Source organism: Rousettus aegyptiacus, unplaced genomic scaffold (genome assembly GCF_014176215.1).
Source record: "Rousettus aegyptiacus isolate mRouAeg1 unplaced genomic scaffold, mRouAeg1.p scaffold_m13_p_1, whole genome shotgun sequence".
Taxonomy (NCBI): Eukaryota; Metazoa; Chordata; class Mammalia; order Chiroptera; family Pteropodidae; genus Rousettus; species Rousettus aegyptiacus.
In genome coordinates, this window is record NW_023416284.1 from 68,129,685 (window position 1) to 68,706,400 (window position 576,716).

Below are 576,716 nucleotides of genomic sequence, written 5' to 3' on the forward strand. Positions count from 1 at the left end.
AAATGGGCAGAAGACTGAACAGACACTTCTCCTGAGAAGACATACAAATGGCCAACAAACATATGAAAAGATCCTCAACATCCTTAGCTATTAGGGAAATGCAAATCAAAACTACAATGGGATAACATCTCACACCTATTAGAATAGCTGTCATCAACAAGATAAGTAATAACAAGTGTTGGAGAGGATGCAGAGAAAAAGGAACCCTCATACACTGCTGGTGAGACTGCAAATTGGTACAGCCACTATGGAAAACAGCATGGAGTTTCCTCAGGAAACTAAGACTTGATCTACCATGAGATCCAGCAATCCCTCTACTTAGTATTTACCCCAAAGACTTGAAAACTCATATCCAAAAAGATATTTGCACACCGATGTTTATAACAACATTATTCATGGTGGACAGGATATGAAAGCAATTGAAGTGTCTTACAATAGATGATTGGATACAGAAGCTGTGGTACATATATATAATGAAATATTGCTCAGCCATAAAAAGAGATGAAATACTGCCATTTGCGACATGGATGGATCTTGAAATAATCATGCTAAGTGAAATAAGCCAGACAGAAAAAAATGAAATCCATGTGAGGTCACTTATATGTGGAATATAAACCTAAAAGCAACAAACAGGACATTTATCTCAATGAGAAATATTTTCCTGAGATTAGTACACAAAATAGTTGTACTTCTTGAAAATCGGTCTGTTTGTAAGCATAAACTGTGAATTATGGATTATTACAGGTTACAAATTTTTGTTAATTGTTAGATAGCTCAGTGCTGACCTTTTGGTCTATTCATAACAAGTGTATACGTTTTTATAATTTATATTTAATATTTTTATCATTTTTTTCTTTATTTTTAGGTTTAAATTATTTTTAATTTAATTTTCTTTCAGTGATGTTATATTTTCCTTGTATGTTTTAAGTCTGCTTTAAATCTACAATAGTAAAATAGACTTGCCTATAACCTGTTTGTCTTCATGTACAACATGGGATAGAGTAGCCTACTTCATTAAAAAAAAAGAAGAAGAAGAAAAAATCAAAACTGATGTGCATTTTTAATTAGATGACTAATAAGCTAATCAGTTTAAGATTTGAAGAAAAAATAAATATAATGAAGATATGTTTTTATTACTTTGGAGCAGAACTGAGTATGAGAGTATAACTCAATGAAAAGTCTAACCGTGAAATAAAAAAAATTCAAAATAACTAGTACAAATATAAATTACATAAGTATAGTATGAGACTTCTTAAATCATTTGTTCTAGACTTTGGATCTTTTGTGAAAATATTTACTCTTACTATATTAATTTTTTTCCTTTTGTCATGCAAAAAACATTTTCTTCTACTACTATATCCCAAATGTCTTTCAATAGATTTATAATAACATTGCTATATGTTTTGGCAGCACCTAGAATATAGGGAAATGAATTTAACAAGAACATGAATATGGTGATATTTTTGTAAGACTTACAATATTTGGTAATTCACAGTGCTTTAATCTACTCATAGTTTGAATAAGAATAGGAATATGTAAATAAACTTTAATAGAAATAGTTTAAATAAAAATATTCAAATAATTTTCTTAAATTTCTATCCCCGAATTTCCAATGTAGCAATATTTCAAAACTTTATAATTACATCAATTTTTTATTTCAAAATATTTTTATATCAAAATAGTGGATAACATGTAATAATTTTGTCTAGTTACATATACTCTTACTATCATTTTAAGATTTTATTTCTCACATCCGCCAACTAATTGGTATAAAATTTTCTTTACTGTCAAATACAGTTTCTCCATACATGAATATGCTAATATTTTCATTTCATAAAATGAAACACAAAGGAAAAAAATGTTTTGTGTGGAACAGCCCTTCAAATTAAAAAAACAATAAGCAGCCCAAGGCCCACAAGGCAAAGAGATGGAGCAGAGGACGTTTGTGGAATTGGTAGCTCTACTTATTAAACTCTATGTTGTTTAAATTTATTGACTTATCCACGGTATGGACATATTGCTAAACAATTATTATCCAAACATCTTGGAAAAGATAAACAGTAAAAGAGAAGAAAAAGGAATTAATGTGAACAAAATGAAATTGGGGCAGGGGAGGAATTAACCCATTAAGCAAATATATTTTAACTTCTAAGGAAGAACTGGGAGCCTTTTTAATGAAATGCCTTCTAATAGTTAAGAGGTGGCTCAGAAATATTTTCTTCATTAGTAAACCAAGTGTTAGACAGCAAACTATTATTTGTTCTTTTATGATGACAAAAATAGTCGGGGTATGATTTTTGATATAATGGGTCTAATTCCACAATCATATATCAATATTAGTCTCATTGTCTTAATAGGCATGTTTCATTCAGGACACAAAAAAAATCCAATTTGTGCCCTAGTTTAACTCTTTCACACAGATTTTTTGTTTTTCTGTTTGTTTATTTTATGTCCTATTCTTATACAAGAACAATATGGTAAAAAAGAAAGAAGAAAGAAAGAAAGAAAGAAAGAAAGGAAGGAAGGAAGGAAGGAAGGAAGGAAGGAAGGAAGGAAGGAAGGAAGGAAGACAGACAGATAGACTTTGTTAATCTTACAATAATTTTTTTTAATTTTATTAAATTTACTTGGGTAACATTGGTTAATAAATTATACAAATTATACATCATCTATATATTTAATTGCGTGTTCACTGTCCAAAGTCAAGTCCCCTTCCATCACCTTTCACCTTCTTCTACCTTCCCCCTACCCCTCTTTCCCTCTAATTACCACTATACTGTTGTCTGTGTTTATGCGTTTTGGGTTGTTTGTTGTGTTTGTTCATATTTATTGCTTTTAGTTTTATATTTCACATATGAGTGAAATAATATGGTTCTTAACTTTTTCTATCCGACTTAGTAATCAGAAAAGTTACCATAGGGATAACTGGCTTGTGGCGGCCATGAAATCATAGCACTGTTGCTTGTTGACCCTGTGATAACTTGAATACATGCAGTAAGTTTGGTCTTTGTGATAACAGTAATCAGCAAAATAAAACCTATGCAAATGCATTCATCAAGCCTCAGAAAGTTATGAACTGAGCTACAAATGGACACTTTGAGTGTCACATGAGATCCAGATATTATGTGTATGTAGCTTAAAAGCATATTGCAAATAAAAAGTATTATTATATTTTATTATAATAATTGCCAGTAAAATTAGCAAGTGGTATTAAAATAATGAACTTGCTCCAGTGCCATTATATAACTTTGAATATGAGCAGTAATTGAATTTTTCCATCACCTGAAAAATTATGTACCTTTGCTTAGTACTTGAACTAATTACTTGAAATAGCTGGATATAGTACAAATTTTATTGACCTTTAGCAAAAAGCAATGCAACAACACTAAAACCACCTCTAAAATTAAATAATGGATGAAAGATAAAAATGTATATTAAAAATAAGAAAACAATCTTTTTGCAAAAATGAAACATCAAACAAACTCATTCTGTTTTATTTTCACTGACAGAATCTCATTATTCCAATTATTTCCATAGTTCAAATTCTCTAACTAGATAGTTTTATGATTGCGAGAAGAAAAAAACTCTTAATATTGTTGGTTCTCTCTCATTTTCCTTGACTCTAGAAGACTCAAGAAAACAAGTCTAGAAATAGAAAACTGTTAGTTGTCAGAATCTTGTCTGCAGAGAAATGATAGTTGAAGCTAAGAAAACAGATGCTCCCTAAGGAAGGAAAAAAAGAATGAATGTTCTGGAAGTGGGCATGAAAGACCATGTACATGTAGAAAAATGGGGGAAAAAAGCAGTGAGATAAAGAGCAGTCAAGAAAATAGAAGACAACCCAGAATCAATGCCACAGAAGCCAAGTATTTGAATAAGCAAGGTATGGTAGAAAATATTAAAATCTACAGTAATGTTATAGAGAATGAACACCAAGCAAAGGCCATCAAATATGGTTAAAATAATTTATTAATAATGATAGTCTAGAACAGAGTCTTGGTGAAGATATAAAGAATGCATTCAGATCATAGGATAGAAAATAGACATGTAGACATGAATTGTTAACCATTCTAAAATTGTGATAGCAAAAAGAAACAAAAATAAGGCAAGGGGAACAAAAGAAAAATAACCAAATTAGGCTACACCTAAAACTAAAAAGGTTTTTCACAGCAAAGGAAAGCACCAACAAAATGAAAAGACAGTTTACTGGATGGGAGAAAATATTCAACAATTATACATTCTTTGAGAAGTTAATATCCAAAAATGTATAAGGAACTTGTACAACTCAACATCCAAAAAACAAATAATCCAATTAAAAATTGGCAGAAGACCTAAATAGATATTCTGAAAAGAGAACATACAGAAAGCCAATAGACATATGAAAAGATGTTCAATGTTACTAATCATCAGAGAAACACAAATTAAAACCACGGTGATATCATCTTATACCTGTCAGATGGCTATCAACAAAAAATCAACAAACATTAGACTAATGGTTACCAGAGGGGGCGGGGAGGGAAAAGGGAGAGGTAAATGGGGCAAAAGCAGTCAAATATGTGGTGAGAGGAAGAAATCTAACTATGAGAGGGAAACACACAATGCAATATATATGTATATTTGCCTTACTGTTAAATTGTACCCCTGAAACTTACTGGATTTTGTTAACCAATGTCGCCAAAAAGTAAATTAATTAAAAATAAATTTAAAAAAAAGAAAATATAAAGTTCAACAAACAAGTGTTAGTGAAGATGTGGAGAAAAGGGAACCCTCGGGCACTATTGGTGGGATTGCAAATTGATGAAGCCACTATGGTATTTATTCAAAGAAATTCAAAATACTAATTGAAAAAGATATATGCACCCTTATGTTTGTTTATTGCAGCATTGTTTACAACAGCTAACATACGGAAGCAACCTAAGTGCCCATCAATAGACAACTGGATAAAGAAGAGGTGATACATATATATAGAATGTAATATTATTTGGCCATAAATAAGAATGAAATCTTACTATTTGCAACAACATGGATGGACATAGGGGGTATTATGCTAAGTGAAATAAATCAGATTGAGAAAAATAAATAGCATATGATCTCACTTATATGTGGGATCTAAAGAACAAAATTAATGAACAAGCAAAAGAGAAACAAACTCATAGATACAGAAAACAAACTGATGGTTGCCAGATGGGAGTGGGGTTGAGCTATGGGTGAAAAAAACAAAAACAAAAACAAAAAACAAATATTAGAGTAGTAGCTATACTCAGATAAAAGTATATCATTGTGAGGTATTATTTAATATCCCTACTCAGTTTGGGGAACATTTATCTTTGCCCAAGATTGACTACTTATTAACTTAAATGATTGACATTTTTATTTACTTAATTACTATTCTAAGTATAATATTTGTGTTATTTAAAATCATTCAATGGGATTTACTCATTTAGATCTAGCATGAAATCCAAAATAAGAGCACTTGAGCTATTTTCATTTAAAGGCAATCAAACAGTTATAATTATCACATAGTGAATACCTAGCACAAGTACATGCTAGTTAAATGTTCTTCACATGTTAGTTAAAAATAATTATATCATGCTTTATAAAATATTCTGCTTTGCATTCTATTTTCAAAAATCAACTTGTTACACATAATTCTATTAAATTACTATAACAAATTCAAAATCAATGAAAATATTACACTACAAACAAAATCTAAAGACTATTAAAATTGTACTTAAAAGGTATTGTGAAGCACAGTAAATAATATCCCTTTATACAACACTTAGAAATAAGGTTAATAAGAAATAGTCCAAAAATATCTCTAAAGACCTCTCCTGCATGCCTATTATATAACCTCATGATTTCTAATTTCTCCTTATGGGAACTTTAAATTTAAGAGCTTAAAATTTGGGTAAGTGGTCATTTAATGACTTTTTAAAAATTAATAGTTTTATTAGTTCTGTAAGTATACATTGATATACAACACTATAAGACAAATATATTTTATTCTGTGCTTGATTATTACGAAGAGATGGGGAGAGTGACATGATGGGTGGGTAGAAGAAGGCATTGAAAAAGGTAAACTATCAGTTGTTACAAGGAAAGGTAAATTATAGTTGCCCATGACATTTGTTGCTAATTATAACAATCATCTTCCTAGACAACAGGAGAATAATGATATTCAATCAAGAGCAAGTACTCACAATTTCCTCCTCAGGCTCCACAGCCCCATCTATTTGGCTTCTGTGTCCTTCCCCAAGCAGGAATCAGATTGTTCTGTCTTGAATTAGTTCTAAACCATTTTTAACCCTTTTTCTAGCCCATTACCAAAGAGCTATTTGTCTTGGGATTGAACAGTCTGACTTTCTAAAATTGACAAATAAGGAAAGAAAAGAGGACAGGGATCTATTCGAACTATGAAGATACACAAGGGGAATAAAAAAAAACTATAGCTTTCAGTAAATAATATTTTTGTCATATAAATAAATGGAACATGATTAAAGCATAGTAAAAAAAATGGTTTTATTTATGCTGTGTTTCTAAAGGCTTTTTACAAAAGAGAATTTCTAACTTTCGTTTTGAACCTAAAATGTGTCTGAACTCACAAATTTCAATGCTAACTTTTAAATGAAAAAACTTACCTGAAAACATAATTATTGAAGACTAAACAACACATATTCTAAATATCATTGTTCTCAATTTCCCAAGACCATTTTCATGTATTTTAATGAAAATGTATGTGAAATATGTATTCAAAATATGTACTTAGTTTTTCTGTATTTTTTATAATAAATGCAGTTAAGTATATACATAAATACAAACTAACCAGAAATTTGTATAAGGCTTTAAGTATTATATTGTACAATGCCATAAATATATATAAACTAGAAAAGAGCTTTGTGCTCTGAGCTTTGGTTGATAAAACAGAGTCCTCACAGATATTGACCACATGAAGAAATATACAGTAAGTGCTGATCAGAAGGTCTCATTGTGCAGTTAGTATGGATCAAGATAAAGTAAATTTAAATTGTAGTAGGTACAATTTTGAGAAGATATAAAGAAAAAATCTTTGCTATGCCAGAAAAATCCACAAAGGGAGTTAATGGATTTAGCTTGTTCTATAGGAATAAAAGAAACAGCCATTAATCATCACAACCACCACCAACTACCATTAATATTGCCATCACTATCATCGTCATCAGTATCTTCGAAATCCCTACATAGTCTCTGACTAGTAAACAATACCATATACTAGGCAATTCATTCACTGAGACACATTCAAGTAAAATGATGCTTGGCAGCAGGGGTGGATCTAGGTTGTGAGGGATCCAAATCTAATGCATTTGGGGGGGGGGGTCCCACTTTAAGAAAAAAATTCAAAATTATGAATTCAAAATTAGATATAAAAGTAAACATTTACTTGGAATGAAAAAATAAATTGCAACAGATTTCAAAATGTAAAAGCTGAAAAATATTATAAATACTATAAACTTAGGGAAAATAATCATTTTTATTAATAACCTGACAGACCTGCCTCTACAATGTTTTGCGTGCTTTTTGTATTTAACCTCTTGATGGTCTTTTTTGTAAAGATACTAGGTAACTAATTTAGTCTCTCCTCTAGTATAGTGAATCAAAATTTATTTTCTTGTTACTGACAGTTTTAAAATGATTCTTTTAGCTACCGAAGCATTATTAGCAATTTAAGGGTTTTGTTGATAAGTTGAAGAAACCTCTATCAGTCTTTGTACATTTGCATGTAGAATTTAGAACAATTACCCACAGAAAAGGTTCTGGATCTCTCTAGATGATATAGATAGATAGATGATAAATAGATAGATGATAGATAGATAGATAGATAGATAGATAGATAGATAGATAGATAGATAGATGGATGATAGATAGATAGATGATAGATATAGATAGATAGATAGATAGATAGATAGATAGATAGATAGATAGATGATAGATAGTCTTATTTTTCTTCCATTTGTCACATAAGTCCATAGTCAGTGCTACAAGACATATTTATATGGCCCAGATCCTTCCTATCAAGATGCTGGTGAGAACAGTAAGCAGTAGGAGTAATTCCAGAAGCCATTCCTAACCCAGGATGACCAGCAGTGACTTGAACATGAAAGTGACTATGAATCCCATAAACTGATCCCAATGAACCCAAACTAAACATATCAGTAGCTCAACTTCTCTTTATGTGATCCCAAAAATACTATTTGATATGAGGAAAGGTTCAAGGGTAATGAATATATTGATTATCTCGATTTATATTATGAGTGTATAAATATGTCAAAACATATTTAACTGTACAATTTAAATATATGCAGCTTATTGTATGTCAATTAAAAATTTGTTTTTGTAACTAATTATCAGTCAGAATCTAATTAGAGTACAGAAGACACAGTAATTTGAACAGAGAAGGATATAAAAAAATATATAATTACTGAGTTGGTGAGTTCTTCTCCCTGTAGCCCTGAAGGGTCACTGCATTCTGTGTGAATGCACAGCATGATACAACTAATTTAAGAGTCTTTTATAAAGTTTGCATTAACTATAAAAATAATTAACTATAATAAAGGGTAATGATAAAGATATAAAGAAAATCCTAAAGAAAAACATAAGTTTCAGGGTGAGCACTCAAGGAGAGACAAACAATGGTGTCGTCCTCAAGGCTGATTTAAGACCTTGTTGGAAAAGTCGGTCTTGCAGCCACTACATGGCAGAGAAGTTGGCCTAAGCTAGAGCTGGCCCATAGGTATGTGGCAAGCCTGAAAAAATAAACATGTAAATTAAATATCTCTCCAGTTTAAACAATGCTGCTGAATATCACACTCATTGCCGCGGTGGTGTGTAGCCAGGGGTATGCAGTTTCAATATTAGGAGGACTGTGGGAAAGAATCCTATGGGATGCAAATGAGTTAAGTCTGAAGAGATACCATGCAGAGGAAGGTGGAGTATTGGGAGCCTGTTGACCACCAGGGCAGAGAAACACCCAGAGCTTATGGTGTCCATGTCAGCAAGGGCACAATGAGTGCAGTGGTGAGAGCTGTGCACTTACTGGGGAACTGAAGGCTCTGGCCGTGTTGCTGGGGCAGTGCCCTGCTGACCGCCATGCAGCAGGGCAAAGGAATTGCAAAACTACTGCAGACTGGCACTATTAAGTTGAAAGTTCTGAAATGTTACTAGATTTATAAACTAACAAGTTAGCCACCACAATGCGTTTATAAAACCTCTCATTCAGGGAATAGGCCTTTTACATACAGAACACTCTGTGTCCATTTCTCGTGACTCAGTTCTCCCCCACGGTGATGTGGTATAGCATCACATCCTCTCTTTCCATATCGCATCACTATTTCCACATGTGGAAATTATTTCATAAGAAAATGCTGTATGATGTGTTGGAGCACATGTACCCTGTGCTTAAAATTGAGCTTTGCACCACAGGAAAGGAACTCCAAAATTATGAAACTCAAAGCTTCTATAGGACTGCTGGCATCCCTGCCATGCTCCTCTTTAGAGAGTCTTTTGCTCCAGAATATAAATAAATCTTCTCTGGGGATTTTCTAAATCACAACACTGGAATATAAACAAATATAAACAAACAACCCTGGGAAGATAAATCTGCATGTCTCCCCAGATGTCTCTATCTTTATAGTTCTATTCAATCATTCTTGAACCCAGTTTCCATGTTTTTTACTCAAAAGCCCTGACTGCAAATATGAAACTATACATAGAGCGCTGACTCCCAACAGGAACTAGGAAGAAAATTCTCTACTGTACGATGTCTTCTAGTACTCTCTATTGGCAAATCTTATTATCATGCTCATGGCAAAGGAGAAAAGTTTAAAACTCTATTATCACAGAGTAGGTAAAGAAGATTGGGTCTGGAGAGGCAATAAACTGATAACTGAAATAGCTAATAAAATAATATTATAAACTCCAGGCCTATAAATATGGCAGCTATGTGAAAGGACAAATTCTTTATAATATGCAAATTACTAAAGCTCACTCAAGAGGAAATAGATAATCTGTGTAGCACTGTATCTATTAAGAAATTGAATTTTTAAAATTTAAATACTTCCCACAAAAAAAGTCCATATATGGATTGCTTTATTAATCAATTCTATCAAACATTGAAGGAAGAAATAAAACAAATTCTACACAAATTCTTCTAGAAATTTGAAGAGAAAGTAATACATCCTGATGTATTCTATGATAATAACATAACTCTGAAACCAAAATTAGATAAACACATTACAGAAAAAGATAACTACAAGCAGGATCCTTGTGAACACAGATGCATAATCTTTTTTAACATTTTAGCAAATCAAATCCAACTATATATATATGTATATATGTATACATATATATGTGTGTGTATATATGTATGTATATATATGTGTGTATATATATGTGTGTGTGTGTGTGTGTGTGTGTGTGTGTGTGTGTGTGTGTGTGTATATATATATATATTTAAGATAATACATCATTACCAAGTGGGATTTATCCTGGGGATATTTGTCTGGTTTGACATTAAAAATTAATTATGTCATCCCTCATATTAACTGACTAAAACACACATATGCGATGCAGAAAAAGCATTTGAAAAATCCAAATTCATTCCTGATTTAAAAATAAAAACAATCTGGAAAGCAGCACTAGAAGGAAACTTCTTCAACATGATAATGGACGTCTACAAAAAGTGTACTGCTAACACGATACTTAGTGGTGAAATACTGAGTGCATTTACCCTGGAATCTGGAACAAAGAAATGATGTCTTTTTATTCCACATTTACTCATCTTTTTTAAAAGTTTTAAGCCAGTGTAATAAGACAAGAAAAAAGAAATAAGTCATTTAGATTAGAAAGGAAGAAGTTAAACTAACATTATTCACAAATGACATGATCATCTATGTAGAAAATCCTATAAAATCCATCCCCAAAAATCTACTAGAACTAAAAATTGATGTTAATAAGGTTATGAGATCCAAGATCAATACTAAAAAAATCAATTGTATTTTTTAGACTAGTAACAAATAATCATAAATTAAATTGAAAGAATCAATACCATTTACAAGTACTAAAAATATTAAATACTTAAGTATAAATATGACAAAAGATATGCAAGACTTATTTAGTGAAAAATACAGAATTTTGTAGAAATAAATAAAGAAAAACCTAAATAAAAGGAGAAATGCACTATATTTATGGACCAGAAGCCTCAGTATCATAAAGATATCAACTCATCCAAAATTGATTTAGAGATTCGATGCAGTCCTAATAAATATCTCAGCAGGCTTTCTCACTGAAATAGAAAAAATTCTAAAATTCACATGAAAATTCAAAAGACCTAAAATATCTAAAGTTACTATGGAAAAAAAATAAAAGACCAAATTTGGAGGATCAATGCCATCTAACTCCAGGACTTATGATAAAACTACAGCAATCAAGACAAGGCAATATTGGCATATACAGAGACAATATACCAAGAAGACAGAATAGTTATTTCAGAAATTATCCCACACATATATGGGCAATTGATTTTTAACAAGGTTGCCAGGGGGAGAAATGAGTTTCTCAACAAATGATGCTGGCATAATTGGATATCCACAGTTCCTTCCTCCCCCCAAAAAAGAAATTTGATCCATCCTTTGACCATAAAGGAGTTGGCAGAGGGGTTATAAAGAAAAATGAGAAAACTCTTTGGGAGAGCTTATGTATACACATATATCAAAACTTAGCAAATTGTATATTTAAAATATGCACAATTTGTTGTATATCAATTATAATTCAATAAAGCTTTTTAAAATCTAATACATTTATCTATGCTTATCATTACTTCTGTGTCTTTTTAATACATACACTCACTCATATATACAAGTTCATTTTAGATATATTTAACAGATACTTATATTCATAAAAGAGAACAGCTCTTATCACCATTTGCCGGTTCCCGTCGCAAATTTACACCAGCACTTTATAAAAGATGAAATACTTCCATGTGTGGAAATATTGTTCCAAGTGAAAAAGCATTATTTGGTGGAAATCAAAAAAAGATTTTGTGGGCTAGGCTTACTTTCCACACTGCTTGGCTTCATTTAGCTGGAGAGAATAACAGAGCTGACTGGCCACCAAAGAATTCCTATCATCACTACAGATGCCCAAACAGTTGTTCTTGTGGAGGAGCAGCCAGGACCTTGACCCAAGTTTCAGAAATGTAAACTCCCATAATTTGATCCGTGCTACAACAACATATGAAACAGTAGAATAAATCAAACTTTCAACTGTAAAGGATTTAAGATGGCATCTAATCAAACTGTTTATATTCTAAGTAAAGAAACCAAGGGCAAGAGATTAAATGACTTATCCAAGTCTTAGTAATGGCAGAGTCAAATTTAGAATTCCAGATTTCTTGTGATCAAATCCTCTGCCTTTTTTCTTACTATCCCAGCACCATCTTTTTAGTATTCCTCCCCCCCCACCAAAAAAAAATACCTATTGCTCATTTCCTTATATAAAAGCATCTTTTTACATTTTGCTTTACTTAAGTACATTTTTGTTTAACTATAATGAAAAATATCCCTGCAATCTTCTCTTTTGTCAAACCCATCTGCAGAATCCAGATTTGACCTTTTGGAAAATTAGCTATTTAATTTATACACACTTGGGACAATGTCCCCTGATTTTATTCCTTTGTCCTTGTAACTCATTTTTCATTATCTGTGGTGAAGACAATAGCCTCTGTTCTTCATCTGAAATAATTGTTTTGAAACCCTCTTTAAAACAAAAGTAGCAGGTTAAGAGTAGTTTCTAAAACAATAGACACTTTAAATACAAGAAAAATATGCAAAATCAAAGGGACCTCTTAATCATATTACTATAATCCATGTAGAATTAGTAAATTAAATTTTATATTTAATTTTTTTCTTTCTGAATTCAAAGCATTTTGTGTTCACTAAAGAAACTAGAAAACACAGAAAGTCTATAAAAAGATAAATTCCCCATAAACTCATCAATCAGATATAATCAACTATTAACATTTGGCATTTTTAAATTTTAGAAATTGGTAGACATTCATATAATTAAAGATATTTAATTAACTAAAGAGCTATAGATATAGCTATAAAGTAGGTGTCATATCATACGTAAATTTTATATCTCTTTTGAATTAACATGTTATAATCATTTTTCCATCACTAAAATTATTTGTAATACCATTCTTAAGAAATGTATATCATTGAAACATATTGCTGTACTATTAATTAATTCTTCCTTCATTGCTAGACATACATGTAGTTTTTAAGCTTTTGATTATAAACAGTGTGAAGCCAATTATATGAATGTCAATCTACGTTAGCATTTCTAATTTTTTTATAGGATATATTCCTAGAAAGGCAACATTTTAAAGTCTAAAATTTACCAATAATAGATGATCATATAAGCTAATTCGAGCTTATATAAAGTTCTTCAAAAAAAATTGTGTGTCAAGTGCACCTAGAAAATAAGAATGGAATGCATATAAAATGTTTTTTTTTTTATGTATAAGCAGCTAACAGGAATAGCAGCTATCTAATTTTAAACTTTTTGCTTTATTTCCCTTTATAATAATAGTGGAATAATATTTGCACACAAATTCCCAGTATCTGGACATTATGGTGGATTTGAAACTGAAAAACTGTCATTGCCTAAAAGACTAGTTCCTAGAAGATCTATTTAAGATAAATTTTTAATAAAGGCATAAGCACATGGTGTCACCATGGTGATAAAAGGAAGCTGGGAATACCGTCTAATGGAGTATAGGTTGAATAAAAAAAAAATCGGTTGGTAATAGAGTAGGAGAGGAAAGAAAGGATCAGAATCTAAAGCAGAGGTTTTCTTTAATGAAGGGAGAATAAAAAATCACAGGGATATTAGTTTCCGATTAAATCATATAAATGCCACATTTAGTTTTCTCTCTAAGTTTTTGTCTGCTCATCAACTTCTTGGGCTAGCTAATCAGTCCATAGTACATATTCCTAGCAATCAGTGGGCAAATTTAAGAAACAAGAGGGACAAAACCATCCTTTCCAAGAATGCTTTTTACAATGCTTCTTACTTCATGGCTTTGTTGTTGCTGATGCTAATTCAGTCTGGGCAAAGGGATGGAAATGGGTGAGCCTGATTCTTCACCTCAAGCTGTTGGCTACACTCAGACATTCTCAAGGTATAATGAGACCGCTGCCTAAGAAAGAACAAAAGAGGGCTTCAAAGAGAAAATAATGATCTTTTCCCCCTGCTCCTTCCTGGGCCTGATAATCTGCATGGACATTGTTTAGGTATAATTTGCTAGAAGGAAATGTTCATTGTTTTTTGTCCATTATTTTTTTTTCTCTCTACTTAGAAGGAAAGGCAGAATAGTAGGGTGGAAAGAACTCAGGCCTGGGTACTGGGTCTCTTTGTAGAAATGCATGATAAGGAAAAAGGTATTTAATTTCCTCATATCTTAGGTTAATACCTCACAGAGTTATTATAAGAATTAAAATACCTAATAGAGCATTTATTACATGATAAACACCTGATAAATTATAGTATTTATTATTGTTAGTGTTATTTATGATTTAGCTTGGAAGATACAGAAATAATTCCAAAGTATCATTAATTTGTATTTACGTGGTTCGAAATGGGCCAAAATCTAAAACATTATGATAATTATTAGAGAAAAAAATATTTTTATATTAGTCAATGTCCTTTTATTTTTCTCAAATACATTGGCTAATATGCACACCAAGTTGCAGATGAAGAGTTTCATTATAGTTAGATTTCAAACCTTTGTATTTTGCAATTTTAGCCATATTTCTGTTCAAAATGATGGACTAAACCAGCACTTTTCACACATTAATGTTCACACAAAGTCACCTGGGGAATCTTATTAAAATATACTTCTTTTCAGTGTGCTGGGGTAGATCTTGAGATTCCACATTTCTAGTAATCTTAGTGGTGATATCAGTTTACACCACATTTTGAGGCAAGGGACTAAACCAGTAGTTCTCAGCTAGTGGCAGTTTTGCCCTCCAGGGGTATTTGGCAATGTCTTGGAACGTTTTTGGTTATCACAATTGTGGGGAGGTGCTGCCGGCATCTAGTGGATAGAGGCCAGGAATGTTGCTAAATACCCTACAATGCACAGGACAGCCCCAACCACAAAGAGTTATTGGGACCAAAATGTCAATTATGCTCAAGATATCAATCATTCCAAGGTCGAAAAACCCTGAACTAAACAAATCTAAGAATCTTTTCCATTTAATCTTTTCCATATAATAATGAGGAATAAAATATATGGTGTTTTATTCATACATAGTTTCAGGAGTCAAAAGAAAATAGAGGGTACCAGAAACATTTAAAATGTGTGTTTATACCTAAATAACAAACCACAATGGAAGCCAGAGAGCCCACAGTGGATCCCCCCAAACTGATAGACCCCTCATGGCTGGGGTCATAGTTCTGTTCTGGTAAGTAGATTGATGGTTCTGAGGCCACAGATTCTATGCATGATAGGGAAAGGGTGTGAGGTCCACAGAGTTGTCTGCCCTGAGAAGACACAGATAACTTCCTAGAGATAACAAGAACATGGTGGCTGCTGATCATAGGTGTGGGGCCTATGTTCCCACTACTTGCAGAGACAAAAGTCAAACCTACCCCATGCAGAGAGCTCTACAATCTAGGCACATGTGCATTGTTTCGAATTGTTCTTTTCTAAACTGGCATTCTCTTCTACTAGCATTTGACAAATTATTATCTGGCAAATTTGATTGACAGGATAAAATCTATCAACCTGATAATCAGTAGATTCTGTTTTCTTAAGTTGCCATGAAGATTCCACAAAGATATTTTCATTAGCAAAATCATAATCAACACTAGCGGTACTCAGAATTAAATTGATCCCTTTCGATAATCGTTCATGTAACAAAATAATTTATCTTAGCAAAGAGAAAAAGACAGAAGTTAGAGTTGAAACAGGAGGCAAATCAAAATTATAGAGAGGTTTTATCACTTCTAGATGTTATGGCCAACATTTCTTGGAAAGAACAATTAGCTAGTCTTCTAAATGCAAAATTAATATCGGTGAAAACCTGAATGCCACTTTACTTTGGGAGAGAATTATCTGATATCATGGGATTCTCAGGGCATCCAAATATAGTAGTCTAAAAACTGGATGAGAAGCTCCTTGTCTGTTTTCCCAACTGAAGTATGGTATACATTCCTCGTATCTGATATTTGATGAGATCAGAAGAATAGAAATGAACTAGTTCACATGCATAGATAGTAGACACTGTCAACCATCGACTTTTTGGAAGAAGCCATACTTTTTGACTTTTTACTTAAGATCAAAATATTTTTAATAACCTCAAATGAAAAGGACAATATCAATAGAATTCAAAAATCTGGAGACTAATGTCTCTTGTGTATGTATGTTTTTCATCCAAAATTTGAAGATTCTATCTATATAGATTAACTTCAATAAAGTCCAGAAAATATGAAAATGTTATCTCCATATGCTCTGACCTTTCTCCAATTTCCAAGCCAGTAAATCAGTGTTATTAAGCACATATTATGTTGCATAATAGAACCAGGTCTATAACCAAATGTTATGATGGGAAAAGGCCTGAATTCCTTTTAAATGACACATAATGAAGGTCCTGGGAGTGAATCATCTGTGATGATTTTTTTCTTTTTTAATCTGCTGAGAGAAAAGGAGTGAAAAGACCTCAGGGAAGCTGTGTCGTCTTCACTTTGCCTTGTGTTATGAAATGAGAATGCAGAAATAGCTTTATTTTTAAATGTTTTATGAGCTTGCCCCCAATAGTTAATTGTGCGCACTCTCTGAAATTTAGTCAAACCTCACAACAGAGGAAATGAAGAGTAAAAATCTCTACGCTGTTGAAAATAAATGTGCCTCTCCTGTCACATGTAACACTGTTTTATCTTCCATTCCAAACACACAGTTTATAGTTTGCCGGAATCTCCCAAGAGGCAAAAATACTTCTTTAAAGAAGGAGATTTTCCCAGTCCCCTGTTAAAGCTATCTTTATATCTATCCATCCATACCTAGCTAGCTCCCTTATAATTAAACTGAAAGACTTTGGAATCACGCTAAGGCTATTTACAATTCTAAACAAATTCCTTAAGTGGTCTTTGTAAGAGAATGTGGGCCTTTTAAACAGAACAATTACAGTGAGACGGCTCCACCATATTTACAAGCTGGGAGCAAAAGCAGGGTTAGAGCTGTGTGTCAACAACAACCACTGTTCCTATTTGAGTTCAATTTTCATGAAATTTTTCAAGAATGTAAAATAAGGTTAGTTGGAACATGCAATTCTAATCCCTTTCAGTGCTTATCACTCTTCCAACATTCAATAGCCATCCTTAAGACCATTACCGCTGGGACAACATTTGAGTAGGTCCCTGCCATCTAACAACAAGAGACCCGAGAGAAAGACTGTGGTTTAAAAGCCTGGTTAAAGATTAACACAAACAGTAATAAGAAGGTTCTTAGGAAAGAATCAGGACAGCTGCAGCTGCATCCCAGCTACCTGCTGAGGGTTGCTAAGCAACTTGGGCTTCCACTGCCCCAAGGGTGTTTTACTTTACAATTAGGATTTTTGAAGGGGAAGAGGGGGAGGGGAGTGATTCCTGGTGAAATTGATGGAGAACCATATATACATAGCTACGTGTTGTTGTGTTATTTTTTTTAATAGAAAAATGGTGTCACTCAGTTCTTTCAAAGGTAGAGCACTCACGACAAAGCAGATTATTTTTTGTATATAACTGACAAAAATCTAGCAATAACATGGAGTTTTAAAAGTGACATTTTGACTTTAAGGGAGGAATTATTTGCAATTTGTTTTGAACAGAAGCTTAGTTCATGTCAGATGTGAACCTCCAGACAATCATTAGTTTAAACTGCCTGCTATGTGTTTAAAAATTTCAGTCAATTTAGAGCTGATCTGAATTGCAAATGTGATGGTAATAAGCCATTAGGGAACTGCATATCTTTTTTTTTTTTTTTTTTTTTTTTTTTTTTTTTTTTTTTTTGCACTTACAACCCTGTGCTTTAAGGAGCTCCAACTACACTGAAATATGAAAATATAATTTTAATCATGTGCATTGTCGACAAACATAGAAATGCTGGAGACTCAGAAGTAGAAAAGTGACATTCAGAGGCTAAAAACAAGAAGCTGTGACAAGAATAAAGAAATACATGTAACCTTTACTTTAAATTATATAATACAGTAGTAAGATTTTCCAAAAACAAACATCCCATTTGTTCGTAATGCAACATGAATCTCCAAGCCCAACATCTGGATAAAATTTATTTTCTTTGGATTTTGAAATTAGAGCAAGTTAGCCCAAACTCTTTTATTAGGTCACTTGGGAAATTAAGAGAACTGCTTTTATGGTCAGATTTCAGCTTGAAATACAAATAACAAGTTTTTAAAGGTGCTTATCAATAAAAACTCTTCTTTAAGCAGCCTAGTTTAGTTTTCTAAAATACTATGTGTTTCAGTAATCTCAGAACCATCAATATCAAGAGATATTTTGTTCTCTCAAAGGTGTTTCAGTTCAGAAGCTAAGACATTAGCAAAAAAGTTAAATATTGCAAAATTTCAGTCAATCCTTAGATTTATTTGTTGGTAGCTATATGTTTAATTGAATGGAGAATGGAATTGGAAAAAGAAAAGGTGAGTTCCCCAGATTTTCAGTGAATAAGATACATTTTCTTGATTCATAGCTGCTTATTTCTTAAACTATTTGGTTGCAAAGCTAAGCAGAACTTTGCAAAGAAATAACTGATAATTGATCAACTGTCCATATCAAATCATGTAGCATGTTTCTGTTACTCTCTGTACAATATCCATATCTTCCACCTTTAAATTCACTGTAGTTTGGCACTTGGCTTTATTTTAGTTGTATTAATAGAAGCCCAGAAGTTTCATCTCAGCTATTTGCCAAGATCTTTGGAAAACATGGTAACATGAGTAATGCATTCATGACATGTTTTCCCTCAACAAATTAAATATTTGCTAAGATAAAGATAAAGAATAACATTATTGGTAAATATAGCACAAAATGATAAAATTTGAGTCCCTGGAGAAAAATCTTAGTTAGAATTTAACTCCAGGGGGCTTTAGTGACCCACAAGGTCAGGGCTCTGGCCAATCCCAATGTTTGTTTATATTCTTGAGAATGAAAAATAAGGGCATAAACTCCGTGATGTCAGTTCTATTGGGGAAAAGGGAACCTCCCAAGTGTCAGCTTTTAGGCCATGTATGTACTCCAAAAAACATAAATAAATAAAATAATAACAATAATAATAAAATCATTTTTTAAAAGAAAAAAGTCTAAAAAGTAACAGCCCTTCTTTTTTACACTGCTTTGCTTCACTTGGTTTTAAATCATGCCGCTCCAAACAGTCATTATAATAGGAAGAGTCTCTAGCTATGTCTAAAACAGAAATGTCAAATAGAAATAGAGCCAATTATGCATATGAATGAGGAAGGCTAAGTCAAGTAAGAGAAAAGAGGGGTTTTTTTGCTGTACCTCATACATCTTTTCTTTCTTTATTCAGCCATTCACTCATTCAACAAATATTTACTGAACCTTCTCTGTGCACATGGACTCGTGCAAAGCACCTTAGTAATACAAGAATAAATTAGAGGATAGATCCTGTACCCTGAACATTGCTAAGTGAAACAAAGCTTTTACATGAATAGATATGATAAAAGATGGAGGTTGAAAGTGTCAAAAGAAGCACAGATAAGGTACTCAGTGGGGCAACTTATTAGCAGAGTTAAGAACCGTGGCTGTGGAATCAGAAAAATTCAAGATCCAATTGGTCTTGATTTGAAAGATATTGACCAACTGGTATAACCTCCCTATGTTTCAGTTTCCTCTTCAAAAAAAAAAAAAAAAAAAAAAAAAAAACATTGCGCAACAAATGTTATATGTTTCCCTAGTCAGCTTTCTGTCTTCTCCACAAAGCTGTTCTAAATCTTCTCAACTCTCTTGAAACCTCTAACATACTATTCTTCCCCTCCTTCACAGTAGATGACCTCAATTCCCATCCTGGAGATAATGAAATCCATCAGCTGGAAACCCACTCAAGTTCCTGCCACCAACCTACACACCTAATAGTATCCAAACCTATCACATTCCCTCTTCTCCTCCTGTAGAATCAGGGTCCCATGTATTCTAAAAGACCAATGTATCCGTCTTTGCTTTAGGTCCCATCAACTTCTGCACCTCTCTCTCCAAGACTTTACCTATTGCTTTTTTGCTCCTGTTTTGCAACTTCAGAGCCTCCTCTTTGCCACCTAATGCTCATCAGTATTTAAAATTGTACAAGTCACCAGCTCTCTTCAGGGACAGAAGTGCTGGCAGAGGCCATTGTTCCTATATTGAGCCCTCCCCACACTAAGCTGGCAGGCACAGGTGGGCATCAAATCTGAACTCTCCATTGACTTGGCTAACATCATTTGCCCAGATCTGCTGATTCCCTGAGACCCTGCATCAACCAACTCAACCTCTTCCAGCATTTTCTTCACACAAATAGCATGTCTTAGCTCATGACATGCTATTTCTCTCAAAGGTCCACAAATCCCAAAGAAGCAGTGGCTGGCCTTGGCATGCCCAATACCTCTTTCTAAGTGGCCCCAAGACTGGTACTAGAGGTAGCCAGGCCTTGTTCACAGCCTAACTCTCCCAAGCACCTCCATGCCATTACAGGTGGCAACCAACTACAAATCACCTCGTAGCTCTTACCACGTGGCTTCAGGCTGAGCACAGGTAGCAGTTGAGCTTGGCCTGCATCAGAGCCCATCTCAAAAGGCCCCCAAACCAACACACCTGATAGCCTGCTTCAGACTACCCCAGAGCACAACCCAAAATGCTCCATAAATGACAGACTCAAGGGTAGACCCTCAGGCATTAGAGCCCCACTAAAGTGAATCCTGCTCCATGGGATCAGTCCATGCACGACAGCTCGTTCTCAGTAGTCACATCCATTCCTTACAGTCAGTCAGCCTACGGATTAATCACACTCACTGATGTCCCAACGGTAATCAAGGCTCAGCTACAACAGAAAGGCATACACAACCTACACAGTGGACACCCCTGGAGCACTGTGCCATTGGGCACCACAGGACACCTACTATACTACATAAGGACACCCTGCCAAGGCTGGGAGATGTACCATGCCTACCTAATACATAGAAAGAAACACAAGCTGTTAGTCAAAATGAGGAGACAAAGAAGTATGTCCCATATGAAATAACAGGACAAAACTCCAGGAAAAGAACTGAACAAAATGGACACAAGCAATCTACCAAATGCAGAGTTTAAAACACTGGTTATAAGAATGCTCAATAAACTTTGGAGAGAAATTGATGATCTCAGTGAGAATTTCTATGAAGAGATAGGAAGTGTAAAAATAGAAATTAAAAAAAAAAATAGAACCAATTAAGAAATGAAGAATACATTGGAGGGAATCGACAATAGATTAGATGAAGCAAAGGATCAAATTAGCAATCTGGAAACCAAGGTAGAGGAAGGCACCCAATCGAAACAGCAAAAAGAAAAAACAAAAATTAATGAGAAGGGTTGAAGAAACCTCTGCGACAACATCAAGTGTGTCAACATTCTCATCATAGGGGTACCAAAGGAGGAAGAGAAAAAGTGAGAGATTGAAAACCTACTTGAACAAATAATGATGAAAAACTTTCCTAACCTGGTGAATGACTTAGACATTCAAGTCCAGGAAATACAGAGAGTCTCAAACAAGATGAACTCAAGAGACCCACACCAAGACACATCATAATTAAAATGCCAAGGGTTAAAGACAAGGAAAGAATCTTGAAAGCAGCAAGAGAAAAGCAATTAGTTACCTAAAAGGGAGTTCCCATAAGACTGTCAGCTGATTTCTCAAAAGAAACTTTGTAGACCAGAAGGGATTGGCATGAAATATTCAAAGTAATGAAAAGCAAGTGCCTACAACCAAGACTACTCTACCTAGCAAGACTATCACTTAGAATCAAAGGACAGATAAAAAAAAATTTTCAGACAAGAAAAAACAAAAGAAGTTCATCACCACTAAACCAGTGTTATAAGAAATGTTAAAGGGACTTCTTTGAAAAAAAAAAAAAAAGATCAAAAATACAAACAAGAAAATATAGAAAAGAAAAAAATTCTCATTGACAAAGGCAAACATGTAATAAAAGCAACGAATCAATTAATTAGAAAGCTAATAAGGCTTTATAATTAGGTTATAATAATGTTAAAAGGCAAAATTAGGAAAATCAAATGTAATTACAACAATAAATTCAGGAATATACACAAACACACACACAAGGTAGTAAAAAATAATGATAAAAATATAAACATAGAGGGGGTGAGTAAAAATGGTAGCGATTTTGGAATGTGCTCGAACTTAAGTGATCATCACCTTAAAATAGACTATTATAAAGATATTTTGGTATATAGAAAGCACATGGTAACCACAAACCAAAAATATACATGATAGATACAAAAAAAAAAAAAGAAAAAGGAATCCAAACACAACACTGTAGAAAGTTATTGACATACAAGAGAAAAGAATAAGAAAGTAAAAGAGAACTCTAAAAACAATAAGAAATGATTAATAAAATGTCAATAACTATATATCTGTCAATAATTACTTTAAATTTAAATGGACTAAATGCTCCAATCAAAAGGCAAAATGTAGATGAAGGGATAAAAAACAAGACTCATACATCTATTGTACTTCAGATCGAAAGACACACACAAACTGAAAGTAAAGGTATGAAAAAAGATACGTCATGCAAATGGAAACAAACAAACGAATAAGTGTAGGGTAATAATACATTTATCAGACAAAAAAGACTTTAAAACTAGGGCTGTAACAAGACTCAAAGAAGGGCATTTCAAAATGATAAAGGAATCAATCCAACAAGAGTATATAACTCTCATATATATCTATGCACCTAACAAAGGAGTATCTAAATACATAGAGCGAATATTGATGGACATAAAGGGAGAGACTGATAGTAATATAATCATAGTAAGGGATTTTAATACCCCATTGACATCAATGGGTAGATCATCCAGACAGAAAATCAATAAGGAAACAGTGGCCTTAAATGATACATTAGACTAGATGGATTTAAATGATATTTTTTGGACATTTCACCTAAAGGCAACAGAATATACATTTTTCTCAAGTGAACATGAAACATTCTCCAGGATAGATGTCCACATGTTAGAACACAAAACAAATCTCAATAAAGTTAGGAAGATTGAAGTCATATCAAGCATCTCCTCTAACCACAATGGTATAAAACTATAAATTAAGTACAGCAAGAAAACTAAACTCATGCAAACATGTGGAGGTAAAATAACAGGCTACTAAACAGTAAATGAGTTGAAGATCAAGGAAAAATCAAAACAAATCTGAGACAAATGAAAATGAAAACACAACAACCCAAAATTTATGGGGCACAACAAAAGCAGTTCTAAGAGGGAAATTTATAGCAATACGGGCATAACTCAAGAAAAAAGAAAAATAACAAATAAATTATTTAACTTTACTCCTAAAGTTGCTAGAAGAAGAACAAAGGCCAACATGAGTAGACTGAAGGAAATAATAGATGAGAGTGGAAATAAATAAAATAAAGTCTAAGAAAAAGCAATAGGAGTGATTGACAAAACCAAGATCTGGTTCTTTGAAAAGATAAAAAAACAAACACAAAAACAAAAAACTGATAAACCTTTACACCAATTCAAGGAAAAAAGAGCCCGTTAAATAAAATCAGAAATGAAAGCAGAGAAGTGACACCAATACCACAGAAATACAAAGGGTTATAAGAAAATTATATGCCCCAAAATTGGACAACCTGTAAGAAATGGATAAATTCCTAGAAACATACAATCTTCTATGGCTGAATTAGAAAGACAGAAAATCTGAGCGGACTGATCAGTAATCAAAAAACTTCCAACAAACAAAAGCCCTAGACTGGATGACTTCACAGGTGAATTTTATCAAACACTCAAAGAAGAATTGATATCTATCTTTCTCAAACTATTCCAAAAAAGTGAAGAATCTCAAACTCTTTCTACACCCCAGCATTACCTTGATACTAGAACCAGACAAAGACACCACACACACACACACACAAAGAACATTAAAGGCCAATATCCCTGATAAACAAAGATGCAAAATCCTTAACAAAATATTAGCAAACCAAGTTCAGCAATACATTAAAAAGATCGTACACCATGATTAAATGGGATTTCTTCTCGGGATGTGAGGCTTGTTCAATATCTGCAAAACAATTAATGTGACACATCACATAAACAAAATGAAGGATAAAAATAATATGATCAAATCAATAGATGTAGAAAAAGCATTTGACAGAATTCAGCAACCATTTATGATGGAAACTCAACAAAGTGGGGATAAAGAGTACATACCTCAACAAAATAAAGGTCATATATGACAAACCCACAGCAAACACCATACTCTGTAGTAAAAAAGTGAAAGGTTTTTCTTTAAGATCAGGAACAAGACAAAGATGTCCACTTTCACCACTTCAATTAAACATAGTGTTGAAAATCTGAGCCACAGCAATCAGACAAGAAAAAAAAACAGGCATCATAATTGGAAAAGAAGAACTAAATCTGTCATAATTTGCAGATGACATGATACAATATAGAAAATCCTAATGAATCCACCAAAAAACTATTAGAACTAATAAATCAATTCAGAAATGTAGCAGGATACAAAATTAATATTCAGAAATCAGTTGCATTTTTATACACCAATAATGGACTATCAGAAAGAAATGAAGAAAACAATCCCATTTACGATTACATCAAAAAGAATAAAATAACTAGGAATAAATTTAACCAAAAAGGTAAGAAACCTATACTGAGAAAACTATAAGACACTGAAGAAAGAAAGTTTAAAAGATATAAAGAAATGGAAAGATATACTCTATTCATGGATAGGAAGAATTAACATCATTAAAATGTTTACACTACCTAAAGCAATCTTGAGAAGCAAGAACAAAGTTGAAAGTATCATACTACTTGATATCAAACTATACTACAAGACTATAGTAATAAAAATAGTATCATATTAGCAGAAAAACAGACAAGTGGATTAATACAACAGAATAGAGAACCCAGAAATAAACCCATGTTTACATGGTCATTTAATCTATAACAAAGGAGTCAAGAATATATAAACAGGTAAATGCTTCAATAAATGCTGCTGGGAAAACGGGACAGAGTCATGCAAAAGAGTGAAATTGAATCAGTTTCTTACACCATATACAAAAATAAACTCAAAATGAATTGAAGACTTAAATATTAGACCCAAAATCATAAAACTGGTAGAAAACATAGGAAGTGAAATTTCTGACATCACCCTTAGTAATATCTTTTTGAATATGTCCTCTCCAGCAAGGGAAACAAAAGAAAACATAAACAAATGGGACTATGTGAAACTAAAAATGTTTTGCACAGCAAAGGAAACCATCAACCAAACAAAAAGAAAATCTATTGAATGGGAGAAGATAGTCACCAATGATACATCCAATAAGGGGTGAATATCCAAGCTATGTAAGGAACTTATAAAACTTAATACCAAAAAAAAAAAAAAGCCAATTAAATCACACCTATCGGATAGCTATCATAAAAAAAAATCAATGAACAAGTGTTGGTGAAGATATGGAGAAAAGGGAACACTCTTGCATTATTGGTGGGATTGCATTTGGTGCAGCCACTACAAACAACCGTATGGCTTTTCCTCATAAAATTAATAATAGAACTACCATATGACTCAGCACTTCTACTTGGAATTTAGCTGAAGAAATCCAAAACACTAATTTGAAAAGATATATGCAATCCTATGTTTATTGCAGCATTATTTACAATAGCCATGATAAGGAAGTGTCCATCCATAGACAAATGGGTAAAGAAGAGGAGGGTACATATAAACAATGGAATATTACTTGGCCATAAAAAAATGAAATCTCACCATTGTGACAACACAGATCAATTTAGAGAGTATTATGTTAAGTGAAATAAGTCAGACAAAGAAAATAAACATCATATATTTTCACTTATATGTGAAACCTAAAAAAACAAATTAAACAAAACAGAAAAAACTCACAGATACAGAGAACAAATTGATGGTTGTTAGAAGGGAGAGAGTATAGAGAGGTGAGTGAAAAAGATACAGGGAATAAGATGTACAAATCGTCAGTTATAAAAACAGTCACAGGTATGTAAAGTACTGCATAGGAAATATAATCGATAACAGTGTAATAACTATGTATGGTATCAGATGGGTAATAAGACTTATTGGGGTGATCACTTTGTAAGTTATGTAAATGTCTAATCACTATGTTATACATCTAAAACTAATATAATGTTACATGTCAACTGTAATTGAAAAATAAAAAAAAAATACAAAAATAAAATTGTACAAGTCTCTACTAACTTAAAAACAACGAAAACAAAATCCTCTTTCAATATGCCTCAATAACTTGTTTTTCATTCTATAGATCCCATGCTTCCTGATCTATCCTCTATGGTCATCCCTAGCCACATGTATTTATTTCAATTAAATTAATTGGAATTAAATAAAATTTGAAATTTAGTTTTTCAGTGGCACTAGCCCTATCCAAAATGGCTAATGGCACCATAAAGGACAGAGATTTAGTACTTTTTTACTATCACCTATGTTCTATTGCTAGATTTTTTTGTCTTGTTTCCATTCCTCCTCCCTCTACTAGAAACTTGCTCTGTGCTATCTAATATTACATTCTTACCTCCACTTTACTCTTCAACTCATAGATACATGACTAGTCCTCACTCCTGCACTGAAATATTTTATGTCAATGTCATCAACCTCTCACACAACACAAAACAGGGCAAATGTCTTAGATCTCTATTTTCATGTCTAATCAGTAGCTTTATATACCAAAGACAATGATTTAAAATATTCTCATTCATTTCTTACTGACACCACATGCTCTGGCTTTTCTCCCAACTTTTTGGCCCCACCATGGACTCCACTTGCTCTGCTTAACAAATAAATGTTTTTGTTTCTCTGTGATGCCTCAGACATGCTTCTCTTGTCCCTTCATTTATCCCCTGCATTATCTCACCCTTTCCCATGTCTTTCAATGACAATATATCATCATAACTCTCAAACTTAGATCTCTCCACTGAGCTATATACCATATACACATACATGAATGGGACATCTGAACCTCCTAGCTAGTATGTTTCTAAATTAAACTATTTTCTACCTGCCTCTGCTCAAATCTGTCTATTTTCCTTTGGAATCTATTACATTAAATGGCAGCACCCTCACCCAAGCTACTATGGAAAAAAAAAATTATGATAGATCCTCAAAAAATTGAAAAATAGAATTACCACATTATCCAGCAATTCCACTTCTGGACATATACCCAAAAGAATTGAAAGCAAGGTCTCAAAAATATTTATACACTTTTATTCATAGCAGCATTATTCACAATAGCCAAAAGGCAGAAGCAACTTAAGTGTCTATCAAGGGACTGATGAACAAACTAAATGAATAAATACATAAAATGGATAAATACATTAAATGGAATTCATTTAATCTTAACAGGGAAGGAAATTCTGACACATGCTATAATAGGAATGGACCTTGAGGATGTTATGCTAATTGAAATGAGGCAGTGCCAAATAGACAAATACTGTATGATTCCACTTACATGAGATAGCTAATGTAGTTAATTTAAATTTGTTGAGAGATAAAATTGAATGATGGTTTCCAGGGGCTGGGGGAGGGAGAAAGGGAAGTTATTGTTAATGGGTTCAGAGTTTCAGATTAGCAAGATGAAAAGAGTTCTTGAGACAGATGACAGTTATGGTTGCACAACATTTTCAATGTATTTGATACCACTGAACTGTGTACGTAAAAATAATTAAGATGATAAAATTCATGTTATGTGTTATATATATAAATAAAGTGGAAGACCCTGGATGTAAACCCATGTCCTCTACCACTAGAGCTCACATTGTTCGCGGTTATATTCTACTTCATGACCTGGACCATATGGTGTTATCTAATGTCATCTTGTTACACTGAGTACACCAAGACCTTTAGTCAATGATATTTGACTCAAATTTGCTACAGTTGGTCTGTAAGTCTGGACTAATAGTGGGGCCTTTAGAATAATCTATCATTTTCTGTTTCTCAAAGGTCATAGTTTTTGTGAATCATAGTGATTCAGATCCACAATATGTTTTTGGTTATTACGAGTGTTTATAATTATCATTTATTGAAGACATGCAATATTTTAGGTGTGCCTTAGGGGCTTTTCATATTTACTACAATATTTATAACATCCCTATATTCTTATATTCATTTATAAAATAAAGGTACTGAGGCTTTATAAAATTAAGTAATTAGGTCACATAGCTAGTAGAAGTGAGAGTTCAATCTCATTTTGTTGAAATCAAAAATATTTTCCACTAAGTCACACTTTTCCCCATTCCCTAACCTTCAATGGACACATAAGCAACTTAGTTTCCTATTCTTAAATTTAGCCTTGGCCTCAAGTATCTTTTCATATATAAAAACAGTCTTCTTATCTTTCATGAAATATGTATGCTTTGAAAATTACCTTTGAAAGAAAATATTTTTATCAGTATATTCAGGAAGTTGGACTAATGAACTTTCAGTTCTGACATTTTTCTAAATCTTTGGTTTTACTATACAACTGCATTAAAATGAGAAGTCTCATCAGAAAGACTGAGAAAGAGAATGAGCATAATTCGGAGAGGCAATAAGTTTATAACTTAAATGTCTAACTACAGCTAATGTAGTAAATGTCTAATAGGTTTTGCCTTAGAAGTTCAGCCTCTCAAAAATTATTTTTCACATAACATACTTATGACAGCATTTATTATTAATGATCATCCATGAGTTATGAGGGATAAGCTCATGTGAATGGAATCTGAACGTCAAACAACAGTCTCTCAGAAGCAACTGAACCTCATCCAACTGTAGCATAACTTTGGAAATGAGCTAAAGAATGATGCTGAAGAAAATGCTTTAGTTGAACTAGTGATTTAATCTCTAAGAAGTGCCACCAGAAATGTAAATGGAGGTGAGAAGAAAAAATAGTCACAGTATTAAGTCTCCATGGTAAAGCTCACAATATGTCAGCTGTATGTATAGCCCTGAACTTTAAATCTGATGGCTTCCGCAGGCTTGGAAGCAGATAAATTTCTTCATCTAACATTTCCTGGCTCCTAAGTGTTGGCAAACTCAGTCAGGTCAAAGGCATTGAACTCCTGTCAAACTCCAGGGTGGGTAATAGCCAGTAATTTTAATTTTAATCCTGAGGCCACAGTGTGTTCAAATGAGAAATTTACTCCATATGTTCATGATATTACTTCACAGAAGTCCTTAAAAGATTTCTTCATGAGAACTCTGTGAGGTTACCAAATCTCCTTGGCCTCTTGGTCATTTTAACCATTAAAATTATAAATAGGAATATCAATAGCGAAAATAGTTAAGACACAAAAACAAACAGAAACAGCGACTTTTAAGAACCTAATATATGCCAGGAACTCCTACATGCATTATGTCACTTAAATTCTTACAACTAACCAGCCAATTGGATGGAACTGTCCTCATTTTTCGGATATCAAGACACAGATAGGTACGTGACTTCCTTCAGTGTATCCAGCTGGCATATGACCTTGGGAGTATATCTTACTTCAAAACTCATATCCTTTTAGTACATTGCACTGCTTCTAAACCCAGTTTCTTTTTAGATCTACGAAATGATAGAGAATCAGTTCAAAACACAGAATATGCCCCTGTTAAGAAGAAAATGAAGCCCTGGAACATGTCTTCATTCCCTAGCCAGCATCCCAGCTGACCTTGCCAGCCGCAGTGATCATATTAACCTCTATATTATCCTCTCCTGAAGTGTACTTTATGTGGGTCCTTTAAAACTGTAAACTGGCCATTCCGAAAAAGTTAAGCAGCTTGAATTTGTGCCCGTAAGGATTTTCTTGATGCACATTACTTATGCCCCTTTCTCTTCAAATTTAAATTGTCGAAGTGTTTTTGCAAATATTCAGGCTGTTACCACTTATTTAGTCCTTTCTGGCATATAAGTTCTGGACTGCTTTCTATGGAACTAGAAAATGTTTACATTGATAACTTGAAAATATTAAAATCAAAATGGAAAGGTGATGCTAAGTGACCAAAAAAGCAAGAGAAAACCACCAGAGCTAAGATGCCTTACCCAAATCACCAGTTCGACAGAGTTATTATCACTCACGTTTCTGTTACCTTAGGAAAATGCAAATTTGACTCACTCTTGGAAAATACTGACAAAGTTAGCTTTAAACTTCTATATAATAAAATACAATATTCCAATGAATTCTCAAACTAGGAGAGTTAAAAGTATGAAGATGAAAACGCTAAAAAAAGCAAAAAAATTATGTTGTGCCTTGATAACTGAGTTTGCTGTTAGGTACTTTCATATAACACCTCTTTCACGATATAGCTTAATAAAGTGGATTTTATTCTCATTTTATGGATGAAGCATCTGCAGCCATAACAAGGTCAAATATGTTGCCCAAAGTCACACAAGAAGTGAATGGAAAAACTACAATCAGAATTAAGCTCTAGCTCCAAAACCCATTCCTTTTTCACTTTATTAAACTGCCGCCTTCAATTTTAAAATACATGTGGAAGTAGTTACTTAACTATATTTCCATCTCCTAATAACTATTGTGGGGAATGCTTAAAGGGTAATTCATACAGCAGTAGAACTTGCCAAGTAAACACATTTTTAATGATGATGGCCAAAGCATGCTCATGCAGTTATTTAAACAGGTGAGGTGATCATTATGTTTCTTCCCTGTTTAAACAAGGTTTCCATTCATTTAAGAAATATAACATGGCAGGTTGCATGTTAGGGAGAGATAAGACATGCCTCTGAGCTGACATCCAAGGGGGTGAAAGCAGAGACCCGTGATGTGAGGGGAAAGACGGTGATGCAAATGTATTTTATCTCAAAGAAACATATGCCTTGAGGCCCTTTCATTGAAACTATTAAAGTTGAAGAAAAAAACTACAGAGTCTTTTCCTTATTTTTCTCATCAACATGAAATAATTTCTCTTGGTAGCCTTATGCCGTAAATGCAAAATGTTAATAAATAACTGCAAATAACTTACAAATACGTTAGTAAAATATTTTCTATGCAATTGCCTTAATGTCTTTATTGTTGAAATAACACCACAGATCATTTGGATCAGCTATCATTTAAGTAAAATATACTGACTTTTTTTTTTCTAGGATTTAGTATTTTTTCTTCTGTAAAGAAGAAGCATCAACTTAAAAAAAAAATAGAGCATAAACAAAATTGACCACATAAGGCTCCAGCGTGTTTGTGAAAACTATCAGGCTCACACTCCTGGTTCTGCTCCTGCTTCTGTCCGAGTGGAAGCTCCAGCTTTCACTCCTTGATTGCTCCCTTGACTGCTCCTTTTCTCCAAAGATGCCCCTAGATAGGCTTGATGTAAAAACCAAGCCCAAAGCCAGGATCACAAGGAAATGCCACATGGTGGAAAGTCCCCATTGCCTCTTGATTCTCTCATTCCTTTAGAATTTGCTGTTTCCAGGAAACTTTCTGATCCTTTATGTAAGAAATCTCCTAACCAGGATGACTATCTCTACCTCTCTCTAGGTTTGCCACAGCTTTCCAAAACTGAAAGCAGGTGTGCTCTAGCTGATCTTCCCTCGGTATAAATCAAAGGCTTTTTTTTTTTTAAAGTAAGGCAGCTCTCTTCTTGTCTACCCCATACCTCGGAAGATTTGTTTATTTCCCTTACTCAGCGGTCTTCTACTACCAGAGCTTTGGTAGTTTTTCTGTTCAACTGGATTTGGTCACTCTACTGCCATGATGTACTGCAGATGAATTGAGTTGTCCTGGTCCCTCCCAGCAGAGCTGTGTGCAAGAAGCATTATTTTAAACTGTCGGTGAGAAAAGCTCCAAACTATCATAAGAAAACTCCATTCATTTGATTTAATGAGACTGTTTTCTAAGTGGCACCCCTGCAACTACCTGGAAAACTCAAGACTAACGTCTGTGGCATGTAATAGCCTGAGACTATTACACGGTCATCTTCCTCATGACTTGACTTTGGTCTGGGATTTGACCATCAAGCTCTATCCACGGATATTCCATAGAACATGCTAATTCCTTTAAGTGAATTTCATTTGAAACAATGCCTTCATATGAATTTAATTTGAAGTAATGCCAAATCATATTTGTATTTCCGAATATGCTTTTAACATCATGGGTCAGCTTGGAGCCTGAAAATCTCCTGTACAACCAAGGTAATTACTGGAAAAAATGTTGAAAGAAGTATTATTCATCCAATCTATAATAATATTTCTCTGCATTAGGTGTGTGTCAGAAGCATCTATGGAGCTTTTAAAAATTATGGGTACCTTTTTACCCAGGTTGCCCATGCCTCTTCATGATAGATCAGGCTGTTATTCAAGATTTTCCCCATGGCTCTAATGTAATATAGTATTATAAAGTTAACGTTGAGGCTATATAGAAATAGAGATAATTTAAAAATTATCTCCATTGTTTGAGTAATTGAAAGGGATAGAATCTTAAAGATATGTTATAGGATCTGTGAAATAGGTCCTTATTCCAAACAGAGTATGCCTTTCCCACTGGGGCCTAGTCTAAGAATTCCAGATGGTAAATACAAATGTAAATGATAAGAATATTACTGTTAGGATCTTCTCTTATCCTAAACCTTTCTGTGACACTCTGATTAAATAATTTGCCATTTTGAGAAGGATGAAACTGTGGTCCAGTCAAAAAAGAAAAAAAGAGAAAAAAAAAACCACAGAAATTAGTGTAGATATTTCAAGTAGAAGGAATTGATTTATCAAATGATGAAAGAGTTGAGAAGCCCAAAAGGAAATGGTGGAGCCCATTAAAAACTACAATCTACTATCACATTTAAGGCTGATGAGACAAAAGAAGAAGATAGTGTTACTAGAATCCACAAAGCATGGCCACCTGAAAGAAAATGGAACCATGGTGGGCCTGCCTGTGACTATTAAAGAAGATGCTTTCGGGCAGAACTAGATTGTAAAGTTAATACAGCCTCTGCCTGAGACACCAACTAAGACAAGAAAAATGGGGAAAATACCCTGACTCTTCCTTTCTTCTTGCAGTCAAATCTCCTACCTGTGACTTCCACTGGCTTAGCATAGCCAGAGATTAGTGATATAGATTAACTCAGGGAAAGTATAGGGAATGGATCTTAGGGCAAAGAGGCACTTTCAGCACAGAGGGCATCTTTGGCTCCCAGCTCAATCACTCTAGCATTACCATTATTCGGCATCTTCCTGTCTCGGCTTTTCCTTCTATTTCTTACTTCTGTCCCTTTGAATGTTATGAATTCAGACCCACCATAAAAAAGGGTATGTTTGGGTTGAATTTCCTTGCTCAAGTAAAAGCAATGCTATTAGGGAGAGTTTTCACAACAGGCCAGCCTCTTCACGACTCCTTCTGATTCAGCCACTGATCCAATCAGCTGTGCATTATTTTTTTTTTTTTTCACAAAATCACTTGGAAACATCTGTAATGAATTTTCTCAGGAGGGGGACATATTACATCTAGAAAGCACTTTGAGTTTTTCCAGAAAGGGTCAGTGTTATGGGTTGAATTGTTTCCCCCTAAAATCCATATGTCAAAGCCCAAATCCCCATTACTTCAGAATGTGACTGTACTTGGAGGTAGGATCTTTAATGACATAATTAAATTAAAATGAGATCATTAGTCTGGGTTCTAATCCAATACGTCTGATGTCCTTATAAGAAGAGGAAATTAAGACACAGACAGGCACAGAGGGAAGACCGTATGAAGACACAGGGAGAAGATGTCCATCTACACGCCAAGAAGAGGGACTTTAGAAGAAACCAAACCTGCCAACATCTTGATCTTGAACTCCTAGTCTCCAGAATTGTGTGAAAATAAATTTTTGTTATTTAAGCCACCCAATATGTGGTACTTTATAATGGCAATCCTAGTAAACTACATAGTTAGTATATTTGATAGAATTATATTTATTGATCAGATATATTTTGATGTTCAAAGGTATGTTCAATATACTCAGTGATCATTGTTTCAGTCAATAGTTCTCTTTAACATTGGCCTTTGTGGCAGTTAGCTAAGGCTGCTGTGACAAGCACCACAGACTCGTGGCTTAAACAGACTTGTGGCTTAAACAACAAAAGCTTATTTTCTCACAATTCTAGAGACTGTAATTTTGAGGGCAAGGTGTCAGCAGGACTAATTTCTTCTGAGGCTTCTTTGCTTGGCTTGTAAGGGGGCCACATTTTTTCCGTGTCCCCACGTGGTCTTTCTTCTGTATGCATATACATGATGTTTCTTCCTCTTCTTATGAGGACACCAGTCCTATTGGATCGAAGCCCACCCTTATGACCATATATAAACTTAGTTACCTCTTTAAAAACCCTTTTTGGAGATAGAGCCTTTAAAGAGGTAACTAAGGTTAAATGAGTCACACTGGTACTTTGGGCTGCAACACTTGAATATTGTGGAGACACAATTCAGTCCATAATACTTTTCAAACTTATTTTACCTTTTCTACTTACACTTGTAACTACTGAAAACATTCCAAACTAGGCAGTAAAGATCTTGTCTAGAGACCTAGCTAGGACACCTCTCCTGACTGCCATTAAGTTGATCACAAACATTCTGATTATTAGTCTTCACTTCTCTAAAATTCAAACCCTATCTTACCAGGTTATTGTGGAAATTTAATTAGATTGTTGGTGTGTGTATTTTGTAAATGGTAGAATATTGTCATCAGTAGCCTCATTATCAGTGTACCTCCCAATTCTTACCTGTGTCAGAACCACATCTACCTGAAAAGTCATTTTTCAGAAAAACATCAGGTCTAGCCTATTTTTTCCCCATAGACACATTGTTTGGATTACATTTTCCACTGTGCCTAAGTTTTTCCAGCCCTTGTTTTCTACACTTTTCCAAGATCATAGCCATTCATAGTTTCCTCATCTATAAAATGGGGGATAATATTATGTATCTCACAGGGGTATTGTGAAGATTAAATGTATCGAGAACTGTGAAACACTTAATATGGTATCTGACACAAATTAAGCACTGTATAATTGTTTGCTATGATTAACATCAGAATTATCAGAATTAAAGGTAATTATTTTTTATATACGATATGCTGTTGTTGCCCTGTCTGATTTCCCTTCACCAGGCTCATGTACCCATTGCCAAGCTGCTGCAGTGGTTGGCTGCTAAAGTTTCATTCTTGCAGCCTTCTGCAGAAGATCGCCCTTAGTGATGAGAATCGACTCTACTCAAGATGTCTGAGGAGTTATGTCATCTTTCCTTAGAGGCCACCCACAGCTAATAACTGACTAGTATAAAGGATAAAATAGGCCAGCCCCCTCTTCTCTGTGTAGGACAAACTCTTACATGATTTGATCTCCAGGGTTTCTCAGTGAGGACAATCTGAAGCTACATGTTTTATAAAACCACACTCTTAACTAGCTTCTTCCCTTGTCCCATCCTGTTTTCCTCACTCTCTTGTAGGGCTCTTCTGAGAACATATCTGCAATGACTCACTTGCACAAGAATTCCCACATCAAACTAGAGTCTAGGAAAACCAGCCTATGAAATTCACCTCAGTAGATAGTAGTTTTTAGACTTTGATGATGTCTTACGCATTTTTGTTTCACTGCCATCATATCTAACTTAATATCAATCTTATATGTTTAAACAAATGTTTTCTGGTTGATTGGTTAAAATATCTACAGTAAAGGATCTATAGGAGTAATGCCTACTAATTTCAATTTTAAAGAACTAGAGACCAAGAATGTAGATGCAAAATACAGAAACTATGCAATGGAAAAATCTGTTCATCTGTCTTAACAACTGATGTAAATCACAGTTAGTTGAGAGCAGTGATTACTATTGAATGTGAGAGCTGCCAGAATGATAGACTTATGTGTGTCATTTGGAAACTAGACATACATCCAGAGAGAATGTGGGAAATATTGTCATTGAATACTGTCATATGCTTTGTAGATGGATAGTGTCATCCCCGTGACAGCACGTCCTGCAGAAAAGGCCTCTGAGGAAGTCAGAGGACAGGTCTTTATCTTTTCATTCCTCCTGAGATTATAGAAGCAGCTTTCAATTAAAGGCAATGAAAGAATGAGAGTGTCTTGCACTACTGTGAACCAGAAGTTTCTACCTTATTTCACATTATGATGTTTTATATCATAATGAAAGAAAAACTAAATATGATCCAAAGATATAGAGAGCCGTATGCATCTGCGATAGAACCAGCCTTGCCCTTCCTCTTACAGCTTTATCATTATGATCACATGAAGTAATATAATAAAAGCACTTTGTAAGCAGCAATGTGCTATTTGATTGTGTAGTACTAAATGATTATTATTATTAATATTAATTAAAAAATGCATTCCCCACAGGTACACACTTAGGTATTTCAGGTATATTGGACAGGAATTATTCAGTTCCAAGTGGGAGAATCCTAACTTAAATTAGTCTTAGCAAAAAAGGACTCAATCATTTGGTAGGTAGAGTCCAGATAGCTCTTGGCACAAGGTGGAGGTCCAATGGTTAATACTCACAATTGTGGTGAATTGGGATGGTATACCAGTAGATGGGAATGCATTAGCTGATATGATATATCAGGTATTTGAGAGGTGCTGGGACTTTGTAACCAAGAGGACCATGTTATTCAATGGTTATTGTTAAATAATATTGATATTTTAAGACTGTGGTTCTCAACTTTATCATGAATCAAAATGATCTGCAGGTTTGTAAAACAATTTTTATAGGCCCAATCCAATTTTTCTGATTAAAAAAGTCTTAGGTGGGGCCAAATAATTTATGTATTTTTCACAAGTTCCAAGGTGATGTTGATACTGCTAGTCCTGAGACCTCCTTTGAAAACCACTTTTCTAGAAAAAGTTATAAAAAAGGATGCAGATGATTAACAGAAAATGAAAACAAAGCGTTACAGCCAGAGGGCCTCTGTGGTCCCTCACAAAGAGACTCCATTTGTTACAACAGGAGGAAAGAAAATAACTGGTCTAGACTGTAGCTTAGGAAGATCAAACTCCAGAGAAGGAAAATACCCAACAAAGTCAGGCTGGTAGATAAAGATGAGGATCTGGTTGAGACAATGGAACATCTTCATTTGGAAAGGGGTTATCTGGGCAGAAGACCCTCAAAATTTTGAACTTTAGAGTGCTCTTTAACTTTGGATCCTGCAGAGGTGGCCCACACATTCCTATTAAGAGCTGGCATTCCTCCCTTCATTGAAGACAATGCAAAAACCTCTTTCCTGCAAGACAGTATGTGTCATTCCCAAAGTATAATCCATGGACATTGATTCCTAAACATATAGAATGTACCAAACCCCATCACAGCATCTGCTTCTGAAGAACCCAGCTATAATGATGGGCCACTAGCTGGTGATAACTGGAATCAGAAGTTTCAAAATATTAAGAATATTCCTGTCCAAAATTTTTGTCCCTCTGTCTACCAGATTAATTCTCTCCCACTAATGACAAACTTTTTCAACCTCGTGTTTGGACAACAGAGCCATGGACACATCGGACTCAAGCGATAGCAACTCTGTGGCCCAAGAGTCTAAGAGGAATCTTCTCTGGTCCAGTTTTAAGAAATCCAGGGAAGGCCCTATTTGGTGTAGTGCTCACTATGCTACAGAGCCATAAAGAACATGGTTATGGTATCTTAGGTCAAATCTTCATTCCTGGGGTCAGGGAGCCAAGGAAGAGTACCAAAAGAAGGAAGAAAAGGAACAGAATGGGTAAAAATAAAAATAAGCCATATTTTAATGAGATTGATACTAATTCATACCAGAATATTTCCATATGCCCTGAATTATTTTGATAGCTTAAAAAGGTGTAGGAGTAGAGAAAAGAAAAAAGAAAAAATTGACTACTTCTTTCACCACAAATTTTCTTATCCGACTGGGCATAAAATTAAAAGGCAGTAATTAATCTTTGTTGCAACAGACAGAAACCTAAATTCAAACTAAGCAAAAACTAAAATTTATTGAAGGCTCCTGTAACTGCAGGAAGTAGAGTGATTCAACTGGCCACAGACTCAGACACCACCAAGACCATCTCTGTCATCTCTTGCCTTGGCTCCTCATTGTGTAATATCATGCTGTTAGACCAACTTTCTCCACACAGCAGGGGACAATGGAATATGAAGTCACCTGCTTCCTATTTTGCAACTTCATCACAAGTGAGGAAATGCCTTCCCCCCACCTCCCTGTCATCTCCAGTTTTAACAAATATAGGAAAAACTTTTATCCAATTTGGTCACATGCCCAACTCTGGGAACAATCAGTCATGATCAGAAGAAAAGTCTCCTAGTATTGGAACAGCTTGATTTCATAATCATTATGAAAACGGAAGGAATTATTTAAGAACATGGAAGAACCAAGAGAATTACATGGCTGGGAATGGAGGAGGAACATCTTCCAAAAGAGGAGATGCATAGCCTAATAAAACCAGAAGGAAACTAGAACAAGAAAAAACAGACTCCACTTCAAATAACATAAAAGTGGAGTTTGCTTTCTATCAGAAGCAGGAGAAGTCACAAGCACAAGACTGAAAAGTTTATAACATAATACAAAAAAAGAAGGCATAAATTCATGTTTAATCTCATCCATCTTTGTAAAAATAGAGAAAAAAAGCAGGTTCTAGGCTGTTGGTATCTGAAAGGACACTTACAAACCACTAAATTCAACATCATTTTTAAAATGAGGTAGCTAAAGCCCAAAGAGAGGTGATTCTTTCAAAGTCACTATTTGGTGGCAGGTACCACGATTTCTAATTTAGCGTTCTTCCCACTGTGTTGTAAGAGCCCCATCCAAACTTGGTTAATACAAATACCTCCAAAATTCTGGATTATTATTGACCATATTTTCTGTTTTTAAGGGTGTTATAATTGTGAATGATTTTCTCTGCTTACACAGGTTTTTCAACAGGAAGCCAATATAGTTTAAAATTTCATTGCAGAGCAGGAGCCAACACAAATTTTTCTAAATTTATATTCAAGAGCTCAAATTTTAAACACAATGTACTGAACCTGGTATTAATTACTTAAATTGTAATCTGTCTCAGAACTACTGGCTAATGTATTTTATACTTTTTGTCTGTATCCTCTTAGAGCTATGGGGAAAGTTTGGCCCCTCAAAAAATAATAAATGAAAAATAAAAAGCAATGAAGAATAAGGAACACATCTGTGTTCAGATAGAGAAATGAAAAAGCATTTAGCATATACACTACAATCAGACAACGTTAACTTGATCCTAGCCTCTGATGGAAGGAATGAATAAGTTCACCTAAGTTCAATCTTAATGCTTTGGAAATTAATTTTGAGTACAAGTGGCCTCTCCTCATCTCTTAGAGTATTCAAATATCTCAAAGATTCAAATAAAATTACTTGAATTTTTTGTGGCAAAAGTTGCTCTCTCACACTTCAATTTATAGAATGAAAAGCAAAAATAAAATTCAATAGTACTTTGTGTTCTTTAGATTGAGTTTTCCATAATTATGCATTTACTCTGGAATTTGAATACCAAATCTGGGGTGGAGACATATTTGGGAATAGTCAGTATAGATATTATTTAAAGCCATGGAATCGGAAGAAAGAATCAGGAAAGATAAGAGAAGATGAAAGGCATGAAAATTGAGCTTCATGTTAAACAAACATGATACAAAGTCCGAAAGATGAGAAGCAAGAGAAACTAAGAAGGAAAAGATAATTAAGTAGAAAGAACCAAGAAAGAGCAATGTATTGTAATCCAAGTAAAGAGAGTATTTCAATACAGATAAAGGATAAATTACGTCAAATGATGAAGTAAGATGAAAATAGAGAAATGGTTCTTGGACTTGGTAATGGGGAAGTTGAAGATCTTGAAAAGAACTAATTCTTTCGAGTTGTATGTATAAATCTTTAATTAGAAGGAATTCAAGTGGAAAGAGGGAGAGGGGATGTATAGACTACCCATTATGTGAGTTGAGCCAAAAAGGGGAGCAGAGTAATAGTGAGACAATTGTAGGAATGTACATAGTTATGTGAGGTTTTTCAGTTTTTTTGTTGTTGTTGTTTTGCTTTTTTATGCCTACAGCACCTGGTCTTCCTAGGTGGTCTCCTATCCAAGTACTAACCAGGCCTGACCCTGCTTAGCTTCTGAGATCAGATATCTGGTGTCTTTCTTTCTAAGATAGGAGATAGCAGAGCATGTTTTCATGCTAATGGGATGACTTCCGCAGAAGAGGGAAATTCATAATGTAAGAGAAAAGGGAGACAGTTACAGCATGAATAACCTTAAGCAGGCATAAAGAACAGGATCTGGTACACAAATAACAGGGTTGTCCTTAGAAACAAGGACAGTTCATCCGAAGTGGCATGAGGAATAGCAGAATAGATGGATAAAGAGGCAAGCAGGTTAGTGGATTTGGTGGTGAAAATGTGGAAGATTTGAAATGCTCGTCCAAGATAGAGTGTGAGTGGAAGGACTTGTAATATATAGTAGGAATAATTAGATAATAATTAGAATCCAGGTCTATGGCCATGTCACCCTGAACAAGCCCAATCCCATCTGATTTTGGAAGCTAAGAAACGTTTACCTGGTTAGTACTTGAGATGGGAGACCATCTAGGAAGACTGGGTGGTGTAGGAGTAAAATACAAAATAATATAAAATAAAAAAAAAAAATTAGAATCCAGTCAAAAGGATTTCATGTTTCTCTCCAGCTATATCCACTTACTTGTTCACACAAAGTGAGTGTGTTTCAAAGAAGTCACATTTAACTGAAGCTGGGGTTTAGTTATTAGAGAGAAGGCAACGTAAATGATTTTTGCTCAGGAATAGTGATAGTGGTTGACTACAGAATATACAATGGCTAGGAAGGAAATGAGAATATAAGTGTATTGAGAAAGAGCAAAAACTAGAAGTATGGAGAATGAATGGAGTTGGGATACCAGCAAAAGTAAGTTGGAAATATAGAAGATGTATAAAAAGTAGGATACTTAAGATTTAGCTTATGCATAGGGTGCATTTATTGGTGGCAACCAAGATAAAAGTAAAGGAATTAAAAGTAATTAAATAAATGGCAGAAGTAAAACAAAAGTCAAGACAGATAGAGGAAAAGAGGTCAATGAATTTAGAGTCCAAGCTACTAAAAAGATTAACTACTTGTTCAGTACAGTAATGCTATACTGCAGTAACAACCCCAATGCTCCAGTGGTAACAAACTCCCACGTTTCTAATGCACACAAAGATATATCTTAGGTATTCTTCAAGGCTGCCACCACCATTGAATGACTTAGAAGGTCAGATAGTTTTCCAGTTTTGGCACTGCATCTCAACATGTGTCATCTGTAATCATAAAATGTCTTTTTCCCTTTTCTGCCAAAAGAGAAGCAAGAAAATGGTACATTGGTTCTTAAATGTCTTGTCATTTCTAGTCACCATTTCATCAGCTAGAACCAGTCATACAGCCACACTACCTGCACTGAGTGTAAGGTAGCTCATGGCCTATTTAGTGAGAACTTCTGGATGCTGTGATGTGAATATTTCATTACTTAGAATTATCAAGGATGTAGCATTTGAGTTAGAAATGGCGAACCAGGTGCTAAAAAATTCTTCAAATAATAAAAGAAATTGAGCCAGAAGGCTGTAGATGTCAATAACTAAAACAAAAAAAATCAGCAGGTACTAGAGACTGTTGGCATGAATTGTCAAGGAGCTGGGGGCTTATGTGCTAGAAATTATCTTCCTGCTATAATAAACTGTTTGAAATTTGTGCTCATGATTTCAAATACCCAGATATGAAATGAAATATTCAATCATCTAGCTCTTTCCTAAGGCAGTAAATTTTAAGCTATTCATGAATGGACTGTTGATGAATATGAATAATATACGGCTAACCATATTTCCTACGTGGTTTACCATGTTTTAAAGAATGAAAATATGAGCATAATAAAATTTTACTGAACACAATTTATTCTTTCCTTGATGATTTAGAAGGCACCTTTTGCTCCCGTAGTGACTTAGGGACATGCCTATGAACATCAATTATAATTGAACTGCAGATGTGCAGGGCTATAACTCACATGAGTTCTCTGCACACTGGGATCACAAGCAGGGCAGCAGGAAGAGTAATGATAGCAGGGAATGGAAGAGTCTAGAGCTGGGGATACTAACCAGGTGGTATGACTTGCCCCCAAGGGTAAAACCAGCAGTTGAAATAATAAAGTTCAAGGAAATGAGGGAATTTGGGTTTCAATCAGGGCTGATATTCATGTCCAGGTGCTGGGAACATGAGACAACAAAGCTCTGTACCAACCATCAGGCAGATCATATGTCTTCAATCTTGTAGATTAATTAGTTAGAAGCAGATGTGGACTATTCAACTATTGAGATTTCCAAGACATGGTCCATCAACCTGGGGCTGGGACTTTCAAAGATAAGCTGCTAATCATTGTAAGGTCAAGGACAGGGCTCCAGTTCCAGCATGAAATTGAAAGGCAAACCAGAAAACTAGAAAGTTAAGCATACGGTGGAAAGGAGGGGAGAAAGGTCTCAACTTAATGAACATCCCAGATACCAAGCTTAAGTGAGCATGTTGATTTCACAGCACAGTTACTTGGGGGATGAGAATAGGATCTTACTATGCTTTTTAAAAAATCTTGGAAAAGACATGGAAGAAACTTAAGTGCATATTACTAAGAAGACAATCTGAAAAAGCTACATACTGTATGATTCCAACTATGTGACATTTTGGAAAAGACAAAACTAAGGAGACACTAAAAATGTCAGTGGTTGCCAAGGGTTGGAGGATAGATGATTTTTGGGGCAGTGAAACTACTCTGTATGATACTATGATGATGGATATATGTTGTTTGCTCGAACTCATAGAATATGTAATACGAGAAGTGAACCATAATACAAACTGTTGCCTTAGGGTGATAATGATGTGTCAGTGTAGGTTCACTGATTGTAATTGGTGGAGGACGTAAATAATGGGGGATGTTGTGCATGTGTGGAGACAAGGGGTGTTTGAGAAAACTCTGTATGTACCTTTTTCTCAAATTTTCTGTGAACCTAAAACAGCTGTAAAAAAAAAAAAGTCTTTAAAAAAGGCTTAGTCAAGAGATCATCTTCTTGAGAAGGAGGAACAAGTTAGAGAATACAAGAATGGACTTGCAAAAATAAAAGGTAAAAAAGAATTATAATTTACTCTATTAGAATACTAGATAGGAATGATCTATCTAGGTGCTACAGGGTTACACATCTCACCCCATCTATCTCCCAAAGTCTGTACTTATGCTGCCTTATTAGGAAGCTAGGTCAACACCAAACTAGGAGGGGAATTATTTTTGTCATGCAATTTGATTGACAGAAAAGAGTCAAAGAATATCTTTAGTTTAATAAAGGATTTACTTTAATTCTTATTGTCTTGTAGATTTTTTGTCTTCCTTAATTGGATCTTCTACTCCCATGGATTTAAATCCCCTGCTATATCCACAACTGAAAACTAGATGAAACTGAATTTGGCTCAAAGGACTAAGAAAAAAGGAAGTAGGCCCCAGGATGGGATATGGTGGGAAGAAGGAGAAAAGGTAAGGAGTTTAAAGGACAAAGGAGTTTGGGGGGGGAAACTATGAGTAGAGGGAGAGGGAGAAAAGGGAGAGGAAGAGAGAGAGGCAGAGGGCTATTAGATGATAGGTATAGATAGATGACTGATTGATACATAGATGATAGATGATAGATAGATAGATAGATAGATAGATGATAGATAAATAGATATAGATAGATGATAGATAGATAGATAGATAGATAGATAGATAGATAGATATAGATGATAGATAGATAGATAGATAGATAGATAGATAGATAGATAGATAGATAGATAATCACCTGAGGGAGGCTTCCAGACACCCCACAGACCTGGGGGTGACTCTGTAGAGAGCCCCAGGAATCAATTACAAGGCCCCGCCTACTCAAAGTGAGCTGGATGACCCGAGCAATATATAAAGTACTCCCAGATGTCCACTCACTGCAGAATAATGATCAAAAGAAAAGCCTAGGCAATACAAAGAAAATATTTTCAAAGACATTTGCCAGAGTTGGGTGAATTGAGTCAGTAGTGCCAAGGTGAATTTTATCCAAGGGCCCCTTTTGACTTAAAAAAAAATAAAATAAAAGCTATTTGAAGTTATTTGTGTTTTCAATATATTTTGTTTATTACAATAAAAACTGAAACATAATTTGCTTTAAATTCAACTTGCAAATTTTCTCATCGATTTATAAATTTAGTAAATGTTATATAAAATAAAGTAACTTGGAGGGAATTTTGATTAATGCTTCATCAACCCAAGTTACACAAACTAAATTCCCCTTAAAATAATCAATCTCATTTAAAAAGTTGTTTAATTAAGTTCCTTTAAAAATTTTAAACTGATTTATAAATTAAAATATTCTACTTCATATGCCTGATTGGATAAGTTTATTATCTTAAGAAGTAAAATCTTCCCACGTTCTAAACAAATCTTTAAAGTTTAAATAAATTAAACTCAGTAATATAGCAAATTTAAAGTTCTCCTAAGCTTTCCAATACTGATTGCTAATTTACTGCTATGCATTTCAACAAGAACAACAAAAATTACAAGTACCAATTGCATGTTTAAAATTAAAATCAAAAGTCAATATTTAGATTCCATTTAGTTTTATTCAAAGTGTAGTCAGAGGAGCAGAAGGCTGGGTATCATCTGCAGTTTACTAGAAATGCGGAATCTCAGGCTCTACCTAGAATGACTTAATCAGATTCTAGAGCCCTAGTCTAAGAGAGAGCAGGAAGGGATGATTTTTACATTAATTTTTGAGTTGGTGTAGGTGACAGAGTGAAGTGGGAGGATCTTCCTTCCCTCCCTTCCTTTCTAATAGCATAAAATAATTCAGAAAGCAAATTATTTCATCAGTCTCATAAAAAAGTTCTGTAACTCGATGAAACAGAAACATTACTGCATAGTTTAATAAAAAACAAGGGATGTGGGTAAAAGTAGAATCAATGCTAAGACCCATACTGGGCATAGAAGTAATAAGAAAACAGACCCTTTATTGGATGGAAGTCATTGCCCAGATCAGCTATACAGAATATAAACTGCTGGGACTTTCACTATGAGCCAGATACCAAAGTGTTTTAGAAAGTGGGATGGGCAATAGTGAAAGTTGGTATAGCCACATCTTCTTTACTTTGAAAAGAAGAAAGAGGAGAAGGAAAATGGGGGAGGAGATGGAGGAGAGGAGGGGAGAAAAGGGGGAATAATTAGGATAAAAAGCATCATGAGCATAACATAAATACCTGACTGAAATGAGCAGGGGCTGCCTTACACTGCGCCTAGCTAGGCCACTGTGTAGTGGTCACCAGGAAAGAAAAACAAGATCAGCTAGGTGAAAAACACTCTCTTAAGAGGCCCTGCTTTGTCGGGTTCATGGCCAGTCTGCTGAAACTGTGATATTGGAAAGTAAAGCCCTGTCACTACACCTCCATCAATAATGGAAATGTGGAACGATGCCCTCCACACTCAAGGTACACTGGAAAGGTGCAGTTTCTGCTGTGGCTTGAGAAGGAAGAGGCAGGTGACAGAATCAGAACAGACTATCTTGGATGCTTCACAATATCTAGGGGAAATAAAGAATTTGGGTGGATATGGTCTGAATAAACAGAGCATTATTCCCTGGGAGCATACTAGACTGCTTCCACAGAAGCATCCTTATTCTCAACATAGTTTCAAGGTGAGACAGCTATACAATAAAGGAAGCTGCTACTGGGAACCAGGGATGCCATGTCTGGGCACTGGAAAGCTGAAGCTTTTTAGGAGAGTGGGACTAATCCAATGGTCAGAGGGTCATGTGTTCTTTTAGAGAGGTGTCCAAGCACTTCCATGTGAAAGTCAAATGCCTAGAACTAATGGGTGCTAGTCTACTCTTTGAAACAGCTAGTACAATTTAGGACAAGGGTTACAAATGCAAAAACACAAATCATATTTAGTATTTTACTTATAAAGTCCAAGAAACTAAATACTGACACACCAAACCAAAGCGTACCAAAATTATGTTCACTTCTTAGTTTTGTTCAAATTGTGCTGCTAAAATGCATGCTTCACTCAATCATTTTAAGTTTGGGCCCAGAGAAAATTCCTTACAAATAAAACGCACATTTCCCTGGCACTCTTCAACTCCTAGAGGCAGAATTTCATTGTAGTATCATGTAAGCTCCTCTGTTTTTGTAGCTGACTACAGTTCCCAGAATTCTAAAGGCTCAAAGTTCCCCAAGCAGTTTTTGTTATTTAATTGCTAGATTAAAATAATTTTGTGCAGGAATTAACTCAAAAGCAACAGTTTTTCATTTAAGGTCCAGAGTAATATTATAGAGTAGGTGTCCCTACAATGTCCACTAGCCAAGCCATGTCTTTCTTAATGTCTGTTTTTCTCTTTGTGCTGGGTTAAACAGATTTATCAGAATTTGTTTGAAACCAAGGATGTGTCTATAAATGACAAATTTGTTTTAATTTCAGTAGCCCAGATGCTTTTAGATATTATTGCAAGGACAAACTGATAATTTCGAGGATATACAATGAGTTATGTTTAATTTGACAGAAAGATATCTGCAATAACAGTGAAGATTTTAGTCAATTAATCAATCATTTTTCTACATAATGCTGTATATGTGAATAATTTAAAGCAAATATATGATTTTACCTTAAAAGTCAGTTCTTTCATGAGCTCAGTACTGCTGGAAAACATTTTCTCTATATAGTTTCAGGCTACAAATTTTTTAAATAGTCAATTTATCATTAGGATTACACTGCCATGGGCTATGGCATATTTAACAGATTTGTCTTTGACTTAAAAATTTTCAGCCAGCATAGGCTGTTTTATTCTAAGGCCACTTGAGTGCTGCACCAGCAGACCTCTAACTTACGCAGTTGCTCTACTCAGAGAGAAATTATTGCTCCCTTTTAATTTATGGTTTAGAGAATGTTGTGGAGATCAAGCTGAAGAATTAATTTCAGATTGGTCCCTGAGGGATTACTTTGAATGGTTCATTTAATTCACTTTGGGAGGAACCCTATTAAAGTTGATGAAAATGGCAAAGACCCACTAGCCCATTTCTAATCTAGATTTTGTTTGAAACAGACCTCATCCTTCTAATTAGAGTTGTTAGAACCCACTTTAATTTTATTAATAATAATTAACATTATGGTACTTCAGTTTACAAAGCACTTTCTCATTATCAATTAAGTTTTTAAATCATCATAATAATTTAATGAGCTAGTATATTAGGTTCCTATTGGTGCTATAACAAATTACAACAAATTTCTTAGTTTAAAAGAACATGAATTTATTATATTACATTTTTAGAGGTCAGTAGTCCAAAACAGGTCTCATTATGCTAATATAAAGGTGTTAGCAGTGTTTCATTCCTTCTGGAAGCTCTAGAGAAGAATCTATTTTTTTCCATTTTATAGCTTCTAAAATCTGCCAGTGTTCCTTGGCTCATGATCCCTTCCATCTTCATATCTAGCAAGCAATGTACAGTCACATCTTTCTACTGCATCACTCTGACTTTGCTTTTCCTATCACATCTTCTGCCTCCCTCTTCACTCTTGAGGATGCTTGTGATTACATTGCCTGTACCCCCAAACAATTCATGGTAATCTCCCTCACTTAAGATTCTTAATGTAGTGACATGATAGTCCAAAATAAAAGTTCCTATAAGGCACTTTTATTGAACTTGGAATCTATGTTCAAAAATAACTTTAGACCATTTTTCAGAATTTTACCTCAGGGCTTATTGTCAGTTTCAAGTTAACTATTTAATTAATAGGAAGGTGGATAAATTCTTGATGGTGATAGCTTTGATAAAGTGCAATTCTACAGATACCCCTAAAAATAAAAAAAATAAAAAATAGTTTCGAGTTCCTGTAGCACAATAGAAACTGCTTAAATTTTAGTATTTTCACATAATGTGACCACATTGAACATCAAGGAGGTTAAGTAAAATCATCCATAGCTCACACCTAGAACATTCTAAGGAATCAGAGAATCATCTCTGTGGGACTTTGAGAACAAAGGGAACATCAGAAAAATGGTGAAACAGAATAGCTACTATAACTAATGCCATGAGAATAAAGTCCTGTGTCTCTGACCCAAAAGACTCAAGTCTTCTGTCAATATCCACAAAACCGGCAGGTTATCTTGTTAGCTTATGAAGAGAGCAGAATCTCAGATATTTGACTGTGCATGGCAGTTTTAAGGAGCAAAGATAACAGCGAAATTTTGAGTAAATCCAAATGAGCATTAACTATACTAATTCATAAGAGATACAGGCATACCTTGTTTTATTGTGCTTCACTTCGTCATGTTTCACAAATGCTGCATTTATTTTTTTAACAAATTGAAAGCAAGGCCCTCTGCCAGCAAAAAATTATGATGCACATTGTTGCAATACTCACTGTATTGCTGTGGCCTGGAACCAAACCTGCACTATCTCTGAGGTATGCTGTTATTTAAAAACAGGAGAGTAGATAATAGATGGCAATTACCGAACAGAGATGGAGTAGTTTGCAGTTAAAGATCGCTAGATCAAAATTTATATAACATCATACTTTGTTAGATATGTATATAGAAGACTTAAAAAAACACACTAAAATAAATAGAATGAATAACTTCTAAGTCGGTAGAAGGGAAAATAGAAAACAAAATCCGTCAATTTTCCAATACCAAACAGAAATTAATGCTAAATTTTGTAAATGGTAAATAGAAAATACAAAATAAGATGGCAGATCAAATGTAATTGTAATCACAATAAATATAAAGAATAAAACTTGCTTATTAAAAGACAAAGATTTCACAGTAGATTTCAAAAAACCCACTCTATTCTGTTTTAAGAGCTATACAATGACATGTACACACAAAAATTGAAAATAAGAGAATAAAGGAAGATTACTAGGAACATCCAACCAAATAAAGCTTGCATAGCAATTTAAGACAAGACATTTAACATTTAATAAATATATCAATAAATCATCGGCATTCAAGTAAATTAATGTTTCTCTGAATTTAGGTGCACTGTTTTAAGATTGCTAATCACAAATCCAGGTGTCAAATTTTTATTGCAGCTAATGAGTTATTAACCTTAATCCAGGCCCTTTGAGTGTAGCAATATGTTAACATCTGTTTCCTAGTTATTAGAAAATATGCCTCCTTTATTTAGAAAAATAATCACTCTGGACATTTTCAAAATCTGAGTCTCCCTTCTGGAAAGACTCTGAATAAACCTGTGCCCAAATGACACTCCTTCATACATCTTAAAAAAGATAGGTGATAGATGATAATAGATAGATAAATAGATTAGATAGGTAGATATACATACATACATACATACATACGTACATACATACGATAGATGATGACAGATATAGAGATAGATAGAAATTTTAAAATACATTTTTAAAAGCTAAAGTATGACTTCATTCACCCAACTATTCCCCTCCTCCAACTCGGTACCACTTCACATTACTGTATTAATTGTTGTTGGGATTTATTTTGTTTGTTTTACACTGGCTTAGTGTTTGTAGCTCAGAAGAGAACTCCCCACATATTAATTAATAAGCTATGAATCACATTGTCAAATACCTGGAAGAGGCCTTAATTCCTCAACTAAACAGATCCATTTAAAAGGTTCTCTACACCATTGGTTCCAAATGTGTTGTTCCCTGACCAGGAACATCAGCATCACCTGCGAACTTGTTAAAAATGCAAATTCTTGGGATCCGCCACAGATCCTCTGAATCACAAACTCTGGTGGTGAGGCCCAGCAAGCTGTGTTTTAACAAGACTTCTAAGAAGTTTTATTACTTAAGGCCTCTTAATTCTCTGAACAAGTTCAAGATTGGTTCTGCCAATCCAACAACAAAGTACAAATAAATAAGGTCAAAAAACAGAAAGTAGTACTGCGTCTCTGACTTTATTTCCTTTATTCAAATTCCTGCAAGACTGAGATAAATATTATACTAGAATTGTTAAATGTCCTAGGAAATTCAGAGGATAACTCCCATTTTCCTAATATGATTAGCTCATTTACAATGTTATTCTTAATCAATATAGTAATGCTGGAATGTCTCCAACCTCACTTACTTGCTACATAGAATGAATGGCAAATTCTCTTATATGATTACTAGGAAGAGACCTAACAAATAGTAAGAGAGGAATTTAACATTAATTTCCAAGTTTAGGGGTTTTAAATAAGATCTTCTAATAGCTTTATGAGTAAAAGAACAGCTGAGCTGACATTTCAAAGTAGAACTGAAGTAATATATTTGCTGTGTGTGTTATTTGGAGGAGATGCCGAGAAGTTGATTTGTTTAAGGTTCACATCAGCTTTGGGATTTGACAAATAAGTGTGTCAAACATAAACGGGCAGGTATTTGTCTTGAGCCATGAAGTTAAACCTAAACAATTAATGTTCTATATTAGCACATAAATTTACCGAAGCCAACCCAGAGGAATCCATCACTTACCTTTAAGCCTTTTTAATCTTTGAGATGCTAGAGGAGACTTCAGGCCAGGATTCCACAAAATTATTAGTAATGAACACTGATTCCTCAGTAAAAACAACAGAATGTAGCCATTCATTAATTTAACAATCCAGGCCAGAAAAAGAGGCTGGAGCCAGATTTTCTGAAACATCAAGCACTCGTTTAGGTTCTGAGATATTTCAGTTGAATAGAAATCATCAGCGCTTGCAAATTTAGCACAATCACATATGTTATATTGTCACCAGTTCTTAGTCCACACTTAGGAGTTTGAAAGTCCAAGAGAAAGGTAATCAAGATGATAAAAATCTATAATCCATGTTATATAAGGAGTTATTGAATAAACTATTTATGTTTAGAATGAAAAATATAAAACTTAGAAGATATTTCTACTACTTGAAGAAAGATGCACTGAATTATTTTCTATGTGTTTAGCTCCATAAGATAAAAGCAGGATTGACTAGAAAAAAATATTAGGGGAAACTGATTAAGAATCATTAATTTTTTTTTTTTTTTAGTAATTTGAGCTATCTTAAATTAGAATAAACTATTTCATAAAGTGTTAAGTTACCATCAAATAAAGGATGGGCGACAATGTTCACAGAATTCCTAGATTATATGGAAAAAGAAAATGAAAACAAAATAGCAGGAATCTGTGACCTTGGGAAAATTGTTTAACTATCTGTCCTTTAACATTCTCGTCTATAAATTGGAAGAGAAATAGTCATATCTAAGGGCTCTTGTTAGTTTTAAATACCTAAGGTAAGGAAAAGGCTTCTCACTACACCTGTTACAAGTAAGAGCTTAATAAATATAAAATATACTTACAACTAATGCTATAGTAATAACAAATCTAATATTGATTATCATAATAACTCAACTGCTCTATAGTAAAGAAAGCTTTGTGACATACTTCTTATTTTAGCTAGGATTCCAGTTTTCAATTCAGTCTGTTTGGCAGAAAATATATGTATTTGGGCCTCTCAATGCATTAGTAAGTCAGTTCACCAAACCGATCAAGATTCTTAGACGCAATTGCCCTTTGGGTCTTTGGTATATTATTGTCTATTGTTATTTGATCCCCTCTTCATTATAAAAGTATAATACATCCTCATCCATTGCCATGTGACTTGCAATGCCATGTAAGTGGAGTATACTTCCCCATACCATTGTAAGCCTTGGACATGTGACTTTCTTTGGCCAAAGGAATAGGAGATAATATGATGTGAGCCACAAATAAGCAGCAGCTTGAAGATACATTAGTTGTTTCTGTAAGCTCTGTTGTTCTTTCCTTCTACCAGGAGTAATGTAGAGAGAATGTATATTATGAATCTGAAATACATATTATACAGGTTGTTATATGCACATCTCAGAATGTGAAGACATATGGAACAAAGCTGCAGCTGGTGATTCTCTAGCTGCCAAAACATAATGAGAGCAAGAAACAAATGTTTGTTGCGTAAATTAATGGGATTTTATGATTGTTGCTACCGAAGCAAATCTGAAAAACAGAAATTTGAACCAGAATAAAGAAATTAGTACCAGAAGTAGGGTAATGACTTAATGTTACATAAACTACGAGGCTCTGGCCTTGAAGCCAGGTGATAGGTGGCAAGGAAAATGTTATTTGAGGCTGAGAAAAAATGATGATCTATGTTATGTATTGATGTGATATTGATTTAGAATATCTTCTGTTATAGCACGGAAGTCAGCTAATGTACCTATTAAACTTGCGACTTTAGGCAAAGAGGTTGCAAAGCAACAATTTGCAATCTAGGTGCCTGGATTGCAATTATTAGCTGCCTTTGAGATAGTGCTACAAGAGAAAAACAAGCTTATTGGAATTGAGATGAACATAAACAGAGAGAATCCAGGGATTAAAATATATGGAGAGAATCCAGAAACTCCAGTTCTAGCAGAGTTCACAAATACAGTTATCTTTTGCATGTATGACTTACAAAAACAAATAAAATACATACATACATATATATGTGTGTGTATGTGTATATATATATACCTATAGGTACATATATATATATATATATATATATATATATATATATATATATAGAGAGAGAGAGAGAGAGAGAGAGAGAGAGAGAGAGAGAGAGAGAGATTAGCTTGAGCAACAAAACTAAAACTAGATCTCCAGGTAAAGTCCGGATCTTGAGTATCATTACCTCCTTAGTTAAGCAATGTAAATGGTTTAAGGTCACCACAGAAAATCTTTTAGTTAGAAAAAATACACTCAGAATACAAAGCATGTGTGTTTGGCTTACCCAGGAAGATAGTAAACTCAAAATAAACTACAGAGAGGTGTGTCTCAAATAGAATCCTGGGTATAGCTATTGGCACATGGAGCTGTTTGAAAGCCAATAAAAGTTTGACACATTATATTGGCAAAGGTGGCACCAACCAGGATTAAGAAAGATTATGACAACTCCAAATTTAAACAATGTCTGTGGCCCTAAATTTTTCCTATCGGATGTTTTGCTGATAAATCTGCTCAGTATCCAAGTAGGATATATTCTACAATGTCCCCTTCAGATACGGTCAAAGAAGGTGGGAGAAAAGGAAGGACATACCGGAAGATGACGCAAGAGCTATAGAAAACCATGAACCGAGGGCAATCAGACAGCAGAACTGGGGTCTATCAAAGTTATTTCTTTTGTGATACTGCACCAAAACTGACTAATAATTTATTCTATTTATTAGAAAATCAGAATACAACTATAAAATAATCACACACATTTAATAATTAGCTTGAACAAATATCAAAAAACACTGATATGAACAGATTTTACTTCAGTCATAGATAATTATGGCTAGAGTTAAAAGCATATTAATATAAGAACTATATCTATTTAACATAATCAGAGATTTAAATATACTGAGTGATTTCTTCTCAGAAAATAAAGCATATGATTAAAGATAGCCTCAAAAGTTTAAAAATAAAACCAGACTAAAATAAGTTATTTTCATTGGCCCTAATAAACAGAAAGATACTTAATTTTTTCCATTTAATCAGATATAATCAAGTTTTATTGTTTTTTTCCTAGTCTGACAATTATGTCTTATTATTAGAGAATTAAATCCATTTACTCTTAATTACTCAATCATTTGGCTTAAATTTACTATTTTGTCATTCATTTATATTTGTCTATTATTTGCTTATTTACCCTTCTTTTATAGTAACAAAAAAATTTACCTTTTTTATTATTTCTTTTTTTTTGATGATGATGATTCACTTTTCCTTCTTCACCTCTGTGTTTCCTTCTATGATCAACATCTTCGTTGATACAAAATTCAAAATTCTTATAGTGCAATTATGATGCTCAAGACTTCTCGTCTGTCTTTTGTGTGTAAGTGTTATCATTTTGCTCTTACATTCGAAGAATTTTTTGAATTCTAAGTTGGCAGGTAATTTCTTTCCACAATTTAAAAATATTATTCTACTATGATCTTATTCTCAACATTTCTGATGAAAAGTGATCCATCAGCATTGTTGCAGCTCCTTTTAATGTAACTTTCTACTCCACTGTTTTTCAATTTCCTCTTTTTATTAATTTTTTATCAATTTGATTATGATGTGCCTAGGTATAATTTCTCTTTGGTATAGATACTCTTGTTTGAAATTCATGGAGTATGTTGAAACTGTGTTTTGAAGATTTTGTTAGTTTTGAAAATTCTTGTTCAGTATTTATTTAGAAATCGTTTCAGTTTCATATGTCTCTTCAGATTTGTTCTATATTTTTCATTTCTCCTCCCTGCTTCGGTATGAGCATTTAATATGGATATGCCTTCCTGCTTTGCCTAATCAATGGAAACAATCTACCAAATTCTTAATTTGCGATGTTGTATTTTTTAGTTCCAATATTCAATTTGATTCTCTCACAGATTTCGAGTCCCTGATTAAATTCTCCATTTTTCTTCTATTTTCTTAAACATACAAATCATAATTATTTTAACAATCCTGTCTTCTAATCCCAATATCTGAATCACATTGGGTCATTTATAATTTTTTTCCTTGGTCTTCAGTATTTGGTTATGTATTTACTATACCTCATTTTTTAAATTATTATTATTAATAGGCTTGGTGATGAAGTATGTAGAGGCTCTGAATGATGACTCCTCTGGCAGGCAGAGTATAGGTACATCACCTGGACCTTGTCAAGGGTTTGTTTTATGCTTTGTTAGGACTGGTCTATATTACAGGTTTTCCCTTAACAGTTGGTATGGGCCTTACTTAAGTGGCCTTTCTTAAATCTCAACTAAAAGTTTGGGTAGTTATAGAGTCTATCCTCCCTGACGCACTTGGAACTCCTGTATTTAATTCCACAACAGTCCAAACTTCTCAAATCTTTGCTGCTGTTTTCAACTGTTTTGTTGTTGTTGTTGTTTTAATTTTACTCCATACATGCGTAACTTAGATATCAGCTGATGACTTATGTACAAAATTTTGAACTTATTTCTCTCTAGGATTTCGACTTTCCCATACTAGCAATTTTGGCAGCCCCAGGTTACAGCCTTCATCTTCTCAGGCCAGTGAGTCTATTGTTTTCTGCTCAGGCACTGTTTCACCGGTGCTGTGATCTGGCAAATGTCATTGAGGGAAAAGTCAGTGTGACTTTGAAGCTCACAACATTGTGCTTCCCTTCACTCAGAAACTGTAGTACCTTACATCCTAATTGCATTATTTGCACTCTAGTAATTTGAACTTTTTAAAAAGGTATTTTGTCTAGCTTTTATAGTAGTTCTTGGGGAAAGTATTGGTATTATACAAGGTATTCATATATGGCTGAAACCTCTCTAGACACTTTTTAGATTTGCCTTTTGTCTTCAGTTTTCAACATTTTATTATGATGTGTCTAGGTTTGGTATATATATTTTTTAAATTTGTTTTTAAGCCTTTTTGAATTTATGACTTGATGTGTTTTATCTGTTTTGTCTAATTCGCAAACATCTCCTATGCTTTTTACCATTTTTTCTCCTCCCCTTCTAAGATTTTAATTACATGTATGTTAGACTAATCCACTGTTTTCCATATACACCTCCTTTTGCATAGTTTTATCATTTTCTCTCTTCATATCTTAGTATTAATATTTTATTCTGGCTTACTTTTAAAAGTAAAATAGAAATAGACTCATAGTTCCAATCATCTCTTGAGCTGTGTCTACTCTGTTATTAAACCCATGTATCCATATCTTGATTTCAGTTATTTTTCTTTTAAAAATATTTTCCATACTCTGCTATTAACCTTTATTTTAGTAAATAACTTCTTGAATATTTTCATCACAGATATTTTTAAGTTTATGTCTGATAGTTACACTATGTAGATGACTCATGGGTTTTTTATTGATATTTCTTATTTTTGTTCAATTTATCTAGTCCGCTGGTAAGTCATTATGTCTCATTATATGCTAGGCATTGTATATAAAAAAATGGAGAGATAATTTGAGGCTCTAGATGATACTTTTCTAGGTTTGGATTTAATTTTGCTTCTAGCAATCAGTTAAGTTAGAAGCAGATCACTTTTCATTTGATGAAGTATTGTGCTGATTTGAATCTGAGTTTAAGTTGATCTTCTATTTTCTGAGTTAGACTGATTTTCTATTTTCTTTTCACTTCTCTTCCTCGTATGCACTTTTTTGAGGTTCCAACCAAAAATCTGGAGTCTTTCCTAGGGAATGCTAGACTTGGAGGACACTGAAATTCCATTTTAGTATCCTCGGCCTTGCAAAGCTGCTAGACTTCTGTATATCTTGTCAAACCCTCACCTGTGACTTGCAAATTAGAGAAAGTATCATCAGATCTAGGGTTTACCTCTTTATGGTTCTCTGATCAATAGGATCTTGCGCTAAGTGCTTGCCCTCAGAAAAATGAGAAAAATCCAATTCCTCCTTTCAAATCAGGTTGAAGAGTCAGAATATAAAAAAAGATCATTTTAATGCATTATACTAAGGGTATAAACAGCATTACGTGGAAACAAAAGGGGATTTATAGTATGTTATTGATAGATTCCTAAAGGAGAGAGAGTATAAAGTTTTAATCAGAAATAATATAATTACTTATTCTATTTACCCAAGGTAATTTTTTTAGGCTTGTGGTTCTGGAGTAATAATTAGTTCTTACTTTTAACTTCAAAAGTGTTCCAGTTAAAAAAATTGCATATTAAATTATAAGTTACAGAAGTTCACTCTGGCCATATTATTTAAGCCATAAAAAAAAATGAATGAGGTAATACAGTAGTGAAGACGTTTCTGTAGCTAAATGGCCTGTCGAAGACACAGGAATGAAACAGCATAATGTGTTCATGTAATGCAACTTAAAGATTAATATAAGAGCAATAAGTAGCCATTGACAAGCAAATATATAGCTAAAGGAGATTTTGGAGGTAATTATAAAAACTCATGTGAGAGATGACGTTGACATAATTAAAGGCACAAGGAACGAGGCAAGAGAGGGCACAGATTCAAGAAGCATGTAAGGAAGTAAAATCAAATCACATTTATTGCTTGAGTGTGTAGAGGCGCGGGGTCAATGGACGGAAAGACTGTGAACGAATATTTCTAAGAAATTTTACTAAAAATTATATTAAATGTATGCTTTCTACTGTGGGCAATCCACCCTACTATTGTTAAAGTATACGAAAAGCTCAAGGGAGAATGGGGGAGAAGAGGTCACAAGACAAAAGAAAAATGACCCTGTTCTTATTTCTGTAACAATAATAACAAAACGGATCGAATATTTCAGAACATCTACTATTATAGAGAAATTAACACCCTCAACACATGGACATGGTTCTTTCTGGAAAGACGCTGTTAGTCAACCCAGGCTACCATAACAAAATACCACAGATTTGGTGGCTTAAAAAATGAAATTCATTTCTCTCAGTTCTGGGAGCTAGGAAATCGAAGATTAAGGTACTAGCTGATTTGGTTCCTGCTGAGAACTCTTTTTATCTTCTTCTCTCCTTTATACTGTGTCCCCATATAGGGGGGAATGGGGCAGGGGATTCAGACTAGGGTCTCACTTCATGAACTCATTGAATCTTACCTCCTCGGGATCTTATCTTCAGATATATCATATTGGGGAGCAGAGCTTTTGGAGATACACAAGTGAGTCCACAGAAAACACATATTACAGATCTTTTCTGATGCTTCCAGCATTGTTTCAGGTTTGTGTTTGGTTCAGCCAGTGAGAGGTGTTGATCATCGAGGACTCCAAATAGAGAAATTAACAAAACCCTTGTTTTTTCCTTCAGAAAAGGCAACTGAAAAACACAGGTGTTTATGCTTTAGTAGTAAGAAGGTGGAAAAAAAACAAAAACAAAAACAAAATTAAAAACTAAAATCGATATAACCATACCAACAGCAGGGAATCATATCATGCTTGATGCTTGCTGTTATTTGATGAATGCTTGCCTGTCAGGGTGATTGCTGAGCCACTATCTTTGGCATCGTCCTACAAATGTGGGCCTCACAATTGGCCCTGGCCACACTCCTGCCTAACTATGGCTCCACTGTGCAGAGAGGCCCCCCAGATGCCACACTGTTTCCCTCCCTCACATCATTCTACTCATTTTTTAAACAATTGTATTGAGGTCTATTTTAAATACAGTAAAATTCACCCATTTTAATTGCCTAATTCAACTGTGCAAATGTACAACCACCATCAATCTAATTTTAAAACATTTCAATCATCCTAAAAAGAAACATTATACCATTTACAGTGACTCCCCACTCCCTCCCCCAGCCTGTGTTAACCACTTAATCTACTGTTTCTATAGATATTCTTTTATAAGATGGTATTGAAAGTACATAGCTTTCCTCCATTTAAATTATTTCTTTATTTATTTAGCCTTAAGCCACCCAAGAAAATAAGTGACCGATTTTATTCTAGCACTGTGGCCTCTTTTTTCCAACAGAGATATTGCAAGTGGATGGTGACAAAGAAAGAAATCAATGAGTTGCTCAGGGTTTCCATTCTGCTAAGGCTCAGATATAATGCTGTTCCCTCAAACCGAGCGGGCGGGCACTTCAGAGAGGCCCTGACTGCAAGGCCAACCCAGTAATTTTATTTATAAAGACAAAGGAGATGGGAGTTTACTAGCTCTCTGTTTCATTTTGCCAAAATAAAAATCCATGCACAGGAAGAAAAAGAGAGAAACATGTCTAGGAGCCCTGCGCCTGTGGCATACATAACATTTACCCCTCCCTCTGCAGTGTGAAATATAGCCACATTTTCTGTTCTCATAATCATAAACCCATGTGTTCTGTAAGTGAGATCTTGACAGTTCAGTTTATTCGGTTGACTGTAGTTCAGTGCCTGGTTAACTGTTTAGTTTTCATATGTGTTCGACTTTTTATGCTTTAACCAGTTTTCCCTATTAACCAAAACTAATACTTATTGAACACTAATTATACATTAGATATTAGGGGGAAATGGAGAACTAGTGGACACAGTCTCCACCATCCAAAGTCTAAGATAAGACATTTAAATCAGTAAACCTCAATAAAGGGCACTTAGAAAAAGAGTGAAGTGAGCAGAAAACATACCAGAGCCTTGAGAGGAACACGCATATTCTAAAAAAGAATACTCAATATTATAATTCCCATAATCTATTTTAAATCACAATATTTAGTATGTTTTGAAATACCAAAGAATATTTGAGAAAAGGATGAGATTTTATATTTATCAAACACAGACTCAAGTTTAAAAATTAATTTCTTGGATAAGGGATAGTATAAAAATCATGCTATAAGTAAGTTGCAAGCAGTAACTACAAAAGCTCAGAGGAGAGATTATTTCCAGATAGCTCAGAATGGCTTGGTGGAGGAACTGGTGTCTGAGATAAGCAATTGAAGCTTGCGTCACATTGGATAAGCAAGTACACAGCACAGATTGGGGAGCCCAGGGTCTGTTTGGGGAGCTTATAGCACACAGAACAGTTAGTTTGAATCAGACTATTCATATAGGCAAAACTGCTTAACCTGAACAGCAGGAGAATGAAATTGAGAACCTGAGTAGAGTCCACAGCAACTCTTTTAAACAACACCAAACATGAAAAATGGTTAAGGCTTAGTGATATTGCTGATAGGAAACAGAACATGCAAGAGCAGAGGGAAAAGAAGAGAAATATAAAAATGACACCAGGATTCACAGACTCCATGAACAAGAGATGTGATGCAATTAAAAATAAGGACATAGGCTAAAGAACTGGTTTGGAAGATAATATAACTAAAAACCCAAGAAATGACATTGTTGAGCTAAAGTTAGCACATGAGGCACAGTGTTTGCAAACCATAGGCTCCTCAATTCCTTCCGCAAGAGTTATAAAGTATAGCTGTACTGATATTGGGATCAGCCAGTCCTCTCCCACTTCAAATACTTTGGGGTGAATCCCATCCCATCAAGGACCCCATGCATTTAGAAGAGGTGGTACATATATACAATCCAATATTACTCATCCATTAAAAAATAATAAAATCTTGACATCTGCAGCAACATAGATGGACGTAGAGGGTATTATGCTGAGCAGAGCAAGTCAGACAGAGAAAGACAAATGCCATACAATTACATTTATGTATGGATTCTAAAGAATAAAACAAACAAAACAGAAATAAACTCATAGAAACAGAGAACATTTTGATGGTTGCTAGATGGGAGGGATGTTGGGAGTGGTGAGTGAAAAAGGGGAAGGGATTAAGGAGGACAAGTTAGTAGTTAGAAAACAGTCACAGGGATGTAAAGTAGAGCATAAGGGATATAGTCATTAATATTGTAATAACTATGCATGGTGTCAGAAGGGTATTAGATTTATCAGGGTGATCACTTTGTAAGTTATGTAAATGTCTAATCACTATTGTACACGTGAAACTAATACAGTACCGTATGCCAACTGCAATTTAAAAATAAAACATGATTATAAAAAATAAAAATAGACAAAGCATGTCCCAGAGGTCCAGGCACACTGCCCACCCCCCAAGCAGGTATGGTGGGGGACGTGCAGGGAACAAGTACTCACACTATTGTGTGGTAGATGAACACCTGAATACCCAGCCCAGGGTTTCTCCAGCACATTGTACAGCAGAATGAAAAACAACTACATGGTGCTGTTGGGGGTCACAGACTCCATGTAGAAGTTTTTTGAGGGGCTCCTGTGAATTCTAGCGCAACTGAAGTGAAACAACACAAATGGAAAATGATTAGGTAGTGTTTCCATGCTAGAAGGACAAATGAAGTCCATCCTTAATTCACTTACTTTAGACCTAACTGAATACTATGAAGAACATTCCCAATTGGTCTACGACCCAGAATAATAACAGAAGGATTTGAAGTTGCAAAGGAAAAGGCACTTCAGTTTTTGGAACAAGTCAAAGTAAGTAAAGAGATTGACAGGGAAACATTCATAGATATGGCCAGAACATCTATATGTATTAAAGTTTATTGTGAACTTATTTCTTAACAGAGACTGTAGCTGACTCCATTTTGGCATTTAAAAAACAAGATGACGCTATTGATCTCTTCATGGTTGAGATCACGGAGATGAAATGTAAATCTAAAACTGACATGAGCTTAATCAGAGGTCTTGTTTTGGACCAGGGGTATAGCATCCTGATGTGGAAAAAAAAAAAAAGTAGAGGATGCATCTTTCCTCATGTGCAATGTGTCATTAGAATAATAATAATAATAAAAAAAAGAAGTGAATTTTGGCTTCTTTTACAAGAACACAGAAGAGAGAAACTAGCGAAAGCTAAAAGAAAATGCATTGAAGATAGAGTTAAGACAATAATAGAACTGAAAAAGAAAGTCTGTGGTGACTTAAGTAAAGGATTTGTTATTACTTATCAAAAAGGAATTGACCCATTTTTCTTGAATGCTCTTGCAAAAGAAGGCATAGTAGCTCTATGCAAAGCTAAAAGTAGAAATATGCTTGTGGTGGGGTAGCTCCAAATCCCTTTGATGACTTATATCTTGATTGTTTGGGACATGCAGGACTTGTCTAAGAGTCCACATTGGGAGGAGAGAAGTTAACCTTTGTCGAGAAATATAACAATTTTCGCATTATCATATTATTAGTCAAAAGACAAAATAAGCACACACTCGCTCAAAGCAAAGATGCAATAAGAGATGGCTTGAGGGCTATTTAAAATGCTGTTGATGATGGCTATGTAGTTCCAGCGTTTGTTGCAGTGAAAGCGGCAATGGCAGAAGCCCTAATTAAATAAATGTAAGCCCAGGCTAAAGGGCAGGGCCCAACTTAGAGTTCAAGCATTTGCTGATGCATTGCTCATTATTCCCAAGGTTCCTGCCCAGAATTCTGGTTTTGATCTTCAGGAAACACTAGTTAAAGTTCAAGCAGAATATTCAAATTTAGGTCAACTTGTGAGTGTGGACTTGAACGGGTGAGCCAATGGAAGCAGTACAAGTAGGCACATGGGATAACGGTTATGTCAAAAAACAGCTTCTTCGCTGGACTTTGGGTGGTAAACACACAATATGATATACAGATGTCAAATTATAATGTACACCTGAAATTTATATAATTATATTAACCAATGTTACCCCAATAAACTTAAAAAAAAAGAAAAGTATGTTATCTAACTTGTTAAATATTTCTTGAATGAATGAGTGAATAATACCTGACTTAGTTCCTAGAGTATAGTATTCATTTCCCCCTACTTAGAGCATGAACGGTGATTCTGAAAGATGAAACCATTAGTTTAATATTGGATGAAGAATCTAAGGTTGGCAAAAGCCACTAAGATAAAAGTGGAAGAAGGTTCCTAAATGCTAATGGCACCAAATGTAATTATTACAAATTTGGGCACTCAGTTCCATGCTAGTTATTTTCCATATGTATGTTTCATTACACCCTACGAGATAAGTCCTTGAGGGCAGATATTGCACGATTGAGTTCTTCACTCTCAAATACTGCATGTGTAAAATCATAGTACTAAAAAGTGTTGTATTAGTTTGCTAGAGCTGTAATAACAAAGTATCACGTAATAACAAAGGATCATGTAATAAAGTCCAAGATCAAAGTGTCAGCAGGGTTATTTTCTTCTGAGGGCCCTCTCCGTGGTTTGTAGATGGCTGCCTTCTCCCTATGTCTTCAAAAGATCTTCCCTCTGTGCATATCTATATCCAATTTCATCTTCTTAAAATGACAGCAGTAATATTGAATTAGGGCCCACCCTCATGAATTGATTTTAACTTAATTATCTCTTTAAAGGTATAAATTTCCAGTTATAAAATAAATAAGTCATGGGGACATAATGTATAGCATGGTGACTATAATTAATCCTGTACTGCATATTTGAAAGTTGCTAAGAGAATATATCTTAAAAGTTCTCATTCGAAGGGGGAAAAATGTAATTATGTATGGTGATATGTCAGTTAACATACTTCATTGTAGTGATTATTTTACAATATATACAAATATCAAATCATTATGTTGTATACCTAAAACTAATTTAATGTTATATGTCATTATATACCTCAAATGAAAAAAATAATAATAATAAGAGCCTATTTCCAAAACATTAACCTTCTGAATTGATATGGAGATTAAAACTTGAACATATGAACTTGGGGAGGACAAGATTAAGCCCATAACAGGAGTTTTACCATACAATAGTTTTTTCTGTTTTTCAAGAAGCTGGTATATATACTGTCTCATTGGCCGCTCTAAATAACCCAGAAAGGCAGAGGGGAGAATCATCAGATATCCATTTAATAGGTTCAAGGCAGGACTCAAACCCGGGACTTTTGAGTCTAAATACAACCATCTTTTTACTGTATCACACTACTTCTCTGAAATAAGAAGGTGACAGTGATTGGCAAGTTAAAACAATGCATTAGTAACTTTTTAACTGAGTGTTAAGCAGGAAATCAATCACTCTAAGTTTCTTTTCATCTTTAAGCTGCAATGACTCTTATTTCTCCTTTACAGCACTTCAGACAACAGCACAGTGCCAGACACATAGCAGCTATTCAGTATGTTTTGGATTTAATTAAAACTAATTAAGCTTCAGACTATGCACACCATTGCGTGCCCCTTAAAATATCATCAAAACTACTTGCCTCCAGCCTCTTAACTCTAGAGTTCACACAGCACTTTCCTCACAAATCTTTAAAACAGGAATGTGAAGTAGGAATATGAAAAGTAATGTACTGTCCTTTTAATGGATACTCATTACCAAATAGGGATATTCCTATTCTCTCTCTCTCCCTCTCTCTCTGTCTCTCCCCTTCCCTTCCTCCTCTTCCTCTTTATCCCCTCCGCCCCACCTCTCTTTCTCTCTCTCTCTCTCTCTCTCTCTCCCCCTCGTCAAAACTTTAAACATAAAGAGCAATTCAGTTTTATGGAGAGAGGTCAAGTGTTCTCATTCTCCACACCCCCACATTTTAAGGCTATCATTTAAATGCCTAAGCAATTTTTATTAAACCAACCTATGAAAATAAAAAGGGCCATGTAATACAAATAGAAATCCTTTGAGACCAGAGACTCTGTATGAGTTTTCTATACTTACTGCATGTGGGCACTTTATAATATGTACCTTAAACAGAAAAACCGCAACTTTTATTGCATAGAGTTTTATATCAGAAATGTAAACTGAGTCAAACAGTTCATCCTGGCTGAGGTAAAAAATGTGGGCATGTTCAGTTTTGAGAAAAATTCTGAATAAGAAATGTTTATTTGCCAAAGAGTGTTTTATTTAATCTTTTAACTTTTTCCTGCATTGGGGTTCTAGGAACCTCAAGATATCCTCCAGAAACTTGAATTCCCTGTGCTTTTAGGGTCCAGGTCTTTCCTTCATCTTTTCCTATACCTCAAACTCACCAAATGTGGTATGTATTTGATTCAAAATAAAACTGGAATATAACTCTTGAAAATCAATCCACTTCTTTATTATGTATTTTTAAACAAAACATAAAAAAGGCAATTACTAAACACAGAATTTCAGAATTAATTAGTGACAGTCAGCACTTTAATATGAGACTTCTACTTGTTAGTCAATACCTATTATTCTGTCATTCCACTGGAACCCAGCGATTAGTTGGTAATAAAATGATACAAGGAAGTCTACTTATTTGAAATTGATTCTGAACTTTAAAAATTAGTTGGTGCTATCACCAAAGAATTGAGTCTAATTTTCAGACAGATATTGTAATAGCACAAAAAGACAACCAACAGGATTTTTAAAACTGTTCCAGTCATAATGTTGGCTCCTAATTCTGCCTTCAATTGACTCCTCTTCTGCCATTTGGAAAGCTGAGATGGTTGGAGTAATAAATAAGATTGTGTTTAAATCACCTGTAATTCCACCATTGTAATATGAACCATACTTTTATTTATGACAAGATAGTATTTGGAAATATTAGCTTATATTCCTTGATCCTTGCCCTGTTTATCCAGTTACAGCATTTTTAATTTGTTGCTTTAGAGAAGGCAGAAGCCTAAAAGAAAAAGAGATAAAGGGACTCAGCTCTCATTTTAACAGCCTAGTCCTCAGGAAGAAATGGAACAATCCCAAATATGCAATAGTCTTGAGTGTACACTCAATAGGAAAAGACAGGCCATCTTATTCCCACACCAAATCAAGTTTTCCCATAGAGAAGGAGAGGAGATTGGAGGAGAAGCAAGAGTATTTAAGCTCAGTAGACTTCTGAGAAACAGTTGCTTAGATTTAGGTGTTTGGTAGATCTGAGAGGAAAGACGACTTACACTCTTTTTGCCATGGGAGGTGGCAAGCCACCAGAAAAGAAATGTCTATGACATGTGTTTAGGAAAAAAGGTCTCAAAAATCTTCCAGACTATCCACTGGATCAGCATAATGAAGAAGAAATAGAAGATTCTCCAGGCGATCAAAAGAGGCCTGAAAATATTGGGGAGAAAGTCAGAACAAAAGAAGCACTGTGGTAGAGTAGAGTGAGGGAAAGATCACGTATAAAGGAAGATATCTCAGTCTATGCTATTGTGAATAAACGCCAGCATGCGGAGAGACTAGTATGGCTGCTTGTGGGCGCGAAAGAGGAGCCTCCTCCCAGACCTGCTTCCTTGATGCCTTTTAGCCCTATGCTGCCCCTAAAACTTACGTTGAGACCTTTGGGAAAATGGAAGCATCCCCAAAGTGAATAAAATGATTCAGAGATCAGAGGCGCAAAAGCAAAATTAGGTTTAAATGTAAAAAAATCAAGCTACATTTACTTTGTTTTCACATTTGCCTTGTTTAAAACTATTATAGTCATCCTATTGTACTTGAAGTTAAAGCCTCAGGAAATATAATTATAAAAATAAAGTTAATAAATATTAAATGGAGACAAGTAAAACCAATTTATACTTTTTTTCACCAAGAAACATTTGTCTTGCAATAACATAAGTAAAGTTTGGTTGTTTTTTTTATAGGCTGCTTTTCACATTCATAACATTCCTTTAGTACAAATATATCTGAGGCCTCATTTTTCTCTCAGTCTATAGAGACCATTCCTTGTCTTTCTTTATTAAGTCACAGCTTGTCATGGCACATTTTTTTCTTGTTAAAACATTTATTTTTGTTCTCAGGTTGTTGAAGACAGTTGAAATGTATGGTTTTAAAAACTAAAGTATACGTGAAATGATGTAAAAGATCTAGAGTTGAGCTCTAATTTTTCAAAAATTAAGTAATTTTGTATTATGCAAAAATGAACAACACTTAAGTCTACCATTGATCAACTCTACATTAAAATAGGAATGTTTCCGTCATAACAGATATATATAGTCCCTCCCCAAGTCTGAGTGAAAACATGGTATATTATATACATTAGCCCTTCAGTCCCCACACACAAATATAAAAGCCTCAGAATTTGAACTATATTCCTCTATCAAGGTGCTATAGGGTTACATAATTAGAATATGCCACTGTCTTTTCTCTAATTACATAAATAGACATTGATCAAGGTCATAAACATATAAGTGATTCCATTACGATTGCAACAAATGGCAAAAGCCACTAACGAACAAGTAATAAAAAGCAAAGGACTGCCTAACTGGTTTGAGAAACTAGAACTAACATCAATGAAAGAGTGAAGAAGGAAGAAGAGGAAGCTGACTCTAAGATTTCTGTCTCTATTTAATGTGCTTTCATTTTATTTTATAATTTCATCACTTCAGGCTTTTAAAAGCTATACCTTAGGTTAAGACTTTTAAACCCAAATATATAAACTTTGCTAAAATAATCGTTAAAGGAGGTAAAGGCTGACTAGGAGTCGTTTTCTTATTTTTAAAATTTTGGGTAATTGAATCACAAAAGTCTTCTAAGTCTCACATTCTATGATTACTGTATAATTTTCCTACCATTTTATTCCAAACCTCCCTTTTCTAACCCTCCATAGTAAGAGGAATTTCCGACTTCCACATGGATTGCATATGCTATGGGAGAGTCTTCCCTTGTGTCCAGATTCGTGGGTGTATGCTCCCATACACACAACTTGGAAAAGAGATGCCCTTTTCAACTGCAGCATGTCTGTGGCCTTATGGTTAATTTTGAATCCAGCTCTTCTCAATTGAGAAAAACTACTTTGGAGACTTCTAGGTTTATACAGGATTTAACTATGTGAGGAGGCATGAGTTTAGCAGAAGAGAGAAGGGACTTCCAGGACATTAAATTGTGCAGTCGGTCACATCAGTAACAGAGCCAAACAATTGTCAGAGTAGGAACAGTGGAATTCAAAAAGGAGTCTCAAAGATCATCGAGTCTATGACCATATCGTAAAAATGAAAAATAAAAATCCAAGCAGTTTATTGCTGAAACTAACAGCACACATTCTTCCCATGTAGTGTTCAGCAAACTTTTTTTTATAAAGGAGTAGATAGTTAATATCTCTGTCACAACTACTCAATTCTGCCTTGGTCGCTTGAAAGCATCCATAGACATTGTAAATGAATGACTGTGCTGTGTTCCTGTAAAACTTACCAAAAAAGGGCTACAGACCAAATTTAGCCCACTGGCCACATCGCACCAACTCCTGCACTGCAGGACTTTATGCTACATTTCAGCTCAGTGTTCCATTTATCATGAGTTATGGAAAACAAAACTAATTCTCCCAGTATACCCAAAGTAGCTTTTAATGCTTCTCTAGCATGGCTTGAGATGGCCCTTAAAAACATTTGCAGGTAGTCATTGTTGCCACCACATATAAAGAGATCACCTGGGAATAAAGACAACACAGATGAAATATGAGCCTATGCCGGCATTTTTTGTTTCTGAATCCTGAACCATATCATGGACTTCTCAGCTATGTGTATCACTTACATTTAGTTGAGTTTCTGTCATTTGCAACCCCAAATCCGAAAACATCAGCTAAACGAATTTTTACTTATCTGGGGTTTACCACACAAAGCACCATAATTTCTACATTTTAATTTGACTACTTGACTATGTTTAATGCAAATCCTTCACAAATATGTTATATACTTCTCTGTGGTCTTAAGCAGAAATTAACATATTTAATTATAAACATCTAAGAGACTGAGCCTTACATTTGTTTAGAATTTCGAAGTGTAAAATACACTTTTATTATAGAATTGTTCCTTATTTCAATTGTGCAAAGCGGTCATGCGTGTTATTATTGCCTCTTTTATAGATATCAAGAGAGAGAATTTAATTGATAATTCCCTCAAGGTCTCCCATAGTTTATGGGTAAGACTAGAACTTCCGACTTAAGAATCTTTATCCAGTACTCTCTTAACTATCCTTCCCTCTTTTGTACTGTAGAATAAAGTACATCTCTGTCAGCATTTTCATTGTTTTCTTCCTATCAGATGGGTTGCCAGCTTTGATTTTCCTCTGCTTCTGTCATTTCTCTTCCACATATCAACTTTCTCACCATTGAAATTCTACCAATAATTGTTTCTTACATGAGGAACTCTGGAAAATCAGATAACCAAACATGTCGAGGATTACATGTTAAAAATGTCAAATCCACACTTGTTGACAACTCAAAACAATGAGGGATAGTTTTAGGACAATCGTTTTGTGGCCATTATGGAAATACTTTCTATACATACTTCTTGGTTGAGGTTATGCTGGTTTAGTGGGAGTTGCTGAATCAACAGCCTGTGGATATGCAGAAGCCACAGGAATACCGTCGCAACACGAGTAAGCGAGGATACACATACGACTTCCCTGAATACAAATCACAATATGCTTTGTGTTCTAAACTTTGGAAAACACGAGTAAAGATCTACATACAAGTTCTAATTCAACAATGGGATTTATTATTCCCCTGGGATCAGTTTCTCATAAAAAGCTTGGCATACTTACCATTATCTCATCTAACTCTATAGTTTGATGAGTTGCTCCCAACACTCAAATGTTGGGACGACGAGAGCTCCTTTTCTCATATTCATTGCTCTTCTTTGGGTACTATACAAAGTTGATTTTTTTCACAGCCATAAACAATTTAAATGTGCCATTCCTGAGTCCTGAGTGTTGAATTATCTGACAAAGTACGTTTTACCTCTCTGTTACCTTAAAAGACGATAATATAAATTTATTTCTCAATTTAACTGGATTAGATCTGAGGGAAACAGTTTTCTATACATGAATCAAAAATATTCCTATAGCAGAATATTGGCTATTGAGTGGATGCCAGATACATTTTCACGTGATTCTTCAGTCATTATTTTCATCATCATCATCATCTCAACTAAAATTAATGAGTGCTTACTCTGCTTCAGGTATTTCATAAGCAATTAATATGTTGAGGTTTTAATACCACCTAATTTTCAACCCCATTCAAGTTTCATCCATTGTCAAAATAATGGGTCCAGTTCAGAATCACACACTGCAATAAGTTATTTTTTCTCTCAAGTTGGCTTTGTGTGGAACAGCCCCTTAGTCTTTCGTTGACTGTCTTACTTTTGACACTTTTTAATATGTTTTGAAAACAATTTTGACTTATGCATCATTGTTGATGTTCACTTTGAACACTTGGCTTAAGGTGGTGTTTGCCAGGTTCTCCCACTCAAAAGTTACTCATTTTCCTCTTTGTCATTAGTAAGTATGTTTTGTGGGGAGATATTTGAAAGTATCTAAATATCCCATTCATCAAACTTTCAATTTACAGGCATACCCCATTTCATTGCCCTTTGCTTTAATATACTTCACAGATGTTGTACTGTATCTTTTTTAATAAATTGAAAGTAAGACCCTCTACTAACAAAAACTTATGACTCACTTTATTACAATACTCACTCTATTTTGCTGGTCTGGAACTAAACCCACAATATCTCTGAGGTATGCCTGTACCCATTTATTTACTGAAATCACTATGGATTTATGGTTCTATATTTAATAGGCTGTAATACATTACCATCTTTATTTTCATGCTCAAATTATTCCCAGTTTGGTCTATGAGAGCCTCCTCAAGATGACCTCTGTGTCCTTGTGATATGTTCCCATTATTCTCTGAGCATTTCCATACTATCTTGCATAAGATACTCCAGGCTCACATTACACTTTCTCTACCCAAACTCTCAAATCAGCCATTGTTCCAAGGAGCTACCTTTTCTTTAAGTGAAAATTGATCATTAGTAGCCAAGATGCAGGTGCTAAGTGTGCTAGTTGCTATTGCAGTGACCTGTTTCAGGCCCCTTCCGTGGACAGAGCTAGGGAATATACACCTACATACAAAGGCACACACATTCACATCTCCATGTACTACTATATCTATCTGTCTATATTCAATTTTTAAAGAATCATGAGTTCATACCAATACCTTCATTCCAATATTTAATTTTTTCCATATTTTTAACTTCTCTGCAGTGAGCAACTTGGCTTTCATTATTTCATTATATTTGCCCATCTGACCAGTCCATCATTTATAACCAATCTCTTGTGTCCTCTTTTCTCCCTTCTCCCATGCTCTCCTACCTTGCATGGTTTTGATGCACGACACAGGTGCCCTCCACAAAGACGTCCTTCTTACTCTTCTCAATCTCTGAATCCCCAAGACAAGCTACTCCCTGACATGTTTCAGTGAGTTGAATAGTGGTTCGCCAAAAGATAGGGCCACTCAAAACCTCAGGGTGTGACTTTATTTGAAACAAGAGTTTTTGTAGTAAAGGTCAGGATCTCCAGATGAGGCCATCCTGGAATAGGAAAGGCTTTAAATCCAAGGGGATTTCTGGATTCATATGTAGAGAAATATCCTTACAAAAGACAGGGAATGGGAGACACAGAGACACACAGGAAAGAGAGCCATGTGTAGATAGAGGGAGAGATTGAATAATGTATCTACAACACAAGGAATGCTAAGTAATTACCAGGTACCAGGAAATAGAACTTGGACATACGTATTTGGGGCCTACATTTCAACCTACTACACATTTAGATACCTTCTTCACTCTGCTTGGGCTCCAAAACTCCACACCAGGCTGTCCCTACACATGAACGTCCCCCTCACCATGGCAAGGCTCTGACACCCTTGCCAGCCTGCCCTCCTATCAATGCCTAGCCACCGCCTTGGGTCCGACACACTGTTCTAAGCCACCACAGCTGCCCCCTTCTCCTTGCTGCAGATGCCTACTTCGCGCTGCCCCACAGTGTGGCTTTAAGACTAAATCTTTGATTAGAAAAAGGAAGAGAGGATAATTTTATTAACATCTTACCTCAATGTAAATTAATTTTGGTGATGATCAATATTGCCAAACTTTTTTTTTTTTTTTTTTTTTTTTTACTTCTTATAAGACAAAAGCACACACACTTTCTAAAATAAATGAAAGGTGTAAAAATTATCCTCATTTTCTGATGTGAGAAAAATACATATAATGTTCTTGGCAGAAACAGATAGAAATAATTTTTAAAAATAGTTATGTATTTTTGACATAATCGTTCTTTATTTGATCTAAGAAGATATGACATTTAAAAACAATATATATATATATATTCATAAGTCCCATGTAGTGATTTTAGTATAGTTTACAGAGATAAACCACTTTATTAAGAAAAAAAAGAAAGTGTCTAAAGATATTGTCTCCTTAAGCTTCTGGGATTTTTTGTAAGTTTCGAAAGAAACTCCACAATGCCTTGGTGATATGCCGACATAATAAAACACAAGGTTGTTGTAAAACCATAAATAAACATAATTGTGGGGGAGCTTATGTTTACATTATGCTCTAACAATGAAGTCCTTAATTAAAACACCCTACAAGTTAAGGTTTGGTAAGAGAACAGTCTAAAAGCCCAGAAACAAGAGAGAAAATGGAAAATAGAGCTTGTTCCAGTCTCATTGTTTCCAACAGAATATTTTAGGAATGCTTCGAGTTTTAGCTTAAACACAGAGGGAAAGAAAATACTTTAAAGCTATTTCCTGAAGTTTATTTTTGAAAAGTTCTATCTGTTTTTCTTTATATCTGTTGTGATTGGCATTCCTGCAGATAAGTCAGCATCCAGCATGAGAGTAGAGCAAAGTTTATTGGTCCCTCTTGTTATGCAGCACTGAACTACATAGAAAATTTTATTGCACATTTGCTGCCTTCAATTTCCCCAGATTGTTTAACAATTCTGTGCTTCTGTGACATAAAAAACAGGCCAGAAACCTGAGGCCACACTTTTCAGCTCCAGATCAAACATGACATTACGCACTGACAGCATTTGACAATTTGGCTTGTTCTTTGAAAGCTATCGGACTGCACAAAGACCAGGATGCAGAAAAATAATAAACTCTTTGTGAAGCAAAATTTGTAAAAGCATAATTCCCATTATTCATTGGCAAGTTTTAATTACATTTAGTAATTATTAATGTTAATGAAAACTGTTTGTAAAGGATGCAAGACGGACATAATTCGTTGGGGGAATAACTCAATACCACACATTTTGTTCTATTATGTTGCAGAGAAATGATTTGTGGTGTGAAATTATGCCTTGCTGGTCTGCTTGGAGTTCCTGGATTGCCACTTCTTGCCAGTTTTGTAGTGCTAAAGAAAATTTAAAACTACAATAGTCAATATAATCATTTTGCAAGTGGATCTAGTCATCTCTCATCAAAAAGAAAAGAGAAAATGAGAGAAGAGCATTTTTCAGTGTTTGAATTACATTTAATACCACAGGAGATATAATAATATTGGAGCCTTAAAATCTATGATGGTGCCTGTAGTGTTTGACAATACTAACTTTAGCCTGTAGAACAAATTACAGTAAAAGCCTATGTATTTGGTAGTCCATCAACCAGGAGTTCTGCTTGACTAGCAATTTCAAGCTTTCCCAATCTGGTAAAAATTTGTATTCATTATGGCTGTTGCAAGATCCTACTGCATTCTCAATCGAAGTTTACATTTTGTCAGGCAATTTTATTGTGCATTTTTTATGTTTTAGAGCTTTGAAAACTGATATTATTATATAGTATATATATATGTATCATAAATATAAGCCATCATATCATAGTATACATTATTTTAAGCTTTGTTTAATATATTACATAATATATATCACAGAGTGTAAATTTGTATTATAAATTTGTTTTAAATATCTTCATTTAAATGTCCTCATATCCTAAACAATTTTAATTTCATAATGTTAAGTTTAGTTAAAACTAGTACCATCCCAGTAATGAGAATAGTTGGATAACAGGAGATTATGGATAAATCATTGACTCATGTGATGATATATAACATGTTACATGTTTATTTTTAACAATTATAATGACAATATGTATATATTCTCTAGCTATTGAAAATTGTCAGATCATTTCCTTGATGTTTCAAGTTTATGTATTCTAAAGCTATTCTAATACAGTGCCCACTAGCCACATGTGGCTATTAAAACTAAATTTAATTTAATTTAAAAAAATCGATTCTGTAGATCCACTAGTCACCACATTTCAAGTGTTAAAATAGTGACAGTGGCTGGTGGCTACTGTATTAGACAGTAGAAGGTATTTCCATTATTGCATAAAATCGTTTTGGACAGTGATATTCTAGAAAAGACTTATTTTTTAGACCTCTCTCCCCCCCCCCCTCAAATCAGCTCCATTTTATTATTTGTTACAGTTGTTATTCCATATCTTTACTGAAAGAGTAAGCCACCTTTTCTGTTTCCTGGGAGAGTTTGTATAAGACTAGTATTACTTATTTCTTGTATCTTTAATAGACTTTACCAGTGAAGACATTGAGGTCTCTAGTTTTCTTTGTTGGGGAGTTTTTAAATATGAATTAAATTTCTTTTGTTGATAAAAGAAACTATTTGAGTTTCCTATTTCTTTTTAGGTTAATTCTGATAAATTTTATCTTTCAATAAATTGTCAATTTCATCTTGATTGTCAAATTTATTGGTCTTTTATATCTAGAGGACCGGTAATCATGTGTCTCTTTCATTTTTGATATTGGCAATTTGTCTTTTCTTACATTTTATTAATCAGTCTAGGTATAGGTTAATCAATTTTCTTTTTCTTCACAAAGAATGAGCTTTTGGTTTAATTAATTTTTGTTTTTACTATTTTTCTACTTTCCATTATAGTGATTTCAATATTCTCTTTGTAATTTTTTTCTCTTTACTGGAGGTTAATTTTGCTCTTTATGTCTAATTTCTCGCTGTGGAAACTTAAATCATTGATTTTTAAAACTTCTTTTCCAATTAAAAATTACTTTTTTTTTCTTTACTCATATGCTTCTGATAGCAAATGGGTGGGGTTTTCACTGACATTAAGCAATTCTTCAATTCTCCAGACACAATGGAGTGTCCTAAAATTCAGTAATGACACTAACTGTGCAGAGTTGCACAGACCCCACAGATTAAGGCCTCAGTCCCACAAGATAACCCCTCCCCCCCCCACACACACTTCATACACCAATCGCAAGTCTCATGTGACCTGCACTTCTGACCAACCAGTTAGTTATAAATTAGGTGCTCCATGACCTCCTCAGATTCAATAATTTTCTAGAATGGCTCACAGAACTCAGAAAAGCAATTAACTTATTGTTAGCTGTTTATTATAAAGGCTATAAGTCAAGAACAGCCAAATAGAAGACATGTATAGGGCAAGGCATGGGGACGGTGGGTTGCGGGGGCGGGGTCAGTTGCACAGAGTTTTCATGCCCTTTTTGGGCACAACACCCTCCCAGGACCTCATTGTATGTACCAACCTGGAAGATCTCCAAAATCCACTGTTTAGGGCAGACATAATTCAAAAAACCATTGGGTGGTGATTAAGTTAATTTCCAGACCCTCTACCCTCCCCAGAGGTCAGGGAGTGGGGCAGAAAGTTCCAACCCTCTAGTTCTGTGGTTGGTTCCCCTGGCAACCAGCCCCCATCCTAAAGGGACCCCAGCCACCAGTCATCTCATTAGCATACTAAGAGATGCTTTTCACTCTGGAGGTTCTAAAGGTCTTAGAAGCTCTTGTGTAAAGAATTGAAGACTAAGACCAAATATTATAGCAAAAAATGCTTGCATCTCCCTTATCATTCAGGAAATTATAAGGGTTTTAGGAGCTCTGTGTCAGGAACTAGGGTCAGAGACCGAATATATATTTCTTATTGTGTAACACTAATATAAGCATTTTTAAATTATACATTTCTAAGCACCACTTTAAATTGTGATATGCGGTATATTCATTATCATTTAGTTCAAAATATTTTCTTATTCACCTTATGTTCTATTTCTGACCTATGGACTATTTAAGACTGTGTGTTTGTTTAATTTTCAAATACTCAAATTATTGTTTGTTTTCTTATTGTTATTGATTTCTAATTTATTTACATTATGGCATACTCCGTATGATTTTCATATTTTAAAAAATATATCAGGATTTTTTTTGTTTTATGGCTCGGTGAATCATTTGTTTCAGAAAACACACCATATGCATTAGAATAACAGGTATGATTTATAGTTGTTGGGTATAGTGTTCTATAGATATTTAAGTTAAAGTGGTTGATATGCTATCAGATCATCTATTTCCCTTATTGATTTTTTATGTAGGTGTAATATTGGTTGCTGAAAGAATGGAGAACTACATACTTCTCCCTTTAACATTGATAAATTTTATATTATCATAGGTAAAGGAGAAATGTATTTCGAAGCTCTGTTATTATATGTATACATATTGTTATCTAGTCTTAATGAATTGACCCTCCTAAATTAATAGGACATGTTTCTGTCTTTCTCTGGTATTACTTTATTCTTAAAATTTAATTTATCTGCCACACCAGCCTTTTTCTCCTTTCTGTTTGTGCAATTTTCCATCTATTTACTTTCAACCTAACTATGTGTTTGTATTTGAAATAAGTGCATCTTTTGCAGACATCTCTTGTATTTAAAGCGTATGATTATGTAAACAGCATATAATTACATTTTGCTTCTCTTTTTAATCCATTTTGACAATCTCCTTATTTTAGTTAGAATGTTTATCCCAATAATGTTTAGTTTAATTATTTATATGGTTGGGTTTGTGTTTATTTATTTCTTATTTGTCACTTGAATTTTTTTTTAGTTTATCTTACCTTTCTTGTCATTTTTGGATTATTTGAATATCCATTTTAATTTTCACTAACATAACAAACTTGATGCATCAAGAAAATGATTAAATGATTTTCAACAGTCAAAGAATATATATTGCTATTAAAATTGTATTATATATTATTACATATTGCTATATGTAATGTATAGTTACACTAAATACGATATGTAGTTACATATATTGTTATATAACAATAGTTTTCAACCAAGGGTGATTTTGGTCCCCAGGAGAGATTTGATAATGCGTGTAGACCTTTTTGATTATTACAACTGGTGGAGGTGGGAGAGGTACTACTGGTGAGTAGAGGCCAGGAATGCTGCTAAAATATTCAGAACACATAAAACAGCTCCCACAACAAAAAATTATCTGGCACAAATTTCTAGAGTACCAAAGTTGAGAAGTACTGCTGCAGGGATTATAACAGAAATTCTTAAATTTCCACAACCTGAAGAACATCTTTCCTTCAACCTGAAGAACTTCTTTTATACTTTCTTGCATTAGAAGTCTGCTGCTAAGGATTACTGGTAGCTTTCTTTAATCTAAAGAAAAAAAAAAGGCTTTAATTTGCCCTAATTCTTAAAGAATATTGTTATTGGATATAAAGTTTTGTCACTTTTTTACCCTCAGCATTATAAAAATGCTCTTCTTCACTCTTTTGCCTCCAATGTCTTTGAAGAAAAGTCAGTTGCTGATCAAATCATTCTCTTATATGCATTGCATCATTTTTCTCTTGATCTTTGACTTTTAAACTTTTGACTATGCTGTTCCTCCATATAGCCTTCTTTGTGTTTATTCTGTTTGGTATCTGGTAGCATCTTGTCTTCCATATAATTTTGGAAAATGTCAGCTATTATTTTTTTCAAATACATTTTAATACTCTATTGTTTCTCTCTTCTATTTCTGGACTCCAGGTACATATGTTATTAACCTTATCTAACAGATCTCTGAAATTCTGTTTATTTTTATTTTAATTTGTTCTCTTTGTTCTTTCAATGAATAATTACCATTAATCTGTCTTAAAATCATTAACTTTTCCTTTTATGATCTCTATTTGGCTATTAGTCCACTAAATGGATGTTTTTCAGATATTGTATTTCTCAGTTCTAGAATTTCCATTAGTTTATTTTTCCTATATTTGCACAGAGATTTCTACATCTTCATTCCCAGTGAATGTATAACATTTATTTCACAAGAGATGGTCACAATAGCTGCCTTAAACATCATCTCTTACTTCCAACATCTATGTCATCTCGGCGTTTATATGTTGATGTTCTTTTTCCATGAGAACACACACCAATGTCTTGATTATTTGTATGACATGTAATTTTGCATTGTATCCTGGACCTTACAGATAGTAAGATATAGAGATTCTGGATTCTGTTATTCTTCTCCTATAAGTGTTATTCCTTTTGTTTTAGCTGACAATTTTGTTGCCTCAACTAAGAACTGCAAATTTTAATTTTTGGACCACAGCTCTGGTCTCAGTTCAAATATTTTATCTTTAGCTGCAAGGTTTTGAATCTGCTCCACATAAATGTGACTCGGGGGTAAGCCAGATATTTGGAACAACAGAATGTGGGAATCTCACTTGTAGCTCTTTCTGTTCTGGGATTTCCTCTTATCTCTGCTGGCTGGGATTTCCCCAGATTCCATTTTCTGATTCCCAGTTTAGAAAGACTGCATATTTCTTCACCAGAACCCTCTTTCTCTGATGCCACGTCTAAAAATTAGAAGTGATAAAGACATACAACTCCCACCAATTTCCCTCCTTCAAGAAGACCCCTCTGTTAGATTCTGGCTACTTATGTTTACTCGCTAGTTCCTTCATGTGGCTGCTTTTGGTGTTATTTCCAGAATTGATAGGTGATTTTTGGAAGAGTAGCAGTTCATAGGAGCCGATTTAGTCAGTACATTAAGCAATGTTTTTCTTTTATGCTTATTTTCTTTTATGCCTCTTTTCAGTTTCAAAAGGCCATGACCTCAAGAGTTACTGTTAGTTGATTAATGAAAGTTAATAAACAAGATGTCCCTTTATTGTTTCAGAGTATTTGGTTCTTTTCAATTATTTCCACACTTGTTTTTTATAAACAAATAGCTTTCCTAGAGGGTTGAGCATTTTGGATAGGTCTTGCTTTATTTTATTTTCTGACTTAAGAAACAAGTCATCAAGAGGATTTAGGGAGCTAACTGATATTGCGCTTTAGTAACGCAATTAAAAAAATAACAGTAGCTTTAAGGTAGTGTATTTTCAAGGTGATATGGAAACTACGTGGCTCTGATTCAAAACATGTGGTTCAGCACTGCCAAATCACTTACCATGTCTGCCCCTCTCTTTCCTCATCACTGAAAATGTCCACTTCAACTCTAAGACTGCAGTGAGCTTTAAATCAGATAGGGAAAGCCTCTGACATGATGTCTGAGTATTACAATGTTAAGCAGTCATACTTTTCCAGTTCAACGCAATATGGAAATACACCGAACAACATTAACATAATCACTGTTCTATTTATTCTCTCTCAAAACAAATTCAGTACTATTTTCAAAGAGCCCTACAGCTTGTTCATGATGATGGTGGTTATCCCACAAGTTTACAATTGTTACTGCTCAAATGTTTTGTTATTACTGGCAAAGTTATAATAACCTCTTTATGATCCTTTGGGGTATCTATTCCATCTTTTCTGTTCCAAATTCTATAATTTCCCTATTATCATGAATCCTATGGGTAATTATGCCTTTTGGCATTGTAAAAACTTCAGACTGAATCTACTTGAAGCCAGCCAGCTGCATTAAAAAAGGAAAAATCTTTTTAAAAGCCAAGACATCTGGTACAATGGAGATTAGAGGGGCTTTGGAAATTGATTTCAATCAGTGAATTGATTGTAAATTGATGACTGACCACACCCTTCTCTAGGTCACTTGTGAGCATTCCACATAAATTGATTGACATTAAAATATGAATGTGGGAGCATAACTAGCAACTTCTAGAACAAAGCCTCCACCCAACTACAAGAGGTTCACTCCTCTCAAGGATTTCATTGTTATCTAGTCTTCTCATGCTCCCCAGCACATTCTCAGTATTCGCCATCCACTCTGGCAGTCACAGGCTTCTGAGACATAAAAAGTTATTCTCCACATCAAAGTAGACAAGCTATTGCATAGATGAGCACTGTCTAATAGAAAAATAATATGAGCCACATATAAATTTTAAATTTCCTGGAAGCCACATTTAAAGAAGTAAAAGAGAAAATTAATTTAATACATATTTTAATCTCATATATCCAAAATAACATTATTTAAAATGTAATCAATATTAAAATTAATAATATATACTTTTGGCATTTCTTTTATTGTACTAAATCTTTATAATCTAGTATGTATTTTATCCTTATGACACATTAATTCATACTAGCCAAATTTCAAGTACTCAGTAGATATACAGAGCAAGTGGCTACCATATTGGATACTACACTTTCCAAGATTTTTGTGTGTTTTTGCTATATATTAATTTCTTTTTTCGTCTAATGTTGTCCAACTATAAACACAGGTTCAAGGTAACAATATCTACTGTTAAAGATTAAAAATGAGTACAAATCTAGTACTCTTTTTTTCCCCTTTAATATGGCCAGGGCAACAGTTCCTCATAATACAACTTTAACTGCGTCATGTCATTACTTGGAAATAGACTTCCTTTAATTCATGAGAGTCCATAGACTGTGAACGACTAAAGAGATACTTCGATCGCAGCTCCAAAAATATAGGATTACCTTTTTTTGGGGGGGGGGTGGTAGGGAGAGGGGCATAGTTATCAACAGACTGTTACAGGAAGAGAACTAGAGAAAACTTCAAGCAATAATCAAAATGCTATCCTCTCACTATATAAAACTGGCCCCTAGAGAGAGAGAAATGATTCAGCTAAACTCATACAGGTAGTTGACAGCAGATCCACTGGTAATCCCCATTTCCAGTTTTATAACTTTGTGTTATAATATGTTGCATGTCATCACACTCAAGCCTAGTACATATGTACTTCTACTGTACAGTATTGTACCAGTATTTCCCCCACATGTTTTCTAAGTTCTCAGTAATACATATTTTAGGCATGAACAAGCACAAATGACTTCTAAAATGTAAGAATTGCAAACTAGCTCTGATCTAAAGGAATGTTGCCTAAGACACAGATCATATACAAGTTTGGAATTAAGGGGGAAAAAATGAGCTCTGGTAAAAACTAGCTATGTGACCTTGAGCAAATCTCTTAACCTTTCCATGACCCAATCTCCTTATCTGCAAAATGACTGGCAGTGGGAGGATTGGATTATTTCTAAGGTCTCTTCCAGTTCTAAGATACTTATTCTAATTCCTGCTAGACAAATGATTATATAATAATAACCTTTCTATGTTAGTCTTCTACTTAGAAAAAAAAAATAGAATGCTGCCACCTGTTCTCTTCATGAATGCTTTTAAGGATTGGTCAAATAATACTGAATATTTTATAAAGAAAAAATTAAACCTCAAGCAGTCACTACCATAACAGTTTTTCTCTAAGAACAAGTCTCCTATAACAATAAGCATCATACAAACAACAGCATGGTTAAAATCTATTCTCTTCAAAAAATTTATTTCTTAAATAAAAAGGGAAATGAATGAGTTACAACAATGTGGTGTGGACAGATATTTTTCTTTCTTTCTTTCTTTCTTTTTTTTTACATTTTGAATCGAAAGCTAATTTGGTTTAAAATATGTCAATTCCACTCTGCTTTCCATTCATTCGATACACATGTAGTACCTTTCCCGAGCCAGGCAATAATGAGTTACGTTGCTATAATACCATCCCCATGGATTTTATAGTCCAATGTCTAGATCTAAAGGAAATTAACCTATGCTCCTTTAAGAACTGAGCATAGAATTATTGAAAATTGATCTTCAAAAAAGCAGCTCCCTAAAAATATAGACCTTAATCCATGTTTACTTTCTGACCATACATGTAATGAAGGAGAAGTGAGTACATTGGTTCTAAAGAGAGTCCTGGAAATACAAATTCCTGGAACTACAGTAGAGTCCTGTATGCTAAAGTGGTTCCTCAAAACCTAAAATCTCCTGAGACATTAAGACTGTAAGTATATATTTCTATCGCACACATCACATCAGTATTTCCTCTCAAGGACTTCACAGTTATCCATTCTTCGCATGCTCCCCAGAACGAGGCAATTAGCTACAGAGAGAATGAGTAAGAGGGATGTGATTATTCAAACTCCATTTGCTGGTCCTCACTTGATTGGCTCTAAACAAGTAATATTCTGCTATAGGAATGTCTCTCTCTCTCTCTCTCTCTCTCTCTCTCTCTCTCTCTCTCTCTGTGTGTCCTAAAACAAACAAACAAACAAACAAACAAAAACAAAAACAAAAACTCTGAAGTTTCCTTAATTCTTTAATTAAGAGTCCTCAGTTTCTAGTAAAGGTTAAGGATTGCCAAACATTACTCCTGCTACTGCTGTGATTTCTGTTGAAACAATGTGAAATGCGAAATTCTATATTTTCCCCAAAAAGGAAATATAAAAAGATTTGCTCAATAAAGTGGCAAAAATGACAAATTCTGTTATGCCTTTCATTCTGCAAAAACAATAAATGAAATGTACCAATGGTCATTCCTGGAAAAAAAATATTGGCATTCCTCAGTCTTACAACAAGAAATTTAAACCGAAGTTCATATGGGGCATGAACTTTGATTACTATGGTGCTGCAAAAAGATGGACTAATGGCATCCCTGTAACAGAACAAGGAAAAAGAGAAACTCAGAGTAACTAGAGAAGGAAAAATATAGTAAACCCAATATAGCCTGTCCCGTATCTATCGAGTGATTTTTAAAAATTGATGTCTACCTCTGATAACAAGAGGGGTAGGCATAATCTTATGTCTATGAATCACATTTCAAAAGAAAACAGGGATGGGGGTATGGGAGGGAGATTACTTCTATAAGGTACTAGCAAAACGCCAATTTTTATGTACTGGCTTTTTTCAAAATATTCAATCACACCTAATAATTGGCAGGAAACACAAAAAGGCTTTCACTTCCATGCTGTGCATTCACTCCCCCTGGGGTACACGGCCATTTGTGGCCACTAGCAGCAGCAAGGGAGAAACCTCAGGGAGACCAGATACGTTCAATTACACCCCAGCCCCCCACCCCGCCTCTATACCTCTCTGTTATTAATACACTGCAGTTTTGTGGATTACAAAAGGATTCTTAAAAGCATCAAAGTAACATTTTTATGGGTAGACAGAGAACTAAAGGATTTTTTTTTTATTAAAGGAAAATATAAAGACAAGACAAAATATCAAATTCGATTGATGTTTCCTGAACACTTTTCATTTAATAGGCTTCTCAATGGCTTGTTAGAACTAAGAACATGCCTCAGTCCTGGAATAAGATACATCATGTTTTATGAAATCGCCACAAAAGACGAATGATCATTCTTTAGTACAAAATGCTTACTTTATAACAATTCTTATTTTTGCCACTTAGAAAAAACTGATTTCTCATCTTCATTATGTCTAAATAAAAATGTATAATTAGTTGGTTCTTATCTCCAAAGGAGTTCCAATAATGGATGTATTTTCTCATTTACAAATTCCATAACCGTATGGATAAACTCTTCATTTTCAGGTGATGTTCTACAACTACCGAGATAGATAAAACTCATGAATTTCACCATTAAAGTATGCTTACTACTACCAGTACAGCAAGATTTCAAGTGATTTAATTTGAATTATTAGAATATACAGAATGGATAAGGCTCTGACAATCAAACTTGTTTCCCGAATATTTATTGAGCACTTAGCATGTTCTTATCACCCTACTAGTTGCTGGGAATATCATGCTAAAGAAAGACATGTCTGCCTGTGGTCCTTACAGAGTAATGGGAGTGATCAGAGAGACAAAAAGTGAGAATAAGAACAACAGTTTAATAAGTGTTTTTCTTGGGGAACTCAGAGGGGCTGGCACAGAAAATAACTTGGGCCACATCTGGGGGCGAGAAAAGGTTTCAATGGTAACATAGTCACGAAAGAGAAGCTTGGAAGGAAGGGAGAAGTTATATAGACAATGATGAACAACAAATGCTGTTAAAAATCCATTTGACACAAAATCAACTTAAGGGGGAGGACTGCTAGTAGTCATGTGTTTCTCCCAAACCACTAGATTGGGATAAATTTTCTGGAGGGTATAAGCCTTGAGCATAATTTTCAGAAAAGAATACTAGAGCTTTAGGGCAGAATAGCAGTCTTTTGTATTCCATTAGTCTTTAACTTTACTCTAAACAAACAAAAAATACATTGTGCCTCTAAGACATTCCTAGAAGAAAATGTACTGAAACACACCCAACCAATTACAAAAAAAAAAAAAAAAAAAAAAAAAAAAAAATGGATATAAAACAGTGACACTTAATTCCTTGATATATTTTGGATACTTCTAGGCTTGTTTGGGGCTTTTGTGTCTGCTTTGGTCTTGGCTTCAGGACTTCTGATATTTGATTCTCCAAGATAAATAAACAGGTAACGCCTCACATTAAAAAGAGTTAGCCATAATGATACCACCAAGATCTCAAAGCCCAATGCCAGATTATACACGCCTCTGTCTGCAGAATAACTTCCAGTAATGAAAGCAAGAGCAGTAGTAGAAGCTGTAGTACCAGCAGTCAAATTTTATTGAACACTTTCAAAGTGCTGGAAGGGTTTTATGTTCATGACCTCATTTCAACCTTAAAAAACTTCTGGGAGGTAGGTACCATCACTATCTTTATTTTATGAATGAGGTACTTCGAGTTTAGGGACACTGATTAAGGTGCCCCAGGTCACATAGCTGGTAGGTCCTCAGAGTGAGATTTAAACACAGATTGCCTAATAACCAGGCTTCTATGTGAACTTGCTTACTGCCTCCAATATCATCAACCAAGACCAATAGTATACTGCCGCATAACAGAGAAAGGAAAGAGAATCCAGTGGAACAGGAGAAAAGATGAAAAAGGATCCTGCAGAACTTTTAATATTGCAGTTTAATTACTATCTAATAGAGAAGGGACTGGAGAGGTGGAAAAAGGGAAAGATCTGACTTAGGTTGTTGAAATCACACCATATATAAATTGATTAAAAGCATCTACAAATGATAACGAGATGCAACAGCAATGCTTTCAGATTCATCATTTTGCACATGTTCAATCTTGCTGGACTTCCTTCTTGTCTCTAGCTAATCAGCATTAGAAGAATAATTTTGAAAAGTAAAAATTTCACATTCTTCTTTCTTATGTACTGAATGTATAACAGCATTATATTTTAAGAAAGAGTAACAATCCTTGCTTTCATTTTTGAATTTTAAAATAAACTGTTACATTTGTGTCATCACCCAGGGAATAAAATTTGGTAGAACAGCATTGAGTTCTTACCTCAAATAATATTATTTAACCCTTTGTCCTAGATTTTTATTAATTTGTATGAATCTTCCTCCATTTTTAACACATTGATTTTCTTCAGTATACATGTCATGTATAATTGCACCCTTCAAATATCATAGATAATGATTATACCAGTGGTCAGAAAACTGTAAATGAATGAGTATAGCTTTGTTCCAATAAAACTTTATTTAAAAATCTGGCCCACTGGGCTGTACCTTGTAGTCCACAGCCAAAAGCTGGCCCACTGCCTGATTTTTAAATAGAGTTTTATTGGAACACAGCCGTACTTATTCATTTACATATTGTCTATGGCTGCTTTCTCACTATACCAACTGAGTTCAGTAGTTGTAAGAGAGACTATATGGCCCCAAAAGCCTGAAGTATTTACTGTCTGGCCCTTTACAAAAAATCTACAAAAAGAAGGTTTCATTATCTTTCTCTTGAAATTTGGCTTCACTCATTTGTTCATTCATTAATCAACTCATGTTTGTAAAGCAATTTCTATGTGCCTGGCACATAGGTAAACAGGTTAGAGACTCGTGTGGAGAAACAGACTAACAAAAGACCATGTAATGATGGCTCTAGTAAAGTAGATGCAGGGAGAAAAGGAAGCCTGGACGACATCATCCTGAGGGAGGCAGACAAGTCTAAATTCATTTCGTTATAGAGGTGATGAGGGGTGAAAGCAAAAATATGGTTTGTTTAGTCCTTTGCTTGAGAACACAAGAGACATACTTAAAAGAGTAGAAGGAGATTAATGGGAAGGAGGAGGAAACAAAACAAAAACATGTAGAGAATGACTCATACAGTTCTAGGTGGTGTACAGCTTTGGCACCTACAGGTATTTGAAAGGCTGTTAAGGTTTAAATAATGATGTCGAAAATCTGCTTTTATGACTTTACAAAAGGCACATACTGGCTTTTCGTTAGATCTTCAATATTATAAAAGTGTGGAGACGGTTTGGAAGGGATATAGCTTGTTTGTGAGATCAGGAGAGCAGATCTCCTCCAAGTGTCTAGTGTTATCACCAGCTCTGCCCTCAATTTATAAGAATTATTTAACATTAGGTATTGGACAAAATGAAGTAAGAGGAACTCTTAAACCCAAGATATAACTATGTTTAGTATCCGCAAACAACCAACTGCTATTTTTCCCTGTTTTGCTTACCCAACAACATCTCCAGAACTCATTGATCCTTGTTGAACTTTTTAACTGGAGAAGCCAGCCTAACCTATGAGAAAATACTTACCTAACGAATAAATGATTGATGCAGTGATTGAGTATGATTGCTCTTTTGGCTTTTTGATCAATGGCAATGGGTAAAATTAATACTATAGATATACACTGTCAAAGTGAATATCCAGAAGTTAAGCTTAACTGTATAGCTAAGGCAGCATAAATGACATTTTTAAATAAGCTTATTTTGTTTTTAGCCCACCTAATTTTTTTTTTTTTTTTAAGTAATGGTTGAAAGCCACAACCATGAAAATTTTTTACCAACCTAGACAACCAAATACAACTTATACTGAACGATTTCAATGTGGTCAATTTATTATAAATCAAACAAGAAACATTCGATCTGACTGGGTGCCTGGACACAGGCTCTACTTAACATATAAAGTAGGCATCTGTCCTTTAACAAATGTTAATGAAATATGCTAACATTTTCCCTTACTTAAGTGATTTTAAGGTGATATTTATTTCTATAACTTTGAACTTAAATATTTAAATGATTGTCCATTGACCTAAGCTAAGTAAGTAGCATGGACTAAGAGTGAAAATGTTCACTTACTAAAATAATGAATGCAATTGCTTGATTTTGGAAGGAGCAGTACACTCGGGTACTCTTTTATTCAACAAATATAAATTGACATTTTATTCAGTTAAGAAAGGCTATTAGTATGGTAGGAAACCTTTACGATAAATGTTATTTTAGGGATTCTCAAAGCTAGTAAGTATAGGAAATATCAATTACAACAACAGAAAATACACTCTATTTTAGCTTGATAAGCTGTATTTATATGCTTAAATGTAAACATTGCTGGGTTAAAAAAAAGAATATTGATGGATTTCTTAGCTCCGACACCATTAGAGCATTTTGTTTTGTTTTGTTTTGACTGTGGTCTCTGGTATAAGTGGAAATTACTTTTTGAAAACATATATATCTAAATAGTTCTAAATATTATTAAGAACCTAAATGAAAAGAGAAAACTACATCTAAATTTTCCCTTGTTTCTTTTCATGTGGCCAAGAAATCCAATTCTACAATTTTACAAGAATCTACATTTATTCCTCTCCCTCAGGTAGCCAGGCTACTTGTTTACTTGTAATATCACAGCATGTTCTTACAAAAAATTAATTTCAATTCAAAAAGACAGGATAATGATTCCTTTCAGCAGTAAAAGGTAAGAGGGCCACTGTGGTTTAAGCGCAGATAGTATATAATTAAGAACAAGAAAAATCAAAGGATTCTTGAGTCTACATTGCTTTCATTTCCTCCTGATGGACTTTCAGATTGCTTTAAAAGATCTATTAAAAATCTGCCTTTAGAAAAGATCTATTAAAAATCACAAACACACAGATACTTGGAGAATACAGGAGTAGGAAAAAAATGGGTCATCTTACAAAATTGATTATGTGAGCTCTCTACATTCAGTGCATATGTCAGCAACATGGGAAAACAATCTCCAGATAAATTCTGCAGATAGTCTTTCTTCTGGAGAAAAATCATGTCTTTATGTACATTGTGAAGCACAGGAGATACAGGGTGGGAACAGTTAAGTTTTATCTACAAGCATAAACATCAGGCTAGCTTTTGAAAAACGAGCCAAACCCAAAATAGCCCAGAAAAAAAATATTTTATAATAAAAAGGGTATATATATTTTTTCCTTTCTCCATCTAAATCTGGAATCCTTACTACCTTATTTTAAACAAGCCAGAGAGTGCAAGCTTCAATCTGTTTGGATAGAAAAGAATTTATATAAATGTTTTGTTCAAGCCCAAAAGGGAAAGAGACTTTAAATATACAGTGTATGAAAGATGCACACGCAACTTCAAACAGCTTAGTGCACAGAGGAGGAAAAATAATCTAACCTGTTATTCATTCCCAGCAATCTTTAAGCTTAAATATTTTGCAATGTACAACATCGTTTAAATGACAGTTAAGAGATTAACCAAAATTTCATAACTGCCCTGCTCTCCTCCCCTCATACCTCTTGGAGTTGGGGGGTATTGGGTGGGGGGAACAAGGTCAGAAACCAAATGAAAATAAAATCTGTATTTTTCACCTCTTTTCTGCATTTGAAAAAGAAAAACGAGGCAGATAAATCTGTATAATACTAAACCAAATCTCTTTAATTCCAGTCAGCTTTTATCACTCAGTCACTGAGTCTGTGTGTGGAAAAATTCATGCTAATTCCCCCTAGCAACAGCCTCAGCCTATCAGAGACTTTATGTACCATGCAGCTGCCAGCCAGAGAGAATAACTCTAAGTAGGTCAGGCCTGTATTTCTAAAAATGCTACGGTCTACTAACCCCACTGTCCCGTCTGTCTGCCCTGCCCCATAATAACCTCAATTGCTTGGTGACACAATGACATACTACCCTGTTAGAGTGCAATCACATCATGCTACATTATTCTGCTGCGAGCATGACTGCTGGGTGAAGGACCCTCGGAGGGGCAGCATTAATCAGGCAGCCATTCATGTCCACCAGCACTTCACTCTCGAAATGGGGACTGCATTAATGACCAGCTGTTTGAACTAACACAAACAAAATAATGTCTTTCACCCCGTTGGGTGCACAGAATACCCTATTCTGATCTGGCAGGTTCCGCTTCTTGACTAAATCGAAGATGTAAATTAAACGGGCTCAGACAATGTCAGCTTTGGCAACCTCAAAGTAAGTATATTTAAATTATATTACATGTGATTCAAAAAGCTGTTGATTTAATATACACAGCTTTCTCTGCCTACAATTTTCCCTAATCCACATTAAAAGGGGAAATGCATACATGGCTAACCCAATACATATACACATATCACCCAGGAAGCCAAATGCACAGAGCTGAACTGAAATTGACTTCTCTTGGGCAGAGAAACAAAACGGATCAGGAGTAATTGTGCAGTGTGAACACAAATACAAATACAAAATGAATGCTGTGGAGGAGCACTGAAAACAAATAAGAGTAAACATTCTAGCCTACCAACCAATCAGCTCCTCCCACCATCTCTTTGAGGGAGGCTGTAGTTGCACCAAATCTCTGAGCACAAGAGACAAGGGAGGAGAGTGAACGTGGCCTTCAAATCTCAACCACGGTGGTGCCCTGACTTCTCTTGGGGTTACTAACAGACCGCTGTTTGGCTTCAAGACAACCAAGGCTCCTTCAAGGTTTAAACTTGGGCTTGGAACAAAAATCAGAACCCCACAGACATTTTACAATTTTTACATGGGGATTTTAGGATTTACTTGACCATATGCATTTGAATGTCACTTTTGACTCCTTTCCAATTTAGTGCACAAAAACAAACAGAAATTAGGTGTGAATGCAGAGATAGAAAATTGGAAGTGCTGTCTGGGGCTATTTGGGGAAATATCTTGTATTGATGGGGCTTGCACTGATATTTTCTTGCACGATTAATCTGCATTTTTAAGGGTTCACAGTTTCATTTAATGAACACACCCTCCCCCAACAAATCAAATTATCAGCCTTCAATTATGCAAAATTCAGCAAGTCTTATATGTATAATCCATCAGTATTTGATTTACAAACATAGAAAATTCCTTAATCCATATGCCCTTGTTTGAACTGGGTTTGATAACTTAGTTATGACTATCTTCTTCACTTTGTGGCACACATCACATAGTTATTCTTGGAGAGATACAGTCACTGACGCAACCATGAACCGCTAATTACAAGCTGCTGACATTCTGCTTGTCTCTGCAGCTTTGAAGTTCTCAGTCTGTTTTTCTCTCTTCTGAGCTTGCTAAGTTGCATTCTCTTCCTCTCAAGCTCCCCACCCCTCATTATTCCCTCCTTCCTTCTTTCTACTGTAAGCCTTTCTGGATCCACACTAGGACTACCTGGAGAAAGCAGCTGAGTGATCGATTTCTCCAACTTGCTTTCTTTCCATTCCCTCCCTGCTCCCATGCACACAGATCTACAGTTTGGAAGTACAGTAATAAGATCCCCACCCAGCCCCACCCACAGGAATGCATCAACAGCTGGCCAAACATAATCCAACACACAGAGCTGCCTTTGTAGAAATAGTAACAAACAGTGGAAGGGCCAGACAAGCGTCCCAGCAGAGCTCCCCATGACAACTGCTCCTCATCTCCAGGTCTGAGCTGACTCCACTGAGCTGCTGCTGGAGCACCATGGCTCACTTATCCGAATCCAGGCTCAGTACCTCCTCCAACCTTGCTGGGGGCTATTCCAAAGGTGCTGGGCTCTCCATACAGCAAGTTAGATGCATGCTTTCTCTTTATTGAGTATGGCCACACTCTGCCACATGGCACACACTCTTTGAAATGCACCACCGTAAACTCCCAAACCTCAGGAACAGCATCTGCACCTGTACCTAACCATCTAGTGCGAGCCTGTAGGACCACCTCTCCTCCTTAGAAAAGAATTTCTTTTAAATTACAGGCTGATCCTGGAATTTTAAAACATGTAAATATAACATTGCATTCATCTCTATTGAACAATGAGCATCTGAAGCCTGTGGTAGCCAGCTGGTCTCAAAGTCATCTGGGATACATTTATTTTGATTAAATCGATCAGATTTCTATTTACAGGATAGAATTTTTCACCATAGTGAATACAGCTGTGTTTACAGGGATTTGTAGGAGAAGAAAACAAAACCCCACAATCAGTCCTAGCAAAGCACAGAGCACTCAGAACATCAAGGAGTTAAAGCTGAGGGGCTTGCTTTCACATTAACAAGAAAATGTTGCATGCAGCTGCTTTGGCCATGCGCTCTAGCTAGTCAGGAAATGGGAGTTGAGCTGAAGCTGAAAATACAAGCAGCAATCACGCCTGATCCAGCAAAGTGACAGATTTCCTGTGTAAAATGGTCAGAAATCTCTTTCTGTTATGTCTCTACATGCATGCACATGCATTTAAATACATGCTGAAAGGCTGCTATTTTCTCTGGGGACAATGGTACAGTCACCTAGCCCATCAGTTTCTCCATTGACAGCGTCGGGTACATCCAGACTACAATTTACAGGTCCTTCATCCATGTACTGGGTTATATATTATGCCATCCTCCCTAGAATGAGAATGCAGAGCCAGCGGCAGACGATCAAACAGCATTCGGCAGCTCCTCTCTCATTTCATCCGGTTCTCACTCTGCCTTCTCCAACTCTGCCTCGTCAGGCAAACACATCAGATACCTGCTTGTATCCATCTTCAGCTCCACTCTCAGGTACAATGCCACATCTCGGCATGGGTTTATCCCCAGACTAAGCCCTGGGAGCAGCCTGAGACAGGTACCCACGGCATGGCTGTTCTGCTCTTGCCTGGTGGAGGAGCGGTGGGCACTGGATGGATAGTATTCCTAACTCACCCTTCCCCGGTTCTTGGCATCCTTTCTATCCATCCCACCCCGGCTCCTCTGTAGCTTCGCCCTGTCCACCAAGTCCCTTCCTCCAGCTGCGAGGAGCCCTGGCCAGAGCTGCAGAAGCAGGTCCTTCGTGGCACCGCGCGGATCAGAAGTCAAGGCGGGAGGCGGCAGGTGCATCTCAGGTAACCGGGAGGATGGCGCGCCCACGGCGATGCAGCCCTGGAACTGGAAGCAAAGATGATCTGGCTTCGGAATTTAAAAAAAAAAAAAAAAAAAGGAAAAAAGAAAAGAAAAAGAAACACAAAACAGCGTAGCTCGGTTCCTGTGGGGGTGGGAGAAAAACAAAACAAAACAAAACAGAAACCATAAAAAAGCAAGAGTTAAAATCAAATTTAAAAAAAAAAAGGGAATACATAGATCAGAGTACTTCACGAGACTTTTATTTCTGATGTTTCTCGGTTTATTGGCCTCCCCGCCCCCTCCAAAATCTCTTCTGTCCCCGAACGCCACTGTCCATGAGTGCCGAGTCACAAAGGCTCTTGCTCCAAAGTGCTGCAGACCCAGCATCACATGAGGAACCACATGACAACTGGAGTCGGCTGCTGATGTGGTCAACTATTTCTCAGAGGCAGGGGGGAGTAGGAAGGAGACAAATCTCAAGTGAGACGTGCTCCTCTCACGCTGCCAGGAAGAAATTTCCTTAAAAGAACAATGAGAAGACTGCACCTCTCAAGAAATGCTTGTGAATGCATATATACTTTTATTTATGCACACTTACAAAGACTAAAGAGATCATGGATCCTTGAAGACATTTTGAGGATGCTGTACCGCAGACACTAGCTGGATGGCAGCAATATTATTTCTAGTTTGTATTAGTCAAAGCTGATTCCACTTAAGTGGATTCCTGAAAAGCACACACCATGTCTTCATAGCATGATCAGGCTTGGAAAACCAATTCTATTATCTCTCCCTGCAATCTGTATCTGAACCTGCATTCTGAATAATTTATTTTTAGACTAATAAGATGCTTGGCAAGACTGCTCCTTTCTTCTGTGAGTGGCGCAGGCAATATTCACCCAAGTGGGAAAAGCTTGTCCCTTTGTAGGCAGAAGAGATGGTTTTCGTCATTTAAAAAAAAAAAAATGCAATTTCTCATTTAAAGGCATACAAACACATAACAATAAAGGTCTCCTGCAAGTAATCATTAAAAACAAGTGAAATGTTTCTGCTTCATTGAACTGACATGCCTCTTATTTGCAGTTTGGCATCTCTTGCTGGCAAATGGTGGTGATATTTTTCTAACACTATTTAAGGCTGCAGCCAGAGCTCTTAAGCCACACAGATATTGCTACTTCTCGGCAGGGTGAGAGCAAACAAATGCTTTCTGGAGCACCTCTCTGCAGAGGTGCTGCACTGTCAGGTACATTTTAACTAGTTACATTAAGGCATAATGTAGGAGAGAGATGGCCTCAGGGGCTTGTAGATTCCGGCACTCACACTGGAATTTTAAAAGTTACTTCTTTGAAACATTCTGCCCATTATGTGAGAGGGATGACTTTTTAGAATTGATCGTGCCAGCTAACTGGAACCAGAGAATCATTACACGGGGTGTCAGGACTTGTCTACAACTTGCCTTATTTGACTGTGTAGATATCAAAGTAAGCAGCCATTAATTTAAGCAGCACTTAACAGCCTCCGATTTTGTGATCCTGTGAGGGAATGACCGTCCTAGACAGTGAGGACCCAGTGGTAAGGTGGGTCTGGGCTCCGCCTTCCTGAAGCAAACAGTCTAGTAACCACACATCTCTTTTCCATTGAAGACAACCTTTTCTCAGTTTAGATACTCCAAAATTATCCAGGAAGAAACCCAGGAGTCAGTTTTTCACCCTTTCCTTGCTATCGCCCTCTGCGAACTCCCAAGTCCCATGGATTCTTTCCTTGCAAACTACACTTTAAGATTCCCTCTCCAGTCCTCATTGTTAGAGTCCAAGTTTAGGAATTTCTTCCTCACACTCAACAATCTTCTCTCTGGTCTCTCTCTCTTTGTTTCAGTCCATTTGGCAGCCTATCCCCAAACTAATCCCACTAAACCATCATGTTCATGATGTTCTGAGCCCCTGTCCAGATGGTCTAGACAACACTTTATTCAACACTGAGGATGGCCCCTTATTTTTTCACATTCGTATATGACCAGTAAAGACATAGTATTATCTGCTTGTATCTTAACTATTTTAAATAGAATGGTTTCTTCCTGATCCTCTGAGTATATTATCATTGAGTCAAAAAAATAATAATAATAAATCTAGCTTTTATTAATAAATAGGCATAAAACACTATAAGGAAACAAAGACACATGAGGCACTTTCCCTGCCCTCAGAGAATGTATGATCTATGGAACCTGTGCCATTCTTTCTATTGACACTAATCATTTATTACCTTGAATTGCTGGCTATGTTTTCAAGTTTTATTTCCTATAAAAATAACAAATACACCTAAATCTGCCTGCTAAATGAGTATCAGATAAGTCATGCTAGGAAGGAAAAGATTCCTTGTATGGAAATTCCAGGAATGTCCCCAAAGAACCCTGGGATTTTCAAATTTGCAACTATTCGCAAATGTCTGGCCAGGGTAGAAGGTGGGGTTTGGGTCATAAAATAACAACAACGGCAATAATGAAACACTAGCACTTATTATGTGCAAGGGTCTCTTCTAAGTATTTACAACCACGAACCCACTTAATCTTAACAATCTTATATGGGAAGTATTGCTTTTATAAGCTCTTGTCAATGATATAGAACAGAAGCACAAAAGAGTTGCCCGAGACCACACAGCAAATAAATGGTAAAGCACTTCTGGCCCCTGAGCACACCTTCTTAGCCACCATGCTGTACCACTTTGGAGCTGGAAAAACAGCTAGAGGGACACCAGAGAGGGGAGAATACCTAACTATGCTTGAAAGTGGGTGAAGGGATCAATTTGGTTTAAGTAGGGTATTCATTTTGTAGAAGTGGAACTAGATTGAGGAGAGCCACATTGTAAGGCTGGCGTTTTACCCTTATCAATAAGCCATGGGAACAATCAAATTTTAGAATAATGAGTCCGGTAGCCATGGCTAAGATGGATGGGGGAGGAAGGAGACTGGATATAAGGAGAGTAATAAAGAGACTCCTGCAATAGCCTGACTATAAGGGGATGGTGCCTGAACTCTGGTAGTGGCAGAAAAAAAAAAAATTGGTATGGATTCTGGAGGCTTTAAAAAGAAAGAAATGACATTACTGAAGTACTCTCGGGGAATGGGGGGAATGATAATTGTCAAGTTGAATGCACTTTTTTTATACCTGGGTAAATAAAAAAAGCAGTTCCTTGAGCTTCATCGTGTCATTAGTCTTTGTTTCTCCAGTAGCTAGCACAATACTTGATACATTTTTTTTTTTAAATTGATGAATGAGTAAATGGAAGTAACAGAGGCAGGAATGGGAAAATTAAGTGCAATGCTATATAGAAGAAAAAACTCTACAGAGGATTTGGTATTTCATAGGATATCCAAAGGGAAAGTCCCAACAGAAGTTATATACATAGAAAAAGAATTCATTTTCTCTTTCTACCTTTGGCCCAGATTTTTGATGATATCTGCTTTCTTCCACCACACACCTCAGGTGCTACTTTTCAGGCCTATTTAGGTCATGTGATTCTTGCTCCCCCCATTCCAGCCACCTCAATCTGTGCTCACCACCTGCAGACCTAACTCATCCAGGTCTAGCTCCTAATCCAAACACTGCACTTACCAAGGCAATAAAATAAGTGTGCTAACATACTTTACCTTTCTTTTAATTTTTATATGTAGCAAAGGGAGAAAACACAGCCTTCTTTCATGATCTTAGCTAACCAGAATGCTAAATTAACAAATGTACCTCATTTCTTAGGCAGTTAATGAAGGTTAATATGACATACTGCCTCTGGCTCTGGAAGTAAAAAGGGGTGTTATTGCTTCATATTATAGCTTGGAAAAAAAGTGTTAATAATCTTTCTCATCAGCAATAAAGAATTGGGCTTTTAATACCCAGATATATTTTAGTAGAAGGCTAGTATATCATCTCTAAGTGGAGTCCAAGAGCAATGTTAGATAACTAGGGCATTTCAAGAGGCTGCTTACACTAGAGACAAAAAGAAAAAAAAAAGAAAAGAAAAGAAAGAAAAAGAAAAAAATGCAGACAGAACCAACTTTATTCCTGCATTCCTGAAGGGGAAAAAATACATAAATTTATATTGGGGATACTTTTATTTATGTTGCTTTAGATCAATTTTAGTAAGTCATCTTTAAATATTAAGAGGAAAACTTGGTTCTTAAAAATAAGTGATTTTGAGTAAACAGGTGATGTGTGAGCAAAGTCATTGTTTTACGCAGTTACACTCACCCAGACGTGTGTTTGTGGACCTGTGAATGCAAGACACTATGTTAAGCATTATAGGAGGGGGATAAAATGAATGAGGCACTATCGAGGAGCCTGAAGAGTTTATGATACCCTTATCTGGGAAGATGCTTCCCTTTCTTTGACAAAGGGGACTTAGTGCTTTTGATGACAGTAAAGAATAGCAGAGGTTAGTGGGAAAAAAATGGATATGGCTTCTGGAAAGGAAGTCAACCCATCGAGGCCGCTTTGAGATATCACCATAAAAGAAATCGCTTAGATGATATGAATATTCAGTGGGTGTGACTCTGAAGTCCCTTAAGTGAAGAAGAATCCTATGCTTTATCTGTGGAATCCTGGGAAATACTAATAACATGATGATAGTGTAGAAAAAGGGTCTATAGGCTTATTTTGTAGGCTGCTAGAAGACTTAAAACTGCATGCCATATTTTCTAACTCCCCCATAATGGATACTGAATTAAGATTAGCTCTTCACAAAGCTGACTGACAAAGTGACTAATTGCTAGCTGCTGGCAGAGTACTGATTTCCCCTCTTTTTGTTACCCAGTATTATTACCCTGGTCCAATTTACAGGGGCCAAACGACAATTTTAAGGTGGAAGGACTGTGTTTGTTCACCTGTGAGTGGTTTGACCTTAGACTTTGCAGAGCGCTGTCAGGAAGTCAGTTTTTCCATGCTCTTTACAGTAAACAAAGACAGTGTGGCTGGGCTCCAAATGTTACCGAAGGTCAGGGACCAAACAGCCGCGAAGACAAAGACCGCTTCCAGAAATTGAAACACAAAATAGATGTGAGCGCCATCAACATTCCAGACTGTGCTCCTGTCCATAATCAGTGTTTGGGTCAAACAATGTGACACATACCCAGCATCAATGCATAATAGAAATAGAATTATAAAACCCCGGGTGCTGGAAAGCACCTTAAAGGTCATGTGGTCCCCTGCTCTTCTAAGTTGTGAATACTGCCCTTTAAAATATCTCCATGCAACCATCCAGGCCCCAATGGGACACCTCCAGTGACTGAAAATGCAGTGCCCTGGGAGGGAGGCAGGCCATTCTATCTTTTTAACGCAATAGCTTGATTATTTAAAAGCCCTGAGCCAAGGATCTGATTCCATGGCAGTGGAAGCCTCACTGAAGTTTCTGCTTCTTGACTCTCAATTTAGAAGTTTGAGAGTTCAAATCTAGTGTGTTTTCCATATACTCATCCTTAAGTTATTAGAGGAGACTGATCACCACCCACTCGTATTTTTCTTCTCCACATGAAGTACTTGCACTTCTTCAGCCACTGACCACTCTGTGACTTTTACTATATTCACATTCCAATTCCTGGCCTATAAATACATTCCAGATTATCAGTTACTTTCTGACTGACGTGTCAGACAAAAGAGAACACATGGTCCTACAATTTGGGCACAGAAAGCCTACAGCACTATTGCCTCCTTCATTTCACCCTAAGAGTCCAGATTTCAATTAGTGCAGTATAACCTGCCTTTGCTTTCCGAGGGGGCACGTTACGTTGGTGACTCATTGGGCTCACCTGTGCCTCCGTTCACACATTCCATCTGAATCACATTGCTGCCATCATCGGATGGTGACTTTGTAATTACTTAACTGTTTTTGTCCTGTTTTTGGTTACCACAAATGATTGGATTCTACGATATTTAAAACATAAATAAAATGGAAAAGAGTAGTAAACTCTCCTTGAAGGAAGCATGAACATAAGCTGACTGTTGAACAACATGGGGGTTAGGAGTGCAAGCTCTTTATGTGGTCAAAAAAGCACTTCTAACTTTTGACTCCTCAGAAACTTAAGTACAGTCATACCTACAGGTTTTGCATCTGCAGATTCAACAAACAACAGAGCAAAAACAGTACTTTAGATCTACAGTTAGGAATCTGTGAGTGAAGAGGGCCAACTGTACCTATTGTCCACTGTTGACCTGAAGACTAACATAAATTGTCAAGTAACACATATTTTGTTTGTTATATGTATTATAGACTGTATTCTTACAATACAGTAAGCTAAAGAACATGTTATTAAGAAAATCATTAGAAAGGAAATATTTACTGTATTTGTTGAAAAAAATCCATGTACAAGTGGACCTCCATACAGTTCAAACCTATGTTGTTGAAGGGTCAGCTGTATTTGTAAAAATACATCTCTCTTTCATGGGAATACATAATACCCAAGAGTGCATGTATTCTTAGAAAGCAATGAATCTACTTCTGTCTTTCCTATATCACAACAGCACTGCATGGATTACATAAAATGGCCTGGCCTAGCAGAAAGACTACTGGACTGGAAGTCAAAAGCTCTGGGTTCTAAGACCCATTTTGCCACAAACTATCTGTTTGCTATATGACTATAGGTGATCAGTTTATCTTTTTTTTCAAGCTTCAGTTTCTTCAGGGACAAAGTGAGAACCTCAATGATATGCATCCTGAGCTGCATAGCATTCGAGTAATTTATGTATATGTGGAATTTTAATTAAATTTCTAAAATCGATTCTTTAATGGCATAAAAAACAGCTGGTTTTTAAAAGACTATAATTGAACTTAGATAAATTACATCAAATTGTCTCAAAGCAAGTGAATGACACATTCAAGAATCAAAAAGTTCATATGTCCAGTTGTTTTTAAAAGAATATGCCAATTAGGTAAATGAGGTAAGTCCCACTGGGGGCCCTGGAATTTTTACCCTCTGATGAAACAACGGCTTTGAATAGGTGAACCAATTACTGAGATTCTTGGAGTAAGGAATGAAATAAATGTCATAATTTGATATCATCACTTTCCCATAATCCAAATGTCTTCTTAAAACATCCTTAATTAACTATACAGAGGGAACCTTTAGGTTGAAAAGATCTAGTTTCTTTCACATTTTTAACTAGAGCCATGACAACAGAGTTGGTTGATGTCAATCAATAGTTCTCACAATGGGAATACTATTCACATTCTTAGGTAGAGTGGAGCGGATGATGGCATATGGTCATAACAGAACACTAGCTCATCTTGAGATCTTGCATTAGAGTAAAATTAATTCGGTGATGAGATTCTAAGACACACCCAACCCTCCTAACATTAAGCTAAAAGAGCACAATAACTGATCTTTTCGCTAAGTGTTATTACACTATGCAACTTTTCTTAGATCAAAAGAACTAAAAATAAAAATTGGAAAGGTGGGCTTGATTTTCTCAAACTCAGAGCCCAGTTTTGGCCCAGTCTTTCTCTGTGCATGCCCTTCACAGTTCTGGCCTCAGCATTATCCTCTACAAAACAAGGCAGACTCTGCATGTACAGGCTGCGATACTCTGCTTCTGTGTCACAAGCTCTTTTGGCTTTTTAAAGATCCTCTGTTTTCGACATGTAAACTACACCAATTGTCTATATCCCCAAGTCATACTGTCTCCTAATTTATCTCATATTTAAAAGGCTCATTGCAGAGCCCCTAGTGCAAAAATATTGTTTCGGTCTGAAATCACTGTCTGGGAGTCAGGCAGAGAGTTCTCAAGCTAAGACCTTGGGCCCCTGAACAAGAAGCCACAGCTATGCAAAGCATCTGTAGTTCAGACACAGGCAACATTGGGGAAATGAACTACTGCTTTTGGGTATTTGCAAATTATAGCTAGGTAGCCAATTGATACATAATTAACTGCCTAATGATATTTAATATGTACAGAAATTGTAAACATTAGCATATTGTCACCAGTATACTACTCTAAAATGCAATTAGCACAAATGGCCATATCTCCATTCAAGTAGGGAGGCAGACTTTTAGAGAAACCTTAAAAATAATTAAAATGCCTTATTTAAGATGCCATATGAATACAGATATAACATTGGCTGCTAAAGCAGTGAAGCTTTCTCAAGCAATAGAAGAGGCAGGCATACATATGCCCAGGACTTTCAGTTACATTGAGCATCTCATTGGAGCACGCCCCCACCCCTGCATTTGATGGAGTTTTCTACAGGTCCCCCAAGATCAATGTTATAGTGTTACTGTATCTACAGGAATGTAAACATATGGAAGGGGAGAAAAAAATGCCACAATCTGAAAGACAAGAGATGTTTATTTTTTTCCACCATTTGCCTGAATGCATGGTTCATGTAGAATCATTCCATAATGTCAAAAACTCAATTATGCTTTTTTTAAAAACTGGGAAACATGATAGAGATTCTGTGTGATTTTTAAAAGTGAACTAAGGCTCAATGATAGGCTTTTTCTTTATGAAAATAGTTTAGTTTACATTAAATACTGGATCTTGTATATGGGAGTTGAGAAGGACACACTCCTCAACTCCCATATACACACTTGTATATGTAGATAAATATTGCATATAAATTTAATCAAGATTAAAAGTTATATAATTTATGTAATTATACAAGTATATGACATTATACAAATATATAGAAGAGATATTGTCAGCAAAGGTCATTCATTTAAATTTAATAGAGTTGGCTTTAACTTTGACACTCTATATTCAAAAGATAAGATTTGTTAAAGGGCATTCAAAAGATTTTTTTTTTTGCAAAATCTAAAGAAAATTTTAAATAATTATTCAAAACAGTTGATATATTGACATAAGCATAGCACCTTTTAGTATGACTACTGTGAAAGACAAGTTTTTATTTGTATGGATATACTAAAAAGATAAAGATGATATTATTCTGAAATTACTGAGGCTATATAACAAGACATATCTATCAGTAAGATGATCAGATGTAGTAAATATTGTGAAGCCTTAGGAAAAGAATACTAATAATATTGAACACTTAATTATTACTCACTGCATGCTAGGCACTGCTCCAAGCCCCCACATTTAATCTTTGCAAAGAAACCTATGAGTTAGGTTTCTTATCCTCATTTTATAGATGAGGAAACTGAGGCAACAGAAACTTGTTAAGTAACTTAACCAAGGCCACACAGCAAACAGGTTGGGGAGCAAAGCTTCAAATTCAGGCAATGGAGCTCCCAAGTTCTTGCACCCGAGTCCATTAGTCTGCCTTTTATTTCTTCTTTCTTCCTCCCTTCTTTCACCTGACCCCAAAAGTCCCAATACAAATCCAGGGCAGATCTCCCTCTTGGTCTACCCAGCTGTTCACGTTATTATGAAAATAACAGACAGCAAAATGCAAGAAAGAAAATATAACATTTCTAATGACATGTTTATACTAGTGTGAACTATTCAAACAACATCCTATAGAGTTTTGAAGAAAATTAAAGCAGGGCACAAAAGTTGACAAGTTTGCTGATACCACAGAGACAGTGACTAAAAAAAAACATGTAAATGTATAAATCAACATGTGAAGCTAAGACATGGGTGGGAGCAATGAGAGCCAGCCAGAAGAGGTTACATAAGGAAAAGGCGAGGCAGATAAACCCAATCAAATCTTTATACTGGTGACAGTGAGTGTACATTAAGCACCCATGATACAGAACCAGGCTTTCTTGAGGAACTTTAGAAACAATTTATCTAATTTTTATAACCCTGCAAATCCACTATTATTATTTTCATTTTACAGATGAGGAAACTGAGCCCCACAGAGATTAAGTAACTCCCTCGAGATCAAAAAGCTAACAAATGACTGAGGCAAGATTCACGTCTTGCTCTATTTGACTCTAAAGCTTGTGCTTGTGAGATTATAGTCATAATACAATAGGTCAAGTTCAAAGCATCATCTAAATGAAAAAAAGATCAGTAGGGAGGTCTAGGTATACAGGGCCAAAACCCAGGCATCTGAGTCATTTAAGAATGGCACTGTAAAGCAGTTTTGGGATCATGGGATCACAGATCAGAGGCTATTAATTCTTTGGTTTTGGGCATCAGTCCTGTGCCCCTGAAAGTAAATGCCACCTCTGATTTGAATCAGAGTTGCCTGGATCATTTCAGAGCCAAACAAATGAAATTAGCTGCTGCAAAGCCTTTTGGGAATTAATCAGGATGTAAGTAAACATATAACTTCATAGCGTGAGCCCTGATAAAGTCTGAAAACAAGGGAACTTGGGGTATCTATGGGAAATGACCAAGATGTAAACGAGAAGCTAAACAAACAGGGACAAACTAATAGAGCCACATCTGTGATGGACTAAGTACAATGGGCCACAGACAAAAAGATGGTGAATTCTAGATAATAAGAAATGTTGATGAGATGGAAGAACCACCTGTTTTATGTAAAGCTCCAAATAACCAGATCACAGTGGACAGCCACTCAAATAATGCCTTCATAAAACAGAGTATTATTGAGAATAACTCAATTCACAGGGAGCTTAAGGCGGCCAGTACTAGATAGCCTGTCAGGGGAAACAGAACAATAATTACAGAAAAGAATCATATCCTCGGAAAAACAAAAATTAATCAAACTAAGTTTGTAAAGTGTATCCTACAGACACATTGTCTGGACTCATGCTCTCAAAAATACTGTTTTTGATTTTATGCCAATTTATCTAGCTAATTTAATGGTTTCGTCCTGTTACTTCTACAATGAATATACTCTGTGACTCATAACATTTTAGAACCTTTCTAGTTTCTTAAAGACGTCTCAGAAGTTCATAATCACAAAAGGTGGATTATTTCCCCAAACTTAAACAATGATGTAATCGTTTGTGTGTCTGTTGCAGAAAAATCAACCTATAGTAATCACATTTAGAAATTCAAGTAACTGCAATCAACTTAAGGTAATTCTTGATCGAACACAAATAGATAAGCAAATTTCACTGAATAGCATTGAGATTAAATTGAAACACTATCATGAAATTTTAAAAAATTAAATTTAAGAATGGTTTTGGATATATAGAAAAACTGAAAAGATATGTTTCCAGAATCCCCTATTAACATAGTACATTTGTTACAATAACTGATGCAGTATTATTAACTAAAGTTCATACTTTACTCTGATTTCCTTAATTTTTACCTAATGCCCTTTTTCTGTTCCAGAATCCTACCCAGGAGACCCCATTACATTTAGTTGTGATGTGTTTTTAGGCATCTCTTAGATATGAGTTTCTCAGACTTCCCTTATTTTTGACGATGTCGACAGTGTGAAGAGTACTGCTCAGGTATTGTGTAGGCCGTCCTTCAGTTTTGGTTCATCTGATGTTTTCCTTACGGTTTGATCAGGGTTATGGGTTTGGGGAAGGAAGCCACAGAAATGAAGTGCCATTGCCACTTATCACATTATATTCAGATTATATTACAGGGTACCGATCATAACCTGCCTTATGCTGCTGCTGTGAACCTTGATCATCTGGCTGTGTAGTAGTGCTTGACACATTTCTCCACTATAAAGTTACTCTTCTTCCCTCAACCCCCACCTGATTCTCCATGCTGTGTTCTTTGTAAGGAAGTCACTAGGTGCAGCCCACACTAAGGAGTGGGAAGTTATGTCCTACCTACTTGTGGGCAGAATATCTATATAAATTATTTGGAATTCCTCTGCAGGAGAAAATTGTTACTTCTCCCTCGTTTACGTATTTATTTATTTTTCAATGTAAGTGTAGAACTCACGGATATTTATATTTTGGGCTATAATGCAATACTAAAACAATAATTTTGACAATAGATTTATTCAAATCCATTGGCTAAAATGGGCCTACAGCTTTGGTCTCCTGGCCGAGCAAAGAAATTGGCAGAACAAAGAGCTTGGATGTTACATTCACCTTGAAGACGAAGATGCTGAGGATCATCAGAAAAACATTTCTGTTCTAAATTACAGAGAAAATTGGGACATGCCCCTCATTCTGGAGGACTTTCCCTTTTATTTTTGTTATAGCCAGAACAAAATTCAAATTCAACTGTCAGTGGTTTCAAAGTTAAGCACGACTTAATTATTGAAATTCTTAAGGCAGATGCTGGGTCAATATCTTACTTTTTAAAAAACAGCTTCGATAATGTAAGTAACTATCACACAAACTGATATGCAGACTATATATATTTCAGGAGTAATTGTGAAAAATATTTGCCTTTTAAAAATTGTTTACAAGATAGTGGAATACTTGGACTTACAGGAATAGACTTGGGAGTTATGGGAATATACTATACATTTTAGGTTCTTACTACATACCATTCATTAGCACAAAGGAACTTTAGACATAAAATGCATTACAAGACTCCATAATAAAGAAAAGGTACATGAAAGAAGTGGGATGGAAGAGTACAGAACACAGTAAAGAATAAAAGAAAATAAAGACAATAGATTTTATTAATTCGTTCAACAAATATTTACACAGCACTTGCTATCAGTCAGCAACCATGATAAAATCGGGGTATATTATGCTGAGTTAAAACAGCTACAGATTTTGCTCTCATGTAGTCTATTGGAAAGATAGACATTAATCAAATAATAGCACTACTGAAACTTGTGCAGGGAAGGGATAACTCAGCAGGCTTGGAAGCTCAATTCTGCATGTTCCTAAAATTTTTAGGAGATGGATGACCTATGAATCCCTGGAGTATCCCACCAGGTATGTGTCTTTGTATGCCTGAGACCTTGAGTCACACCAGAGAGTTTATGCTAACAATGAGATTTATGGTGCACACCTATTTATACCTTAGGCTTCAGACCACATCTATTAATTTGACCTCTAGGGGAATGAAGACCTAGTAGCTAAGGTGCTACATGCTTAGACGACTGATCCCAAATTAAAAACCCTAGATATCAAGGTTCATATTAGCTTCCTTTGGTGGGAACGCTTCACACATATTGTTACACACCCTCATGCTGAGAGAATTAAGGGTAGTTCATGCGACTCCAATGGAAGAAGACAACTAAAAGCTCATGCTTGGTCTCTCTTGGACTCCACCTATGCACCTTTTCCCTTTGCTGAATTTAATCGGTATCCTTTGACTATAATAAACTGTAACAATAACAGCTTTGTTGAGTGCTGCGAATTCTTCTGGCAAATCGTTGGGCCTGAGGGTGATCTTGGAGACCCCCAACATTAAACTACAATGCAAATTTGAGGAATATACTATGAAAGAGAAGAATATCATTTATTGCAATTAATTGAAGTAAACTAGGAGGTTAGAGAAGGCATTCCTGAAGAAGTGCTGTTTGAGTTGAGATCTCACAGATGCATAAGAATTATTAGTAAATGGGACAGGCATGAGAGAGCTTTCCAGATGGAGAAGGACATATACAAAAGTGTCTGTTGGGGAGAACTGAGTGTATTTAAGCAGCTGAAAATGGACAGTGTGGCTGGAGCACATAGAGAAGCAGGAGGCAGGATGGATGAGGGACTGGAGAATCCTCAGAGGCTGGGACTGGTAGACCAGGAGGAGGACTTTGATCACCATCCTAAGAGTAATGGGGAGCCGTGAAAAGGTTTGAAGCAAAGGAGGATCACCATGTTGACCTTTTGAAATGAGAATTCTGGCAATAGGGAAAAGAATTTACTGGGGGTGATGAGTAGGCTGGGTGAACAAAGGGCAATTTTTTTTATTGTACTCGAGATGAGAGATGATGGTATCTGTAGCTAGGGTTGGAAATGTTGAGTAACGGAAGCTTTTAATAGAAATTTAGTGGGTCAAGTTGACAGGGCTTGATGATAAAGTCGAAATGAGAGAAAAGAAGAATCATGAGAGTGGGATCTACTTTCCTGGCTTGTACAAATGGCTAGATAATTGAGCTACGTGTTAAAGCCGGACACACTAGGAGTGATTAGACTTTTTCTTTTCCTGGGAATAAAGCACCAGAATACTAAGCATCTAAGATCTTGAATACACTGACTTTGATGTGTCTTTGGAGCTGAAACTAAATACTTATGTAGGTAGATGATATAAATTCAGATTTCATTCACAAATTATAACTGTGGATAAATATCCAAGGGGCATCTACTGTTTGTCAGGCATTGCTTTAAGCACTTTACATATATAAACTCGTTTTATCCTCGTAACAACTAGATGCGGCAGATAATTATGTTTATTTAACATATAATGAAACTGTTAGAAGTTAAGTTGCTTGCATAAGTCACATAGCTAGGATATAAACCCACACATTCTGTCCCTGGGACTTGTGGTCTTACCTGTCATGCTAAGCTACCTCTAACAATAAGCTAAGCGAGGAGATGAGACTAATTTTGGAGACAGAAGAAAGTAAAACAGAAGAAGGATTTTAAGTTACCAATATTTAATAACTGATTCATTGCAGAGGAGATTGAGAATGTATTGCCAGAAATATAAAGAAAAAGAAACTAAAATACTCTAGAAGCCAAGAGGAGGTAGTATTAAAAAAAAAAAAAAGAAATAAATGTTATGAAGACGTTTACTAAGATGACTATGGGATTGATAACAGAAGGTAACTGTAAATTTAAGAAAAGCTCTTTGATGGAGTGATGAAGATGAAAGCTAAATTAAGGAGGGGTGACTGGAAGATGAGGAAATAGAGTGAAATTCAATATGATTTTGGATATTTGTTTCAATGTGATTCTGGCTTTGGTCACCAATATAATATTTTTATAAATAAAAATTCAAATAACATTTAAAGTAGATATTGGAATGTACCATGCGCCTTGACTTTATATAGTTAACTATATTTTTAGATCTAGACTCATAAATCATCACTCCTTCAAATATGGAAACATATTCATATGCTATCTTATTATTTTATTAAAAAAATATTTTGAAGCAGATACATGCCTGTACTTAGAATGTTAATGAATTCTCTCCTACTAAGCAAGCAACACAGAAAGCCAAATTCTAATTAGAATGTCAATCTATTAATTTACAATGAGATGTACAACTGTCAATTCAACTAGACATTTTTGTCAATCTGACCAATGCCTATTTGCATCCCAGATAAGCTGCAACTACAGGTAGGTGAACCTTATATAAAAATGTGGATGAGACCAGAAAACAGATCAATGGCTTCCAGGGGTTTGGGGTGGGAGTAGGAATTTTTTCTAAGTGACACAAAGGAATTGGGGTTGGGGGGCCAGTGACAAACTCTTCTATAACTTGACTGTCTGGATAGCTATATAGCCCTGTGTCTTACGTGAGTACTTAGAAGATCTTAAGACATTTATCTGTGGGAAACAGTCTTGGTATAAGAAAGTCATATAGCACAGTTGGTGAGACTGTAGGCAAAAGAGCCCCTGAATCTGGGTTCAAATCCTAGTTCTATAACCAAATTGCTTGGTAATAAGCAAATCACTAAGGCTAATCCCTGAACCTGTCTAAGCTTCATTTTCCTGATCTGTAAAATATAGATACTTCAAAGTCAAGTGTACCTCATAAGTCTTCTTGAGGTTTTATGAATACAGTGTAAACAAAGCTTTTAGCACATACCTGACAAATAACAGAGGCTCAATTTCTCAGTAATTTTTCTGGTAATATTCAAGTTCTTTATTCAGGAATTCCTCTCCACCAGACTATGCTTAAATGGACATCAATAACATTTGCCTTTATGATTTTTGTTTCCTATACCTTCTTAGTTACACTAACCTGGTTATATTTATACAGCCTTTCTCAAAACAGGACACAATACTCTGATTATATTTCTGATTAACAAGTTACATTTTCTAGTACTGCCTCTCACTTTTTTTCATAGAGACCACCTTGATTAGAATCTAGGGATTTTGTAATATCGAGTCATACATTTATAGAAATTTTTAGTTAAATGTGACATATAAATCATAACCATTTTGTGGGGATTTATTCAATTTAATTCTCAACACACAATCTTGTATCCAGATTATTAGGCTGTCTTTTCTCATCAGGTTCCTATATTAACAACATTTTTTAAATATCTTCAAAGAACTAACATGGGACCAGGTGGTAGCACCTTTGAAATGATCTATAGGACTCAAGACCCAAAAGAAAATACTCTTGCACAGATACTGCTTAGAAGCAATCTTCAGTCTATTAAGACTATCATTGATAAAGCAGGACTCAACAGGCTGACAAATGGATAACTAATGTATGCAGGGACTGTTCTGGAATGCAGCAAGTAGGTGGCTGGTTCCACCTGTAATCTAATCAGCAGCATCAAAATAGTAGAAAAGATACAGAACATTCATGGGAGAGCTGTGAGCGGAAACCTTGAAGGTACCAAATGCCATAAACAAGAGTCGAAGGGGAAAAGAGGGGGAAGGGTCTGTATCCAAGGATGTATGTGATTTGTTTTTGTTGTTTTTCAGGTGGTAGTGGGGGGTGAGGCTTGATCAATCTGTCTTTTAATGAAGCACTGTTAACAGGAGTGTGACCATTAGTTCATTTCCACAACTTCTGAAGTGTGCCAATCAGCTCTTGCAATAGAGAGGATTAATGATCATAAAGCATACTTTAAATTATGGCATGTGACCCTCAATAATCTAGGATATACAGGAGTTTCACAGACATGGTCACACATTGTGAGAAGTTCCTCAACTCTAACATATTCCAGGAAACAGTGGTTGAAGCCTTTAAAAATCCTTCCAGGAAACTAAGAAAAATCCAGCTTCTAGGCTTATATCATTTATAAAACTAGATTCCATTATTTTACAAAAGAAAATACATATGGGGTGGCCAAAACTAACATAAGCAACATCAGTTTCAGAGAGTAAAGAATAGACTCCTGACAAGCCTGAGTTGTAGGTGACAAGGTACAAAGACAGAATTCTAATTTGGATGTTTTATAACAGGACTCTTCATAGGGTGAAATGAAATTTGAGTAAAGATTCTAAAAAAAGAGTAACTTAGATTTAAATTCCATCTATTCAAGCCATCTAAAAAGGAAAGGAAGTCTTTAAGTATTCAGAAAATGTAGCGACAACAACAAAACCAGAATGCCCATAACTGAATTAATCTACCTAACAACAAAAAATTAGTTCCTTTCATATTTTAAGAGCCTGTAGGAAGGGACAAATATCAGAGAGAAAATTAACTCCTTCTATTCCTATTTTTGTCTTGTTTCCTTTTTATATCTTTTATAAAATTCTGAAATAAGAATGCCTATTATTGGTTTTTCTACATAGATATAGGAAGTGAAATGAACAGTAATGATGGCGTAGTAGATCAGAGGGTTAGAAGATATTATAACTTTGTGCTAGCTTCATGGTCTCTAAAAACTATCAGGTTGACTTAAGATAAAGGATTAATATAGATTATAAAGCACCATAATTTTTTCTAGAAGAAATCTTTGTAACTTTTAATGATGTAACACTTACAGTTCTCTGACAAAAAACTCCATAAAAAGTAATTTAACTTCTCTGGGATCCAGTTTTCTCATTAGCAAAAAATGTTTCTAAGATAGTAATAGCAGAAAAAATACACGTATTCCCTAGGATATGTCTTGTTGATAAAATACCTTAACAATCTCAAGAAAAAAGGAGAAGATCCATCATTTTTATTAAAGTGTGCCAGTGTGAAATTTAAGGCACAGAGATATCAATTGCTTTGGTCTGACGATTGTCTTAACCATTAGGAAGAAGGAAAATAAGATCCTGGGGCCGGGGACAGAGAGTGGAAGAGATCTCTCCTTGTATAATATGTGGAGTTGTTGCTGGAAAATTTCAAATGCTTAATTTTTATTGAAAACTTAAGGAAGACATTATATACATCAACCGCACCAAAGCTGCTGTCGGCATACTCAAAATCTACCTTTCATTTTAAAGGCATATCAGAGAAAACACACTTTGTGCTTATATATGCTCTTCATCTTATTTCATAAAATAGATCCAAGACTCTCTCCTAATGTATAACATATAATATATATTACAACATATATTTCCTATGATAAGCATCTGTGCAGAATGCATTATGCTGGGAAGTTCAGAGATGATAACTATTAAAGGAGTTGGAGTCTCTTTCAAAGCAGAAATCAGAAAAGATTGATTTGTTTATTTGATCCAGAATATGATACACAGTGTCTTTTATATCCTCATGCTGAGAGATTATGGTTCTCAGAAAGCATGTTCTGAAGCTGGGCACAAAGGATGCTCAAAAAAGACAAGTGGCTTCCAATTCCCTGGCCTCTCGTGTTGTTAGGGAGAGGGATTATTGAAAAGAAAAGAAAAAGTTAAGCTACAGAGTCCATGTCACAATAGAATTAGGACAAAGGAGAAGCAATACCTAACTCTACCTGAGGCCAGGGCAAACTTCATTGAGAGGGTAACAGACGAGGTGGATCTTGAAATACAAATAAAAATCACTCATGTAGACCAGAGAAGGCTTCATTTCAGGGAGAGAACATAGCACCATAACATATCTGGGGAATTGCAAAGGATTCAAAAGACTCTTATAAGTATGGGAAATTCTGCTGAAGGCTTTTATAATCCAAGTGACTTAGAATTTAACCTGAATGGGAGGAATCTACTGAAGAATATTCAGTAGTGGAGAGTGGCATGAGCAGGTTTTTTGTTTTAGGATTTATTACAATATTTTTGGAACTACTATGTAAGGGTGCTAACAAATAGGATAGAGAATCTAATTAAGACAAAATTGTGATAAGTCAATTATATTTGTGAATCATAACAGAGAATTTGGTATATAACCAAATGTAGAAGAAGAAGACACCAGAGGCTCTTTGAAGAACCTAGGTCAGTGCTGAATGTTTTTCATATATCTGTTGGATAGCCATATGCCTTCCTTGGAAAACTGTCTATTCAGGTCCTCTGCACATTTTTAAATCAGATTGGATGTACTTTTGTTATCAAGTTATATGAATTCCTTATGTTCACTGTAGCATTATTCACAATAGCGCGGATATGGAAATGACCTAAGTTTCCTCTGATAGGTGACTGGATAAAGGTGTGGTACACAAACAGATCAGGGATAGGGATGGGGATGGGGATGGGGATGGGGATGGGAGAGAATATTACTCAGCCATCAAAAAGATAAAATACTGCCATTTGAAACAACATGGATGGATTTTGAGAGTGAAATAATTTAGATGGAAAAGGATAAGAATCATGATTTCACTTAAATGTGGGGATATAAAACAGAAAGCAAAAAATGAACAAGCAAAAAAACCAATAAAGCAAACTCGCAGATACAGACAACAGAATGATGGTTATCACAGGGGAAAGGGATAGGGAGGAAGACAAAGAGGGTAAAGAGGGTCAAACAAATGGTGACAGAAGGAGACTAGACTTTGGGTGGTGAGTACAAAATTGAGTATATGGATATTACATTAAAAAGTTGAACACCTGAAATTTATGTTGTTAATCAATGTTACCCCAATAAATTTAAAGATAACCAAAGTGAAAAATGATTCCACTGCCTGAGAGAAAATATAGCACAGAAATAAGAGTATTTTAGAATAGGATGTCAGAGAAGATGATGAGATCATTCAACAAGTGAGGTTTTAAGCATATTTTAGTTTTCTGCACACTTGATAATCCCATAAAAGTTATGAATCATTTTCTCAGAAGGTACACATACCCAAACCTATATCATACACATAACATACAATTTAAGGGAACTCACAGTTCACCTTTGAAGACTCTTCTTTTAATAATCTCCTAATATGGCCTTTTTGCCACCCTTCTCTTGCTCAGGCCCGCTTGCACATCTGCAAGTGTACTTTCCCTTCTAATAAAACTTTTCCTTTCTACTGTAAATAATAATAATAATAATAATCTCCTAATGCAGAATAAGTAAAAAAGAAAACTAAAGCTAAAACTCTGAGGGGCACTGTCACCAAAAAGACTGGCAAAGAAGAATAGTTTGACAAAGGAAATTGAGGATGAATAATCAGACAGATAGGAAGCCAGTCGAGAATGACATCATGGATTCATGAAGGTTGCAAATTTCCAGAAGTAGGAAATAGGCAGCAACACCAAATCTTATTAAGAGGTTATGTGGAATTAAACATAGGCCATTGGTGTTCATTTGTCTGTAGATTTGCTGGTCCATAGGCCAGGCTCTTATAGTAAGATGAGGGAATGAGAAAGAAGAATCAGAATCTATGCAGACATAGTTTCATGAAAACTGGCAACTAGGAAATTTGAAGGAGTAACAGAGGTAAGACAACAGATTTTTATTTACTGTTTATGCATAAGTTAGGGGAAAAACTTGAACATGTTTTTTGGTTGGAGGGAAGAAGCAGGAGAGTGAGAAAGACTGAGATGAAGAGAAGAAGAGATGAAGAAAGATTGAGATGAAGATAAAAGCCTTCAGTAACTTCTTCAAGTCAATCAAGTTAATTTTCTACCCAGATGTGACATTTTCTATGAGCTAGAACAGAAAGAAAAAAACGTTCCAGCTATAAATAATAGTAGATATGGTAGAGACAGAAGATGGAGGAGACTGTACTAGATATTTTCTTCTTTTAAATTAAAAGAAAAAGTCACATATTGCGATGGAATGTTATGTGGTTAATGGTGGAGGTAAGACAGGCAGGCTCATGTTATAGATACCAGCATAGGCCAAATAACTTGCACAATGCATGGCACACAACAGAAACTCAAGAAATACACATTTAAAAATGACTGCAATTTGAGAAATTTAGGCACGTAGCAAAGTGTGCCATTTGACATGACAACTGACATGTCAAATGAGAAAAAAGCTAACTGGAAAAAGTAAAAGGTGTTGCAAATATTTTTAACACGTCCACAAAAAGAAAGCCCCAAAATGCTATAATTTACTTATATGCCCTACTGCAGAGCTTGGAATGACCTGTAGTGATCTTAGGAGGAAAAGATATACAACCTTCTCAGGAGCTATTCAACTCTGCCATCCTCATACCTCCTTAGAAAATAGGTATCCATTTAATGAATAAGTAATTACTGACAATTGGCAGATAAGGCATGTAACTTTCTTATCCAACACTCAATAGTCTTCAGAAGAGATGGACAATAGAGAAAATTTGTTGATCAACACTTCAGTTGCTCAGCTGGCTCTGCAGACCACACAAAAGAAAAAAGCAAGCAAGCAGATTTCTCTGCAGCACATGTTGGTCTAGAAAAATGAGAGGGCTAGGTCATCTGTGCTTTGTATCCTATAGATGACTTTCTCATGTCTAAAACCATTCAAATCTGAAAACAAAAATCCCTCTCAGATCTAAACTAACGGCCACTGAACAACAGAGAATTGAAGACATACTATTAAATCTCTTCTGATGAAAGGCTATTGAACTGGATTCCCAGTGACTTGGGCACATGATGGGTTACAGATGCTATATTCAGGTGTCATTCGAATTCACATTATATCTAATAAATCACAGTATGTTCACTTGTCCTATTAAAACTGTATTCTACCTTACCAGGTCTGAATAATTTGTATGAAATTGATTGCTACAGTTCTCACTAGAAGCTCTAATTGCATTCCTGGTATAACTTAAAATGATAACCTTATCTTAATTAGTAGCATGATGCAGAAATGCTTTTGAAAGCCTCTGAGAATTAACCTGAATTTTTAAACAGAAGCCCTGGGGCTTGAAAAAATACTTTAAAAATATTCCTGTTGAATACGTAAGCCAATGTTAATTTATCAAAACTACAAAAGGAAATAATCACATAGTGAGAGACTAAGCAACACAGCTAACACCTTCTCCAATCAAGCAGTTTGCATTTCTCTTTGCAGAATCACACACAATGCAATTATAAGGCCTAGATCTCCGGGGCATCCACTGATCCCTGGCGCCCACAGAAGAGGCTCTCTCTGGTTATTCTAATAAGGCTCCCCTTCCTTAATAAGTGGAGCACTACAATTGTGGAAACGAGTGGACAAACTGGGAGTCTGTATTGACTTCACAGGGAACTAATCACCATACAGATCACCTCCAGCCCTCCCTTTGGTTCCACATCAGGTTTCTCCCCCAATCAATCCTAGTTCAATTAATTCTGGCTTTCCTCATCCATTCTAAGCTTTCTAACATCCCTTTCTGGCCCATTTGCAATGTCTGAGCAAAACTCCAAAAGTAAAAGGTTCTCTGTAGGAGAGGCTATATACCCTGTGTGTATATTTTCCGTATCACCACTCTAGTAAAGAGATGTACGTACGTTGGCTCACTGATGATAGTCATTATCAAATGAAGCATATCTGTACATACGAAAATCAACATTTCGTCCATCGTAAACTATATGATGGTGAGATGAAAAGACTTTGCAGTAAGTCATCATCGTAAAAACCCCAAATAGATGTTAAAGATTCTCCAATGCAGTGCTTATAAATTGACAGGCCTTCAAACACTATGTAGCTTGGAAGATATTCTCAAATGTCCAGGAAAAGAAATATCTTAAGTAGATCTTATTATCATCCAAAACTGTAACTATAGCCACCTCCAGAAATGTGAAATACATGGTATTGTAAGAGGACTACTTTCCAAGATTCACCTCTGAGGTCTGGGGTTCTTTTTACTAAGCCGGTACCACTTGGAGAATAATTGTCTTCCTATGAAGCAATCCGACATTTCCTTATTTGAAAATGAGTGTGGGTCAAAAATTATTTTTAAATATATATTTTTCTCCTTACTAGAAGAAACAGTCTTGTCTAAAAGTACGAGAATGGAGCTAGTAGAGATTATTATAGTAGGATATTCGCATTAGAACTGAATGTAAAATTAATGGAAAGCAAAGAGGTATAAAGACTTCTAACATTTAGGATTGTAGCTCTATTTAGCTTAATTTACAAGAATAGAAAAAAGTAAAATGAAACAGGAGAAAACAGGTGCATACTAATGTTAGTTTGACAACAAGCCTTTTAAAAACTTGTCAGTACCTTCTTTGATGACATTAAAACACTTAAAAAATGTCTAACACATGCAAGGTACTATGTGTTGTAACTGCTGTGAAGGTAAATCACTCTTACAAAATGGTAGAGTATCCTTTTATGTTGAGCTTCTCTTTAATAAAATATGGCATTTCAGAGAAGTGTTATTGCGTGACATATATGAACATATATTTACATGAACCATCCGTACTTTGAAAGTCCTGTAAATGTATATGTCATATCACTGGGCACATTTTCTCTTCTTTAAAACTCTATCTCTGGGATTGAGTAAGGAGATTAAAGACTAAACATATACTAACACTGTTAAAATTCAGCCTGAAAAACCCCAGTGGAAAAGACATTTTAATCAACAGATATTTTAAATTGAGTGACCCCAAATCTGTCTAATAAGACTATTTGTTCTAAAGAAGGAAAGCCTTCAGATAATTTAACTTGCTTTTAGTTTCATTGGTGTGACAACCACATACTGATAGCATCTTCAGGCTGCAAAACTTAAGTCTTTTTACCATTGCAGTTATAGTCTCATTTACAACGTTAATGTGCTAAACAGGGACTGCATAAAAATCTTCAATTATTTTCAGACAGCGGATGTAACATTGCTGCTAATTCTAATGCCCAGCAAGCATAATCATCATAACCTCTGCTGTGATCCCAACAAGGATTCTTCAAGCTCCTTATAAATGCATTAATCACCCCTATGAAAGTCACTGCTTGCTTTTAACGAACAAAGATAATGTATGTTACTGGGATTATACCACTGCATGCAGAATCATTAAAGAAAGATAGATTGGAATTTATGATTAAGCCTTTGGACAGCAGGGCACCATTTTAACCATAAAAAATCACAATCTGCAAGGATAGTGGCCAAAGCAGAGGAACCATTAAAGACTTATAATTAGCATCAATCAAGGTGACACTACTGTTGACATCTTTATTACTTTAAATACACTAATCAAATACTTCTGCATTGAAATGAAATGACTGATAGACAGCTAGACATCCCTATGGAGAACTATTTAAAATTATCTGTTTGAAAGGTAACAAAAAAAGCATTGATATTAGTCAAGTGGGATCGAAACACAGCTCTGAATTGGAAAAACTCAAAATGGACCAATTGGCTTGTCAGGGTTCTCATGTGGATGCTTTATCACCAAGCATTCCTCCAAATAAACACATATTTGTATGTCACTTCTGTGCAACCTACTGGACTTGCTTAACTTGGATGAAAAAATAACAGGGGAATATAAATTTCAAGCTGCTCTGTCAGGTAAATAAACAGCCCAGAACTCAGCCTAGCATTTACTCACTTTCTAGCCCTCTCTTCACATGCACATGGAAATGAAAGATAAAGGGAGAGCTGAACTTGGTGTTATTTACATAATTACAATAGAAGCTGTCAATATTATCTAACTGCATCAGTGATCAATTTCATAACACACAGACTCTAAAATATGCTGCTATTATTATTGCTCATATAAATATTTCAGTCTTAATGAATAAGAAGCTGCTCAACAGCTTCGCCACCCCTTGAGCACATATGGCATTATACCTTAATGACCGTAATTTTTTAAAAGGTACTCTTCTCCAAACAGTTTCTGGCTGTTCAATGTCCACAAACTGAATCCTTGAGGTTAAGGGTATAAACCACAAAGAAAGGATGTGAAGTAGTTTTCAGATAACAGTCTGGCTTGGCATCAATACAGAATAGCAGATGAAGATTTGGCAAGGCATCTCCCAAGGGGACCAGTTCATCTTTGCCAAATGAGATTATAATGGCAAAGACTTTCATTATGAAGATGACAATCCCCAACAATCATTTGGCTCCAGAGTTCAACTTTATTTATAGGTTCCTTAATTGGTATATCTACCACTAGGTTTAAAATACATTCTCTCTGAATTAGACACCTGACTCTTGAAAAAAAAAATATGTATGCCCATCAAAAACTGGACACAGATGAGTCAATGGAAATTCCCCATTGCTTCTTTCTAAGCCGTGAAGAACGGACAGAGGAAAGAGGATGAGTGTCAGAGGCGAAACAACTGGTATAAGGCAATTACTTCAAACACATTGCCCGCAAATCACTGCAAGAGTAGCAGCTAACTCAAACTCAGTTACATCTTTAATTTCATGGTTAAGGGAAGATTTTTCCAATATAGCATGAAAGCTTTACAGAGGCAAAGTAATAAGAAAAATGCTGCAATTGGGCTATTGAAAATCCCACTAGTTTAAGCCAATATTTATCAAATCACTCACATGCAATTCTAAGAGGTTCTATATTCTGACCTTTTCTCAAATAATCACAGCAAACTCTTCTGGCTCTTAAAAGAATAGTAGCCTATTTCATTTAAATAAGCTTTTACGGTATACAAAATTATTTTATGCTCAGTACATTACACATCAGCTCTATGAGAGAGATGTGATTATTTTCAATGTATAGATGTGGTGACAGACAAGGAAAAATTAAGGGTCCTTCCGATGGATCCTTGGATGGGAAGGCGGCTGACTCAGTACCCTCTTCACTACACCGTGCTAACCACGAATCACCTCAAATGTTCCATAACTTTATTAAGGAGAGAAACCACAAATTAATAGATGATAATTATCTACAGCAAATAAACATTTTAGAGAACACTTTTAGCAAGAAAAAGCTGTTTACAGACAACCAGTAAAATGTATAAAGATCATGAGAGAATCCTTTTAGTCTGAACATCGGTTTGCTTTGTTTAGAGATTGGTCATCTTTCTACTTTACTCCAAGATTTTGTGTTTTCACTATTAAGGGTCATTTGATTCTTACTGACGCACAATGCGTGGGGGAAGGTTGTGTAATATTCTATGAGGCTGACCTTACCACTCATGGAAAGATTGCCAGCCGGACACAAAGTGTCAGCTAAGAATGACTCAAGGATGGGCTTCGACAGTATCAAAGACCTTTATGGAGAATCCTTAACAAAGGACCTTAGTGTAAACAGGACTTCAGGGCTGGGAAATGACACAAGAAGGGTACAGTCACTTCCTCATTAGAGGACATGGCTTTTGCCAAAATTTGCTGAAACATGTACACAATACTTCCAAATAGACATGCATTAGAGAACTCATATCAATATGTGCTGTGTTCTAGATCCAGATGCAGAAATATGAGTCCTGAAAAATTCTCTTTTTTACTCTCCTTGAATAGCCCAAAGCTTTTTACACTTTCCAATTAATGTCATTTTTTTATATCAAAAAGAGGAAAAAAGATGATAACATTGGAAGAGCTAAGGGGAAAGCCAAGAACCAAAAAAATAATAATAACTACATGTGACATCCATAATAGATAAGAGAAAAAAACTCTTAATAACGGCGGGAGGAGGCTTACTGTAAACACATCATCACTACATTCTCTTTTACAACACTTCAGTGCCTCTCTCATGTTGTTGCCCCAGCTATAACTCATTATATAACTTCGGTCCTGAGTTGACTACATGATACGACTTATGTAAATTAAATAATTTTTTTCAATTTTTAAAAATACATATAATTTTTAATTATACTTATATGTTGTATGATGAAGCAATCATCAGTAGAAAAAATGAGTTGTGGATATTAATGAAACTGAGTTAATAAATAATATGGTAAGCTTTGCTAAATCAAATGGGCTTCTTATCAGTATATATGTTCTCCCAGTCTAGCTAGAAATATTCCAGCAATTCACTTGAAATTGTATACAAGTTGTCCTGTCATTTTTCTAAAGTGATGGATGAGAAGACTGAATTTATTCAACCTGAGCATTTTTAAATTTGTTATCTGTATCAAATAATGATCAGTATGAAGTATTTAGCAAAGAGGCTTTCCATTGCAGACACATGACAAGATAGGTTTGTTCATCAGTGGTGATCAATCAGTAGAAATGGGCTGGAAAAATTCTGCTTGATGTACAGACAACAAACTTGAATATAAAAATAATGCCAAAGGAATTTAAGATAGGAATTTACAATACTCTAATATCTAATTTGGTCTGACTTTGAAAGTAAAAGTTACATAAAAGAAACAACATGCTCTCTTAACATCCTTAAAGGAATTGCTTAAGTAGTAAGTTATATGACTGGTGGTGGTACTGTATTGCCACTGAATTCTGATGAAAAATAGAAAAAATTCCTAAGCAAGGAGGAGAAACCTGCTTTGATGTGTACCTCAAATAAACATACAAATTGAGTTCTTCATAAGCCTGACTGGTTACGAAATATATTAGCAATGAAAGACCTATAGAGTGATTTCTACAACCACGACCAATAGCTCAGCAAATTAAATTAGATCAAATAGTAAGAATAAAAAGCTCACATTGAAAGGTGACATACGATATATAAACATCAATACCTGAACATCAAATTAAAGCCTTTCTCCCAATTCTAACAGCACTCATCTAAGATCTCAGTTACAGATATGTAACAGGTAACACAGCCACTGTCCTGAAGTTTACCTGATGAAGCAGGGCAGACATACAGCATTTCAGGGCTATAGGTCAAGGTCGAGAATACAAGCCATAAATTCACTAATGCTAAAGATGAATGAATAGCCAAGGAGAAGAGATGGTCTCTATTACTTTGTATCGAAGCTCGTAAGAGATTTGCAATTGTCCTACAAGATATGTTTGCTCTCTATCCTGTGTATTCTCTTTGTTTCTGTCTATTATGTCTAAATCCACTGTACATCAAATAAGAGTGAATCATTTCTAATTTAATAGTGACACAAATCCTTTGGAACTCATACACTATTGACATTGACATAGAATATTGACCTCGAATTTATAAAATATTGACTCACTTTTGTTGTTCCTTGTATTTTTCCTAGATATGAAATGATCAGAATGAGTTTTCCATAGGCTGTTTTGTTTTGCCCAGCTGTACTCATAAACTATCACCTAGACAGACTCTTCCATGGGGATTTTGGCTAAAACAACCAAATCAAAGAATCAGGTGTATGCTAGATACAAGAAAATATTTAATTTAAATACATTTCATTTAAATACAAAACTTTGTAGCAATATTCCTTTAAAAAAAAATGAAAATGTGTAAAAGGATTTAACACATAACCATACCATTGCAAATAGAGTACAGAGTTTCAGAGAGAAACAAAATGAGGCCCAACAGAGTAGCAGGTGTGGTGGTTCTGGAGCGTGGAAAGAGGACCTGAGCTGTCGGCTGCGTCCCTTCTTCTCTCTCTCTCTCTCATCAGTTATCTGGTTCTGAACAAGTCTTCGATTTCCTTACCTGAAACATAATATATTGACATTACCTCACTGTATTATGGTAAGGAACAGACGAGAGGGTATATGTGAAAGCATTCTGTATACCATAAAATGCTATAAACTCGTTAAGTTACAAATGAGACCGCTGTACATAGGCAAGTTATAAACAAAGAGAGAGACAGACTAGTGTGATTGACTGGAAATTTACTCATTACTCATAACTCAGATGTGGAAAAGCTAATTTTAAAAAAAAATTGTGTTTCCATCACATAACTGACCCTATCTTGCTCAAAAGTCTTCATTCTCATTTGGTGATTAAAAAAAAAAAAAAAAAGGCAAAACAAAACAAAAATTTAAAGCTTGTCCATTGGTTTAACTCAGGTTCTTTAGAAAATAAGTCAGTTTGGGGTACATTTTTACTCTTTCTGCTTCTTCCCTCCCTCCCCTGATCTCCTCACAGACTGGCATCTCCTCAAGAAATTGTTTATGTAATATTGTAGTGACAGAGGCAGAGTATCTGCTTCCATCACTGCCCTTCCTTGGTTAGCTGCTACATCCTCAGGAAGGCAAAGCTCCCCTGGTCTGGTCTTTGAGTTTTGGTCTCCACCTTTACTATAACTCTTTCTGGAGTGTCCGGGATTGTCCTCTCAGCATAGGTGTGGGGCAATGATAACTTTTGTCTGTCTCCTCTGGTGATTTAGACTCTTCATTTCAACTCACTCCTCATTCCTGATCTCAGAGACCTGGCTGTGTCCCATTTAGGGATCCCTAGTGGAGAAGGGCAGTCTCTGTCAGATTTCCTTGTTCTGTAATACTAGGACTCCTGTAAGGACTCCTACTTATAAAGCTCAGTTCAGTATCACTGCCGCACCAGAATGTCTGGGCCGATTATAAGACATGAGGTACCTGGAAAAGGAGTAAATAGAGTGGCTCCTTCTCATTGGGATACTTGTCAACTCTACTGCCTATGCCAGGGTGGTTTATAGACTCTGAAGAGGCATTCCCCCTGGTTCCAGCGGGGAGGTTCACAGTATCCTTTGCTGTCATCTTCTTGTTTTCTTTTTAGGTCATCTTCTTCTCTGTCTCTATCCCCAATCTCTCATCAAGCATCACTTTGTACACTAGACGGGGGAGGGGAGTGGCTTCCCTTTCTATGTGGCTGGATACCACTTTTTATAAGCTTTAGTCACATCCTCAGGCTTTCTTCTAAATATATAAATGGCAGCTTTAGCATTTTCAACAAATCCTGGATTATGTAAATCTTTTCTAACAAATGCACAATGCCACGTTTATTTTAGAATCTAGACTGTATCTACCCCACACCCCACACCATAAAGGACATTGATTTTATGACCATGGCAGGTACAGGGCAACAAGACTTAGATGAAGTTTTTAAAAAGCATTATTAATTATTTCAAAATTTCTACATAAACTAGGCAGTTTAAGATTATGGAAGAGTTCAAGAGCTTCTTTAATAAAGGAAGATAAGTGTGAAAAAGTCTTCATATGGAGATATTATTAACCCATTTTAGAGACGAAGAAATGAAGATTCAGGGAAGATAATTTTCCAATGTGGCGCAGTATGTCAGCGGTGAAGCCAGAAGTTAAACTGAAGTGTTTGTGTTATAACTCTGGTGTTCTATGAATATCAAAGTTTCTTGACAATGTCAGTCACCCCAAAAGGGAAACTTGATACGAATTCCTGCCACTCACCCAAGCCTCTCAAAAAACTCCCCCCCACCACAAAAACAAAACAAAACAAAACAAACAAACAACAACAAAAAACATGACTTCAGTGAAAATTACAAGAGAGATAACCTTCGGTGAGTCATTAAGGTTCTTCATTAAACTAGCATTTATTGAATACTTCTGATATAACAAATATCTTGAAAAGGAATTGTCCCTGCTCTTACTTAAATCACAATATAGTTGGGAAGACAGACAAATGTAATCATAATATACTTAAACAAGATCAGTGCTGTATGAGTTTAAGTATCATGAGACTCCTAGGGTTTCCAAATCAATTTTTTTCATGCTTTAAATGGTTACTAGAATTTCATAGTAATTCTACAGGTAGAAGTTTCATTATGTCCTCACAGGTTGGGATGTGAAGAATTACTTAATTGAGAATGCTTCTCTCAGTAAATCTGCAAATCAAAAAGGGAAGGCATAAATGTAGTCTGCGGCAACTCGGAAATCATGAGAGCCACCCATCTTCACTTCTTGCCTACTTATCACTGGCCAGTCTATCTTTCAACAGTCTCAGTGCACTGCAAACAGTTCCTCTTTGGAGCAACTGCAGTTGGCTATATACTCACACAGCGTTAAAATACAAATTTGGTAAGCTTCATTAAAACATCTTCCTCAAATATGACATTTTCCAGTGATCTGAGAAGAGTTACAGAGAGAATCTCCCCAGAGAGGTACGTCATGACACTGAGTGTTTCAGTGTCTGGCTATGTGAAGGTTTTATGAGACTAGTGTAAGATTTCCTTCAATAGCTAAAGAGTGACCATAGTATTCAAATGCCAAATATGGTGAAGGGAAAAAGTAACAAATGTGTCAGAATCCTGTTCTTCCAAATTCTGAAACTCAAATGCTTGCCCCAAAATATTAAGATCCTTGACTTAAAACTGGAATTTAATAGACTACTGCATCAATTAAAATTATTAACTCCAATTAAAAAGTACAGTTATCCCCTAAATACTAAATAGTCTAGAGATATTTTAGTAAGGGAAATAAAATCCCATATCCATTTTCCCTTTTGTGTGAAGAGGGAGCATTTATATATCCTACTATGGAATTATATCCAATTATACGCTAATATAAATATGAAAAAAATTCTATGAAAATTTCAAGTTAAAGAACTATCAAAACATGCAAAATCAAAAAGTAGATTAGCTTGAAAATAAATTCTGTCATTTGCTTATTCATGTGTAAACGTCCAATATGCTCCATGCTTTGACATCTCTATTCATTTTGGGGTTTGAATCAGCTATAACTGTATGACCTTTAATTGTGTGAATGATTCATCGAAAATTCTGAAATAATGTTACGTAGGGGACAAACTTCATGAATACAAATATTTTCATGTTGTCCCATTCTGTGATAACTTCCACAAGGAACTGAGAACCCCTAAAAAGAATGTGTTTGTTAATTCATATTTATTCAATCATTCCTACCTAGAACTGTATTTTTTACCACAAAGCACATACTCAAATTTTTTACTTTGCAGTTATGTTCCCAAAAATGCTCAACAAGTACATACTTTAAGATTCTGTAGCTGACAAAAAACAAATAGAAGTTTCATACTTCTATTTATATTCTACTGGTACAATCAGATCTCTCTAGGCAAAATCTAGGCAAAAAGAAAGACATCCAATGGATTAAATGGCACAAATTCCAAGCCTTTCCTCCAGGTTTCTGTGCCCTCAAGCAATAAACTGGCTTTTACATCTTGCAAACATATGCAGAAAACTAGGCCAAATATGGCTGATGAACTTGGCCAAGTTCTTCCATGTGATCCACTGTGACAGCCAACCTAAAGTTCCCACTGTCAGTTCCATTTCCAAATGGAAACTTTACCTTTGCATTAAACTGTGTTAATATTTAAGATAACAGATACAAATAAACCCATCTCACATGGCTGGAGTAAAAAGCAATGCATATTTTAAAATAATGTACTGCATTTATGTTATTGGAAGGAGTGAATATTTAGAATAAGATGGACATTTAAGAAATAGACTGGATCATTCAAGCTTATCCACACAGTCCAGGATTTAAAGGTATAGGGAAGAATGTTCTGAGCATTTCTGTCAAGTCGAATGCCTTCTAGATTGACAGGAGCAATGAGCTATCACAACTAAATCTCGAAAGGCAGCTGAAACTTCATGGCTGTACTTGAAATTCCAGGATTTTTAGAGGTTCTACTAGTTGTCGAATACAAGATGAAAAATGTTTAAATAGCATTATGCTTTTAAATGTTGATAATCAACTTACAACAATGCCAGAAATGATGATAAAGATTTGAGTGTGTACAGTCCCTTGCCCTCCAAGACATCGCTGTAATGGTAGAAACCCTAAAACTTTTCCTACTTCGGGTTTCAGCCTAGTGCTTTGGGCTCTTTTTTCAAGCTGTTTTTTATTTTGTCAGGTAAGATGGAATGATTGAGTTATTGCATCTGTTACTTATAACTACATTAGAGTGACAGTTGTTTATTGCACCATTACCAAAAAGCTGTATTCTGACAGAGGGCATATCAACACACATCAGTGAAGATAAAACAACTTTTTCCTGGCTAGCTCATTCAAATAAAAAACTACAAGGAAGATGTAGGAGAGATTAATATATGTGTCTCCAAGTATAGATAAGTTTTTATCTGACATAAAGATATATTGAAATTGTACAAATTATATCTTTTAATATTTACATAAGGGTATTCGTATTCCTAGAAAACTCTCAATACATATCCCCAGACATATCAACAAACCTCCTTATATCACCTTATTTTTCTATTTTTTTTGTCTTATAATGACAGTCTTTCCCATTCTGCTGTCTTCTTCCCTTTATCTTATAAACAGGATCAAATCACATTTATCCTTAAAAACCAATTCTTCTCTCATATCACTCACTATCTATGCACCAATTCTTCTCTTCTTATTCAAACTTCTGGGGAAAGTGGGATATTTTTAATGAACCGTCTTCTTTATTTCACATTCATTTCTGAATCCAGTGGATTCTACTTTCAATATTTATCATTCTAGTAAAGCTACTTGCTGCTAATGTTACAGGTAATTTTCTAAATTGCAAAGGTCAATGGATACTTTTCATCCCTTACCTGCTGTAACAGCTGTTAATCTTGTTGATTGTACTGCTTTCTTAAAATCATATGTTCCCTTGAGCACTTCTCTCTTCTGAAACAGCCCACTCTCCTGATTTACCTCATTCCTCTCAACATTCCTTTGCAGGATTACAGTCATTATGAGGAGCCATACTATCTTGGCTCAAATCTGTTTTTCCATTTATTGGCTGTGAGATTTTTGAGCAACTCATTTAATTTCTCTGTCCTTAGTTTCCCATCTGTAAATTGGGAATCATACTAGTATTAGCCACTCAACACTTGTTGGCCAGGTGTTAGGGGCTGGGGTGTGTTTTTTGTTCTGATTAGATAGATGCTGAGTCCCTGGGTCTTGGAAATGGAACCTTCTCATGGATCCTGCTCCACTCCTACCTGTAAATCTAGGCCCAAGATGTATTCCTGTCCCTACCCCAGGGATAGAGAGGTATTCTGTACCTGTTCTAGCTGCAATGAGCTTTCACAAGTGCCCTGAGGATAAGAGTTTGTTCTTCTTCCCCAGATGGTGGAAGGTGTTTATCCCATTGGACAGAAAAGGACAGGAGCGGGACTTCCTGCCATTCCCTGAACCATAGCTGATCCACTCTCCCAGGCCTGCTCACAAGAATGATTTCTCAGATCATTTGACCTATCTTTTCTATACATATCTTATGCACCAGTAGAAGAAGCTGGAATGAGTGCAAACTCCTCTTATGTCTGTAGTTGCCAGGAGTTTTACCTTCTCTTGCTATCTCATACTTAACTTTTAGCAATTTGTCATACATTTTAGTTGAATTATATTTACCAGTGTCCTTACACATCCGGCTTTGGTAAGCAGGTTCCCGTACCTCATTCCTCCTTGGAAGCACTTGTCCTTCTTTAGATTTTAGGTTAGTTGGTTTCCTTGGGACCTCTGTTCTCTCATGGGTTCAAGAAAAGTTATGCATTTATAAATTTTCTACCATTTTGTTGTTGTAAGGGTGGGAACATTACTTTTTTCATCTTTCTACATCATAAAGAGAAGCCCAAAATATTGATTTTTCAACCAAGGCCCCAGAGCATTTCTATAGATAAAAGAATGTCTTCTCAGTGATATTATAACAATTAGATACTATTTTCTTTGGCAGGGGGGAATGAAGTTTTACCCATATCTCACGTTATACACAAAAATGTATCCTAGATGATCACAGATATAAACATCACAATTAAACTATAATACTTTTGGAGAAAAAAAGATAAAAGGTTATCTTTGTGATCTGGAGAAGATAAAAATTTCTAAGAGAGTAGAAAAAAATATTGACAACTAAATAAAAACATTATAAAGTGGACTTTATCAAAAATTAAAACATTTGTTCTTTGAAAGACATCCTTAGGAAGAGAAGTATAGCTACAGAATGGGAGAAAATATTCCTAAGACATACATCTAACAAAGAAATTATATCTACTCCTATAATTCAATAAGAGCACATGAAACCACTATACGCCCACTCAAATGGCTAAAATTTAAAAGACTGACAACACCATGTGTTGATGAGAATGTGAAAACAACATTGCTAGTGGGAGAGGAAAATGGCATGGCCTCCTTAGAAACTAATATTAGATCGTAACTTTCTTGAAGGTAAGGACCTTTATTAAGTTTTCCCTTATATATATCCAATTGTCATGACTAAAAGGCAATCAATCATTAATCAAATTGGATGCCAAACTTTGATTTGTTTTCTTGGTATTTGGGGTTTCTTTTTTGCTTGCCTAGTGGGGATTTTTAAAAATCAAAGGAGATAAAGCCTGAACTCCATAAGCACTATTCCACCTAAAAAATGATTAAATAAAAGAAATTAGCTATTTATGGAAGATATTCACCATAAGATAGCTTAAATTTTTCTGGAGAATAGTTTGTTGTGATGGTAACCTTTCTACTAGAGCTGCTTCCCAAAAGCAAAAACAAGACTGGGAAAGCAGACAGCTCACTGGCAGGGCAGAACTTCCATTTAACTGGCTAAGTCACAGGGATTGCTTAGTTTCCTCAAGTTCCTGCCTTTGCTTTAACTCTGTAGCTAATGGGAATTCATTATAAGGCAGCTTTATGGGATTAGAGTGTTGCAGGAGTATTAGTCAGATGGAGAAATTCAAGTTAAACCTCTGTTCAAGCATTTACAGATTTATAACTAATTAGATCCCATCCACACCTCACCTGAAATCATGTTAGCAAGATCCACGTTAAAGTATATTTATAGCTAGAAGGGGTGTAACACAGTCCTTTAGGCCATCCTCGGCAGCACTGTAAGAATTTTTTCTATTTCAAGATTCTCTTTGCAAAGAAATGAGTTAGTTTTAAGGAAGCCCCAGATATAGTGCCAAGATTCCAAAATAAAGGTACCTTGGTCACTTGTCAAATATATAACCTAATGGATAATCACACGCACAACACACACAATCTCATCAGAGAACATGAGCAAAAGAAGCTTCTTAAAACTTAAGTACATTTATCAAATTAGGAGACAAAAACTTTAAAAGATAAAAGAATATCTGATGGTACATGGAATATAATGTATATTCACTTTATAATGTACCTATTACCCAAGGTTTAAGCAAATGATTACCCAGCAAACTGTTTTAATCTAAATTTTAAACTGCCCTACAGTAGTGAAAGCTACAGATATCTAAATTAGATGAAATGTCTTGAACACAAACATAATTTATTTGAATATAACCACCCCATATTATTAATATAATTTGGAATAGCATAATTTATTACACATATGGAAAAGTGACGCCTGACTCCTAGAACACAATATTCAAATGTGAACAATTTGTTAATAAATTGTGTAATAATGCCGTAATTTACCTATTTCGAGAACAAAAATACTATTAACAAGCAGGGCACAATATTTCAATTAGTTCAGAGTAAAGGAAAGACGTGGAGTATTCTAAGGGTTTCCTTTAATAATGGGTGATAAGTGAGTGACGGCTTACTCAAAAGAATATGAGTTTTCTATACTCAAGGTATACAATTATTTAAAGATCTGTGGACACATATTCCTACATAAACTCTTGTGTTACGAATCAAAATTGAGACTCAATACAGCTGATCTGTGTAAGCGCTAAATCTATGAAAACTAAGGAAAAAACTTAACTCAGGATACGATTTGACTCATTATTGCCTTTTATTCATGGTCAAGGCAAGGCTTACCCTTTATTAGGAGGATTTACCCAGCCTCATCTGTTTTCTCCAATCTGGTTTCTATCTACAACGAAGAGAGTCACTTGTGAAGCAGCAAATTTATGCACACATTAAAGGAAAAAAAGATGTGTTTATAGCTCAGAATAAAAAAAAAGACTTTTTTCTTTCCCCTTGTAAAGACTAGCAATCTCATGAACTGTCTTTTAATGCTTTGGTAGAAGCAGTTTTAGTTACTGAATTCAAAATGTTATCATTAGTCCAAGTCTTAAGCATGCAGGACCCTTAGGAATTCCAGACGATGACAAGTTGTCCAGCAATTTAGACAAAAACATTTGGTTTAAGGATCAAGCCACTGTCTATCTCTATTTCTCACTTGCTTCCTTTTTTCATTTTTGTAGGGAAACGAAGACTTTTTGGAAACTGAATTATATTTTAAAAATAGGTAAATACCTACAGGACCAATAGTATTTTCTAATCATGCAATTTCAATCTTGAAAAGGAGCTGACTCTGGGGTTCTCAGAATCCAGCACAGAGTGAAATAGAAAGGAAATTTCCTCTCAAGTGTAATCTCAGATCCACTGGGTGCCCCCCACCCTTACTGTCTGGCTGTAACCATTAACTAGTTACAATGACCAATAACTGGTCCAGCTTGGCATCATTTAATACACTTGGTTGGAATACCATACACAATACTGGAGCCCACAAGCTGTGAGAACAAACTGACAGTCCCTGACAATTTCTGCCTGGGCCAGGATCTGAACCAAGAAGCAGAGCAAAACTCCCATCTGCTGTCCATCTGCCACCCTGCCCCTATCAAAAAAGGGTATACCATGAACACAGACAGATGGGCATTTCAAAGATCTATTAGGGAAAAAAAGAGGGGTCTGAGACGATTAGAATAATGACCTTTGATTCAACACAGAAATCCCAGCAGTAATGAAAATCATGCATAATTTCAAGGTATTTTAATTGTGTAAAACAGATATTGTATCTTTTCCCAACACTGAAAATAGGTTTAAAAAACAATGTTTGTATTCTATGCACTGAGTATATACCACTCTAAGCATAGATAACCTAAAACAAAGATGATTTAGAAATACATATGTATATGTTGAGTATAGATTTTTGTGTGTGTATATATAGAATATCTTCACTTAAAGTTGTTTTCTCAGTGACACATCAACGAAGTTTAACAATGTTATTAAACTAATAAAACAAAAATCTTTTATAGGCTTTTTGTTAGTATGCATTTTCATCAAAAGCCCACCCTATATAAACAGGAAACTGGGATAAGTCAGCTCATGTATTAAACAAAAGACTTAAGACATAAAGGGAATAGTAAACTCCCGAGTTAAACCTAAGTGCTGTTATGTTTCCATAGCAAAAATGACTTCTGCAAAACAAATAAATACCCTAGACAAAAGGCTGTTACTCAGTTCACTCAACATATAATGTGTACCTACCATGTACCAGGCGAAGTGCTACATGCTACAGATGGAAGACAAGACCCAGATGGTCTTCGTCTCCAAGGAGTTTTCAGTCTCATGGGGAGATGGACACATAGATTGCTTAATATATAGGATAGTGAAATAGCATAGTGGGGAAAAGATATGAAACTATGTGGTTTGGCTTTTAGGGGTGAAGGAGTCATATAAGTTGTTTGGGTAAAATGAAAATTTCACATATGTGGTATGTTTTAATTTTTAAACGCTTTTAACAAATTTACAAAGTCTAATTTTTCTTAACAGTTTGTCCAGGAGAATTTAATATGGATAATCCTTGTTTTGAAAAAGGGAGAATTAAAAGAAAATTAGTGTGACTTTTATATCTTGGAATCATTTTTTCTTTTTATAGCAAAATATCTTCTAAAAGTTGACATAAAAAGAAATTCAACAAATTTCTATATTCAAAATAACTTATAACAAACTTATCTAATATGAAAAATGTAAACTCTATCCCTAAGACATGTACAAGAAAGTTCTAAGTGTCTTTATTCATAATAGCCCCAAAACAGAAACCAAGAAAAGAAAAATGAATAATCAAACTGGAGCATATTGATAAACTAAATATTCTTCCACAGTGGAAATGAAAGAACTACTGATACTATAACACATGGATCTCAAAATATACTTAAAAGAGTATACACTGGAGAATTATATTTATATGAAGTTTAAGAACAGGCAAGTAATCTGTGCTGACTAAAGTCAAAAGTAACCGTGCTGGGGGACAGTGAGGGATACTGAATAGGAAAATTAGAAAAATGTTTCAGGAGTAATAAACGTTCTATATCTTGCTCTGAGTTAAATATGTTAAAAGTATATTTGTGAAAAGCCATTGTGCTTTACACATAAGACATGTGCATTTACTAAGTGTAAATTATATCTCAATTTTTAAAATGTAAAACATTGAGGTAATTTGATACAGTAAAGATTAATCAGATATTTTTAAATTCTTGTTGTTATGTAACAAAATGTCTAATAGTGCATCATTTTACAAATAATACTATAAATTCAGAGAATTGTTACTTCTGTACCCACAATTTCAAGGGGCAAACAAGAAGAATAAATGCTTGGAAAGTGCCCATTAGGAAATTATTTCACCTGAACTTCAATGTGCTCCTTATCTGGGCTCTATTTAAATAACTTGATCCAATTCAGGGTTAGAAAGATATCTTAAGCATATGAAAAATTTTGTTTTATCACATGTCCATACAACCTTTATTTTTAAAAATCATTTAAATTTTATTATTATAGAAAATAGCTTTGCTTCTCTTATTCTTTATTTCAATAAGAGTCACTTAATCACTAACAAAAAAAGTAAAACTACATATTACATGATTCACATCAGCTAATTATTCTGAGATACAACAATGAAAAAAGAATACTGTACTATTTCCAAAATGTACATACATAGTAATTTATTCTTTAATTTTTATATTTTATCATTATGTAACATACCTTCACAAGGAAGTTGTCATTGAGGTTCTGTATGCATTTCACAACAATAAGTATTGTCACTAATGTTATTTCTTAAACTCTTTATTTTTAACTAAAGCATATTTAAGTCACCACAAAGAATTGGTCCTTAGGGGCTTAAACAATACCTAAGTATTAGCTGTGCATTACAGTACTCATACCACTTTAAATTATAAACAGTTTGATTCTGATGGCTCCAAGCACTTCACATATATAACCAATTTTTATCTTTAATAACCCAGTAGAGGAAGAAAACATAGTATTGTCTTCCATGCCCTTGAAATAATGATAAATGCAAAGAAGAGTTGGAAAGTGAAATCTGAAGTATCACAGCAACTGTTTTCTTAAATCGTGTGTGTGTGTGTGTGTGTGTGCGCGTGTGTGCGCACGCGCGCGTTTGTAATGAACATAATTTGACAATCACTTCTGCTCCTCTCTGTAATTGACATATGAAGAGAACTTTCTTTGTCACAATGGCTTGGCTAATTCCAAAAGATAGATTCTATACCTTAAAATATAATTTTTTTCTGGGAAAAAAATTCCATATGGGTTCTAGTTATGGTGGGGTAACCCCTCCATATCATAATCACGGCGAGGTAAGCCCACTATTTCCTGTACCTCATATTGATTACAATTAAAAACTTTATCTCTCTCTCTCTCTCTCTCTCTCTCACTCTCTCACACACACACACACACACACACACACACACACTCAACCACCAGAGGACTCTCAAAAGCAGGCAGATTATGTAAGAGAGCCAAAACTTGAAAAAGCAACCTACATTGTGATTTCGTTTTTGTTTTGTGTGTGCAATATGACCCTCAAGGGCAGACCCCAGTTGCAAAGTGGTGAGGCAATGGCAGATGGACAAGTAGATAAACATTTTCTGGCAAGAGGAACAAGAAATAAGGACTCCTGTGGGCAGAGAATTTGGGGAGAATCCTGGCGATGAGAGAATAAGAGAAAGGAATCCTTTAACTCAGTGGATGGACGAGTATCACTTTAATTCCTAAGCTAAGCATGCATGAAACAGTTTCAAATGAGTTTATCAAAGGCTTCGGGTGCTGAACAGACTTTAACCTTCTGTACAAGTCTCAGTCTAAATCCGAATTACACATGCACCAGAGAGAAACAAACCAATACAGCCATGGTTTAGAAAAATAAACTGAGTTCTGAATTAGCCCCAATGAAGTTGAGATACAAACTATAGTCTGAATCTAAATGGCTTAATTGTCTGCTAAAATAAGCATCATTTTCAGATGATTAAATAGGATATTATAAAAGACTCTACTTAACAGAATGGTCACAATATCCAGAATGTAATCTAAAATTACTCAACATACAAAGAACAAGGAAAATATGACCAAATTTCCAGAGAAAAGCCAAAAATATGAAATGATCTAGGTGAAGGAGCTATCAAAGATATATAAGCAACTATTATAATTATGCTCCATGAGGAAAGGAAAGCACTCTTGAAATAAATGAAAATATAAGAATATTCATATAGAAAAATAAACTTAAATTAATTTTTAAGTGAAAAACAATATTTAAAACAAAAAATACTTGTTGGGTGGACTCAAAAGTGGTATGGAAATAATGCAAGAAAGAATCAGGAACTTGGATATAGATTAATAGAGATGTTATCCAATCTGAATAATGGAGTGAAAAAAAAAAGAATGAAATAGATGAAAAAGCCTCAAGAGACCTATGGGACAATTCTTGAAGATCTAACATATGTAACTGGAGTACCAGAAGGAGAGGAACACGATATTGAGAAAGAATTTTATTTTCTAATAAAAATTATACATATTTAAGGTGTCTAATATGATGATTTGACATACATATACATGGCGAAATATTTACTATGTCAAAATCTCTTAATTTCCAAAGTTCAACACAAGATATTAACTACAGTTACTATGCTGTGTACTAGCTTTCTAAACTTATTCATCCTACGACTTTCTACCCATTGACCACCATCTTCCTGTTTCCCCTGGTAACCAACATTCTACCCTCTGCTTTTATGTATTAGATTTTAGATTCCCCATATAAGTGAGATCAGTTTTTGAGGAAAAAAAATGCCTGAAAGTCATCCAAATCTGGTCAATAAATTTAGAGATTCAAGAGGAAACTAGGTCATACATATGCACAAAGAAAACCACACTCAGACATATCATTGTCAGATTAGTGAAAAACAAATACACAGGAAAAAAATATTGAAAAGAGCTATATATATATATATATATATATATATATTATATATTATAATAAATAAATAAATAAATAAATAAATAAATGAAATTAAATGATGAAATACTTTTCCTAAAAGAAAACCTCAGGCCAAAATGTTTTTACTGGTTAATCCTAGAAAATTTTAAGAAAGAAATAACACCTTACATAATATTTCAGAAAATAAGGAAGTTGGGATGACTGTCCAACTTTGCTTTGTAAGGTCAACAAAATCTGAAAAAAGATATTGGGAAAAAAACACATTTCAATATCCCTCAGAGAGATGTAAAGATCCTTAAGAAATTACCAAATGTAACCTAATTATAAATATATATGACATCATAACCAAAGAAGGCTTTTCTAGGAATGAACATTTGGTTTAAAATGCAGAAATCAATGCCATTCACCATATTAACAGAATAAAGGAGGAAAAAAACATGTAATCATTTTAAAAACTGAAAAAAAAATAAGCATTGAATAAAATTCAACACCCCTTAATGATAAAAACAATTTTTTTTTTTTTTTTGCAAATTAGGAATAGTAGAGAACTTCTTTAAACAATAAAGGGCATCTAGGAAAAACCAACAACCAGTATCACACTTAAAAACTAAAAATCTAATTTTTCCCAACAGATAAAGAACAAAGCAAGAATAACTACTTTCAATAGTCTTTTTTTAGTATTTCACTGCAAGTCGAGCCACCGCATTAAGGAAAGAAAGAAATACACAAGTAACAGTCAAAAAAGAAGTAAAACTGACAATATTTGCATGGTACGTGATTGTTTATCTTAAAAAAAAAAAAAACAAGAAACCCATAAAAATCTATACAACCTAATGAAAGATATAGTCACTAACAATTCAAAATAAATGTATCTTTCCTCTTATAGTAGTGGGGAAAGAAGAATACCTGGGAATAAATCTAAGATACCCAATACTTCTGTATTAAAAACTGAAAAACACTGCTGCATTAAAGAATTTATAAACATTGGCGCTCTAAAATAGAGTGAAGGGAATCTTAATTGTTGGCTATTTCATGATTTATTGTTCATTCTAGGAACGACTACATCTGTATAGATAGTATAGTCAAGAAAAAAACATCTCGAATGAAATCTCCATTCTTTGGGACAGTATGGAAGAAAATTTGGCATAAATTTCTATAGATTTTATAAATGCCAGAATATTCTGTCACTGTACATTAAATTATGGAAGATACTAAATCTAATTAGACTATATTTTATATGTTAAATGCACTGATAATTCAAATCTCCCTAAAATATTTTAACAAAGACCTATTTAAATATATGTACATATATATAAATAAATATAAATGGAGAAAAACCCATGTTTATGGATGGCAATTTCTCCCCAAACTAATCTATAGATTTAATAAAATTCTAAACAAAACCCACTAGGCTTTTTTTGGGGGGGGGGGGTGGAGGGAGTTTATCAATTGATAACATGATTCTAAAATTAATTTGGAAATGCAAAAGACTTAGCTGAAAGTTGGAGAATTTGCCTCACCTAATTTGCAAGATTTACTCTAAAGCTGCAGTAATCAAGAATGTGGGTTATTGACAAAAATATGGAGGTATACAGATTAAACAAAACAGTGTCCAGAAATAGACCTATGCATATATGGTTGATTGATTTTTAATAACTGTGTCAAAGCAATTCAATGGGTAAAAGAAAGTCATTTCAACAAATGATGCTGGATCATTTGAGGGTAAAAATTGAGGGTAAAAATATGATGATCTTTACCTCATCACTAAAAAAAATTGACTCAAAATGGATCACATACCTAAATAACAACATAAGATTGATTTATAAAAGAAAACTGGAGAAAGTATTTGAAATCTTATGGCAGGTAAGATTTTCATAAAATATACACAAGAAAAAAGAAATCATTAAGGCTAAAATTGACAAATCAGACTTCATCAAAATTTAAAACTTTTGTTCTTGAAGAGACACCATTAAAAAAATGAAAGTCAAGCCATCCATATTAGGAAGAAAATTTTTTCAATGGAAACATAAGATAAATGATTTGTATTCAAAATATAAGAACTCTTACAATTTAATAAAAAGAAGTAATCTTTTTAAAAAATGGACAAATGTTTCAGACAGACACTTCACAAAAGAAGATATGCAAATGGTCAAAAATAAATGAAAAGATGCTAAAGCATCATTAGTCCTCAGAGGAAAGCAAAGATACAATGAGGTGACATTACTAAACATATACTAGATTGGATACAACTAAAAAGACTGACTGTACCAAGTATTGACAAGGATTTTGAGCAACCAGAACTCTTATTCGCTAACGGTAGGAATGTAAAAAGGTATAAACATTTTGGAAAACAGTTTTTAGTAGCTTCACAAAATGTTCCGCGTAAACATGCCATATAGCCCAGCCAGTCTAGTTCTAGGTATTAACCCATAAGGAAAAAAGGACATATCCACACCAATTTGGCAGCTATGTTTGTAATAACCATTAATTGGAAATTAACCCAAATGTCTAATATACAGATGAAGAGATAAGCAAATGATGGCGTGTCCATCCACATTATGGACTATCACAAAGGAAAAAAAAAAAAAGAAAACTCTTATATGTACAATAACATAAATGAGTTTGGAGAGAGGTAAGGGGATGGGTAAAATAAGTGAAGGGGATTAAGAGGTGCATACTTCCACTTATAAATAAGTCACAGGGGTGCAATACAGGAAATATAGTCACTGATCTTGTAATAACTCTCTATGGTGACAGATAATTACAAGACTTATTGTGATGATCATCTCGTACAGTATATAAATTTTGCATCGCTATGTTGTGCACCTGAAACTAACATAATATTATATGTCAACTATACTTCAATTAAAAAATACGCTAAGTGAAGAAGCCAGTACAAAAATAAAAAAGTATACTTAAATTCTATTTATAAAAACTCTAGAAGATGGAAACTATAGTGAATAAAAAGCAAGTAAATGGTTGCCCTAGGAATGGGGTTTGAAGATGGGAGGGATTACAAAGGAGTTCTGAGGAAAGTTTTGGGGAAGACAAAAATATTCTTTACCGTGATTGTCATGATGGTTTCCCCAGCGTAAAAATATGTCAAAATTGATCCAATGGCATTTAAATATGTGCAGTTTATTGTACTTCAATTATTCCTCAATAAAGAGGTAAAGAAATATGTAATACTCTTGCATAACATCTACAAAACACAAACAATGCAAAATTTAAAAGCTGTCAATACACATTTGGTTTAAAGAAATTTCATTTAGCCTGCTTTACCTCAAAATACTTTTTGGCTTTTTAAGGATAAAAAGAAAACAATATATTTGAAAATATGCCATAACATTTAGTTACAGTGTTATAAAAGTCCAATTATTTCAAAAGGAAATAGTGTACAATGTTGCTTTATATACTTTTGGTCAATCAAGTCCCAATGGAACATCTATAATTAAAATACTGAGTCTCATAATTTATTACATATATTGAATATTACACTTAAGAATAATCTATAAGAAGATGTATTGTAGAGATCAGAATATTAACAAAAATGAATTTTACCAAAGGGACCACTTCTCTTTAGATAGACTATTATCTATACATGGCTCTACAGTTATAGATTTAACATAAAACTGTAATATATACATTATAATCCAGAAGACATATTCTCTAATAAAAATATGCATATAATATTTACATTTGTATTAATAAAGAGGTATCAACAATTACACTTTGTATTCCTGTGGTGCATTTATCCCTGAAACGCTTTCATAGCTATTGCATTGAGGTAATTGTGATGGGGCAATTATACTAACCTCCGACTGACAAAAGGCATGGTTTGGCTTATTTCGCTGTTACCTTGAACAAACCACTAGACTTTAATTTTCCCACCAATAAAATAAGTAGGTTGGGCTTATCTTTTAACTCTCTTACAGCTTTGAAACTTGCTTAATTTTTATCCTCACACTAATAAGGAAAGCAGGATCAAAGGATGACATTGAGAAAGGATAAGGGAGTTGTACAAAGTCACAGGACCAGTTAAGGTCATATCCAGAGTGAGAGTTCCAGTTGCCATCTCTGCATTCCTTCCACTGCCACACACTGCTCAGTGAGCCTGCCCATGACCCTCTTCTGAACAGGACATGTGCTCATCACCTACACAATTGCTGAATTTCTGCTAGAGTGGCGGAAGAAAAAAAATACACATAGCCCTGAGCTTATGATTCTAAGATACTTGGAATTTTATTTTAGCATCTAAAAATGCCCAGTACATGAGCCTAGAAGGAAAAAAAAATTCCTTGAGAAAATAGATTTACCATAACTGATTTAATATTAATATTCACCTTTTATGGATCCTTAATAAGGTGTGCTCAATATCTACCAACATTCTCTCCCTCGAGAATAATTTTTGTTTTAAAAAAGGTCTGTTTATTGAGAACTGGAGAGTAGCCACAGGGAAACAGAGTGCAGCTGAGGTTTCATGCCCCTTCTTACTTCACCCGATGGGTTCTGGCTGTTTGGATCTAGAAAGTGGTGCAGCAACACAGAAAGAATACAGATTGTAGGATTAGAGCCACTTGAATTTTAATACCGGCTCTGTCGTTTAACAACTTGGGATTTTGAGGAATTAGATTTCAATGCCTTCACCTGCAAAACAAGATCATCATTTCTACTCTTGAAGGCAAGAAGAGAAAAATAGCCTTCTCCTCCAATATTTTATGATGAAATGATTTAAAATATATAAAAAAGTTGAGAGAATTACACAGTGAAAGCCCATGTCCCTCCACATAGGTTCTATAATTAAAATTTGGTCATATTTGCTTTTTATCAGCTACCTATGCATCTTTACATTCCTCTATCCTTTAATCAATCTATTTTATTTTTTGATCCATTTCAGTTCATTGCAAAATGTCAATATAATTTATCACTAAACACTTCAACATGCATGAGATGGTCTTCAAAATCTTTATAGTATTTTATAAACAAAATTAACATACAGTGAAATATATAAAATTTAAATGTACTCAGTAAGCTTTTACAAATATGTACACCTGTATAACACAAACCTCCAAGAAGATAAAGAACATTACCATCACCCACAAAATTCCCTCATGCCCCTTCCTGGTCAATCCCTGTGCCTATCCCTCCTGTTCTGGTATATTTTTATCATAAATTAGTTTTTCCTGTTCAGGGACTTGATATAAATGGAACAATACAGTATGTATTCTTCTGTGTAAGGTTTTTCTCACAGCATAAAGGTTTTCAGTATTCATCTATGTTACATGATTCTTTTTTTATGGCTGGAAAGTATTCCATTTATAAACCTCACAATTTATCTACACCCCTCTTGATGCACACAAGGGATATTTCCACTTATGGCTACTCTAAATAAAGCTTCTCTGAACATTCTTGTGCAAGCCTTTCTGTGGACATGTTTTTCTCTTTGAAAAATACATAGAAATTGTAGAATCCAGGGTACATATGTTTAGTTTTATAAGAAATTACCAGATTTTGTCCAAAGTGGTCACACAATTGTACATGGCCACCAATAATTTTATTAAGTTAATTTTCTAGGTCTATGATTCATTTCAGTGTGTGTGTGTGTGTGTGTGTGTGTGTGTGTGTGAGAGAGAATTATATAGGGTAGGACTTGATGTTCTAGGATTTTACAGGATTATTTTCTAAAATTAATTTTTTCTCTCCACCGAAGTGCTTTGGCATTTATGTTGGGAATCAGCCGACTGTACAAGGCTGGTCTATTTCTGAGCTCAATTCTGTTCCATGGATCTATTTGTTTCTGTAGGTGAAGGTATCACAAAGTCTTGATTACTTTAGTTTTAGATAAAGTCATAATCAGAATTTTTTCTTTTTTAAGGTTGCTTTGGATATTCTAGGACCATTGCACTTTGTCATGAGTTTTAGAGTCAGTTTATCTTTCTACATAATGAACAAACAAAGAAGTTTAGTGGGACTTTGGCTGGGATTAGATTAAATCCATACATCAATCTGAAAATAAATGATGTCTGAACATAATTTTTAGCCAATAAACATGCATCTCTTCTTCTATATGTGAGTCTTCCTTAATTACTTTCAGTAATGTTTTATATTTTTCAGTGGTGATGTTTTACTCATTTTGCTAAAGTTATTCCTAAGTATTTGTATTTATATTTATATTTAATCATGGAATTTTAAAAAATATTTTTCCAATTCTTTGTATTAATAGGTAAAAATACACTTAAGTTTGTATATTAACACTATAACCTGAAACCTTGTTAAATTCATTAGTCCTCACAGTTGTTTTGTAGGTTCTTTAGGTTATTCTGTGCCATTGACCATGTCATCTGTAGAGTGTTTTACTGCTTCCTTTTCAATCTATATTTCATTTCTTTTTCTTCTCTTCTTGTACTAGGAGGACCTCTAAAACAATAATAAATAAAGGACACTCTTGGTAGACACTCTTGCTTAATTATCAATCTTAGGGTGAAAATATTCAATACTTTGCCATTAAGTATGATGTTAGCTGTAACATTTTTCACAGATTCACTCTGTCACACTAAAGTTTCCTACCACCCTTAACTTTGCTTTAAGTTTTATTATAAATGGATGCCCCACTCTGTCAAGTGATTTTCCTGCATGTATTGAAATCATCATATGATTTTTCTCCTTCATTCAGTGGTTCTGGTGAATTACACAAATTAATTTTCAAATGAGTAACTTTGCATTCTAGGAATAAACCCAACTTGTTTGCGATGTATTATCATTTTTATGCATTGCTGCTTTCTATTTCATAGTACTTTGTTAAGATCTATATTCTTAAAAATTCTTTTTTATGTGTCTTTGGCATCAGGATTATGATGGCTACATTAAATGTGTTCTTACCTCCTCTATTTCCTAAATGATTTTGAGTAAGATTAGCATTACTGCTTTCTTAACTGTTTGATAGAATTCACTAGTGAAACTATGTGGGCCACAGCTACCTTTTGATAATTACTGTGTCCCAGGTACCATGTAAATAAAATATTTTACTTGCATTATCTCTCTTATTTATAACAATACTTCAAATAACATAATACCTCAATTTATGTCAAAATTGAGTATTGGCAGAGATTAAGCAGAATACCCACGTGAATGTAGCTAATATGTCAGATATAAACATCCAGGTATGTTTAGCTCTAGAGTTTTCACAATACCACAGAAAGTCATGGTAAGTTGTAAGTTGTACAGATAAATAGCACTTAAGAAACCACTGTAATAAAATGTGCGGGTCACAGTTACTCTTTCAAGACAAGAGGTTATTTGTCTAAATTGTATTAGAGTCAAAGTCCAATTTCAGACATGTGACTAATCTAAATCTTAAAAGAAGGCACTTAGTGAATGAAGTTATTTACACTTAATATATTACCATAGATTAGAAAATATTCACTCCATCCTGTTTTTGTTTTAACATTTGATTATGCATTTTTGTTTATCTTATTTAACAAGTATGCTAAGAAAGTCACCTACTCCTTCACTAGAAGTTCTCTATCATAGAAAGGGCATGAAAAGATTATTTACAATGCATTAGACAGTGCAGTGCGCTAATTGGGAAATAAAAGTACCTTATTAAAAAGTCACATTTGTGCAGCACAAATTGCCAAAAAAAGTAACATTTTTATTTGATCTGATACTAAAAACAAATACCGAAGATTTTGGGTTCTTTATAGACCCATAGTAACCCAAAAGAGGTAGATCAAATTTGTTTCTCAAGATGGGATATTTCATTGCCTAATGGGTTTAGGGCATGAGTCAGACAAAACAAAACAAACGCCTATGATACTGGCATACAGGCAAAGTGATTGTGCATTGATTTTGATATGTGAGAGCATACAGGAACTTGATCCCAGTACACATTTTCTAATATCATTTCTTTCATTTGAATTTACCAAATAAGCAAAAAAGACCTAGCTAGCTACCTAGTCTTTCTTTTAGCCACTAAACTTTATCCATTCGTTTTTCTCATTCATCTCATAAATGTGAATTAAGAATGCTACAAATTACTCAGCATGCATGGCTAGGGAAAAAATTAGGTTGACCGAGTACAGTGTATCCAGCTGTTTATAACTTCATTTTTTCCAATAAACTTAACTGGTATCAGTATATGTAAAATTTCAACACTTCCAGCTAGGAAATACTTCACAGAAAAAAAATGCTTTCTTTGGAGTTTACAAATACCATTTGGTCTAAATTTTCAGCAAGGGTTTGTCTAGTTAGATTATGAGATTTTTCCTGGAGAGCAACAGCAAGAGAATGTCTCCCATGCTGTCAGAAAAGGAGAATTATATTTTTGTTCCTTGGAAGAAACATATAATGTAATAGGCAACATATCAAGTGGGTGGGGAGCCATTAGCTCACAGAAACCTCCAGAGAGATCGCTAAGAAAAAAAGGATTCTGAATAAGACATTACACTAGTACATTTGCTTTCAAAAAACAGTTCAAAAAGAGAGATGGGGGCTGGGTTATACAGGGGCAGGACTCACACTGAAAGTTCCTGATGAGACAGCGAGTGACTGTGAAGGTCTGAGGACTGAAATTAGGAGTTATTCATGGGAAACTGAGTTTCAAGGATTGGAAAGACTAATTGCAAAATATGAGCACAGAGAGTGAAGGCAGGATCAACACTGAGACTGCAAATATGTAAGTTAGGAGCTGGTTCAGAAAGAGAACAGGAATAAAGGAAGAACATCTTGGATGATTTCTGCGAGCCTTTTCTGCTTGAATTTCTCATCTGTCAGATGGGTGCGTTCATGAGGTGTCGAAATGGCTTAAAAAGCTAAAAGCAAGACAGGTCAAGAGTCATCTCTTAACCTACATTAGACCCATTACCCTGTAATATTCTATCCCTTGATTAATTTATTGAATGCACATTTTTGAGCAGCTCAAAGGCTTTTAATCTACAGACATTATTTTAGATAAGTCTGATATTTAAAAAAAATTTGTTTAAAAACTACTAAGTTTTAAGCTAATAATGCCCCGATGTATGTCATTTTCACAAGTCTTCACTGGAGGACTGTGTTATATTTCAAACTCAATGCATATGAATGACTTGATTTGTAAAGTATTTTTTAGGTATCATCACACATGGAGGTAGTTAGTGTGGTGATTAAGAGCAGAAACTGGGGAGTCAGGCTGTGTGGGCTCAAATCCTAGCTTCACCAGTCACCAGCATGTGACCTTGGGCAAGTGATGAAAGCTTTCTGGAATCAGTTTCCTCCACTGTACAATGGGTGAAAGAGTTATCTAGCTCACAGGGTTGTTCTGAGAATGAGTTTTATATAAAGCATTTTAGAATAGTGCGTGACTAGAGGCGGTGATACCTAAGAGTTGTTGTTATACTATGAGAATATAAATAATACTGATTTTTTTTTCAAAAATGTTCTATTTCAAAAAATAACAAAAGTAGGTGGCCCCATCCATCTCAGCTTCTTTCTGCCAAACACCTTTCTTAAAGAAAGTGAAATTACCTGGCCTAAGGTCAAATTTAATGATGAAGACTGCATCTCCAAATCCACAAGGACTTGGAAAAGGAACGATCTCTTTGTAACTTACTGTTACTAGAGTGGCCCCCCGCTTATCTGCGGTTTTGCTTTCCACAGTGTTAGTTACCCGCACGGCCAACTGTGGTCTAAAAATATTAAATGGAAAATTCCAAAAATAAATAATTTATAAATTTAAAATTGCCTGCCATTCTGAGCACCTCAACTTTATCTCCTCACTTAGGCACTATATCATCTCACATCATCACAAGAAGAGTGAGTGTAGTACAATAAGATATTTTGAGAGAGATGATATACACATAACTTTTATAATAGTATATTTTTATAGTTGTTCTATTATTGATCTCTTACTATGCCTAAATTATCTTTATCATACGTATGGATGTATAGAAAAAAAAAACACCACAGTATGTATAGGATTCAGTACTACCCATGATTCTGGCATCCACTGTGAGTACTGGAACATGTCTGTCCATTGCTTCACTCTTGTGTTTCAATTGCCTGGTTGTCCCTGAAAATAACTACTGAGCAAGATATAACTGCTTATGCGTATACCTCAAAGATGCCCAGGCTGTATCCCCACATAGAATCGGAAGTGGTTACAGAACCTCTGGTAACTCATATTTTCCTAGCTTGTATCATCATCTCCTTCCTCAGATTCTATGGCCAATTCTCTCAGTAAGAATCCTGGTGAACACCACTGTGGGCACTCCCACAATGGCATAGGAACGCACAAGACGATGAAGCCAAAATGGTAGTCTCTGGCAAAGTGAGGAAGGATGCTGCTTTTCCTGGTCTCATAGGCCATAGGAAGAGCCTGTCATGGTGCTGCAAGTTTCTCACTCTCTCAGATTTTTCCATAAAACAGTTCTGTAGATTTTTATTTACAGCCTCCCTGCTGTTTCCCCAAACTCCCAAATTTTATGTTCTCATATGTCAATTAAATGTGATGTTAAGATTTAGGTGTTTTGTAGTATATATAAAACTGTTTCTTAAGCCAATGCCAGATAACTTTGTCACGGGGGAGATCAGTTATAGATAAGTAAACGTGTATAAATTTAAACTGTACAGAATGAATATTATAAAGCTGTATCTATAGGTTGGGCCTTCAGCAGCCTCCACCTCTGAGTTCTACATCACATTGAAATAACTGACGGAGTACACAGAAGATTCCCTTCAAAGGGGGAAAAGGTACAGTCCACACAGTTCAAAGTCTTACCAAATGACCTTGGAATTAGTTGTTGAGCTATGGGGGAAAGAGGGGATTAGAGATAGCCAAAGAAGTTAACTTTTGCTGCTTTAATGTTATAAGCAGTTATCCATAAGCATATTGAGAAATTTAAAAGGAGAAAATAAGATTTAGGAAAAGGGAACTGAAATGAATATTAGAAGTACTCCTTATATCATACTTTGTTATTAATCGTTGCTGATAAACCTATGGGCAGCAATAAGAGCTTGGATTCCAACATTTCTAAAGTGGTCCATATCTATAATCTTTCAAGGAAAAAGTAAATTTCACATATTAGCTTAAAAATTATTGCTAGGTTATCAGAGTTGTTAGTCTTTCAAAGAAGGATATTTATCAGTTGGAAAGGCCAAGTTCTGAACCTCCTTCTACACCTACATGGCTGCACTATCCAATGACGGCTGCTAGCCACATGTGACTATGGAGTGTTCAGAACGTGACGAGTCCAAACTATGAAATTCACATTGGAATTTGAAGACTTCATATGAATAAAGAATGTAAAATATCTTGGTAATTTTTATAATGATTACAAATTAAATTGATAATATTTGGATATATTGGTTAAAATAGAACATTATTAATGTTAATTTAATGTGTTTTCCTTTATATTTTTCATGTGGCTAGTAGAAAGTTTCAACTTCTTGAGGTGGTTTCCATTGGAGGTCCACACTAAGTTTCTCTTGGACAGCACTGGGATGAACTAATCAGAAGAGAGAGTGGGGAATAAAGATCTTAGAGCAAGCAGGCTCAGAATACTTACTACGAGGAGTTACTACAGAAAGAACAGTCCTTGTCCAGGGCATCTCATTCCTCAAAGTGATAGAGAAACCTTGATGGAGAGAACCTATATACTCCTAGCTTTCCTTTTAGTAGACAAGTCTTTTTAAATCATCAATAGACATTTATGAAAGTATATCCATAGCTTTGATGTGACAACAGATGAGTTATACAAAGAGGGCGTATGCAAAAAATTATCAATTGATGGTAGCTTGTATTGGGTGTGGTATAGGAGAAAACTGATAGTCACAATTGTCACCTCTTTCTAGCCACTTGACGAATGGCCTTTCAGTGATTGGCAAACTACGGCATGTAAAACAAATCCAGTTACCACCTGAATTTTTAAATAGTTTTATTGGAACACAGCTATGGCCATTTGTTTACATATTGTCTATGGCTGCTATTTGCACTAAACTATATTTTAAAAAAAGTCTATAATCAACACTAAAATAAGAATAATCTTTTTAAATTAGATGTCTTTTCTCTGCTTAAAATTCTCCAATGGCTTCCCATCTTACTTAGAATAAAAGAAAATAAAAGTCAGAGTCCTCCCCACACCCTGACCTCACAGCAATCAGCTCCTTGCTCTTCTTGCTATTCTTAGAATGTACCAAACTCTGGCCTCAAGTCTTTGTCCTCACCGCTCTCCCTACCTAAAAGGCTCTTCCTCTGAGGATCTACCAAATCCCCTCCCTCACCTCCTTCAGGTTTTGTGCATATGCCAGTGACCTCCGGATATAAATGAGTTACCCCCTTCTCTTCCTGCTTTATATTTCTGTACAGCATTATCATTAACTGACCCAATGATTATTTCACATCAGTGTCCACTCTTTTTTCTCCAACTAGAAAGAAGCTCCAAGAGGTCATGTATTTTTTTGTTTTCTTACTGCTGAATCCTTAGCATCTAGAATGATAACTGGCCAATGCATACATAAAAGAGTGACCAAGGAATTCATTATTATTATAACTGCATATGAGGTGGTGAGATGTAGGCAAGATGCGAGTCCTGCCCTAAGTGGTAAGAAATTTAATCAAATAATTAAAAATATATACATGGACATAAAGTAATAAGACAAATGGAAATAACTATATGTCCTTCCTTCCATCTGCCCATACATCCATCCTTCCTTCATCTATCCTCATGTATCTGTCCCTCAACCTAACCATATACCTACCCAGTAGCAGAAACATTTATAATATTAGGAGAAGCATGATGGGCTAAGTACCTAGACCCAGCTATGATTAATGTTGAAATGCTTTTCAAAACTTTGTTGTACAAAGAGTAGTAAAACAATTTTCCACACTGGGATACTGGAGGAAGAAGGATGTTTCAGAATTTATGATGGCCTAGGCCAATGTTCTTCAAAATCTGTTCAGCAGATATTTTTCTAAAAAGGATTTTATAGAAGTCCAATATATAATTTAAAAGAGCTGATTAAAGTCTTCTCTTTTTGAGAAGCCCAAAGAACTGTTATCTTCTCCTTCTTTTACCTCCCTCCCCCATAGTATCAGAAGCGTCTTTGCACTTAAGACTATTTGAAAGTGACCAACTTCTAAAAATAGGATCTCAGTGTTCTTATTGTTTTCATAATTAAAAAAAAAATTACAAAACATTGGAAAAATTCAGAAAGCAAGAATTGGGAATCTGGCTTTGTATAAAAGACTCTGCCTCATCGCAGACATCACAGTGATGTAACAGACTCCTATACTAATAAAGAGACATCCATTCTCAGCTCAGCTGCACTCCTAGCCTCGCCTTGGCCATTTGTCATTTGTCTTTTTTTTTTTTTTAATTAAATGGCAGCCAAGATAAATGAAAATGTAGACACCAGCAGCAGTAACCCGATAAAGATCCAGATACTAGTGCCGCTGACAGAGCAGATAGAGAGCCAGGAATGAAAATGAGCTCTTCATTCAGTTCTGACCATAAGGAATGCTCCCAGAACTATCCTTATATAATTTTCCTTCCTGTTTTTCACTTCCCATTGCTAATATTTAGACATATGCTTCTGAGAGAAAAGAGAAGTCCACTTTTCTATTGAACACTTTAGTTGGCTTATCATAATTTGAGCCCACTTGAAGAGTGATAAATCATTCTTATAATCATCAATAGGGAAAAAAAGCAGTCGTGCAATTTATCAACATCATCCTACAAATACTGTGACATAAAGTGACATGTTCTACAGAAACACATTTATACAAAATTTTGAGGCCCTATATTATTTGATAGTTTTAATCAAAGAAATCCAAAGATAGTGATACAGATTTTCGCACATTTATAGTATAACTGAACAAATAATTCTATTTTTTTAATTTAAAAAGTCCAATTGAATTCAATTTGTCTCCATGATTCTCATGGTCTGTACCACATGCCTTCTGCCAGAGGGTGCTTTAGGAACCAAGAGCATTATATTCGATTATACTTTCACCTTGGGCTTTGATTACCTACATGCTTAAGGCATTTCTACTGGGTCAAAAGAAAGAGCTATTTTTCTTTCTCTTAAATGTGAAACAAGGTATGATAGAAATTTAAGTATTACAGCATAATATGAAACTACCAACACTCAACAACGACAGAGTAGTTATCCTACTATTCTAGCTATAACCTAGTGTCTCATCCTAAAACTCCTATCAAATAGCTTTACTCTAAATATCAATTAATACACATTTATATTTTCAGACATATTTTTATTGATGGGAAACTGACTAACATAATGACTAATTCTAAATAGTACAATATTTCTTCTTGAGTCTACTTGAGCCAAAATATACTGACAGCCAAATTTTAAAACTAAAAAAACAATTTTAGGGATGGAAACTTAGATATACTAAGTAGGGCCAATTATTGTTCTCTTTGAATGAAATTGTCAGTCTTTGTATATTTTTGTAGAGAGCTCTCAAAACAGAAGTAACACCATGATGAGCTGATTCAATTAAGTCTCAATCTGATGCCAGATTCAGAATCTGAGTCCTTAAACATGGTCCTCCCATTCCAAATCAAGACAGCCTTTGAACAAGACACAGAAATCAGTGTTCAGGAAAAAGTTCAAGAGTACAAACAAATGCCCTCTGCTCCCCAGTTCAAGTCCTAATTCAACAAAAGCCGCATTCACATTCCCCACCATCTAAGAATAGGTGGCCTTGATGTAATAAAAGTACCAGCACCTTGTCTCTGACCAATAGTAAATGAAATATACAACCAGCCACTTCAGGAAATAATCCCACATCATCTTAATACTGAGTAGAAGATGTGTAGAAAATATTTAGGCGTAGGTTGGACTGAATATATTCTTCTATCAGTACTGTTGAGAGTAAGACTGAAGAAGTGAAAGGAGAGAAAATAGATGAGGGAGCTAGCTGAGATAGAGGAAGGGGAGGAGGGGGAGGGAGAGGAAGAGGAAAAGAAAACGTCTTTAGCATATAAATATACTATGATTTACTCATACACGTCAATGAATAACAAAAGGTAGTAGAATAGTAATAAGTCAAGCTAAATAATAAAACGTCACTTGTCACACATACTAAGTTACTCAGTTTATTTTTTGTTTTTTGTTTTTTAATTCCAACACCCATTGCTAGTTAGAGTTTGGTAAATTTCAACCTGTGATAGATGATAGATGGTTCTATAAATGGAATATGAACATATATGTCAAACACAATAGCCTTAATCCAACAATTTGACTTTCTGTATCTCTCAATAGATTAAAAAAAAATCTGTAATATAGAAAAAATTATGGGTACAAAGGACTTCACCTTAGTCTAAAAAAAAACTAAAAAAAAAAACCTGTTTTAAAACTCCATACTACATTGTCTGGCACTATGGAGTTTAATTTCTGTATTCTTAAAATTCTTCTGCTTTTGTCTTTTCTTTTAATTGGACCATAAACTCCTTGAGGGAAATAACTATGTTTTCTCACTCACTCTGAATATTGCTGCTGTTCGGTATATAATATTAGTAAGGTAAAAGTCAAAATCGATAGCCAATGAGCAACTCATATTGCTTCCCTAAGTCGTTATTATGGAACTGGATGGTAATTCTAGCTAGATGTCTTTTTGAATATCCACAGGGAATTTTGATTTTATAATGAAGATCTTCATGATAGATGAATTCCTGGTGGAATACTGGTGCTTTATACCACTGCTTTAATGTATTTCAAAATATATTCCCCCCCAAATGAAAGAACAAGTTATTAAAAAAAAAAAAGTATTACTAAAAAACACTAAGGAAAGTGTTCAAAGACAGAGCCAAAATCTCCCACGACATAAGACCAGAAAGAGAAAGATGAAAAATGTGAAGGAAAGATAAGAAATGTGGAAGATCAAATCAGAGGACCCAACGGCTGACTGACAGGAGTTCTATTAAGAAAGAACAGAGAAAACCTAAGAAAAATATATCAAAATAATAAAAGAAAATGTCCCAGGGCCAATGGGAGATGTAGTTTCCAGAGTATTCCAAGCACCATTCACATTTAATAAGACTCAAACATCATGACGAAATTTGAGAACACCAAGATTAAAAGAGATCCCAAAAGTTTAATGAAAGAAAACAACAACGAACCTAGAAAGAAAATTCAAGTTTTTAAAAAGCTTGTATTTCTTCTCCCATCAAGAAAAAGCAAAGATCAAATACTTCAGGGTTAACAAATTGTATAAGAAAGTTATAAGCCAAGTTTGAAGCAAACTGAATGTTGTATGGTTTCAATGAGTTGCTAGAATTAGGTAAGAAGTCTGCATTTGACCCCTTTCATAGAGAGGCACAGGGATCATGGAATTGGAAGAGAATATAATCAGAGCATTTTAATTGGCCCTGTAATGAACATTATTTGCATAAATATAGCACAAGCACTGGTTACTAGTTTTCAATTTTTAGTATCCACCTGAATACATAACATGAGAGACTTCATAATAATTACAGAATAGAATTGTTAACAACTTTAGCAATGTAAAAATAAATGTATAGTTTATACAGATTGGAAAGTAGAAGGGTACAGAGAGTTAAAGAAAAGAATAAGCTGTCAGTATCTTCATCTCATGAAGTAGATCTTGAAGTATAATGAAGTTACCTGAAGAAATCATAAGAGTTCTGTTTTTAAATGATACACACATTTAAAAATTTGCACTGAGGAAAAATACAGGACACAGAGACATTTCTGTCAATTAGGATTGGTGCCAGCATTGTGTTTGGTTTTCTTTCTGTTTGAAATTGATTCAAAGTCCCTATATTAGTAATTGACCATTAAAAATCAAGCAAAAAGGGGGGGGGAATCACATGTAATATGTCAGTCCAGTTTATGGAAGGCATTACCAGAAACACATGAAATACCTTTTGGGGATACCCTGTGTAGGAGACAAGACACTGTGGCATTTAATTTGCAGGCCTGATAATTTTCATCTGAATAGTATATCACACAGCGATTTCTGAAGATCATGAAGGCCCATTTTGGCATGAATGCATTTTTAGAGTGCCTCTGTACTCAACATGTACTTTCTCATTTTGAATTATAAGGAAACCAATGCAATGGCTCTTCCAGGGGGACCTCCTCAAAATGCTGGCTTGGTGGAAAGAGAACAGTTTTCAAACAGTACTGTCTGGTCAACTGAAAGAGTTGTTTGCAAGCTCTTTTTGTTCTACAATTTTAAAACTGTCTTCTACTTCCACCTACCTATAATTTTGTAGGGCTTTTCTTCCAAAATTGAGGCCACTTTATAACTATTATCTTCATTATCCTTGCATGAAGAAATCACTTTGCAATTCCATGAAAAGTGGAAAAGTGAGCACCATTAATCTCATTTTTTATTTTGATTTTTTAAATTTTTTTATTATGGTGATATTGGTTAACAAAATCCAGTAAGTTTCAGGTGTACAATTTAGCAGCTAGGTATATACATACACATACACACACACACAGAGCATTGTGTATTCAACTCCCATAGTTAGATTTTTTTCTGTCACCACATATTTGACCCCTTTTACCCCAACTACTTCCCCCCTCCTTTTTAAAAGGACAAACACGTATAGAAGTTAAAGAGTATCACAATGAAGTAGCATCAAAATTCTTATCTTCTGATTTCCTAGACAGCTTCCTTTTGAGCCATAACAATGTTATCACATGGCATTTTAATGATATTAGTGTAGGAGTTTACAAATTCAGACAGGAATAGTTACACACAACCCAGAGTACATGGTCAAAATGGATTTCCAGCATCGTATCTTAAAACTGTTTCTCAAAAATTTTTTTCATAAACTTCCTGAGTATATCATGAACTCATATAAATGCAAGAGGAAAGTAAATTTACACAGGATAAGAAAGAATAATTTTAGTAGTGAAAGTACATAATGAGTAATTAAAAATAATCCTAAATTCAAGTTTTAGGATTTCCTGAATAATATGCCCTTTTTAAAACTGTGAAGGTTACAAAAATTTCAAGGGAAAACAATAAAACCCGAGTGAATAATTTTTTTTCTTTAGGGGGAAAAATTTATTGTAAACAGAATTGTGAGGGAGAGAAGAACAAAAGGGGATTGAGAAAAGTGCTATTAGGGAGGCTCCTTCACTAATTAAGCATGAAGTCACCTTCAGTGTGGTCCCCATAGCTGGTCCTGTCTATCCAAAAGTCAAGAGTGCCCTGGAGGAGTATGTCCTCCCTGAAAATGAGCCAACTTGCCCATGTAGAAAGTACAGCCTGGGAACTCTCCCCAAGAGAATAGAGCTTTGCTTACATTCCTACCAGCGAGCAGACGGGAAGCATTCTCAGCCTGACAAAGAGGCAAGCAGAAGCCAAGGCTAAAAGTAGATTGCATTTCTGAAGTTCTAACATTGAAAGAACGGAAACCATATGGGGATTACTTTATTATTCAACTGAAGCCTTCAGGTGGCTTTAAATTAAAAAGAATATTGTCAGCCACATCCCTGGGCCCTGTTTTTCCTTTTTCCATCCCCTCCTCCTCTTTTCGAATGTTACAAGCTCTGTGATTTAGTAATGGAAATACCCTAAATATAAATTAAGCATTATGTCCACCCAAGAAGTTCTTCTTGGCACTCAACCAGTAGTTTGGCATTAAAATCTCTCATATGAGTCTTGGGAGAGTAAGTTAACATTTAACGCATGCATGTGTGTATGTGTATATACACTTTGATTTTTCCTTCTTTAGAATTATTCTCCATTATGTAAAGATATTTGTTGAAAATATACATGCAGTGTTAGAAGGGATGTAATCGCCTTGAAAAAACATAGCAACTATAACTGAAATGTAGGGTACACCTCTAACAAATGACAGCCAGTTTTTGTGTAACAGCAACTACAAGATTTCCTACCGCTGCCACCATCACAACCGTGAATATTCCCGCCACAGCACAAACATCTAGGCCTTAATTCCTGCAATTCTAAAGAGATAATAATACTGACTGTATTAGCCAGGACAGGCTGATAATGCTACAGCAACACGATCACCACCAAAACCCCAGTGACTCATAATCACTGAAGCTTACTTCTTGCTCACTCTACGTGTCCGACCTGGGTCAGGAGATCTTTCCACCAGGGCCGCTAAAAGACCAGACTCTGCAGTCTTCATCTCACCGTATATTTCTACTAAGGTAGGTGGGAGGGATAAAGCAAATTCCACAGTGACTCAATCAATCTGGGAAGCAACACATGTGACCTCCGCTCACGTTTCATGGACCAAAGCAAGTCATATGGTCATGCCTAACCACAAAGGGGGAAAGGAAGTGTGACTTTCCTGTGTCCCCAAGGAGGGCAGCTGATACATTTGGGAGCATCCTTGATGACCACAGGAGTCTTACAAAGGCTTTAAAGGACAACAAAAAAACTTCCAGTGTCCATAAAGATGATTATTTGATTCTTGAGGTTCATAAATCTCCCTTTACTCTTACTTATAGTCCAAGCTCCTAGGACAGGGAACTCAATGTTGGTTTGACAAAAGAATAGAAAGAGACTAGACGATATATCTGATAGTTCCTACTTCTTTACATCCCAGAGTTAATTTGACAAGTTAAGTAAAAAATTTCTTTCTGCTGTAAATAACAGAGATAACAGAAGAAATGAATGAATGATGCCATCTATGCGCTTCGAGTGTGTCCTAAGTTCTCTATAGGTCAGAAAAGGGTGGGCAGAGCTTTAAGTAAACTTGTTAAGACAGGAACTCACAAAGATATAAGGAAAGAATCTCCTTGCTAGTCCTTTAAAAAGGACCAAGAAAAGACTTCATCACTTACCTACCCTTAATGCAGAGGCAAATTTTCTCACCATTAAGCACTCAGGGTCAGAATATTCCATTTTAATATGAATAAGTCTCTCTTCACTTAGTACATATAAAACAGCAAAAGAACTTTTGCATAAATCTGCTTTCCCAAGAAACAGTCCAAAAATGTGTTATCTAAGAGAGAAGCTGAAGGTCAAGTGAGAAAGAATACATATAAGTGGAACCTTATTTTCTCTAGTTCAGAAACACTCCCTAGCATTCCTTCTCTGGTACATTAACCCTGCCCTATACTCTGAACTTTTAAATGGGAAGAGTAAAAGAAACTTATTGGAAGGAGACTCAGGAGGCTTTTAGTAATGTTAGAATACTGCTTACTGTTTACTAGATACACGGAGAGACTTAAATAAAAAATTCAGGCCAAATTGTATCTGTACAAGAAACCAGCTGTTCCTACTTATTCCAACCAACACAGTTACACAGGACTCCAGGCTCTATTATCTAGGCTCAGTGAACTACTCTAGCAACAATTGCAGGGGCTTTGAAGCATTTCAGGTTGCAGAATAAGGTCCTCATTTTACACAGAAGTGCTGAGACAGTTTACTCTAAGAACTCCAAATTCTACCTAAAAGCCATCAAAGCTGAACAAGGAAAAAAAAATGTAGGCTCAGCTCCCAAAGTACTTTTCTTTTCCCCGTCAGCCCAAGACTAGGCAGCACCCCTCACCCCCTACTGCCACGTCTCTGTGCTCATCCTTGATGACTGACACCATCCCTTGAAATAGGACCAAATGCTAATGATCCCAATTTAGCATAGTCTTTCAGTGGTAACGCTTGAATGAATTCATCTACATCCATTCTAAAGTGCCTGTGAGTATAGTCATCTCACTTGAAAGTTCTGTGATAACTCATTTTTTATTTTTTGATCATCATCGATAAATGACAGAACTATATAACTATGAAGAAGAGGCTCTAAAGACTACTGGCTTTTAAGTACTAAAGAGGACTAGTGGAAAAGCAACAACTATGGTAACAGTTATTTGACATTTTATAATGAGTGTTTTATAATTACTACATTCTGTGCTAAGAACTTTATAATTTCATTTGAACCTTAAAACAACCCTATGAACTATGCCTACTTACTTCCTGCCAAAAAGGATAGCATGAAAAAGGTGGAAAAAGAGTAACTTTACAGTGAAGAAAACTGGCAAACATGACCTCTGTCAGGTCATCAATGTTAACATCAACAGTGATAAGCCATGTAGACAGTATATATTCCAGATTATGATATGCCGAGAATGGTGAGTCACTTTTGAGGTCTTCCTCTCAAACAACCATGACCTAGTCTAAGTACAAGAAAAACATCCGACAAATCACAGATGAAGGACGGTCTACAAAATACTGACCAGTATTCTTCACGGTCATCATCAGAAACAAGTCTGAGAAACTGTCACAGATCAGAGGAGTCAAAGAAGACATTACAACTAAATGTATGTGATATGGATTCCAGGATGAGACCCTGGAACACAGAACGGACATTAGGGGGAAACTAGTGAAGTCCAAATAAACTTGAGTTTAGTTACTAATCAAGTACCAATGTTGGCTCCTTAGTTTTGGCAAACATACCATAGTGAGGGAATGTGGTCAACAATGAGGAAAAACAGGTGAAAGGCATATGAATATACCTTTCCCATCTTCATAACTTTTCTGTTAATCTGAAACTATTCTAAAATGTTTATTCAAAAAAAAAAATCTCTGGGTGTGATGTTTTACTTTCTTTCTAGAAATGAAAAAGTATAGGCTAAACGATCTCCCAAAATTACAAGCTAAAAAAGTGCAAAAGGACGTGGTCAGATATATCCATTTCACATTTAAGCAACCAGTGGAATAGGGCTGTAAGGTAAGTCCTTGCATAACATTTATGAAAATAATTTTGTCAGATACATGCTGAGAAACTTAAACTAAAGGAATTTATTTCACTTACATTTCTCATAATAATGCGCTTTTATTACAGTGCACACTTTTACATAAAGGGGTCATAACATTACATTCTAAATATTTCATCTTTATTTCCATTACAAATTTCAATTACTTGGGTGATGCCATACGACATCATCACATTTACATAAAACTAGCTTAAGATTTTGCCAAAATGTTGATGTTTCAACATTTCATAAGAGAGAAAGCATTACCTAGTGAAGACATTTCACTTCATAATGCCCTATCTTTCAACCGAGTTCACTTGTTACCACCCACATCTTCTCTTCAGATGCTGGATATTTTGGTGCTGGTGAGCTCAGCCTGCTGCTTGAACAGGATGAGGGGGTTACAGGCTAGGGTGCCCTTCGAAAGGAAATGACACCAACAAAAGGGAAAACGAGCATACATTTTGGGTTTCTTCAGATCCTGAGAGATATAATATCAACTGTGGCTGCTCCAAAAACCTAAAGAAAACTACATTCCTTCTGACATATAAATTCTAACACTGTTATCTACTAAAGTAGTGTTTCCCACAATGTGAAGCCAGCCTCTCTGAGAAAACTCCGATATCCTTCCAGAAAAGCTCAAGCAGTCCAAGATATATTCTTTTTTTCCTTACGATTTGCCAAAATCAGACAGTACGATTCAACAAATATTTCTAAATACTGTACTTAATATATTGTTCCCTGTGAGAATATAAAGTGGAAGTGATCCAGCAAGAAAACAGGCTGCCTTCTGTGTGTGATAAGATTAGCTTGCCTAAAGACACGTTTATCTTAATCTTATTCAATTTACAAGTATTTTTTAAGGGCTAGTGATTCCTTGAATTATTGATTTATTTTATCACTCTGGGCTTGTCTCAGGAATAGCTAAAACTCCCCCCACTCCCCTTAAACTTCAAACTATCCCAAGGCAATTAGTTAATGGCACTGTATCCATTTTAATAAGAGGAAAGGATGATGAAGAAAACAAAAAAAAGAGGAAGTGAATATGACACATTTTCCCACAATATCACAGCAAAATTGCAATAGAGTGACAGATGGGGCTAACTCTCCTGATTCACTGGACATGGAAATAGAACCAAATCTAAAGTTTAACTTCTTCCTTTCACCAATGGGAAAGAAATGAACCAAGTTCCAGAAGCCATAATCATTCCACACACACACACACACACACACACACACACACACTTGGCAACTTGGTACTCATCCAAGACAAACCCTTCTCAAGAATCTTTGCTATTTTTATAGCCTAACTCATGAAAAATCTTTTCATTTTGGAGCCCTGGGAGGTTTAGGCTGGAATTTTTAATTTCTAATCTCATACCAGTATGAGCGACCAAAGCAATGAGAGACCACATGGAAGTTACACTTCTGGGATCACTGTGGTGAGATAGAGACTGGACATCAGAAGAGTGGCCTTTGGGTAGATTCTTGGGGGCTCAGAAAAGCAGTTAATCCTCTAGATGAGTATCTCCAAGTCTGCCTGCATCCTGATCTTCCTCCAGTCAGACATCCCTAATCTAAACCTCCTATTTATATCCTCCACAGTCTCAACATTCCAGATGGATGGACGGATGCTGAATTCATCACGCTAATCTCCCACCCTTCAAATCCTGTCCTGACTCCCCAAAGGACACCTGCTGAACATTAAACCCAGATTGAGTTTCAAAGCCAATAACCTACAAAATAAGGAGAGGTCAGATTTTTCAAAGCACTTGCCGATAAGCTTTTTAGTGTCCTTTAAAGTTCTCATGAATGGTGTCAAGTTATCCCAATGATTTTCCTATCTGTTTTTGGCTCTCCAGACATCTGAAATTGCCAATTAACCACATGGTAGGAAAACTTTAACCATGTGAGACAGCATAGAGAAGATAAAACACATATGCAAAAATATGAAGTAAAATGTCACTTTTTAATCTTAGACAATCTTATGGACTACTCTAGATTGTCCATATTAGAGTTTTCATATTAGTATTATGAACTGTTAGAAAAGCCACATTCATCAGCATATCAAATAGAACTGATTCAGCCATTTGCCATGTGAAAAACACATAGCAACAAAACAGAGCCTTGTACAGTGCCTGACACACATATATTGTTGAATTAATCAATAGTCTTTGATATCTTCTGCTAAATAGTTATCTAGAAAAAAAAATAAAAAGCTCTTTCACTTCCTGGTCTTCAAAGATATTTCTAGATAGCTTCTATACTTATAATACTATTTCCATGACTGCCTTTGCTTTATTTAATATGCAGATAATATATACAAACAGAAAATTGTTAAGAAACAGATAGGCAAAATAAAGACATTGAATTACTCTTAAATCACCTGGAAATATTAACTTTCAGATTTCTATATAATCTTCCAACTATTTCCAATGCCTATACATTCATGTATGCATGCAACATGGGTATATTTTTTTAAATAGGATCACAGAAAAAAATCTATAACACTGTTTTAATGCCTCATTCGGTATTTTATTGTACATTTTTACTAATTTATTTAACTACCCAAAACTGTTTAGACATTTATAGCGAAGTACATCAAAAATAAGTTTGTGATGAAGCATTATTATAGTAAAATCTTTTTACACATATTTGATCATAGTCTTAGAATAAATATTCCTAGAAGCTATATGCCAGAACTATGAATAAGTACATTTTGTGGCTTTTAATCTTATACACAATTGACCCTTCATACAATGGGTATGAACTGGGTGAGTCCGCTTATACTTGAATTTTTTTCAATGAACATTGTAAATGTATTTTCTCTTATGATTTTCTTACAAGAATACAATATATTATTCATATACAAAATATGTGTTAATCAGCTGTTAATGTGACTGGTAGAACTTCCAACCAAGGGAAGGTTATTAGTAGGTAAGTTTTGGACTAGTCAAAAGTTATACACAAATTTTTGTCTGCACTGGGGATAGCGGTTCCTGACCCTCTCATTGTTCAAGGGTTAGCTCTATTGAAAAATAATCTTGATTTTTTTTTATGTGTATAAAAATTTTCTTCCTAAATAGTATGTTTTTTCCCATACCTGAAGGACACTAGATATATTTATTTTCAAACTTAGCCAGTTTTCATGGTTAAAAAGTGTAACTTCTTTTACTTTACATTGCTTACAGGAAAGGTGATAATCTACATATTAAAATATAAATAACGCATAACATTTTGAAGCATCGCCTCATTGTGGATATTTTTAACCAATAACCCGTACAAGTAGCTTTGGGGAACTAATAACAACTGTTTACAAGTACAATATATATTGAAGTCCTAGTGTTAAATGTTTCCCTTTTTTAAAAATCACTCAAAGCTTTCGCAGAAATTCCTAAAGCTCAATATATATTAGGATGTCTCAACTTAGGATGAGATATGTATGTGTGTGTGTTTTTTTATTAACACCTTCACCTTGTCAGACACTTAAGAAAGAATGTCTTAGCTGTTCATATTCTCTCTTTACCTCATGGCCCACTGAGTTTTGCTTTAAATGTGTATGTCTGCATGCATGCACCCATGCATATGTGTATACAAGTATGTAAGTATGCACATAGGCATATGACACATAAATGTATTTGTACACATACACACACACAAGACCAGACCTTGCACACTTCCCTAGTCTCCATAAATCAGCTACTGAGATGACATGAGCTAACTACACTTGCTCTGTCCCACAAGTATGACAGGCTTGTCTTGGCTGTCTGAGGAGTGAGCAGAGCTCCACACAGTCATCGTAACTGACATTTGTGGGCAAGATGCCGAGGTACACCTCAATCACGTGTGCCTGTTGGAGAGTGCTCACTCACACACCTGCTTCAACGGTGTGAGTTCAGCCTGTGGGTTTTCCTTGATTGATGTTGGTATAACTGCTTCACGTTCTCTGTGGGTGAAGGGAAGTGGGCTCTGCTCAAAGCAGTTGTGGTGCATTGCACTTCCACTTGATATTACACAAGGAGGAGCAAGTCACAGAGGTGGGCACATGCGCGTATGGGCTCTCCACATCCTCACTGATGGACTGAAAGGCACCCAATCTTAAAATAACAACAAAAAAAGACTCTGAAAACCAGGAAATAAGCAACGAAGGAAGCATCTGTCTCTTTCATTCTGAAAAAGCCTACCCATGAATCGCTCGCTCGCACACACGCACGCGCACGCGTGCGCACACACACACACACACCCTTTACTACCATCTCCAGAGGACCGCCGACTGTACTACCTCCAGGACCTCTTGAGACTTTTAATTTTTCTTAGTTAAGTGAATTTGTTTCTTGCTCAGACTATAATAGTATTCATGGAATCATTCTGACCCGCAAAAATTGGGGGAAAAATGCCTACTTGAGCAAACTTCACAACTTTCAACAAGGTTCAATCTAACCTAAGAACAGGTTGTGATAAATCATATCCAGATGGATAGGATTTCATCTTTTCACATCCATTTATTTTCAAAACAAACATTAAGTCTGTTAAGGTAAAAACCCAATTCTGGATCTCGTCTGCCATACACGTCCCCGGATGAATGATAAGACACCACTGGTTTTAAGCACCCTCAACTCACATTACGCTTACCTTTCAGTCTCCTCTACTATGAGATTTGACTCAATAACAATAATTTTAGGAAAAAAAACTGATTACAATGGAAATCCAAGCAGAAAATATCTGTATGTTTTGACAAAGCATATGCAAAAAAATTCACCAATTGGATGACAAAAACATTTCTGTCTCTTTAAACTATTCCATATACCCAGTCAGGGGACCTGTAGAAATTCTAGCAAAAAAAAAAAAAATGTAATAATTGTATTCAGTTGAAATATGTAAAACTGCCATTTTTGTACAATTGAAATACTGACAATTTCTTATGGATCAACCTAAATACTTCCTTAGATTTAAACACAAAATTCTTTTTTTTTTTTTTTGGACAAAATGTTGATAATATAGAGAATCTTTTTTACTTCGTCCTTCATTTTCACTTCCCCTCTTCATCTCCTTCCTTCTTTCTCTTCACTACCTCCTTCAACAGTTCCAGATGAAGGCAGGAACGAGAAGGGATTCTAAGTAATCACCTGGTACCACAATCTGGGTTTGGACCCAATTTTAAGGTCCAGAGGTAGATTTATACTTCAACTCACAAATTTTTTTTAAAGTAGGTCTCTAAAAATAACATTCTCTTCTCTCATGTCTTCTGTTCACTGTCATTATCCTGACAATGACATTTACTCATTCAAGGTAAGACGAAATTTGGAAACATAACTGGTTATATGTACCATGTGGTTATATGTACCATATGACCAAGCTAATCACAAATATCATTTGTCACCTTTTACATCAATCTTCTCTCAATGGTCTCAGAGCTGCCTTCACATTTTCTAGCCATCTTGCCTTCTTTCTAAGAAGCTTTTCACTGGAACTCATGAGACTTTTCCAGATACCTTCACAAAGTATAAGAAATTACTGAACTATTATCCTTTACCATTTTGAGACAAGAGTATGCATTTAAGTGAAATAGCCACCCATCGTTGCAGGAAGTAGAAAAATAGGCGGAAAAACCTGCATTTCTTAACCACATATATATAATAACCAGGAAGCCCCTGCCCCCAACTTGGTGTGGCAGCCAAATGTGCGCTGGAACCTTCTGATAGATGTCAAAGGTCAAACATGAGAGAGGAAAGATTCCAATTGAATGCAATGATGTAGTAAAAAGTTCTTTGAAATTTTAAAGAATCTGGAAGCACAAAGTGCTGATTAACTGCTGCATTCAGTAACAAAGCAAGCCTAACACAAACTAAATTTAACTCCGTTTCTAAGAAATATATTAACTGATGTAGTGTTCTCATTCCTGTATCTTTTTTTCTATGAAGATTCTGAGTATCTTCAGTCCAAAGGGTTATCATTATCCTGATTTTGAATGCCATTGGGATGAGGATGGGACGACAAACTTCATCAGTGCAGATCCAGAATTACAAAGTCATGACCCAGTCAAAAGAAAACCAAGTGTCTACCTGATAGAACTAAATTATAAGATTTTTCTCTTTTTAGATCATGCTTCCCTCAAGACCTCGGATTCTACTGTATTATTCCCTTAGAGACACTGTAAATTTTATAGTGCAAGACAAAAATAGAAATATGTGAGGCCACAAGTCCCCTCATTGTCCCAAGAAATAGAAGTATTTACCTAATTTTATAACATGGTCAATGTGACTTTAAAGAATTAGTATCAATTCACCTATGATACGTGGCAACTGAAAATGACAACATGGCTAATATATGTAGCAATCCTACTAGGTATATACATAGCTTTGTTTTAGGGTTGTCAAATATGCTAAGTCACTTAATATTTTTTCTAGCAACCATATGAGGTGAAGAACCAGATTCACATTTTACACATGAGGAAACTTAAGACTCAGGAAAGTAAGTAACTTTACCAAATTGGCAAAGTTGGTGGTGAAGCTAAAATTCAAACTCAGTTCTTCCTCATCCCCAAGGCTCTGTCTGTTCTGTGCTGCACTTCCCCTACAGAGGCCAATCAAGAAGTAACTGTGAGGGTGTGAGGTAAGGACTCTTGAAAAAGCCCTGCCTTACCTACTTAGAACAACAGGTAGGGAGGGGGTAGCAGTTTTCAGCCTCAGCTGACACTTACCATGGGAGACTACAGTTCAAGGGAAGGCAGATCTTCCAGCTTCTATGGAAAATCCAACCAGATTTTTATTTTTTAATCTCTTTTTTTAAAATCAAACATTTAAAAAATTTTGGCAGCTGGTTCTTTAAACACACACACACATTTCCTTGTACAGGCAAACATATGTAAAGGCTAGATCAGGCTCTCTGGGCCACTGGCTTATGATATCTGCCTTACCTCACACTGATCCTATTTATTATAACCACCAGGAAGCCACACTATAGTCCAAGTCCAAAAGTTCCAACAGTCTTTTATATTTCTATTTGCAAGTCAAAACTCTCCTTAAAACTACAGATAGTCTCAATGGGCTGAAGAGAGGCACAAGTGTTAGCAACAGAAGTATCTACCTCATCACATGTTCACTACCTGCAAATGAGCAGTAATACCATCCTAGCCACAAAGCAGGCAATGCCAACAGCAGTAACTGCAACCCCTGGGTTCAATCAATTCCATGTGTTCCCAGATCTATAAATCAGTGAAAGCTTCAAAAGGTAGGTCGCTAAGGCAAAAAGCACCTGCAGGAACCCACTATTCCCATAACCTTTCTTGTCCCTCTTTCCCCTTCAAGTTTGATGATTTGGCAGTTCTGGAACTCTTCCGAGAGGAGTCAACACTCACTCTGCCAGCCCCAGCTGTTCAAAGCTCAGCCCAATCTGTTCCATACAGTTGGCTGTATTATAACAATAATGTGACTGCAGTTCACCTTCATTTGCTGCAAAGATCATTAACTATCCCTCAGAGAGATATAGCATTAAAGGAAGAGAGTGCCCGAGGCATAATGAATGAACGTCTCTGGGTAACAGTTCAAAAAGGTAAGATGACGCCAGTGAGGCCACCTGACAGGTTCTATAGTCAGAGAAAAGGGAAGAAAACAAGGGCAGGAGGGATGGGACATCAGAAAAAGAAAAAAAGAAAAGCAAACGTGCCTGGCAAACATGTATGTTCATGTGAAGAGAGAATAGAGAGGGGGAAAAAAAATGAAATAAAGACAACAGGACATTTAATGTTAAATCACAGCAGAGACATGATTCTACTTGTCTGGCAACTCAAACACTCTGCTATAGAGGTAGAGGTAAATTTGGAAGGAGATTGAGAACAGAGAAAAATGAATTACAATTCTACAGAGGAGAATGCAATATTCTAGACAATTTTTAGTAATGTAAAAGATAGCAAATTCAGTGAAACCAGTCTTTAGGTCATGTATCTGACCTCCCATTCACAACACTGCTGAATTACAGTGCAGAATGGGTGTGTTTCCTCATTCAATTCATACATTCAGTTATTAAAGTCTAACGTGAACCTCATTTGAATCTTGTTCTCCAAGCACTTCATCTTTCCACCCAATCAACCAGTACTATGAAAGCACCCAGGGATCAGGGTATCCCCTTCACAGAAAGTTCTGCATATTATTATATAAATCCGTGGAAGTTTTTCTGTTGATAATGAGAGCATCAAAATAAATACTTGTTCTAAGCGAGTTTTAATTACTGGTATTAATCCAAACCAAATTCTAGTCAATAATGGATAGATCATTGGTGTCTAAGTAGGAATTATAGCAGTAGACCCCATCTCGTAAGGATTTACTTTACTTTATCTGATTTACTGCACAGGTTATTTTAAAAAAGCAAAATCAACAGGTCCGCAATCTACATCTTCACTATATTTTTAACCTTCTTTTTCTTAGTAAAAACTATTGGTGGAGCGGTGGTTCCCAACTGGAGGCAATCTTGTCCTCCGTGGTGCTTTGTTGGCTGTGCAATGTGGGTATGGGCTGCTACTGACAATTAGCAGATGGAGGCCAAGGTGCTATTAACTGTACAACACACGAGACAGCCCCCTACAATAAAGAGTTATCCAGCTCAAAATGTCAATAGCGCTGAGGTTGAGAAACTCTGCCTGAGAGTCGTTTCAGGGATTAAACTCTCTCTATTAACATTCTACATGGTTTTTAGGAGAAATAGAGCAGAAGGAGCTTCTAAACGATGTGTTCTTATCTTTAAAATACCTGCTCTCCACGTAGTAGTAACATTTAACATAAATGAAAAGGAAGGCAAGGGGCAGACATTTAAAACTAATTTAGAATTACAATGGAACCCTGCTAAAATCTTATTATAGTACCAATCTTGACATAAGGCTCCAGCCAGTGATTTCATTACTAAAATGTCAAAAAAGAAAAAAAAAATGCAATAGACTAATTAAATTCACCTAGAAGGTAGCTCTAAAACATATGAACCCAAAGACAGCAAAAAAACTGAGATTTACATGTATAGAGAGGAAAAACAGCCTTGGCCACCTCTTGCAGACACACACCCACCCATACATACCAAAACCAGTAGACTAAGTTAAAGCTCCTGTATTGGCTTTGAACAAAAGAACCCCACCTGATGGGGAAGGAAGCTGGGATTTAACCCTTTCCTGAAGGAAGAGAGAAACTCTCCACAATCACACCTAGAGACTAATTAATATTCTTTGATGTAGTCATCTGTCCTCAGCTCAAGAGCTCGGCAGAGTCATCCTAGCATTTACTGTGCTTGGTAAAAAATAATTTGCTGTGAGGTAATTTAGTGTAAACTCAGGTCATATCCCAATCTTGCCAAATAAACAGAACTGCCAAGGATCCTATCCTGTTGCTTCAGTCTTCAGACTGATGTGGTTGCTCACCTGGTTGGCTCTCCCATTTCCCACTGATCCTCACTCATTTCCTTGGGATTTTAAGTGTGTGTGGCAGCTACAGGAAGACCTGACATGCCCAGGCTCTTTGGCTTTCTTGGATTCCTTTTGGCAGTCACACTTGGACTCAACAGCTCCCAGGAAGAGAAAAAGCTTAAGGGAGGTGCAGTCTTTAATGAGGATGGAGCTGTGCCTTCCCAGCCCAAGGGAAGCATGTCCTGCCCTGTCAGGATGGGGAAATCACTTTTGAAGTTGAGCCCGGGCCTCTCCAGTGCAGAGCATCCACCAGCTAAGCTATTGTTCAGATGTGGACTTCCATTCGACACAATACAGACACAATGACAAAGGAATTCATTCACTGACTACTGAATGCTCACCATATACAAGGTACTGAGAGGAGAGAAAACGGATTGGGGAAAGCATGTGTTCTCAGGGTAGGAGAAAACAGTCCAGAGGGAATTTTATTTCAACAGACTTTGAAAAGGGATAAAAGTTCCCTCTCATATAGAGAATACAGATTGTGAATTTGGTAACAATTTATTAATTTGTCTGCGTGTAACTGAAAAAAAAAAACCATGAATTTAGTTTTGTTACGACCTTAGCCACTTCCCAGATCTAACCCCAAAGCTGCTTTTTTAAACTACTGTTGACAGAATCTCTCAACAGTGTGATGGAGATAACAGCAGGTTATTAATCTCTGGTTTGAAAAAGGAGAAAAATTAGAAGCAGGAGGACTGAATGAATCATTTCTACCATAACCAGGTCGATTAAAGAAATCTTCACTAGCCAATATACTTCTGCCACTGGAATGTATTTTTAAAAAATCCTGTACAGTTTAATCCCAGAAGGAAAACATGCAGAAAACAGCAGTATTCAGCAAAGGGCACTGAAAGTATTTTCAAGTCTGGGCAGAATTCCAGAAATTACTAAATCAGCCAATGATGTTCTGATGAGTAGAACTCTCATCCTAAAATGAACTATGTTAAAACTCCTGAAGATTTCTTTCCTCAAAGTGCTTTCCTCTGACCAAGGATGTTAGGAAAGGATGTATGGATGGGGCTAGAGGTACACAGGAGAAAAGGAGAGAAAAAGCTCACAAAATCACACCATATCCACAAGTCAACAGTTCATTTTGTAAAACAGTTGTTCATTCATGCACTAATTTTTTTCTCTTGAAACTAAATTCACTACCTTTGTAATTAAGATTTACTGAATTATATTTAAATTACAAAATAAATTATATAACAAAATGCGGGTTTCTATTGCATGCTAAGAATGTCATTTCTCCTCAAGTAAAATTTTCTGGAGTAAATACAAAGTTAATCGTAATACCTCCAAATCATCTTCTAGCTTCCCTGAATCAGAACATCATGAAAAATGTATTCAGCTGTGTGTGTGTGTGTGTGTGTGTGTGTGTGTGTGTGTGTGTGCATGTGCACGCACATATTTATTTTTGACATCACGTTATTATAAAGTTTTGGCACTGTGCTCTTTTATCTTATTCATTTATATCTGAGACACCCAGCTAGTTGAATAAGCAAAGTTAACAGGTAGAATTAAGTTGCTAAACTACAGTAACCAGTGTCAGAGAAAATTCTCTAAGAATATGTTTTTCTGAATAAATATGGTAGACACCACATTTTTGTGAGTCTTCTTGGAGAATATAAGTTAACTATTAGTAGATGCCTGTCAATTACAATTCTCCTATAGTTTGCGGTATTTGTGTTTAAGACGGGAAAGTCATTCATTTTCTTAATGATCATGGAGAAGTCTGTTGAATTTTATATAATGTAACTGAAGAGACAGTAAGTCAAAACATATAAAACACCCTTCATACTTATCTTAGCCATCTGCAAAGTTTCTTATAGGCACAAACTATTTAACATCATGTCAGGCAGATTTATGATTTTCCCAGGAATTTTAAGTTATTTAAACATGAATATTTGACTATCCCAATATAAAATGCCAAATTAGCAAATTAAAGGTATTAAACAGAGGAAGTCTTCCCACAGACAGGTCATGCTTGTCCAGGATGGCTCTCAAAAAGCTGAGAGGCAGTAATATGGACACAGAGGTAGGGATCAAAGATATATATTATAAAAAGGATAGCAGAAAAATAGAATTTCCTGAGAAAAACAAACATGAAAATGACATAGAAACAAATGGCAGAAAAACCTTACATTCCATTGTGTCACAGTAGGTAGCTTAGTTTTTTCCCCTACTTCCTCAGTATGATTAGCGCCTGATGTGAAAAACATCTATATCTAATTCACCTCTATCAAGTTAACCAAAAAAATTTAGAAAATAAAAGCAGCAGCAGCAGCAGCCCAATTTTAGCCAGTAATAAATGAAGACTGGCCAGGGAGATCCCTGAGCCCTGAGTGTTGGTGGCATTTCCATCACAGGTAAACTAAGCAGGCGGCAATGTTAATTTTTCTAGCTGTGAGATGATGAAAATTATCCAGGTCCTTCCAAAAGCTCCAGGCTTTTGGGCACTTTAGTCTCTTGTGCCCACTCGGCCTACCTTTGCCTACTCAGCTCTGCTATCATAGATTTAGCTTACAGGGCTGCTGATAACCACAAGAGGCATTATTTCCTTCCTCCTTTGTGCTAATGTAGCATGTCTTCAACTGCATTGTGACTAGTTGAGTACAGGACAGTTCCTCCGATGAGAATCCAAATGCCCTGAGGACAGATTCAGCACCGCATTTTTATCCCTAGAGTCTGGTAGAGGGTCTGGCAGACAGTAAGTGTTCAATAAACATACACCGAGGCAGTTTGCCATGAACGAGAAAGCATTTAGAGTACCCTAAAGACTAAAAAAGACCAAAAAAGGCTAGAATGAAAAAAACCTAGTTTGCATATTTTTGCCCTCCAATCATGACACTTAAAAGGATTCTAAAGACGGAATATTTTTAAATATAAAAGAAAATATATTTCCAAACAGAAAAAGATAAACAATCAGATGTAAATTATCACAAGGACAGTGGAACTATAAATTATAGCTATGAAATTCCAGCCCTTTGAAAACTTTGTGGTATTTTGGTTAGTTCTCTTTTATCTTTCCCAAGATCTGTTTTTCCAACATTGAGTGGTTCAGGCTGAAGACCAAGATGACCAGTGACACCTATTTGGAAAGACACAAAATTTCCCATTCTCTGCAAACCCTGAGACCCAATGCCCTGCTGAAACTCTGATTTTTTGAGAGGATGTTCAAAGAGCTTTTCCTAACCCTTCCAAATGACTTAATCCTCTCTTACACTCTATGCCTGGAGTTACATCCTGAAACTACTATTCTAAAAAGTGGGCACTCTTTATACTTGATGAAAAAATATGATAGGCTTGGAAATACACACACACAAAACTATTTTCTAAGTGAACTGAAGCCAAGTCAAGGTTTTCAGGGAGCCACTATCACTAACTCCTCAGGCTAAGAAGTAGCACTACAGAGAAGCAGTGAAGTCAGAGGACTTGGACCCACGATAGCCTTGGGACTTTGGCAAGTTACAAATCCCATTTTGTGCCCTCAGCTTCTTCACCTGTGAATAGAAAATTAATGGTACCAACCCCACAATAGCATTTGTATGCAGTAAAAAAAGTTAACAAAGATAAACAGACACATACGTGGCTGACATTAAGCATTTAATGATAGAGTTATTGCTATATGGCCACATTCATATACTTCTCTCTTTTAAATGATTATTTCAGTAATACATTCCAGATGATGAGAAAATGCCCCTCCTGAGCAAATCTCTGCCATAAAATCGCTGCCATTCTAAGCATGTAACATAGACAGTAGTATAAAAATCTGATTCTAAAATATTATATTCCAATAGAGCATAAAATCATTGAAGATTTTGAAAGAAAATACAATTGTATTATTGGTTTTACTACAACCTATATGATTGCACAAAATGCCTCTTTTTTTGTCACATACAATAAAATAAACAAGTTAACACTATGATACTTGCTAGCAATATATTTTGGGTCAGGTTGCTTGGTTCTGTGAGCCAGCTTCCTAATCTGTCCAATAAAATTAGTCACTGTTACAATCATCTTTACCATTGCTAATGCCTTTGATAAAACTTAAATAATGTATATGAAGCATCTAATATACAGAGCCACGAATCTTAATATTTTTATTCCTCCCAATTTCTATCTAAATTTGTGAACTGGCTGTGATTCACATCAGTTTTGCAAGAAAATCCTGTTACATTCTCTCCCTTCCACACTGAGTAGGGTTTGAAAGAAAAAAAAAATACGAAAGAAAGCAAAAAACATTTTGTTTCTGAACAGCCTAATCAAACATTCCTGATGAATGAGTTCCCTATTTCCTTGAGCCAAGAATATGTGTTGCAAAAAGTACGTGTGTGCATGTGTGGTGGGGTGGGGGGTGGGGTGGGGGACAGGGCAGTGAGTTTGTATATAAAGGGTCCAAGAAAAGGTAAATGGTTACCACGAAACTGTACAAAGAAGGTATATGATGGAATATGCAATGTTAGTATCAAGTTAGTTGTAAAAAGAATAGTGACCTCTTTCCCCTGAGTTTGGATTTAGCAGATAAAGGACAGTAAAGGTGTAATATGATGCTCATTTTCACTTAGAAAGCAGATGGTGAGCAGTATTTGAGAACAGTGAATTATAGATCCTCCTAGATATTTCTGCAGGATTAGATAAGACCAAAAAATGTAATACTGAGCATACGAGTAATCCAATAAAAATCAGATTTTATGTTCTCTCTCCTCTTCATAACTGAGCAACATATAAAATTTAAGATTGACTATAAATGTCAAAAAGATTTGTGTATAGCCTTTTTAATGTATCAACTTGTAAATAGTTTATTTGTGCCCCAAATCTATTATTAAAATGATCTCTGCTTGTGGCCAAAGTGTTTTGATATTAGATAATAGGAAAAAAGAATTTACCACCTAAACAGAGAACAAGAAAAATAAGTATTTCTTAAATTCCAAATATCCTGTGTTTATATACTACAATTCTACAAATCTAAACGAGCTTTAACAAGTTGTTCAGGCAATGAATCTAAATTTTTGACCCTACATGATACTTATTTACATAGTATCACAGATGAAAACAAGTCAACATATCCATTTATTTATTTTATCCTTTAGAAGACTAAGATTCAGGGGAATGATATGATTTGATGAAGTTCACAAAGCTAATAAATACAGCATGGGGATTTGAACCCAGAATTTTCTAAATCCAGCATCTCCCCCATTCCCACACTATGGCTCCTCTAAGAATACACGTTCACAAAGGAGTGTTGTGGAGGTCACAACTGGAAAGACAAATTGAAGTCAACTACTAGTGGTCTTCAGTGTTGGCTTTTTATTCGGTAAGTGTAAAGAGCCACTGAAATTGTTTATTAGGAAAATGACATGTTGGAAGCAACAGAAATATTATCTGTTACACTCAGATAAATTTTAAGAAAATACCTGAAACCTTCTCTAACAAAACTTCCTGGTCAGATGTTAATCTCTTTAATTAACAGGTGTAGATACACAGTTCAAGGAAAGACTGGTCAACAAGACACTCTTTCCAACCTTCCAAATTTTCTAAGTAACTTGTATTTATCATGATTATCTTCTCTATCCAGACATTCCCTTCAAAAAAAATAAACACTTTCCAATATTGTGAAAGTCCAAGAATAGCTAAAAATATTAAAGGAGAAGAGCAAAGTTGGAGGAATAACACTACTCGACGTCAAGACTTATTAGAAAGCTACATTAATCAAGACGGTGTAGTCTCAGCGAAGTAATAAACAAATACATCAAGGGAACAGAAAACACATACCAGAAAAAGACCACATAAATATGTTCAACTGATCTCCAAAAAAGAGGCAGGGCAATACAATAAAGCATGGACAGCCTTGTCAACAAATGGTGCTGGAACAACTGCAAGTCCACATACAAAAAAATCCAGAGACATATCTCATGTTCTTCACAAAAAAATATCTCAAAATAGATCACGGACCTAAATGTAAAGCACAAAACTAAAAAACCCCTGGAAGATAATGTAGAAGAAAATATAAATGAACTTGGTTTGGCAATAACTTTTTGTATATAATACCAAAGGCACAGTCTATGGAAAAAAAATAATTAAAAGCTGGACTTCATTAATATTTAAAATTTCTGCTCTGCAAAAGATACAGTCAAAAAAATGAGAAGACAGATGATAGGGAGAAAATATTTGCAAAAGATATATTGATAGAGAACTTGTATATCCAAAATATACAAAGAATCTTTAAACGTTAACAAGAAAAAATCCAATTAAAAATAAGCCAAATACATTAACAGACAACTCATCAAAGAAGATATACAATTAGCAAATAAGCATGTGAAAAAATGCTTCTCATCGCGTCATCAGGGAAATTAAAATAACAAGATACCACTCCTCACCCATTTAGAGTGACCAAAATATAGAACACTGACACTATCAAATGCTGATGAGGCCATGGAGTCACAGAAACTTTTAATTATCGCCAGTGAACATACCAACTAGTACAGCCACTTTGGAAGACAGTTTACCAGTTTCTTATAAAACTTAAACCTTCTCTTACCACATAACAGTTGTGCTCCTTGGTTTCTACCCAAACAGGATGAAAAGTTATGTGCACACAAAAAACTGCACAGGGATAGTTTTAGCAGCTTTATTCATAATTGTCAAAACATGTAAGTAACTAAGATGTCCCTTAGTAGAAAAATGGATAAAAAAATGTGGTATGTCCAGACAATGGACTACTACTGTTCAGGGCTGAAATGAAATGAACTATCTAGCCATGAAAAGACATGAAGGAAATGTAAATGAATATTACTAAGTGAAATAGCCAATGTGAAAAGGCTAAAAACTCTTATGACATTCAGGAAAAGGCAAAATTATGGACAAAGTAAAATGATTAGTAGTTGCCTGGGCCTGGGAAGATGAGGAGGGATGAACAGGTGGAGCACAGGGAACTTACAGAGCAGTGAAAATATTTCCTATTTCATAATGATGGATACATATCATCATACATTTGTCTAAACCTGTATAACGTGCATGGTGCATCGCCTAAAATGAACTACACTGTAAACTATAAACTTTGGTTGGTAACAATGTGTCAATATAGGTTCGTTAATTATAACAGATGTATCACTCTGAAGGGAAATGCCCCTAACAAAGGAGTCTGTGCCTACGTGGTGGCAAGGGGTATATGAGAAATCTTTGTACTTTCCTCTCAATTTTACTGTAAACCTAGAGTTCCATTAAAAAATAAAGCCTATTCATCTTTAAAGATGAATAAAATAAACATTCCAATATATAATTTTAATCTTCTTGAAAAAAATATATAGCATTCCCTATCCTCTTAGATACAGTCAACACAAAATATTCGTGGACAACCAAGCTTCCCGAGATCCTCTACAGAAACAAACTATTTCAAGTGGAGGACAATCATGACAGGTAAGGATAAGATATAAATGAATTGCTCAATACAAGCATTCATTTAAAGGGTATACTTGTATACACAGAAAATTGAAACTGCTTTTAAAAAATATTCATTGACTATGAGCCCTGGTTAGGATATAGTAATAAGTGCTATCCCTTGACAAGTGTGAAATAAATAACTCTGGCTTATGCCAATTGGGAATGTAAAAAGATAACCCAGAACACCACTGTCGGGGGGTATGTATGCCTAGCTAGCAATCTAGATCAGACAAAAAGTAAAAGAAAAACCGCCCACATGTTATATATAAACTAATATAAAAAATGATTTATGTGAGAGATAGTGTTTATGTTGGAAAGGTATAACAAGGTTATAAACAGCTTTTATTCAGTTGGTTCAATACCAATGCAAAGCTCATGTCTTAAATGTCTCCATGAATGGTTCATCAGGAGCCAACTACAAGTCTACAAATATGTTTATTTTAAAACAAGAACAGTCTGGTTCATTGTTCATACATCTTTCTCAGGAACAGATATAAAGCTTTCTCAAGGAACATTTCTATCTTCGAACTGTAGTTTTGTTGGATTTCATAAGCACCTAGATAATTTTTCTAACTTTCTTCTGAAAAGAATCCATAAACTATCAACAGAGATTTAAGTTAAAGAGAAGCATCTGAACACAGGCTAAAGTTGACACTCAGACTTTAGAAAGGCAGTTAAAATTCCCCCATCTTCAAAGAACACCTAAGTAAATTCTGATCTAATGATTCCATTTTTAAAGTTTCCAAAACAAGTGATTCCAAAAGGAATCTCTGGTCCTGAAATCAGCTTTTCAGAGTTTTAAAATATAGTCCCCTTCCCAAAGACCCAATAAAAGGTATGACACCACGACTTCTTTACACCTCAGTTTCTTCCATTGCTTTTATGAGATAACTGTCCTTGGCCAGTCTCCCCAGTGGGGCAGACTGGTCAGTCATGAAAAACTGTATTTTATCTCCAGTGTGCTTTGTGTATTGAACATGTTAATCGAAAAGACCGATCTTGAATAACATGTTATATTCTTTAGGTCATATAAATTGCAAGCACTGTAATCCTTAATAAAGACAACTAAACTATAATCAGAAGTACTGGGCATAAAGTCCTGGACCTACAAAGAGAATCATAATGCTGAGTTAAATTTTAATAATTCAGTCTAAAATCTTATTTCATAAATTGAAATATAAAATAACTTCATATTTGGATATGAGGTCCATAAAAACCAAGTTATTCTACTATCTTTACAATTCTTGTCAGTGGCAAAGCTAATACTAGGTCCCTAATTTTGACTCCTATTTCTTATTACATCACTGGAATGAATGTTTATACTATGTCTACCATTTTTAATCAGACCACCAATTCATTTCTTTCTCACAGTGGGATATTAATAACTTGTTTTCAGAATTCATCAAGGGTCCTGGTGTCACAGAGTATGTGCTCAGGGTAGGCCAGGGATAAGCCCAAGGAGAGCTGAGGGCACTGGCTGTTGCAGTGGCGTGTGGAGCCTGCAGGGAGATGCCACATGCATGGCACCAACAAAGCACACAGCTGGAAGGCAGCCCTCCACTATTTTAAATCAAAACAGGTTGAGGGAGCAACAAGATGCCCATCCCACTGTTCAAGGAAGAGAAGGCAAAAATAAAAGTGAGGTAACACGATTAGAAAAGAGTTACTCTTGTTATACTAGAATAAGGCAAGAATGATGGAAGGTAGAGATAGATTTTCTTTACCTAAGTTCCAGGCAGAACAGAAACTTGGAGCACAGATATTACAAAAGCCCTGAGCTCTCAGGCTAAGAGAAACTGCCAATGCACCACTTTTCCCTCCAGAGTTCCAAAGTTGGTTCCTTAGATTAGCCATATAAAAGAGGCCGCTATTGGGAAGAAAGAAATTACCAGCTCCTACAACTTATGAAGATCAAAATTCGTGATACGGGATTGCCAAAAAGGATAAAGAAAATTTAACTTATTTTCCCAGGTTAGAACTAGGTTAATATCTCCAATTGGCCATCATGGATGGGAAAGAGTGAGCAAAAAGTATCTGGATATGAATATGAATCTTTAATTGATTTTTGTCTTACCGGTAGCAACTCTTAGGCCTGGGCAATGATAGTTGATGAAGGTCAGATAATGAAGATTGTTGGTTTATGGTCCACTCTTGATAATTTAAGATGAATGATATAAAATAATTACTCAGGCTACTGGTTGTGTGAACCTCTATCAGGTGAGACAAAGAGATATAGTGTCTAACAGGTTACAAACTAGCAATCACATCTCATCTAATCGAACCACCACACACATGTATACACACAAAAATACTGTATCTCCATTTGATAAATAAGGAAAGGAAAACTCAGAGAAGCTACAAAAATTTCCCAGGGCTCACTAGGTAACTGCATGAGTGTAGCTTCTACCCAGAGTTCCTGAGTCCCAGTGCCCCACTATGGGAACTCAGTGAAGATAATACCTTCCCTCCCACTCTTCTATCTTCTGCTTACATTAAAATAATTGAGAAGTAGAAGACTTTTTTAAATGTCAGGCTTTAGTTTATATATTTCAATTCTCCATGTTCTTTTACCTCAAAATTATTACTATTAGAAATGGCTTTATATTACCTGGCATCTTTGGATGGGAAAGTAATCTGATTTTTAGAAGTAAAATATGGGCTTAATTTAACATACGTGGGTGCGACAGGAAGCTAATAGTTTTTTTCAGTCCTGTTCTAGACTCCAGAAGGCCAAATCTCCAATGCAAAGTAAATCCTATCGTCCAAATAAATGAAGCCTTAACTTTCACACAAGGGAGACAGAGAGTATGGGTTCAAGATCATTTTACAGATGCTGGGGAAAGACATCACCTGTTCATTGAAAACTAATGTTTTGGGTTCCACCTAAAACATTACCATTGGAGAAATTAACATCAATCTTTTTGAAAACAGGATTAGTAATCCAAAACAGTAATATTCTTTCTCCTCCCAAGAAAAACAATCTTCAGACAACTGAGATCTGAGAAGAATGGTGTCACTTTCTGAATCCTATGCCACCATGAACATGTGGTAATTAGCATTTGCTGTTAAAATTATAAAGGAATCCCTTTGCTATGTTATTCACAAGCCTTAGCTTTCTATTTTCAGATTAAAGACTGAGAGACGGAACTTTAACCACGTCTGAACGTCTCTGGGATGTTTACCCCATAGCCAACAACTTTATTTAAACTTCCAACTTTTAAACTGCTAAAACCATGGAAAATTATTAATGACCCTCCTTTATTAAACCTCCACTTCCCCTCTCACTTATACTTTTGACCAGTTTACTCACTTCAAAGCAAGCAACAGCATCCTGTTCAGTTACTCAGTAGGACCTCTGTATCTTCACCTAACACCTTCAACAGAAGAAGACAAAAACCACAAAAAACTTCACGATTTCCACACTCCTCCCAGTCCAGTGACGGCACCTTCAATTTTCTAAATTTTATTTTATTTTTTCAGTTGCCATGGGAAAGACTGTTTGGTCAACTTCATCTGCAAGGAGTAATTATTGGCCTTACACACACACACACACACACACACACACACACGCACACCACCTGCAATGCTGCAAAGAAAAAGTATATATATTTAAATAATTTTTCAAAGAGGCCAAGTGTTAACCAAACAATGTACTGCTTTGCTACTGGCAGAAATAAACAAAGGCAGCTGTCTATTATCAGTTAAATTCGGTATTTTCAGCTAAAGTATTAAAAATAACAATTACTATTTCCTCATAATTTAAAATTTGTCAGGTACTATGGAGTACGTGCTTAAAATAGAACCATCTTTACATGGGTAAACTTCATAAATATAAATTTTAAATTAAAATTTTACAGGAAATAAGTGAGGTTCAGAGACACTGAGTAACTCACACGGGGCTAATTAGTAGAACTAGAATTCAAACTCGGAGCCCACAGTCTTGCTGTGCTGGCTCTCACTTGTGCCTGACCAGCCTGTGCTCTAACTCCAGCTAGCTTCCGGTCTGGTCCAATGACCTGCTGACGGGGCTCAAACAATTGCTCGATCCGTCTAGTAAAAGCTAAGAAAAATACAAAATATTTTTGGTACCAAAATGAATATTATGATTATAGGCCACAGCAGTAACAATGATCCTCTTCCATTATTCTAGTACAAAAATAAGTATACATATGTGCCATTCAAATTGTGAGACCTTTTCCATTGTCTTAATCGGTTTTGATTTCCTAGGGTGAACTCCTTAATTTAACACTTCTTATTAGTAAAAACACTGTCTCAAAAAGTACATTATAAAGCCAAATTTGAGTTTTAGGAGATTTGTGAGTATCAACTAATGAGAAGAGCAAGTGTTTTTGCTTTCATCTATTTTATTTTCCTGGGAGAAGAAATATTTTATTTTGGCCTTTTTGTTAATTCCAGTAATTATTTAGATTCTTGTGATCTTTTCACCGTGGATCTGATTCCTAAGGGTGGGAGGCATATATAATTCCCAAAGAAATACATGTTAATAGTGTAAAGTTTAAAATATGATTAAAAAAGATTAGGTGGTGTCAAAAGTAGAGCCTTGGACTAGGCTGGCAATACTAATGGTTCTATCTTTTAACATGTCAGCATACACCAATAGGGTCTTCGGAAGGGCCAGACTCAGCCCTGCCTCCCTTAAATGCCCCCTATGTCCCTTGACTCCACCTATCAATGGAAGAGTCCAGACAGCGGGGAGCTCCAAGAGCTTCCCTTCTCCACCACTGCCTGCGCTGCCTGCAAGAGTTTGGTAAGACTCTGGCTCCTGTCCCTCGACCTCATCTGACCCTGTCCTTCTGCCATATCACTCACCTCCCGGAAAGGGACATATTTCCAACTCTCTTCCACATCGGCAGTAGGAAAGGAATTTCAAGTCTCTGAGCGTGAAGTGACCAGGGTGGGTGGGGGGCGGGGGGGGTGGGGAGGGGAAGTCCAGCTTGGCTTCCTTAGGAGGGAGACGAGACGGAAGGGGTAAGTAAATAGAATGATATACTTCCACTTGCCAAATTCCCATCCTTTTTTGGGCCCTAGGCAATGCCAGAAGAGAAAGCCAAAAGGAGGTGGGAGGATTAAAAGAAACAGCACCTCCTCGCTCCTTGTGCTTCCTGGCTGGCTCTCTGTAAACACGTCTTGGCCACCCTTCCCCATGCAAGGAGCCTCGGGAGATGCACAGGCTTGCCTCACTGCAGGAGCCTAACTGCCATCCACACTAGGAACCTCTGTAACTGCCTGGGAAGCTGGGCATGGAGGATGGTCAGTGTGGTGACAAGATGGATTCAGGGAAGCCCATCCGAGGACAATGACCTCTCTGTTAAAAACGGGAGCTCTTGCTGTCATTTTCCAGAGGTGAGTAGAAGTGTGTCTGGACAAAGAAAACAATCAACATTTTTCTCCTTTCATTCTCTCAGCACCACACTTTTAACCTTCTCTTAGGGACTACAACTTGAAGGACTGAGGTAGTATACCTGGCCAGCCCTGCCTGGAAGATGGGTGAGCAATTCTGCTGGTGGGAATGAAAGGCAGGCTGCAGAGCAGTGAGGCTGTGATGCCGAAATCCTGCTCACAGACCCAGGGTCAGGGCAGAGTCTGTAATTAAATGTAAACTTGCCAGCGGTTCTTCTTAACACATGTGGCTAAAAGTTAACGTCTGATGGACTGGGGCCCAGGCCAAAGTCCAGCTCAGCGCTCTCCCAACAGGGGACTAGTTCAAAGGAATGAGGTCTAGCGGTGGCAGAATGACCCACGTTGGAGGCAGCGAGCCCCCATTCTGGGCTTCTGTAATACCGCACATCTCCTCCCTGAACCCTCAACGCCATCACAAGTGCTTTCCTGGTATGTCTTACTCACGAGGCAGAGCTGAGAGCAGACCTTTTCTGGACTTGCTATGTGCCTGGCTAAATATGCTAGCTCTGCGCTACCTAAATAAGGTAGCCCCACCAGACACATGTGGCTCTTGAGCACTTGAAATGTGGCCCATCCAAATTGTGAAGTGCTGTAAGTTTTTAAATGAACAGTAGATTATAAACACTTAGTATGAAAAACAGACTATCTTAGGTTTTTATATTCATTACATATTGAAACAACAACATTTTGGAGATATCGGGTTAAACAAAATGTATTGTTAAGATTAATTTCATGGCTATTAGAAAATATGTGACATCAACTATATGGCTTGCACTGTATTTATAGTGGACAGCATTGTTCTGGGTATTCCATTAATGCCTCTGAATGAATGAATGAAATAATGTTAACCTAAGGTCAGCATTATTATTTCTAAACCCACACAAAACTAGTCAACAGAAATAGTTAAAAAAAAAAAAAAGTGAGGCATCGTTGTTTTTTGAAATAACTTAGTATCTGGAGCTACATTTCATTCTGAGTCATCTGCTGTGAGAAAATGCTTACTAATCACCCAGGACTCCAAAAGCATGAGAGGGCGACAGACTGTCGGCCAGGACACACCACACCACTGAGGCCAAATTCAACCTTTGGTCCTACGGTAGAGACAGCAGAGCAGAAGAGCAAGCACGCATACTGTGAGGAACTGTCACAGGGGATTAAAAAAAAAAAAAAGAAAAGAAAAGAAAACTAATCTGAGAACCCCCTCAGATTTCCAGGCTTCTCCTCATCCCAAATGTAACAATTATCTCAGTCCATCTGTTTTGCTTTTAATATATAAAACTGCTTTAAGAAAATGCATTAGAAATAAAAATCACTATGAGGTATCACCTCATAAACATCAGCATTGCCACTATCGAAAAATAAAAATAGAAAAATAACAAATGTTGGTGAGGATATGGAGAAATTGGAAGCCTCATTGTGCACTGCTGGTGGGAATATAAAATGATGAAGCAGCTATGGCAAACAGTACGAAGGTTTTGCAAAAAAATTAAAAATAGAACTATAATACGATCCAGTAGTTCTACTTCCTCAAAAGATATCTGTACACCCATGTTCACTGCAGCATTATGCACAACACCCCAATGTCCACTGGCAAATGAATGGGTAAAAAAAATGTGGTAGAATGGAAAACTGTTCGGCCTTAAAAAAGGAAAACCTGCCGTATACAACGAAAGGGATGAATCTGGAGGACATTATGTCAAGTAAAATAAGCCGGTCACAAAGGGACAAATACTGTACAATCCCCAGAGCAGTCAAACCCACAGACAGAAAGTAGAAAGGCAATGCTAGGGCAAAAGAGAACGCAGAGTTGATGTTCAAGGGGTATAGCGCTTCTGTGTTGCTAAATGTAAACTCCTGGAGATGTGCTGCACGACAATGTGAATATGCTTAACATTACTAAACTGTACACTCAAAAATGGTTAGGATGGTAAATTTTATGTTGTGCTTTTTATGATAATACAAAAGAAACAACCACAACAAAACAGATATTTGCACACCAACATTTATAGCGCCATTATTCACAATAACCAAAGGTGGAAACAACTCAAATGTCCATCAACAGATGAATGGATAAACTAAATGTGGTATCTATACATACAATGGAATATTATTTAGCCTTAAAAAGGAATGAAATTCTGACACATGCTACAACATGAATGAACCTTGAGACACTATGCTAAGTGAAAGAAGCCAGTCACAAAAGGGCAAATACTGCATGATCTTACTAATACAAAATAACTGTCACAGTCCAATTCATAGAGACTGAAAGTAGAATGGTGATTGCCAGGAGCTGGCAGGAAGGAGGGTTGGGAGTTACTGTTTAATAGGTAGAGAGTTTTAGTTTGGGAAGAGTGAAAAAGTTCTGGAAATGGATAGTGGAGACGGTTGCACAACAACGCGGAAGTACTTAATGCCACTGAATTGTACACTTAAAAAATGGTTAAAATGAAATATTTTATGGTATGTATATTTTACCATAATTAAAAGTAAAAGAAAATGTGACAAGAGAAAAAAGGTGAGGAGGTGAGAAGCCAGAGGGGTCAGGAAGATGAGAATGGCCCTTGGATTATCCCAATAAGAATTCACACCTGTCCACACATGACTGCCTTGAAAGGTTGATGGCCCGTCACTGTTCTCTAAACCAGTTTGTGACGGCATTCTGTATTCCAATAAGTGCACCTTTTCATTTTGCTGTTTGACCTTGCAGGAAGATTAAAAAAAAAAAAGGCCAGGTATACACACAAAAATGAAAGAGAGGGAGAGTGTTATTTTTGATAAGAATTAACTATTTATTCTAATCTACCTTTCATATTCTTAGCTAGTGTCTACCTTCACCTATACCAAGGTCATTAACAACAAAAATTAGCAATACTGACAGCAAGAATCTTCTTTCAGATGCTATGTTATTTCTAAAATGGTCTACCAATAATAATAGATATTATGTAGCAAGCACTGTGCAAAGTACTTCAAAAATTACAATATTTTGGCAGCAACCTTATATCCTTAAGACCATTTCACAGATGAGGAACCTGAATTAATAAAATCATTTGTCCAAGAACACAAGGGAGATGAGATTTTTCACTCAGGTGTGGTTAACTCCAAACTGCAGCTCCTGACCACTGATGGAGAGGGCACCCTTTGTAAAATGAGACCATCTAACAGGAGAAACAGTAACAACTTAGAGAAGACAGAAGAGTAAGTTGGGATAAGGTGGAGCAGGCACTGGCTAGTCATTCAATTGCCAAGACATGAGTGATACCTAACCACACTGCACATCAGGTATGAAAGCTAATGTTTTAGGAGAACTGATTACCATGTCCATATGAAAGTCTTTTTTTATTTTTTTTTTAATTTCTAAAACTCAGCCTCATAAACAGAAATCAAAAGAAAATGAGTCAACCTATGAAAGAGAAATTCTGGATGGGGTAGAAGGTTAATTATCTGCTCTTCTACAGTGTCCTAAGTCATGTGAAAGGAAAATAAAAAAAAAAATCAGAGGGAAAACAGAAATATACTCCAGTGTACTGATTCTTCATGAATAATAATTTCCACAAAATTACTTGTGGTTTCTAAAATATTACACTTTATATGAAAGCCAAGCAAAGGTATAAGAAGCATCATCAGAGAACTTGATTCTTATTTCACAGCTGTAATTGATGGTTTGCCTAAAGCCGGGTTACAGTCCTAAGATGTTCACCACAGAGCTTAGATTATTGGACAATTTGGTGGAAACAGGACAGAAAACCCACTAAGGAGCAAGAGCTTCCTGAATCTGTTCACTTATTTCCTATCTCACCCAGAAATCCAGAAAATCACCTTCAGACACATCACAGGATCAAAGCCTTTGCTTCCATGAGAAGCATTAAGTCGCACACAGGCTTTTCCATTTGCTTTGCTCTTCTCTTCGCAGGTATTATTTTCTGAAATCCCCAAGCTTCTACCCTGACACAGTTTCCTCACACAAGACACTGCCCACTCTTTTATCTCTCTGTATCCATTTTTAAGTGCCTGGCAAACACAAGAAGGGAAAACAAAGGGCAAATGCCAGTCTGTGACCTCTGTCTGGACTTAGCCAAGCATGATGTGTGAATCAGGTGTGTGGAATGGGAGTTTCCATGCATACTCTCTCTACCAAAGTAACAGAAACACTGAGGCTACCGGAGAGACGCTGAAAAGGGGCTCAGCAAATTCAGAGTTCTCCAATGACAGTAGGGACTAAGGTCCTCATTGTCCCCTCCCCCACCCTCTGCTCTTGGTTCCATCCCACCAGCTCCTTGAAATTATGTATCATCTCTCTTCTGGGGAGAAAGGGAAGGACAAATTAAAGAAATATTCTCGAAAGGGAGTCGTTTATGAGAAAAATGCAGAAAGGACTTCAAGAGAAAAGTGTTTTATTTACACAGAAAGAAAAGCAGGCCTATTAGTCAAAAGGTCCGGCGGCACTGACCAACCTGACCCCTGCCTGACTGTCTGATAGAAGCACACTCACATTTTCGCCAAGCTTCTTTGCTGTACTCTGCAATGTGGTCTTATCGGGGAATTCAGTCCACAGTGAAAAGCTCCTGAGCTACATTTTATGCTTTAAAGTTTTTTTTTTTAATTACATTTGCTATAGATATACTTTAACATTACTGGAAACGTTAAGGAAAAAAAGTTAAAAATAGCTTCTTTTTTATGATTTGGAGATAAAAATAAAAAAAAGTATACAATTTTAATGAAATCAAATTTAGCCTTGATTATCTAGCTGGAAAAAGGTAGTCTGAACACAAGGTCTATGTTGACATTATGGATTTTTAAGCTATTTTCCTAACTGGAGACTCACGGATGTTAAGAACTGGAATAAGACTTGTGTATTTAGACTCAAATCATGTAAGATAGCAAACTTAGCTTTGCTCTAGGAGAAGCCTTCTGATTTCTTGAGATTACTCCAGAGACTGAAGAAAAATCATTTAATGTTACCTCTGCTAATGACTCTACATCAGCAGATCATCCTTCCCATTGCATCAGAGGAATGTCTACACCGCACACCTGACTGCATTACTCAGGCTCCAAACCTTTACAATGATTTCTCACTGTGCTCTGAGTATTTCAAATCTCTAACTATGGCTATCAAAGCCACATGATCTGGCTTCTGCTTTCTTCTTTAGCTTCATCTTCTGCCATTTACACTCAACATTCTAGGCAAATTCAACTGTTCTTAATTCTCCAAATTTACCATTACCGTCTCTCACCTTTGGCCCTTTATATTACTCCTGCAAAGAACACTTAACCCTTTCCCAGTATCTCAGTCCCAATGTCACGTCTTCCAGGAAGCCTTAGTCTCTGAAACAGCTGTAGCCGTAGCACCCAGGCTTCCCCATCACAGCCTTGTCGCCCAAGTCAGCTTTGTGTCTACGTTTCCTTGCAACTTGAAGAGAGAACAAAAAGTGTGCCTTGTTCATCTCTGCCTTAACTTGGGCCCAGTACATAGGAGAGTATCTATCAAGAGTTACCAAAAACTACCGAATGAGTGAATGAACACGTGAATGAAGAGAGGCCTAAATGGCAGGCATGGCATGATTAATCACAAAGAGCACCGACTGCATCTGGGCCCAAGCCTCAAAGTTCAGTTCTGCTGCTTAATGCTTTTGTGGCTTTAAGAGAGTTACTCAATCTTAGTGAATCTCAGATTCCTATTTTTCAATTGGTGTAACGACACCCAGCCAAGATTATTATTATAAGCATCAAAGAAACAGTGTTTGGGAAATTCTTCATGAAAATTTTAGTAAGTCTGTATAGAATGTCATTTCCAGGAGGAGGCTACATAAAAGAAAGGGAAAGTGCTCTGCGAAGCATAATTACTACGAGGACATCAGCAGCCCAGAATCTGGAGAAGAAAACCAATAACAGATCTAGCAAGCAGCTATAGAAATTTACAGCAGGCTTCCACCTATAACATAGACTGAAAGATAATTATTTCTTTCTGAAAGATAATTATGTTCCTCTTTTGCCCGTTTTGGGCCTCGACATCCTTATTATCCTCAATTTCCCACTTATATATCATGTTCATTTCCACCAAATACTACTACTACTACTAACAGTTCTTGGACCTTTGTTTATTCTCATTCCAACTATTAAATACCCTCTCTTTCTGCGAGCCCCATGTAAATTTTATCAATACTTTGATCTCCATAATCAATCACATCTATAATGCCCTTATTTAGTAAACTAACTTATATCCTTCTCTCTCCTCCTAATCTCCTGGGACACTAAGGGCACATATTTCACTATCCTCTAAATATTTTACACATGTATGCCCAGTCCCCTTTCAAAAATGTGGGGAGGACCTCACACATCAGAAGAGCAAAGTCTGGACTACAAAACATGGGCATTGGCAGAGAAAGTGAGAGGTAAGTGTGCTAAGAGTTAGAAAATAGCATTGTCTGCAAGAAAACAAAAATATACAAGGATATAAGAAAATTAGCTAGCTAATCAATTTATGAACTTCAAGATTCTGTGTGGCAGTTGAATATGTCATATTATAAAGAAGGTACAGGGGAAAGTATGGAATACTGTTTCCCAAATAAATAGACCAAGTGATTCTTTATCCTGAAGAAGAAAACCAATAATAAGAAGTGGAAAAGCAAAAGGAAATGGAAACCAGATGGAAAAAGAACCACCAGAGTGATCAATCAACAGCATTTTGCTGAGTACTCAGTTCTCTCATGCAAGGGGAAACTGTCGTAGGTGTGTGCTTGGGGTACACAGGTGGTAAGGGGGTATGCAGAGCATAAAATGACAGCATCATTGCTTGCAAGGCCTGGTGGTATACACAGGCTAACAAAACACACACGGCATACGATATAACTAAAGACTTAAATTAGTGTATGAAACGTCAAAATGAACACTGTAGACATAAATAAGGACAGATCACTGCATGCTGAAGCATTCAGCGGAGTTTTTGTGGAAGAGGTGACATAAGTGCTCTGTCTTAAGAGATAACAGAAAGAGGGGCCTGCGATAGTATGTCAAGTAGTGGAAACGTGCACTGAGATGGAAATGGAATTTGCAAGGCATGTGGCAACAGTAGAGAAAGCTGGCTGAAGCAAGACTTTGCTGGAATAGTGGCGGGACATGAATTTGGAAAAGCAGGCCAGAGAAATGGAAAGAGAAACTACATAGAAAAGGAAAGAAAAAAATATGAAGAGAATTTCAGTAGAGCAAGAGAGAAAAGAAAGAAAAGAATCTAGAGGAAAAGAAAAATGATGTTACAAAGCATTTACCACCGGACAAAAATTAAAATTTAAATGTCTGTCAAAAGGGAAGTAAGTCAAATGACAAACAGGATTAATATCATGAATATATCAGAAGTCACACAGATCAACAAACATTAAAATCCCAAAAGAAAAATAGAAAAATGCTTAAAGAATTTACAAAACTCAATAAGCAAATAGCCAATAAAACATAAGAATAAAATTTCCAAAAATACAAGTAATTCATGAAGAAATATAAATTAAAGTAACATTATTTTTGCTGTTAGATTAGGGAAGTTTGTTTGTTTTTTTAAAAAAAAAAAAGAGGTCGCTATTGGTTGAAGAGCATCTAAATGGACATTCTGAAATGTAGTGTTGGAAGTGTACAACTTTCTGGGGAAGCAATTTACCAATATGTACAGGGTGCTTAAAAAGATACAGTAGTTCCCATACAAACACTAATTTGATAAAATAATTAGGATAATGGAAAAACCATTCATGCTCGAAGATGCTCTTTACAGCATTGCTTAATCTAACACAATAAAACCACTACTACCAACAAAACAATTTGTATAAAAGAAAATCTGTAGGAAATTGTGAAATAAATTGTGAGACAGTCACAAGAGTTACAATACAGCCATTTAATATTATTTTGATTTTACTGCTACAGGAAGAATTCAAAATGTATACAGTGTGATTCCACTTGCATAAAAATGCACATAGACATAAGCACATAGAAATAAATACTAAAAGGAAATATATCCAAATTCTCTTTTGCTTATCTACTTTTATTTTTACTTTCTACTGCAGGTCTTTCTATATTTTCCAAATTTTCTACAATAAGCATGCATTACTATATAATTCAAAATTATATTTGGATATTAAAAAGTGAAAAAACATTTTCAATGCAAATAATATTTAGAGAGAGCTGTCTATGGAAAGTGAAAATAATCTCCATTCCCAGCTGCCTAGTGATACAGCCTTAATTCCTAGATAAAAACAAATTTTCCTTTTAAAACTTGTGACTGTGTATGACTAATTGCTCCCTCCACATTTTGTTGCCCACAAGAAAAGACTTTCAGAAGTCCTTTCATCACCATTTTCTCCTAAGAAGGTTTTATAAGAAGAATAAAGGTCAACTTGTGGAAGTGGCAGGGTCCTTGATTTTTCTGGAAAGCCTAAACTCCATGGAATATACAACCTAACTCTCAGCTTTCCTCTCTTCTCTACTCTCCTTCCCTATCTCTTTTATAATGTATAGGTGTATCTCTTAAATACCAAGATATAGCACTTTTTGATTTCTTCATAAAGTTCAGATTAGCACCTCTATTCAAAGACAACTTAAAACTTTCAAAAATACAACTCAATTTTAGTTGCACTTCTGATATATTTTCAAGCACCACAGGAGACAACCATGTGTGCAGTGTCTCTCTCTCTCTCTCTCTCTCTCTCTCTCTCTCTCTCTCTCTCTCTCTCTCTCACACACACACACACACACACACACACACACACACACACAGTATGTAAGAAGTCAACATTGGTTCAAAAGGACATGTAATGAACTATTTTTTCAGAGCAAACACTCAGTCCATCCTGGGGCTGGGGCAGGAAGTAAAAGCTGGAGAGGGGGAAGAGTGGTGGTAACTAAATGAAAGAGAGAAGCTTGAAATTCTCCTTTTACCAAACCAGGCAATTAAAACATTAAATGTGAAATCTGAGGCACTGTAAATTTCCTAATATGGTATAAGTGCTGAGTTTCCCAAATGATGTTTTCTCATCTTTCAACATATCAAAGAGCATGCCAAAACCCCCAAAGAAACATTTCCATTTTGAAAACAAAAATAAACCACACACATCCATATTCTATTAATAGTGTTGTCTTGCCTTTAAGGACCCTGCATCCTTAGTGAGAACCCCTACTACAGTTTTAAAAAAAATTCTAATATTATTAAAAACTCCTGTCCAAAATAAACTGGACATGTGTAGGTGAGCTGGGTAGGGCTGAGGCAGGAGTAATCAAACCCCTTTCTATATTTTCCTTACTGGAGACCAAATGTTATGTTCCTCATCAGCACACCTAAGGACTGTGTAAATATGTTCCCCATATTTAGCAGCATTTCTTAAGAGAGAGTGTAAAGAAGGAAAGTTGGCATGAGACACACAGGTTCAAGCCAACTCCACAACATTCGGAGACCTAAGGCAGAGGGACACAGGCTTAGAACTGAAAATCTCAGCAGAAATTGCTATATGAAGCAAAGATCCCCAAATCCAGCCTATAAACTCTTGATGCCGCCACCATGAAGAGGGAAAAGAGCTGTCCCATGTCATTTTACGTTTAGAGACTGAATAAAGTCGTTAAATGCGATGCTCTCATTTCTCAATCCAAACACCACGAGCCGCTACCTGTGTGCTCGCAGAGTCAACTGCTTGGAGTGAGTAAAACGGGAAGGGTATGACAGAGATTCTGCTCACAAGATGCTTCTATTTTTGAGGGAGGACAAAAACCAATCCACAAAATAACAGTAAGATACATCAAAGGATGAATACTAGACTTACTGTGATTACTTCTTAAGGTAAGAAGTAATGTCTAATCACTATGTTGTACAAATACCTGAAATGTAATATTGTAATCCAACTATAACTGAAAAATAAAAAATTTTTAAAGAAACAATGAAGGATCATTTATCCATCCTTAAAGACTGAGAATGCCATTAAAAAGGTTAGTTCAACCACATGGTCTTATGGAGAAAGGATTCTTCATCATCTGCCTACATAAAGAGCCTTAAATATTTGAGAGCTGAGTCATGGGCCCTAGGATGTCACTACCAGGACAAGTAAGAGAGAAAATCGAAGTGCTACTCAGACCAGAAACCCATCCTGATCAGGTAAAAAGAGGAGAAAAGAAAAGAACAGACTCAGGATTTGGTTACTCAAACATAACTAAGAAGACAAGAACAGGAGTATGGTGGGTGGTGAGGTGAAAAAAGAACACCCTTTTTAGGACAACAGATGCAGGTTCAAATCCTAACTCAGCTCTTCCTTTATTTTTCAAATAACAGTGTATGGCAAGTACTCTTCTAAGCACCTAACAATTCTTTATTCATTTATCCCAATAACAACCAACCAAAGTTGGTTCTTTTAGTATCCCCCACTTTACAGTTGGGGAAACTGAGTTACTGGGCAGTCACATGCTTTTAAGGTGGCAAAATCATGATTCAAACCCAGGCAGTCTGGCTCTAACATCTGAGCTCTGGATACTGCCTCATTCAAAAAACATTTCCTTGTCAAATCGTGGTATAGATTCAGTGAAATGTATGCAAAGCACCCAGTACAGTGCCTGACATTTAACAGAGGCTGAATAATTTATCTCTCTCCTCTCACTCCTCCCTCCTCTCTCCCTCTAAGCTGTGGGAGGCTGCAGGCAAGATTCTGCACATAAAGGCAGTTACATCAATCTGCAAAGGCTCAGGGGCTCCTGGGCGAGCTAGAAAACAACCCTCTGTCTTTATCCCCTGAGGCCTGGAACAAGCACTCAAGCTGGAGCAGAGATGTCCAGCATTTCCAGACACAGCCTGCCTCTACTTATTATAGTCTGCACTCAAGGCACATGCACTGGAGACAAGCCTTAAGGAAGGGAATTGAATGGTTTCTGATTTTTGTACTAGGAGCTATATATGTTTATGTCAAACACAAAAACCACACACACACACACATACACACCATCTAAAACTTATAACTAACATCAAGGAAAACTTACCTACTTTCCAGAAACTTCCACTGCCTAGAAACTGGCAGAGCGTCTGTAGCAGGCTGAGCCTTGTTTTAAAACAGTTGAGAAACTGATGGTGAGCTAAAGGACAGAGTACCATTTGAAAATTATTAAGAACAAATTAAGTCAAAGGGCCCTGGGGAGCTGCGTTGTAAAACATGAGAAAATTTTGTTTTCTAGCCCTTTGGCAGTATTTTCATGAACTGATAATAAAATAGAGGACAGAGAATATTTTTGTATCACGATATTAGTCAAAAATATCACTGAGAAAGGTATACATGTTATCAGTTAAATGACTTATCTAGCTGGGCAAGTAGAGACCCACACAGAATTGGGGATCTAACATATTTGGAATTTTCAAAGTGCACAATGCATTTATGTTACTAATTATAAGAAGTTTATAATGCTACCAGGAAGGAATGCTGCCTAAACACTCTTTCAATTTTTCCTCAAGTAACAGAAAGTCCTATTTTATGCTTAAAAAAAAACACATAAGAACATTATTACAAGAAAAAAATATCATGACAATGAAATATTGCAACTCTTGTTGTGACCCCGAGACTTAAAAGTAATTAAGAAGGAAAGCTGACTTTCTACATTTTCAGTCTTGGTCCATGTGGCTATTGGGTCCATTGATGCCTGCCAAATCTTGCAAAATTATAGTACTCCTATCCATGTGGTTTCTAAAACTATAAGCTTTCATTGTGAATAAGCTTGATTTTCTGCTTTAGAAACCCGTCAACTACTAAGAGAGACTCAACAAAGAGCCCAGGTGCACGCACCAGGAATCAAGTTCTTCATTCATTTTAATTACAGTTCAGCACAAGTGGGAGAGGTAGGTGAAGAAGTATCATCATAAAATGTTCATTAGAAACGGCACATTTCTATCGGGGAAACAGAAATGGCATCCTTCAACTTGTTCATCTGCAAAGTCCCTCCAAATCTGCATTACACCTCTGTAATCATATGCAAGCCACACTGAGGCTTGTGGCCCGGCCCAGAATGTTTAAAGAGGGGGAGACAGGAACAGAATAGGAAATAGAGTTAGCAGTGAAAGAGGAAGACCAGCTGAAGTTTTTCAGACCTTGTGGACCTGTGTGAACAGCTCCTTGTACTTACTGTTTAAGCTGTTACCCCCTAGCAGGGAGATTAGTTATCTTCTTAGTCATTTCAAAAGCCATTAAATGGGTATGAGGGAGGGAGGGAGGAAGGGAAGGGGGAGGGAAGGATTTTTACGTGTATGTCTGTGAGTCAGCAAAAGCCGGAAGCCTTACAAAACTACTTCAAACAACAAAGCTGGAAAGGAGGACAATAGCATCCACCCCTCACCCCCGCCGGTGAGAAATTGCATTATCCTAAGGGATCATGGCCACCCGGGTTCAGTGTAGATAAGTGAGAACCTTCTCTGCTCTGGCCAATAGGAGACTTGCAGCCACAGCTGCTCACAGAAGCTCTGGGTGGCCTCCATTCCAGCCGCTCCAAATGGTTTCAAGGCAAAAAAACACTGCAGCTGGGTGGTGCGCAGAAGCACAGGGGGTGGGAGGAGAGGCTGACAAAGCAGAGGGGTGGCGCCTTGCATCCCCCCACCAGGTGCTCTAAATCCTCTCTCAGGGCTTAGGAAAATCACACAGAGGTCTCAAGGCTGATTCCTGAGGCAGCTGTGTCAGAGCTTGCCTCACCGCCACTCCACAACAATAAACTGAAACGTTGCCTCAGAGACTCCAGAAACTGGGGAGATTTCCCTGCCAGGCAGCTCTTAGTGCTCTAGAAGCAACAGTATAATTTATGCAACTTGGCCAAAGAGCGGGCCATTCCAAATCCAGTCATGAAGAAGAAAGAAGCCTTGCCACACACCCTACACCGCAGACACGAAGTCCCTTGAGACATTCTCTTGAGACGCAGGCAAATCTGACCAAGAACTTAATTTACAGTAAAATTTTACATTAAAAAAAATGTATTAACTGTCTTCTGAGAGAAAAAAAACTTAACATTTGAGGAAAAGTATATGAACCTTATAGTATAAGCTCACTTTGGGGATCCTGTCATTTGCATGGAAGAATTATCCAAATATAAATATTTATTTCACTTATTAATGAGTACTTGCTGTCCAATTTATAGTATTTCTTACTTTCTTACATTTTTCACTGTCATGGGTTGTATGTATTTTTAAATATTTTCACATCTCTAGCTAACGTCTATATGGTATGTTCACCTGACAAGAAAGTTAGTCAAAACGTAGAAGGTGATATCTTATACATAAAATAAGCTGAATCTCATATATGCATGTAGTCCCCTGAACAAGTTAACTCCTTTGCAGAACCCAGTTTTGTATATAAATTATTTTGAAAGAAGGTCGTTTTATTACACAAAGTATATTCTATATGATTATATAACAAAGTATATTTTTATGATGTGTGTATATATAAAACAAATGATTATAGGATGGAAAAATAGAGGAGTAATACTAAAATCAGAACACTGGCTCCTATGTGAGTACTGACAATAATATTTCATGTAAAACCGACGTGGGTATAGATGTTAAATATTAAAATTAAGTCATCTGGCATCTAGACTACTGAAATGGAGGATGAAAGGCTGAAGAGTTTCCACTCATCCCCTGATTTGCTATGGGGCCTACATCAAGTTGTGCGATGCTTCTGTTATAATATCTGCAAAATTAAGATAACACTTCACGCTACCTACCTCAGAGAACTGTTAGAAGATTAGATACCAAAAAGGGAAATCCACAAAGCCCTTTGAGTTTCTCATAAATATAAGACATGCAATGTAGTAAAATACCAGCACTTTCCACAAAACTAGAAATAAGAAACAGACACTAGCAATACAATAGGACAGAGGCCTTACAGGGCCTAACATTTAAGATCAGGGAGGCAGTGGGCAATTCTGTCCCCAGCTTCCAGTGAAAAGACAGGGCGGGGGAGGGGAATGCTAATCAAACAAAACAAAGCATCCAGGGAAAACAAAAACAAAAACAAAAACAAAAGAAAGAGTCCTGTTTTGACAGATCACCAAAAAATCAAAAGAAGCAATCCTGACAAAATTCCAAATTATTGCTTAAAGTTCTAGACCTACAAGAAGACAATCAAGTGACATTACTCTCATAGTTTTCATGTTTAGTTCCACAGAGGGTTAAGCGTAATGACCCCCTCACAGTGAATAAAATTTAAATGCAGAATACATAAATTAGAGCATTTTTAATCAATTTGTACCAGAAACAGAAGCCAAAATGAACTGCACATAGCCAACAAAAACAGCAACAACAACAAAAAAACAATTACTTGGGGGTTCATAGGAAATTGAAGGATTATTAAATATTTATATAGCCTAAGATTCTGAATTATGGAAAAATCTGAAATTGACCGATTAAACATATTTATTATATTATATATTATTATATCAAGCACTTATTGTGGTTCATGTGCGAGGTTAAAATAAAAAAGATAATACCTTATTCTTGGTTCTCATGAAACTCAAAGTCTATCAAGGAGGAAATATAGACACAATAAAGAAAAATAAAATGGGTTTGAATCAAGTATGAACAGTGTGCTGAGGGAGAAGAACGGGAAGAACTAATTTTACATGGAAATGGAGAGAAGGGCACTACTTTATCAAATACAGAAGAAGGGAAAAGGGCATCCTAGACTAGCAAACAGCAGCCCACATCTCAGGGCATGTCTCAGTATGTCCTGGTCAAGTCAAGCACAATGGAGACAATCTGGGAGGGCCTGAATTGCAAGGTCTTTGTGGGAGGGAGAGAGGGAGAGACGGAGAGACGGAGAGGGAAAGAGGGGGACAGGGGGAGAAGGGGAGAGAGAAGAAGCATCACAGGATATTTTTGAAAACAGACTTGATATTTTATGTAATTCGATATACGAGAAAGATGAAAAAAAAAAAAAAAAAAAAAAAAGGAGCAGGGGAAATGGTACCTGCCCTGGCTTGAGACAGACTCTTGGGAAATGCACAGCACTGCTGAGTCTAATTCTCCAGGTGTAGGTGAGGTGGATAGGAAGCATGCTGCCAACAGGCTTGAGGAGTTTAACTAAGACCCAGGAAGGGTGAGAACCAGGGATTGAGAAGCAGCAGGTCCAAATCAGGTGAGTACAACACAATGCAAGAGGCTGAACAAGAGCCTCCAAAGATAACAGGTCTTAATATCTGGAACTTTTCTATGGCAAAGGTTTTGCAGATCTGATTAAAGATTCTGAGAGAGAGAGATTATTCTGGATTACCCGGTTGGGCCATAGTGCAGTCACAAGTTTGCTTATCAGAAGGAGGCAGAAGGGAATTTGACTATAGACAGAAGAGGAAAAGCAATGTGACCATGGAGGTGGATACTGAAGTGATGCAGCCACAAGCCAAAGAATGTCAGCAGCCACCAGAAAGGAACTGGAGAAGACAAGGAACAGATTCTCTCCAGGCTTCTAGAGAGAGTACATTCCTGTCAACACCTGAATTTCAGTTGTTTTAAGCCACTAAGTTTGTAGTACTTTGTTATAGTAGTCACAGGAGACTAATATATATAGTGAGCAAAGGCCCATCTCCCAGGTGTTCTTACATGTCACAATCATCAGTTCTAATAGGAATAATTCAGATGGACCTCAACTATCGAAAAGCTGAAGCCTAAAAGGAAAGCTACATTATTCAACCGAGTAACTGGCCAAAATTTAGCCAATAGGGGCGCTGGTAAAACTCCAGACTAGATCAAAACAAGATGGAAGAAGAACTGCAAATCATGGCCACCAAATGATGACACGTGGGGAAAGAAAACTGGCTCAGAATACCAGTGAGGACAACGGGAAAGATACAGCAACTCAGAGGACATCACTAGACCACTGAATTTCTAATCTAAGATTGTTTCTTAATTTTATGTGCCCATTGGATACGGGAAGAGGTACGTGGGGGATCGAAAACATTTACATGTGCCCTGGCCCAATCAGGACTGAGTTAGGAAATGAACCAAAAGTAGACAATCAAATCAGAACATCAGTGAAACCAAGTGTGAAAAGATTATAGAAATGAAACAGATGGGACATGGAATACTAAAAGAAACTTCAAATGTGCTCTTTAGTCCACAAGGGAAATAACTCAATGAGATCTATTCTGGGGCAATGGGAGCAGGGTAGGGTTATCCACAGTAGACTATATGGTCCAATAAGAAGGTAAGTGAACCAGCAAAGGCTGGAGATAGCAGCCAGATATAAGAATTGGAAAACGGTGATAGATTAAAAAATATTTGGAGGACATAGCAGGTTACTTAAACAGGGAATGAGTGGTTGGTAGGGCATGGGGCAGCAGGTAAATGACAACAATCTTTGAAGTACAAAGCCCAAAAGAAAAGATTCCAGCAGAACAAAGAGAATGAACATGTTTCCAGCTATATTGAGTTTAAGGTAGTGGTGGGTCATGCTGTGGTGACAGCCAGAAGTCAATGGAACTCTGAGATCTGAAACTCAGAATGTCAAAAATATTGGAGTGTTTGAAAAAGTTAACTGTAATGTGCTCTTTCGTCTTCTCCCCTTTAACCCATCACTATGAAAAGATCCCACACAAAGTTCCTAAACTTTTAATATTCTAAAAACAAATGTTTTTGAACTATACTAATACCATCCATTCCTAAGGAAAACCTTACATTGGCAGCACATAAAAGTAAACCTATTAGAAATTTTCTAAGAAGAGGAAAAAAATCTTACCATTAGCTATTTCTCTTCTCTGTTAGTTGTGAGGGCATCTGGTGGAATGGATGATAGAGAACAGCTATCCATGGGTCAGAGGCAGTTGAGCAGGATGTTCCAGGAGGACACCAGGGATGACCTGGTGATGGAAAAGAAGGCACAGTATTGAGATTTGTGGGGGACATCAAGTTAGACTCTGCTGGAGTAGTATATACAGATCCTACAAAGAAAGGGGTGGGGGGAATGAATATATTCCCTAATATGGACACCTGGGGAAAAAGATGAGGAAAAAAATTAATAGACACAGATTTATCTGGTGAAGAAACATACGCTAATCAGGTGCAAACGACTCATCTGTGCCCTACAGCTATAGATTCTATATTTTCTTCTCCACCAAAATGTTCAGGTTACGGTGCTTTATCGCAGAATGCAAGCAGCTCACCTTCTAGCTAGTGATTTACCATAGCTAGTACTAGCTGGAATGTGGAAATGGCTTAGAGGCGGAGTATCTGAAGTTCCAGATAAGACAGTCTGAGAGCGAAGGCAGCAAGGTGTAATGAAAAGATGCAAAGGACTATGATATAGTCCCTGTCCTCAACCAATTATGTGTAAAGATAAACAAATTTCTTTACCCTTATAATGAAGACCATGGGTGTACAGAGATGACAATGATATAGCACCTGTATCTTAATAAGTTTTTAGATAAAAAAGACTAACAAGTAGCCATATTAAATAAAAGACCTAGTAAAATATATGTAAACAAATATGAGCAAATCAGGTCTTATTTGTAGGACCTATTATGGAAGTACACCTTAGTGTCTCTGTTTAAACTTTGAAAGTCACGAGAAGTTCAGGGAGAGTGTTGCTATTCCAGAATAGAGGATACTATCGCCAAAAGCCAGAAACATGCCCCAAAATATTCACACCATTTGCATATTACTTATATGAATACTGCCTCATAACATCTTGTCTGATTCCAAGCAGAGCCTTACATATGTTGACTCCTCCCAATTTTAACCATGGATTCATCTCACATTTAATTTCTTCTATATAAATCATTCTGATGAGAAATATACACATAAGCAATAATATCTGCCCTTAGGGAGTTAAAAACTGTTTAAGTGGAAAATATGAAACATGGAAATATAAAAATGGAAAACATAAAATAGAAATATAAAAAATAGGTAACAGTTAAGTATTCATACAAGGCAAGAAATGAGAGAGGAAATGAGGGTTATGGGTCTTTAAGTGACAGGGGATATATGAAAGAAAATGGGAAAACATGAGCTGAAGCTCATGAATAAAAAAAGATACTTGAGTGGAGATATGGGAGAAGGAGATTCCAAGGGATTGGAACAAAAGAAGTTAAAAAAAAGAGCCTGGTATGACGGAAGTTATGACACTAAGCATAAAAATAAATTGTGGCTGCAGAACAGAAGATGTTACGGGCAAATGATGGTAGGGACAAGTGAAGACAAGCTGATTGAAGAGTCTGGGCTTTACTTAGAACCAATATAAGCATGAGATCAGGAGTGAAACATAAAATATGGGCTCTAAACAGAAAGCTATGGAGGGAAGAAAGGACTGAATACCTTTTTCTTAGAGTCTCGTTAGGAGGCTGTTATAGTAATCTAGTCATGAAGCCACATGTTCCTGACCAGGGAGAAAATGAGGGGAAAGAGGGATGGCTGGGTAAAAAAGAGTATTAATGAAGAATTAAAAGGTATGAGTGACTGCATAAAGAGAATAAGGAATAGGGAAAAGTTGCCTGGGATAACACCTCAGTAACTGGAAGAATGAAAATGTCACTAACAAGGCATTGGGAGAGAAGAGGTGGACAGAATTTGAAAAATTATTGTTTTGAAGATACTGAGTTTGAGGCATGAATGGAATAACCTGGATGAAATACCACCTGGAGGGGTGAGAGCAAATGTGAGCACTCCAGACTGAAGATACAGAGTTAGAAGTCATCGCTCTGGGAAGAAGTTGAAATAATAATGCAGGCCTACAGAAATTGTTTGTAGAAAGAATTCAGGGGCTACGGACTGAAAAGATTTTGGAATTTCTCAAACACATCACAGCTTCTGATTTTAGTGGCAAACTCTCAGGAAAAATTCTAAACCAGAGAAGTTGGAAATACTTCAGAGATGAGACTGGACTTATACAGGGAACATATTTCTCAAAATATTTCAAAGACAAACAGCCAACAAGCAAAAGTCATCCTAAAATATCGAACTGTCAATTTTATGGTCAGTAATGGCATTAAAGAAAGTTCTGTGGAATTTAGCTATGTAAATCAATTATGGTTAATTAATAACCTGATTTTTAATCACTCAACACCATGACCAAAAAAACCCACCAATGTCACCAACGGGTACATCGGGTCTGCTATTTTTTGTGCTCCCTCCCCCCTCACCTTTGACAACAGCAGTAACAGACACTGACATATATGTTTGTGGTTTCTTAGGACCATAAACATGGCTAACTTTAGTGACAAAAAGCCACAGAAGGTTTCTGAAACTAGGAAGGTAAAAAGTAAATGTCTTCTCAGGTTTTTTTTCAAGCTTCTGGTAGAGAACACAAGGAAGTCATTTCCACAGGTGCACAGAGAATTCTGAAGCTTGCGATTAATTGGGGAAAAACGATATGGCTACTGCATACAAATAAGAACATACAACAAGACAAGTCTTATCTTCCAGTTAAAGATGTTCCAGTGATATTACAAACAAAAAAATTACACCACCCTCCTGCCTCATTTCTTCCCTCTACTGCTGTAACCCATCAAAAATAAAAATCATTTTTTCAAACGATAAAATCTAAAAGCAAAGCCTAACATCTGACACTAATTTGTTTAGTAATAATGGCTAACATTTATTTAATACCTATTATATATCTGGTACTGTCCTAAGCTCTTAAATATCTATTAAAAACATCTGTGATAGGTATTACCATCAAAGCCATTTTACATAAGGAGAAACCAGGGCCCAGAGAGGCTGAGTGAGTTGCCCAAAGTTACGTCCTTAGTATGAAGTGGAGCCAGGACTCAAATCCAACCAGAAGGATTCAAGTGCCTCACACTCTACCTCCATGCTGTCTGTCCTGTTTCTCAAATACATGCTCTCACACCACATGTCCTATTAACAAAAAAAAGTAAACTATTGTTGAAAGACAGTAAACACTGTCTATGACATAAGTGTTTCATGATTATTTCGAAAATCTCCAAGAGTACCAGATACAAACAAACCGAAAGAAAATAGCAACACACATACACACTGACACACACACACATTCTAAAAATAGTCTAAATAAAAAATATTCCAGTTGGATTTAGAGAAACTTTGGACTGTTTAGGGTGACCAGAAATAAATTAAAAAAAAAAAAAAATGGACACGAAAAAACAAGTTGGAAACACTCACTCCTGGACATCCTTAAAAAAAAAAAAGCAATTCTCCTGAAAGATACGCATTCATATAATTTTTAAAGTAGAGTTTGGACTAAAAGCAATATTGCTTTTAAGAAAACTTCAGGATTTATTATGCACTTTAATCTTTCTCCCACTGTCCCTGATTTCAGTCTAAGTCTTCATTTAGAAGAATTATACAAACATCTGGAGCGTGATTCTTGGTAAGCTTGACAACTTTCATTAACTATTGATCACTCAACCTGTATTTGTGAAGAATAAATATTAACTGAAGGCCTTTAAGACTACCTAGTTAATTGTATTTTTGGTTCTGCTTAACGTTTCTCTGAATCCAATGTTCTCATCTAACTAATTTTACCCAAGACATATTTATTTGCTACCTTATTTCAAAACTTAAAGGAGAAGAAAATAATCCTAAAAATAGCTATTAAAAGGCAGAGAAGAAAGCAACCAAGGATTTATTGAAGAAATGCAGTTGTCCATGTGATTCTATTTCAAATATGGGTAGAGGAGGAAACAATTTTTGGATTCATTCTCCTATGATCCTGTGATAATCCAGAGTTGAAAATATATAACACAAGCATTAGGTATGTCACATGGTTTTACCAGACCAAATTGTTAGTATGGCGTTTTAAGAGCAGGGTGCTTGAAACAGCATTAAAAGCTTTATCGACAGCTGCCAGAGAAACTGGAAACCGGCTTAGTCCCACCATGTCCTTATCTATTATATGAGGTCTTGGTGAATCTAGTCTTCAACACCATGGTGGTATGGAGAATGCTACAGGAAATGCGGCTGGTAATGTTTCTCTCACTGGCCCCACAGCTCTTACGGTACCTAATGCCCAAAGTAGTGCTAATGTCACTGGATAAATGAGATTAACGAGGAAAAATTCTTTAAAACTCAGTGTCAATAATGAGAACAACAGAAGTCAGAAGCTCGGCATTTCAATTTTTTTAAAATGCTAAATTAAAAAATATATATATTCGAATTACTTCCTAAAAGTGACTTTGGGATTCCATGAAATTTTAAGACTTCTCTGTATTTTAAAAATCAGCTGCTTAGATCTATACCTAGAGAATAAAAAACTGCAGGCAGATGTAAGTGGTATAAAACTTTAAGTCATACTTTCTTATTATTGCCCTCTTCAGAACTGTTTTCTTAATGCCTCATCCTGTACAGAACAGTCTGAGCCAGTGTTTCCCAAACAGAAAACGGAATTAGCATGCATGGTGGTTATGCGTATTCTGGGAAACAAAGGTTCTGTGCTCAGATACTACCTTCTCGAGAATACACAGTATAAATTAGTAAATTCAAAACTGAGAAGTCTATAGAAACTTTGTGAAGTGTTTCCTAAGTTTACTTGACCACAGAATGCATTTTCACAGACATCTCATTAGGATACCAGGATTGCACAGAATACAATTTGGGAAACACTGCTATAAACTCCTGAGCTAAGCATTCAAGACTTAAGAATCTGACCCCAAATTACTCTTAATCATATCAACATACATTCATGACTGATGAGCAATGCAGATCTCATATCCCAGTTTCCTCCACAGAAAGTCTCCCCGCCAGTCAAGTTCATTTCTTCCCCACTTCCTAAACAGACATTTGCTCCACTGCTTTGTTCAGACCATTCCTCATGCTAGAATCTTCAATCTTTTAATTCCTTTTAATGCCTCAGCACTTAAGATAAAACCCTACCTCTTATGAGACTCTTCCATATAGTATCACCTTTCTTTTCACCTAAATAGGCCAAAATTAAATGGCTCTTGGTTTGGACTCACCTTCTACCTGTATTACTAGTATCCACGCCTGTCCTTGGGAAGCAGTGATTAAGAGCCCTCCTGCAAGTGATCTAACTCCAAATCCTAGCTCTAGGATTGGCTGGGGGAAAATTTCTTCTCTGAGCTTCCCTTGGTTTCCTCTTCTGACTTTGGGAGATAAAATAATATCCTACTGTGCTGTTGTGAAGTTTCAATGAAGGTAATGTCCATGATGCTCTTCCAGTATCACTTAGTACAGAAAACACACAATGCGTTTTAACGATATTACATTCCAGCAATTTAAATAAAAAACTTATCCTGAACATTGTAACTGCCAATACGAAATCAGCATAAATACGAACCTCCACCATGCTCCCCCTTCAATGCTTTTCTGTGCTGTCGTGTGGATTACTTATTCAAGAGAAACAGAAAAGGCTTGCTGTGGGAATTTATTAATAAGAAATACTTGCAGTCCCCTAAGTCCTGCTTACCTCCTGCAAAGAAGGTAAAATTACGACTTCGAACAAACAATCATCATTACTGGGAAATCCATTAAGCAATCTAAATTACAATTCTGATATTGACATGTCTGTGGAAATTTTTTTTGTGTGTTACACTGTCGTTTACACATATTTACATTTTTATCGGCATATGGTTTTAGCATCATAAACAATATGAACAGATCATTCCATATAGACTCACTTTGAACATGAAAGGCAGCTAAATTTTTGTCTTTCCTTGATCAAAGGAAAAAGTTGCAAAAGCAAAACCTAAAAATGTAATTTCTCTCATTTAACACATTATTGAATACTTTAATGGGGAAAGGGGCAGCACACATTTTTATCTTATTTTAGCTGAAAAACTCTTAAAATACCACATTCAAAAGTTCTTCCATTATCAAATAACTGTAAGTTTAACAAAACCTTATTAGGTGTCATGTAAGGGAAGATCTGAAACCCAAACTTACTTGGTAACATTTCCAGTTATTTGTTCTTTCTTTGCTGTTTCTAACCTTTTCCTATACTTCAAACTCACTATCACTTTCGTTTTTATCTTTACATCTCACACTTATTTCATGTCTTCTTAGATAACTTTCACTCTTATCTTTTTATTAGGTGACTTATTTTGTTATAGTTAATTTCACATATAAATTTAACATAATTACTTTCTAAAGGTCAAGTTTCATTCCTCCCTCCCTTTTTCCCCTTCCAGCTCTACTTTTTTTTTCTTTGAGAAGGATTGCATTTTGGTGTTTGATGCTGTTATAAAGTGGAAGTGACAAACTGTAAGCTGCAAATGAAATCCAGCTTCAAATCAGCTTACTAAAGTCCATTCTCTCCTTAAGAACATGGTCTCCTCTGAAGACAGAAAGACTGAATTTCCCCTCACCACAGTTCTCCCCACCACAGGGTATAGGAATAAAATGAATTAAATGGTGAACACATGAAATAAAGTTTGTATTATAGTATATATTGAAAAGTTTATCACTGTACATGTGATACTGTGTATAACACATAAGTTTCTCTATATATGTAATATATGTGATAAAATATAAATATATACATATATAGACCATTAAGCAATTTTACATCTTCTTTAATGAAATCTAGTGGTAATTCTATTTATTTATTTCGGGAAGTGAGATTCTGAAATTTTATTTTGGTCTAAGTAGTACATTCTTAGTATTATAAAAATGCCCAAGTTTTGCAGGATACATGTTTGCCCAGTATGCTAACATGCCAAAAGGCCCAGAAATCATAAAATCCCATGCTTTACTTCCTGTTGTCATTGTCATTTCTATGTAGTAATCCTTCATGAAGTTAATTGGCCATGAGTTAACTTTCCGACCTATGTTTATTTTTAAAAGAACCATCACTATTATTCCGACTTAGGGTTATACTTCTATTAAATTAAGAGTATGAGGTCATTTAGCTCAAGTTCTTTTCCTGCAAATGTATGTCAACCTGAGGACACAACTCCATTTCTCGGAACTTGATATAAAGCTGGTTCACCTCCGAATTCAACAAAAAGTGAGGTCAGTTAATGAAGAACTAATAAAGGATAGAAAATAGAAGTTTTATCTCAACAGCAGCTTAAACATGGGAATTCAGCATCAGCATGAGGCTCCACTAAATACATGGTGACTGGGGGTTAGACTATCTGCTTGCCCCTCTGCCTTCCTGTCTAACTGTTGCTGATTCCATTTGCTCATCATACAAGTGTGAAGACCCCACATTTGGCCTATAGACCTACCTGCCAGTAGTAAATGGAAAGGGTCTGACATCACTTCACCTTTCTATATAGAGATCATTGACCTCAATTTTCATAATGAATTGTTGTAAAAATGCATTTGTTTTTGAAGTAATCCAGGAGAGAGATGTCAGATCTTTTGAGATAGCACCTCTATTAATTAATACCTCATCCAGAATGCCAGCTACAAGCCAAATTGTAAAGCTGATCAAGTTTTGGGGAGGACTTACAGAAATCCTTTTCTGGGTTCCCTTTATTCATCCTGGACATCTACAAAAGAGACTATCAAAGCCATCTCATCCCTAACCATCAAATCTTTCATCCTGAACACCCCCTCACTTCCCATGCCTCCCCCAGGAGTCCTCATTACAGCTCTATGTCCTGACAGTCTCTACTACACAGCAGAGTAGCATTTCTTAAACCTGAGTAATCTACAAGTTTACTCATACTCCCAATATTGGCCTAAATTATTTCATTAAAACTCCAAAAGATGTACATAAAAAACAACTAGGAATAAACTCCTTAAGCTTCAAAGTCTTATAGAACCATACAGCCAAAATAAATTTATAAGAAAAAGTTAAGAAAAGCTATAAAACCAGCACAATTTAACAATGTTAACTGAAATGTGATGCATGAGGTCTTGCTATAACAAATTTGCCATAGCATGACTATGGCACTCATGCTACAGCCAAGATTCTTTTGAGCTAAGTGTACTTGCTGTACTCTGGGCAACAGAATGGCTCAATTCTCCCACCACTTTTTCTATAACCTATATCAGAAAAGGGTGTCATCCAGCCTACACTTGATAGAAACTCATCATTTGTAAATCAATAGTTAGCCAGAAACAAAGAATGCTTAGGGGCAGGCAAGCACAAAGGTAAACACAGGTGCTGAAGTTTCATGGGAAGACCTTGTTATAACATTACCTTTCGCATGATTCAGAATGTGTTTAGATCAGTTTATTATTGTTATCGAAATGAAAACACAAGGTTAAAATGCTCTGGTAGAGAAGCAAAGTCCCTGAGAGTTTGTGCTCTGGGCAGATGATTATTGAGTCCAATTGACGGACACCTCTCTAGATCCATTCCTCCATCCTTACTCTTAGTCCAGTTACCATATGGGAAAGCAATATGATCAATCGATCCCTCCCATGGAGAGGGGTCTTCTTTCCAAGACGCTTGTCATATAAAAATAAATTCTTGGAAGAGACCACAGCATTTTTAATCCAAAAAGTACATTTTTAACTCTAGAATCCCAGGCATGATGGGGAGAGAGGAAGGGAGAAGGAAGAAAAGAGAAGTTTATTACAAGAAGAGTTTTTAGAGAGAAATTGCTTAATTCCCTTTGGTAAGAACAGCACACTCCACGTACATTTCTTTACATCCCTCAATCAACGGCATTTTGACTATTAACATTACTCCCAAAAGAAATGCCAATTTAAATATGGCTGCTGCTAACTATGCATATATATGCACATGCACACACACATTTTCACAGCAGCCTATGTGCCACTCAAGTCCACCAACCTAGATCTAAGTAATTCAATAGCAACAGCCCCTCCCTTCTCTTCTTTTCCTAACTTCCTCTAGAAAAAGGTACCAATGTTGTTCTAAAGGAAGAAGTAGCCCTGGAAGGACAAATCTGTCTCTCAGCACCTACTGCTAGAGGCAGAAAACCATGCTGGAGCTCAAGGTAGAGCAGTCTGTCTAGAAAGGACACTCACAGTCTCTCACTCTAAAACCTCAGGCCAGTGGGAAACAGCTATATTCTCAACAAATTTAACTTACCACCCTTTCCCCAAGGTCAACTGTAAGAGATTCATTTTGGAGCCTGTATCTTTCAAGAAAACTAGATTGCAATGAAATAATCACAATAAATAGCAGAAGCACCAGTAATAACAACAGCTAATGTATGGTGTGCCAGTATGTGTTATAAGGGCTTTACCTAGATTTTCTCAGCCTCACAACTTGAGGTATATAAAATTACAAGTGACAATGTTGTCATATTTTTAAGATTTACACACAGTTATTCTTACCTGTAAGTTTAAACATTAAAATGGGGTCCTAAAATGTCATTGGTGTGCTCTGACACAGAAAGGCAACTTTTTGACTCAATATAATATCCATGTATTCATTTATAATTGACGTAAATTATTGAATAAGTACAAAAATATTTAAGACATGTGTAATTAAGAACCTTTTAAAAAAATATAGACACTGTATTAGTTGGCTAGGACTACTATAACGAAGTCCCACAGACTGGGTGTTACAAACAACAGAAATCTATTTCTTACAGTTCTGGAGCCTGGAAGTCTTAGATCAAGGTGCCAACAGGGTTGATTTCTTCTGAGGCTTCTCTCCGTGACTACTAGAGGGCCATCCTCTTGCTACCTCTTTCACATGGTCTTCCTTCTGTGCTTGTGTGTCCCTGTTATCTCTTTTGTGTGTCCACATTTCTTCTTATAAAGACACCAAATTGTAACAGAGCCCACTTTAAAGGCCTCATTTGGACTCGATCATCTCTTTATAAAGATCTTATTTCCAAATACTATTATATTATGAGGTACTAAGTGTTGGCACTTCAACATATGGTTTTTTGGAGAATACGATTCAACCCATAATGGATACCCACATTCCACAGCAGTTAAAGAAACTGAACTGTATAACAAATATACAGCTCCCCTGTGGGTCCCTCCCAGATCACAATCCTCTTTCCTCAGGATAAACCACTCTTTTGATTTTTGTTTTAGATTTCATAATATTTTTACCAATTGTATTTGTATGTTTTTAAATTTTTACATTTTTTTCAAACAGAACCATTTAAAGCAATAAATTTCTCCCTAAGTAGTGCTTTAATTGCATTTCCCATAGATTTTTACATACTGGGTATGCATTATTATTATTTCAAAATGTATTCTTCTTTACTATATGGGTTATTTAGAAGTATGTTGTTCAATTTCCAAATATGGAGAAATTTTCTAGAAGGCTTTTATTAACTGCTAATTTAAATTTGCTGTTGTCAGAGAACAGATTTTGTATAGTTTCAATCCCTTTTAAGTTATAGAGACTTTGATGGCTCAGCATATGGTCTCACATTTGGAATTAAAATAACGTTGATAACACCATAATTTAACATAGCTGCATTCACTGTGGCTATGTTGATTCAAAATACTAATCACTTTTAGGACTGCTTACATAAGTAGAAACTAAAAAGAAATTTTATTTAATTAGCTAAAAGTCTGACTGACGTTTGTGGGAAAAGAACAGAGTATTCATTTCTAAAAACATAAGTATTCTTTTCTAACCAAAACCTTAACTAAAAGAGGCTGCAAATATAACCATGTCTTAGAGTCATACCATATTTTTTAAAAATCATATAATTTCTAAACTAAATACTAATCACTTACTCTACCTCTGGAGTCATGTACTAGGTGACATCAAGAGATTAAGGAATAATCCTAAAACGTATCCTGGGTGAATTAAACTGAACCAGTATTTGAGATTTCTTTAAGTAGTATTCAGAAAAAGACATCATCCAGTATCAAGGTTTGTATATAAAGCTTATTTGCAATAAAAATGTAAATATTTTCTTGGAAAGTTTCCAAATATATCAGAGGAGAAACGAGCATACAAAATTTTTATATTTCTAGAAATGATGGTAACTTTAAAATAACAATTAACAATGTTTTTAGTGAAAAACACTCAATGCTTACTGTCTTACTATAGGGAAAACCATTTAGTTAACTACAATTTCCTCAAAACTACTTAAACACTGGGATTCAGAAGTAAACCTTATTTAGATGAGTTTCTAGTCAAGAACTTGACCTATATAAGTGAAAAAAAAATTAAAAAGCTAGGCAATGTCCTCAAAGGGACTAAAAATGGTTTAAAATTTTTCAGCATAGGGATAAACGTGAACTAGAAGGAGCATAAATATTTCCTGAATACTTTATGCCATACAGATAAGTAGAGAGGATTTTTACGGTCTAATCTTTAAACTTCTTTAAAAATGAATTTCCCTAAGTATTATGGAAATAGCATATTCTAATTTTGGCCATAATTATGGTCACTATGCACATGTTTGGAATAACCTCTTAAAATAAGAGTCCACAGATGCAGCTTCTGATGTTGCTGCATTCCAACATGCTCTAAGTAATATTGCATGCATAGGGCTGTTGGTTTGACGGTGCTCATACAGGTTCAAACATTCCTATGGTGAGCCTGTGTTAATGAAAATTCTCCTTTGCAGAGATTCTTCTGAACTCTTCTTACAGAAACGTTGTAGCAGAGCCAGAAAGCAGCCTCATACAGATCTGCAACTGTACATTTTTCAGGCATTACACTAGATTTTCTTATACAGTTCCCTATTAAAATGGTTTAAATTCCAATCAAGCCTTGGGGAACAGAGCATACACTATCTTGAGCCTTTCTACAGTGTCTGGCAATGAGACTACAGTGGTGAAATGAAAAAAACAAAAGTAGTTTCAACTCATGTCGGAGAGGCAAATTAATTCTTACTATGGGAACAAGGGGCAAAGCCTTTTGTTAGCATTGATTGTGAAATGCACTTATGACACTTTTGATTTTACAAAATTAGGTTTTGGTCTTCACCCGCAGGTATTTCCCTATTGCATTCTGGATTAATCCACCTTTGTGGCTAATTCCTGTCAAAATGACAAAGGACAATTGATTTCTTTTGGTGAGGTATTCTTATCAATGGTAACTTCCATGTATTGATTGATGGGGTGTTACAGAAAAGGACCATTAATTGATTTGTAATAAATAAAGCAAAATCTACACTTATGACCGGCAATGTAGAAAGGCAGCTCTTTTTTCACTGGTAAATTTCTTTAATCTAAAATGTATAAAGCAGTCCAACAATCACAAAAGTTATTAATATAACAGCTTTATTAAAGCAATTCCCACTGGCATGACCCAAGTTAAAGGTCACTCAGCACAGTCATCATAACACTAAATAAGTAAAAATTTAAAAGTTAAATAGAAAATGTCATTTAAAGCTACCTTGTGGTGTAATGGAAAAACCTGCAACTCTGCAATCAGATGATTCAAATTCCAGCTTGGCACTTATTAAGCATTTGACTAAAGTTGTCTGATTCTGTTTTCTCATTTCTAGAATTTGTAAACCCCTACTTTGCAGATTAGTTGTACTAAATGAGGTAAGAAATGTAAAAGCTCTGATAAATAGCATAGAACATAATAGTTCATTGCTAAATAGCCAGTCTTACTAGTATTATTGCTAGAACGAAACCTTAAGAGCAAATCGTTTTATCATTTGTCCATTAAACTAACAGGCCACGTAAAATTTTAATTTAACAGACTTCTCTTAGGCTCTTCTTCACTTAAAAAAAATTCAGCTTTTTTTCAATAATAAAATTGTGTTCTTACAATGTCCTTAATTATATAGTTTTTTTTTATGTTGTTGGTTTTACTTTCATAAGGGAATGAAAAGTAACTCAAGATTTTAAAATGCTTTTATAATATTTAAGCATATATTTCTACGGTCTTCCAATTACATGGATTTTAACTATTCTATTCTAGCAATAGTTAACCACAGCTCATTGATGCTCAGGATTTAGCACCACTGGGGCAAAAATGAGATGAGCTGTCATAAAGGCAATGTAAATGCAACATAGACTCAAACAGAACGTTGATTGCTCTTGAATCTCCCTCTTGTAAATACTGATGGAGAAAAAGAACTGGTGCCAGAAGACTAAATATGAGGAAAATAAAGTTTCCACTTTCAAAAAGACAGGAAAGGAAAACACAAAGAGAATCCCAATACTACACACCACCAGTGTACTTGCTGTTGATCCTGGACAAGATTCTTGGCAAATTGTTAAAAGGTTGGTTGTGACAATGCAGAAAAGAAAGTGACAATCCTGGCACACAGTGTGGGTTCAATGGGGACAGGACAAATCTCATTTCCTTCTCCGACAAGGCCTGGCAGATCCGTGAAATATACTGGAAAAAAATATATTTGAACTTGAGTAAGAAACCTAACAAAGATTCTCATGACACCTTAAAGGACAGGATGTAAAAAAATATGGGCTGGATTCAAAGGTACTTTGTTAGACTAATAAACATGGGAACCAAAATGGCATCAACATTCAATCATTGCCATTCTATGGAAGGTCCCTAGAGATAAGGTTTTGTCCTTGGTCCTACTGCTTCACCATCTTAATTTTTAAACTAATGACCTAGATCAGCGGTCCCCGACCTTTTTGGCACCAGGAACCAGTGCTCCTACGAGAAACTAATGCCTGATGATCTGAGGGGGAGCTGAGGCAGTGAGGCTAGCGCTGGGGAGCAGCTGCAACTACAGATGAAGCTTTGCTCACTCATCTGCCACTCATCGCTTGCTGTGTGGCCCAGTTCCTAACAGGCCACGGACCAGTACTGAACCAGCACTGGTCCGTGGCCTGGGAGTTAAGGACACCTGACCTAGATAAAGCCTAAGAAAGAATATTTATCATATTTTAAGACTGCTATATAAAAATTAATATTTGTGTTGTACATTATTTTCCTCCCCCATGCCTCTACAGACACTATTATTCTTTACCTTCACAACTATTCAGTGTGGGAGGTAAAACATTTTATTTTCCATTTTACATGTAAGGAAACAGAGACATTGTGGTTAAATTTCGAATAAATTTGAAATTCATTTCAAATAAGGAAGCTAGAAAGTAACAGAGTTAAACTACAACCTTGAGCCTTTTGACTTCACATTTTGACCTAAACCTGGACAGGAAACAACTACAGATATAGGATCCAAACAAATCTTGATGAGCAGAAGTGAGAGGAAGAATCTTAGAAATGACATGAAGAGAGTCCCAGGGTATCCCGATGGGTTCTATTTTGTCACGCTGATCTTCTAAAACATTCAGCTCAATGAGATTTGGGAAATAGTAAGTTTGCTAATCCGATCACGCTGCATTACATATCTAGAGTAAAAAGGATCATGGTCATCCCTTCTCTCTCTGCTTATCACGACCCACCTGCGCAACAGCATTCAGCATTTTGGGTAGTTTCTAAGAAGGATAGAGGGTAACTAGAAAACACTTCTCAATGGTGAGAGAAGAGGAAGTCACATCATATCAAGAATACTAGAAGGAATATAGGTGTCAAACTAGAGAAATGGCAATTCTGGCTAGGAAGAAGAGGAGACCAACAGCTGTCTTCAAACAGCCACCATCAGATGTGTTAGATGTGTCATAACCGGAAAGAAATAGAACAATTCAATAATTAGAGTTTGACCAGAAAGTGACATGTATAAATTAAGAGATTTATTAAAGGACTTAAATTGTACCCAATTGTAGGAGCTATGTCTGTTGTTTGGTAAGGAATTGCAATAGTTCAGGTAGGCAGGCAATTGAGAGAGAGGGTCTGAATATGAAAAGGGGTGCACAAGGAAAAACCGGGACCCTGGTCTCCAACCCCAACATGGGTGACGAGGTGGAACTGCAGGAAAAGGTGGTGTCTTCACTGCAGAGCTGCACACTTTGTCCAGAACCTGGAGATGCCAACAGACATGACATAGGAGATGGAGGAGAGGAGGCCCAACTGCAGCTCCTCACCAGCACAGGGGATAGATAAGAATATACATGTGAGCTGCACTGTGCTTGGGTCCCCACATCAATCTTTGGAGCATGAAAACTGGCTGCTCCTCCCCTTCTACCTCTGAAACCCTACACACATTTCTCTTGTGCCTGCACTTAACCAAGGACCAAACAAGGGGACTGTGTGAGAGATCTGGGAATTATTATTTCAGTTCAGCTAAGTGGGTACAGTACAAAGTCACCATGTATGGGAACTTAATTAGATTTTTTGACCAATACCAGCATGTGAGGTGCCCAAAGACTGAATGGACTAGGAAAAGTGGTAGACTCTCTGTCATAAGCAGGACTCAAGTTGGATGACATTTGAGAGATATGTTATGAGTATAAAAAGTAATTCACCCATTAGAGGTGCTATTTAAGATCCTTTCCTACCCTGGGGGAACTACAGTTGTCATATAAGTCATACGATGTTTAAATGAACTATACATACCCAGAGTTTGGGCATGTAGCCACTATAGCATTATATAAAAAAAAAAAAAAACAAATCACAGAACCTGAAATCCAGAATTATAACTTCTGGAGTTCATTCAGTAGTGATTTATAAAATTCAAAAATGTCCACAGTAGACATAAATGAATATAATTTCTTTTTAATCCTAGTGTTATATACTATAGACCTCCCAAAAACATGGGTAGCACCCATGAAAGGTATATTTGTTGCTTAGAATGTGGAGAGCCTAATGACATCTCCAATACAAAGACGAAGAATTGGTAGCATCCTCCCAGGCTTTCATCTCACTGGGGCTGAGGCTAATGCCCTCTCTTCCTCTTTCACTTATTCCAGTAAAACTCTAACAGGAAATACCTTTTCTCTCCTACCAGTACCCCCTAAACTAGATGGAAGAGTGTGGTACAACAAGAGAAGGAAAAATCATGAAAGTGGTTTGCCTCTAGAACATATATATCCTGCCGAGGGGCCTGCTCCTAGTTCTCCTCCCTATCAAATGCTAATCAATCACGGACTTCCAAGATCCAAGTTAGGAGACACCAGATCCAAGTCAACCAAATGGAGGGTTATGGCAGCCTACCAAAACAACAACAAAAAACATGAAAAATTCTCCAAATCACGAAGGAAAAATCCATATTTGAGCATATGTTCAATTGCTTATGCCAATAACTTCTAAACTTGTAAAACTGTACATGCCCTTTGGCATCTAAATATCATATCTTTGGTTCAACTTTTATATCACAGTTTCTCCTTATCCAACAAATTCACAGCTCCTGAAGTTTTTGCCTCACAATATCTTAACTTCAGAACTTTTACAAACCACTTTACATGTCAGATGCCATCTTGTTTTTGTTTTTTATTTTAAAGTGTATCCTCGTCTTCTATTTCTGACTCTTCCCAGCAGTTTTCTTTGTCCCAGCTTCCTGTGTTCAACGATCAAAGGTAAAAATCATTAGGTAAACAGGTTTGGTGGGGAAGATGGTGGAATTAACTTAAATCAACACTACCAAAATCTAATAGTCAAGGGTTTGCAGTATTTTTCCCTGAGATGTAGTCCAACAGCTTACGCTGAAACAGTTCAAATACCTCCTGCTGGTGGCATTGCACCAGCTCATGCCATATGTATGGAAGTCACCAACCGATGCATTCAATGCCAAAGAGAATCTGCAGATTAATGAAATTCTCTCCTAGTCCGCAGACATGCCCACGGCTTTATTTCTTTTAACATGATATAAATGCATTTCAGGCTCTGAGTTTATGGCCTGTACTGACCTTTTTTTTTTTTTTTTGATAGCTGAGTTACGCCCACCAAGACAACATAGCATCCAGGCAGCAACCCCAAGGGCAATGTGAGGAGGATTTTCTGATTATGTCATCAAACAGGAAACCTCATGGAGACTCTGGGATTAATGTATTTTCCACTGGAGCTGAAAGCAGGCAGGATGTAGTCACTGGAAGGGAGCGAGGGAGGGGGAAATACTGGGAGGGGTGGAGGTAGTGTCTTTAATATGACATTTAAAGAAATCACTCATATTTATTTACATCTGAAGCCTCCAAGCAAATAAAAATTTAAAATTTCAGTTGAATGTGGTAATAAGCAAATTACATACGCACTGGATATGAATGCACCCCACAGAGTTTCTCTAAACCATGGCACCATTCTTGCTCCAGATGGCACAGAAAATAATTTATAAATGACAAAAGTTCAATGGGTGTATGGCAGCTGTTCAGTTCCAGCTCTTTGGCCACCCACTTCTGTAGAACTGAAACCTTTCAATCAACTCTTGTCTCTCAAAGGGCCTTCAAACGACATCAGAACATGTGTACAATATGTTCTCAGAAAGTAGCTGGCCAAATATGAAAGATTAGAAAAATCAAATTAAATAGAAATGGAAAATACAAATACATACTGTTGTCTCCAAGATCCATAATACCAAGCGAGAGCTAAAAACAAAGGACATTGAGTTTTCAAAGCAAACTTTGCATGATCTCCTTCTTTTCCCTTCGTAAGTTCTCACAAGCTTTCTTTTGCACAGAATGAGAAGCATCTAGGATTTTGACAGCCTTATTTCAGTAATAGTCAATACTGTGTTTGCCTCTCTCCCTTCATTTACTCCTATGACCCCTTACATTAAGGAGCATTCCAGCTTAACTATGAGCCAAACTAGTACTTTGAAACCGAGTGTCACCCATTTTACATTTCTGTTCTGAGCCTCCAAACAAGGCAAATGAATTAGGACCATCACATTGCAAAATAAGCATTTTCTGTTCCTTTATTCAGAAAAGGTTGCCCAGTTGCTATTCAAGTCTAGGTAAATCATTCACCAAAAAAGAAAAAAAAGATGAATAGAAATTATTATTTTAGTTAAATTATTAGAATTACTTAAAACCAAACTGGATTGTGAAATGAAACTAGAGAATTTGCCCCTTTCGAAAGATCCATTTTCTAGCATGGTAACCACAAGCGGTAAGGTTATAATTTAAGCAAAGAATATTTTGAGGATCGTAAATATTACGAAGCCATCTGCTGGATCAATTCTTTGGCTCGCACTCTTGATTGAAGCTTTCTAGGTGTTAACCTGATCATGTGTAAATTGAATAGATTTTGGAAGGATGATAAATAGCTGACATCCTTTGTAAGCTCCCAAACACAGGAAGCTGCGATTACATCATGAAGGCACCAACACACCCACTCACTCCTGCTTCAAATCTCCTCCATAAATAGATCTCTGAAAGGAGGGGTTTTGCTAGGGCCCATGTGGTGAGTAGCAACAGTTCCTTCACCCTTACAATATGCATGGGGTCTGCTTTAAAAAAAAGAAAGAAAGAAAGAAAGAAAAAGAAAAAGAACATCTTAAAGCAAAAAAGTATCATATTAAGCTAACTTATTAATTTAGTGAAGATGTTTACAATCACAAAAGATATTAAAAAACAACCCAGTGGTTGAGAACAAAATTGTTCTCCAAGTTCACATTGGAATTCATATAAGCCCTCAGAGGTATGCTTGTCCAGCCACTTCATAAAATTACCAGTGAGCTAATTGTTCAGTTTATGAATTATTTTTTAAACATTGTTCTCCTTGTTAATAAATGAGAAATATAAGAATTAGAGAAAGTTGGTCAAATATTGTAAGCCTGCAGGGAGCAAAGTCAAGAGAAACATTAAAACCAATCATCTTCTGTATCTTTTTTTAAACACATATATTTTCTATACTTCCTAGCTGTTACTAGGTATGAAAAATCACAAATGTACAATAGAGTTTTCTTTTCAAATAATAAAAGCATTTGGACACCTACCCAGAGTTGAACAGTAGATATAGAGATCTGGCAAGTGTTAAAATTATTCTAAAGATAATACAAGTCTTAAATTTCATACAAAAAAAAAATTATTCGCAGTACAAAATATCTCTGGTTAAACAAATTATTCAAAACTCAGGACTGAATATATTCAATCAAGCTGTCAAAGAACAAGGATTCGTTGTCTCTTTTCTTTGCCTCAAGGAACTTGGACAGACAGCCACCAGACAGTCTGCTGAACTCCCTGCGGCCTTCAAGGGTGAATTTCTTAGGACAATCTCTTGACTACAAAATGAACTTAAACAAGTAGTTCGGTAATTTAAGACTCCCTGTGTTAGGATTTTATACCAAATTACTTTGAGTCTGTGGCTACTCCTCACCAGGTCCATTTGTCAAAGACACAACCAATCAAAACCAGCAGTGCAAAGAATTTAATGAAATTATTGTTATTTAGAATACTGATTCTGAAACCAGGTGAAATTTCACCAGGTGAAATTACATATATCAGAGCAAACAACGCAATACATAGCTGGCTATGTGGAACTAAAAATCTCTCTCAGAGTTTCGAAAGCACACTATGCATACCAGAACCTCTTCTGGCTTTAAGATATGGCTACATTTTAGGGCAATAACCTAATTCACAGTATCTTAATCCAAATAAAGAAACTATTAAAAGCAGATAATCACCACCCAACTTTAAGACTTACCACAAAGCTATAGTAATCAACACAGTGTAGTACTGGTGAAAGAATAGAAAAATCAATGCAACAGAATAGAGAGCCCCAAAATAGACCCACATAAATATAGTTAACTGATCTTTGACAAAGAAGTGAAAGCAATACAATGACATGAAGGCAGCGTATTTAACAAATATGCTGTAACAACCGAACCGGACATCCACATCCGAAAGAAAAAAAGAATCTAGACACAGATTTTACACTCTTTACAGAAGTTAACTCAAAAGGGTTTACAGACCTAAATGTAAAATGCAAAACTATAAAATTCCAAGAAGTTTTGGAGAAACATAGAAGAAAATATAGGAGAAAATCTAAGACCTTGGCTATGCCAATAAATTTTTAGATATAACACCAAAGGCACAATGCATGAAGGAAACAATTAATAAGCTGGACTTTAAAAATAACTAAAAGTCTTCTGTTCTATGAAAAACAATGTCAAGAGAATAACAAGACAGACCACAGATTGGGAGAAAATATTTGCAAAAGACACATCTAATAAAGGACTGTTATCCAAAATATACAAAGAATTCTTAAGTCAATGTTAAGAAAACGGCCCAATTAAAAAATGGGCCAAAGATCTTGAGGGACACTTCCCTGAAGAATATAAACAGGTAGTAAATAAGCATATGAAAAGATACTCTATATATGCCATGAAGGAAATGCAAAAGAAAATAACAAGACGCCACAATACACCTATTAAAAGAGCCCAGATCAGGAACACAGGCAACACAGAAATGCTGACAAGGCTGTGGAACAACAGAAACTTTCAACCATCGCTGGTGAGAATGTAAAATGGTACAGTCCCTTTGGAACTGTTTGGCAGTTTCTCATAAAACTAAACATTCTCTTAGCATACAGCAGTTGTGCTCCTTGGTATGTACACAAAGGGGCTGAAAACTTATATGCACACACAAAAACTGCACACGGGTGGTTAGCACAGCTTTAGTGATGACTATCAAGACCTGGAAGCAACCAAGTAGGAAATGAATAAAGAAACAGTGGTATGTCCAGACATTGCGTTACTAAGCACTAAAAAGGAATGAGCTGTCAAGCCATGAAAAGACATGAAAGAAATGTAAATGTATATTATTAAGTGAAATAACCTAATGTGAAAAGGCTAAATACTACATGATCCAACTCTATGACATTTGGAAAAACCAAAACTAAAGAGACAGTAAAAAAGATTAGTGGTTGCTGGGGATTGGAGTGAAAAGGGATGAATAGGTGAAAAGAAGATTTTTAGGGTGGTGAAATACTCTGTATTTCATAATGATGGTTACATGTTGTACATTTGTCCAAACCTATAAAATGTACGACACCAAGAATAAACCATACTGTAAACTTGGACTTTGGGTCATAATGATGTGTCAATGTAGGTTCATCAATTGTAATAAATGTACCACCTTGATAGGGGATATTGACAATGAGAGAGGCTATGCATGTGTGGGACAGAGGGTATAAAGGAAATCTCCGCACCTTCCCCCAGTTTTGCTGCAAACCTTAAACTGCTCTAAAAAAAAGTCTTAATTGTTTAAATTATTTTTAAAAAAACAACAAAAAAATCTTTTGTAAAAAAATCATTAAAATGACCCTAGATTTTCACTGTCCAATAGAACTTTCTGGGATGATAAAAATGCTCCATATCTACCCTTTGCAACCTAGCAGTCTCTAGTAATATGTGGCTACTACATATTTGAAATGTGGGCATTGTGACTGAGGGACTAAGTTTTTAAGTTTTATTTAATGTTAGCTTTTATTTTAAATTTAAATAGCCTCGTGTGAATAACAACTACCATATTAGAAAGCACAGCTCTAGAAAGATCAATCACTAGAAAACAAATCATCACTTGAGCCCTGGTTCAAAAATCCAGACTAGAAAATATAATTTTGCAATTAGAGTTAGAATTAAATTTTAACAGACCAAACATGTAATGAATGGGCTCTCGATATCTCTCAGGCAGCTACCTTAGGAATCAAGGTAAAAATTGACAAGGGGCATCAATCTAAAAAAAAAAAAAAAAACAAAACTATTTTAAAATATCATATCCATAATTTAAAATTTTAAAATAATACATTGATTTTCATATAATACTATGATCTGCAAAATAAAAAGGCAATAAATAAATTATTATAAAAATGATTATCAGGTTTGCCCCATCAGTATTTTAGGAAGGAAAAATACAATTGAAAAATATTCATTTCACACTATTGGTATTGTTCACCCATAATTTTAGGAATAAGATAATGATAGAAAAGGCCTTTGTCTAGCACTTCACAATTTGCATTCTTGTACCTTGATAGACATAACAGTGAGTTGATTTTGTCAGGTGTAAACAGTGTTTTCACACTTCTGGTAGAAGTGTGCCTTCGTTATTATTCAACATTTAATTAAGTCATAACACCAGAAAAGATCTGCTAGTGAATTTCAGCACACACACTGTACACAGCTAACTACATCGAGAGCTAGATCCTGAGCCTGTACATGATACTTCTGAGAGAATATCTGATTTTGATAGAAATGAGCCGAATGGAAACAACCCAAGATCAGATCAGTAGTCAAATATAATCAGACACAATCTCATGGATCATGGCTCCACCTGTCTATCTGTGTGACCATGGGAGGTCACATTTCCTAAACCTCAATTGTCTTATCTGACAAACAAGGATAATAATATGGATTTAACATTAAGTCAATCCTGGATGGAAAGCTTTGCATATAGAAAGCAAACAAAATAAATGTGTACTTTATAAGTCATATTATGGTAAAATGGCCTTTGGCTCTTTCAAGTTATAAATACTAGGGTACAGTTATCACCCCAATTCCGACTCACTCTTGGCCATATTTGGACAGGTAGAATCCCATCATCCAAGTTTTAGTTTTTTGGGTTTTTTTTTTAACTTCTTTATCATATAGGTCTAGAAGTCTCTTTCATGCATCCTGTTCATTTCCTGATGATCAAGACACTGCTGTCTTTAACAAAGAATGAAGAAAATAACCACTTCATTCCAATAGTCTTTCCAATTTTTAAAACTACTGCTTCTATTTCCTCAGATGTTGCCAGACATTAGGTTTTCTTCTGGAGAAGAAACTAAGGCAAGAAATGAACACGAAGTCATAGATGCTAAAAATTGTTGAGCTAAAGAGACTTTAGAGATCATCTCACCTCATCCTCTAATTTTGGCTTTTGGAACCTAGGCCCTAGGAAAATTAACTGCTTGCCCCAGATAACTAAGAAAATCTACTGCTATGCTCTTTTTGTCATACCACATTGCATCGAAAGTTGACATCAATATTTACTTAAAACTCAGAGGTACTGTGAATCTGGCATCCATTTGTTGGGGCAGAAATAATTAAATTATAGCAAATTATAATGTACATATAAAAAATTAATACCAACTATTGTTATTACTAAGGTTATACTTAATAACCTTTTAAAACCTTTTTCAATATACATTTTTTTAGGACATAAGTGAATGTCCTAGGTCAATCATTTGAATGAGTACATGGAAGAATGTATACCTTTGTAAAAAGCACACCAAAAAACACAAAAGAATATATAACCTGCTGGAAGTTAAAGACAAATGCAAAGGCTGGGGCTGTGTTGCTTCAGTTTCCCAAAAAATTATTTAGAAATCACGCTCAGGTACCTCTCCTCTTGCATTCAACCTAAACCTACAACCACATTGACTTGCCGTAAAGCCAATGTTCCTTTTACTAAACAAGCTGGCTTCCAAGTACAGAAGGAAAAATAAACCATCAAAAACCAATAGTTTTCTTCCTTAGAAACATGTCTAGTGAAAAATGTTTAAGAGAATCTTAAATCACAAGCTAAAATACAATTCAGATATTATCAATGACATTACCTTATCTATTTGTCAATGTTTTCCATGGCCCGATTCAACTGAACTGGCTGCCCATTCATCTTCTAATGGGGGAAGCAAGGACAAAAAACTATTTTACATAAAGGAGAATTTCATGTGTGCCTGTGCTATACTCACTGGCAGACTTTGAGTCTTTCCCTGTCTTCACTGTCTTTTCTCTTTGGTAACAGGTTCCAAAGTATTCAGATGACATTAGAGCTCTCATTCTCCTTTTCTGATCGCTATTCCAGAATTACAAACACATACCATTTTGAGCTGCTGAAGAGTGGAAAGAACACAAGCTTTTAAGTTAGATCTTTGAAACTAGGTTCCCTCCAACTAGCTGAATAAATTTGTTTTCTCTTATAAAATATGTGTTTTATGTCTGAGTAATTGAAACATTAAATGAGATAATACATGTAAAACATACAACACAGTATGTGAAAGATGGTACCCAGGAAAATGGCAAATATGATTATCATCTTCAGCAATAACTGAGAACCATTATATTTACATTTTCTTAAAAGGAAGAAACCAAATTCCTTTCCTTAAGGGGCTTTCAAGCCAAGTGGGGAGGCCTAACATACTCACAGTGAAATTAGTGGCACTGTGAGAAGCAGAAGCTATAATCAAATGAAGAGTACAGCAGAGAAGAAAGAGAAGTTTCAGGGGAGGAAAGGGGAAGTTAACTGGAATCGCTGAAGATACTTCCTACGGCACGAGGACTTGAATTATGCACTGAAGTACATATAGCTTAGACTTAAAATGCACAAAGGAGCAAGAGGGTCATTCCAGAGACGTAGCTGTGACAAAGCTAAAATACTTCAGTGCAAACATATCTGGTGAGCCTGGGTGAAGCAGGGCAAAGTGATCTGCTTAGCAATCATGATTAAAAACTAAGTGGAGTCCAGGTTAGGCTAGCTTTGAACATCAGGCTAAGAAATTCAAGTTTATGGTACAGCAGCTGGGGAAGCACTGAAGTTTTCTCAGCAGCAGATAAACAGACACACAGTGAAGGACTAGGAAGATTCAGAGGCAAGGAAATGTGAAGGGAGGGGTGGGAGGACAGGTCATGGAAGCAAGGAGACACAGTTCTTGCCCACACAGTAGTTTGGTTCGGTGTACTATCATCCACTCTGATTTAATACATGAGAGTTGATACAGGACAGCTTCACACAGAGAGTACAAATCGCGTGCTTATTATTTGTCTAATGAATAGGGGGAAAATGACAGAATGATCTTGCAGGCCTTTTTAGGGTTCCATAAATTGGGAGTAAGGCTGGGGCCAGGAGGAGGCCAAGTCTTTAGCAAAGTTGAATCTGTGCTCACTAAAAGCAGGGTTAAGTGCCCTGAAGGACGATACTAAATAAGGATTTAAGGCCCTGGTAATGGATGGCAGGCTGAGGCGTGGGCAGGGATCGGGGGCAAGACTGAAGGACATCCAAGGCCAGGAAAGGGATGGCCATGAGAAAGTACAAGAAAGTCTATTTGACCCAATAAAATGGAAAACTTAATTTTATGGAGTTATTCAGATCTTTCCTTACAAGCACTACCCCTAGGGTGATTCTTCTAGGTTTGAAACACAAAAACCCATCATCAAGGTAGGCTCTCATCTCCTCCACCGCTATATCTTCATCTTTAGAAGTTTCCTCTCCATCCTCTTCTTGCTGCAGCTACTGTGTATTCCGACTGGTTTAAGGGCTTGGTGCCTGTGTGTGTGTGAAAGCTGAGTTTCTCTTGTGAGCCTTAAGGAAATATCTGGGGCTCCTTCAGACGTAGCCTTTGCTTTTACAGAGCTCACATTCTAGCACAGAAGTGGGAAAAAGAACAGAGAGCAAAAGTAAGACAAATAAATGTAAAATAATGTTAAAGAGATAAAGAGATTTAAAAAGACCAGAATATAAAAGCAATGTGCAGGACAGTGATGGAGCAGGGCTGAGCAAGGCTACTTTGGTGAAATCTGAGCTGAAAAAAAAGGGGGCGGAGCTCTGGAAACAAACAGTAAAAAAGAAATTGCTGTTATGTCTGAAAAGAAAGAAATCACTGTTGAAAGAAATTACGGCGGAGGATGGTTCAAGACGAGCACCTATTATATGCCAAGCACTGTGTTTGGCATTTGGCATTCATTATCTCCTTAATCTTCCAAAACAGTTCTTCAGGCTGTTATTGTAATGATAAAATAGGTTCATAAAGTTGTTAAGTAAGCTGCTCAAGGAAAATAGATAAATGTTCACATCCAACAGAGTCCAGAGAAGTTTTGGACCAGGAGCTTGCAAGGTAGTTTGGTAAAGAGACGGTGCAAGCCTGCAGGTGTGAGTGATGAGACCTGCACTAACGGGAATGTGACAGGATCGGGAAGAAAGGAACAAACATAAGTGACACTACTCAGGACTTGGTGGGCAGAGATAAGGAGGGATAAGCCTACGGGCCTGCGAGAGTGCTGCTAAAACTTTGAGAAAAAGAGGACTCCCAAGAAAGCCTGGGTTTTAGCCAAAGACAATGAACTTGGTTTCAGATGTGCTGAGTTGATGGTGTATTGGTAGTCAGGGAACAGCTGGGTAAAGAAGTCCTGACAGGTGGGTAGGAATAAGAAACTAAAATCCAGAAGAAAGGCTGAGCCCTAAGATGTGACTTCGGAATCTCCAAACCATATGGGAGTTCAGCAGCATTTCTATGGTTTCCTATGTGGGCGAGTAATGTCTACATTGGCTAGAGGACGGACATCTCACCAACCTTCAGGAAACATGCAAGAATTCTGTCACCCACCAACATGATCAGCCCCAGAAACACACCACCCGCGCGCACACACGCACGCATACACACAATTTAATGACCCCACTACACAGACAAACTCACAGCAAAATGGCATGTTATTTAGATTCAAATGCGCCAAGTTAAAATGCTAGGAAATCATGTGGGCTTTGACTTTTTAATGTTATTCAATTGATGTCATTAAAACAGAAGAATTAGTCTTGTAATTATTCCCTTATGAGTTCTCCTGTCTGTCTGAAAAAAGAAGAGCACTCACTTATGTTCCCAAACCAAGTTATTTGGGGGGAAACTAGATAGGTTAAAGAGAGCAAAAACCAAGTTTCAACATGCACATAGGGAGAGGAAGAAAGTGTGTGTCAAGAATGAAAAATGCTCTGCCAGTCAAACTGAGCCCTGCCTCCATTTGACTGTGTAGTCTGGCTGACACAGCAGTGAAGACAAATCCTTTCTCTCCTTCTTCAGCGTGCCAGCCATGCCTAGCGCTCTAACACTTCATTAACATGCTAATGTGTGACGATTATTTTGTGCAAGTACCACTGTATATGTTTTTTAAAGGCTCTATCAACCACAGCTAGACTGCAGGGACCCAAATGCTAACTCAGACCATTACTAAGAAAATAATATGCTGACCAAAATGCTTTTTTTTTTCTTTCTGTCTTCTGGCTTTGGCAAGTCAACCATTCTTTCTGTGAGCATCAGAGAGAAGAGAAGCTGACTTCTCTGGAAGCATACACAAAATAACACTAATTCTACCAGCGGGGGTGGGGGACCACTAAATGCCAAGATATCAGAGATAAATGGTTATTATGAGCATGGTTTGTTGGCAAAAATAATGGACTGGAAATTAGAAAACCTGATTTCAATTTGAGGTTCTCTCACTAATGCTGTAATAGTGAATGAGTCATTTACTCACTAGGGAATAGTTTTCTTATTTATAGTATGTTGGAATATCTGAGATTATCTTTAAAATTTCTTCTTGCACAAATAATATACAATCAAAGGACAGTATTAATGTTAATACTGCTAGCCCCTCAATTTCTATAACTATTTTAGAATCATTTTATAGATTTTTTTGTATTATTTATCTTCATCTTCTCTATATCTCTATGGAGAATAATGTGAACTGTAATAAGGTTCATAGATGATAAAATAAATGGAGAGACAGTGAAAGCTCCTGCATGGAACAACTAATTAAAAAGATGTTAGTGCTTCTGTTTTAATTTATCGATTCAATACAATCCGAATTAAAATTTCAGTTGTATTTTGAGGAACTTAATAGATTTTTCAAAATTCATATGGAAAGATAAAGTTCACGCTTCCTAAGCCCACTTTGGAAGAGAAAAGTAATAAAGAGGACTTACTTTGCTAGCTATTGAAATATCTACCAAGCATGAACTGTGGCTAAAGAATAAAGAGACCATTGGAGCACAAAGGTGGTACCAACTTGCGGAGAAAACAAAATCACCATATGGGAATATAAAACTGGATTGCTACTCAGCACCAAATACACATATGGACTCCAGATGAGTTAAAGACCTAAATGTGAAAGATGAAACTATACAGCTAATATAATAGATATTAAATTTTATAACGGAGGGACAGGGAATGATTTATTTCGCGAAGTTCCAAAAATAAAATATTGATGAGCTGAATTACATCAAAATTAAGATTTTTGTTCACAAAAGGAACATAACAGACAGAGTTAATAGAGAAATGACAGGCTAAGAGAATACCTGTCGTGTCTAAAACCAGCCAAGGACTATTTGGAATATACGAAGAACTTCTGTAAATCAACAGGAAAAACACAAAAACTTCCATGAGAAGGAGTTTGAAGGGGAATTTATAGAAGAGAAAAATATAAAAGATGGCAAAGATATAAAGAGCAAATCAAATTAACCAGTAGTCAGATAAAAGCAAAATAAGACAAAAAGATATCATTCTACACCTACTAGACAGAAATAGGGAAAATAAGAAAATTTAATAATGCTAAGTAATAGTTGGGAATGTGGGTATAGATACATTCATACTGCTGGGGGGAGTATGGACTGATGACTCCCTCCTTCTAGAAGTAACCTAGGTGTACTTTGTGAAATTATACTGTTTACACTATCTGAGATATATACATATGCCCTATGGCCTGGCAATTCTGAGAGTCTAGGTGCTAAATAAACAACCCTTAGTATTTCCAGTAGTGGGCATGTCTGAGGCTGCTCACTGCAGCCTTGCTCATGCTGCAATTTAAGATAGAGACAACATGGACGCCATCCCTGGAGGATAAAAATAAACTGTGTTATAGGTACACTGTAACGTAGGAAGAGCAGCTGGATGCAAAGAATTAGATATACATAGCACTATTCATAGTCCTTATAATATAATGCTGAGTGGTGAAAATAAGAAACAAAACAGGATATATAACACGCATTTACATAAATTTAAATGCAGGTACGATAAATCCAAAACATGAAACTATGTATATTTTATAAGAACACATCCATAGACAAGTACGTATACTTTGAAAATTGGGTTCGTGAATGTAGAGAACTGAAGAGAAAGGGGAGTGCCCAAACACCAACATGCATGCATGCACACACACAGGCAGCGCCCTATGAAAATAAAATGTATGTGTGTATGTATATGTATATATGCATCGTCAAACAAAAGTTTTACAAAATAACACATATTCTTACTACATGGAAAGCACTCTGTTTTCTATTCCCTTTTTTAATGCTGATCTCTATTTATAAAGTTGATTATGTAACCTACCAATGGGTTACAATTTTCAATTTTAAAACACTGATCTAGTCTATAATAAAGGCATTACAGTGAGTTCCTGGAATAGCAATAGTGCCATACACTCATTAAAAATTCAAGCACATAAAGCAGAACTGAGAAAAAGCCCCTCTGTGCTGCCTTCTCCCAGAGACGTATCCACAGGGAATTACCACGAGTCACGTCACGGCTGCGCCTCCGCCTCCTCACGTGATTCCGCACTTCCGGAGAGTGAACTTTTCACCTCTACTTCAGCCCTCATTTGTAGGACTAAGGCCAAAACTAAAGCAGGAAACGAAATGCCACTTGCTAAGCATAAAGGGATATTTTAAAACATAAAAGAACGTTTTTAAACATTCCTTAAACGTATTTGAAGAAGATGTAGATATAAGAAAATATGGTCCCTCTCTTGAAAATGGAAAGTTGGAAGTTATGAAGTTCTAAGGACCAAAATAATAAAACAAAAAGCTTGGAAACAGGAGCAGTTTACACAGACTTCAAGAGAGCAGGAAGCTAAGTTAGAATAGGAGGAGATGCTTCACAAGAGACTAGAAAGGACCATTGGCTCTTCACAATCTGAGCTCAATAAATAAAAAGTAAACAAACTTTTCTATTCCGAATCAACTGAAAACTGTCTTTTGAAGGCAGCTTTGGGTCTTCCTCATACCAGAAGGTCTTACCAGAAAACACATGTATTTGGACAATACAGAGAATAGTTATTTTCACATATTTAAATAGGGCTAGACACTTCTGGGCTAAACAAAGTTTAAAAGTAAAATAAAGATCTGGGCACAGAACTTTGTACCTTTGCAGCTATGCTCACATAGAGAGATGAGACTGTGTGGACAGGTTTAGAAACAGATTAATACCATTCCCCTTCTCTACAGACATCAAGGCAGCAGCGTTCTAAGGCCCCAACCACACCACTGAACACAATGTTGCCTGGACACATTTTATGTAGGGCTAACCAGGATCTGGTTGTACAAGCTTGGATTTGAAGGCGGCATCTACCTAGGGCTAAGAACAACTACTTATAAAACAGAATTAAGTTAGTGTTATTTAAAATAAAAATCTAAAAATTACTGGGTTCCATAGAACCCATATAACAAAAGGCACTTGAAGAAATATAATTTGTACAATGAGAGGAATGATTTTTGTATTATCAGGTAGAAAAAAACAAGATAGATGAGCTGGCCGGACAGATAAAGTATAAGGAAAGGGGAGGAAAGCTAACAGGCTATATAGCAGGCACATTAAAAGGAGATGGCCACTGAGGAACCATGAAGTTATTTTAGTACATTACCAGTTACTGGTCCTTAACTTGTAGGTATTCACAAAGTGCAAAAATACACATATAACTCATTAAAGATAATGACCAGCTACTTTCAATTTTGATGAAAATATAGCAAGAGACCAGTAATAGTGAAAGCTACCATTTATTAAAAAGGCCCTTTACAACACACAGCTGACAATCCTTACAACAGTTCTGCAAGGTAAATGTTACCCCTTTACAGATGATGAAACAGACCATCATAGATGCTAAGAAAAGTCCTCAGTGTAACACAGGAACAAGTGACAGAGCCAAGACTTAACCCAAGGTGTTCTTACTACAAAATGTCATTTCATTATGTACACAACTCTTGAAAAGTAACTTAAGTGCATGTCAATTAAGCAAGACAAAGAAGTTCTTCCATTTAAAAAGATTAGAATGGGTTAAGCTCTGGAAGCATAAACTACCAATGTCCATTTCCTGGTTTTGATTATTTTACTATGGTTATACAAGATGCTATCATTGGGGAAGCTGGGTGAAGGGTACACGGGAATTCTATTATTTTTGTACCTTCTCGTGACCTAAACGTATTTTTAATTTTTAAAAAATGAGAATTAACTTTTTGGAAGGTCATCTAGCTCTTTTCCTTTTACACACACACACACACACACACACACACACACGATATATTGGAGACTGGAGAAGTATATAGATCTATATTAGATCTCTACATATTATATATTTGAGATATATAGAGGATAAATATGTATTTTGGAAATACATTTATTTATATGTACTTATAATCGTGCATTTTTTAAAAGGCTAATTCTCAGTTGTCTGCAGTGACATAAATACCATAAGAAATAAAATACTGGGTACCTTCTACCCCCATTCAATTTTAATAAACTTTCATTAAATACATATTACTACATGGTACTGTACGCCTTTGACTATTCAAGATTATCTGCTACAACACTCAACGTTTTTTCATTATTTTGTCTACCATGTTTACATATAGGAAGCAGGGAAATAGACTTACCATTTATATCTAAATTGAACATCTTGAGAAAAACATTTCTAGCTGACGTTAAAAAAGTTTGAGAAAACTTACTTTTCTTCCTAAGAATTATTGAGCCACTTTCTTCCAGTAAATAAGATAATTTTGAAATAGCTACCATTTATTGACTGACTTCCATGTGTCATTAAATTCATTTACTGTCTCAACACTAGAAAGTAAAAATATGCCCATTTTACATATAAGGAAAGCAAGACAGATTAATTTGCAGAAGTCATGCTAAATATATCACATTCAGTGGTTAAAATGTGGATTCAAACTCAGAGCTACATAACTAAAAAACAGTATACCTTTCACTATCTTTGCCCTTCCACGGTGTCATATTTATGCTTAAAATGCATCTACTACATTATATACTAACCAAACCTTAAGAGTAAAATGTCCATTCTAAGCATACACAAACATTAAAAAAAAAAAAAAAAAAACCCTCAATCTTCTATCCTGGCTCCTATTTGAAGTTAAAGTTTATTACTGAAGCTGAAGAAAAGTCTTTTAAGTATGAAAGAAATGCAAGTGGTATTCCAAGTAACAATATGTGTGTGCTCAAGTGGGAAACATGAGAAGAGCATCTGCCAAATTCATTCTGGCCTCATTTGATACTATCTCACTGATCTAGGTCCAACTTACATTTGTTTCTTTCTCTTTCCCTCCTCCATTTCCTCTTCATTCCAGGAGCATTTAAAAATCACGGCAAAGAAGCTGGATAGTTTCTAAGAATACACTGAAAACACTATCAGTGTTTGCACTGAAAAAGGAATGGATATCTAATCCAAGGATAACCTCATTTTGACTAAGAATAATCTAAAACACTAAAACAAATCTTTATGGGATCATAAATAATAACCGGAAACAAATTACTTAAATATTAATTTTAAAGAAACAGATTTTTAGAGAGAAATTCTCAAAGGAACTAATTTAATTTCTTTTAATTTGTACTTATGCACAGGGCATTATAATTTAGTATGAGTCAACCTTCAAGTTGTACTTTTTAATTCAAACTTTTCAAAAGTCTTTAATTATGTTTAATTCCACTTCCAGCTTTTAACCCCACCACTGATCCTTATCTGTTCAACTCTGATGCTAACGAATCTCAGCTTTCTGATACTTGAAACTAAACACCATCGGAACTGAGCACTAGTTTTGAAGGTCTACAAATTTAATGATACTCTCCTTCATGTCTATCTACATTTGCAATGGTTCTAGTATAGCATATGTAACTGGTAATATTTTTTTAAAAGAGTTCTCAATCAGTTATGCATTTCAAAATGGTCAAAATAAAAATGGCTAGTTGATTTTAATTTTTAAAGCCACCTAAGTGTTTTCCCCTGACAGTGATATTGTATGGTATCTTCAGTTTTTTTCTTCTGACTTCTTAGTAAATTCAGGAACAATAATATATGAGCACAACACTAAAAAACAAACAAAAAAGCAAAAAAACACACCTTTCTAGAAAACGAAAAATGCTAAAAAATCCTGTCTTCTCTCTCAACCCACTTATGTGTTAGCTAACAAATAGTTATACCAATAAATATTTCCATTTTATGTTCAGGGGCTCAGGCAATAACGCTGTCAAGTCTCATCCACAAGACTCCCACCCACATCCCGTTCTCTGCCCCTCAAAAAGATAACACTACAGAACTGTGTCAGACAGTTTGAATCCTGGGATATACAACTGAAAATAATATTTTAGTACTCTACCTAACACATTCACATGTAATGGAAGAGATAAAGTTAACAGACAATTATAATCCAGTACAATGAGGAAGGACACAAAGATAAGCAAGCGCAGGGTGCTATGGAAATATATATGAGGGACTTTCAACACCATCTGAAGAAGGGAACAGCTGGGGATTTTCAGGAGAGTTCCCCAGAGGAAGTGATGTCCAAAAGAGACTAAGAATAAGTATCTACTTCACATCTGCTAAAAAGGCTTTAATAAAAAAAAGAATGACAACAGCAAGCATTGTGGAGGATGTGAAAAATTGGAACCCTCATACATCACTAGTGGGAATATAAAATGGTACATTCACTTTGGAAAACTGACAATTCTTCAAAATGTTAAACATAAAATTAGCCTGTAAACCAGTTATTTTACTCCTAGATATATACCCAAGAGAACCGAAAACATACATCCACACAAAACTTTGTACAGGAATGTTCATAGCCGTATTATTCAAAATAACCAAAAAGTGTAAACAATGCAAATGTCCATCAATTGATGAATGAATAAATGTGGTACATTACAAAATGAATTATTGTTCAGTCATAAAAAAGAATGAAGTATTGACACAAAAGACTGTACAAACATAGATAAACCTTGAAAAGATTATGCTAACTGAAAGAAGCCAGACACGAAAGTCTACAAATTGTACGATTCCATGAAATGTCTGAAGTAAGCAAATTGTAGAGACAAAAAGTAGATTAGTGGTTTCCAGCGGGTGGGGAAAAGAGAGCAATGGATAGTGACATTAAATTGGATGTAGTGTCTCTTTTTGTGGTGATTAATATTATGGAATTAGATCATGATAGTAATCTTGCAACTCTGTGAGGATACTACTACTGTAAAATGGAGAATTTTAAGGCATATGCATTCTATCTCAAAAAGAGAAAAAAGAAATGAGTGAGCCAGTGAAAGGAAAGAAGAAAAAGTAGCAAGAATGGAAGATAATAAAGAGAAGGGGAAAGCTGATGTGAGTTTCAAAGCATGGGAGGAAGGGAACCGAGTGGGACTGAGGGAGGAGGCCACCTTTCACTAGGGCAAAGGCACAGACGGTGGGTGCAGCTTACTTGTGTGGACGTAAAGGTAGAAGTTGAGGGAGTTGATGGCTAAAGCTTCTCTTCTTACCATGAGATAAATAAGCAGCAACTTGGGAGGATAGGAAGCTTGAGGTGAATAGAGGAAGTTATGAACGACCTCTATGAAGAAGAGAGAGATGATTGAAAAATAAGCCAGTTATCGAAAGTTTCCCACACTTCCTTTAAAAACAAACAAACAAAAAACAAAAAATGTCCATGTTTAACATTATAAAACAATTGATGTAGACACAAATGAACAGGGGGGTCTCAGGAGAGATTTTCTCTTCTGTCAAACCTCCTGGATCCCTGGACTGGAGTGTGAGAGGCTCTCCTTTCACTTACTCCTGCTTCTGTACAAAAATGTTTACAGTGTTCCCAAGGCACTCTTCTTCATTTTATCAACTGTTTAAGTCCTGTGGTAAGCAGCTTCTTAGTTATTTGGAGTTTTCTCATATTTTACAATATTATTTCAACAACTAGGCACTATAGACCTCAAAAATTGATATGAACATGGCTTTTATGCAACTGTTCCTAACTTTAAGGGAAAACAAATTTTTCTCCTTATTCATTGTTATCTTATTTTTCTCTTTTTAAAATGTGTTTCCATAATTTATTCAACATTAAGAAACCAGAATTCCAAAACTACTCCTTTTTAATTTTGCACAATACAGTAAAAACTAAAAGCTAAGCATTCTTACACTAGTATTTTTCATTTCAAAACAATTTCAAATTTGCAGAAAAGTTGTACCAACTGTTTAAAGAACTTCTATATTCTCTTCACCCAGAGATCCCATTCAAGTTGAGCCAACCACTTGAATAATGTTCTTTCTGGCCAAAGAATCTAGTCTCAGATCACACTTTGTACTTGGTTGTCCTCTCCCCAGTCTCAGTCAACACGGAGCAATACCCAGCTCTTCCTTGATTCCTTCCTTCATTTCCCTTACACTACTGAACATCGCTGGTTAATTGTTTTGTAGAATGCCCCAAACTGTTAACAGCCAGGTTTTCTCATTAGAAAATTCCAGGATTACACTTTTGAGAAATCGTGCTTTATTCTTCTCATTGCATCCCATCAAGTGACACGGGACGTCTTTTTGTTATATTACTAGTGATGCTAACTTTGATCACTTAAGGTTGCTCTTTATAATTAATAAGGGTTTATGGACAGAAACTTTGAAGTTATACAAATATCCTAATCCTCATCCAACTTTCACTCACCAGTTTTAGCATCCATTGATGTCTGTTACCTGAACTGTTATTATGACTGCCAAATGACCATCTTTCTAATCTCACCATTCTATTTATTAAACAGCATTCTATTTTAAAGAAGAACTTTCTCTGCTCCCCACTTATGTACACATTTATGTCATGATGGCCCCACAGATGCCTGGTTTGTTTAGTGAGATATAATCTAAATGGTCCCAGGTTTGCCCAGTGGGAATGTCTTCAAGCTGGTTACTGTGTTCGTTTGGTCCCTTCCCATCATTCTTTGAAAACATTTATATTTTCTGACGCAAGGTATTTAAAACTCATTTTGTACCTTCCCTGCCCCAACCCTAGCACCAGACATTTTTCAAAGATCTGTGGTTGCTTTTAGCAAAGACTGGTTTTACAAACTAAGATGTGGAAAACAAATGTGATCATGTCCACTGAGCTTTCACTGTATCCTGGCCCTTCCAATGAGCAAAGGCAGGAAATGGGTGTGTGTGTGTGTGTGTGTGTATGTCTGTCTACATACATGTTCACGGATATGCACACACTTTAACATCTATATGTTATATATTGAAATTTCTCTATATATAATTTCTACATATTAAAATCCATGTATTCACCCAATACCTCAAATTCCAGTTCATAGCCTAGGGTTCATGCTAGCTTTCCCCTTTTTATATTTGTAACTTTCTTCTCTAAAAATAAGAAATCTGGCTCCCATTATCTTCAATATATTTGCTCATTAGCCTCACTGGATCTCCTCGTTCAGACTGACCTACTGCCTTTTTGACTAAAGTATTTAAAAAGAAGAAATAAAGGAAGCAACCAAGGAAGGATAGATGGCAATATCAATTTTTTTGAAATTTGGGAATCTGATAAAAACATACTCTAGGCCTGAAGGCTAAATATATCAACACAGAACCTCATTCCCTAGCCAGAATAGAAACAGAGTTTGAAGTTGTTTTCTATATGTATAAAATATATAGTTATTTATATATTTACAATGAAAAGAACTGGCATGTATTATGTTATTGAGTAATAAAACTTTCAAGAACAAGGTGTCACTTTCAAAACAAATAAAAGAAATTCTATCGAGTATATCCTCACTGAACATCTGACCCCCCCCCTTCTAGTAAAGATGGGGAAAGTGGGGCCCAGAAAAGTCGGCCACAGAGCTAATCAGTAGCAAAGCACAATCCCATCCTTAGGTTCCTGACTTTCCAGATCAGTGAGTCACACTACCTTTGAAAATGTCTTCCAACTAACAGACAATTTTAAAATATGTCCACCAAGAAATATGCAGTGCTGCAAGCCCTCAGGAGAAAAATTTATACCCATGAATGTAGCAAGCCTATTTTAATAACTAAAAGAGAACAATCTCTTCCATGAGAATATTAATAATACACACAAATGTTGAACTATAAACATAGTTCACATAGCCAGAAACTGTTCTGTACTTTAGTATTCTGCAATTCCTTCAAGTCATCAAAAGTAGCATTAATCAGTACAGGGCCATACATATGAAGAAATGCAAAATGAGGATAAGACCAACTACCTCATCAGCATACAGGAAAGATTAAGAGAGTGTTGTAAAATATAATGTAAATGGGGCTGGGCTACACTGTTACAAGGGGCTTTTTCCCTTCATGTAAATAGTTTGTTAAAAAGCTGATTAAACCAACTTTGTGCAACACGGTCTCAGCTCTAGCACTAAGCTTACATTAAGCATCACACTAAGCAGGTCATTCCAACTTTGGTGTCCTAGTTTCCTATTCCTTCTCTGTAAAATGTGGATGACAGCACCTAGTTCTCAGAGCTGGCATACAAATTAAGTGAGAAAAAAAGTATGTAAAGTTCCGAACAGGAAGCCTGGCACCAGCGCTCAGTTAATAAATGACAGTTCGCCTATTGTCACCACCCTTGTCACAGCACTGCCATCACTATCTTCATTATCAGAGCTATCGTCATTACTTTCAGACTTTAATGTTGCTCTCAGTGCATACTGCTAGTGGGAAATGAAAGCTGTTTGAAATTTGCTATGGTCATAAATAAAAGAGAGCTCTTTTTATATTTGTGAGAGGACACTTAGGCAACTCCCAAATCATTTCATTGTTCTTCTGAATCTGGCTTCACACAATCCTTAAGGATGATCCCAGTTTCTAGCTTTCTCCCTCCCCCCACCAAGAGATGGGACACTATCGGTTTACCCAAATATCTTGGGTCCAGAGATGTCATTTATCTTACGTGATGTGTGTGATCCTCTAATACCTCGCCACACAAGGGCTAATGAAGGATGAAATTTTAGACTGGGATAAAAAAAAAAAAAAATTAAAGAAATGAGACTATTTTATGCAAAGGCGGCAAAAACGATAAAACCCTTAAAAGATTTAAAGCAGATTAGGGACAAAAACAGTCTTCAGGCAGGCCAAAAATGGTGGCTCTCTTTTCTTGGTACGTGACTCCTGACAAACTAAGCTGTTTCATTACTTAAAGCTTGGCTTGTTTAAAACTGTTTTTTCTTTTCTAGAAAAAAAAATGTCTAGTGTTCAATGAAATACCAGGTGCACTGTGGCTTTCACTCGTTTAAAAAAGAAAAAAAAAAAAAGAAAACAACACCATTGTCACTCATAGGACTAGCCTGTTGAGCAGGAATTAAAATCTCTTTAAAAAGAAGCTTTGCATGGTTCATGTGTCAGGCAGACATGAGCTGGATCAGCTTACAGAAGGGGCCTGAGATAAGGCAACTATAAAAGGTTAGAAGGAAGCAGCCCCCAGCAAAACCTATGATTTCTTTACTGATCTCACTCACCCTCGCTCCCTCTCTCTCTCTCCCCTTTGTAAGAATTGGTACAATGTGCAACACAGATGAAAGAGTAATTTCTTTTCCTTTATTAATGACAGCACTAGATTCTGAAATTAACCCATCAGGAACAAATATCTACCTCCCATTTCTAAAGATCTCTTTATTTTTCTCTGAAAATTATGAAACAAAAAATATCAGTATAAAGCCCACTATCAGGCCTTTGATTTTATTAGATCCAAAGGTACAAAGCCTGCAGAGCCAAAACGAGTTGGTTTATTTTAAAAGAATGCATCAAATATTAGCTGAAAATTGGTTGTAAATGGGGCCACTTAAGCCTCCATGGAAAGGAATTGCAAAGGCTTGGGATTAAAATTGCAGGAAGCCAAAAAAGAAAATTGAGGATGAGGAAATGATGACTGATGGGCTTGGTGCTATTATCTCTGAGAATACTAAGGACATAGCCGCTTTGAAAAAAAATTGCAGAGGTGACCTTGAGAACAAGTCCAGACTGAGAAGGCAGCTGGGTGTAGCTTCCTGCAGGGATAGAAGTGGAGCAGGCAGAATTCCTCATTTCCAAATGGATGATGAAGATGTTTCAGATAAGCAGTTTTGATTTCCTTTTAGCATGCAGAGCTGCAAGCTGCATCTCCAAGAATAAATGTCATGCTGGCCTTGTAAAAGGCTCCATCTTCAGTAGCTGTAGTCCAAAACTCTTAAATGGTCCCAGAGGATTTCATGACTTTGGGACATAGGAGACTGGAGATTAAAAATGGACTCTATTGACGAAATTACTGTACCGGCTTTTTGTCTTCATCTTTTGTCATCACACACAGAATGGGGAGCCCTAAGCCCTTAAGGAGACTCAATCTAAACTTCCTAAAGCTACTTCAAAATGAGAACTAGAAGCAAATCCTGGATCCCGGGTTATGTAAGTGCTGCAAATTCTCACTGTACATTTTAACTTTCTGAAAGTGGATTTGCTAATACATTCCTTTAGATCGGTGGTCCTTAAACTGGTTAACATCGAGATATCTTTATTAATCTAAATAATTACTGTGGATGCTGAGAGCTTTTTCTTTTTCTTAGATGTAGGTTACATCTATCAATATTTACCATGTTACAACTTAAAAACAATATTTTAAGTTATTAATTCATTGAAGAATCATCTAAAAACCCATTACGATGAACATAAATGATAATTTTTTATAAACAATGTTTAGATTTTCCCCAAACACGTAATGAGAACAGAGGCATTGTTTTATGTTGTTGCAGATGTTTTCCATGCCTGGCTTAATACAAGCTAACTGGAGTCTCCTATCCGCTGCATTCAGTCTGTTGTGATGTCATCTTTTGGTTCAAATATATAAGGAAAACCCATTCTCAAACAAATATTCTCAACAGTAGTTGGAAAATGAAGGGGTAATATTATAGCTTTTTCAGATAATTTTGGATATTCTTTCCTTGATATTATAGCAAAACTCAACTATTGTAGTTTTTCTAGAATTCTGAACCTGTGCCAGTGAACTTTATATACTCTGGTATATTAAATTCCATTGACCTATTTAGCCCTTGATCTTTACTCATGCACAATTTCGAAATATCAATCACTGGCCATTTAGAAAATACTGATTCGTTGAGTATGCAAAGTTTCCAAATGTACAATGGAAAATTTCACGGTATACTTGTGAGAGAATAAGAGGAAAAAGGCAAGTAACATCAGAGTATTATGATAAAAATAGATATGACCATGTAGATCCACCAAAAAGGTCATGGGGATCGCAGGGGTCTGTGAACCAAACTTTGAAAATCACTGCTCTATGCTATCTTAGCACCTGAAAACGGTGACTTGAGAATGTGGCAGCAGTTTGCCAGGTCATTTTAAGGGCCAGTTAACATGAAAAAAAAGAAGTCCCTAAGTTGACTTTACACCTGGAATTGGTCAAAACTTCTAAATATGAGAGTTCTATCTGGTTTCTAAGTTATCTACAAGAAACTGGAAAGGACACAACCCAGTGGACTTGACATTGCTCTCCACTACAAAAGTACCTCAGTTTAAGTAATGGACAACCATGTCTTAGGTTGAAATCTAGATATATAAAAAAAAGTTTTATGACTAACAAGCCAGAATCATTTACTATTGATGTTTTCCCCTTTGTGAAATTCTGAGATTTAGTGATTCCTTCTAAATCATTACTTGTTAGTGGCCCAAGTGCTACTAAAAGAATTTTAGACCTGAAGTCATTAAATCCTGACCACGTATATTCTCAAATGTCAGCTCCAAGGGCAAGGACCTTAACTGTCCTGTTTAACACTGTATGCTCAGTCCCATCACCTAAAACCAGTGCCTGTCACCTATTCAAGCTCAAAACTACTCATGAAATGGTTTAATTTGTAATTTGAATTTGAATATTTTAATGGCAAATATGACACTGTGTGTACCACACTGAAGAAATGAACAGAAAGCGAGCCATCAATAATTCTATACAGTATAATGGCATTTGGATGGATGAGAAAAAAAAAAGATGAACTGTTTATCTGTAAGTCTGCTTTAACCAAAACTTTAATTTGCAAGTATATTTTTAGTGAACATTTCATGAAATTCAGATTTGAATTCAAATTCTAACAATTTTTAGTTCAATGAAATGCAGAAATAGAAGAAAAATGAATTGCTGCTGTTGATAGGCTGTTGTTGCAAAGCAATCTGATACTGCTTTTAAAGAGAAAAATTTTCTCCCAATCCTTTAAAGATCAAAGTTCTAGGCAAAATCTGGGCATGAAATGATACCTTAAGTAAAATATTCATGTGTGTGTATGCATATGAACCTGTCATTGAAGTTCTGATTTGTGCTATAGCTGCATAAATGGCTCCACTGTCCTTTAACTCATAATAAGAACGGGACAAAGTACAGCGAGGAGATGCAGACAGCTAGTTTTAAAAGTGGCTCGACAGTCCAGAAGTTTCGATAGTTGGGATTATGTAGGTTATTTTTTCTAGTACTGATTGTGGCCTCCTTGGTGAACAGAAGTGACTATGCAACAGGATTGATTATCTGTTCAAGATGGCTTATGCCGCAAGACTATAAAAAATTGCAGGTGGCTTTGGTTACAAGAGGAGCTATCAGTCATCCTGAACTATTGACACATTTTTATGTACTGTTGTCTCAAATCACTCACTAAGGTTACCTATTCATCCATGAAATCTAAAATTTGGAGTTGCACCTGAGGGAAAAGGAGAGATTTAAACTGAAAAGTCTACTCTCCCTAGTCTTATAACATCACATTTTAAAGCTAGATGGAAGGGCAAGACTAAGTTCCCTTAAGCTCAGCATCACGGAAGAGAACTGGTGTCCAGCTACCACCTTTGGTCAAATGATAACAGAGAGCTATCTGTCCCAGGATTGGGAAAAGCTACTTCAACTCTTTTCACAGCTTTGATTTATGATTGGTCACAAACAAATAAAAATTATAGTGAATATTTATTTTTCTTCAACAGTGTTGTCACTGGACAAATTGCAGAGAAAAATGAATTCCAGTCTGCTCCCAGGAGCTTAAAAATTATTAAGCACATGTTAACCTTCTTGCATTATTAGAGAGTCAAATAACTAATACAGAGACAAGAGAGAGAATCTCCTAGAAGAGATAGACAAAAATACTGCAATTATGGCTACATGGTTGGTTTCCCTACTATAAGATGAACTTCCTGAGAAGGTGTGCCTGCTGACTAATGATCACAGGGCCATGTTTTTCAAAACATAATGCTAGATTTGAGAAGAAGTGGCAAGTGGTTCTTATTGGCACTTCTTTCTTAATGTAAAAATTCTCAATCTAGATCTAAATTAATGAATTATGTTCCACAGTTCCACAGTTCCTCTCTTAAATTCCAAGTTCTGTGCAATTCCATTTTTGTCTGCTTTCCGAAACTGGCAGCCATTCCCTGGGACTCCGTTACATCCAACCCCATCAAGCAAATGAGTCATTCTATAAAGTGTTTCCTCTCTTTGCTTCCCTTATACTGTCTAATATTTGGTCATTTTATAGTTCATCATAACCTTTATTAAGCAGAATTTTTTCAAGCAGAAATTTGGACAAAAAGTGGTAAACGCTACTGTCAAAGGAAATGCAAGTTATCACAGGGAACAGAAGAACCCACTAAAGGGCTGAACCAAAGGAGTAAGCATAATAAGCCAAAAACTGAGCAGCCCACAGAAAGACCAAAAAAAGGCCAAATTTGGAAAAGCGGAATCCCTGCCTGTGTCAGAGATGCTACAGCGAGGGTCACAGGATGCTATATCAGGAGGAAACATCCAGATTAAAGCATGGAGTGAAAAAGAAAGAGCAACGTATGAAATCCAGGTTATTACTTAGGGAATTAGAATCCCAGAAAAAGAGAGGAGAGTATGGGGTGAAAGCAGTATCTGAAGAGATAACGGCTGAGGATTTTCCATAACTGATCACAGAAATCAAGCCACAGATTGAAGATGTGCTACAAATTTTGAGTTAGGTAAATATGAGGAAATTCACACCTAGACTATTAGAGTAAAACTGCTGAAAACTTAAATAAAAATGAAACCTTAAAATTGCCGGAACACAAAAACAAAGTGAACATTATTAAATTTGCAGGGGTGGGGGATTAACGGGAGAGACTGAGTATTTTCAAATAGCAAATATAAGACTGACAAATTCCCAACACAATCATGGCAAACCAGAAGACACGATATCAGAAATGATATCTTTAGTGCACTGAAAGAAAATAACTTCCAAGAATTCTATAACCTGTGAAAATATCCTTCAAAAATAAAGTCCTTTATATAAAATCTGAGGGATCTTATCACCAGAATACCTAAACTAATGAAAGTCTAAAGGGAGCGCTTAGGCAGAAGGAAAATATTCCCAGTCAAAAGCTTTGTATATAATTCTTCCCAATAAGTATTCGAGTAGGTCTGAAAATATCAGATTAAAGATCTGAAGATTGAAGAGAATCTTCGGGTCTCTGCTTCATGGGTCCTGTCAAATATTTATTTCCATGACTTGAATGGCATTAAAAGAAAATAAGCACAGAAAATATGAAATTGTAAACACTATTTAAAATTCAGAAGTATGCCCCCATATACCACAAAACTAACCAATTCACTTTTACTGAAACACTGATTTGGAGCTCTATAATTACCTCTACTTGCCCTTAGAATATCTTACATTCCCATCCCATCATTTCAAAACCAACAAAATCTCTGTCCTTTCCTCAAGACATATTTTAAGTTCCCCTAACAAACATGTATTGATCATCTACTATGTGCCTATTTTTGCTGATTTTATACAAGGCATTGTGTTAGCTTTTAGAACAGACAGACTGCACCTGCTGTCTTCCAATGTAGAGATGATCTTGTTATCTTTCCTGAGTGCACATAACTGAATATATTCCATCCCTCTTCTAACAGGAAAAAAACCTAATCGCCCATGATGGCCATTTGGTTTTTGTCAGTTTTTTCTTAACTCATCACTACCCCACAATCTCCCTGAGACTCCTGCATCAGTAATCCCTCTACGCCATTTAACACAGCGCTCTGCACGCCGAAGCTTTTACATAAACATCCACTGAATTAAATCTTGACAAGAAGCAGCAATGGGCTCCAACTCACATAACGGAGTTTATTAAAAATCAAATAGAAAATACTTTATTTAAGATTTTAAAAATTAACTATGTAAGTATTGGGTGGGAAGCCCTGACTTGGAATATGAACAAAATACCTCAATATTAAAGCTAATAAAAAACTTAATATATTTCAAATGTCTTCTTTAGGCTGAATCTTCCTTTTATAAGCTAGGGCAGACTTCACACACATAAAGCCATCTTCCTATCCAAACACCCACAGAAACTGAATTTTCTGTTCCTCCTGGACATGGTCTTAAAAGACTTCATAACAAAACACAAGGAATGCACAATGAAAACCACAATTCATTTGAAAATCTCTTAGCCATTCCATATTTGAGGTATAGCCGAAACTATACCAATTTTCTTCCCTTGTTCTGAGCTTTGAAATATAACATTACTTTTGCCAAGGTTTCTACCACTCCCAAAACAATTTTGAATTTTCTTTATTTGTTAAATTAAACTTTGCACTCTATAGTTTTTTTGGTTATTTACTTAATGTCCTGGGATAAAATTGTTTGAAAGGCAAATCTAGATTTTACTACATGCTGTTCTTGCAAAAAAAAAAAAAAAAAAAAAGATTCATTGCAAAGGTCTGGACATTCGAAGTCTCACCTCCCTCATGTCATTTTACTATGTTAATTTTGTAACTCAAGCTTTAAAAAAACATCATACAAAAGTCCTCCATCTGACCTGGCACTCTTCAGTATATGACCGCTGTATTCTTTCTTTCTCTTGTTTTTTTATTCGTCCCCAAATGCTGTTCTCAGTGCTTCTATCTGCGAGTTTAAAGGTTGTTTTTAAATAAAGGTGCATTATCTCCTTAATAAGAAAAAAGGTCAACATAGGAGTCTTGGGTTGAAAGTCAGCCTTAGGACTAACTCCCAGTTAGTGTTTAACATATTGCCAAGATACTTAGCTTTCTCAGCCTCAATTTCCTTATCTGTGAAATGAGGCTAATGACATTGAGTTCTCAGGAATGTTTTCAGAATAAAACTAAATAATAAGTGGAAATCTCTGAACATAATACCTGAAATGATAGAAAGATATACATGTACATACATACATATGTGTATGTATTCTTCCTTTCCATCTCCTGTCTTTCCATTACTTTACCCAGGAATGAGTACCTCTCTACATCAGAGATACCTAAAAGCTAAGTTTATCTCTCTAGATTAATTTCAAATTCCCTTATTCTCTAAGCCATATCTGGCATTCAGTTTACACTTCGGAGTCATAAACACTCATCAACTCCTAATATTTATTTCAGGATCTATGGGTATGTCCTTTATTGAGGCTGTTCTTCACAGAACATTCTCATTACCATCCCCATTCTTGCAATTTCTTTACGGCACCTCCTTCCCCTACAACCCACACAAACACTAGCTCATAGCCTTGAAGATCGAATTGTTATTCCCTTTCAACGTGCATTCTTCCTGTTTCTTCCTGAGAGAAATTCCACCCATATCCATGACTCCATCATTTTTACACACGATGCCAGTCTAGGAAACCAAGTCATTTTCCTTTTGTACATCCTTTTTCCTCTGCCAAAGTTATACTATTGAGTCTCCTGTTATCTTGTCTCTCAAAAGTCCTCGTATAACTTTCTAGCACATTAGGGATACCTACATTTCTATAAGACAAAAACAAAAGGTCTTTCTAACTAGAGAGGCTTTCTTTTTATTGAATGGTTTCTGTATGCTAGGTTGTGTTGCAAGCACTTTACATGCATGAATGCATCAAATCTCACAATAACTCTACTATTAAGTAGACTGGATTATTATCCCCATACAATAAATAAGGCAAGTGAGACACAAAGTTTAACTCCAAATGACTAGAGAACACCTAGTTTCTAAGTGACAGATCAGGCATTCATACCCTGCACCACTGTTACAGGTGACCCCAAAGTCACCTATGTAGTGGTCAAGTCAACATTGTTCCCGGTAGAATGCTGGGCTGACACGATCTAAGCTGAGCCCTAGCCCGCACCAATGAGGGTGATGAGAAAGCAGCGCTTCTGGTAAGGAAACAGAAGTCAACGTCTTTGGGAAAAAAACCCTCATGACCTTCTGCAGCTCAGCTCACCCTCTGCCCTGTACTCTCCAGCCCTGCTTCGGGAAGCATGAGGGGATGGTGGGGGTTGCACTGTTCTTACATCGCTTAAGTTCATGACTTGAGCCTGGAAGTGTTATACAAATCCCTCTCCTCTTTCCTTCCTAAAGCTTTCACTTTCTCAAGAGTCTCGCAGTGAATCTTCTGTCTCATCCTTCCATTTCTGACAGTACACACACTGATTTTCAGACTCCAGGAAATCTACCTATTTCTTGGCTGGCGTGGGAGTCACATATATGTTTATTTTATCATAATTCATCCAGGTGTATGGTTATGCAAATTTTTCTGTATGTGTGTAACACCTTAATCACAATTTTTAAAAAGCATACACATTTCAGTCTCCAAAACACACGTAAAAATATTTTTAAAATATTTTTAATACTTCATTTTCGACTTCATACTTGAGAGCTTTGAAATGTGTTTTTATACTTAAAAATGTTAAATGAGTTGGTACATGAACAGGTTAGATCTTAAAAGCTCCTTAAACAGCTTAACCTTCTGCCTCCCACAATTCACCTACCCCAAGATTCAACTTTCCAAGCTACTTGAACACACGTTTTTAATGCCTTGAATGCATCTTTATCTAATTAAACAAGTATTTATTTAGTCAACAAAGTTGAACAAAAAGAGGCAATCTCTGCCTAGTAGGGAAAAAACACACATACTTCAGATAACCATGCAAATAATGTAAACTGCAGATGTGATAAAGAGAGGCACTTGATGGGTGAGCATTTCTAATAGAGAGGATTTGATGGACAGCAGTCAGTCTTGACAAGGAAGTAACATGGGATTTGGTACCTGAAGGACTGAACTAGGAAAGAGAGATGAGAGCAGCTTTCTAGGCAGCGGGAAATGAGTGTGCAAAGGCCCTGGGGCAAGAAGACACTGGTGAATAAGAGGAGCTGAAAGAAGGCAACATCCTTCTCTGCTTTCAAAGTCCCTCCTCTTCCATCAAATACTGCTCAAATGTCACTTCCTCTGTGAAGCTGTTCCATCCTTTCCGCTTGCACTGCAAATGGATATACCCCTCATACCATTATAGCTCCTTTTATCCTTCTGTTAGCACTTAGCTCACTGTATTGCAACTATCCGTTTATACATCTGTCTCCCTCACTAGACTATTCGTGGAGGACAGGAGCAAAGAAGTATTATCTTTGTGTCTCTCTGCATACATGTGTAAGCATATTTTAAAAGCTCACTAAGTGTTTTACCAATGAAGTAGGACAACTAAACCCTGCCATGCACATCCAGACATAAACATTTAACTTGAAACTGTATTACCTACTTTATGAGTTGTCTAAATTTTTTGCAAAGACTCAGCTGTAAAGTAGCAACTTTTGAAAAAGCCTCTTACCCTCCTAACCTTAATGAATCATAAGGTGTTATTTACTTCAGCATCAGAAACAGCTGCCCTGACTTTGTTAGCACAACATAATTCATTTTATAAATATCACACAATTATCTAATTTCTAAGTCTCTGCATGCTTTGAAAGGTGTTATTTTGGAAACAAGTCCTGGCCTATCCTAGGGAAATTCCCAAACCAGCATTGTCATGGCTAAGTATATCTACAGAAGCAGTGAAAGGCTGGACAGGAAGCATAAATCCCCCCGCTCAGGACATTCAGAGTGCTGACAGCCTAGCATGGGAGGGGTTTCCACACCCTCCAGTCACAGCTGCAGTCACCTGGCCTTCTTGCACTTACAGGTAATAATTTCAGGGCACGGCAAAACCAACTTTCAGCTTCCCTTCACCAGAAATGAAGAGCCCCTCCACACAGCTGCCTGCCTGCCTGCCTGCCTTTGTATGATTCGCCAGCAGAAGAGGGAAGGATTATGGAACAGAGGCAGGCTTGTTCACTGGCTTTTTCGCTGAGCCCTCCAAATGGGAATAGCAGCCTCAGAGGTTTTCCTTACACCGTGTCAGCAACTCCACTGCAGATTCTTCTGCCACCTCCAAACTCAATCCCACCCTTTTAGGGAGAGGAAAAACAATGAAATCAAGATTAGGGTATTCCTGCTGCAACCCAATCCTCAGGCTCTCTGGCTATTTGATACACAGTTGTCAGAAAGGGCTCCCCCCGCCCTATCCCCACCAAGGTCTATCTGGACCTGACATCTTTACAGGATTAAAGGGGAGGTTAGCAGTGGTGGGAGTGGTAATTTAAAACTCTGCCTCCTGGAGCCCTGTTTATGAATACAAGCAGATGTGTGTGTGCCATTCCCATACTCACAGGCACACTCCCGGAGCCCTGGAATGAGACCTATCCCTGAGAACTGCACTCACTCAGGCGGCTGCACACCACTTCCTCCTCTGCCCTGTCCCTGCTCTGAAGGGGCAGGATGTGGACCTCCTGGGAAAGGAGCCCTTCGCCAGCCCAGTCATGTGGCCGCCCTTTGATCTCTTCCCACCAGACTGTGTTACTCTGTGAGCTGGGGTTTTTCATGTTTTTTTTTTTTTTTTTTAATCTGGCATACATGGAAGTTAGTACTTTATTACAGATTTCCTGCCTTTATCTCATTTAATTATAAAATCTCCTGGGAAAAAGGAAGGGATTCTATGAAATGCCAAAGAAAGGAATAGAACCCGTTGAGGAGAGCCAGGTTCTGAGGAGGGACAGCAAGCACTTGATGACTGGTGGCCTGCCTGGTGCACTTCTGATGTTGCTGAATCTGGGCTGGTCTCACAACTCTGCATGGCTTCACCTGCTGCGTTCTTAGGATAAAACCATCTTACACAGCTGGGTCCTTGGCACATGTTTCTTTCTTCCTGGGCAGGACCAGGCTGAGGGAAAACCCATAAAGTTGAACACCATGAGTAGGGGATGCCCCAAGACCCTTGTCTGAGTTTCTGCTCCCACGCCTGTCCTTAGAGGCCTGTATATATACTTTACACATGCACTAATGCCCCCTTATTCAGAGGGGATATGTTCCAAGACCCCTAGTGGTTGCCTGAATCCACGAATAGTACCAAACCCCATATACGATTATGTTTTTTCTTATCCGTAGATACCTACGATATGTTTAATTTTCTAAATTAGGCAGAATGATAAACAATAATAATAAAACAGGTTATAATAATATAGTGTAATAAAAGTCATATAAAAATAGTCTCTCAAATATACCTTATTGTACTGTGCTCACCATTTCACTTAAAGGAAGCATTTCATGGCTTCTCTTTGGCATATCCAAATTGCCAGCATCACCACTCTTGAGTTTTACGGCACAACAAAATAAGGGTTCGCTCCGCACAGGCACAGTGATACGGCAATAGCCGATCTGATAACCAAGAGGGCTCCCAACGGGTGGTAGTGTGTACTGCCTAGAGAGACTCGACAAAAGAATGATTCACATTCTGGGACTGCATGGGATTTTATCACGCTATTTGAAATGGAATGCAATTTAAAACTTATGAATTTATTTCTGGAATTTTCCATTAAATATTTTTGGATTGCACTTGAAAGTGGGAAACTGAAACGACAGAAATCAAAACCGCGGATAAGGGGGGAATATTGCACTCCCCCTCTAAGGAAAAGAATATTCCTAGGGATGGGTCAGAATAAAACATTCTCCTCTGGGAACCCTCTCAGAACCACCCTGTTGCCATTCCCCGGCTCACTAGTTCTTATGGTCCATGTACATGCCTTATTGGGGGGCATTTATCACCTTTTTTTTTTTTAGGAGATTATTTAACCTATCAGTCACTCCCAATAGAATGTAAGCCCCCAGAGGGCAAAGAATGTTTAGTATATAGCATGCACTCAATGTGGATGAAGTTAATTGGCTAAGAATTTCCAGGTGTAAATATGAAGCCTCCAGTGAAATACAAACTTTTCACTGGTTCCCTTCAAATACCAAAGAGCTTATATTTTAAATAAACCAATATTTAGTAAGAAATTATGTGCTAGGACTCATCACAGAAGGCAAATTTGAACCCATAAAAGCAAGCCTGTTGAATCCTAACACTTCTTTATGTTCCCCTTAATGTGATATATCCAGTTACAGTAGACATTTAATGAGTAGCTACATTCCTCACATTTAAACCCTCTTATAATAAAATTGACCTATCCACACAAACCCATTCTGAGCCACTGAAAAAGTTCTGGAGGGCAAATACCAGTGTTTCCTTCCCAGAGTCCACCTGCCCTTCTGACACTCAGAGTGCTCAGCTTTCCTAGTTTTATAACAGGCATTTAAAGCTCACTACCTTGCACGTAGCTCCCTGGATAAATGGCCAGAATTTAAACTGATCCCAGCTTTTTCTAATTTTGACATCAACAAGCCTGCAGGCAAGATCCATTAGCCCTAAAGTTCAGTAAACTGCAACCTTACAGGAAAATGGTAGGGGAAGATTATAAACCTGTCTCCAAGTGCTTACGCATATCCAAAATTTTGTCTCATCTCTCCTCACAGCTGAAATGTGAAGCTAGGATCTCAAGAGTCTATAGGACCGATCATTTAACAAAACAAAAATGCTTTAGCAATAATTTAGGGTTCCCAGTTTTTAAAGCAAAGAAGACTATTTATGGATCCAAAGCATGGAAACTAAAAATCCCCCAAAAGAATAAAAATTGTGGAATAGTTATAAAATTTTGCCATCTCGATAGCATGAAATCGAAAAAGTTACAGATTAACAAAGTTCATGTCTCATCAGCATATTGTAGAAAATGCACGTAAACTATGTTTTTTTTTGAAAAAAAGTACATATGGACACAAACAACCTTACAATCTAGAGTTTGAGGCTTTAAATTTCACAAGTATATCCTATAATCCAGGTATCAGCAAACTTTCTACTGAGGGCCAGATACTAAATATTTTTGGTTTATGAGCCATACAGATTTTGTCCCACCTACTCAATTGTAACCTTATAATCCAAAAGCAGCTATAGACAATATGTGAATGTGTGGATGTGTCTGTGTCCCAATAAAACTTTATTTACAAAATCAGGAGATGTAACCAGTGGTTGAGTTCATCAACATTACCAATAATATTAAATTGTGGAAGATCCAAAATACTATAACTCTAATTCCAGACATAGTTCTGCCAGATAGCACTGAATTTAAGCTAAAAGCATCTCAATTGCCTTAGGCTAGTCTCTCAACAGAGTATTACATATGACAATGATCTTTTGTGTCTGAAGATCATGCATGCTTCAGGACTGTTGAAATGTTTCCAGCATCAGTGGAAACCTATGCTTTCTCTTTAAAATAATCCTGAGTTTTAAGAAACTGCATGCACCAAACTGCTGGTAGATATAAAAGTGGTATAAAATCAGAAAAGGCAACTAGTCCATGCGGAAATCCAGGCAATTATTCTGATCTTAATATAAAAATCTACAATGATCTGTTCACTACCATCATATTCATTCACTTGTTAGAGCAATAAGCTAAATCATGGCAATACAAATATTTAACAAAAGTTATATCCAGAAAATATTAGCACTGAACAAGATCTTATGGGTCATCTGGTAAAACCATTTAATTTATACACAGAAACTGAGGTAAAGCAAAATTGTTGCTTGTCTGAGATCACAAAGCTAGACTGCAGAGGAGGCATGACTATGCGACCATCAACTATGTGTTCTAAGAAGTAGGGACAATGTCAGCTATGGCTAAACATTGTATTCTCAGTCTTGACAACAGTTTCTAGCATACAAAAGGCAATTAAGAAATATCTGTTGAATAAATAAGAATTAATGAATAACAACAAATGATCCAGACCTCCACACTCTCCCATCAAAAGTTGTATAAATAAATTCCTTATTAGAAAAAAAGCTCTTTGTGTAACTTTCTTACTGACATTGTACTATGCATTTAGTTCTTCAGATACCACCATAAACTGTGGAACTAATGCGAGCAGCCTAAAGGAGTTGAAGCACCACTCAAGGCAGCTAATTCTGTCCTAAGGAATTATTTATGCATGATGAGAACCTGTCTGGAACATCAATGATGTCTTTATTTTCAAATACTACTCACAGAGGACTCAGCCTAAGTGTACTCATACGTCTGCCCGGGGTTTCCCAGGACTTACAAAACACAAGCCTGACTGCTTAGAGGGGTTATGGCTTACTTTACATTATCTACACCCACTCATCCATCACTGTGTGACTTAGCGATATACAAAGCAAACTCTTCAAAGCAGGGGTTAGGAGGCATTCTCTGACTATTCCTGTTGCCATATTTCCCCTTTCTGACAACAGATAGGATAGGTGCTGCCCCAGGAGACCTTGCTGCATAGAGCAGTGCTCCTACCAGACCACCATAAGATCTAAGCACCTCACCCAGCTCTACAGTTGAAGGTCAAGTGGAAACGACCTGCATTCCTTCCACAGGTGTTGGCCTTTTAAAAGGAATGTAGACTTTGAGCTCCATTTGTTTTCAAAATATTGCTTTTTCTTTGAACTAGGAATGTGTAACTTTAACCACAGACTGCATCTTTACATTTACTCAGACTCTATTTCTATGACATGACTCTCCAATATCTTAACTATTAAAATTAATATATCCTTAGAGAATCCCACAATTGAGAGCTAGAGAATAAACATTCTTCTACTTTTCCTTAGAAAAAAACTATATATGTGTGTGTATGTGTGTGTGTACACATACGTATGTATGTATGTATGTATGTGTTTATGTATGTATGTATATTTATGTATTGGTAAGAGGAGAGAATGGCAGCCTTAACTAAAAAATCCAGAATATTCAATAGCCTTTTTTGGCTCCCCTTTCTAAGTCTGCAACAATGACTACTCAGCAGTAGCCTATTAGAGAACCAGAAGTAATTAGAGTAGGAAAGTACCTGCTCCTTAACCAGTCTTTTAAAGAAAAACACTACCAAACACGTTTCGCTAATTTATAATTAATTATAATTTATAATTTCACAAACTTCCCCAACTGTTGCAAAGCAACAGCAAATGATATTATATTAATCAATTATAGAATAATTATAACATTTTAAATATATGACCTCTGGAAAAAAAATAGTTTAGATGATACTTTCTCAGTTCTTGGTGCTTTATGGATATAATGCTTTTCTGGAAATACTATTACTACTGAATCGAACTTAAAAAAATGTTTAAATACGAAAAAGGAGCACACATACATACATACTGTCATTTCATTTCACACATGCCCAATTTCCAGGGTGACACCCATATACAGACACACCTTTATAGAACTGAAATGCCAGATTCAAAATAAATTCAAAACATTTACAGGATAAATTCAGACATCTAAGGGGGTTTTCCCACAATTAAATTTGCAGTGATATCAACAAAATCGGTTTATTTTAAGATTGCCTGCCCACTATATAAATTTCCCTTTGTGTTTGAAAAAATTTTATCAGATAAGATAGCTTTTGTTTAAACTGCTATTTTTAGAATTTGCTCTGGGGTTTTGAATATACACAGTGAAGTAACTTGAGATGTCCTACCCTGCTTTAAAATGTGTTTTCTTCTGTCTGTTCGTATTTAGTAATTTCCTGTCAAATAACCTCACATAATTAACTTTCCTTGCTCCAACCTATTTTTTTTTTTTTTTTTTTTTTACCTATTCCTACTTCCGGAGGACGGTAATAAAACGCTGATTACATTCGGCTGTTATCTGCCTTTCCTCCTCCACCCTGCTCCTTTACTCCCTTTGTCAGAGCTCACACTCAGGTTTCAGCAGTTGGTGGACTAGGGGAGACCTGCAATAGAAAGGAAGCAAATCAGACTTCGAGAGTTCCAGTTCATCAGCATTTACTGGGTAGCCCTATTGTGAGCTGAGGCCAATCAAGGAGTGGGAAGCATGTCTGATTTTCTTCTCCCAAATTCAATGAAATCCAGACCAAATCCCCTGTGCCTGCTCCCACCCCCTCCGCCCCCCCCCCACCCCCAGCTGTTCCTGATGTGCACAGGAATGCCTCTCTCCCACTCATTCCTGATTAAGAGTTGAGATGGCTGGAAAGAGTGACAGTCCTAAAAATCTCAGAACAGGAAAAATACCCACCAACACTGAAACAGAATTTTATTTAGAGCAGTAAACAGAAATTAAACCTGGCTCTTTTTTTCATACGACTGAGTGGATCAGCACGTTATTTCTTGATAACTAATCTTTCATTCTACCCTAATTGAACACTTCATAGAAATTATACGAGTAATTCATTAGCTTATTTCGCAGGCATTCCAAAGGCATACTTGTTAAGACATAAGATGAGAAAAAAAAGCAAAAACATGTTGTGAATCCATCAAATTTTAATTTGATTGCCTTTATGTACATCGAGGTTTCTGGTGCTAGCATTACTGACATATTGGACCAAATAAGTCTCTGCTATGGACAGGTGTGTAGGGAAGCGGGGGGCGGGGATGGAGAATGTCCTGCTCATTGTCTTGTAGGATGGTTAGCAGTATCCATGACCTCCAGACACTATATGGAGTTTTATCAGCCCCACCTGTTGTTCACCATCAAAAATGTCTCCAAACATTGCCAAATGTCCTGGGAACAAAATCATCCTCACTTGAAGAACAATGATGTACATTAAACTCAAAATAGTAAAGCTGCTCCTCTTCATTCTTTACAGGCAAAAATAGTTTGTGAAAATTAGCTACTTCATCACATGAAGACTCAACATTATGATTCCAGATAGTGTCTCCTGACCACTAAACATGTAAGTAGTAAATGCTGGTGATTCAAATCAGGATAGTGCTGCCTTAAGTTGACAAGCGACACACCCCGCTGACCCAAAATCATTGCAGAAATTAAAAGAGAAGTTCCAAGGGACATTATAAACATCTTCATGGACAAAAAATGCCAGCTGCCAAGAAGGGCCAGGCCATAAGATGCTGGAATCCAAGTTATCTAAGCCAACAGTGGTTTGAGCTTGGCACAGTCCACAACCCAGTAGTTTCACTCCAAGACGTATGCCCAAAAGTCTTTAATGTGCACATCGGTTGACATGTACAAGAATGTTCATAACTGCATTACTATTGATAGTAGAAAAAAAAAGGGGGGGGGGACACATAAGTCCACTAATGAGAGAACGGATAAATATATTGTAGCATATGCCGAAACTATATTATTACTATTCACAGCTACAAAAGAAAAATTGCTACTCCAGGTTAACAGTAATGAATCTTGGAAACATGATTTTGAATAAATAGCAAGTCACAAAAGACTACTACAATGAGATAATATTTTTATGTAGTACAAATACAGGCAAATCTAAATCTATTCAACTTATTTTTAAAAACCCAGTGTGTATGTTTTTAAAGGCAAAAGAATGAAAAACACTAGATTCAGATTAGTGGTTTCCTCTGGGAAGGAAGTAAGGGGTTATACACTGGTAAAGTGAACTGCATTGGAAATGCCTATGGTGAATTGGTACTCATTTACTATTACGCTTCATAGCATAGATACAGAGTAGGTGTGCCTGTGCGTGTATTCTTTATATGTATCAACTATTATAACAATTTTACAAATTTCCCTTTCATGAAAAAGGAAAAAGACCTAGAAAAATGATGGCAAACAAGAAACAAAACATTAAAGGATGTACTTCATTAAAATAAAAAGTGAAGTCAGGGGATAAAAAAAAAACATGGGAATATAATAAACAACAAAGAAGTTAGCAAAATACTACTAAATTTGATTGAAAAATAACCAATTTTTTATGTAAAAAAAAAGGTGAAGTTGAAACTTTAGGCTATGAAAACAAATGAGGGAGTTATTTAGTGGAGAGCTAAGGCACTCTAAAGTCCTTTTCAGAATCAGGATGACTGTAAATATATTTTTTAAAAAACTATAGATTTCATCGGAAAAAATTATGGCTATATAATACATAAAGCATTAGACTCTTAAAAGTAATTACTGAAAAACATTAGAAATTTCATCTGTGCCTTCCAATACAGCAGAGGGAAAAAAAATTAGAGAGGTTCTTTTTTTCTCATTTCCTGATATGGTTCCATAAAACTAAGAAAAAAAAAATGGTTAATGGGACTCACTAAATAAGTTGTAATGGGGTAGAAATAAATCAAAAGACATATGTAATCACAATAAGGGTGAACTCATAAAATATACCTACTAAAAAAGAATCTGAGGAATGCTTAAAAGAGTGAAATCTAAAACAGCACTCAAAGAAAGATTAAATATAAAGGATTAGAAAAGTCACACCAGACAAATAATAACTAAAAGTCTGTCATAATTATTAATATCAAAATAGTAGACTCTAAGGCAAAAAATGTCTGAAGAGTGGAAGAATGACTCTCCATAATGAATAATCCATGTGTATGGAACCATCACATGCTTGTGTTCACCAAATAATATAGACTGAAAAGTAAAAAACTAATGAAATTAGATCTTGTCAAGACCAAAATCCTAACAGATATTCACACACTTGTGTCAAATACTGTAAATTCAGAGGTAAAATATTAATAAATGTAGAGAATTAAACAAAATTAACAATCCAGTAAATACATTTAGAAACCTGCAGCCAGCAGGTAGAGTACATTCACTGTTTTCAAATACACATACAAGTTACTAAAATTTACTCTGTACTGTCATAAATGTCTTAATAAAAATTCTGAGTCCATATCATACAAAACATGTTCTCGACATTTATTATTAAAAACAGAAAATAAAAAGTGTTTGTATAGGAAGAGAATAAAAAGTAATGAGCTAATTATCCAATTTAAGAGGAAATAACTATTTACGAAGAAGAATATATAAAAATATGTAATTAAAAAACAATAGAGATGACCAATTAAGCCAAATGTTATTTTTAAATATTAAGAGATAAGACCCTCTGGCAAAGTAATGAAAAAAGGGAAAGCACAAACAGTATCAGGAATGATAAAAGGTACATAGATACAGCAGAGATTAAAAACAAGTGAGTACCTGAACTATTTCTGCCAATAAAATTTAAAATTTCATAGCTCTAGTTTCTTTTTATTGAAGTATCACAGTTAATAATTGAGGAATTTGAACATCATCAGTTTGAAACCCTAATGAAATAATGTATCTGGGTAATGATCATCAGTGGCCGTTAAAGCTATTAAAAGACACCACGAGCCTTCTGATGAACACAATGTCACAGATAAATAATTCTTGCCCCCCAAATTGACCCTAAATCCAAGCAAACCTCTAAACTACTGCTGTCCAATGAAATTTCTATTAATAATAAAAACACTGTATATCTGTGCTATCCAATATGGTAGGTAGCCTCTAGCCACACATGACTATTAAGCACTTGAAATGTGGCTATAGTGGAACTTAGGAACTAAAATTTTAATTCGATTTAACTTTAATTAGCTTCAAATAGTCACATGTAACTATTTTATCAGGCAATTTAGCTCTAAACCTGACTACTAATTTATAGGACATACAGAGAACAAAAGGACATGGCCCATTTAGCAAATCCTAACAACGGGAAATTCTATAACCCATTTTCTTCAACAAATAAAGTACAAGGGAAAAGTGGAGAAAGACAGAGGAAACATAAAGATTAATAGAAACCTAAAATATATATAAACCAATTGCAATATACAGACTTACAAACTGAAAAAAATTGGAACAATCAGAGAATTTTGAACACTAACTGGATATTTGCTGGTATTAAGGAAATTACTGTTAATTTCTCAAATATGATAATGATGTTTACATTTCTAAGTAATAGACTTTATATTTTTAATGCACTTACTGAAATATTTAAGGATGCAAGGAATGATACGGTACCCAGGATATGCTTCTAAACAATCCCGTCCCAGGAACAGAGTGGGTTCAAATATACACGGAACTGAAATGACGACCATTCATTGATCATAACTAGTTGGATGATGGGCACATGAGCATTCGCAATAGTATTCTTTGTACTTTAGTATGTGCTTTAAATTTGCCATAATATAAAGTTTTAAGAGGGTATCCCTATTGTTTAACCCAGAGACTTAACTTTTAGAAACATATCCTCAAGACAGAATACAAATCTATGAAAATATATACACAGAGATGTTTATTTCAGCACTGATTGCAGGCAGGACACTAAACGCCCACTAATGGAAATTACTAGATACACCCACACCAGGTATATTACTTAGTCATTAAAAAGAATGAAGTTATTCTAAAAAAAAAATGCTAAATTGCAAAGTAATCATTAATCTATTAAGCAAAAAAAAAAAATAAAGATTAATATGTACGTAAAGATTCTATTTGTTTTACAAAATGTGTGTGAATGTGTATATATAGGGTTAGGTATAGCTATATAAACTTTGAGAAACCAAAGAAACAACATGCTCTTAATGGTATTTTACCTTGGAGGTTGCGTATAAGAGAAACAGGCAGATTTATGTGTGCTTTTTTTATGTCTTTCAGTACATTTCAAGTTTCTAATCTTAATGTGAAAAACTATGGTGAAAATTGTAATTTTTGATAAAACATCAAAATCAGGAAAGAGACAAAAATGTCTTCTATAACTTTTTATTCAGTTACACTAAAAAGCTTAACCGATAAAAAAAAATAATGTAATAGATAAAAAGTTGAAAATAAAAAATTTTAAACTGTCTTATTGGTAGATTATAGTTTGTATAAGCAGAAAATGTGATAGAATCTAAAAGTAGAATTAATAATAATTTTACAAGGTACTTTGATACAAATCGAACATGAAAAATAGAAGCATTGCTATAAATCACTAAAATCATTCAGAAAATATACAACAGGAAAATGAACTCCTTTATAATAGCAATAGTATGAAGTTCCTAAAAAGAAATTAAAACAAAAAGATATGCAAAATGATTTATAAGTCTAGACACCACAAATATACAAAATAAAGGAAAATTAAAATAAGTGGAGACAAACAGTGCTCAATAATGGGTAAATGCAAAATTGGTAAACTATTTCAATTTTTTACTTTGTCCCCAAAGTAATCTACAAATTAAATACAGACTCAATAAAAATAACAACATGCTGTTTTGTAGACGATGGCAAGCCAATTCTAAAACTTATATGGAGAACCAAAGTCAGAGAGGAAACAAAATTTTGAAGAACAAAAAAACTAGGGGAACATACACTAAAAGAAAATGATATTTATAAAGTCACAGTCATTGAAACAAGCTAATACAGTGCAAAGGCTGACAATAAGACCATGGAACAGAATCAAGATTCCCAATACAAACCTGTGAACTTGTGAAAACAAAGAACATAAACTAGTCACTGGGAAGCCTGAAATCCAGGGTTTGGAAATGATACAACATGCACACATGTAAGCATTACAGGCTACACAGAAGCCAGAGAGGTCTATGTGGAAATATTTAACAGGGATAATGTATTCTGTGGGCAGTCAGGAAAGCAGTGAGTATCTCAATGTCTCACATACTGCATGAGTGAGCCCTTCTGGATAGAGAGATTGCAACAGGGAGAGCAGTGATGAAAGACACATGAGCAACCACACAGAGAGGATGAGACTGTCTAAAGGCAGCAAGGAGATTGCATTAATAGTGAAAACAAAAATGAGATGAGAGAAAGCAGAATGAGATTTAAATTCAAATCAATTCAACAGACACTTCAGTCCCTACCACTGTGCTGGAAATGGAACAGAAAACAGTGATTTAAATTCAGGACCCAAGATTCCAATTCAGGACTTATGGCATACCTCAATCCACAGAAATCATCACCAGCAATATTATTATGTGACCTTTTTTTGTGAAACAGCAATAACTCTGAACTTGAAGTCAAAAATGTAGATTCATTTGCAAGTGACATAATGTTATATATAGAAAACCCTAAAGACTACAACAAAAAATTGTTAGAATAAAGGAATTCAGTAAAGTTGTGGGCTACAAAATTAATATACAAAAATATGTTGCATTTCTACACACTAACAATAAACTATCAGAAAGTGAAATTAAGAGTACAATCCGAAGTACCACTGCAACAGAAATAATAAAATAACTAGGAATAAATTTATCCAAAGAGGTGAAGGACCTGGACACTGACAACTATAAGACACTGATGAAAGATACTGAAGATACAAATAGATGAGAAGTTATTCCGTGCTCATGGATTAGAAGAATTAACATTGTTAAATAGCCATAGTAACCAAAACCATCTCCAAGTTAAATGTAATCCCCATCAAAATGCCAAAGGCATTTTCCACAGAACTAAAACAAATAATTCTAAAATTTTTAAGAAAACACAAAAGACCCTGCATTACCAAAGCAGTTCTGAGAAAGAGTATCACACTCCCTGATTTCAAATTACACTACGAAGATACAGTAATCAAAAATTACAGTATTATTATAAAAAGAGAAACAGATTAACAAAGCAGACACAAAGCCCAGAAATTAACCCACACATATATGTCAATTAATTTATGACAACGGAGGCAAGAATATACAATGGGGAAAGACTCTTTAATAAATGGTGCTGGGAAAAGTAGACAGACACATGCAAAAAAAAATGAAACTGGACCACTATCTTACAACAGATATAAAAAATAAATCAAAATGGATTAAACACTTGAATGTAAGACCTGAAACCATAAAACTCCTAGAAGAAAACATAGGTGTAACCTCAACATCGGTGTTAGTCAAATTTTTGGATCTGACCCCAAAAACAATAAGGCAAAGAAGCAAAAATAAACAAATGGTACTATATCATTACAGAAAAACTTCTACATAGCGAAGGAATCCATTGACAAAACAAAACAAAAGGGCAATGTACTGAATGGGAGAAGATATTTGCAAATCATAGATCTAATAATGGGTAAATATCCAAAATATATTTTTTAAACCTGTTCAACTCAATAGCAAAGGAAGGAAGGAAGGAAGGAAGGAAGGAAGGAAGGAAGGAAGGAAGGAAGGAAGGAAGGAAGGAAGGAAGGAAGGAAGGAAGGAAGGAAAGAAAGAAAAGAAAATGAAAAAATTAGATTAAAAAATGAGCAGAGGATCTGAATATACATTTTTTTCCAAAGAAGATATACACAATGGCTAACAGGCACATGAATAGATGCTCAATATCACTAATCATCAAGGAAATGCAAATCAAAATCACAAAAAGATATCACCTCATACCTGTCAGAAGGGCTATTATCAAAAAGATCATGTCTATGGCCATGCCACCCTGAATGTACCCGATCATATCTGATCTCGGAAGCTAAGCAGGATCAGGCCTGGTTAGTACTTGGATGGAAGACCACCTAGGAATGTCAGGTGCTGGAGGCGTTAAAAAAAAAAGAGAGAGAGAGAGACACACAAAACATAAGTGTTGGTGAAGATGTGGAGAAAACACTTGGCGGGAATGTAAACTGGTGCAGCCACTATGGAAAACAGCAAAGAGGTTCCTTAAAATGTTAAAAATAGAACTACTACATCATTCAACAATTCCATTTCTAGATATCTATCTGAGGCTATGAAAACACTAACTTGTAAAGACATACACATGCACCCTGATGTTCATTGCAGCATTATTTACAATAGCCAAAGTATAGAAACAACCTGTGTCCATAAATGGATAAATGGTAAAGATGTATACACACACATATAAGAATACTACTCAACCATAAAAAAAAAATGAAGTCTTCCATTTGTGACAACAAGGAAGAAGCTGGAGGTATGATGCTAAGTGAAATAAGTCAGACACAGAAAGAAAAATACCACAAGATTTCATTTAGATGTGAAATTTAAAAAACAAAAACAAAACAAAACCAGACTCATAGATACAGACAACAGATTGGTGGTTGCCAGGGTGTGGGGATGTGGAGACAAAATGAATGAAGGAGATCAAGAGGTACAAGCTTTCAAATATGAAATAAGTCATGAGATGTACAGCATGAGAAAAATCGTCAATTTCAGTGTATTAACTTTGTATAATGACAGGTGGTAAACAGACATTGTGGTGATCATTTCACAATGTATTCAAATGTCAAATAACTATATTGTACACCTGAAACTAATATAATATTGCAAGTCACTTATACTTCAATTAAAATAAAATTAAAATTAAAATATGGGTTCAAGCCCTGGTCAGAATGGTACAGTCCAGACTGGGTTTATATGGAACTCTGCAGTTATCAAGGATTTTGACTATGTTACTTATCTTCTTCAATGTCCCCTTCAACAATGCAGGGATAATAATACCTCCCTAACAGCACTAATATGAAAATTTAAAAATTTAATATGTGTAAAGTACTTAAATTATTTCCTAGAAAACTGTAAGTGCTCAATAAACTTTAGCTGTTGTTATTATGAGCTGTCTAGTTGAATGCCTCTGGGCCCGAGTCCTTGAAATCTGTAAGTTTCTGCTTCCTTCATTTTCAAATCATAATATTCCTGTCCTTGTAGCACTGCTTTCCAGTTGTAGAAGCAAATAAAAGGAAAAACGGCTTCATAAATTGCCAATGTTATACTGATAGGAGTCACAGAATTAAGTTCCTCTTCATTTCTAAGAATCAAGAGCTCTTTTTCTTTTATAGATTACTATTTGTTAACTCCTTGGGTTGCCAAGAACTTCATACAGCAATTTGTTTAATAAAATTAGCCACTCTCAGTTCATAATAAGTAATTAAAGAAATTTTCCCCAGAAATCTAGTACATTACTCAGTTGGATACATACCAGCAGATGGATGTCCAATCATTAAAGATGTCTAAACAATTTAGTTAACCTTTAGCAAAAATATGTGTGCGCACTGGCCGACTAGTTCAAAGTTAAATGATGTCAATGCTTCCTTTTAAAGCGCTATGTGCAATGTTTATCCTTCTTTCTTTCCAATAGTCCTAATTATTTTTTAAATGTAGCAAACTCAAGACAATTTTTTGATGAACCTTTCTTTTCCGCAAGTTCATTTCAGGATATGAGAAGAAATGAAGCACCAATGCTTCCTTGTGAGAGAGGCTATCTGAAGGTTTCCAAAAGCAAAATTAGAAAATACAAATATATCCATGGAAAGCAGATAATTTTAAGTCAGTTCCCTAAAATAACCCCTACTTCACACTCATTCTAACCCACTCTCAAATCTGGCCCCAGATTATTTAAGAATAGGCTAATTACTTTGCAGATTAGTCATATCCTCTGCTCCTTTTCCTCACCAGCTTTTCACAACTATCCCTACCTCTTTCACTACTGATAATTTTACTGATTATAAACTGCCTTTACCAAACAAACAATGACAAGATATGGTGATGGGAAGGCAAAATTATATGAAATTAGTTCATCTTTCTTCTTTCAGGCAGCTCTGACGAAAGCTTAGATAGGGAAGAAGTAACTAATAGCTTAAAATGATGGCTTGAAATTATTTGAGTCAATACATGCATAATGAATGAGAAATAATTTTAAAAATTACAGCACACAAGTTTTATAGAACTGTTAAAGAAGCCTACCATGTTAGTCACTTTTAGATAATACAGTGATATAACTTGAATGCCAGATTCATAAAGGAACCAGGTAGAAGTGGTAACACTACATATTTTTGGTTTGAAAGGTATGTACTGGTATTCTAGCTAAAATCCTACAGTAAAAGACTGCAAAGATAACTAATGTATGGAGGCCAGCCAGAGGCAGGGAGAGCAATGGAGATAACCAGCCTACAGAGAAGTGAGTCATAAATAGCATCTCATGCTCTACCATGAGATGAGAAGAAGCCCACATATATGGGAAGTTGATTTATGAGGAAGGCAGCCCTGCAAGGCCTTTGAGAAAGAATGGTATTTTCAACAAATGTCTGGTTCAATTTTTATATCCATCTGGGAAAAGAAAAGTGGTCCTTTATGTCACGACATACATTAAGAGTCAATTCCAAGTAGACTATAGATCTACTTGAAAACAAAACAAAACAAAACAAAATGAAACAAACAAACAAAAAAAGAAAACAAAAATTCCAGAAAACATAGGAGAGTATTTCTATGGTTTGGGAGTAGAAAAAAATTTTCTTAAACATAATACCAATGACAATCACAAGGGAAAAAGATGGATGAATTTGAGCACATTCATATTTCCTGTTCCTCAAAAGGCACCACTGAGAGCAAAATGGCAAACCAGAGAGGACAAAGCTATTGGTAACACGCATAATTATCAAAGGCCTCATCTCCAAGTATATAAAGAACAATTAGAAGTCAAAAAAATTTCAATTAAAAAATGGGCAAGAAATTTGAATAAGTTCTTCAAAAAGAGGATAAGGAAATGTCCACTAAGAATAAGAAAAGGCTGTCAACTTCCTTAGCCATTAGAGAGAAATGCAAACTACATCAATGATGAGATACTACTACACACCCATCAGAATGGCTAAGATGTACAAGTCTGACAATGTCAAATGCTGACAAAGATGTAGAGCAATAAGCAACTTCACATATGTTAGTGCTAATAAAACGACACTTCTAGCTTCCAAATCTATTTGTCAATGCCTCTCAAAACTGAATAGATGAAAACATTATAACCCAGCAATTTTGCTTCGAGGGTACGTGTGTTTGTGTGGATATGTGTCTATCTAACAAAACTGTACACACATATGTATCAAAAGTTTTGTACAAAATGTTCATAATACCAATATTCACAATACCAAAAAGCTGTAAACAACTATGTCCACTAAGAGAGTGGACAGTCCATATTCATATAATAGAATTTCATATGTTGATTAAATAAATGCGATAACATTTTTAAATCTCTCAAACACGGCGTTGGGGGAGGGGCCAACTCAAAAGAATACAAACAATGATATTCCATCTCTATATAGTTCAAAATCTGGCAAAACTAATCTAAGGGAAGACAGGAAGGCAGTTTCTAAGGTGTTTCATTGATTCACGTGCTGCCTAAAAGTGTCTGCAATATTCACTGAGCTATACACTTATGATTTGTGTTTTCTGCATGTATATTATACTTTAAAGAAAAATTATTTTAAATATCAAAGAAAACATATTCTTCCTTTACTTGACCCCAGAAGCTCTACTTTTAGAACTTTATCTTAAGGAAATGATGACTAATATGAGAAAGTTTAGATATAACATGTCATGCAGTAATACTTATAATGATAAAAAGAAATGATCAACAAGAAAATATAAATCATGGCATATCTAGTTGGTGAAATATTACACAGCAAATACAAAGTTTCATGAAGATTCAATATTCCTGAAAATGAACCATAAGAGAAAAAGACTGAAAATAGGCCAGATGGAAATAAGCCAAAACCTCTACAATATTTAAGTAGCCAGGTTTTATGTGACTTTTTTTTGGTTTAAATTTTTTAAAATTATTTTTTATACTTAGAATGGGGGGGAGGGTTTTTTTTTTTTCACTGCAGAATGCTTTGATCTTTTTCACTACAGCTGAAGGAGTGAGAAACTCTGTCTGTTCACTAAATAGGAAAAGCACAAATCAGTCCCCTGAACAGCAGGTGTGAGGTCACTTGGATAGCTCCTAATGGACCTATCTGCACATGCTTGTGCCTCCAAAGTCTTCATTGTGTGAGAAAGACAATTTTGCTCTTTTAAAGGTAGATAAATGTGATATATACTGATGACCTAGCCCAGGAATCCTATGAAACACAGTCTTGCACCAGGGACTAAAGAGGAGATGGCACCAATTTTTTAGTTAGTGGTTCTTGAACCAACCAGAGGTAAACAACATCACTCTTGCATTTGAAGGCCCACTGGTGTTTTGGTCACAACTACATGAAAAGAACACTAAACAAGCACAAGGTTCTGTGTACTATGCTTTGTGGAGTTATAAAGGATATATGACACTGATTCCTACCCTCAAGCAGCTTAAAATCTCATCAGAAAACGCGTTATAATGCTAAAAACAAATTTTAAAAGGTCAATCAATGAAACATTTATGTTAATTAGTACCATCCCTATTTTTCTAAGCTCTAACACTATCATTGGCACTTGCAGTCTGGAAACTACCTTTCTCAGACACCTTTCCCAGCAAGATTCTAGGTTAGATTCTTTCAGTAAGTAGCACTCGGATGAAACTGAAGATGGTAGAATTTATTTGTCTTTGCAGCAATAATAGCAGCAGATTCGTGCAGAGCACCACAACACAGGCTCCTGCAGTGAAAGGAGCACATGGTCATGGTGTCCTGTAGTGACTGAGTGGGCAAGTAATGGGACAGATGAGCACACACCCGGGCAGTATCAATCATATTTCCTGCAGTCCCTGATCTGGATTTGCTCCTCCAGGCCGCTTAACAATTGTAACCCAATTCCCTGTATTAAATCCTTCTCTGCTTGAAATACATAAATAGGCTCAGTTTCCTTGAATGACCCATGACTAAGAGTCACAAAGCAGCAGAATCTCCTCTTCTGATCCCTTTTGGAAATAGGCTAAATTTTACTATTCGAAACACAGTGTTCTAACTCTACCACTAACTCCTTTTAGCTATTTTTTAAAACCATTTTTATGAGTTTCCTCTCTGTTAATTGTCAAGATAAAACATGAAGTTGAAAAATTAAAGTTTTCATCTCAAATATCTGACAGAGATTCATACTCTCTTGGATTACTGATGTTTATCCCTTAGAACAGGGACGACATATTAAGTACAGCATGCCACTCCTTGAGTTGAAGACAATTATATAATCACTGAAGGATTGGCCTGATTTTAAATTAAGCTTATCAAAACCATTGTGTGTGTATGTGAGTGTATATACACACACATACTCATAAATGCCAATGCCTTTAAAATTGTGTCCTCTTACCTGGATGATCATATTGTTATATACATAAAGCACCTAACTATAGTTCATGATAATTCAGATTATAAAACCATATACAATTACTGAACAGTATAGAAATTAATATGGTCCTCACAATTTACATGCATGACTGCTTTAGTGTGGGAGGAAACTAATGCCACCTCCATCTTGTTCAAAATCATTATGGATTAGGTCAGACTTCCGGTTCTGGTTAAGATGCAGTAAGCATGTTTCACTCACCTCTTTCATTAACTAGAACTAGAAAACCTGGACAGATGACAGAAAGCAGCCATTTGAAAACTGAAAAGTAAATAGCAGCAGGGGAAATCACAGAAGACCACTGGAATCTGAAGTGGCAGTGGGTTTACACCATTTATTTCTCATAAGTATGCTCTGGCCTGAACTTAATACAGCTGGAAACCTGGAAGTGAGTACTGAGGTGAAGGAGAGAGCTCTAGAAACCTTCTAATCCTGGCTCACAGAACAAAGATGAGAACTTCTAACATTCGTGAGAATGTGGAAATCCCCAAATTCTTTCTTCTTTTGCCATTTTTCTCATGCTCTTGCCCCTAGGAAATTTCATGGCAGTGAAAGTAGTAACCAGTAAGGAAGTCAGCAAGAGTGAAAACTTTGAGGGAGGGAACTCTTTCCATTCTTTGGGTGGAAGTGTGATCACAACTGCCTGTTGCTGCTTTTATTCTTTGTCCTCCTGCTGCTTGGTCTCAAATGGGAATATACAGAGAACTAACAAGAAGAATGCCAAGAAACTGACATGTGCCAGAGAGAATGCAGAGAGGGAGATGTGTAGGAAAGTGACCCCATAACACTGGTCATGAATTCCAAGGGTCATCACCAAGATAAAAATGTGTGAATCAGATCATAATTAGCATACTACGGGACTAAACTAACAGATGGGCACGGCACAGATCGCAAACTGACCACTGTGTGATGCACACCCAAAACAGAACCAAAGGGTACCACGATGACTTTGAAAAGAAGACTGATCATGACACAGTAGCTCCCTGAAGACAGGTTGGAACTTGCAACTTAAACCTAAGCAAGTCGACTGCCTGCTTTAAATTACAAAAAGGAGGAAAAAAAATCTTTCATAGGATTTAAACACAACCCAGAGTCTGATAATGTAATCCTCAAAAAATCCAGAATAGATTCCAAAATGACTCAACATACCAAGAACCATGAGAATTTCAATTCACAGAGGAAAAGGGAATCAACAGACACCGATGCCAACATGATACAGATGTTAAAATTATGTGAAGAGACTTTAAGGCAGCTCTCATATAAATATATAAATGACCAATCATGAACATTCTTGAAACAAATGTTAAAATGAAAAGTCCCAGAAATAAGTAGGAAACAAAGTAGAAACAAAAGGAAATCCTAGAACTGGATTAGAAATGATAACAATCAAAATTAAAAACTCACTGGATGGACTCAAGAGCAAAGTGGAGGTGAAAAAAAATATCAGTGGACTTGAAGAGAAATCGATAGAAATTATCTAACCTGAATGACAGATAAAAGAAAGTTTAATAAATAAACGGAGAGTTCCATAGACATGTGATTCAATAACAGAAGGTCTAACATTCATGTACGTCATCAAACTCCCTGAAAAACATAGGAGACAAATATGTACTAAATACATATTTGAAGCAACAAGAGTGGGAAAATTTCCAACTCTGGCAAAAGATATAAATCTACAGATTCAAGAATCTGAGCAAATCCCAGAGTAAACCCACAGAAATCCATACAAAGACAAACTGAAGACATTCCATTTGGGTGATGAAAAGTACTGGAACAAGAGAGTGGTGATGGCTGCACAACATTATGACTAACTCATGCCACTGAACTATATACACTGTAAAATGATTATAATGGTAAATTTTATGTTATGTTTTATCACAATTTTTTTTAAAAAGACAAAGTTTTTTTCAAAGTTACCAGAATAAAATTATAGGTTACATATAAGGAAACAACAATTAGAATTGTGACTATCTCATACAAATCCTCTAGGCTAGAAAGAAGGAGGTAATACAAAAGGTATTACGTAAAAAAATAACGTAATCGAGTAAAAACATCTGTCGGCAATAAAGTGAACCAAAGATATTCTCAGGTGATGGGAAACCTTAAAAATCCATAGACCTACTCTAAAAAAATCACGAAAGGAAGTTCCTCAGAAAGGAGAAGAAATATAATACTAGAAAAAAATATAATTAACAAGAACAGAGGAAGAACAACAGAAATGGTAAATATCTGGATAAATATAATATTCTCCTCTCGAGCACTTTAAAACGTGTTTGATGGTTGAAAGCAAAAAGGAAATGATGGGATTTTCAATGCATGTAGATAGAATACATAAGATGACAATAGCATCAAGGAGGAAGTGTGCAGGAACCTATAGAATAAGGGTTGTACATTCTAAATGAAGTGATAAGATATAAATATATATTATAAAGTTAAATATGTATTTTTGTAATTCGTGGAGCAACCACTAAAAAAGCTACACAAAAAAATATTGTCAAAAAATCACAACTAATTAACATGGAATACTAAAACTGTTCACATGACCCAAAATATAACAGGAATAGAAAAAGAACAAAAAAAAAAAAATAGGCAACAAAAAAATAATGGAATGGTGAAACTAAATGTAAAGATATCAATAATTACATTAAATGAACAGGGTCTAAACCCAACAATTTAAAGTGAGAGGTTGTCAGAATGGAGTTTTAAAAGGTTCAACTATATGCTGTCTATGAGAGATTCACTTCGAATATATTTATTTAGGTAGGTTAAGAGTAAATGGGTGGAAACAAAATACATAACACAAACAAAAAGGAAAACTGGAAAAGCAAACAATCCAATTATATAATAGGCAAAGACATGACCAGACATTTCACTGAAGAGGATATGCCGACAGCAAATAAGTACATGCAAAAATCTACACTATCATTAGCCATCAGGGAAATCTAAATTAAAACCACAATGAGATATCACTACACACTTATCAGGTAGAACATATGACAACATCAAATTCTAGAAAGAATGTAGAGAAACAGGATCATTCATACATTGCTGGTGGGAAAATAAAATGATACAGCCACTACGAAAAACACTAAACAATGTTTAGTTTCTTATAAAATTAAACACTGTAATGCTACTCATCAAAAAAAAAAAAAAAAACTGAACAAACTTGATACAAACAATAAACTGGATAAATCTCCAGGGAATTACACTGAGTGAAAAAAAAAAAGCCAGTTCCAAAAGGTTCCATGTCGTATGATTCCATTTATGTAACACTCTCGAGGAGAGGATTATAGAAATAGGGAACAAATTAACTGGTCACTAGAGGTTGGGAACTTGGGGAAGAGGGAGAAGAAGTAAGTGTAGATATAAAAAGACAACATGAGGGATACTTATCACATTGGAACTGCTCTGTATGTTGACTAAATATACATATGAGTAACATGTAAAACTGAAGAAATCTGAACAAGATGAGAGATTTGCATCAATGTCAATTTCCTGGTTGTGATAGTGCATTACAGTCTGTAAGATGTTGCCATCAGGAGAAATTAGGTAAAGAGTTTATTCCTACAACTGCATGTAACTCATAATTATCTCAAAAAAAAAATAAAGGAAAAAAAGAAAAATGGACTGAATGACTATATTAATATCAGACAAGGCAGACCTCAGAACAAAGAAATTACCAGAGATAAAGATGGAAACCATATAAAATAATAGATTCACCAAGACCTATCAATCATATATGTATGTGCACCTAACAATAGAACTATAAATACACAAAGCAAAGCTGAGAAACACAAAAGGAGATAACTTCGTAATTACAGTTAGAGATTTCAATACTTCCCCATCTCGGTAATAGGTCGAGCTGAAAGAAAATCAATGAGGATAGCAAAGAACTGAACAACATATCAACCAACTAAACCTAGCTGACATACAGAGAATGCTCCATCCAACACCAGCAAAATACATTCTTTGAGAGTTAATTAAATATTCAACAAAAGAGACCATAACTTGGGCCATTAAAAAATCTCAATTACTTTTAAAAGACTGCCATCATAAATGTATATTCTCAGACTACAATGCAATTAAGCTAGAACAATAACAGGATCATCTCCAAATATCTGGAAATTTAATATATATACTCTTATGAGGTTCATTTACATGTATTTTTAAAATATTTTTAAAATTTTAATTATATCTAATAAAGTCCATTGTACATTACAAATTAGGAGAGAGTAAAGTCTTCAATTATGAATCACAAGTTAGACCACTCTATGCTCTCTGTAGCACTGCCAATTTTGGTGTGGGGCATTAAGAAACCACTTGAGCCATACTATGAAACTGTAAGCTCACACCAAATAAATAATTATTCCTTAATTAGTTGATTATAAGTCACTAAAAAACTATTAATATTGTCAATAGAATCCCTTTTACCTTAGTTTTCTGTTAATCAACTTGCAATTGTTATTAACAGCAATATTCATTTAAGGGTTCCATGTGATAAAATATAACTAAATCAATGTTGAGATTCTATGTGCCTTGATCTGATCCAATTTGTTCAGTGTCCTCTTACCCTCAAATAAGTTCAGACATTCTGTAATTAAAAGGATCTTGGCTCCTGAAATGTGAATGACTTTTAGACACTTCAGACATTTAGGAACTTTGAAAGTAGAAGAAAGAAGTTTGGCTTAACAAAGAGGGCAGGGTTGACATATTCTGTCAAATGAAAGAGGAGTTGGTTATGGCATATTTTAAGTGTGTATTATGCCATGTTTATGAATTATCTAATTTCAAATTTTATCTCATCTCTAACAGGTAGCAATGTAATTATTTTAAAGACAAAAGGAAAACAGGCCAAAAAGTAAATAGTGTATTAACAGGCATAAAATTTGCATTGTTATAATGATTCATATGAAAAGATAAAAAAAATATATAACGCCTCCATCTTCAGCTGACATTAAAATATTTATTGACTACCTATTGAGTGCCAGACATAACATAGTCATTGCTCTTGAGAAATACCCAGTTCAGTGGGAAGACATATAAACAAACAATTACAATTAAATTTGACATTTGCTACAACAAAGGGGCCACAGACCAAAGGATATTGACAGACGCTTCACAGATAAGATACTTGGGCTATGTTTTTGAGTAAGTAGGACAGTTTCCAGGAGGAAGTGAGAAGGGTAGGAATCAAGAGAAGGATCAGTCCATGCATAGATGGAGTAGAAAAGAGTATTATTTCTTAATAAACACTACAACTTAGGGGACTTTAAACATAGGATGAGGAAGGAAAAGGTGGGAAGAGCACTTAGTCCAACTTGAGGAGGAGGAGTCTTGTACATCTGGAGGATTTTAGACAGGGAAGAGAAGTGACCAGAAATTTCCTTAAAAGTTTAACTCTGGAGACAGGTAATATCTATTGCTATTGTCTAGAAAAAAATGATAAGAGGCTGAACTAACATAGTAGCCATGGAAATAGAGAGGGGAGGGCAGAGTTCAAGGATATTTGGCAGAAAAAAAAAGAAAAGATTTAGCGACCTAATTGACTCTGAGGAGAAAGGAATCAAGGGGAAACCTTGGCTTCTAACTGGGATACATTCTAAAGATTGAGGGAAAAAAAGGAAAAAATTGAGAAATGATAGTGGATTAGCTTTGAACATGTTTGTGTTAAACATGACGTACCTCTTAGGTAGCTAGATGGATACATGAAGCTGTACTGTGAAAACAAGTGTGGGTTTTAGGAGAGTCGAGAGGCTGGAGGCAAAGGGTTAGGAGTCCGTGATTTACATGAATTGCTGAAGTTCCTGGGAATAGATGACATCAAACCTGGCAAGCATATTCTTATCAGTCTTACAATAAATGCTTCCTTGGCAAAGGAGCACTTAATTGAAAACTTATTTAAAATTTTACTATACAAAAAGTTTCCTCTGTTTCAAAAAGTTTGCAAACCACTGTTCTAAAAACGACCATCATAAGCCAGTAATTAGGCAATATTCTTGCATCAACAATGAACTCCACTTCTGGAAGGGGAATGAGAAACAGGCCTACCTCCTGCCCACTCCGGTCTGGGTTGGACGCCAACATTGATAAACAAAACCTGAAGTCAGCAGGCACTCTTTTACTGAAGTTCTAATCAAAATCCCAAAGCAATTTCCACTCCTCACTAATACTGAGCACCTTTATCTTCTCTTCCCTACAGACTTTTTTCCTCCTCTCTGCGTTTTATTTTTTTTTTTTTTGCGGGAGGGGGGGGTATATGTATATGCCACAAATAGGCTATTTACTCCTCCTGCAGAAGATGGTATAATGATAAAATATAGTATATTACTTCAGAAATAAATATGGTAATGGAAAATCATATTGCTTTCAATATCTGTGAGAAAGGAGCTAAAGAGCCAGAACTAGAAATAGGGGCAAGAATTACAAAATCCATGCAAAATGGAGGTTTCCTTGCTTATGATTATTTGGGGGGCATCTAAGTCCAACCAGCTTACCTCCGAGTGTGCAAAACTCCTGGCAGGGGTGGAGAGGGAGAGTACAGGAAGACTGCCAAATTTAGGCTGCTTGAGACCCAATATAAGGTATGAGAGGCACCTACCTGGCCAAAGCTCTAGAAAAGTATTCAACCTCGCTGCCAGAATCCAGAAGAAAACCATGCTACTCATGGATCTGAAATTCAAATTGTCAATAGCCTTCTTTAGCAGAAATCGCTGATAGCAAAATATTGTAAAAGATCCTGAGGGGCCAGGAAACAGAAAAGAACAAAGGGCCTGGGTGCCCCAAATACCTACCCCAGGCTGATCTGAGCTTTGCAACTTAATTTACGTGTTAAGCAAAATGAGCCTACACTGTACCACTGTCCTGGTAAGACAGATGCACTCAGAGAGGGAAAACAACATCTGGAGATTTTTGCTCACTTCTCCTATCATACAGTTCTCAATGAAATGTTTTAGTATTTGGTGAGGTCTCTCATTATCACTAGAGAAATCTCTAAAAACACAGAAATATGAACTGCTGGTATCTGGTTAGGCCTGTCTTTCAGGGGCTGAGAAGTTGCTTTGGGGGCTTTCCTGACCTCCCCTAAAGGTTTTTCAGACTGCTCTATAATAAAGATGATTGAAATGTATATTGTTTCAACAGACACTTCCTTGGAAGGAAATAAACAGGGGGACAATACTTCACTCATCAGAAACAGCCAGACATACCTATATGGTATGCAAAGCAAGCCAAAAGACTCCTTGTTTTGTGTTTTGAAAAGGAAAAATAATTTAGTGCAGATATACTGAGAAAAGAAAAATGCACCAGCAACACCCAAGATGATGTCATATCAGTTGCTAGCTTCAGGTCAACTACAGTGCAACAGGAAGCTGGAGACGGGAGACAAGCAGGACCCAGCCCATTGAACCCTCTCCTGGACCAATCTACAGACTTCAAATGACCTACAGAAATAACACTTTCCACTCTGGACAGTGAGATAGTAATTTGTGTTTCCAATTCTGGCATTTCATAAGCTAAGCCCAGAATAAACATGGAAATACCCAGTCTACAAAACATTCTATAGTTCAGAGGGTGCCATAAAACATCACATAAGTACTTTCAAAATAAAGAAGTTAAATTCTTTTTAACCATTCCATTTCCCTCACAGCTGATCCCAATCTTATCAGTGTATAAAAACTGAAGCCAGTGATGGCTATACCTCTGCCTGAACAGTAAACAGCAATCAAGACAAGTATAATCAACAGGGAAAAGCAGAAATTTGATTAGAAAACAGTGAAAAGTTGGATCTTGTTTTCGTTTTAATGCTTATTCTTAGTCAATCCAATTCACATCTACTTGTATGCATGAAACTCTTGTGTAAGATGCTGTGCGTTGGGGACAGGAGGTGGTTGGATACTATCACCGCTCCCATGATCACCACAAAATATATACATATATTCTTGCCCTCCAAAAAGCCACCATCTTCTTTCCTTGCCAAGTTTCGCTAATGCATTTACTGCATCTCTTCCATCCTCCTAATACTATCACTCCATAACAAGCATCCGTTCAAAACAAGAACGAGGGGGGTGGGGGGCAGGCAGGGGAGGTCAAGGCAATTCACAGACTTAGAAGACAGAGAGGATTTACCTGGTCAAGTGTTTTTCTCTTTCCATGAGAGAAAGATATTTGTGAATACAAGAGTAAGATACTAGAAAGAATGCAGCCTCTCTAACTCGTTATCATTTGCAAATTTCCTGCTTGATTTGATAACAAATATCACTTTCCTTCAGTGCTATCAGCAAAAAAAAAAAAAAAAAATCACTGTGATAACAAAGGTGTCATTATTTCTGGTAGTATTTTTATGGGTTCTGTTAATAATCACACTTGCAGTCAACTAGTACCCTAGGTTCTCACATCACTAAATAAATATTGCCTGGGAGCAAATATTAGTATCCCCAACTTTGCATTCCACAAGAAGTCATGAAACCTCTCAGTAAGGTCAGATCTCAGTAAATAAGGCCAAAGCAAAAAAAAAAAATTAATTCCCTTATTTCCACTATTCCCAAGTCTCAACATAAATTCCTGTGTCTCTGGCTCTTAATGGAATTTTCTACTAGATACACGAATGGTCATTGCAACCCATCATATTTGGCATTATATATTTGATTAGTAGAAGTTCATAAAAACAGAATCCTAGAAGTGACTTCTGGATCAGAGACTCTTAACTCAGGATATGCTGAATATAGAGGGTGCAAAACACCTTTAGAGTGTTAAAATTTGTGTAAATTTCATAGCTTTCTTTAAGTCTCAAAGACTCATACTACTGTCTCCATTTTAGAATCACAGAGAACAAATTGGTCTTTCTCAATTCTTGTGGTGCATCAGAATAATCTGTAGAGAGCTTTTATTAAAAATACACATCCCAAGACTGCACTTTAGACTAACTAAAATTAGTGTATCAGTGCATTGATAGACAGGATCCCTAAATATGTGAATTTTTTTAAAGGCTCTTGAATGATTAGAATACATAGTCAGGGTTATGAAACACTATGTAGCTTCAACTGATAGTCTCTTTATTTAATCACTGAAGAAACCCTATCAAAAACCAGCACATTCCTTTTACAGAGAAGACCTAGATTTGTTGAGAAACTTGCCCAGGATCATACAACTAGTTAGAGACAGAGCTGCAACCAGAGTGGCAGATTTAAAAAAAAAGAAAAGAAAAGAAAAGAAAAAAAAAACTGTGCAAAAACCTGAAGCAATATACTTGGGGATCCATATTCAGGAGAGATAGACTAAATGTATATGGATCCCCAAGTATATTGCTTCAGGTTTTTAGAAATCACGGTCACTTTTTTACAAGAAAAATCATAAAATTGGGTTTAGCAATCTTCTCTCTACACAGTCTCCTACAACCATCTCTTGAATTTCTTCTTTAACAGAGAGTTCACCACCTCCTGTACCTCATATGCAAAAATTAACCTACATCTGCATAAAGATTATAGTAAATATAACAGAAGAAACATATTTATTTATAGGGATAAACCACAGCGGATAAGTGATTATGACAAATACACCGTGAAGGTTGCCTGACCCTTTTATTTAATCAACTGAGAAGTTCTTGATTGTCAAAATTACGGCTTACCACAATTTGTTATACTTTTCTTTCTAGTGATTTAATTTTCTTTTTTATTATCAAGACCAAAAACCAGAGCACGACAGTCACTACAAAGAGGGGTAAACAGCCAAGGCATCACATCTCCTTTGCTTCTGGAAGGTATTTCTACATCCAGACCCAGTAACGACAGGCCCTTCCACAGTAGACCAAATAACATGTATTTATCCTAACAGAAGGACTTTTAAAATGCAATTCAAGTTGAAGGGAAGAAAGGGAAAGAACGAGGTGACTTTTCCTTTGTTAAATTTCACAATAAATTTACACCCAGATTCAGCAAGTGCTTTTCGGTGGCTTCACAGTAGCTGAGATAATTACACTACTGCCCTCTTGATGGATGAGAACCCATTGAGAGAGAGAAGTCGGCTGAATCCCAAGGACAGCATTCCAGGGCGATGAAAAGAATTCTTTCAGTACACACCCACTGTGTGACTTGGTTGAAGCAGCATTTCTCCCTGTCCCACACAGAAGGAGACAGAGTAGAAAGCAAAGGAGAGGAGTAGAGTTAGATTTCTTGACAGGGACCCAGATAGATAAGTAAAAATTGTTAACATTCAAATGCTTATCATATTCAAAGAACTGCTCTAAAATCTTTGTGTATTACCTCCAGTAGACTATAAATACTATAGGTCTGTAATCTCATCATGTTTAACCTCTCATAGAACCTACAACAATCTCTTAAATACAGTGGAGAATGAATAAACAGTTGATGAAATGAAAAAAAAACAAAAACAAAGGAATTCTAGAACATCAGTTCCAAAGGGCATGAGTATTTCCTACAGTTAACAGCTCCACACACATTAATAGCACCACACTCTTATTTTGTGATCACTCTCCTTTTCCTGTCTATATCTCTGGCGGAGGCAGAGTGTCTAGTCCTTGGCATGGGCATATAAAGACATTATACACACACACGAATGAAGAATAAGCCATCTTCAAGGAAATGACATACTGTACATATTTATCTTGTATTGTCTGTTTCCTCCTATTAAAGTATCAGTTCTATAAAAACAAGAAGTTGTGTCTACTCACCACTATTACCAACATACCTAAGATAATGCTTAGGAAAGAAGAAGTAGTCAATATCTATCTATCTATCTATCTATCTATCTATCTATCTATTTATTGTTACCAAATGAATAAATTAAATATTAAGTAAAAACAGAGTATTGAGCTGGGCCTTAGAGATAGAAGCAATATAATGTAACCTATCTGGTAGAAAATAGCTCTCTCATCATTATTAAACATGAATGTGATTAAGACTGAAACTCGTCTGCTAGAAAAAAAAAATGCCTTTTCATTAATGTAATTTAAATGATTTATAAATGCCCAATGAAACGTACTTTGCAATGAATGCTGATTCCAGTACCGTGCTTAGTCCCAGGCAAGAGGGTATACCCTGAAATACCCAGGTGTCCACGGCTAAAAGAGCATGTCCACCAAGAGCCCCAAATCCCTCTCCAGATCATGTTCCAAGCCCTAAGACCCTGAACTTTCCTGTTCAAACAGCCCAAGCTCACTTACAGGGCCCACACAGATTTTTCCCAGATACTCAAGGTGTGGTGTGGATCCAGCACAAACATGTGGACTCGGATGTCCATGGCATGCGCATTAGGCCCATGCTTTTGCTCACACTACCTGGTCAGGCATGAAACTCTGAAGAATTTGGAAACTCAAAATTCAAACCTGGCATTCAAGGTTGTTACAAAGGTGTATCTGTCAGTGTAGAAGAATTTCTGAGCATATTTTGACAGTTTTTCTTTTAGTCTGACTTATAACTTTTAATATTTAGAGGTATGGACCTGCATTTGCATTCTAGCCCTAGGCAACAGCATGAGTGAAGGGCAATGGAAGAGAAACTGAGGCTCAGTGCTATTAACCAACTTGCCTAAGGACATAAGGTCAGTAACTGGAAAAGCCAGAACTCAAATCCAGTTCTTCGCAATCTCAGTTGTTAGTTCCCAGAGCAAACCCCATCCCCAACTCTACTGCATCAAAGCCCTTTGAGTGTGCTCTCCTCTCCTGTCATGATCCCAGCAACTCCAGAAGCTCCCAAGAAGTGAGGCCAGAGATCCAAGAATACACAGCCCATCCTCTCTCCTAATATCCTGGGCTTTCCCCTCAATATTACAGAAGCCAAATGCATACAATCGTTAAGTCCAAAGGGTCGCACCACATGTGCAGGCCTGTAGCTTCCTGAAGTGTACGGAGAAACTATGCTAGAGGTAAGCAAGCAGTGACACATGCCTCAGGAACCTCACAAGATGCAGCCCGAGGCTTCTGAATGTACATCTTTACAACTCTAAACCCCGGAGTGCATTAGTGTTCTTGCAAAACAGGCTGTGCGGCCACTTACAAAGCCCACATATAATACCTTCATAAGACTTGTGCTTACAGAGATCCTTTCATCCAAGAAATTCAAAGAAAGCACTTTACAAGCTCAGAGCCATTCATCCAAACACTCTGGGGGGGGTGGGGTATGCAGGTGGTCCGGGTTACACTCATTGATGAAGAAACTGAGGCACGCTGACAGCCTAAGTACCCTGCTTTTTAAAAGTCTTTACTTTTTGAAAATGAATGGCCTTACGCATCTACAAAAAATATGCCACTGATATAAGGGGGAATTTTGTTGCATGATTTTTATAGAAAATAACTGAATGTAATGAAATTAAAGACTATATCACAGAAATCTAGGCCTCACTGTAGTTCTTTCAACAACAAAGGCCATCAAAAATTTATGCTCAGTCCACTGCAAATAGCTTATCATTAAATTTGAAATACTACTGCCTTTCAAAATGCAAATTCCATAAGCACAAGCTTTAAGATAGAAATTTTCAAAACTGTTCCCCAAATCGAATCAGGCTCTTACACCTTTGGCCAAAAAGCACTTAGTAAAGGTAATTAGCATATCCTCCCTAGTCTAGATGGAATCAATTTCAAGACTAGGAGATTAACTCCATTTGCTGTTTTAGTGGGAGGTAAATGGCCTCAGGGAAGTATGTCTGAAAGAAGTAGAGGACAAGTCCTTTCTTAAATAAGGAAGATTAAAATATATAAATCAGAAAGAATAAAACTATAATCATATAGTTGAAAACATATCTGAAAGTTAGGTTCATGACAATAGCCAACACTTAGTGAGTGCTTATTGTATGCTAACCACTGTTCTTGGTGCTTATAAGTAATCCATTTTATAGATGAGGAAACTGAGGCTCAGAAAATTCAATAGTTGCATATAGTCTCAAAGAGCTTATAGTAAGTAGAGTCAGAGAAATTATTCATTCATTCGATAAGCTAAATGACACAGAGTCTGAAATATGAACATTTATATAAATTTCACCTAGGGAATTCACCATATAATCAAGGAATGCACAGACAAAACAACTTTCAAATCAGCATGTACAAGTCACAAGAGCAATGTATGTACTTGAAGCTGACCAAGGAAATAAAGACTTTGCAGAGTGGATGTCCATTTCAAAAGGCAGATAAAGGAAGAAAGGAATTTTAGACTAATGAGGATGGCTCGTGCGAATGAACCAAGACATAAGAAAACCTAATCTGTGTCACCTGAGTTGTCCAGCAAGCCCAGAGAGAATGAGGATGCATGAGAAAAGCTGGGAAGAGGAAATCCTCAGCTGGACGGGAATGGATAAAAATTGATTATGAAAAAGTAATTATGTTTACAATTGTGTATATCCTATCTCTTTCATCAAGATACATGTTTACTTGTAGGGGGAAAAAAACCCTCTCCTGGATTATTCCTGATATTGTTGAATCCAAATGATTGATAGCTGTTATTTCTTCATCACCATCATCAAACCTAGTGCTTAGTGCTTACAGGCACCACTATTAGCACTTTGCTTCTATTACCCTATTTAAGCCTTAAACCAACCCAATGAGGTAAATTCTATTACTCTCACCATTTCACAAAGAAAACTGAGGCATAGTGATGAGCCCAGAGCAAACACCTGCTAAATAGCACTTTATGGACTTCACGACCCCAAAGCATACCCCAAACCAAAGTACAGATTTGTAACTAGGTGTTTCTTTTCTCTGTCATTGCCAATACTCTTCTCTTCTATCCACGCACCCTCACCATCCTGAGCAAATGTCACGGACTCCTCAGGAGATGACTGACTGATAAACTCATGAACACTGTCTTCTCCACCATCACAAAGCCCCTGCCACTTTCCTCCTCTCCTGTTCAGTCCCATCCAGTGACCTGCCAATGAACACCAATGTCACAGGTGCTAATAATGCCCAAGGTACTAATTTAGCTGATGAAATGCCAACTCTATCACTCCCCACAGCTGCCAAGCCACCTAATGTTGCTGCTGCCAACCCCATTCCTAACAGAGTTATGGTGTCAAATTACATAACGTGGCACATGAATTTTGGTGAAACAGTTCTCTTGAGTTTCTGCTTTCACTTTTAACACAGTCAAATCTCCCTAGGTTTCCGACATGATTCCAGAAGGAGTTCAGTTGGAAGGTAATCTAAGACACTGCCCGCATGCTCTCTTTGGAATCCTCATCCCCACTATTAACACATTTTGAAGTCTGGTTTACATAAACACTTCCCGATTCTGTTGCAAGCTCATTTGGACAATCATAAGAGGTACATAAATTTTCATAACTCGGCTTATATATAGTAGTCATTCAACTTACTGAATGAACAAGTGAAGTATTAATTCCACCATAAACTCCTTGAGAATGTACATGTCTCTTCTATGTTCACTTTTGTTCTTTATTCCCTTGCCTGACAAATAAGATAATAATAGCACAAACTCCAAAAGGTTGCTATGAAGAGTAAAGCACTCAGAATAGCGCGTGGCACACAATAAGCACTCAATCACCATTAGTTGTTATCATGAACATAATTTTCAAATATATAGTTAACATATAACAAGATTGCATGAGGCATCAGCAATGGCTGCTTGTCCTTTGGCTATCTCTTGTGCAATTCAACTAAGACTTTCTGTAGAACAAGGTTTGTCCCAGAGGTTCCTCAAACAATGATGAAGAGTGACTCTAGGAATCCAGAACACCAGACCTCCAGACTTGCCCAGACAAGCGTGAATTTAAGAGTATGAGTGTGCACAGATAAGGCCCGAACCATAATACCAGTTACAACTAAAAGTCATGTTTTCCAAATGAATTTAAAACTATGTATTGGAAAAAGACATACACATGCTCATGGGTGGGCTACGCTTCTGGATGATTATACGAAGTAGTCAACTAACCAAAGAGTCACTCCTGATAAATGATTAAAAGGAATCATGGTCACATATCTTGCATTTTGGTTTACACAGGGACATAAACTCAATATCAGACTGCATGACCTTACCTTGGGATGGGAGCCAGAGGTTTCACTAGAGATCTCTTTAGTTATCAGATCTGGAAAGTGTTTCACTTGCTTTTTCTTTTAGCAAAACAAAAGGTAACAAGGACCCAAGGAGGCAAGAAGGTAGAACCAGAAATTGTCCAGATGTCATTATCTTGAATTACCTGATGATGAATCAGTAGTAATTGTTCCATGGTTTCAAAAGAATAAACTATTAAAAAATATCTGAGTTTCATCATGCTTTTAATCTCTTCCTTTCCTCTTATATCAGAGAATATTCATGCTTCCTGACCAAAGGGTACCTCTTTAAAACAATCCGGAAAAAACCCTGTTTCCTTGTTCTATCTTCATACCTTTTTCTTTCACTCCCCAGTTAGTCCACTTCAATCCATTAACCACAATGGAACCCAGCACCCTCTTATAACTGCCCTCACCCCCAAGTATGCCTTTAATGTAAAAGCCAAAATTGCACCAATTTTAAGCATTGCACTGAAACCTGCCAAGGATCTTGGGCAAATTTATTCATCTTCTGGGCCTCAGTCTTTGCATCTATAAAACGAAGTTGATCTCTGCAGCCCCATCACCACCAAAACTCCCACAAAGTCATCAGCCCACAGGTTTTCAAGTGTGCAGAGATACGAAGAATTATGGCAAGCCAGATCCAACTCTTTCCATATGGGTGAAAGAATTCTGTGGAAACACGTTTTGGGGGGTGGAGCCACCTAGGGAAAAAATTAAGACAACCAAATATGGGGGGATATTTCATCTTACTGCCCAAGTGAAACTGAAAAGGGCAAGTGCTGGCAAACACAGCAGAAAGAAGCTGTCGGAGGCTCACTGGTGTGAAGCACACCTGAAATCTTCCCTCTCTACCAGTGCCGAGTATTTTTGTACCCAGTGTATTAGAAAAAGAGAATTATAGACACATGTGGTGTTTTTAAGGGCTAGGATAGTATATGAGGTGCTAGAAAGCACAGGCAATCAGTAAATAATACTTGAATTGACTTCAATGTCTTTCTACTGGTTCTCTTTAGGAAAGATCGAGCTGATGCCGAATGTTCCACTCTGCTCTCTACTACTCATTTAGTGAGCATCCATGTGTCAATACACAAATTTAGAAGCTCAGAGCAGCGGAGGCCATAATTATGATCACATAGCATTGAAGAATTTAATCAGTTAATGTTTCAGGATCTACGCAAACACTGACAGCTCACAATCAATGAAAGAAGTTACTTTGTAAATTGGATTTTTTTCCCCTTCAATTTGAGATCTGGAGGCTTGCACTGCTTGACGTCCCTGGAAATTTTCCAGATTTGTACTTCGGTTTCAACTTTGTGGGTTGGGCTTGGTTTCATAAAGACAATAGTGAGTGGTGTTGCAACTGGCTATTAAATCTGCTTCTAAGAACAGTTTAGGTATTCTTTGCAAAGAAGCTTCTGTAATTTCAATCATTATTTTTATTTTCAATTTTTCCTCTTCTCCATTTTAACCCCTTCCCTCAATAGTACCTAAGTGCTCAGGTAATATATGTACAACTGCTCCAACAGACAGATTGGTAAGCACCACTTTGTGGTGCTGATGCTTACTAATGGAAAAAAAAAAAATAACCCAAAACAAAATACAGTAATTCCATCCTCTTAAGGGCTATAATAATCGCTACGGGGGGCAGTTCTGCAACTAAAACTGCAGCACAATGGATATATAAATTACGGCTATTAATAATGTTTGACAATACAATGAAGTAAGTATTCTAATGTCTAATATACACATTCCATAAAACCAGAAAAATTACTTAAAAAGCCACAGCAAAATAAAACTTGTTAAACTATTTTTGCAAAGTCAGAAAGTCAGTGCTATATTCTCATTTCCCCCCACTATATGATTTTCATGTAACTAAATATATACTCCTGGATTGTGAACCTACAAATAGAAGATTTTTTTTTAAGCTGTAGGTCTTATCAGCTTTGTAGGTTAGTCTCTACAGGCACAGAATATCTGAAAGTTTATGAATGCCTAACATTTAAGAAATTTTTACTAAAACATTCATCACAATTGGATAGCTCTAGTTTGATTCTAATATATGATTATCCCCATTTTACAGCTGAGGAAATGAAGGCTTAAAGAAGTTAAAGAATTTACCTAACATCACCTTGCTAGTAAATGGCAGAATCAGAATTTGAACCTGGGAACTCTGGCTCCAGAGCCCAAACAATAAGCTACTATATAATCACCCTGGTAGTGGTACTCAAGTCCTTAATATTAAAGGGGATAGGGGCTCACTTACATATTATTTCTCCTAGAAAACATCCTCTTACAAGGCCATATTAACATGAGTCCAATCCAGAGAGACTGGACTATAGAAACGCCTAGAGGACCGGAACTGGTAGATTACTTTACCTTTGAGGCATTTCTCTCTGTACAAAGGCCAAAAACAGGGTTATGGTAAGGGTCCTTCTGAATTATAGGGATCAGTGAGAGACCAAAGCTATATCTACTTACTCGTCCACCTGCTTTGAGTTATCTGGAGATACCGTGCCTCCTGAACTGTGCACATACCAAGAAATGTCAAGGCCATCAATATTTACATCACATGAACCTGAAGGTCAGTTCAAAAGGGTACAAGTTATTTATGGGAGTGTTTTAGTCACCTAAGGCAGATGGGAGAAAAGGAAGAGCTTGGAACTGTTCCCATTTTTTTCTTAACAATCTCTAATATAAGAATTCTACGGTCAACTGCTAAAACATTCCAAAGTGAAAGGTAAAATTAGTATTTTTAAAATAAAAATATCACTGTTATTCACTTTTCATAAACCAACAATAAGTCAGAAGCTCCCATCACATTCTGAACAATAAGCAATTACAAAGTAATGACATATCTTAATTTTAGAATGATTTTTGTTTTAAATGCTGTAGCTGGCATTTTTAAAACACGTGAAAATAAAAGCACAGAAGCCTGTACCTAGAACCAATGGCAATGAAAAAAACCATTTGAACATTACCAAATACCCTGTTCGACTCATCTTACATTTGCTTGCAATATTAAAAAAAAAGGGGGGGGGGAAGAATCCCTAGATAAAGCCCTCTCCACAGCCACCAGTTAAACTGTTTTGTCCTACACACACGTGGTTGGGGGAAAAACTCTTATCCACCCAAACCCCACTTCACACCTCAAAATTGGAATGAAGAACATATAAATAAAAATGAAAGATTCTGAAAAATAGACGTTGTGGGTAAGCTCAAAAAAATGTTTTTGAATTTGTCATTACACTCACACTGGATAATATTTTGACCATATAAAAAGAACCTGAATTCTATAATTAGGCCACTAAGTTTCTTTGATGTCCTCCCAACAACATAAGATTGTCAAGAAACACAGCATGGAGGAAAGATGTATAAAATTTAACAGAGTACCAACATGACTTAGCCAGAACTGACACACAAACCTTTCTAATTGAAATCTCCATAAAAAAGTAAAACAAAAATTCTGAAGATACTGCTTGCAAAAAAGTATGTCCGGGGAGTATCAAAAGTTGTATTCTCCCAGTTGAAATCTGAGTTTTATCTTCCTGTTTTGATTAGAGATCTCTTGACGAAGGGCCTATAGTGTTATAAATTATCCCATTACTCACTCTCCTCGTCTATCCCCGCTGGAACAGAAAGGAAGTAAATCTTGGAGTCCTGCACTTACATCTCTTCATCATATACACGCATGCCCCCCAAAGCAGTAAATCACCGTCTTTCACTGTCACCATGATTCACACCTGAAACAGAGCAAAAATGACAGGACTCAGAAATGCTGTTCTCAAAGAAAAGCATCTTGATACATTAAAAATAATATATGTAGGCACCCTAGTGTTGTTCCTTCTCAAATAGGCATCACAGCAGCAAGTCTAGCATTTTAATTAAGAGTCATCAGCCATGTTAAAGGTAAATTTTCTAGGGCTCAACTTTTCAAACAGAACATTTCAGGATTCAGTACCCTTTCCAAGCTCTATTAAAACCAAACATTTCTATTATGTTAACCAACTTGGGCATGATTTTAATTAGTTGAATTGGCCCTATTGTTAGGCTGACTTTCTTCTCATCAACTCGGCAGGGCAGAAACATGACCAATCAGATGGTTTAAGATGCCACTTAATTATATAAAAGATCTCCTTTAACTTTACATTAAAATGTACCATTAATTCTCAAGAAAAATACTTGTGGTTATCCCATTTTCTAAGATTATGTGCATATTTATTTATTGTTTCTCGAACAGAAAGAGAAAAAGAGGTTTTTCAATAGTCAAAGAGCCTTCTTTTATTTTATGAAAATTTAAATTGCTTTCAGGTTTATGCAAATTGTATAAGTTTGGGTGAGTTTTTCCAATCAATATACAACTGCATTGCTTCCATTTGTCTTGTCAGAGAGGCAGTAACAGCTGTACTTTCAAGCACTTTAAAATCTCACTAGCTGGGGTGGTAACTACCACACCTCCCTCTTGCCAAGCAAAGACCAAAAGCCAACAGAACAAGGCCAAATGATCAAAAATACTTCCTGCAGATTTAACTAAACTTTTTTGTTGAGTTTGCACCATTATTATCAGCTGCCCTTTACAACTGCCAATGTTTCATCAAATCTGTTATCAGTTCAATTATCAGTATGATAACGGTACAATGGTCTCCAAACCCCTATATTTAAAATTAATAAGTTGATGCTAATGAGTGCTCTGTCTACAAGATTTACTTTTTATATTTAACCCTCTGGCTTTAATTTTATTTCATTCAAAAATTTGAAACTAAAGCTCACACTGGGCAAAGAAATGCATGATGACACTCTTTTAGCAAGAACCAGATCAGGCTGACAGACTGTTGCTTTAACTGTTTTTCAGCAAAATGGCCGTTCAAGGATTAGGCTCTGAAATGGCGAGGAGAGATTTTTAGAACAACAGAAAAAAAAAAAAGATCATTTTGGACAGTAGTGAATATAGACATAGGGTAAAAGCATTTTTAAAATAAAAACCACTTGGTACATCTAAAGAGAATAATGTAATTAAAAATAGATTTTTTTAAAAAAAAGAATGAACTCAATGCTACCACACTCTTAAGGTTATTTTTTATTGATTTTAAAGGGCTTCCTAATAAGATTATATGCCCAACACTGTAGGGCCAAAAGCTCTTTGACTGCATATAAATGAATTGTGGTCTGCTCAACTTTCAAAGGACTCTCTTATCCAGGCTCCATTAAAATTATAATAAAACAAAAGTATCTCATTTGACTTTTTGGTTGTACTGCTGAAAAACACTTATTATAAAGCCTTACCCTGAACATATATGCATATAAAAGTACTTTCCTCAATAAGCTTATGTGAACTAATATCTGGCACCCATATTAAAGGGCACAGACAGGAATATATCTTGATGAACATTCCAGCACAAAACATGAGTTCCTAGTATTACTTCATCCTTACTAGTGTCATGTTTTTGAATGACAGATATTTTTTAATCACACTTGTGTTATGTTTTACCTCCAGGATTAAAACTGTGCAAATGGGGGGGAAAAAAAAAACACAATCTTAGTAAACATTCCCCTAACTATCATCAGCTTTAGGAGAATGTTATTTCTAGACCCAAAGAACAATGCAATATAAACCACAGATGCTGATGCCTGTCAGCTATGAAGTGTCCAAAGATTAACCCAGAGCAAACTATCCTCGCATTGCATTCCAGGGTCACTTAAGTATGAATGCAAGGAAGATGCCTTTTAGCTAAAAATGTAGATGTCAGGCAGCTGCAAGTCAGACTTTAAAAATGATCTTTGGAAAAATCTCATGGGCTTATGCTACCCTAAAATGGCAAATACTGCCTTTTTTTTTTTTTTTAATATAATACCACCAAACCACATTCAAGGTCAGAAAAAGTCTACTTGGCCACCTGAATAAATCTGCCATATTTGGTTTCCAAAATTAAAAGGCAGAGATTTAAAAGTAGTAGTTAAATGCTAGAGTTCAATATGAAAACTTAAAATTGGGGCAGGGCATAAGCCAAAATAAGGACAACTCATTTAATGGCATTTAGTCAGCTCACTTGTTAAATATACAGTGATTCATACAATCAAAAATAGTACTAAAGTTAACCAAAAATGACTAATGTCATAATCAGACACATATATCGAGTTACTATGTATGCTTCAAACTATCACAAAATTGTCAGGCCTGCCTCAAGTAGGCTAAGAGATAAGTGAATATTGGTAAAAGAGTAAAATATATGAAGAGACATGTATTGCAAAAAATGCTTTCAGCAAAACATCACTAAATTATATCCTTACATCTGTCTTGCCTTTAAAATGCAGCCCCATCAGACACATTCATCCACCACACAGAACACAACCAGAAAGAAGTTCAGAGTCCGCAACCAAAATGACAGCCCAGGAGTTTGTGGGTTTTATAAATGGTGGTTTGAGATTTAGGTTTTGTTTCTCAGTATAAATAAAATATCCATGGAAATATTCTCCTGACACTATGGAATTAAAAAAAAAAAAGGAAGAAGATTCATAGACTAAGTGGTTTACCAATTTCTTGTGATCAACAGCAATTAGAGGACCAACTAGATCAGAGTTCCTTCTACCTGCCACTTGATTATTCGTAGTGAGATATAAGGTTTTTTTCGTTTTGTTTTGTTTTTTTATTGAGATAACACTGGTTCATAACATTATCTAAGTGTCAGGTGTACAACATTGTATTTCGACATGTATACACTACAGCATTCTCACCACCAAAGGTCTAGTTTCCATCCATCACCATACATTTGACCCCCTGTGCACACTCCTACCCCTTTTCCTATCTGGTAGCCATCAAGATGTTTTCTGCATCTATGAGATTGTTCGTGTTTGTTCATTTGTTTCTTTTACATATGAGTGAAGTCATACAGTATTTTCCCTTGTCCAACTAACTTATTTCATTTAGTGTAATACCCTCAGGGTCCATCTATGTTGTTGCGAATGGCAACATTTCATCTTTTTCTATGGCAGAGTAGCATTCCATTATGTGTGCACATGTACACACGCACACGTGTACACACACACATACCATGTCTTTACCAATTCATCCCTCCATGGACACTTAGGTTGTTTCCATATCCTGGCTATTGTAAACAATGCTTCAAGCTAGCTGCCTTTACTGATTGACCAGAAGAGGTTTCCCATGTCAAGTTCAGTACTGAATCATGAACCATGGATACTCAGTTTCAGTTAAACAACAACCCTTCAAAGCATGAAACAATCTTTCTAACATCAACATTTTAAAGGGGAAGTTCGAGAAAGAGGGATTAGAGAGAAACTACAGACACGAAAAAGAAGTGTCGTTATGAAGGAGGAGAAAAGGGATTGAATTTTTTCCATTACCCTAGGGGTGTTGCTTAGGTTCAATTAAGCTCAGATTGCAAAACAAGTGCAAGTCTAAGAGTTTCACACTCCAGTCACCAATATGAAGAGTTTACTAGCCAAAGGGAACTTCTGACACTTTTCATAGTTTACTGATGAGTACTTTGTACCAATGTCCAGCAAAAAAACATTTTTTTAGCCCACCACCGATGCTGTGAATGACTCAAGAATTACACAGGGAAGCATAAATGTCTCTGTATCTTTGTCTGGTTGGATAACAAGAAGCTCTGCAAACTGAAAAGTTCAGAGAGGCAACTTGTTATCCCAGAGCCCTAAATCTATAAATCTTAGCACTGACATTTCCAACCTGCGGCAGCAACAGATTAGACGATCAGGAGGGGCATTTCTATTCTTAAGGCTCTAACCAGCAGCTGCCGTCCTCATTTAGAATACTTGGCTCATGCAAACTTGTTTATGCATTTGGTGTATTCATGTAATTCGCCAATTTGCTAGGCTTGACACCAGTAAGATGGCTGAACATTTGCTGTTGTCCATTTGTTGACTCACACAAACTCAAGGCCGAAATGCCACATACAAAGAACCTAACCAGCTGGGAGGAGGTAGAAAATACTTAAATGAACTAACTCTTGTCATAATTCTTCTCTGGAAAAACTCAAAAAGGAAATATTTTCTAACAATTACAATGATTCTCTTATTTAGCCTTTGTTATAAAAGCTAGGTTGATTTCTTCCATGTTTCAATAGATGATTACAAGTGTTACTCAAAAATCAGGTGCTTTAGGTATTAGTCCCAAATGAATGCCAGCTAAATAAACAACCTGAGAACACAAACACAGACCAATCTCATTCAGCCTAGCGAGTCAGTGGGCCAAGTCTTTCTAGCTAGCATAAAGCACAACAACATCAGGGGCGGGGGGGGGGGGGGGGTCTTTTTTTTTTTTTTTTTTTTACCTCCTCTCACCCCAAGAGACATCGACAAATCACACATATATCAATTCATGAAAAACATCTTCGGAACAAGACCAATATTGGATTTTTCAAGGTCTAATAATTTAATGAAACTCTTAAGGCAGAGTAACAGAAAACTGCATTAAAAAAAAAATTCTTACTGTACTGAATGTATTTTAGTATGTATAGAGCCACAAATTTGGCTAAGCACATACCTACTAGATTTCAAGGGCACCGAGAGGCCCTACTACTTCAAAACTATGTCCTCCTGGGCTGCTTGTCAGAACGCTGACATTGCCACCAGTACTCAGTCTTAGGTATCAAATCCCCTGGATAAAGCACCTGGCTATGAACTCATTAGCATAAATTTTCTTAATATCAGGACCTAGTGACCAAGACTAGAAGGTCATCAGTTAAGCAGGTAAACCACAGCATGAATCAGGAGTGGAGGAAAAGTCTTACAGAGAGAAAAGCTTACAACTTAGTGTGGACTAGGCCACCAAAGGCAGTGGTAGAAGGACTGAGTAAATAGTGTAAGTCTAGGGAAAGCCTACCGGAACAAACAATTTAAGTCCATTTTGAATTGAAATATACTGAGACTTCTCTTTCTATATCAGATGGTATCACCAGATTTATCCTCTCATAATCTGCATGGTCAGTCAGGCAAAACCATATTCATTGGAGGAGAGAGCAAAGTCTTGCTCCCTTGCCTTGCTTGGAATTCTGCCTCTCCCCCTTCTCAGGCCATGGGTACCTGCCAAACCTATTCCCTGTAACCACAGATACACCTCCTTCTTTTTTACTTGCTCTGTTTTCTCACTTTTTCTTTGATTTTTCCATAAAACTCCAAAACTTAGAATTAAAATCCTCTACCTAAATAAAGGAAGGCAAAATTCTTTTAAAACTCCGTCTACCAAAAATATTTACATTGAGGGAAAGTATTGTTGTTTACTCACAGAGCACAGAGACATTGAGCAAGGGGAAAAAAAATCTGGTCTATTGATTCTGTCTAGGTTTCATCCCCCAGGACCAGTTGTTTCTCACAGTTATTATTCTGAAAACTTCACTTTTACTTAGGTTGCAGATCAACACTTCAAAGCCTACCAACACGTTTAAATATTAGTTTTTTGAGAGGCACAACATCCAATCAGAACTGGAAGATTAAGCTGAATATGCATACACCCACCCAGAGCAGGCCTATAGCCTGTGGCATGTCCAAATACCAACCACCTTTTGATATTGAATTACAAAAGCTTGGGCAATGGATCAGCGGATTCCTGCTCAATTTCAAATGAGAAGCCTATGTCTGAAGTTTATGCTTCTGTTTAGTGGTCAATAAGCAAGCTCTCCTAAGACGAGTCCGTGATTTTCACACGAAGCAATTTCCCTTCAGCACAGAGAGCCCCAGTTCCACCAGAGAAGGCACGAAGACTCTAACGAAGCTGGGCTCTAGTGGGGTTGAAGCAAAAATGCCCAACATCCTTTACATAATTCAGCAGACTGTCACTTCTTTACGCATCTAATGCTACATCTAAAGGAAAGAGAGACCAAGTAAAATTAAAATTCAAAGGAGGTGGGACATGACATAGGTCTGAAGACAACCAGGGAGGAGGATCTGCAAGTGTGACAAGAGACCCTCAGAAACTAAGGTGGAAACAAAAAAACACAGGGGGTGTTCTCAACAAATTTAAATGCAGGAAGGAGGTGGGGAGGCAGGTCATAAAGTCAGCATCTAGTTAGAGGATAAAACATCCATTATGACTATTAAACAAGCCATAAAGAAACATGATATTTAAATTTTTTTCTCCTTTCCTCCCTTTTTTTTCCCTTTTACTCCAAAACAATAGCCCCGCTCTACTTTCTTCACAGCTCTGCATTAGCTTTTTCAATATCAAGTCACTTAAGAAAAATCTAAAATGATTTGCTCAAAAAACTTTGACAAAGCTGAAGAGTAAATTTTGACACGACTACAGTGTCTGGAATTACCAGACTGCCAGAAGATGAGCTATGTTCAGGTCTGAAGCACTTCCTGGAACATCAACTCTTGCTAATAGCACTCTACCTTTGATCAGGTAAAGAACTCCATTCTGTGCAGATTGTCAGCATACATATAGTTTCTTCCCCTATAGGTTCAAAACACATCTTCTAAAGTTCAGTAAAGACAACCATAAGATAGCGCATCGATTTTTGCTCTTCTTACGCCATTAAGTGGGGAAGGAGTACGACCAACAGGACAGAAGCTGGAGGCAACCAAGAAGTAATTAGGCGCAATGGTGGCTGCACTCCCTAGGCCCAGCTGGAAGAGAACTGAAGATGTGCAATCAATTCATAGCAAAAATTCTATAAAGTCCTCCTCACCTGTCTAGAAATTCCGCCTATCTAGAAGGTACTTTATTATCCTTGTTCTCCATAACATGAGAACAAATAAATTGTAAAGAAAAGTAGCCTAACACAACGGGGGAGACACACTTGAGGTTCTCCAGCAACTGAAGTTTAAAAAAAGGAACTGAAGATGGGCCCTTTCCCTTTCCTTCTCTACTGGAAAATAATGTAACTAGCACAGCGCAAGGGAACTGGACTTCATAAGATCTAAAGGAAAAATGCCTTTCTTGTCTCTGAGCTCTGCTTCCTTCCATCAGCAGTGTTCTGAATCTCTCATGACAGCCACTCAAACTCTCCTGCATGATACAATCTTGCTCCCGGCCAGGCACCAGCCATAACTCACACACAGAGAAGAGTTAACAGCACTTTTTTTTTTTAAAGAGGTATCTGTAAACCCATGTTCACAGCAGCATTATTTACACTATCCAAAAGGCGAAAGAAACATAAATGTCCATCAACAGATGAAGTGATAAATAAAATCTAGTATACCCATAAAATGGAATATTATTCAGCACTCAAAAAGATTTTGAAATAAGTGAAATAAGCCAGTCACAAAGACAAATACTATATGATTCCACTCATATGAGTTATACGGAATAGTCAAATCCTTAGAAACAGAAAGTAGAATGGTGGTTGCCAGAAGCTGGAGAGGAGAGGTAATTGGGGAGTTATTATTTCAAGGGTACAGAGTTTCCGTTTTGCAAAATGAAAAATGTTATGGAGATCTGTCATACCATAATGTGAATCTACTTAACACTACTGAACTGTACACTTAGAAATAATTAAGGTGGCAAATTTTATGTTTTCACCACAACTAAAAATATAGAGCAAGAAACATATACAGTCCATAATCTGGAAGTAATTGATCTTTCTCCTAAATTACCACATTTTCTCCATATCTCAAGGTGTTGATCCAATAGAAATCTACTTAAGTGTAATGATGTGAACTCATTTGACTCTCTGTAGTAACTATCAGTTACCAGCCCTCATTTTACAGACAAGGAAATTGAGGCCCAGAGTGAGTAAATAACTTATGTCCAAAATCGCAATTACAAATTGACGGTATCTGATTCTTATTTCACTCCTTTTAACTCTCTCTCACACGTCCCTTTCTCTTTCAAAAGAATCTTCTAAGAAGCTGCTTCAACTTCCTAAACTCTCTCATCAAACCTCTGCAAGCCGGCTTACCCCACACCACTCAACATCTCTCCCGAAGGTTGCCAATTACCTCCACATCACTTCTACTCAGTTGTGAGCTTATCTTACCCGGATTGTCAGTGACAACTGATACAAGTGACCCAACCTTTCATTCTGGAAATTATCTCTTCGCTCAGTTTTCTGATCATTTTCTCCTGGTAATCCCCCTACTTGTCTGACCACTCTTTCCTTATCATATTCTTAAGAAATCAATTTTCTTTCCCAATTTCCACCAAAACAATGGCTAATGGATGACTAAATGAGTAGTGAAGTAAGATTTACCTTAAACTAATTTAACACATCCACAGGGTTCTTTTGAGGCTTATGATAGATTCTAGAGCCTTCGGGATGCAGGTCCACCAGAGTTGTCACCTGAAGGCAAGGATTCCTTTTTACTTATCTTGTACCTCTCAATGCCTAGCACACAGTATTTTAGCACATAATAAACCTTAACATAGACTAGTTCGATTTAATCTAAATATAACTAAGTCCTCACATTCAAAACTGCTTTCCCTAGTATGCCCTGCTAGTTTTTATCAAGAAAAGTTCCCAGACTTTTCAGCCGTCCCCTTCATTATAAGACCAGTGAAGGGTCCAACACAGGCTCTACACAATAGCTAAAGCAGTAGAAAAATGTCTCCGCTGTACATACTGTGTAGTTCTCAGATCCCTACTATGTCCCACGGTCTCAGAGCGACCCCAAGCTACTTAGTAGGAATTTCCACTGGATGCTGCTGGTCCACGACTGTTGTTTAAACCATCATTTCTGTCCTCAGTGGGTCTTGCCCCAATATAAAAGCATTAAATGAGATTACAACATTCAAACAATTTTCCTGCATTTTCTAATCAATTAGGTTAAATATCTGAAACTCGAATCAAAGAAAATTATAGGAGCTCCAAAGGTGTGTGCACATTCCAGTCAGTTAAATTTTGGTGAAGAGTAAATTAGGTTAATAATAGATTAAATTAGCCATAATACCCTACTGACTAGAAAGTTACACAGTGGCACATTTTTGTTCTTTGCTATCTTCCTTTAAAGTCTTTACTTCACCCACTGGCCTTTGTGTATGCTTTTCATTTCATCCTTTTTGGAATAGTACTTTCTGAAGTCTACTTCTGATCTCTGACCTCACAGATGTTCTCCTATTAGTTCTGTGCTCAGCATAATGGAATGTTAATAGGCTGTTATGATTTACACTACAAAAATCAATGGTGTAGATCCTGTCCCATAAATAAGCTACTTCGGTAGGTATGACTATCCACACAGCATTAGGTCCTATTTGAAAAGTGATTGCCTCGAGGAACAAAAATGTATCCTAGTGAATTCAGAGCATTCTTATACTGAATTTTTGTTTGTTTTTGTTAGATATTGATACTAATTTCCTAACTTATTCCCTATATCCCCAAAACAGAGTGAGGTAAAAATCCTTATTTGCCTATAAAAATGGACATCATCCAAAATACTGATAAAAATTCAACAGAATGATGGTTACTGAGTTCTGAATTCTGGGGGGCAGATGGCCGATCCACAGAAGAATTAAACTTTTTAAGGTCCAGAAAAAAATAATAAAACCCAGCATATAACCATAACCAACTGGTAGATTAAAACAGTACATCCTAAATAAAAACAGCTGAATTCAAAGATCAATTTTTGATAAAAATTATTTTTCAACAAAAGAAAGGTCATTCTTTGATAACAGAAGTGTGATGGTACATGAGATAGACCCAAGAAAGCATCAATTTTTAAGATCAAGCAGATTTTTTTAAAAGATCATGTTGCTTTGAAAGAATAAGAAAAGAAAAACCTTCCTAGACTTCTGAGAGTTATAGAAAACATATTTACTTTTTTCTAGGATTGTCTTGAATTATATGTGTATTCAGAGTTTAAGACTTTTTCAATATTCTTTTTTGTTTTGTTTATAGAACACATGTGTAAAATTATCATTACGAAGCCAGGAGGCTCTCTCAGGGAAACAATTGTTTCTGAATCTCAAGTATCTCAAAGGGACAGACTCCATGCAGAGAAAGCTGAGGCACACTCGGGGGTGGATGGGGATGGGTGGGAGCAGATCTGAAGGCACCCTGGGGAAAGGAGTATTTTATCACAGCCTAACTTTAGAATTGTCCCCTACATAACAATAAAACAAAGACTGACTTTTAGTCAGTGCTATTGCTTTAAAATTCTCTGCAGAAAATGAACCCTCTTACTGCATGTATATAGGTTGCTCAGCATGCCCCCTGGCCCCCCACTGTGAAAGAAGAACACACTATTTGGAATGTAGTTATCGCCACCACCTCCATGAAGTCTTCCTGAACACTATCCTCAACCAGCTCTTACTAGAGAGCTATTGACTAATATTCATTTTCTATTCATTTGTCTTTCTCCCTGATAGATTGAGTTCTCTAAGGTCACAAACACTGTATTTGCTTTCTTAATATTTCTAAATGACTTACAGAGTCCCTGAAACACAACTAGCCCTCAATAGTCATTAATTTAAGGAAAACCCAATGAGCACCTGTTATCACCAAGCCCTGCTCTAGGCACTAAGGTAGTGAACAAATACATGAAAATGCCGGCCTTCATTCAGCTTACATTCAAGTGATGTTTGAATAAATAAACCGATGAACATTAGAGAGCCAACAATACTTCTTCCTGATAGCTTGGAAATTCACTCAGTGAAACCAAACAGAAAACATGCATATAGCCTGCTTTTGTGTAATTCTTTCAAATTGTCCAAGCCTTGCTGCAAATGAAATGTAGAGGCTTGGAATTATCAGATGATCCATTATATCCCTTTATCAATGATCAATCTCAGAGGCAAGAGACAGGGCCCTCACATTTCTATCACACTACTCGTAAGTCCACAAACTATAATGTATTCCTTGCATGCAGTTTATCTTCAAAACTGAAAACCATGTAGGAAAGCAGTATTTAATGAGGATCAATCCTCTTCCACCACACAATAGTAACAACTAATACATGTAAAATATAATTTTCAAACTCCTTTTATCTTACATATGTTGTCTCTCTTGAATCCTCAAGTAGTACATGAAGTGGATAGTTCAGAGCCTCTTACTGTCTTTTCTCTATGGGACAAGAATCTTATGTTACTTGCCTTACTGCATGTAGCTGGTTAAGTTGTGAAGTCAAATTTAAAACCAGAACTGTGGACTCCAGCATCAATAATTATGGCTAAGTACATTGTATCATCAGTAAGAAGAGATATAGGCTTAAAATGGAAGTAGAAACACACAGAACTCCCAAACCCAACATGATTCCCTTCCCAACGCTGCCTTCCTTATTTACAAACACACACACACACATACACACACACACACTCACAATCTAGAGATCCACAGGCAAATCCAGCAGTTACTAGTGATGAGTACTCTTTCTGCAGTAGTCAGTTATTGACCCTTCCACACAATTTAATCATAAGTAGTCTATATAATTACTTCACTGAAGAAGATCTTTTCATCTAAGTGTATGGTCAAAGACAGCAAATCCTATCTATAAGCTCCTAGAGGACCAGGATTGTGTCACATTTCCCATTTATCCCCAGCTCTTAGCACACCTCCTGACAAGTAGCGGAGCATTCAGCGAATACTCAGTGAATGAATGAATGACGATACTACAACACTAGCAACTGTGAAGACTGATTTAAGGGCTTTGGTTATATTTTTCTGCTCTTTCTTTCCAGCCTATTAGATTTTGAGGCATTTAAAGACAGAGATGCTCTCTTGTCTTCCTGTATAAATCATGTACAGAACCCCAGATGGTGTCATACTCATGTGGCATGTGTGTTGCATCAATATTTGCTCATTGATTTGTTGCTCAAATACCACTACTGAGTCGTGTTTGTCTGGCAAACCATGTGATTTTAATAATTAGTGTCTGAGGTGGGAAAGTGTCTTCTAATAAGAAAAACAGGGATAAATGTGAAGTATTGAGAGTGATAGTAGTCTACTTGAAAGTATGTTGGATGCAAATACGCTACCAAATCAATAAAATGAAAAATATACATAGATAAAATCTGAGAGTAACAACCACCTTCATTGTTTTTTTACATATACACACACAAAATGGAGGAGGTGTACCAAGTACTCCAAGTTCCTTGGACACCTCTGGGAGCCTGAGAAATCACTCTCTGTTTACCTACAATGTAGAAGCATCGACTATTGCTCCAGGAAATGAAAAGGACTCATTCTCATGTTTACAATCACTAAATGTCAAAGTTTCTTCTGACCAAAAGTTTATGCACTAAATGCATTATTAGTTAGACTCCTAGGTTGAAGGAGGTGTTTTAATAAGCAAAGTTGGTGATTTACTAAAGATTAACTGGAAAACTATGGTTCTGATTGGGGAGTGGGGGGCAGGGGAAAGAAATTAGCATGGACAGTACAGATCATCTAATTAATCTCCCACCCAATAAAAGGAAACCTTTCTATAGTTGTCATTGAGACCTTTAAGAAATCTGTTAATTAGTACATATTTCCATGTAATGAACATAATTTAATCTTTTTTGATAATAAACAATTTCAGGAAGTGAGATTATATTTTCGAATCAGAAATTTTAAAGCAATGAACTACAATGTTGTCACAGAACACTGGGTCACATGTACACAGACTCCAGGAGATACCTGGGAAAGGGCACTTTAAAAAAAAGTTTAAATCCTTGATGTGTCTTACTATCATATACTTTTTTCTCCTAAGATACTCAAAGAGAGCATCTGTTGATTAAAGAGTTGGAATTATTGAGTTCTGGTTATACGGGGTTTAATTTTATCTTCATTGAGAAAAATAATTCAATACTATTATGAGCTCAAGCAGAAGATCACAGCCAAAGGCAATGTTGTTTTTAATGCTTAATTGAAAACTCTTCTGAATTATTAATGATAATAGCATAATTTCTGTCTTCAGATGAATACATATTTCAATTGAAGCTTGTATAATGCAAAATTATATTGTGAAGACAAACTAAAAAACCCTTAAAAGGTACAAAGGTTTACATTATTCTATAAAACAGATGTAGTCCTGAAAACTAGGATCTATGGAAAATCTTTTTTGAAAATCTCGTTACATGTAAAATGCTCTGGATAAATTCACCTATGAGTCCCACGAGAATCAGACCAAAACATCAATTACCACCTAAATTATATTTCATTTGCACTTCTAAATCTTTGAATGCTTAAATGTCCTAAAGAAAATCACAACTTTATAGGCTATCTCCTCCAAGAACAACTTTCAGAACACTTGAAGATACATATATGGTAAGCAGTCCCTAACATCAGATTTTACACTCTCATGGGAGACAGGAAAAATCCAAATGCATATGTCATAGGGATGTATTGGCAAGGCGACTACAGCAAAGTGAGCAAAGATGAAAATGGTAGTAACCGAAGTCACAGAAGTAGAAGGAGTAAGTGATCAGACCATACAGAATCTTGCAAGCCATGTGGAAGCTGTTGCCTCCTTGAAGAATAAGACGCTTATTCCTCCAGCTGCTGAAAATGTTGCTTGCTGATGGCTCCACTGAGTCCTTTTCTAGACGCTGTATGACAAAGGACACTGCCTGGGCCAAATTTATACCTCTTTCTGGGTACATCTAGTGACCGGTTGATGAAGGGATATATCTGAAGGGCCATCAGAGCTTCAGCGATCACCGCAAGGTCAGCTGAGGTTTTCCTTAGAAGTACATCACAGCGCAACCCCTCACTCTACCCAATCCTGCCTCCCTCATCCCTCACAGGTGTTGGTCCCTAGAGCACTCCTCAATGAACCTCCTGCAAGCAAATCTCACTCGGAGTCCAGGTCCTGGGGAACCCAACCTGCAACTTTGGGCTGTTTTCCTTTTTGTTTTTGTTTTTTTTTTTAACTTTTAGTGAAATGAGTCTTTGAAGGTTGAAGCAGCTTATATAATGTGATTTATGTTATAGAAGAGCCATCCTAGCTTCTTTGGAGAGAGCAGACTATCAAGGGAATGAACAGCCTTCACAATAAGGATCACAGGAGCAGCAGGGACAGTAAGGAATCAGAAACTTAATATACTGCAAAGATAGAGCCAACAGGCTTTATAGTGGGTTATATGTGGAAAGTCCTCAAAATCAGAAGAATGGGACAGCTCCAATCCTCCTAAATCCATCTCTCTAGACTTAAAGGCCCAATACATACAATGATTCTTACAGTCCAGAGTTTTCAAAGTCACTACTGCCAAGCTGGAACAGACACACAAAGGAGAAGTAAAACATGACCCTGGGTGCAGTCTGAAAGTTGAAGAAATATTTAGGAAATATGTTAAATGATATAAATTCATCATTGGTATTCCCACCTAGCTGTTCTTCCTCTTTTGTTCCCGACTCCAGCTAGTGACACCCACCCACCCATTTCAGGTGGAGAGATGAGAGCCGCACCCCTCAACTGCTATCACCCCACACGCAGCACAGCACAACCACCAACCACGACCATCACAAAGTCCTGCCAATTTCATCTCCAAGTATTTCCCACATCCATCCATCTCCTCCTGTCTATCCTCGATGTCCCTGCCTTACTTCGGGCCTTCATGCTGTTTTGCATCTATCACCCACTGGATTTTTTACTGCAAGTCTCTTCCCATTTCCCAATTCAACCCATTCTCTATACCACTGGAAGAGTAACCTACTATCATACACACATAAGCATCTATAAACATGAACGCTGCTTCAACACCTGACCTTGGCTTCGCTCTCAGGCCTTGCCTCCCATCAGGCTATCCTCTCCCTCTTAGAACTCGCCAATACTGAACGATACAGAACGACTGCAGTTATCCACCTATCCTATGATGTTTAAAACTCAGATCATCCCTCTGACTAGAAAACATGTCACTCTTCCTAGATTAAATTAACTCTGCCTCACTAATACCAAATGAGAGTATTATCCCAAAAATGTACCCTGATACCAGCCGGGAAGAATGAACTAGTTACAGGCCCACAGCCCTTCCCACACTGCACTAAAAGCAACTATTTATGTCTGCACTGACCACCACTAGACTCTAAGCTCCTTCAGAACAGAGACCATTTCTTACTCACCCTTGAGTTCCAGAAGGTAGCACAGTACCCAGTACATAATACACAGGGGAAAAAAAGACTAAACTTAACTTTTATCATTGCCTAATATTTACATAAAGGAGGCTGTGGACGAATATTTCTTTAAAAAATACTTACTGGGGCAAAAAGATAAAACAAATTTATGAACAACAGGATGCAGTTTTAAAACAAAAACTTCAACAAATGCTAGAAGTATTTCCAACTGCAAATATTTAGGATATCCTAGTCTCAATGTACCCTGTTATCCCTTTCTAAGGGATAATACAAATAACAGAGGGCCAAAATACATTACTAGCCAGTGCCAATGTCTATATTCTTCCAGGAAACATTAGCAAAACCCCAGCTATAGATAAAAATGAAAAGGCTCTTGGGCGTTTATTCTGGGATTATGTAGAGTAGAGGTATACATAGTAAAAAGTACAGGATTCATTTTGGAATTCATTTCCCTAAAGTCTGCAGGCATATTTTCTTCCTATGTCATTCCCAGAATTAGAAAACTTACAATAGAATTGGTGGCAAATGTGGGTTTAAAAGGGGAGTTCTAGTCAAAGTATTAATCCAAAGGAAGTTACGGTGTTAACAAGCCCTCACCTCTAGCTACAAGCCTTGCCATGAAATTCTTATTGATTACAGTTTGTTACATATTATTTGTGCCAAAAGTACTAAGAGGGAAAAAGGAAGGGGGAGGGAAAGAGATAAAAACAGAAAAAGACGAGGCTTTGGTCAAGTCCACGTGCGCCAGCCTAGCCATGCAGTCATGTGGTTTCTGCCGGGCTCCTCCAGAAGGGCATGTCCTCATAGACCTTCTGTGAGCTCAGGCAGGAGAAAGAGACGAGCAGGAGCTGAGTGAAAGAGCAGGGCTGAGAGTATTAACGTGGAGTCAGCAGAGAGCACAGACGCAGCAAAGATTCCACAGGAAAAAACCACCAAGGGCAAAAGTGGCCCAACTTCTGAGAGACCCAGTAGTTAGAGGAAAGCCTTTTTTAAACTCAGTGGAAAAGGCACACATACAGCAGGCACCAGTATAATTACCAAAGCCAGTAGGGCTTGTCTGCCAAGCTGGGCTGATGTGGCCGCTTGACCAGGTTTTATTCTTGGTTTCTGCTGCCCTCTTGTCCCTCCGCTCTTCCTGCTCCTGGTACTAAATAAACCAGCATACGCTTGCTTCATGTTCTACAAACTCTCAGCTATCTGTCTTCTAGTTTGTTTTGGCATCTACTTCAAATGGTAGCGCATCAGTGAAGTGGACCAAAGCACTCCAAAATTCTACTTCGGGGTTATTTTCCAAAATTTATTTTTACATTCCCAAAGGCCGTTAAGAATTGTCCTATCAAATATACAACAAACACGATCCTGACACACTCACTCACTAGTTTTTGTTATTCGTCTTCTCTAGGCAAATACACATCACAGTTCAAGTATCAGAGTGGGAGGAGAATCCCAGTTTGCTTTTTGTTCTCTGCTGAATTTCATTCCCTCTCATTTCTCTTCGCTCTCTTAGTGAATACAATCTTATTTACTCCTGTGGCTTCATTACCAGCCACGTGTCATCAGCAACTCAATTTCTCTCTCTACCTCAGACCTCTCCGCTCAAACCCTGACCCAGATATCTAAGGACCTAACCGACGTTTCAAGTACAAACTGCTTCGAGTTGAAATCCTCATCTTTCTCTCGCCAATGCACTTCATCATTCCTCAGTTTCTCCCACCTCACACCGGGGAGACATCCTTGACGTCTCTCTCTTGTAGTCAATAAAGCTATCCTGCCTAAGTTACGCTCTATTAACCAAGAAGAAGTATACTTCCATCAGAGTTAAGAATGCTTTCTGAGTATCTCTCTTCCAGACTCTAGCAAGAGATGCTATATTTCAGGGTCCCCACTGTGTGAGTCTACCAAATGCCCTTTCCATTCTTTCAGTTCTTCCTCTAGGCTATGCCCCTCTCTCCCTAAAGCATGAGCATGTACTGAACAAGATCTTTTTCCTTATGTCTTTGTGGGAAAACAAATTGTTTCCTTTATGATCCCACTAAACTTTTCGGAAACCCCATTTCAAAACAGCATCATCTCCAATGAAAATTCTTCAAGAATGAAACATCATATTTCATAAAACAACCCAAAAGGAATCCAACAAGTCGGTTAAACAGTAACAAGTTGCAAAGCCAGGATGAACCTGGATGGAGACTTAAAGAACAAAGCTATGACAGGAAGAATACAAAATAAAATTACAAATGGTGACAGTTCACCAGCCGATGGAGTGACCCTCTGCAATTACAGACACCTGGAAGTCTTTTCAACATCAGTATTCTTTCAGCCTGTCCTCAACCTGCTAAAATATAGCTCAGATGGAGGTATACTAGGAGGGTACATTGCCTTAACACTGGGCTTTCAATGAAATTCCAAGTAGAATTTTCAAAGAATAAATTTGTCCAATTCAGAAAAACAGGCTTACAATTTCAGCTCAGTATGACATTGAGAGACTATTTCATTTGAGGGCTTTTTCTTTCTTATCTTTGGGGAGCAGAGTCATCATTGCTAAGACTGTCCCCACACTAGGAGTGTTGATTCTAAACTCAGGGTACCAGCTGACAACCTAGAAACCAGTGGTAGCTGGATGGACAGAGGTCGCATATGTTGCTTTCTATAATAAAATTCTTCTTACCCCTGGGTTAAGTTGATTACTCAAACTCTAAAGACTCCTCCTCCCCCAATTCCAGGCTACTCCCATTTTCCTTAGGCTGATTGACTCTAGGAAAACAAGTATTGCATTATGCTTGACTCCTTGGAATGAGATCAGTTCTAGTTTCAAATTCCCTTTCAGAGCAACCCCAAGGCCACAGACCTTGTAAAAATCTTAGTTGCTCAACAGTGCAGGAAGTCTTAACCTATGACAAGAAGGCATTACTTAAGTCGCAACTGGCAGCACAGGCATCCTCAGCCAGACTGGCATCCCCACAGGCCTATTCCGGCGCACTGGGCAGGAACAAGTCTGTAAACAGCCCAGTCTCAGCTCCTCCTCCAGAGGCTGCAAGGCCAAGGCGAGGCTGCAGTGCGGCGTTCAGCAGTGATTTTCTCCAACTGGCACCATCTGTGCACGCCCCGCCAGACGTGCTGACAGAGCAGGCTGCGTAGACCATTACTAATCCACCAGGGTCAGTGGGGTCAGGCTTGCAACGTGATGCCTATAGATTTCAAAGGCCGGCCTTCCCTCCATGCCAGCTAATCAATCTATGTTGAAAAGCAAGCACGTTTTTAATTCCACTTTCTTTTAAATTTCAAAGAAAAATCTCATTTTTAAAGCTCTTAGTGTGGAGACTGCTAGCATGTAATCAGTGTCCTGATACCAGTGAAGTTGTATGAGATCTTCAGTGCATGAGGCTTATCCGTTGATCCTTTGCCAAAATTGGGTAAGAAGGCCAGGAGGACAACTTTCCTCAGACAACAAAAGCCTTCAAAGCGGCGACATTGGGGGAAGGACAATAAGGATCAAGACTCAAACTCTACTGCAAAGTCTCCCTAAGCCAAGTCTGCAAAAGAAAAGTAAACGCTAGCAGCTACCCTACCAGGATCATGTTGTGTGAGCCTGGGCAGTGTGACCTGGGCTGGTAAATAAAAACATAGCATCGCTCATCATCCACTTCGGAATTCACCCGTGAGTGCTGCCACCTACCATCGGCTGCCTATTGAGTGTTACACGAAGTGCCTACTGTGTGCCAGGAGCTTTATATCCCCTTGTCCTTCTAGAGTGCTTTTCACTGAGGAGGGAGGAGGGTGCGTAACTGTTAGGCTGGTACTCAGCCACACGCTGGCGAGAAGAGCCCAACAGCTCCATGAAAGCAGGATGTCAGTCCCGTCTTGCAAGCGCCACTGGGTAGCACAGACTCATTTCAGGCTTGCTACAGTAAGTAAATAAGAAACCTTTCAGATAATTTTGTAAATATAATTACTTTGTGTGTCAAGACCAACTACTGTAATCATTTCTTTGTAGATTAGGTGTATTATGCTGTATCTTCAAGTCAACGGATGACTCAAGCTGATAAAGTTAAAAAACTAACAGCCACGAAACTAATACTTCACTACAAGCCCCAAAGAAAGGAGATCCTCTGTTTACAATAATGAAAGGTTTACAGAAATTTCAAGATAAGTGACTTCATCTTCTTACTCCTGCTTAGATATCGGTCTCTCCACTAAAAGTTTAAAATGGACTAAAGAGGTAGTAGTCAAAAGGAATTCGTGAGCTAAAATGTAATGAATAATTCCTCTAACCCATATTATTTTCCTTGTAAAACTAACTATGGGCTCGTTATGAAGGGAACTGGAAGATTCACAGATCTGACATAGCCACTTTAGCATAATTCAAAGAGCAGGTTTGCATGAGTTTATATTGAGCAACTGCTTTTTTCAGTTTTTCCAAGCCCTGGGCAACTATAGATAACCCTAGGCTAACCTGGCTCCAAACACATGTACTGTTCCCAACTCCTCCCTCACAAGGGTAGCTTTGTGTTGTCTAAAAATAAGTCATGCAATCACTTAGATCCCCTTAAACTATTTCATATCAAAGAAACACTGCTGTCTTAACAACGGACCTTTTCTCAGCCTTTAGACTTCACATCTGGATATTATAAAATAAACCGAACACATAAAACAAATGGAAGCATTTAAAATGAGATCATGTTTCACAACTATTATGTCTTTACTAACCCATCCTGGGATCTCAGGTGCACTGAAGATTTCATTCTATTTAATTTATAAAACCAACATCTTCACATTCCAGAATGGCTGGTTTTGGTCTTTCAGAAACAGTAAGATTCTGCTAGGTTTAACTTCACACATTAGGCTTTTAACATAAAGCTTTATGATGTCTTCTCCTACCTCCAGACCCTATTCTGTTTTAGTGGCTTAAGTTGTTCTAGACACCAGCGTCTCCCTTTTTTAAACAAAGGCTGCTCAACATTCAACTTCATTTCTCTGTCTCATTTGGCTGGATTGGAGCAAGAGATAAGAATCTAGACAGAGGCTTTCATAGTGTTTTACCTGTAACTTGTCTAAACCACCAACTGACAAACACAGGCTCTGCCTCTAAGCACTAAAGGTACCCAAAGCTTAGAGAGAACTGCACAGATCTGTGACTCTAACTTCAGTTCCAGTAGAGCAGCAGCTGGTGGAACCATCAGAAGGCAGCATGCCTAGATGGTAGCACAATAAATCCTTGAGAAGCCTAAAAATATCAAGTCAAGCAAGAACATAGCAAAGTAATGGCAGAAATGTGGCCACAGAACTCACAGAAAAAGACCTAAGTGACCAAGTTCAAAGTGGTGATGTCAACAAGTCCATGTTTTTTAAACAGCTCAATTATCTCCAAAAAGACAGAATAGATGTGGCCAGATTCTCTCCCACTGTAAGCAACTCATGATCCTAACAAGGCACTGATGTCTTAAATTTTGCCTTACTTTAATTTCTAAGGATTTAATCACACTTCACTAGCCTATTACTGAAAGGTAGAATTTAAGGTTCTTTTTTAATTCTCTCATCAATTCTCCATTACTAAGTGTGAATGTTAAAGCATAAATTTAACCCTCTGCATTTACAGTAAAAAAAAAAAAAAACATACATGATTATATGTGTAATGGGCGGGGGGGGGAAGGGGACCCTCATTTCTGAAGCTATAACAGAAGGACAAAAGGAACAAGTTTCATTTTATTCTCTGCCTTCCCTAACCAAGTAGATTTTATCTGGTTTATACAAATTCCAAAGGAAGATTTCTGCAGGGTCCTAAGAAACCCAATCCTCCAAGAAGCCCAACAACAGAAAGTCTCTACCATACTCCAAACACAGGATAGGGTCCTGGGACACTAAAAATATGATCTTTGCCCTCTCTCACCATCCTGGGACAAAAGAGGAAAGAAGGCTCTTAAATCCTTACCCAAAGAGTTTTTCTTAAGAAAGAGCTGCTTACATGAGACATTGACAAAACATCCAATTGTCCATTCAAGGTTGGGGGTGGGGAAGAACCAATCGCCAGAGTTAGAGTACTAAGAAATATTTTGGTTTCTGATAAAATGTTGGTGTAATATTAAAAACCAGTTTACAGTGATCAAAGAAATCTAAATGAAACACTGTGGTCACTTTTTCTTCATGTTCCATTAGCATTTGCCCAAGGGCCCCCTCTGTGACAAATCAGATTGGCTTGCCCCAGGCTCTGCTTGCAGGAACCAGGTTTAACTAACAGCCCATGTCTGATTTTGAAAAAAGGTGAGTTAAAGTGCCAAATTTTTTTTAACATCTAATGCTCTCTATATAACCACCCTCTCTCTACAATGGTTTTGCAAGATCACTGTCTAATCCCCAATTCTTACTCAAGGAAACCAATTAACACACCCTAATGTGAGCGACTTAAGACAACTAATTACCCTCAAAGAAACTCTCACTGTAATGTGAAGAAACGGATCACAAGAGGGGGACAGCAAAAACAGTCACCAAAAGATGTGAAAGAGAAACAAAAACAAAAAGGGAGAGGACTTCTCTCTGCACTAGGGAGTTATACGCAGAGTGCCAACTGTGGGTGTAAAAGACTCTCTCTCCAGAAGCTCTGGTTTCTAACGCACAAACCAGAAACCACCAAAACACCACTGGGCCAAATCCAAAATGATTCTAATGGTTCTAATTCACGTTCTTTGCATTGCATGTAATGGCAGTATCATCAATCGTTGTCATACAACATATGTAAGGTGCCGAGGCACAGTTTCTGCCCAAAGATTTTTAAAAATAACTTTCCAAATGCCCCATCTATTTTCCAAACCATACGCACAGTTCAATAAACAGAGTGAGGAATAAAGACAGGTTTTTTTAAAGGAAGCTCAAGATCGAATGTTATTTTTAGATCTTTATTGATCATTCCAGAACTTGCCATTTCCCCACTTGTATTGCAAAGCAAATAGTGTACTTTCTCCTTTGTGTGATTCTTTTATATATCAGCTTTTATTCACAGAATTGCAGAATCCTAGCATTTCAGAAGTGAGACCCTGGGAACCAACGAGTGTATCTTCCCCATCAAAAATGAGACCAAAGCTAAGAGTTAAATGACTTGCCCAAAGTCACAGAGTTGAAATCCAGTCAATCAGGTTTACAGGATGAAATGAAATACAAAGTCTAACCCAGATATGTGCAAAAATTTACCTTTTCACTTATTTGTATAGCAATAAAATTATAAGTAATTCAAGATTTCTTTTTAAAGACACATGAATTAATACATTTAAATTTTTTTTAATAAAAAAATCTATTGCAATCATTGAATGGGTTGGTTAAATGTAATGTTTTTATAACCACCTTGCAAAGCTAAGCACATGTTGGAACTAACTAGACCACCCAAGTCAAAAATCTAGTTATGCTATTTAATGTTTATTTGGTTTGTTTCTAAATGTGTATTTAAGTGGAAAAGTCATAAAAGGAAGAATTAATGATAATCGATACCAGATCTGCAACCATGAAGCTTTTCTTGAATTTACAGTATTTAGTTAAGTCAGCCGATGGGGGAGGGGGATCCTAAAATGAGAAAACTCTGTATTACTAGTACTTTAAAAATAAGTCCCCAGTTACAGGCTGTATTCTGAAAGTAGAATTATCCAAAGACCAAAACACGGTCTTCTCAAAGACACCGAAGGAAAAATGTAGAGATCTTAGAAGCATATGGAGGTAGCAAATGAGATTTAATGTCAGAAAATATGCTTTTTGCCCTTCTGATATCTTCAAAACGATCTGTCACAACTCTAGATTTTAAAAGGAAGTACGAACTTAAAAAGACCCAGAAACAAAGGGTATATTTACTTACCTAAACGTACAGATGTTTCATATTCCTAAGGAATGTTCGTAATTTATTTGGAACTCAGAATACAGCTTCTCACAGAAACAATATCATAAATAGTGATTAGGTTTCCAGACCAGCCTACAGAAACATTTTTAATTCAATATATACCTGAGGTAATAAATGCCAGTAATTTATAGAACCTAGGCAGGAAAGAGGCACCAAGGGCCTGAGGCAGTAACGAGGAGGAAAGGGGCCTCGTAGGGAGAGGAAGCCTGCTTTCATTTACCTTCTCCCAGTGCTTTTTAACATCCAGCTAAATTAATGGGCAATCATCGCCCTCGCCTGTTCTGCCTCTTCTCCCTCCAGTTCTACATTTCTCTCCCTTCTAGTCCTCCTCTTTAATACCAACCCTCAAGGGGGAGAGTGGGGAGGTGGGGAGAGAGAACCAGAGGCAAAGGGATTGTAATTCCCACCAGTCTACACAGCTCTCACAGGCAATAAAACCAAATGAGCAACCAGTACCTGGGACCAGAGAGCAGAGAAGGAAACAAGGAACCCCAGAGGCTGTAACTGGAAGGTCCAGGACAGGCAAATCAACAGCACCAACACCTGAAGCTAAAATGCCTCAGGCAGCTATACTGAGAGTCTTGCTCCCCAGCAGGGACGCTGAGAAATCAGGCACACATAGAAAAGCAACAAAAGCAAACTTTGGTAGGACCCTTGAAAAATTAGAAAAAGCTTCCAAGAGTGGAACATTTCTTCTCTAAGAAAGAGTAAGAGCAAAAATTAGGACAAGCTGTGAATGAGCCTGGCACAACTCAAGTGAAAGGGGCCAGTGCACTTCTCACAAAAAGAAATGATTTTCCATAGCTCTATTTGGATCCCTAAATCCGGTTATCTTGATACAGCTTGGGTTGTATATTAGAATGAGAATATATGGAAGGTGATCCATCACCACAATTGAAAAAACTCCAAATCTAGCAGAGCCCGGGTCTCATTTGATTGTGGTCCTAGCCCAAAATGGTGAAAAGTCCCCTCTAGGAATCACATTATATCACTGCAAGATTTAAATTCAGTTCCTAATCAATAAAATCCATTACACCAAATTTGCAAGCCAATAAGGTAAACGGTGTCACAAGTTTGAAGGGCAAATCCAATTCCGAAAAGAAGATCCAGCTCAGAGGAAACCCTTCACACACTGCAGGCTCTGGCAGTACACCTCCTTCTCTGCCTTAGGGCATGGTAAAGGAGTCCTCTTAAAACGGAACTAAACCCACCTCAAAACTCCGCCCCGGATTTTCAAAAACGGGAGTCAAAAGGAATACCACTCAATGGGCTCAGAATCAGCTCGGCTTGGGGCTGCATGCCTTTACTAGTGTAGCGCTGGGCTCCACCCCTGCAGTCCAGGCCTCCAGACAAGTGGCGGCAGAGAAGTGCACACGGAGGCTGCAGCAGCAGACCTCTCCAGGTGAATATATCCTCCGGGCACCCAATTCTGAGACTACAGGAGTGACGACTTACCACGTGTGGCGGAAACAGACTCAGGGTTTAGACTGACATGATGAGTTAATTTAGCTGTGGCACTGAAATCCACATATGCACAACCATTATGTAGTCCTGTGGCTCCAGCAAATCTCAAGATAATGAGGGAAACAGTGTGGCATACAGGGAAAGTCACTGGGCTGAATCAGGAGACCTAGATTTTTGTATCAACTCTGCCGGCTAATCTCAGGAGAAGGGGCAAATCGCTCCCTCTCTGGGACTAAATTTCCTCATCTGTAAAATAAAGAGCAGATGTGCTCTCTTAGCACAGAATTCTAACTGACATGGAAACTAATACTCAAAGCCATTTATACATCCCCCTCTATCTGGCACGGGAAGCATCCAGCACTTTTTAGCCAGCACATTCAAGGGCTTCTAAGATTTACTACCAGGGACATTAGCAATGCACCTAAGCACACTTCTTATGATCTCAACAAAGTATCCAAAAACAAAAACCTCACTCTAAAGCACATGAAGGGTGAGAACCATCAGCTTTCTCCTCTATGTTGAGAAGCAAGACTCCCTCACAATGTAGTCCCACCCCCAACATTGTTCTTGGTGCACTGCAGGCACATGGAATGTAGGGTTTCTCCTTAGCTGATTTAACCCTTTGGCAGGGGACTCCACCAAGATAACATCATTCCAGCTGCCGAGCCACTTAATTGAATGACAGCCACACTGTTCCATCCCTGTGTGTATTAGTGTCTTCCTAAATGGGGCTCCCAGTAGCTTTGGGGCAAGGAATAAGTCCATCTCCATATTAGAGATGACAATTAACAAGATGACTCAATGCTTGTTAAGCAATAAAAAACGTTAGACTTCACAGAGCCTGAGGTGGGGCCTGCTGAGGTGTGCCAGTTCTCCCAGCAGAGTGCTTTCATCTCCTGAGCGGGTGAAAACTGCCCTGGAATGCTACATCCTAAAATAACCCTCAGCCCTTACTTCCGCTCTTTCTGGCTCTCTCTCACCTAGGTCTTATTCTGCCAATACCTAGGTTCGAACTTCCCACTCAGGAAAATACAGATGGGATAGCTACTTTCCTCCTTTTCTACCCTCGCACTTGGTGTGTTTGCTTCTAAGAGTAAGTAACTTGTATTTTGATTTATCCACCGGCTTTGAGACCCCCAATAATGTGAGAAAGAAAAGGCCACTTTTTTTTTACAGACACTTTTCTCCCCAAGCCTTAAACCTGTGAAAGTCTGATGTAAATTAAACTATTCCTTTCAGACCCAAAGGAAATGGGCAATTGGCCAAGATGATAGCTCAGCTCTAGTAATCAGAGCAGAGAGATAGACACTCCACAAGAGGGTACCCAGACTTTGTCAAAACTCAAGAAAATGCACTCATTGGAAAATTGAGCTCTATCTGGAGACCCACTTGGTCCTGCTAAGGAACTATTCCAGTTAAGAGTGTGCACAGGACTATCCTCCCTCACTGCCTTTATTTTCTAAACCTGCCGCAACTCCCCCCTTCACGTTCACCAACCTATTATCCTCTCTCAGCTTCAAAAGGCAGCTGCCCCAAAGCTACATTTCCTCCACGAAGCCAATTCCTAATAGCATTCCCTAGGAGTGCTCTGCTTCCAAAACTTAAAAAGCCAAGAAATCTCAAGCCTCTGAGATTTAACGACTTTGTGTGGTATGCCTGAATTGCCTGCTCTCTCTAACTCAAACCATAATCCCCCTTTAAAATCTTGACAGCAACAGAAAAAAAGGATTATATACATGATAAAACCTATGGTGCTGATACATGAAATCCTGGATCCGCTTCTCAATTCATTCACTGACTCTCTGGAAAACATTAGGAAAGACATGTCTTATCCATTTCTCCCTTTACGAGGTAGCTTTTTATTAAGCTGTGTTGACATGGTATCATATAATGCTTACAGTCTTCCTTAAGCAAATAAGGACTACGAGGCTCCTTCGACTCACCACTTATGTGCATCTCTGTATTATTCTGTCTAGTATCTGTCTCTTTTATATATCTCAGGGATCTGCCCTACGCACTATTGACAACAGAAACCTAATTCTTAAAATGAAGACATTTCTGTTCATGTACAAAGAGGCCAGCAAATCATCACAAATAATTCACTTACGCAAACATCTAGTGTCTTTTTATCTTCACACACACTTCACGTCATATACAATATGAAGAAGGGCTACAAGTTTAATAACAACAAAACTCTTGGAAGCTAATCACTTAATACCAACCCTTCTTGTATAAATTTGGATATCACAATGGATATCTGATATAAAGACATAAGGAGGGAGACTTTGTGAAGCTGGATTTATTGAGTGTTGCCTTCTCCGGGGCAATCAACAGAAAATGGCTTTACTCACATCAGAGCTACCAGCTACTAATCTTAAACCCCTCTTCCATCTTGAACAGCATCTTGGGCGGATCTCACCAATTTGGGGTAACTTTTGGTTTTTAAAACTCTAGGCTAATTTAAATTTCTATTCTTGAGTTCTATTGTGATTTTATGTGAGCCCCTGCCCTGACACTGGGCAAAGTGGTGGCCTGTACTATACACGGGGAGGGCTGGGTTCTACTCTTTTGCTCCTCTTTTGGGACGCAGTTCATCCACCTGCAGGCAACTGATAGGGAAGGAAAGGCAAATGTCTGTCGACATGACCAGCTATGATAGCTTTCCTAGCTGATGCAGGCTAGTGTGTGAGGTCTCCAGAGGACCTTATGGGACCTCCTCACTGCACAGCTTCTCTGATGTAGATCTGACCCAGCTCTGACTCAACCTCTTCCACCCACTCCTTGGCTTTCATTACCAGCAGCCAGACTCTTAGAGACAGTCTAGCAAGATGGCTCAAGACCAATCACCATTCAGTGTTCACTTCACCCTTGGAGAACTCCCACATCCTTACCAACCTAAACAGGGATATGTAAGCTGTTCTCTTGGCAGCCCCTCTTCCCATTCTGCCTTTCCCGGTCTCTCCTCCCACCTCAGATAAACACAGGACATTCAACCAGGGCATCCAATGCCAGTACTGCCGCCTCCGCAGGCACTTCCGATGTCTATGAGTGAGTCTCCTGCAAGGCATCTTCCCTCTCACTTTTGGTGTAAAGCTGATGCGCTTTCCTCCTCTTCCCCTTTCCCCAGTGTTCTACGCAGGCAGATGACTAGGGATGAGGGTAGGGGCTAGTACATGGTGGCAATATGAGTTAGTTTTGCTTTCCCTTGGTAAACTCTTTGGGAAGAAGTCAAGCCCCAAAGGGTCATGACGCTCATCAGACTATGAGGTTTCCAAAGGCCCTTTGTCAGCTGAAGTCAAAAGCACCTATTCTAAAACAGCAGAAAAGACTAAACTATTACAACTTAATGTATGTGATCAAATTATCCACACATTTAAAAAGTAGAATCAATGATGTGATAAACTCTTGGAAATATATCTTATGTGTTTGAAAAGGTCCATTCTCAGTGGGGTACAAAAATATATCCCTTAATTCTTAATCATTATTCATTACATTGATCAAATACTTAGCATCCTTATTTGGTATCTGTTCATTTGACTTCTCAGACACTGTTTATTTGACTTCTACCTAAAATTGCATTTTTGCTGAATTATGTTTCTAGTTGAAACAGTATAAAATTTCCTATGTTATTCTATATGTAGAGTTTCAGTATCAGAACCTGTTTCTGTTATTTAGAGAGATTACTTCAACTGCATTTCATATTTTTGTTAACTATGAAATTCAAGGTCACTGCGACAAAAGAAATCTTAAACTTAAATTTTAAAATTATAAGTGATTTCAATTAATTTTAATTTTTTTGGTATTTTTATGTCTGAAAAAAATCACTTTCAGACAAAAACTTTGTTTCATTCAGAATATACTGCAATGATAGTTATGTGAAATATGTTAGTTTTCAAGTTTCCGAAATCTATCAAGTTTTCCTATTTTTCTTTAAATAAAAATCCCACATAATAAGACAAGCATTTTAACCTCCTTTTAAAGATATAAACATTAAAATACCAAAGGGTTTAAAAGTTGTATCACAGGTACCTAATTAGATTTGTCGAATAAGAGGAGAGACGAAATAGAAAACTTCCTCTTTATCTCAAGATCCTACAAATAAATATACTTAATTAATTGAGTAAACTCTTATTTCTGTAGAAGCTAAAGGAACTTGGCTGGTGTCCTTTGGTTAACTGCTAGATTCTAAAATAGGCTTTGTGTTTACTGCAACCTGGATCACAAAAAAATATCCTCTGGTTTCCCAGAATTCTACAATATGATATTTTAAAATATATCCAAAAAATACTTCTTTGAATCACTAACCAATTTGAGAAGACAGTAATGAAAGTTAACATTTGCAGCACACATGGTAATTTTTGATATATAATACACCATCGCATCATGCATCACATTATTACCTGTTTTTCAAATGAAAGCAAACCTCTAAGGGGTTAAGTAATTTACTGATAGTCACACAGCTAGTTAGTAAGTGACACATTTAGAACTCAATCCATGTCTTCTTGCTTTAAATTCTGCATTTTTTCACTATTCTAGGTACACTGCTTCTCCCACAGCACTTAGCATACTTCCTTGGACAGGATGGTTAACCCATTTGCAACTTATACATTATGCCATTTGATTTTCCCAACGACCTCATGGAGAAGATAGAGACTATGTGTATTTTACATATAAGGAAAGTGAAGCTTAAAAAAGGTTAAGTTACTTATCAAAAGCCTTCCAACTAGAAAACAGCAGACAGGGCACTTACAGCAAACCTTCTGACTGCTGCTCTAGCGAACATGCACCTTTAAAATCCAATAGATCTTCACTTTCGACAGTTTCAGTTCTTACCCTGTGGTGCAAGAACACAGGCAAATCAAGGAGGGGGAAGAAGGAGTTAGACCAGGCCTTGACTCCTAAGAGAGTCCATGACAATCCACATACTATAGCACCAACCTTTCCTGCTACCTGCCCCATGGACCATGAGGGAAAATGGGGAAAAGAAGAAAGGACAAGATATAATCTGAGCCGTTTAAACAAAAAAACAAGGCACTGCAGGAAAAGAGGGATCACTAGAACCCTGGATCCAGTAGAAGATGCATCTCTGAAGAAAATAGAAGAAAAATGAAATGACTTGGCCAGCAGTGAAAAGGGCCTGAAGCAAAATGACACAGGGAATGGCGGGCTGCAGGAAGAGTTCTCAAACTCCTCCAAATATCTCAAAAGGAGCCTGTCTGCATGGCCACGGGGTGGGTGCTGGCAGTGCAGAGATCCTGGCTCTGTCACCAGGCAGAGGATGAAGCAAAGACAAGGCCACACACAATGCTGGGCTAAGGGACAAAGCCAGTCTGGAGCAAAAGACTGCAAAAGACTGACACAGTGGTACTTCACTGCCACAGCAGTCTCAACTGACGTCAAAGACACCCCAAAGCCACTGCTCTGCAGCCAGGATCCACATTTCAGATGTATCTTTCCTTTTTTAAAGGAAAAAAAGAAACATGTTGATCCACCTGTTCATTTTATTACATGTGGCTTCACACCTTCAGCAGTAGCCAAGGTTGACGAACTCTGGCTTGCACAAGGAACACTGCCCACCCTCCTACTGAGATGGAGAAGGTGCTCAATAAGAAATGTCTGAAGCATGGTTTTCCGCCCCAAGTCTGGTGGCTTCTAGTCCCTTGGCTGAGTCTCACCTTAAGTTTCTTCTTTGTAATTTGCCCCAAGCAACACTAGAAACATTATCAGGAAGATAAGAGAGAGAAATATGTAAGTGTGTCCTGAAAGAGTCAATGCACTTAAAAGTATTATAGAAAATATAATTTGGTATTGTTTTTGTTGTCCATGAGAGAGTAAATTAATGTTGATACAATGATGTTTTACATTTAAAAAGCAAACCTGGAGTGGGGGAGGAAATCAGCTAACTCATGTCTTTTGTTGCACACTAGGTATCTGACTTTGTATCAGGTACCTGACAGTTAATTTTACAATTCAATAACCACAAGACACTGTGAGGTAGCTTTTCTTATACCCATTTCCTAGCATAAGGAAACTAAGGTCCCCCAAAGTGAAATACTTTGCCCTGAGTTAGGGAAATCAGAGTGCAAATCTAAGACCTCCAGTGAAATCCAAATTTCACTAAATAAACAATAAGTGCCTCAGGGGGAAGCATTCCCATTGTGTCAGGGGCACAGTAGGTATCCTATCTTCCCAAAAGCAACACTTTAATAAAGGGCCAGAAGCTTTGAAGATGGTGCGCTGATTCACTGTTGTAGCTTGGAAGATTTTAGCTATAGAATAAAAACTCTGGAATTTGGTAATACAGAAGGTTAGGCAACCTGTCAAATAAGATTGGCTGCATCTATCTACAGTGGGTCACCACTGTCAATACATAAGCATTCTAAGACCAAACCACTTTTACTGATCCCTGAATCCCTTAATTTAATAAAACAGAGATATGAAGAATGAGGAAATTAAAGGTAAGCTACAAATGTTCGAAGAAATTGTTGAAGCTTAATTTGCATTGAGCTTAACCATTTGCAAAGTGCTTATCAAACCACAAACTCAAAGGACTCTGCTGGAATCCTGCAAGCACAGACCACGGCGGACAGAATGGCAGCAATGGTTAATGAGTGTCTTGGTGTATATTTGCAAGATAGAATTCTCAAAAATGTGGCAGGCAGTAAGAAGCCTGAGGTTTCTATCAGGAGAAAAAAAAAAAAAAAAAAGTCACTTCTACTAACTAAAGAACGAGGAAGAAAAACGAGACTGTTCCAGAGTATCAGTTATTTCACACTCTCAAATAGGCATCTGCTCGTGGGTGCTGTGACTCCCTTACTCCTCCCCACTGGCCTCTGGGATTGTTTAAAGATAAAAGAAGTGACAAGAGCTCCACAGAAGTTATTTTCACAAGCCAAACGTCAAATGAGAACTGGCAAGTCTGAAGCAAAATTAAAAGGGATGGAGGGACACATCTCACATGACAGATCTGCTCTGATGAGGTTCTGTGCAGATGGAGGGGCTGCCCCTTGGGCGGAAAGAAGGGCTTCATCAATGTCTGTGATGGAGCCATGAGCCACACAACCAAGGTATTTCCACCCCTAAACAGTTTATCATGTGTTTTAAAATAGGTAGCAGAGCAACTTGGAAGTTTTTAAATTCAGACATGTAGGCAACTTTGTTTTCCATGCTGGAATATGTGCCTAGAGGCTGCCCACATGCTCAGAGGTGGCTGAAAAGGTGATCCTTTTTCTCTCTAATAACTGGCAGACACTCTCCAACATTTTCTTGGAGGTAGCTGAGCTGTTGGGGATTTTTTTTTCTCCGTTATAGTCCTATTTATGAAAATCAGCAGCTAGTTCATAGCAGGGAAAGAAGCTCCAGGTGTTGAGGGAAAGAAAACTCCCCATAATTAGCATTTTCCCTTTGAAATACCATCATATTCACAAAATATTATAACTCAAGTATCCTTAATTTTCTGCATATTTTTATTTCCCAATGCGAACAAGACCCTTAAGCTCAAGGAAGAATTATCTCACATAGGAGAAACACGAGCAACTCAGAGAGTTCCGAACAACCACTTCCTTTAAAACCTCAGCAGTCAGACACACAGACACACATGACTCTAAGTTCAAGGTACCAGGTTCAAGCAGTGATGCATAAAAAAGAACTACATGCCCACCCCAAGAGGCTGTAGAAACACACTAAGAAAGAATCCTGATGAGCAGGTACTCTAGGCAGAGAAATGCTTCTAATTAGAATCACCCTAGGTTTCAAATAGATTTTAAAGATCAATTTCTAGTTGAATATTTATGTAATCAATAAGGGAATCTCTGGGTTTTAAAGATAGAAAACTGTTCATGGACACTGGTTTTTTAGAACTAGAACAGACCTTATACATTACTTTTTTCTAAGTAATATGATATTTTGATGTAGCTTTTTGATAGAAACATCAGATTATTGCAATTCTGACATGGCAACATTTTTGACTTGTCTAAAAAAACACCTCAGAAAATCTGAAACTGCTTTTTAAAAATTCCCAAAGAGAAGACATGCAACAGATAACCCTCATTCTACACCTGGTGGGTAAGGACTAGGCTGATAAAGGGAAGTTATGGAAATGAGTTGAGTACAATGCTTGGTAAATAAAACCATGGTTACATTGTAATTTGATGCCACCTGGTCAACCTCTTCCTTTCATAGATGAGGCCCAAAGAAATGAGCAACTTGCCTCAGCTAGGAAGTAAAAGAGCCAAGATTTGCTCAGATTTTATCCCTCCAAATACAAGTTCTTTCCGCTGTGTGACTTCCAACATATCAGTGGCATTTTTATTACCATAATGGGTAAGGTAGCTGGACTTTTTGTCCAGCTGGCCAAACAGTATCAGCTTGTTTTCACTGTTTCAACTTATATACTCTTCTTGAATATATCTGTATATTAATATACAATGTATATTAGTTTTCTATTTCTGAATAACTATCACAAACAGTACCTTAAACAACAAGCATGCATAAGTTCACAGTTTTTTAGGTCAAAAGTCCAAGACATCACAGCTGAGTTCTCAGTTCAGCAAATGACAAGGCTGAAATCTTGCTGTTGTTTGGAACGGAGTTCTCATCTAGAGGCTATAAGAGGTAAAAATAAATCCCACTTTCAAGCTGATCCTCATCATTGGTAGAATTCAGCTCCTTGCAGTTGTAGGACTGAGGTACCACTTCCTCGCTGCCAGGCATCTTCTAGAATGCCTGCATTTCTTTTCCACATGGACCCCTCCATCTTCAAGCCAACAAGGGTGCACTGAATCCTTCTCTTGCTCTCTTTGTTCAGCAAGGCAAAACTCTTTTAAAGAGCATCTATGATTAAAGTCAGGCTCACTCAGATGATATTCCTATCTTAAGGTCAACCACATTATGTCAGAAAACTTAAAATCCATCATATTCACAATCCCAGGGATTATTCAGGGCACATATGCAGTGGGGGACAGGGTGGGGATGATGGGGACCATATTAGAATTCTGTCTTCCACATAATGCTACAAGGCCATGTTTATTTTCCCCTCAACACTGCCAAATTACAAAAATTGGCTGAAATTTCAATGATGAAGTAAGCGTGGCACAATTTAAAAAGACCTTTCACAGAAACAAGCATATTGTATTGCTTGAAGCTGGGAAGAATAGAGTAATTCTTTCTGCTTTAATTTATCAGTAGGAGTGGAAAACATGAAAATAAAGGAGGGTAATCTAGGGACGAGGCTGAAGTAGAAAGGCACAGTGATAAAGTTTACATGAAAGAAGTTTTCAATCACCTCAAGAAAAGGCAGGTGGAAGAACAGGCTTGATTCAAGTCACCTGAGCTTTCCTGCCACCACTTTTGGGTTAATGCACACCCAACTAAGGCAGGGGCCATATCTATCAACTCTGAGGACCAGCCCCAAACCTGGCACATACTCAGCGCTCAATAAATACTTTTGCAATTTAGCTTCAAGTAAGAGGGGGATATTGGTATATGCTGCTGAACCTACTAAATTAATCAGCTATCTTCCAATACCAAGGACATAGCCAGTAACAAAGAGAAAAGGGGACTGGGAACTTCCTGTTAAAGATGAACACTACCTCACTTCCTTTCACTTAATGATCCACTAAAATAAGAATAAAGGACTTTTTTTAGTATGTAGAAATCCACGAGGACTGAAAGACTCGTAGGATGACAACAGCGACATTACTACGTAAATCAGAAAGAAGACTGAGCAGAGGTCAGTGAATGATTCACCTACCTTAGAAACAGAACCTTAAGTTAGCCGTGGGGACAGCAGACTGCCCAAAGGCTTCAGGTACCTCTCTGAAGGTGGGGTTTATTATCAGAACTGCAGAATCTCAGGTTCCACCCTAGAACTACTAAATCAGAATGTGCACGTTAATAAATCTTCAGGTGTGTCAAATGAATATTAATTTTAAGTAGCATCCATTCAGTTCAATCCTTTGTTTTTGAATATGTAATTTCAAGTGTTCCAGGAATTCCAAATGCAAAAAAAAAGAAGAGAATAATAGAAATGTTATTTATCTTATATCAGGAATCCAAATGGGAAAAATACCTGTGCGGGAAACATGCAAATACCACAAATTAAGACTTGGGTTTGTTTTGTTTTTCTACATTAAATGTAATAATTTTATTTAGCAAAGATTTTGCAGATCTTTGTATTTAAGATGGTGTTATAATGTTACACATATTTGTAATTTGAGTGTCTAAATATTAAAAGTTGGAAAAATGACATTTATTTTACATTATTATAATGTGTAAGTTTTTTAAAAGTTTTCCCTTTTGTTGTAGTTTTCTTAATTGTAATAAAATATATTTTAAAAATATATTTTAAGTGCATAGTCCAGTGGCGCTGTGCTACCATCACCACCATCCAATCACACAATTCTTTCATGTCACAAAATTAAAACTGTACCCATTTAACATTAACTTCCCAGACCCCCCACACTCCAGCCTCTGGCCACCACCATTTTCCAGTCTCCATGAGTTTAACTCCTCCAGGTACTTCATGTAAGTGGAATCACACTACGTATTCTTTTGTGACTAGCTTATCTCACTTAGCATAATGTCCTCAAGTTTCCTCACTTTTTAAGGCTGAATAATATTCCACTATATGTTTATACCACATTTTGTTAATGGAGCTTGAGTTGCTTCCACCTTTTGGCTATTGTGTGGAATTGTTCTTTAAATTTTTTCCATCTATTTTTTAAATATCTACCTTTTTGAGATGATAGAAACTTTACATTTTACGAAAAGATATACCCTTTTTTGAAAACATGGGGGTAGTGTTAGACTGTAGGAATTAAGAAGGAAAGGATTATCATGGCTTTGAAAATGCAGGTCTTTGAGGACAGAGACAATAAAAGCAATCACACTCACCTAAGATAACATCTCCTCCTCCCTAACATGGCTGGACAACCCTCATTTTCTCAGAGGTATTTAAAAAAATAATTCTCATTACCTACTCTGGAGAAGAAAAGAGAGAAAGCTCATCTGAATTAATGGAAGTACTGAATTAGATTTCTTTTTTTTTTTTTTTTTAAGCAAAGCAGTTTTATTACTTTCAACCTACGGGAAGCTAACAAGTTGTCAGTGGAGCCTTAGGCTCACATTTTAATGAACAGAGAAGAATCATATATAATTACCATATCAAGTGCTATTATAGAAATGGAGACTTCTGAAGTACTTGAGGACACTTGAAAACAGTTTATACACTAGAATTTTTAAATATCTCACCACTACCACCACATCTAGGGCAATATCACCGCTATTAATTTGAAGCATTGATGAAGGTTTAAGCAAGCAAAGGTAAACCTTAGTCCAATATTTGTTATTAACAGGTTTTCTATTTTCATTTACAATTAAGTGTCTTTACTTAAATGAATTTTTTAAAAAAACTGAAAACATTTGAAAGGAAAAAGCAGATTTACAGTTGAAACATATGTTAAAACTATGTAGGTCTGGATTAATTATTTGAAACCAATGAAATAAGAAAAAAAGGAAAAAAGGAGAGAAATAACTCCCATCATACAATATCAGCTTGGGGATAGAGGAAACAATGACCAAATATTTGGCAGAGGAATGAGTGATCAAAGGCAAATTAAAAAACAATGAAATATCAAAAAAAAACAACAACAATAAAAAAAACCTCAAGCTTGATAATGTTTCATGTTGAAGGGTTGTCTATTATTCAGACCCAATAGCCTACCTTCAAAAGTAAAGGAAGGAATGTCTGCAGTTTTGAATCATTGAATGATAGCATATAAACAAATCCATCCTTTCATTTGTTTTCCCCGAACATTTCAAATTGACAAGTATTAGAATTCATCAAGATCATGACTCCCCTCTTGGATTTGGCATCCTTAGAAGAGGAAAAAACATATTCCTTTTCTATCTCATGAATATTCTGGAAGATGCAAACAAACCAGCAATAAAAATAAGCACAAAGCAAACTCTTAGAAACATCACCTCTAGCCTGTAGCTAAGGGCCATTTAACATCTTAGTAGTCTATGAATGCCTCTCAGTGATAAAAAAGGAGCGGGCAGGAATCACAAATGTTTAAAATCCTTCCATTCCCATATCCCTGTGGCTCCATCTTGGGAACTGTGTGAAAAAAAAAAAAAAAAAAAAAAAACAGGCTAGTTCTAAGCCCTCTTGGTTCTGCGGGCTATGCTTACTTTGATATCATCAGGACGAGGCTGGGGTCCAGGGAGAAAGTCATACGACAGTGAGATATAAAAAGAATGAAAGAGAATTATCAAGAGGGGAAAAAAAGGAGAGCTAGCAGATTGCCTTTAATTATTTTTTATCCCCCTAATTTATTTTTGTTTTTATTAAAAGGAGAAAAATAAGGCACACAAGTATTCTCAGAGAAACTGATTATTCTGCTTAATGAGGCATATATAAGAAGTTTAATTAACCAAAGAGTGGTTATTCGTGCCTGCTACATGCACCAAGAGTGAGAATAAGCTTTGAATGACAAGTTTCCTCACCCTCAAAGAGCTTACATTCTGTTGGAGACTAAAACCATTTACTTCTCCCTCTCCTTACAGGGAGAAAACTTATTCACAGTATAAAATCCCGAACTCCCTAGTCTAGCAAAGGTCTAGTACTCCACTTCACCTGTAGTTTTGTTTGCCATGGTTTCAATTACCAGCAGTCCCAAATATTCAATCAAAATTTCCAAAAATAAACAATTCTTAAGTTTAAAACTGAACACCTTTGTGAGTAGAGTGATGAAACCTCACACCTTCTTAATTCCCCCAGCCCAAGTCCAGACTCATCCCTTTGTCCAGAATCTCCACATTGCAATACTCTCCCCATTCATTAGTCCCTGAGTACCCATCTTCACTATCAGATGGACTGTCAAGGTATCACACTGCTTGTGTTCGGGTAACCCTTATTTCACTTAATAATGGCCCCAACATGCAAGAGTAGTGATGCTGGCAATTCGGATGTGCTACAGAGAATCCATTAGGCGCTTCCTCTAAGTGAAAGATGAGTAAAGTACAATAAGATATTTGGAGAGACCATATTCACATATCTTTTATTACAGTATACTGTCATAACTGTTCTGTTTTATCATTAGTTTTACTGTTAATCTCTTACTATGCTTATTTATAAATTAAACTTTAGCATATGTATGCATAGGAAAAAAGATAGTATATATAGGGTTTGGTACTATGAGTAGTTTTAGGCATCCACTGAGGGTGCTGGAATATAGCCCCTGCAGATAAGGGGGACCACTGTATTGACAGTAGGCACAGCACTCACTTCCACCTACCCTCCGTCTTCTCCATCATTCCTCAAACACTCTAGGCTCTTTTTTCCTGGTCTTTGTACATGCTCTTTCATCTTTCATCTTCCTAATCTCCCTTTAGGCCTTCCTACTCCTGGCAAAAGCCCTACTCATCGTGCCAGTTTAAATATCACCCCTACTGAAGCCTTCTTCAAATCCAGCTATTATTTATAGCTCTTCTCAGTTCCTACAGTCATCGTGCTCAGAGGGCCATAACATATGGGACAAGTGACATTGTGATTCTGTTCAAGATAAGTAAGCCCATCAGTAGAAATAAGGACAATATGTGATATAACGTGTTATGCTCAATAAATGTTTGCTGAATCAATTTTTGAAAAACAAAAAACAAAATTCCTTTGCTGTGTGCAGACAGAGTCTTGCCATCTCTGGCTTATGCTCTCCCGGAATCACCTCCATTTGCAAATCCATTTCCCCTCCCTGGCATTTCTGATCTATGGACAAAGGCAGTGGTTCCCTACCTATGCATGAAAGATTCTGGAGGTTAGCTGGAAAATCGGTGGGTTTGATTTTTAAGAGCTTGCAAGATGACTCTAATGAACATCCAGATTTAAAAACCATTGGAACTTTCCTTACTTTTCATTCTTAACCACTTCTTACCACTTACCGAGGCCATCGGTTACTGCTTCTAGATATTCTATGCCCACTTTGTGATGGCTGTTTACTTCTAGAACGAGTCTATAACTTCCGGACTCATAACGTTACTTGCTGATTAAGCAATGAGAAGTGTGAATTCTTTGAAGAATGTCATTCCTTCATTTATTTGTTCAACAAGTACAGTCATGTGCCACAAAACAACTTTTCAGTAAATGTCAGACCACATATATGACAGCTGTCCCATAAAATTATAATGGAGCTGAAAAATTCCTATCACCTAGTGATGTAGTCATGGTAACATCTTAGATCAGGTATCACATGTTTGTGGTGATGCTGGTGTAAACAAACCTATTTCGCTGCCAGTCATATAAAAATATAGTACATACGATACGTACAACTCATGATAGCTGATAATAAATGACATTACTGGTTTATGTACTTACTATACTACAATTTTTATCATTTTAGAGTGTACTCCTTCTACTTATAGAAAAAGTTTGCTGTAAAACAGTATGCCGTGTTAGTGTTATACCAGCAACAGCCTCATTCATACATCTCCCGCCTCTTGATTGCATCATTCTCTTGTGCTTGATTTAGTCACATGTTTTGTTTATCGTGGCCCCCAAGCATTCACACAATGGTAAAATCACCTAACAACACATTTCTCAGAATGTATCCCCATCCTTAATTGACACAGGACTGTATTTACTTAGCTTCTTCCAAGGGCTAAGTGATACTTGCTTTATTTAAAGGACTGTCCACTAACAACTTGATTCTGAACTCTTTCCTAAAAGGAAGATTTTTAAAACAAAGAGCAATTATGTATGATCCAATTCAGGACAAAGTGGGCGGCAACTTATATTTTTAGCTCTTAAGTGGGTGCTTATGGCCATATGTAGCCCCTGAGTGCAGATTATACACTAAATATAGAAAGAGACCCATCCACTATACAGTATAATTGTGGATTTCTAAGTCGCAGTCACCAAGCCACAAAAAATGAGGGAGCTATTCAGAGAACTGAATTAGTTTAGCAAATATGCTATACTTTCCCCCCAAATCAGTTCTCATTAGATTGCAACTGAGGAAATGTTAGACTTTTAACTCTACAAACATGTATCTGATACTTTCTGCCGTCCATACTTAACTACTGTTGGGGTTTTTTTGGTTCTCCTCTCCCCCACCCAGAAAGGATGTCTAGGACAATCTTTTGTTGAACTATTGTTATGGTTTTCCAAGTACCCAAGCCCTTGGGTGTGACCTGATTGTGCACCTGGAATCTAAATTAGTTTCAAGCCATAGAAATAGAAAAAGCAGCCATCAGCAATGAATACGAAATAAAATGGCAGAGAGACAGTTTTGTAGAGTGAAAATAACAGCTCCAACAAACGAAAACTGGGAGTCATAATACCGGACACAATCTCGCTTGGTCTGTGCAGAGGAAAGTGTGGTCTGTAAACTCCAGACATATCTAACGCTGAGCACTTGTTCAGCAGCACTAGTGCAACATCCGGCTTTTGTTCATGTCCACAAGCGTCTTTTAGAAAAAAAAGAACTCAAAGCATATACAGAGGAAGCTGCTAAAACACTCACTTCTAATTAGATCGCTAACATCACTGGAGGAAAAGGAAAATGGATCTGTCTACTGTTTCCTTGAAATCCGCCACTACTGCTTTATCTGAAACCTATAAACAAACATCCTAATGCTGCACTGTACTTGAGTTCAAAAGTTCAGCACATTTGGAGAGATGGTAGTACTACCCCAGAGGAGAGGGCAGTCTGGGGGCTGCAGATGGGAGAAGGGTTATTGGATCTTGCTCCTCCCACTCAGACCATCTGCAAAAGCTTAGGCCTTTGCAACCATGCTGACCTTCAGGCCCAGAGTCGTTACTCAAACTGCACCTGCCCAGGATTAAGTTTCCTGCCAGTGAATGATTGTTCTTTCCTTTAGTCTGCACACAGCTGTCACGTGATCAAGTGGCAACTGAGCAGAGGGAGTAGAGGGAGCAGGCCCCTTGCAAAAGGGCTGAGCAGGACACCAACTTGAGTGATTCATCTCCTTTAAAACCCTATTCCTGAAAGACTTTTGCATGTTTATATCACTTCTTGTTTCAGCTCACAGATAATTAAAGCCTGTCAGAGACAGAGCTCTAACCTGGAAAATAGACTATCTCTATGACTCCTTAGAGCTCTTTAGAATGAATGGGACTCTTTGTCTTTCTCATTTCCCTCTGACCCCAAAGGCTGCTAAAGCTATGGTTTCTAACCTTGCTGAAAACAAGGGAAACTTTGAAAAGTAATGTGGTGTCTCCCTGTAATAAGAGATACAGTTGCATGGCAAAAATCAGTTACACCTGCTTGCTAGGCATTTTGCTAATCCAAGTAATATGTCCACAGCATGCATAAAATAACCTTGGACGGCCATTTCATCAGTGATAGAATGAACTCTTAGATGCACTTTTCACTATTAGAGATAGTTTCACAGCAGAAGGAAAGGGGTAAATTTACATAACATTCCTACATATTAGGAGATTCTACTCAAGAGTACATTGACAAAGGAGTGCATTGTTAAATGGTTATTCGAAAGAAAGTTAAATATTTAAAAGAGAGTGAGATTATGCTAGTCAATATTTCTCATAATAAAGAATTATAACTTTCTCCAAAAGAAGGGTTCTATATTTCATTTAAAGGAAACAGTTATGTATTTGCATAAAATGCTTCTCAATAATAACAGAAACTCAGTACCTCACCTTCAATCAAAGCGAACCAGTACGGATGGAGGACAGTCGAGCCTTCCCAGACTCCAGGGGTCACAAATCAATGCAGAGTTCAGAGTTGCCGGGCAGTGGCTTTGCCCTTGAGAGTTTCAAATCCTATGTTGTAAGCATGCTATTGGATTTTTCTCACACACACACACATGGCCTAGACATGCCACAAGTGTGATCCTTCTGCTGAAACACAATGCATACTCATCTAATTTCATGATTAAATGGAAAAGCTGACCAGCGTAGAGTTATTGGAGGTAAAAAAAATAAAATAAAATAAAATAAGGATTTACAAAAATAAAGAGAACACTTTTCATTACCCATCCATATCCCTCTCCTACCCAAAAGCATACTAGGACATTTAAAGTCTGAAAGGAAGAAATTCCCATGGACTGCATTAGCACTTAATGTGGGTAAATGTCAACTGTTGGTGCCCAGGTGCTGAAAAGTGTCTCTTACTTTTAAGCAATAAGACTACACAGGATAAACACTTGTGGTTGATTATTGCAGTGCCCAGGTGAAGGCCAAAATGACTCTCAACACCTGACAAATATAATTCTTTCAAAATGCTCTGACTAAAGGACCTCATTTTAGATTACAAAATGGATTTTATATATTTCAGCTTTATTTTAAAAAGAGAAAGAAAGAAAACAGACAGATCAGTTTATTTTCTGAGCACAGTATTAATGACAAGATGACATCACCAACAGCCAATCGGAAAGCTCTCTGGTGTCTGGTGTTCTAACACCATTTCATATTTATGGATAAGCACCAGAAGGGTGTCAGCCCTAAGCTGCATTTCCCTCCCTACTCACTTCTAAATAAAGTGTCTGCTTTCTTTTCATTCAGCAGCCAAACTGGGGAAGGGGGAAAAAAAAAAATGAAAAAGAAAAACCCTCATGGTCTCTCTTCCTCCTCATCCCAGCCTGTTTTCTGACAATCCTGAAACAATAAGTGGAAGGCGGGGGAGAGTGGCTGGAACCTTGTGTCACTGCTTCCTGTAAAGCTGCTGAATGCACTCTGCAGCTTCAAACAGTCCTTCGCTGACAAACCTGAGCCAACATTTCATCTGCAAAACCCCTAAGAGCAGGAAAGGAGAGACTATTGCAAAAGATAGGGCCCCGGCTCTCCATTCAAGAAATAAATGTAATCATTCTTATCCCTATTTTTTTTTAACTATTGTCTATTCCTATTGTCCAGTACCTTCTTCTCTAAAGCAATTTTGATGAAAGGAATGAGAAGAGTTAACCCCGAAATGGCTAATCCAAGGCCAGTATAGACAGAAGAGTTCATGAGTTCAGCTTCCCACTCCTCCAGACAGATGGAGGCCCAGCGTCACCAATGGACCCCAAGAACAGGGTCATGGGACAAAGCCTGCACATCTATGTTGGTGACACTGTTCTTAAGGCTGGTGCTAATTACTGAGCTCCTGGGAGATGTGGTGGCCAGAGCACTTGTCTTCAGACTAAAATTGACAATCTGTATGAAGAGAAATTGACAGTAAAATTCAAATTCTAAGCAGCAGAGATGTTTACTGCATCCATGAAAAATCTCTGCCCTAGACAACTGTAACATGCATCCTGCTCTCATGCTTCTCCCAAAACCTCATCTAGAGATGAATATAGCCCTTTTTCTCTTCCACACCCCTAACCATCTGATGTTGTATCAGAATTCCTGGATCAAGCCCAAAACCAGAATTATAACATGTAATAAAGATGCTTGGCCATGCAGCAAAGATGACAGAATTTGGCATGTTGGCCTGAAGCCAGAGTGACAGATCTTGAGCTGATGTTCCTTTCCTACAGATTTAACAATGTACGAGGAGAAAAAAAATATTAATAATCTGCTCAGAGCAAATTCAGTCTCTACAAGTTACTTTGAATTTGGCTCTGACAAGCCCCCCACCTATACCCACACTCCCATACTTTCCCGGATGCCAAAAACAAGCAAAAAGAGTGACTGTAACTTGTCCCTTTTCATAATTAACTTGTCTCAAAGGTAAACTAGGTAGATTCAAAGGGAGAAGTTGAAAAGAAATTGGGACCCCAACTATTTGGGGGCTATCTAATCAGAATCGCTAATTTCTCCTACATGCACCTATCTAAGCCAAAGCATAAATATTCGCCCTGCCACATCTCAAAGCTTACATATTTTATACACAACTCACATATACTCTTCTACTTGCAGAGTCCTCATACAAATCAGAAGCATCATGATATAAGGAATAGTTGTGTGTGAAGCAAAGAGGAAAGGATCTGACCTAGGACCTCTAAATCCTTAGGTTGTCTGGGGCATGGGGTATGGCAATGAAAATAAAAGTTTTAGATACCTTATTAAAACACGCACATACATACCCGGGGGTGAGGGGGTGGGGGGAATCCTTCTGTCCCATATGCTAAGCAATGGGTGTTGTCATTTTTAAAGTTAAAAAAAATTTCACAAAGACGAAATCGAAAGCAATACACGAAAATCTGAGCACTCAACAAAAAGGAACAAATTAAAAGGCAGCAAGCACACTGGTATCATAAATCCAAAAATAAATATTTAAGTAAACATTTCTGAAGGGCACTCTTCCCAATGCCCTTTCCTAAGGCAAATGGAATCCTTTCCAAAACCCACCTATTAGAAGGCCCTGCTATTACTCTCCAATCTTGGTGCTTCATGCTAGTTGGCAGAAAGGAAAACTAATTTGGATCATCCCAAAGTCATTCACATTTGGTTTTAGTTGTATTATATGGGGGTAGTAAGTTGGCAACAAATGTCACTCCTTAATTAAGTTTAGTTTAGAATAATTTTAAATTTTTTATTCCCTCAGCACAAGCCAACTAACAACTACAGACAGTGGCTGGCTGGCAAAAGGAAATAGCGAGTTTGGGATTTTTTAATTGCCATAGATAAGTTATCCTCATATAGCTAATCATGGTGACAGAATGAGCCTCAGCTCAGGGTGCAAGTGTTAATAAGCAGCCAGAGGCCTAGATTTGACAATGACATCATGTGTATGCAAGCAAAGGTGTGACCAGATGTGGCCAGGCATGAGAGGCACTAAGACCCATCAGAAACATGTATTTCATTCATTATAACACATTCTTTTACTCAACATTCTGTGCTCATAACCCTGAGCCTTCCCCCAGTTCAGGCTTACCTTTGATGAACTGGACTTCTCCCAGTTCATCAAAGGTTAGGCTGTTGCTTCTATTTCTTAGGATCTCTAATTCCAATCCAACAGACATATTTACATTTTAATATACACTTATTAAAGTCAGAAGTGGCAGGCTAAATTGAACCCCAATTCTGACTCCACATTTAGAAGCTACACATTTAGACTACGTCACATACATCATAATACTTGGAGAATAATTGCACAATGATCTGATCCAGCAGACACAGGTGAATCCAGGCCAAGATTCCTATTACTTGTAAAGAAAAAAAAAGTACAGAAAGTCTTCATGTCTGTTTATGTAATGCAGTACTCGCCTTCCTCTGCCATCTTTATTATGAATTCTCTTTCTTCAATATTACCAAGCAGTTGGTATATAAGCTATCTCATGAGGTATCTTCTTCATCTCACTCTAGCTTTTGTCTTTTCATTCATATCAATCCAATTTTATGTTTTCTTTTTATGTAATCCCTTTGAGGAATGCAGAAGCATTGCTTCTGAAATTCATGAGAAAAAGTGTAGGAAAAGAATGTATGCATGTGGAAGAGGTATTCCCAAAATCCAAGAATAATATCATAAAGAACAACCATCTTTTTCCCTGCCCCTCCTCCACCTCAAGGAAAACTTCCTGCAGTCTCTACCAATGGGAAAAGAATACTGCTTGAGACAAATCATTGGCAGAATTAAATATGGGTATTATTTTAATCATGCATGTGAAGTGTATAACAAAAATAAATATAGGTTTGAAATTCTAGGAAAGAAGCATTTTAAATATCATTTAAAAGACTATTTTGAGATGACTTGGGCATTTGGGGGAGTTGGAGTAGGGGAGATATTATATTTAAGCTGCTATGAATCACTCTTCTTATACACAAAACATGATCAGTTGTTAATCATTTTTACATATAGAGAGGACAAACTGAAAGGCAGTTTTGTAACTAGTAAAAGCCAAGGTCATGGAACAGAAATACATAGATACAAACACCACTAAAGCATCGCCTTCTGTTTCTAAGATTCTTCTAGTTTGAAAAGAGGTAATTCTACTCCCTGTTCCTCAGATAAACAATGGATACTTGACCCATTTGTAAAGCTAGGGTAGTACACATATATGGGCCTTACCATTTATCCAATATCCTGTCCCCCAAAACAGGAAGTGAATCAAAGAGCTGAGGAACTATCCTATTATTTTCAAAGGAAAAAGACAGAACTTCAGAGTTAACTTTTTATTCTGAAACAATACACTCCAAGATAAGTCATTATAAACAGAATGAATGATTTGACTAAGTTGGTTCTTATAAAGATTTTATCTGAATGGTTTGCATCTCATTCACATGATTCAGTTTCTGTGTAAAAACTGGGTTTCATATTGGTAGAAGCAGATTCAGTCGTTTTCCCTCCTAAATTCCCAGCATAGAGTGGCAACATACAGTTTACAACATCAATATAGTTAACATTAAAGGAGGACATAGCTATATTAGATATATGGGTCATGTTTTCCACATAGGAGAGTAATAGAAAATGAGTGAGCATGTAAAGGACCAGGCATGGTGAAGTTGGGGTTAATAAGCCCCTTTCTTAACGCACACACAAAGGGGCCCTAAGTTCAGTGTCCTTAAGCAGGCCTCCTGGTTTCCCTATTTACTAGGTTCCTTAAGTTCTTAGCTTTTATCTAATTATAGTTAAGCCACTGGATCTGGAGAGAAGACTGGGATATGAATTTCATAAAAACATAAAACAATTACCAAGACACTTATTTATCCAGGCATATAATTCCAATTGACAGCCATCATACTTTAGGAATCTAAGGGACCTACCCCTAGCATTTATAGTACTTAACCATTCAGCATAGAACAAGATGTTTATGCTTGAAACTTATCTTCTAAATTACTGAGGTGAGGGTGAAGGGGGTAGGGAAATAACCACAGGTCACACTCAGTGGCCTGGCTAATCCCTGCCTACAAATCATCACACTATATCAACAGCCAGATAGCTATACAAATAATTCCTGGGACCATTTGTCTATGCTAATAACCTAAAAATTCAGGTATATCCTCCTATATAGAATGAAAGAATTTTGTATTATATTAACAATACTTTGTTATCCCTTGAGTATTTGTGACACTTCTTAAGACTGGGGTCACATTCTGAGTAACAGAAAATACTTGGCACATTGGAAAGAAGATTAATACCAATTCATAACATTCTCAGAACCATTCCATAGGGTTGTACAAGCTCTGAGCTACATGATCATGTCCTATCAAAACAATGAGTGGGGACACACAGCCTAGCCCTCACTTGCTCACCCACCACATGTCCTGGGGTCAGAAGGGACATATTTGTCTCATTCATTAAAATTTTTTGCAACCCTGTAACTTAAATAGCATAACAGGGTATGTTATTTAATTGCAGAGATACCCGAAGTCAGATTACAAATATTTATACTGTTAAAATAAAAAAAAAAGACAACAGGTCCAAAATGGAGTATCTTATGCTAAGTCCATGTCACCAAAACAAGATTTAATTTATAGTTTCATCTCTCCAAGAATAGGAATCTTAAACCAATGAATCAGGAATCACCCAAGAAGGCCTGATAGACACCCTCCAAACCTCTAAATTAATCTCTCAATAACCAACCCACTTTTCTACTCAGTATGACTTCCTTATTCCTGTTTCCTACTATCTACAAAAGTCTTTCATTTTGTACAATTCCTTGGAATTCCTTTCTGTTAAGGATGGATACCGCCCAATTCAAATCAAATTTTACTCAAATAAACTTAAAATTTTAATATGCCTCTGTTTATCTTTTAACAACACATACATACCTATACATGTATAAATATATTTGCATATTATTTCAATGTCAATAAATTTGAGTCGATCCACTCAAATTCTGTAAAGAATATATAATAACATTGAGCTTATCACCTAATACAGTAGTTAGCAGAATCTCTACAAATAGTTCCCACATCTAAATTATTTGGAGTAAGGAAGTGGGAAGAGAAGATATACCAAGAGGAGATAATAAAACATGATGAGTCAACACAAGGTAAAGAGAAGAAAAATGAAATGAACGTCTATCGACAACACATAGAAAGAAGACAAGACTGGCAGGTCTTAACTCACAGTTATCTTTAGCTCTCATTCTATCAACCCATAGGCTAAGTAATTCAGGTGATTCAAGCATGGGGTGCTAGAGAAGCCAGAGTCATGGGTTCATCCAAGTGTGAATTACACTGTTTCTGTCCCAGTGTGCTTAACTCAAATTAGCATCTTGCATATGCCTCTGACTAGTCACAAGGGAGGCCAGAGCATGTTGGTATAGCCACATAAATCCACCATCATTACTACAAAAAAAAAATTTTTAGGCATCTACACTCCCTACGAGGTCCTTTAGGATCAAGCTTACCTGGAAGTGAAAGCGAGTTATTAAAATCAAGACAGTCTCAACTCTATGGCAGACATGAGCTGCAGGCCACTCTCAACAATGCTCTTGCCCCCAGACTGGGGATAAGGGCTTTACAGATGCCCTGAGCATTTGTGTATTTCTACTGAGTTTATCAGCATGAGCATCCATTTTTGTTTCCCCAGAAGAAATATAAACGAGCCTTGAAAATTATCCTAAAACTGAGAAAATTTGGTTTCAATTGTTCAGGCACCCTTCAAAATTAAATATCATATTCCTAAGTCTTTTCCCCAAACTCCTGTAGTGATTGGTTTATATTACAGACTAATGTCCCTGCAGTATTGAATAAACCAAGCAGTTTGCGTACTATAACATCAATAATCACTAGCTTTGCTTCCTTGTAAGTGGTTTTATAGAAAAACTGCATTTTTTTTTTCAATGAAAAAGTTTGCTTCAGGCTCTACTCTTGCATACCCAGCTTGTGGTGAAACTTAAAACAGTCTCATTAGAAACCCTCGAATGTTGGGAATGATGATGATGATGGAATTGCTGACACAACGTTAGCCACAGCTGGCACTGCAAAATGCTATTAAGCATATTGACTCTTCCCTATGAAGTCAGTCTCCAGAGCCTAGGACTTTGTAACTTTAAACTATAAAATGAAACTCCCCAGCAGTGGAAGCCATAGTTAGGGCTGAAGATCTTGGATTTCCTGACTAAAGGCATTTAGTATTGACTAAGAAACATTTTTACAAGTACTTCTCAATTTGTTGCTGTACTATTGGAGGGAGAGAAATATGCAAATTGCAGGTAAGAAATATGTTTACACCACCACTTGTCATAATGGTAGGGAGAAAGGAGAACCAAACAGAAAGCTATGATTTCTGACGTGCAGAAGTCAACGGCTAAACAAAGACATTGGTCTATTTGTTTAATTTTACATTTTATCTGTAAGGTCAAATGTGAATGAGTAAAAAGAAATTCCCTGGGAAATGACTATTAGATAACAGACTAGAATCTCCTTACTGAAGACACTTCAACCGAAACTATAATCATTTCAAAGGCTAGAGTATATGTATTTTTTTAAGAGGAAAGAAAATGCAAAGGCCAAGTTAAAAAAAAAAAAAAAAAACACTAGTTTTGGGTCCTTCATGATCACTAGATCTCATGGATGCAATTTCTATAAACTGGACTGATTTTGTAGACTGGCAGCTATTTTTAGTACAACGTTCCTTACAATGTCATAAACCATGGCATTAGTCTTTTTCAGGCACATCTTTGGTCCCAGGCTGGACTATGCAGCTAAGAGGTATACTGAGCATTAGGTTTGTGGGTTTCCCCACACTGTACCCCAATTAAGCTTATTCAGCAAAGATGTAACTACATGCCCTCAATCTGACTTTTCAAGTCATTCCGTCTTCAGTAATCAAAACCACCATGCCTAAAAGAAGTCTTGACTATTTTAGCAATAAGATTTGTTTAGAAACAGCAAGAAAAGCCCACGTATATGCTTTAATGAAAGTTCCATACACTCCCTGGGGGACAATCTCTACTAACGATCAGCTTTGGCTACCACCTGTGTATGAATGATTCTCTCATTCTAATCTCTAGGAGACTGCACTCCTAAATTGAATCACATCTGTATATTCTCAAATCTCCACTTACAGGTACGACAGGAAACTAAGGCTTAGCATGCCCAAACCAGCACTCACAGCCTAGCAAACCACCCTCCTGAATTCCTCAGCTTGATCAATGATCCCACCATATACCCAGCCAGAAACCATCTCTAATCATCATTCATCCCCCTTTTACTCTTTAGCCCCCTATGCAATCCCTACATAGTATCATTTTACTTTTTAACAATTTCTTCCATGTCTACCATCACTTTGTTCGATTGACGTTTTTCATCTAAAATGTTAAAAAAGAAATCTCACTGGTTTGCAGCCAATAAGTTCCACGCTCCTTCGACCACCCTTTAAAGTCCCATCGGGATAATATTTTTAACCTAAAAACCTGCTTCTGTCCCTCTAGTTCTCTAAATTCTTAAATGATCGCCCCAGTCTATAGGAAGGAGTTCTCAAATGTTAGTGGGATAAGGATCACGACTATGCAGGGAGGGGACACTTATAATACAGATTTCAGTCCTCCACAGGAATTCAGTAGTTTCAGAGTGGGACCCAGGAACCTGCACTGTATACGCCCTCCAGGTGATTATGATTAGAAGGTCTGATGATCATGCTTTAAGGAACAACTGACTACATGATACATAGCTCCTATCAATGGTGTATATGACAGGAGTTCAAGTTCTAGCCAGGGTTTTATGGGCTTGAAAATCCTAAGCCCCTTTTCTACCTCGAAATAAAAATCGTAAGTAGTATAACCTACCTGCTGCATGATAAATTTCCAAAAGCAATTCACTATGCTATCCTGAGTATAAAATGGCGGGAGGAAAAAAAAAGGTCTTTTAAAATAATTTTGCTTATCTAATTTAAATATTTGTGTAAAACTACACTAGAGGATATAATGAAATAGACATATGCTCGCATCCATACATAGAGTCACCATAAACAGCTACAAACACTGATTGGTAGTGTTTTTACTGATAACTCAGATTCCACAAGTAGGTATGGCCGCTGATGGCATGATTTCCCTAAATTGTGAACAATATTTAGTAAAGGTCCACATAAAACAAGTACAATCTTCCCCTCTTCTGCATATTAGTTTTATTTCTGGAAAATCCAGTGTGTATATTAAAATCTAACCACAAATACTTTGTGCCTAATGTGTGAAGCAAAGTTAGGTTCTGGTTCAAACACTTGGAAGGGGTTTTGTTTTCAACCTTACAGAAAGGTCTGTTGAGACATGTGAGGATCCTGTTTCGCACAGAACAATTCATGTGCAGGACTAACCTGTGTGCGCTGCAAGATACACAAGATGCTGGCTCTCTCACGAAATGCCAGTAGTGTCCTCTAACCAAGTATGGCCAAAAAAATTATCACATGAATTTCCAAAGCACTCCCAGAATTAATGCCTCATCTTCCAATCTAGCTTCCACCCCAAACACTCCACAGAAACAACTCTATAAAGCAACAGTGACCTTCGTATGTCTCTCAATCCAGTAGACATTTAGCTTTCTTCATCTTCTGGCTACAGCTGGTCTCTCCTCAATCCTCACTTCCCTTGACTTTTATACTAACACACTCCTGATTTTCTTACATCTTCCATTCCTTATTCTTAGTATCCTTTATGAGCTTTAACCTACTACCTAGCCATGAAATGTTGTGGTTCAGCAACCCTGGCCTATAGGATATCTTCCTTTTTTAATCTGTGCTGTTTTGCTAGTCAGTCTCACCCAAACTATCAATTACCACCTATATGCTTTTACATTTCCCACTTAGAACCCTGCTCTGAACTCCAAAGCTGTAAAGCCAAGCACCTTTAGACATCTCCCTTAGACATGTCAAAAGAGCTTAGCCAAATAGTTTCATCATCTGCTACCCACACAGTGCCCACACTTGCTCATCCTCAAGGAGTGGTCCTCCTCCTTGCTCGGTAAATGGACCACCATCAATCTAGTTGTACATGTCAGATACCTGGAGACTTTCTCCCACATCTAGTCAACCCAAAACTCTATTAAATATGCTGCTTATTCACCAGGGTCTACTAGGTACAAAGATGGTGCCCATTAAATATGTATTAAATGAACAAGTGAATGATTTAAATGAACTACTGTGGACATATCCCTTTGCTTCCCTACACTATTTCCCATATTCCTTCTACCTGAAGATCTCACTTTTACTCTCAAACCTTGTAAACATATATTCACACTACTTCTCAGCCACAATACCACTTCCTCAATATGGTTTCCCCTGGCTTCCCCAGGACACACTCAATATGCTTTCCCTCCGCTATCATAGCACTGTACACACAGCACCATGCCTTCATCACCGCCTTGCAATGACATGGCATGATGACAGTCTCCCTTCCTTTGGACCTAAATACATGACAAATAGTAGGGTGGCTCAGCAAAAGTCCTGAATGACTTAATATTTTAAACTCTGTCTCCATCTGGCTTACCCTACCCTTTTCTATCCTGGCAGGAGAGGGCAGGGCAAGAGACAGTTAAGAGAAAGAGGAATGGCCAATCTTGGCATGCTCTTGTGGCTACACAGACCCAGACACCACTGTCTTTTCCCATTATTCTATTAGTAACGATGGCTTTGTTCCTTCCATTCCCCAAATGTGGTGAAGGCCACATGGAGGACCCAAGGGAGAGGCGTGCACATACGTACGTACACAAGTCTACTGCTTCCTCTGAGATGGTGGCCAAAGCCTTTTGCATAAGGATCGACACTGCAGAGGTGCCTTTTCCTGACTGTGGGAAAAGTTGTTAGCAAAAGACTATATACACAAAGCTCTTCAACCACAAGGCTGGAAGAGAATCAAAACAAGCCAAAGCTTAATTAGAGTTGATTTCCCAGCTGGGATCCATGTTAGGGATTGAGCTCCAAAAGCCATCACTGAGGAGGCAACTCCACCTCAAGTACGACAGGCCTGTGAGACCACCAGAGGCAGAGCTGGGGATTTTTTTTTAATTTTTCACATAATCCAGCAGAAAGAGAGAAAGAGAAAAAGAGAGAGGAGAGGAGGGGAGGGGAGGGGAGTGTGTGTGTGTGTGTGTGTGTGTGTGTGTGTGTGTCCCTAATCTAAACTCCAGGCACTGCTGAAACCCCATGATTCCAGCTCTTTGCTCCCAAACTCTTCTCCCCTTCCATAAATTAAATTAATGAGGAGTTTTCTAAAAGAGTACATTCTCTTAAAGGCTCTGTTATTCTGAAGTTAATGGCTCTGACATGTAGCCAGGCCAAACAGTCACAGGCAGCAATAACTCTTGCAACGGCTCCAAAACTTAGCCTCAAATGTCACCGAGTCTTACCCTGATCTTTCTCCCCCTTTGATTATCAGTGGTTGCCTTCCTTCCTCCCCTAACATTTTATAGCAAACTCAGATGCATCAAAGAAACCAGTTAAGGATGTGAAGATTGAGAAACACATTCAATCTTAATGTTATGATCTTGTCTTTTCCTTCCCACAACTTGTCTCTAAGAGAAAAGGACAAGTGTAAATTTGATGCCACAAAGGACAGAACAACAAAATACATCTAAGGCAACAAGGGAGATGAGCATTTCTAAATGCCAGCATGCTAATCTAATACTTAGCACACACTTACTGCAAAGATTGTGTCATACATGATGGGTTAATAATTGTTACATGAAAAGTGAGTGGACATGTACAAAATGAAGCAATCAAGCAAACCTGACAGAAGCAATTGCTTCAAATCACCTTCCTAAACTAGCACCCAATGAAAGGATGATTAAAAAAATATAAAAACGCAAACAAAATTGCAGGATAATCTTGATTTTAATATATTGAATGGGTACAGGTCAGAATACGATATTTCTTCAAGTTCTTAGTCTCAAATGCAAAAAATGATTAAACATATGTTTATAAATCCGATCATCTATCCTGAAAATATAAAATATATTCTGGATTAATCCAAATTCCTGTATCTACAATTTGATCTAAAAATCTAGGCAGATGTACATATGTTTAGTATGTATGTTCCAAAAAGTTGGGAGAGGAAAGGAGAAAAAAAGTGAGAAACAAATGGGGAAAAAAAATAACTATTTGCTTCCTTCTAACTGACTATGGCTTATCTGAACTAGCAATAATTTTCAAACAATTTGTCGGTGTACTCCATGAAACAATGAGTCTTTCACTTACTGGCTATGGGTTCCAAAATAATAGTGATAAGACAGGTAAATAGAGCCTCTAACAAAAGAGGCAGAAACCTAGGAGAGGCAACTTTCCTTAGCAGGTATATATTTATGAGATAAAAAAGATTATGTCTTGACAAAACAGGATGCATGCTAGTCTGCTTAGTCTGGGCTGCCTTTTTCTAGACATAATTATAAAATCTTATTTATAAAGAATGTTAGTTTCCAAAGCATTTCTACATACATTTACCTCATTTGATCCCACAGCAATCTATCAAGCAGGCACGCCCATTTTACAGATGAGAGAATTGAGGTCCAGTTAGGTTAAGGGACTTGCCCAAAGAGACACAAATAAGTGACCAGAGAGCCACAATACATATCTTCTGATTTTTTAGTAATAGATCACATTTTTACATTATTAGAATAGAAATTTATAACAGTGAGAGAAATTAAAAAGTTGCAAGAATATGAACATTTAGTTAATTTCCAACTATTTATCAAGCCAGGACTATCACAGGCAAAGTTATACCCAGATAAGCGAGCTTGCTTCAAGATTGATGTAAATTTTTCACTTAATCATCTTCTGAGTCTATCTCCATACCCTACTCCACTTCCTAACATCACAAATATTTGTCTAGGCCACAGTAGAGAGTCTATTCTGACCCTGAATTTGTAATGTTATTGGCTGCTATTTCAACTGAAAACATACTTAGAGGAGTACAGACTGTTCCTTACCAATCCATCTTACCATGAGCTGAAAATGTCCGGCTCTCAGTGAAAAGAATGGTCTGGTAATATTTAATATGAACACAGACATTTCTCTTCCAGTGTAATTCATTGTGCACGCATCATTAAGGATCAAAGCACAGGCAAACCAAAGAATGGAAGGAGGAATTTGAAAACATCAAAGTTAATTATATTTGGTTGTCCCAATAGCTGTTACTCGTTCAATTAAGATGCTGCTTCAGTTAATCTTAAGTCAAGCTGTGCCTCTCTGAAAGTCCAAGCAATAAAAGCAAAAGTCAAAACATCTAAAGCTGAGGCATTTTTTTTTTCTAATGAGTGCTCTGCATTTACCGGCCTTCACTGTTCCTGTCAATGAGCAACTGTCTATTCATACTTCGTCACCGGATTGGGCAGGGGTCTCCAACACCCGGCACCCAGGCAGATCCTCAAGAAAGAGGGGTTCCATGAAACCCGCATAACCTGCTTTTCTACCCAGTCCTAATTTTTTTTTTTTTTAAACCTACACTGAGTAAGAGGATGAACAACAAAACCAAGCCATGAGACTACTCTGTTCAAATGTCTAAGGTGATAGGCGGCTTTTTGGTTCTTGGTTTACTGGGAATAAATAGATTCTCATCGCACCCTGATTCTGCTTATTCTTGCACTGTCCTGGGCACAACAGGCATAACTTCTGTCACTTAGTGACTGTGGTTTCTGCCTCATCATTCCCATTTCTAAATTCTGGGGGCCAGAATATTCACAGATTAATGTGTCCAACGGACCATCTGTGGTTTAAAGAACTCCTAGAGAGCAGAGGAGGAAAATCTGGCTCTCCCACACAATTGCAGTTACCGTTAAAAGGGAAAAGTTCACTCCAGGGTTGTCTCCAATAAAAACTGGTAGAAGGAAAAAACGTTAGAAGGCCACTGGCAGCAACAGGGCTTTATCATCTCTGGAAAAATTCCTTTTCCTCCATTAGTACATTTATTTTTTCATGGGGTGGAGTGGGGGGCACTTTACTGTGCCAAGCACTTATTGTACAGCAGGAACTGAATGAAAGTTTTATAAATATTGTCCAATTTAATCCTTCCCACAAGCCTCCAGAATGGGGAGGGAATGTAAATTTTGAGATGGAACTCTTGCAACTGCAAGAATTTAAGTCAGCACTGGTTCACCAGAAAGTGTGAATTTCCCCTAAAATTGTGACTTCCCCTAATCCCTATCTTAGGTGAATTATGAGATAAGAAATGAGTGTGGCCACAAGCTTCCATATGTTCAGTGTGCAAGTCCGGTCTGTAGCCACTTTACAATTCTTCAAACAGCTTAGCCATGCTCTTCATGTGCCGTATACTTTTAAGTTCATATGTCTTGTCACAACAGTGGAAAGAAAGCATAGTTTGTCTCTTCAAGCCTTGTAATTTATTTAAGAACAAAAACAAACAAAAAAAAAACACCTAATATAATGTAGTTTATTAAAGCATTTCAACAAATTTTCATGAGCTAGCCATCTGCCTACAGCAAAATAAATTAACTCTCCATACTGTGCTTCTGCTTCTCTATCGGGATGCTCAAGGGCCAGAATGCAGAAAATGTTCAGTATCTTAATCACTCTCTCCATCACATAACGCAGGAAATCTGCCTTAGACTTCCCACACAAACTCTCCTTATGAATGATGTAATGGAGGCTGGGCACACCAACATTTCTGACTTACATAAACCGAAGAAACTTATTTTTTTCCTTTAATCACAGGTGCCTAATGTAAGGGAAAAAAAACTTTGTCCATCATTAGTCTGAAACCTCTAGAATTCCTGACTTATATGTTTAAAAGTGTGTTCCCTGCTGAAAGTCTCAGGCAGAGCGTATTGTGACATTAGACAGGCTGTACTTCACACATTAGGAAACCAAGACCCTTATATAGAGATTCTTCATAAAACAAATACCACATTTTAGAACTACTAGCAGGATTTATACCTTGAACCCTCTCTCAAGACCCACGCTGTGCTGCTTTGTCAAAGAAGATTCTATACCAATCCATGGAAAAAGTCCTGTGTCACCCAGAATGGAAATTTCAGACCCACCTTGAAAATCGAATGCATCTGGCCTGGCCACCCAGATGGCATCCTCGTCAAAGTGGTGCATGACTTGCTAAGCTCACAGAATTCTCATTCATATCTGACATTTTCCCTGTGAATATACATCAATATGTCGAAGTCTAGTAGGTATAGGATGTCCCCATGAAGAAAAATGAGTGTTTGGGTTCTCAGTTCCTCCTACAAACTTAATTAAGAAATGGATCCAGAAGAGAAAAATAGGTCTTTCATCAAATCTCATTTTCCCCCTCCATTCACAGGATAACATAGTCCAGAAGATAGAAAAACCAACTGCTTCCTTAAGACAAGGGACAATACTAAACCAGGAATAGATCAATGGTTCTCAAACTTGAATCACTGAAAGGTACTTGTTAAAAATGACTTAAAACTTCTTCCCCAGCAGTTTCTGAACCGGCAGGTCTACAGCTAAAGCGAGGAATTAGCACTTTTGTCAAGTGCCACAAGGAAAGAATGCCAGTGGTACAGGCCCTTGCTCCTCTCGAATCCCCATCAAGAGGGGAATAGTGCAGAGAAGGAAAAAGTAAGAGGGATTGAGTCAGGCCTTTGGAATTCTGAAGTGGTTTGGCTGTTGTTTATAGTCTATTCCACTGCTCAAATTGTAAAGCCTGTTCAGTTAAAAATTAACCAAACACACCAGACAGAAATAAGTCTGACATAAAAGCTCTGATAACACTAATGGTGGTAAATGAGGCTGCTTTAAATAGAGCACCTGGTTTGTGCCTCCTTGGCTGCCTTCTTTCAAGATTTATCGAGATTCAGCCCGTTTTGCTCGCTTGGCTTTGGAGGAGGCTCTCACTTTTGGTTATTTTCATTTGAAACACATTCCCCATCACCATCAAAATCTGTCCAGTTTGTCTTAATTTTCATTCTTTCTTTATAATTTACATTTGCTACATTAGGCACAGTTATATCATTATACATTTATAAGTATTTTATAAGTGCCACCATTTGTTTTTTGCAGGGGAACCTTAAAAGTGAGGGGAAAAAAATGTACTAATGAGGTACTGATAAGATGGAATCAAACTCCCCACAAATACACACACATGCACTTAAGTGGGAGCCTTAATAGATTAAAAAAATAATAATAAAAACCTGAAGAATAGACTAACAAAACATCAATAAAGGCAGAGCAACTGGAGCACAGTAAACTGAACTGAAAGTATTACTTTTAAAGGGATTAATACCATCCTATTAAACATTTATTCAACAGAGACAAATTTTGTGAAGTGCTGTCAAAAGCAGGAATGGAAATAGAACCCAGGACTCCAAATTTCCAGCTCTCGTCAATAAATCAGACAATTTCCCTCCACAATCCAAAATAGCTGCAGTGCTCTGGTTATTTTCTAACATATGGCTTAAATATTTATATTTTAAGTGGTTTCAGCTTATAGTCCACATTATAAACATTCGTTAACATTTATGCAACTTCATAAGTAACTCTAACTTCAAGGTCAGACCAAATACACATTTGAATAAAATAAACATTCCCAGTGAGAGGCTAAAATTGTTCCAATATTTACTTGACAACCTAACACCAATACTCATTTGGTTTCCTTTCTCCCAAAATAATGTTCATTAGGAGGTTCTCCTCCAGTGCAACAAAAGATAGTGTGAGAAGCCAGAAAGAGAAACAGTTCTAAAGAGACCAAGCTTCGAACCTGAAATAACTTAAACATTAGTAGACGGTATCTCATGAATTATGTTTCATGGATTACATCAATTTAACAAATACTGTGTATGTGTGTCTTTCTACTAGAACTAAGCAGTATATGGCAAGCTCTTTGAGAGCTTGCCATGAAGAGCTTGCCATATACTGCTTAGTTCTAATAGAAAGACACACAATTAGCTAGTCAGCAAATGAACATTTACCATAATGTCAGATAGTTCCAAGTGCTATAATGGAAAACAAGATGGAGTAAGGGAGACAAAAAGTGACCAAATATTGGGAGAACAATATCATTATTTTAAATAAGTTGGACAGAGAAAGCTTCTCTGAAGCCTTAAGTCAAATGCTGACAACATCCAACATTAATATTATTAATAATATAAATTCCACTCTCCAGAGTCACAATTATTGGTCAGTATGAAAAGCTAAAGGATGCTTCTAGTCATGTGAATTAACAAACATCTAGGAATTGTAGAGAAGGAAAAAAAGTGTGAAGCTAAACTGCTAAGCAGCCAAGCCGAGAGAAGAAAGAAGCATGCCCTTCGCCTAGCCCTACTCACCTGAGCTGATCCACAAGTCTGACGTCCCTATAAGGGCGACAAGAAGTCAGTCACCAAAGGATAAGTGATGAATCCATGGAAAACCATTGGTACATACACTCCTTTAGAGTTCTTTCTCGGGGCAAGAACTGAATATAGTAACTGTTCATACCATCAGATAGATGTATGTAGCAAATATGATTTTACAGAGATTATATTGCATTTATGACCAAATTTAATTTTTTATTCTTAATAAGAGAGAAGTACAAATTCCTAATGTAATTCTCATTTAAAACATTCTTAAAGATACCAATATTAAAAGACAGGAAGCGATTGCCTTAGAAATTTGCAAAGTAAAATATGCCCTTGTATTTGAAAAGAAAGAAATATTTGAAGAGTCTGATACTACAGAAAAACCATAATCTATTTCAGATTAAAAGATACTGAAAAGTCACGGCTTTCTAGTAGGTAGGATTAGAAGTTTGGTTAGAGCTTCAAGCATTAATGCTTTTAATCTGAAATTGGTCCTTAAATGCTGTAATGAATTAAACAACATACCACCCCTAGAATCAATTGTAAAACTATACTGTAACTAAAAGCATAATGACTCAATTCACTTCCTCATTTTTCCATAATCCATTTGACCCCCTTCCTGTGACCAAATCTAATCATGGGCTGGGTTCCCATTAAACTAAGATTCTCCCTGTTGTGTTCTCTGAAGTCTTTGCCTTGGTTCTCCAGATTTGAGGGACAATTTTCAAATATCATCTACAAGCGAATTCTAACATGTAAATAGTGATTTAATTCGGGACTGTGTATTCTAAGAGTAGGGTAGTGATGTGCATGGAGTCTACAATGAAGTCTAATTTTTTCCCCAACATTACCCAATAACTGGAAATAATCTTTGACAGGTTTTCAAGCTTGACAAACACACTCCTCACACCCTCTGTTCGAAGTTTGCACAGCACATTTCAAGTCCCAAAGCATTTTCGCACACGTTAATCTCTGACCCTCACCACAGCCCTGAGACCTTTTAATTATCCTAAATCACAAAAGTAAAGTGTCCAAGTTAAAATCCGGGGTGTAGAATTACATGCATTCAAACTGGCTCTTGGTTTTATTAATTCCTAAACTGGTTGTTATCAATTTCATTTTGGTACAATTTTGCAACCCTCATTGATCTTTTCTGTGAACTTCTCCATTTATTTAAAGGCAGATATCCAGATAATTTGCCACATATACCATCAATTAACAATTTTATTTGCATCTATGTTATGGATAGAGAGGAATTTAATCGTTCAAGTTCACACACAATTAATAACGCTCCTTTTACAAACCTGGGTCTGTATGGCTTCTTTACCACAGCTAATCAAGGTGATGATTAAGGACAAGAATGGGATGAAATATGATCCCAGGTAAGGCTTTGGCTGGCAAGTTGATTACTAACCCATCTTTAAAACTAGAACTTAAATGTTTACTTCTAAAGTAACTCCATTTTCACTCTCTTAGCAGCTTTGCTCAGTGGCCATATCATGGCCTAACTGAAGTACAATTATTGCTGGCTGATTGATTCTTTCAGCATTTTTTTTTTACTACCAAACAAAATTAAGATCATACCTAAGAAAACAGTATATCTTAGGGTATCTTGTCACTTAGGAAAGTTAGAGTGATCATTTGACCTCAATCTTGAAAATGATTTTCTCTTCCAGGTTATTTCTGTTTGCTTTAGTCATAGGGAGGAGCAATATAATTATTGTGAACATAATAGCAGCTTATATTTATAATTTATCACTTACAAATGCATTACATTATCCTATTTGATACTCATTGTGAAAGCAGAACGGGAATTACTACCCATTTATACAAAAAATTAAGTGGAGGCTCAGAGAGGTTACATAATCTGACCAATGTCACTAAATTAGTAAGGACAGAACAAGGTCACAAATCCAGATCCTTCTGCCTGTAAGCGGTCTACTCTACTTTATTACTTGGTCGGAAATGCACCATCTAGGAAAATGTTCTGATGACCCTTATATGTCACTGTCCAGTAAATTCATTACCAAGTACACTGGAAAGCTTCTCTGCACTGTTTCTAGACTGCTTCTTTCTTATCCTTGCATCAAGATGACTCTGTCACATCGTCTTACTCAGACCAACAGAAGCAAACACTACAGAAATGTACAAAGATAGATGATCTCAAATGCCCAAGTCCTACGGAAAAACACACACACACAATAATTTGGTCCACAAGTCCTGTTTAAGGAATCCATCGATATGCTTCAGAATTAAGGCAGTCAAGGAGTTGACTCTCACCCAAACCTGTCTTAGAGAAAGGGAAAAAGAGAATATAAGATCTGGGGCAGAGCAGGGGAAAAGCACAGAAACCAGAAAAATAGGAGTGATCATCGGAAACCCAAGCTACTGATAGGATTGTGGGAGCTAGAGTCGACAATCTTTTCATTCATTTGCAGCAAAATATCCATTTACATCCATCAGATGATTCAACGCATCTACTTATCTAGCTGCTGATAGCACTTCTCAAGCCAAATGAGATATTTCTTGGGATATTCTTAAATGGTCTTGAGAGCTAACTGGGTTGTGTTTTGTTTCATCTGCTTAAGTATAGATTTTTTTTTAATCAATTAAAAAATAGGGGAAAAGTATGAATAGACATTTCATGGAAGAGAATATGTGAATGGCAAATAAGCACATGAAAATATATTCAATATCTTTAGCTATCAGGGAAGTAAAAATTAAATCTATAAGATATCACTTCACACCTATGAGAACAGCAAAAATAAAAAATGCCAACACCAAATTCTGGTAAGGATACAGAGAAACTAGATCACTCATGCATTGCTGGTAGTATGAAATACTATGGCTACTGTAGAAAATGTTTTGGCAGTTTCTATTACGACTAAACTTGCAATTACCATATGACTCACTAATTTCATTCTTAGGTATTTATCCCAGAGAAATGAAAACTTATGTTCACATAAAAACCTATACACAAATATTCAAAGCTGCTTCAATCAAAACAGCCAAATTCTGGAAACCGATATCCTTTAATAGAACCATGGTACATACATACTAATATTACTGTTACACTCAACACCTTGGGTGAACCTCCTAGAAATTAGAGTTAGAAAGACCAATCAATAAGGTTATAAACTATATGACTGTATTCATATAAAGTTTTCATTATTTTATTTTAATTGAGTTTATTAGGGTAACACTGGTTAATACAATTATATAATTTTCAGCTGTGCATTAGCATTCAACATCTGTATATTTTACTGTTTACCACCCAAAGTCCAGTTTCCTTCAGCTACCATATATTTGATTCCCTTTACCTACTTCACCCTCCCACTATCCCCTACATTTGACCCCCTTTACTTTATCTACCTCCCACTGCTCCCCCACCCCACTAGCAACCACTAGGCTATAGTCCATGTCCATGAGTCTCTGTTTGTTCTGTACATTTGTTGCTTTTAGGTGTATATCCCACATGTAAGTATATCATGTGATTTTCAACTTTTTGTCTGGCTTATTTTTCTTAGCATGATTATCTTGAATTCCATTCATGTTGTCGCAAATGGCAGTATTTCATCTCTTATGGCTGAGTAATATTCCATTGTATATACGTACCACAGCTTCTTTAGCCAATTATCTAACGTAGGACACTTCAGTTACTTCCATGTCCTGGCCACTGTGAATAATGCTGCTATGAACATTGGTGTGTAAATATCTTTTTGGATATGGGTTTTCAAGTCTTTGGGGTAAATACCCAGTAGAGGGATTGCTGGATCATATGGTAGATCAATTCTTAGCTTTTTGAGGAACCTCCATACTGTTTTCTATAGTGGCTTATCAATTTGCAGTCCCACCAGCAGTATCTGAGGGTTCCTTTTTCTCTGCATCCTCTCCAACATTTGTTATTACTTGTCCTGTTGATTATAGCTATTCTATCAGTTGTGAGATGGCATCTCACTGTGGTTTTGATTTGTATTTCCCTAATAGCTAGTGATGTTGAGCATCTTTTCATATATTTGTTGGCCATTTATATGTACTCTAGGGAGAAATGTCTTTTTAGGTATTCTGCCTATTTTTTGATCGGATCGTTTATTTTTTTGTTGTTGCTGAGTTGTATGAGTTCTTTGTATATTTTAGATATTTAGACCCTTATCGGAGGTGTTGCTTGCAAATATCTTTTCCCATTCAGATGGTTGTCTCTTTATCTTGTCGACAGTTTCTTTTACTGAGCAGAAGCTTTTTAGTTTGATGTAGTCCATTCACTTATTTTTCCTTTTACTTCCGTTACCTTTGAGGTCAAATTCAAAAAATCCATTTTAAGTCCAAGGTCCTTGAGTTTAGTACCTATGTTTTCTTTTATGCATTTTATTGTTTCAGATCTTATATTAAGGTCCTTAATCCATTTAGAGTTAATTTTGGTGTGTGGTGATAGACAACAATCTAGTTTCACTCTTTTGCAGGTGGCTTTCCAGTTTTCCCAGCACCATTTATTGAAGAGGCTTTCCTTTCTCCACTGTACGTTTTTGGCTTTTTGTCAAAAATTATTTGCCCATATAAATATGGGTTTACTTCTGGACTCTCTTCTGTTCCACTGGTCCGTGTGTCTGTTTTGCTGCCAATACCAGGTCGTTTTGATTACTGTTATTTGTAGTATCATTTGAAGTCAGGCAGAATGATGCTTAAGGTTTTTTCAAATAAATGGAGAACCAATTAGTGGTTTCTAGGATCTAGGGATTGGATGGGATGGTAAAGGGAAGTGAATATAGCCATGAAAGGACAACGAGAGATCCTTGTGTTGGAACTGCTGAGTATCTTTACTATGGTGGTGCATATACAGACTCACACGTGTGATAACCTGCATAGTTTATCGCAAACACAGACAATACAAGTAACACTGGAAATCTAAGATTGGTAGATCACATCAATGTTCAATATCCTGGTTATTGTACTGTACCGTATTTTTGTAAAATGTTGCCATTGGGGAAAACTGGGTAAAGGCTATATTATTTCTTACAGCTGCATGTGAATCGACAATTCTCTCAATTAAAATTTCACTTAAGAAAACAGATCGGTAAATGTTTGCTAGCCATCTCAAAATTATAACGTATTTGTTTCATCTCCTTTTTTCTTTGAAACAAGACCACTCTTTTTATTTGCTTTATTCCTATGCAATTGCTTATCATAACTAATTTCCATTATATACTGTGAAAACTATGAAAATCAAGCTTATGAGTGGGAGAAGCATTAAAAGAGTTCATATTGTGAGACTTTATTTGCATGAAGCTATAGGATCAGCAGATGGGAAAAAAGCCAGAACTGTGGCTGCCTGTTGATACAGTGAGGTGGAGAAGGACAGGGAAGGAGCAAGCAAGAATTAGGTGGAGCTTTAGTAGTGTCCTATGTCTTCATAGGAGTGTAAGTTACACAAGTATACACAATTGTTAAAACAAATGTACCTGTAAGATTCATGCACTTCACTGTAGGTGAATTTTACATTAAAACCCCTAAACAAGTTGAATTGTTTAAACTACTGACTTTAGGTCAGTTAGTTTTACATTCTTTGAACCATAGATTCTATTAAATAAGACACCATCCATCTGATATATACAGGGTCATCAAACCAAATGGTTAAAAAAAAGTTTATAACTATCCCATCTCAGATATATTCTTCTCAGAGAAAGGAAATTCCAATCAACAGAGTAACCATAAAGCAAATTCATATAAAAAGTATCATTAAATCAGATGAAATTAAATCAAAACAGATGTAATTAGGGCCCTCCAAAAGTAATTTTGGCTAATACTTTGTTTACATGCAATAAAGATGTAGCAACCACTGACCTCAGGCACTTTCAGTTGCTTTTATATTAATTATTACTTGTGTTTTTCAAATTCCAGCTCAAAATATCCTTTATAGGTCTAAGAAGCTAATATTCTTCTGCCAAAGTTACTTCAAATAAGTGTCAGATCCCACAAGGGGAAAAAAGTCCTATGGAATCCACACACTGATATAGACGTAATATCATTTGGCCTATAGTAACGGTTACAGGTTTTGCTTTGCTTCGCTTTACCATGATTTTCTTCTATTTAGGTTATTTTGGTAAAATTACAAGAAGGATGGTGGGATATTCTTAATTACAATTATACCAAATAGGACCTAACCCTTTTCACTTAGCATACATACAATACAGTGACATGTCTGCTTAATTGACAAGTCAAGATGCTGATGAAATTTACTTCTCGACCCTACCAATGATTCAGAGAAGATAACATGAGAAACGTCTAGTACATAATATTCATTTTAGTCAAAAACTTTGCTCATGGTCCAGGCTCCATCACTGGTTCTGTTTTAGGTTAAATTGCTCTCAGATTGGCAGCATATAATTCATTGTCAATTTGTGGCCATGTGGTCTATCACCAAAAATATGAAAAAAACACATTAACTATTTCATGAAATGAAGCAAGGAGTGGTAGAAACATACTCAATCCTTAAAATATTTCAGCCATAAATTTTGCCTTGTTTTACACTACTTGTTAAAAATATTAAAATGTGCAAGATTTTAGTTTCACCTCTAGGGAAAGAAACAAAGATAAGCAGTAAATTGAAGACAAAAGCCAGAGGAAATAAAAATTAGAAGTTGCACCTAGAAGAGCAGGTTTCCAAGTGAGGGTCAAGGAAGAGGTAGGAAGGAGAAATGGTTTGTTGTGAACACATGTGTCAACTAGCAGTACCCAGAAGATGAGCAGAAGCTTTTGGATTTATGAATAAGCTAAACGTCAGTTGCACATGCCCAGATCCCATGTGCACTGATTCTTTTGTTAGCACATGGGATCTGGGAATGTGCAATTCTATTCAAAAGCCAAGTGGCACCGATCTTCCTGCTCAAACTGTGAGGAACTGTACTTTCATCTTTTATTAAGCTTGACCACCAATTTTACTGGGTTTCCACAGCTAGCCCAAAATTCAAGATCCAGCAGGTTGCAATGCAGTCAAATAGAAGGGTTTACTGTCTCTTGTTATCACAAATACCCAAATCATTGGAGTTAATACAGCGTTGCAGAAATGTTGCAAAAATCAGACTGGTGAGAAACCTAGCCCCACTGAGAGTTGGAGAACGCAGGTTTATTATGTCGGCAATCCAAGAAGAGCTAGTGCTCTGAAGATTTGTTCTTGAGTTCAGATGTAACCTTGCTTTCATAGGGCTTGTCCAAGCAATTAAAATTGGCATGGGCCAATTAATTTGTCCTCAGGCAGTTACAGAGCACAGGAGTTGCTATGGGTTGCAGGGAGTTACATTTGTTATTTAGAAAAAGTAAAAGGGGAAGATGAGTCTTTAGTTACTCTCGAGGTCATGCTGCTCTCCGGCCTAGGCTGCAAGCATATCTACAGAAGCAGAACAAATAGCTGATGATAAGGTTAGCCATTTGAGTGAAAAATTCCTCTTCAACAGTACTACCTAGGTACACAGAAAGAGTACCCAACTGACTAATCAGGTAAATGTATTTGGAGAGAGCCATCAGATAACGAACTCTGCCCTCTTTTTTCCTGTCCATCAAAGGGGTTCCTACAAAGATTTTATATATATATAAAATCATAAAGGCAGGATGTTATTTTATTTACCATACAACACTGGATCTGCCATTTTTCAGGTCCTAAACACCTAGAGCTCACCAAAGTGATGTAAGTGGCCATATCCTTATCTTTTTTTGAAGTACAGTTGTTTTCACAAAATTTTATTCTAAACGGTACTACAAGCTTGCATCCTCAGCCTCATTTCATTCATTCCCCTGATATGAGTAGGCACTTCAGTACCACAAACCCTATTTCATAAAATCTTGCACACTCTGCTGCTGAACAGCAGGATAGAAAACAGCTTTATTCATTAAGAATCCTGCAATCTCTTCTCCTAAAAAGACTGATAAAAAAAAAAAATGTGTATGTCTTGAAGTCAAGTGAACAATGCCTTCCAAAGAGGTTTCTATATAATAAGAATTGGTATATTCGAGTAATATTGTGTGATGGTTACCAGGTAGAATGAGACACAAAATCAGTCCCCTCCCCCCCCACACACACACACATACATCTCCTCCCTCTCTACAGATACCTCTAAATGTCCTTGACTGTGATTACATTTTTGAAAGGTATATGCCTATTCACAGTAGGTAAGAGTGTACTGCACTATAAATGTTTATTTTTAAAACTCAGCATTTCTTCACTGCTGAAAATCTATTCAGAAATCCCTTCCTTCTTAGGCTACAGAGCTTCAAGCAGCCAGGAGGCCAATGAATGCTGATATTTCAAGAAATCTAATCTCTTAATGACTAGTGTCAGAGAAGGGAGAAGGGATTTAAAGGAGTCATCTTGAAATAAGCCTCATCTCAGAAACGGGTGAGCCCATAAATGTTAGCAGGAGTCAGGACTGCCACCAACATGGCAGCAATACACTTAATCTGTCCACTGAGGGTATTCTGTAAAGAGAGGATGAGCTGTTCTTGTGATACACACTGAAGGTCCACACTCCCCATTCTTCCATTTAAAAGGACACTCATTACCTAAGGAGAAGCCTGGGCTTCTGAGTGTTCCAAACAGAGTCAGTCAATCCAGTGTCTGTCAGTGATGGAGGTAAGTAGGGAAGATGACCTAGATGGATGGGCCACTCAGTGAAGGCTTATCAGGTTTAGTATTGAGATAGACTTTGTCAGTAATAGTGACTATAAATTACTAGACCAGGTAAGGAGGGCAACTGAGGCAGAGGGAACAATTTGTGTGAAGAGACAGTGAAAACATGTCATGTGCAAAAAATAGCAAACAAATTCACTTGGCTTTAGCAGATTTCGAGCACCGTGGTGATAACAAAGGGTGCAAAATTGAGGATGAGACGAGATTTAGGAAAGGTGTTCATGTATTCATATTTATTCATTAATTCATATGACACAGATTTATTGAACCCTAAGTATGCACAAGTCACTATTCTTAGGTACTGGAGAAAAAGAATATGAGCGAAAAATATAAGATCTTCCTTTTCTAAGGAAACCAACCATCAGCTACAGAGTTGATTCAAACAAGATTCTAAACATCAACTATGTCATTGTAATTCCTTCCCCAAAAAATGCAGTAGAGGTTTTCATTCTTTAAGTAAGAAATCTGGTCTGAAAGAAGTGGCTAGAATTTAGGAGACTGAGGAAATCCTCTCCCTCTTACGTTCTTATCCTGTCACCGGCAATTTAAGATACGACATGAGAATGGTGTGAATGGAGAGATCAAGATAAACTTTGATAGACACCAAGTAAATTTCTGCATGTTTATGAATAGTGACTTTCCCTACAAACTAAATACAGCTCAACAAAAATCAAGTGCATGGTTATGGGGCTATCAGCTTCAGAAAGTGGGGACAGAGCAAACTTTGTTCTCTGCCCTACCCCAGTAAACAGATCCATCCCCACCCTGCCAACACTAAGTCTGACATAGCGGGGTCTTAAGGAAAGAGAAGCTTTGGGGATCCCACAGGCGACTAGAAACAATCATCGGAGAAGGGGACCAGGTTATCCTTCATAAAACAAGCACAAATAGCCACCTGTTCTTTTAATCTTACGAGAGATTTGTCCTCCAAGTCTCCTCTAGTTTTTGCAATCACATGGGTAGGGTGTAAGAAGGAAGAGAGTAGTTTGGAACCTAGCAAGTTCATTTACTGCCAACCTCTGTCAGCATTGTCAATGGTGATAATTAAGGCCAAGCACCTAACACCCAACACAGTCGAGAGGCCCATGTGATCATCCCTGGCACCCTCACTCCTTCGACAGCACTGACAGCATAGAAAGAGGGACTTGGGCTTGGAGAAATGGCACCATCTCACCTCCAGATAGGGTATTTGTCACAAGGAACCCCTTACCCTCCACAGAGCCAGAATCTTGGACCTACGGCTTGGGTTAAGGAGGTTTAAGGGAAAGGATCACACAACACCACCATCTCGTTCCACGTGGGAAGTCACTAAGTCAGAGAGGTTAAAGTGACTGGACCAAGACCAGTGGTGGCAAGACTAAAACATGAATAAGAACTGGCACCTGTAGCCTTAGGCTACACAGGCTGGCTTGGAGAGACACAAGTTCACTCCGACATGGGTTACCTACATAGCCTTCATAGTAGAGAACTTATGACAACTCTATGAGATACAGAAAGGTAAGTGACTCAGGAAGTTTGATTTCAGTGTGTGTCCTTTTCTACCTCCTCTGGGAAACTTTCTGTTAATGGGAAGTCACAGTGTTCTCATTACAGATTTTCTAAGATTCCCTGCTCACTTTACATTTTCACTTCACATAGTATTATGCACTCCTTTCCAAAAAAATACACATTCGTTTGCTATATAACCAGATGAACAATGATGGACTGCGTATACGATGGTGATATAACACATAGCCTAGGTGTATAATAGTAGGCTATACTATCCAGGTTTGTGTAAGTGCACTCTTTGATGTTCAAACTATTTGTGAGAACATATCCCTGATGTTAAGAGGTATGTAGTTATATACTACATCATGTTTATATACCACTACTAATCCAAAGAATGAGGCAGAGGGACTCCGAAACCCATTCCCCAAATCAGCTACTTTTGTCAGGTTACAGAGGATAGTTACCTATGCAATTCATGTGGTTAACAATTCAATGTTTCTTAAATCCCCTTCTAGGTATAAAGTACTGAGATTCTACCCAGAATGCCTTTATTCAGCCTAATACAGTCACCAATAACCCACTAAGAAAGAATACTTTGGGTATAATTGATATGTCCAATCTTAGCTTGTGATAGCTTCTGTTATAGAAATATAACTTTATAAAGCATTACTCAAATTGAAAGGCATTACAACTAGGCAATAATCTCAGAGAGCTAATGACCCTTGAGATGTTGGGACTGAGAAGGTTGAGGGTGACACCAAGAAAGATGAGGAAGAAGGTAAGATGTACAGACACAGGTAAGAAATAGTAATATATCAGAAACACTGCACTACCACACAGGATCATTAGTGAATGTATAATACTGGGAGACTTTTTCCTCCTTAACCTTTGGAAATTGGAGGTCATGGGGGAGAGATTTTCTTCAGAATCTAATTTCCATTATGTATGCTTTTGAGATTTAAAAAGGGTGGGGAGAGCATAGGAAGAATTAACTTAAATAATTTTCATTTTATTTTCTTTTGGTGGTATATAAAGTTGGTATGTATTGTTTCAGGTAGGTTGAGTCCAGAGCTAAAATACATCAATAATGAAAGGCTTTCTTCAGTTCACCGACCTGGGTGATCTTTCTTCTGGTTCAAATGACCTCTCAAACCAGACATGAAAAGCCAGCAGTCTGAGAAACAAGTACCTCTGCACCACGTCAGGTACAGACTGCAGATGCTTGAGCCAACAACCACATGTCACTACTCAAGATAAAAGTACCTTCTAGAGAGCACCTTTTTTTGGTAAGAAAAAATCTCTGCAGTTAATAAGCAATTTTAATTTGCCACACTGTATTTTTATAGACATCTCTAAACAATTAAGACACTATGTTGCAAATTGAAATTGCTCATGTCTAGTTGCAAATTTTATTGCCACAAATGGGGTCCCTAAGAAGCACTATTAACTTTAATGGTGACTTGTTGCTCCCCATTATGAGTCATCCTCAGTAAAGAGATTCAGGATCATCTCCATAGTGGTGGAAAGAGAACGTACAACAACAAAAAGGAGACAGAGTAAAATCTCAGAAGAAAAACAGAAACATAATGTGAACTGGAAGGAGGACATAGCCTTCGAGTCAAAGAAAAAGAATCACATGAGTGTTGGGGAGAAAGATGGCAGCCTATCATGGAAGACAAATGTTTTATTCTCTTCCTCAATACCTGGGGATAAATCACCTGCCCCAGGATTGTCCCAGAATGGTGAGCTACACGTAAGTGTGAAAGCCCTACAGATATGCATACTTAAAAAGTAGTATTTTTTTTTCAAATTTTGATATTCGTACACTCATCTGAACCCTATCGAAAAAATAATGTAGACACAGAGAAAGCCATTCTCATATTATTCACTGAAGTATGTCAGCAAAAGTTGGATGTTCTAATTGTAAAAGACTTGTTTACTCATTATGGAAACTTGAGTGGAGAGAATGCGAAGAAATAATTTTAAATGTTTATAATCCCAATTCAACTACTGTTAATGTTCTAGTATAGTCCCTTCTAAACATTTGAAAGCATATTTTTTACATGGATAATACTGTATATGCAATCATATTTTCCTTTTACATTTTCCAATGTAAATTAAACAAATGTAAATTTAAAATGCCTTAACAGTCTTAATGCTTAATATATTCTCTTATACTTTCACTTATGTAACTATTTCTCTATTGGTATGTAATAGGAATATTATCCTATTTTTCCCATTTAAAGACCTTTTTTATAGAGAGTTCACGTGTCTATGAATGATAAAAGACAGAAACAAGTATGCATATCTTTTGAGGTATATAAGATGTGCATTCCTAAAGAAGAACTGTATAATATTAAAATTTAGCACATTCTATAATCTTAATCATTTAAACAATTTTTTTAATGATAATCAATTAGTTAAGTAATAATTGGTGTTAGTTTTAGCCCTTTTAACTCTGTAATTTCTCATGGGTCCCAGACTCTGCATCGTGCCCTCTTTAGAGAGTGATTTCACTTTCTAATACATGTCTTAAGTGTGTTTTGTTTAGTAGTTCCTCTGTAAAAGCAAATGAAATGGGAGAATAGAAAGAAAAACAATTGGAGGGGGAGGAGAACTCGAGGGAGGAGAGAGGAAAACAATTTGTTAATCATACCCCAGGGCCTATATACCCTTAGTGAACTTTAGATACATTATAATTCATTTCTCAAGATTTTCCTTGAGAAATCTATTCTCACATGTTCGATGGAACAGGAAAATGAGTTTAGATTTAAAAGAGTGCAAAGGGGAAGGGCGAGAGTGGGTCCAAGAGTTCTACCTGAGGAGAGGGCCACGCAGGCCATTTATGAGAGGAAAAGGCAGAAGACATATTTTCTGTGACATCCCCACCCCCGCTCCTTCCTTTCTGCTCTTCAAATCCAGCTCTGAGGTGTGGGACCGACCCCAGAGGCAGCAGAACTCATTCAGCTCTGCCTGCGCACACCCGCCAGAGTCCCCTGGGTCAGGCTATGTGGCAGCTCCAGGCGCCATAAGGTCATTGCTAGGTTTGGCACAAAATGCTCACACTCAGTGAAAATAGGCCTCCGAAGAAGAATGAAGCAACGGCCAGGAAAGAACCACTTTGCAAACAGACTTCCAAGGAGAATTAGCCTCTTGAAATCCTCTGTGCAAAAGTTCACACCATAGAACAGCTGCTGCTTAATGTCTCGGGTTCTAATTAGCCCCAAGCTCCTGATCGGCACAGAACTTCTGGCCAATGGTGTCCAAGCTCCCTTGCTCTTCCCTGCACCATTCAATCCCATAAGTGCTCTTGGTCAAAAACTAGGTCATAAACTTATCCACGGAGAAGCATTTGCTGTCGTTTCAAATGGTATATTCTATTCAAGAGGTTAGGATAATAAAGGAAGAGCTGCAAACAGGCTTTCAAGTCTTGGCATGCACAGGCCAGCTTGGAATACTGGCTGTTACCTAATCTTAGTTTGGCTCTTTTAGATTCAAACAACTAAACTCTGACCCATTTCTGGATGCATACACATCATTTCTAGAATGACTATATCAAATTTTATTTATCTGTTTTTTTTCCCAGCTTTAACCTAACAGCTCTAAGAAAAAGAAAAAAAAAAATGTTCAAAAAGTATTTACATGCTACACCCCTGCCAAAGTTTACAGCATAGTTACATCCTGCCACAGAAAGAAGGATGGGGGTGGGGTGGGGGAAAGGGAGGGAGGGAAATGGAGCAGGGCAGCTGTTTTTTCAATAAACTCCAGCAGAAAGCCTCCCACTTCCCCCACTGCTTCTTCCACACCCCCCAGCAGAGAGAGGCAGGAGGAGGCAGCATGAGAAATCTTATTCCTCCAAGGAGGATAGAGCTGGCTCCCCATCTTCCTAAACTCCCACACAATTGACCAGGCTTCTTTACCATTTCCCCGGGAGCATCGGGCACACGCCAAAGGGCCTGTCTGCTTCCTTGGATGTTGAGTCCCGTTCTGATGGCGCCCAAGAGGCTTCAACCTCCTCCCTATCCATCCTCAAGGAATCTTAATCCACACCATCCTCCCACCTCAGTATGTCCCAGTTTGAAGCATACAGCAGCAATGTGACAAAAGTAGTAAATAGAAAGGTGGATATTTTTCATCCCTTCCTGCGCAATATGACAAAAGTAGTAAATAAAAAGGTGGATATTTTTCATCCCTTCCAAGAATATGCTGTAACTCTTCCCCACAAAGACGTAGCTGCTGTCAACAGTCCCCATGTTCCCCGACCAGCATCGTATGAGATCAGCACTTGGGCTTCTTTCTCTCCTCTGGAGTGAAGAGGGAGGAAGGGAACCTGAGAAGGCAGGAGAAAGCAGCTGCAGTCCACCCGTACTTAGCAGGCTGGAAAGCTCTAATTTGTTAACCTAGAAAACCCTGGGGCATTGAGATCTAAGAGTGGCTCCACCCAAGCAGTACCTCTGATTATTTTTTTCCCTTCTAGTGGGCAAGCAGAGAAAAGGGAAAATAAGGACAAGTGTGTTCAAAACAGAAATACTGCATAACCCTAACTTGGCTATGGGCAAGGACCAGATTACAGGCCCAACACCTCCATTTCTGTCCAAGTGGAAAGAGAAACTACAGGGTGCAACCTTGATCCAGCTGTGTGAACTCTGCTGCCCAGAGGCTCTGCCAGCCCTGGAGAGAATCAACATGACCCCAAATTGCTCTTCAGTCCCCAGTTGCCCTTTGACTTTTTTTTTTTTTTTTTTAATTCTTTAAAGGATTCTAAGTTCTTTTCGGTAAACTGATTCTTTTTAATGACATGGTATTACTATTACTGTGAAATGGTCTTTCAACGTCAACTTATGCTCTTTGTATGAAGTGATTCAGTATTAAAGATAGTACATGCACATAAACTTTTAAAAAATCTCTCAAACCTTTCTCAAATGACTGAATTGTAATCAAAGAATGTGAATCGATGGTGATTTCACAGTTCAGTTAACCATTTGAAAAAAAAAAATCCAGGTTTAGGTAACATTCATCTAAGACCAATGTCATAACATGTTGCCCTCATCACCAATTTTAAAATGAGTAATGAGTTGGCACATCATGGCTACTAATTGAAGTCATCATACATCTCTAACTGCAGGTTCAATATAACCTAACTCACATTAATTGCCTTGAAAGCCCATCTGCATTCTATGATTTAAAAAAACAGTTGGACTGCTTTGAAAGACATAGTAAATGTTGTTTCTAGCCTAGTAAAAATACATAAACAATTGTTGGTACAAAAATTGTGTTTCTAAAATACATCTAGTCTCAGGTGTCACATACCCTTGATTACAATTCAGGTCACACTATAACTCCTACGCGCCCTGTGTTTTTCTTCCAGTTAGGATAAAATAAGGTAAAATTTAAACCAGCTCTTAATTCCAAATCGGAGAAATCTAAATTGGAGATCTGATTCTTCTCATTCTTCCTTCTCCATTTCCATGACTAGGTAAGCACAAATGGAAGATGGGAGCAGGACAGAATCAAGTAAGAGTTGGAAACACCCAGCTGTGAACTACAGTTTCCCAGTCTAAGGCCAAGGCAGTGGGATTGAACAGCTGACTTAGAGGGCTGTCAGTTAAATAGACCATCCGAAGAAGAAAACCAATCCATTTCTTTAGCTTTGATGATAGAGTTGAACCAAGCTGTGGGAGACAAGAACTATATCTACACAGGCATACAGATCCCTCTCGTCTCCTCTTCCTGCCCTTGGCTGGGCTCAACGTTTCCTCACCTCCATCATTAGCTGTAAGGAAATATTTGCAACCAAGCAAGAATACTTAATTTGAATTCTATTAGCTGTTTTCTACAAAGAAAGCAGAATATAAGAACTCTTGTATCTCAGTGAGAACCTAAACCATGTGGAGTCATGAACTTCCTCCCCCAAAAAAGGAACAAAATTTATATTGATAACAATATGTGTTTCCGTGTCTTACTATTAGAGACACGTGGCCTTTGTGTTGCAAGTACCATAGGATTACTGCTCGGAACATCCATAGGATTAGATTCATAAATAAAGATGACTAATACTTCCGATTTATCTTTTCTAAAATTGACACAGCTGTAACAGCCTTAGGCAGCCAATCAGAAGCCTCCATTTAAAGTCAATATTCTTGCTAGTTTAAAACAGTGATTCACTCTGCCTGTGTGACTACGAACCATTTACGATATCTGCATTATCTATAAATCCTAACTACAACAACCAAACACTTAGTTGAGCAATATCACATTCTCTCAAAAATGCAGAGAACTTCTTAAATACCTAATATTTAAAGGGGAAATACCTAATAAAAGAATTTATATCCTAATCCCAGAAAAAAATAGTTCTTCTGTGAACAATGGGCTACTCAAAATACGTAAGAGAAAGTTAAGATGAAATACAAGTTCTAGGCATACGAAGTTAAATGTGGACCACAGGGCTCATGCTCCAAGGCTCAGAGTTACCTAAGAATATACTATGATCAAATGTAATCTAATGTTTGCAAAAAAAAGTTGAGCCACATGTCTGTACTTTCCAGATATAGAGTTGTCTGTCCTCCACCCTCTTAGCCATCCTGCAAGAAGGAACTAGAAAATAGGTATCTAAGAAAAGCCTGCTTATCTCCACCTCTGGGCCTGTCCAGTCAGGGAAAGACATGTGGTTCTTTCAAGAATGGCTGTCTCTAGAATAAATTTCAGAAGACATAAAAGTAAGCATGATCGAAAGAATATAAAGGGAGAGGCAGAAATGAATATTGCTTCGTTGGAGCTCATATTTACCAAAGTCATCCAATTCTCAGGCACAATTTTACTTTTTAAAAACCATCAACATCATCAAGTCTGATTTTCCTGCCATTTCAAATGGAGTCCAGTACTCCCCTCTCAGTCACACCTTAACTTCTTCACTTGACCAGAATGTGTCAAGTGCTTACAATTAAAACTAGGAAATTTAAATATCAGTCTCTATCTCTCGCACCATGTTAAAAATAAGAATAATTTTACATTAAATAAAAATACACTGTGAGAAATACCACTGGAAAATGACAATTTTTAAGTCTCTTACAATATAATTATGGCCACTACCATGAAAAGGGATAATTTTCTATTTCAGTTCAGAAAAAAAGCAAAACTCTAGGTAAGACAAAATACAAAGCAAGCTGGCAGCATTCCCCTGCTTGAAGATCACTCATCAATCATTCTGGCTGTCTTGTGATAATGCTTCGGCAAACCCACCAGTGAAATGAAGTTGTTGCCAATTCCTATGCATCTAACAGAGGACGGATATGTCACACTATGCAAAACATGGCATCATGTAATCAGAAAGATATCTAATAATTTGAAGGACAATAAATGTCAGTGAATACTTGGGAATTCAGTGCCTCTGAAATAGACCCTTTACCAGTGGTCCCCAACACCTGGCCACAGACCAGTACAGGTTGGAGGCCTGTTCGGAACTAGGCTGCATAGGAGGTGAACGGTGGGTGAGCAACGGAGCTTCATCTGTATTTGCAGCGGCTCCCCAGTGTGAGCATCACTGCCTCAGCTCCACCTCAAATCATCAGGAATTAGATTCTCATAGGAGCACCACCAGTCCCTGGTATCAGAAAGGTTGGGGACCGCTGCTTTAGGATATTCTTGAAATATACTTTATGCACTCCACCAATTTGTTTCTTCTGTAGTTTCCATTTGCAAAAAACAAACAAACAAACAAACAAAAACTTGGGAGGTACCAAAGACATGCGAGTGACATCATGCTTGAACATAAAGCTCAGGGAATAAAAGATGCCTGTTGGGGAGATGGGGAGCAGCAACGCATTTTCCATGACTTCACAGCCACTGCATCATATCAAGTCAAAGGCTTCTGCCTATGGGAACTTTTATTATAGGTCCTAGCAAAAGAACAGGAAGATAAAAAAACAGAAAAAAAAAAAAACTCTCCAATTTTCACAGGAAAAGAATGATTTCCAAATTACGACTTTTGAGAGCTCAAGAGAGGGAATGACTTAAAGTAAATGTAAAACACATGGTTTTCTCAGAGGGTTTTTGTCTACCCTACAGTTATTGCTCTTATATGAAAGATAAATTATTGATTTAAACACAATACCCCTCAGAATGTACCCTACTATCTGCTTAAATCCTAAGGACTGAAGCTTTAAATAATGATTCCCAAGGTAAATAGGGGAACATCAGCTCCTCACTCCAGAGACACCCAAAGCAGTTGTACTCCCCACCCCCCAACACATAGAGAAATGCAGGTGAACGGACACAGTGGTCCACGGGGTATCTTGCCCAGTCAATCCACTTTCAGAACGTGGAGAGAAAATTTTCAACCAACTGAAAAGGCCAGTGCTCTCATTGAAAAATATGAAGACCCATCCACCCAATGCAGTGTGTGGCGTTTTCATGTGGCTTGTTTGCCCTTACGTCATTTTGTCAGTGTGCTTTCTCCTTATCCCAGTGGCTCTTAACTCCAGCTGTACAGCAGAATCAAATGGAATATTTAAAACATACCCTTCTTATATGCATCTAGATTTGAGAACCCCTGTTCTATCCCCATCTGATTCTAACCTCACTAAGTCAGCATTAAACTGCATCACTTAGACTTGTGATGAGATCTGCCAAGCAAGCTCTCTTTTATTATTATTTTTTTGAGAAGTCCAAGAGACTCTCAAGGGAACATTAGTACATTTTCCATGGTGTGCCAAGTTACTCTCTTGCTATGTGCAGAGAGCGCCTAAGTATAGAAGACATTATACATGGCATGGGAATTGCAGCTCACTCCCATAGAGCCTCAGGCTCTCCACCCCACCTCCACTGCCTTCCTAATGTATGTCACAGACTTGTCCTGAGGGAAAGCATGGGATAGCATTTCTCAAGAGGTCCTATCCAATTTCCTAGCAATCTGTAACACAGGAAGGAGCTCTCTGCAGTCTGTCACTGTGATACAAATGCTTCTCACAGATCCCTCACCCTAAACAAACAAACATCCCGCTAAGCAGAGAGCTAAGCATATTCCCTGAACAACTCCAAGGATGTGACTGCATGGCTATGCCCGCAGATTATACTTATCTTTTATTATTACAGAAGCTGTACACAAAGACCATCTTTGAAAGTCCGCCACACAGACCCATCCATATCAGCTACCTGCCTCTCTACGTCTCAGGTAATATTCGAATACATATGTCTATGGATTTATTGGGATAAGATTACCAGAACCTTAGAGCTAAACCACAGAAAGTTCTTCTACATCTGTCCTACTTGATAAATACAAATTCTTCATTTTGGGAAGGTCTACTCATTCAGAAACTAAAAAGCAAGAACTTTGGGGGGGGGGGGTAATGACAGCCTTAGAACTGAAAATACAGCAACTTTAATAAATTTTTTAATTATATAGACAAAATAACATTCTAAATTTCTGTGAGTTTTTTAAGTTTAAAAAATTAAGTCACTGTAGCTACGTTAATTCCATCAACAGTACAGTATTTTTGCTCATAAAACGGCACATTGTTTTTGCACATAACACAATCTTAATATTTGTTTACGATTTGACTTTAGAGGGGGAAAGTCCATACAATGAAGACTCACGTATAATAGTAGCTGCTGTCTACTGAATGAGTGGTACGTACCAGCACTATGCTAAGTGTCTCATTCCATTTAATTCTCTCAACCCGATGAAGGAACTACCAGTGTCTCCACTTATAGATGAGTATATGAAGCTTCAATAAATAAAACATGTCCATAGTCAGCAAAGCTAGGGGATAGCTGAGCTGGGATTTGGACAGAAGTCTGGCTCCAAAGCCCTTAACCATTTCTATAAACTATTACAGTGTGTATCTTTTATAAGTGAGTAATGTGCTGAAATATCCCTCCCACCACCATTTTTTTAAAAAGGAGACAGGGAATCTGAATTCTAATTTGACTTTTAACCTCATGAAAGCATTCACTATGGAACAGTAATGAATGTGGGGTTTGGAATCTTGTCTCTGATACAAACTGATAAGAGACAGATTTCTAAATCCCTTCTGTAAAATAAGAACAATGACCTCAGAGTTGCTGGGAGGACTAAACGAAATGGTAAAGTAGGTTCACTAACCCTTAGTTTCTCCCCTCTTTCAGCCTCACATTCACTCAACTAGGGAAAATAAACCTTATTATGCCACTATGACAAAGGTCCTTAAGGAAAAAAAGTTATTAAAACAATGATTTGAAAAAAGTTATGCTTTAGAAAAGCTATGTATCACATCATTAATACTTATGTTTACTGTGTCCTGAAAGAAACAAGTTATCACTTAATTACATTGAAGAGTTTCTTTAAATAAATTTGTTTAAATTAATTTTAAGTATACAGTACATTGGTTAGATATCTACGCTGTTCAGAAAACGATTCCCCCAATTGCTCCCTCCCTCCTCTGGCCCTCCACCTCGCCATCATATCAATGCTAACTGCATTCCCTGCGCTGTGCTCCTATCCCCATGTTCAACTACCAACTACTAATTTGTAATTCTTCAATCCTTCACCTCATTCTCCCAGTCCCCCTATCCCGCTCCCCTCTGTCTGTCACCAAATTGTCCACTATATTTGTGAATCTGTTTTTGATTAGTTTGTTCTTTTTGTTCCTTAGATTCCATATTTAAGTGAAATCATATGGTATTTATCTTTCTCTTGTCTGACTTATTTCTCTCAGCATAATAACCTCTAGGTCCATCCATGTCGTTACATATGGTAGCATTTCATTTTTTTTAATGGCTGAGTAATATTCCATTGTGTATACGAACCATAATTTCTTTACCCAATTTTCTGTTGTTGGGCATTTATGTTGCTTCCATATCCTGGCTATTGTTATTTGTGCTGCTGTGAATATTGGAGTGCATAGACCTTTACGAATTATTGTTTTGGTTTTCTTTGGATAAATACCCAGAAGTGCAATTGCTGGTTCAAAAGGTATATCTATTTTTAATTTTTTGAGAAACTTCCATATTGTTTTTATTTAAGAAAATGAACTTTGTTATTTTGAAAGCAAATTATCCTGACTCATCTGTTTTTCAAGTCTGAATTTTCTATTTGGCTTTTGACTTTTGTGCTTCAAATCATTATCAAACACCCATTAAGTGCTCAGGCCTGTAGAGAATAAAGAAAAATTATAATAGGATTCTTACCCTTGAGGAAGGTATAATAGGTTGCGTTTTCTTAAAGTAGCATGTACAAAATGTGTGGATTGATTGATTAATCAGCACTTGCCAGTAGTTAGGACTGGAGGAAGGGTGTGACTATTAAAAGGTAGCAGGAAGGAGTTCCTCTATGGTGAGGGAACAGTTCTGCACCCTGATTGTGGTGATAATTACTTGAATATACAAGGATAATAACATTTCATAGAAATATGCCCTGCAAAAGAAAAAAAAAAGAATGCACATAATAACTGGTAAAATCCGAAGAACATTTCTACCAGAGAAACAGTATAATAGCAAGGTCAATTTCCTGGTTTTGACAATATGCTACTGTTGGTTATTAGAGATTACCACCAGGGGAAACTGGGTGGAGGGTGCATGAAAACTCCGTATTCTTACTGCAATTTCTTGTGAGTCAAGCTACATCAAAATAAAAACTAGTACTTAAAAAAAAAAAAAAAAGCTAAGAAAAAGCCCCATGAACTGATATGGAAAAATCTCTGAGATGCATGTTAAGCAGAAAAAAGGAAGGCAGTACACAATGTGTGTAACATGCGACCTTTCATGTAAAAGTAGGAAGTAGGGAGTTGATATATTTCCTTGCATAGCATAAAGAGACTATGGAAGGATACATAGGACTAAGGACAGTGGTTTCCTGTGAGGGCTGCCAAGGAGGAACTTATAGATGAGGCACGCAGATGTAAGGGAGATTTTTATACCTTTTGGGTTTTGAACCATGTAAATCTATTACTCAAAACAATGAAGAGACAAAAATGAAAATGACACTAACATAATATCAGTGTAGACATCTATGTCAAGTTCTTTACTGAAAATTCTGCATACATTATTTTTAATCGTCAAAACAGACCAAAGTGAATGATCACTTTTTACTGAATATAAAACTAAGACTTGAGGGTAGTTTTTAAATCCTTTGCCCAAGCCCACGGTCTTTACACTGTAGTCGACTCCCTTCCTATCTAAGGTTTGCTGAACTACCACAGTGCTGTTTTTTTTTTTTTTAACTAAATTTATCAGGGTAAGAATGGTTAATAACATTATAGAAGCTTCAGGTATACAATTCTATAATCCGACATCTGTACATTGCGTTGTGTGCTCACCACCCAGAACACAGTCTTCTGTCACCACACATTTGACCTCTTTCACCCTCTTCATCTTTCCTCTCATCCCTCTTCCCTTCTCATAACCACTATCATGTTGTCTATAAATGTTTGTTTGTTGCTTTGTTTTACGGCCCACATATGAATGAAATGATATGGTTCTTGTCATTTTCTGTCTAGCTATATGGAAAATGCAAATTGAAACCACAATGAGATACTACCTCACACCTGTTAAAATGGCTTCTATCAATAAGAAATAATAAGTTTTGGAGAAGATGTAAAAAAAAAAAAGGGAACCCTCTTACACGGCTGGTGGGAAGGTAAATTGGTGCAGCCTCTACGGAAAAGAGTAAGGAATTTCCTCAAAAAATTAAGAAGATTCCTTCTTATAAGTATCTACCCCAAATTTTGAAAACATACATTCATAAAGATATATGTACCCCTGTCTTCATTGCGGCATTATTCACAATAGCTAAGATATGTTAATAATCTAGGTGTCTTTTGACAGAAATTGGACAAAGATGGGGTACATATACAATGGAATACTACTCAGCCACAAAAAAAAAAATGATGAAATATGGCCATTTGCAACAACATGGATGGATCTTGAGAGTGTCATGCTAAGTGAAATAAGTCAGGTGGAAAACGACACGGACCACATGACTTCACCGATGCTGGTTCTCTCAGTGCCCTTGTGCATGACTTTCTCTTTGCCAGAAACCACTCAACCCTTTCACCGTACTTTGCCTAGAAAACTTCTATTCAAGTTTCAAAACCAAGTTCCTGCCCAGTTTTCTCCAAACCTTTCAACAGAATGAATTCTCCTCTCGGTCTTACTCCTGTATCTCATACTGGGTTAAGCATATCTTAAAAGTAACAATTATGTCTTAACTGTCTTTAAATCACCAGCATGTAGCAAAATGCCTGGCAACTATAAGAGTTGCTCAACGAACGTTCCTTCAGATATAACGAACTCTTTAAAACTCACCACAGGCATTCAGAAGAACTAAGACCTCTCATTAAAAAGACCCATATTCACTTCCTAACATAAAATGGGACTTATATATTTTTAAACAAAAGTGGCTAAAAGTCTGAAAACACCAATATATTATACTAAGAGGAATCTCACAATTATAAGAGGATGTAAGTAAATATTCCTTCTAAACTCTTTAATACCAAATCTCTGAGGCTAATTCCTAATATTTCTAGTATATTCTTTATGCAATATGAATTAAATAATAAACCTTCTAGAAAAATGTATTAAATTCTTTTTAATTTCTAAGCATGGTCTTTTTAATTTCCTATGAAATGTGTTTACCTTTAAAGGTGAAATAAAGGGCACTGTGTTAAGAAACTTTGGCCCTTTAGTGCTCAACTTCTAAATTATTTTCATCATCATTTAACATGGCATAGGTTTCTAGTCAGACACAGGACTTTGAAAGATCTGTTATTCTCCTGAAAAAGAATTCATCCTCCAGTGAATATTGCCCACACAGCTCATAAGTTAGATGAACAGTAAACTGTGAGGTCAGTATAGCACAGCGATCAAAGATGCATGGTCTGAAGTCAAATGCCTAAGTTCAAGTCTTGACTCTGCCAATTCCTTGGTCAGGTTAACTTCTCTGTCTCACTTTCCTCATTTGCAAAATGGAGTTATGTTCGTATTAAACACACTGAGATGCTGAGAAATTAAATGAAACATATAAAGAGCTTAGAACAGTGCCTAATATATGCCAAGGAATAAATAATTGTTTTCTACTGCTATCATATAACTCTGACATAAGGTACATGCCAGTAAATAACATTAACTCAAGAAGGAGCTTGTCTCTGTCTAGTTAAGCTTAAGGTATCTAGAAAAAGAAAAAAATCTCAAAGTCATTTTAGAAGATAAAGAAAACTTCGAAAACACCAAGGAGGTAAGGTTAGAACATATATCTTTTGGTGGTATGTGCTAGCAGTGTGAGCCGTTACTCTACTTTCCAAGAGATAAGCCTATCTAGAGAAGGAGACACACATCCCAAACCTCAGATTGTCTTCTGCTTTGAGGATTTGAACCAGTTTAATTTTTCCAGATGTTTTGCAGTAACATTTCTTTTTAATGAGTATTTCAAAACTAACCTTTACAATAAATCACATTTTTTAAAAAAGTCTATCCCAATGGGTCTTTCCAGAGAAAGTGGGTCATATCTAGCCAAGTGTATTCTAAAAGGGTTTTCATTGCCTTTTGTTTACCTGTACCCATATGTTCTGGGGGACCCTTTATGACCCATTCACAAACATACTAACTCCAATTATACTGCATACAAAGCTTCCTTTGCTATAAACAATATTGAAGTCATTAAGTCAGTATCAAAACCAACAACTAGGTATACTAAATAATCAGAAAGAGATATTTCTGTCATAGGGAAGCAACTCAAAAATATTAAGGAACTCAGATATTTGTACACCCATATTCTTAATAGCATTATTCACAGTAGCCAAAAGGAAGAAGAAACCCATTCATCTCATTGACAGATGAGTAAATAAACAAAATGTAGTATACTCACAGAATGGAATATTATTCTGTCTTAAAAAAGGAAAGTCTGACACGTGCTACAAGGATGAACCTTGAGAACATTATACAAAGTGAAATAAGTCAGTCACAAAAAGACAGACACTGTATAATTCCACTTATGAGATATCTAGAATAGTCAAATCCATAGAAACAAAAAGTAGAATGGTGATTGCCAGGGCCTGAGGGGAAGAATGGAGAGTTAGTGTTTAATGGGTACAGAGTTTCAGTCTGAAAAGATGAAAAAGTTCTAGAGATGAATAGTGGTGAAGGTTTCACAATAATATGACGCACTTACTACTACTGACCTATATACTCAACATGATTTAAAATGGTAAACTTTATGTTGTATATATTTTACAATAAAAATATATATTATAGAGCTCCTGCAACACACAGAGTAGGTAGTTATCGATTGACTTGGAGTGAAGAAACAATTCATCTACATAATTCTGAGCAAGAGAGACCCTAAGGAACTATCAACACTGCTTTAATTCTTTTAAAGAGGGAGGATTCCCCTTTGTTTTAGCTAAAAAGACTTTACTTCAGTATAAAAATAGAGTAAAATTTAATCCTCAAAAAAATTAGAGAAAGATACTCAAACTCTACGCATATTCCAGGTCTCAATCACTTAACACTCAAGTTTTGTTTGGTAACTTTGATATCTTCGGTAGAGCAGCTATAGCAAGAATTACAGGAATCAAACTACAATCTCAAAATGGAACTTGAGCCATCCATAATCTTTACTGTCAAAGCAATTCCTAATAAATTTCAGTTAGGTTAATTCCATTAAGATCTAACATTGTTATCCTTTTTAAGTGAAAACATTTAATTACTTCATAGGAACGAAGAGGCAGTCTGGCTCTGCCACTTCAATATCCGTTTCTCAGGTTGTATGGACATGATATGAATATGGATAGGACCGTTTGCTTCTGATATTTCATTTTTCTTTACCCTTCTCTGTAGAGTCTTACTGAAATTTTATAGTACCTTGCTACCAAGGTGCTTGCAAGGAAGGAAGAGATCCGTAGATTATTTTCTGTTACTATCGCATCCCTCATGACACCTTCAGTGACATAGGTTCGATCCTGAACGGCCAGATCTGCTGCAGATCTGACCATCTATTTCTTTTGAAACATTAAATTAAAGCTAACTGGGCAAACTTTGCCCCTAGAAAACAGTAGGAACATGCATTGTAAATTTGATCTCAGGATTGAACAGGAACAGAAAATGAAAGATTTCATATGCAGAAAGATGGACAGGACAGCTGAAAGTCCTGTACTGGTTTTGGTAAAGCAGATGCTTTTCTGTGGAAGGTTACGAAGAGTTGTTTTTATAACAAATAGAAGACAGAAGGTAGCATAATATATAATTGTTAAAAGTCCTTAAGTTGGGGAGTGCTAGAAACTAGGATCATCAAAATCAGCTCATGGGAAGGTCTTTAACTCAATTCATGTGTCTGCATGAAACATAATCTCTACTTGGTAGAATCAACCTCTTGGCATTTGTATACTCATCTGATTTAGTACAATTTGGAAGGATAAACAAATGTTTCAATAAATTTGAATTATTTTTCTGATTCTTCAAAGGTAACGTATTTTTAATTTAATTCTGATTATAGGTTTTGCTGGAATTAAAAACAGGTGGCAGATGAATATTTGGTATTTCTGGCAGTGAGTTTGCATATCAATAGAAAACAGAAATTTTCTAATCACATAAATCATATATTGTAATCGCATGAAAAACAGCTCTTTCAATTCTTCTTACTGAGAAATGATTTTTAAAAGCTCTAAGAATCAGAGCTCCTCAAGGCCAACACCTCAATAACCTGCTATGTAGCGATGAGTCCACAAGATGGTTTAAGAAATACATGAATGTATATTTATTTCCCTAAAAGACATGTTAAACAGTCAGCCGTGACCAATCAGGTTTTAAACGGCTGCTGTCAATTAAGAATAAATTCCTGAATTGATTAAATTTTTTCCCATTTTGGAAAATGAAATTGGGTCTTTACTTCTGCCACATCTGCCAACAGTACGGAGAAGGGCATGAAATAAAATAGGCACTGGTGTCCAGCAAAGCTTACCTCCTCCCCATATTTTTTATTGCAAAAATAAAATTTGTCTTCTAGTAAGATATTTCTTTTAAAAAAAAAAAAAGTCTGTTTCTACTCAAGGCTAGAGTTCTATTTATTTTTAAATGAGGCCCATGAAACCTCCCAAGTGCGACTTAGATTTACATCTGGCTAATCCTCCAAATGTGAGGACCAAGTTCATGCTGTTTATTTCTAATGAGTTCTGTGATTTTTGGATAACACGTGTGAGAGATAGCAAATTAACTACTGCTAGTCAGCACCAAGTAAGCAAAAGATGTCTTAGGAAGGAGAGTGAGCAAATCCTCTAAGTCAATTTCTAATCACACTTGCCAGAAACTTGGGGGGGGGGGGGGGAGGGGAGGTAATAAAACCTGCCAAGAAAAACCAGTGGTAGAACTTGTTGCCCTTTCCTTTTTCCATGGACTATTTTGACACTCAACCAGCAAATACAGCTCAGTCTTTCCTCTCCATGACTTTGGAGATGCAAAGAAGGCTCTGGTCCCATTGATAGTCTTAGAAAAAATTAAAATGCCTCTCACTGCAAAACATAACACCAGTCTCTAAGTTCTCTTCCTGAAGCTGTATCCAATTACATAAAGGGAACTGCAGAGGTGAGATGGGAGGTCACTTGCAAGCTATAAAACACATATTCTCTCAAGAAACCTGTAGGTGAGTAGACAAACAGTAGTCAAATCTTCTTACCTAGAACTGGCCAGAAATATTGTGCAACACGTCTGCGCCTGCTGAAAACAAAGCAACAAACAGAAAAAACTAGAGACAGCAGACTAACACTCCCCCATATCCCATCACTAATAGTTTAAGAAAGACAGTTCAAAAAGCACTTAGTCATGAGCAGGTAAGACCCCTGAGAGTGAACTGTTGACAAGATATTCAGTAGAGATATTATTTCTCTACTGAATCTCAAACCAAACACAAGTCTTAACCAGTGGTTCTAAACAATGGCTGCAGTTAGAATCACCTGGAGAGCCTTTCAGCCATGCTAATGCTGACCCTCACCCCTTTCACCTCCACCACCATCATCACCAACATCACCACCAAACACAAATTCAACTCAGCTAAAAACGGAATCTCTTGGAGTCAGACTAGGTGACCAGTCTTTTTTAAAATCCACCCAGGAGATTCCACTTGCAGCTGGTAGTTGAGAACCATCCCTTTAGAAGTACAGGCATACCTTGATTTATTGCCCTTTACTGTGCTTTACAGGCCTTTTTTTTTTTTTTTTAATGGAAATCAAAAAGATTACAACCCGCTTTAGTGCTATACTCATTTTATTGTCTTGGTCTGTAGCTGAACCCACAATGTTCCCAAGGTATGCCTGTACGCTCTTTTAAAAAGAAGTTAATCTCTCTAACAAATAACTACATTAGAACTCTAATTTCATTCAGTCTGTCCTGTCCCAGAAAGTCCTGGTTATGACCTCCACCCTGACCAGCATGCAAGTTTCCAAATGTGACAGCAGGCTGAATTGGAAGCTCACCACAGGTAGAGATGGAACCAGGCTTGGGACAGGCCCTAGAAGGCAAAGAAAGGCTTCACTCCATCTTGGGAATTAAAAAGCAGCAACTCCTATTATTCATGTTTTTCTCTATTCTTTCTGACACCAAATGTGTGGGGTTTTTCACACCGAGCAATCCTCTAGTTTTCAACATACACTGAATCGATGTCCTGCAACTTAATTCAATTCTGACACTCACTGTCCCTAGTGAGCACAGACCTCATTGGTTAATGCCTCAGTCCCACAACACTGCTCTCCACTTCAGGTGCCAACTGCAAGTCCGGGCTGTAACCTGTATCCCTGACCAACTATCTATAAGTCAGGGGTTCCTACAACCCCTTCCTCTGGCTCCATAATTTACTAGAACAGCTCTCAGAACTCAAGAAAACAGTTAACTTACCAGATTACTGGTTTATTATAAAGGATACAACTGAGGAACAGCCAGACGAGATGTCTAAGATGAGGTGTGTGGAGCGTTCACGCTCTCTCCAAGCATACCATCCTCCCAGTTCAACCCGGAAGTTCTCCAAACCCCTTCTTATACAATTTTTACAGCAGCTTCATTAGGCATAATTGATTAAATGATTGGCCACTGGTGATTAACTCAACCTCCAGCTCCTCTCCCCAACCAGGACATCCAGGATGAGACTGAAAGTGTCAATCCTCTACTCACAGGATGTTTCTCATAGCAACCAGAACTTCAATTTATTAACATAAACTCAAGTGTGGTTGAAGGAAGCTATTTTGAATAACAAAAGATGGTTCTTTCACCGTTATCACTGTTTCAGGTGCTAGGGACAATAAACAAATATTAGAACAAAGATACTCCTTTTGCTCTTAGGAAATCATGAGAGTTTTAGGAACTCTGGTCAGGACCCAGGGACAAGTATCAAAATACATCTTAGTATATCACAGTGATCCAGGTATAAATAAGTATTTTGAGTGTCTCAGGATATGCTGCTGTGTTAAACACAAAGACAAGTGTACAATAGGGTGTGTAGAGAGCGTAAAATTTTGATTTTCTTTAGAGCAGTAGTTCCTTAACTCTACTATGCATTGGAACCACCTGGAGGGCTTGTTAAACCACCCCCACAGAGTCTCTGATTCAGCCCACCTGGAGGAGGGACCAACTATTTGCATTTCTAACAAGTTTCCAAATGATGCTGATGTTGTTGATCTCAGGGCCACACCTTGAGAACCAGTGCTCTAGACTAAATTTCTGGCACCTGAATATTTTAAATACCAAACAGATTTGTTTTGATTTTCCCCAGTTTTATTGAGATATAATTAACATATAGCACTATATAAGTTTAAAGTGTACCACATAACAATTTGACTTACGTATACTGTGAAATGACAACAGTAAGTTAACATCCATCATCTCATACAGGTCAAAAAAAAAAAAACATATAGAAGTATCAGCTATAGTCATGTTTTGCATTACATCCCTAAGACATTTATTTTTATAGTATCGAATATTGACTGGATATTTGACTTGAAGGAATTATTAACTATTATTTTAGGTGGAAAAATAGTATTTACGTTTCAAAAAACAGTTATCTTTCAGATAGACAATGAAATAACACTTAAAACACAACAGGCATGGCTGACATCTGCCATGAGCCCAACCTCCCACTAAAAAGGCAAGAAGAACCAAGGGAACAACAACCATTAGGATCTTTGGGGCAGCCCAGGAAAGAGCAAGCACCAGGCTGTAACCACAAAGGGAAGCAGCCTGATCCTTATCTGGAAATCGTCTCCATCCAGAGTCTCTTACCTGAACTGAACATGCTGGGTGTTAAATGCTTCTGTAGTCTTCTGAGAGTACTAGGAGAGAAAGGGAAACTGAGTTAAAAGTTGTAAGAGTAAACTGAAGAACACAGTAGAGTGAGGTTTCAGTACATATCTCTACCTTGAAGGTTCCTACTGGAAATTTTGGAAAGTTGATTATTTACTAAACTATGCCCTTAAGAATGGCCTTGGATTGACTGCTGTAGCAGGGGTCCCCAACTCCCAGGCTGCAGACTGGTACCCATCTGTGGTCTGTCAGGAACTGGGACTCACAGCAGGAGGTGAGCGGTGAGCAAGCAAGAGCTAGCATCACCGCCTCAGCTCCACCTCAGATAATCAGGCATTAGATTCTCATAGGAGCACCGGTCCCGGGTGCCAAAAAGGTTGGAGACCACTGCTCTAGAGCCACACAGGGGACTCATTACAGAATGCTAAGCCCTCCCCCTGCCCAGAGAAAGCTGGAAGTAACCCACAAGCCACCAACTCTCTACTTCTATTCCAGGGCACAGCAAGCATGACACTCACTCATCCTTTCTGGGCCTAGATGTCATTATCTGGGAAATGAAGTGTTTTAGATGTTCTTCATAGTGACTCTCAAAGCACATTACTACACTTGAAAATACTAACCCTGGGATGTAATCAGAAGGAAAGAATGGGAATTAACACAAATATATATGCTAGACCCTAGTTATGTTCTGTAATTTATTTCATTTAACCTCTAAAACTGTTTCATAAGGCTAGTCTCTACTGACTGTGGCTGTGAATGAGCAGTAACTTGCCCAAGGTCATAGAACCAAAACTAGCAGTAGCAGAGCCACAGAGCGAAACCAGGAGCTAACTGAACTCCAAGGGAGTTCTTCCCCCTATACGATGGGCAATTTACTGAGTGTCATGCTGCTACTGCTACGGTCATATCAAAGCCACGGTGAACTTTGACTCCAGGACTTAACAAAGACGGGCAAATTATATCAAGGGTTAAGTTTGTTTTCTGCGCCGACTTAGCTTTTTAAAAATTCTGCTATTTTGTGAGAATGTATTTGATTATAAAATAAGTGCCTGACAGAATACCCAGCAAAATTACCTTATAACATTTCTAATTTTTTAAATTCAAAAAATCTGTATTTTCCATTCTTGAATATTTCTTATTTTAAAAAAGCAGCTTATTACAACAGACTATGTATGGATACAACAAGGAAGAAACCTGGAGATCTTCTTCTCCCTTAAGATCTTTCCATATACTCCAAATATTTATTTTCTAAGCGCCTGGTTCCCAAAGCAAAGTTTTTGGCAAGCCTTGAAAGATTCAACTATTTCACACAGTGGCAATTTTTTTAAGAAGAAATGATTCTGTAGGGATTAGCGATATACTACATTCCTGTTATAGGCCAAGACAGTGGAGCAGCATCAGAGGATGAACACATTGCATAAAGCAACTGTCTGGCTCACAGGGGCTCAAGGTCATTTTTCTCTCATATAGGGATTCACATAATTTGCTACATACATTCGTCCTGTGAATCAGGTGGCAAGACAACCTATTAGATAAATCAGTGGTCTGATCCAGGGCACAGCTGCTCTGCTCCTCCAGGCTTAAAATAATTCAGCACTATCAACCTCGCCCATTAAGTACAATTAATTTTATGAAATGGAGAAAATAAGCATGGGTAAATAAAATGGCTGACACACACTACGCACAGCAGAAAACACCAACTGTGCACCCGGCAGCAGCTGACCTCGAGGTGCTAATGAGGGAGTTCTGTAAAGACTGCATTAAAAAGTACCCTACATTTGGCCAGCCCTAACCGAAATCCAAACTTTTCTCCCACACCGCAGCAGGAGGGCCCAACTAATTGGAAAGTGCAGAACACATGGCCCGAAACATGTTTCGGCAGCACATACCTCCAGAGCATTCTGAACCCCTCTCTCTCACTCTCTCTCTCTCTCACACACACGCAGTTTTTAGCTCTTAAAAAATCTAAACGTCCACAACAATAAAAGTGGTTTTAAGAATTAAAGTACGTATGTGTGATGGTTAAGAAAACAACACAGGTGGAGAGAGTTTCTACAACACAAATTTCCCCGTAAGACTGCCGGTAATGACCAGAGATAGAAACAACAAAAGCTGCCTGGTGAAAAGGGGCCCTCTAACCACATTAGCTTATAGTTCGAAAGGAAGATGGTTGCTCTGAATTTCCCTTTATACATAGCAACTTCAAAAACTCCCTATTTTCTTAGTACATCTTTATGTAGGGAAGCCTGCGTGCCTTTGAAGCCTCAACACAAAACAAACAAGAGTCTTCACAAGTCCTGTTTGGCCACCCAGGGAGAATCAAATAGTATTTTTTTTTTCTCCAGTAGGCCACCCCAGGATACCACAAATAAAAAGGAAAATGAGGAATTCATCCTGTAACCAGGATGTATTTTTCTGGTTAGTAATTACACCATTTTAATCTAAATATTATGGTATATTTTTTCACTAACGAAACCGAAGGAGCACTAATTATTTGTTTTTTTTTTTAAACAAGAGTATTGAAATGGCAGAAAACAGGTTAAAATCGAGGCAACAGCAGAGAGGGGGAAGATTAAGAAATGTTCTCCTCAAAGTCCCCAAAACTGCGGAGATTTCTAAAGTGCTGTGTCCTGTGTCCGGAATGGCAGGGGGCGGTGGAGCCAGCGCTGGGAGCCCCTTACCATAAAACCCCAGATGAAACTCTCAAAGGCTCTCACAGCAGGGGGCACTGGGGAGGGGTTTCCTCAGCATCACACTGAATTGCTGAGTTACATGAAAGTATTTTAGAATCACAAGAAGGTATTAGAGTCATAAACATCCTGAAATGTACTCCTCTAATCATGGCCCATCCCCTGCACAAAATCTCCATTTGGGCCAAATGAAAACCAGATCCTGGGGGGAAAAGAAGAAAAAAAGAAAGAAAAAAAAAAAAAACAGATCCTGTAGCCAGACACTGAGAGCCTCTCCTATCAAACCCAAGCTGCCTTTTTTTAATAATATTTTTAATTTTTCATTTATAGTTGGCATGCAATATTTTATTAGCTTTCGGTGTACAATGTAGTCATTAGACATCTATATAAATTATAAAGCAATCACCCCGATAAATCTAGCACCCCTCTGACACCATACAGTTATTACAATATTATTGTCTATATTCCTTATACTATACTTTATATCCCCATGACTATTTTGTAATTACCAATTTGTACTTCTTAATCCTTCACCCTTTTTTACTGACCGCCCCCGACCCCTTCCCATCTGGTAACTCTCAAAATGTTCTCTGTATATATGAGCTTGTTTCTGTTTTCTTTGTTGTCCTTTATTTTGTTCTTTAGATTCCACATGTAAGTGAAATCATATGGCATTTGTCTTTCCCCATCTAACTTACTCTACTCAGCACAATACCCTCTGGGTCCATCATGAAATATGTTTTTCTATCCCTTTATTTTTTGTCTGTGTGTGTCTTTTAATCTGAAGTCAGACTCTCGTAGGCAGCTTACGTAAGGGTCTTGTTGAGGCTGGGTTTCTACTATTACCACTGCGACGCAGTGTTCTAGCCCCCCTGACATCCCGGCTGTTCCTCAGGGATGCGGGCTCTTCCACCTGGTCTCACCAGTGAGGATGATGGTCTTTTATTCACCTGAGATGTCCTGTGTCCTCATTTCCTTACTGACTCAACTTTGAAGAGAGAAAGATGAAAAAAGGTGAACAGGACCTATGTTTGTATTCTTTCCAATGTCTTGTACATAACCAAACTGTAAGACTCTCAGGATTCTAGAATTAAAAGGGCCCTTTAAATAATCTAGACAAAACCCATTATTCTATAGATAAGAAAGTGAGTCTAAATGAGATGAATAACCATCTGATAAAGAAAAGAACCTCTTCCTACATGACAAACATTAATGGGTAGATGGATAGGTGGATGAACAAATGGACATAGAGACAGACTAACCAGCAATCAGGTACAGCACCCAAGATACTGTCAGGATTCAAACCCTGACCCATCATATAATGACAAGCTCACCACTCGAGCTTTCTTCATCTACTAAAAATTTTTCAATGTCATTTCTTTAAAATTCTTTATAAAATCCAGATCAATAAAATTCATCATTCAAAGGGGTTTGAAATTGTATTTATCTTCAACAACAGGATCTCTTAATTAAAGTATAATTGTATTCAAAACTTTTCAGATAAACAGCAGTTCGCCTTTACCTTGTGTAGCTGATTCATGCCACAACTTTTATGGAAAGCCAAGACCATGTGCCAATCACATGCTAGTCCCCACAGGAAGCTCATAGACAGACCATCCCTGTGAAGAGCTCTAGCTCAATGTCACTTCTTGCTCTTCTCCTCCATTCTGCCACCTCCATCTGTCCCTACATTTATTCAGTAAAGTGCTGTACCAGCATGATAAACCTCATCACAGACATAATGAGAAAACTGTGGAAAGGCAGATTGCAAAGCACTTGGCAAGCACTTAAGTCTGAAGGTTCTGGATGTAGGAGCCCATTTCCCTTCATTCTATAAGATTCATAAAATGTCGCAATGCTCTCAGATGGCAGGAAGTCCTGAACTAAGACTTGGAACATATGAAGAACTTCTCAGAATGCCTCCCTACAGAACCACATGACTGAAAGGAAGCAGCCTTGGGAAGCATTCTGCAGTGTTGCTGCACCACATTCAAAACTGCCCACCTCTCTCCATACCTCTTAGAACTTTGCAACTACACTAAGTAAAAAAACCTATGGCTGGGGTTATTGGGAGGTGAGATAAGATGTGGAAAGCAAGTTCACAACAGCTGAAGAAGATTACACACAAAACGAATCGCCATAACATTGTGCTAATTACTGTCCTTTCCCTGGCCAGGTTCCAGGATACTCCAGATCATTTTAGGTAATGCAGGGAGGCCTTCCCTTTTGTACAGGATCCATCTGAGATGACTACTGATGATGGTTCAAATGTCACGTCCTCAGAAATTGTGCCTGACATCTCGCCTAAAACTGGGCTTCTGGCAACATCTCTATCTCCACACTCTGCTTTATTTCTTTACAGCGACTATTATTACCTAATATTAAATTTTATTTATTATTATGATTGCCAGTCTTCCCTACCAAAACCTACGCTTCTTAAGGGCAGTGACTCTGTTTTCTTCATTTCTATATTCCCAGTACCTAGAACTGTACGTGACACAAAATACATGATGAAAAATATCAATTAAATGAATAATTGATATCCACTTCCCAGAGAGAAACCTTCTGATGTAGACTAAGTCACCAACAACCATGGTTTCTCTTCCCCAAAACAGTACTGGGTAAAAAGAAACACCCGATGTGACCCTGGCTTCTCTCTACTAATACCTGAGGTAAGTCAGGAATAAAGCTGGAGATGAAAGAGGTGCTTCTCATAACAATACTGGGACAGCAGGTGTGCAATGGGGGTGTCCCGCGCAAGCTAGAGTGAAAAGTTGCTTTAACCCTGAAGCAAAACCAAATTTGAGGAGGGACACCGCTGCCTGGGGTCACTGGACCACCGCAGATGCAAAGAGCACACACAACCTGTTACTGGGAACAAACGGACTGGAACTGAAGGATGTCAGGCCACTACGGCAGTGAGGAACCTGCGAGGGGTCACAATTCCTACCTGTGCCTACAAGGGCCCCACTTCCATCCAATGTAGGACAAAGTTAAAGTTGCCCTAAGAAAGACTACACTGGGGACAGAGACAAAAACCAGGTTGGAGGCCTTCATCCTAGGAGAAAATGTGCTTGTCAATCAATACACAGAGTAAAAAGTCCTCACTGAACAGAGCTCTACAAGGCAAATGAAAAGAACGTTTTTAAAATGAGAATATGTACCCAAAATCACAGTAATTTTTGCATGCAGAGTTTTTTTAAAGTATAATAAAGTATATACTTTGAATATCTTTTCTTCCTTCTATTATAAATCATCTTTTCTGCAAAAACTAGAATTAGGTTAACCATTAACTTAGTAACATACAGGCTTTTCAATTCTAAATTAACTTTTCATAAGCACATTTACACAGAATAGAACTTCAGTTCAGTTGCAATATACTAAGAGAAGTTTGTCTTCATTTTTCTTGTTAATTCAAAAATAACTCAACAGTATAACAATTGCATGCTGGATTCTATTCTCCATCTTTTCCCAAATTGAGAATTTTTCTCAACAAAACTGCTTTAAATGAATACATTTCAAATAATCATAATAAACTACAGTACTTTTAAAGTTTAGATTCATCTTATGGACAGGCTTGTCTATTTATATGTTTTTCCACTATATGTGTAAGAAAATGCAATCTGCACGTTAGAAAATGTCATCTTTGGTGTACAGAGGCAAGCTTCAACTTCCCCACGGAGGAAAATGCTGATGTGAAGTACTTCTACCTTCCCTGAAATGGCGTCAGGATATGGGAAGAAAAAAAGAGATCTTGACAGCCTAGAAGAGAGGCAGGCAATAAATAGGTAGCTGAAGAAAAAAAAGAAAGGGAGAGAAGGTGAAAAGGAAGTAGCAGAGACTGAAAGAAAGATTAAGCAGGGTAGGCAGACAGCAAAGCCAAGACGGAATTCAGCCACAAAGGACCTTTTGCCCTCTAATCACAGTGAATATCTCAGAAACCTTCAAACCAGAAACCAGTTTCCTAGCAGAGGGCCAGGACACTCCTGGAAGATAATTTGAGCCATTTTTTCTTTTTCTTAAAGAACAGCAGTAGCATCTGCCAAAATATGTTCTTGACCTGCCCATCTATCTTTTTTCTCCCCCTCTATGAGCTCTCCTATCTGTCATGGTAAACAAACCCCTTGGCCCCTCACTCTACTCCCAGTTTCAGCCATCATAAACAACAACAAAGGCATTTATAAGGGCTTGTTAACCTGTGGCCCCATGTTAGGCATTATACAAATAGAAGTTAACAGACTCATTTGGTCTTTGAGGAACTTACAAAGAGATTACTGTTTGGTTTTATAAATTTACCACCAGAAAAACTCCAGGTACATGTCCTATTAATAGCAGGTCTGTGGCTTTGGGTACAAAGGGCAGCACATTTTATAAGCCCCTATAAATCGAAGCGAGTCCTCTCTCACTCAAGCACTGTCTGCCAGTGCAAGCACAAAACAGATTTCTAAACCATGAAACCAACTCTTCGGAGGGAGAATGTCCTCCTTTCTTCTTTTTCCAATGCATTAGAGTTGCTTTTGCAAGCCTGAGAAAGTATGGTCTTGTTCAGGACACAGCCAACAAGAGCTCAATAAATATCTGAACCATGTCTTACTGACACACATTAAGTAATTATATCCCAGGATAATTATGCCAGACACATCACTTCAACCAGGGAAATGTTCAGGTGCAAAAAATATTAAATGGAAAACTGAAAGGGGCCCTACGATTTCTGCTTTTCAAGGGCAGAGGAAGTCTTCCTGTCATTAAAAGCACATGTTAAAAGTCCATTTTTCTTCAACACATTTCTATTCTCATGTTTTAAAATACCGTAAACTCTGAATTATCTTAGTCCAGAAAATAATTTTCTGGGATTTTCTTGTAGGGAAGTTCAAATGACAGAAGAACATTTGATATTTTCAGTTTTCCTGAAGATCAGAAGGACTTTCAGAATAATGCATTTTTTCCCTCAACAAAGGGCATCTGCAAAGCTTAGTCTGCTGAAAAGAATCATTCTGACAGTCTTAATGTATTCTTTTCAGGAAAGCCCTGTTCAGAGAATTCCACAGAAAGAAACATCAGGACTCCAGGACAGCACCAATCTAAATCATTACAGCTTCTTGTATACAAATGCAGGCAACGTATTTTCAATATATTCTAGATATTAGATGAAGGAGGAATAGAAGTGATAATCTTGAATATTACATATTTTTTTACTTTCTCTTGATGGACCAATGCTAAAACAAATATTTGAAAGATTTGCCAGTCTTTCAAAGAATACCTCACAGGAAAGGCACTCTCAGACTCCTGCTGGAAGATAAAAATATCTCTAAGGTAGGAAATATAAAATTGCATCATCATTATAACTGACAACAATAACCACAATAACAAAATAATTATGGTATGACATTAATATACCAAGGCACCTTTCATCCAGTACTCGGAACATTTTATAAACATTCTCTCTTGCCAAGATGATACAACTTGGAAATTAGAATACAAAGAATTTTAATGACTTGTCTCAGGTCACTGGTCAGCAGCAGTGGTAGACCAAAATGCAAATACTTTATTGTGGTCTACTGATCTAAAAAAGCAACCACATAACTTTCAATTAAAAATTTGAAGAATCCTATTTCAGAACCATTTTCAAGGAAATCTGTATTAGACCTTCCATTAAATTCTGATTTGGCCGTTTTTCTATTTCCCTTGTCCCCGCCACAGCACAGGTAAGGTGTAGGAAAATGGGAAAGTTCCTAAATGGTCTCCCTGCCTGGAACCAATCCCTCTTCTCCTCCTTCTCCCTCTTTTTATCTTCCTCTCCCTCCCCCTCCCTCTCTCACCAATCTATCTTTGTCTCTGTCTGTCTCTGTCTCTCTATCTCTATCCTTCCACCATCCAGCACATAATAAAAAGCAAAGCTTTCTCAAATACGATTTTTATCATATCGTGCTCATTGACAGGAAACAAGATGGCTCTCCATTGCCTATTATAATATTCAAAATTCTCTATCATCTACCTCATCCTTTTGTCATTCCTCAGTACACACCTGACATGAGGGTATCTCCAGTTCGCCTCATCAGTCCCCTCACATGTTGTCCATGCTGTAGTTATCTCTGCCTAGAAACCCGCCATATTTCTCCTTGCCTGGGTTTCCTAAATACATACCCAGTAATCCAGACACCAGAGTTGAAAAGAACCTTGGAGCCCAGTAGGTCCAAACCTGCATCCTTTCAACACAGCCAGCATTACAGACACCCAACTTCTCCTTTATACTTTCAGGAATGAGGAAGTCGCTGCTCTGAAAAACAGCACTCTGTTAGGCATTTTAATTGTGAGAACACTCTTGTTTGAGCTGAATTCTTGTATGGTCACTGGTCCATCCACCCAACAGGCCCATTTCTATACCCTAGATTGATCTGTAACAAATCAACTTGTTCTGTAACAGAATGGGTTTGCAATGTCTGAAAACCTCTATTATGTTTGTCCTTAATCTTCTCAGTTCCAAGCTCATGTGCTGCCACCCTTTAACTAACTATTTTCATGAGACCTGGTTTTGAGACCCTTTGCCATCCAAAAGACCCTCTAATTCAACGATGTTTAACAATTATTCATGTCATGTGCACAGAGAATGATCAAACCTGTACAGCACATTTAGAAAATGAGACAAGGGTTTTGGTCAGCACTGATGAGCTTGGAGTCTCTCGGCTCAGGCCCCTGGCCAGAGGGTTGTGGGGATGGATGGGAAGTTCTATGTTAATTTTATTGGTTACACACTCTTAAAATCTGGCCCCAAAATCGAATGCAGTCCACACAGACCATCTCACATCCAACTTATTTCATCAAACTGTCTCCCACCAACTAAAGCCAAGAGTCACTTTCTCTTCTTCCTAATTACTAAGTGTATATCTACTTGAGCTAAATCTGACATTTGATATCATGACATTTGACTCTAACTACTTAAAGATTTTCCTAAATGAGCATCTTATTTCATATGTGCCAGATTCACTTTTCCAGAATGACCACAATTTAATGAAGAGCTATATATCCTTGTCATTATCATTATGCCTACGAATACATAGTACTGATCTGGGCACACAGTAGGACCTCCCAAAAATATTTGCAAAACTTATTACGCAGCTTCTGGATAGGAAAGCCATGGCTTAGAAGCTATGCTCTGCTTCAAAAGATATAAACCTCACCTGCAGAGGAAGTTTATCGTTCTCCCTGTTTATTCAGGCAGAATCTAAATAATGACACAGATTTTCAGACTGGAAAACTTAGTAAAAATAAATGCTTCTAGACAGGCCCAGATTGGGAAGGAGGGCCATGGAATTCCTTCCCCTATCAGTAAATGACATTGTATAGTTTTATTTAAATCTATGTTTGCTTTCAGAATAGACTTTAACATTTAATAAATTTCCCACCAGAATATGGTAGGAGTGGAGAGTATTTTGATTCAAGCTTTTCTTCAAGTATGAAACTCAAGCTGTGCTAGTTAAAACTGGCTCTAGCTATAATTCAGCCACACAGTGAGGTCAAGACTCTTGGATTCCCCTAATCCTCTTCCTCCAGGGCTAATATGCTTGGGAATTCAGTGAATTTACATATTCTTCCTTGGCCACAAAGCCAAATCACAAGGTCGGAGCCAAACTCTTGTCACACTCCTCTGGGTTAAAACTGACTTATCTCTATACCACTGAGCTCAGGATTCACCTTGGTGAGAGCAAACTTTACAGTAACAATCCTGCCACAGAAGGAGGCAGGGCCTTCCTTTCCTGAACATGAGAACTTCCTCTTTTTTTCCTCCCCTCCCACCTCTCTTGGTGCAAGTCTGTGAATGTGAAACTCTGATGGATTAATGAGAAGTCGGCACTGGTCCCACTGGACTTGATCCATCTTTAAGTGAGCTATGAGAACCTGGACAGTTTACAGATCCTGGAAGAATGAAATATGAGGAGAGAAAAGGAAGTTTGACACACAGAGAGAAACTGATCTCTGGGGTTGGGAGAAACTAAGAGAAGGGAAATGTTAAGACAAAATGCATACACAAACTTAATTGGCTGATCATACACCACTGAAGAAAAAAGACTGGCTTCTCCATTAAAGTTTGAAAGTTGAGCAGTTAATATGAACTTGTAATTTCATGCAAAAAAAAAAAAATCCTGTGGCTAAGGGCAGATGAAGGACTTTAGTGCTGCCCTTGAACCTTGAATTGATCTTCCTATTTACTCTGCCTGTCCTATTTGTGCAATGCAGTTAGAATGGAGGGGAGGGTGGGCAGGATTTTCCATAGAAGGTAAATGATAAGGTAAAACATAAGGTAAAAATAGTCACGCTGCAAAATAGACCAAGTCTGCCTTTCTTACCTTTAAGAATCCCAAGCAGGAAAAAAAAAAAAAAACTGATAATTCTGGGATGACCAGGGATAAGGGTAGAGCAGGTAGAGCAGGCCTGGGGCAAATTTTTAAAGCATATCTTCAGGGGAAAATTAAATGCCAACTCTGGGTTTATTTATGAAAACAGAACTTCTATACAAATCTATTCTGTTCACTAGAAGCTAACATTATTCTAAAGTTCCAACAATTTACAAATTTGGCCAATCTATTAATTTTAATTCTATAGTAGTGCCTCTTAAAGTCTGAAGGGTGGATGGTGCAGAGACAGGAAAAAAAAATGTTTAGTTTATGTTACTATAAACAGCAAACAACTGGTAAAGAAAACCAAAATCTCCATTCTAGTCTACATTAATACCCATTTATTAAATATCAGTAAATAACCTGATTTGAAAGAAATAAAAATAAAGTCAAATTAACAGCTAATTCAGCTCAATAAATTAACATTGAGTGAACCACTGATTTCTTAAAAACATCAGAATTTACTAAATAAAGACAATAAATGGAAGATTGCCTTCTCGCAGGCAAGGAATGTGAAAAAAGTAATCAAAATTATATTACTGCTTAAATCTCCCACAGGACCATGACCAAAGGAAATGAGAATCTAAAAAGTCATAAAAACTTTATGATTCACATTCACACTACTTATGCTGTATTTCTTTCAAATTAACTGATTCTGTAATCAGTTACATCACCATCGTGAAGTGAATATGGCTCAGAAAGATAAATGGACATTGTGTGAACTGAACCAAAATTGTTCGGTGAAAGTTCTTTTGAGACAGAATGGGCAGGTAGTACAAGTGCTATAAGATAGTATTAAGAGAAATGCTTTCAATCAGGCTACCTGAGCAACCACTGTCCATACAGGGTTCTTCGAATGCATGTAATTCTCAAATGTTCTCTACTCTACCATTACTAAGATTAGCTCCATCTTCTTGTCTTTCCACAACCTATTTTTGCTGAATATTGTCTATGGACATGGTTTATAATTTTTCATTTTTTTTCTAGACTTCCTACTTCACAAGAATATCTTGGTGGTGATATCATTTTACATTTAGAAATAAACCAATCTTTTCTAAATTACTTAGCTATAAATCTGTGGAAATATCTCAGTTTGGGTAAGCACTTTATAGTTTTCTCAAGTTCCTCTACTTAAAAGAAATTACATTTTTATCTCCTCACTGACCCGTTTTAATTTTTTAAGGCATGGGAGTCATGCTGTATAAGGTTGCATTGCGCTGTCCAATGATGTTAAACAAAGTAAGGGCCAAGTGGCCTTCAGACAAAAGTATCAGACTTCACTCAAGTTTTAAAAAAAGAACCCTTTCCCACTAAAGCTATTCAGAAGGTAAGATCAATTCTGTATATCTCTGGAAGGCTTTATTTATCAAAGTACAAAAGTGAATAAGGTAAACTCCTAAATAGATGATATACACCATATTTCCTTCTCGGCAATGTTTGCATTCGATTTCCCAATAAATCCATTTTGTTAAAACACTTATTCATTTCAACTGTGGGGCCAAAAATAAAGATGTGATATATTGATTGCTCCATATTGCAATAAAAAACAGTCTTCAAACTATTTTTACATAATGATGTTTACATAGATTTGAATAAATGAATTTGAAATTTTGACCCACATAGGTAAAACAGAATAAATTAGTATCACTGGAGTCAGGTAGACCAAATTATCAAGATGTTCAGAGTGGTCAAGGAAGCAAGGATTGACTATTCTCTGAAAACAAGCATCTTGTACCGAACTTTCTAGAAGGGTGACTCCGGTTCTATTCAAAATAAAACAGAAAAATATGTTTTGAATAGCAGATGCCCTGATGTGCAGGCTTCCTCAGATCTTCAGGACATCCAAACATATATACTAAGCCTGAAAAGCTAGGGAGGGAGGTGGTCCCTCTGTGAATATGAAGAGCAGTTAGGGAACCAAAATGACTGAATAGGACTGAATATTCACAGAGGTGAAAGGCGATGGAAGAATCTAAAGCAGACTCCACCTTACAGAGAATGGAGACCAGCCCAACCTGCAGAAGACTTTACAGCAGCCCACATAATGCTTTCTCTTGTTGTTTGTGGACCTATAAAAACTATGTGTTTTGTCCTTTTGGGGTGCTTTTTGCCTCAGATTTCCTATTTGAAAAATGTCATATCTAATTCACATACACAAGACTCCTTAGTGCTTGCAGAATTCTTTAAATAAATAAAATATTAAATGCTTCCTCTAATTCTAATTTCACTGGGAGAACTGATAAGTTTTGCTGCATTTTTTTTAAAGGAAACTCCTTGAATAAATTATGATACATCCACATCATTCTATTAAATACTGCATTGCCATCCATAAGAATGAGAAAGATCTAAATGTTTTGGCTTGGAAAGATGATCATAGAATATGGACATGTGGGAAAAAAGGAAAGAGGAGGTCTGGCCACCAACATACACCCTTATCTGGGTGCCTTATCTGGTAACAGGTGTAAAACATTTAAAAGGTGATTGAATGAATGAATGAATGAATCAGTGAATGAATACTGTTTTAAATAGCTGCTTTATAAACTGAATAACTGGTCCCTGTGTGAACAATCTAAAGTTTTGGATTTGGTCAGTGGTGGAAAAAAAATAGTATTACTGCAAACTGCACTGCAAGCTTTCAAAAACAAGTTTAACCTGCTTTGCAGGTATAAGTCCATTTCTTTACAATTGGCAAAAAGATTCTTCTCCATTTTTGACTCATTCTACTAATTAAAATGACATAAGTAGAAGAGCTAGGGTTTTCCCGGCCCCTTTCCAGCCCCTCTACACTATAATTCTTGGGCAATTTTCCCATACAAACTAATTTTCAAAACTCAAGAGAAGAATTTATTCAGTCCAGCACATTCCAGAAAGAAACATGAATTTAGTCAAGCTTCTTTCTAAGGATTTAAAAGAGTCCTGGTCCCCCAGCCCAAAGGAACTCAAAAATCACAGTTTTATGTCATTTCAATTGCAAGCCCTAAAGCAATCCTGAGAAGAAAAAGAAAATAAATAACCTCTAAGCAGGTTGCTCTGAGTTGGGGTGAGGAGGGAAGCAGACAACCCATATTTCTCTTGTCATCAATCAAAACTTGCAGCATGCCTAACAAGATAAATTGTCATGAAAATAACAAAAGTGTTTCCCTTCAGTAAAGGTAGTTGGCTAAGAACAAATAAAATATTTACAGGGTCTTAAAAATGCATACTATTCCTAGTTTTGCTCTCTTAGTAGGCAACAATTTTGAGACACTTATTCTTCATTATTGGAACAATAACCACCCATCTGAACATCTAACACACAATCCTTTGCCAATATTTAGTGAATTAATTATGCCGGATCATTTTACACTAGAGTTATGCTAACATAATTGATCATTTCTTCTTTATCTCACCCTATCCTTCATTAAAATAAATAAAAATTTACTTAGAAAAACTCTTAGTTCTAATATTTACCTCTCTTCTAAGAGTTATATATTTTCTTTTAAAACAAACCCTTTCTTATACTAAACTGCAATATGCCAGAATTCATTTTAGTGCTATTTCACTTTTAGCTCTTCTGAATCCTACTCATCTTTCACAGACCAGCTTAAATTATACCTTACTCCCTAACAATACTGCCTCACTCCTAGCACTCTTTTAGAGGAATTCCGGTTTCATCGTTTTTATCTATTATTGTGGTACTTAATGACAAACTCTTTTTTCCATAACTTTAATGCTTCAAATATCCAAGGACTGTCTTTCCATTTGACTGTAGGTTCCATACTTCCTCTAAGGAGCAATCATGACATACTCTTTTCCTTTCTTTCATTATCACGTACCAGGCATTCAGCCAACACTTCTTGAATGAATGAGTGAATGAAAAAAATGAGAGATCACACACTATGCCTTTTGAAAATAAGCTTTGGAATTAACCACCCATGTGTTAAGGTGATTTTCCCACAGATGTTCCAAAGCCCCCTTAAATTATCCATCTAATTAAAAGGAGCAATGACTAGAATGTTAAAATAACGATAAACACAAAAGATTATTATATGTTGCATCTTAATACAGTACATTTTGAAATATGACAATCAAATATAATACAGTAGTACTAATGTTGTATGGTAAGCTTTCAGTTTTGTATTTTTGGAGTTCTGTAGTTGGAGATAATATAATTGAATGCAATATGTATTTACCAATGTCAAAAAACTACATATCTCCTTAAACTATCGTTAAGTCCCAAACAGGGACTTTTGGCCCAAACAGATGAGGAGCTGCTTTGATTTTCCTTGGCTCAAGTGAGGCTATGGTCTTCCAGAATTTCCCAAAGGGTGGCCATGTGATGTTTACAGGTGTGCTTCCATACTCATCTCCTCAGTCCTAGATTGGCTGCATGGGGTCTAAGTGACCAAAGCCCTGGGAACAGTTAGAGCCAATGAACCAGTCATTTCTGGCCACATGCAACCTTATCCATTTCACCCTGCATGTGTGTCTTACAAATATTTTATGTGCGCCATAATGTGGAACAGCATAAGAAGCAACTAGGGTGACTCTCCTACTTTGCCGCTGGGTTGGTAAGCACCAGTGCCTCTCTCTCTTGGAAGAAATGGTCAAAGTAATCAAAGCTTGCTGTAATATGAAACAAAAAATCCATGGACATGCTACAAGATAGAGACAGACAGAAAGATAGGAGGCTTAGAATCTGAGAATATACTGCATGACAAGTGTATTTGTTGTGGGAACAGCTGATCCCAGTGTCTCTTTTGCCATTATTTAGGAAGATATCTTTATGGGTTATTTGAGGTCAAGGAGACACAAGAGAAGGATCCAAAATCCTGGAGTCTGTGTATAAAGGATGGCCAGTAAGATACTGAAGAACAGGGATGTTTATTCTAAGTTTTAAATTATTGGTATTACTGTGATTCTAAACTCTCTCGGTATCACCAAATTTTCATGAAAATATCTATACTTATAATGCATTGTGTCTTTTTTTTTTTCTGTGAAAATCATGGAAAGAAGCTTGAGGCTCATATTTGAGTTTGTGCAGAAAGAAGAGAAAGGTTGGCTGTGTAAGGGGACAATATGAATGATTAAGTATTTTGTTGGAAAAAGAGCTAAAAACAAGAAATGGCCAGAAGATTCCTGGAAATTCAAAGATATCTTGACAGTGGGCAGGGTAAGCTATGAAATCAAGATATGAGGAAATCTTAACTAAATCTTAAGAGGCAAGTCAATAGCTTTTCTGGGAGGTACAGAGTAATAAAGATAGGATATAAATGAATGTGTATTAAGAGATATGATTGGTGATATATGGTGTTCCTACCACGCACGAGTGTGTATATCATAAAAATGAGGCTTAATTTAGCTCCAGGGAACTGTCTTTTAAATAGGCTCCCTTAGGTTCTCGAATTATAAAATTTCTAAAGTCCACATGTAACTTCGTTAGTATGTGTTTTCTATAAGGTCACCAATCACCCAGACACTGACCCTCAGAGCTCTATTAAAAAACAAAACAAAAAGCCATACTACCGAGTTCACGTGTCTACCAACATCATGATAAATACATATACACTTTGTCAAAGATGCAACATTTTCATAAAATTATTTTGTCTTAATAATGGAAACTCTAGATGGCTCTACCTTCATGCAATAGGGTAAATATATTGATTTGATCTTCTCATGTAACTATGAAATTACTATTAGTGACCTGTATATTCTGACTTGTATTTCCAATCATTAGAGCTATATCTGGCACTGAATTATTCACATTTTCTCAACATAAACCATTGTGTTCAATGGGTGGCATGTGGCAGACAACCAGGCATGGACAGGGCCACAGTTTCCTGTCTAATCCATGATCCCAAGCTATGCCCATCACATAACTGAAGACTGCTGTGTTCTTAATCTTCTTGAAAGGGTGGGGTTGTTTACAAAGACACTCAATTCATCAATTTGTTCATTCTGATTTTAGTAGAGGGTGGGCTTTTTCTTCTGGGGTTTAAAACTGAGGTAAACCCCAATTAAAGTGTTTTCTAAAACCAAATTATAGTGTTTGTAACAGTAAAATATTTTTTAGTACCTGTATTTTTAGAATTCTCAAAAAAAAAAAAGATCTTTTACTAAATAAGTCTATTGTCTGATAGTGCTAAACTCAGCCACAAATGATGGTGCCAAAAGATAGTAGTGAAGTGGTTAAAAGCTCTACTTCTGTCCTTAATTATGTTTAAAATGAATTTTAGCATGCAGAGTTACTGTGTTCACAGAGCTATGGAATAATCCATGGGTCTAAGAACCTCTAATTCCTAATTGACATCGTAGCTTATAATTGTATTTTCATAGTAGTTAGTAAAAAACATTCAGCTTGCTTTTTTTAAAGACCCAAAATATGAATTTATGATTAAAGAAATCAACTGAGATCTATTTGGAACATCTTTTTATCTTCCTAAAAAAATCACTCATCTTCACATTTGGAAAACACAGTGATGCTTTTCATAGCATAGGCACACTTGAAAACTTTTCTATAGGAAAGAAATCCATGTCTTTGCAGTAACATCTTCCTTCTTAGATAAATATGTTACAGATATATCACTGAATATACTAGATTCCACAGCTTTTCAGTTTAAAGAAAAGTGTCTCATATACCCTATATTGTACTAAATCTGAAACTAGCATGCAGACAAATGGAAGCCATCTTGAAAAATAAAAGAAATAAATTACTCGTGTAGGAAAAAGGAAACTACACCGAAAACAATAGCTATAGGCAGAAAAAAAAAATGACATATAGTAGCTCATTAAACATTCAAAAGGTATTGAAAATGGCAAATTTAATTTGCCCACCTTCACCAAATATGCTGAAGGACCTTTGACAAATTCGACATACAAATTATGTTTTATGAAATTTAAAAACTCACATATTCTATCATCTTTGGTCACAGCTTTTTAACAAATTGAAGGGCTAAATGCAATTCATTTACTAAAAACTTATCTAAACGGGGATTAAAGGAAATATAGATAACTAGGGAAAATAACTACTGGTTAATATGGCATCAAATGCTCAAAGTGGATTTCTGAGTTACCAGCGTGCTCAAAGATAGTGAAGTATATACATCTTTATATTTACCTTACCACATTCCCAAACGGTTTGAGTCAGCTAAACTACTCTATGACCATCATAAAGCATATATATTAAGAAATATCAAAAACTTTAAACGTTCAGTTCCAGCCCTTTGTTTCCTGGAAGATATTGCTATTCCTTGTCAAAAGAAAACTCAGACCTGGAGCATTTAGGAAACTTGTACTCCTGTAGGCACTGCCCTCTTCCCCCTCCCCGCCCCTCAGCCCTCACCACCCAGTCAGCTCTTATGCCATCACCCATTCATAGTTCACTCTCATTCATAATGGCCACAGGATGAAGAAAAGGTTACAGCACCAGAATACAAAAGCTCAGTTATCATTCAACACATATAGGAGCTATCGTGTCTAAGGCATCCAGAGAGAATAAGGAAGCAAAAATTACCTATATCCTTAGGAAGTACGACTGGGAAAATTTTTTAAATGGGATAACACCGACAGAGAAATATATAAGAATCACTGATGGAGTGCAAATGGAATAAGTAAGAGCGCTCAGGAAATGCATAATAAAGCAGTGGCCAGGAACAGGTGCTTCTGACAGAGCAAGGACTCCCTGACCAAGGGGGGGGGGGTTTGTTGATAAGGCAAGGAAGATCACTCGACAGGGTGAAGAAAAACTTCTTCAGGGGTAGAACTGGAAAAAAGTGAATTTTCTGGGGTACATTCTAAATAGCTTATGTGACCAGGACACTGCTGCATTTCTTCAAAGCTTCACGGGCAGCTCCTAAGCTGACCTTCAGCAACACAAACATTGTAATCATCGCAGAATGTCAGTCCCAGATTACTTAGAATCAAATTCTCACCCCTTACCCCAGCCTACAGGGCCCTTGAGACCAGGCCTGCACCTGCCTCCACTCCCCAGCCCTGCCCTTATCCCAATCCCTGGCAGTCATGCTGCCCGTCTTGGGTTCCTCACACCCAACTCCTTCTTGTCTTGAGGTCTTTGCCTGTTCCCCGACCTCGAATGCCCTTCCCGGTGATCTTCACAGGCCAGTCTTCTCCTTGTAATTCGGACCACAGTTTACATCTCAGACCTTTTCAGAGACACCTCACCTGGCCTCCTATCATATCAGCAACATCCACTCTGGAGTCTTCGCATTGCTCTACTTTAATTCTCTGCAGAGCCAACTCTGGTACTTCTCTTAAGAGGTTTTATATTTTTCTACTGAAATTAGTACTGTTTATCTTCACTAAGTCACAGATTTTGTATTTACAAACTTGCCTAACTGGCTAAAATTTATGTGTAACCCCCCAAACCAATACTCTCAGCGCTTCCACGTTCATTCGTGGACAAGTGCAGAGCAGTGAAAATTCTGAGTGGCCCAAACACGTTCCCAGCTGAGGTCCAACAAGGCGATGCTTTACATTCTTGTTTCAGCTCATACTGTCAAAAGTGTTCTTCCTGCAGTCTATCTAGTGCCTACTTTCATGCACTTTGTCAGTAATTTTGCTGTTTAGAATGCCCCCCAAGAGTAGTGCTAAAGGGCTATTTAGTGCTCCTAAGCACAAGTCTGTGATGTGTCTTACACAGAAAGTACATGCGTTAGATAAGCTTTTTTCAGGCATGAGTTATAGTGATGTTAGTTACGAGCTCCATGTAAATGAATCAACAATATATACTAAATAAAGTGTCCTTAAATAAACCAACCAAAAAAAAAAAAAAGCACACATAAAACAAGGTTATTTGTTGTTCAGTTGATGAAAATGTGACCACAGGCTCACAGGAACCTATTTCTTTATTTCCCCAAGAAGCAATGGTTCTGTATTTGAAAATTCAGTGTTCGCAGTGACTTTATAGAGCAAAATTACCTCGAATAATAAGAATTGAATGATTTATTTTTAATAATGTATCACATGTATTTTTTGAGTTCTCCAAAGAAAGACATGTTGCTGAATTAGCCTATTTTGCTCCTGCTAAACTAGACAATAGCTGGTGGCAACAAAAGTAGCAGAAAAATAGTTGAAAGCCCTACTTTTGTCCTTAATTAGGTTTCAAATAAATTTCTGCACACAGATAAAGTGGGTTTGCACAGTTATGACATAATTTATTTTCCCCCACGATCAGGGGCCATGTCTGTCCTTGTTCAGAGCTGGATCACCATGCCTAGAACAAAGAGGGCTCTCATTAAAAATCTAATGAATGAATGAAATTCTCACTTCAAGCCAAACAAAGTTCTATTTCTTATACTTATTTCCCTTGCAAAAACATATAGCAAGTCTGAGGCACTAAATTCTTGCCCCCACTTAACTTGGATGGGATAAAAAAAAAAAATTGAACCAATTATGTCATACTGAAAAGATCAAGAACTTCAACAAAAGTGACTTAGGGGTGAAATTCTAACTCTAAATTGCTACCTGTGTGAGCTCAGAGAGTTTATTTTACCTCTCGGAGGCTCATTTTTTTCTTACATACAGTTATGCATTGTTTAACAGCTGGGATACATTCTGAGAAAAGTGTCATTAGGCTATTTGTCACGTGAACATCACAGAGTGCACTTACACAAAACCTAGAGGGTACAGCCAACTACATAGCCAGGCTGTACGGTATAGCTTTATCACTCTTAAGTTACAAACTGAATAGTGTAAGAAATTGTAAGAAATTGTAACACTATAGTAAGTATTTGTGTATCTAAACAGAAAAGGTATAGTAAAAGTACAGTATAAATGATAAAAAAAAAAAATGGTGCACCTATACAGCGGGCACTTACTATGAATGGAGCTTGCAGGACTGGAAGTTGCTCAGGGTGAGTCAGTGAGTGAGTGGTGAGTGAATGTGAGGGCCTAGGATAGCACTGCAGACTTTATAAATGCTGTCCCACAAGCCCTCCCCCTGCTTCCTCCCAACAGGGTTAGAAATAGAACATTGAAGCTGTCTGTGCTGCTCCACAAACAGAGATGTGGGATGGACCAATTTAAAATATCAAGAAGAAACTGGCTGGGTAAGGTGTAGATCACCACAACAGTGACTGTTAGGAGGGAGTGAAAGTTGGCCTGAGTATCAGTAGGAATAAATTAAGATAGATTAAGGAACATAGGGGACTGTTGGAGCAATGTGGTTTTGGCTATGTAGGTTGGAGTAGTGGTCAGACTAAGGAACTTAGTGGTGTTCATAAAAAAGAGGGTGTTTACATGGAGAGGGTGTAGAACTGAAGACTCAATATTCTGACTTAGGAAATTTGTTTTGGTTCCATCGACTCTATCTGGCACAAGGGACTCTCTCTCTGGCATTGAATTGATGGCAGAGATAAAGCTTATCCATGCTTTACATCATTTTAAGTACAGGACAGCCTGGCCCCACACTACCACAGAAAGAAAGCTTTTACTACAGTGGCACATAATACTCGTTAAGGTAGCTTCTGTGGACCTGTGCCCTTGTACAGGTTCTTAGGTCCTCAACAAAGAATTTATAACAATGTTCTCTGAAGACCATCAAGCTAGATCTGGAAGAGCTGTAGCACCCTCTGAATATGCAGTGCTGGGGAAACAGGCTCCTCTGTGCTGAAACAGGTCAGTGGCTGATTGAGATGTAATCTGTGCATTCAAAATGGAAGCACACTATATGAGAAGGAGTCTATTGCCAAGCCCTATAGATATTGCTCCCATCAGAGAAAAGAATTCCTCCTGAACCACATATTCTTCCATTTCTTACAGGAAATTCAGTTCTATTCTAATCTTATGGGACCGCCATCATTTACTACATCTGTTGTTGACCAAAATGTTGTTATTCAGTATATGGCTGTAAAATAGGGATAATACTACCTCCGGCAAATGATTGGGACAGACAATTGTGATAACATATATACAATTTCTAGTATATTGCCTCACCCATAACAGATATTGAATAAATACAATTCCTTCAAGTTTAATGGAATCATGAGTCACTCAGGGTAGCATGGACAGTGTGAAAGAAATAAAGTCCTCTTTGATGTGGCAGAAAGAGGAGAAGTTTGGGCAGCCTCTGGCAGGCAGGCCAATTTTTATTCTCACAGCTTTACCTTCAAAAGAGATGCCTGATCTCAGGAGTTGGTAGCTACCCTTAGGAGTTAAACCCATATTTGTCTGCTTCTGTGGCATCTCAAGAGCCACTTTATTAGCAAACGATATCGCCTGCTGAATGTGGCCCAGTATAACAAGCTCACACTCCATATGTTCCACTACGTGAGCAATGTCCAAACCTATCCTATCAGAAACACTTTATTCCAGATATCCGCTACATGAATGGCAATTCCAGTATAGAAAGGAATCCTCCATTTATCCACATGATAAAAATGCTGTTAAAATTTTAACATGTTGGATTCTGATTCTATGCATGAAGTATTACATACAATAAGAAAAAATTTTTTTAAAGAAGTTGCAGAAGTTACACCCATTTAAACCTACCTTCCGTCTTACCCAAGGAACTAGAAAAAATGGTGTAAATCCACAGCCTACTTTTAAAAACAAAATTGCATTTCTTTTATTGTTGTAAAACACACATAACATAAAATTTGCCATTTTAGTCACCTTTAAGTGCCCACTATTTTTTAAGCAATCACTGACAGGGGCTGTATAAGGCATGCATGCACGACATTTGGCCTTCAGAATATTATGAGGTTGGAAATAGCACTCTTAAGCCTAGATTTACGATCCCTAACCCCCTTCCCACCATTTTCCACTGAATGTGTCACTTAAGAAATAGACATTCTCCTGAAACTTAGTCTGTAGTTCTCATTCTTGAGACTTAAGTCACTTTCTGAATTAAGGGAGCTAACAGTAAAAAGAACTTTTTTTTTAAATACCTCTGTCAAATCAAAAACCAACTATTAATACATTTTTGGGTGAATCTCTGTTTTACATGACCCACCCAAATTTCATAGTTGGCATGGTTGAAAGGACTTCTTTAAGTTCTCTGCGCCTATTTCTTTTTCTATAAAAAAGTTGGATAATGCCTGAGACCCATTTAAAGTTTCACACATTATATCACAGGAACTACTCAATACCATACTATCTACCCACAGAGTAAAATGTCACTTCATGAGTAAAAACCAAAAACTTATATACTTGTAGTATCATACATTCCCAAACAAAGCATACCAAGCAGTATGTAACGGTCACTGAGATTGTTGCAAGAAAAACAAACACCACTTCCACGACCTCACACAACCTCATTTTATAAACATTATAAAAACTCCTCTACACTAAGCTGTTTAAAGAAGCCAGACAGGCTGATAAAACTTCCTTTATCATTTCGTTTAGTTTTTTGAAAAACAAAGATAATTTTGCTGAACTTTTTGGCAGGTTAATGTAGGAAAGCTGAGCAATGAGCCTCCCTTGATTTGATGAATGAAGTGAGCCATGGCTTTGGGTCTCTTGCATAGGATTTTTGATGTGAGAATAATTTGACCATGGATCTGATGAGCTGCACACACATATTCCTCTAAATCCCTCTCTTTACATGTTGCCCATCACTTGATTCACCTGGTCTTTAAAGGTAAGTATCATGTTCAATTATCTGGTGTTTGCTAGCATATTTGTCTGCTTCTGTGGCACTTCAAGAGCCACTTTATTAGCAAACAATGTCACCCACTGAATGTGGCCCAGTATTACAAGCTCACACTCCGTACGTTCCACTATGTGAGAGATGTCCAAACACATTCTGTCAGAAACACTTTATTCCAGATATCCACTACACAGATGGCAATTCCAGTATAGAAAGGAATCCTCCACTCATCCTCATGATAAAAACACTTAAAATTTTAACGTATTGGATTCTAATTCTATCCATGAAGTATTAAATACAATTTTAAAAAGAGAAAGAAGGAAGAGAAGAAGGGAAGAGAGGAAGAAAGAAAATAAGAAAAACAGACAATAAGATGGTAGATTTAAATGCAATTATGCAGATAATTGCATTAAATGCAAATGATTTAAACATTCCAATTAAAAGGGTGTCTAAGGAAAACCTACAAGTAATATCATATTTAATTGTAAAAGACTTAATGCTTTCTTCTGAATTCGTCTATTTATATTAATAATTTGTTCCTCAAAAGGGTTCATAAGAAAGTGAGGTGACAAGCCACGAACGGGAAAAGGATATCTTTAAACCACACAAACACTAGTACCGAGAATATATAAAGAGTTCCTACAAAGAAAAACTACAGGCTAATAGAAAAAGTGACAAAAGATACAAATATGTGTTTTACAGAGGAGAAATACAAATAGCCAATAATATTTGTAAAGATGTACAATCTCACTAATCATCCAAGAATACAAATTAAAACCATGAGAAACTATGCTCGTCATAATATCAAAGGTAAGTTAGCATGGATGTTAAATAATAGGAATATTTATTCACTACTCATGAATATCGGGTACTTCTTAGAAAAGCAGTCGGCATTATCTAATAAAGTTGAATCTATGCATTTCCTGTAACCCTGCCATTCCACTTGGAAACATACCCCAGAGAAACACATTCTGTGTACCAGGACATGTTCAAAAATGTCCACGGCAGTATTACTTGCAATGACCAAAACTGCAAACACCACGTCTTAGTTTAGCTTCCTTCAGAAGCAGACTCTGAGGTAAGGACTAAGGTCATTTAGAAGGAAAAACAAAGAGGAAAATTGGTACAGGCGTGAGAAGTAGTGTATGGGAGAAAAAGCAACCAACAGGGGGTAAATTACTAAACCAGTCACTCAGTGAGTGACTGGAGTGTCATTTCACAGGGAAGCTATGAGAACTGGAATGATATGAGGGAGCTAAGGTTTATTCAGACTCCCAACTCTCAAGAGTCATTGATTGAGAGGTGTTCCCATGAGTACGTCTACCCTACTGCACTGAACGCTGGCCACACGGCTTTCTTCAGGGAGTAGAGGAAGAGTTCTCAGGCACAGATGCAGATAACAGCGTCTGGAAGCTGGTGAAGGCACCAAGAAAGACCCAAGGGTAGTGGGTGTGGCCTGACAGAATCTGCTCCACAACTAAAACCCAAATGTCTGATGACAGGCAATGGATAAATTATAGAACATTCATACAAAATAATACTCCATGGTAGTGGAAATAAATGTACTAGAGACACGCATATCACAAAACATGATAGTTGAAAAAAAGCAATTACAATAGAAAAACAGAGTACGATTCCATTTATTTGAGGATCTAAAACATACCAAATAAAGCTATTATTTAGAGACACATATAGGAGGTGAAACTATAAAGGAATACAAGAAAATGATAAATGTATTTTAAATACATTATTTAAAATACATTGAAATTTAATGTTTATTTATAATTTAAACTGAAAAGGGAAAACTACATCTGGGGCACACGTGAATAGGTATGACTTGCCAACGAAACAAGACTTGTAAAAGTTCACCTGAGCTAGATGGTGGACACACGGGTATAGTAGTTTACTATTCTTTATTACAGAAATATGTGTATACTTTTCACATATAAAATATTTCAATAAAGTAAAAGACTGAAATGAAAGATATTAAAATGTTCACATAACTATCTCTGAGTGGAAGAATAATTGATTTTTTCCTTTTATATTTTCTATAATAAGTATACATTCCTTTCATATTAATAAAACACTGTGAAGTCAGTCATGTTCCCATAAGCCCGCTGATCTCCCAATCCTAGTTCTACCATGATACATACATAGCCAATGCAGAAAAGGAAAGAAATCAGTTATTTGATTCCCTCTTGTAGTTATTAATTTATACGGAGATTCCTGTATAAAAATGCAACAAATTTACATTTGCCCACAGGCACCGAAACCAAAAAAAGAAAAAAATGAAAAAAGTAGGCCAATTCTAAAAGAAATCATCTGGTGGGCAATAAAAACTTGATAAAAATTGAAGTGAAGAGAGAATTAGAACACTACAGTTTTTAAATCCTATTGTAACAAATTTCATGATTGTTTCTCTTTTCTCATGAAGGGATTTTGAGTTGGATTAGGTTTATATCAAACATTGGTCAAAACTACTGAAGTATTTAAAATATATTAGGAGACTCTATTTATAATCATTATAAAAATTTTTATTTTGAAAGACAAAACTAAAAAGGAGGATAAAACTGCATAATCTCCATAACTTCTGAAAATGGAAAGATCGAAGCTCTAAGATGCTTGAAATAATCAAACTGGGTATTCACCAAATGCCTTGTATATTTTGTCAAAACATCAAAACTGAAATCACTGCTGCTGATCTCAGAAGTTACATCTATCACACAATACCAGTTCCACTATTTGAATGCAAATTTATAATCAATATCAACCATCCTATCAACGCTAACACAGAATAAATGCTTTCAAGTACTGCAAAAACTGACTACTATATTCTCCACTAAGATCGAGTGAATTTGTGATACCCTAAAATGTATTTGTTCATTCGATTAGCGGAATTATGTTTTGATGATGCTCTAGTTAGTATGTCTTCCTTTAGGACGCCAAAATCATTAAGGTTTATGTATTCATAATCTGAGAGGCCTAAGTGAATAGGCTTGAGGGCCCCAGGAGCACTTAAAAGCTAGATGGGAAGAAAAGTGCCTGCTCAAATAGCTTTTGCTGAGCAACGGACCGTGAATCTCCTTTGTGAGCTCAGATAAGCTTGGACAGAAGGGGGCTCCCATTACTCCTGCAAACCCAAACTCACTATCAGCCTCTGCGAGTTTTCAGCCTTGACCTCTGACAGCCCATTCCATTTACCCTTTTTTGTTAGTGTGACTGTGTATAATAAAGATTGTGCAGGAATGCCCCCTGCCCTACAATGCTGATCTTAATCCAAAGCTCTCTTTTCAAAAAAATATTTTTTTTAATTTTTTAATTACAGTTGACATACAATCCTACATTAGTTTAAGGTGTACGACATAGTGATTAAACATTTATATAACTTACAAAGTGATCACCCCAATAGTCTATTACCCAAGTGACAAGCTTGGGGCAGGACGGGCTTTGCACCAAAGAATACCTGGAGAGAAGATGGGAAAAGGGAAGAAGCCCTCAAATCCTGAGGCATGACGGTGTGTACTTGGTAACCACATATCGTTTACAAAAAAGCAGCATCCTCATAATGCTAAGAATCCGAACTCAGAAAAATCCTGAAACCCACAAAGGCTGAAAGATGAAAAACTGGAGTCAATCACAAAAATAACCTATGTATTTTTTCTAAGCATTTTACTAAAACTCTGGTCCATGTATTGCTTTCTAGTTAATAAAAGAAGAAAGGAAAAATATTTTCTGATTTTCCAATATAAAAAGCCAACTTCAAAGGAGCTTTATAACTACCAGAAGGTAGTACTGTCACCCAGGCAATTTCAAAAGGCCTTTCTAACCACTCTCAGATACCTAATCTGTTATCTGGCCACTATACGAAAACATCTTTAAAGAGTCCACAAACAATCATTATCTTTAAACAGCATCCTTAAAAATCTTGAAACATCCCTGAATAACACGGATTTGGTTTTCATTTTTATCTCCCTTCGACTCTCTTTCAGAACTCTTTCTCAATCTAATTAAAATTTTTTAAAAAATCTTTAAACCAAAAGCTAACAACAGAACAGGCGTTATAACAGATTCTGAAAAAAAAAAAAAAAAAAAAATCACCTTGCAAAAATGGGTTTGAAGTAAAATCTATCTTTGAATTTAGAGAAAAGGCAAAGAAACAGTAAAAGGATATAAACTTAAACGAGGAAAAATCTTTACATAATCATTTACTTTTCCATTTTAATTAAACTTGAATTCCAAGTGATACTGAGTTTATTAACAAGATAAAAGTCACTACTGAGCAGATTCCTTAAGAATTTTATGGTTTGTCAATATCAAATGGTAAAGCGTAATCTAAGAATTCAGTGAGTCAATAAAATAAAAGGCAATCACAATACACCCACACACCCACACAGTCACCTGAGAATTCCTTTGCAGACTAAAGGGGAGTCTCAAGTTACTTTCAGCATCACCAATTAAAACAAAAGCTTCAGCACTGAATATTCCATTTGCTCCTTGATCTACCTCACTCCCCCCCCCACCCTGACCACCGCAGCCCCACTCCCCACGCCCCGCCCCCACAACTGACAGACGACAGCTGCCCTATACACAGTATGTAAGTTGAGAGATGAAATTAGCATTTCATGGCTGAAGTCACAGATCATATAAATACTGATCCATATCAGATAATCAAAATAAATTTTGAATCACCAAAATTTACTATTTATTAGTACCCCCAATAAACTCTAATTACTACATGCTATTTTATAAGGCAGCCTTCACTTTTGGGCTAAGACCTTTAATGAACAACAATGTAAGGATTCCAGACTTCCAAAGTCCTGAAACAAATTTTAACCTATTTTAGGTTAAGTGTAAATGAGTATGTGGATGAGTGAGTGTATGTGTGACATATGTAGATAAGCAAGAAAAAAAAAAAGAAGAAGAAGAAAAAGAAAAGGTTGAAGAGATATGGAGGAAGAAGCATGGTATTTGAAAGGAAATTCCTCCAAATTCGACATGAGAAATTTGGAGAGTCAGGAGACAGTCCTACCTAGCATGAAGTATCACTTGATTAAGAATGTGTCTGAAAACACTTATCTCGAAATTCCGCATATTTGTGAACATAATATAACTTTGAAATGGCAGAAATTGAATGATCTGAGAATTACAACCCAATCTTCAGCATTGCAAAGCTGGGTCATGTTTTGCTTTTTCCAGCAATCTATTATTTTAATTCAATATTTACAAGAAAGGGAAGCAAAACGAGTAGGATAACTCAAAATTCTGACACGAGGAAGAATTTCTGTCAAACAGGAAAAGAGCCTTGCATGGCTCTTTCTCCTCTGAAATTACATTGATACTGACCTCTTCTCTTCTATAGAGGAACTTGACCTCTGCAGGCCAGAATTTCATTCACTGAATATGTGAATAATTCCCACTGTGTGAGTGTTAATGCAAATCTGGCAACTGCTCCAACCATTTACACTAACACCCTCTTTTACACAACTGCTTTACTCGTGCTAAAATCTCAGCTGTCATGTCTACATTTTTTTCTGAGATAATAATCCCTCTAGTTGAGTCACCAAAGGGCCATGGCAGAACAACCAAATGCAGAGGGCACTGAGAGTTGAATAAGTCCATTGTCTGTTTTGGAACAAGAGGGCTGTATTCACGATGAAACCAGAGTACAAACTAGATTAGAACAAAGACTTGAAATTCAGAAAGCAGTCAAAAGTAGTTAAAAACCCACCCAAATTTTTCAAACTACAATTTCTATGCTTGGCATCATTTTATATGTTTCCATTACTAAATTAAAAATGTGGAGATAATATAAATTTATGAGGGCAGCTCTTTGATATAAGAATGTTTGTTTTTGCAATTTCTCCTGAACATTTAAAATGTCTTTTGGGGAAGTAGACTATCTTTCATATTGTAAAAACCTCCAAAGCAAATTGGAGATCAGTCCATTTATTAAGCACTCGATTTTACACCTCGACCAAAACTATAAATCATAGTAAAAAATAATATTATTTTACACTTATCTCTCTCTGTATAGTTTACTAAGCACTTTCACATATTCACATATACTACCTTACTTAATTCTTATAACAACCCTAAAAGGTGGGTATGATTGGCCTATAATATAGATGAGAACAGTCGGTCTCAGTGTAGAAGGTATTTGTCATATTTTCTGGCTGTTTAGCACCTTTTAAACGCCCTTCACGTGGGTAATTTTCAGCTTGAGTCCCACTTTGCAAGTACAGAACTCAGTTCTCCAACCTCCTTTGCCATTTCAGTGACTTCGAGACGACCAATTAGATTCAGTCTTGCAAAATTGTGATCCACATGTGAGCAACCTGAGAAAGGATGCTACTACATACTGGTATGGATTTGATTTGTCAGGATGGAAACAGAGGTGGTCCAGTTTAGGGGCCAACCGAGTTGCAAGGCTGAGTTTCCAAAGCAGAGTAGCAACACTACTGGCAGCAGATGCAATAAAAAAAGATTTCCTGGCAGCAGTGCAAACCATGGCATCCAGTGCTCCATGGGGCAGCACAGGTGGTAGTAGTTTCCTCTTTAGGCCAGCACACTGTTCCTAAAAACTTAACTATGTGTCTACTTCTTTGGCCCTCTCAAGGAGGCCTCCCTCTTATGAACTTCCTGATATCCTTTTAATAAGTTTCATTTCTGTTTGGATCCATTTGTTGCTTGCAATTAGGGACCCTGACTCATTTAGTGCGGCTGTCACATCACATTCATTCTTTGGGGAAAGCTTTCGCTGGGGAAGCAACTTTTAGGCTGAGTCCTAAAGGATGTATAAGATTCAACCGAGCAAAACTCTGGGGGAAGGGAAATGGCTTTCTAGGTAGAGTCCAGCAGAGCAAAGGAACCGTGGTAAAAAAAAAAAAAAAAAAGACCAACAAGCATAGGCCATGCTTCACCCCTGGCCCTGCATATTAGGAAAAATTTCTTTATTAAGCCAAAATAAAAGTATACATAAGCAACACACATTCAAAGTTTTACACTGAGAAGTTTCAGAGTAATTAAAACCCCAGCTATAGGATAGGCTTCCAAATACATAAAGACAGTGATCCTCTTTGCCACATAACTTTTCTTTTTTATGATGAAATCGTTCCAGGTTCTTTAACTGGCCAGGTAACAACCCAGACATAATAATCTAGTGGTGAACAAACTGGATTTGAATGAGGAAACTTGGATTTGAGCCCTGATGATAGACTTATTAGAGCCATGATCTTAGAGATATCACTTATATTACCTAGGATGGTTGTCCAAATCCATAAAACACAAAAGAATCTGCTGTGAACCATATCTAATAGGATTATTTTTTAGGTTCAAATGACCCTGGGGATGCAGGGAACTCTAAATAACACAAGGTGTTATTAGTAGGGAGTAATGGTGATAGTAATAACAATAGTTATTACTGTAACAGTATGGTCTCCTGAAGGATAGGTAGGAATGGCAACATGCTGCAGTTGTCAACATCCCTAACATGTCCAGAATCAAATATAGTATTTTAAAATTTTTTCACAGAAAAAAAAAAATGTAATTCTGTGACATGACAGGTGCCAACTGAACTTAGAGTGATAATCATTTCACAATTTGTACATTTATCAAATCATTATGTTGTACACCTTAAACTTAGACAATGTTACATGCCGATTATATCTCAATAAAACTAGAAAAAAAGCTCAGCAATGGTTTATCTTTTAGCATGATGTTCGATCCTTTTCCGGGCATTCTCAATAAATAGTAGTTTTCAACGGAAAACCATTAACAGAGTAACATTGCAAATAAATAGCCTTATAATAATACTAGTTTGGTTTATTAAAAGTTTTCTTCAGACACCGTGCTAAGTGCTAATAAAAATAAAAAAAAATAAATGTTTTACCAATGCAAAGCACTTTGTGATTTATCTTTCTAATTCTAAACTATTTCAGGTTAGGTGACATGAATTTTTTGGCCCCCATGGTTTTGACCTCAAATGGACTCACAATCTAGAAGACAAAAATAAATATACTACAACATAATACATTATTATAAAAGGTAAACCATCATTTTCAAGATAAAACTTGTCTTTGTCATCACTATATCACTAGAATCCACTGCCAGTGTCTGAAACACAATAGGTAAGAAATTAATTTTTGATGGCTGCTAGAATGCATGGCATATAAAAGCACAGAGAATATAAAAAGAAATTTTTATTATAAAATTAAAATATAAATGCATATAATAAAATAAATATTTTATTATAAATATTTAAAATAATAATAGTGATAGGTAACATTTATGAGTGCACTTACATGGTCTTAGACACTATGCTTAATGCTTTATACAGATCACCTCAGGTAGTAACTGATCATCCCTCCAATTGGAATTTTAAGAATAACTTGATAAACTACAAAGTGAATTCTTAGGAGTCAATCTAGTTTGGCCATCTGTGCAACCAAATACATGATAACCAGGTGTGAAACGTCTCATTTAATCTTGAGTATATTTCACCACAGAACAATATCGAGATGGTGGATTTAAAATAGTATTAAATAAAATTACTACCTTGTCTTGACTAATTGAGCTAGCCATAATGTAACATCCAAAAGCCACTCTGAGACCAGAGTTGAGAAGCAAGATTCAGGGATTTGCCTAAGCCATTCATTCTTACTACATATTCATTCTTACATCACATTCCACAAAAAAATAACTCCACAGCCCATCTCAGAAGGACATTCCATCATGTATCAACTTTCCCAGTGAGACTGAGAGGAAAGCAATTTTGAACCCAAAGAGGTGGGCATGACTTTCCAGAAAGCAAAACCGTCTATAAGTTAAGAGTGAGTGTTGAGCCAACACTTGAAAGTAGAAGAGAATATTAAGAAATGAGAGTAATGCTAAGACTTACTGTCAGAAAGAGAACCAGTTCCAAGAACTGTTTAATCCATTAGAACTGATACCCAACTATTCAACTACATTCAGAACTTAATGTGATCATGCCCTGATCTTCCTTTACATTTTAATTAAGGTTAGTTGAGCATGTAAATGAGTTTTGAGCATAATATCCTAGGGCAAATAAGACTGGAAAGAATGGGAACAGGACCATCAGAACAGGAGATGTGGAGAAAGGCAACCCTTGGGGACTTTTTTTGATCCTCAAGGTGAAAGCACCACAAGGGTGACTAAGGTTAGTAGCATTAAGAAGTCATCTGGAAGCACTTTACATTTAGATTCTTCCTTGGAAGTGTGCCCATCCATGAGGAATGCAAGGAAATGCGGCAAGTGTGAGCAGACCTTTAACATAAAGTGTTCTTTCTCAATTCTAATCTGCAGTCCTCCTCTTTCTGCATTCTGGCGTCACGCCTTTAAAAAATTTTTTTTAAATGTAGTGATACAGTCTTGACTCATACTTGTTATCTAGGATAGCCTTATAATTTGCCTAATTTGCATACAGCTTGTCAGGCACCACTTTTCAATCTTTTAATTCGTTTTCTTCACTGTTTACTCTGCTCTTCACTCTTCTTGTATATTGTATTTATATGAATATATGTCTGTATAAAACCATTACATGTATATTCATGCAACCTAAAATGGAATCTTATTCTAGTGGCTTTAAGTTAGGTAAACCCAATATTAAGTACGAGATCTGCAGGCTTCTGAATTGAAATACTTTACTACTTCGATGTCTAAATTTCCACAATTACGATTGTTTTCGAACTTTAAATATCCTTAATTTTCCAGGTTTTTCCCCCCAAGTTATTATGCCTAACATCACTGTAATTGTAAGTTTTACAAAAGATCCATCTGAAAGTCACAGACTCCCATATCTGCAAATCACCATCAGCCATAGGCCATTTATTTCTAAGAAAAACATCAGTTAATATTTGTTTTATTCATCAGTGCAGGTGGCAGAACTAAGATATGATACTCAGAACCCAAACTCTGCAATGTGCAGAAAAACGATTTTATATCCATACAATTGCTTCCTGCCAGTGGACTGCAGGAGTACAGCTTTGAGAATTTCAATGACTGATTTACCCAGGGAAAGAAAGCTTATTCTTAGTAAGTAGGGAGAGAGGAGGAGGCCGCAAAATATTGATTTAATTTATTTTACTGGCTGTGAATCTGCAGGTTTTTTTACTGCAGTTTGATTAATTAGATTAGCAAATTTAGTAAGCTGTTTATTCAGTTGGGTGAATCAATGTTTCCCTGAATTTAGTTTAGCTTTATTTTATGCTTTCAAATCTATCCAGTAGGTAAGATGTTGAAAGCCAAAGGCCTTTTTATCCCACAGCTCTTTCAAATATCTTTTCACATGTTAATTTGATCTTTTTGTGATTGGAGGCAAATGTATTTCACAGTCCCTCTCCCCTTCCATCCCCCCAACTTCAACACATGGATACACATATAGATGACAGAAAATTATAGATAACAGAAAGCTGACAACGCTGATACATTTCTATTTTTCATGCTTCTCAATTTTAGCATTTCTGCTTTCCTGCTGACCTTAGTTTTAAATTTCATTTCTGCTCAATATTAAAATCTAAAAGGAAATAAGGAACTTTCTCAATTAATGATAGCATACTTTAAGATTAATAGAAAAGATCAGAGCAAATTGCTTTATATTTAAAAATAGTTGCTATATTTCTCAAATTTTGGCTAGTTTTTCTTCATTCTTTTAATGACCTGTCTTCTTAGGAAGTTCCTTTCATCTGACTTGCTACATAAAATCATTCCTGATTCATTTGTTACTGAGCTTTAAGGGAGTACAGCTGTTCAAACAAAGTACTTGCCTATGAAAGCCTGGGAAAATTGGGAAAGATAATCAAATTAAAATTCCAGCTATACATTCTTGTAACAGAGTGCAGACAATTTTGATATTTTATGTTTAAAATGTTTTAAAATAAAAAGGGCAAGTTCTGAGACCACATTTTTTCCATTAATGACCTGGATGACACATTTAGGAGAAAAACTTAATTCAGCAACAAATCAAATGTACTCTTCTAGAAGAGTTTTTTTTATTTGTTTGTTTGTTTAATTAAAACAAAATGAAGGTCCAAGAGAATGAGACGCTCGGGATCCCAGCAATTGCAGACCACTGGAGATTATCTGGCTCAAAGTAAAACAGGCATAAAATGTGAGCACTGGCAACTTGAACACAGGAGTGTTGGATGGCCTCTGATAAACACTGGACTCCATTAATTATCAACCAAAGGTGGAACTGAAAGTGCTTTTACTCAAAGGGTGCAAAAATCACCTTCTCCAAGAAAGTTTACATCTCTCTAGTTCTCTGAAAATGAAAAAGATTATAGAATCAGTCTCCCTCCAACTAATGAGCCATATTCAACCGGCCTTGAAATTAAAAAGTAGAGAGAGACCAATCAAACTTGGAGTGCATTCACCCTTCCGAATTTATTCCTTTCCTGTCTACAGCACACCTACATCCTGGCTGAGCTAGCAGAGAAAGTAGAGGTTTCTTAGATCAAATAGTTTAATATTTTTGGAATTAGAAAGAAGATAATGTCCACTGCACCTACCGCCCCCCTCCAAAAAGTATTATGTTTCCCAGCTGAGGAAAAAACATCCTCTTCTTACCAAACCTCCAGTCAGTCGCCAAGTCTCATTAGAATCTACTTCCTAAAAATCTTTGGACTCCAGCCACTTTGCTGCATTCCTACAGCCACCCTTTTAAGGCTACTGTTATCTCCCAACCAAAATATAGCAGAAACCTCCTGTCTATCTTCAGGTTTACTTTACCCCATCCATTCTTTACACACGGTTAGACTGATCTTTCTAGGAAGTAAATCTCCTATTGGCAATAGAATGAATTCCAACATGTGAAAGTAAATCAAAGCCTGACCAGGCTCAGTGCGATGCTCCAGCCCAATTTCTCTGCTTCCATTTCATACTCTATAATACAGCCAATTGGGCTAAGCTGCTTTTAATCTTGCTTCCCCCACTCCCACCCCCACCACACACACACACACACACTCACCCTGGGCTTTGACACATTCTCCTGTAAATCCCTGCAACATCCTCCCTGTGCTATCCTCCCTCTTCCTGCCCCATCCCCTTCCAATGACTTCCTCTTGCTCTCTAGTCTCTATTTAGACATCACTTTCTCCAAGAAGTCTTTCCTCTTCTCCAGGTTTGAGTCAGATAACCCACATGTACTGTCCCACAGCACCCTATATTTACACCGTCAAAGCATTTCACATGTTAAATGCCAGTGTCATTATTATTTGTCTATACCCCTCTTGCAGAGAAAGTCCATGAAGACAAGGGCTGAACCTGGAGAGTTCAGCATCAAATTCCTACCATAGTGCCTGCACTTTGTTGATATTCAAAATAAATATCTAGTGAATGAATAAATTAATTAATGACAAAGTTGTCGCTCAAATGGTTTTGGAAGTCACCATGGTAAGTGTTTTTCTGGAAATGGGCTGCATTTACAGATGGTCTTTCTTTAAAAAAAAAAAATTCCTAAAATTTAATTTATAATAGTAACACTTCATAGGTGTTCAATAAATATTTGTTATTGGATAAAGACATAAACAGGGTGACAATGCTATTATAAGCATGACACAGTGAGGTTATTTTTTTACTAAAACTACTTGTCAGACACTGACTAGAGGACCAGGTCATGGAGATCCAGTTAAGCAGGTTATGCAGGTGCTGGGTCTAAGCAGTTTTCTTACCCCACCAAGAGCAAGGCAACCTAGATTCAGTATTTTAATTATTTGCTATTGTTCCTATTTTAATTACTCTATTGGCCACTATTCTTTGACATCGGTCCCCTAAAAAGCCAGCCTAGAAAGGTCAACACTAATGACACCATTAGTCTTGCTCAGATCCCCAAGTTAAAATGCTAAAATGAGAAACACTTCGTGTTTCCCCTTAGTCCTCTGAATTCTAACCAAGCAAATAAACTTAGGTTCAAGAGGATCTCCCCACTTTCTGAAGTTATTCGGTGTTAATTTTGCATTGCTCTACCCTACACTGAATTTTTTAAGCATCCCAAATAATTTGTCAGAATGTGATGAAATAGCTTCTCTGGCCAATTGCAGTCCCTATTTACTATTTACACCCAGGTAAGAACTGAAATCTGGTTATAGATATTCACTATAATAAAACTGGTAGTCAGAATCTGCTTTCACCCATTCAAAAGCACCCAGTGCCTACAAGTGAAAATCTGAACTACACACCATCTCGTTTCATCCCCAGCCTTTCCTTAGCACCTTGTATCTTACACTCCAGGCATTCCATTGAGAGATCTCCGAACCGTCCTCTAAGCTTTGCACAAGCACTTCTCTCTGCTTGAAATATCTCCATTCCAGTCTCATTCCTTGTGCCCCGCACATACTCCCCACCCTCCAAGCAGAATCGATTAGTCCCTCCTTTGTCCTTCCTTGCCTCACATCTCTCAAGCCACTTAACACATAACATACTGCAATTACTACTCATGTATCTATCTTCTCTACCAAGTTGAGAGATGCTTGTAAGCAGATACCACGTCTTATTCTTATTTAGGTCCTCAGTGCATAAAAGAATACCTAGCGCACGGTAGTCAATGCATGGCTATTTAATAAATGCATCTGTTTCATCTCTGCCTACTACTGATGCCATATAATAAAATTACCAGATTCCGACTGCAATTCCATCCATTAAGATCTATAAATCATAAACATCAATGGAAAATCAAAAATGCAAGGATTACAATTTACTTGCTATGGAGGCTTAGGGTAAGTTACAAACTAATTGTCATAATGACAAGCAAATGGCTCAGCCTCTGACAACACTACCTTGAATTACTGTTCCAACTTGATCAGGAGTTGTAAACCATTCAAAAGAGAATGTTTAGAGATTTTAAGTGACACTAGCTAGCTCATCCTTTTAAGATTTACTCAGCAACTATCTGTTGAAGAGCAATATGCCTGGCTTATTTTGGTAGTAAAAGGACTACTTGACTGCATTCAAAAGGTTTCCTGACCTTAATTTAAGGGCTTTGCAGTCTGGTAAACAAAGTGAGGCACTATGAGGCATTATTTATAGATGTCATATGAGTGACATAAACAGGGAATTATTAGCATTTACAAGAAGATGAAGACAAGTTTTTTTTTGTTTTGTGGCCTTTTACTAATTACATACTGCTAGTAGATGGTAAATGTAGTCTAAGATGAAAGGTTGACTCCTTTTAGACCACGGTTTGTACAGAGTTTAGTGAGTGGCAGTTCTCTCGATAGCAGTCCAGGAGCTGGAGAGAGAATGTGCCTCTACTATGAGGAGAAAGGAGGTTAGGGAGGCCTCACGACTCTTCCAGGTTTTCCTCCCATGCTAGGTGGTTTATCTGTGAGATGCCTTGGGAGAAAATAGTGTAAATCCAATAAGCTTCTGACCCAAAACTCATTTCTTTCCAGAAGATCTCTCATGAGGACTGGCCTCTTCTGCTCTCAAAGCCAATTATTTATTCACAATAGGAGCTCCCAGAATATACATTACTGGGACATAGTTCCTGTCCTTGAGGATCTCCATCCTTCATTCTCAAGGTCTAATGTAGCTGTAAATATTTTCCTTTGTTTGTCTTCATCGCATGTGTTATTTTAAATCCTCATGGTTAGTGTTCTAAATTAAAAAAAAAAAAAACACTAAACCATTAATTATACTTTTAATATTTCTCAAGTCCCATTTCTCACTAATCCAAAATCCCCATGATACACGCTCTCAAACTCAAACTCTCTCTTTGCCTTATATAGTGTGCACCATCATGCAAGCATTCACTTGAAATCTAGAAATGTCCAAATGTAAGTTTATACAACCTCAAAAGGTAACCTTTTTCTGGGGACCACACATATAGCCAGTGTCCAAAACCAAGTACAATTAAAATGACTTTTGAAATTTCATAACAAGTGATGCAAACCAGGAATTCAGGAATAAATCCAATATTTGAAATTGTGTGAAAAAATCTTATGTGCATGTGAATATATGGATTTTTTTCTTGGGGCAAGCTTCCATTGCTTTCAAGCATCTCATCAGGGCCTGTGAGACACACACACACACACACACACACACGCACGCACGCGCGCGCTCGCTCTCTCTCTCTCTCTCTCTCTCTCTCTCTCTCCCCCCCCTCAAAAAAATATATAAAATCCTGCTAGTTTCAATGAAGAAATCTTTTTGTATAAAATACGACACAATTTATTTGTCTAAATGTGTCAAAATCTTTCCCTATGCCTTTTAATTTAAAATATGATTAAAAGATCCACATTAGAAGATGAGTGCCAATCTACAGCCTGATCTCATCTGATCTTGGAAACTAAGCAGAGTCAGGTCTGGTTAGTGCTTGGATGGGAGACCACCTAGGAAGACCAGGTGCTGCAGGCGTTTAAAAAAAAAAAGAAAGAAAGAAAGTAAGATGAGTGCCAGAGCACAAAGATCCTATGGGAAGAGGCAGCAAAGAAAGAGAAAAAGCCCCCAAATATTTTATGCCTGAAAAACTTGAATCATGAAAAAGATAAGCAAAAATAAATAGGTTACTGTGACCTGACATTTAGAAAAAAGCAACATTTTATTCCTACTAACCGATAAATCACCCTCCAGTCCTGAATTTCATCACTGTCTTACAAAAGGTTACTGATCAGCCTCAACTTTTCTCAAACACTAAAAACACAGCTACAGAACAACATGACTGTGCATGCAATATAATCTCTTAAAACTAACAAGCATCAGGAAACAATATTAAGAACATACCTACATTTCATTCCATAAATTAACTAAGAGAATTTATGCCTAACAATAAAGTGTTATAATATTCTGTGGAAAGAAGTGTTTGGGTTTTTAAAAATAAGTTAAACATATAAGGCTAAAACAGGTCTTAACCTACAATATAATTTATATGGCATAGGGTGCCTCAAAATAGGAATATGTATGTGAAGAACCCGTTTTATATTTGGCCTGCATTTTGCCCTGATAGAATCATTGGTGATTTATTTCCTTTCAATGTTATGGTTTTCCAATATCCTTTACTGAATGAATCCAGATGGAAATGTCTCTTCTGGTTCTTTATTTGCTGCTGCCGTTTCCGTCTGTGGTGCTGGGAGCCAGCCCTTATTTTCCTGGGACACCAAGCAACCTTCCTTTCTTCACACTCCTTCGTGTCTTCTCAACGGCTCCACGTGGAAATCTCTGGGTTGCTTCAAACGCATCCAACACTTGCCGATTATTTATGTTGGTGACAAACTCTTTCTCACCAACTGTCTTGGGTCACTCAGAGGCACTTGATTTGAAAAAGCATTCAGCTTCACATCCAATATTTTTGGTAGCTCGACAGCTCCCCGCTTCATCCCTGCCAGAGTTAGTTAGCATGCTGTGGAGCAGAGCGAAGTTCTTACTTTTTAACATCCACATGCTTAGTTTGCTTCCATGTGGGTTCTCAAGTCTTAAGAACATTAACATCTGCAACAACCTCAGCTCGTTCAAAACTCTGAGTACTTCAATCATGGAAGGGACACATCTCAGACCTATATTTATTATTACTGAGACCTTTGAGCCAGTCTCTTAACCTCTCTGAACCTCACTTTCCTCATCTGTAAAGTGGGGACAAGACCACCTTCCTTACCAGGTTATATAACTATACATGGTAATGTATGTGAAAGGCTCAGCAGACAATGGCTGCCCCAAAGCCAGTGCTCACAATTGTCAGGTATTTATTTCAAGAGCAAAGTTTTAATTATCTGTGGGCAGGAGTGAACATTAGCATGCAATTGTTGATTTTTTTTGTTTGTTTGTTTTTCAGAGGAATAGAAATCATTTACATTTTAAGAGCAAGCAGGCGTTCCTGTTCAAAAACATCAAAGGTTTACTGTGACAAGGTCCTGGCCTAGAGGGACACCAAACTCTTCTGGCCCATTCCTTCTCCCATTTTCGTTTTTTCTTCCCCTCTCTCTATGGGGGAAGAGGACAATGACACATGGGAGAAGGTTCTGTAAGCACTATATAGCAAGGCAACAACTGATAAGGACCCTAGATGAAGTTCTAGGGCAAACTGGCTGCTATGCCTAACCTCTTGAAAAGACTGATTAAAGATTTAAATTGCAGCAGCCATATGAGAAACACACATGTGGTTTTAAAATATCTGAATGCAATTGTGCTGTTCTTGGTAAAGATCCGTGCAGACCAAGGGAGCTGACACTCAATAGAACACATGGGTTTCCATTGTGTCTAAGACCCTCTAGGTATTTTAAGCACCAGAATCAAAATACACAAATAAAAACAAACAAAAGCCCCACTATCTGTCCATGCTAGGCCTTGCCAAAAAAAAGAAAAAGAAAATAGATTTTTTTAAAATAAGTCTGTTGTAAGATGATTATGTATTTATTTAGCCCATTCAGCAAGATTTTTCACTAAACTACAATGCAAAAGATTTATTTTGTCATTGTCCAACACAAACAATTGAAGAAACAGCCTAGTACAACATCCCCAGGAGAAACAATCTGCAATTTAATTAGTGAATAATGGAAGCAATTTAAATACAATTCCAGGCATTTTTTAAAAGTAATATTTGAACAGACATCTGCTGCATCTACTAAGTATTTAGGCAAAGCACAATAATCCCTGATCTGATGAGATGCCTGAGGTTATGAACAAGACTGTCTGCTGTTAGGGCAAGACCCATACTTTAAAACAAAATTCCAGAAACGCACTTTCTCTTTCTCAACACCTACCCCATCCCTCACCAAATAAAGAGAAAGCTAGACAAATAAAGAAAATATTAGTCACAGCCTTGAAGTGCAATATAACAGAAACATAGAAATGATTGAAGGGCAACAGAACTAAGCAGGAATTCTGACTCCTTCATTATCTGTCTTCTACAACCATTTGAATTTCATTTATAAAATGGGAATATCACATTGATCAATGGAACAGAATAGAGAGCCCAGAAGTAAATCCACGCCTATGTGCTCACCTATATTACAAAGGAGGCAAGAATATACAACGGGGTAAAGACAATCTTCAAACATTGGACAAATTCATGCAAAAAAAAAAAAGTAACTGGACCACCTTCTTACATCGTATAAAAGAACAGACACAAAATGGATTAAAGACTTAAATGTAAGACCCAAAACCACGAAACTTCTAGAAGAAAACATAGGCAGTAATCTCTCTGATACTGCTACTGGTAATTTATTTTCAGACATATCTCCTCAGGCAAGGGAAACGAAAAGATAAATGGGACTATATCAAACTAAAAAGTTTTTGCACAACAAAAGAAGCCAACAAAATGAAAAGACAACCAACTGAATGGGAGAAGATATTCACTTATGATAAATCTGATAAAGGGTTAATATTCAAAATATATAAAGAACTCATACAACTCAACAACAACAAAATGAACAATACACTTAAAAAATGGGCAGAAGACCCAAATAAATATTTCTCCAAAGAGGACACACAGATGGCCAATAGACAGACATATGAAAAGATGCTCAATATCACCAACCACCAGAGAAATGCAAATTAAAATCACAAGATATCACCTCACGCCTGTCAGAATGGCCATCATCAATAAATCAAAGAACAACAAGTGTTGGCGAGGATGTGGAGAAAAGGGAACCCTCATACACTGTTGGTAAGATTGCAAATTGAAAACAGTCTGGAAGTTTCTCAAAAAATTAAGAATGGATATACCTTTTGACCCAGCAATTGCTCTTCTGGGTATTTATCCAAAGACAACCAAACAATAATTCATAAAGATCTATGCACCCCTATATTCATGGCAGCACAATTTACAATAGCCAAGATATAGAAGCCACCTAGATGCCCATCGACAGATGATTAAATACAGAAGTTATGGGTTTATCTATACAATGGAGTACTACTCAGCCATTTAAAAAAAAAAATGAAATCCTACCATTTGCAACAACATGGATAGATCTAGAGGTTATTATTACTGAGTGAAATAAGTTAGAAAAAGATAATAACCACATGATTTCACTTATATGCAGAATCTAAGGAACAAAAAGAGCAAACTAATCAAAAATAGACTCACAAATACAGAGGACAATCTGGTGACAGTCAAAGGGGAGGGGGTTTGGGGGGATGAGAAAAGGGGTGAAAGGTTAAAGAAGTATAAATTAGTATTTGATAGATGGTCATGGAGATGCGGAGCACAGCACAGGGAATGCAGTTAGCCATTAATATAATGGCTAAGTATAGAGCCAGAGGAGAGAAAGAGCAATCAGGGGGATCATTTCATAAATTATAAAATGTCTAACCAATGTACTATATACTTGAAACTAATAACAAAATAAAAATTTTTTTAAAGAGAATGTAAGATAAAAATCTATATCTAAAAGTAGTCCAAAAGAACTTTCTCAGTAAGTGTAAAATAAAAATCTGAATGAAGGAAAAAGAGGAGGAATATCACTGTCAATTTCTCATGAGTTTTAAATATTAAGCAAGACTATTAATGATAAAAAACCATATAAATGTTCGCTCTAGATGTTGAAGTATTGAAGAAATCAAATACAAATCATATTAGTAATGTGTCACTATCACACCTTCCACCATAGGAATTTTATTATTTCAGCTTTATAGATTTGTATATACAAAATATTTTACCACACAGAGTTTCGGTTTTGCAAGATGAAAAGAGATTTCAAGATGGATGGTGGTGATGGTTGCATTATGTGAACATGCTTAATGCCACTGAACCATATGCTTAAAATAGTTAAGATAATAAAATTTGTTATACGTATTTTAAAATTTTTTTAAACTTCTAAAAAATATTTACTGTGATAAAATCCCTTGAAAGTAGACAAAAAAATCCTCTTCCTTTAATTTTCAACTTGGTCAGTCGAAGCCAAGAACGGGGGCTGAAGACACTAGATATGCTATATAGGATGAGCATATTACAAAGGCATGTACAAATTCTAGGACCCTAGCCAAATTTTCAGAAAGGGCTTTTTTCCCCCTTTATCTTTTGTTAATTGCAAACAAAACAAATTTCAAAATAAAAGTACTTGCACATTGGTTGCCAAGCCTTCAAACTCTTGTTTTGAACACTTTAAGAGACACAGAAATGGCATTTGTACTTATGAGAACTAATGAATACAAATACTTGAAATTATTCAATGGTTTACATATGAAAATGTTCAGCAGAATCCCAGCATATGCTGCAACAAGTGTATTAAAAACAAGACGCCCCCACAGAAGATACACATTATAGCTCATATACTTATAGAGAGGGTGGAAGCGCCTGTTCTGGATACGCTTAGTGATGGGCTTTATGAATCCATGCATGATTACAAGTCCAGACACAGAAATAAGTATGGGCAGGAGAAAGGAGACATAGTGAACTAAGACATAACTCTTAGTGAAAGGAATTCCCAGCTGTTCCAGCTCTACTACCAACAGCGGGGTTACCTTGTCAAAATCATCAAAACTTTCTGGGCCACAATCTTGGCATCTGTGAGATTACTGGTACAACTAGACGACATTAAAATCTCCTGTTGGTTCTAGCTCTCAGTGATGCTTTGCCAGGAGGTCTAATATAAAATACAGTAACTCATCTGCTATAGACCAAATGTTTGTATCTCCCTCAAAATTCATATATCAAAACCTAATTCCCAATGAGGTAGGGCCTTTGGGAAATGATTAGGTCATGAGAGTGGAGCTCTCATAAAAAGGATTAGTGCCCTTATAAAAGAGACCCCAGCAAACTCCCTCACCCCTTCTGCCATATGAGGATACAGAAAACAACTGTCTATGTACCAGGAAGCAGGCTCTCACCAGATATCGAATCTGCCAGCGCCTTGATCTTGGGCTTCCCAGCCTCCAGAAAGAACTATAAGTAAATTTCTATTGCTTAAGCCACCTAGTCTGTGGCATTTTTGTTATAGCAGTAGCCCAAGACACCATCCTCTATGCATTTGAGGAAAAGAAATAATATAACAAACAACTAAACACAAAAGGATGACAGGGAGATAAGAAAGAAGAATCTACAAGATCAAATCTGAGCACTGATAACTCAAACAAACACCATAAAAAAGCACACTGCAATAAAGAGATATAGCACAGGCCCAGTTAAGAAAACACTAAGGCAACAAAGGCTCAGCCTTTGGCTGCAGTGCAAGGCACAGCACTGGTCCCGCTACCAGGTGCTACATGGGAAGTCAGTGGCAACTTCACCAGCTGCAGAAGCCCAGGGCAGAACTGCCACTCGACCCAAAAACTCTGCACACGGTTTCCTCTTTTGGAACACAGATTACAGTGGTAATGATTCAAAATAATCAGGCGAAGGGAGACTGTGTAATTTAGTAAAGGTCCAAATTACAGAATAGTTTATCATAAAACAATTTTTATTTACATTATGTTTTAAACTAAAGTGTTAATAATGCCACAAAATAATTATTTAATCCAGTTTAAAACAGAACATTTCATAATACTAATGAGGACTAGCAAATGCTTTACAATAAAACAACTAACTGAGATACTTAAAAGTTGATGTTAAAGTGAAAAATTCTTTCATCTTAAACTCTGCTAGGTGCTTCCTAATTTTATATTTCCTTCATGTTAAATTTCAAACTTTAAAAGTCAATAGGAACGACATGATTTTAAATTGGCTGGAAGTGGTTAGAATTCTCTATTACTGTCTAAATTACTATTTTTCAAATAATCTATAAAAATTTTCAAAAATTCAGGTAAAATGATATCATAGTAAAATGTCTGAGATTTTTCACTCCCAGCTCACTCACAAAAACATACCAATAGAGGGGGAAATCTTATAATGGGAAACAAAGACAGAAAGTAAGCATGATCACCATGTGGAGAAATTTTCTACCCTTGCACTGATTGTGGCTAGATTCAGAAACACCATCTTGCCATCCACTTCTCCTTAGTTACAGCATGGGGAACGGATGTGAGACGTCTTCACTAACTTTCATTGATGGCACGTAGCAGGAAACTACATTATCCTGAGAAAATGGACAGCCTGTCAGGTTGGTGACCCGAATTCTCATCCCTTGGGTTTTCTTTTTTTCATGCGTATTAAAAACTATCCAAGAGATTGTTTTCAAAGGCTGAGAACCCCACCTCTTACAAGCAGAGCTACACAAGGTAGAAAACAGTAGATCAAGGCGAAAAAGGAATCCTGTTTCAAACTAAAACGTTATGCTGGGAGGTGGATGGCAGAAGCGGGATGAGAGGCCCTTTATTAAAACAACGACAGCAACAAAAACCTTCACTGAACATTCTTTTATCTTAGTAGGGCCTCAAGACTATTTTGCCTATGTCCCCAATTTTCAAAGCTGTGCTCCCACAGCAAATGACTATCCCACGCCCATACCTAACCCTAAGCCTGGACTGGAATGAACACTCATGCATTGTTTAGAAAACTGAATGAGTCCCACACACAAAAAAGAAATAGCATTTAGTAAATGCATTGCCAGACATTATAAATTGGGCTCATTACAATGCAAATCAAGCTGCCCTGCCATTTCATACAAGAAAGAGGGAGCCTGCCAGAGTCCAAGGGAACTGTTAGGGAATTGGGGAATCCGACATCAAGCCAAGATAGATGCCCAAGCTCCAAGTGTAACAGGAGACCAGATGAGATATCTGGAGCAAGATGTTGCAGGAGAAAGGAAACCTTTTGTTGCCATCACTGCTCCACTGGGCTCCAAGTCCTAGGGCAGGTGTCTCAGAGAAGTTTCCATCTTGCAAAGATTGCTGGCACAAGAAGGTATGTGACGTTATAAGAATTCAAAGCTAGTTAAATTTTGGCTTTAAGTTCTCCAAAAACCTATCCCTTGGTAGACTATCTTTGTCCTAGGAAGACCAGCTAAATAGGCAGTTTAATTATGCAAAGACCTCTTATGAAAGAAGATTGTGAAAAGGCCAAGGCTGTAACGCCTAGGCAGAACTGCATCTCTACAGGCTCTGTTAAATCTGGAGAAATGTGTCATGTCCAAGAATGGATCTGGACCATATGGTTCCTACAAACTACTCTATGGAGTAATAAGTCTGCATTTGAACTGTTGTTTGGAGGAGATCAGAAGCAGAGACACAGATGTCTGGAGAGAAGATATGAAAGCCCAATCTTTATGAGCTTATGGAGAAAGGACTACAAATGAAGCCATACCTACATGGAACTATGGACGCCCTACCTAATCGCTCCAGACCTGAAGCGATGATCAGATGTTAAACTACTGAAGTGATTCTTCATCTTCCGGGGAGGTGCCAGGCCATTTCAACATCTGATGAAGGTTGTGGTACTGTTCCCCAGAAAAAGGTATACAGCCACAAAATTTTATGCATAGACTCATGGGACACATGGATGACTCAAAGCCTGTGTACACAAAGCTAAAACCTTGCGAACCACTGTGTTATGTGGTTGTCTGGCTGGAGCTCTAGGTTAAGCTAATAACACCCTGGGTAATGTGGCATATCTTTTGGTGACAATGAGTATTCTTTTCATCAGTCATCCCAAAAGAAGTAGATCCTGAAAAGGAAAATTAAATTAGGCTGAGAAAGAAACTCTCTTTTTTTCTCCAATTCTAATGAGACTTTGGCTTGGTCTCTCAGGAGTCTAGATTGACTAAAAGTGCCCACGAATGGTGGGGAATAGCAATTTCCACCCCCGTGAAAGGTAGCCAGAGCCTGGGGGCACATCAATCCTAAAATAAAACCTTATAGATGGCCGGGGCCTATGGATCCCCAAAATAATTATATCTCACAGTTAGTTGTAAATTATTATCTGTGCTATAATTTTCTTCTATTACCCTAAATTTTAATAAAGACATGTTAAATGTTATAGCCTTAATTTAGAAATCTTTGAGGAACTATGGGAAGGGCCTATGACCAAGCTTGGACTACAGTGATACAGGAGAGAGCAGCCTCTTTCTGAATCCAGCACAGTGATGGCAGCAGTAAACCATGTGACCACAAGCAGCAATGGCACTGACAGTCAAAGCAGGTGACAGTAGATGTGCAGCAAACAGTGCAACCAACACAAAAGCCTGTAAGCTCTTGCATCCTTCCCAAGAAGAATGAAGGAGAAAGAGAACTACAATGGAGGCAAAGGCCTTCTCTTCCCAAGCCAGGGCTACATAGGCCAATGGATTATAGGTTGACTGGTGAATGCAGTCTCACCTTACATCAGAATGTGGGCCACTGGAATATAGTTAGGAAGCTGGAGGAGGACGAATGACTAAAGATCACATGGAAGAATAACAGAAAACCAGAAAGACTTAGAATAAAAACGTGAATCATGAAACTGGACTTTGTGGGGCAAGAATATATAGGCTTAATGAAAGAAAAATAGAAAACAACAACAAAAAAAAACAATTAGAAATAGCTATGTGTTTAAATTTTATTAAGTAAATTAGAATTAACATATAATTTCAGGGTAAAAGTTTTTTCCCCCAGCTTTTTGAGATATAATTAAACATATGACATTATGTAAGTTTAAAGGTATACAATGTGATAATCTGATACACATACATACTGTAAAATGATCCATGGTAAAATTTTTAAATCTCAATGCAACTGATAGTTTTCTATACAGATTTCAATTCTCAAAAGCAAGCCAATAACATACAAGAAATTAATAAATATATAAAGTAATTTACTCCAAGAAAAAGACTGTGTCCATTGGCCATTGGCCATTTTTTTTTTTAATTTCAAGGACCAATAACTATCACGCTATAGAAATTGCTACAGAACATTTAAAAAAGGAAGTCTCAAAAAAAGATGTAAGAGCAATGCATAATTTATACCTGTACCTATAAAACAGAGTGCAAAATAAAACTAGAAATATGAAAGGTAAACCTGTTTTTGTTCTTCCAAGTTGCTTGAGAGCCATCATTATAACTTATATTGAGATTATAGGATAGAATTTTTAAAAAAGGACCAAATCTCTAAAAATACCGACCCTAACAAACATCTATATTTCTTAATCTCTCATGAAACCACCTAATTCTGTTATTGTAGTTGAGATACACAGAGTAAATGAACCACAGCTAGCTAGGTGTTATATTCGTATTTCTACCACATTCTATCCTTTTACTTTAGGTAAGTCTGGGACATGTATTTTGTTCCAAAGTCTTTGATAAAATGCTTTGCCATTCAATATTTTAAATGTAAATAAACTACTGAATCATGTATTGATTTTATTTCAGATGCAGTTTCGCCAATGCCTTAAGAATAGTAAAGTCTATATCACATGTCATTCTCTTAAAGATCATTTCCTTGGAGAGGAAAAAGTAGTCAAAAGTGTGATGGATTTTATTCTTCTGATGGATATGGAGAAACTCCGCAATGTAACAACTGCTATGATAGATCTATAGAGCTGAAGAATTCTCAAGTGAAAGAAATAACAATGGGACATCGTATCTTGCCATGATGTGGTTATAACAAGGTTTGGATTGGCAGGCAGAGACTGACTGAAAAAAGAACCCTGTGACAGATAACCTGATTTCTGTCTCTTTTTAGTAGCTTAAACTTCAGTTCCCATAAATACTATAAGTTTCACACAAATTCTAAAAGAAAGAATTACAGAATTTAAAGCTAGAAGGAACCATCAATGCCTCTCTTGACTTTACAGATTAGAAAACTGAGGCCCAAAAATTAACACTTTTATTTTGTCTACTGAATTTATCAGGGCCATAAGAGACATACAGTAGTGGTAAAAATGCTGAGCACTTTCCATTTCCTCCATGCTGTCTGCATTAGACCCAAAAAAGAGGAACAACCAGTAAAGGGATCCACAAATCATTCATTTCAAAATATAGCAGCACATACACCACAGGCAAGAAACAGACCCTAGTTTCACACGATTAATAATTTAGTTCTTAATTCAGAAAGATTTTAGATCCAAATCCTTAAAGAAATCTTTATGGGTTTCTGACGAAGCCGATACCATGATATAAATTATTTATCTACTCTCACCAGCTCAACATCAGTGTGGGCAGAAAGGAAGGTGACAGAAAAGAGGAAGACCTGCATTTATCCTGAACTCAGCCATAATATCTGGGGAGGCCGACAAGCTACTTCCTAAGCTTATGATTTTGGACGCAAGCGACTGCCTCCTGGCCTCACAGAAAATACCTATCCTTTTTAGTGAGGCCTCTACCTACTTCAAAAAGAAAGGATTATCACCCAACATGTTGAAAGGGAATGCTGCGCTAGCCTTATTTTTCACATTTTCAACTCTGGATATCAAGCAGTTGTAAACCTCAGTGTCTCACCAATTATTAGATGAGATTAAAAAAATATTTTTAAGCATGCAGGGCTTTATCACATAAAACCAGTTGAAAACAAAGCCATGAACTTGATCTTGAACAAATACATCAGAATGCCGGGATCTTGTTTAGTTCACCTTTATTATTTCTAAGATTTACAGGGAATTTGGAGAAATGTGAATTAAAAGCCACAAAAAGTAAAGAACTTATTCAAAATTGATACAATGTGCTTTACAAGACCATTTAAATCTGTGGCCTTATAATATCTACCTAAGCTTAACAATAGACACTATTTAAATTTAATAAATTATTTTAAAATATAAATGTGCATCTGCCCATACTCACATACACGCACGCACATGTAAAAGGAATTAAGTAAAAGTTTCCAGAATTTAAAATATGGTTTTTCTTTAAAATGAAGAGGAAGTTTATTTGACATTATTAAGCAAAAACTAAGTGTTGAAGATTTTTACCCTAAATACCTGTTTATCCTCTTGCCTCTGCTTTACGCACCTCAGGGTGAGCTGCCTTTAGGGTCCCTCAGCCTGCTGAGGTGTCAATTGTCTGTCTTTGTGATCACCCAACCTAGCTAAGTGCCAGACCTCTAGGAATAATATAACTGCAATCTTCCTCCCATTGTTTAAACTGTTTTAATACAAAAAAGTAGGAAGGGCATGTGTGCTTGGGGGTAGAAGGAGGAAGAAAAAAAGCAGAAGGGAGGAAAGAGAAGAAGGGGAGGCAACAGAAAAGTAGAGAGGGGTGAGCTTTCCAACTCAGAAGACGGTGAGCTGGGTGAGAGGAATACGGTATCCCCCATCTGCCATTTTACTTTTTTGGGTTTCAGTTAACCACGGTCATATGTGGTCTGAAACTGTCACGTGGAAAATTCCAGAAATGAACAACTCATAAGTTTTAAATTGCTCACCGTTCTGAGGAGCATGATGAAATCTCAAGCAGTACTATTCCATCCCACCTGGGCCTTGGATCATCCTTTTGTCCAGCATCTGCACTCTGCAGACGCTCTCCACTCATTATTCACTAGTAGCCACCTGGGTTATCAGATCAGTAATCAGAGAGAAAGAGACCATGACAGCACTTTCACATAACTTATTACAGTATATTGTTCTAATTGGTCTATTGTTATTGTTCTTTTACTGCACTTAATTTATAAATTAAACTTTATGATATATATGTGCATAGAGGAAAAAACATAGTATATGTAGGTTTTGGTTCTATCCATGGTTTCAGAAATCCACTGGGCACCTCGGAATATCTCCTGTGGATAAGGGGGTACTGCTGTAATCCCAGGAAAAAAAGATTTCCTTAGGGGAAGGAAGGTGAGAGGGAAGACAACCAGATGAGGAGGACTGAGTAGTCAAAAGCGAGAGGGGCCTCTCACTCTGGCAGGCTGGTGGAATAGATTAGTGCCAGAGGAGGAGGCGGAAAAGTGCATTGTAAGGAGGGCCTGCTTCGGGCCATGCTGGACGTTAACTACTCTATTAAACACCAGTTTTTACCTAGGTATGGGTGGGAAATGAGCAGTAACAATGACAACAAAAACAGCTAACATGAGTAGAACCCTACTGTGTCCCTGGCCCGCTTTGAGTGTTTTAAATATATTAAATCATCTAAAATCCACAAGAGCTCAAGAGGAAGGTACCATGATATTGTTCATTTTACAGATGAGGCACCTGAGGCACCAAGAGATGAGGTAAGTGCCTCGAGCCACACAACTCCTGAGGATTTTAAGGTGTTTCAACAGGAGCAGTCAGGATGAGCTGGAGGGTAAGGAGAGTGGTTTTGGATTGTACAATGAAAAAGCCCTGGGTGTGTCCTAGGGGTGAAAACCCACATGAAAATATGAAGACAAAATCAACGGAATACAGAATAGACTTGAAGAGAATGTGGCCAAGGAGGAAGAGAGAGACAGAAAGAAGTCATGGATGTCTACAAAACTGGCCCTATTCTTACTACTAAAATCAGTTCAAGTCATTCTTTTGGGGCATAACCTCTCCCTAAAAGAATTTTCTTTGTTGTGAAAAGGAGTATAATAGTGTACCTTGCGATTTGCATTTTAACTCAAACTGCACAGAGGCATACCTCTCTGAAAGAACAAGGTATGTGGAGCAAGAGCTGAATTTTTCCCATTCCTCCCACCGTGTTCACCAGCCCAGAACCACCACTCCTTTACACTGGCCCCAAGACAGAGGCCAGAGCGAATGGCAGAGGAAGCGGAAACTCAGCACACGCCATGCTTAGTCTGACACCAACACCTGAGGACAAGTCATCATGCACGAAGTGGCCACCACGGTGAGCGTACCCATCAGCACTGCCAGAAAAGATTCAGCCACTGTTCAGTTCCAAATCTGCACAACTCCACCAAGCCGTGCAATATTAAAGCATATTCTTCCTCCAATTTAGAACACGTTACGTAAACATTTTCATTTCTTCCCAAGAAAGGTTCCCATACAACTTTTCAAACACAGGCTATTATTTTTCTCCTAAATCTGAAATGCATTGGGGTAAAAGGCAAGAGTCACTCCCTCAAAAAAAAAGTGGTGCCCGTTAGTGATCAACCAAAGCATTTAGAATACTAGCACACAGAGATGTGTATGAAACTACCCTCCAGGAGATTTCTTCCATTTGCCAAAGACCGATCTGTGACCTCGAGTTCAGTTCTTGTATGAAGGCTACCACTCCCACATTAAGGTAAAGAAGAACAGAACAGAAAATTCTGAGTGATTTGTATTGAAGGTCAAATATATCTTTCCCAATATACAAATAGAAAATCCCCTAGTATTCTTTCAAATATAAAGCTTAAAAGAAGCAATAGGGAAGAGTGGAGTCAGGACCCAGGACTCATCTGGGCAGAACTTCATGCCCAAGCTCCAGGATCTTCATCTATAAGATGGTGGCATGGGCCAGGCAAGCTAACACTGAGGAATGCGGGCAGGTGGAGTTGCTCTTCCTTCTAAACTAATGCATCTGAAAGAGACCATCCTGTTTGGAGAACCTGAAATCCTCCAACACTTTTTCTACACAGACTTTTCCAGCCATCACATTTCTATAATGAAAATCTAACAGCTTGCAAACCACAGCAATATACTTAAGAAGTAATAATGGAAAATGAGATGTTATTGATTGGAGAGGGGAGAGAAGTAACCACAATGGTGTCATCAAGTCAGAGAAAGAAAGAAATTAACAGATGAATTCTTCAAGACTGAGATTTGGTTGCCACCCACTACAGATGGCAGAGTTCTGAGTAGCAGTCCCCAGACAAAACAAGCTATACATTAAATATGTGAGGCAGCCCTCAAAAGAATATTCCACATCCTTTCAATCATAAGGGAATTCCACATCCCAGAGTACATGACGGCCAAAAACTTATGTACTGAATCTATTCTGTTTGGCAATAATACACACAGACACTCGACTGTGACTTGCAGTTGTGTTTGAGGAAGACAGTTTCCATTTTATTTCCAATGAAACCACATATAGAGTGGGGCCACAATTTTTTAAATGCTTAAATGAAACAGTATATTTTTAAAGTAGTAATATTATAAGTGGCATGCCATAAAGAGTGGCATAGCATGCCCTCAAGGGGAAGGCACTCAAGTATAACTAAGTTATTGATGAAGCAACTCTCTGTTCTTTTACTTTCCACTCAAAGAGTAGGGATAAAAATTTGAGCAATACCTATAGAGCAGGAGAAATAGGAAATCCTCTCTTCGTAACGTCTGTTAGTGATCCTTGTCATTTTATTAGTTTGTCAAATCATGCAATCCATCAAGCTTATAGCTACCTCCACATTGCATTAAAGAAATGCAGTAAATTGAGATATCGGACTTTCAATTCTTCAAAGAAAAATAATACATCTAGGAGGTATGATTACTGAAAATTATCTCATTCTTTTTCAATGATTTTAAAAATTTTAGATTTATGTTTCAAGGTTTTCCTCCCAGAATAAAATGAGTATCTTTTCTTGACACCAGGCTACATGTTTGTATCTATGAAAAATGACTACCGGTTGACCAGGGATTCAAGAAAACAAAGATTTTTTTCCAAGCAAGTCCTATGTGAAGAGAGCATCGTGACCAGGCAAGTGTATATCCAACTATTCGAGGAAGAAGTAGGAAACTGTGGTGGAGACCGACTTTATTTTAGAGAACTTTAAAATTCTGCTATTTCAGCTCTTTCCTTTAGAGCATGGCATGACTGATTTTGTAAGCACCTTATGGGAGTGTAGGATGTGCAGTAGCAGGGGGCAACTGGTTTGGACCAAAGAGCATTTGTTAGAGTCAAAGTAACCTGGGGCTAACCTTGAATGGAGCTGTGGGTCCTTGGACAGGTTATCCAAACCCTCAAAGGTAGGGTTTCCATATCTATAAAATCTTTCTCACAGAGTTGTGCTAAGCAATAAGTGGAATAAGTGCTCTGCATAGAGACTGGAAAAAAAAAAAAACAAGTAACGCATAAATTTAGTGGCTTCTCATAAGTTTACTTCCTCTGGAGAAGAATAAGTTAATTTGGTGAGCATCTTAAGGGGGTGGGTGGCTGCCTTATTCATACTCACAGCTCTTAAAAACCCAGAAGAGTGCCTAACATATAATTGGAGTACAATCAATGTTTGCTGAACTGTGAATAAATGTTTCCTAAAGGTCCTGTCTCCGATTTTCCCACAAAGTGTTCAGATCTCTATCTTTCCGCAAATTTACTTGAGGTTGAACAAGTGAAAGGGTAAGCCAGGAGACTGCTAAGGAACTGCTGCAGGTGTTTCCAATGGTCTTTTCGAAGGAGCACTTCCTCTCATTATGTCTCCAGGCTGAGAAGATTTCCTATGCTACCATCCTGGGTTACAAATACGTGGGTGTGAAATCCACTGGAAAAAGAGATTGAGTTAACTTATGCCAGTATCAACACAGGCAGACTTAGTGTGCAAAATTATAGGCTAAAGTATTTTTAAAATACAGAAAAGAGTTTCTGGTGCCATTGACTAATTTTAGCCTAGGAGGAAGAGACTATGACCAGAAGCCCTTTTTTTTTTATCTTTCTCTAAACTAGACATGAGCAGTACCAGCCTTTTGGTCACTCTGCCAGAGTCCTCTTTACTAGTAGCTTCAAAAGGCACTCTGAAACTCATTTAAGAGGAAAAAGAAAATGCCACCTTTGGAAACTGACTTCAGTACATTTTCAGTAAGGCAGACTCTTTTCTGGTGGTAAGCTTTACTCTGGAAGAGAATCGTCACTCTCTGATGAAACACTCCAAATAATGAGGGAAAGTTTAACACTCTTAGTGAAACACATAGAAAATCATGTCCCAAAGACTCATCAGGATTCACTCAACTACTAGGTATTAAGTGCTTACTACATACACCAGCAATGTTTTAAATAATGAGCCACAACAACACCCAAAATCGACATCTGCTTCACCTTGCCTTTCACACTGAGCCATTCCATTTTCAACGAAGACGTCTTTCCCTTAAATAGAATCCTCCATCGTTCACAAATCTGACCTCTCCACACCAGACTCTGGAATGTGCAGTTAGCCAACGAACAAGAGACTCCCTCTGTTCACTGAAATATAGTCTGGAATTCTGTGAAGAAAAGCTCTCTCTGGGCTCTGCCTGGAATTAGACATGACCTCCAAGGGCAGCCCCCACACTGGTAGGGGCATGCCCTGCCAGAGACAGTTCCATCCACCTTACCAGCCTGAGGACACCTCTTTAGCCCCAGAGCTTCCCTTTTCCTGTTTTCTCTTTAACCTCTGCCCTTCCTTTTCTTGTGCCAACTGACAAGAATATCTTCTTTATATCATCTATACATTCCAGGATTCTTTTCATTGGGGGGGAAATAATAGAACACAGATGAGCAAAGACTGCAGGAACTTGGGATGGAGAGGCGATGGTCCTTCAATTTTTTCCCTCATTCGACAAGTATTTGCGTGCTCAATTCATTCTCCCACAGCCATGTGCACTTCAATGGAAGGCACTGTTTCACAGATAAGGCAGAGGCAGATAGGACATGGTCCATCTCCTTAAACAGTTTATAGCATGGCTCTGGTGACAGCACACAGCTGCGCTTTAAGACACTGGACCTTCTGCACCAAAGTATGGTCCATATTCCTTTCATAAAGGTGGATCATACTCCTGTCCATCCATGATCTAGGAGACTGGGAAGTACGGATTTAGCTTCACCATCCTTCAGCTCTAGATCATGGAGTCCCTGCTCAGTATTAAATCTGTAAACCATGCAAATGCTTTCAGACAAAGGGCACCCAGGAGTGCACTTCAGGGTAAGGCACTGTCATTGGGAGGCCACTACACACGCAAGTCTACCCATCCACCGTGGCCGCAGTTACTTAGCAGGACTTATTCCCATCCTTAGAGTTACTTATCTCTTCCCAGACTTCCACCCCAAGAAGTTGCTATCACACGGTATTTCTAAAAAGGCATCCTTGCCTTATGCAAAGCTATGAGTAGCTAAAAGGAGGCATCTAATGGAAGGAGAAAAGAACCACATCATGCATTTATGAAGTAGGCAATTTGCAAAAGAAACCTGAGACAACTCTATAGCAATCTAAGCACAAAAGTGGTAAGGGACATAAATGGTGGTTTGGGATCTACAGGAAACCCTGCCCGGAAAATAAAATGTCTTAAGTGACAACCCAGTACTCACATTCTTCTGAAGGTTTCCTCTACTCTATCTTGCCAAAAAGGTTTTGCCTCCTAAAACGCCTTTCCTTTGATGAAATAGAGTTGCTGCCATTTTTAGACAGCAGATGAAACATTAAAAAAATGTGGATCATCACAGACAGTAATAAAAAATATAGTCCCCAGGTTAACATCACATGCCTAATTTTTTGTATATAAGTGCACATGAACAGGAAATCCAATATTTTGGGCTAAGGATCCCGATAAATTGAGAAATACAAATGTGAACATGTACTACACTATATTCCCATAAAATGTAAATTTTCTTACCAAAAATACAAATAATATTCAGTCCTTAAAACTCAATTCCAGAAGTGTAGTGATTTCAATACCAACAAAAATGTTTGTCATATAACATCCACCTTTTACATACAAGTTTGTTCCCTAGTTCTAAAAATAAACCTCTCACGCACAATCCTAAAAATGTCAGAAAGTTTATCTCAGTCTCCACAAACTTACCTCTTTCCCCCTCAATACTGCAGCACACTTAATAAGTAAACTTTGAACACTGAAAGAAAACAGGTTATTCCAGGATTGCTTGTGTGGCATTTTAGTAATTGTGATCTTGCAAGTTCAGAACAAGCGGTTAGGTGATTTGAGTGCCATCGGAAGGGATTCCTTCACCCCACTTAATCCTGCACCTCACCGGGATGAACTTCAGTAAAGGACATTATTGGATATCTGTACCTCTTTTAATTTTCCCTTCTGTATCACTACAGATAATTCTCCTATAGCATTTGTAGTTTGTTGATGGGGTTGTTTCATCCACCCAAAGTCAATTTTCATCCCCAGTTACACTCTTACTTTAGCTAGAGCTACCCATGTATTAGTCTTTCATTATAAAATAATGCCCTGCTTTCAGACTCTTGCTCTATTTTGGTACATCCTTTTAAAGCAAAATGCAGCCCATTAAAATATATTTGTTCCATTGAGTCAGATTTTTAGACTCATTATGATGCTCATTGTTGACACAATAGCTCCTTCAGATACACAACAATCTGTCATAAAAGAGCCATACTACTTGGATGGGTGACAAAAGTATTTTGCAAAGGCTGTCTTCTCAATGTAGTTGCTGTCAAAGACATATTAATATCGTCCTAGTTAAAGAGTACTTATTCTAAAAAGTGCGGACCATTTAAATAGAAAATGACTTCATGAGCTATTTCTGCAAGTTCAGTTACTTCTGAGAAGGGTACTGTTACACGCTCAGGGGCAGAAATGAAAAACTAATAGAAATTCATAATCCTGAGCGCCCCACCAGGAGCATACTCTCTGCCCAACGTGACTGTGGCATGTGTTTCCGAAGTCATTAATTTTCCATTCTTTTCTATAATCAATAAGCATTTCAGATTTCAATTTAAGAGAACACTTTCTTGTATCAGTAGAAAGGAAACAGCCCATCTGAAAATTCTACTAAGTTCAAAATACTAAAGTTGGGTCATTTCTTGTAAAAAATAAACCTTAAAATAAAAATGTGTTCTCCCACTCAGAAGTGTTAAAACTTGCATCTGAAATAGAGGGGTGACATATCCTTCAGAGTGAGGTCATGCTTTATTCTTAATCATACTTGATAGACTTAAGACACAAAGGTAATATTCTGAGCAATTAAAATTTCAAACCAAGCCTATACTAGGAAAGTAGAAAAAGAAAGAAACAGAATATATTTCAAAATTTCACTTCAGTAACATTTTATTTGCTAGGCAACCATTTAAATTCTGACTTCCCTCTCTCTAGATCACAAATTGTGAGGCTGAAATATTTTAAAGCCCTATTATATATTTAGAAATATAGAGCTAAAAAGAACCTCAGAGAAAAACAAAGTCCAGAAATGTTAAATGATTTGTCCAAGATCACATAGCCAGTTGATGACAAAGCAAGGATTAGAATTTAATGTTCCTGTATGCTTAATTCAAAGATCTCCATATTACATAATTCTGCTTCCTGTTTTGAAAAACAATATGCAATAACAATGGTCAGAATCACCCTTAAAAAGATGAAGTAGAAAACTAAAAGTACTATTAAGGTCACTTGCACACTTTGTGTCTAGTAGTTAGTTCATCTTTGAAAGTATGTCAAGAAATGGTAGGTAAATTATATCAATAAAATAGTTACGTTTTTGAGATCCCAATCACAATAATATCACCAAATATAAAATATCTAAGAATGAATGAGAAAGATGCAGGGCCTATACAAAACTTTATCTGAAAAACATAAAAGAATATCATTAAAAGGATGACACATTATTTGTTACTAAATAAGAAGAATGAATAATGTAAATATATCAAATCTCTCCTAAATAGTTCTAATGTCACCCCATTCAAAATCACTACAAAATTCTTGTTGGACCTTAACAAGAGAGTGAAAGCCAACTGGAAGATTAAAAGGGGGAATAAGGTGAAGACATTTCTTTTTTACAGAATAAACTGAAAGAGAAAAAGAGTATTGATATTATATATTAAAACAATTCATAATGTTGCAAGGCTTAAAATACTGTTATAATGGTAGCATGGCATTAAGAGGGTATGAAAGCCCACCTATAAAAGTTCTTCATATATGAGAGAAATGGTATTTGAAATCAAAGACAAGATTTGTTCAATTTCTGAGACAACTGGTCACTATCTCTATTATAAAAATAAAGCAAAATTAGATCTATGTGAATTGAAGAATTAAATGTAAAAGAAGTAAAACAAAAGGAGGAAAAGGCAAATACAGCAATTTTGAAACAGTAAGAATTTTATACTATCAAAAAAAGAATTTATGAACAAAGAAATTAATCAATCTGAGAATGAAAGAATATAAAAAAATCTATGCTAGAAAATGCCATAAGATGAACTGAAAAACATATAGGGACATTTGTTATAATATGAATAACAAAATGACACTGCCCTTAATATATAAAGTATATGTAAAGTCAATAATAAAGAATACATAAATAGAAAAATGGACAAAAGACACATGTGGTAATCAAAAGACTAATGTAGTAATAAATAGGAAAAAATGTTCACTCAATGGTAATCAAAGAAATGCAAAACCAAAGCAATTTAACCATTTTTTACCAATAAATTGCCCCTCCTCGAAAGTTACAGAAATATTCAGAGTTGATGAGGGCACAGAAAAAAGGTAGCATTCTCATACATATCTTAAGGGAATGCAAATAACCATCAACAGTTTGAAGAGCTATAAAGTATCAAGTGCTATGAAAATACATGCTCACTGACCCAGCTATTCAATTATAGGAATTTCGTGTAAGGAAATGATCAAAGTGTTGCACAATGGTATATCCGTAAGGCTATTCAGTGGAGCATCATTTACACAGTAATAATTTAAAAATAAACCAAAAAACCCCTAAATGTTCAACAAGAGGGAATTAATTAAATTTTTTGCTATTAATGTCTATATGATCTAATACTAAATGACCATTAGAATTTGCTCATAAAAGAATTTCTAATGCCTTGAGAAAATGAACTCATCATATAATCAAATAATTTTATGATGCAAATTATAATGTATATCCTTAATGAGGCTGGATAATAAAAAATATTAACTCTAGCTCTTCCAGAGCAGTGGAATTATTAGTACTATTTATTATCTTCATTAGATTTCTCCTAAACATCCAAATTTTCCACATATAACAGTACTAATTTTCCAAAAGATTAATCATTCCAATGGGCATTAAATATACTAATATATCAAGATGTTAAAATTAAAATGTTTAATAACTTAATCCATTAAAAGGTGAACACCTGATAAAATTTCCACTTGAACATACTGAGAGGAGTAAGGTGAAAAGTCAAACCCTATAACTTTTAGAGAGTAAGGTGAAAAGTCAAACCCTATAACTTTTCAAAACTTTCTATAGTGGAAAATGCCAAGCATAAACAAGAGTAAAAACACAAGTAAAATAAACTAACATTGATCCATCACCCAGCTACAACATCCATCCCCTATTTACTTCCCCTGGGAAGCAAATCCCAGACATCACATAGCTTTTTCATAAATATTTCAGTATGTACCTCTAAAAAATAGGACTCTCTATTATTCTTTAAACATAATCAAAATAACATTATTTCACAAGAATTCATAATAACATCTCAATATCATTAATTATCCACCTAGTGTTCAAATTATCCCAAATGTCTCTTAAATGTTTTGTTTTGTTTTAGTGTATTCAAATTAAAATCCAAACAGAGCCTATACATTTATGTAAATCTTTTCATCTATAGGTTTTAAACTCTAAGTTCTCCCTCCATCTCTCTTTTCTCTCCCTTGAAATTTTTTTGTTGAAATAACTCAGGTTGTTTGTGCTGTAGAATTTCCAAGGATTCGTATTTTACTCACTGTATCTCCCTGGTGATGTGGGTAGTACATTCTTCTCTTCCCATTTCCAGTAAATAATGCTAGTCAGGTCTAGAAGCTTGGTGAGATTCAGGTTTGATTTTCTGACACGTCTACCAAATGGTGGTATTATATACTTCCTGGAATCACATAATGTCTGTTTTCTCTCTTTTTGTAATGTTAACAGCTATTGATAATTATTGCCTAGACGCATAATTCATTAAGGACTACAAAACGTTGCTATCCTATCACTCCTTTCCTTGTGTTAGCTGGAACACTTCTATCTAGAAACTTCTCTTCCTGTGCTATTCAGTTGCTTTGAGATATACATTATACAGAAAAGTGAGAATAACTATTTGATTCTTTCCCTTTATTAAAATATTGCAAAATAATGAGCTACTTCTTAGCATAGGGGGATCCTTATAAAGTGCAAATCTGATCACAGCATTCCTACCTCCTCATACAACCTTTAAAATGCAAACCATTGCTTTTAAAGAACAGCTGAGCCATGAATAGTCTAACCATGGCCTGTCTCCCCAGGTTTATCTTTTCTGGAAATCTCTGTGGTCCAGCACACCACATTCCCTTCCACCACAGAGCCTTTGCATAGGCCATCCCCTCAGCCTGAGATGCTTTTCAGTCTGCCCTACCTCCCCATCTCTAGTTAATTCTTGTGCATCCTTCAGCTGTCAAGTGCCACTTTCTTTGGGAAGAATTCTCAGTCCCCAAAGATGGGCCAGGCTTATCTGTCACATGCTCCTTTGTTTCAAAGCACACACTTCAATATGTAACAATACACTGCTTTATGTGATTCTTTAAATATTGCCTGCTCCTCAGCACCCCACCTCTCTCCCAATTCTAAACTTATTGGAGCAGTTGGCATGTCTGTTTTGGGCCACATGGAACCAGCCCCTGTGCGTAGCTCGGTGCCAGAGACATTACAGTTTCTTGGTGCCTACATGTGGAAAGAGTGAGTGAGTGAGTGAGTTTGGGTTCTAATGTTATTGGCTCATCCTCATTCCTTCAAAAGGCATTTACTAACCAGAGCACCTAACTTGTATTGGGCATCATGCCAAGTGCCAGGGATTTTGTGTTGATCACAATCTAATCTAGGAAATGGATAAGTAAATGGACAACTACTTACAATTCAATCACATAAGAGGTTAGCACAGAGTGAGAGCTGAGCACCTGAGCAGATGTGGCAACAGGATACATTTAAATTGAAGTAGTAGTCTCTGCTAGGTAAGGGGCAGTATTAGGTTGCCTTCTGAACACAGCTGAATCCAACTGAATGAGGACAGAGGGACCAGAATAATTTTTTTTAAAAAAAAGATATTTAGTTCAGCTCATTAAGACAAGTTTCTTTTATCATAATTCAAAGGTTTAAGGCTTATGCTCACAACATGAGTTCTTTGAAGCAACTGATGACAGAATTCTTTGGCCATAAATATACAACACAGTTTAAGATCTTAAGACAAATGGAATGCCAAGAGGGATATTTTTTAAACTATTGCCTTCACAAAGCTAGAGGAAAACACAATGAATTTTCTTAACGATTTAGACCAAATATAATTGCTAAGTCGCTATTAGTAGCATAAAACATATTGTAAATCATCAACACAAGCTACTGGGTATAACAAATCATTTCATTAGTACAGATATTCTTCTTGCAGAAATCTAATGCCACTGGAATTTAGAGTTATGATTACAGAGCTACGAGTAAGTCATGTAAAATTGGTTTTCTATAATTTGTTCCTTCCACAATACTTAGGACCTTAAGGGTAGGAATGCCTTATGTATCTTTATATCTCCAGTGCTTATCCAACTGCCAGGCATAGAGTAAGAGCTCAGCAACAACAGAATAAATGAACAAGTGATTTCAGACAGAAGTCTCAAATAATGCAGAAGAGATGATGGGTATAAACAGGGTGACCACAAATTTATTGCCCAAACTGCGTCCATAAATTTATTGTCCAAACTTCTAAGAGGAAACGAGAATTCTGTTAAGTATAAACCTAGAATGCCCAAGCAAATCGACCCCTTCACCTTGGCAATAAAGAACCCATATTTGAGAAAGATCAATCCATTATTCATCTACTTAAAACTTAGAAGAGTTTTGGGAACATGAGATATGACCATGATTATTTTAAACAACTTCACAAATGAAGATATGCGAATGACAAAACAGATAAAAAGATATTCAAACTCATTTGTCAGCAGAGAAATTTTTTTTAAAAAAATCACAATGAGATCTTACTACTCACCTAAGAGAATGACCAAAATCTAAAAACTAATGGTGGTATCAAGTATTAGCAAAGCTATGGTAACAATCAGAACTCTCACTGATGAAAGTGCAAATCACTACAACACTTTTAGAAAACAGTTTGACAGTATTTACTAAAGGGTAATATATGCCCCATGACCCAGCAACTCCATCCCACAAAAGAAATGCGTACATAGGTTCAACACGAGACATTAATGATAAGGTTCATAGCAACATTATTCATAACAGTCAAAAACTGGAAAACACCCAAATGTCCCCTAACAGTAAAATGGATAAACACAGCATGGCAAATCCAAACTGAAAATGGTACAGAAATGAAAATACAGAAACTACTGCCATACTCAGCAACATGGCTGAATCCCACCAAAAAATGCTTAGCAAAAAAAGACGAACACAATAGAGTACCTCTTACATGATTCCAAAACTTCTATCAATGGTGATAAAAATCTTGACAGTAGCTACCTTTGGAAGGAATAGTAAATGAGAGGGACAGAAGGGGACCTGTCAACATTCTTACCCCAAAGAGTTTACTTCAGGATAACACATTAAATCGGCCACTTAAGGTATAGGTATATCACAGCTAACAAAATTTATGAAAAAAAATACCTAAAGGATGGTATTCTCTTATCTTCTTTTTCTCCCACCCAAGAATACTTAACTCAGCAGACATGCTGGGGGAAAAAAAACATTCCTTGACCTCAGAATTATCTAAACAGGTTCATGTGGCAGGTAGTCAATAAAGATTTGATGATGACGTTCCTGAATAAGGACCAACCCAACATTTTCTCCTTCAAATATTTTCTTTTTCCTATTTTATTCACTGTTTTATTCAATACCAGACCAATAAAGATTACCAGAAAATAAGAACTGATAAGTCATCCACTGATAAGCACTATAACAGAACTTCAAAATTCGCTGAGAAACCCTAAAAGCAATTTCCAGATCATTAGCATGGAGTGGTCAAAAAGAATCTTCAAAACATTGAAAATTCTGACTTCTCAGATACTTGAACAAACAGCTGAAAGAAATGAGAAAAGAAGTATGAGTGTTACTATCAAGCGCAACCATTTGCTATGGGCTGAATGAAGTCCCACAAAATTCATATATTGAAGTCTTAACTGCCGGTACCTCAGAATGTGACTGTATTTGAAGAGAGGGCCTTCAAGGAGGTAATTAAGTTAAAATGAGGTCTTTAGGGTGAGTTCTCTCCAATATGACTGGTGTCCTTATAAGAAGAGATTTGAGCACAGACAGACACAGAGATGATCATGTGAAGAGACACAGGGAGAATATAGCCACCTATAAGCTTAGGAAAAAGGCACTAGACAGATCTTTCCTTTACATACCTCAGAAAAAACTAAGCCTGCCAACATCTTGATCTTGGACTTACAGCCTTCAGACTGTGAGATAATAAACTTCTATTGCTTAAAGCCACCAGTCTGTGGTACTTGGTCCTTGGTTACAGTGGCCCTAGCAAAGGAATACACTATTATTGTGGAAAGTTCTGAAACATCGATGCATTTATTTTTGAGGTATTGTTGCATACTGTTGTGTGTGTGTCTGTACGTGTGTGTGTGTGTGTGAGAGAGAGAGAGAGAGAGAGACAGAGACTGTGTGTGTGTGTGTGTGTGTGTGTGTGTGTGTGTGTGTGTGTCTGAGTATAAGCTCCTCTAAGGCAGGGACTATATCTACTTAATTCCTCTTTCATTTATCAAACCATCCCCTGGAGTTATATGCTCAATACTTTATTTCTTTTCTTTTCTTTTTTCTTTTTTTTTTTTTTTTGGTGTCTTTGAAACATTAGTTTATCTTCTTCTCTCAAGGCCCACTTTTGTTTCATTCTTTCTTTGTATCTGTGTGACCCAGAAAGTAAAGAAATGAAAGAAAGTCCTCCTGCTTCTAGAAACAATGGATATGAGAAGTGCCTGTCATGAAAATACAAAGAATATTTCTTTCCAGAAGATAAATGAATAGGGGTTTTACCTTCCTGCTAAAAAGGGAAACTGAAAGGGAAAAAAGTCACAAGGACAGAAAAAAAGAGTTATACTAGAAAGTAGAGCGCTGTGATGAGGAATATTAATGCTCTAAGCCTTTCATGAACATCATCTATCTACACAGTAAGGCAAAGATCCCGGTCCCACTGTGAGCTTCCTAGTCTTCCTATTCTACCTTGACCACAGAAAATGCAGTAAATCTTTCCTAAAATATACATCTGGCTACACAGAGTATAGAATTAATTCAATTGCACCTGTAGCAAACCTTCCAGAAATAATTTACAATAATTGTCAGGATTAACCTTTTGATATAACATAAATTTGTCTAAATTTAAAGCACTCTAAAGAGGGGCAGAGGTCCATTTTTATTATACAAATGCTGTGTCAGCAAGTTGATGGAGGCAAAAAATAACAGTGCTGAGCGACTACTCTGTTGGACTTAATCTTTAGTTCATTCCAGCATGGGAAGACGTGATTCACACCTGCATCTTCCCTGGTTAGTCCTGGACATATCGAGCCCTGCAATTGAGGGACACTTGGAATTTCACACACTCAGTATGCAATGGCAAATGAGAAGTCTGCATCACAGCATTTTATGTTTGCAGACATATGTTTTTAATATTCAATAGCCACCATCTGCAGAATTAGAGGATATTAGACATTCCTGGAGACCATCCACTATAACACAGAAGAATCCAAATTACCTAGAGGATAAAAGCTTTCAGTGTTGGAAGCAGTTAATGTACACTCAATTACTTTCAAACACTGGCCAACAGCCCACACCCATCCTGTCCTTTCTTGTAAGGGTGAGGTAGGGGTAAAATCATCATGTTATTCTAGATACCTGCAAAACTAAAAAAGATTTAACTTTGCAAAGATTTAACTTTGCCAATGTGTTTTTTAAATTAAATGCGTAATTAAATTATGTATAACCAACTATTAATCAAAATTAATCCAGTGCTCCTGCTACAGAACTTCTATTTCAGGAACACAGACCGTCTAAGCCAGGCAACAACAGTATTCCAGTGCTAAGAGTTGCCTTCAAGAAGCCAGGATCTTCCTGAAGACAAAACGGTGCCTTGTGGTAGCCCTTCTATGCCTGCAAGAAACCCTAATAATAAATGAAGTTTGAGTTCTTTGCTTTTACTGCATGCTGTGGCAATTACAAAAACTTTAGCTTATCGGAATATATAATATTTATAGGGTATTCAACATTTGTAAGCCATCTTACCTAAGTCTCAAAAAAGGTAGGTAGTTCACCAGTCTCTCCATGATAAAATTTAGAGGAAACAAGCCTTTCAGGGAAATTTCAACTCTAATCAGAAATATTCCTTAAAACTGATTCCACTTTCCCTTGGATGATGACTTGAATCAAATCCTAAAGGCAAGAAGGGGAACAGTCGGCATAGTAGGGTAAGACTTTATCTCAAGCTCTGTAATTTACCCCTTAGGCAAATCACTCAGCTCTGGTGGAAAGAACCACTCTCATCTCTCTCGTGATCCAAGAACCTGTTCCAGAATGAACCATCTCTGAGAATGTCAAGCAATGTTAATAACATCAACTGAAATGCTTTCATAGCTCACAGCTAGTAAGTAATTGGCCCTTGCCTCATTTCAAAGAAAAATATTTGAAATCTGTGTTAAATCTATTTATCTAAGCCCTATGGTAGGGCTTTCAAACTAGGCTTTTAAGGACAAGTAAATAAAACTTTATTGGCTCAATAAAGACTGATGTCCAGCTCTATATTCACAGTTATTATTGAAAACAAAATTCTGTTAAATTACGAAATACACCAAGTATCCCTAAGAATTCAAATCATCATCATTTAATATAACAAGTGAATGTCTAATCCAGGATCAGTAATCACAAAATGAAAATAAGAGCCCTCTAGAAAAGTAATTGAGATACTGTTTCTCATTTTTGTGAAGGAAATTATCTTATCCCAGGATTCCCTGCTAACCCATTGACTGAACAATAATTCATATAATAAATATTTCCTAGGTTTGAAAATATTGGCTAGACCTGCCTTTTGCCCCTCTGATGATAACAGGTATCTTACCAAATGATTAACAAAGTTCATGTACAAAGAGGAAAATTACTCCCAACTATTGTCCTAAGGAAGTTGAAGCAAAGGTTTAAAAAGCACAATTTCAAGATGGCAAATTGGTTCACGCCTATTAGCTTTCTTTAAAAACAAAATTAAGGAAATGCCAAATTTGCGTGTAGATACGGAAGAACAAATATTTCTATTTTCAAGTCACTGCCTTCTTTTCCTCCCAAATAAACTACCTCAATTTTCTGAAGCTGGATATGATATCTGTAGTTTTGAAACAGCTTCCTGACTCACTGGAACACTGAAGAGTGATTATCTTATTTCTACAGGAGGGAAAATATACACCTATCTCATCCACCCCTAAGTTCTACAGAGATGGTTCCCTTTCTAACAGCATTCTACTCAGGATAAAGTGCAGCACAAAATCAGACTTTATTCTCTCGAAGAAGAAGAGTTTCCAGCATTTCCATTAAGGTGGACTATGTCAAAGAAGAGATTAGAAAATATGTCCGATGACCTTAACCTCACAGCAAAAGGGATCCTCAGACTAATCTCTCTCAAAGAAAACACATTAGGCTTGCCAACTATTAAAATAAAATAAGCCAAATATCTGGTTTTAACAATTAATGATTCATAGAAAAGGGAAACCATTGCATTCACCGTGATCCAGACTCACCATCATGAGTACTAAAATATTTTAACAGCGATATTTTAAAAGAAAGGCTAAGAGCGACTGCATTATCTCCATCTAAACGAACGTTTACTTCAACTAAACAGTTATCTGTGTTGTATGCAACATAAAATATACAAGAGCCAGTTTGTGAATTTCTGTGTATATTTTTTCAATTTATATAAAATGAGAAGTGAAAAAAAGCATTTTATTTATTTATTTTTATTGGAAAATATTTAGCAAAGATATGTTGCTTTTACTATGACACTATATTTTTTATTTTACGTAAAGACAAGAAGCAAAACAAAGCACTTTATTTATTTTTATTGGAAAATATAATATTTAGCAAATGTATGTTGCTTTTACTAAGACATTTTAAAATTCTGTTTTCAACCACCAAGTTAATAGCTCTTTTCCAGAGTCCAACTGTGCGTGGGCCAAAGTTTGATACTAACCAAACAATTCAGTTTTATACAAAATTAAAATAAAATCATTTTCATCAACACCAGCCTCCATAATCATAATGTTGTCCTTGAGATTAAAGGAAAATAGAACACTGGTCAATTACTGGTGAAAGCAACAGAAAACTGACTGTAGATTCCCAAGAATGGACTTTCAGTGGTCACCCATCTTTAAAATAAAGATTACCACACTTAAGAGTTAGAATCAGTGACTACACGTAAATAAAGGTATTTGACTTATATAAAAATTCTTAGCCAGTGCAAAATGAAGTACTATACTCCAAATATATTTATATTATCTAAAAACAAGAAAACACATGTTTGACCAAGCTTAAATGAGCCCTGGTAGGTTACTAAAACAAATTTTAGCCAATATCTCGTGATTTTTTGTTATTTGTTTCACCCTAACCCAAAGCAAGGTAAACCAACAATGACTAAAAACATTTTCCTGTCATAAATTTCATATTTCCAAAATTTATAAAATCTGAAAAAAAGTGGAATGTGAAATATGCATTAGGCAGAATGAACAGTCCAGATGTATCCATAATCAATTCTCTACCACAATCACCTTTCTCCACTAGATCGTAGATGTTGGCTTGATATTGGTATATGTTTAATGGAAATGCATTAATAGAGTCTCCAAATTCAGTTCACTAGCTTGAGAAAGTCAACTAAGGGACTTCCAAGTTTTCCTACCTGTAAGTGCCCTTATACAGGAGCTACCTGGTACAGCCCATGTTGAACTGATGTAAACAAAAATGTCAATTATCTTATTTTCATCAAATAATCACATCAAGCTCTTGCTACAATGGGGAGCTGGCTTTAGAAAAGAAATTATGAAAAGATTAGCAAATATGGGGAGAACTCGTCCATTTTTTTCTGAAGTTTTCTGTGCAAAAGAAAATACTAAATAAGAACTAATTCCAGCTAACAATGAGAACCGAGTACTTCAGCATTAAATCCTTTGTAAATGTTATCACTGTACCTTGTGCAAATACCCCCATTTTGCAGAAAGGGAAGCTAAGGCATAAGAGAAATAAGTAACTTGCCTCACGATAGCATAGAAGAAAACCTAAATCTCAGATTAATGGAAGCTTGATCACGGAACCTAAAATTTAGAGGGCATTACATATTTTACACAATCTCTACATGATGAATTTTTATTTTGTAAATTGTTTCAGTTGCACAGCTAATAGAATTTTTCTATCAATTCATTGACAAGACTATGTATCCCACTCAATAGCTTATAAAATCTGAATTTTACATCCTATTAGCAACAATAATTATTTAAAATAGGAGCCTCCAGATGTTACAAACATTCAATGACCAATTTGGTAGCCATTAGCCATATGTGGCTTTTGAGCATTTGAAATGAGGCTAGGCGAAGTTGAGATGTACTATAAGTACAAAACACACACTGGAATTTAAAGACTAAAGAATGTAAAACTATCTCATTAATAATTTTTATTTTGATCAGCACCGGACAAACTGTTAAGATTTCTTTGCTCCTCTTCATTACAAGATAAGTTGCCAGGTTGATGTAAGCCCAGGACACCTCAAGTGCTAGTTAAGGCTTTGCTGACACCAAAACTTGTAGATTTTAACCATAATTCAACCATCAAATCACTCAATCAAATAATTATTTATTGAGCAATTGCTAGAGCCCAGGAAAAACAATACAGTATCTTGTACATGAGCCTGTCTCCAGCAAACTCCATAATAAACCTTTTAGGCAAGGTCTTACTCACACCACTTAATACTCTGGTTGATAAGGCTGTAGCTACAGATGCTCCTCAATTTACAATGGGGTTACATCCTGATAAACTCAATGAAAGTTGAAAAATATCCTAAACCGAAAATGCATTTAATATACCTAACCTACCGAACATCACAGCTTAGCCTGGCCTGCCTTAAACATGCTCAGAACACTTACATTAACCTACGGTTGGGCAATTATCTTGAGTTTCATCTCAAAGTAATTGCTTTCCTCTTTTTCTCATCACAAGCTGGAGACACAAATGGGCATTTTGTAAACATGATGGAATGCAAAAATACAAAACACAATATCCAAAAAATGCTGGTAACACAGTCCACTGCATAGTACCTACCAGTTATATGGTTTCTACGGAATGTATATCAATTTTGCACCATCATAAAGTCAAAAAATCATAAGACAAACCATCATGAGTGAGGAATTGTCTGTAAATGGCACTGTTGAAGCATATTTAAAATATGGCAGAGAGATACAGGAATGGTGCTATCTACAAACAGGATTCCATTAATCGGACCTAAGCAGTGGGTTTACCTAAAGCTAAAACCATCTACTGTCAATTTAAACCTTAATCAGAAGATGATAATCATCATGCAAACACACAATTAATTTAATGAGGGAAAGAGTTTCTTCCAAATCTAATCCTCATCCTACCTGCATAAGCACGGTGGAAATCAGCTGTGGTTTCACTTTAGCTATACTCCTGGAAATATCTGCTATACTCTCTTACTAAAAATTATGAAAATGATGAAATCTTGCCAAGTCTAGTAGTATATTAACATTTCTGTGGCATTAAGCAATGGCATAAGTGATTTAAAAAATAATCTCACAGTAATCATGTAAAGAAACCAATACCTATGACTCTATATATCAACAAAAACAAAACCAACACATTAACCACAATGCTGCAGGGTGTGTAAATTCCCTTTTCTTTGCCATTAGTTTAATAATACTGGTAAAATGTTCCAGCAATTTATTTTAACTCCTACTTGCTTTACAATGTAACCAAGATCCTAGAAATTGATCTAGAGAAGATCTTTGTCTCCTCACAAGAGAAAAACAAAATGCTCATAAGAAATGTCATAATATTGGAAAGCATAATGTTCACCACTGGGCCAGTCTGAGCCAAGATTCCAGATTATTTTATGTAGCTTCTCTGTATGTTAAAAAAAAAAAAAAAAAAATCTGTTTATATTTCCCATAGAACATGATCCTGCAGTGCCCATTCAGCTAGTCCCAATAAATGCACTGAAGGTTCTGCTCGAGTAAGAACCAAGCTCATAGTTTCAAAAGCAACATTTCACGGCAGATTTGAGCAGAAGACATTTTGTGTTTGATTCAAAAATCCCAGAACACTGTCATTTAGATACTGTCAGTGCAAAAGAAGAGAAAGCAAGCAGCAAGGTAGTGCCGATTAAGATGTCAAACCACTGCCTGGAATGACTCGCTTTTCTTGTTCTGCTAGTCTTCTTGGTGGTATTAATATCCCAGCATAGCAAAGGAATTGTTACATGAAAAGGTGGTATAAATCCAAGTTTCAAGATGCAATAAACTCTTAAGAGACTAAGCCTCAGGGACATTAATTTCTCATTTTGTAATGAGTACCCCCATCTTCCTGGTCTCACTTCTCTTCCGATAAAATTTTAAATACAAATCTTCAGGCTCTAAATTGCTGAACTAGGGAAGAAGTCAGTTCAAGTACTTAAGATCCTGAGCGCATGTTATGTCTAGAACTCTGCATACTAAGTACAAGCCAAGTATAGAGGAGACAATGACTGACCCTCAGAGAGTTTACAACCAGTATTTGAGTCCTGGGGCTGCCATAACAAATCATCACAAACTCCACAGCTTAAAACCACAGAAACTTATTCTCTCATGATCTGGAGGCCAGATGTCTAAAGTCAAGGTGCTAACATGACTATGAACCCTTCGGAGCCTCTGGGAAGGAAAAGACATCCCTTGCTCTTTCTAGCTTGTGGTAGCTGCTAGCATTCTTTGGCATGTGGTCACATCACTCCAATTTCTGCCACCATCTTCACATTATCTTCTGCTCTGACCTGTAGGATGACCTCCTTCTGCTCCTCTATTATAAAGACACTTGTGATTGGATTTAGGCTCCATCCAGATAACCTAGGATAATTTCGCTGTGTCAAGATCCTTAATTTAATCACACCCGCAAAGACCATTTTCCTTATATGGTAGCATTTACAGTTTTCAGATATTAAGACCTGCTCTCTTTGAGGGGCAATTATCCATCCCACAGCTATCCAGCCTCTTCAAGGAGGCAGGGCGACCATCAATTAAACTGAAATGACTGAAAACCAAGTGAAGCAGCATGAGTAAACAAAATTTTCTGCCTGAGTTCAGGGAATGTGGTGCATGTTGCCTAAGCTGGGAGGGTTCTCCTGGGACTGGACGAGGCTCTTCTATCTACTCTGAGATGTGAGCTTCTGAAGGGCCATGCTGAGCCTGACAGTATTTGTCATTCTGGCTGCTCTGATGGTCTCCTGTTTACATCATCTTTATTTTACTGCATTCCTTCACCTTTCTGTTCCATCCCATTATGATCTTGTAATGTTTTGTTGTTATTTTTGTTTCGATTATAGTTGTCATTGTTTGTCTTGGACTAGCTTTTTCAGAGCTGTAGTGAGCAGCTACTTTTTATAACACAAAAGGCACAGAAAGGTTTCCACTGCCCCAAATTATTACACTTCGGGACACGTCACAGTGTCTAAAATTCCTCACATTTCTTCTCTGGACTAAAGCCCACCATTTAAATTCAAATATTATTTTGTAGTAGATTATACATTAAATTGTAAAGTTACATTAAATCGTGAAGTTACAACTGGGAGGTTTCATGAAGGAAAACTTCCCAGTCATTATTTCTTAAATAAATATTTAGCAAAAGATCAGTTCTGTGGAGTTTGTTAATGAATGTTCTGAGTTTAAAAAACAAAAGAAACAAACAAACAAACAAACAAACAAAAACAGAGGTGACCATGATTTTATAATCAAGAAGTTAAAAAGAAACTCCAACCACCAGACATCTCAGGGCATACAGAGGGGCTGGTAAGCCTCCAAAAGGGACATAAGCACAGTGTGTAGAGTTGCCCAAAGGTGTCTATATACAGATGCCTCTTTCCCCCTTAAGGTACATAATGGCGGGAATCATGTTCATTTTGCTTAACTTTGCATCCCCAGCATCACTTTCTGCCACCATCTCCACATTATCTTCCAGCTTCCCCAGCATCAAGTCCAGTCCTGACATGTAATAGGTAGTCAGTGGTATCTGAATGAGTAGATGCAAGGTGGGTGGATACATGGCAGGCAGGTGGATAGATGGAGGGGTAGAATAATATCTTGAGAGCCTCAACAATCTAGATGACCAAGAAGGAGAAAGAGGTCAAAGGGAAGGAGAGAACATGGCAGAGGGAGAACAGAGGATTGAAAGGATGGGAACTACAGACAGTAGCAGTCAAATTTCCCTTATATGACAATTTTGCTTAGGGCCAGTTCTATCAGTCAGTTGACACTAGAGAATATTTACAGATCCCTTATGCCAGATCTTTGTTGGAGAGGCATTGCTACAGATGTCCGTGTTTCCCCCAAAATTCAAATGTTGAAGTCCTAAACTCTAATGTGATTGTATTTGAAGGTGGAGGCCTTAAGGAGGTAACTGGGTTTGAATGAGGTCATGAGGGGTAGAGTCCCCCGTGATGGGATTGGTGCCCTTACAAGGGTATAAAGAGACCAGAGCTCTCTTTCTGCATCAGGTGAGGATACAGCAAGAAGGCAGCCAACTGCAAGCCAGGAAGAGGGCTCTTACCAAATACTGAATTGGCCCACACTTGATATTGGACTTCCCAGCATCCAGAAATGTAATAAATAAATGTTTGTTGTGTAAGCCACACAGTCTGTGGCATTTTTTTACAGCAGTCCAAGGTGGCCAAGATAGGCGGCATGGCACGGTACTGGAACCAGGGACACCTGGATCCAACTGCCAGCTCTACCGTTAATAGCACCAGTTTCTCACCACATAACAATGCCTACTTTTTGAGGTTGACAGGTTTAGAGATCATTTTCCTAAATGACTAATATATAGGAATCTCTGAAGAGTTTTTTTTACTATATACTTTTATCTCCCAAGAGCTTTGCAAAGTGCTACATATAAGTATATGACTTAGAAATATTACTTAATGGCTGTATTGTTCCCTACAATTGTTCCTTTCCTCCCTTCCTTCTTTCCTTTCAGCCTCCTGTTTCTACTAGGTAAAAAAAAGAAGAAAAAAAGTCACATAGTTCAAAGTTCAAAACACACAAGAGAAAACCATAAAAATTCTCCCTTTTCCACTGGACTCAGGCTTCCAATTCCTCTCTCTAAAGCATCCAATTTTTTTTACTAGCAGTAGAGTTTTAATCAACAGTTGCTTGTAAATTAGAGCCAGAATTAAATATTGCATATCTTGGGATTTAGCAACTCAAAACAAAATGTCCCACTATTATTCATTACTCCAGGTCTCCCAGAAAGGCTAACCTGTTTCAGCTAGTTTGTTACAATTCCTTAGGTAGATTCATCAAATAGTCTTCTTAATAAAGAATCAGCACATATATTATTCATTCATCACCAGATTTCAAAGAATCAGAACCCTAAGATATATTTGACATAAAATGGTACTCAGCACAGCTTAATTCTTCTTAGATGACTGAGAGGCTCTATGTTTCAGCACGCTTCAGGGATGTCGTTGTGGGTATCTGAATCAATGCAGTGCCCTGAAGAAGGGCAGAAGTAACAGCAAATGCAGGGTTCATTCTTTGGAAATAAGTTGGATGAATTTTTTTAGCAAGATGTTATGATCCAAGATAATTCCCTAAGAGCTTGAGGTTCAACCTAAGATCACTGGGGCTGGCCAGCATCCACTGAAATTAACCAGCTCTGGAAATTGAAATGTAAAAAATGTGAGAATCAAGGACAAAAAGCCATTGCAGGATGGGACCAGAAAGAGAAGAGTTAAGGCCAATGACAAAACAAATGAGGAACCCAAAAGACCAGGATATGCAAAAATATACTATTTGAATCTACGCACCAAGTCCTGGAATTTGCATAATCAAGTTGAATCCGTAGGTAAATAATGAGTTAAACTGGCGTAGAACCAGGATTCAGAAAATAACTGGGCACCCGGATTGACTCCTATGTTCCTTAGGTGGTCTGACTAATAAGCTAGTTAACCAAGCCCATCCCTGGCCTTCGAAGCCTTATCAGGTACAAACCCTGGGAACTCAGGATGCCACAGCACAGAACAAGGGCTTGGCATTAGGACAACAGAAAGCTTCTTGCTATTATTATTTGCTTGTATCTCAAATACACTCTTACAGCCACTTGGCTAGAACCCTACACAATGTATTTAGGTAAAGTAGTTTAATCATTACAGTCTAGTGAGATTTTTTTTTTTAATTTGGCTGTAGAGTCAGTCAAAATTCAACAGAAATTTTTGAAGAAAAACATTCTAAGAACTTTCATCCAAATTCCCATGCTGAGACAAATCCTGAAAATTTATTATGATAGAACTAAGGTTTATCTAGCCCAAAGACAGAATGACAAGAAGTGAATTTCACTTATTATTTGAACTATACTAACCTGCAAAAAATAAAAGCTGAAACATATGCTAATAATTTTTGTTACATTACCATTTTTTTATTCCAATCGCTGAGGCCAACCACATACAATAAGAAGTATTTCATCAGGGTTGTCGCATAACTCATCGTGCCACCCCCTAATGGGTTCCCTATTCCACACTGATCCACACATCCTAGGTGTGCTAGCGCAGGGTGATATTTTTACAGAAGAAGGGTGCAGACAAGAAAAGGCAGCTTTCAGAATTTCAATTTATGGGCTAAAGAGAAGAAGGAGTGGAAACATGGGGTCACCACGTTAGTCCAGAAAGCCAAGAAATACCCAGCTTTGAGTGTTTTGAGTTTTTACAACTTCTTCCTTCTGTGTTACTTGCATCCCAATGAGAAAATGTGAAAAGGTCTCAGTTATACACACTAATAGCCTAGCTCACTCACTGTAACACTGAAGGTTCACTCTTCAAACAGAAGCTGAGAAGCCACAGGCCCAGGTCCAAGTGACTTCAGGGACATAAAATGAGGTCCACAAAAAGTGCAGGCAGTGCAACTTCTGGTGTGGAGTACTGAAAAAAGTTCATATTCTCTTCTTCCTTTCAGGCTGGGATTAAAAAGCAGGGACTCAGGAAGTCTACCAGTTAGACATCACACCACTAGAAGGCCAAGTTCAAGCAAAGTATACCCAGACCCAGAGGAAACGAAACAAAGAATGTGCAGCTCAGCCTGGTTCTGCTCTAGGCATTTAGAGAAGATGTCCTATTGCCCCTATTGGAGCAGTAAGATGCAGAAGGCTAGTAAGACCTAATCCTGGGGATGAGGGAAAGAGGACATGGACCAGGTCAATCAGGCATACTTCTGGCCAAGGCCATGTCAAAAAGGACAAGAGGGTCCTGAGAACCTCATCACAGTCCAGAGCAACTGCTCACCAGGCAGAGAGCCCAGAATAGGAGCTACAGCTATGAATAAATAGTATGCCATTGCATAGAGCCTCTTTTTGTAGACAGATGATAGAGAGAGAGAGAGAGAGAAAGAGAGAAAAAGAGAGGGATGGATGGATGGATGGGCGGGCAGGCAGGCAGAAGGATAGGTAGAAAATGGAAAAATGGATAGACTTAAGCTCAGGGATAAAGCAAGGTGAAGCCACAGGAAGATCTTCTATTTAAGGTTTCAATTCAGGAATTATAATCCTGTCCAAAGCCCTCTCTTTATGGACATCTGACTTGAAGAAGAAACATGATGAAAAGATGATCCAAAAACCATTTTTCTTTTGCTACAGAATGGGGATTCTATGAGTATCGCTATGTATCATCCTTAGGGAGTTCATTAGAAAGAATGACACCATCTTATTAAAATTCAACAAGTAAAACTCTTGAACACTGACTAGTTTCACCATCACGTCAGCTTCTCAACTGCTGCTTGCAATACAATCTCTCAGAAATCTAAAAAGGCCAGCAGAGTAGACCATCCTCTCTTTAAGTCTGATCAAATGTTTGTGTCTTAAAATATATTCACGATATTTTCAAAATAAGAGTAAATAGATGTGAAAGTAAAAAAATTATCAATTTAAGAAGGACCTCTTAAGGATATAATCTTTCATCTTCGTCTACATTGCTGGTCCCTAGTTAATGGATTTGCATCGTTTCATTTATTAGTCTGATTATTTGGGCAAGATACTTCTCTAACTCCAAATTCTTTACCTGTAAAATGAGAACGTACTAGCACTACTTAGAATTCAAATTAGAATCAAGTATGAGGATACATAACTTGTAGTTGTACAAATGTCTGAAGTTTCTGCAATAGTCATTACTTCTCTAAGAAATAGAACACTAAATTATAAATGTTAAGATGAATACTTTATTCCCACGAAGACCAATAATTAAGAAACTTAAATTTCTTGGTATCCTCCATCTCTAGAATGAAATTACCCATTATGAGAGAACTACTGAAGTTGTTTGGATTTTTTTAAAAGTCATTTAATTCAAAATATTAGTATTACATTGACAGTTACAAAATTCTAAGTTATCATAATCTATACTGGTACCTAGTCTATAATTTAAAAAATGAAAAAATAATTTTAAGAGCAGGAATGTCACAGAAATTGATTTCAAACATAATTTCCCCCACCCCACGATTATCTGTAGCTATGTCTAAATTATCAGGATTATCTACTGATGCATTCTAATTACCAAAAGTTTTGTTTCAGATTTCAGGGACTTTCACGCGTGAATCACTTGAAATTCCATCGTTCCACGTGTTCTGGATTTTGCAATAGAGGGTAGCACCAATATCCTACACATATATTGCATTTACAAATCCTTATGTAAGTTATGCCTCACAATAAAAAATATATGTATGCTCTGGTTTTTCTTCAGGTTGTATAAATCTTTTGCTTTTACTAAAAAGAGATTAAAATAAAATAAGGTAAGACTATGAAAATACAATCTCTTTTTCCCAAGCTCAAATAATTTTTCAAGTTGTTGTTAAGTCATCCAACACTCAACATAGTCTAAATATCTTCCTATATCTCAAGCCAAGGATTTGGTGGCTGTTAACTTACACTTAACCAAGTTTATAAAAAACTGTTGCTGGGATGCCAAAAAAGTTCCATGGTGCTTCATAGGAAAGGAATGCTGGGGCTTAGCAACTGCCCACAGAGTCACTCACCAAGGCTGTGCTTGTTTTGCTCTTAGTTTAGACAGGTTAATTTTCAGAAATTCTTAATGGGATCAGCTGACTTAAAAATTTATGCAAATATGTTCACAAAAGCATTATTCATGATAGCTAAAAAATGGAAACAACCCACATGTCCATCATCTGATAAATAGAAAAACAAAATGTGATATATCCGTACAATGGAACACTATTCAGCAATAAAAGGAACAAGATACTGATTCACAATACAACATGGATGAATTTCAAAAACTTTATGGTAAGTGAAAGAAGCTAGACAAAAAGACCACTCATTGTATAATTCCATTTATGCGTGAACTATCCAAACAACGCAAATCTATAAAGACAGAGAGTACATCAGTGGCTGCCTAAGCCTGGTGGGTGGGAGCAGAAGGTGACTGTACTTCAACACAGGGGATATTTTAGGGGCGACAGAACATTCTTCAAATGTGATGGTTGCACAACTCTGTACCTTTACCCAAAAAAAAATCACTGAATGGGATAAACTTAAAATAAATAAAAATAGATATGGCCAGGATTCAACCCGTCCTATCTTCCTACCTTTGCTTCCCAAGCGGAGGCATGGCGCTTGAAGCTGCAGCTGCTATCTCAGGACCAGAAGGAGAGAGTCGACCAACCAGGACCCATGAGACTTGCTGAGCTGCTAAATTAGCCAGTCCTGGAATAGTCCTATTCCAAATTTTTTTAACATGAAACCAAAAAATAAAAACTAAATAAAAACCCTAACTTTTTAAGCCACTTTTGGTTAAGTATTTTCTTACTTGATGCCAGAAGGTTCTGACTGATACAGACTAGAAATCTGGTCACCACAGCCTCTTCGCTGGTATAGGATTCACATGTACATGTACTTTCGAAGGAAGAATAGAATTTAGAAAATAAACTCACTCTGGACTGAATGTCTATCTTCTCCCAAAACTCATCAAAATTTACATGTTGAAATCTAATTCCCAGTACAGTGGCATCTGGATGTGAGGCCTTTGGTCAGAGATTAGGTCACAAGCTTGACACCCTCATGAATGGGATTAGCACTCTTGTAAAAAAGATCCCAGAGAGTTCCCTCACCCTTTCCACCATGTGAAGACACAGCAAGAAAACAGCTGTCTATGAACCAGAAAACAGGCTTTCACCAGACACTGAAATCTGCTGGTACCTTTATCTTGGACTGCTCAGCCTCCAAAAACATTGGACATAAATTTCCTTTGTTTATAACCCCCCAGTACTTGGTTATGGCAGCCTGGACTATGGCAATGCATTTGTGGTGACGTACATATGTTAGGGTATCACCAACTAACTGCCTTATGTATAGTATAACTCTTATGTGACGTGAAGGACATCGTGTCTAACTATTTTATGTAATATGAGGAATAGTTAAGATGGCATCCAGTGGTTGTTTTATTACAACCATTTTCAATCTAAGCTTTTAACTATCACTTGCTATCACTCTAGCCTATCTCTTATCCGCTCTCCTTCAAGTCTAACATGAATCAAATGGCTTAAGCATCCCAAATATATTCCAGTTATTATCCCATGTTTCATTCTTCCATATTTTTGCACATTATATTTTCCAACTCTAGAACGTTCTTCCTTTTGACCAGATGTTAAAATGTATTTTTTTAATCCCAACACAGGAAAGTTTTCCCTGACCCCAAAAGATAATCACTCCCTCCCCTTGATATAATCCTGTACTTTGTTCACACTGCTATTCTAACTTCTATCACATTTTATTGGAATTTGTTTTATTATTACTTTCCCTTCTATTGTGAATGGCAAAGTGTTCAAAATTTAAAAAAAAAAACAAAAACAAAAAAACACAGCTCTATCTTATATTTGGGTGACTTTGGACTAATCACTTTACATCTGAGTCTCAATTTCTTCTTCTGTAAGATAAACATTGACATTATCATCCTATCTCTCTTAGACTTAACTAAGATAACATGTGAAAGCATTTTATCAATTAGAAAGTACTAATATTAGTTAGAGTAGATAAGATTTTTTAAAGGCATGTAATGGACCACACAAATCAAGAAAAAATATGTGATTTCTCACCATTTACTAAAAAGTATTCTAGCCAAGATTACCAACGAGCATTGACCTCCCAGATGCCTAAACCCAAAGGTTTGTTCTCAATTGTCAACTGGTCAGCAGCCCTTGAAACGAACAATCTGGCCTTCCTCCTGGTGACAGCTTCTTCACTGGGCTTTCACCTCAGGAGCAGCCCCTTCTATTTTTTACCTGCCCCTTCTCTTCTTCCCAACTTCTAAATCTTGAGGGCCCCAAGGCTTAGTATCTTTATCTCTTTCCTTCCTATTCCCACTCTTTTGCTAACCTCATTTAGTCTTCTGGCTCTAAATAGCAGTTCATTTCTTCTAACTCACAAATTTGTATCTCCAGACTTCTACCCTGAAAACCAGACTTGTGTATCAAACTGCCTAGATGCTTAAAACATACCTTAATATTAATGTGTGCAAACTGAACTTCTGGTCTTCCTTATCCCAAGCTCACACTTCATCTCAGTTAATGGGCATTCAGTCCATACAGGTGCTCATGTCAAAAATCTGATTAATACTTGCCTTTTCTCTTTCTCTCATAATTCCAATCCAACCCACCAGAAAATCCTCCAGCCAAAATATCTTCCAAATTCAACCCCTTCTCACTGCATCTGTGTACTTTTACTCTTGTCTAAGTAGCCATCACCTCTCACTTGATACCTGAAATAGTTTCCTAAATAATCTCTCTCCTTCTTTTTGCCTTTGCTCACATTTGATCTGGTCTCAACCCTACAGCCAGAGTAATCCTGTTACAACACTAGTTATATCAGGTCGATCATTGTTTAAAACCTTTCAATAGAATCCCATCTCCCTCAGGGAAAAATCCAAAGTCCTCACAATGCCCTTTAAGGATCTATGTAATCTACTCACCATATTCCCATTTCCTCTATGACCTCACCTCCTACCACCATGCCCTCTGCTCACTCTATTCGTTCTTATGCTCTCCTTGTTTCCACTGAGACACCAGGCACTCGTCATGCCTCTGCGTGAATGTTCTTCTACCCAACATCATGCAGTTCATTCCTTCACTTCCTTCATGGCATTCCTCAACTGTCACCTTCTCTATGAGGTCATCCCAAGCCATCCCATTGAAAATTGCAACTCCCTTCCCTACTACATCCTACCTCTCTTTCCTGGTTTATTCTATGCAATAGTAGTTGCTGCCTTTTAACATATATTTTACTGTCAATAGTAGAAGTTCTAAGAGCGCAGGGATTTTTATTTCTTTTGTATCCTCAGTGCTTAGAACAATGCTTGACACATAGAAGACACCAAATAAATATACCTAAAATGAATGAGGAAAGAACAAAGTTTTCATAGTTTATGATGATAAATATATTTCTAAACATTTGTATCTTCAACAATAATCAGAACTACCATCAAAGTTCTTAGAAATGACTGGCACTTAAATAACAGCAAATCTGAGGTCATAGTGAAGAAATCCAGGTGACTATGGGAACACCTACCGTACCTAAAGAAACTCATAGCAAATACATACATAGAAATGATACCCAAAATACAACAATATATTCAGGTGATCACCTCCTAGGCTCAATATAAAGTTTACAGATGTTTTTTATTTACTTCTAAGATGTTTAGTATGCACTGTATTCATCATTTTTAGATGGCGGAGATGAATATTTAGATTTTCTTTCTAGGTAAGTTTATTGTGAATAACCTGGCAGATTGTTCTGGTTTCAGCAATTCAAACTAATTCACATCAATGAAGAGTTTTAAATATCTAAGACTATAAAACATGATACTTAGAGTAAAGTTATTAAGTATATTTGGTTATAATTTAAAAATTAACATCACATTGAAAAATTTAAAGGAATTTTTCTCTTTAAACTTTGTAATTACAAATTATTATATTACTAGTTGCTATACTAATGATATAATCTGCTGATTAAAATACATGTTGTCCACAAAATTCTGGATATACCTGAAAAAAAATAATTTTCTATTTTAATAATGACTTAATATTTTTCTTCTTAACATTATCATTTCTAGAAGACTACCTGCTGGTGAATTATAAATGAGAAGAAGCAGTACCTTAACATTACATTCCCATCAAAAATTTCCTAAGGATAAATGAATATAATCTTCATCAAACTAAATAATTACACAGAGAAGGGCAATATATCTTGCTAAACTGCAGATCTAGAAAATGAAAATCCAGGACTTTAAACTTAATTTCATGACACTATTCTTCTAAGTGTTGTTTATACTGTGAGTTTTCTATTTAAGTAAAGACCATTCTATAAAAACTAACATCAGAAAATGTGCAATTGTTCTTGATTTCCTCATCAACAAACCACTGAACTATTACTTAATACTAAATTTGAAAAGTGAATAACAAAGTTTTTAAAACTATATCTAAGTCTACTCATTACTGATAGCATTGAAAAGAGAATTTGAGTAAATCGATTCTAGAAACTTGCTGTTATCTTGATTTACAGAAATTTCTGTAAGGATATAGAATGGCCACATATTCCAAGATGAATTAATGACCTTCAGAATATGCTTACACATAGTGAGACTTAATAAATGTTTATCAAAGTGTATTAATCCACACTTAACTGGATAAAAGAATTCAATAGAATGTTTTTAGATAAAAACATTTAAATATGTGATGCTTCTATCCCAAATGATTGTGGATATTTCAGTGAATATTTTTGGTTAAGGTAGCTTGAAACTTGTAAGGCAGTCCACAATGAAGTGGGAAGTGTCCAACCATCACTAAGTTCATGGTGAATGGTGGTAATAGTGCCTTTTGTTAGGTTTACAGATGCTTAGCCCTCTATCAAGTTTTTTCTCACACACATGCTTTTAAAACTATATTGTCCCCAACAACCCCAGGAGGTGGGTATTATGATACTCACTTATAAATCAAGAAACTGAGACAAGGAAATCAAGTAAACTGGCCAAGGTATCATAGTGAGTAGTTGCCTGGGCTGGGATTCAAACTCAGGTCTGTTTCATTCCAAAATCTGTGTCTAAACCTCTGAGCCCAACTTCAGGTCACCATTAGAACAAATTCAAACATATTCACTTCAGACATTGGAAGGTACAACACTTGATGTAAAATAATACTGCACTCTCTACCCCAAAAAATCATTCCAGCAGATAAACTTTTGTGGAAAACATTTGAGGAACTCTGACGTCTCCATACAGCACATTTTTCCAAAAGTATACTTTACAGAAATTTTAAAACATATTTCCTGAACTAGTATTTCCTGAGCTAAGAATTCATACAAAATGATTATTGATATACCTAAAATTTTCCACATCAGTAACTCTATTGTTCAACAATTTAAAAATAAACTTCATAAGAGACAATGCACCTTAATTACAGGAGAAATCAGCAAGTTACACGATCTTAAAAGATTTGGTAAAGTTTCCTAACCTAACCTTCTTTTATTGATGATAAACTAAAGTCCAGGAAGATTAAGTAGTTTGTCCAAGTTTATACAACTAGAAAGAAGTAAATTCCAATACGTTTTTACTTATAGCAGAATAAAAATATTTCCAATTCCCAATCATCTTAAGACCTTAACATTTTATATGAAGTAATACGTCAATGAAATTGTCCACCTTTAAGATTGAAAAACACCTTGAACTTGAATCATTTTGATAATCAAATCTTCCAACTTAAATCATTTTAAAGCACCCTATTTTAAACAAAGAAAACTCTCACTTTCCAAGGCAAACAAGGAAAGTAAATACTGCATCAAAACACTTTTATATTACCAACAGTATTTATGTGAACTTTAATTGCTTTCCCACAGAGGTGAACAAAAATGAATTGTAAGACTTAAAAGAAGGAATATAAGATTCTTAATGCACATTATAAAACTTGATGTACACTATAAAGACTAAACAAATTTATAGCTTGTTATTACATAGTCAAGTTTTCATTTTGTTACAACTTGTGCTTTATATTGACTCGTAGTTATTAGGAATTCAATTGTTTCTGATTACTTTTGGATTTTGTTTACCAAAATGAAATGTCGAAAGCGAAAAAAAAAAATCTGAACCACAGAAGTTCTACTAATGTAGAACCATTCTCTGAGATGTTTAACAACAAATTCAATCATAAAATAAGACAATTGCCTCTTGGACCCATTATTGTTACATAACTTTCCTTAGTTACAACATAATCTACATTCATATGTGTGCTAATGCTGAAAAACACATTTTAAAATAAAAATTCATCATAAATACACAAATCCTTATTTCAAGTGAAAATGAATCTACAAAAACCTGTTCAAAACAAGGAAATCTGAGGTCGCAAATCCCCTTGATCAGGCAACAACTCAAAATAACTAGACAATTCTCTACTGGCATTAGCACCAGCCCCCAAACGAAGCACTTGTAGAGTACTTAAAAAGAAAAGTACCTTCCTTAAGGCAGAGAATTTCCAGTGCTCCAACTGTAGTAATCCACATAGGGAAGGCATAATCAGAACTCCCATCATTTTGAATCTCATGTAACTCCAAATGAAGAAGTTTGATAACTTTTCATCCACGAATGATGTGACATTGTACTGGTACTTCCATAATGTTCACTGCTATTAAGATCCCGTAAAAACAATGCACTGCATGATGCTTTCTAGATGTTGATAATAACCACACCTGTAAAATTGAAATTAATTAACATTAGCTTCCAAGTCATTCTACACACTCAGTTTCATAGCATTAACATAGTTCAGTCGTTGATGTAAAAATTCAAAACTACAGAGTTCCAACACTTGAATTCCCTATAGGTGCAAGTTTTAATGGATACCACTATATAAAATCATAACTTTAAGAAGTTAAAATAGTGTTTGGATGTTTCTTCCAGTTATTAGCAGCACATTCAGTTTGATGTTTCATTTCTCTTGTCAAACTGAAAAGGCGGGTAAGTCCAAGCGTGCGAGGGAAGCCTCTAGCCCACGGGTGGGGAGAGGAACGTGGAGATGGTGATAAATTACCTTGGTATTTGGAAGATCCCATAAAACATAATGATAATGACCTAAATTTGCATTGTTGAATTTTAAAAGCCTATTCCACACATTCCTGATATTTCAACGTATCATAGTAACGAGAGCATACTACATTTGCCCACTTTCAACAAACTCCCAACTGCTGTCCCTAAATGTCTATTAACCAAGTGACAGGACAGATAAACAACTTTTGTGGTAAAGTAAAAAAGCACTTAAAGAAATTTCATAGAAAGTGGAGGTGTTTACTAGTTGCAGAGTGGTTGCCTCGTTTAAGCAAGAACCAACTTAGAAACACTGGGAAGGTTAACTACTTACTTTGGAAACAAAGTTAGGGAGTCTCCCTTTGCCTATAAACAAGGAGGAGATTCTGCTGCCTCTGCACTCAAAAGAGCCGCAACAGCCATCCCTCTTTGGGGCGGGCGTGGCTGATGGAAACAAAAGGTTAAAACACAAAAGGCAGGAGGAGGGCAGGGTCTGAGGAGCCTCTGGGGCTCACGTTCCACTTTCTATTCAAACGTGTCGAAAAGGGGGGGAGAGGTAAAGTGAGAGAGGTGATGATGGATCGTAAGGACAACATAGGTTATTCTGGGTGGGTGGTGAAACTAAAGGGGCGCACAGGATGGCCGATTCTAAGTAGTGGTCCAGGCCCCATCCCTCCATCTCTGCATCTCTGACAGTTAGGAACCTGTGGCTTCCCCCACCTCCCCGAGACCCAAATAAAAACTTTCTTAACTCCTACCTGTTTGTTCTAACCCCCTGGACCACAAGCACAAGAGTCCACTCCCCCCTAACCCAAACCTCTTCTGCAGTCTATTGTTGCAGCTTTGGCATTGTGCGTTGGATCTGCTGAGCGCTCAGCAGACAGTTAAGTTATACAACAGTGAGGAAAGGACCCCCAGTTCCATATCTCTTTCTTTTGCATGACAAAGTCTGGGCGGGGTGGGAGTGAGACCGGTAGGACCCCAACCATTTCAGAGTGTTTTCTCCCTTGTGCGTGCAGCTGGAGGAAAATGAGGCAATACCCCCTTGATATACCCTGTCCCCCACCCCATCACCAGTTCCTCATGGAAAGAGGCACTTGAGAAAAATGCCTGTCTGGCTTTTGCCTATAAAAAATGAACAAATAAAACCATCTGTGCAAGTTCGTTAAAGAACAAAAGAGAAGGGAGCAGGGAAAGGAGGTACAACTTTCTAGCCAAACTTAGTCACTGGACAGACGATTCCTCTGTCCTCCAAGGGCAGGGAGCAGGGCGCATTAAGGGGGAGAGAGAGATAAACAAGACAACAGCCTCCACTCACCTTTTTCCCACTTGGTCACACTTTTCAGAGACGCTCCCCTGTAGCAGTCCGCAAAGCGCGTGGACACTTTTGTGTGGCCTGACACCGCAGAAAGTCGAGGCTGCAAAGTTGCTACAGGGAGATAACCGGGCGTCCGGGGCGAGGGGAGGAGAGTTCATCAGAGTTCCCCCCTTTGTTCCCAGTCCCGGAGCAGACAAAGAGGCGGCGAGCGGCGGCAGGTTCTCCCTCTCACCCCTTCTTCCTCTCCCCTCCCCTCCCGTTCCTCCCTCCCCGCCCCCTCCCTCCCCGCATCTCCCGCCCCGCTCGCGAACCTCCGAGGCGCTGGCCGCTCAGTCCCCATCTCCAGGCCACTCGACCCGACCATCTCCTCCCTCTACCTCGCTCCAACTTTCCCCAGAGATGCCGGGTCTGGTCCCCTCCATAACGCCCCCTTCCCAACGCGCTCATATCTGCGGGGGGGAAATCTCCAAAATCATTGTTTCCGGGAGATGCGCCTCTTTGTTCACACTTTCCCTGCCAATCACCGTGAACAATCCACTTTGGCATCGAGTTTCTGTCAGTTTTTAATCATCCCAAGTGACAAAATGCCAAGGGCTGGGGGTCAATCCCAGAGGATACCAGTGGTTACACAATTAGAGGTGGGGCGCACCCCAAGCTCTCCATCCTTCTTCCTCCACCCAGATTCACTCCCTCCACCCAATACACCAAAACAACTCAGAGGGGCTCCAGAGGTTGGAACAATCCCCCCACCCCCTATCCCTCTCCTACCCCACCACGCTCTTTTAGGAGAGCCCCTCTAATCCTCAGGACAAAGCCCAGCTCCGAGTTACCTGTTGCTCCGGCGCTGCGCAACTCGGTCCAGGGGCTCACGGGCGGATCCCCACCTGGAGCATCGCTCCCACCTCTTAGTTCCCGAACTTGCCAGAACCTCAATCCAGGATAGCAAGGCTCTGGGAAAATGCACTCCTTCTGACCCTGGAACCAAGCGCTACTCGTCTGTTCCCTTCCCTAGGCCACCGCCTTATCCTCACCCCAAAGATTTGACTCGAGGTCCCAGGCGCTCTCCCATCCTCTATCCCTGGCGCGGCTGGTCCCCTCTTTCCACCCCCTCCCCCACTGCCTTACCCGGGGCAAATCAAGTGTTTAGATCAAGAGCAGCTCCTGTCCCTTCCCCAAGTACTTTACCAGTAGTTCCCAAAACTCTAGAATCGGGGCCCCATTTAATCTCCCCCATCTCTAGGCCCTTATCCCAACTGCGGGTCACAGCATTGTCTCTCTCAGTAACTCAGAGGAGCACTAATTTTTCTTCTAAATCTCACTAAAGTTGAAGAGGGGGAAAGCTGAGAGGTGGGGGAAATGCGAGAGTGGGGGCCCACCAAAATTCCAAAGCAAATACCCACCCTCCCGAATGCGATTAGCCCGGAGCGCACCTTCGCCTTCATCGTCTTTCCCCATCCCAGACGTGGGATCCTTGCGGGATGGTGAAGTTTGTGGATAAAGGGTTGGGGTGGAGGAGGCTTGGGGCTTGGGAGCAGTGCTGGGGTTGGGTTAGCAGTAGGGGAGATGCCCGAAGAGATGCGGAGGGAGCAAAGAGCCCCTAGAGGGTCCAGAATGTCGCGGTTGGCGGTCCCCTCACTCGCCCAGCGACTCCTGGCCAGGTCTGTCCCCTTGAGCAGAACAAAGACATCGCAAGGAGCTCTTCTGTCCTCGCCTCCAGCGTCTGCACCCACCCTGAGCACCACTTGCACGAGTCCACGCCTCGCTCGGAAACTTTGTAACCAACTTCCCCCGGAGTATGCGCGAGTGGCGCGGGGAACACAAGGAGAAACGGGGACAACTGCATCCCGGGACAGAGATGCCCGCCTCCTCGGACCCTCCTGGATGATGAGCGCCCTTCCTCGTGTCGCCTGTTCTGGCCCGCGCTCAGGTTATCCATGGTGCAGGGAGAGAGGACCACGTGCTTTCCCCGCTCCCCTAGGAGAATGAAACGAGTTTCTTTGGTTCGGACGCGCACAGCCCTGGGCAGTATGGTCGGTAGAAAGAGTCGGCAAACAGAAACCGAGGAGTGGCCAGGCCAGGGACAGGCTTGGACCGTGGCTTGAGGCCGGGTACGTGAGTGAGCGCGCGTGGGAGCTGCGCCGGTCCGGCTGAGTTCCTGCGCGCCAGTCCCGCTGTTTGATCCCACCAGCAGCTGCGGGACGAAGGAGTCTAGACTCTCCGCCCACCCAGCTCGCCTTCAAGAGCATTAGCCTCCGAGCGCATGGGCCTCCTCACCTGCAGGACCAGGACACCTGCACGCGCGTATTCCTGGAGCCCTGGGTCTCCTGGGCAGCCACTCTCCTACTGAAAGCCCAAAGCCTCATCTTAGGGATTTTGAACACAACACAGCCAACCACAAAGAGAAAACAGCACCCGCCCCCCCTTGTCTGGCACATTTTCCTCTTTGTTTAATTATGACGACTTTGAGAATTCTCTTTTTAGGGGAACTCCACCTTCCACCAGACAAACCCTTCCTTTCCAATATCCTAGGGGATCTGCTTGGAAAATAATGAAAAGTCAGTACTTCTAGACAGGTCTATTATGCTGCCTCTTGAAAATACTAGAGTTTAGGGTAAATCAACTACTAGTCGCTAATTTCTAAATAATAGTCAAAAGTCCACTTCCTGTAAAAGTGTACTAATTGAATATTAAAATATTACCAAACCTTTGAAAATATCAACTGCTTATTTGTCTTTTCTCAAGGAATGAGGAGTAAGGGTTAGTTGCTAGGTGAAAATATGACTTTAATAAGGCTTTCTCCCTGCTTTAGGAAACACACCTGTCAGCTGTTTGAGGCATCTCCCTTTCCAGCCTGCTTGTGAACATTTCTCCCGAGAATTTGGGTGCTTAACTAGTCAGAGCTCCTCCCATCTCCACTCTTGAGCCACACTGTGTATGACCTGGCCACCACAACCTTTTAAAAAGGTATCATCTTTTCTCAGACGCCACCACATTTTTAATATTTGTTTAAAAGTTAACATCTAGGCTCAAAGATGATTATATCAGAGCAAATAGCCTTAGAAACCCAAATATCCTCTCTGTACTGACAATGTTGAAGCTTCACTTGGGGCTCTACCCTGTCATTCCTACTGGCAAGCCAATGTATCTTACTGTAAGTCTCTCCCCTCTGCTTCTCTGTTTAAGGGTTTCTTCTAGCTGCTAGACCCCACTTTGCCACTACAGGGATGTGGTCTGGAAAGGCCAGGCAGTAAATGCCCCTCAGGGCAGCCCTCAAGAAATCAAGAGGGGAGTCACTTTAAAATACCCGAGCTTCCCCACCTGAAAGAAGGATTCTATAGGCATAGCTCCTTTCATTGTGCTTTGCTTTATTGTACTTTGCAAATGTTGTATTTTTTACAAATTGAAGGCAAGACTCTTCACTAGCAAAAAGATTACAGCTGGCTTTATTGCAGTGGTCTGGAACCAAACCTTCAAAATCTCCGAGATATGCTTGTATTAATTTGTATTCTGCACTCTCCCAGAGGTCCCCAACTTTGAGCCTCAGTTGCCCTCAGCAGTCACCTGCTCTTTAGAGAGACCTGTATTGGCTTCCTTCCTTCCTTACCTGTCTCACTCTCTTTCTGATGCTAAGATCACATCCTAAATAGACAACATTACTTGCCCTTCAATCCTGCTGTTAGTGTTAGCTTCTGAGGAAATGTAACCTAAAAAAAACCTCTCACATATGCTTTCTAAAGGGAGGAATCTCTTGTATTTAGAGAATGGAGATCAGATTTTCATTGGAAACAGGTTATTTTAGTAATGACAAATGTTTGTTACCTAGTCATTTTCTATATAATAGTTTAAAATTAGATATTCTACTGAATAAAGTATAGAAGCAGCAATATGTAGAATCTTATCTCATTCATGAAATTTAGTACGTAAGTTCATAACATAAAAAGTTCCTTAAGTCCAATGCCAGCAGACAGCAATGCAACTGGAAATACTATTAGAATCACCTTCTCAAAAAAAAAAAAAAAAAAGGTGAGTTAGAAGTAACATAATGGTTTTCGATCGAGCCTCCAATGAGAATGAAGAAAGTTGATTAAAAACATCTCATACAAAGTCTCAGTGTGACCTAATCAGTACTATTTCCAGTGATAGATCATATGGTGTTTTCCAGTAAATTTCTCACAGTATAAATTGGCCAACAATTGCACCACTTTTAATGAAATTATGTATTAAATATCATTCTCCTCTTAGTCACCATTATAAATAAGTCATCAAATGTCCACATAATTATAAACCCCTAATGCTACCCTTAGCTCCAGAACGTTCCCTTTGTTAAGCAGTTTTGCTGCTATTTTTCTTAAGATCTCACTGTGGCAATTAGTATTGCTCACCAAGTTTTCGTTCCTCTGGTTCTCAGTATATGGTAGGAAGGTAATTCCTACCCCTTTTGAATCAAGTGTGGCCGTATTATTTGTTCTGGCCAGTGGAATGTGAGCCTAAATTGTATGTCTCTTCCATGTAGAAGCTTTAAGAGCCAGTATGTGATTCCATATGCTCCCTTTCCATCTGCTCAGTGCTGGATATGGCTGCTGATTTAGTCTGGGTACTAGAGTGAGCCCCCCAGCCAAACCTCAGTAGTCAGTGCAAGCAAAAATTAACCCTTTCTTGTCATAAGCCACAGAGATTTTAGGGTTATTTGTAATCACAGCATTACCTGACTGATTCTTACTTGTTCAGATACTCTCAGCCATTTATCTTTGCAAAGTTGTACATCCGGTTTCTTTATGGGTTTTAGATCTTGGAAAATTTATACAGTACCTCACATGAACTTCCTACCTTATTTTCTAGCTGGACTTCAAGTTTAACATTACTGTGCTGGGTAAATTGTTTTCTTTATGAAAAATTAGTTCATCTTCTTGTTAAAAAAAAAACTAACAACAAATTACTAAGAAGAGTGTAGGAGTTTGTGGAATCTGATATGCTTCATTTTTGCAACTGCCCACCGAAAGAGTTAACTCTTCCCAATCTTTGTCCTAGTATATCATACTACATTTTAAACTAGATATCTCTGGTCAAGTTTTACTGATTTTACTTACCTAATAAAACTGAGAAGTCACCACCTGCTTCATGGGGTCATTATGAGGATTAAATGAGATACAAAATTAAAGTCTTTAACCTAGGAGCTATATATAAAAATGGCTACCATTCAATTTCAAATACTTCATGGTTTCCTCAGCAATTTCTCTGGTCAGAAACATTACTAAGGAGACTTGCCTATTCTGAAATGTCTTCCATTTTCTTAATATCCAAGCAATAATCAATATATTACAAAAATGATGTTAAAAACAACAGCTCATCTTTTTGATATCTAAAAGATATCTGGAAAATTGAAATCCTGTTTTATTTCTGAGCCCTACAGATTATTGGTTTTACTCTTATTCTTGTCACTGCTACTGTTACTGTTTCTAATTCCTTCCATATCCTAGTGTAAAATTTAATCTCCATAGCCTAGTATATAAGATTCTCCACATGAGGCTGCCCCTCCTCCCCCACAGTCTGTATTTCCCATCCATCTGACTCATAGTGTGCACTCTGACAACACTAAACTGCTTATAGAAATGCTGTCTCAGACTTACAGGTGTTTACTCATGTTGTGCTCCCTGGAAACATTTGTCCCACCTTTTCCTGTTTCTAACTCTTACTCACCTTTCAGATCCTTCTACACCATCATCTCCTGTAGAAAGTGCTTCCAGAATCCCCAGGTTGGACTAAGTGTCCCTCCTCAGTAGTCCCATCACTCTCTCTATTGTTTTAGGAGGTAGTGGAATTTTTGATGAAGAATATGAATTTTGGAATCATCGGCTTGTCATGTACCACCTGGCTTTGTCACTCACCAGCTGTGCGACTGTGACCAAATCACCTCACCTTTTTGAGTTCAGTTACCATCTGTAAAATAATATAACACGACCTGCATGATGGGATTGTATGGATAAAATGTCATAAAAAATATGAAGTGTTTAGCCTATAAGCCTGACAATAATAAAAACTGCAGGCATCTATTGAGTGTTTATTATATATAGTAGATGTTAAGAAAGTTAAAATAGTAAAATAATAAATGGTGCATTTCATTATGATTCAAAGTTATAAAGGTCTGGAATTTCAGTAAATAATCTTCCTGAAGGATGATGGGCATTGAAAACAAAAGCTACCCAAACTCTGAAGAGGAAATTCTTGTGCTATAGAAGTTACACCAAAAACTAGATTTCCTAATCAACTGTGCTTCAGCCTTTACATATGTGTGTGTGTGTGTGTGTGTGTGTGTGTGTGTGTGACATATATATATAGAAGACATTTCAGAACAGGCAAGTCTCCTTAGTAATGTTTCTGACCAGAGAAATTGCTAAGGAAACCATGAAGTATTTGAAATTGAATGATAGCCATTTTTATATATAGCTCCTAGGTTAAAGACTTTAATTTTGTATCTCATTTAATTCTCATAATGACCCCATGAAGCAGGTGGCATATATATATATATGCATGCCACAGTGGACCATTAGATGATTAGATGATTCAGAAAGAGCAAGTAATCTAATGTATTCAATCCAATGTATGGTACTTCGTCCAGGCTACTGCGGAGTTTGAGAAATTCTCTCTGCTCTATATCCTGTATGTGACTGAATAATATAAGGTAATCCCCTATTTTCCCTATAACAATATTGTTTAAAAAGTTTTTCACCAACTTGAATAGACATAGACATACTTTTAGATCATACGTCTGCTTATTTGATGTGATTACATGTTTTAGTCACATAAATAAATTTGGAAATAATAACAAATATTTTTTGCCATCTGCAGTTCATAAAACAATTTTGTTTTCTCTTCACAGACACCTTTGTCATCCCCATGATCACTATGGTTCATTTATCTCTTTATCAGAGCCCACCATCTTTATTTCTATTTCAATTGTTTAAACATAGCTCTTCTTGAGCACATGATACTGACACTGGAAGTTTTATCCCAACCTACAAATGGTCATCCACATAACATTTAAAAAATTATTCATCATTCCTACAGAAGTATATAGTTAAGCTAGTCACAACATAACACTTGCTTTACCTTTAAAAATATGTTCACAAAGACAGCAAAACTTGATTATGAAATCTATTACTAGGAAACAAATCCTTTTTTAAAAAAAAAAAAAGTGTATACAATATTTTAGCCCGTTTGATTTCTAGTTCATCGAGTGACTTCTATAAGCAAAACTAGCTTGAGGCCCAAAGATTGAGGCAAATGTGGCTTCCCTAAGTATAATTTGTTGTTTTAAAAAAATTGAGAAATTGAGAGATTATATCATAAGGACTTTTGTGTAAGGCAAACTCTATAATGAAGGATAATTTTGAAGGAAAATCTGACCTTACATTTAGGAACATACTGATATAAATCTGTCTTGCCAGTGAATTCTCATGTGTCACATGTAGCACTTTGCTTTATTAGTGCAAGAGAGATCTCAACGAATTCCACCCTCCATCTCTCCAAGACAACCTATCGGCCTCTGCTTGCATTTCTAAATGTATTACAACTCCCTAGATTCTTTCTTCCCATCTGAACCAAAGATCATTTCCATGTCCTTATTTAGAAGATTCTAAAATAGCATGATATCTTTTAAAAACAGATTTAAGCATTTCCCTCTGTTGAGATTCATCCTCCCACCTGCAGCACCTTTGCACATTCTGCTCTTACTCAGATCCTGTCATCTAACCATCCTCCATTTGTGCTGTTATAATGTATGTAGGCTTCCTTGTGGAATCAGGGTTCCACTCATTACAGAGTTTTCTCTGAAACCCTCTGTATTAATTAGGTGGATGGTACTTTTTTAGTAAAATGTACATCACAACTTTCGATTACAACTCATGTTCTTGGATGATTACCCTAAGTATAAAGCAGTCCTTCGGGCTAACATGATTATGAAAGAGCAATATCTTTAACTGCAAGGGAAAAAATCTGGTCCTGTTCCTTGTTAAATGACATAATTTTTGGTTTTAATTCCTGATTTTCTATTTCGTAACAGTTATCCCTTATATCTAACTTAAAATCTTTAACCCAAAGGCAGTGCAATTTAATGAAAATGGTCTTACCTGTTTTCTTTCAATTTTGTAATATTTTTATGCTCCGAATTCATGTCTTTGCCATTGCTTTTTACTTCCTGTGGAAATACTTATTTGAAATGATAACAGCCTTAAACAAGAATAGAACTGATGAATATTTTGCTTTGCAGAGAAGGGTATTATTAGAGTTTCTCCTCTAGGCTAAAAGAAAAAAAATCAAGGTCATCCTAGACATGAAAGTGTCTCAGAGAAACATTTTTATTATAGCTTTGACTTACTCAATCCAAGAAGCCTATCACTAATAAATACAATGAAAAAGCATATGGGAAGAAACAAGGTTACTTCTTCCCCAGTCACCTGATTTCTATTCAACACTTTCTGTTCTATTGCCCTGTATTCTAAAGTAATACATCAATTACACTTTACCGTGATTTGGAGTAGGCCACATTTACTTTGCATGGGTTAGCACCTGCTTTAAGCTACTAGGCCCTATACACCCAATTTTGATATTCATTTTTTATTTTAGTTATGTTAACTCGTAAGAGATTTCCTTCAGTTTTGTAGTATTCTCTTCTTCTCTCATTATTTATTTAGTTTGCTTTTTATTTGCTGGCAAGCTTAACCCTCATAACAAGGGGTAGAGGCGGATCCCTTGATCCAGAACCTAGGCAGAAACTCTGATAACAACACTTCCAACCTTTAAGAGGAACCACTTGGCCCCATAACAGCTCAGAACACTGTCAGCCTCATAAATGCTTGCCAATAGCCTCCACAGAACAGACCCTTGCCTTTAAGGAACAGTGGGAGAGCCATCATCCTATTTAAACTAGGGCAAAAAGGCAGCCATTTGTCTTCTCCTTCAGAGCCAGCAATTTTTCCCTGTAATAAATGACTTCATTCCACAGCTGGAGTTACAGAGGTTAAATTCACAGCTAAGTACAATCCTTTACTCGTTACAGCACCTTCCAGAGGATTCTATTTTATTAGCAAAAAACATCACTTTGAGTCAGCAATAAAGGAGGGGATGTGGTCATACAAAATTACTAAGAATAACAGTGAGAGTCTGATGTAGAAAATAGAAATTATTAAATCATAAGTATTTCTATATTTTCCACTAAATTTCAAATAAAGTAATAAAACGTTTAACAAGGGTGTTTTTGTATCACCATGTACAGTTTCTTCCTATGAATCAATCCTTGGTCCTCTTCTCTTCTTGTTTTACACCTGTCTTTCCAAGCTGACCCTATTTATTCACTATGGTTCTGAGTGCTGACGACCCCATCTCTGTACCTCTGGTCCAAGTTATTCCTCCTTGAATCAAACGCCTGTAAATCCAAATGCTCAGTGGACATTTTTGCCCATAAGTCTCACAGATACCTCACACTTCTCATATCCAAAACTAATTTTACCAGATTTCTCTCAAAATTAGAAACTCTCTCCCATAATCCTTATTATTTATCAGCAGTGCCCATCTACCAGTTATGATGGTTAATTTTCTTTCAGCTTGACTGGTCTAAGGGATGCTCATTCTGGGAAAACATTATTTCTGGATGTGTTTGCAGATGTTTGTGGAAGTGACTAGCACTTGAATGAGTAAAGTGAGTAAAGAAAATCTCCCTCACCACTGTAGGTGGACATTGGCCAACAAGTTGAGGGCCAGAGAAGAATGAAAAGACACAGAAAGGGTGATGTTGCTCTCTGTTAGGCCGGGACAGCCATCTTCTCCTGCCCTCAGACATTGGCACTCCTGGTTCTCAGGACTTTGGATTCAGCCCGAATCACACAATTGACATTTTTCATCTCCAGCTTGTAGTTGGCAGATTGTGGGACTTCCTGGCTGACTCAAGTCATTGTAGAGACTGAGAATCCCATTGGTTCTGTTTCTCTGGAGAACCCTCACTAATATACACTGGTACAGGGAACAACAAAAAAAAAAAAATATGGGGGAGTTACCAAAAGTTTTTCCCTCTCCCCTTGCTCAACACTCAAACACTTTAACAGTCACAAAGAACTGTTCGTTTTATTTCCTTAGCATCTCTGACATCTTTCCCTTCCTGCCCCATGGCTACTACTCAATTCATGCCCTTATCATCTTTTAACTGAACAACTGTAAAAGTCTGTGTTATGGACCAAATGTTTGTATCTTCCCCAAATTCGTAAATTGAAGCCCTACCTCCCCAGGTGGCTGCATTTGGAATGAAACCACTAAGGAAGTAATTAAGGTTGAATGAGGTCATAAGGGTGGGTACTGATCTCACAGGATTAGTGTCCTTATAAGAATACATATGGGAGCGCTCTCTCTCTCTTTCTCCACAAACACACACAGAGGAAAGGCCACATGAGGACACAGTGGGAAGGTAGCCATCTGCTAAACAGAAAAAGAATCCTTACCAGAATGGAATTGGCTAGCACCTTGATCTAAAACCTGTAGTCTTCAGAACTGTGAGAGATAAATGTTGTTCTGTAAGCTACCCAGTCTTTGTTATTTTGTGATGGGGGCCTGAGCAGACTAATATAGTCTCCAATAATGGTCTCTTCTTCCAATATCACTCAGCACCATGTCCAATTTGAAGCACTGTTCCCAGAGTGACCTTTATAAATATGTCATTTTGATCACATTATTCATTTCCTTAAAGAAAAAGAAAATAAAACTTATCAATGGCTCCATTTCTAGAGTTCACTGAGTTTCCTGTGACCTGGCTTTATCTACACCTCCCTTACACCTATTCTTACCATCTCTACCTCCTCACCTATATTAACTTGTATGCCTGAATATGCCTCTCCTGTCTCCTGCTCTGTCTGTTACCCCTACCCTCTGACCCTCCCCAAGGCCTAAGGCTGATGAAAATCTATTCTTCAACCTAGGTTCTCCTTCTCACTGGAATCTTTCCTGATCTTCAACATGCAAGGAATTCAACAATCCTCATGCTTCATATGATCACTATACCTAATTCACATCTCCATTCCAACACTTACACACTACCTGGCAGTGTATCTACATGTCTTCCCTAGGTCCTGTGCCTCACTTATTGTTGCATTTCTCATGCCCAGTAGAGAGCACACAACTGCCACCCAATGTTTGGTTAACTAGAAGAATGATGCAAAACAACTGGGAAAAATATCAGGACAATATATTTCTTTCTACGACATCAAAAACATATTACCTTATTTCATTCTGATGACCTTGATCTTGCTAGAATTATCTCATCACTCCAATCTGTCAAGATTTGGAAGGGGGGCACTTATGTCTTATGATGGATCCACCAATCACAAATTCTGTACTTTCAACTAAGTAATTGATTTCATAAAGGGATTAATAATTCCTGGTGAGAGCCTGGGAAAGGATATTAAAAATCTCCCTCTACTTTAATATAGTCATTATCTAATTATTTTTACATTTTACCTGCTTCCTTGTTCACCTAACTCTACTGCCATCCAATCCACTACAACCTTTTCCCTTAAACCATATTTGCCTATGGGTAAACCTGGAAAAGAGAACATCCCACCCATTGTTATACTTTAATTGGTAAGGTTATTGTTTCTTCCCCTATCCCCTCCTTTATTGATTCTGATATATACCAGTATTCAATCTGCATACACTTGGCATTGTAAAGTTTACTACAAGTGCTTTAATTATTTTAGATATACTTTTAAATCAAATTTGAGCTCAAATTGTATTATATTTCCATTATTTTTATTATATGTGAAATTGAAACTTCAGAACAGATTCTCGGTGACCCCTTGTAGAAGGTGCCTTGGTGTTATGACATCTGCCTCTCCTGAAGGCTATCAAAGAACCACAGACATAAAAGCTATTTTTGTGTCTATTGTAGCCATGTTGCCAAGGACATTTTTCACTGTATCATTCTATGTTCTCTTTATGTGAGTCTATAGGAGAAATATTTCATAGGTTTTAAGATCACAAAACGTGTTTCATTGATAGAGTAGTTTTAATCTTATGGTTAAGTATGAAAATTAAGCAGGGTCCCTCTTTGCTTTGTTCCTTAGATATGTGAAGCCCAAATTACTGATCTTCTCTAGCATCTAACTAAGATAAAAAAGTAAATGTGTTTGTATATGTAATCTTATCCCTGGCTTTATTTAGTTTTTCTACGTTTATGTTTTACTCAACAAGTTATTTATAAATTCAGTTTTATCTTTTTCATTTATGTAAAATGTAGCACATGAATCAGGGCATAAATAATTTCCTGTCTCTTTTTACGAATATGGAAGTTAAATGCCCAAAGATGATAAATTTAAGTAAAGGTGCTTTAAGACTGATTAATCCAATGATACTTAGCTTTTCAGACAATTCTTTTTTATTTGCTAGCTATGTTCACAAGAGTGGCCTGGTTTGAAATTATTTTGATCCAACATGTGTATTAAATTATTTTATATTCAGGGTATGACTATATAATGCCAAAACATTTGAATAGAAAGTAAAAAATTTCCATTATCTTAGTGTTGGTCATAGTTATGATAACTGTTTACTTCCAGAAAAAGCAAACATTCATGTGATTGACCATGGTTCTTTTCACTCTTTATACAAAAGTTTTAGTGTCACACCTATAAAATAAAAGTCCAATTGTCAAGTGTCTAAAGAATGTTAACTCAGTACCCAGGATACCCAAGTTCTAGTACTGCTGATGATACAAAGACTATAGTGAGACCTTAATTTTTGCATTTACATTTTCTAAAATCTGTAAAACAAAGATAATGCTTCCTGAGCTAAAAGCACTTTGAGAAATATGAAGTGCTGTATGATTATTAGAGAATGGTTCTGAGACAGAAAATACATTATTATCATCTCTACATAGTAATACTTGATATGCAAAGCGTCTGAATTCTCTTAAGTAAAGCAGGCCACAGGAAGCATAACTATACATTCACATGCGGGCTCATAAGTTTAAAAAAAAGAACTGCAGTACCTTAGCATTTTAGTGAGAGATAAGGAATTGGGATTATTTCCTAAAGAATCCCCAGATTCAACCAGCTGACTTCCACTTTTCCTGGGGAATGTAGAGAACCACATCTCCATTTTATATATGTATATATCTATGATTTTGTGTGTGTGTGTGAATGTATGTATGTTATGTATTACTGTGGCAAAATAGAAATAACATAAAATTTACCATTTTAAACATTTTTAAGTGCCCCAAATTCAATGGCATTAGGTATAGGCACATTTTTGTGCAACCATCACCACTATCCATTTTCAGAATTTGTTGATCATCCCAAGCAGAAACTACATATTAAACAATAACTCCTCATTGAACTTTTACTTTTGAAGGCACCATCAATTTGTCTTTGAGCACACACATGGCATTTTAGCCACCATACACAGGGTTAAACTTCTTTCCATATAGGCTTCCCATTTTCCCTTCCTTGAAAAGTTGCTTTTTATGCAAGCAATGGTTATTTTTCTCCTATGCTACTAATTTTTTTAAAATATATCAACTTAAAAATGTTTTTTGTTTGCTTTGATGTTTTGAACATAAGTGAGACTATAGCATCAGAATGCAATGCTTAGCTTAGCCCATTAATGTGCTCTGCCAGTAAACTAATCTCATGACCTTGACTACCAGCACTCCAAGAGGCACTGGCCTTGCTTGCTCCATAGTGAGACTCTGCTTTGACTTTGGTCTTGTCCACTCTGAAGTACGTGTGACCTAGGTCACATGGAGGACAAAGTGAAACACTGTGAGTAAAACAGTACAAACCCACTCGAAACACCAGTTCATTTATGAAGGCTAGTACATTAAATAGAGACAAATCAATTTCAGGCATATTCTATTATATATTATTTACTCTTATGTACATGGGCTGGCAGATAATAGTACATATTAAATGTTTTTTGAAACAAATTCAGAATAAAATTCTTCTTTTGGACAGATTTCATAATAATATATAAATGTATAAGAAAGCTAGGAAATGTTGGAAAAATGAGGAAAGAAAACTGTTCTCTATGAGCTAATTATATGCAAGATAATTGTGCTGTCTTAATGTTCATGATTTCATTTAATCCTTACATTAACTCAGAAAAGTAGGCATTATCAATCATGCCTACTTCTTGAAGAGGCTAAATTTGCTTGAGATCATAGAATAGTAAAGGACAAAACGAGAATCTAAACCCAGACATAATTCACTTGAATTTCCATCTATTTTTCATTTTTATATATTATACTCTAAAGTATAAACCAACAGTACACTATTCAATCTTTTTCTTTTCTATGAAAGGGGTAGTTGAACTTTGAGCTCTAGATGGCAATCTGTGTGATGAAAGATACAGGAAAGTTAGAGAAATGGATAGTGGATTAGAGAATTTGGAAATGATCTGAAATACTCCAATCAAGCATCCCTCAAACACCTCTATCATCAGGCTTGATATATTTCAGCTACCCTTTTCTAGGAAAGTGTACCATTTACTAACATCTAATATTGTTGTACACCCTTTCTCGGTGTTTTTCAAGATTTACTTCACTGTGGCTGATAAATAGCCCACATATGATAGGGAGAAACAGCCCCTGAGACTCTGGAATTTAAAATGGAAAACTACTAACAGGACTTCTGGGACCAAATCGATTCTGGAGTAATAATATTATCATAATTTAGATACACCAGTTTCAAAAAGAGGCTGGTGATAAAAAATAATTTTAGCACATATAGTACAGAATACGGGGCATAAACTATGTTTAAAAACAGATAAGTTTTAAGTTTCTAAAACATGTTTTAGAAACCATTATTTAAAGTATATAGTAATTGAATAAGCAGAAGAATGTATTAAGTACCTATGGTCATTATTACATCAACTGAAAACATCTGGACTTACCCAATGGTAGAAAATATAACACTGAACATGGAAAATTATGAACTTAAAGATAGTGAATACATTTGCTCACAAAGTCTTACACCAAAAGTCAGAATTATTCATTATGCTTGTGGTTTCATACTAGACAAAAACATCTTCATGCAATTTTTAAAAATGATGTTTGTATTTATACGGAAATCCTTGTGGAAGTGCAGTTAGGGGTATGTCAAATGTCACCTATCTTTCATTGTATTTTTACCTGCAGAAATCCAAAAGAAAGACTACCAGCTATAGCCTTAAAAAAAAAAAAAAAAAAAAAAAAAAGATCTATCCTGTGCCCTGCTTGCTTTTGCTAAAGCTTTTCTTCTCAGAGGTAAAATGCCTTTCTTCCATTAAAATTCTGTGATTTTCAACACATTTTCTCCCAGTCATTATAATCCATACCTCTATGTCTGTATGGCATTGGCTGAAACACTTAGGATGCCACAGTCAGTGTAACCCTTCACAGTTCAGTGGATTACAGAATCACCATGAGCAAGACCATGGAACATCACTCTGCAGTGGCTGCAATGGCAACCTGTTTTTCCAAAAGAGGATCTCAAAGTTCTAAGAATATGGCAGACTGGGAGACCAAGCTGATGTTGTACACCCCTCTCCCATCACCATTACAAACAAATAGAAATAATGCACATGAACATACTTAAAAGAATAAAGGGGAAACTCCAAAGTGCCAGGGAGAAAGAAAGAACTTCAAACAGAGCAGTAAAAACATAACTTAAGGACACAGAGACTCAGAAAAGCAGCAAACGCCCACAGGGCTTTTTTGTGCTGTGACAGAAAATGTGACCTTTGCCATGCAATACTGTAGCAACAGCTGATCCCTGCATACAGCTGCTCATACTAGGAAAGAGGAGCCAGAAAAACTCTACCCTCCCACTAAGAGAAACGCCAGAAAACTTTTTCAACAGTCTACAGATCTGGTACATAAAAAAGTCTTGTGAGAAACCCAAATGCCAAGGTTGCATCATATATGGATAAAGAGTCTACATTTCTATTACTCATTGTCTCACTCATTTCTGGATGCTATAACAAAATTACCACAGACTGGGTGGCTCAAACAGTTCTAGAGGCTGGGAAGTCCAAGACCAAAGTACTGGAACGTTCAGTGTCTGGAGAGAGTCCTGGTTCACAGATGACCATCTTCTCTTCATGTTCTCAGTTGTTAGAGAAAGAGTGAGGAAGCAAGCTCTCGTGCTTCTTATAAGAGCACTAATATCCTTCATCATGGCTCCCCCCTCATAGTCTAGTCATCTCCAAAAGGCCCCACTTCCAAATACCATCACTTTGGAGGGCTTAGAATTTCAACATAAGAATTTTGGAGTATACAAACATTCAGTCCATAACACTCTTATGATGCAGGAATCCCAAGCTGAGAAATTAACATAAAATGGGTACTAAATCAGTGAAAACCCTGGGATAAGCATTCTTTAGGGATGCTCAGAAACCATTCACACTGGTCCCCCACCACAGAGAATACAATCCTTGCTGAACATGAGCTCAAAAACAAACAGAGGGTGTAAACTGATACAGTTTAAATAAAAGTATAAAAGAGGGAATTGGAATCATAAAGAATAAATAGAACGGTAAGGGGGGAAAAAAGCAAATTGAAAAACAATTACATAGAACTTTTGAAAATGAAAAGTTATGATTAGATACCTTAGTTTGAGTTCTCCCAGAAGCAGACTCTTGGACAAAATGCAAGAGCTAGTAGTATATTAGAGAAGTGCATGGAATGACAGGAAAGTAAAAAAGGGATGCAAAGAGGGGAAGCCAGCCAATAAGGAGCATGCTAAGTCTGCTTCCATAGCGGGTTACTCAGCTCAATGGCATGGGACGCTAAAATGTGGTACAAAACACAAGTCTGAGAATTAGCTCACCTGAGGGGCAAGGGAGTTGGGTATTTATATAGCAATTCTTGCATATCTTAAGTAGGCTAATGGAAGGAGTATTTTTTTCCCAACATTTCCAGCCTGCTGTTCCAGGCAGGGCAGGGGGGAGGGGCAATGAGGTGGGGGTACTAATACTGACAGTTGCAAGCCTGCCAAAAAAAAAAATAATTGAAAAGTTTAGGGCAGATGGGCGAGCCACTGATGCTACACTTAATTAAGAAGAGACAAGAACACAGCTAAAGATAAACATTATAAGCAAGAAGAATGACCAAAGGAAATATCCGAGAATTAAGCAGGAAAGTAGAGATAAAATATATGAAAGAAATTAAAATATTTCAAGGCTAAAATGAGAAAGACATTTAAGTAATCTTCTGAAAGAAAGTATAGGGAAAAAATGAGAGACGGAATGTATATACTATATAAATTATATATTTATAAATTTATAAAAATATATTTTATAAATAATTATATATTTATATAAGTAAATGTTTATAAGCTCCTGAGAATTAGTTTTGATGAAAGACATGAATCAACGGAATCTAGTCTTCAAAATAAATAAAAATAAGTCTAGATACAACAGCAAAAAAAAAAAAAAATGTATTAAAGCAACCAGAGAGAATGATACAAATATGTACACAAAAAGGAATAACAATAAAAGGAATAGCAAATTTCTCATTAGCAACAAACAGGAAAAAGGTTGTTTAACAACATCATCAAAGTGCTCAGAGAAAATAACATAGAATTCTATACTCAGTTTAACTATTATTCAAGAACGAAGCAACACAAGACATTTCAAACCTACAAAGACCTAGGTAGTTTGTGATTCACGAACTTTTTTTAAGAAGGAAATGTCACTTGATAAAGGAGCAGGACTCAAATGCAAAGCAATTGCTATGCACTGAGAAATGTAAATAAGCAGTGACAATAAAACCAAAAACAATAGTAAAATTTGATTATCTGGGAGTTGAAAACTAAGGGAAAACCATATAATATCCAATATTAGAGGAAGAGATTGAAATTAAGAGTTCTAACAGGGTTTGTGCTGTTTAGGAGGAGGAGGTTAGAGGTAATCGATTAATTTTAGACTTTAAGTAAAATATAAATGTGATAAGTGAGAGTAGAATTTACATTATTTGACTTCAAGACTTACTCAAAACTATGATAATCAAGGCAGTATGGGTTAAAAAAAAAACGACAGACAACCAGATCAATGGAACAAAATTAAAAATCTAGAGAAAGACCTACATTTATGCAGTCATTTGATTGTCAACCAAAGCATCAAAACAATTAAATATGGAAGGAAAAATCTCTACCACAAATGGTGCTGAAATAATTGGTTATTGCTATCGAAAAAAAAAATTAATGTCACAAAAATAAAAAGATTACCAAGATGTTCGACAAAGAAAGATCTCGACTATGCTAATACTAAAAAAGGAGAGAAGATAGGATATATATATGTACACACACACACACACACATATACACACATATATACATACACATACACGTCATGTTTATTGTGAGAAAATATTAGGAACAACTTTATGTCAATGAATTTGAAAATATAAAACTGGAAATCATCTTATAACATAAAAGGTCAAAATTGGTTCATAAAGGGAAAACCTGAATTTGTCTGTAATCATTTATAAAATCTATTCACAGAAAAAGGCATCAGAGTCGAATGAGTTTATAGTGAATTTTTACTAAATTAAAAAAGCTATATTTTTGTAAACTATTCCAGAATTGGAAAAAGTGAGCAAGGATAACACTTTGGTTTATAAATTTAGTATTCCTTTAATACCAAAATTGACAAAGGACATTGTAAGAAAGGAAAACTGTAATAGTTAATCTCATTTATTAACATAGATCTAAATATCCTAATGAAGCATCAGAAGATTTAATTTACCACTGTATTTTAAACAGTGACAACAGGTATGGTATAGTAGAATACATGAATCCTGTAACATTAGAAAAATCTGTTAAAGTTATTTAAAAGAATAACAAGTTAAAAGGGAATAATTATTGGATCTTCTTGATGATTTCAGGAAAACAATTACTAAAATTCTAAATCCATTCATAATAAAGCAAACAACTTGGCAAATTAGGAATAGATTGGCTCTTCAACATAATAAAGGATATCTTACCAAAAAAAAAAAAAAAAAAATCTATATTAACATCATAAATAATGGTAAAATGTAAAAAGGTTTTTTTTAATCATCAGAAAAAAGATGAGATGGTAATCTCACAATTTCTCTTCAACATTGTACTGGAAATCCTACATAAAACGATGAAAAAATATATATATATTTTTTCATGGAATTTGATCTTGGCATCTACTACTCTTAATGCAAGAGGAGGAATAATTTTAGGTGACATCATCAATGTCTTCATTTAGGAGAGTTGCTGGCTAAGCTACCAGTGGGGAGATGAAAGCTTGGGGCAACAGGAGCAAAGGCAATGAAAAATAAAAGTAGCTCAACACCTCTCTGTTTGAAATAAACAGTGTTTGGGTCTGTGAAATGCAACTGGAGAGGAGAAGATGGGATAGCAATACTGCTAGAAGCCAATGCCCATATTAAGAAAGAGTCAAAGGGTCTTTGGGCCAGGTATTAATATTCCATTCTAAGATATTTGAACTTTCTTGACTAAATCTCTGTCATTACAAAATTTTGGTAAGGACTTCTACATATGGTAATGCCTTCTGGGATTGATGTGTGTGTGTGTGTGTGTGTGTGTGTGTGTGTGTGTGTGTGTGTGTGTGTGTATAACTTAAAAGAAAGAGGAGGAGGAGAAAGAAGGAAGAAGGAAGAAAAAAGAAGAGGAAGAGGAAGAGAAGGAAGAAGAGGAAGAAGGAGGAGGAGGAGGAGGAGGACAACGACGAGGAGGAGGGGAAGAGGAACGGACTGGTCCTAGAACAGTGAGAGTCGGAGCTCACTAGCTTCTAGCGATAGCAACTCTCTCCCTCCCTCCCTCACGACCTCCATCACCGACAATCTCCCGACCTACCTAACGACTCACGCCACGCCAACCCTAAGCCCCCCCTCAGCCTCCCACCCACCCTCCGAAGCCCCTCCTACAGCCCGCCGACGCCCTCCCCCCTAAAAGCACACCGAACCAAAGAAAGCATTATTAATTAATTTAATTGATTCCCTATCTGGCTCAACATGATGCAGAGCAACGAAAACAACAATGGATAGTTTCAAATCTAAAATAACAGCATAGAAAGCAGCCTGGAACTAGAGAAGACCATGATAACCTAAGTTCCCTGAGAAGTCACAAACATTTGGCACATTATATAGCAAGGGACATAGAATAGGGTCTGATCCAGTAGTTTTAGGAAGATGTTAAGGGTCTAGAAAACCATGGTGCTGTAGCAACAAAAGATTCTAGAAAAAAATTGCAAAGTAAATATGAAAAATATTTATGATCTGGTTCCTACTAATCGTGAGGCTGATTACTTATATAATCTGTTGCTCAGGAAAAGGAAAAGTTTTGGAGTATGTTTAAAGGATTTCACTAGAAACACTAAAATTCATTATAGAGAAAGTTCTAATTTTCTCTTATGCTTTTGAAATATTTCATCTGAGTGGAAAACTATGTAAAGAATAAATATAAAAGAAGAAAACAATTTCTTCTGGGACTTCTAATTTCTTAGTGACTAAATATTTTATACAAGAATACCTGTACCGTTGAACTAACGTCAAAGTATAAATTTGTTATCTTAAAAAGTGAATCCCACAGTAATCGTTTTGTTTGAACATAGAATAACTTAAAGATATTAATATGAATTACAATTTTCATTATGATTGGAAGGGACTATTAATATTCTGTTGCTATTTTTAGCATTTAAATCTCATAATTCTAAGAAATTAGATTATAACAGTAGAAACATCAGCTCTAGTCAAATCAATTTTGGGAATATAAATATTCTGGAGTTACAGTAACTGTTTAAATGAACTGCTTTTTAAGTTGTTGCCAAAATACGGGTTTTATTCTAGTTCCATAAAATGTGTTCCTATTATTTGTGAAATATGATCATTTACTAATATAACTTTTCTGTTTATACTTTGTTTAAAGTCTCTGCCAAGATTGCATTGTGTTTTGTTTTGTTGGTCTTTTTTTTTCAACAAACAGTATTGCTACATTAATAGGCCCATTGCTTTTTGTTATATTTTTACAATATAAAACAGAATGTTTAGTTCTTTAGCCAAAGCTTCCTGGTATGTTGTTGCAGCTCTATTCCAGAAAATTCCTAACACAGCTAGAAAAGAATTTCTTCTATTAAACACAACTAATAGAAATTATCTCATACCTTCTATCACGGGGAAACCACTAAGTTACAATTTCTATACTAAAGCTCTTTCCAATGAAAATGGATATTCCATACAGAAAGGACTCACATATAATAAATACTTTATGATGATCAGTAAAGTAACTTTTATATAAATATCTTAAATGCATTACTGTGGGTTTTTTTTTAGAAGAGCAAGCAGCTAGCATATTCTTCTAGTGTAAATATTTCAGGAATTTGTTTCCTATCTCATCTCTCCAGCATTAAGCCGACTGAGTAGCACATGAAAGACTTCCCAGACCCAAATCACTAATAAAGGATGATAATCTTGATGTTGTAAAATGTTCCTGACTCTAAGTCAGTGTTCAAGTGTTCATAATGCATGAAAAATCCAAATATCAACTCAAATTACATTAATTTCATCACTGTCACTAAACTATGATATTTTCTATATTTTATCATTGAGTATATCTACTCACAGCTCCAATCCTCCAGACACCTTAATTCGCCTTCCATGCCCTGATTCCTCCCCAACTACCATACAAGGCACACCTGGAATAGTATCGCTTCCGGATTAGCAGTTACACAGAAAATACTGAAAAAAGTAAAGCATTATTAGACTTCCCACAGGAATGCATGGCAAATTAAACTCACTTGGGAAAACAAATAAAAAAACAAGGAATGCGCCTAGAGGAATACAGGTTTAAACTGACTTTAGGCCAAGACTTTGCTTCCTAGTGTTTCCATATCTCAATCCCCATAACTTTTGCCTGGATGCCCTTAGGTTGACACTGCAGTTTGAGCTCCTTATCTAAGACCAGTAATCACAGTGTCATACAATCCATTTCATGTCTGCCTTCCTCCTTAGTAAAGCAGGCAAACAAACTCTTTTCTCCCGGAACTGGAACAGACACCCCTTTCAAAATAACTAGATGAATCATGCCTACTTCATATCCTGAACAAATCTAGAGCCTCTTCCAACAGTGTATCGACAATAACCAGAATACATGAAGAACTAGCTTCTATCATGAGCCCTCTCGTTAACTGTTTCAATCCCAGAGGGCAATTTAAATGCCATGTCAATGAAATAGACACAATTAAAAAACAACAACACTTAAATCTCTAGTCTTTATTTACTCAAAACTATTAGAAAACCTCAGAAATTTATAAATAAATAAAAAGGAAAGAAAGAATAATGGGTTATTTGTGGTTCACTATCTATCACTTCTTTCTCTTTCTTAAGATCTATACTCTTTCCATTTTATTTTATAGAAGTACTGAAAAAGTAATCATATCTTGGATTTTCCAATGGCTGTTCCTTCTCAGTTTGGGGATTCATATAATTAAAAACTAAAACCCCTATAAATGAGGAAGATTATTGAATATCAATATAATTACTGTGATTGCATATTAAATCTACCCCTGATTTTCCTGGCCAAAAACCATGAGGTATATATATAACAGGATGTGTTATGTAACCCTCCTTGTCTGATTGAAGGAGTAAAAGGAAACATATCAATTGTTATGAAGAAAATATTTTCCTGGTACTAAATTCCAAAGGACAGCTATTATAAATCCATGTACAAAGAGATTTTGAACAATATACAGGACATTATCATGAATTGCCACTGGACAATTTTTTTAGTAAACTTTTACAGGCCTCACGTTTTTTAAAACAACTTAATGAGAAACAACACTTTTACAAAATAGTTCATGTATACTCAGCTCATAAGGGAAGGCTTGAACTAAGGCAATAGGAATGGAGAGGAAAGAATGAATAGGAATTAGTAGTGACAATTTAGAAACAAGGATTTGAAAGAGGAGATATTGTAATTACCCTTCCTCTATTCCCCCTTAGATTCTGACCTTTCTCTAGCCAGTACTATTTCTTTAGCATCCTGCAATGAACTGATAGTATTAAAAAAACAAAACAAAACTAGTCCTTTCCCATAGAAATACTACTCTAGATCGCTGTTTCTCAAATTTCAGCGGCCATATACCATCCTCATGATCCTGCCATAACTGTATACTAACATTATCATTTATTCAAATAATTTTCTTTAAAGAAAATAATTTCTTTACCTAAATTTATTTTAAAATATTATAGCATCACCATAAGTATTACATCACTTTTTTTGAGAAGGATGATATCTTTACTCAAACATACTTATATTCCAATTCTGACTGAAAATCACACTGCCTCACTTTTGTAAACAGAAATAACTATAAAATTAAATACTATGAAAACAAAGAACTGTTACTCAATTAAAACTTAAAGTAATAAAATAACAATCTTCAGGTAATGACAAAGCTAATTGGGTTTCAAAAGTGCATACCTGAAAATAAGAAGAAAAGAACTGTTATTATTATTAATAATAATTGAAAATGAATATTCAGCTCAATATTTCTTAGTTCAAGACAAAGATGAGCTGATATCTCAGAGATATTTAATGGCTTTCTCAAGAAAGTTTAGATACTGAGAATTATTTCCTGATAAAAAATTTTGTAGGTGTTTGTTCAACAATTTTGTTTTCTCTAGCAGTTTTCTGAAGCGAATGCCCAAATCTTCTGAATGGGTCAGGTTATTTGGTAAAAGTCCAAACAGTGATTTCCAAATAGTTTCCTTTCCCTGAATCATTGCCACTTGGTTTGAGAAAATATTTATGAAAACCCATTATGAAGAGGCCTCCTCATAATTTTTCAGCAAGTTCTTCAGATGAAATTTCTAAGGAAACTACAAGTTTTTCAATAAGCATTGTCAGCAGAATGAATATAAGTTTCAGAATTTGTTCTCAAGATCTTGAAGTTATCATGTCTTCTGCAAGGAAAATATAACACCTACCATTTATTGCACTCTTAATATGGGCCAGGTCCTATGTAAATGCCAGAAAGACATAGATATAAGTATATAGATAGATATAGATCTGGCATCTATTGTTTGATTTCATTTTATGTATATGTATTATATATAATGAGATTTTACATGTTACATATCAAAATATGTAACAAGATTATATGTTACATATTCAATGATATTAATTCTCTTTCTGTGGAAACTCTAGGCTCAGAGATGTACTGACCTCATTCATTCAATAGTCAACAAATATTTGTTGACTGCTTACTTGTGTCAGTCATCATTCCAGACTTTGAGATATAGAGACAAACGAATAGACATCGTTCAGTCACTTACTTGTATCCTTGAGATGGTTGAGGCAAGAGAGGAAAATAAACAATATAATTTCTGATAATGATAAGCTATGAAGAAAGTAACTTATATACCAGAGATGGGTTGCGGGAAGAAAGCAGGTTACATACCAGAGGTATGCTGGGAGACAGTAGGAGAGAAAAGCGGGGGTTGGTCTGAGAAGAGACATTTGAGCTGTGACCTGAAAGGTATAAGAAACAGCTATTGCAAAGCCTTCAAGACAAGAACAAACTTGGCATGTTCAGGGAAAACCAAGAAATTATGGCGAGAATCTACTGAGCAATTGGGAACATTATATTCAGTGTCACATAAACCCTTGTAGCTATATTGAGGAGTTTGGAAGTTATATACTCTGCAATGGAAAACACTTGGAAGGTTTTAGTTGGGGAAGCGACATAATATGATTTCATTTCAGAAATATCCTGCTGGGCAGAAGAAGGGAAAAAGACAAAGTTATAAGCTTGTATATTGGCCCAGCAAGAAGTGATGGTGGCCTGGACCAGATAGTAAAATGAAGTAAACAGATTTGGGGATAGAGTCAGCTGGACATGCTGTGTGTGAGAAGATTCAGGGTGATGGAGAAGAAGCAGGAAAGACTCTTTGGTTTGGTGTGATAAATTCTCCTCCAGTTTCACAGCTGGTAAGTGGCAGAGCTAAATTTAAACCCGAGGTCTGATTCCAGAGCTACTCTTCACCTCATTCTTTCTTTTGGTGGCTGCTGTATTGAAACCAAAAGCTACAGCCTCCCATTTTCCCCAGCCACTTAATCGCAAACTCCCAGTGTTGGGCCTTGGTAGAGCCTGGGCTCTCCTCAAGCTCTGGACTTCAGACCACTCAGGGTATAAATGTTCAGAACAACCAGAGAGAAGGAAGTCTTAGCTAGTATTTGAGAATATGCAAAGGGGGCAGGGACACCATTGAAGACCTAGTGTCAGAGAGAGAAACCTTTATCTTTTCCTATCCCATTCTTATTTTTTGTGATATTCTCACCCCATAAACCCACCCTTCTTCCTCTGTTCTTTGAGGTCTCCCTGGGTAGCTATCCCCATCTCTGTATGGGCTCATGTACCATATAAAGTCATCTTATCATCTCAGAGGCTACTAGGGGCCTACCTACCACTTTAGAGAACAAAACTCTAGGCAATTTCTTCCACCTATGTGAAAGACATAAAGAAGAAGAAGCAGAAATTGGTATTGGAGAAGTCAGAGGAGTAGAGTGTTTCAAAATTAGTTTCTGGTATCAAGACAGATCTAGCAGTAAGAAAACTGAAGACGTCATTAAATTTGGTTAATGGAAGAAAAGCTTCAGAAGGTCAGACAGGCAAAATTGTATTACAGTGGATTAAGAGCTAAAGGAAAGGCAAAACGGTGGGGACATTCACACATGTTAGACTTTCAAGCAATCTGAGACAGTAACTAAAAAAAAAAAAAAAAAGAGTGGTACATCTATAGTGTGAGGGGAAAGCAGGACTAAGAAGAATAATTTTAATATAGGGTATATGCGAAAGCACTTTTAAAGTATTATGCAAATGTAAGTGTTATTAATATTTGACCTTATCATATCCTGCCTTTTACTGGTTTCTTTTTACCTCAATGCTCTATTTCTCCAAGCAAATTTTAAGTGAAATAATAAATCATGTTTAATATTTTTTGGTATTACCAACACTTTGTCCTACACGGGGAGATCAGTGAAAATTTGATTACTAAAGTATAAACTCAAAATATATGGATGTGTCCAGGACACTGAGAGGCATGACTACGTATTTCGCAATTAATTTGTTTACTATACTGGATGTTACTTAAGAATAGATACTAAAAACTATTTTTCTTTGTATTCGTCATAACACCACAGAGCCTTGAACATAGTAGGTACTCAATATTTGTTGACAGTTTTTAATTACTTATATGAGTTATCCTCCAATTCTCACTTCAAATAGCAAATCGTCTTTTGGTAATAATCAAAATTACAATGTAATTACATTAAATTGCATTCAAATATATGGATTATTTCACCCCTCTCCCAATAAAATCCAGATGCGCTACTTCACCAATTAAATCACCCCTTTATCAAAGGTCCATTAATCTCCTGGAGGTACCACTGTGCTCATTAACTAAATGTCAGGTAGGCACAGAAGCTACTTTGGATTTCACTTAATAAAACAGAGCAATTTAAAGTAATTACTCATATCTTGTGAAAAGAAGCCAATATGTAGCCAGTTTAACCTGCTAGAGATCTGTGGGTGAAAGAACCCATAAATGAGGAGAATTAGGAATAGGAGCCTTATTCCCTTTGCCAAGGCTTTCAAGTCAAGCAATTATTTATCCTAAAAAAGGACAGGTTTGACTTTAGGAAAGCTTTAAAAAGCCATTTAAAATATTTGTGGAATACTCAAAAAATGTTAAATTGCCCAATTCACTGCCTAGACTTAGCTTATTTATCTGAAAACTTATTTTAGTAACGATCTGAATTAAAGTCTTCCTTTTAATCTAGTTTCCCACATTAATGTGTTCTGCCTTTCAGAATTATAAGCAGTGCTTTATGTCATCTGCAATAGCAAGGAAAGATATGATTAAACAGATGACTTTCCACATAGTAATTTTCAATATATGGATTATCATTTGGACTTATTTTGACTCTGCATACATACACATTATTTGGTATACTTAAAAATGCTCCTAAGAAATAAATGAAATTAGGCCACTTTTCTCAATATAATAGCATGGTTATTATAACAGGTAATCAGGAAAATTTAGATGATGCTATATTATTATACAGAAAAAATAATTTATATAATATTAAATATTATTAAATGACTTTATTCAACAACTTAAAAAGTTACCATAATTAAAGAATTGAACAAATAGACCCAATTTCGAGATATTTAGATTCTATAGTTCATATTATCTGAAGGCCAAATAATAGGTTTCTCTCATCTAAAAATGACATCATCCATTAACCAATGAGGTTAATTAGCTACTCAAAGAAGAGAAAGATGATCAATATTTACTGAACATTTAGTGTACCCAGATACTTCACAACATACTTCTAAGATGAACACATTTCTTATTCTGCAAATGAGGAAAATAAATTTTCAATGTATAAATGACTCATCTAAGAACAAACAATTAGAGGAGACTACTGTGTGTTTGCCATTAATGTCTAGGCATTTGATCTCAACAAAATGTCTTCAATTAAACAAACAAACAAACAAACAAGCAAACAAACAAACAAAATGATGTTTCCACTGTAATCAAAATACTTCTTTCCCCTACCAGAATATGACCTCAGTCATTTGTAAATACCTTTAATTTTTTTCCTTTTTCTCTAAACAAGTTATCAAACTCATTTTCTGTCTTAACTAGTTGCCTCATTTATGCCATATTCAATGAGCATATATTAATGGCCAATTCAAATAGGGTGCTTACAGGGACCAATAAGACACAGTCATTCCCTCAAAAATTTTATGGTGAGTAGGAAAGGCAAATAGATGGCTATAAAATAAAGGCTTTAATAGTCAGAGAGTAATAGAGATCACATCAGAGGTGGCCTAAACCAGACTTGTGTGGATAAGGCTGCCTCGAAGAGGGAAGACTATGCTGATTTCTAAAGGAAGAGTATTATCCAGGTGATGAACTGGAGTAGGCATATCAGGAATTCAGAATATCATACCAACAGCACAAAAGTGAGAAAGCTTGGTATATTCTAGTAATTGGAAATATTTTAATACTGCTGGGGTATAGAAAATAGACATTGGAGTAAAGCGGAGGTCATAAATGACACTAGGGAGCTAAATCAGGACCAGTTCCTAAGGCAGAATAAACCATGTTAGAATATTTGAACCCTCCTGAAGTGACACAGAAGCATTAAACAATTTCATCCAACCAGGAGAGTGAAATGATTGGATTTAAGTTTTAAATAGATCATGCTGGGGAGAGTGTGATGATTGTACTGAAAGGGGAAGGCAAGACTCAATAGGAGAATAGTTAAAAGATTTCCACAATGTCCAAGGCTAGAAGACGATAAGGTACTTGACTACTTTAGGAGCAGCAGAGATGTAGTGAAAGAGGTAAGTCTAGAGATGGGGAGAAGGTAGGTTGGAGAAGACTTGGTGAATCATTGGACATGGGAGTGAAAGAATGCTGAAGAAGGAATCTAGAATTGTTTCTTTCATTGACCTGCACCAGTGAGTTGACAGTAGTGTCATTCATCAAAAAGAGTGACTGTTAGAGAAAGAACTGTCTTGAGGGGAAGCCCAGGAGTTCATGTTTAAACATATGAGTTTGAGATAGATGTGAAATATCCCCCAAAAAGCTATTAAGTAGATCAGGAGTGCAGGAGAGAGGCTTGGGCCCTTAAGCACAGATTCTACGGGCCAAAGGTTTGTATATCGTTTTTAAAGCCATGGATGTGAACAAGAACATGTTAGTTAGGTGCTCTTATTCACCAGAGAAGGTAGGGAATGGAGTGAAAAGAGAGAATCACTGACCACAAATAGTTAAGGTGTGGTCAGCAGCAGAAGACCCCAGAAGCAAATGTGGAGTGATGGAGACTTAGGAGAATCTAGTGTTGTAGAAGCCATGGGAAGAGAACTTACAAAAGGAGGACATAGTCAGCAGTGTCTGGCACTTCAGGGAGGGCCTGTCAGATCAAGACTGGACCAAACATGACAGATTTAGCAACAGAGGTGACGGTGACCAACACAGTGAGAGCTGGGTCAGTGGAGTTGTGGGAATGGAAACCAGACTAAAGCTCTCATCTGATAGAATTTCCTGAATGAAACAAAGAAATCATCACTAACTCTTATTTGCTAAAAGCTCTGTGCCAATTACAAAGATTAAACTTTTTTCAAGCACTTTCATTTAGTGGGCAATTAAATACACAAAGTACTTGTACATGCCTTTTTTAAATTACAGCTTTCATAATCTATTCACTTTCATGTACAAACAGGCTCACCTGTAAAATGGGTTTGATGCAGCATCAGGTTAAAGCTGGACTTACATGCAAAAATTAGTGTTAACTCAAACCAGTTAACACAGTTCACGTACATGGAATATGATTAGAAGAACCTAGAACATGATTCCAATTCTGATAACTTGTGGACACAGTACAGGGATTCACCCCTATGTACGTACAGATTAGAAAGTTATTTTAATAGAATTAACTGTTTTTTAAATATTAGTACTGGTACTGAAAGTTAAAATTAACCCCTAATATATAGTTAATTATATTACATTAGGTTTTTACTGGTAGAGTTTTCTTCCAGAGAATGTGATTTATTAAAAAACATGCCTAAATCAGGGTAGTAATGATTCCAACTCCTGTACTATTTCGAGGATTTCTTCTTTCTCAGTTTACTTATTTTTTTAAAGAATGAAGGTAAGTAGAATTAATTTTTCTTGCCTTAATAATGTTCAATGACAGTACTTAAATTGTAGTCCATATTTATAAATTTCAATAATATCGTAAATACATGTATATAAGAAATAAAAAGATGTGTGTATGGGAAGAATGTTTTTAAGAAAGTTTTTTTCTTGGGGGTGGGGAGTAGGAGAAAGAAATAAAGGGAAAGAGAAAGAAGGGAGAGAGGAAGAGGAAAAACTTTCTCTGTCCTTCCTGATTCTGGGTGTCATTTTGTGAGAATGAGTTGCCTGGAGCTGCTAAACTCATTAATTTGGTCTGGTGATGGCAGAAGAATAAAAAGAAAAGAGCCCAAGTCCCTGATGACACTGTAGAGCTGTTCAATCAACCATGAACTGCTCACTCGATTTCTTGTTGGGTGACATAGTGATCATAATGGTTATCCATTTTTAAATAAGGTATTTGTTTCCTTTCAATTGAGAGAACTGATTTTTATACACAACACACACACACACACACAGTGCATTATGAACTGCAAGATTATATATTTGGTTCTCTAAGTAAGAATTTAATTTATAACTTATTCACTTATAACTTATTAATAAACAAAGGAAGCTTTAGTCATACCATTTAGATGCACCATTTAGTCAAAACTGCTCTCATAAAAGTGTGGAAAAGGCTATTCTGTTCAAAAATAAAAAGTAACAAAAGCTACTTTGATGAAAAATTATGGTTGAAAATAGGCCCCATAAAAAAAATAGCAGGAAACAAGTTAGAATTCTAAAAAATAAACATGATTTTTGGCCACAGTACAATTAAGTTATGGCATTTTTAAAAGAATCAATTGTAACTAATAATAAAAGACACATCATGTTTTAAGTTTTATGTTCATGGAATATTAAAAGAAAAAAACTGAAAAAAAAATTTACTTCAAAATCTTTCAATTAAATCAACCAAAACAACTATACATGATTTTCGATCCACTATTATAAATTGTAACACCCTAAGAGAAATTTATCACATTAACTCCGGTAAAGAGGAGACTATGGAATTGATGTAAGAATAAAGAATAGATCATTTTCCCCCGTATTTAGAGATTTTAATTAATTTTGAAGTAGGTGCATTTCCCTTCTACACTAGACTTTGAATAAATTAGAATTTCCCTTCTAAAGTGGAATTTGAATGCTGTTTCTGGTCTCAATTCTTGTTAGGAAAATAATTCTTTAGCACAGTGGAAATGATAAGAAACTTGGGGAGCGAGTAGAAAGGAGACCCACAGAATCATAATTATCCCACAAAGGAAAGCTAAGTAGAATCCAACATACTCTTTTAGAGATTAGGAAAGCAGATTTCAAATATTCAAAGACAAGTACAATTGAAAAAGAGAAATAGTGTAAGAGAACAGAGGGCTCTCAAAATTGGAATCCTTTGTGTTTGTATTATCCGAACTGCATGAGGAAGAAAAGGTGAAGACAGCCTCAAGAAAGCTGTGTGCGAAACTTTCTGGTGTGCTCAGATTTAAAAGGGCACGAGCTGAAGATGAAAGCAGGAACATGACCAAGAATGGTGAGAGGAGAAGGGTCCTGACCTGAAACAGATTCAGTAAGTTTGATGCCCAGAGGCCTCTGAAGCATACCTCTGAAAGCAAAAAGGTCTGTAACTCAGAAATGAAGCACAAAAAGAAAGGGACAGGCCCATTGCTTGGTCTAGAGAAAACTCAGAACCATTGTGTTTCCATTTTGTTTCCATCATCACCATCAGGAGACTTCTCTCTAGAAAGAGAGCCTGCTGGCTGAGAGAAACCAAGGGACCTAATGGGGGATATAGGGAGAGCTTGCTCTGCTCGTCACCTCAGGGTTGAGTCTCTAAGGCCCCATGGGAATACCTGTCAGAGATTCGAAAGGCTTACAGATCATAGGACCACCATTGGGCATTTTCAAGTAGTAGTGGTGACAGGCATAGAAGGGCAAACATCTTTCTTTTTCAAGAGGAAAGGGAAGTTAGTAAGATTAACCACAAGCCGAATGCTTTACATTAAGCTCCAGAAAAATTCAAGATTTCGATTTCATTTAACCAATTACAATCATTGAGAAAATAATTCAGCAATCACATGGAACCAAACTAAATGTAATAAAATCACTACATGCTGGTTTCTTTTCTTTTCTTTTTTCTTTTCTTTTCTTTTCTTTTCTTTTCCTTTCTTTTCTTTTTTAATAGGAGCTACTACTCTGGTAGATATGAAGATTATATTTAAGGTAAATTCTAACTTCAGCAAGACATTTCACAAAGGCGTATAACATTCTCCAAATCTCTTTCGAACCTAAGACTTACTGACTCTTTGAAAATGCATTTCGTTTTCTTTTGTTACTTCATTCTTGGCAAACTTTTATTACCTCTGATAGTGGAAAATTCTTGTCAATTAATTCCAATTAAATTGCCATTCAAAATAATTATAAGAGTAAACATGTTGATCAATGTAAATGTGATGTTAAGGGAATGTTCATTACATAAGAACAACACATACAGCTAAACACTTTCTAAAAATTACCTTAAAATTTAGGTCATACTTTAAATGTTTTATGAAAAAGAGGGTCAGTTGTGGAATTACCCACCCTAGGTTCAGTTCTACTTCTTATTAGTCCTGGGGCAAATTATTTAACCTCTCTGAACTTTATTTTCTTATCTATAAAGTAGGGATAATAATATCTATCTCAATGAATCAGTATTAAATGAAACAACATATATAAAGCACAAGTATATAAAATGCTTAGTAAATGTCATTGAAGATGCCATTAGTGGTGGTAATCATCTAAGAGTAATTTCATTTGCCTCAGAGCAAGCCAATCAATAACTTGAAAGTGGTCTTCTCTATCTATATAGGGTAAAATTTTGTTTGCAAGCAACAGACCACCTGACTACAAGGGGCTTGGTCAACGTGAATTTGTTTTCCCCAGGTAACAAGAAGGTCACAGGTGCTGATCATGAATTGGTTCCATAGTTCACCATGTCATAGCTCTGGGTCAGCACTGCCATGGTTCTTCTGGACTTTCCCTCATGGCCACAGGATGAGCCCCTGCAGCTGCTCCAAACAGGAAGGAAACAGGAAGAGGCACTCATCAAAGACCTTTTACCCATGATCTGGCAGGAAAATCATTCTCAGACACCCTCCCCCATCCTCTGCAGCTTTTCCCTTAAGTCATTGTGTGGGACACATGGCTGTTCCTGGCCCCAAAAGAGGCTGGGAAATGAATATCTGCCATTTTCAGCTCCAGCAGTGGGAGAAGGGAACTGCAACAAGAAAAAAAGGTAAACCAGTGTTTGCCACCTTATTTTACCTTTGTTTTTTTTTTTCATTATCAATCAGATATATTTTTTCCAAAGACTCAATTAAGATGCCTAAGCCCAAATATAATACCCTATGTCACTTTCTACACAACTGTTCATTGTCAGAGGTAAATACATAAATAAGTACACCACCCCACCTCCCTAATGCAGCAAAAGAGGTAACTGTTAACCTACTTAGAAATTACAAATATCTCCCCCAAAACTGGGCAGCACTGAGCCAGATGGTCACTCATGATTGCCTCTGGCCAGATGACTCACTCTTTTGTCTCTTATATTGCACACTTTCTTTCCCAGAAATCCTTCTGATCTCATCACCCTGTTTTCTTCCTCTTCCATTAGCTGGATCAAATGTCTCTCAAAATATAACCTTCCTCTTCAGCAATGCAACAGGAAAATGATTGTAGAAGCAGTATGATATAAAGAATTGTGTGTGTGTGTGTGTGTGTGTATGTGTGTATGCATGTGTGTGTGCACCCATATAGGAAACGTGGGCAGAGAAACTAGATTTGCCTTTGATCTTCACCCTCTTAACTTCCAAACATGAAATAAAAAATCCATCCAAACTTCTCTAATTATTCCCAGGCTTGGCTCTCTCCTTCTATCACACCTCTCACCCTTGTCCATACACTCCTTGCTCCCTACCTCTCAAAAAAGCAAAAGTCAGGATGTTAAAAGATCTCCACATGATGAAGAAGTAAAACAAATAATCAGAACTACAAGCCCCCCTCTCTATGGCACAGCATGCAGCAGGCTGGGGCAGATACTTCTTCTGCTGCCTGCCTTTCACTGGAAGCACTTTGTTTCTTCACCCTCATTGTAGGACTCACCTAACCAGCTGCTCTGGGCCGGTCTTATTCCAGAGAGATAAGAAATACTCCCAAACACAGAGTATGGCCTCACCCACAGCCAGTGTGGGCCAGCTGAGTCAGAGAGGTCACTGCTTATGTATCATTGAAGAAATAGAATCAAAGTTGTTCTATGCCAGGCAAAACCGGTACAAAATAAAATTCTAGTGGGATAAATGGTGGGTCCCATAGCATCGAATAAGGATGTTGAGGCTTGGCAGGCACTTGAGAGAAAGTCCACACTGTGCAGGGCAGGAAGCTCTGAGCCAGCAGCAGAGCGACCAACTTCCCAGAAGATGGGGTGTCTTTAGGAAGATTTGAGACTCATCGGAAACATGTAGGTTTTATGCCATAATGGGGTCCTCAGTCTTCAAAGGTACTTCATAAATATGAAATACTCAACAGAGAACTTAGATGGGCGGGGCGAGGGGGAGTGGGGGTCACTGAAATACGATCCAGTGAAGAAGCATTGCTAAATTGGTTGGGAGTATTACCCCGAGGAGGACGATACTTAAGGTTACAGAAGCAAGACCTCTAGCACTGCCAGCTATAGTGGAGTGGTTAAGTGCTCTATTTCTGATGTCCTACTTTCTAAGTTCAAATTCTGCCTGTGTTGACAGTCAGTAAAGTCCCTGACAGCTCTGTGAGAACTAAGTGCAGTAAATTACCCACGCAAATGCATAGAACCTTCCCATATTAACTGTCAGCTTCTGTTATTAAGTTCCTCCCACCTTGATTGAGATAATGCTGCAACTTTCCACAAGTGCCTGAGGCTGTAAAGAAGCTTTTTCCAGGAGCTTCAGGTACCATTTTCAGGAAAAGACACCTGATCATCTGTAGATTGCATGAGAAATAGGTGGTCCTCAGACCTCATTTTGAGAAATACTGTTAAAACATCCCATTAGGGGATAATCCTACTAAATTTAGAGAATTTGGTTGGATAGGGATTTGTAAAGAAATGTAATGTTCTGTGGAAAGTCTCAAGTGTCTTTAAAATCATCGAATAAATGTAAGAACAATAACTCCTTGCATTTATGAGCTGCTTTCTAGATATCAAGTGGTTACACATGTGTTGTTGTATTTACTGTCCGCTGAATTATCAGTAAATCCTACCTGCTGGAGACTGCCAGCAGCCTACCGTAACAGAACTTTCTGGCTCTGGGTTTGGTTCCCACAGGGTTGGCTTGGGGAGTTAACATTGTTAGTGACTTTTTTGTGGCTATTCCATAGGCAGCTGCCATTCCACGGTAATTCTTTTTGCCCCTTATGGAACAGGGTATATCCATGAAAATTACTATTTATATAATTATAAAATAATATAAAAGCCCTGAAACAGAAGCTTTTAAGCTTATTTGTCATGAATATCTCAAGTATGGTTTGTAAACCACCTGCATCAGAAACATTTGTATTTAAAACCACAAACATGCAGACATGCAAATTCTACCTCAGCACAGTAAATTCAAATTTCAGGAAACAAGGACTGGAGGTCATGTTTTAACCAAATACCCTAGACAATCATTATATACACTAACAAGGACAATTGTTCTGTCTCATGAACTCACTAAAAATAGTTAAATTCTGCCCAGCTGGCTGCTTGGCAAATGGCATGTACATAAAATGCAAGATATTCTAAGGACTCAGATATGTGGACCAGTCACTGAGCCAGCAAAGCGCACACTAAATCAGCACCAGGGAACCCATGGCTGGGGCTAGGGTGAGGCACTCACCTGGCACAAAATTTAAGGGGAACCAAAAATCTCAGTAATCAAGATAAATAATATCTTAAAGAAATACTTTTAAAAATCAGAATTAATGCAAAAAAAATCTAAATTGAACAAAAACCAAATTTTTAAATAAAGACAAAATCAGTATTACTCAATTTCTCCTTTTGCCTCAGGTTCAAATATGGCTCAACACAGGGCATTGAGAATGGTTTTTGCCCTCTGAATCAGCATGCTGACCGGATGGTCCTAGTCCTGTCTTTTGTTGTGCCTAAAGGTGGAGCCTGGGGAAAGAGGAATGCTTACCTCTCATCCTTATGTTGCTGTTCAGAGGGTTTGAGGTCAAAAAACTAATTTCATTAACTCGGACATATTGTTCTTTCCTTCAAAAATAAAACATTGAGTTTGTGGTCCTTAACCAAATAGAATTTTATTCTGGTGACAGGATTAACTCGCCTAAGACATATAGGCTCATAAGAAGCCTCACTGACTCTACAGACACTCAATTTAAAGGACCCAGCAGCAATTTGGACAAATAGGCCCCTCCGTGGAGTGTCACTCTGTCTCAGATGCTGCTTTCTGATAGATTCTTTTGGGTGTGTAAAATTTTAAATCCTTTATAAACATCAATGATTGGCATAATTGGTGTAATTATAGGTATCTAAAAAGTAGAAAATGCCTAGGTAACAGCTGCCAATAGTTGGTTTCAGGAAACATGCAGTCGCTTGTAGAGAGCAAGGATCAGGGTATAAACACTTAGGTAACATTATTTCCAGATGGACCAAATTGAATCAGGGATGGCACAGAGATAGAAAAGATGGGATCGGCCTCCCCTGACTATACAGTGAGTGTATACAGGTTAGAGAACCACAGTAGGCTTCAGCCACTTATGTTAGGGAGAACTAGAAATAGTTTCAATGATCTTTTGTTGAGTTTATTTTTAAATATCCCACAGTTGTTAAGGCCCACATTAATGGTAGCAAAAAATAAAATAAAATAAAATAATTGGCAGTCCTTATTTGCAAAGTTCCATCTTCTTACAAAAGCACATGGAGTAAATGGGAATACCTCAGATTTCTCTACTCCCTAAATATTTGGGGCTAGGTTTCATTCATAAAATGCTTGTGGTTTATTGAATTCTCTAAGCCAGTTTTGTTAGTAATAGGCATCTGAACCTGAAACATTTGAACATTGCCCCTTAACACTGTTCCACTGTCAGAGAACATGTGGGTTTGGAAGGGAAAGAGGAATTAATTGGGAGTTGAAACAACTCTGAGGAATTGCTCCTCCTGCTGATTCCCAAGACCAGCTAGCAGTAAGCCTGCCAAAATGGCGACCAAATACTAACCTGGAGTTTCTTTGTCATCTAAAAAGTTTAAAATGCTATGATCAGCTGCTCTGATCATACCCTAAAGCAATGGTTTGATTTTTCTTTCATTTTTAAGCAAAATTTTTATGTAAAATAGATGAAAGAGGAACTGTTCTACTAGTATATTTATGTGCACATCTGTCTAAAGGAGAAAGAAAGAGAGTGGTGAATCTTGGGCTTTAAGATGAGTAGGCAGGGTGGACCTTCTTTCTTACTTATATATAAAGTAGCCTTATGCTCACCCCAAAATATCTGTTGCCAATTTGCTACACAGAGGTCCCACCAGTAGAATATAGTATGATAAGACTGACATCATGGTACAGGAAAAATAAAATAAAATAGAACATCTAATGATACTGTGCTATAAGTCCATAAATTCCTGGTCACTTCTAATTATTAAAAAGTCAATACAATTTTATTAAGATTTACCCTCAAACTTGACTTAAATGTTCTTTCCTCTTCTCTGCAGAGTCAACTTGAGTAGCTTGGAGTGGAAAAATACTTTCTCCTCATGCCACTTCAAAGCTTAGCTCCTCCAGTGTGTTGAAGGGAGAGAGCAAAAAGAGGAAATAACACAACTATCCCTTTACTGAACTGGCTGCTGCTGTAGTTCCTTGTCTGTGTTGATTCTCTAGTGAACACATACTGGTCATTGCTGGCCTTCTCAGTGGCGGGCATCCAAATGCTGGTTTTCCCAAGGGCACATATGGGCACCTAACCAGCTCCAGGGTGTGAAAACTATTATAAGCTTATGATATCTGATAGCCCCAATCTCCCTTTCTTGAATTCTTCCTTACCACTTTAATTCTGGTTCCCCAGAATACTCCCCCACAGATTTCTCAGATTCCTACTTCAGTGTACTTGACCTGTGGAAACTCATATCTTTTCTATGTTAAATGGTAAAAGGAGGATATAGTCAACAAACCCCTTGCCCACCAGGCATGTCCCCCACCCGACCCTGTCTCTTTGGCAGAACAATGCAGCTGCCTGAGTGAATGATCAAATGGAATGCCAAGCATCCTTCTTAAAGGACTCTAATCTCTGGGAGAATCCCTCAACTTGGAAAAGTAGTGAGGATCAGCTGTGCTCCCCTCAAGGACGTTACAGGACTCTTCCTTCCCTTTCTCCATCTATCTGTTTATTTGGACTTGCAGGTGAATATTGATTATATTAGGGTCAATTCTGCTCTGGATTAGGTAAAGGCTTTGTCTAGCTCCCAATACTGGGCACTCCTTTAGGATGTAGTATACTTAATCCCTTAATCTAGACTTTAGAACTAAAATTGGGGCTACAGGAACAAAAATTAGTTATATTCGATAAAAATCAAATTCATTTGTGTGAGGATATCGTGAATGGTGGAGTAAGCGTAGATGTTTCATGGACCTAAGGCTTATACTCCCCAGGGAATAGGGAGGCCCAAGAAAGAATGTAAGAAGAAATGTGAGGGCTTTCACACCCCAGGAGCAAAGGCAGAAAAGAAGGATGGGAGAGAGAAGAAACTCAGCTCCTCTGTGCGTAGAGACTCAATGACTGATACAGAAGTGGACATATATCCAGAAGAAACCATTTTATTGCCTGGCAAGTGATTAATGAAGTAACTGGACAGGAAATAACTGTTTTGAAATGTAATTTGAAGAATAAAATATGAAGAAAAACATCAAGAATTTGGTATTGGGAGAAAGTCAAGACACATAGGAAAACTAAGAGAATACCTTCTCTAATTAATAACTGCATGGTCTTGATGCTAAATTAGGCAACTAAATAACCTTCTCACTTGAGCCATGGATTTTGAATTATATTTCTCCCAGAACTCTCATGAAGTTTCTAGTTCCTTTATAGTCCCATATTTCTTTGCAATAAAGTCCCTTGATTTCAGATTGAGTGAGCCTCTGTTTCTTGCAATCACAGAGCCTAACAAGAGTAAACCTAATAACATAGTAATGAGAATCAGCCAAGTGAGTTCTAATGAAAGAAAAAGACGGAAGAGAATTGATCTCTGTCCTCACATTCATTTCAGTAGTGCTAAAATCCCTATATACTTTGTGCCACATGGGGGTCAAGGCTATTTCTGTAATTGTTCTGTTTTTTTTTTTAATCATATATGTAATCAGAGACTTGGGATAGAGAAATGATCTCAGAACGATTTGCAGATGTACCTATTTACATGCTAAAATAACCTATTTACCTTCTCTGGGGGGTAAAATGATTGTTTCAAAGTTTGGTTGGTTTAATTTTTAATCATAGCTCACTTAGACCTCTCACTATTTTTTTTCTCCCCAACAATCACTTTACACCTAACCAGCTCTAGGGTGTGAAAACTATTACAAGCCTATGACCATAACACTAGGACCAAGCAATTACACCCCTAGGACCTACTCAAACAAAAACAAAAACAAAACAAACAAAAAACCCCTCATCTTTGCACAGACCTGTATAAAAATGCATTATTATAACAATAAAAATTGAAAATCTTAAGTAGCATTTCTTTAATTTACTTGACCACAAGATATTTGTTCACAGAACACCTAGTAAAATTTTGAGACACTACTGGGGAAATGCAATGTTTTACTCTTGGCAATTTTTTAAATTCACTGGGTGTTCACCCCAAAATTAAATTAAAACTCTTAGCGAATTCCCAAATGTACTTACACCCTCTTTCAAAGACAGGCTTCTGGACCTACTTCTGCCAGGTGAGGAACAAAATGCAATCTGTTTTGAGACTACAGCCTCAAGATCCCAGGAACTTCAAATAAATTATTCAAAGTCTGAAGGGATTGGCAAACAAGAGAGATAAAAGGCCCACAATAGGAGTGTGGGAAAGGGAAGGGAGAAAGCAGAGGCCAAGACTGACCGTCAGGAGTTCCAGAAGAGGCTATTTTAACAGGTTTTAGGTTTTGGAGCTGGGGAAGTTAGGACAAGCACTGGTAATTAACCAGACATGCAAGGGAAGCTAAGTGATAGTTAAACAGGGCTGCTTAGCTCTTATAAACGAAGTTACATGCACCATACACTTTAGCGAATTATCACACTACACTGCTGGGCATTCACTACCCATAGAGCCCACTAAGGATGTTTTCATTTGCCTCTTGCCTGTCAACTGCATGGTATGTCAGGAAATAGCACATTCATTATACGTTCAAGGACTAGTCTGAAGAATTATGTATTTGGGAAAACATCTAAAGAACCAACTGGCTAAATAAATGATATTTCATTTGTTTATTCCTTATTTAAAAAAACCCAGACTCAAACAGAATATCATTTAAACGTTTTTGGTGTAATGCAAGGCACGTTTGTGTACTGCAAATGAGTTACAACTTTGTCCTTAAACAAAAAAATCTGCAGGTAAAGGAAGGCCTTACATGAAGCATCTTGCCCTGACTTGAGTTAGGCCTGGCCTGTTTGGCAGCACTCCATAAACCAATTGCCCTGAATTGAAACTGTCAGAAGAAAATAAAATGGGCTAAATTTATTATCACCTGTATCCACTGACATATACACATGGAAGTGCAATGTTAACTACTAAGGCACAAACCAAAATGCAGCAAGCAGCCTGGTCAACACAGCCCCCTGGGAAATACCGTTTGGTGATGTGAATCTTTTTTTTTTCTTCTTCTTTTTAACATTGAGAAGGAAAACAACACATGCAGGAAACCATAAAACCCTTCAAGTTAACTGTAGCCAACGGTCAATCTCATTAGGATATAATGGGTAGGCTGTAGCCCTCTCTATAAAGCTTGAGTGTGTTCCTCTGAATAATTTCCAGTTTTCTCACTTGCTGGAATCTCTGCCTCTTAAACGGCAAAGCAGAAGTTCCACTCACTACATTTATACTGTTTTTATTCTCTTCTGCCTCATTTACTTCTTTCAAACCTCAGTCCCTGAGTTCATATTTTATTTTAGAACGCATTTGTTGAACTGAAATATATATATATTCCACTCAGCTAATCACTTATGCTTTCAGTGAGAATGGTAGGAGGGTATCTTTGGGAGATGGATAGGAAATCATAGGGCTGAGCAAAGTCAGAGGACTGCCAATCCTTGCCTATGGGCCTAAAGGCTTTGGTTGTCTGTACCTCTGTCACTGAAGTGTTGAAGACATCTATTTATGGAAATCCAAACTGGGGCTCAAGAGAAAGGGTTCCAATGTCCTTTCTTTCACTTTTGATCTTGTGACCACAGACCAGTCATTGAACTACTCTCAATTCCATTTCTCCATGTTACAAAATGGGTTAATAATCCCTTGTCACACATTTATTAGGAGAACATGCTAAAATACTATGAGGCAGTGGTATTAGAAATACTTCAGTGAGCATTAGAAATATATGCGGAGGGTGCTTATTAGGTCCCCAACCCCAAAGTCTGTGACAATCTTTATAATTTCTTCCCTTAAGAGGAATCTCCAGGTAATTCTTATGTGAGTTCATGTCTCAGATTGGGAGACACAGATTCCAGAAATTCATTGTTCACAATCAAGTGTCTTCTATGTTCCTTCCAGTGAGCTAGGCTTGTATATGCATTACCTTCGTGCAAATATCCATGAGGTAAGAAATTAACATTTCATGAGCCCATACAGGCCAAGTACCCTGCATGTTTAATTTCGCTCAATTCTCACAATAGCTTTATGTTAGAAAACATTCTATTTAACAGTTTAGAACACTGAGGCTTACAGAGGCTAAGAAATTTGCCTGAGGTTAGAGGTCCTTCACAGCTAGTTGGTCAAAGAGCCACTTTTCACTAAACCCAAGATTCACACTGACCACAGCTGCAATAATACAGGCAGCAAAACATGCAAAAAAGCATTTGGGAAGCTCTCAAGGCATCAATGAACAATGTAAATATAAATTCAAGAAATAAGAATTAAACATGTTATACGCAATGAAAAAGGGAAGGCATAATTTGGGGAAACGATTATTTAAGATCTAGTTCCTGTTCTCTAAGAATTCCAGTCTAGTGGGAGAGACTGGTTTGGCTGTTAAGAGTTCTGGAGAACAGGAAGATGGACTAAAACCATTGTGTACAGGGCCTTGAATGGCAGTATGTGAATTTATAGAGGGGAATCTGTTAGATTTTTAGCAGTCAGACATCATGCAGATGCCTGGAGATGCTTCTCTGCCTCACCCCCTCTCCATTTTAACTTTCAGATGAAAGCCAGAATGAAGATATAAAAATGTATATGGAAATAATTTTCCGGGATGAATCAGAGGGGTACGGGTAAATATTAGTAAATATGGGTTAGAGAAGTATTGTATAAGCCTCACAGGAGGAAAAAAGGGCATAAAACTGAAACCACCAGAGAAAAATAAAGCATAAACCTTCCACCCTGAGAAACCCAAATGGGTAAGATAGAAGCATATTCCTAGAATTCTTTGGGTTTCTTTTGTTATTTGTTGACATATGCTTTCCAAATGCCTCCTTGGGATCCTTAAATTATTTTAAATTTATGATTAAACATTCTGCTCCTAGCATTCCCCAAACCATGTTTTCTAATTCATAAGGACCCTATAAACACAGGAAATACAGTACTTAATACATGTTGATGTCCACTCCCAACCCTTGCTTTCTTATTTTCTTCGGAATTCTTTAATGCCTTCAGCACCCCCGGCCCCAGCACCCCAGCAATTAGCACAGATCCGGAAAGCCCTTTTAGGCCCTCGGCCCATCCCATCAGCTAACACACTCTTTGTTAGCAGACTGGTACCAGTCTGTGGCCTATAAGAACCAGGCCGCACAGTAGGAGGTGAGTGGTGGGCAAGCAAGTAAAGTTTCATCTGTATTTGTAGCAACTCCCCAGGGCTAGTTAAACTGCCTCAGCTCCACCCCAGATCATCAGGCATTAGATTCTCATAGGAGTGTCAGTCCCCGGTGCCAAAAAAGTTGGGGGCCGCTGACAAAACTTCCTTAAGCAAGTATTATAGATTCACAATGCTGATGGAGTACAGGGCCAGAAGCAGTGTCTTTAAAGAAAAATAGCTTGATATTCTTAAAAGAAAATCTGAAAATTTTTCTCCTATTGATCCAAACTACCTGAAAAGAAAAAGTCATACTAAATTGTTTATTTTCTCAGGTTTATTATGCTTTGTGCCACCTAACATGTAGCTCTTATGAATGGAAATTGATTCAGAGAAAAGAAAGTACAAAAATGTTTTTTACATTTACTCTATTACCTCATAAAGAAGGATACACACATTTAAACTTTTATTTTTAAAGAAACATTATCAAAATTCTAAAAGAATATATTTAAAGCATCCACTCTTACATGGAAAGTCAAGGGATAATAAATAGTTCTAGAAAAACCCTAAAAATAAAATATACTTTAAAAAATGCATCATATAGGCTTCATTTGTATCAAGGTTTTGATACTTTGGATCTGAAAAAACTAAACAATCATGTTATCACTACAATGAACAAAAATTAAATTCAAGCACTTTCTAAGAGTTCTTCCTCCTTTTGTAAAGGTCTTTGTAGACATAACACACCATGTGGTTTTAAGGTGTTTAAAATATAACACAATTGCAGAACACAAATGCAATTAAAACTGTTAGTGAATACATGAAAATTTGGAAACTAGCAGGTATGATGATCTTTAAAAGGTGAAATTATATTGAAACATAACAGTTCTATTACTTTGGAGGGGGAATTAATTACTGCTTTTCATTAAAAAAAAATCTGCTCGTTTAGGACTACAGGCTCCAAATACTTCTTCCAGCTAGACATTCCAAGATGGACACTCCCTTACCTAAAAGCAATCCCAACGACTAAAGGGTTATTTCCAAACACTTCTGTTCATTTAACCCCTCCTTGCCAGTGCAGAAAAATAAGAAGGAATATAAAGCACATTCTTAACAAACATTTGGAAATCAAAGATGGCAATTGTTAACTCTCAAAATTAACAGGAAACAGTGCTACTTAGCAAGTTTCAGGTTCCAAAGCAAATACTACTAATGGACCTTAGGAAATCCAAAGGTACTTATATGCAGGTCTTAATACTCTGGGCCTCAAGTATATTAGAAATGTAAATCTCCATTAGCTGAGTGTGTGCTATTCACAGATTGAGAAAACTCTCCTAGCTTTCTGGGGGCCAGCTTCTCCAGGTCATCCTTATTGCTGCATTTCACTGACATTAATAACTCTGTTGGGCATGGCACAAAATGGAGATTTTAGCACCACGTGAAGTTTTCTGCTTTTAAGGAAAAAATTTACAATTTTTACATTTTATAATTGGTAATGGCTTTCTCCTCAATATATTGATAATTTAAGTCTTATTTGTTCTTAATCTTTGGAAAACAATTCCAGCCACTGCTAGATGGTAACTATGGGCAACTCAAGAGGAAAGCAGCTTTAGGAACATAAAAGTTAAAAAAAGATCAGCAAGCTAGTTTCATCTTTAAAGAATTGTCCACAATGCCCATCCCCCTTTTTAAAATTTCAAGACAAAGGGCGTTTTTAAAAATGTGGTAAACTCAGAAAAATTCCTAGAAAGTGAAGAGAGTTGACACATATTCAGCTGATGCCATCATTTCAGAGCCAGGGCCTGCCAAATTTGGCTGAGAGGAACTTAATATTCCTCAATAAGATGGCATTTAATAGGTTCCTCTCTGAGAACTTAGTTGTTTCAATGCTAAGGCAGAAGGTATAGTTTCTATACACTGTAAGGCCTCCCTGACTTACGCTTTGAGCATAATAATGACAAAAGTCAAGATTTAGGGTTCAGTTCCAGCTGATTTTATTTCCTTCTCAAAAAAAGTTATTTACAGAAGGTATATATCAACAATCTGACAGGCAGTGAACTTGACATGATTAGCTGGCATGATTTTTTCTTTTCCTCCCCCAAACATTTGTTTTTGTGGCCTTGAATTTTAAGACAAATATTCTACACGGCATATTGCACAGGATGGATGGCAAAAAAAAGTTTAAAAACAAAAACCCTTAACGGAACTGCCTTAAAAAGCAGACGTCCTAGTGCCTGTCATGTTATATTAAACATACATACACACAATCTTTTTGCTTATTATAATACAGACTTAAATGTACAAAGATGTTTTCCACTTTTTTCAATCTTTAAACACAACAGCTATAAACCTGAACACATATGCTATCATCATGCCATAAGACTAAAACAATTATATTTAGCGACAAGTAGAAAGGATTAAATAGTCAAATACAAGAATGAAAAACGCAGTACATAGTGTCGCGAACTCAAATCGGCATTTAGATAGATCCAGTGGTTTAAACGGCACGTTTTTGCTTATAAAAAAAGTGCAAAAAAGATGTGGTTTACAAGTTAAAGCTACAGAATCCCTTTTTGCTGTAAATGCACCAGTTTTAAAGCCTCTGGACAGAACAGTATTTTATTCAAAAAAGCATGTTTTTCTTAAAAACATACAGTGTTTGGCTAGTTCTCCTCCCCTTTTCATAAGACTGGGGTGGAAGGGTGGACACTGGTGGCAGGTTAAGGGATACTGTCACTTTAAGAAGCCTGCAGATTGAAGTGTAAACATGGAGAAATTAGGGGCTGATTTTTTTAAACTGTGAGATATTAACCAGCCGCCCTGTTATAAAATCAGGAAATCCAAACAGCGATTTACACCGATTAACACCCCCTTTATATATTTTTTACAAAAATACACTGAGAAAATAATCAAACGTTTTCATCTCTCTTGTCTTTTTTTGTTTTTTAAAAGTGTCAAAAGTCTACATTTAAATATAAAAAATTAAAAGTTAAAACTCTAGCCCTTCAGTGAAGGAGACGTAAAATGGCGTGGGTAACAACAACTACAAAAAAAAAAAAAAAAAGAAAGAAAAAAAAAAGGAAACAAAGAAAAAAAGGAAAGAAATAAAAGGAAGGAAGAAATAAGTAAGTACAAAGAAAAAAAAGGGACAAAATAAGAAAGAAAAATGTTTGGCCAGTATAAATACGTCCATATATAAAATGGCATCTGATTACACTTACAAGAAAAAGAAATACGAGGATGGAGCATCGGTGAGGGGAAAAAAACACGTCTTCTCATTTACACCTAGAAGGAATAAACACATACACACTGAGAAAAAATTTGGTCCTGAATTGTTTTTTAAAGTCCAGCACAGATTTGAGTTGCGTTTGAATCCTTTAAAGAGTTAAGAATGAAAAAAAGCTGGTGATAATTTTGTTGTAGGAATCAAACAGAGCGCCATCTATCTGCTTTTCATATTATCCTACCCTATTTTAAAAACTGCTCAACAGTCTCATACAGAAATCTTTAAAAGATAGACAGGAGAACATGCTATAGTAACCCCACCAGTGAAATAATCCAACACCATCACGATTCCGATTAAGAGAAGAAAAAAACCTTTTTTTTCCCCCGAAACCACTCGCCCTCCACTGCCCGGGACCACATCCAACAGTCGCCTCTCCTCCCACGGGCCCAGGAGGTCACCTCGCTAGTTTCATCCACGTGGAAGACGGGGGCCCAGACCCTGCGCCTTCTCCCCGACGTGCAAATCCGTCTCAGTTTATTACTCTCCCCCTTCCAGTTCGCGTCCTTGGCGCCCCCGCCCTCGCTGGCGTGGCTTCTTCCAACCAGGTTCTCAGGTCACTTCCCAGCGCCGGTCACTCCACATCTCCTCCTCCGGCGGCAGGGGCAAGAAAAAAAGAAAGAAAAGAGAGAAAGAAAAGAAAAGCGAGAGGGGGGAAAAAAAAAAAAAGACGGGCATTGGCCAGCGTGGTCTCTTCAGTCCCAGGACTCGAGCCTGCGCGGCCCCAAAACATCTGCCGTCGGTCAAACTCGCCTCCCAGAGCCTCGAGTCTTCTTCAGGAAAAGACGGGGAAGGGGGTGGGGGAGGGTGCTGAGGACAAAATCCCTAGGGGCGCGCTGGATTTTTTTTTTTTTTTTTACCCTCTCCTCTCTTGACCAAAGAAAAAAACAAAATAAAATAAAAACAAGTGGGCGATGAGAGGGACGAGATTCCTTCAGTCTCGAGAAAACTCACAACTTGGCTTTTCGCTGGGGTGCAGACCAGTCCAGAAGCCCGGGAGAAGGGGGGGGGGCGTCTCTTCACGCAAAAAGGAGGACACTCGAAGCTTTTTCGCCATCACAACAACATCAACAACAACACTTAAAGGTCGCCGGTCTCCCTCCGCTCCGCCGCATCCCCGGAGGGTGTGGGGGATGGGAGCTCCGGTCCCCAAACGCCCCGCGCTCCTCGACCGCCACGCTGACGAGCCGGCCCCGTTCATCACTTTTTTTTCCTTTTCCTTTTTTTAAATTTTTTTATTTTTTTAAATTTTTCCCTTTACTCTTTCAATTCTCTCTCTGTCCACCTTTTCTCCCTCTGTCGCCCCGGCCCTCCTCTCCAGCGCGCGCCGTCAGTAAGTGAAGACCAGGTTGGAGATGCTGGATTCGAGCCAGTCTCCCGAGATCATCTCGCTGACCTCTGGCGTGCAGTAGTCCGGGAACTCGAAGTGAGAGCCCGAGCCCGGCTCCAGGGTGAAGTCCAGGTCCCGGTCCAACGCCGACGACGAGCTGAAACTGCCCAGGGACATGCTCTCAAAGTTTGAGCTGGGGTTCAGGTCGAGCAGGTCGTCCTCGAACTCGTCGTCGGAGGCCGAGGAGCCCGCGGAGGAGGAGGCGGAGGACGAGTGGGACGAGGCCGAGGAGGACGCGTGCGAGGGCGCGCTGGACGGCGCGGGAGAGGCGGCGCGCAGGCTGGCATAGCCGCGGTGGTCGGCGGGCGAGCGGGCGGCCGGCGACGAGGCTGCGCTGCTGCGGCCGCTCAGGCTCGGCCCGTCGGGCGGGCAGCTCGCGACCCCCTCCTCGTAGAGGCCCAGAGGGTCGCTGGGGTCGGCGGCCGCACCCACGCTGCCCGCGGGCGACGCCGTCGCGCCCAGGCTGCCGAACAGGTAGACGCGCTTCACCTTCTTCTCGGCCGGGGGCTTGCCCGGGGCCGCGAGTGCGGCGGGGGCCGAGGCCGCCGCGGAGGCCGCGGTGCCGGGAGTCCGCGCCTTGTACAGCGAGTGGTGATCGGCGGCTGCGGCGCCCAGAGGCAGCAGGGTGGCGGCCCCCGCCTGCTCGGCCGCGAAAGAGGCGGCGGCCGCTTTCCCGCCGCCGCCGCCGCCGCCTGCCAGGATGAGCTTGGCGTGCGGCTTGTTGCCCCCGCCGCCTGCCACCTTGGAGCTGCAGCTCTTTTTCGGCGCGGGTTTGGAGTTGGCGCCGCCGCCGCTCGCGCCGCCGCCTCCGCCCCCCGCGTTGCTGCTCCCGCCGCCGCCGCCGCCCCCGCCGCTGCCACCGACCTTGTCGCCCTTTTCTCCGGGCTTGGAGGTGGCGGCGGCCGAGGAGCTGGAGTTGGCGTTGCCGGACTTCACCTTCTTCCTGGGCCGGTACTTGTAGTCGGGGTAGTCAGCCATGTGCTTGAGGCGCAGCCGCTCCGCCTCTCGAATGAAAGGGATCTTGTCGCTGTCTTTGAGCAGCTTCCAGCGTTTGCCCAGCCGCTTGGAGATCTCGGCGTTGTGCATGTCGGGCGACTGCTCCATAATCTTGCGCCGCTCGATCTGCGACCATACCATGAAAGCGTTCATGGGCCGCTTGATGTGCCCGCTCGGCGTCTTGCACCAGCTTGGGTCGTCAGCCTTGCCGCCCGTGGAGGCGGTGGAGCCGGGCGTGGGGGACGAGGCGATGCCCAGCTCGAGGCCGGCGCCCGAGTCCGAGCTCTCGCCCGCCAGTAGCGCTTCCGTGTTCTCGGCGTTGTTGGTTTGCTGCACCATGGCCCCGGCTCGGCGGGCGCCCACGCGCGCTCACAGCCTCGCGGCGGCCGCGGCGCAATCGCCGGGCCCTCCCGGTTCCCCGGGCCAAGCTTGGCACGCCAAGCGGGAGGACGTGCGCGGCGGCCGAGCGGGCCCCTCCACTCCTGGCCGGGGCGGAGGTGTGCGAGGAGAGGAAAGTCTCCAAAAGATGCGGGGAAGGAGCCCTGCGCCTCTTGCAGAGGAGTTATAGTTCCCAGGCTGGAGAGTCTCTTCCCTTTCTTTCTCTCGTTTTCTCCCCCTCTCTCACCGCGCTGCAGTTTGCTCTCTTGGCTCTGAGGCTGGAGACCGTGCTAAAGTGGAGAGGAGTTTCTTGAATGCTGGTTGCTGAAGCTTCCAATGCAAGTTTCTCGCCGCCTCCCAGGCAGGTCCTTTTTTTTTTTTTTTTTTTTTTTTTTTTTTCTTTCCTTCCCCTGAAGCAGTTGATTCCAGTTCACGAGCGCTCTCAGGAGCTCAGGAAAGCAACATCGTCTCTATCACTTAGTCCCTTTCTTACAATGCAAAGCAAAAAACACTCTGGCTCCAGGACTCTCTGTGGGCGGAATCGGCACTAAGGAGTTTGTGCAGTTATTTTGTTGCAAGGTAGGAAGCCAAAAAGCCTTCATGCAACAGACTGGCATGAATAAATGTATGTTTCCCCCTCCCTTCTGCAAGAAGGGAGCTGGTAATGGCAGAGTTCCTCCAATGCAGACTCTTAAAAGAGCGTGCAAGAACTAGAGAACCGGGAGCGAAACAGGCCTCTTCCCCTCACACACTGTTTCTCTTGCTGCAGCTTAGAGCAGACCCCAATTCCGCCTCGCGCCTCTTTATCCTTTCACAGTCTTGGCCGCGGCCAATCAGTCGCTGTAACCAACGCTTCCTCGGGCCAAGCCCCTCCCCTGGGCTTCCCATTGGCTTGGAACCCGATGCAATAATAATCTCCGCGTGCAATGAGAAGCTCCAAATCTGACCTCATTCCAATTTACAGAGCAAACTTTTTAAAAGAGCTAGAAGTACAGCTGAGATTTCTGCTGCCTCTTTTTTTCCTCCTTTTGCTCTGTGTGCGTGTATGTGTGCGCGTGCGTGTGTGTGGTGTGAAGAGGATGTTAATGCATGAAATTATTAAGGGGAGAGACGGAAATGTATTCTAACCATTATGTTAGATAACAAGGGGCTTGGATGAGGGGGGGCGGTAAGGGTGAAATACTGTAAATGGAAGCTTTCTGCTTAAAAGCCAAGTGATTATTTTTATTAGTTCTTTTCAGTATTGGAATAAAGAATCAGTCTCTAGTGCAAAATCTGTTCCCCGGCTCCTTCATAAAGCCAACGATGTAAAAGGGGGAGGGAAAGCTACAACAGTAAATCAATGGATATTGAAAACCATTAAGAAAGTGCTACCTAGACACCTGTCATCACAATTATTTTAACAACTCTAGGTACAGCACAGATGTTGATGTATTGTGTAAATCCCTTTAGAGCAATTTTTGTGTTGTTTGTGGAAGGTAGAAAAAAGGAATTTTAGCAATAATTACTTGCTCTCTTAACCAAACAGGGGTTGACTATGGTTATTTAATGATTTGAACTCCCCTATAAATCCTGGATAGCCCAAACAGAGGAGCTTTTCATTGGAACACATTAGGCAATGCTCCATAATTGACTCAATGGGAGAATTTCCATATAGTTTTGTATGGGTTGATAACGGTGAGTAAAGGTTGGGAATCAATTTTATTTCTAAATATTTGTTTTTCACATTTTCAGAATTAAAAATTGCCTCACTCTGCTTCCTTCAGCCCCTAAAACCTCCTTCTCTTTTCCCTTATATATATTTTCTCCTGTATATTTCTCCTATATGTTTGTTACTTGAATCAAATGGAACTGAAAGGCCAAGGCAAAGAGAAACTGTAGAGAGAGGTGGTAACTGTAGTAGAAGAGAAGGGAGCCTCTGGATTTATATTAGACCTAGCTGTTCATCCTTCTTACTGGTTTTATAACCCTGGGGATGTGACCAAGTCTCAGTTTTCCTCATCTGTGATAAGGGAATACTAGGAGCTTCTTTATATAGGATTAAGGGTTCAAAGAGTTAGATGTATGGTAGCCCTCAGTGAATGCTATTATCCTTCCCTTGATAATTCAAATACCATATACACTCCTAGTAGAAGCAGCCTATTGTTCAAGAGACTATTGTTAAAGATGGTGACTAAAGAGAAAAAATAATCACTGATCGTGGATATGAACCCCATCCACAGACAATTGTGGCAATCCTGTCCTCCCAATGATTTTTTTAAAAAAGGAACTTCATGAAGAGTGCTATGAAGAATGTGGCAAAGAAAAGGTGCCTAGGTAGTTAGAACACATGTTAATATGACCACGAAAATTACTGTTGTTCCAAGGTTATGAAAATTAGAATTCTAGTAAAAATTAGTCTTCCCTAACACCATAATAGTACACTGTTTTTCTGCAGGCCAATAATAGGTGTTTAGGTAGAGCCAACCCAGCACAATTAAGTCAGCTTTTGATTCAGATCAAACTAGTGCTAGGCAGCAGATTTCTATTTAATCTTGTCAGACTTCTAAAGTATGTAGGCTGGCGAGAGGCCCAGGTTGTCAGATTTAGAATTTTACTGGAAAGAACACCCTATGGAGACATCTGAGTTGATCTCTAAGGATCAACCATAAGCAAGAATGATTTTGTGGGTAAAATCAAAAAATTTTTTAGTGCTAGCTACCCAAGTTATATGCTTTTTCTTTTAGAAGGGGTAAAAAATGTTGAAAACAAACAAAAACAGGCATCCTTTTGCATATAACAAAGTTGGCTGTGTTATCATGCATTTATTTATTTATTTTTGGTATGCACACCAAAACACACCCCTAAATGTTATCAATCTGACATAAAAAATAAGAGGTCTGTTTTTTAAATAAAATTGTTACTGGAATAAAAAAGGATAAATACTATATTTTGGGATTTGTACCAAAAATATAGCTATTTTGTGACAATTCAGTCAAAGGGAGTATTAATATAATTGATAATATTTCTAAAGCCATTTATGCTTCTACCACTGAATATGATAGAGGAAAAGTGAAAGTTAATCAAAGCAGTCAAAGTAATTTTGTTTATGTTCAAAGCACACAAATTTTAAAAAGTGTACCAGAAAAAGTCGCTGCTGTATTTATATTGTTAAATGTATTTATTGTAACAAATCCAATAAATTTTAATAAACATCGTTGTTATATGCCACTAAGGAAGAAAACCTGCACATAAGTCTGTGACATCCTCCAGTTGTAGGACTTATCCCTAATTCAGAGATATGAAAATGAAAAGTTTTTAGAATTGAAGAAATATGGTACTAGTAATTTCCATTGATTTTATATTATTATTATAGTGTATATAAATGCTTAGACTTCTTAAGTAGATTTGTTCTCAGGTGTTATTAGTTCCCTTAAAATGTAAGACAACATTTGACAAATGGCCTTGTATTCATGTCATCTCTCTCACCAACTGAGTAAGTATGTGCACACTGGAATGTGTTAGGCCTCTAGGCTTCTGAATACCACATAATGAGAAAAGATTTCTGTGTTCTCATTACCTAATTTCATATGCTTTGTAACCAGTTCTCCATTACTGATATTTTTTCCCAAAATACCAGATATTTGGTGGCCCCTACTAAATCAGTACTCAGTGTTCCCTCTGCTGGCTTTGCAGTACATGAAGTAATCCTTAATGCTGCTCTTTAAACCAAGATAATTTTACAAAACAAAACAAAACTTATTTTAGAATAATAGACTAATTGTCCATATTAATAATGAATTAAAATTAGCAATTTTTGAATTAAGGTAAATATTTTACTTTCCAATAAATAATTGAATTCTATTTGATGTAATGTGTTATGTGCTAATTCATTTCTTCTACTCTCACACACCTGCACAACATAAAATCTCACATCCATAAAATAGTATGGGGTATAGATGGAAATAAGATTCTATCACACTGCTTAATATATTTCTATATTATAGGTGGGGGAAGGAACCTGAAGGGATATCAGTTTAACAAATCTGGATTTGCACTGATTTGAAAGATTTTGCCTTGTCTGGGTTATAGAAACTATGATTGTAGGAGCTGGGCTGATCCGACAAGTATTCAATTCAAATAAAAATAAAGATGGGGAAAACAAAAAAACAACTCTCTCACTGTTACTTTCACAGACAGGGAAAAAGCCCTGGGAAATCTGATGTCTTTGGAGTTTGTCAACTGGTTCCACACTTCATGAAAAAGAACCCTCCATCCAAGGCTAACTTACTTCTCAGTCAAGTAGACAAACTTGTACTTCATCCTTTTGGGCTGATGAAGTTGTACTGGAAGTGGATTTCCCTTTGGGGAGTTGCATTGAAAAATAATAATCAAAATAATATGGAAGTAATTCTTATTTGCAAAATATCAAAACAGGATTCTGGAGTAAAATGAAACCCACGATATATTTTTAGTCTCAGTATAAACGGATACAGAATCCCGCATTTCTAATAATTTGTACCTTTTTCTCTCCCCCTCCTAACTGGCGACTGGCACCTGATAGGCTAAAGTAAGCGCTTAATACCAATGCCAGCTAATTTTATTTTCCTCTCGATTTTCTGATAAGAACAAGCAGAAAATGAGTGTTTGCCTAGGCCCTGTAGATTCGAAGCATGAATAGGAGCCTCTGTTCCATTTCGCAAAGCCAAGGCCAGGCACACCCACGTGGAGCCTAGGTTTGCTCTGCAGCCAGCCTACTCCCAACCTGGGGAGCAGCCGCCGCCAGGTGGCAGCGCTGAGCCTCCCTGCAAGGAGACGTGGGAAAACGTGGGCAGCGTCCGACTTCTTTCTTTTCCCCTTTGCCCGGCTACTGAACCCCAATCATCTTCCACTAGTCTACCTTCTTTAGATAGCATTTTAAACGATTAGCGGTAAATAAGGTGTGTCGGTGAATTCTGATTATTTTTTCCCCCCATAAATCAAAGATTAGGACAGCCGATCGCCGCCTCCTGTTCATTTGTCAGAAGCTCCCCGAGACTGTGGAAGCGAGGCCAGCTCCCGTTTGGATCTAGTAACTGAACCCGGGAGATTATCAATTACCGCGTCAGTATTTTGCCGAAACCGGAGTTAGAACGCGGTTTCTCCGCCAGCAGCTCTCGGTTTCTGAGAGCGGTGCAGTAAAGCGGCGCGCGTTACTGCAGGACCAGCAAAGGCCACCCCTCCTCCTGAAAACATGGTTCCTTGGACCAGGACGCCTGGCCGAGCTCAGCGATTCAGTGGCGCAGGTCCGGCTCCTCTTGCCCGGAGCTGGGAGCAAATTCGGCGGGATTAACAGTGCTCAGCCTCGGGGGCCGATCCTCGTCTTTCGATTCCATTTACAGAGAGGAAATAAATTGGAATCGACTCAAACTGTGCTTTTTGCAGGAAAGTCTTTCCTACTGTAAACATGTTTCAGGCGATCCTGTCAGCAACACTTTAACACCCGTCTTCCTTTTAGGCTTTACGACCCTGGAAGGAGCTGAGACACACGGACACGCGCACACACATTCAGGCCAAGTGAAAACGCCCTCGCGAGCTCCTAGTCCCCCTTTAAAGTTGCAACCGAGCCGTGCTGGCTGGGGTCGTTTCTCGGTGCTTAGTTCTTCCATCTCCCCACCCCCGGAGCCAGCTTGGCCCAGGGCGATGGTGCCCAGTTCTATCATTGACCAGAACTGCCAGCCACTTGTCCCACTTCTCTGTTGGTGCCCACGGCTTGCGCTCTGGACACCTAAATGCGCTCTGAGAGTTGTGCATCTGGGTCCCACGCTCCGGCTAGCATCCGACATTCGGACCCTGGCTGGGCACCCTCCCTGGTCGCCGCAGGCTGAGGCCTCGCTGAGTGTGCAGCTGCCTGGGCTCTTTCAGGACGGCAGAGCGGGGCGTGTGAGCGCAGAGGGCGGGGGCAGGAAAAAGCCACAGGGGGAAGGGAGGTTCACAATTGGTTGCACCCGAATCCTCACGCTTCCCCTCCCCGAGGACTATGGGAGGAGGAAGAGTGCTGGCTGCCCACCCTCGCCTTTCGCTCGTGCGGGAAAGGCGGAGTGGGGCGGGTGTCCTGGGGTACGCGAGAGCAGCAGAGGTGCCCTAGGGTGCCAGGCGAACTTGCCAAGGGGTGTACCCGACGCCCCAGTGATTCTACCCCGGTTTCAGGTTTTGAGAGGCGGTAGCTTACTGCAGGTGAATAACTTAGAGGCTGTGCCCCAAGGCATGTGGTTCCCTAGAAGCAAAGCTTTGTGGAGGGGTTCGGCTCGCTATGTTCCGGTGCATTAGCCTGTCTCTGGCTTTCTATAAGTGTCCGGATGGAGCTGCCTACACCAACCCCGGGCTCCCAAAGCCGTCCCAGTGACCCCAGCACGCGGTGTGGATGCAAACACACCCCACGGGATCCCCACCCCCAACCCAACAGCTGAATAGAAGCAATTACAGTTGGAGCCCCGTGGGGAATGCGGCTGATTTCACTTATGGAAAAGCCCTTTAACAAGAGCAAACCTAAGCCCACGTTAGCAAACCAGTTGACCTACAACTGGAGGGTGTGCGAGGGCGGGCTGGGGCGGTGCTTCTGCGGAGAGGAGAACCCACTGGGGAGTGGGTAGAGGAAGCAAAAGCAAGATGTCAGATAAGTGAAAGGGAGGATGAGAGGAGAGGAAGAAAGGTGCTTGATTGCAAAGAGAGAGGTGGGAAGGCGCGGAGACGGCACCGACGCGCGGAAGGGAGGAGAGGCGGGTGCGTGGGGGTGGAGGCATCCGATCTCCCAGTTCCCAGCCCTCCCCTCCCGACGTCGCGCCGCGGTCCTACATCACGCGTGGCGCAGATGGTGGCAGGCAGCTTTGGGGAGGGGAGGGTTTGGGTGGGGCAGGGACCAAAGACCTCAGCGACCCAGACCGTGCTGGGCGTGCAGCACACCTGGCATCCGGGACTCACCATCTGCTCCGAGCTCAACGCCACTCGGGCCAGGGGTGTGGGCTTGGAAAGAGATAAGGATACTGCTTGGGGAGTGAATGGCTTCGCGTCAACCGCCGCAATGAACTCAGTCAATCAACGTTTATGATGCTCCTACTGTGTGCCGTGTGCAGCCTCGGTCCCCTCCAGCTGCTGGGCTCAGGAACTGCACCATCTGTTCGGTTACACCCTCAAGCTAGAAAAGAATCCTGTGTATATCGTTGTATAATAAATTCACAGTTCGAACAAAGTTCTATAAGCAAATTCGCCATGCCAAGGAGAGTGGTTGAAGCAGTTTAGGGTGCTGGAGAAGTGTTGGGTCTAGCAGAATAAAGTATGAACTTTTGGTGCTTTTTCACTGCTTTGTGAAGCATAAATGACCCCTTCGCCTTTCTGCTCCACATTCTCACAACACAGATAAAAATTAACAATAATAATTAAACAATTTAGTAACATTTCATCTGGGACATAAGGGTTCATAAATAACTGAAGTCTGTTCTTAAACACTCAAACTGAACTCGTTAATTTAGCAAATACCAGACCCAAAACACCGCCTTGTTGTAACAAGTGTTTTGTCATGTAACATTACTATCTCGAAAGAAAATTCATAGATAATATAACCTAATACACATTTAATATTTTTTTTTAAAAAAAATCAACATAATGCTCAAACTATCATATACAGGAGAACTACAAGATACAAAATTTATAATAAAACAACATATAATTTGACATGTGCATGCTTAGGCTATATTTCAGTAGAACACACAAAATATTATCTAAAATGTCTAAAATTCTCCCTAAGGAGTACCACTGCCCAGATGTGAATTATGCACTAGGCGTGCCAGGCAAGTACTAAATATGGGAATGCTACTGATATTCTAAATTCTTAAATTCACCGTGGATGTGGTAGATTCTTAGGGTAAATCAGCATCCTGATATTGTTGCCTTGATGTGGACCTGCCTCCATTGACTCTGGATTTGGTCAATGACTTACTTTGACCAATGGCATGTTAGAAAGCATGACCCAAGCAGAGGCTTGATCTAAGTGCCACTCTTGGGGTTTGATCAACTGAAACCTTGATAGCAAAGTCTTGGGAAGAAGCTAGTCTAACAGTGGAGGATGAAAGGGACTCTGGGGAAAGTAGAGGTGTCCTGCCAAGGCTAGGGTCCCAAGCATGTGACTGAAGCTATCTTGGACTTCAGTAGGATTGTCAGATGGCTACCGTTACATGATTGATCCCAGACGAATCCAGCAGAAGGATCACTCAGGTTGACAAGACAGAATTATGAGAACAATACATTGTTGTTTTAAATCACTGTTTTGGGTAGTTTGTTAGGCAGTAAGAGAGGCCAAAGTATTAATTACAATACCATATGATAAATGCCAAAATACAAACCTACCCAAGAAGGTTATGCTTTCATAATAACTCAAGATTTTCATTATGAGTTCAGTCAATATAGAAGTGCCCATGGTGCATATAGGGATTAGCTAGACTTCAGTAACCCCAGCCATCTTATCTACTCTAGTTGCAAGTTGTGTTTCTTTTCCATTTCCCATATTTCCCTGAGATTCTTTCATCCCTCAGGTGGCCTGGGACTTACCAGCACTGTTGTATTTCACCTCCGTCATTCCTTCTGTTGTCTGTGGCCTTTCCTGGCTAGCTCTTTTCTTTCCACTTTTTTCTTTTCCTTTCTTCTTGGTCTCCTTTCTCTCCATTTTCTGCTATTGCTTCAACATTTATTTACTTATGGTCAGTAAATAGACCAATAATATTAATCCTTCAATAATTTTTTTTACTTCTAATAAAAATTTTATTTTTTATCTTTATTTTTTAATTAATTTATTTTTTATGGCGACATCGGTTAATGAAATCCAATAAGTTTCAGTTGTACATTTTAACAGTAAGGCATATTTATATTGTGTGTTCACCTCCTATAGTTAGATTTCTTTCTGCCACTACATATTTGACCCTTTTACCCCGTCTACCTCTCCCTTCCCACCTCGCCCCCACCCTCTGGTAACCACTAGTCTGTTGTCCATGTCCATGAGTCTCTGTTTGTTTATCCTATTTATTTGTTGCTTTTAGGTTTATATCCCACATATAAGTGATATCATATGATTTTCAACTTTTTCTGTCTGGCTTATTTTGCTTAGGACGATTATCTCGAGGTCCATCTATGTTATCACAAATGGCGATATTTCATCTCTTCTTATGGCTGAGTAATATTCCGTTGTATGTATGTACCACTGCTTCTTTATACAATCATCTATCGTAGGACACTTGGGTTGCTTCTATGTCCTGACCACCATGAATAATGCTGCTATGAACATTGATGTGCAAGTATCTTTTCGGTTATGGGTTTTCAAGTCTTTGGGGTAAATACCCAGGAGATAGATTCCTGGATCATATGGTAGATAAATTCTTAGTTTTTTGAGAAACCTCCATACTCTTTTCCATAGTGACTATACCAATTTGCATTCCCACCAGCAATGTATGAGGGTTCCTTTCTCTCTGCATCCTCTCCGACATGCATTATTACTTGTCCTGTTGATTATAGCTATTCTAACAAGTGTGAGATGGTATCTCATTGTGGTTTTGATTTGCATTTCCCTAATAGCTAGTGATGTTGAGCATCTTTTTCATATATTTGTTGGCTATTTTTATGTCCTGTAGGGAAAAGTGTCTTTTCAGGTCTGCCCATTTTTCAATTGGATCATTTGTTTTTTTTGTTGTTAATTGAGTTGTATGAATTCTTTGTATATTTTGGATATTAGGCCCTTATCGGAGGTGTTACTTGCAAATATATTTTCCCATTCTGATGGTTGTCTCTTTATCTTGTTGATGGTTTCTTTTGCTGTGTAGAAGATTTTTAGTTTGCTGTAGTCCCATTCATTTATTTTTGCTTTTACTTCCCTTGCATTTGAGGTCAAATTCATAAAATCTTTTTTAAGTCGAAGGTCCTTTAGTTTAGTTTCTATGTTTTCTTCTATGCGTTTTATTGTTTCAGGTTTTGTATTCATTTTGAATTAATTTTAGTGTGTGGTAATAGACAACAGTCTAGTTTTATTCTTTTGCAGGTGGCTTTCCAGTTTTCCCAGCACCATTTATTGAAGAGGCTTTCCTTTCTCCACTGTATGTTTTTGGCATTTTTTGTCAAAAATTATTTGCCTATATAAGTATAGGTTTACTTTTGAACTCTTGATTCTGTTCCATTGGTCCATGTGTTTGTTTTTCTGTCAATACCATCTGTTTTGATTACTTTCACTTTGTAGTATAATTTGAAGTCAGCCTCCAGCCTCATTCTTTTTTCTCAGGATAAGCCTTTAATAATTTGCTTCTTTAGTGTACCATGGCTTGCTTTTTATTATTATTATTTTTTTTTGCCATTGCTTCTGCTTGTAAATTTTTTTCAGTTTGTTGTAAGGGTTGGGATGACTATCAACTATTTAGACCCTGGAAAAGTGTGACTTTCACATATAGGGTATAATTCTAATGTTATGGGTTAGTGGATTAGCCAGGGTTTTCCAAAGAAATAGAACCAATAGGAGATAGAAGATACAACATACATACATACATACATACATATGTACACCTCAATTACGGAAGCTGACAAGTTCCATGATTTGCAGTCAGCAAGCTGGAGAGCCAGTGATGTGGTTCCAGGAGGCTCGAGACCTAGGAAGAGCTGATGTTTCAGTTAGAGTCCTAAGGCAGGGAAAAAACAATGTCTCAGTGTGCAGGCAGTCAGGCAAGGGGAATTCTCTCTTATTGTGGGAAGAGTCAGCCTTTTTGTGCTAATAGGCCTTCAACTGATTGGATGAGGTCCACATTAGGGAGGACAATCTGCTTTACTCAGTCTATTGATTTAAATGTTATTCTCATCCAAAAATCTACTTCACAATAACATCCAGAATACTGTTTGACCAAATATCTGGGCAACTCATAGCCCAGTCAAATTGATGTATAAAATTAACCATTACAGTTACCGACAGTTCTGCCTTAGATAAATAACTTTACTCAAGGATAGCTTTAGGTATAGTTTGGATAATTAGCCACCCAAGAAGGTATTTTGGTGGAAAATCCTCCCTTCTGATATCTTACCACCTCAACCAATAAATAACAGCCAAGCTTCCCTAGTTAGGACTCATCCCTTTAGATTACAATATATATTTTTCTAATTAAAATGCAGACTATCCAAGAAGACATTGTATTGATCTACTATTAGACAATAATAACTTATAGTAAAGTTCTTTATACTAGCTTTTCTAGTAGGTTGAAGGAGATTTTAACATGGGCAGGAGGAGTTGGAAGAGGGAAGGAGGGCAGATCATTTTGAGAAGGGGAGGTTTGAATGTAGTGCTCTCAGCTAAAAGGTATGGTATGATAGATGAGAAAAAGAACTAAAGGCTAAAATTTGCTCCTCCTCTTTTTTGTTAAAATAAATTTATTTATTTACATTAGTTTCAAGTATACAGTACATTGGTTAGACATCTATATTGTTCATACAACGATTCCCTCAATTGCTCCCTCCCTCCTCTGGCCCTCCACTTAGCCATCATATTAATACTAACTGCATTTCCTCTGCTGGGCTCCCCATCCCTTTGCCAAAATACCAGCTACTAATTTGTACTTCTTTAAACCTTCACCCAATTCTCCCAGTCCCCAAAGCCCACTTCCCTCTGTCCATCACCAAATTGTCCACTATATTTATGAGTTTCTTTTGATTAGTTTGTTCTTTTTGTTTCTTAGATTCTGCATATAAGTGAAATCACATGGTATTTATCTTTCTCTCTCTGACTTATTTCACTCTGCATAATAATCTCTAGGTTCATCCATGTCATTGCAAATGGTAGGATTTCATTTTTTTAATGGCTGAGTAACATTCCATTGTATTTATGAACCATAATTTCTTTATGCAATAATCTGTTGATGGGCATTTAGGTTGCTTCCATATCGTGGCTATTGTAAATTGTGCTGCTATGAATATTGGAGTGCATAGATCTTTATGAATTATTGTTTTGGTTTTCTTTGGATAAATACCCAGAAGTGCAATTGCTGGGTCAAAAGGTATATCCATTTTTAATTTTTTGAGAAACCTCCATACTGTTTCCCATAGTGGCTATACCAATTTGCAATCCCATCAACAATATATGAGGGTTCCCTCTACTCCACATCCTCGCTAACACTTGCTGTTTTTTGATTTATTGATGATAGCCATTCTGACAGGTGTGAGGTGATATCTCATTGTGGTTTTAATTTGCATTTCTCTGATGATTAGCGGCCTTGAGCATCTTTTCATATGCCTGTTAGCCATCTGTATATCCTCTTTGGAGAAGTATCTATTCAGGTCTTCTGCCCATTTTTTAATTGGATTGTTTGTTTTTTTACTGTTGACTTGTATAAGTTCTTTATAAATTTTGGATATTAACCCTTTATCAGATGTATCATTAGTGAATATTTTCTTCCAGTCAGTTGTCTTTTTGTTTTGTTGATGATTTCCTTTGCTGTACAAAAACTTTTTAGTTTGACATAGTCCCATTTGTTTATATTTTCTTATGTTTCCTTGCCCAAGGAGATATATCAGCAAAGAAATTCCTGTTAGTAATATCAGAGGGTTTACTGCCTGTGTTTTCTTTTAAAAGTTGTGTGGTTTCGGGTCTTACATTTAAGTCCTTAATCCATTTTGAGTCTATTTTTGTATACGGTGTAAGAAGATGGTTCAGCTTCTCTTTTTTTGCATGTATCCGTCCAATTTTCCCAACACCATTTATTGAAGAGACTGTCTTTACTCCATTGTATATTTTTACCTCCTTTGTCATATATTAAGTGAACATACAGGCATGGATTTATTTCTGGGCTCTCTATTCAGTTCCATGATCAATATATCTGTTTTTATGCCAGTATCATGCTGTTTTGATTACTGTAGCCTTGTAGTATAGTTTGATATCAGGTAGTGTAATACCTCCAACTTTGTTCTTCTTTCTCAAGATTGCCATGGTTATTCAGGGTTTTTTAAGGCTCCATATAAATTTTAGGATTATTTGTTCTAGTTCTTTGAAAAATGCCATTGGTATTTTGATAGGGATTGCATTGAATCTGTAGATTGCTTTGGGTAGTATGGCTATTTTAATGATGTTGATTCTTCCTACCCATGAACACGGTATATGTTTCCATTTATTTGTATCTTCTTCAATTTATTTTTTCAATGACTTATAATTTTCTGAAAACAGATCTTCTACCTTCTTGGTTAATTTGATTCCCAGGTTTTTATAGTTTCAATGCAATTGTAAATGGGATTGTTTTCTTAATTTCTCTTTCTGAAGTTCATCATTGGTGTAGAAAAATGCCACTGACTCTTGAATATTTATTTTGTAACCTGCTACTTTACTGAATTCATCGATCAGTTCTAACAGCTTTTTGGTGAAATCTTTAGGGTTCTCTATGTATAGTATCATGTTATTGGCAAATAACGAGAGTTTTATTTCTTTAGGGTTCTCTATGTATAGTATCATGTTATTGGCAAATAACGAGAGTTTTATTTCTTCTTTTGCAATTTGGATGCCTTTTATTTCTCTTTCTTGTCTAATTGCTGTGGCTAAGACTTCTAATACAATGTTGAAGAGAAGTGGTGAAAGTGGGCATTCTTGTCTTGTTCCCGATCTTAAGGAAAATGCTTTTAGCCTTTCTCCATTGAGTATGATGTTAACTATAGGTTTGTCATTTATGGCCTTTATTATGTTGAGGTATGTTCTCTCTATTCCCACTTTTCTGAGAGTTTTTATTATAAATGGATGCTGGATTTTGTCAAATGCTTTTTCTGCATCTATTGATATTATCATATGGCTTTTATCTTTTGATTTGTTAATGTCGTGTATCATATTAATTGATTTGTGGATATCGAACCAATCTTGCATTCCAGGAATAAATCCAACTTGATCATAGTGTATGATATTTTTAATGTATTGCTGAATTCGGTTTGGTAATATTTTGTTGAGGATTTTTGCATCAATGTTCATAAGAGATATCAGCTTATAGTTTTCTTTTTTGTAATATCTTTGCCTGGTTTTGGAATCAAGGTAATGGTGGCCTCATAAAAGGAATTAGGGAGCCTTCCCTCTTCTTGAATTTTTTGGAATAGTTTGAGAACAATAGGTGATAATTCTTCTGTGAATGTTTGACAAAATTTGCCTATGAAGCCATCTGGTCCAGGACTTTTGTTTTTTGGGAGGTTTTTGATTACTGATTTGATTTCATTGGTGGTAATTGGTCAGTTCAGATTTTCTGTTCCTTCTTGACTCAGTCTTGGGAGATTTTATGTTTCTAGGAATGTGTCCATTTCTTCCACATTGTCCAATTCGTTGGCATATAATTGTTCATAGTATTTTCTTGTGATCCATTGTATTTCTATTGAGTTCATGGTTATTTCTCCTCTTTCATTTCTGATTTTATTTATTTGAGTCCTCTCTCTTTTTTCCTTGATGAGTCTGGCAAAGGGTCTGTCACTTTTGTTTATCCTTTCAAAGAACCCGCTCTTGGTTTCATTAATCGTTTGTATTGTTTTTCTAGACTTGATTTCATTTATTTCCACTCTGATCTTTATTATTTCCTTTTTTTTTCTATTCACTTTGGGCTTTGTTTGCTATTTTTTTTCTAGTTCTTTTAATTGTAAAGTTAGATTGTTTATTTGAGCTTTTTCTTATTTCTTGAGGTAGGCCTGTATTGCTATGAATTTCCCTCTTAGGACTGCTTTCACTGTGTCCCATAAATTTTGAGTTGTGTTTTCATTTTCATTTGTCTCTAGGTATCTTTTTGATTTCTTCCTTGATCTTATTAATAACCCATTCAATGTTTAGTAGCATGTTATTTAGCCTCCATGTGTTTGTGTATTTTCCAGTTTTTTTCTTATAGTTGATTTCTAGTTTCATACCATTGTGATTAGAGAAGATGGTTGATATGATTTTAATCTACTTAAATTTATTGAGACTCGATTTGTGTCCTAACATGTGGTCTATCCTTGAAAATGTTCCATATGCACTTGAGAAGAATGTATATTTTGCTGCTTTGGGGTAAAATGCTCTGAAAATATCTATTAAGTCCATCTGTTCTAGTGTATCTTTCAGGCCCATTGTTTCCTTGTTGATTCTTTGCCTGGAAGATCTGTCCATTGGTGTCACTGGGGTGTTAAAGTCTCCTACTATAAGTGTATTACTACTAATCTCTCCCTTTAGCAGTCAATAATTGTTTTATGTATGTAGGTGCTCCTATGTTGGGTGCATATATGTTTACTAGATTTATGTCCTCTCGATTTATCGATCCCTTTATTATATGTAATGCCCTTTTTTGTCTCTTATTATAGCCTTTGTTTTAAAGTCTATTTTATCTGATATAAGTATTGCTACCTTGGCTTTTTTCTTTTTCATTTCTGTTTGCATGAAATATTTTTTTCTAGCCCTTTATTTTCAATCTGTGAGTGTCATTTGATCTAAAGTTGGGTCTCTTGTAGACAGCATATGCATGGGTCTTGTTTTCTTATCCATTTTGTTACCCTATGTCTTTCGATTAGAGCATTTAATCTGTTTACCTTTAAAGTGATTACTGATAGGAACATTGTTACTGCCATTTTATTATTCATATTTATCATTTCTATTTTCTTTTTTACCTCTTCTCTTTTTACAGAAAACCCTTTAACATTTCTTGTAATGCTGGCTTATTGGTGATGAATTCCTTAAGTTCTTTCCTGTCTGGGAAGTTCTTTATCTCACCTTCTATTTCAATCGAAGGTTCTTACTGGGTAGAGTATCCATGGTTGTAGATTCTTGTTTTTCATAACTTTAACTATTTATTGTCGTTCTCTTCTGGCCTGAAAAGTTTCCATTGAAAAGTCAGCAGACATTCTTATGGTGGTACCCTTTTAAGTAACCAGCTTCCTTTCTCTTGTTGCTTTTAAGATTCTTTCTTTGTCTTTGACCTTTGGCATTTGAATTATAATGTGTCTTGGTATAGGTTTGTTTGAATTCCTCTTGTTTGGCACTCTTTATGCTTCCTGAACTTGTGTGTCTAATTCTTTTGCCAGGTTAGGGAAGTTCTCTGTCATTATTTCTTCAAATAGAGTCTCAATCCCTTGCTCTCCCTCTTCCTCTTCAGGTACTCCTATGATTTGGGTATTTTTATGCTTCATGTTGTCCCAGAGGTCTCTTAAACTATTCTCACTTTTTAAAATTCTTTTTTCTTTTTGTTGTTCTGATTGGGTATATTTGGCTACCTTGTCTTCCAAGTCACTGATTCAGTCTTCTGCTTCATCTAATCTACTATCGAATCCTTCTAGTGTATTCTTCATTTTGGTTATTATATTCCTCATTTCTGTCTGGTTCCTTTTTATGGTTTCTATGTTCTTTTTAATGCTTACTAGCTCTCTGTTGAGGTTCTTATTGTGCTCATCCATTCTCTCCATAAATTCATTGAGCATCCTTATAACCATTATACTGAATTCTATCTCTGGTAGGCTGCTTGCCTCCATTTCATTTAGCTTATTTTCTGGAGTTTTCTCTTGTTTCATTTGTAGCATGTTTCTTTGTTTTCTTATTTTATTAGTCTCTCTGTGTTCATTTCTATGTGTCAGGAATATTTGTTTTGTCTCTCAGCCTTGGCCAGGTGGCCTAATGTGGATGGTGTCTTGTGTGGCCCAGTGGCGCTCTCTCCCTGATCCCTTGTGCTGGGAGCTCTGAATATGACCTTTGTGCGGGTTGCGTGTGATTGTCTGTTGTTGCCAAGCATTTATTGTTGTTAGCAGATCAGTGGGTGGAATTAATGTTCAGGCTGGCTAATTGTGTGAACTGGCTGCACCCTCAGGATAAGAGTTGTTGTGTGGAGTTGATCCCATTGAGTAAGATTTGCCCTAGCAAGCTTGTGTACTTGATGTAACCACCCTTTGTGTGTATCACTACTGGATCTAGTCAAGAGTTGCTCTATGGTCTGGTGCCTGCAGATGCATTGGTTTTGTGGCCCCTTGGGAAGGGCTCTCTCATAGGCCCAGGTTAGCTGCTGATTTTGATTGCTCAGGGCTACCCGGAGAGAACTACAAAGCAATCCGCTGATAGCTGTTATATGCTGGGTCCCTGAAATGTGGCTCACAGCACTGGTTTCCTGCTAGGAATGGAAATGTAGCTTACAGCACTGGCACTGTTGCTGGGATTGGAAACACTACTCACAGCGATGGCTGCTCTGCTGTGAATACTTTTGGTTCTGAATCACTGGGAGCAAGGGCTAGGCAACCATCCAGCAACAACTTCTCTGAATGGTCTGCAGGTTGGGTGGGGTGGAGTCTCAGAGAGACAGTGGCAGTCAGATCAATACAGCCTCAGTCTTGCTGCAAATTCGGTAACTGTTGTGAGTTCCCGCAGAAAATCCAGCTCACAGCAAGACCAGCTGCTGTCTGGGTCTAGCTCACAGGTCCCTGATATCTGCCCAAGTTCATGGTGGCAGTAGTGATCTGCCTAACGGTATCTCTGAAATGTGGCTCACAGTGTTGGCTGCTGTCGCTGGGATTAGAAACACCGCTCACGGCAAAGGCCGCCCAGCTGTGAACACTTGGTTCTGAATCACGGGGAGCAAAGCTTGGCAACCATCCAGCAACAACTTCCCCCAGCAGTCTGCAGGTTAGAGTGCAAGGAGTACAAAGGATACAGACAAATGGTTTAGCATTGTGTTACTAAAGTCCTATAAGGAAAGAAGAGAGAATGGGCCAAAAGTGATATTTGAAGAGATGATGGCAGAATTTTATAAAAAAGATGGTAGATATAAATCCATAGGTCCAAGAATCTTAGAGAACTTCAAGAAGATTAAAAACAAAGAAAACTATTCCTAAGAACATCTGTGAAAACCAAGAAAAAAATCTTAAAAGCAATGGTGGGAAAAAGACACATTGTATTAAAAGAAGAAAAAAAATAAAACTTATGACTAACTTTTTAAAAGGAACTATGGAAGTCAAAAAACAATAAAATTACATCTGTAAAGCTCTGAGAGATAAATTTAAAAAGCTCTCTTGCTAGAATTCTAACAAATAAGAAAATGAAGGTTAAAAATAAAAAACAAATTAAACAAGCAAAAGCTAAGAGATTTTGATTTTGGCAGTCATATTCTGTAAGGAAAAAGCACAGAAGTTAAAGAAAGAATGAAAAACATAAGAAAGGTAAATATATAGGTAAATGTAAAAGAATATTGACATTTAAATCAATTATGGTAATTATGTCTTAGGGTTTTTTATATAGAGGTAAAATATGTGGGAACAATAGCACAAATAGTAGGAGGGATGTGAATGGAGTTAAAATTCTGTAAGTTTCTTGTGTTTTTTGAGAAGATGACTTTAATAAATCAAGGATGCATATTCAAGTTTTCACTGTTACCATTAAACCACTAAAATAACAATACAAATAGGTATAACTAAAAAGCTAATAGAGGATATAAAATGGAATATTAAAAATATTTGATTCAGAAGTAGGTAGAGAAAGAAAAGGAGAAAAGCACAGACAGAATAAATATAATAAATATTATAGGTCACAGACTTATAAGCAAACCAAATCAGTAATGACATTGAACATGAATGGAGTAAACACTCCTATTAAAAGACCAAGATTGCCAAATTGGCTTTTAAAAGGACCCAACAAAATACTGTTTACATGAGAAAAATTTTAAATATAAGAATATAGACAAGTTAAAAGTAAATAGATAAATAAGACTATGTAGTACAAACTTCAATGAAAAGAATCCAGTGTGTCTATATTAATATCAAAGAGAATTTAAGGTAGGAAATATTCACTGAGTTAGAGACATTTTATTATAATAAGTGATCACGTCAATAGCAACACGATAAATACTAAACCTGTGTTAACCTAATAACATTGCTTTAAAATATATAAAATAAAAAAATAACAGCTAAAAATAAATCCACGATCAAAGTTGAAGATTTAACACTTGTGAAGATTTTAACACAGAGTATGTGGTGACTGAATAGATCAAACCAATAAAACCCCAGTAAGGATATGAAATATTTAAACACTGTCAAATAATTTGACCTATTTAACATTGATAAAACTATACACCCAAACTGCAGATCCACAATCCTTACTGAAATAGATTAAATTTTGTGTCATAAACCGAGTTTCAGTAAATTTCAAAAGAATAGTATTGCACAGAGTTCACCTATGATCACAGTAGTATTAGATTAAAAATCAACAATGGAAATGTTGATTTTTATTGCAAAATGTTTCAAAATTAGTCAACATGCTTTTAAATAACCCACATTCCAAAAGAACTCATATTAGAAATTAGAAATTATTTGAAGATTGGAAATTAAAATGTGACATATGAAAAGTTATACTCACAAGAAATTTTATACATTTAAATGCATATTACAAAATATAATTAAAAACCTTTTTGATTCCAACTGAAGAAACTAGGAAGAATAAATTAAACCCAATGGAAATAAAAGGAAGAATAATTATAAAGCTAAGCTCAGAAATCAAATGAAATTAAAAGCAGGTGCACTACAGATAAAAATAACAAGTTTGTTTTTGGAAGGGATTAATACCCCTGGAAAAAACGATCAAGAGAAAAAAATAAAATTCAAATTATCAATATCATAAATGAAAAGTATACATCCATACGATTACAAGGTATTAAAAATATAATGAAAAATATAATCAACAATTGTATACCAATTAACAGCTTAAAGAAAATTGGATGGTACAGCTGCTATAGAAAACAGTATGGAGGTTTCTCAAAAAATTAAAAATGGATATACTTTTTGACCCAGCAATTGCACTTCTGGGTATTTACCTAAAGAAAACCAAAACAATAATTCGTAAAGATCTATGCACTCCAATATTCATGGCAGCACAATTTACAATAGCCAAGATATGGAAGCAACCTAAATGCCCATCAACAGATAATTGGATAAAGAAATTATGGTTCATATATACAATGGAATATTACTGAGCCATTAAAAAAATAAAATCCTATGATTTGCAACAACATGGTTGGACCTCGATATTATTATGCGTAGTGAAATAAGTCAGACAGAGAAAGATAAATACCATGTGATTTCACTTATATGTAGAATCTAAAGAACAAAAAGAACAAATTAATCAAAAGAGACTCACAAATATAGTAGACAATTTGGTGACACACAGAGGGGAGAGGGGCAGGGGGCTGGGAGAATTGGGTGAAGGATTAAAGAAGTACAAATTAGTAGTTAATAATTGGTCACAGAGTTGGAGAGCATGGCAGATGGAATGCAGTTAGCATTAATATAATGGCTAGGTGGAGGGCCAGGAGAGGGAGGGAGCAATTGGGGGAATCATTTTATGAACTATATAGATGTCTAACCAATGTACTATATATTTGAAACTAATTTAAATAAATAAATTTTAAAAAGGAAAATAGGAAAATTCTTTAAATGACATAATTTACAAATTTTTATAAAAAAAGAAATCAGAATAGTTTTATATCTATTAAAGAAATTGAACCTGTAATGTAAAAATCCTTCCACAAAAACAAAAAAGCAAAGCTTTCTTCACTTCACTGATGAATTTTCCAAAACTGTAAGGAAGAAATACTAATTTTACAAGAAAATTTCAAAGACTGAAAAAGGAGATGCTTCAGAACTGATTTTATGAGTCCATATAACTTTAACACCAAAACTCGGCAAGGATATTACAAGAAGAGAAAATTACACTTCAATATTCCTCATGAATATAGATGCAAAATTACTTTTAAATATTAATAAATCAAATCCAGTAATATATAAAAAGGATAATATATCATGACTAAGTAAGGTTTATTCCAGGAATGCAAGGTTGGTTTAACCCTTAAAAATAAATCAATATAATATACTACATTATCAGAATAAAGGAGAAAAACCATATGATAATCTCAATAGATGCAAATATTAAAAGTAAAAAGCATTTGATAAAATTCTGCATCCAGTTAGGATAAAAACTCTCAGAAAACTAGAGGTGAAAGTGAACTATCTCAATCTGATAAGCCTAAAATTTTACTTATAGTATATTTTGAATACTTTCTGCCTAAAGTGGGAAGCAAAACAGGGACGTCTACTTTCATCACTTATTCAGTCATTTCACTGAAATTCCTAGCCAATATGGTAAAGCAAGAAAAAATAATAAAAGATATAAGATAAAAAAAAGACATAAAGCTGCTTTTATTCACAGATGACATGATTTTGTACACAGAAAATCCAAATAATCTACAAACTATTAAAATTAATAAGTGAGGTCAACATAGTTAAGATACAAAAATTTATTTTATTTCCATGTACTAACAAATAATACAAAATGTAAATTACATACCATTTTAAAAAATCATAAAATACTTAGGAATAAATCTAATGAAAGCAGTGAAATCCTCTACATTGAAAACTACAGAAATTTTCTGTAAATTTTAAAAGACCTAAGTTAAGATGTATACCTTGTGTTTACTTTGGAAAACTGAATGCTGTAAAGGTGTTGATTTTCCTAAAATTGATCTATAGATTAAATGTAATCCCAAAATGTAATTCCAGTTTTTTTGTTTTGTACAAAAAATTAGTCAAGCTGATTCTAAAATTGATGTGACATAGCTAAGCTGAGTATAAAATTAAATGGAAACGCAAAGGACCTATTAGTTGAAAAAAAATCCTGAAGAAGGAAAACTAAAGTGGAGAATTTATTATACTACCAGATTTTAAGTGCTACCATAATTAACACGGTGTGGTACTTATGTCAGACTATATAAATTATAGACCAAATGAACAGAACAGAGTCAGAAATAAACTCAGACCTATAGAATTACTTGATTTATAATGAAGAAACCACTACAATTTTGTGGGGAAATGAAAGGGGGTTTATTTTTTCCCCAATATATGGTGTCAGGGAAATTATATATATATTATATATATATATACATGGGGCAAAAATGATCATTGACTTCTAAATCACACTATATACAAAAAATAATTTATTATATATCACAGTCGTAAATGTACAGAGAAAATATAGGACATATTTATGACTTTGGAGTAGGCAAATATTTCTTCCACAGGACACGAAAATACTAAGGTTAAAAGAAACCAAATGCTGATAGAAGATATTCATAATGTATATATCCAATAAAAGATATATTTTTTTCCTATTTAAAAAATGGGCAAAAGACTTGAACAGGCACCTCACAATAGAAGTTGTGCGAATTGCCATTAAGCATATGAAAAGATGTGCATCAGGGAAATAAAAAATACAACCACAATGAGATACCTCTATGGACCCACAAGAATGGCTAAAATTAAAATAGTAATAATTACAAGTATTGGTAGAAAAATGGAACAGTTGAAATTCTCACATATTTGGTGGGTATGTACATTGGTATAATCACTATGGAAAACTGTCACTACTTATTAAGTTAATATGTCTAGCAAACCCACCCCTAGATATACACTCAAAAGAAATGAGTGTGTATATGCCCACAAAAAGGCATATACAAGAATGTTCATGCCCCCAAACTGGAAACTATTCAAATATCCATTAATAGAGGATTGGATAAATATCTTATGAAATTTTCATCTGATGGAATACTACACAGAAACAAAAGAACAGACATATTGAGCAAAAGAAGATAGCAAAAAAAGAGTTTGTGTTGTATGATTTCCACTTGTATGAAGTTAGCTAAAGAATAGGCAAATCTATTGGAGAAGTAGTTATTTAGCCATGAGGAGTTGACTGGAAATGGCCAGGAGAGAATCTCCTAGAATACTTGACATGTTCAATATATTTATTCAAGTAATGCCTACATGTGTATATAACTATGTAAAAGTTTATTAAGCAGGACACTAAAGATAGGTGCTTTTTATGCCTCTAATATATGTGTGTCTCAATAAAAAGATAAAAACAAATCAGAAAAAGACAAAGATATTTAAAGAAAACCTACTTTTTGATACGGTAAAGTAGGAATTAGCAAACATCTGTAAAGGGCCAGAGAGCAAATATATTAGGCTTGCAGGCCATATTCTTTGTCACAACTCCTTAACGCTGCTGCTGTTGTGCAAAAATAGATATAGCTAATATATAAATGAATGATTATGGCTGTGTTCCAATATACTTTATTAACAAAACGAGGTGGCCAGCCACATTTGGCCTGCCAGGCAGAGTTGACTGAATCCTGCTTTAAAACATTAGCAAACATATCACCCTATAGTTATGATAAGTCAAAAATACAATTCCTTCTCCTGAAATACGAGGTTATTATAGTTAAGGTCTTTTTTTAGTCCAAGTACAGCACGATTTTTTTAATATAAAGTATTTGGAATGTCCAAACAGCTGCATTTTTTTTTTTTGCAATTACAGAGTGGTATTCAGTTAACAGAACAACAATTATTTTATATAAGCTATATCAGAGACAACTAAGGACTGTAAGTACCTAAATAAACAGAGAAGTAAAGGCAAGTGAGGTTGACTGGCAAAGAGGAATCCATGGGGTTGTGGATTGGGTAAGTCTTAACAAAATGGAAGATGGTGGAAGAGTGGGGCGATGGATTGAATAAGTTAAAAGTAAAATAGTTTTATTTGAGAATGGGATGTCTAATCTTGTTATTTTATAGGTTGCCAAGGCAGAGAGTTCATGCACCAACAGCTTAGCATTTTGGATGGTTCATCTAGTCTATATTGAAATTGTGTAAAATGATGACAGGAGGTAAATAAGGTAGACTGGAAGATCGGAAGCCAGGTGTTGAAATCTCAAGTGAATGAAGTGACAGCAGATGACAATAAAGAAGAAGAGTAAAGTATAACTTAGCTGAATGATGAGTCTCAAAAGAAAGGGGATACTTACTAGAAGGAGCAGGTTTACTGTCTGAAAGTAGGCAAACATTGACCCAACTACCAAACCTGAGGTGAGAATAATAAGTTTGCACTTAAGAGGGCTGTAGAAGAAATGATGTTCTCAGACAGGCCTTAGGTTTCATTGATGCAAAGAGGTGGAAAGAGTGGGGAGAGCAGAGGTAGAGAATACAGAAGTTTGTTGAGCACAGAGCAGCCATTTTCAAAGGCATAATGAGGTCCAGAGTTGGGTCAGACAGAGTGATGAATGCAGAAAGCTAGCTGAGGCTGAGAGTTGATGAGATAAAAGATTTCTGGAGAGGCTCATATGTCTGGCAGAGAATTTACTCCTGAAAGGTTTTAAAATGAAGGTAAGCACTTAGCTTAACACTGAAGTCAAAAGGTTTTTATTTTTTTGAAACAAAAAATATAGTAACTGTTTGGGACATTTTTATTTTAAAGCTATCCATTTTTAATTTGTTAATAAAAATACGAGTCAAATTAATGAGTACAAGATTTCTGCTTAGGATGGTGAGAATATCCTGAAAATGGCTGGTGGCGATGGTTGTACACCATTGTGAACATGATTTATGCCACTGAAGTGCACACTGAAATATCATTAATATGGTAAATTTTATGTTATGTATATCTACCACAATTTTTAAAAATGCAAAAATTAGCAACAGTTGTAAATTAACAGTCCGTTGGCTAAATCTGCTTTCAGACACATTTCGTTTGACCCTAAACTGTTTTTGGCCATCATTGTGTGTAAAAAAAAAATAATAAAGTAAAAGAAATTAGTTTCTAACATTTAGAAATATAGAAATTTAATATAAAATCCCTTTAAAAACTGGGCTATCTAGTAACATCCCTACTTGGGTCTGATAAGCTGGAGCCAAAGAAGGCGCACTCCCCTTCTGTCAAGCCTGCGCCTCCTCTGACCCTGCCATGTTCTCGTCAGCATGGAGGCCTCAGTGCTCCTCTCGTTCAGATTGGCACTGCTTTGTTACTCTTTTCAGACTTCATAGAATGCTGAAATGATTTTATAACTGTACCTCTATGTAAATGAGAAAATGAAAGGTAGATTGAGCAGGAAGTATCAAGAAAAATGGTGGAAAACACATTTCTTGGTTGGAAATGAAGCTGGGTGTTTAATATGTAAACAGAGTTGGTCCCAAGAATACAATCTGGCCAACTTCAGTTATTTTTATCACCTGTTCAGTTCCTGAGGCCAGTCGTGTTTGCCTCCCTGATTTACACAAACTGTTTATTACTTAAGTTTTAAAAAATTCATGTAAAGCTGAAGCCTTAGCAGAATTTGAATGCAATAGAAAATCTCTAATTTTCATTGAATCTTTCTTTGATTAATAAGGTTATCCTGACTTTGAGCCTTTTGGGAACATTTACAGGGTATAATCAATCAATCAATTAATTAAACTATTGTTCTCAATATTTATTCATATAAAGAACAATGATCCATTTTCTGTTTTCTGTGTGTATATCTGTGTGTGTGTGTGCATGTGCGTGTGTGTGTGTGTGTGTGAGAGAGAGAGAGAGAGAGAGAGAGAGAGAGAGAGAGAGAGAGGTCACATATATCTGTCTTATTTGTTGGCATGTAAACCCAATGTTTGTGCCAAGTCAATCAGTAGAGATGGGAACATTAAATCATTGTGTGTCAACATTACTGTGAAAAAAAGTTCTAGGACACAAAATGGGCACGTACTGTTACCAGAAAAGAGTGTACTGACTTCTTTTTGAAAGTAAAAATGTAGTGAACACCAGATATTCTATTCTAGCACTGTCATTAACTCTAGTCTAAAATATCCTAATGTATCTAAATTTACATACAAGGCATTTTGCCTTTTTTAGTTCTCTTTTAATTGAATGAACTTAACCTTTGGACATCTTTACTTAGTAAGAGCAGTGAATTACTGTATCAGTGAATGAGAGTTGAAAACAATACTTAATGAGAATTAAAATGTTCAATTTCTAGAACTGGAGGTTTGCCCAGTAATATTGACCACAGTCTGACATCTGTAGGTGCCCCGTGACATATACCCATGACCAGGAAATATACCCATGACCAGGCCAAGTCGTATATAAGCTTACTGGATGTATTAGTTTCCTAAGGCTTCTGTAACAAAATACCACAGACAGGGGGGCCTTAAACAGCAGAACTCTTCTCTCCAGTTCTGGATGCTGGAAGTCTAAAAGCAAGTTATTGGCAGGGCCATGCTCTCTCTGAAGGCTCTAGGGAAAAATCTGTTTCATGCCTTTCTCTAAGCCTCTGCTGTTTCCAGCAATCCTTGGCATCCCTTGGTTTGTAGACATAGCACTCCAATATCTGCCTTTATTGTCACATGATGTATCCCTGTGTATCTTTTATCTGTGTGTCTTTTCCTCTTCTTATAAGGACAGTCATATTGGCTTAGGGCCCTCCCAAATGCCCTCATCTTAACTTGATTACATCTGTAAAGACTCCATCTCCAAATAAGGTCACATCCACAGGAAGCAGGTGTTAGGATTTCAAAATATCTTTTTCATGGCACAATTTAACCCCTAATAGAGGAACGGAATTGTAGGCAGACCATGATCATTGAATTAGCTCTTAGATTAGACTACGGTCCACCCATATCTCATATTAGCCATGGCTGCCCTATTTTCTTCCCTCACTCTGGTTTCTGAGTTACTTCCTACTTTATCCTTCTATTGTGACAAACTAGTCAATACCTGTCAACTTTCATCAATTCACACAGGTTCCTGTCTGTGACTAGTCTCCCTTGTAGCATGCTGTTTTCTTACCTCAAACCCTGGAAATAGAATCCCTAGACTGGAACCTAGAATGCCATTCCTGTCATTCGTTTCTATCTTGTCTTTAATTCTTCCCTATGCTGCTTAGATTTTCTATTGTCATCACTTCTATTACCTTGCAGCTCCCTTGCTCTGTCACCCTTTACTTTCATGCACTTGTTGAAACCAAACTTGAATAAGTCCAACTATTTATTTCTGAGTTCACACCTGGGCAGCTGAGCACTGTCAGATGAAATCACACAACAGTGTACTTAGTCAACTTTCTCTCAATTCTCTGCAGAGGCATTTCATTCTATCCATAAACTTCTTAATCTTGTGGCATCACCAATTTCCCCTCATTCACACCTTTCTCTTCAACTCTTAATTCACAGGGAAAATATACAGATACCTTCTTAATTTCATGCCATCAAATCTACAAATCAGTCTTGGTCAGTACCCATCACTTTTCTTCTTCCCACTTGAAACAAAGGAAACAAAGTATATGTCTGTTTAAACTGCTCCTTGCCATCTCTGATTTCAATCCCTTTCTGTCTTTTAGAAATGGCTATGCCTTTTTATCATTTTTCCCATATCTTCATGTTTCATCCTCTTCTTTAGCTCTTTCCCTTCAAAATTTTAAAGTCTCTTTCATTTTCTATTAACAAACAATTCTTCCTTTACCAACAACTCCTTCTTTAACCTGTTAGTTATCTTTAGTTTTTAAAAATCATTATAATATGCTTTATACAGTATTTTATAGGCACTATAACTTCAGTTTTTAGTCTTTCTCACTCTTCCCTCTCTCAATTAAACTTCCTGAGTTATCTATAGATAACTATATAGATAAAAATACATTTATATTTGCTGTCCACAATGACTCACACATATGTATAGAATGCAACAGAATCTCTTAACCTGACACTCCAGGATCATTGACGACTTACTTGTTGCTGATTCCAATAACATTTTCTTGCCTTCTCAGCAGCGTGTGACACATTTTTTATTTACAACTTCTTGAAATGTTCTCTTCTTGCTTTCTAGACACCCAGAACTTCTGGTTTTCCTCAGAAGTCTCTACTATGTCTTCTCATTTTTCTTTGCACTTTCCTCCTCTTCTCACTGTCCCTTAAATATATTGGTATTCTTTGGTTTCCACCCTCGGCCATCTTTGTTCCTCACTCTATACAATATCCATGGGTTTTTTGCCACTCTCATGAATTTACATGGTGATAATTTTTAAATCTGTATCTCTAGATCATATAGTCCTCCAAAGACTCATATTCACATATTTGTGTACTAGATAACTTCATCATGTCAAAAATCAGACTCATAATCTTTATGTTCCAGCACCCCTCTAATTTCTTTAGACCTTGGGTTTCCCATCTCAGTTAATCCTTACTCTATTTTCCCATACCAAAGATGGGTTTCATCTGTAGCAGATGTCCTTTGGGCCTGACCATGTGTTTCTGCCCATTTCCAATGGTCTGTATCTCTATTTTCTTTGCCTGAGATCCTTTTGGGAAGCAACAGAATACTGCCCTGCCTTAGGCATGGCGGGCTGGAAATGCTGTAGAATTAAACCAATCAGCCAATGACTCATGGGAATTGGTTTATAAATTCCCCAGCTCTTTACCCTCTTGGGGAGAATAACTTTGAAGCATTTATTTTATACTATTTCCAAGGATTTCTCTATGACATTCGTAGCACAGTTGACTTGATAAACCACTCTTTCCTGGCTACCTTTACTCCATATCACTTCTTCACTGTCCTATGCATAGTCCCTGTTCTTCTCAATCGAACAACTTGCACTTGAATCTTTGCCTTGAAATCTGTTTCTGGAGGAAAACAGAGTAAGACATCATTCTTTCTATACTCTCTTTTCTCCCTTTTGCTGTCAATTACCAAATTCTATTAATTCTACTTCATAATCATATTGAAAAGATATCCACTTCTCTCTAGCTCTACTGCTACCACCCTGGTTCCAACTGTCATCATCTCTAACCTGGATCACCTGACTCCCTTCAGTATTGTCCCCTTCAATCCTTTCTCTTTCTTTTAGTCAATGATCTTTCAAATATGTAAAGTTTACCATAGTAAACTTTTCAGGTTTTAGTTACAATTGAGAAACTTGCTAACTTTGGGCTTCATTTATTATTTTTCATGTTCCTTGAGGTTTAAAGTTACATTGTTTATTTGAGATCCTTTTTTTCTTAATGTAGGCATGTATGGCTATAAACCACTCTTAGAACAACTGTTTTTGCTGCATCGCATAAGTTTTGGTATGTTGTGTTTCCATTTTCATTTGTTTTAAGGTACTTTATTCCTTTTGATTTCTTCTTTAAACCATTAGTTGTTTAAGAGTATGCTGTTTGAGACTCATGAACATGGACAATAGACTAGTGGTTACCAGAGGGTAGGGAGGAGGGTGGAAGGGGTAAGTAGATGAAGTAAAAGGGGTCAAATATGTGGTGACAGAAAGAAATCTAACTATGGGAGGTGAACACACAATGTAAATGTATATATGCCTTACTGTTAAAATATACAACTGAAACTTACTAGATATCATTAACCAATGTCACCATCAAAATCTTTCAATCAATCAATCAATCAATCAATCAAGAGTATCCTGTTTAATTTCCACATATTTGTGAATTTTTGAGATACGCGGTATGATTTCAATCTTAAGTTTGCTAAGATTTGTTTTGTGGTCTAACATATGATCTATCCTGAATAATGTAATTGTGAGCTTGAGAAGGATGTGTATTCTGCTGCTGTTGGATTGAACGTTCTATAAATGTCTTTTAGGTCCTTTGGTCTAAAGTATAGTTCGAGTCCAATATTTCCTTATTGATTTTCTACCTGAGTGATCTATCTGGTATTGAAAGTGGGTCACTGAAACCCCAACTTATGCTGAAGTTAAGTGATCATTGTTATATCATTGTCTATTTTTCTCCACAGATCTGTTAGTATTTGCTTAATATATTTAGGTGCTCCAATGTTGGGTACACATGTATTTACAATTGTTATGTCCTTTCGATGAATTAACCCTTTTATAATTACGACCTTTTTTGTCATATAATTATGACCTTTTTTGTCTCTTATTATAGTTTTTGACTTAAAAGTCTATTTTGTCTGATATCAGTATAGCTACTCCTGGTCTCTTTAGGTTTCCATTTGCATGGAATATCTTTTCCCATCCCTTCACTTTGAACCTATGTGTATTTTTAAACTTGAAGTGAGTCTCTTATAGGCAGCAGATAATTGGATTTAAAAAAAATTATTTAGCCACTCTACATTTTTAGATTGGAGAATTTAATTTATTTAAATTTAAAGTAATTATCAGTAGGTAAGGACTTACTAATGTCATCTTATTGTTTCTAGCTGTTTTGTAGTTCCTTTGTTCCTTTCTCTCTTGCTTTGTCCTTTGTGAATTGATGATTTTCTGTAGTGGTATGCTTTGATTCTCTACTCTTTATCTTGGTGAATCCATTCTAGGTTTATATATTCTGGTCCCTATGAGACTTACATAAATCACCTTATAGTTATAACCATCAATTTTAAGCTGATAACTTTGCATATATATTGTGCATTCATTGACAAATTATTTTAGCTTAGGTTATTTTTAATACTTTTGTCTTTTAAACTTTATGCTGAAGTTAAGTGATAACACACCACCATATTACAGTATTAGATGATTCTGAATTTGATTATATGGTTACCTTTACCAATGTGTCTAATACTTCCATGTTACTAATTAGTGTCCCTTCATTTCTGCATGATGAACTCTTTTAGCATTTCTTATAAGGCAGGTCAAGTGGTAGTGAACTCTCTCAGCTTTTGTCTGGGAAAGTCTTCTGGACATCTTTTCTGGTTAAAGTATCCTTGGTCAGCATTTTTCTTTTCAGTGCTTTGGATACATCATCTTATTCTTTCCTGACAAACAAGGCTTCTGCTGAGCAATTCACTGATAGTCTCATGGGGGTTCCTTTGTATGTGAAGTATTTTTCTCTTTGCTGGTTTTAAATTTCTCTCTTTGTCTTTTCTTTCAGACACCTTAATTATAATCTATCTTGGAGAAGATCTTTTTGGTGACTTATGAGCTTCATGAACTTGAACATCCAAATCTCTTCCCAGATTTAGGAAATTCACAGCCATTACTTCTTTAAACATTTTTTTTTTCTCCTCCTTTCTTCCTCTCTTCTCCTGCTGGTACTCCACTAAAGAAAGCATAGCTTGTTTTTCTTGATGGTATCTATAATTCACTCCTTTTCATTCTTTTTTCTTTGTTCACTGACTTGATAATTTTAAATGATGTGTCTTTATTCTGCTTAATCAAGCCTGCTGTTGACATTTTCTATTGCATTTTTTATTTTATTTTTCATCTCTGGTTCTTTTTAATGGTTTCTATATGTCTGTTAAACTTCTCATTTTGTTTGTATATTGTTTTCCTGATTTCATTGAATTATCTGTCTGTATTTTCTTATAGCTCACTGAGTTTCCTTAAAAAACTATTTTGAATTATTTACTGGGAAAATTGCATATCTCCACTTCTTCAGGGTTGTTGGTTAATGGAAAATTATTGTGTTCCCCTGTGATGTCATGTTTCCTTAATTTTTCACGTTCCTTGAAAAAACATTTTCATGTTGTTGTCTCCACATTTGAAGAAGTTGTTACCTTCTGCAGTCTCTATTGACTGATTTTGGGAAAGAGATATCTTCTGTCATCCCTGATGAGCATTCTGAAGATTTCTCAGACATTTTCTATGGTGACACATGCTCCATATCTCTTGAGGGGAAATTCTTAAGATGGCATTCTCTCTCTTGATCCTGCAAAGCCCAGCTGAATGCTGATAGCCTCTCATTTGCCTTCTTTAGGGCACTGCTGAATGCGCAAGTTTTTGTGCTTTCTCCAAATCCTGTAGAGTTGGGCTGGCTTCCTGCACATGCAAACTACCTGCCTACAAAGGCAGACACTCACTGCCCTTGGGTGCACGAACAAAGAGCCGGCTACATGATGGTAGGGGTGTGTGTGGGTGAGCTATGCAGTGTTGCGGGTATCTGTTGTCCAGTTGGGATTTGCAGATGAGGCATCCTCAGTGGCTTGTGGTTGAAATTCCTGATACAGTCTTCATGGTAGTAAGATATGCATCCCTTTCGGCCCTTTAATAGCCCTGGCTGCTCTTCTCCTAGCTCCTCCCCACCCCTTAGTCATATAGCACATCTCAGTATTCTGGATGGAACAAGAAGCAAGTGGCCTTCTTTGGCAGCATCCTTCATAGCTGAGGAATCTAGGCACTCACTCACATGCTCTCAATTCCTCTTGGAGAAATCGCCAGCACTGAAGGTGTTTTAGTATAGAGTTGTGCTGCCTTGGGGAGGGGTGACGTGGTAAAGTAAACGTGTTCCTCTTACTGTCTTTAACGTAATCAAATTCAACTTTCATTTTTCTCCAACAGTGTGTTGGAATTACTCTGTGGCACTCCCAAACTTGAACAAAGGCACTCTTATTCGTGGGTGATTGTCAAAATTGGCATGCTTTGGAGGGAAGACAATAGAAAATTTCTATTCCTCCATTTTGTTAGTTGCCAGTTGCTGCATTTTACATTTTGTAATGCAAATTGCCAAACCCTCTAACTTTTTAGAAGAAAGTAAATTTCATTTCAATGTAATGGACAATTATGGATTTTGTGCGGTTCTGTGCAACACAGACTTGGGCTCAGAATTTTTGGTCCTTGGAAATACACTTGGAATTCTGCTGAAAAATATTACTCTTCTCTTTTCTCTATGATATTGATATACCTGTCACATTCAAGCAGGGCCCATGATTAATCTTAATGTGCAGGTGTTCCTAACTGAGGCTAGATGTTTAAATTTGCTTCATTCTATGCAGTCTGTTTTAATTTTGATTAATTGCCATCAGGAATAATAACTCCTCTGGGTAGATCATTAGGAAGCTACAGAATCGATTATGGTTAGCTACAGAATATGTAAAACTAGTCACCACCACCAAAATGATCATAGATACCCTTTATGTTGCATGCACAAGGAAAATTTAGGGTATTCCAACTGGATTTCAGGAACAAATGGAATTAGAAATGCTTTCTCATAAATAAGTTAGCTTTTAGACTTTTCTCTTTTTTCCTCAATAGATTTTTCTAATTCTGACATGAATATCAGTGACCACAGCTGGTAGTTATGGATGATAGGAATAATATGCTTTAGGTATATGCTAGGAATCATATCATAGTACATATCTGCAATAACTGATTGATGGAATCATGAGCCCCTGAAGCATAAGAAAGGAGCCAAGCTTACCTGCTAACCTGAAAAAATAGACCACTGTCTTGGTTGAAGTACTGATTGCTTTACTTCGTGGCTAATTCAGTAGCCTCCTAACTGCCTTCAGCTTCCTTACCTCTAGCATAGTTTCTCCTTAGCTCACTCATGTTCAAAAATTTGCTTGTACTTTTGCACATGACTCTCCCTATGCATGGATCACTCTCACTCCCCTTTTCCATCTGGCTATGTCACATTCATACTTCAGAACTTCTCTTAAATGCTACCTGCTCTAGGGAGCTTTTCTTATTGCATCACTCCCCTAGGGTGGCTCTTCTATGTGTTCCATTACATCTTGGACTCATTTCTACTTATATCATATTTTATTGCCCCTAAACGTCCATTTCCTCTGTTAGATTGTGAGGTTTTTGTGGGCAAAATTTCTTTCTTGTATCTCTGTAGCCCTAGTTCAGTGGATCTTAAACTTTTTTGCACATACCCCCTTTGAGAATGTGATGAAAACTAAACTTTATCTCTATACAAAGTGCTCCACATTTTGCCACATAATTTCAAGGAGTTTGGGACACTCTAAATCCATCTATAGACCTGAGAAGTCCAGCGACCCCTGGTTAAGAATCCCCCCACTAGCTCCTGGAAACATCAAAATAATTATCATTCCACAAATGCTTAATGTGTATCACTTTTCTGAGGAAATCATATGATCTGCCCCATTTATTCCTTACAACAATCCTATGAGGTAGATACTGTAATTATGTCCAATTTATAGATGAGGAAACTGAGGAACATGTAAGTAACTTGCTCGAGGTTATTCCTGAGCCTACTCTGTTAATCACAATACTACATGGCCTCTCAGCCTCACTATGGTATTATTCATAGTACTTTGCCTAAAAGGCACTGTATAAATGTCTATCGCATGTCTACTGAAATTCATAGAATGAATGCAAGCAATTGTGTTATATACCAAGAACTATGCATAAGTTTGAAATCACACAAAAAATAAAGAGGGTTAGCATTTAAATGGTTTGTAAATGCTACGAGCTTTTTCAGTTGAGTAAATAGCATAGGGTATAAGCTACATCCAACCTTCATTTCACTTTATGGACAAGGGGTGGGAAGGTAAAGTACTTTTACTGAATTCTTGATACATGTCAGACAGTAAGTTTGATACTTCCTAAACAAACCACATCATGCAATAGTGCTAAAACACCTTGGAATATAACTGAACTTTGAGTCCAATGTTGACCCTGGGGAAGAACTGAATTCGAAAATACAAAATGCCATGTTCTTTAGAGTAAGCATTAATATAGTACAGTTTGTTAAAGCCTAGTTATTGGCTCTCTGTGACATCAGTGAATGGAAGTTTTACTTCCATTTAGAATGGAGAAGAGTTAAAGAAGTTAAAGAAATAGGGGTGGGGTAAGTTTTTTTTCTTTCTTCTGATAAAGATATGCATTTCAAGTCTGTTGTGATAAGAAAGACTTTTATAATTACAGTTATATGTGAACAGGGCCTTCCCTCAAGTGCACACATGGCAAACTTCTGCTCTGGTTTCAGAAACGCAGGAATGGAAGGTGGGAAAGAGAGTGGAAGAGAGGCCAATAGGTGACTTTCATGTGCCAATAATCACATTAAATAATTTCAAATAGAGTGTCTCAGCTAATTTAGCTTATAGTTCTTATTAGGGTTCAAAGGTCAGGCACTTGGTTGGGGTGGGGCCTGGCAGGAGAAGCAGCAGGGAGACTTTTCTTGCTCAAAAACTAGCAGTCTTCTTAAGAATAGTATGAGAATACAATGTTAGACATTCTAATCATTTTCAATAAACAATTTTAACCACACTTGGGAAAGCCTACATGTCTGTTGGGGAAGGGAGCTCCAGATCAACCCCAGGGGTCGGGGTATGTGACATTGATCATTGTCCAAGTTTGTGCCCTCACTGTGGATTCCAGTAATCAAAGTACTTACAACTTTATCTTACAGATTGTGGGTGATATTTTTCCTATCAGTTGTTTTAATTGTCCTCATACTTGTCCACAATACTGACTCTAGATTTCTTGGGTTTTCAGTGTCATTATATTTGGATTAAGGAGGATGATGTAAAAAATAAACTAACACAGAAACTAAATTTTGGGAACATTTCTGGTTTCATTTTTTATAATATAACAATATTGTCTTAAAATAAATTAGCAAATCATTTAAAGACATTTGGTTGAAATGTTTTAAAATTTTTCTAATGTTAGCTTGAACCTTCTGTGTAACTTTGCTGTCTTAAACTATAAGCAGTATGGAACCCTTACTTCGAAATACAATCATTTCCTTTAATAAATCATTTGAAAGGGCTAAATCAAGTCAGCTTTCCACTGAGTTACAGTAATGGAGACTCTGATTATCCAGTCTGCATCTCAAGCTATGTTGTTATTCATTAAAATTCTTTTTGCCCTATTTTCAAATGGATGCATTTCAGCATTCTAAATTCTAGTTTCTTCCTGTTTCAAAAATGTACACAGTTAATAGAGTATATTTGTATCTCATTTGTTTGTTAATTTGATTTTGTAATGATCTCTTTGTGCCTTTATTTCTAAAACCCATGGTGGTGCCTGTATTACCAGTCAAAATGCAAATTTTCTTAGAGGCTGGCCTCTACAGTCCATAGCAGAAGAATTTTGATCTTGCAAAATAATTTGCATTTGGATGAAGGATTCCCACCACATGTATGAATTTGCACCTGGATGCAAATCCAAGCAGAGTGGGCTTGGTGGTGGGCTCGGGGAGAGGCATTGGGGGTCTTTGGGGTGAAGGAAGGTGTTACACTACATGAAGGATGTAAGCCTGTGGTACAGAACAAGACAGAGTAGAACCTTTGATTTTGCCCTTTTAGAAGGTCTGCATAGGTGTGTAGCCATAAGATGCTGGCAGGTCAATTGCATAGTGTCAGGGCAGTTGAATTTATGTGAGTAGTCTGCCCTTTGATTTTCAAAGATCTCTTTGGGCATACTGACTAGGAGAGGTTATCAGATCTCCTGTTTGCTTAATGGGGATCACTCCGTAACTTGTGTATTTTTCTTTACCATGGACCATTTCCTTTTTTTTACCTAGGCACCCAGGAAAATCTCAAAAGTATCCCACCTAGGGATGCATAGCCTTGGAGCTGCCCACGTGGGGTTTATCTTTGTTTGTTCTAATGTTTGCTATCTGCAGAGGCTAGTTTGGCTTAGGTGTGAAGTTGATCCTTTCATTTCTTCTCACCCAGTGGAAACATCAGGTCTTTAGATTACAAACCAAATGTAATTACATCAGGATGAGTAGAGTCCAAGGAGAAAATAGGAATAGTGGAGGATTACTGAGAAATAATTACTAGGATACAGTATGTTTTTTCCACACTATTTAGCGAAGCAAGGACTATAATTTACACTAGAATTATGTATTGTATTTTAAGATGTGAATTGGAGAATCTTTTACAAACCATTGCTTGCTCCAAATCAAAAAGGAAAATGAAGCTAGAAATAACTTTTAATAAATATCCAATTATTTGAATATTTTACACATCTGAATAAAAAGAGAACACATGGTTTTAGATTATGTATGATAGCTCAATATTTATTAATCTCCTATAAAAATTAAATCAGGTTGTATATCATGTACTCCATATTTTACTTAATATAGTTTTACTAAATAAGAATTCTCAAACATATTTCACTATAGCTAATGTGAAGTCATTATACTGGTTAAGGGCTATGTGCTATAGGAACATACACATTTTTGTGGTGATTAGGAATTTTATCTAATTCCATTGGTCCATTAAAAAAATATAGTATTTATAGAGTGGCTAAATGACAGAACCATAACACCTAAAGTTAGTGCTGGAGATTCAAATGCTATCTTCCTAGCTTTTGCTTCTTTTGTTCTATGAAACATGATGTATTAAAGATCTTATTCTGTATGTTTTTTCAAGGTGCTTTCTAATAGCCCTCCCTCTAAATATCTTCTGAAAGAGTCATTTCCTCTTTAGAAGTTAGAAGAGTGACTATATTTATAATTGGAGTGTTGAACCCCTGGGAACCCTTAGAGTCACTTTAAGGAGTCCTAGAATTTATGTGTATACCAAATATTATTAAGGACAATATACAATATAAATAATGTATTGGAATATACGAATTACTATTTTTCATGTGTAAGTAGCTATAATGACTAATAAATACAAAATATGCAGCTTTCATGGTAGCTTTTAGAATCCTTAATCAACAGAGATGTAAACGAAACTACTATTATTAGGTAAAAAATGGGCTCTCGTACTTGAAAAGTTTGGAAACTACAGAAAATGGGAGTGGAAACTGTCACTAATATGGCAAGTTTCCATTTTAATGAAAGTTCCTTGTATGCCTTTGAACTCCACGTGGTCAAAGGAGTTATTCAATTCTAAGACTGAATTATGCTTGTGTAACATACTGGTAACGAAAGTGTAGAGCATTAGGGATTTTGAGGAAAAAAACAGGAACACATTTAAAAAAAAATCTGCTAATATGGAATCTGCTTTTTAATGGTCTCGAATTACTACATTGTAGCTAAATAGATGACAGCTGGCTGTAGAGGTCTATGAACTCATTTTAATGATGCTTTCAGCTTTCCAGGATCCACTGAATCATAATGAAGGAGAGTACACCATGAAATGCACTGAACTCCACCCTATTTCTCCAGCTTAGCTACGTTTTCCCTACCTCGAGATCAGGGCTGGGTCAGGACAGGTGGCGTGCTGAGAGTAGAGGCCAGCTGGAGGAAGATCTACCAGAAAGCAGCAAGGCAAAGTTATGAAGGGAAAAGGTCCTGCATTTTAAAGGGTAGAATCACTAACCAGCAAGCTGAGCACACAGTCAATGGGTCCACTACTATCCCTCTGAAAGAAGCAAAACCAATAGCCTAACATTTGAATGTAAGGGACAAGAAAAAGAGGAGTCATGTCTGACCACAGCCCAAAGTTGTCAACAACCAGGAAAATGTGCTTCCACTCTGAGTAGGCAAATAAATCCATTCATTTCATACACTCTACAGAAGTTTTTATTGTTTGTAAGTAATTACAGCTCTCTTTCATGTTTCCACGTTCTGGGTCTAAGGAGAGAAAGGAATTGGGCCTGCTAATCTTCCTATGCAACTAAGAGGCAGTTTATGGCTGGCCAGGTGCAAAAGCCATATCTAATCTCTTCCTGTGTCTGTCGTGTAGCAGCTGCAGCAGTTGGAGGGAGTTAGGGAGTTATTAAATATCAAGGAAATGTTTGTGCCAATATTGTCCCACTTCAGGGTGGTAAGAGAAATTCACAGTTGTCTTCCATTTGGAATGCCTGACCATCATTACTGGGGAAAAGCTGTTTATACTGAGATTCCAATATTGGGAGTGAGGGCAAAGTGGTCCACCCAAGTCCCAAGGAAGATTTGAGATCCTTTTCCAGCCTGTTTTCTTTCTGGCACTGTGGCCTCTAGAGTTGCAAAAGCCTTTACATACACTTTCCTACTGCCATTGTGCCTCTGTGATTGTGGACAAGGCACTCAGGTACTCGGAGCCAAAGTATATTCAAAACTTTAATTCCTCATTAATGCTCGAGGATATATAAAATGTTAATAATACAATTTTGGGTAAAATAAAATGAGGTGCTGAAGAGAGAGTATACAACAAAAGAAGGGTTTGTGTAAATTATTCAAATGGGGTGGTACAATGCAATAAACACGGCTACGAGAATATAAGGGCAAGTGCCAGCTCTAGGACTCACTGGAAACCTGAGTTAGGACAAGACACCTGAGCCATTTCCTTATCTGTACTATGAGAAGTTGATCATTGCAAGACGCTTTTTAGTTGTCCAAATCTATAGTGAATGTATACCACCCATCCAGGAGAGGGATAGGCACTGTGTCAAATAGAAAGGAAATAAGATACAAGCTATATGGTTTAATAATGGAGACAAGACTAATACAGATGAAACAATTACCTATTCACGTGACATTTTATATAAAGTAAGATACTAATGTAAAAATAACTTATATATGGATATCAAATCATCAAGTTGTACATCTTAAATTTATACAGCATTATATGTCAATTATATCTCAATAAATCTGAAAAACAACAATGACAACAACAATCCAGCCAGAGGATGGTTGGTAATAATATGCCATCATATCTTATCTTTAGCTCTGTTCTATTTAGGTTTCTTTTTCCCCAAAAAATATACAGATGAGACTACAGATGGCATCTGTAGCAGGTAAAAGTTGCATTTTCCAAAGGTAAGTGAAAATGATTACAGAGGCCCAACCAAATAAGAATAGTTTTTGTCGCAGGACAGGGACTCTGGTGATTCACAGTGAAGGGCCTACACAGCAGCTGCACAAGGGCATCAAACCCTAAGCTGTTTTTCTTTCTTCTCAATTTTTCTTAGAATTTGGCTTTCATTTTCATGGGTTTGGCCTCTTTAATAAACTTACCTAGAAGACTTTTGCTTTCACCTCATTGATCGGAACTGTATCACATGACCAATCTAGCTGCAAGTGATGCTGGAAGTTAGTGTGCTTTAATTGAGCTCATTGCTACTAAACCAAACCAAGAATTTGTCAGTAAGGGATAAGGTGAAAATGGATATTGGGTGTTTAACAGCAGTGGCTGACACAGGATTCTCATGAGATTCACAGATCACGCAGTCTTGGGAGGACAATAAATATATCGAATAATGGAGTCAGAACTCAGAAGGATCTAAGGAGAATGTAATAAAATGAATCTAATGGGTAAAATTCAATACGTTTAAAGTCTTTCCTGAGTCTAAAACATCACTGTACATAGAATGGGGGAAATGTTTCTTAATAGCATCCTATGAAAATGTCTATTAATTTTAATTCACTGCAAGAGTAGTAACACTAATCAAAATAATATATAACATTTCTTGAATGTTTCTGTTAGTCATCTCTTTTAATTCTCACAATAATTCTCTGAGGTCGATAAGTATATTATTATTATTATAATCCCTATTTTATTTTCGAGAAAGCAAAGAATTTTAAATGACTTGACCAAAATCCTATAGCTAGTAAGTGGGTAGTTCAGGATTTGAACAGAATGTTAGAGTCGTTATTACTTACCTCTACATTATGCTGTTTCCCAAAGAAAAGTGATCTTTTGTCTAAAAAAGCTAATTCGATCTTGGACAACATTAATTAATTAGTGTCACAGTAGGTATGTCTAGGAAGATAATCAGTCTTTTCTGATTGAAAAATATTTGCAATAATGCTCTTAACTCTAGAACCCACATTAATACAGACAGGAACAAGTAGTTCCTTCCTATACCGAATACTACCTTTACTTCGGTTTCAGAGAATAAAAAGAACTCTGCCACCTTGCTTTTGACCCTATCTCGTCACCTCTGGAACTCCATAAATTGACTATCCTGTTTCTCATATCTCAAATTATCACTTTATGCTATTTTTTTCCTCAGCCAATAAAATCATTTAAAAAGTTTCCATCCTAAATAAATAACCCTTCCCAAACCCCCTTTGTAGAAATATATACGTTTTCAACTACTACTTCTAATAGGTCCTTGTTAACCACATTTCTTAAAAGAATACTTAACATATGCTGCCTTCACCTCCTTATCTCCCTCCTCAGTTTCTGACTGTATTGAACATCCTCAGTAATTGCAAAATACAAATCTCTCCTCAGTGGCAGCCATCTTTATAAGTCAAAGAAGTTGACAAACTGGATGCTTGTTAGATGCTTGTATCTTAAGGGCTGATCATTTATCTGATGTGCATCCAGAAAGCTTCCATAAATCTGTTAAGTAGTCTAGTTTTCACAAATGTGTTCTCCCACTAAATCACTTTAATGCACTATGAAGCTTTGAATGATTTTATTGGCTCTATATTGGTTTTCTCATTATATCATCCTTACCATAAGAATGCTTACTTCTTCTGCTCTCTCTTATACTTAGGAAATAAGTTTGGTGGCTATCACAGTATTTAACTTATCACGGAAACAGTGGTATGTTGAGTGATAAAGTAAATGAAAAATGGCTGGTTGCATTTTGAATTATTAGTGGAATAAGCAGTAGTGACATGAAGGATCTGAGAAAAGAAAACCTATTATCAATCTGCATCTCCCCTGGGATTGTCTTTCTCCAGCACCACATCCTTTGGAAATGAAAGAGACCTGAGTCACTTTGGCAAAACATTTAAGAAGTAGATAATTTCATGAAGGCATGGAGCAACCATGTTTCAATTCCAAGTGTAATGTAACTATAATTCTGAATTTCACTACCTAGACTATATTAAGAACACTGGTGGTATTTGAAAGTTCTAGTTCTTGCCAGTTTCAACTTGGACCACTTCTGTAACCAGTGGATTGTAGCAAATAATATTCTTCAAGAAAAAAATGCTAAAATTTCCTAAAGATAGAAGTGAAACAATAATTAACTTAATCTGTTAAGACACAAAAATAATTTTTCTGCCAGACCCTTATTTTGCTTTTTGCAGTTTTTTGTTCTTGACCATTTGTAAAATATGATTAGAGGAAATTGCCAAAGACAGGATGGAATGGGAGCCAGGGTTTAGGAGCAGTGGCAGTGGTAGATGAGCAGTGTACATACAATTAGATCATTTTATATTTCTAGAATTACTCAAAAATTTAAAGAATACAATATATTAGTGGTTGTATTTAAAAACAGTACTTCAAACTTCTCAAAGTACATTTGCATACGAATGCATTTGTGTGCATTACTCACAAAATATTTTTATTCTCAGGTTAAATTAATAAGCCTGAGCTAGAGAAGGTAAGTGATATGCCCAATGTCTTCTATCTCTTAGCTCCAAGATCTCTCTCCCATGCCACATACATGCACATATTTACTTTTATCTCTGACCATTAGTAATTTCCATTCCTGAGATGAGAAGGAGAGAGAGAGAGAGAGAGAGAGAGAGAGAGAGAGAGAGAGAGAGAGAGAGAAAGAGAGAGAGAGAAAGAAATACAGCCAGACTTGTTTAGAACAAAATGGAATGAGAAGTTAGTGATACTCTGAAAGCATTTTGCAAGCACATCCAGATACTTGAAAGAGCCCAACATTAATAAACAAACTTGTACCACTAGGTGTGTTTCCAAAATAGACTGCATTTACAATTGACTTTTAAAAGAGAAGAATCTTTAATCTGTGTAACACAGGAAAAAAAGTCAAGCTTCATACCAATTTTCTAACCTATGCTTAGAGCCAACACTTTAGTATATTTTACGAAATAACATCATTGAAAGAGTTAGCGTTAAATGGAACTAAGGAAAAAGAATAACCTTAAAGTGTTCCACAGGTATAAGAAACAGTTTAAAAGAATAGTATTTGAAACATGCTTTCACAGAGGGATCAAATAGCATGCAATTATTTTGTAATTACCTTTCAGCTCCTTGCTATGTAATTATTCATTTGGTTATATGTGCTGTACAAATTAGTGCCCCAAAGATCTAAAAAAAATTACACAGAACATGGTGATTATCCTTACAGTTACATAGTTTCTCAAAGGGTAATTGCCATTTAATTTGCTAGGTCTGAATTCATATCATGACCTCATAGTAATCATGTACTTATGAGTGGCTCATGTGGCTGTTGGGGCCTCAAAATATTGTGCATGGCTAACGTAGGAGAAGGTACAGAACAGGTGCAAATCCAAAATGTTGAGTGCCGTTTGTTTGTACACGTCCCTGGCTTTACAGGGCTCACAATAAATATTGTCGAATGCACCTGTGTGTGCATGTGCACATTTGTAAACAAGCACCTGTAGGTTCCTTAGGTCTGCCAAAGGCTGACCAACTTCATTTTTACCAGTCATGGGTCACTTAAAAAGCCACAAATATTTATTTGTTTGATGTGTTAGATGGTCGATGGAAGAGAAATATAAATGTCTTGACTTTTTTTAAAAAATCAAGAACAAAAGTAAAAAACATCTTTCATTAAATACAAAAAGTAAAAAGTGCGCAGTTTGGGAGGGAGAGCATGAAAGATACAGAAGACTACGGAAGGTATTGAAGCATCAGAGAGCTGTGCGCATAGTATGAAGTCTACCTGAATGTGTAGGTATTATAAATATATGCTTTGGGAGGGGCAATATAATTTGCTACTTGAGCCCAAACTGTGGTGTGCTTAAGCCAACTCCTACTGGCTTGTGACAAACGACTGTTAAATATTCAGGAATTTCGTGAACAGGTTGTTAAACTGTTGGAATCTTGAAATCAGCCATGGTGGGAGTATTTACACCATGGACATTGGCAAATGCTACAAGCAAAGATTTCCCCACCACCTCCAGAGAGCCAGTTCACCAGCATGCCCTTGGGTTCAAATATCACTAAAGGAACACTTTAATGAAAAGGCTAGTTTTCTAATAATTTTGAGTTTTCTAATAATAGTTCTCCCTACTTACAACTCTTAGACTTTAACACTTCCCCTGAGTGACTCTGAGTCTAGTTTCTATTTTTCTTTCTTTCTCTAGGCTTTTCCAACCCATGCAGGGACTATTACAACTGAACACTAATTTGCAGGAAGCCCCTTTTGAATATTAATAGTTAAGAGCACAGATTTTAATTTGAAGCTAGATCAGACAATCTGGGTTTGAATACACTGCCTGTGTTTACCAGATATGTGATTTGAATCGTACTTGCTTTTTCATGTTTCTGGTTTGCTCTTGGTAAAAGGGGCATAATGGTTCCTACCTAATAGAATTGTTATGGGAATAATAATATCTTCCCTCTAGTGTTGTTGTAAGGATTAAATGAGTTATTATATGTAAAGCATTTGGAACTCTGGTCATAGAAAGCCCTGTGCATATGTTTATTATTGTATTTATGATCAGAAGATTAAGATTATCATGCCTACCTGGCACACTCTAGACATTCACTACATGGTAATTGTTTCTGTTCTTTTTGCAGTTTTGTTATTATACAGAATTGGTATTTGAGTTAAAACAAATTTTTCTTCAGGGACTGGAAGGCTGATATCTCCTGGGCTACAGCCTGGCCATTGAAAGAGTTCTTTTTGTCACATCTGATGTCATTTTCTGGAAGTAGAACTTTAGCTCTGAAAATGAGTAAGTTTAAAGCGGGTATGCCGACAAGTTGTGGAAGGAGGCGGGATGAGGAAAGCAAGGTGACCTGTCCTTTCTTTGATAGAACATACTGCCTATAAAACTTGGTGTATAAGAACTGCATGACTTTATTTTGTATTCCCTCAGGATTCTCTTTGAGCCTAGGGTACAGTGGTAATAACATTACATTACTCTTGAGGTTGGGGTGGACTGGGTGAGAGTGAAGGTGATTCTGCACCATCTTGTCTCAGCTACTTCTCTACCCTCTCCCTGTAATAGTGGTTCTGCATTTGGTAACAGTGTGATTGCAGAGAGGCCCAAGAGATGGGACAGACTCAGTGGGACCCATGCACAGGCATGCCAACACTAACAGAAAGGGGGAAAGAAGGTGTCTCACTGGCTCATACCCAATGGACAGAACTGATTTGAAGTTCCAACTCCTTGACCTCTGTGGACTAAGTTCTCCAGGGCCTCCAGGCAAAGCCTCTTTCCCTGAAGCTCAATCTCATTAAGAGAGGAATTCTTAGGTCTGAAAAATTCAGTATGTCCTAGCAAGTGTGCAACTTGGCCATTAGACTCCACAAGTGAAAATATATTCATGAATGAGACTATGTAACCATAAAAGCAAGAGGTCTCATTGTATGTTTTGCATAGCATGACCCCTGATATAAGTGTATGGTTTTAACTTGGCATCTCTAAAATCATGCTGAAAATCTGTCCATCAGTAATTTCTCTGCTGAATTGTAATGTTCTTAGATTACAGAATTTATTCAAAAGAACACCAGCCCTTCAAATCTCTACTATCCACAGGATCGGAAACCACTGGGTAACCCCTCCATTCTCCAGAATCCCAAGTTGATTGTATATAGTTTTTCTGTTTTAGTTTTTTGCCTGTAATCTCTTTAAAATGAACAAACAAACAAACGAACTTTACTTGTTGCAGTGCAAATAATGTCTACCTGCCACAATGGCCAATTAAATAAGAAAAAGAAGGAGGAGGAGGAAAAGAGTCATGGCTAATAGCCTTTGGGAGCTTATTGGTGAGGATGCATATTAGTAGTTTATGAGTACCACTTCATGAATACACATAACAACCTGTGAAGTATTATCAGTATTATCAGCTCTGTTTTACAGGAGAGGAAGTTGAATCCCAGATGGGTGAACAAACTTGCCCAAGGTCAAAGAAATAATCAGTGGAATAGGTTCCAAAGAAAGGTCCTTTGACCTGAGAGCTTTATGCTTAACCATTGGGCTTTATATTCTTAAGCATTTTGGATTCTGGGGTTGAAATCAAGGAACATGTGATTGGTATCATTAAATATATTGCAACATGTAAACCAGGTCTCTGGGAAAAAATAAATAGCCCTAATTTTTAGTGTTTGTTCATTTGCATGGTGTAAATATTCCCACTATGGTTGATTTCAAGCTGTCAATTGCTTAGTACTCAGCTTTTACCATTTCTGTACATCACTGACTGAATATGTAATAGGATGTGTTCTGAGGTAGGCTTAAGAGACTTGTGTCCTGGGCTCTAATACCTCTTTACTTACATGCTGCTGTAGCAAGCAAGACTCAAACTTTTTGAGCTTCAGTTTCCTCTCTCATCTGTAAAACAAAATTTGAGAATCAATTGTCTTTCACTTTTTTTTCCTTAAAAGTTCTAGGAAGAACCTATGAAATGTGACTTGACAGCTATGAAAGTATAGTACATCTTTTTTAAATGTGAAAATGAGGAATCTGCTAGTCACTGAAATGGTCACTTCTGAGAAATATTCAGTTTCAAGTTTACTGAAATTCAGTATATATAGTCATATATTTCCCTTCTCAGCCCTTTATCTTGTATAAGCTCTTCTTGAACTTGCTTTTTTTATTGGGTAATAGTTGGAAGAGAGAAATCAAAGTCATTTTGCAATTTCACCTTGGAAGTATTTTGATTTTCTAAAGCAAAGGTTCTTAAGCTAGGATATTTAATATGAATTAGTTTCCTTTGTAATCCTATTTATTGTATTGCATATGCATATAAAAGCGTTATTGAGAAGCGATCCAACTTCACAAGACTGCCAGCAAGTGCATGGCAAAAGAAAAAAAAAAAAAAAGATGTGCACATATCAAATGGACATTTACAAAGGCTTTAGGAACAAAAACTTTTTTTCCCTCATCTGTGCTAGAGCAGGCAGAGTTCTAGCAAAGGCATGGAGAGCTGTCATCTCGATGGCTTCACTCTCCAAAATGCAAAGGAAAATAAAATGTATGCCTCATTTTTCTTAAACAACAACAAAACTAAAAATAAATGAATTTTATTAGTTCTCAATTAGTTTTGATTGACTCCCACACAGCATGTCATCCATTTTTTTTTAATATACAGACCATTTTAAAAATTCTTAGCTACATAGGCTTTAAGTCAATATTTATAGTTGAGAATTAGCATTCTTTCAGTCATTGAGAAGTATGTTATTTCAGGATAATCTACAATGAAAGAAAAGTTTGATGTTCTCATGTTGGGAACCTGGATATCTGTACACTTTCTTCTCCAACAGGAAAATGTCCTTTACTATTCTCTTATTCCTTTCACAAGTACTGAAGACATGCCACCTGCCAGGCAGAGCAAAGGCACAGGGCTATCAAGATGAATGTATTATGCCTCTGCCCTGGAAGAGCCCTCAGGTTCACTGAGGAGGACAGTAGGACAACAAAAAGGTCACAATACAAGGTGGCCAGTGATGTAAGTAAGAAGAAGCTGTGGCATGACTACCATGTGTGGCTATACTGGCCCCAATTACAGAGGACATGTGGGTACATCGTGGCTCTATAGTTTTTCTCTATTAAAATCATTTCCTTTGTATTGATTTGTACAGAATTTTAACAGTAAAGATAGATGAATTTAAGGACTCATTTTTATTTTTTCATTCTTATAATCAACCAACATATATATAATGTGTTTGAACTATTAACCACACATTCATATGTGCAAAAAGGAATACACTGCATATGTAATTAGTAGCTCTCCATCTTGAGTACATGGCAGAATTAATTTCCTGGGGCACTTTTTAAAGCTCCCAATGCTTGGGCCACTTTTTCCTTGGTGGGAAAGGACCAGAGAGAATTCACAATCAAAGATGTCCTGAGGAGGGTAAGAGATGGTGCCAGAGTCTCTGCTGCCCAGTGACCTATGCTGACCACCCAAATTTGTGGCACGTGCTGGCTTTAAGGGGTTCCAGGCCAAGCCTTACCTACCCCAGAAGGAGGTCAGCACCATGAGCCCAGAACACGTGCCATTTGCTGAAAGAAAGGAATTTCCCTATAAGGTCCCCTTGATCCTCAGTAATGATTTCCCACCTGAAGAGCAGGTTTTGAAAGACGGTAGCAAGGTGAATTTATGAGACTTGGATTCTCTAACCAGATCTGCAGAAGAGAGGTCTATGTGTGGCCTTCTCCAGGTAACATTCCTCAGCAGCATCCTTCAGCTCACTCCTGCCAGCCCACTGTCTCAAGTAGAATCAGTCCTTTATTTAAATGTCACTTATTACTTACAGTACTTCTATAATTCCATGGGTGATGCTCTTTCATTCAATTCTGACCTCTCTGTTGGCTACCTACAAACTTCCTCTTTGGAGCAGGATTCATGTCAAGAGAACCAAAGAAGAAGCAAACAGAACAATAAGATTCATAAGACACAAATGGGAAAAAGCATCACTGAATTCTTATAGAGTGACCAGCGTAGGTCAACATGGTAATCCTCTGTATGCTATTCGTACAATGTGTACGTGTCATTCTGGCTCAGAATCATAAGCTCCTGTCCTCAGAGGGACTGGCCATGATTGTTCTGTAGAGCACTTGGCACATTCTGAGTGCCCTGTAAATGTCGAGGATGTGAGCTTATCTTCAGAGGATGTCTCCTCTGAGGAAGGTGCTATGCAAATACTAGTATTGTTATCCTTTTAGCACAAATTTATAATTGACTTTCTGTTAAACATTGCAGCAAGTTAAATTAATTCAGTACGATTACAGTCATTAAACAAATGCCTGGTAATGACTGCCTTCTTATTTTAGCACTCCTCAACCCACTGGGGGTAATACCATATAAGGCTTTGTCTCCATTGTTAGATTAATTGGGATGCACAACCTGCGTTTTGCAATAGAGCACGCACACTGCTTTATAGCAACCGGACCATGATTGAAGACTATTGCCGAACTAATTTACCTTCCAGTTTTTCCAATTGCTCTTGCCATTCCATTAGGTACAATTTACTAGTTCATTACAGCATACGAGTAGCTTAAGGCAATTTCTACCTGTTTTAAAAAAAAAAAAAGAAGAAGTGTGCTTTTAAAACCAAAACATGGGCAGGCATTCTCCCACAATTATTCTTCTGATGCTGAAACTAACCGAAACAACAAGGAAGATTTAACCTGTATTGGCATTGGTACGGTCACCCCAAGAATTACCTGCCATCTTAGCAAGCAGGACAGAAATAGTTAAGTCCCGAAGGCTGTGAGTTGAAAACTCTGCCTGAGAGAAAAGCAATGTTAAGACGTCCCAGCCAGGTGTGCAAGATAGCTGCCAGGTGTAGTCGGAGAAAGCCTGCCGTCCTTAAACCACGCTTCACAATCCAGGTCATCTGTCTGGTGCCACCTTAGCAACTGGCCTGATTCTGTAGAGGACATTGAATGATAACACCCCGTGAGTCAGCTGACTGCTGTGTCATAGCTGCTGCTTTCTGCAGTATCACCACTACCAGAGCTCCGGTCCTCAGCATCCCAGTCGCAATGCGGCAGAGCCGAGGCAGACGACCGGGCACAAAGCGACAGTTTTAAAGTGTTCTTTTTCTGCTACCACTTAGCATTTCTTACATGAGGAGTATTTACCTTTGTGTAGCCAGCAGCAGAGAAGCAGACTGAATGTGCACGAAGGCTTCTAACTTGGCAGCGTGAGTTTTCAGCAGAGCAGGTACTGCTCGGAGCCTCGTAGCCAAACTGTCTGGTGGAATACGGCTTGTTTTCCACCACTGGTGGGGATAGTTTTGGGGCTTTTTATGCTATGCTGCTAGATCTGCAGGAATTGACCAAAAGGCTAGGACAAAGGAGACAATGCTTGCCATGGTTGGTCTGGCCGGGGCCTGTGCAGGCGACTCCACCGAACTGACGCTGTGTGACTCTCCCAGCTCACAGTTAAGGCTGGTCACAGGGAATGGCGCAGAGTCCCCGTCCTCAGCTAGGACACAGTTTAAAGAAGTCAGACTCACTGACCTAAATCTATCCCAGTCCTCTCTGGATGCGGGGACAGCTGTCGACTAGCAGTGACACAACCAGCCATCAAGTGGAGAATCGCTGTGACTGCAGTCTGGGTGCAGGTGGAGCCTGGGAGAATGGCAGTCTAATTTCGGTCATCCGATGGTTTCTTCTTATTTTCCTAAATTATCGTGCTTGCTAAATATACAGTTGTCTGGATTAGTCTGCCTTCCGTGCAGTCTTCATCTGCTCTGGTTGGAAATCAGGGTGCCAGGCAAGCCTGCTTTAGTACTGGCTCCTTTCTGCGTGATGCTTGCTATGCAACTAGGATGGGTCACACTGACAACAAAGAAGGAAGCAGAAAGCATCACCGCATCTTCTCTTGTGATGTTAGTGGAACATAACGCTTCGCAATGATGCCCTCCTGTGTGTGTACGTGTGTATGTGCGTATGAGTGAGTGAGTGAGTGTGTGTGCATGTGTGTGTGTGTGTGTGTATGTTTTAATTCATCTGATCGAACAGCCTAACAGATATCATCATGGATGTGGTTTTTAATGATTTGGAAAAAAAGACAGCCTGTGGAGACAGCGATTCAGTACAGCAGCACATTTAGGTTATTGCCAATTCAAAATACTTTGGTTTGTGAAGCTGAGCCCTAAGGGACGAGCTTGGTAACTGAGAAGCAGATCGTATATAAAGAAATAAAAATGACAAGCGTAATGGAGGCTCTGCGAAAGGACTGTCAGAGCATCAGTTCATGGATTGCAATTGCGCCAGGCTGAGATTGAATAATTCATAGATTGAAATTACCCTGCTTTCACCTTTCCATTTAAACCGGCATGATCTGAATCTCTAATAAATTTTCAAGATAAAGTAAAATGCCAATTTGAATCTGAAGAGCTTTTAAAACCAGATGCTGCATCCCTGAATCTTTCGGTATCTTTCACAATTATCCTGTGAGAACTGCACTTCATCACGAAGCACCATTACCAGGGAAAATTACTGTGATTACAAAAGCAACAATAGAATACCATCAAATGATCTCTAATTTACCTAATTTTCTGAGACCGACGGTGTGGTTTTAATGCCCATTGTATGTCACCATGCCTGACACCCGTGGATCTATCTTGCACCGGAACAAAAGTGAGGCAGTGTGTGTGATGCCTTAACTCTGAAAGCCTAGCCAAGAATGTTCTCCTAGGTTACAATGTCTCTTTCGTTTGGTCTGCATTTTTGTGTTATTTTTTCCCCAAAGCCTGTACCTCAAATGCCTGTTTGAGGGAATGGTGAGCCTGTTGTGGATTTGGGGTTGATTTGTTGATAAGGGAGAGCATCGTCTTGTTAATTTATACACCCTCTTTATTTTACTATATACAAGCATGTATTCACCAGAAGGGAGGAAAGATTCTGTTCTGGGAGAGTAGTTCAAAAATGCAGCCAAAATGAAGTGCATGTCTTTGTCTCTTTTTTGAAACCCCTGTCTGCTTTTCAGGTTAGAGATCCTTTCAGGGAATTATAATCCTGGTATGATCTGTTCACACACACACACACACACACACATACACACACACACACAAAATCCTCAGATTGAAAAGCAGCTCAAGAAACACATTCAGTAGTAACTTGTGCAGCCTTTATTAAAAGCAGGTAAGTTCGACTGAGTGAGTAAATGAAGCTTTGGTACAACTTTGTTTCGTGTCTGCTCACTCTCTAGCAGAAGTCTAACCTAAAGAGAGAGAACTTTTTCTCTGACAGGCTGCACAGTTCATCTCATGGTAACTGTGCCACCTTGAGAAAGTTCATAAAGCCTCATTGGAGAACAGACTGTAATCATTTCATAGGTACAATGACTTCTGGAATTACCCTCAGTAGCATGAAGACAGTACATGAGTTCCCACTAGTCAGGTGATTGAAGTTTCATATCTAAAGTAGGATTTCTGAGGGATGCTAATACTTGGAGAGAAGGTAGGTCTGAAACATACTTGACTTGTATTGTGAGTTTTTAACTTGAGTCCCTAACCTCTGATAGGCTCCTTAATCTGTTATGATGGCTTTACCCCTTCCTGCACCTCCACAAATACCTTTGTCAGAGAAGGTAAGTTATATTTCTAATTGTATAACTGATTATGCTCTTCATTATCTCGTTTCACGGGTATATGCTTTTTGTGCTGTACATTCTTTCTACTTACTTTTATACTCAGTACCCTCAAGACAACTCATAATTTTTGTCTGTTTTTTTTTCTAAATACAAATTAAAATGTGGTATTTTAATAAGCAATTAATTCAACTATAGTTTTGTTCCCTTTATCTAAAACATTCAAGGTTGTAATGCTTTTCTAAGGAAAAGGAAAACAGTTTTACTTAGTAAGTCGTTTGTTTTAAAATAGTAAGCAATTTACTAAATACCAATTATGTTACTATATTGTTTTCTTTAGATAGCCCACATTCTTATACTGAAATTATTATTCTTATCTTTCCAGAAAGAGGCTTGGCTGTTAACGATAAAGCACTTCTCACAAAAACAAACTGCCTAGGTGCGAGGTGTTTTTCTTTTTTATTAAAAAAAAAAAATAGCCTGGATGTTCTGCAAAGAGCTTTTAATTTCTGGCATTTTAAAGCTCTTCCATAGTCAAAGTTCGAGTAGGGTAACTAATCATTGATTGAGTCAACTGCTTTATGTGCCTGATATTTAAGTAATACAGGTATCCTAAAATTATCTAAGAATAATTAGAAATCATATGTTTGTTACTTTTTTGAAACTCAAACTAATTGCATTCACTTGATAAAAATAGCAAATTTGAAACTGATAGTTTTTATAATTCAAGCATTTTATACTTCATATTCTTGGAGAATCAGGGGTTTCTTTAGAATGTAAGTGCCTCTAATCAGGTGTTAGTGCTTAATTCATTTGTTTGAAATTGACTTGTTTTGCCACAAAAAAGGAAAGATTCATCATATAGAACTGGTAACTACTTAAATGTCTCAAACTTCAATAGTTCCCTTAACCTAAATTTTCTTTTCAAACTCTATCTAAGTGATTAAATGTAAATAAGCATAATATTTTAAAGTAAGTTCATTGGATCACTTTTAATCTATTATTGATGACTTTTCCCACTATTTATGGATATATCTTATAATGGTCTATGTAAATATAACATAGGTGCAAAAAGGCTACAAGGATAACTATAGATGCAGGTAATTTGAAAAATCAACTGTGAAATATACTATTAAGGGTTAACTTGGGCGAATATGAGACAATCATGGCTTAACACTCTTTTGTAGCTTTTTTTTTTTGGTGGACATGAGAAAGATAGGAAAAAAATTATCTCCTCCCTCCTGGTTCTGAATGCCCAATCACTGCAAAGCAACAGCTGCAGCTGCAAGGAGTGATTTAAATTTTAAACACCCAGAACCACACTCATAGACTCCATAAGACTGCTTCGTGCTTTGAGATAGAATGTGTAAATTTTATCACTTGATAATTGCAGTCTTTTCTGGACATAAGTGTATTTTAGATTTCATCTCATTGTTAAGGTCCAGCTTAGAGTAAAACAAACAAGCAAACAAACAAAAACTACCAATCAAACAAAAATCCTTTCAGGGACAATATATATTAATCACTACTTAGTATTCGTTAACTAGTAAACCAATACTGTGGTGAATAGATGCATTTACAAGTAGTCAAATGGAATCTTAATAGTTCATATGGCATTTATCTAATTAACATATGTTACAAGAACTGTGGCACAGTATAATTCCCCCTAAGTTTTAAATGTGTGGTGATAAAGCATGCTTTTATCTAGTACTGATATTTGTGCATACTAGGCTGTCAAAGAGAAAAAGGCAGATAAGACAAAAGAAACAGGTAAAGATGAAAGAAAGCACTCTCATTTATTCAGTGAGCCTCTTTTTAAAAAAAGTTGAAAATCTTATGTCACTGTACTGTCTTTTTAAAGAGACTCTTCTCTTAGTAAGAGAATCTCTCCATTTTATTATGAAAATTTGCAAACACAGAAAAAATGAAAATCTGTGAACACACATATAACAACCACCTAGACCCCATAAATGACATTTTACTGTCTTTGCTTGATGCTATATCCAACCATCCACCCCTCTGTTCATCCATCAATCCATCTCATTTTGATGCATTTCAAATGCATTTCGATGTAGACATCAAGTACACTTTACCCCTAGGGATATGCCTGCTGAAGTGTTTAACTAGAATTTAATATCTGTTTACAGTGCTTTCCTTTAAGTAAAATTTATATATAATGAAGACAGAATTTTGAAAAACAACATACTGTTATTTCTTGTGAGGTATTCACTATTTCTTCAACATAATGAGTGGCTAGAGGCAAACCCTCATGTTCTTATGTTTTAACCTGGAAGGTACAAATCTCCCATTTATGGTGGAGAGAAACAGGTCCCTACCAGTCTCAATCCCCATCACTCAGGTAAACCTTTACCCACAGAGCAGGAAACCACTGATAACTCAGCATTAGTATTGCGATAGAAGGACCAGGGCATTACATGATTAATTCCCCAAGTCTCTTCTTGACCAGCTTTCCTTTGTCTTGCAGGCCCATGAAAAGTTATCCATTTGCCTTTGAAAAATCACTAACTATTCTCCTACTTGGGTTCCTTTCTGCCTCTTCCCCTTTCCTCTCCTACTTTACCCCATCTGCTTTCTTTTTCCACTTCCTCCCAACTTTTTTTTCTCAGAACAATGGAATCTGTTCATTTTTCAAGTCATTCTGCTATATTCAGTGTCATGGAAATGGTTATGGGAAACAAAGACAGGGATTTAAAGAATCACAAGAACTAAAGGGCTCAGTTTTTCTTGGTCTTAATAGAAACACAAATGAGTTAAGAATTGCCGTCTAATGAATTCATCTCTTAGATCCAGTATTGTGGATGAGATTTAACTGAACCCTAGATCAAGCTTCTCTAAGATTTGTATTGGTATAACTCCTGGGATTGAGAACATTCTCCAGGCTTCCCAAATCTAAGTTTTGTGGACTGCACATCCAGTAACTAGCTCTGGTCCATTGCACTTCCATACAGTAGGAGTGCAAGACCTGCCTTTTAAGTTATACTCCTGGCCCTAACCCCTGGGGTGCGGAAACTCTCAAAGCTTTCTTTCCAGAGGCTGTGGTCCATGTGCACCTGACAATCACTTTCTAGGTGGCTTCTCCCTCAGGCCTTATTTCTTCATTCAGTTCAGCATGCCTAAAGCTTTCATTAGACATTAAAGATATCATTAGACACTTATAGCTAGGTTTATCTTTGGCTAGAATTCCACCAACTTACCTATTTTTATTAAGCACTAATTGGTTATACCAGACTGATTGAGTTTAGGCTCTGTAGGAAGACAAACCTGGATTCTAATCTGTGCTGCCATTTAACTGGCTCATTACTCTAGGCCAAGTCACTGAACCATTTTAAGTTTCACCTCTTCAAAGTTGCTGGATTAAATTATGTATATTTATATGTGTAAATATAAATTTATATGTACACACACATATATGTTATATAAATGTATATGTTATATAATATATATAATATATGATATTTTATTAGATATATGTTGAATGTATTTATTGCAGTGCCTGGCATCCACTTGGTATGCATTATATATTAGTGTCATTATTATCATCAGCAGCACCAGCAGCATTGTACCAACAGAAGGTGCCATCATCCTAGAACCCAACTGGCCTTCCATTAATAGAGGCTATCTAATAGATCTTAGCAGACCACCTCTCTTTCTATGTCCTAATGTGCTTATCTTGATGGACCTCCCATTAAAGTTCCTTTTTTTTTTTTTTTTTTTTTTTTTTTTAGGTATAAAAGAGCCCTCAGAGTTCAGCTCAGGGTGGAGCAGAAACAACAAATAAAACTCAGTGAATGATTAAGTTATTCTACATGTGTGCTCTACGCTTTCCTCCAATATTACCCATGAGAATACCCTCATTTTTTTGGAATTCTATATTGCAAAATCAAATTGTAGAATATGTTCAAGCTTAAGTTTAACTTAATTTTAACAAAAGGAGAGGAAGGGGGTCTTACCTGTAGGAAGACCATAGAGAAGCTGTATCATGGAAGATTAATTTTCTACCACATCATCTCCTAACTCTACCTCATAAGACATAGCAAATGATTGAGGATCTAGCAGAGACATATAGCAAGAAACACACAATTTCAAACCTAGCAAGAGGGGCTTCTGCTCTGGGCCTCTAATTATTGAAAGATGTATTTCAGAGGGCTGTGCTCCGCCTCTCTACTGTCATTCCCTGTCACAGTCCTCCCCTCCCCCCATGGGACAAGTCAATGGGTTGAAGGGACATATTTACCCAGAGCTGTGCTTCACCCTGCTCCTGGTGCACACTCCAGTTGTCCAGACCTAGGAGTCTTGTATTCCCGCACACACATCCCTGCACCTATGGGCCTGCATGGCTGAGGATGGACTGTGCTGCCAGTGTATGTACTCTTAGGCCTGAGAAGTGAATAGAGGAAGCTGTTGCGGAGTGGCCTCAGGTGAGCTGGAATATCTGCATGTGTGGGAGAAGCCATTCCTAATACAAGAAAGAGCTAGGAATGGGCAGAGGAGGGCAACAGGCCAGAGGCTACTGCCATATTGCAGCCACATTCTGGCATGGAGCACCAGAGCAGGGGAGAATCCTCTAAGTCCAGTTCTGGTCTTAGGAAGCTATATTTTCAAGGTAAGAGAGTAGAATTTATTTTATTTAACATCCTATTGGTGTGATTTGTACCTTTTAAATATTTAGAAATATGGTATAGAGGCCTCCATTTGTTCTCTTATCCAGGCCCTGCAAATGCTGGGGTCAGGCCTGTACCTGAGCTAGCTTTTGGAGGTCTCGATTCTCCAAAAACCTAATTGGTTAGTCACTGTTATATCAGTGGGCAAGTAAATCTTTTACTGTTAGTACAAAGAAAAGAAGGCTGTTTATTCACTAAAACCTAGGAAGCCCAGATTTTTAATCTAAAAATTTTCTTTAAGTTGGTAAATTCTAAAAATTTGATATTTCCATTTTATATTTTTATATAGAACATTCTAGTCATTAGAAAGTAAAAATAGTTGTCTCTCTCTCTCCCTCCCTTCCTCCCTCCTTCTCTCTCCTCTCTCTTTCCTTCTCTCTTTCTCTCTACGAGCATATCAAAATGGTAAACTGTTTTTTGTACTTGACCTAGACAGAAAGCCAGCAGCTAGCTAAATCAGGTAGGTGATGGTTAGGACTGCCACACTGAAGGATATGGACCAAAGGTGCCATTTTATTGAACTACCTGCAGATGCTATGCACTTTCTTTCAGTGCATTGGATTCAATACTCTGTCCTGAATAGGCAAGTGTAAAAGAGAGAAATTGAGAAATTAATGCCCAATGGAAGGAGAATCTTTGTTTCATAGAATAAATCCTGGAGTAAATATAATTTTCTCAACTGGGTTTCCAAAGAAAATTCTAGTGGCAAAAAAATGATTTAGGAAGTATGGAGAGGGAACGTGCCTGGGGCTATTCAGGTGTTTTACGCATAAGAAATGATAGATCTGTGAATGTCATTTAGTACAGCATGAAAAACACAGGAGTGAATGTAACAAAGTCTGGGATTTGAATCTTGATTTCAGTGCTAACTGTGTGAAATTTAATGAGTTTTCAACTCCTCTTTGTTTCTCATACATAAAGTATGCACAATCAATTGTGAGCAGGAATGAGGATTACCTTAGTTAATATTTGTAAAAACACTAAAGAGAGTGGCTGGCATGTAGTCGGTGCTGTTGAAGTATTTGTTAAATAGAGTAAAAAGAAAAGATGAAAAAATTAAAGTCCAGAGAAGCTGTTGAGTTGTTCCCGATCATACTGTGAATTAATTAAAGATCTACCATCCATCCAACATAGATATTCAAATATCAGGCCTATTTCTGAAAGTCGTGCAATGCCCAAGAGCTGATTTTGGTCAAAGTGAAATATATTTTTGTGTCACTTATTATATCACTAAAGGAGAAACAAAAAGAACTTTAAAAAATACTACAGTACAATTGTCCTGACAAATGTTTAAGTTTTTGTCCTGCCGCTTCTATATTTTACATGCTGCTTTTCAGTTATTCCATTTTCAAATTCCTTAAACAAATTTTTTATATTAGTTTCAGGTATACAGTACATTGGTTAGAAATTTATGTAGTTTATAAAATGATCCCCCCCCCCCCCAATTAATCTAGGACCCATCTGGCTGTACACACAGCCATTACGATACTACTGACTATATTCCCTATACTGTACTCTATGTCCTTCTACTATTTTGTAAATACTAATTTGTACTTCATCCCTTTACCTTTTTCACCCAACCTAACAGATGTAGAGGACAGCCCTCTGGCAATCACCGGATTGTCCTCTGTATCTGTGAGTCTGTTTTCATTTAGTTTGTTCCTTCTTTTCCATAGATTTCACATATAAGTGAAATCATACGGCATTTATCTTTGTCTGACTTATTTCACTCAGCATAATACCCTCAAGGTCCATCCATGCCATTGAAAACGGTAGGATTTCAATTTTTATTGCGGAATAATAGCCCATTGTATATATGAATCATAGCTTCTTTATCCAATTGTCTGTTGATGTGCACTTAGGTTGCTTCCACATCTTGGCTATTGTGAATAGCACCTCTGTGAATATAGGGGAGCATAGATCTTTACAAATTAGTGTTTTGATTTTCCTTGAATGTGCAATTGCTGGGTCATATGGTAGTTCTATTTTTAAGTTTTTGAGGAATCTCCAAACTGTTTTCCATAGTGGCTGTACCAACTTGCAATTGCATCACCTGTATAAGAGGTCTCTTTCTCCACATCCTCACTGACACTTATTGTTTGTTGATTTATTGATGATGACCATTCTGACAGGTGGGAGGTAATATCTCATTGTGGTTAAATTTGCATTTCTCTGATGATTTTTGATCTTGAGCATCTTTTCATATGTCTATTGGCCTTCTGTACTTCCTCTTTAGAGATATATCTATTCAGGACTTCTGCTCATTTTTAATTGGATTGTTTATTTTGTCATTATTGAGTTATATAAGGTCTTTATAAATTTTGGACATTAACCCCTTATCAGATATATCATATATGAATACCTTCTCCCATTCAGTAGTTTTTATTTTCACTTTCCTGATGGTTTCCTTTGTTGTGCAAAAAAAAAAAAAAAAAATGTAGTTCGACACTTATTTTTTCTTTTGCTTCCCTTGCCTGAGGAAATATGTAAGAAAAAAATTACTGATAGCACTATCATAGAGGTTGCTGCCAATATTTTCTTCTAGAAGTTTTATGGTTTTGGGTCTTGCTCTTAAGTCTTTAATCTGTTTTGGGTTTATTCTTATATATGGTATAAAAAGATGGTGCAGTTTCATTTTTTTGCATGTATCCATTGTTTTCCCAACACCATTTGTTGAAGAGACTGTCTTTACTCCACTGTATATTCTTACCTCCTTTGTCATAGATTAAATGACCATATGGGTGTGAATTTATATCTGGGCTGTCTATTCTGCTCCATTGATCTATGTATCTGCTTTTATGCCAGTACCATGCTGTTTTGATTACTATAGTTTGATATCAGATAGTGCGATACCTCCAACTTTGTTCTTCTTTCTTAAGATCTCTGTGGCTATTTGGGGTCTTTCATGGTTCCTTATAAATTTTTGGACTATTTGTTCTAGCTCTATGAAAAATGCCATTGGTATTTTAATAGGAATTGCATTGAATCTATATAGATTGCTTTGGGTAGTATGGCCATTTTAACAATGTTGGTTTTTCCTACCCATGTGCACAGTTTATGCTTCCAATTATTTGCATGTTCTTCAGTTTCCTTCTTCAGTGACTTATAATTTTCCATGAATAGGTCTTTTACCACCTTGGTTAATTTGAGTCCTAGATATTTTATTGTTCTTGGTGCAATTGTAAATGGGACTGTTTTCTTCATTGCTCTTTCTGAAGTTCATCATTGTGTATAAAAATGCAGCCAACTTCTCAGTATTAATTTTGTGTCCTGCTACTTCACCAAATTCATTGATCGGTTCTATCAATTTTTTGTGGAAACGTTAGGGTTCTCTCTCTATAGTATTATATCATCTGCAAATGAGTTTTACTTCTTCCTTTCCAATTTGGATGCCTTTTATTTCTCTTGTCTGATTGCTGTGGCTAGGACTTCCAATACTATATTGAATAGAAGTAGTTAAAGTGGGCATCCTCGTCTTGTTTCTGATCTTAAGGAAGACACTTTTAGCCTTTCCCCATTCAGTATGTTAGCTGTAGGTTTGTCATGTGTAGCCTTTATTAGGTCGAGGTATGTTCTCACTATTACCACATTGCTGAGAGGTTTTTTTAAAATCACAAATGGATGCTGGATTATATTGAATGCTTTTTCTGCATCTATTGATATGATCATGTAATTTTTATCTTTTAATTTGTTAATGTGGTGTATCACATTAATTGATTTATGGATATTGAACCAACCTTGCATCCCAGGAAGAGTTCCAACTTTATCATGGTATACGATGTTGTTATGTCTTATTGAACTGTTTGCTAATAATTTGAGGATTTTATATTAATGTTCATTAGTAATATTAGCTTGTAGTTTTCCTTTTTTGTGATGTCTTTGTCTGGTTTTGAAATCAAGATAATGGTGGCCCTGTAAAAAGAATTAGGAAGACTTTATTCCTCTTGAAATTTTTGGAATAGTTTGAGAAAAATAGCTAGCTGTTAATTCTTCTTTGAATATTTGCTAAAATTCACCTGTAAAGCCATACAGTCCAGGGCCTTTGTTTTGGGGGAATTTTTTCTTATTATTACTAATTAGATTTTGTTTGTAGTAATTGGTCAGTTCAGACTTGGTTTCTTCCTGACTTAGTCTTGGGAGACTGTATGTTTCTAGGAATGTTCCATTTCTTCCACATTGTCCAATTTGTTGCATATAATTGCTCATAGTATTTTTTTTTAAATAATCTTTTGTATTTCTGTGGTGTCTGTGGTTACTTCTCTTTCATTTCTGATTTTATTTATTTGGATCCTCTCTCTAGTTTCCTTGATGAATCTGGTTAAGGGCCTGTCAACTTCATTTATCCTTTTAAAGAACTGGCTCTTGGTTTCACTGATTTTTTATATTGTTTCTCTAGACTCTATTTCATTTATTTCTGCTCTGATCTTTATTATTTCCTAGTTTCTACTCACTTTGGGTTTTGTTTGCTGTTCTTTTTCTAGTTATTTTAAGTGTAAGGTTAGATTGTTCATTTGAGATTTTTCTTGTTTCTTGAGGTAGTCCTGTATTGCTATGAATTTCCCTCTGCTTTTCTATGTCCCATAGATTTTGAGTCATTGTGTTTTCATTTTCATTTGTCTCTAAGTATCTTTTGATTTCTTCCTTGATCTGATTGTTCACTCATTCATTGTTTAGTAGCATGTTATTTAGCTTTGGTTTGTGTATTTTCCAGTTTTTTCTTATAGTTGATTTATAGTTTCATATCATTGTGATCAGAGAAGACATTTGATTTGATTTGTCTTCTTAAATTTATTGATATTTGTTTTATGGCCTAACATGTTAACTTCTTATTCCCCGCAAGTAAGTCTATCAAGATAGGTCATTATTTCACTTGAATGAGTTAACTACTCCAGAACATAAGCCTATCTCACGAACACACACCATCATTGCACTGTGCACTGGGTATCATTATGAAAGTAATACAAATATAGGAAATAAATTGAGAAAATGCACAGAAGTATGGAAAGGAACATAAAACTCAATCATTATGCCACTATGATAAGCACTGATTGTTTATGATACAATCGTGTATGTATGTAAATAAATTGTAAAGACTGGACTTAAATTGCATATACTGCTTTGTAACTTACTTTTTAAAAATGTGTATATTAAGAGTATGTTTCCAAATCGCAGGAATAGCCTTTAAAAATAGAGCCCCTTAATTGTTGTATATTATTCCAATATACAACCTCATTAGTGGGATAGTTAAGTTTTTCCAGAGTTACACTATTTTAGGTGTAATTGGATGACATTAAAAATTGAATGTGACAGAATACATTGAGAATAAACTGGATTTTCTAGGTCATAGGTTTATTATAAAACAATAGAAGTCTTTCTTTCCTTCTTGTCCCAATGATCCACATGGGGCTTTAAGTCATCACCATCTGGACTTTCCTTGGTCTCAGGGGCAAGACAACAGTCCCTCATTTCCAAATGTGTATGCTCAGGGAGGTGAGTCAACTGGGAGTCCTAGACAGGAAAGGGTTAGAGGCTTCCAACTTCTAGAACGAAGAGGGAAAAGGGCCAGTTTGGAAGCAGAAGGGTGGGATATTCCCAGACTAGGAATGAGGTGGGGATTTCTCAGGAGGTAGGGGTGCAGGAAGCTGGTGGTGGCATCCTGGAGAGCTTGAAATGGGGGACTCTGGGGATGCCTGAGGTTTACTCTACATTCCTGTAACTGAGTTTGGTCCAGAGCGTTTAATGTCATCAGCAAAAGAGCTGGCCTATACAATATGGATCAAGCCTAATAAGTAACTAGGAACCACCTTTTCTAAATTCTTGTACTGCTTAGGTCCAAGGATGCTCCATAATCCCAAGGGATGGAAGAGAAAAACTAGAACTCAGGAAAATGATTGAGCCTCCTACTAACCCTAGCTGGTAGTGATACACCAGATATAATTTGTTTAGAAAGATGATGTGGTACTCAAGCATCAGGTGGATGTCACTATTGTATGGGTAATTTAGTATGCTTAACTATCTGCTTAGGATAAATTCTTAGACATGATATTACTAAAAAAGGAGTATAAATAGTTTAAATCTTTTGTATATATTGTGTCTTATAAGTGAATAAGTCTTATTCATTTCTGTATTTTTCAAGTCCACTGATTCTTCTTTTATCTCTCACAAAAGATTGTTAGGAAAAGGAGGAAAGGCAAAACTAGCCAAACTAATTGATCATTAAGGATAATCTATCATTAAGTTTAAATTTTCATTTATAATATACACCATCCCAGAAGACTTGGTCTTTCGAAACCTGCTGAAAAGCCTCCTAGTGCCTTCTCAATTATCTTAGGGCAAAACCCAATTCCTTGGCAAACTTTTCAGTTGTGTGGTCTTGTGTAAGTTACTTCTGAGCTTCAGTTTCCGTTTCCATAAGCAATGTGCAATTACTTCATGGATTATCAGGAGAATTAGAAGTGTTAATACATGTGATTTACTAAAAAAGTACCTAACACCTCATGAGCACTATATAAATACCACTGTGAACGTGCAGCATGCCTCCTTCCTGGCCCTCCAGTGTCATCTTTCCTTGTTCCCTTCACCATTAGGTCCCAGCTATACTGAAATATGTGCTATAGTTTAACCTTTCTTGCTTTCATTTTTCCAGTCTTTGTACCCTAGAATGACCTTTGCCCTCTCCTCTTCCTAGCAAATTCTTCCCATCCTTCCAGATTTAGCTCCTCTGTTATCCCTCTCCCCATGAAACCTTTTGGTCTGAGCTGAGCTCCTTTCTGATGTTCATTTATAGATTTAGTAGAGTATATTTTAATTTCCTAGTAAGGCTGCTGTACCCCACCCCCAGGTGAGCTCTGAGCTCAAAGAATGCCAGATTTATTGTTGTTTCTCCAGAGCCGAGCCCGGTGTGGCCCATCATAGATCCTCAGTAATCCTTTGCTGAATGACTGCATTTGTCATAAGATCGTTGAGGGAAAAATGGGATCGTTTGTATTTGTAGAGTGTTTTCAAGCATTTCTACAAACATCTCATTTGATTTGTATGGAACTAGCAAGAAAGGATAATTCCTACTTTATAGCTGTGGAAACTGAGGCTCAGGGAAATAAAAGGCCTTTCCCAAGATGCTGTGGTATGCAAGAAGAGAAGCCTAGTTCCTCTCACTCCCCTCCTGCCAGCACTTCTTTTGCATTGCATGACTCCATCTTTGCAAAGCAGTCTCTAGAAGACACCATGTGTGCTTTTGACTTAGGGCTGATCTCTCCTAGTAAGAGTTATAAGAAAATTAGAAACAGTAGTATAAAATATGGAGGCAAATGAGCTGGTCAGAAACTTAGAGCAGGCTGATTAGGGAAAGGAATAAAGAAGACTCGGGTTTTGGAGAGGTGCTTTGGGAAGGTGAGAGAATGGGCCAGGGCAATGTACCCTTTCTCTGGGTTGGAGAGGTGAATCAGAGTTCTTACCATTTTACAGAGAGCTTTAGGCCAACACCAATCATTCCGATCCTCTTTCCTTCCTTCTTCCTCTCTAGGCCTCAAGACACTTCCAAACCTGCCCCTGTGATTCTTGCCCATAACGCATGGAGATGATTTAGTGTTCACCAACCAAGTGGAACTCAGCTGCCTGCTTTTGTCCGATCCACTATGAACTTTCCATTCAGAAGCTGTGATCGAGATGCCACTAGATCTTTCTCTGCTAAATTATCACACTTGTTTTTCAGAAGATTGGTGAGGCAAGACGAGCCCATTCTTGAAAACAGTTGTGTTTATGCTTAAGAGGAATGGAAACTCTTCAGAATTTTAAGCTTCAGATACCCATAAAAAGGGGTGACAGACAATGTATAATTTCCTTATCCCTCTCTGGAATCTTTAATTAAATGATTTTTATTAGAAATTTTGTAGAGTTGGGCTGAAGTACTCTTTCATGCTGCCTTTAATTTTCAGTCTCTTCTGTTTTGCAAGCTAGATAATGGTCATTCTTTATATATTTTCCAATTTCAAACCACTCTCATGTCATCTCATTTGTTTCTCACACCCCTGAACTTGAAGCATACAGAATTTAAACAACTTAAAGTTATGCAGATGATGAACAAGCAGATCAGAAACTTGGCTCCTGACTGCAGACTTGGGATTCTTTCCTCACCTCTCTGAGGCTATTCCTACCAGGACCCATGTAACACCCAATCTCAGGCTAGCCTGGGGGATAATTACTAGAAGCATGGGTTATCACTTCCTATAATTTAAAGGCTTTGTGCTTCTGAAACCAAATTTTGAAGATGAGTAGTTCCAGGAGGAAAGGACTGAGTGAAGTTATATACCAAGTTAACAAAGGTAGAGTCCTCCTTTTCATTCTCATATCATGAGTGATAACTATTTCATCTTATAAGCTATAAGTGATCATAAATTGCAGTCTCAAAAATGAGTTCATGCATTTACAATTATGGGCCTTTATGATAGTGCCAGTTGATAGCAGGAAGGCAGCGTGATACTAGGTAAAACACCTGGAGTAGGGAGTAAACAGACCTGGCTTTCTACCCAGCTTTGCCAAGGACTGCCTGTGTGACCTTAAGTTGTTTATTTTCTTTGGACCCTAGTTCCTTTTTACAATGTAGATAATAACAACTACTTTGTATGTGAGGGTTCATGATAGCATATACCTCCAACATTTAGAACACCAGCTTGTAAGTAGGAGCTCAACATAAATCTGTCGAATGAATGAAATGCATTTGAGATAACTTACGGTGTGCTTTACATAGAGGCTGGTACATGGTGAAAACAAAAGCTTTCAGCTATCAAAACTCTACAGAAGCACTAAGAGCTAATAAGTTTCCCTAAATTAGTCTAGTAATGTAAGAAAAATAAATGTGCATGAAAGATGATTTGTTTGATTGTGAAACCAGTCCCAATTCTCATTCTGGTCATTTAAAAGACCACAGGAGAAGAAAATATCTTTTATATCATCTTTAAACATGGTTAAGAAAAGGGACTTGACCTCAGTCTTCCTCATGCTTTCTGGCTGACAAGTATAGGCAAACCGGAATCTTGGGTGGGTTTGTGAAGTTCAGGCCACTGGTACATCACAATTGCATCACATTTGCAAATCTTGTGCAAGTTCACAATGGCACATTGTCTTCTTTGCTCCAGGGCATGAAGGATTGCCTGGAAAAGGTTAGTTGCTGCTATTATGGAACCTGGTGCAGCCAAGACTACAGTGCATTATGAAGCAGAAATGAACCCTGGGCTCACATTTGCCAAGCGATTTACAAATGTGTTTACTTAAGAAGTAAGCATAACACATAATCTTGTATAATATTATGTCTAGGGAAATTTTGTGACTCTGCTGTAAAAAGCCCACATAATATTCAAGGAATTGCTTCACATATACCTAATAGGGTCTTAGATCAATTTTTAGCTTTATCCAAATACATTTTGGTAAACAAAACTAATCTTGATTTCCTCATCTTTTACTGACACCTCATTTATACAGTTCTTTAATTTTTTCTTGACATACCTGAAAATAGTTTTGAATAAGAGGAATAGCATTACCCTTAGAACCTCTAAAAGCAAAGCACTGTTGGAAGTTTTTCAGTGAAGTAAATTGAAAGGAGAAGAACTAACGCAGAGGGGATAACTATCTTGTATTGTTTTGTATTTTGCAGTGTTTTGAGAGGCTGGAAATGTATAGCTTTGAAATAGTAAATCAAACAATCATAGTCCTAGTGAAATCACCTGATCTGGGCTTCAGGTACCTGAATATCTAAATTTTCTAAGACACAATATTGAATATTTCTCACCTTGGAGATTTTCAAGGATAGAGGCATCACTATCTGACTGGAGGGTTAAAAAATTCTTTTTTCACCGATTAACACAGACTACAGTATGGTGGTCACCAGAGGGGAGTGGTGTGGGGGATGTTGAACAGGGTAAAGGGGTTTAAATATATGATGATAGGACACTAAACTTTGGGCAATGAGCACACAATGCAATATACAGATGATGTATTATAATATTATACACTTGAAACTTACATAATCTTATTAACCAATGTCACCCCAATACATTTAATCAAAAAAAAATTTTTTCTATATCCAACTGAAACTTTTGTCATCTAAATGAAAAATGGAAAATAATCGATCAGCTTTCTTGTGGCAAATGAATAGACCGATAGATCCAACACCCGTTTCTAGTCATTTTTTCCCTTTCCATCTCTATTACAGAATCTGGGAAAGTTAACTACTCATTTTTCCAGCTTTTTTGAAGACAGAAATGATGCAAAAATTCAGGTTAATGTTCAGTGGGTGAATATGTGCTGAGGATGGTGATGAAGCAGGGCCCTAGATAAGTTATTGTTTTTTTAATAAAACGTGATAAATATGTCTTGCAACACTGCTTTTCCTTTCTTCTATCTTAAATACTACAGCTAGGAGCTATAGTAGCCACCTTGGAACCATGAGGGAAAGGCCAAGAGAATTACAGAGACATCGATCCTATATATTTGAAGTATTGAACCACAGCCAGCAACTACTAACCTCCAAACTTCCACTAAGAAAAATTCATCCATATTCTTTTAAGACACTATTGTTGGGTTTTCTACTATATTTACAGTTGAGCTCAATGCTATGTGAAATGCATCATCTAACAGCTTCATGTGGCTGAAGAGTCACAAATCCATCAACTTCTCAAGACAGGCTCTGTTCTCCAACTGTACTTTCCTAAGTTCCTTCCTTCTCTAATCAAATAGGCTCATGAAGGCATTGGTTCCTTTGTTGCTTTTCTTTCTTTATCCTGGGTTTATCTACCTCTCTGCTGCCCAATCCCTAAATACACTTCATCTTTAAAGGCACATAGTTATCTGTAGTCTCTGCTATAGACCAAGTCCTACAGGATTCTCAAGTAAGACACACGTGTGGTCATTGTGTTGCCTATATTTTCCTGTGCGGTCTCCTTGTAGTTACCTTTTGTCATTGTCTCTGAAAAGGCATTTACATTTGTTAAACCACATGTCCTATTTTGTTGTGTGTATGTCTGTATATGGGAGGGGACAATAATAAAATTAATTCAGTTTCTCTCAGTTCAATATTAGTTTGAAGAATAAGGTCAGTGCTTCTTCCTGTTTTAGCTTCCTTCACAAAACAAATTTGCGAGCTGTAGGTGCAATTCATTTGTTTCTCCAAGTCCCTTTACTGGACATGCAGAGGAGAGGCAGGAAAAATACACTGAATGGGATGAAGATATGACATTAATAGCCATTGGTTACTTAGAAAATGCTATGTAGCATTAGTTCTTCTATCATTCCAGGTAACCATGGAGCCTCTATAAATAAAAAAGAATTTCTTTAGAGCAGTGGTTTTGATTCCAGAAGCTTCTTTATAATTACAGCTCTGTATTAATGCAAATTTTTTAAGAGTCAGTTGTTCTTTAGTCAAAGTAAGAAAAATCACCCCTAGAAATTAAAAAGTTACTAAATAAAATAAGATGGTTAAATTAGATTATTTTTAAGGTTACTTCTAGTTTCGAATATTTGGTTATAATGAATTTTTCAGACTTTTGCTTGATAAAACACATCTCTCCAAATGATCAAGTGATACCTTAGGGAACTAAACAAAATCCATTTCCTTCTCCTCTTGAATAATTCCAACCCAAAACCATTAGATGAAGCGGAGGAAAGTAGAATTTAACAGTTAGGCAGGGGGAGGAGAAGAGAGAGACGTGAGGGCCCAGAATGGAAAATCAGAGCCCAGTTCTGGTGAGGAGGGTGTCCTAATGGAGGGGGAGCCCAGCGTGGAGTTGGAACCTAAATGACGGAGATTGAGCAAATAAATAAGTATATTAAGAGAAATGGCCACCATATGTATTAGTCAGCTCAGACTGCCATAACTAAATACCATAGACTAAGTGGCTTAAATAATGGAATGTTATTTTCATGGTTCTGGAAGCTGGAAGTCTGAGATCAGGGTGCCAGCATGGTCTGTTCTGGTAAGGGTCTCTTCCTCGCTCTCATATAGCTGGCTTCTCATTGTATCCTCACATGGCAGAGAGCTCTGGTGGCTCTTCCTCTCTTTATAAGGGCATTAAATCCATCACAAGAGTTCCACCCTCATGACCTCGCCTAAACCTAATGACTTCCCAAAGATTATCCATAGGGGGTAGGACTTTAACATATTAATTTGGTGGGAGGACACAATTCTGTTTACAGTACCATGTTTTTCACTATCAGAGAACAGAGGTACAAATTACAAAGATATCATGGAAGAAAAGTAGAATGAACCTAAGGGGTTGAATTGAAAGTGGAGAAATTAGCATGAACTCATGGTTTTCACTACATAGATAGAAATAGAATTAAATATAGATATAAAAGTATGTGTAAACATGTGTGTCTGCATCTATATCCCCTAGCTCTGACCACCAAGAGTGCCTGGGAGCAGCACAATTAGCAGAAATGAACACACTTAGGGGCCAGATCTTGGCCTCTCCACTAAATGGGACCAGGGCTCCTTGGAGAAGTGGCTAATTCCAGGGCGGGGCCTTGTAAAGTACAACATGAAACACAGTTTTGTGTCAGAAACTAAGAGAGTACTCAAAGAAGGATGATGTCAAAAAAAAAAAAAAAAAAAAAAAAAAAAAAAAGCAGAATCCACTCGAATGGGCCAAATGCAGAATAATCTCACTTGAGATAAATAATTCTGTGGATTTAATAGAGCAAATAAAATAGGAAAATAGAAATCTTTACATACGAATTTAGTAAAAGTCAAATGAGAGATGGGATATTAATATAGTTACAAAATATCACCACCCAAAATACTCACTCATTTTAGAAAGGGAAAAAGGAGAAAAGGCTGGCAAACATTCTCTCAAGCAATTGAACTGTACAGCACCTGTAAGGGAATAGGGTGAAATTGTGCACCAGCTATCAGGACAGAGAACAGAGCACCACTTCTGTGTTATTCCTGCCAAAGATGCAGAACCTGAATACAATTGCAAGAGACTGATGATAAGTCCAAATTGAGAGATATTCTACAAAGTAAATGTCCTGTCCACTTCAGAGAAAACCAAAGACAGACCGAAGGGCTGTTTCCAACAGAAAAGGAAAAATGGGTAATAAATAAATGCAGTGTATGATTCTAGACTGCATCCTTTCATGTAAAGTTTAGACGTCGATGAGACAATTGGAGAATCTTGAAGAGGCTCTGAGAATTAGAGGGCATCAGTGTTTATTTTCTGTCTTTGATAGTAGTATTGGGGTCATTTAAGAGAATGCCCATGATCGTAAGAAGGAAACTACATTAAAGCATTCTGGGTGATGGGGCGCCAGCATTTACCCTCAAACGGTTCAGAAAAAAGTTCTTTCTGCTGTAGCTCTAATTTTTCTACGAATCGGTGATTATTTTGAAATTTAAGTAATTAAACAATAAAGCATTTTTTATAATGAGTCTAAAACCAAATCCAATAAATCTTAAAAGCAAAACCAAGTTTCCAATTATGAAAAAGTAGACAGCCTAAACCTATAGAATGTGCAACACCAAGAGTGAACCCTAAGGTAAAGTATGGACCCAGGGTGATTATAATGTTTCAGCGTAGGTTCATCAGTTGTCATGAATATACCACTCTGGTGGAGGACGTTGATAACGGGGGACACTATATCTGTATGGGGGCAGGGGTATGTAGAAAATCTCTGACTTTCCTCTTAATTTTGGTGTGACTCTAAAACTGCTCTAAGAATAGTCTTTTTAAAAAAAGGGCAGCAACCTATGGATTGTAGAGTTTGCGCAAAAATAAACTTTACCTTATTACACGATACAACTATATACTTAGCCTGCTGACAGGCACTTACTAGAGACTGATGCAAGATCAAGTAGTATAAGAATTTTTAAGAACTAGTCTGATGTGGATTCTGCCTATAAGAAACTCACAAGGTGATTACATACTTATGTTCTTGACCGCAATTCCATTGTTTATGATTCTAGTGGACAAAGCATTCATTTAAATCTCTCCTTAACACTACACACATGTTAAAGAACTAGCTGCAGAAAGGAAAGGAAATCGATCTATGAGTTCAGAGTTGACTTAATGCAAAAGAAAGCAGTCATATTCACAGCAAATTGTATATTTTTAGAGCTGAACTCTCCAGGCACACTTTTATATGTGTATAATATATCACATATTTCTATAATATCTACCACATAGACTTATATATACTTGCTTAAATCTGGTGACTTTTCTCTTTTACCTTTGCTATGGAATGATGCTACTTACTTGGAAATTAGACTTATTAAATAAAGAACTGTTTATTTTTTAAAACTATGGATACTTCTAATAGTCCAGTCGCCCTGTGGATGTTGTTGAGCCAGGCAATATGCTTCAAAGAGGAACACATGCTTCCTCAAATAGCCTCTGTCTACCTTGGCAATTTGCTTTGCAGTACATGTCCACTAATTCAACTGAGCTTTTGTTCCCACTTTTAAAGGCCAAGTTGAGATGCTAGCCCCTCTCCAAACAGAATTCTCCAAAAGACAATTTAAATGCCTTCCATCACCCTTACTATATATTAGTAATAGAATTCTTATTAATATTAATGTGCATAAAACAGAAAAACCTAAGATTCAGCTTAGATGTACAGGGAGGAATCATTTTCTATTTTTGAATTTAGACTTCAGATAAACCTATGCAACTTTGTTATGATTGCACAACCAGATCTCAGCTGACAGTCCTTTATGTGATTGGCTAAAGCAAGTCTTTCATTTTGGTAAAACTGCATTCTTATTTCTGTGTTTTGTAATCTTTGTCAGTAGTCATGGGTTCCTTAACTTTATCTGTGTAACAAATGTCTCTAATAGCTAACTGCCTTCCAGCATCAATGTGGGCACTGATATTCCTCAGTTAACAAGATTGTCATGGTCCCTGCCCTCATAGGGATTCGCTGTCCTGTGTATAACCCTATGCTAGACTGTAAGGCCATTTGCAAATTTGGGGTGTTTATCTTTAGGGGTACTAGCAAAATAAATTACTATATGAAATAAGCTAAAAACTTTATTGGAGATCACTGAAGTTAGAGAACTGATAAACACTTATCTCGGTTGGGTTACAGCTCCCTTTTCTAGAAAAGCAGAGTGAACAACCTTTTTAGAGTTTTAGAAATTCTGGATTTTTTCTTTGTTTACCCTATATATTACATACAAATCTTGCTTGATAACTCTGTTTGCCAATTATCTGGTTTGTTTTTTCTAGAAGTTGGGATGAATTTGCCCCATTGAGTTTACATTCTTCTATTTGGTTTGACGCTGCACCTATCAGACACTTGATTAAGAATTCAGAGTAAATATCATTGAAAAAAGGAGAAGCTAATTACCTGGTCCATGTGGGCTTTAGTGAATATAAATAAAATAACACAACCAGGAGGGACCAATCTAGATATGCAACCTGGAAGGCAGAGGGGATAAAGGAAAAAACCTAGGCTTTGGTATTGCAGTGGCCACTTTCATGTGATTCTGGGCAAGTTGCTTGAACTCTGTGATTCCCCTCTGTGGAATGTGGGTATAATATCTATAGGGCTGCTGTGAGAATTAAATTGAGATATTTTGTGTGTTGTGCTGCAGGCCTGTATGGAAAGGGCCTTAGCATGCACATAAATACCTTGAGATGTCTTCTGTTTATCAATCCTACCTGGAGTGTGTGTGATCTAATCTACTCCAATCTCTTACATGTTAACAGTTAACAACAGTTGTTGCATTAGTTAGGATGGGTAGGTTATACTGCAGTAACAAGCAACCCCTAAATCTCAGGGGCTTTCAAAGAAATTCAGAAGGTTTTTTTTTTGTTTTTGTTTTACACTTAGCAAAAGCCACCGGAGGTCTGTGTGACTGTTGAGGGAAGTCAACCTCCTTCAGATGGCACAGCAAGACCCCTCTTTATGGAAACAGGCTTCTGAGAGGCCGAGGCAGAAGGAAGCGGGTTGTGTAACTGAGCACTGGTGACACGATGCTTTGACTCAGATAAGAAATGCCATTTCCACTTACTTTTCATTGGTGAAAGCAAGACATATGGCCATGCCTAAACTCAAGGAACTGAAGAAATTCAATACGTTTCCAAAAAGAGATCCAGAAATATTGGTGAGGAACACTGGGGACTCCTAGTCTACCACAGTGAGTGATCTCTAATCAAGAGGGGTACAGGGGTGAGTGGGTAGCGGTGGTGGTGGTAAAAGAGGGTTGCTTAAAGTTCCTAGAAAAGTTATCAGAATTCTAAACTTTGCAAACTACATACAAATTTACAGGCCATTCCAGTGATTTCTGAAAATGTTACTCTGTTTTAAAATAACAAGACTGTTTCCTTGCTTATATATTGCCATTAGCATGCTTTCTATTCCTTATTTTTTCATCTTTGTCGCACTTTGGTGACTCAGAGAAGTGGCAGTGAATAGTACCAAGCACACAGTAAGTGCTTACAACTCATTTGTTGATTGATTAACACCATCGTAAAGAAATCACATTTGTAAAGGCAATGAATTGATATATTATGTCCAAAGTCACAAGGCAGTGAAGGAGCCAGAAAGAGACTTTCATGCGTACTGACATTAGCCACAAGAGTACCTTTATTACTTCCTTGAGAAAAGTTGGCCCCAGAAGAGTTATTCATGTTTGTTGGCAGTTTTCAAAGGTGATTACCGCTTTGTAGCCTTGGACTGCAGTCATGCACAGAATGTTAGGAGCAATAATGGTGCAAAACAATGTCAGGCACAATTAAAGAGAAGATCCTGACTGCACGTAACTTCACAGTGTCTGCCCAAAGAAGGAAAGCACAAGCTACCACTCTTCTTTCAAAACTCAGCACAATGCCACTCCCTCTGTAAAGTTATTGCTAATCCCCTAATCCCCAGTCAGTAGATTCTGGAGATTTTTATAATTCTGGTGCTGGATAGTCAAATTCATATTAATAGCATTTCCAGATCCTTGACAGGATTTTGACCTCCCTGAAGACACAGATCTGAGATTATTCAGACTTACTGCCCTAGCATCTGAGAGACTTCTTAGACAAAAGGACAAAATAACTCTTTGCTGAATGGAATAGAAGCCCAGCATTCACTTTCAAAACCCAAACTGCAGTAATTGCCTCAGCCCTTGCTGTGTTTTAAAATTATAAATCAACATCTAGATGCAAAGAAGAAAGATTGAGACAGTAATGTTT

The 576,716-nt window shown here is 36.8% G+C and overlaps 1 protein-coding gene, 1 long non-coding RNA gene and 2 pseudogenes across 11 annotated transcripts; 2 read left to right on the top strand and 2 right to left on the bottom strand.

The window, feature by feature from the left end:
- The first annotated feature begins 60,792 nt into the window (after positions 1-60,792).
- Positions 60,793-63,864, top strand: LOC107519980 (annotated as a pseudogene).
- A 26,661-nt stretch (positions 63,865-90,525) lies between these two features.
- On the bottom strand, positions 90,526-455,025 carry LOC107519984. Of its 10 annotated transcripts, none has more exons than XR_004955664.1 (8): positions 454,790-455,025; positions 452,906-453,140; positions 367,949-367,998; positions 366,154-366,188; positions 365,358-365,395; positions 278,818-278,890; positions 193,605-193,725; positions 116,534-119,684 (listed from the first exon to the last, which is right to left on the bottom strand). It is a non-coding gene; the product is annotated as an uncharacterized LOC107519984 (long non-coding RNA). The 10 variants fall into 10 exon arrangements; XR_004955662.1 differs by having other exon boundaries at positions 365,358-365,398; XR_004955670.1 differs by having other exon boundaries at positions 278,759-278,890; positions 365,358-365,398.
- LOC118606904 lies at positions 254,520-254,638 on the top strand (annotated as a pseudogene).
- Positions 455,026-499,476: 44,451 nt separating the features above from the next.
- Positions 499,477-504,392, bottom strand: SOX4 (SRY-box transcription factor 4). Its single transcript, XM_016163274.2, has one exon. The coding sequence runs from the start codon at positions 503,512-503,514 to the stop codon at positions 502,120-502,122; it is 1,395 nt and encodes a 464-aa protein (XP_016018760.2). The 5' UTR covers positions 503,515-504,392; the 3' UTR covers positions 499,477-502,119.
- Positions 504,393-576,716: the final 72,324 nt, after the last annotated feature.

Excerpts from the sequence above, each read along its gene's own strand:
- SOX4 (XM_016163274.2), bottom strand. The coding sequence starts at position 503,514 with ATGGTGCAGCAAACCAACAACGCCGAGAACACGGAAGCGCTACTGGCG.